This window comes from Ambystoma mexicanum, chromosome 13 (genome assembly GCF_040938575.1).
Source record: "Ambystoma mexicanum isolate Mex_15411 chromosome 13, UKY_AmexF1_1, whole genome shotgun sequence".
Lineage (NCBI taxonomy): Eukaryota > Metazoa > Chordata > Amphibia > Caudata > Ambystomatidae > Ambystoma > Ambystoma mexicanum.
This window is the reverse complement of record NC_090938.1, coordinates 100,900,403-101,467,834: the sequence shown is the minus strand read 5'-3', so window position 1 is coordinate 101,467,834 and position 567,432 is coordinate 100,900,403. Positions and strand designations below refer to the sequence as shown.

At 46.8% G+C, this 567,432-nt stretch overlaps 1 protein-coding gene across 15 annotated transcripts; it reads right to left on the bottom strand.

Moving 5' to 3' along the window:
• Positions 1–146,323: 146,323 nt before the first annotated feature.
• Positions 146,324–559,552, bottom strand: HIPK1 (homeodomain interacting protein kinase 1). 15 transcript variants are annotated; one of them, XM_069633373.1, is made up of 19 exons: positions 559,146–559,552; positions 483,925–483,991; positions 482,994–483,209; positions 433,783–434,851; positions 410,096–410,219; positions 391,066–391,185; positions 384,770–384,856; positions 372,261–372,445; positions 370,755–370,917; positions 340,552–340,768; positions 313,061–313,075; positions 312,512–312,630; positions 300,515–300,649; positions 270,337–270,479; positions 269,044–269,229; positions 248,357–248,569; positions 247,034–247,275; positions 153,480–153,613; positions 146,324–152,429 (listed from the first exon to the last, which is right to left on the bottom strand). In XM_069633373.1, the coding sequence occupies exons 3-19, from the start codon at positions 483,052–483,054 to the stop codon at positions 151,938–151,940; spliced, it is 3,705 nt and encodes a 1,234-aa protein (XP_069489474.1). In that variant the 5' UTR covers positions 483,055–483,209; positions 483,925–483,991; positions 559,146–559,552; the 3' UTR covers positions 146,324–151,937. The 15 variants fall into 15 exon arrangements, with proteins under 15 accessions (XP_069489474.1, XP_069489477.1, XP_069489475.1 ...); XM_069633376.1 differs by having other exon boundaries at positions 270,337–270,476; XM_069633374.1 differs by having other exon boundaries at positions 482,994–483,204.
• Between the last annotated feature and the right edge of the window lie 7,880 nt (positions 559,553–567,432).

Below are 567,432 nucleotides of genomic sequence, written 5' to 3'. Positions count from 1 at the left end.
AAAGAAGTTTTAAATGTTTTAACACAGACAGGCTACACAAAGTTTTTATTTTTTGTTTTGGTTGAGTCGATTTGTTTCGAATGCCACTCTCGTGATCAGCTACCGTTAAGGTGTTATTTCGACAGAACTATTAGACGCGGATCGCGCCGACAGAAGAAATTAAGACCTTTTGCTAGCAGTGACCAAAGAGATAGGATGGAGAGGACAGAAGAGCAATGGTGGGATGGGATGGTAAAATGAACAATAGGATGAATAGTAGGAGGGGGTGTAACTTCAGCAACAAAAAATTGCGGGAACGAAGGGAAGTTACGCATTGGGGCAGGTAAGACGATGTGCAAAGAGATTTCACACCAGTCTCACACATGGCCTTTCTCATAGCAGTCAGTTGCCATTTTTGCATGTCAATTTGTTGTCAGAAAAATTTCTTACTTTAGAGTAACTGTAAGAATTTTCCTGTGCCCATACCGGCATCTATTTTGTAGTAAAGATTATTGAGTACGTGTAAGATCTAACACCCACACTCATAAAGATTCCGACAATGTTTATGAGGCAAGACCAAAATTCCCACCAATGAGACCCATTAATTTGTAATACTTAAGCAATAAACTCTGTGTTTGGGGGGGGGTGGCATTACTTGTCAGTTAATGCCCCAGGCATCAGTTTCATTCTGGCCTTAACGATAATTCTGGGAATGACCTGACTGGTACTGGCCCGTCCTGCCCGGGTTTATTGCTATTAGCGTCCCGGCAGGTCATACCGGGATGCTAAACGTTTTTTTCCCCAAGTTGAGAAACGGCAAAAACAATGTTTCTCAACTTGAAAAGAAACTACAATCCAAGATGGCCACCATGGAAGAGAGAGAAGAGAACTACACGTGGTCCCTCCTCCCTTTCCATGGCAGACATTTCCGTGGCAGGGATGCACCGGGAACACTAGTGTTCCTGGCGCAGACAAGGGAACGGCAGGTAAGTGAGGTGAGGGTGGGGAAGGGGATGTGTGGGAGCACACATACCTCAGTCCTGGCGGGCTAGATGGCAGCAACTTTTCTGAGCCTCCTGATTGGCTGCGAGGCCACCACACAACTCCTCACCGGGTACTAATTGAAAACAGAAAATGTACTATTATAAATTCATGGCCTATCATTTGAGTATTTCTTCATCATCATGTAAGCTATTTTGGTTAAAAAGAACCATACAAGCACATACAGTCAGTACAGATAAAATCAGACTTAAAGTCGTACTACAATTCCTGCACCATACCGACTTTGCTCATACAGATCAGTACAGAAACATCAAAATGCTTCATATTAACTGTGCAAGGTGCCACATAAGGCTGAGCTAAACAGGGCAATATTATATGCCTCCTAAGAATAAAGTGCTTCGGGGTTGAGGTGCTTATAGTAAGCAATAATCCTGCACTAGTGCATCCACGAGACATTTTCTCAAGTTCCAGGCAATCCTCAGGTGTGTGAGAAAGCACCGGGCAACAATACGCGGTTCGACCTAAAGTAAAAAAGGGGGGGCTGGAAGGCATTGAGTAAATCTGGATTTAATCAATAGTGGCATGATTGTCCGCTTTCTAATTTCCATGTAGCATGTACAGACTAGAACAGCATGCAAAGGATCTTCACTAGCAGCATCGCAACATGGGGGACAGCCTGAGTTCTGAACATAACCCTGCCAGTTCTTTGTATTGGCTCACAACAACTTTAGGTTGAAGCGTGCTCTAGTCAAGATCTAGCAGTCTACTGGATTGTTGGTGTGTATCGAATGGGGCTGCAATACCTCCATTTTTGATATGATGGCGTGTTTTCTATTTGAACCCAACAAGAGCCCGATCGATTCGCGTCTAGCCTTAATAAAATCACATCAACTATTTTTATAAAACCTCCTCACCTCCGTGGTCAGAAAGTTCACAGGGCACTGAAGGTTAGAATATTAGCTAGATTTAAACATTCACATACAAATGTCAGCCACGCTGGGACGTCATTTCACCAAAAATGCCAGGGGTAGCGGAAGTGACATAACATGACCATTGACCTCTGATGACATCACAGGAAGTGATGTCATTTGAACCCCCGCCCGAAGTGACATCACAGGAATCGATGGAACACGACCGTTTACCCCTTGACAAAACAGGAAGTGGCCTCTCATAGCATTGTTTCTAAGTCCACTAGGAAACAACCTTTAATGAGTCTACCAGTTATTGTATGGAATTCCAGAAAGCCAAATAGTTAAAATAGTCACATGTTTTCTTTTTTTTGGGTAGTAATGGGGACCAGAGTGGTAGGTAGCAAGGGAGATCTCAGGGGTTGCAAGTGCGACCCCTGGCTGCCCCTAAATGACGTCCCTGCAGCCACAGTATCCTACTCCAGAAAGCACCAAGCATCAGATTTTCAGATTTGGGACACTAGATGTCTGGGATTTGATCAAATGCTCAACCAGCGCATAAGGGAAGCCCTGTGCCACTCATCCCCAATGTGGGTGGCCCTGAGCTCCACGTGCACTGCATGATTTGGGGCTAAGCATGGCAAACCCAACAATTTCAGTCGTCTCAAGTGCAGATACATTTTAAAACGCCCGCAGCGAGGCTCCATCATTGGTTGCTGCCTTTGTCTACGCCCGGTACACTTCCATAATCATTCTGAGCAGTTGCCCTTGACACATCTTGATTCACCTGCCAATGCTTGTCTCGTTTTGGTGTTTTGTTTGTGTATGTGTGCCATGCAGCATATTCCAATGGACAAAATATCATTCTATATAAAGCTTTGTTATTTCAATCAATTTTAGTTTAATAGTTTGACTATATGCCGGAGCGCTTGCAACTCTGATGTCGAACAAAGCGGAGCTCCAAACTGAAGGATTAGTTGATGGTGTGCCGTTAGGATATGTATATATTTCATATTTCCCTTGGGTTGGTAAAGCCATGTGAACCCTGGGACCTTTAAAACGAGGTAGCAATACTTAGAGATGGATGGGGATGCAGAACCTACTCATACATCAATAATCAAACCGACTCAAGAAGTTGGCAAAACTTAGTACTGTTTTATTAACAATGATCTAAAACAGGGAGTTACAAAGGACGTTCGCTCGATTTCTCTCAAAGCATCATATGAAAAAACAACATTCTTATACTAATGATGTATCACTATTGACGTCACACTACATGGCAAACTAAGAAAACCTACTAGGGGATGTGATAGGCTTAAAGGGAACATCTAGGTATACGTTCCATACTGACGGGGTTGTGATTGGGTCTCTAAGTTCAGGTGGACAACTAAGCCCATCCCAAGCACAAGTCATCTTCTGTGTCATATTAATACTCAACACCCTATTGGTTACACAAGCTATAGGGCTCTTTGGTATGTGGCCATCTATAATTGGTTGGCACACTTGTATTGATCTGAAATCTTCCACTTTCTAGCAGCACACAAGCTGGTTATCCCAGGCGCTGGGAGGGTTGGCCTGGTCATGCCTCTCCACCCAATTAGCCCAACATCTATCATCATTCCTGTGGTCTGTCATTCAATTAGGCTTTGAAATTGGCCTTGTACAGGCTGACTGTGCCTGAGAATAAAAGGGAGTGTGGCAGGCACAGTCAGCCTGTACACTTCTGGTTTCGGTGTAGTTCGGCCCACAGTCTATTTCTATCTGACCATGTGACAGGAGACCACATTTTCGAGCTTTTCGTTGCATATAATACTATTAAATGATGAACTCTTGACACCTTCAGTGTTTTTCCATTTCACCTCAAACAGAAGTTTGTTTCTTTCTCACGTTCATGTAGCTTCTTGACAGACAAGCAGGCTCATGGTGGCCTCGACTCTTGGTGCTGGGCCAGCCGGCCTTTCTTGAATTCTCCTTCGCCATCAGTTATTTTCAACTGTGTCCCACTCAAACCCTTACCATTCACGGGGTTCAAATTTGCTATAGTGCATTATGGAACATCCAGAGTCTATACATTCCTATGTATATACACTTGTGCATTGCCGCAATCTATTCACTACGTAGTCAGTACAAAGGCACACTTTGCAGGTAATTGGTATTCTCGCAATGCATTTGGTAGTGTTTCAGAACGGACGGTGAACATCCAGCAATAGCCACTCAGCGACACAGAGGCAAGCATGGCTTGCTGGCTAAAACTGCCTTTTCTACGCTCACATTTCAGGTACAAAGCATGCTCTTTAAAAACCCACGATAGCATTGAGCCATCAATGGTTATTGTTTGATCCATATACAGATAAAGATATAGGTATATATTGATATTAGAATTGCAAAACTTTTATTACGCGTCCTGATTTTAAAATGAGAAGTTCATCTGTTTCATTTATTTTACTGTGCTTAGACTGGGAGAGCTACGTCTCCCACCAGGCTGTGCCACAGCCTATACATTTTTTGGGGCAGCGCGTTCGGGCCAGTTTGCGCTGGTTAGCATCTGGGTGCGGACTACGTGCAAAGGATTCTTTAGATAGGCTGCTTATTTTTGTGTTTATCTGCATTGTCTTTTATAAAGTTGTACGCATACATCTATTGCTGGTACTCTGGGTTCTGACATCTCTGATACGTTGAGTGGAGGACGCAAGTATGTTCGAAATGTCACTTTTAAGTCACAAAGGGTGGCTAGTGTGCTTCGATGGTTATTGTCAAAGGGCCTTTCTCAACATGGGTCGTAGTGTAGTTGATGGGGAACAAAGTGAGGCGGCCCAGAGGGAGAAGACGGAGCTTCTGAACTGCGTGACCCATTTGGAGATTTTCCTTCATGTATGAAAAAGGGAAGGTTAAGTGGGGTGGACTCACAGGTACTACTTCCTATTGTGACAGACTGGAGTGTCACAGGTCAAATCTTACAACCTGCTCAGAAGTGCATTTCCTTAGTTAGGACTAGGGGTGTACCGAATAGTGAAATTACTATTCGGCCGAATACCGAATAGTTAGCAAAACTATTCGGCCGAAGCCGAATAGTGAGCGGAATAGTTGGTTTTTTAAATACATTGTCCAGCACATGAGAAATACTGCTTCGCAAGACAATAAAGAGCATGTGAATGCACGCATCATGGATGCACACATTCAGCTGCCCTTTTTCAACCCCATTTGAGCCTTTGCACAACCAAAAGAGGCCCTAGAAATAATTTTTAAATTGGCCCCATATTACACATTTTCAGCAAGCCTAACCCTTTTCCTATGGGAAGATTTGGCCAATACTGCGATGCGCCGCAACGGAGGGGGTGGGGGGGACATGGGAGAACATCACGGGACAATGGAGGGTGGGGGGACATGCCAGAACATCACGGGACAATGGAGGGGGCGGGGGGACATGGGAGAACATCACGGGACAATGGAGGGAGTGGGGGGCATGGCAGAACATAGCGGGACAATGGAGGGGGTGGGGGGACATGGGAGAACATCGTGGGACAACAGAGGGGGTGGGGGGAATGGCAGAACATCGCGGGACAACGGAGGGGGTAGGGGGGACATGGGAGAACATCGCGGGACAATGGAGGGGGTCGGGGGCACCATAAAAATAAAAAATAAAAGCATTGCAAAGATCCTGCTAGGATCGGACTCCAAGTGGCTTGCTCTGTCCCACTATATCTCTCCTGCTTATCCTTCTATCTCCAACCTCTTTTTCTCTTTCTCTCTTCCTTACACTCTGTCTTCCTCTCTGCCTGTCTCTCTCGCCCTCTAGGTGCCTCTCTCTCTCTCTCTCTCTTTCTCTCTCTCTCTATCCCTCTCTCTCTCTCCATACCTCTGTCTCCCTCTCTCTCTCGCACTATTTTAATCTTTCACACTGTTTCCCTGTCTGTTTCTTCCTCTCTCACTCCTCCCTTTGTTTCCCTCTCTCTCCCTTTCTCTCTCTCTCCCGCTTTATCTCCCTGTAGCTCTCTCTCTGTTTCTCTCTATCTGTACCTCTCTTCCCCTCCCTCTCCTCCCTCTGCTTCTCTCTCTGTCTCTCGCTCTCCCGCTGTCTCTCGCTCTCTCTCTGCCTATCTGTGCTTTACTCCAGCCCCCCTCCCCCATCTCTCTCTATCTCTACCCCTCTTCCTCTGCCGCTCGCTCTGCCCGGCCCCTCATGTACCCCCTTTGCAAGCGATGCCCTTCACAGCCTGTATTTCTCATATTGCCTCATGCCCACTAGGATGGTTTTACTGTGATGGTTTTAAAGGAAGACGTGCCCTCGGCGAGGGTACGCTTAGCCTTTGCTTTTATAATGCCAGCCTTTTGCTTTGTGTGCATGCCATCTCATCTCTGCCCTTTGCCTAGCACCGTGCCAACCTTTGGAGCTTTAGTTGAAGGCTCCAAGCATCCCTGACACACATCACTTCCCAGAGCTAGACATGCTTCCATGCTGCTATTTGTTTGCTAAATCAAAGAAACAGGATAAGCCTCGAACTTCAAAATAGGACTACAACTTGGCAGTGACATTGGTAGCGTGGCGGGGCAGAGTTCTGCGATGTACTCTTGTGGGCAGTGACTACATATTCTAGAATGCTAATGCAGGTCGAAAGCTGTTTTCCCAAATGCAAGCCATGCCATTGTATTGCAAGTAAATGCAGTTCAAACTGTGCCAGTGCATTCTTCTTTCACCATGTCCCCTGACCCCGTACTCTCCATCCCACCACTGTTCCCCTATCACACTGCTTGCTAAAGGTACTCCAGTTGTTTCTGGTCGCAGCATAAAAAATGAAAAAACACGGTGCTGAGTTTTTTTAAGGTTAAAAGCAGAGTGAAAGCAGCAGCGACCGAGGCACAGAGGCGTTCCCTGTGGTTGGGCATGGCATGGTACTTGAGAAAGGTGATACTGGTTTTTTATGCCGTTCCCCCCCTCACCCCCCTCCCCCTATACCCCCCCCGCAGGGCGCCACAGCACATAGAATGCCACAGACACGGGGAGTACGCTTTATCAGAAGAGCTGGACTCACAACACACTTATACACTTTTATAAATATACGAACAAAAGACTTACCTGATGCCGCCTCGATGTCCGTCTTTCTTCTGGTCGTCTCCTTCCAGTCTCGGCCTCGGTGCAGGGTATTTTTCTTGTGCTGCTTGCACCAGCCAGTAAGCTATCAGCTTACTGGCTACTGCTGCTTTTCCCACTGTCCTACTTTCTAGGATTGGCTATCGTCTCTCACATTGAGAGACGATTGGCAATCAAAGAAAGAGGACTTAAAAAAAAAATTTGGCCGAATACTTACTCGAAGCCGAAGTTCGGTACAGCCCTAGTTAGGACTCATCAGCAATCTGCTGTACTACGACAGGGGGTGGAGTACAGTCCTAGCGGCCGTGAGGCGGATCAATATTTGAATTTAGATGCCTCTTCGCTTGGACCAGCCCCTGTTACTGTCGAGGTACAGTTTGCAGGCAGAGGTGAGGGGGGCTGCAGTGTTGGGCCCCTTTTTGACGCAGTGAAGGAGGCTGTGTTGGGGCCTAATCATCTGAAATGCGTGTTACTTAATATAACGTCACTGATACTAACGCACTACAGAAGTGGCAGGTTATATTTTAGTCCATCTAATTGATATATGTGCAATCACAGAGACTTAGCTACATGAGGCAACCGGCCCTTCCCTCTCGCTGGCCATTCCTAAGGGTTGTAGCGTTTTCCGGCCTGATAGGATAAATGGTAGGAGGAGGGGGGGGGGTTCCTCACCTGTAAATCATTGCTGAATTTATTTATTTATTGATTGAGCATTTGTTAGGAGCTTATACAACAAGTAAATTGCATTTCAAAGCGCCCACAGTGCAACAAGGAGGAACATGGGTTAGAAAACCATGAATATAAGGACAAACCTATTAGGCCTTGTGAGCATTCAGAGCATGCAAGTGCAGAGAGAGGATAGGGGAAGAGGGCGAGGAGGTAAGTGCTGGGGTGCCTGTGAGTAAGCAGCAGGTCTACGTGCCCAGAGTAGGAAGTGCTAAGGAGCAATCCTCTGTAAAGAATACATGGGTAAGTGCAGGTCTACAGTGGCGAAAGCCAGCAAGTGCCATGGCAAGTGCTATGTGTGGGCAGAGGATGAAGGCAATTGGGTGTGGTAGGCCAGGTTACCGAGGACACATAAGGACCCTGGTCACCATTCGCAGTGACTGTGAAATTAGCAGAGGAGGGAGGAAGGGAAGGAGGAGGTGATAAGGAAAGTCTTAAGGAGCTTCAGGAATTTGAGGAGGTCTGGCTCAAGACGAAGAGGAAGGGGGAGGCTGTTCTATCAGAGGGAGCCAGCTAAGAAAAGAGATCGGCCTCCAGCCCTCTGGCAAAATGCTTGACACACAGAGAGTTGGTACCAGAGGAACGGAGAGGTCTAGAGGGAGAGTATTTAATAAGAGAAAGTTTCAGATAGTGAGGTCTCTGGCCCCAGACCACCTTATGGATTATGCAGAGGGATTTATACTTCATCCTTGCAGCAACCGGGAGCCAGTGGACAGAGTTTATGGCAGGAGAGATGCAGTCCCTGAGCTTGAGGCCAAGGATAAGTCTTGCTGCCGTATTCTGGATTAGCTGGGTGGGGTGGTCGTAGGGAGAAAGAGGGTAGTTTCAAGAGAAGGCTATTGCAGTAATCTAGCTAGCCTAGAGAGAACCAGAGCTCTGGTAACATTACATTTGTGGGGGAAAGTCAGAAAAGGGAGAATTCCTCTGAGAAGGAAGAGTTGAAAGTTGAACTTCTTGGAAATGTCCTGAATGTGAGGAAGTAGGGAAAGAGAGGAGTCGGAGAAGACTCCAAGCTTTCTGGCTTCAGATGAAGGACAAGGGGGAGAGTCCATAGAGGATGGCCAGAGTGAAGGGAAGAAAGAGGGAGCAGGGGTCTCAATTGGAAGGATCTCAGTCTTGCTGGCATTGAGGCAGAGATTGTTGGAAGTGCACCAGGACTTAATGGCAGATAGGCAGTTTGGGATAATGGAAGATGCAAGAGGGTCTGCAGAAAATTTGAAAAAGAGTTGTGTGTCATCTGCGAAACACTGGACATTGGGTGAGAAGGAGGAAATGATGAGTGCCAGCTGAACAATGTAATTGTTAAGAAGCCAGAGGGAGAGGTTGGAACCCTGGGGGACCCCACAGGTGGAGAAAGAGGTAGGTGAGGAGGTCTCCAGAAGGACCTTGGACGAATGGTCAGTTAGGAAGGAGTTCAGCCAATCCAGTGCCCACTCCGAGATACCCAGGGTATTACGGATCAGTTTTATGAGGATGGCGTGGTTGACCATGCCATGGCTGACCATGTGCATGAAGGTGAAGTGCAGGGGCCAATTGACTGTGACATTAGTTAAATCAAGATTCTAACTGACCCATATACCACCTTTAATCTTTTGCATTTATAGAGGCCAACTAAAACTATGCCAGATTTCCCAGAACAGTTTTCAGGTATGTTGCTACTTATGCTTAAACCATCGTCCAGATGTATTGTCATGGGCGATGTTAATGTATGGCTATCAGAGAGTACTGATCATGTTGCACTACAGGTGGACTGTGCCCTTCGGGATGTTGGGTTTTCTCAACATGTACTCGAGCCTACTCATATGAAGGGTAATATCTTGGATTGGCTCTAAACCATGAATATCCAGATTAGAGAGCGTATTGTCCTACCTTGGTCCCTGGTTGGACAACAGTTTTGTTTCTTTAGACCTCTTATTACCATAACGGATGAAGTGGAATAAACCAGTAAGGACTACCATCGCCAGAGGCGTTGCTGGGGGGGGCTAAGCGGGCTCTAGCCCCGGGTCTTTTGGTTGTAGCCCCGGATAGAAGCTCAGGGGTTACAACCAAAAAGCTAGCTAGCCCCGAGTCCTGACAGCCCTGACATTAGCTTAGTCCAAGATCTTTTCCAGACCTAGCAACACCCCTGACCATCGCAATTAGAAATGGTCTCAATCTTGCTTTGGAAGCTGTGGGTCCTTTTATTTCTTCTCTTGAACAGAAGATGTCGAATTTAGATTCTGTAGATGATCTTTCCCAAAGTGATCATAAGACTCTCTCCGGTGCTGTTAATCTTGCGCCCCCTTGAAAATTCGATCATTGCCGCTTAAAAAGCAGAATGCATGATACTCATCTGAAATCGACGAACTGAAGATCAATCGAAAGGAAACGCTTCAACACTGCGCTAATATGCAGCTCTATGCAAAAAGAACGAGCATACGCGTCCATGGCATTTAAGGGGTTAAATCTCGATCAGTTGAAGACAACGCCCTTTATAGTGTAGCGGCAAAAAATCATAAAGTGGCCATTATTAATGCCCATACAGTGAAAAGAATGCCAGAATTCTCAACGCTGGATCCAATACGCGGGGGCTATTCGGAATTCGGAAAGAACTCGGGAATCCCTGTTGTAGTGTCCAGGATAGCGCGTGGCGCACCTCTACCCAGGATGCCATGTTTCGGAAACTGCGAGGTATTAGAGAAAGCATTAATGCCAAAATAGAAAGTGAGTGGGGATGATACCAGAGACGTGATATGGTGGTTGCTAGGGGTCGCAGCCGCGACCGCTGCGGTCCCGGATGCTACTCCTGCAAATTCCCTTGCCACCCGAATTAAAATAAATATATATATATATATCGAAAATAGAATCTCCAACGTTTGTTACTGCCCAAATACAATATCACTCAATTCAGCAAACTCCGATAGGTGTTATGGAAATGTTAGTGTGCAACTTGTCAGCTAGACAGGGTGCCCTACTCTCCATTTAGCAGTATCTGCTGCGCCCTCCGAATAAAACAAATGCCAAAGGCGTTGGTGAAAAGAAACCAAGAGACTTGAATTTACCGGGAGCCCGTGAAGGCCTGGTGACACTTAACAGCGTTTTAACCAATCCCCACCACCACACACAATAACCACCCGTGTCTTCGATTTTCCGGCCACTGAGGCCCACCTCACAAACAAGCATTTTCAGCCACGTTTACAGATTTCACTTTTGGGATATTGGTCAAATGTACTGATCCATTTGAGCACCTGGTCATGTGAGCAACCTCCGCCCACAAGCCTGGGAGGAGGCGGGCCGTTATTAATATAGTGAAGCTTCATTAAATTAATGTACATCCTTGTGCTGCAGAACTGAGCAAAGAGAACCTATAATGGTCACGTGACATGTTAAAGCATGACACTTCGAAGCGAGGGCAGGTTTTGGGAAAGGCAGCAATGTCCAGGATTTCGTCCCTGAAGTTCTGCACACATACGTGGGTTATACATAGACATGGACCACTTGTAGCAAAGAGAGATTGAACATACAACACAGGGTGACCAGACGTCACGGTTTTGCCGGGACTGTCCCGGGATTTGGTGCTCTGCCGCCCCCTCCCCTGCCCCTCCTTTCTCGAGATTATGTTCCCATTGGAAACTGCAGTGGTCCTGGTTTTTGGTCTTCAAGATGGCAGGCAGGAATGCACAATCTCGCACAGAAGAAATGCTGCATTTTACGATTTACGATAGTGTTAGTTTGTAACAAGTTAATAATATGTGTTTATTTGAACAGCAACACTTAAGTCCCCATCTCCTCTGAAGTGTAGTGCCATAACGGCCACTTTCAATAGTTAGTCCTACTTTTATGTTAGTTGCTCGTTCCCGGTTTTTTACTTTTTAAATCTGGTCCTCCTAATACAACAGCACCACTGCACAGACACTGGGGGGCGCACACTCCCCCATCATACGAATAGGGAACAAGTCTGCTTTTTTTCTTTTTTTATCATACTTAACTTTCGCAAGTTGCAGCCAAGATTCAGAAACCGCAGTTTCGAAGTTGTTCCATCTGCAGTGGGCCTGGGAGGTGCCTGGGGGAGCTTTAACTCGTTGCTATTGACAAGGCCTGGCGGCAGGGACACCCACTGTGTGGCAGAGCAGGCTTCACTGGTTTTGGTTGCATTTGTGAACGCAGATCGCCTTTACAATTGCCCTCAACCGTTTGAAACAATGTACTTCTTGCAATGTACCAGTCAGCTGGCTCAGAAGTCGACCAGAGACTTAAAGTCCCAAAATGTGTTTCCTGCAGAAAAGGGGAAAGTTCTCTCGTCTTGTGAGGGCACAACTGTAGAAGGATCGATCAGATTATTGCGACGGCCGAAAATGCCGACTTTCTTTTAACCCTTTACACCACATATATTTGCAGGGGGAGACCCCCACAGCTCCCCCCCATATTAATATTACACTCTAAAGCCCCCCACATATATATGTGGTGTAAGGGGGGGGTCTTTTTCTGCCGTCGCAATTCCCAGGTCGACATTTTTGTACGATTCCCTGTAGAATAGCTTATCGAATATCGCATAGAGTTTAAACCCTGTTTTCTCTACCTCTGCGCCTCTCTGCGGAAAGCTGCGAGGATTTGCAGAGCCCTACGGTTCCACGTGCGACTGGTTGGCAAGGTTGCTCTTTAGTCGATAAGATTACATTAGTAGCAAGAGTTTTCATATGTTTAAATGGCAAACTCAGCCACGTATCCACTGAAAGGTCGGTGAATTGAGTACATTAAATCAGTTAGCAATTATTCCATCACCTAGAAGCGAATGGATTTTGCATGAAGCGCTGTATGAAAACTGTGATCTACTTGCTGTTATTTTTAGGTGCAATTAAATGTTGACTATCAGTCACCTCATTGGGTTGTTAGTCCTGCGGCAGTCACCTGGGGGTGATCTGTAGGTCACTGATCGGAATCCCAATGGGTTTCATTTTAATCCACCTTTCATCCGTCTTAATTCAGTCAAATGATTCTGATTGCTGTGGTTACTGCTTTATACGGTTAGATGCGATTTTACAGACCCAAATTTCAGAGTGGTACATTTCATCACTACAATAATACTGAAAAACACAGAATTGATTTTATTTTTAAATTTGGGGGGGTCCCTCCACCGAAACCCCTATTATTATCCTTATAACGCCAACCCAACCCCCATACCGACTGATTTTAACCCCATACCCCCACTACCCGATATATATTTAATTAATATTTTCAGTGGTTTTCGGTATCATGGACTTCGGTGAAATGTATCACTGTTTTGGTTTTGGTAAAATGATTGTGTTCCCTTTATACATGGCCAGAGAATAGAGAGGGACAGGCAAGGCTGATCATCTTTTGGCAAAAGCCTAGGCGTGTTTACTGGGAAGTTCTGGGCAAAGCCGGCTAAAAAAAAACATCACATGCATTCGTGAAATGAACAGTGTAGTTTCTAGCCAACTTGGTGACCAGGGCGAAACGCTAGAATGCGCCCCCTGACTGCCACATGTCACTCCCAAACTACACCTCGGTGTCACACAAGAAAAGCGTTCTTAATATCAATAAATCACTGCTAAACAAATGAAGCTGGTTTCACCAGGCCCTCGTTAACTCTAATGTAGATTTCATTAGAATAGGAGGTGTTCCCCTACCTGTCCTAGGCTACGCCGATGACATGGTTCTTATAGCGCGTACCCCTATAGCCTTACAACGTCTGGTGGATGTTTACACTGAATTTATGGCCACTCACAAACTCTCAGTAAACTCCAAAAAATCTGCCATCATGGCTTGCAGGAGAACAGGCGTCAGATCCCTTAAAATGCGGAGGATATTGAGTGGTGGAGAACCCATTCCCAGGGTTACTAGTTTTGTATATTTGGGAATCAGCTTTACTGAGAACTGGCGAGGGTTTGGCCACGTGGACAAACAATGTACGAGGATGAGACAGGCCTTGGGTGGCATATCCCATTTTCAAAATGACTGTTTAGGGCATCCACTCAAGCTTATCCTTGAAGTCTACAGGGCACAAACCAAAAGAGCCACTAACTATGGGGCTGCACTGTGGGGCATTGAAAAGATTCCAAGCATCGAAAAAGTTGAGAATAGTTTCTTTAAAAAACTACTTAGGCTCCCGCAGTCAGCCCCAAATTATGGCACCCATTTGGAACTAGGGTGCCCCCATATTGGTGATGAATGGTTACTGGCCCCCCTTGCGCATTGGTTGGCGTTATGGTCAAATCAGAAAGCCATTCTTTCACATAAAATCATAACTGCATTGGTAAGAAGCCCGGCCGCCAAGAAAATACCTTGGCTCATTTACATTGAGAAATGTGTGAATCAGTTAAACTGTGCGAGCCTCATCTGCCCTCCAGCATTTTTGACTCCGAGTGTTGTAAGGGCCCACAAGCAATTGTATAAATCCATCCTTGAGTCAAACAGAGAGTCTGTTGCACTAGGCACTTGTGCTAATAGAAGGCATGTTGTTTTAACTATCGCAGACACTATCCAGCCATACTTGTTATTTAGTAACAAACCTTATGACCGTTGGGCACTTACAAGAGCACGATTTGACTGTTTATGGTTGGGGGCCCTCACAAAAAACTGGTCTCACAATGCTCAACCGCAGGCTTGTCCTTGCTGTCAGTACCCCGTGGAGGACCTTTTGCACTTTGTGTTGTTTTGTCCAACATATACGGATTTAAGGAGGAAAGCACTTTTGCCACTATTGAGGTCAGCTGGATTGTCCCAAGCCAGACCAGCCCTCTGCTATTTACTCTCAGCTGCCACGTTGCCAGTGGCATGGGGCTCGGTGGACTATTTGAGAAAGGCCTGGCACAGGAGAACTAAAATCACCTCTCAAAATTAGACCGAACATTGACAATCTAACGACTACTCAGGCATTCCCTTGGAGGATATTAATTGCCATTCACACATGCACTTTTAAAGTTTTGCCATTTTTTATCTAATGTGCTTTTTTACTATGTCATGTATTTTGTATTGTATTTTATCTTGTATTGTTGTTTATGGAAATTTGTTTCTGAATAAACGTATTGATTGAGATTGAGCATTGTAATTCAAGTACTTTACAGAGGAAATGTAATGTGAAAACACAGCTGCTGCTGCCAAAGTAAGTGGTTCTTCTGACACCTGCTCTTCAGGAAGGGCTTTGCCTGAATGCACTTTCAAACTGTCTGTACTGGCGCACTGTGGTGTGACCTACCTACCGCGGTCTGAGGGCCCACTGACCACTGGCCCTGTGTTGCAGGCGTTCTGTTCGAACCACCTCACTTGTATTTTGCGAGCAGCCCCCTTTGTAGCGCCACCAGACGCTAGCTAAGCCTTCCCTGCTTTAATTACCCACCACCAAGTCTCCTGTGGAGATCAGTGGAGGCCGCAGGAGGAAAACATAAGTTACCCATCTGGCGGTGCACTAGACATATGGCCTGCAGTCTCCGTGCTATTCATTGTGTCATTTTGTCCAACAAAACAATTAAAGCATAGCTGGGTTAACCCCTACTGTAGCCCCCCAAACACAGAAATAAATCTTACACATTGTTCTACACACAATAAGACCGAGACCTTTTCTGTTTCGAAAACACATTTTTCATTTTATTGGAAAAAAACACCTGGTCACTTTCTTGGAGTCATCCTAATGGGCAGTCCCTAGCCCTGCTCATGCCACAAGTATGCCTGGCCCAAAAATCCTTTCCCAGGTGGCTCTGCCAATTCTGTGTTTTGAGCCCTTCTCACTTCGGTTTTCCGTTCTTGCGAGAACGGCCTACCCAGGTATACGACTGCCAGTTCAGTTGCTCCCATTTTGTTCAATAGAGCAAACAAGGCCACTGCATCAGTTGTGGGGATTCCCAACTGTCCCCAGTGGCATCAGTGCCCCTTTCCCCCAACCTGGCGGATGCAGCCAGTGGTTATACGTTGCAGCAGGAACGCAGCGTGCCTCTTTCTCTAGGACCGCCCTTGTAACTCCACCTGCGACAGCAAAAACAGCATTAGAAACATTGCCAAAAACAACTAGAAACAAAAAAGAATTCGTTATCAGCACTTGTTACAACTTCTTCATCCTTCATATTTTATGCAATTTCAGTTTGGGTGAGAGGGTGGCTGCTGGTGCCTGGGCTGGAAAGAGAACCTCCCCAGGCCTGGCTATTTCCGCCCGGTACCTAGGGGGGCACGCCCCTTCCGCCCCCATCAGGCAAGGGGCGGTGAACCTAATGCAAGGGGGGCCAGAAGGGTGGCCCGATATGCCAGCTGCCCTTCCAGCACCCCCTCTGTGGGCTGGGGCACGTTCTGAATGCTCTGGCCTGATTTAGAGCTGCCTTTGGGCCTCATTACGACCCAGGCACTAAGTGGTTAACGGCGCCGTAAAAGGCTGCGGCGCCGTTAACCACTAGCGCCTTACTACGAGTTCCCTTTGCGGGACCCGACCTGAACGGTTGGTCTGGACCAAACGTTAAAGTAGGGGCCCGCAAAGGGACCTCGCAGGCAATTACGGTACCGCAATTTGCGGTACCGTAATTGCCGCCTTCCCCGTTCCCATTGAGCCCTATGGGGCAAAAATGGGAATGGGGAAGGGCCATGGTTCAATGGGGAATTACCGCCCCGCCAACCTTGGAATGGGGTGGTAATTCCCCATTGAACCATGGCGGACTCGTTACAACACCGGCACCAACCATGGTGCTAATAGCGCCATGGTTTAGCGCCGGTGTTGTAATGAGGGCCTTTGTAAATTAAGCACACAAAAAAAAACACATTTCAGTGACAGGCATACTATTCTAAATAGCATTTTAGCAATATGGCAAATGTACCCCAAGTCTTAGTCTGAACAGTGTGTGTGTGTGAGTCAAGTCATTCACGTATAGTTTACAACTAATCTACAACCTGAACAGATTTAAGGAAAACCCACTTATGTTTTCCGGGTAGGTACGTACATTGCGATTCACCTGCACTGACCTGGCCTGCATGCAGGCCAAACCATGATGCGTGCCATGGTCCCAATTCTGTTGTTGCCTGTAGAATGCATGACTCGAACCTGCCTTAAACCAGTTCCCCGTGGGACCCGGTCAGGTGAGTTGAAACTATAGCAGGAGCTCATTTTGATTGCACAGGCCAGGTCTCAAAATAACCACGTGGTAGATTGCATGCACCTCGTAAAGATGGCTGCCATGGACTTCATTCGCCAATGACGTGCAAGCTCCAGGAATAACGGTAGTCACAGTACGGGGCTTAATTCTTCCATACCCTACATCAGAAGCTGTATAAGTGACCCGATACAGTTCTGGAGGTGGTGCGGCACAGCGATGGGTCCCAGTGGGCATTATTCTATGGCAGTGACACATTATGTACAGGCTAGTTGGCCTGCATAGCACGCATCTGCCGATTTACTTATATTACGAGGCAGACATTTTAATTAGCTTGGGCTATTTGGTGTCACTATAAGCCAAAAGTATTGCATTACAGTACAGATAGGGAGAAATGGCATATGAGGAGAGACACAAAGCTTGTAGGTGTTGTTTGCCTATTTGCCCACCCCTTGACTGACTACCCATGGCCATGCTAATACCTATGACCATTCCTACCCATGGGAACTCTTTCTTCTCGCTTTAATCAAACCGTACCATACCATCAAACTTTGCAGTGGAAGTGCCTGCCAGTGTTTCTTCAAGCAGTCTTCTGAGAGTTAATGACATAATTTGAGCTGTAAAGGCGCTACTGGTGTAATACAAATGTCTTACCAGGTCTGCCTTCAACCACTCGATTTATAAGCACTGTGTGTGTCCTTCAATGAAGTCTTCTTACAAACAAGCATTGGCAATGCCAACAGCTTTGGCGTGGATATAAGTATTCAGCATTTGCCAGGCACTAGATGCCCAGTTATTCACAACATTTTGCACCTGCTACCAACAATGGCCAGTTAATACTACTATGACTGTGCCTGTCAAGTGCCTTTCCCATGCCTACACAAAAGCCCAACCTATTGGCATTGACAATGCTAGTTCTTAAATAAGGCGCATACAAAAACGTGCGGGCCTGCAATAAACAATCTGTTTAATTTAACATTTGCAAATTAAAGGACTGCGTGAGCAGAATGTGGCAAAATCATTTAAAATCTTTCAAAAGCAAATGAACTTTTAAGCGGCACTTATTTTTAAGAAAGCAAATAACAAGTCCTCTATTTCTTTGAACGTTTCAGGACACAAGTAAGCAATTCTAACCATGGTACTTCAGCAGGACGATCCAATGGATTTCGGATTTTTGATGTTAAAGTGAGGAAGAGGACTTTAGTTTTCTGGCAAGCTCTTCCTTCTCCGGAGCAGCTGTGTCACTGAGGAAGTTGACTAAGTCAGCCGGCCAGCCATGTTTTGAAGCGAAACATGCAAATTCTTGCTCAAAAGGGAAACAAATTACAAAACAGTCCATTGTTCTCCAATTGAATATGCCAAGGCAGAGATGGAGAGAGCGAAGGAGATGGCAGGAATAACAGAAAATATAGCCAATGCTTTCAAAAAAACATTTGCATCCTGAATAAACCCCAGGGTGCAAATGGCTTTGACCCCGGCTGTGGGGAGCAGCCATGGTCGACACTGTCCTGAAACCCTCACTGACCGGGAAGGGGGCGTCAAGGGGGTGAAATGATGCATAGAGGGTCTATTTCGCACCAAGATGTGTGCACATTTGCACCCAGGGCCACAAGTGCAATGAGCAACTTAAAAAAAAAACGCACATCACAACAATTCCGGCATGTCTAGTGTGAGTTCAGTTTTGAAAGGCTACCTGGCTCATGTGTCGATTTATTAAAGCAATCATCTTCATTTCTGCATCGATTTGACCTTGATTTGATTGGATGAGCATTTGCAAGGTGCCTATACAACAAATAGTGTCACCAAGCACCACAAGACATAAAGTGGGTAGGAAAACAAGGGGAGTAACTAAACAATAAAAATAAATAAACAATAGTAGTCCTACTAGGCCTTATCAAATTTGTATCGGGCAAGTGCTGTTCGAAGTGAAGGAGGGTGGTGGCTGGTGGACCATGGCATGGGCAGGTGCTACTGGGAGCCCAGGAGGGGAAGTGCCAGGGGGTGCCAGGGGATGAGGCTACTGGCTAAGTGCTTGGGCGGAGGTGTCTCAGGGGTGGATCCCCAACCACCCGGGAGTTAGGCGGGGGACCAGAGGGCAGTGCTGATGGTGGTGGGTGCTGGTGTTGACTTGGCTGAAGGCTTGGTAGCCTGTAAGACACATAAAGGGCCAGGCCACCAGCCACAGCGGCTGTGGGCGACCAGCGTGAACAAATGAAGAGATTTTAAAGCTGGAGAGATGCGGTCCATGGACTTCTGGCCAAGGATAAGTCTCTGAACCCTATTCTGTATTAGTTGAAGGGGGGTGAAGGGAGGAAATAGGCAGATGGCGGAAGAGGCTCTTGCAGTAGTCCAGCCTAGAAAGTACCAGAGCTCTGAAGACATTGAGCTTCTGGGAGAAGGTGAGAAAAGGCAGAATGCCTTGAAGGAGGTGAAGGTGAAAGCGTGCCTTTTTGCAAAGGTCCAAGATGTGAGTGGTAAATGAGAGAGAGGAGTCTTACATCACCCCAAGATTTTTGGCCTCACTAGATGTTAACGGTAGAGGGTCCAAGTAGGGCAGTCAGAGGGCATGGGGGAAATAGGGTGCAGGGCTCCCAATCAGAAGGATTTCAGTCTTACTGGCATTAAGACAGAGATCGTGGTCTGTGCACCAAGCCTGAAAAGCAGTCAGACGATCGGGAATGAGAGAGGAAGAGGAGGTATTAGAGGGAAGATTTAAGGAAAGCTGTGTGTGATTAGCATAACATTCGAAATGAGTAGAGAAGGAGGACATCAGGTGTCACATAAACCTTGGCTCTGTTTCAATCTACAGCCAATTAGCAATATTCCGACTTTCCAGCAAAGTTAGACTCTGTATCTTAATAGACGGTTTGCACCCCATTCATATTTTAATATTTATTTTTTTGAGCATTTGTAAGGCCATTTAAACAACAGAATTGTGTTTCAAAGCGCCACAAGGCTAAATGGGATGGGAACAGGGGAAATAAATACACCAATGGCAAAACAGTAACTATACAGTCATGGTCCTACTAGGCCTTGTTCTATTCGGACGTGCAAGTGCAATTGAGGAGAAGTGCAGGGGATGGAAGGAGGAGTAGAGGAGTGGACAAGTGCTTGAGGAGAGAATGGGATGGAAGTGCTGAGGGGAGCCAAGGAGGAAAACCTTAGAATAAGTGCAAGTACAGGTGAAGCACAAGGGTGGGATGTTGAGCCACCAAGGAAGGGCCCACAGAGCAGTGCAGTGGGGCGCAGAGGAGCTGGAATTGACTGTGATGAAGGTCCTGGGATCATGTAAGATTCACGACGGCCAGGCCACCAGTCACAGCGGCATTGGGGGGGGATTAGCAGGGAAAGTAAAGAGGGAAAGAGTTCCAGAACAGCTTAGTTTTGAGCGGTTTTTCCAGAATTTAAGGAGGTCTTGCTCAAGTCTGAGGAGGGCGGGCCGGCAGGCTGTTCCAAACGGAGGCACCAGCCTAGGAGAGAGACCTGCCCCCCACTCTCTGGAACTTTGAACAATTAAACATTTTTGCAAGCACTGTGTAAATGGTTCAAACTGGCTTTATTTTTTAAAAAAAGAATTGTGATGAGACGCACGTCATGTGAATCTTGAAGTCAAGCTTTCAACAATTTCAAGTTTGGGAGAGCAAATCTTTATTGCAATGTTCTGTGGCATAGATTGGGCCCTGGTAACAATATCTGGAGCTATTTCATGTGGTTGCATGCCAGCACATTCAATGTCAGATATTTAACAAAATCGAAATCCATCGGATGGAAGATTGGTTTTGCCACCGACTGTTTGCTTCTTTTGGTAACCTCCATGTAACGGAGAGTCCCGAATGTTCCTGCAGCTTTTGATTGTTCTCTGCTAACGTTCTCATTATGTGCAAGTATAGCCAGTCTTGTTCTGGTCTCCATACCATCTATGGCAAAATGCAACCCTTTAGGCCTGTACTTTAGGCATATATTAAAGAACACCTCCAAATCTCCAGTGTGGCAGAATTTGATGGGCCCCTCATGTCTCTTGATAGCATTTTATAATACATAATCTTTGGGAGAGCTGTGTGAGACTGGCACCAGCCACCTTTTCTTATGCTCATGCTGCCCGCTCAATGGTCCATGTGCACATTCGTGGAAATATTTGTTTAATTCCCATGAGTGTTTGTTTGGACAATGGTGCATCAATAAATGCCATTTTTCGACCAGCATGTCTACAAAATCCATCACAAGTTTTTGAGCTCCACCAAAGATGGTTGCTGATAGAATGTGAGCAACTTAAAATGTTTTCTGTAGCCATTTTTTACCAGCAGCTGTAACTATTTTAGAAATTGATTTTGCAATGTGTCATACATCATACTGATGTTGTATGTTTGGGAACTGGTCTGGCATGACCTTGGCTATTCCCACTTGCCTGTCAGTTGCTTTCAGGCCTATTTGCATTCCTTTGGATTGCAGAAGTTCAATGGATTTACTGAACACATATTTTTACATTGCAACCAAGGATGTGCATTCGGACACTTGCACAATGACTGAACTCACTATTCTTTAGGTTTCCATGTCTTGGAAGTGGTAAGTGCAGTATTTAGCAAAATAAAAACCTGGATTGTCACACTGTCCATCACCCGCAAGTTTGAGCCTTAAAAGCATTGTCCAGAGAGATTTGTATGAGTGTCCATGCCTGGCTAGTAGCCGAGAACAAGATTTCCTTCTGATACCTATAATATTGGGTTTTTGCTAGGAACTCAAGTCCCACAAATTTACAGAAACTTGACATTTTACTGAACGTTGATCCGCTAAACAGCAGAGCAGATGAACAAAGTAAATTTCCAGCAGGTGCTTTTCCAAGTATAAGTTGAGCAGACCATGGAAATGTGTTATGGTTGGGTACACAGCTACCTTTCATCTTCACGTTTGTGCCTTTAACTATACGAGTGAAGTTCACCAATAGCTCCCCACGAATCCTCCTATGTGATTTATGATCAAATCTTATCATTTTTACAATCTGAATGAGGCAGCAGTCGAATACAATGTATTTTGGCTCCCCTTACAGCCAATCATCCTGCAGTACAGTGGTTTGTGATTCCAAGGTGGTGGATAAGTCCTCAACACTCGGGAGAGTGAAGTCCAGATCACAAGCACAATCGTCGATTACTTGCAAAGTTGCTTCACTTATTTCTGTTTGTGACATTTCTGGATTTTCGAACTGTATTGGGGGAAGAGTGTGCATTTACTCTTTCTAAGATTGTAATGTTTTAGCAGGTTTGGATTCTGTGAGTGGTTCCGCAAGGAATTCAGAAGAATAGACTGTTATGTCTGTCTCTTCGGGGTGATGTTTTGTGCTATAACAATGATCCATTCTTACTTTCCATGGGTCACTGGTGACATTCCATCCAAACTCCGGACACTGGACATCTGCATCGCGGCTCTGAATCTTGAATGGACCATGCTGAGCTTCAACAAGTAGCTGCTCCCAATTGACATTGAGTTGTCAAGCCACATCATTAGTTTGTGTTGTATTCTGCGTCTTCATGCTCCTGTACTTCCTAGGTCTCTAGTGGATGAAACAAAACATGCTTAATTTTTTGTACACATATATAATAGGTGAAAGACAACCTCAAAATGTCAAATCAATACAATACTTCATAAAGAACTTATTTAAAAACAAAACATTTGTTATTTACCCTTTTTTTCAACATTTTCCTTGGAACATTAAATTTTGATTTGGTTAACAACAGTCCGAGCTGGAAACAGCATTTTGAAATTGTATCAACCATACAATTTGCTCAGCAATTTAATCATTTATAGATACAAACCTACAAATATAACCAATTTCACTCTGGTCAACGTTAGAACATTAAAAATATTACATGAATGTTATAAATGATAACTTTAAATTTAGAAATATCTTACGTTTACCTCTGGTGCATGGGTCATTTCAATTTCAACCACTTCAGTTGTACATTCCTTAGGCATAACACATTCAACACACATGATTAGATTGTTAAACAATGTAATGTTAAAAGCATTGATCTCACAAAGTACATCTAGAGACAGTTGATGTAAGTGAAAGTGTCTATAATTTAGTAACAAAGTAGGTTTTTATGAAGTTTTTTTTAATTGTGTCATTTGTTTCTGTGAGAAATGCATCAAGGTTGTTGATCTAATACTTTGTAATTTGCAGAATATATTTAACATTTTTAAATAACACAATTAATTGAATCAATACATTCTCAGTAGTTATGCATCATCTACCAGACCGGATGCAGTAGAAGAGTAGTACGTTGTAGAAGTTCCTGCCTCCCCCTATATCAAAGTAATATCAACAATAAAGACGTAAAAGGAAAATCCCCCAAAAAAATTACACGCAAATGATGGCAAATATTTACATAGAAGCCTCCATGCCACTTAGATGGATTTCTGGGTTGCTATGCACTTGTCTGGATTTCCAGTTATTGCAACAACAATCCGTACTTATAAAGTCACTCATGTGCATACACCTCTCACACTACCTCCACCGCAATGCAGTGCGATATCTTGCTGTTTTCACGCTCAACCCTACTAACCACCCAGCCTCCATCCTTGCATTACAGATCTGCCTGAGTGCCTGGTGACCACACAAGTGGTATCTTTGCACTTTAACTTTGTTTCGAAGGCTAAAATTGTACATAACAATAAGCGATATTCTTTCCGTTGAACTTAAACAAATAAATATTTAGCATTGTCTCATCTGAAGGATTGGTATAAAATAAATGCCTGAAATGGTGAGTGCGGTTACTGTTGACTCCATAATAGCGGTAGATGTACAATCCTGGTCCCTTAATTGGTGCATATATTCATACCAGTGTGAAATAGAAAATGTATTATAAATTAGACCACATCAAAAGCGATAAAGTAAGTTTATGTGCAAGTTACTTAGCCTCACCTGGTGGATGTTGGACATGTCTGTGGTTTCCTCCATATTAACCGTCTGTACTTTCACCAGTGCGGTCTACATAAACACAGAGATGGTAATCAACACATTTGACAAATTGACATATTAGTAAAAGACGCAATGTAAGTTTTTTGAGAAGGCTCACTTTGCACCTAACTAGAAGTGTATCCCTAAACTAGGGATACACAAACCAATCTAAAGTTATAATTGTATAAACCACAGTACATTGTTCCACAAAGGCAACTTGTGCAGTAAAATATCAATGGAAGTATTTCACAAAAACTCCAAACCGTTCATTATGTTACCAATTCACAGACTATTTCAATGTATTGAATGATCATTTGGAAAACATTATATTTAAAAAATGCAGAAAAAAGTCAAATACTTAAACAGGATTCTGCCTCGACTACACTACTCACCTGGGTCAGTGTGTGCTGAAATTCAGTAGGAACTGCATTGGGAAGTAATTTGCGATTGAGTCTGGGGCAACGCTTTCAGTGAACATTGGCTGTTTGTACATATCTTGAGAGAAGTGCATGCTGCAGACGCAGAATCGATTACCCCTCACGTCAGCCAAAAGATCATTGACTCTGCTTTCAATCTCACAGAGTGGAAATCCGCAGTTCGACAGCCATTTTTTAAACTAAACTTATATCCTTTGGAAAGACATGCAGGACTGTTTTTTCACTTTTGGCATGGCTGACATTGGGGCAAACCCAAAAATGATAAATGAAGGCATTTTGGGATATTACTTATGATCTGTTAAAAAAAACAACTACAATAAATAAATAATAAAAATGTCACAGTGAGTACATCAAAAATCACATTGCATTGATAATAAAGGCACATTTTTAAAAATGGCACCTAAGGCAAAGATGCATTGAAAACACGCACTATGAAATATTACATTTGCAAGCAATATTCTGTAATGTTATGTGATATGATATATGCCAATTATAACGCGCCTGTACACAACTGTTTCTAAGCGTCACAAGACAAGTCAGGGAAGATAGGGGGAAGACAAGACAAACAATCTTACTAGGCCTTGTGTAATTTGGATCGTGCAAGTGCGACAAAGCAAAGTGCAGTGGGAAGGGAAATGGGGAAGTGCAAGGGAGAGGGTAGGGGGTAGTGGGATCAGGACAGCATGGCTCAGTAAGTGCAGCCAGGGCAGAAGGGCTCTGGGTAAGTGCAAGGAGGCAAGGGGGTTACAGTTACAGCCCATAAGAGCACAATAGGCCCAGAGACAGTGCAAGGAAAACTGTTCATGGAGGACCCTGGTACCCAGTGAGAAGAGTCTTAGGGTAGCCAAGGAACCAGTCGGCGCAGCAGACAAGTAAGTTAGCAAGGACGCGAGAGAGATAAGGCAGTAGAAAAACGGATGGCTTTGAGCTGCTTCAGGAACTTCTGGTGGTCCAGCTGAAGTCTGAGAGGTGCGGGGAGGCCATCCCAGAGGGAGGCACCTGCAGAGGAAAAAGAGATCTACCCCCCACTCTCAGCCTGGAGAAGCGTCTGAGGCTCAGCAAGTTGGATGTAGCTGATCAAAGGGCTCTAGAAGGAAGGTATTTTGGAAGAGAGTTGGATGTAGTGTGAGCCCCGGTCCCAGGAATGCTTGTGGTCAATGCAGGGGGTCTTGAACTTGATTCTTGCAGTCATTGGGGGCAAGGGCAGAGATTGCAGGGCTGTAGAGATACAGTCACTGGGCTTGAGGCCAAGGATAAATCTTGCAGTCCTGTTCTGGATTAGTTGCCGAGGGCGAAGAGTAGAGATAAGCAGATTGACTAGGAGGCTGTTGCAGTGGCTCTGGAGACAGTGATCTTCTGGTGATAAGTGCGAAAAGGTGCAATACCCCTGAGGAGGTGCTGCTGGAAGTGGTCCTTCTTGGCCCGCTCTGTGATGTGAAGAGAGAAGGAGAGAGTGGAGTTGAAGATGACACCAAGGGTTTTTGCCTCACAAGACGGCGAAGGTAGAGGGCCCAGGGAGGGTGACCAGAGTGAGAGATGGAAAGCGGGAGCAGGGGTGCCAATGAGAAGGATCTCTGTCTAACTGGCACTAAGGCAGATACTGTTTGAGGCTCACCAATCCTGAATCGCAGATAGACACTCAGGAATGAGAGACGGAGGCGAGGAGGCTGAGGGGAGCCTCAAGGAAAGCTGTGTGTCATCCGCATAACACTGAAAGTTAGAAGAGAAAGGACAGATCAAGTGGGCTGTGTGCTAGTTACAGAGATAAAAGTACATAGGATGGTTGATAATGGCGTAGACTTTTTGAATATATCAAATTGAGAATGGGGTGTACATTGAGTATAAAGCAACAGAAAGTGGTAGAGCGTATAACATTGAAACAAAAGAAAACAATAGCAAAAGTTTACTAACCGTTAGTTAGAAGAGCAGATGAGCTGACTCAGCAAGCAAGGAGAAAAGTGGATACATGGCAAGATTCCAACTCGATTTCAGAGATGTGTTATTCGTAACTGGGTGTGTATGTGAATGTCTGAAATGTTCGTTCACACCCGCCAGACCTCTGAAAGATTTGGACCTCCTCCATCCCGCAGTAAAGCTCCCTTGCAAGCCTGCAGCCACAGATGCAAATTGCCATTGGTGGCGGAGGGGGGATGGATGTAGGTAAGGCGAGCGCAATAGGCTGCGTACACGTTCAAAGGACACAGCCATATGTCAATTGCAGGGACAGGGCCTTCAAAGGGGAGTCTGGAGACACCAGGTCTGGGCTGACCATGCAGTCAATGATCCATGTGCCAAAGAGCCCCATTTGGTTGTACATGTTGTTTAGAACCTTGAGCCTTCACATCCCTGCAACCCCCTTGTGAGCGCACGACCACAGGTGCGGACTGCCATTGATGGTGGAGGGGGGATGAATGGATGTGGATGAGGCGAGCGCAATCGGCCCGGGAACACAGTCAAAGGACACAGAGATATATTTATTGCAGGGAGGGGGTCTTCAAAGGGGAGTCTGGAGACACCGGATCTAGGTGGGCCAGGTGGTCAATAGTCCCTGTTCCAAAGACCCCTTTGGTTGTACATGTTGTTTGGCACCTTCAGCCTAAACACCCACCCAGCCCCCTTGCCAGCACACGACCACAGGAGCGTACTGCCATTGATGGGGGATGGATGGATGGATGGATGGATGGATGGATGGATGGATGGATGGATGGAGCGATCGCCATAGGCCAGTAACCTTCTTGAAACACACCAATCTTTCATGACCCTCTTAGATATTTGTACGTGTTGTAGACTTACAAATATTTTCGAACAACTTTTCATATCGACTCAGTTTTTCATTTATTTAGTTTTTTAAAGTTGATGGCAATGACAAACTACAAATTGTACTCCTCTGGTCGAGGTACTCTGCATAAATATGTGGTATTGTCTGGAGTCACTGGGGAATTTCTCACAAATGGTGTGAACCACACAGCCAGCTATCACTCATCGAATGAGGAATCCCAGTTTTTAATTAATCCACCATGTAAACACACGATAGGACACAAGCCTGTACCACCTGTGTAAGAAATACAGAAATAGTTTATTGGAATGAACCTAATAGTTGCATGTATTAGGTTTTAAATAGCATTTCAAATGTAAGGCATTGTGATGGTTTACAAAGTACCTTTTCGTGGAAAGCACTGGCAGTGCTTGGGATTTCAAGTGGGGATCAACTGAAAATGTGACGCTCATTCGATCAAAAACAGATTGGGTGATGGGGGAAATATTGTTTTTAACTTCCAAGTGAAAGAAAGGTAATTGTGCGGATGTGGATTCTAAAGATGAATATTAGGGTTTGAGATTAGAAAAAGAAATGTATTCAACAGAAAAATGCTTTTGTCAGTGACCCATAGAAGTTACAATGATATAGGTGAACAACATGCAATGTCAGCCGTCTCAGTTGTCTCAAACACAACATATATTGAGTTAACTTACTCGTTACTTGGATTACAAGGGCAAACTGTAGATCGAAGTTCATGCATAAGGACCATCATCATTGGAAACACAGATCTTGTAAGGCAGGTGGCCCTAAAGTCATGCAGCTCTGGTAACGCATAGAGGTGTGTGTCTTCTTCAAGCAATGTAGGCCAAGCAGCCAGAGTTTTCTCTGCAACAGCAGTTTTACTTCAAAGCTGGCATAAACTCACAATGATAGCAGGTACACCAGGTGGAAACGTCTTCCACGCGACTGGGTTCAGGCTCCAGTGATTGATCGTCACGACCAGCATCAGATTCCCCATCGTCTTTACTTTTTTCTCTTTCACGGATTTCCTCTTCTGAATATTCTGGCTTGTACATGTGGGGCTGAATAGTGGCCATGGATACTGAATAGTGAAGAAGTACAGAATCAACAGTGAGATAAATAGAAATGTTTTTGTTAACAAAATGAGGTTTCACATTAAGATCCAATGTTAACGAAAAAAAAGCAAAAAAACAGCCATGTTAGAAATGTTGTGCAAAGACAAGATTAATAGGGACAAACTTTAAAAGGTTGCAGGGACATACGTAAAGAACATGCCATTTTAAAGTGGAGTGTAAATATGTTTTTGTAAAGACATTTGTACATAATATAAGAAATTAATAAATAAAAAATGGTTACTGAGTAAATTATCGGCGGCATATGTCCCTGTTCTCAGTCTGTCGAATTTGGCAGACAGCTGAACTGAGTACAAACAAGTCAGGGAGACACGAAAAGAAATACACTGAGACGAAGGAAAAAGAAACCTGTACGTTATGTGATCAGAAATGGTTTGTTCATATTTGTCGAGGAAAGAGGCGTCTTGGCATTTCAATGGAGACATGTCAATAGATTGCGCAAAGAGGACGTTCACATGAGACGTGCATTGGTGTTGTGAACAGAGGCATAAGAGTCTGGGAAAGTCAACCTTAGCGGCAGGTGATCTATATTAGTACCGCAAGGGCACTTGAACTTAGGGCGATAGATCAACGGATAAGATTTCCACAAGTTGGCAGTGCCCAGGCAGGCGTTTTGGCATGTATAAAAGTGAGGGAAACTATGGTAAAATGCATAGGATTTTTTTTAAAGATGGTTCGATATATGATCAAAAATACATCCCTGATCGATTGGGACAATAACATTTCGGAGCAAACTACCCCTTTAACTCTCTACTCAGGGTGCAGCCATGGTACCCAACGGCAAGCAAGCCTGAGCCAGGTAGGCCCAAGCGAATGAAGAGCTTTGCTAAGTCTCATGGCAGTTAACGCCCCTGAGTATGGAGTTAACACAATTAGCAGCCTGGGACTTTCATCCAGGGTCTGACAAATAGATGTTTTTCATTTCTTTAAGCGTATATGGACTACAGAGTTCAAGTGGGTCCAATTCCCTTTAAAAAATAATGCTACCAACTAAAGATGGCCACCCATGATCTATGAAGGACCATTGTCCCTTTTCTATGTTGAGTGTTTGTGGCCCAGCAGAGAGGAGGCCGCAAGGAAGCATGGAGTCAGGGAACTAAGATATGTGATGGGATTTTATGAGCTGGGTAGAATGGAGGTGTGGTGGGAAGGGTTATGGGGGTGGTTACAAGAGCGGGTATGCCGTGAGGGAGACATGTGTGTGCCTGGGACAGAGGGACAGAAAACGGCAGACCCAAGGGAGAGTCTGTGGTTGATGTGGAACACGGGTTGTCACTGGCAATTCCTGCCCACATTCCACACATCACTGTTGGTTCAGGCCCCTCTCCTGGGTGATACACGAGCATCATATTAATCCTTTCAGAATGTGCCCCCTCTGCCCAGCCTACGGGCTCAGTGATCCAATAGAGGATTTGGCAGTGCCTGGGCGGGGGGGGATTCTTAGGGGAGCACAGATTCGTGCGGTTAGGGAAATACTGAACTTTTAACAGTGGCATTCACAATGCTACAGGTTTCACCTTTTAAAATATTGCAACCTTGCATCTTTTTTACATGCTTTTTTTCCACCGTGTCCTACTTGCAAAACATAACCGCCATTTTACCTCCTTATGGAACGAAAGGGTTAATGTAGCAGACAAAATGGGTAGAAAATCAAGCATATGCCATTAATGCCGTGCATTAGTACTATTTTCAACATTACCTATAGATGCATATGGAATAACAAATATTTGAAATCCCTGTCTAAGCTTTGTGTATCCATATAATTACTTCCCTAGAGATATTTACAGAAAAAGAGCCCAGTTCCAGGAAAGGGAAAGTCGCACATGAAGTGCGCAGTCACGTTGCAGAAGTGCTGGCGGGAAGGAGATATCCCGCCAGCGAATCCTGCCTTTTCTAGCACACATGGACTGGCGTCATTAAAGGACGTGAGAGAAACGGGGGCACAGCGGGGGACTGGCGTCCAATGAAGACTCTCAATAAGAAATCGCCCGGATGCTAAGTCGGCGAGCTGCAGATGGAGGAAAGGGCACCGTGATTGGGAAATGGATTTCTCAACGTTAGCCGGTCACAATCCGAGTGCCTTCAGTCACGTGCGAGAAGTGACCAAGAGCTTGAGACACAGGCAGTGCCCTGGGCAGCAAAACAAAAATATTGCCTTGAAAGACTCCCCAGAGCTGGCGTGGCGTTAATGTCGCCGCGTGCAGTCGCATGGCCGGCCCTGCCCCAAGGCCAGCCCTGGACACAGGTACGTGGGCACGTGTTCCTACGTAACTTTCTTACTCCTCCTCGGTATCTTCTGTCTAGTTTAAGGTCCCTTGGGGGCTCTTTGCTCTATTCATTCCTGCAAGTCTCAGCTCTTTGCACACCAACTCTGCGGTGAGCCATCCTACCTGCCTACAGCATCGGAGTTGTCACTAGTTGTATGGTCTAGAGTTCGCATTGGATAGTCCGTTTTTTAGATCAGCCCAGGCTCATACGATTGGTGCAGTCTAAGCAGTCTAAGTAATTGCTGAGGCGTATGTGCTTTGATCCCACTTTTATTTGGGCGCTACATCTCTTAATAAATCCGTTTGGCCCCTGTCTCTGTGCCTCAAGTGCTCAAAGTGGTGTTCTGCCACCATGGTGTCAGACGCCAGCGTCATGGTGTCTGGGATACGGCCTCCAGCCGCCAGTGCCTCCGTGGATTCCCCTAGACCGCTGCAACTAATGTTCTCCAAAGACCCATCTCCTTTCTTGTCCTGGGAGTGGCGCTCTCTGCTTCAGGCTCCGGCCTGTGACATGCTCCAAGGCTTTTGCACTGAGGCAAGCACAGGGGAATGCCACCAACTGAGCCCAGAGCAAATAGGTGGTTTCGCAGCAACATCTCTCGTGTAAAGGTTTTTGGAGACTAGTTCTCTCAGGGGTTTTCCTGCTAGCTCGATTCCCATCGGGAAGGTAGCCAGTGATAACGTTGCTGTGAAAATTGCCGCCGGGTTGCAAAATTTCCATAAATATGCACCCACCAGACAATCAATTACTTTCCCAAATTATTCTAGGATAGGAGGTAGTAATATATAACTATACTCCTCCTAGAATATTTGGGGACAGAATTTTAGAAAAGTTCTCCTATCGGGGAAAAAAGTCACCTATCTAGTGACTTTTTCACGGCAACATTATCACATGGCACCATCTGAAAGTAGTGCTGCAGGACTCAATCCCTCAATTCTCAAGAAATGCACTTCCTGGTGGTGGTGCAGTGGGCAGCCTACACTGCTACACATTGGGCCACATACTACCTCCAGGGATCAAATGGCTGGTGGCTTCATCTGGCCCCCAGAGTGGCCCAATCCATCCTATGATCTTTGAAGAGGTGACTATCACACTCGCTGGCCAATCAGCAGTCTATGAGCCACTTACGAGTGAGGTTCTTCCGCCAAATAGTAAAACCCACTCAGGTTTTTGGATATCCCCAAGGAATGGGAATGAGAATATAAAGGTCATACAAGGAACAGCAATCGTCATTATTTCCAGATTCCTTTGGCCAAGTGAATGTCTGGGCTGGATGAGAGTATTTGGTGGGTCACCCGTCCAGTGCAGAGATGGTAGTCTTGCTCAATCCGGTCTCAACTAATGAGAGTACAGGGGTTGTGCAAATACGCAGCTGTACACAAATCCAGAGTGTGACCATGGATCCAGCTCAATATGTACATCCTTTGGACGTGGGGGCTCTACCAGGGCCGCTGAAGCCCCATCAATGCAAATCAAATGTAGCTTTTGAGGTTTCAGGAATTCAGGAAGCGAGTACAGCCCACACATCATCCCCCAAACCACGAAATCCTGCCCGTTCGCGTTAAAGGGGGCATCAAGTGGGAACACCTCTTGCTTTGATTCATGCGAGTGCAGAGTTACCGGCCAAATGTTGCGGTTCTTCAAACTTTTATATTCTTGGTATTTTTGTTTTTTAGCCGAGTGGCAAACAAATTGAGAGGAGAAGAGACCTAAGCTAATGAGCCTTTGGTATGGGCTTCACACCCTATTTCCCACAATGGGTTTGCTTGAAGGTAGTCAAGAGAAAGAAGTAACTTACAAATTGGTGTTTCGGCTAAGAACAGTTTCATAATACGTGGCGATTTTCAATGTTGGTACCAATTAGTGGGCTGCACCCCACACACATAAACCAACTTGTCAACACCAAGTTTGAACTTGAACAGTTATGAAGAATTGACATAAACTGTGCCTACTCACAGCATGAAGCAAATTGAGAGTATCTTTTACTATCGGGGTAGCATCTCGAGGCAGTGGTTTGGAACAGAAGTCAATGGGGCGTGTGGCAGTGGTTGAGAACAGCACTACATTCAATATACCAAAACCCCTTGGAATTGGCTAGGAAACTGCTTGACTCAAACAAATCCCTCAATGGTCCTCTGCGCAGGATGGGGACCTTCAGAATAAGCTCCATGGCTTTGCATGAACTAAGACAACTTCCTATGGAGTGAAGGGTCTTCAAGGTACCCTCATCAAATAATGCACTACACCAATAACCCTCTCACCTTTTCTCAGACCGCTGAATGCACCTTGCATCCCTCTCTACCAAGAAATCTTTCCCTTTGCTGTAAAGGTTGGTGAACTCGCCACTCACTTGAAAAACCTTAACCTAGACAACATTGGCCTGCAAAAACATATGCTAGTTCCCAAACCTGCCTTCCTCGGCAAGCTACTCAGAAGGAAGTGTTCCACACCTGATCCGATAACCTCCTTGGTGCTCACCAATCAGGCATCAGCCCGAGAAGGACTTCCGGCACAGCAAAACCACTGGGAGTGGATGGAAGAAACATCTGCCTTCTAGTGCTGCTCGACCAATCAGTGGCACCCAATGCTGTCACAGTCAAAGATGAGGCGTCATATTAGGTAGTCCCGGTCCAGTGTTTGACAGGGCACATAATGGGCTCCCCCTCGCCCCTTCTGTAGAAACAGCATTATCTGTGGATTAGGTCACATCCCTCCCTCTCGAACAGCTTCCGTTAACCACATTTTAACTTTCCGTGTCCGACAATGTAGGGGGTGGACCTGTCCCTGTCACAACCGTCACTGTCCTGTCCTTTCCGCTCTTTTCTTCCCCTTCTTCTAAGTTTGTTAGATCCCCATCACTCCATTCGTCTCCGAATACCCCTTCGTCTAAGGCTGCATCTTCCTCATCCCCTTCATCATTCTTTTTAATGTCTTCCTCTTCATCCTCCCTGTCTAATGTGAATGTTATTCTTCCTGATAACCAGACTCCATTATCTCCTTTGCTCTTCTTCCTCACTTCCTCCTCCATCACCCGTTATACTTCACTAAATAACACATCCACCTGTTAGCGTGTATTCTTTTCAAACTCTGCTAGAGGTTTCCTTTTGCCCTGGATGTGCACCTCCTCTCTTTCTACTTCTTCCTCTTTTTTCCCACATTGCTTTCCCCTGATCTCCCTTTGAGGTTTCTGGCAGGGGGTTAGTGTACCCTGCAGCTGTTCGCAAGTTGGGATATAACCCATAGGGTGGGGGTGGTGGGCTTGGTCTGCCCCCGCCCGTGGTCTCTTCTTCCTTCAATTTTTCCTCTTTGGTCTCCTTGTATAATTTCCAGGGACCCAACATGTTTTGCCTTTTTTCTCTTTAGCTTAGAGCCTTTATATTTCCTTAATAGGTACGAGAACCTATTTTGTATTATTTTACTGTCAAATGTCTATTCCCCTTGCCGTGCATACAAGCACTGCCCTGCAGTGTCCCGGGCCACTGAAAATCATATTTTAATATTTATCGTGATACTTGGGCAATTTGCAGCACATGTGGTCTGGGAGGCTGTCCCCCGCAAGCCATTATTTCCTTTCTTTTTATCCTCCTACCCTGTGTTTCCCCCCTCCTTCTGTTCTCCCAATTCTTCCCCTTTTTTATTCCCACTCACTCCTCTCAACGTTCACTCTGGCCCTCTCCAAAGGCCTGACCACTCACTCAACGTTAGTACTTATTGGCCCTCCCCACAGAATCACTGTTCCCTACGTTAGCACAAGAATGTCCAGTGTTTAACCGTGCATCACCAGCACACTCCCGCTGTGGAAATGCAAAAGCCTGCTATTTTACATACGATACCCCTCGGTGCTGACTCGTCTACCACACACCCTCACCACTGAATGACTAACTCCCACACACGTGTCTCTCTCTGCACAAAAAAGCTATACAATCGCCTGCACCATTTACCCCTCCTGCTCTACCGTAGGCGTGCCCACACCAGCGCCCACTCCCTATCGGGTGGTATGCTCTAATATCTACACTACTACGGCCGATCGTCCTCCCTTCTCTGAGGATGCGTCCTATACACCATCAAAAGAGTCTATCCCTCCCCCTCCGTAGGCATACACTATTGCGCAGCATCTTCTTTCATGGTTACACTCACATCCTGGATACTTTCGAGTCCGGTCGGTACTGAGCCTCCACCACAGGCTCACCCTTCCACTGGGCGTGGGATGGCACTCAGGACCTGGCAGACCTTTGCAGGGTCTGCAGGGCCTCCTCAGTGATGCATAGTGAACAAGTCTGCAGTCGCCAGACCCATGCTCCCAGGGAGGCTGACCTGGATACACATAGCAATCCGGGGAGAACTGAGGGATGACACAAGGGACTCCAAAAATGCAGTCAGGTGTCCACAAATTAGATCATAATAAAATCCACATACTCAGAAAGTAGAGCACACACCGGGCAAGGAGCAACGCTGTTTATTACAGCTGGGTGAGCACAGGTAAAACAAAACAGTGGATAGGCTCTGATCAAAAGGCTGACATCAGCATGAATACGAACAGTCTGTTTATACCAAGAAATACATGGTCAGAAGTCCAACGAAACTCTTGCAAGTTGGAGAGTTGGCCTTTTCTATGTTTCCCAGGGATTCCCTTGGTTCACAGACATAACCCTCTCGAACTGTACGCTGATTAGTGAAGTGTAATTGAAGTAAACAGTTTAACAATTTCCCATTACAATCCCTCCCCATATGGTAACACATTTATTCACACCCAACCCCAGAACAACTTGTTATTACTGAAATAACATTTGTGCTGATCACCAAAACTTTAATCCACTGCCATTGGTCAGCACCATTGAGAAAGGAACACGAGAGACCTTGCAGCTCTTGGAAAAGGGGACATTCACACGATACCTGTTGGATCATGACCTTCGCAAACTCTGATAGATAGTTTGGAGACTGGCCACCTCCCCAGAGCTCTAGAACTTACCATCTGATTGGACCTCCCAGTAACGCCACTCCGTCCAGTGTCCCCTTCCCACACCCGCCTGCTGATGGGCATCGGCAGTCATGTGACCGGCACACTGGTGCAGAGCCACCCTCCCTGCTGCTGTGTAGGGTAGCTAGTTTGGCTGACCGCTCTATCATTACATCAGCTTGTTCCAGTTGTTTTTCTCGCAATGAGTATCTTAAACCACACCCCCCTTTGCAGATCCCCGTCGTATTGGTCACGTGTTTCAGATCAAGGTTTCCCAGGTCCAGCCCACCCCTAGGGATTTCCCACTATGTGTGTTTATGATGGTGCCATTTTTATCCTTCCCCTACTTTGGCTAATCATAGGACAGTATCTAGGACTGTCTATACACCCAATGCATCATTACCCCCCTCCCCCCTGACCGTTCCCGATGAAGCCTTTTGTACCGGCGTTTGTGGTTTAGAAAACCTGTATCATTTCCCATGTAGATGGCCCCACCATCCCCCTTCTTTACTCTCGCAATTGGTAGGTGCGTCCCCTGGTCTGGGGCTGAATTAGCACCTGTAATACACGGAATGGGGCAGTAACGCTGTTGATTGGTCGACTTTCTGCCTAGATAAAAATTCTGTGCATTTTGCGGCCCTACAGTGCACTCCACCCCTCAAGATGCCCGATGCCTAACGGGTTACCGGTGTGTAACAAAACAATACAACATAAAATAACAAGATGGTGACATAAAGGTCTGCTCTGCCTGTTTCTTTCAGCCTATGAGCACATTGAAAACATGGAGCATACCTGGCTGTCCTGTAAATCTGGACAACCTACTTTGCTCCAAAATGTTATTTGCCCGCAAATAATTTGAGTTTTCATCTAGCACTGTGGTCCATCCACTCCTTTGTTCATACCCTGATCAAATATGCCTCTGTTTGCATTTGGGTTGTCATCCCTGTCCAATTTAAAGTTTCCAAATGACCTCAGAATGCAAGCAAATATTAGATGGGAGTCCATTTCTTTTTACTTCACCCAATCAATGGAGCAGAACATCTTGTCATGCCCAAGGATGCTGTGTATGTTGTGGTATGCAGATTCACGGTTTACAGTTGGTTTCACCTAAACATTAGCACCAATTTAGGTGGACTTGTAACAGACAATGGTCATTCCAAGTGGCATTGTGGCCTGTTGAAACGTGTATATTGGGTCTGTCCAAGATGCTAAAGAGTGGTGGCCACCTAAATAGCTGTGAGGCCTACATGAAGCGAAGCAACTCTCCAGTTATGCTTTTTCCAGTAGCTGCACACAACGCTCTCCTAAATGCCCCGGGAGGGCTGGGGCACAATTTTGCACTGCCTGGTCAGCTTAAAACCCTCATCCTAGAAAGGCCCACTCCCAGCAAACAACCTTTCTGGGATCGCCTTTGCATTCCAGCTCTGCACAAGGTGCAGCCCACAATAGATTAACAGAATGCTTGAGAAGCACTGGGGTCTACACAGGTGGGCAAAGTAGGATAGAAGTGCTAGACAATGCCAGGTGTGCTCCAACATACACCGGCCTTAACACCACATGCACAGAGATCAAGAGCATGGCAGGCAACCAAGAAGTGTCAAAAAGGACCCAAGTCACAGCCCGCGATCAGTGTGGTCTAGCAATGTCAGGGATCAGGCAAGCGCACATTAATAGTGGACAGTCATCTGGAACACACTGGAATCCAGCCTTGACCCTTAAGAAAGGAAAGCGGTGTTAGCCTGCAGCCACCCCACAGAAGGCTAGAAAGAAGAAACTCGTTAATTGCATCTAGTAGACTTGGACACACGTGTCTCAAGCACATTAATTGGGTAACGTCAATGTTGGGGCCTTGCAACTACAGATCTTGGGCTGGGGTCTGCAAACTTTGGCTCGCAAGATGTTTTTGACTACTACAACTCCCGTGACCCCTCACCATTGACTAAGCTGCTTAGGGCTCATGGAGTTGTAGCATGGACTTCTTGGCGGTGGCCATAATACATGTTCACTTTCCTCAAAATCGACCAAATACGTATACATAAACAAGCGTATGTGGGTGTATGGGGTGTGAATGGGAGGGCAGGCACTACCAAAGTGCAGACTTTGATCAAACAAAGTCTGTGAAAACACACAGAACTGCCGTAGCCTGGCCACGCATCAAGGACAAGTGGTCATTTAATTGATAGTGCCTTCCATGATTGATCATGACTTTCAAACGTTGCAGGCATTTGCTGCTAGCAATAGGTGAGAGGCAGGTCACAGGATCTAGCGCCTGTAAGCCAAAGGAGTGGTGCACTCTTCAGAGGAAAAATAGAGATGCATGAAATAGAATGCTGTAATGAAATGAAATGTTGGGAGATCAACCTCCGGAAAATGTGGCAGGCTACTCCCCACACATTTTTCTATGCTCTCTGCACAACAAACACATAGGCAAGTGTACTCTGGGGGACACACAGCCTACAGAAATAGTCCTCCTGTCATGTCTGCTGGAATGTGACAGCCACAGGTACATCAAAGCATCTCAGGAAGGGGGAAGGCAACACCATCCTCCTGCCATGGCCAGCCTAATTAAAATTTCAAAGGTTCCATGGATCCGCCCTGTTCATTGTCAGTTCTGTGTGGTGGCAGCGCATACTCATGAGAGCTAATTGAAGCAGGCCTGCAAAGGGGCCTGGTCACAGAACTAACAAAGGGCAGGAAAGCCAACACCTTTTTGATATGCATCTGTGTCAAATGTAGTTAGCTCCCACCCCTTAGTTTTAAGGGCAGTTAATGTCATGTCTGGGAGAACTGTGTACAGTAGGAAACCCCTGCAGCGGGGGCCACCTTTCAGAGGGAAGAAGTATGTGAATTGATGGAGACATAGTCTGATCTCACCATAAATTTCAAGGGAGACCTGCGCTTTGATCAGGAGCTACAGAGAGCTCAATTAACCAGAGAGACACTTTGATCTACAACAGATGGGAAGATGGGTGGGACTTCGTAGCACATGTTGTCACGCATTTACCTTTCCTGTTACAAAGCACCCTGGATATTACCTCATGCATAGATTGTTGGTGGGGACCCAGGATTGGTTAATTGAGGTAGGCTTAGCCTGCACCAATCACTGGGGCCCATTGGGCTTTAGAAGAGGGCTGAGCCCTCTCTTAGAAGATCATCTGAAGACTTCTCGAGGAGTAACAAGAAAAACTCATTTGGACCCTGACTGAAGGTACAGTCTGCCTTATAGCTTCTGCCAGTGAAGGAAGGCCAGGATTTCCAAGAGGGAAACAAGATCCATCCCCTGAACATCTTCCAGGGAACAGAGGGAGTTCCAGAGGATCCTCTAGCTGCTCCAGAACCATTACCCAGCCAGCACACAGCGTGCCCTGCTAGGTTCTGCCAGCAAGCTTCCTAGGTGGAAAGTGCCAGACAGTCTCTGAAGAAAGGACAAGGCCGTTGCCTGCAAACACGCTCCTCAGCTTTGGGCCATCCACCTTGAAGGATGACACAAGCCCAGCGAAGAAGCTAGGAGGAGTGACACAACAAGCATTACCCAGCATCCTCCTTTTAATGACATTTTCAAGGCAGCCGAGCCCTCGAACTGCACCCAGCTGCACCACTGACTGTCGTCAGGCTGTAGTCACTAAAGCTTTCAGAGACACACCGACCAGCATTCCAGATCCACAAATCAACACAGAGATGATTCTTGACCTTGAGCCGCCATGTAGGCCAGCCTGCAGCCGTCCGTCCAGCCTTGTTTGCTGAACTGCCTGCTGCCTGATACTCGCAGCAGTCTCCCGTCTTGAACTCTGTCTTAGGAGCTGCAAAGCATCCTGGAACCAACTCGACATTGTTGAGCATCAAGATCATATCAAGCACCAGGGACATTGCAGTTCTGTCTCTCCTGGTCCTTCTCTGAATGCCTCTAATGACGTTTATGACCCCTGGGTGCTGAAACCAAATAACCTTGAACAGTTAAGACTGATTGATTGATTTACCAACTACCCTCCTGTCAGTATCCAGAGTGCATCCCTTTTCTTTGTAAAACGGTCTGTTCTCTGTGTTCCTTTACAGGGTGGGTTGTATTTTGTAGTGTGCTAGAAGTGTCTCTTGTAATAATCATAAAGTAGATATGTTTATACAACCTTGACTGGACAATCCCTTTTGTCATTGGGTAATTGTATTTTCGCTGTATCACAACTAACAAACGATCCACGACCTCGCCTGCTGTTCCGTCCACGTTACCAAAATTGCACAAGGAGGTTTTTAATTTACTTGTGTTTCCAATCTGTTTGTATCCCTACTGGTGTACTAGAGGTGTGGGGCTGACTGATGGTTTAGAAACCGATATTCATCCCTGCACCACTGGTGCCCCCGGAAGTTGATTTGTTACATAGCGACAGTTCACAATAACAGCTACAAAATGAAAACAAGCGTTTGCAAAAGCAACAGTTCTGTCTTTTCTTTAGGCATTTGCCAGGCACTTTCGTAATGTACAAGCTGCAAAACGTTGTCAGAACCTGGGCATGTGTTAGGAGTTCCTGGCAAAGGTCTAATAAGCCAAAACTGTTGGATTTGCCAATGATTGGTTTTACCAGGGCCTTAGTGAAGAACATGCATCGTGCTTATGCAAAAAGTGGCAGAAGGCAGACCTGGTTCAGACATTTTTCTTCCACCAGTAGTGCATTTACAGCTCTAGTTAAACAATTAACTCTTAGAAAACTGCTTTGAAATAACACTAGCAGGCACTTCAAGCACAACGTTTGATGTTACTGCTACATATATAGTTTCCTGGGGATAGGAAGTGTATCGCACTTAGATGGGGTGTTGGGAGCCGGAAGTGTAGAGGACTTAGATGGTTTGCAGAGGGGGGTGGGGAATGTGTTGCTCCCAACTAACCGTGCTAAAAACTCTCACCATTCTGCATACTCAGCCTCAAACTCTTAACTAAACACAACCATACCTCTACAGCACCACAAACCACACACACTTCACAACACCAAACATGAAACCAAACCACGCACAATCGTACTGTAGAGGAGGTCCCAGACATGGCCTCCACCCCTACCCCTCATTTCGAGGTACCAGGAGAGTACTCACCAAGGTATGTGACGTTTGAGGAACAAGTGAACCAACAAAGAGCTGCAGTGGGGCTCTGCCCAGTGTACTTCAGAAGATACATGCCTGTTGAAGCGCCCATAACCAGACAACCCTAGGCAGCACGGTACCCTATCAGACAGCCGTACCAGCCACTGATACGAAATGAAGAGTATCTACAGACGGTCCATGAAGAAACCCAAAGATCCCTAATGGAAGGCCAGTGGAAATGACACAAGGGCCTGAAAAGACTTGTGAATGAACAAAAGCGGCTATCGAAGACAAGCACGCCAGTGCGAGTAGCTACGAAAATAAATGTAATGGACACAGAGAAGAGACAATGTTAAAACGTAAGGAAATGTTGCTACGAGACAATATGGAAGCAACTGACCAGTTAAACGTGCGTAAATAGGCTTGGAACGCAAGAGGCTAAAGAAAACTACTGCTTGCAATGCTCAGTAGAAGATTAGAGCAGCAAGCACCAACCATATATCTACCTCAATAAGAAACATTATACAAGTGCGACTCCATTTTGTAAAAGCAGAAATGTACCCAGGCTGCCAGAGGCCTGACAGGCCAAGTTTCGTAACCCAGCCAGAGGCAAGAGAAGGAGCGGAATCAAAACGCAACAAAGAGCGGCTCATGCCTAGGAAATCGAGGTCATCCAGAGAAAGGGAGGAGAGCGTCAGCTAACAAGACTCAAACTTCAGAGCGTACCAGCCTGCCCCATGAAGGTCAAGATAAGGGGGGGCCCATGAAGGTGGCAAGGTCGAAACAGAATTAAATACCCTAAAAGCTGGAAACTGAAGCAGATTCATGGTGAACTAGCACGTGATCAGCCAGGTGCGAAGAGGTACCACCGCCTGATTTCACCAAGAACCCGAGGATGCCATAACTTTTCCTGATAAGAGGCTACAGTTTCGAGGCCTTACCCAGCCAACTAATTGACACATAGCCCAAGATACTGATTGATGGAAGGGAGGCAGGGTGAAACTTGGGACACCAGGCACCTGGGTGTCTATTCTGCATGCTGCTAATTAAAATTGGGATTTATGTCTAGGGGTGTAACCTGCCCAATCACAATGGACCAAGTTATCTGGGGTCCTATATATCGTAGAACCAATGAGACGTCGTACTTGCAGTGACGTCTATCACATGTGATGTAGAGGGAGGGGTGTAAACGCCCACCCGATAAGAGTTATCCAATCCGCATGTTCCATTATCATATACAGATATAGCACCTATACTTAAGTTACCTTTCCTAACCAATTTTATTGCATGACAAGTTTTGTAGAATTAGACGTCAATGATGACGAATATTGCCTATAAGAATTGCTGTTCAACTGAAGTTCGAGGAAGTCGGAGCGAGACAGGTGATCGCAACGATGCTGATTCCCATTTGTTTCCCTGTTTGATGTACTTGTCATTAAACAAACTTCCCTTTGCCAAACTACTGAGTCCTCATTATTGAGTCGTGTCGGAGTAAGTGAATCCTGCACCCCCTGTCCTCACATGGTGCAGCTATCCTGTCTTAAAAGTACTAGAGGGTGAGCACTGACCTATGGGTCCGTCAGTGAATTTCCCGTCCTCCTGCACACTACCTCAACACCACATGACAGCTACCAACCGCTCATTGACCGGTTTCTCTGAAATGAAGCTGCCAACAGCACAAAGCGGTCTTGCTCTTCTCCCGCTCAATCCCACTAACAACGCCCCCCCAATCCTCTCCCATTGCAGATCCACCAGAGCGCCAAGATACCATGCAAGTGGCAAGAGTGTGCGCTACAAGACTCATTAACATTCGTATTACGTGAGCTCAAAAAGAACCCAGAAGGATGTGTTTCGGGCGGGTATGACCATAGGGCCCGATTGAGCACCTCTGAAGTCCATTACGCACCCACTCACCACCAAACTATATCTAGCACCATGCTTCCTTTGGTCTAGATGTTGCCATCACAAAAAACCCTGCTCTAACCCAAGCTTTACCCTCCCTAGACATACACTTTGTCAGTCAAGAACTTGGGGCATTTGGGAAACACATCCCTACAGCACCAGCCATATCTCCTCCCACTGGCCCCATGTGTGCTTAGTAATGCCATAGCATAGTTTCTCTTTCCCATGACCTCCTCCCAAACCTCCCTTACCACAGCCACAGGTCTGCTGACACCCTGGCAGGCTGACAATAGTCCACCTTTCAGACAAGGCCAGGTGCCGGAAGACTACCACCGGTGATGGGCGCAGTAGAACTATTCCATCACACAACAGTCCATATCACCCCGAGCTGTACTCCATGCAATCGGTTTCTGCGTGTTTGTGGCCCTAACGTAACACCAAAACAAACTAAAAATGCGAAAGACGGCACCACTTCCAAACTGCACGGATCAACACATCAGCAGCGCTTTCCAGCATTTCCCTCTTGGCCAACTCGCGTGGCGTGTAGATCCACCAGGCCCCACACTACCTATGAAGGAAAGCAAACCTATCACTTAAGGAGAGGTCTGAAGTTGCATAACGGATGTCAAAATGGAAAAGGGTCTGCAGAGGTCCAGAATAACAAACGCTTCTATGGTAAAACAAGCCGGATTTCCTAGGTGTAATGTCGCCATCTGGTGGTAATGTACGGAATTCAAAACTGTGCGGTCTATTGTAGTCGCCACGTTACCTTGCTGTGTGTGGCATGTTGTTTGGTCTCACTTTCTGGAAAAACGGAGCCCTTGACGAACCAATCAGTGTTTGTAGCTGCTCCAAGAGGGCAGGCAAGCACCTGAATGGACAATTCCAACTGGTACAAAACAAAGTTCCACGAATGAAACTCGGCTTCGACGGTGTACATCCGTGCAGCCTATTCTTGTTAACGATGGAGCCAATCTCCTGTTGCACCTGGGAGAACAGCAACAGGCTTCTATAAAAACAATCTAAACTAGCTAGAAATAAAGCCTCACTAACATTGCTTCTTCAAAGAAACATTTTATAGTGCATGAAGCCAACTCTTTGTTGTGTTACCAAAAAACAAACCTTGGGGTGGTCAAAGAAATGTGGGAAAAAGAGATTGGACGAACTAGACAAGGACTCAACGTAAGGGGCTTTGTAGAACTCTGAGGGTCCAACGGACGAGAGGCCAGACATATCAACTAGGGTACAGGCTCACTAAGAAAAACAAAACAAAAGGCACGTTACTGGGCATCCAGGGCACCCTACTCTGGAACAGTTTGCCACAAGACCACAAGTAGAAAGTAGCAACAGAGGGAAACCCTATTTCACTCAAGCAATTCACTTTGGAGAAAAAATAGTGCATCTCAAACAAAGTTGGATGGCCCAACACTCCAACTCTTCAGGTGTTCCAGAGAATACCGCGTTAAAGGCGATTAAAGCATTATTTTTATTTTTTTATTTGATTTAAAAAATGTTGACACATTTTCTTTTACAAATTATTTGAATCCGTTCTTTAGTCCTGCTCCTCCATTCATTCTTATTTAGTTTGTTTTAAGTTCGTTTTAAATTAATCTTCTTTCTGGTTTAGGGCTTTCCAAAGTCAATATGTTGTAAAAATTGCGACACTGCAATTATTTCCTTTGTGCGTTCCCCCTCCATTAAGCGTTTCCACCATACTTTTTCTTCGTAGATGGAAAAATCCTTCAAATAAATGCAACATGTGTGTGGTTCTTAGTTCGGTCAAGCCCGTGCAGTTCAAGAGTAGATGTCTTAGTGTTTCTTTAAACACTTTATCCTGGCAGAAACGGCAGTTGTTGGACGATGATATTCCTCTGATGAATCTTATCTCATTAATTGGCAAAATGTTGAGACGAGCCTTCATGAATGTTTGCCGGTGTTGTCTGTTTGGAAAGATTTTCACATAGGGTCTGATCTCATTCAGCCTTCTATTGATCGGTGTCACATGCGCCGCTGATTTATATGAACCCGCCGTGTCCTGGGTCTTTATCCAATCTAAAGTTTCTAGTCTTGTTATTGCTTTCATGGGATTGGTTATTAGCTCTTCTTCTGAGGATCCGATTTCTTCTAGTTGAGATGTTATTTTCTGGTGCCAGCTCTTTAAGGTATTAGAGTTTGTTGAAAAAACTTCTTTATGGATGATATCAAAGATGTTAGACCGCTTCGGAATAATCACTTTTCTGTATATCATCAGTTCGTTCCTTGATACAATGCTTTGTAGGGACAGAATACATAATTCCCTTCTTATTAAAGGCATCAGCGTAGAAGGAGGAAGGTTCAATATTTGTCTCCAGAAATGACTTTCCAGCTTTATCCATAAAGTTCCCGGGATGTTGAGGAAGGCCTCTGCCCTGTATGTTACTGATGGGATCACTTTAGATCGATAAAATTGTATAATCGGTGTGAGTGAATACCGGCAGAATTTCCTTTCAAGGATCTTAGCTTGGGATGTTAGGTTCTTCGTTCTTTCCCAAAGATAGAGCTGCATACTTGTTTCAGTTTGGTTATTGCTCAAGATCACTCCGTGGTATTTGAACTCTAATACCGTTTCAATCTTTTCGTCTTCCAGCTTCCAAGTAAACGAGATGTTAGGAGTACTAGTTTTTTGTAGCGTCATGATTTTCTTCTTGCTTTTATTAATTTCTAAGTCGTTTTCTCCAATGTATCTGCTCAGATTATCCAGTTGTCTTTGTAATCCTATCAGCGTTTGATCCAATAAAATTAGATCGTCCGCATACAGTAGACGAGACACTGTAGACCCGCCCATTTTTGGAGGATAAGATCTAAGGTCAAGTTCAGAATCTTTGAAATCCCACAAATATGCGTTGAATAACGTGGGGGCCATTGGCCAGCCCTGCTTCACCCCTCTTGCGGTTTCAATAGGGGTTGATAGGGTGCCTTGTTGATTCAAACAGATAGTTAAAGACGTCTCTGTGTAGAGTGCTTGAATTTGCTCCAGTATGTTACCAGGGCAGTTTCTGGTTTCCAGTTTTTTCCAGAGGCGCTCCCTATTGACCTGGTCAAAGGCTTGAACCAGGTCAATGAATGTGTTTTCCATTGCCCAATTCTGAAACATCTCCAATAAAGTTGAACCATATACTTTCCCAATAACATCTAACAATGCTTTGGGTCTGTAGTTCTTTGGATTTTGCCTCGGTCCATTCTTGTAAAGTGGGACTATTATAGCCTTTTTCCAGGATTTTGGGATCGACTTTGTTTCCATAATTGTATCAAATACTTTGCTAATAAATAGTGCCCAGTTTTGTGGAGATTCCTTTAAATGGGCGTTAGTGAGGTCAGCTGGTCCCGGTGCTCTAGAAGTATTCAGCCGCTTAATTCTTGTTATGATTGAAGATGTGTCGTTGGGAAGAACCCATTTCGTTTCCATTCTGCCAGTTGAGATCTCCGTCTGTTTATTTGGATTTTTTATAAAGGTTTGTGAAGTGATCAATCCACTTGCCTTCTCCTACACTGTTATGAATTACATTTCGAGGAGTGTTCGTTGTTGATTTAATGAGCGACCAAAAATCCCTGGAGTTACGGATGTTCATTAAACTCAGCATCAGTTCTGCGTCTGCTTGCAGCTCTGCGCGAGCTCAGCCAGTTTTTATACTGTTTTTTTGCTTTCAGTGCTACCTCCTCGTCTTTTTTGTCCTTAGTCTTTTTTGCCACTCTTTGCGCTTTTCTTAGCTTTTTTCATTCAGCGACCAAAAGCTTATCATAATTATGAATATGTGCACTTCCCTTAGTTGTTGAGGCATTAGCTTTTTGTTTATAGACGTTTAGGCATTGTTCGTAATCAACTTCTTTCCTTTCTATGTATTTTTTGGTAAGCGCCGTTATATCTTCTGGTTTTACTTTTAGTCGTATTCTTCTGCTTGCTTCTTCGATCTCTGTTTTCATGAATTCCTTTATTTCATGTTTGGATTTCCATTCGAATTCAAGCAGATTATGGTCGCTGTTCTCAGTACGTTTAACTCGAAAGTTAGTGATGTGAGTTAAAAGCTCGGGGCTGACAAAAATATGATCTAAGGTAGCTGCAGAAAGGTCCTTTTCCCAGGTCGGTATCAAGGTAACATCTTCCTCTATCAAGAAATGTAGATTTTGTAGGGATCTTACCTTCATTAATTTGTCCCATTTAACTCCTCTTTTTTGCCGGAGTTTTTGATGATCGATTTTGGTTAGATCGTTGCAGTTTTGGATATGCCAAGTTCAGGTCTCCACATATAATCAAGGGACTGAGTTGATGTTCTTTGTCGATTTTTTCAAAGATGTTGTTTATTTGTTTTAGAAACTGATCATCGTTTATTGCGAGGGATTCCAGTATGTATTCATTATTATTATGTCCTCAGGCTTCAAGGCCAAAAGTTTCAGTTTTTTTCTTTCCCATTTCAGTAGTAGCACTTGAAAGTATAAAGATGATTCTAATATGTTTATGACTTATAGGTCTTTATTTAAACGTAGCATTGTCAGGAGGCCTGATGAGGGTCTACCTGAAGGCCCTTTAGCTGCTGGGGAAAGATATGTTTCATAACCGTCCATTGTTGGAGGATCTCTTAGCCATGTCTCTTGTAGACAGAGAACATCAAAGTCTCCTAGGTGTACATCGCTTTGCTTTAGCAAGTGAGAAAAACCTCGGGTGTTCCAGGAAGCGAACTTCAAAGAGACGATCTTCTCCTTTGTTTCCTTGTTTAGCGCGTCTTCTGGTCCTTTGGTCTTGATTTGCTAACTTGAGTCACTCTGATTTAGAACTTTGGAAATCCACCTCCATTTTTGACCCTCTTTAAGTTTATTCCATTCTTTTCCTAGAGCTACCGGTGATAGTTCTTCTTTATCATCTATTTCAGAGTTGAATGTGACCTTCATTTTCGGTAAGGGGCCTTTGGGAAAGCGCCCCGCCCCGTGGGGTCTTTGTATGCTGCTGTAGGCCAATTTTGCGGTGATACAGATGTCTTCCTGTCTCTCTGTGATTTCCCGTCCTGATCTTTTTCTTTCTTACTCGTATTACTGGTATTAGTTGAATCTACAGGTTTTTCAGTTACAAGGAGGTCTCGACTTGTGTTCCCGTTCGACACTCTTCCTTCTGTTCGCCTATCAGGGTTTCGATGTTCTTGCCTCTTCTGTTTCCCCCTAGTTCTAATAGGGGATCTTGTTCGTGATTCTTTCTCGCACTTTTCTTTTGGATTGTTATATATTGATAGCTCGTATCCCAATATCAGAAAGTTTTCAGTTGCTTGTGCGATCATTGTTCTCACCACCGGTGAAGGGATATGTAAGTAAACACTATCCTGTTTACCTTTTTTGGCAAACTCCACAATCCTGATATCCGCTGAGATGATTGATCTTAATGATGGTATACATTGCAACAGTGTCATTATGTTTTTCCTGTTCAAGATAGTACCGTCTGATTTTCCTATGCTTTCAAGGAGAAAACTTCTAATGCTTTTTATTTTTTCTTTGTAAGTTACTCTATCCGTCTTGGTGGATGTATAACTTGCAGTCCAATTTCTCAAAGGAGATGGGCTGTCCCGCTGGCTTCTTATACTCTCCCTTGGCACTCTCTTCCTTTTTGTGTCAACTTGTGCATATTGTGTACTGTCTGTTACATAATTGTTTCTTGTGTATTTTGAAATATGTTTTTCCTGCCTTCTCAACTTTTCTCGTTTTTTTCTTTCTTCATTATCAATTTCTTTCCTTTTGTTCTCTAATGAGATGAATGGAGATGAGTCTCCGTTTAGATTAACATCCCTAGAATTATTCGATGACTTTCATGTTTGTTTAGAATGTTCTTTTGCGTGTTTTCTCTCCTGGTCTAGCTCCTCTACCGAGTATTGAGATAGATCTGAGACGTTGATGGTTTCCTCCAAATCGAACGTCATGGTTCTCTTAATCGCTCTGTTGGTAGGTGGTTCCCTTTGATCCCCGTCCGAGTTGTTATTTTGTGAAGAGTTATTTGGTGATATCCCTTGTACTAAGACAGAAAGTGCTGCCTCTACCTCTATTTCTTCCTCCGTTGCTACAGTTGTCTTGACCTTAGGTTCCGGGGATTCAAATATTACACTCCTTCTCTCAGCAGGATTTTTCCCCTGGACCTGTGAGAACACAGGGTAGATCTCACCCTTCGTCTTTCCGGATAACTGTCTTGGTAAATCCTGGGCTTTAGGAAATGGTTCTATTTCTGATGCAGTTTTCACTTTCAAGACAACACAACCATTAATAGTTTTCTTAGCGGTTGTGTTTTGAGATTCTTTTTGCTTACAGTTTTCTCTACTACCTAGCTTTTTAAGTTGACTCCCTGCTTGGCGTAGCGTTTGTAGCGTTGTTTCTGTTGGTTGCCTTGTTACCGATCTTGTTCTCGTATTCTCGTCTTCATCATTTGTTGTGACGATTTTCTCCTGTGGTAGACCTTCCAATGTATATGGGTTATCCTTTTGTCCTTCATTCTCTTGCATTGTTTGAGTCACTTGATTCCTCGTTTTTATTATTGTTGTTTCTGTTTTTTGATCTTTTAAAGGTATTCTTCCATCCGGATTATCCATAGATTTTTCAGAGGTACTTCATTTGTACATTTCTTTTAGATTTGGTGTTGATGTGATAAAGCCCTCTAAGAAGATCATTTTAGTGTGCATCATTGCCAATAATGATGTCTGGTCCTTAAGCGTGTCGTTGAGTGACTCATACAATTTAGTAAAAGGTGCTAAAGCTATTGTGAATGTAGACATTATTGCCATTAAGTCCGGTTTTTTAGAAGGGGTTTCTTTGTGTGGAAAATCCGTGCCACTTGAAGCAGAACGTCTTCTTGTCGGTAACTTGAAGAGTGGTAATGTTGATTTATTTCCGTTTATACCCCCTACAATACAGTCATTTACCTCTTGTTCTGTAGTTATATCATTATACAGGGGCGTTGGTGTTAACGCTTTAACGCTCTTTAGCCTCGTGGGGTTTCCCTCTTTCGGGTTTCTTGGCGATGTGTGCTCATTAGGGAGGGTTTCCCCTGGGATTGGGGGAGGAGATGATGGAGTCAACCCTTCTCCCTGATTTCCTTCTGATGGAGCATTTCCTCCCAATATAAGTCTTAGTTCTTCTGATGTTCGAATCCCTTTTGATTGAATTTTCGTCTTTGAGGTGCTTTCTTTTATGTTGGTTCGCGGTTCAGGTAAGCTTAATTGTATCGTGAAGTCACCCCCCAGTGTTTTTGATGTGTTAAAGACAGTTTTCTCTGCTCTGTTCGCAGAGGAGTCTCCTTCCATTACTTCCACCCCCAGTTGAAAAGACAGTCCCCTTTCATCCGGGGATGTATGAGTTTTCTGAGTGGAGGGGACTTCTCTCAAGTTTTGTTTGGTTGTTGCATTTGACAGGCCCGCCCATGTGAACACCTGCAGGCCTGGCAGTTGTATCTTAGGATCTATGTCTGCTCCTTGTAAGATTTCCGCGTCTGATAGCTCTCCCAAATTTTGGGTCTTTATGTTTTGTTTTTTCAAAAAGAAGTGCGAAACTGTAGTTTGGCTTGGCATAGTTGTCTTCTTTAACGGATTGATTTTTTATATATGTCCATTTTACGTTCGTCTCATCTTCCAGTTTATTTTGCCCCTTCCCTATTTTTCTTGTAGGGATAGGCAGATTTGCTGGAGTGCGTTTAGTCTTAGGTTTTGTGGGTTTCAACTCCTTCGGTTTCAGCTTCCTCTGAGATTTCTTTAAGATTGTTTTACTTTTTGGTTTCCTTGTAAGCTGTGTCCTCTCCTCATTATTTGTGGAGCTTAGCGGGTTTTCCATTACTAGTGATTGATCCAGATCCTCATCCAGATTCACGATGCTGTCAGTTCAGACCACTGAGTCAGATACTTCTGTCAGTTTTTCCACTAGGACTAGGTCTTGCTGGTGAGGCGTGATATCATCTGCTGATGGGCTTTTGAGGTTTCCAACCTCAGGTACCGGGTGGATGGTGAGTTCCGTTGTGTGTTTTCTCCCCACCCCCTCTTGAACAAATCCAACCCCGCCGTCATTCTCTTTCATATTATCTATAGGGTTGTCATCTCCCCTCTTTATAGAGGGATCGGGCACATTAGTGCCGACTCCCTCCTTTTCTCGGTTCCATGGCATCGTGCTCGCTTTGCCTAGAGCGAGTCCGTCGATTTGACTCCCTTCTTCGTTCAGGGAGGCGGAGTCCGTAATACCCACTCTTGGCTCGTTTTCCGAGTCATGGGCTCCTGGGTGGCGGAACATCTGTTCTTTTTCACCTACCAGTGCACCCTCACCTTCGCCCCCACTCTTCTCCTCTTCTAAGGTGTTGACTGGGGCGGGTGCAAGGTCCTGCGACCTTATCACTTCCCCCTCCAGGGACAATTTGGTCACGGGGGCCCAGGAGGGGGAGAGCAGGGATACGTCCTCGTTCAGAGGCGAGGGCGGGGTCCGCCGCTGCCTTTACGACCCTTGCGTCCCTTGCTGTGTTAATTTATCCTCCTGCAAGCTCTTACCTCTTTTTGAGGCTGCCGGTCTCAAGGGACTCCAATGATCCAGTTCAGATTCTTCTGACCGTTGATTATAACTGCGTAGTCGTCTTCCAGGCTCCTGCTCAGGATTTCCGCCTGCCGCCATCGTCCGCCGCGGACTGCCCAGACTGCCCAACTCTGCTGCCCAAACTCTGCAGCCGCTCCGCAGCTGTCAGCCTTTTTTGTAGGTAAGCTCAGCCTCAGCACAAACGACAGAGAAAACAGACCTCAGCAAGATACGAGGTGTATTCTCTTGTTTGGACTGCTGCAGACTGCCCAACTCTGCTGCCCAAACTCCGCTCCAGCACATAGGAGTAAGATATGATTCTCCTGAGCTCTCACCACTTTAAGTTGTTGTGCCTTTCTCCAGAAGGCTTGGGGTGACTTTCGGCCTCTGCATAGCAAGCAAACCTGTATCAGTATCTCTCCAGCATTATAGCACCCAGCGTCGCCTGCAGCAAAGGCAGTGCCTACACAACATGCCATCCAAAAATGTAGTGAACAGTGCATGTGCAGATCAAGAGGTGTTAATGACAAACAGAGGGTACATCCCAAAAGATTGTACATTTCCAAAGGATTATTTGGCAACAAGGACCGTACAAATACTTTATTCGTATGCAGTCAATTGAATCCAAGAGTATTCAAATTCCCAAAGTATATCCAAAATAAACAAGAACCTTCCAGATGATTTGACTAATCCAGATGCGCCGTAGCACAAACAGAAGGGCAACAGTTCAAAGGGTTTTGGCAGCAGCCATCCCAAGTTGGTGTAACCTCCGTCCCTCGCCCTCTCTTCCATGTAACCATGTGGTCACCTAGAGTCAGAGCCTGCATGCAGCTATAGTGCCTCCTCTGTGCTGGAAGAAATATGGTCACGTGTGCCAAATATGCAATTTAAACATGTGAAAGAAGAAACACGTTACTTACCTGTAACTTGTTCTTAGCATGGGTACTGCATGGATTCACATGCTCATGAATATTCTCCATGCGGCTGGGAATCCTTGGTTTAAAAAAAAAAAAAGCAGCTTAGATTTCTACTTAATCTGCTCGTCGCCTCGATAGCCTATCATTGTCCTTTGGGTCATTCTGCCCCCACCCAATGACACCCATCTTCCTAAGCTCCACTCCTGGAGGAAATCTTCAGATTTGGAAGCACACGTAAAGTGTCAGTATGAACCAAGAAGAGCTGGAGGGGGAAGGGGGGGTCCGCAATATGAATCCATGCAAGACCCATGCTGGAGAACAAGAGTTACAGGTAACTAGCTTGGACCTTCTGCAGAATGGGGTCTTGCATGGATTCACATGATCATGAATATGAGTACACAGCAGTACATATACACAACCACAGGAGGTGGTAAGGCTCACAGAAACAATACACTTATCCGTGGAACACACTCACCTCAAACAAAGAGGTTCCGTAACATGGCTTAGCTGACCCGGGACTCCTCCCTGGAATCCCTGTCCACACATTAGAATTTTGTGAAGGTGTGGTTAGACCTCCACGTAGTAGCCCTGCAGATGTTGAGCAGGGGAACACCAGAGAGAAACGCTGTTGTTGCTGCGATGGTTCTGGTGAGTGGGCTCTCAGCCACCCGGCTAGCGGTCTGTTGGCCAGACGATGGCAATGCATGATACAGCCGGGGAGCCACCTGGAGATGGAAGCCTTAAACAGGGCCTTTCCATGTCGCACAGGTCCAAAATTGAAGAAAAGCTGAGACATCTTCCAAAAATCTTTTGTGCGTGCCACAGAACTTCAGGGCACATGCAAGTCCAGCAAATGCAACGCCCTTTCAGCACGGGAAAAAGGAATTGCGAAGAAACTGGCAGAACCAAAGGCTTGTTGAGATGAAAGTCTGATGGAACCTTCGGCATGAAGGTAGGATGAGTTCGAAGAACCATTTTAGTGGCATGGAAGGACAAATGCAGCTGCTTACAGGAGATGGCTTAAATCTCCCCGATCAATCTGGCCGAGGTGATCACCACCAGGAAAGCAGTCTTCCACAAAAGAAACTTCAAAGCAGCACAAAGCATTGGTTCAAACGGAGGCCCCATGAGCTTAGACAGGACCACATTCAGTTCCCACGCAGGGAGCCTTCACCGGAGGGAAAATCCTCAACCTGCTACCTATTTTGAAATATTTGCAAGGAACTTGGGGTTGGTCACCCGTAGTTACCTGGGGCAACCAGACGTGGACTCCCTGCTCACTGTGCTCAGAGAGGCACAGCTTCACCTCACTGATGAGGCCCAACAAGGCTGAAACACATGTATGGGGTTGCTGTTGGTACTCTTGTTCAGAGAGGAATTGCCATAGCATTTCGGTGCTGGACTGCCCATGTGGGCGGGACAAAGACTGATATGCAAATGGATATTTCCCATCTGTGAAAGATACAGTGAGCGAAAAGCAGATGGCTGCGAACTCTCAATGTGGTTAACAACCACTGAACAGGTTATCATGCCTTGTTCTTCCAAGAGAGAGGGGCCTGCTACCTTTGTTGAATTCTTTGAAGGAACATAGGGTTGGTCACCCTAGGTTACCTGGGGGCAATCAGACGTGGACTCTCTGCTCACTGTGCTTAGAGAGGCTCAGCTTCACCTCAATGATGATGCCCAACAAGGCTGAAACACGTGTACGTGGTTGCTGTTGGTACTCTTGTTCAGAGAGGAATTGCCATAGAATTTCGGTGCTGGACTGCCCATGTGGGTGGGACAAAGACTGATATGCAAATGGATATTTCCCATCTGTGAAAGGCACAGTGAGCAAAAAGCGTGTGCTGCAAACTCTCATCTCAGAACAGGTTATCATGCCATGTTCTTTCTGGAGAGGAGCGCCTGCTACATTTTTTGGAAAATCCTCAAGAGACCATTTAGGAACTGCTTAACGAGCCGGTCCGATCACAGGGAGAGCTCTCCCCGAGCCTGAGTGTACCGGGATATGGCATCCAGGTTGACCTTGATGGATGCATGAGCAAGGGCAGCTTTTGCCAGTGAAAGCAGGTTTGGGAGGAGCTGCAGAACAGTTATGCACAGCGGCGCGATCTTTCACGCCCAGCACCCTACTTTGAAGGGTTCCACTTGTGCCTGTAGCAAGTCAACTTAGAGGGAGCCCTAGCCAGGATCTTCTTGAATGCTAACGGCAGTGAATATTGCCAAAATTCTAGGGCTGCAGGAGTCCAGCCATGAGGCACAGTGACGCCAGGTCATGGTGCAGGATTGATCTTATTTCTCAGGCAAGGAAGTTGGGAAGTGGAGGCAGTTGGATGGCTGGAACCACCAACAGATGGAGAAGGTTTGAGTACCAGATCTGCCTCGGCCACCCCAGCATGGGGAGGAACATCCTGCAGTGGCAACTTCTGAGTGTGTTGGTCACACTTAGCAGTAGTGGAATCAGTGGGAAGTCATACAGGAGGAGCCCCTCCCAGGGGAACACAAAGGCATCCCCTGGACTCCTTGACTGAGGATATCTGCCGGTGAACTTCTGACACTTTGAGATGGTAGCCGTCATGAAGAGATCGATCTGAGGAAGGCCCCACTCACTGAAGAGTTGCTACACTTGCACTTGCTGAAGCTCCCACTTGTGGCAGGACCGCAGCTCCCTCCTGAGAGTCTGCAATAGTGTTCTTGACGCCTGCCAGGTGAAAGGTGATGAGGAACATGACTTGCAGAATGGCCCAGCACCATAGGGACTGGGCTTCCCGGGAGAGAATGAGGGGAGCACTTCCCGCTCTGTTTACTGATATAAAACATGGTGGTGGTGGTGCCCATGACGCTCCACACCAACTTCCCCTGTAGCTGAGGCTGGAACAACCCAAGGGCCCAGAAGACTGCCCGTGGTTCCAGGACGTTATGTGCAACTCCTTTTCCTCCGGGAGCCAGAGGCATCTGTGTGAGAACGTCCTCTGTGGGCTCCTCCACCCTCCAGAGAGGAGTCGGTAGTGACTGTGGCCTGGTACATAGGGATGTGGAAGGTAGCTCCTTGATTGAGGTGTGGCTGAAGCAACCACCATTGAAGAGCTTGGTGGCATGCCCGATTGAGGGTGATTTGGTCTGCCCATGTGCCCGTGGCTCCAGGAGGTGCCGGATTTGGAGTCTGCAAAAGAGGACCAGATGGATGCAGGATGACATTATGTCGAGCAGGGTTTTGATGGATCAGACTGTTGTGGCGGACACGGTCAACAGCCGTTGAACCTTTCTCAGGATGGCTTTCACCCTCTCTTTCGAGGGAGTTGTTAGACACAAGACTGTTGAGACTCTTGAGATGGGCGCCCAGGAACAGAGCATTCGGAGATGGCACCACGCAGGACTTTATAGTTGATGGAGAATCCTAGCAAAGTCAGATGGTCTCAGCTGTGTGCTGGGTTGTCACAGCATGGGAGCGGGACCGAATGAGCCAATCATCCAGGTAAGGGTAGACATGGATTCCCCTGCAGTGCAGATGTGCCGCTACCAGGGACAAGCATTAGGTAAACACCCTTGGGGCCACATTCAGGCCAATGGGATTGGTCTTAAATTGATGCTGCCACCCCTGGACTACAAAACACAGGAATTTCCGATGTTTGCGATGAATGGGGATGTGGAAGTATGCATCCTCCAAGTCGAGAGTTACCAGAAAATCCCCTTCTCTCCAGCTTGTCGAGCACGTACTGGAGCATGACCATCCAGAACTTTTTGGATTTCAGAAACTTGTTTAGGCGTTGCAAGGCAAGGACAGCCACCACACTCCTGACTTTTTCCTTACCAGAAAGTATCTGGAGTACTCTCCGAAAGGACTGAGGGACTGGTTCTATTGCCCCTTTTCGTAACATGGCCTGAACCTCCTGTAGCAGCTGGACCATGTGTAGTTCTTGACGCGTGACTGGAGGCATACAGGGGCACTTGTCTTGAAATTCTGAAGCGGGTCCCTGCTGAAGAACGCCCAGCACCCATTTGTCCATGGAGATGTTTCATCACTGATCAACAGGTTTGATAGTCGGCCTCCCACTGGGATGCAAAAGTGGGGCGCAGGCCCTCAGCTGGATCAGGCCTGCTTGGGAGTCTGTCCTGGACAGGGGACGGCGATGCTGGATGTCACTTCCATAGGCCTGGGAGAAACTCCTGTAAGCCTCCTGGGTGATGGAGCAGGAGGGCTGTCGATAGGCGGTGATGTACCCTTTGGATAATCTGGAGACTCTCCCCTTTGGGGAACAAAAGGACCACCTTCTCTGCTGCGGGGTCCCCAGAGAGCATGCCGTCTCTGTTGGTCTTGATGGCCTGGAGTGTGGCATCTACTGCCTTTCCAAACAGTTTGTTCCCATCAAACGGCATTTTGATGACTTTAATCTGCATGTCTATGCAGAAATTAGTGACCTTCAGCCAACCTTGGCGCCAGAGAGTCACACCATTCCCCTTCTGGCGGAACGGAAACCCGAGTCTGCTATGTTGATGGCGTGGTCCAAAGCTACTTCTCCTTCCTGGAATAGGGCCATAGCTTTGTCCTTCTTGTCATCATGGAGGAAGTAAAGGATGTGCCCCAGCTTGTACCACAGCTCCCTGTCGTACCTGGACAGGATGGCAACGGTGTTGGCGGCCTTGATGGTGGTGGCTGCTGTGGTAACAATGTGCTTGCCAGCCGCTTCAATCTTCTTGCCTTCCTCGGCCAGAGGCACCATGGACAACGGCGAGGGGTTTTATGAACTCATCCTGGCAGCAGCCGATACCACAGAGTCCGGAGAAGGTGGAGACCTGAGACAACTGGGGGCCAAATCCAAAACCTATTATTTCTTCGCAAGCCTGTCATGCTTTTAAGGAACGGTATTTGGAGCCTTCGCCCTGCTTACTTTTTACTATGCACTTAATCTATCTGAATGGTCCCTGTCCCTATTATGATAGTAACTTTGTTTGTCTCCTGCTCCCCCTTCTTACTCGTTATTCCACGCCGCCTCCAGCAGTATCTGAAATGTCATCAGGACTAATTCGATAGCCGCTTGTTTTGTTCTTTTCCCCCCTTGTCCATTTCTCCTCCCCTCTCCCTCACCTTGTATAATACTCCAGCTCTACCAGAAATGTTGTCAGGCCTAGTACGGTAGTCACCTGTCTGTTTCCCATTTCCTTCCTATTTGTATCTTAGCACTTGCACTATCTGAAATGTCGCTAAATCGAGTATGATAGTTATTTTCACATTCTTGTTGTTCATGTCCTGCAAGAATGTTTTGTATTTTCCCTTGTTCCCTCACTTTTCGTGAAGCGCTTTGAAACACATTGTGTACAGGTGCTATATAAATAAACCTATATATCATATCATGACTGCCAATCCATCTTCCCACATGTCATCCAACAACAGAACCGACACAATGGTGTTTTTAGCGGACTCTCACAGTTGAAAAAGGAAGCCTTCCTTCTTCTCTACTGGCGCTAGATTGAAAAGCTTGGCAGTCTTTGATATGATGGAGTGGAGGAAGCCAGGTTCATCCAGGGGTGAAGCTCTGGCAGGCTCGTCGACATCCAGCAGTTCCCTATCCGCAGGAATGTAGTCCTACTCATCAGTGAGAGTAGTTCTGGTGGTGACAGTGTCTATTTCAGTATCTGTGTGAACTGGTTCCTTTGCAACAGGGGACAGGGCCACAAACACTAGGCGAGGGGTAACAGGTGCCCTATGAGACAGGTCGGCTGATGCTGATGTGGCCTTTGGGGGCTCCTGGCTGAACCAGACACAGGAGCAGTAGGCAGCCGCTGCTGAATTTCCACCACCAACATATGCAGGGTGGTATGTCCAGGGACATGTCGCTTGGTGCAGGTGGTGCAGCCAGAACTGGGCTTGAGTCCCTCGGAGGGCTAAACAGCTGGTAAGGCTCATGGGATGAGATCCCTTATGAGGCATGGGCCCATGGCCGCATTCCTGATCCGAATAAAAGTCATCAGGCAGGTCCTCCACAGAACTGTGGTAGATATTTGGGGATCTCCTGGGGGTCTTATAGAAGCCAGAACTGCCCTGGTGGGCCTGGGCAGGACGTTAAGAGCTGGAGGAAATTCTCTCACACAATCAGAGCCGCTCGGGAAAGAGGCTATGACAGGAGCCTGCATAGCAATCGTCAACGGGATCATAGTCGGGAGCGTTGACGGAAGTCTAGAAGGCAAAGCGATCCTGGGCATGGTGAGCGTCATGGAGGTGAGGCTGACGGTCATTGACAAACTTTTTGTCACTGAAGGAAGCCACATTTTCCTTGACTTTGGCGACGGGGGACTCAACGACCAGGCTTTGGTCCTGGTGGACAAACGTGACAGGGCTTGTGTCGACAACAGAGGAGCCCCTGACGGGTCTTTAGATGATCCACTCTTCCATCTTCCATGATTTGGGCTTGGACAGTGTGAGCGATTTCCATGTGGACAGTGGCAACCAATCAGCTGGCAGGCTAACCAGCGACAGAGACCAGCCCTTTCCAGAACCTGGTCCCAAAGCTGCGGAGACAGTTGACTAGGATGCCAATGGAGCATGGGATCGAGCCTTTTTTTGAATATTCGCAGAGGAAGCATCCTTAAAGGACCTTGATCTCTACTTACCAGAGAAAGTACACTCAGAAGGACTGCCAGCCCCGGTCCAGATAGGACCATGCCCAGAATCCGGATCAGAGGCCTTCCCCCCCTCCTTGGTCCATGTCACTAACCTTCAGTGGTGATCCTTCTTGGTCTTCGATGAGGATTGGCCGATGGTGCATCCGTTTGCGTCACAAAGATGTTCTTCAGGATGCAGCTTTCACAGGCCCTGGAGATGCTTTTCTTTGTGGAATCAGCCATGGTCGAGATGTAAGCCAAACCTGGGATGTTGGTGCTTTATCGCAGGTGCCGAACCATCACCCTGTAACGGGGGGGATCAGACCTATAACCTGCAGAAGTTAACAAGGTGGAGCGGGGGGAATAGAGCATCCTAAAAGGGGCTCGGGGTGGGGAAAACATGGGACCGCCAAAATACAGCCATAGCACGAGAAGAGACCATGTGGGGAATTGCAGCAGTGGGGATGACTTATGTATATCAACAGCCCAAAGGTCGCACATATAATAACCACTCGAAAGAGATGGGCTATCCTAAATAGAACACTCAACAGGGAAAATCCCCATGCCTGAGAAATCCAACACCAGGCACATGATCAAGCTTCCGCAGACCAGAGGGCGTGGCAGCAGAGCTCACACCGCACATCACTGGCAGACTGAGCTAGCTGCAACCACACTGGGTGATGTCAACACAGGGCAGCAGGCACTCGGGATGGAGGGGAGGTGGACCTGAGGCAGTCAGCCACTCACAGCACTACAAATGCCAATCGTCAGGTTATGTGAACAGATCAGAGTAGAGCGACGTTCCTGGAGGAGTCAATCAAGTGGTAAGTTTTGTGTTCCTGGGAGGTGGCCAGCCTTCAGAGTATCAATTACAAGCACTGTGAAGGCCAATATTCAGAAGGAACCGCGTGACAGTCTCCTTTCCCACCAGAAGCAGAGTCTCATTCGCAACAGTGCTGACCAATGGCAGAATAATAAAGCCCCAGCAGTCAGCACAAATGTTATATTACTAATTACAAATTGTTCCGGGGAAGGGTGAGAATCGGTGTGGCACAAGACAGGGGGGACGACTTAGGATATTGTTGATCTGGCTGATCCAATCATGTGTCACCAACATACGCACAGCACAAAGGATCTGGCATAACACAGCCAATGACTGTCCTGGGAACCATGGAAAATATGTACATTCTAACCATAACAGTGTCAAATGCTTGGACTATTGTACATATCCTATAAAAACGAATGTTCATTGTGTGCCCTCATCAACCAGTGCCTGTCCACTGTTCTGTTTAATTTGCACTTTCCTGGCTGTAATAAACAGCGCAACCTCTTGTCCTGTGTGTGCTCTTTTTGACTGCAATATTTTTATATGGTGCAATCAGAGGCCCCCTGTATACATTTTTGGAGGTCCCCGCGAGATCCTCAGTCCACCTGGTTAGCGAACAGTGTCCAAGACACCCTCCCCAAGGGCTGCATGTCAGCAACAGCAGACCTGATCAAACGCTTCAACGAGGGGACCCTCCAGACATCGAGTTCCCAAAGGTCTGCCAGGTCACAAGCATTGCCCGCGATCAGTGGGAGGGGGCGCGCCGGTACTGGAAGCTTGGTGCTGAGGGTCCTCAAGGGTATCCACAACGTGAGTATAACCTTGCAAGAACATGCTTTATTGTGTTATCATGCCTGTGAGGAGGGATGCATTTTATTATGGTGTCTAGGACACATTCAAAAGGAGGGAGGATGATCGGCTGAAGTAGTACTTAGAAGAAAAAGTGCATGTTATCCAATAAGGGTTAGGCGCAGGCGGGAGAACCCCTGCATTAGGGAGGGGCAGTGTATAGTGTGTGGTGAACCCCGTTAGACAGGAGTAGTGCGTAGTACCAGCGATTGTATAGTTGTGTCACGGGGGTGAGAATTGTGTTATTGACTTTTTTGTATTTTTTTGAAGATCTATAGAGGCACACACGTGTGGTATTAAGTGTTGTTTCTATGATACAGACTCATGGTGGCTGAGTCAGTATCAGAAGATACCTCATTGTAATGTAAAATAGCGTGCTTGGCATTGTAGCTGTGGTTCTTTGCAAGTGGCATAGCGAGGGCACAACATCTATTTGTTCTGATATGAAGCACGGTGAGCACGTGGAGAGGACTGTCTGATACTAACACAGAGTGGCTGTTTGGGCCTGGGGAGAAGACCAGTGTGGCGAGTTGAGTGTCTGGTCGGGTTGTGGTAGTAAGTGCATGGTTAACGGGAAACCAGAGTAGGAAAAATAGGGTAGCAGGGACACACATGGGGCGCGGGGAGCAGAATAATGTCATTTTTTAAATTATTTTTATTTACTTGTGTATAATCAAATTTCGATTTTTACAAGGTCTTGAACAGATCAATGTAGATAGTGGAGAAGTGAAAAAGCAGAACTAAAACAGACGACGAAAATAGGAGGAGGGAAAACATATGCAATGTGGAACGAAAGAAGAACGAGCGGATCATAGATGGAGCATGGGAAACGTCAACATAAGATCGCCCAGAGTTTTGAAAGTCACTGAGACACGGGCTTAGTCCGACGAGTTTGAACATAAATTAAATTAATCTTTTTGAAAGTGATTTCAAGTAGCTTCGGTGTGGCAATAGTCCATTTTGTGTTTTCCCCGGCGATCAGACGGTTCCAGGGTAAGCGTCCGGGTGCGGGATCCCAAGGAGAACCTGTTCGGGAGTTAGCGGAATGGTCACTTGGGTAATGTCTTTTATAGTTTCGAGGCATTTGGTTTAAAACTCCTTTACATTAGGGCAGGTCTACCACATATGGAAGTAGGATCCCAAGTGGCCGCATAAACGCCAGCAGTGGGGGTTCAGGGCTTGTTGGAAGTGGTGAAGACGTAAGGGGGGGGGTAGTACCATTGCAAAAGCAGTTTGTGGCGCATTCCCGGTTGGTGATGCAGCGGGATGCTGTGCGCGTCCTGGTCCAGATATCCACCCAGGATTGGTCCTCTATAGCGTGACCCTGGTCCATCTCCCACAGGGACATGTAGGAGGGTTTAGAGAGGAGGGGTCGTCCAGCAGTAGCTTGTAGAGGGCGGAAATCTTCCCTCGGGCAGGCAGGTCAGCCGCTGTGAGTTCCAAGGGAGTAAGAGGCCGAGTTGCTGCCATCCGGGTCTGGGGGTTGGAGCACTAGTGTCTTAGTTGGGCATAGGAGAATCTATCTGACTCTGCTAGCTGAAAGGAGGATTTACATTGTTCGAACTCAAGGGGGGAGTCTCCTGCAAAGAGCTGTCCCAGCGTTTCAAGGCCTCCTGCAACCCAGTTTCTGAAGTTCGCAGGACGAGCTCCCGGGGAGAAGGCCGGGTTGTGGAAGATCGGGGAGAGCGCGCTCAGGTCGCTTGGGATCCCTCTGTATCTGCGGGCCCACTCCCATGCCTTTAACGAGTTTTTCGTGGCCATCAGCACATCTGGCCAACTCCGACGCAAAGCGTTAGGGAGGAACGGGAGGAAGGGAAGAGGCAGGGGTAGGCGAGATTGTTCGATGTCCACCCACTTTGGGCAACCTGAGGCCAGTCCCCATGCCTGGAGATGGGCCAGCTGCGCTGCGATATGATACTTGCGGAGGTCCGGGACCCCCAGCCCAGTCTAGCGCTGGCCATCATCGTTTTCCGGGGAATCCTCGCTTTCTTGCCCTTCCATATAAAGTCAATCAATTTCCGTTGAAGCTTCATGATGGGGGGGGAAGGGGGATTGAGATGGGAAGGGAAGCAAGGCATATAGGAAGCGGGGAAGGAGGTTCATTTTGCAAGTTGTTATACGGCCCATCAGGTAGATTTCCTGCGACCGCCAGCGCGTGAGGTCCTTCTCCCTCGAAGAGCGGGGGGGAAGTTGGCCTGGTAGACTTTTGTTGGTTGTGCTGGGATCTGGACCCCCAGGTATGGGATTGCTTGGGTGCTCCATTGGAACGGGCTTTGCTTCTCCAGGGCGACCCTTTCGTCCGGGCTCAGGCCCACACCGAGGGCTATTGGTTTTGAGAAGTTGATGGCGAATCCCGCTACCTCGTCGAAGCTACGGAGCTCCCCCAGAGCTGCTTTCAGGGAGGATTGGATGTTTGTGACGGTTAGCAAGACGTCATCCGCGTAGAGGGCGATCTTGTGTTGGGTGGTGCCTATCTTCGGGCTGCTTATCAGTTGGTTTGTCCGCACCCGTTGGGCCAACGGTTCCAGGACCAGGGCGAAAAGCAGGGGGGACAGGGGGCATCCCTGCCTCGTTCCGCAGGTAGGAAGGATAGGGTCCGACAGGCGTCCGTTAACCCAGAGCCTGGTTTTGGGAGCTTGATAATTTGCCAGGACCATTTTCCTGAAGATTGAGCCAAAGCGGAAGGCTTCGAGGGTCAGGGTGAGAAATGACCAGTCCACCTTGTCGAAGGCCTTGGTCGCGTCCAGGGCAAGTAAGGCCAGCTGCTGGGAATTTCTTGTGGTCACCTCTATGAGGTTCAGAGCTCTGCGAATGTTATCTTTCGTGGACCGGTAGTTGATGAAGCCGATTTGGTCCGGGTCTATGATGTTCGGTAGGACTGGAGCCAGGCGGTTAGCCAAGATCTTTGAGTAAATATTAGCGTCCAAATTGAGCAGGGAAATTGGTCTGTACGAGCTGTTCTCAAGGGGGTCCTTTCCGGGCTTTAAAGCGAGAACGGTAATGGATTCCTGCATGGACGGAGTGATCGTTCCGGTAGTCGCAAATGAATTGAAGAGGCGAGCCAAGGGAGCCACCAATTGGGGACGAAAGAGTTTATAAAACTGGGTGGTGAAGCCGTCCGGGCCGGGGGCCCTAGGTTTCAAACTCTTTATAGCCTCTTCCACCTCCTCCTCCATGATAGGCGTTTCCAGCTCCTGGCCAACCTCCGGGGTCAGGCATGGAAGGGCCGCCTAATGGATGTATGCACGCTGCGCTTCCAAGTCCCTCGGGACCGCTGTCAGTCTCGGATTGATGGGCCGCAGCTAGCCGGATTTTCTCTTGGTCTGCATAGTGCACCGACCCCTGTGGGTCGCGAAGGCCCAGGTTGGATTTCCGAGTCTTCTCCCTAGCTAGCTTGCTGACCAGGAGCTTGTTGGCTTTGTTATTGTGGACATAGTACCATTGTTTGGTCCTAGCGAGCAGGTTCGCAGTGGTGTCGGCGTGGAGAGCCTCCAGGCTCTTCCTCGCCATTTGCAGGGCTTTGTAGGATTTCGGGGGCCAGCCCTTCTGCTTGTGGACTGCTTCGGCTGCACAAACCTCAGCCTTCAGGGCGTCCCGGGTCGCCTTCTTGTGTTTGTGAAACGCGGCGCCTTGGGTGATCAGTTCCCCTCTGAGCACCGCCTTCATGGAGTCCCAGGTGTTGGCGGGGGAAGTGTCCTCATTACGGTTCTCCGTAAAGAAGTTTTTGATTGTCCTGGTGATCGCATCTCTCACTGTCATGTCCCCCAGGATAGGGTCATAAAAGGTCCATTGGTGACGTGGAGGGGGATCCGGGTCGTGGACTCAGAGGGAGAGCGAGACTGGGGCATGGTCCGAGAGGATCCGGGGGCCGATCGTGACGTCATCCGTGAAGGTCAGGATCCGGGGTGAGGCCAACAGGAAGTCGATTCTGGAGAAAGTGCGATGTACATATGAGTAAAAGGTGAAGTCCTTCTCCTCCGGGTATAACACTCTCCAGGTGTCGACGACATCAAGCGTGCGGAACAAGTGGAGCAGGGCCAGGGCTAGCTTCTGGTCCCTGGAGGTGGGTGGGGGTGAGATCTGTCTTTAAGGGGGTCCTGGGCCCCGTTGAAATCGCCCCTGATGACAAGTTGTCCCTCCATGAACGGAAGGAGGATCTCTTCCAGGTCCTGGTAAAATCCTTCTTGGAACTCATTCGGGGCGTATGCTGAAACGAGAGTGTAGAGTTGGCCCATAATGATGCATTTGACAGCCACAAAGCGACCCTCTCGGCAGCGCAGGACGTCGAGGACCTGGGGGTTCAAGCCCGCAGCCAGAAGGATAGCGGTGCCACCCTTTTTGGTGCCATTGGACTCTAAGACTTGCGTGGAGAAGAGTCTGCTTCGGAGGCGGGAAAAGTCTGCTGGAATTAAGTGTCTTTCCTGAAGGAAAGTGATTGAGGTTCCGTCGGATTGCAGCCTGTGTAGGATGGATTTCCTCTTCAGGGGGGAGTTCAGGCCCCTAACATTCAGAGTGGTGAGTTTCAATTTCTGGTGTGGGGCCTGGCTGTCCGAGGACCTTTGCTGCGGGTGGGGGGGGATTGGGAGGGGTCTAGGTTAGCCATAGCTGCGATGTGTCAGCAGAGTTAGGGCTCCTGTGGCTGATAGTTTTAACAATAGTCTCCAACGGGAGATGCAAACTTCCAACTTCGGCCTCCAACGGGAGGACCTAACTGTGGCCGGGGGGCCAATTGATAACCGTCGGCGGGTCCCCCGGACATCCCAGGCCGGCAACGGGCGACCTGGGCAACATGGTTGAAGCTTTCTCCAAGGGTAATATGATGACATCCACCTTGGAGGAGGGTATAGGCCGCATGGGGTCCGCGGCGGTCTTAAGAGAATATCGCTAGTCTCGGTGCCGCTTGATCCTTAAGGGAAGCGTGGGCCATCATCTGGGTTTGCGAGATCTCTGCACTCATGACCAGGGGGTCCGTTTCTGCTTGGGGGAGCCAGGCTCCAGGGCCGGGTCTGACCGATGCGGGAGGGAGGGCCCCGCGCTCTTAGGAGAGCCCGGTCGTAGAATGGAAGCCGCATCCTCGAGGTGACTGATGGTGCGAGGAGTGCCTTTATATGAAAATTGTAGCACCGTAGGAAACAGCCATCTGTAACGCACCTCAGGAGTTTTTAATTTGTTCATGTTTGGTGGCAGATGTTTTAAGCGTTTGTTGGCTTCTGCTTTTTCAGATTTTGCAATCGAGGCTCTGCATTCCATTTTGAATTTGACTCTTTACGGGTTTCCTTTCAGATCATCTTCAGTACAAGCCAAGTCTTTCAACTTGACCTTTTGGTCCTCTTCCATATATTTAGTGTTTTGCAGTGATGGTCTTTGATCTCTTCAGCAATAATCCTGTATATAGGTAGACTGTCCGGAGAGTTTTTATGTATAATTGTTGTTAAATTGTATAATTTATGTATAATTGCATAGTGCTCTGCTCTACTGTTGGGGCCAGGGACAAGAGACCAAGTTCCTGCCTAAGAGCCGCCATTGAGACAGATTTGGGCAGGCCGAGCACCGACTTCCACAGGTGCCCTTCTAGTTTAGACCATAATGTGGATGGCATGTTTAAAGTAGCATCCATCCCATATGTTACGGTCGGCACCACTTTGCCCTTGTAGAAATGGATAACGGAGAGTAGAGAAAATCTACCATATTTCTTATTGATGGCTCTCATTTGGGCTGCAGGTTACCTCGTGTTTTCCCATAGGACCTGCTGCATTTTTTGCTCTTTAGCGAAGCCGTCAATTAACACTCCAAGGTATATGTAGTAGGGCACCACTTCCATTTTTGTGCTGTCCAGAAACCAGTGTAGGTTTTTTTGTTCTCGGAAAGGTGTTTTCCCAGAATCATAATCTTTGTCTTTGATTTATTGATTTCTAGATTGTTGCATCCATGTAGTGCGCAAGATTTGTTAGCTGACGCTGGAGACCAATGTGTGTCGGATCTAACAAGATCAGGTTATCTGCGTACAGGATGCGCAATACAGTTACATTGCCTATTCTAGGAGGAAAGGCCCTTATCGTTGTGTCTGAGTCCTTGTAGTCGCCCAAGAAGGCGACAAAGAGGGCTGGTGCAAGCAGACAGCCCTGCTTTACCCCATGTTATGAATATATTTTATTTGACAGGAGACCTTGGCGGTTCAGGTGGACTCGTAGTTTGGTGTGTTTGTATGGAGAGCAATCACCGGCTCTAGAATCTCAGAGGGACAGTTCCACACTTTCAATTTGTTCCACAGAATGGATCTGTCCACCTTGTCAAATGCCTGAGACAAGTCTACAAAGGCCAGGAAGACTGTTGGAGCGCCTTCTTTGATGTTTTATTTTATTATGTTCAGCAGCAGAATATTCACTGCCGTACTTCAATTTTTTTGGAATCCCATTTAGAAGGGATCTGAGCTCGGCGATATTCTGGCCCAGTTCTGGAAATGCTTAAGTAACAGAATGGCAACGATCTTTCCAATAATGTCTAGGAGAGAGATTTGGCGATAGTTAACCAGATCCTCTCTGTTGCCCCTTTTACAAATTGGAACCACCACTGATTGTGTCCACGAGCTCGGGATTTGCTTTGCTCTTCTACAGTGAGTGAAAATTATGCTGATGAAATTGGTCCATTCCTCAATATGTTGTTTTAGGCCAATGTTCGTTAGGCCATCTGGGCCCGGGGTTCTTGATGTTTTAAGTTTCCTTAATGCTCCTCTTATATTGGCTTTGCTTTGTTTAGCCATGATTTGTAGGTCTTTGTTTCTTTTTTATTTTAAAAAACCTTTATTTTTGGTTTTCTGAACACAATACAACTTCTCACCCACATTAGGGTGGAATTAACTTGCACCATTCCCATTCCCCTCTCCCCGCACCGCGTCTCCCCCATAGTGTTCGATTTCAATGGCGGCTCACTCTGCACCAGGCCAGTTCCTCGTCAATGGGTGCCACTGAGTGTTGGGCTTAAGCGTTAAAACATCGCAGTCAATAACTAATGAGTGCTGGCAGGGGAGGCTGGGGCATCCTCTGCCTCCTTCATCAGGAACAGCGTCAGTGGGCCCCATATGTCAGGAGGACGGGCGTGGAGGGGCAGCAGTTTGACAAAGTCAGTTTCAACATCTTGGCAGTAGAGGATGTCTTTACGCCAGGGGGAGACTGTGGGGGGCGGACCCCGGCCCCATGCCATGGCGACCCTTCTCCGGGCAAGTGTTAACAGTAGGCCAGACAGTCTTCTTGTTGGTGCCGATAGCTTTTTTGTCAATCCCAGTAGGGCTGCCATGTGGGCAGGTTGAATGGCTTCTCCAATGATTGCTCCAGTGGTATCTAGAACCTGGTTCCAAAACGTGGTCAGTCTGGGACAGTCCCAAGCGAGATGGATAAAGTCGGCTGGTGCTGCTCCACATCGCTCGCATCGTGAGGGAGTTTCAGGATGGTGTTTATTTGTTTTTGCTGGTGTGTGAGGTTTGATGAAGGAAGTTAAAGTGGATTAATTTGAGGCGAGTGTTGAGTGCAATTTTTTGCGTTTTCTTGAGGATGAACGACCAGTCTTCTTCAGGGATGGTTGTACCGAAGGACTTCTCCCATCTGATTTTTGCTCTGGATTTGTTGGAGGTTGTGTTGGTGATGATGGCTTTGTATAATTGTGAGACCAGTCTACCTTCTCCTTGTGATTGTATTACGTTGTGCAGAAGTTGCCAGGTCGCAGGTTGGTGAGGGAAGTCAGGTAGGAGCGCTTGAAATGTGTAGCGAGTTCTGAAGTAGATAAAGATGTCGAGCGCTGTGGTCCCGCCTCTCATTTTCTCCTGTTCTGGAGTCAGGAAGGTATCATCGGCGAACAGGTCTCCAATAGAATTTATCTTTAGTTTTTCCACCCACTGATGGAAAACTCTTTCAGACGTCAGCGGGATTCCGGGTATGAATTTGATGGGGAGGAGTGGAGAGTATCTCGATCGTACTTCACATTTTTGTGCGAGTTTCTTCCAGATTTTATACGTCGAGAGTACAACATTCATGGTATTGTTGGCGACTGGGATCTGGCTGAAGATGACCACCCTGAAGTAAGTTGGGTGTCACTAGGGATCGCTCCACCTGCACGTGGGGTCTGACTGTTTGTGTCGAGTACCAATGGCCAAGAAATTGCGCCTGTGTCGCCCAGAAGTATTTCTCCAGGTCTGGCAGGGCCAGACCCCCGTTCGTCACTGGGAGAGTCAGTATTGAGTGCGCCACTCTGGCTGGTTTGCCCGCTCACAGCAGATCGAGGACCATACTTTTCAATTTTTTCAGGAAGGATTGTGGCAATAATAAGGGAATGTTTGTGAATAAGTGCAGCATCTTAGGCAAGATCACCATTTTGACTAGGGAGGCCATCCCCCAGAGGGTTAGCGGTAGGGTTTTCCAGCGAGCAACCTTCTCCTGTAGTGATTTGGCGGCTACTTCGTAGTTGTCGTGGAACACTTCTTGGTGATTTCTTGACAGTTGTATTCCTAGGTACCAGATTTTGGATGTCTTCCATGTGAGCATAAAGTCATCTGCAAAGGGTTTGGTCGCCGAGGTCTGTGGGAATACTATGGATTTTGACTGGTTGATTTTCAGCCCAGACGCTGCGCCAAATTTGATCACCTCCCTCATGACCGGGTTCAGATTGTCCGCGGGGTCTCGTACAAATAGCATGACGTCATCAGCATACAGTGAAATTATGAGTTTATGTGGGCCAATGATGAGTCCTCTTTGTTGTCGCTGTTCTCACAGGTTAGAGGCAAGTGGTTCCATCACCAAGGCAAATAAAAGAGCTGACAGCGGGCAGCCCTGCCTGGTACCTCGCCGCAGATTGATGCTAGCTGACTTTGCTGACCCCACTATGATGTTGGCTTGTGGATTGGTAGATAACAGGAATACTAGTTTAATGAAGCGTGCTTCCAGTCCCATCCTAGTGAGCACTGCAAACAGAAACGGCCACTCCACCGAATCGAACGCTTTTTCTGCGTCGAGCAGGACGGCGACTGCTTGCTGGGATGGGTCCAACGCTTCCATGACAGCAAACAGCCGTCTAATTCCAAATGTTGTGTTGCAACCTGGTATCAACCCAGCCTGGTCAGCCAGTACCAGGGCGGGCATCAGTGGCATCAGCCTGCTCGTGAGGACCTTCGCTAGTATTTTATTGTCTAGGTTTAGCAGCGAGATAGGACGGTAGGATGCGCATTGCTCTGGAGGTTTGTCTTGTTTATGCAAGAGGACAACGTTGGCTTCGCAGGTAGACTGTGGGAGAGCGCCTTTTTCTAGGGCTTCCTCATACACAGCTGCTAGGAGCGGGGCCAGAGTATTCGCAAAGGCTTTATAAACTTCTCCGGTGAGGCCGTCCGGGCCAGGGGCTTTGGATTTAGGAAGAGATTTAATAGCTTCAAGGATTTCTTCTTGTGTGATTGGTTCGTTGCGAGGCTCCCGTAGCTGACTTTCGACCCAAAACAATTCTGTGTCTTCTAAATACTCAAGTGGTAGGTCTGAGTTTCCATTCTGTTGGGTGTTATAGAGGTCTTGGTAGTAGAGTCTAAATTCTTCCGCCATTTCCTCGTCTGTGTACATTAGTGCTCCCTGCGTATTGCGGATGCATTCGATTGGAGTTAGCTTGCGGTCGGCTTTTATTACTTTTGCTAGTAGGGCACCGGGTTTTTGGCCTTGATTTGGTAGCCGCGGTTTAGAAATTTTATTTCACGCTCTGCCGTGGCATTGAATTTCTGAAGTTCCTCTCTCAGAGAAGCTTTTACTCTCGGGTTGTCTGAGCTTGTGTCCTGGCGTTCGAGTTTTTTGAGTAGGTCCTCACTGGCTGCCAGCTCTCGTCTAATGAGTTTGAGGATGCCCTTTCCTTGGCTTGACACACTCCTCTTAAGAAGCATTTTAAAGTTTCCCAGATCGTGCTGGCAGAGGGGACTGAGCCAATATTGGTTTCTAAGAATGTGTCAATCTCCTCTTTCAATTCAGTCGCGAACACCTTGTCTTGCATGGAACCAGTTTTGAAGCGCCAGCGTTGCAGCGTGGATTTGGGATGACAGGGGTTGAGGTTTAGGATAACCGGGGAGTGGTCGGAGAGAGTTCTTGGGAGTATATGGCAAGGACCAGACTCTAGAGGGCCATTTGCTGAAACAAACATATAATCGATTCTTAAGCTCGAGTTGTGTACCGTCGAGTGGAATGTATAGTCGTGCTTTTCTCCGTTGGCCGCTTTCCAAGTGTCTTTTAAATCAAATGCGCTGCATATCTCTATTTGTAGGCTGGCTTTAGATTTGGGTTGAGGTATGGCTCTCGATCTATCATTAATTGGATCAAGGACCGTATTCATGCCTCCACCCCATATTATTGTAGACGGTTCTTGTGAGGAGAGTTGTGACAGAACACAGCCAAAATTATTCGGGCTGTCTACATTCGGTGCGTAAGAATTGACGAAGGTCATCCTCTTGCCTCCTATAATGCCACTCACCAGGATGGTTCTGCCTTCTGAGTCTTTTGTTGTGTTGATTAGGCGAAAGTTGGTTCTCTTGTGAATTACGATAGCGACTCCCCTGGAGTAGGAAGAATAAGATGAGAAGTATCTGTGACAGCCCCAGGACTTGGCCCATGTGTGGTCTTTGCCAGGGGTTAGATGTGTTTCTTGGACCATAGACACATCCGCCTCATGTCTTCTCAGCTACTGTAGGATTTTCCGTGTTTTGGACGGGACGTTACCCCCCCTTATATTCCAAGTTGCAACTTTGAATGGAGCGGGTTAGGGTATATCTTGCTGTTTGGTTGGCTTATGTGGACTTGGAGCGTCGAGTCCAACCTTGAATTGATCGCCTTGGGTGTTGTTTGTGAGGTTCTTGTTGGATGGCGCATTTGTACCGATGATGAGATGAGAGACGGCGGGGCGACGAGCGGCAGCGGGTGGGTGGTGTAGCTTCCCCCCTCTGCTTTTGGTGAACTGTCTTTGTGGGCAACCCCCAACTGGCCTGTAATCGAACTGACGCCAGAGACTTTCCTTGGGGTCTCCGGGCTGCCTGCAGCAGTCTTCCCCCCTGTAGCCATAGAACTTTCCCCATCACGCAGACAACCCCCAACTTGTCCGTCGGGACCCCTCCCAACTTGAATTAGGTAAAAAATACTGTTTAAGGGGCGCTTGGGGCCTCCCAATTGTCCCTGCCCCACTTTCTTCCATCTTGTTCTTGTTCTGGTGGGTTTATGGTCCATTAAAGTGTGTTGGTCTCTGGTTCTTTAAGGAGTGTTTCTAGGGTTCCTTTCCCTTTGGGGACGGGGTTGATGAGGATGTTGGTCAGGGCATCTATTCTGGTCAAGGTATGGGTGGGCCTCTTCAGGAGTTTGGAAGAAGTGGATCCTTCCGTTGTATTGCACTCTAAGCCGTGCTGGGAACAGCATTGAGTAGGCCATCTGGTTGTCCCTGAGCCTTTGTCTGATGTTCGGGGTAGAGGTGGATTTTGTCGCTGTTGTGTAGCAGCTCTCCCTTTTCTCTGGCCAGCCGGAGGATGGTGTCCTGGTCCCTGTAATTAAGTAATTTCGCAATAATCGGTCTGGGAGGAGCTCCAGGGGCCGGTCTGGCAGACGGGATTTTGTGCGCTCTCTCCACTATGAACAGATGGGAGAGGTTTTCACGACCAAAGAGACACATAGAGTGACTCAACCCATTCTTCCATCTCCGACTGGGATTCTTGCTCACTCACACCGATGATGCGGATATTGTTCCGTCTAGATCGGCCTTCTAAGTCTTCACATTTAGCCAGAGTTGTAGCCATTTGGCTCTCCAGTCTGGATACCTTGCTCGACAGGGAGGCCGCGCCATCGTCCAAGCTAGAAACTCGCTGTTCGACTTCATTTAGGCGCTCTGTGTGGGTGTCGATGCAGTGTTGTAATTGGTCCACTTTAGAGGATAGGCCGTCCATTTTGCTGTTCAGGCTGCCGATGCCCACCTTCAGTTCAAGGAGAAGTTCTTTTATTTCGAGCGAATTGTTCCCTGGTTCCGTTTGTGTGAGCTTTCCGGTGTGGGATCTTCGTCGTCGTCTTGTAGACGGGGTGTTTTTGCTGCAGGGCCATTATCAAAGTTCAGTTTCCTTTGCATTTTATCGTTTTTTCCCATCGTAATTTGTTGAATGGGAGAGGTTCTTAGGCTGTGACTGGAGGTCTGCAGTAAAGTGGGTTCTTTGTGAAGCCCTTAGAAAGGGCCAAGGGTGGAGGCAGGTGAGGATGCCTTCTAAAATGGCGCCGTCTGATGTGGTTGCGAGGGTTCAGCCATGAGTGTGCGGACGCGCTGGGCCTGTTCTGTCGGAAGGGAGACAGGAGCGGGGGCCGGCTCACTTTCAGTCCAAAAGTTGGCCGCTATGTGATAGTGGGGGAGCGCTGGTTGGTGGAGTCCCTCTGGCAGCGCTATCTCCTCCGCTGTACCCCCATCCACGTGGGTGCTTTGTCTAGGCAAATTGATTTTACAGGGTGGATTGTGTTAGTCCTGGGTTCTTAGGGTCGCGGGGGCTTCCTTTGTTGTGGTGCCGGAGGGCAGGGCCGTCGGGGGCGGACGGGGCTGCTGGGGATCGACTTCGGGACAGAGAGGGCCTAGTGAAGAAGGATGTTAAGAATGATGTGTCACCTCTCCCCGCTTACGCCTCCAGCAACCCGTACCTCGGTTTTGGCACTGGTCCGGGCTTCGCTCCACCGCTGCCTCTCTTCTGGTTCTCCCGATTCGGGCCGCTTCAGTCCCTCGTCGGGTATCAAGGTGCGCCCGCCTTCTGGAACGCAGCTCACCGCTTCCGTCTAATGGCAGGAGCGGGCGACGGGGAGGCGGGGCTGTCGAGATTTCGTTGGGGGCTCGCACCGATCTGCCTCTGTTCGCGCTCCGGGCGGCGCCGTCGCACCAGAGCCAGGGACACCCGGAACGTCCGCCTCGCCGGAGTGGCCTGCTCACCGGGGCGGCCCGCCAGCCCCACGCAACTCGCCGGGTCCCAGCACTTGATGGGTCGTAACAGCGTGTAGGGGAGCCGATTTTCTTCTGGATTTGAAGGGAGGGGGGACCAGGAGTTCAGGAGCCAGGGACACCGCTTGGTTAAGAAAAACCAACTATGGAACAGCAGGATTCTTTCAGATTAATCCGGGGCAGCGCGGGAACTCAAGCCTTGGTGGCCATCTTGGGTGGCCCTCTAGCGCCCTCTCTAGGTCTTTGTTTCTTGTTGCCAATTCGACCAGGCCTTTTCTGTGTTGTGCGTCATGGCAGCTCTTTTCAGTTTCCTCAGGAGTTTTCTTTTTTCAACCACGGTTTTATCGTACACATGATTAGTCTTGGTGGTGGCTTGATTTCATCCTTTCGTCAAAACCTTGCACTTCAGCAAGAAAGGCAGGTAGTTGGCTCTTTCTGATTTTGCAGAAGGAGGTTTAGTTGGTACTTCTCTTCTATATTTTTCCATGAGGCCTTTGATATTTGTAGCAGTCAAACGTAGCCGTGTTTGTTGGCTGTTTGCCTCCACAGTTGATTTGTACAATTTATTTAATGGACAGAAAGCGGTCCAAGACATTAATAGTAGGTTGTGATCGCTGTCTTTGGTTCTTAGGACTTCGAACAACTCTATATATGGGAGATGAAGTAGTCGTCAAGGGTCGCTTTTGAGTTGTCTCGTTCCCATGTCGGGAATGTTGGTTGCCTGGCTTTCAGCCATGCTACGTTGTGGAAATTCCTCGAGTTCATTAAGTTCAGCCATGCCATTCCTCTTTCTTCCGACGAGGAATGTGTAGACAGGTTGTTGCCATGACTGGTGGATTTTGAACATTTGGCGTTTAAGTCTCCACATATAATTGTGTGTATAGTGTTCTAGTCAATGCAGATCTGATCAATAACATCCGCTACTTAATTGCATCTATTATCAATCATAATTCGATTGTCAATCATCCCTGAGCAGAAGAAAAGATCAAACTCAACAGTTATGCTACATGTGACACACCTAATATTATTTATGGGATCAAATGCCTGTGTGGCATCTATTACGTGGGACAATCCAAAAGACATGGAAAAGTTTGTTGGAACGAACATAGATCCTGTATACGTACAAACAATGTGAATTCAGCAGTGGCTAGGCACTGGAACCAAATGAAACACAATGTGAGCCAGATAAGAGTACTGGAAGTGGTCAGACAACATGATGCACATGAAGATCTTGGCAAACGACTGAATCAAAGAGAATCCTACTGGATAGACCGTTCCGATGCCCTCAAACCAAGGGGGATAAATGAAGAGATTAACTTCCTGTGTTTTTTGTAAATTGAGTAGCTCTACATGGACACTTACCATGTGTAATGTTTTGTGAATTTTTCTTGAATTCCTCTTATTTTGTTTTATTTGCTCACATAAGCAAAACCTGATGTGATACCTATTATGAGTAATATTCTGATAAGTTCCTTTGTTACTATTGTTTTGTTTTGTTCTATTTGGATCTGCAATTGGAGACCATATATAGGGAATTAATTGCACATTGATTAATCTTAGGGTGACATGAATACGTCCCACAGGGAAAGCCTCACTTGTAGGGATTCCCCCCTGTGGGACGTAAGGCAATGCAACCCATTGCCAGGTCATGTACCCGCTGTAGATTGAAACAGGGACGGTCAGTAAGAAGTTCTTATCATATGCAAATATGTACCAATACACTGAATATATGATCTGAATAAGATGCATCGGATAATAACTAAGGAGTGAGCCTTCGCTCCAATAACATGGTGTACCCAGCACTAAAGCAAGGTCAATGGTAGACAAACCAACAATTGTTTAGTTTATTCCAATCGGATTGCTCCATGTAACATCATTAGGATATGTTTAAGTAGAGACCCACTATCAAATACATGTGCGTAATGTATCTGCTCAACTTGCCAAGGTCAATGTAAGTTCGCCCACATATTGTGTAGATATTTCATTATACCTATACTAAGAGGTGCATATCATTACAATATTCTGAATTAGAAACACTACCAAGATAGAAACACGCGCAACAGCGAATGAGTATGACACTAACTTTGCGCACAAGATTCTTATATATTGTTATACTCGTATCGCCAAGAGTAAAGTGATTCAATCGCAATATGGCCAGAGACAGAGGAATAGAGTACATGAAGTAGATTATACTTGCTAAATACGATCTCTTTGAAGTCAGGAGCAGAGAGCGCTATCGGCATTGAAATGCGTATGCGCAGAGGTGATTAGTGCTATATAACCGTGTCTATGTGAGCCGGCAACTCTTTGGAGCTATCACTCTGCATTTAGTTACGGGGAAACTATGAAGGTAAGCGTTTGCGCAGAATTAGTATTCCCGTTAATTTAAGTCAGGAGGGTGTTACTAAATAGGATACTGTATGATCTTTCTAGATAGAACAATCATCAGGATCTACACGTCGGTAAAATACAGAGGTCACACAAACCAATTCATACATGGTATATTGAGATGGCAAGCTTAAATAGATACAATGATCACATTATTCTTCTGAATTTTACTTTGGAAAGCGACAAAACCGAGTGAACATAAAGAACCACAGGTAGGAACACAATTTCAATCAACAACATTACTGTCCAACAAAGCTATTGATCTGAGTTTCTATTTGGTTGTTTATTTTTGCAAATCCTCTTGTGGACTGGTACAAATATTCGGGTACGTGCAATCTTAATTGATTTGGAATCATTTATAATGGTACACCACACATATGTTCAATGTAATGTCTTTTACCAGGACTTAAATGTGATTGTCCATAACAGAGATTGATGTGGACACTGTATTATGATTGATAATGGATGACTAAGTAATCAGTGCCTAGGCACCCTGACAATGGACACTGTCCGAAATGCATTGGCAATGATAAAATTGAGCACTGATTTGTCAGGCAAGAAAAAAATAAATTAAGACACAGGAGTGTCACTATAAAGACATACATTACGCTTTACTTTGCTTTTTTATTTGAAACAAATTAATGTGGAAAGAATTAAACATAACACATATTGAAATACTCAGGAAGGATTATCAAGAGAGAGCACACTCAGGAAGGAAGGTTCTCTGTTCCTATTTCTCGAGTTTCTTGTCAGGTCTTTGTCATTTCTTTTTTTTTCGCTCTTGTTTCGGCATGGTCGTTGGAAGCTATCTACTTTTCTAGGTGACGCATGTAGGGTTTTTGATAATTGTTGTCTCAAGAACTCAGGTTTGTCTCGAGTCTCTTGGAGTTGTAAAGTTCTTCAGTTTTTGATATATAATGATGCTTTTCTGTCCGGGTGTCGCTGTAGTTGGTTTTGCGGGGCTCCTCGTGTGACCTTGGAATTTCTGAGAGGATAAAGCCGGCACGCTTGAAGTCGTTGAACACATCAAGCGGTACATATTGGAGTGCAGAGGCTTTAATGTGTATATAAGCTTTTGCTTTTTGGTTTCTGTGATACAGCTGAATTAAGGGGAAATCTTCTGTTCTTAGTGACCGCAGCGTGTCTATTTTGCCTGGTATTCTGCGCATCGACTTTCTATTTAGGACCATGTAACTATCTTTGCACGATGATTGTTCCAGTTTAAAGATGCAAGTCCACTTTCTAGAATTCTCAGCGAAATTCAGCCGTGGAAAACGTATCTGGTTAGCCAGTGAGACTTCTGGAAGCCAAAGGTTTCATGCTTGTGGGAGGTCTGACAAGTTGCTAACCTCGAGGCTTGAGGACTGGGGGTCTCTTGGATGCGCACCAGATATTGGTATGTCTCGAGCATCAGTGTGGCAAAGAATAGGTTTGGTCTGTGAGGAGAGGTCAGAGGGTAGCCGGATGTTGGCCATCGTGGTGGTCCCTGAAAGGGCAGGACCGGCTGACGATGTAGTATTCGAGCGACTGCGTTCCAGTGTTTCTTCTGCTTTGGCATCCGTCTCCCAATGTTGCGCTAGGTCCATTAAGGCGCTCGAAGCTGAAAACTCAGCAGCTGACCTAGGCGATTTGGTAAGGTCTAGGGTCACTGGGCATCCCTGGTGTGTGCTTGTTGGTCAGCTGGTGAAACCGAAGCTGGTTGAATAGGATCTTTGGCCAAAGATTGGGCTACAGGATTGTTTGCTTTTGTAGCGGATGGCTTGTCAGTTCCCGCCAGTCGCAGGGCCTCTTTCTGTTTTGTTGTAGAGTCGTGTTTCAAAATGGATTGAGGGGCAGATAGGCCCGAGTTGGACAGTGGGCTTGTTACTCATGTCGCTTTCAGGACTGTTTTATTAAAAATTGGAGCGATTCCAAGACAGAAATTGTCAATGGGAGTCTGCATAGCTTTTTCGATGCCCACTACCTCACTTTGCTGGATGGCTGTTTTTTCATTCAGTTTGGCTTCCAGACGTGCCAGTTTGGATTCGCATAAGGCCTGTTCAGTGTTTTTCGACTCTATGGTTGTTATGTAGCCCTCGAAAAATATAAGTTTTGAGTGCATCATCGCCAACATTATTGTGTTGTCTTTGGTTGAGTCGTTGATTGCTTCCTAAAGTTTACCGAACTGGGCCAAAGCGATTTTTATTGCTGACATTACTGTCATTAGGTCCGATTTCTTATTTGGAGAGTCTTTTTGTGATTCTGCAGGTAGTTCGCTTAGTCTTCTATTTTTGAGCGGGGTCCGAGTGGATGATTCAATAGAGGAAAAACATTGACTTTTCGGTCGAGTGACTCTCCTCTGCCACTGGAGTTTGTATTGGTGACGATGTTTGTAGTTATCCGTTATTCGAGTTCAGGGCTGTCGCCTCACGAGACATGCCCGTCAGTGTGCTGACCAATTCGGGTCAGTGAAGGTGGACTTTCGCCCAAGGTTGATGGCTCATCTGGCCTCCTGTGGAGCCTTCCTGGTTCGAAGACCGGCGCGCTGGCCGGGTCGCCTCTCCACCTACATGGTTAACAGCCAGGGTTGGATCCGTCACAAGTATCTCTTTTATGTTTTGCTCACCAGAGTGATTTTGATCTTTTTGCCCCATGTCTTGTTGATTATTTAGAGGCCGTGTGTTGTCACTCGTTTGTTGGCTCGCCGATTGAAAACCGCTTGGCGAGGAACTTAAAGTTCTGCTTTGAGAGGGCGATAATACAGGGAGGTTGTGATGATTGCTGAGGTGGTCATCGGTTTTTCTGAAGTTATTTACTGGTGGTGTTTTGTCTAGTTCCTCCAGGATTTCTGCATCAGACAGTTCAGTTTCTGAATCCAATTTGCGCTTACATTGCTTTTTGAAGAAGTTGAGAAGGTCATTTGAGATCAATGGATTAGGTAAAGGTCTCTTGCCAAAGTGAGATTTCTTATTTGTGCCGAGTTGATTTTTCTTCAGAAATTGAGGCATAGTATTTTTTCTGCTCTAGTTTCTGGCCTTTCACAGTTCGGAGCCCCTTGTACTTTTCCCTTTCCGCCTTTTTTGCATAAAATTATTTTCGTGATGAGAGGCAAGGTTTTGTTCGGCGTATATGCCTCAATGATGGATCTCGACAGGTTGGTATGTGAACGGTCATTGCTGATCCCCATTGATGTTCTCAATTCAATTTGTTCAACCTGATTGGCGTCCTCGTCAGAATGCAGGGTGTCAGCTGCTGCAGTGAGCTGATATGTAAGATTTGTAAGTATCTTTCGGTCGTTAGGACTTGGATCATAGTTTTGGGGGGGGGTCATGTTGGTGGGGGCGTCTACCTCTGCACTCTCGTGTATTTGGGCCATCGCCCTAAAAAGTGAGTTACCAGTTGCACTAGGCAGAACTGCAGGTTGGTCTATGTCCTTAATGAGGTCACGTTGGGGGAAACCACCTTTGGCGTTGTTGAAGACACTGAAGGGAAAGAGGATTCAAAATTTGAAAAAATATTTACAACAGGGGGGGGGCCGAAAGATCACCTCGGGAGGCAGAAAAAGTCTTACCTCGCTTCACCAGGGATTTTTTCTTCCAGTTGGGTTGAGTGACTCCGCAGGCAGCCTCTTCTGATCTCAGTCTCAGAGAGCGGGGACTGGGTTATACACAGCGTGCTGCTCTTCAAATCCGACATCTCCGACTGCCGAGGACTGCAGGACTGCGTTAACTATGCAGTCAACTCCATGTTCCAGCCCGCAGAAAGGACAGGCGTTATGTGGGTCCACCCACAGTAGACAGCAATAGACAACAGACTGCAGGACTGTTAACTCTGCGTTCCTCTCTGCGGAAAGGACAGGCGTTATGTGGGTCACATTTAGATGGCCTTCTGGACAATAAATGTCAAAAATGTGCCCCAGAGTGGTGAAGAATTATTAAAATATAATTTTCAGTGGGCCAAGGAGACTGCAGTTCAGTGTTTGCATGCGTGGCTCAGGGAAAGTATTTTTGCTTTTTCCAGCAAAATAACAGAAAACACTTTTTTGTATTTATTAACAAAATACAAGGACTCTAAGCTGAAGAGTAGACAGAACATATTGAGGCTGTGGAAGCTACATGAGGAAACAAAAGTGGAAAAAATGAAAAAATAGGGAGACACAGTGGAAGGGAGCGGTCAGAGCTCCCCACCCCTCCTTGTCTACCCATCGTTACTAATCCACAGCAAGAAATACCAGGAGGGTACGGAGCAAAAAGAGCAGGGAAAAAGGACAGACACAAAGGGAGAAGCTGCATGAAGGGGAAACAGGAGATACCTAGCAGATAGAGAAGAATACATGATAACAGGTGGACGCCTTATTCAGTGAGGCAGAGAGGGTGCTAGAAAAGGCAGTATGAAGGAAATGTAAGGGAGTTAGGGGGGGTGGAATGGCTATCAGGAAGAATAAAATTCAAATTAGACAACAAAGGGGAAGAAGGTGGCAATCATGACGCGGCATCAGACAATGGACTGTTAAGGGACGAGTGGAGCTATGGGGATAGTGATGAATGGGCACCTGACAAGGCAAGGAGGAGGTTGAAGAAAGAGCAGAAATTACATGATAGTGGCATGGACTGGTCCATCTCCCTCCACAGCAGGGTAGGGAAGGTAACAAAGTGGGCTCTCTCAGGCAACCGAACCAGGGGGGTGAATAAGTCCTAAGACACGAGTACTGCCGTTACTACAGAAAGGGAGAGGGGCCACATAATGTGCCATGGCAGACAATGGAAAGTGACAAATTACTCTGCAGCCTACCTTCCCTCGTTGCAGGGGCAAGTAAATGGATACAGGCACTCAAGAAAAAGACAACAGGGGTCATATTAGCTATTGGGGACATGAAAAGTTTATTTGCAGCAATAATAGGAGAGCAGGCAGACCAAAAATGGAACCAAGCAGGGTACAAAGGAGTGAAGTTGAGCACAAATGGTCATGACGATGCCATTTAACAACTGCTGAGCACATGTTTGGGGGGTTCCCAGAAGTTTGTATCCCAACAGTTATGACTTGGGGACAGTGATGGCCCATAAAATGAAAAGCAACGATGACCCAGCCGACTATAAAACAAATCCAAAATTATGGACGCAAGAGACCCTGATAAATGTATACCCTTGTTCTACCACATACTGATAAAAGGGACTGCCGACAGAAGTACAGGCATCATTGGATAAGATTGTGGGCATTGAAGCTAGGGGATGGCCAGAAGTACATGCAACGATAGTGCATTATTGCCAACGAAAGCAGGAGAGTGAGGGTTGCAGCTAAAAATGCCACCAAAGCAGAGAATAAACTACTACAGAAGAATCTAGCTAAGTATACAATGGAAGGAGCATTGTTGGAACAAGATGCCGCCGCAGTGGCACCTGCCCGACAGGGAGGGTTTCCTGTGTGGAACATGCCGCAGCAAGGGAACTATATGCAGCTGCAATACACGCCACAATGGGAAACACTGCCAGGAAATTACTTGCAGGGGGGATTCTTCCCAATGGGGAGAGGGTACCCACAGCGAGGGGGAGTGGGATAAAGAAGTACAGGGTCCTCTTTTATATATGTTAAAACATGGGGATCTGGCACATACCTGCCCTTTCGTGTAACAGGCGCGAGCATTTGAGACAGCCCATCAACAGGGGTTCAGCATACCACCATCACAGTGACAGCAGGTCCTGCTTCTTCCGGCACAAACACAACAAGCACAAAATTTCAAACAGGGTGGGATGCAGACACAGGGGGGGGGAGGTGAGGGGAAACCACAGAAAGAGTAGCAGTCCCGGCTGTGACTCAACCATCAGTCATAGTGGCGGGAACCGCAGTGGTGCTGGGACAGAACATGGTGCCCCACTACACCAGAGTTAAGATTGTGGGTGGAAACCCTTTCCCTTTTTCACCAGGAAACCAACAGCAATAGGGGCCCCACAGAAATCCAAAGTGTGTTCAATCCTAGCAGTAAATGACGACCCCGAAGAGGAACCCAAGATCGCAGTGAAAATAGGACCAAGAGCATTCTGCTTTCCCATAGACACAGGAGCTACCAAATCCTGCATCACAGAGGTGGAATTCAAAGTCATTAATATGCAGGGCTTCTGTGGGGTGGTGGTCATGGTTCCAATTACAACAGATATACCCCTAACGATAGGGACGGACCATCTTGTGGCACCCCTACTGTACTCCAAAGACACCCCTATAAATATACTGGGGAGGGATTTGCTCCGAACATGAAATGCAACAATCTACTTCATGGAGAAAGGGATGGTTTGTACCACACCAGGCATATATTACACATGCGTAGCCACACTCCTCTCAGTAGCACATGCCCAAAGCACACTGCAAGCAGAGCCCTTGTACCCAAGCATGTTCCTGTATGGGCTCGAGATTCTGCTAGGACGGGTCCCAGGATACAACGGAAAGTGTTGCAACTGACTTCAGAATTCCTGCTCAGACCTCACTGCCCGAAAGATGACATAACAGGAACCACACTTATGCTGCAACTAGAAGAGGTGGTAGTGCACAAAGACATGGTGATCCTGTGTGAGACAGAATTGACAGCATGGAATTGCGTATGGTGCTATGCATTGACCTAACACTGACAATTACAGGAGTAACAGATGAACAATTGTTCTCAGATGAGGAGTGAGAGGTGGTGTTTCAGATACAAATACCTTGTACAGTGCAGGTAAAATAGAAACCGATACCAATACCAACACAGCTAGAAATGAGAGGCAAAAGACACCAAAGAAGATCTCAAGAAAGTGCCAGAAATATTATGGACCAAGGGGACCCATGATGTGCGAGTACTGAAGGGAGTGGGGGCAGTAAAAATAAAATTGAGGGAGGGAGCACTGCTGCCCCAGGCAAAGCAATTCCCATTATCCAGAGAAGCAGATAAGGGAATTTACTCCATCCTACACACACTATGGCATCAGGGTATCATCCAGCCCTCCACATCACCATGTAACACAGCAATCTACCCGATAAAGAAATCAAAGGATGGGTCATGGCATTTCATCCAGGATTTACGCCCCCTGAATAATGTGGTTGAAGCAGTTTGCCTTGGTTCCAAACCACCACAATATTGTGTAACATCCCAACCAAGGTGAAATACTTCAGTCATCGATTTGAAGAACGCCTTCTTTTCCATCCCATTACACCCAGATTCAAGGTACTTGACTGCATTTACGTGTCACAGGATAAGATTTGAGTACACTCAGCTGCCTCAGCGGTACTGTGAGTCACCCAGCATCTTTAACAGGGTGATCAAGATAGATCTGAACATTGTGCACATGCCAAGCACAGTGATCCAGCATGTTGATGAATTATTGATATGCAGTGAGAGAGGAAGAGTGTAGAGCAGACTCAATGCATCTTCTGACCTTGCTAGCAGACAAGGGATACAAGGTGGACAAAGAAAAGCACACTATTGCCAGGAAGAGGTTGTGTACTTAGGACAGATATCCATTGAGGGATGCAGGATAACATTAGAAAAGGTGCAAACGTGCACAATAAAAGAGATGCAAACATTCAGGGGGCCGTGCAACTATTGCAGAGGATGGGTGTTTGAGTACTCCACATACACAAAGACACTGTTAGAGGGCCTAAAAAGAAGCACACAAAGAGACGAGGGAATTAAAATGGACAGCAGGAACGAATGAGAGCTAATAGATGCATTGGCTCACAAGCTAGTGCTAGCAACTCCAAACTACAGAGAGAAATGTGATCTGTTCTCACACAGACAGCTCAGCGATGATGGCGTTCTTCCCACAAAAGAAGCCACAGGGACACAAGCCAGTAGCCTACTACAGTGGCACCTTAGATCCCACAATGCAAGGCCACCTAGCCTGTGAACAAGTGCTTGCGGCTGCAGAATTTGCCACAGAAAAGGAGGCAACGAATACAATGGGATGCCCCGTAGTACTGTATGAGGATCATGCACTATTTCCCATCCTAGAGAAATCCAGGAGCACACTAACCACACAGAGGGCATCCGGCTATGAGGTAATACTGACAAACCTAGCCATTGCAGTAGTGAGGTGCTGAGTGGACAACCTAGCTACCTTCATAGCAGAGCCCCTAGAGGAAGTGGAATACATACACGATTGTGTGACGCACATGGACAGACTGGAAGGGAACAAACAGGTAAAACAAGAAGAGATCACCGAAGCAGATATGGTTTACAATGATGGGTCATCAAATGTAGAGAAAGGAAGGAGACGTACTGGAGCAGCAGTACTGTGCGCTATAAATGGGGAAAATGTAATAGCATCCTAACTATTCAGCATAAGCAGCAGAATTGGTGGCAAAGATCAGTGCATTACACATGATTGAACGGCATGCCGCCAATATCTTCTCATAATCAGCCTACATTACCTCAATAATACATTTAGGATTAGCAAGATGGGAGAGTAGAGGGTTCAGCAGTAGTGATGGGTACCCTGTGCAACATGCAGAATTGCTTAAACAGTGAATTGAGGCCTTGAAAGTAGCAGCGGAGGTAGCAACTATAAAATGCACCTCCCACCCCAGTATACAAGACAGAATATAATTGGGGAAGGAGCAGCAAAAGAAGCAGCCTATTTACTTGGTGGAAGAGCAAGAAGGTACCCAGGTAAAGAGAAACGGAGAACCACTCATGGTAATATAAAGGGAGGTGAAAGGAGAGGAAGAAAGAGAGGAGAACTTCAATTCAATACCAATCACCCAAATAATTGTGCTGTAGAGGGAGGTGCCAAAAGAGGAGAACGATCCATGGACACAGTTTGGGTGTTCCTCGTCCCCAAACTATCTGATATAGAGGCAGAAAGCACTGGGAACCTTGTAATACCCAAGAAATTGCTAAGTGTAGCATCAGAGCAGCTACACTGCCCACCCATTTATGTACAGCTACATAAATAAAAGAGGGGTGGTATGTGCCATATTTGCACAAGAGAGTGGCAGAGTTTGTGGGAAATTGTGTGAAATGTCAACAGTTTTTGGGTGGCCATACTCTGAAGACTGTGCAGGGAACAATACCTTGGCCAGAAGGGCCCTTCCGGCACTTGCATATCAACTACGTTGACATATGAGGGGAAATAGTGGTGAAAAAACCAAGAATTAATGTAAATACAGAGGATTGGAATACTGTGCGCATTTTCCTTTTGTCGCCTTCTTTCTTTCTGGTCCTTAATGTAAAGGGGGTAGTATGAGTACACCTGCTCATGGTGAAGGGAAGACACAAACTAAAATGAGTATATCCAGAATTGAAGCATTACATAATGCAATTGGGGAAGGGAAGGAGCTGGCTTCTGAAAACACCTGGTATACGGAGATGGAGGGTGGAGCGAGGTAGTACAAAAGGCACCTGCTTCACATGCTCACTCATTCCCACACCCTGCAGGGACACCAACACAATATTTGCTGCAAGAAGTGAATGTAAAGGAAGGGTGATGTCTGATGCATTTGTCTCTATGCAAAACAAGGGGGTTATTTCAGGTACATGAAGTAGATGTAAAATAGATTGATGAAGGAGAAGAAGCTTATGAGGATCACTTCATGCAACTCGAAAGCATGGCCCATGGTGAAGCATTGAAACATTAGAATACAACACAGAAGGGCCCCAGAAAGGAAAACAGTTTTCAGCTATCCACAAGAGAATACTATGCAAAACAGCAAGGCATGATATACCACAGTGTCACACCAGACCCCACATGCAAATAAAAGGTTCAGTGTATCGTAACGAAAAGTGCGAAAGAGGGATGGTCCAATGTCGTGCAGGGGTGCTGGAGGGATTTGAAGAAAGGGTCATGAAGAAGGTAAATGCAGAGTGTGGGGAGATCTGGAACAGCAACATACATTGCTTAACATGGATAGATGAAAAACACAACCTTGTTACCATAAAACCACAGAGTATAATTTATGTTTCAGAGCAAATGGAACAGTGGTGCAGGGGATGAACTCTGGCTGTGAGGGCAATGAGCAGCACAGCATTTGAGAGAGGGACTGCTGCAATGATGGACATCTGGTAGGTCTGTGGAACAAGAGCATATGCCCAGCTGCCACCTGATTGGGGTGGAGTGTGCGCACCGGTGACTAGACAGTCCCGCATTGGTGGTACCTTGCACAGATTTGGCAACGTGTTGACACAAAAAAGGAAGGTACTGGGCCTCGAGAGACACGAGGAGTGGCCCAAGATACCAAAAAGAAAGAGGGCGAGCAACTACATCTCAGATGAATCCACCCAAAGTTTGAATGCTGTCCCACCGCATTTTAGACTCTTCAACAAGGCGTCTGTGTTCTTCACCTCCCTCCTGCTGCCCGGGGTGCAAACAGCCACTAATGCAAAATGGATCCAGATTACCCAATACGAGTTGCTTCAATTGGCTAATGCAACAGAGGGTTTAAGTTACTTACCTGTAACTCATTTTTGTCCAGCATGGGTCTGGCATGGATTCACATGCTCATTAATATTCCCTGTTGTCTGGCTTGGGAAGAAAAAACAGTTTCCCTTTCACTTCAAAACTGTATTTCTACTCTAAACCAATCACTGTCATATGGCTACTCTCTAATTCACCTGACATCAAGGGCAACCCCGAGTTTGCTGTGGAATTGCTAGAGTTGTTAACAGCTGCTTCCGTTTTCAGGGAAAATACTATGGCCAAATCTCAGGAACAGCCTTGGGCTCTGCAATGGTACCTGTGTTTGCTACACCTATATGTACCACTTTGAGGACAAATATGTACTTGATCACCATCACTGGGCACCGCAGTTGCTCATCTGGAAACGTTATATCGATTGCATTTTTGGGATCTGGTGTGGTACAAGAACTGAATTGGAGCTCTTCTTTGACTACCTGAATAAGGTACACCATAAAATAAAAATCACAATGGAAGTTGAATCACCTGCTTTGCACTTTCTTGATGTGGAACTTAGAATCCAAGAAGGAATGATTGCCACTATAGTTTATCATAAACCAACTGACGCAAATAACTTGTTGCACTACTGTAGTTTCCGCCCAAAATCTATGCTGAAAAGCCTGCCTTATAGCCAGATGTTACGACTAAAAAGGATTATTTCAGATCCAGTGGGCCTAGATTCAGAAAGCTCCAAGCTGATAGATTGTTTTGAATCAAGAGGCTACGCAGAAAAGACATTAGAAGCAGCAGCAATGTAAAGAACTACAAACTTGAGTAGAGACCAACTCCTCACACCCGAAGTGAAAAACAAAACGACCTTTTCTCTACATCTCCAAGTTCTTTCGCCAGAGCTTTCAAATAGGCAGAACCATCAGAAGAAATTGGAGTATATTACACAACGATCCAGCGCTGTTTAAGTTATTCCCAAAAGCACCCATGATGTCCTTCAAAAGAGGAGTCAATTTGAAAGAAATAGACTACTCGGATCTGAGAGACCTTCTAAAGACAAACAATTGTTGCTAAAGACTAAGAAGAAAGGTACCTTCCCTTGTTTAAACTGTAAACACTAAAAACGTAACAAAGGGTGACACTATCTTTCACCCCCACACAGGGAAGAAAATCAAAATACGTGACTTTGGGACCTGTCTTTCAGCAGGAGTAATTTACTCGATCAAATGCCCTTGCAGTAAACTTTACATTGGGCAGACAAGACCGATAAAAGACAGATGGACCGAGCATAAGCCCACAATTAGATGTAAGAGCACAAGGTCCCCTGTAGCACGCCACTTTCTTGAACAACATCACACTATTGCCCAAATTAAATTTCAGGTCATAGAGGTTGTGATAAAGCCACAAAGAGGTCGTGATTACCTCTCTCTTCACTCCCAAAGAGAAACATTTTGGATTGATTAATTGGATACTTTGCAACCAAAAGAACTGAATGATGAATTCTCCCTCAGCTGTTTCATTTGATATACATCCAAGCTACTCTATTAATCACTGGCATGTACTTCAAATGGCTTCTGCATATTGTAGATTACTTTCCATGTAATAATCTATTCTTGTATAGTCTTATGAATCATATGCCAATTGTAGTTGTTAACGCACTCACCGATTAAGTTGGAAAACTGGTGAATTATACTACGCTCTTGATCATGTATTAACTGTAATATATGAAGGTTTTGGTAGATAAGCATGAGTAACACTACTGTTAGCATACTAACACAGTTTGTAGATTGCGATTATGGGTCTATTGGATTAAGTGAATGTTCGGGTACTCATGTATATACTATTGGTGTGTTTTTTCTAAACATTTTACATCATATGATATCCAGATAAATGTTCCTATGGTTATGTTAGATTCAAAATGGATGGATGTACCATTATAACGCGGTTGAAATATTTGTTTACAAGAAAATATGCTTGTTCATGCATCTACAGTAACAAGGAATGTTCAGTTTTGTATAAACATGAGACTCTTTGCCTTTAACATACTTCCTTGCATGGAAGAAATCATGTGTCGACATGTTGCCATTAGGGTGTATTTATCTACCATCATCAGCTTATCTATAAAATTATTGATTCTCTTGGAACCACTGCTCCGGAATGACCTATCTTATTGAGATTGTAGAATGTAAATCACTTATTCTTCACAATCTTTCCATTGATCAATTCCTACATCCATATTGGCGAATGCCATTTAGGATGCACAAATGGGCGTATTAATTATTTTATTTTTCATGACCTGGGTCCACAGTCAGCTCAATTGAGTGACTTTCTACATTGTCTATTTTTTTCTATAACCCTTGAATTGCCACATGGGCACCTCGCGATTCTGCTTGAGTATCGTCCCGTTATGAACGTATATCAACTTGACCCTGCACGTTATATTTTTTGGCTCTGTGAAAAGGGCATTTTGGCCGACGCAGTGATTTTACTTTTATGTTTAGTTGTCTATCTTTATGGTCCAGACTCCATTTGGGTCTGTAGACGTGGCGATGTTAAGCCCGAGTCACCATATCCAAGGATGCTTCCAAGGATGCTTCCAACAGCGGTTTGCTCTTCCCAACCAGATGTAAATGCTTGCACAGGTATGCCTTGTGGACAATTTATTACTTTTTCTCAGAGACTCTAATGTCTACATTAGATACTGCTGTCTAACAAAACATACCATAGATTAGCGTTTCCTTCACACCTTCTACTCTACCTTGCAGTTACTCTGTTTCCTTAACAACGGACTGTGGCAGCACGAGTCACCATTAGAACACGTTGGGAGGTCACCTTGGTAACCCCTTCTCTACACGATCTCGGCAAGCACACCGTACTGATTAAGTTTACTGTACAGGTAAGTAAGTTGTATGGATTATATGAACACATGTAAATGCATGCTTTTTGATATCTTTACAGTCCTTGAATTGAAGAGTGACTCACCCTCCCTCTTAATTTACAGTGCTCTTAAATCACGTACGCCTTATAAAGCTCAGCATGAACCAGATACAGGCCCGGTTTCAGTGCCATTCCTGCGGTTCTTTGTATGCTGCTCCACGCAGGTCCACCAAATCCCCTTGACCTGCCATCTAACCATTCTCAGGTGTACACCTAACTATATCCTTGACCAGTACCTCTCCAGCTGGGTACCATGCTCTTTCCTAACCAGGATCTATTTCCTTTTTTTTGCCAGCGGTTACTCACGCCCTAGATTTGCGCCGCTTTTTACAAGTCGTACTACGTAATTTGCTGGTGTTCATCTCGCTAGAAGCAACCTATGATTGAATGATATACTTGGCATTTTAAGATGAGGTTGAGTCCCTTTTTGTAATACAAAGATAGATATACATATATTAGACAGCAATGATCTGCCTTGCCTTGCTTCACAAAACCTTTTATTTTTGCCTTCTATATTTCTATATTCCTGTTGCTCCAAAATTTTAGGCTACTGATCATTTTAAGTTGTGAACTTAAAATCATCTGGATGCTCTGATCAGATCCCGGGCGCCCCTCCTCAGATATATATATATATATATATATATAATTCTTTATGCACATCGGGTGATTTTAATATCCACGATTCCTTTCTCAACAACTGGCCCGGGGATGTCGGTCTCTAGATCGAAGTACAAAAGTATGATGTGCATCGCTGAGGTATAAACCCCCGCAGGCCACACTAAACCTGTTGATCCATACAAACAGGTAGAGGCTATACAGAATGGTTCATTTTTCCAAATATAATGATATTCACCAGATTTATATTCAGCTCATTACCATAATTAGGTGATGCTGTCCAATTTATTGACCAAGGGTTTGAATGTTAGTATGCATTATTAAGTTGTTTCTGCACCCACAGAGGACTGGTATATGTTCATTGGGAACCTCTTTCCAGACGATGCTATATGAAGGATTGTCTATGTATATGTGCTGTGACTGAATGTTAATGTTAAAGGTCATTTGTACTGCGCACTATCACCACCGGAGTTGTCCCCTGGCGGCTCTGAAAGAGGGAGGGAGGGTGGGTTAGTGGGTGGAGGCTGGAAAAGTGCAAGATTGCAGTGATGTGCTGTTGGCAGCCTCAGCCCGGTGGTTCCGTCGGCTGGGCCTGGGGTGTATGCGGCCGGTAGTCGTCGTGTGCTGATGTGCGAGTCTATGTGTGTTTTTGTTTTGTTGTTGCAGTGTAGTGAAGTCTGTGCGGTTTGCTGCACTAGAGGTTTGTGGTTGTGTTTGGTTTGGAGTTTGAGAGGTGTATGCAGAGAAGGAAATTGTTAGTGGTATTGGTTAGTTTGTATCTCTATCCTGGACTGAACCGGTTGGGCTTGTGTAATCTTACACGACGGGATGCTTGTACATCCTGAGCCTCAGGTGGTATGTGCCCCTTTTTGCATTCGAGGCTGTTTGAGGATTTAGCTGTCCCCTCTGCCCGCTCCCTTAATAACCTTGCATGCTCCACACCCCCTCCACATGACTAGTGCAGCTGCTAGTGTCCATACTTCCGATTGTGTGGTGATTGGTGGTATCTTTTCCGTTCCACAGCCCCGTGGTACATAGTTTTTTTTTTTTTTTAAATATTTTATTGATTTTATATTTTAGAAAAACAAACAACACACAACACAATACAACTGTTAATTATTTACAGAAACCCCAAAGAAAAAAACTTCCCCCGCCCCCCATCAAGCCAGAGCCGGCTCCCTTGTATCCTCAGTCGGGGCACTGTCAGGTGGAACATTGTCCGTAGGCTCATCTTCCGAATTCTCAGATTCGTCCAAGCCCTGTTGTGGGTTGGTCATAGAGGCCACCAATTGTCGCCAGGCCAGCAAGGGCCCTATCTCCCCCTCGCCCCCTCTAGTGACCGCTTCAAACCATACCACGGATTCAGCCTCCGCCCACCTCATAAGGTCCGCCCACCATAGTTCCACTCTCGGCCTGCTAGCCGATTTCCAGTTCATGGCAATCCTGCGTTTGGCCAGAACATATGCCAGGTCCCTCAGCTTGCTCAGGTGCCTAAAGTGTCTGGGCCTGGGGAAGATCCCAAGCATACACGACCAGGCAGATCCCACGTCCAACACCACTCCCCCACCTGCGAGCTTCATCTTAACCTCCTTCCAAAATCTATACACTTCCGGGCAGGCCCAAAACATATGTAGCAACCCAGCGTCCACCTCCCCACACCTGGGGCATTTTTGAGTGATCGAGCCTCCGAACCATGCGATCTTCTGGGGAGTCAGGTAGGCCCTGTGAGTAATGTAGAACTGGAGTTGTTGGAGCCGTGCATTTCGGGACACCTTTTTGTGATATCCCAGGACCCTCTTCCACTGATCCTCCGTCATGAGTCCACCCATCTCCTCCTCCCATTCATGCCTCAGTTGGGGCAACTCTTTCCCAGCCTTCGTTCTGAGGAGTTCGTATATCCGTGATATTTCATGCCCGCCCTCTGAGACATCATACATAGTTTCAATGGTGGCATCAGGATCATCTGCCAGTGCCGTCTCCGGCCATCTCTCTCTTACTCGTTTTACTAGCCTGGCATAGGTGATGTACTGGCCTCTGTGCACCCCCGTCTCATCCTGCAACTTTTGGAAGTCCAACGCCTCCCCCTCCCGCCATATGTCCCCGAGCGTGGCCAGGCCCATCGGCTCCCAGCGCCTACGGACAGACTGAAACAGTTGGGAGTCGTTTTCACACAGAGCCACCAGCGGGACCTGCCAAGTTAGCGGTTCTGACTCCCCCATCAATTTCCATGTTCTGTGCCAGACCTCCCATCCCAACCTCAATAGCCGCCCTCTTCCCGTCAGTTTATTCCTTTGTAGCCACACCACCTCTCTCAGGAAGTATGGGGCCGCATCCTCCCGCAGCAACCTAGATTCCGCCGAATCTTCATCAGACAACCACCTTGCCACATACAACAGCTGCCCCGCCAGATAATATAGTTCGAAGTTGGGCAAGCCTATACCCCCCTTCTCGTACGAGTTCTGGAGCTTCCACAGGGCCACCCTATTCCTGGAGTTACCCCACACGAAGCCCCTACACATACTATGGAGTCGTACAAATAGGCTCTTAGGGATCAAATGCGGGACGTTCACGAAGAAATGCAGGAGCCTGGGAAGGACCACCATTTTCAGCAAAGCCGCCCTCCCCATCATGGACATGGGCAATCTGGACCAGAATATCATACTGTTCCTGACCCCCTCTATGGCTTTCTCTGTGTTATGCTTGTGTACCGCCTCAGTTCGGTGGTAGATATTTACCCCCAGGTACCTAAACGTGTCGGTCCGCATGGTATTGGCAACACAGGCAGCCTCTCCAGCGGGACGTCCCTGTACCCGCCCAGAGGGAACAGGCTAGACTTCCTGGGGTTCACTGATATGCCCGAGAGGACAGCGTAATGATCCAGTACTTCCAGTACATACTGCAGGTTCTCCACCGGGTAGCATAAGTAAAGCAGCATATCATCCGCATAGAAAGATATTAAGTGGCTGCAGCTGGCGGTGTTAATGCCCACCTCTCCGTATTGTTGCCGCAGGCATATCGCCAGCGGCTCCAGCGCGAGTATATATAACATGGGTGACCAAGGGCATCCCTGCCTGGTCCCCCTGCTAAGTTGCCAGGCATCCGAGACTGTGGCCCCAGTCTTGACCCTTGCCACCGGGCTGCTATATAACAACTGGACCCATCTGATATACCCAGGACCCACGCCGTATCCCTGCAGGGCCGCTTTCAGCCAAGGCCATCTTACTGAGTCAAAGGCCTTGACCGCATCCAGCGACACTACCGCCATCTCGCCCGTGTCATCCTTAGTATGGTCGATAACATGGTGCAGCCTCCTATGGTTATCACTGATATTCCTGCCTGGGACATTTCCCGTTTGATCCGGGTGGATCAGCTTGCCAATCACCTTCTTCAACCTGTTGGCCAGCACCGCCGTGAGTATTTTGCTGTCCTGGTTTAGCATGGACAGAGGTCTATAAGATCCACGCTCAACCGCCGGCTTGCCTGGTTTCAGTAATGGGACAATCATGGCCTCACGGAGGGACAACGGGAGTTCGCCCTGTTCGTATGCCTCGTTAAACAAGGTCAGCAGTGGCTGGAGCAGCTCCTGCACGTACACCTTGTAAAACTCACCAAGCAGTCCATCCGCTCCAGGTGCCTTACACGTGGGGAGGCCTCGGATCACCACCTCCAGCTCATCTGAAGTGATAGGGGCGTCCAGTTCCTCCCGCTCCAGGTCGTCTAGGGTGGGCAGACCAATGTCTTCCAGTGTGTTCAGGATGTCCTGGTTCCTGTCCTCCCCAGGATCCTCATACAAACGTTTGTAGAACCTGAGGAATTCCTCGTTCACCCCATCCTGAGTGTTGCGAAGACAACCGTCCTCACCACGTATCTCATGAATAACCACTCGGGGGGGACTCGCTCTTGTACAGCCAGGCCAGCAGTCTGCCTGGCTTGTCGCCCCCCGCATGCAGCCGCTCGGTGTATTTCCTATGGTTCAATCTACATAGTCGATCCCAAAGAGCGCTGCACGCCACCTGAAGGTCCCTCATCCTAGTTTTGTCTACCTGAGTGGCGTTCTCGAGACGAGCCAGGCTCTCCAGTTCCCTTTCGGTGTCCTGAAGCTCCCTCCCGATACCCCCTTGAAGTCCCTTGGATTTAGAGATGGCCACTCCCCGCACCACCACCTTAAAGGCCTCCCACAGAGTTCCAGCAGAACGCACGCTACCCGTGTTTATCTCAAAATATTCCCCGATGGCAACCCTCAGGTCTTCCCGGAATCCCTCATCCTGCAGTGCCTCCGACCGGAGCCTCCATGTGGGGACCCGAGGCCTAGGGGGTTGGTGTTGCCACTCTACCACCAGGGGCGAATGGTCCGACAATACTCGAGCCTTGTATTCCGCCCCCACTATTTCGCCCGCTATCTCGGCGGTTCCAAACACATAATCCAATCTCGTATATGAATCGTATGGCGCCGCATAGTGCGAGTACTGCCTCTCTGTGGGGTGGAGTTTCCTCCACACATCTACCAGTCCCAGGTCTCCTAGCAATGTCCTGAGCGCCTTGGCCGCCGGCGACATTTTCCCTTTGGTATCAGCGGACCGGTCGATTTTGGGATCTAAGACACAATTGAAGTCCCCACCCCACACCATCGCACCCCCTATCAAGGGGCCAAGTTTGCCATAGAGGGATCTAAAGTAGGCTGCAGTATCATGATTGTGGGCATACAGGTTGAGGATGTGTACTTCCCTGTTCTCCAGGAGTCCTGTTGTCGCCACCATTCTACCCTCCGGGTCCACTATCGAGTCAAGCACCCGGAACGGCACGTGCCGCGCCACCCAGGTGATGACCCCTCTAGCATACGCCGAGTACGTGGCACCCACTACCTTGCCCTTCCACTTCCTCTTGACCACCTCCAATTTCTCCCTGGTGAGGTGGGTCTCTTGTAGCAGGGCTATGTCTATCCGCATCCTCTTCAGGTATAGCATTACCTTGTTCCGCTTGAGGTAACTATTGAGGCCTCAGACATTCCAGGTGACTATGCGAAGACTATCCGATGCCATCGGTTTGGTCTGTATTCAGCCCCGCCCTCCCCACAATACCCCCTTGGTCTAACTCTCCGCCGGCTCTTCTGCCCTTGATCCCCATCCCCCCTCCCTGTTTCCCAACTACAAACCACAGCAAACAACCCGTCCCACCCCAACAAAAGCCCAGCTCCATCCCTGGATCTCAGGCCCACCCGCGTCTGGTCTTATCCCGTATTCAAGGAGTAGGACCCCGCGGGGCGTCGCCGATCTAACAGCAACCTAACTAACTAGATATGTTACTACTGGGGACAAAGGAAGCCTCTAGGAGCTCCCAACCAAGTAACCACGGGTAGGCACGCCCAATGGGCAAGCCCGTCAACACCACATCATACGCATCATATACCGTATAAATGACTATATTCAAGTCCCAATGTCTCGGCCCCATTGCCCTAGGCGACCCAGCCGTAAGATATTTATCTTCCGTAGTCTCTGCCTGGATGCTCGATTCTTGAGGACTGCCCAGCGCATCTAGCCAGTCCATCGCTTCAGTTGGTGTTTCAAAGAACAGCGATCTGTTTCTGTAGAAAACTTTCAATTTGGCCGGGTAGAGTAGCATGTAGCGATGGCCAGCTTCACAAAGTCTCCTTTTCACCGCCCCGAAGTGCATCCGACTCCGCTGTACTTGTAGCGTGTAGTCAGGGTAGGCCGTGATCTTGGCCGATCCTCTGTCAATCGTTCCCCCTTTTCGAAAGAATTCAAGAATCCTTTCGCGATCTCGGTAGTTCAGAATTTTCGCGATCACCGGCCGCGGGGGGGCCCCAGGAGGCGGCCTCCTGGTAAGGGCCCTATGCGCTCTCTCGACTGCAAACCCCTGGGTCAGTACCCCGCCGGTAATCTCCTGCAAAAACATGGATTCCACAAATTCCGTGGGATCTGGCCCTTCCGTTCCTTCAGGTAGGCCCACGATGCGAATATTGTTGCGCCTGGCACGTCCTTCCGCCTGCTCCGCTCTGTCCTCCAGGTTGCCCACCCGTTGCACAAGGGCGTGTAGTTCCTTTTTATGAGCAGCGCAGTCTGCCGTGTTCGTGGCCGTCTCCTTCTCGACGGTCCCCGTGCGCTCCGAGATCGCCCTAACATCCAGTCTAAGCAGATTCACCTCCTCCTGGACGGCACCGATCTTAAGGTTTAAGCCTTCCTGTAGCTCTTTCATGGCGAGGCCCAACTTGGTCTCCCATGACACCTTTAAGTCCGCAATCGCCGCCAGCACTTCCTGTATCGTGCCCGGTGACTCCGCGACCGTCACGGGGGTCTCTTTGTTCCTGCCTCCTTCCGCCCCTGAGGGGGACTTAGCGTAAGCCTCCATCGTGGGCTGTTTGGCCTTGGGTTTCACACCTCTCGTGGCCATGTTGTTGTATGAGTCGAGCGGGGGCACCTAGGGGGAGTCACACCACACAGTGCTCAAAGCCTGGCCCGCCACACCATGGGGCATCCAACACGCCCGGAGCACCCCAACCACCGGGCCCACGGTCCAGTCGTCACAGCTACATCCGTTCGGCTCTCCAGCTCGCTGGGCCACCGTGCGTCCTAGGCAGCGCTCACGTGTTTTTGTCTCCAAGCAAAGGGACCCAAGGGTCCTGCACTCGTAATCACGATCCTCGGTGTTCGCAGCGTGTCGCCGCCATTTTGTCTTGTCCGCCTGCTCAGGGCTCGTCCCAGTCAATCACGTTTAATTCGGTTTCTAGGCCTTCCAGACATCACAAACTTTCACCGAGTGTAGTGGTGGCATTCACACACCTGGACATCGATTTCCAGCGTCGGCCGGCCCCCGTGGACGTACCCCTCCATCAGGATCAAAACAGGATCAGCGGAGCTCCTCCAGAGTGCGACCTCTTACATGGCCGTCCAAGCCACTCCCCGCCCCGTGGTACATAGTTGTGGCTGTACGGGGGGTGGGGGATGGTAAGGGTTGGCTGGAGTAGTTGCCTCCGTTTCTCTGGGTCTCGCGGGTGGACCTCTGTGTCCAGCGTCAGCCCTGCTGGTGCTCAGGGTACTTCTGTCCGATTCTAAGGGTTTGTCAATGTCCTTTTTTGATGAGTCGTTTGTCTTATTGTTGTTTCGGTTTTAGTCTCTGGTGTTGAAGAGGCAGGTTTTTAGTAATTTTCTGAATTTAAGGTGATCTTTGATGTTCCTTATTACTTTTGGGATGTTGTTCCAGGTTTTCGCGGCTAAGTGGTAGAAAGCGGTGCCTCCGAGTTTCTTCTTGATGTAAGGTTTTTGTTCCAGTCGGATTTCGTTGGTTGACCTGAGCGGTCTCGTTGGCTTGTAATTTGTTATTTATTTTTGTAGGAATTCTGCTCCTTGTCCGCCGATTGCCCTGTGCGTTATGCACATTGTTTTGAAGATGATACGCTGTTTTACTGGGAGCCAGTGTAGTGTTTTTAGGGCCGGGGTGATGTGGTCTCTTCTGGATAGTTTGAGGAGTAGTCTGGCTGCAGTGTTTTGGATCCGTTGTAGCTTCTTCAGTAGGTATTCCGGTATACCGAGGTAGAGGCTGTTTGCATAGTCGATACTTGACATGATGAGGCCGACGATGGTGAGCGTTTTGTGTGTGAAGGAGAGGAAAGGTAGTATTTTTCTTGCCATGTGGAGGAGGAAGAAGCATTTCTTGACTGTTGCGTTTATTTGCGGTTCTAAGGTTAGGGTGTTGTCCATCAGGACTCCCAGATTTTTTACTACCTTAGATGGTGATGGTATAGATCCCATTTCCGTTGGCCACGGGATGGCGGTTTCCTTCTCTTGGTCTTTGGATATGATCATGATTTCGGTTTTTCCTGGGTTGATTTTCAGGTTGGTGGCATTCATCCAGTTGAAGACTTCTTTTAGACAGTCGGTTAAGTTTGAATGATCGGCTTGGGTGTCTTCGATCTTGTAGATGATTTGAGCGTCGTCTGCGTAGTTGTAGCATTTGATGTTGTGTTTCTTGAAGATTCTGATTACTGGGGTTTGGTAGATGTTGAAGTACAGTGGTGATAGTGAGGATCCTTGTGGTACTCCACAGTCGTTGACTCGTGGGGTGGATTTGAAGGGTTTGATCCAGACGGTTTCAGTTCTGTCTGCTAGGAATGATTTAGTCCAGCATAGCACCGTGTCTGTTATGCCTATGTCTTCTAGTCTTTTGGTTAGGGTGTCATGGCTAACTGTGTCGAAGGCTGCGGAGAGGTCCAGCAGGATAAAGGCAGATGTTGTGTTGGAGTCTGCGTTTGTTTTTAGGTCATCCCAGATGGATAGTAGTGCTGTTTCTGTACCTCTTGTGGGTCTGAAGCCGACTTGAGCTTGGTCTAGCAGGTGGTGTTCTTCAATTTATTCTTGGGTTAGTTTGTATACGTAGGTTTTGAGGAGTTTGGCCGGGTAGGGGATGTTGGAGATTGGTCTGTAGTTGGAGAGGTCATCTACGTCCCCGCGTTTGTTTTTCAGAAGTGGTTTGATGTAAGTCGATTTGAAGATCCTTGGTACTGTTCCTGTTGCCAGTGATACATTTAGAAGGTTTCTGAAGTATTCTGCTGGTGTTTCTTGTCCGAGGATTGATTTGTAGATGTCCGTGGGGCAGGGATCCATGGGTGAGCCCGCTTTCTTGCTGTGTTTTATCAGCATTGCGAATGCCTCTGCTGATATTTCAGGGTAGTTACTGAGTTTGTGCTGCGGTTCTGATTTAGGTTTGTTTGGTTGTAAGTCGCTGCTGGTTGGTCTCTGTTGGATGGTTTGTCGGATGTCATTGATTTTCTTTTTGAAGTGGTCTGCAAGGTTGTTGCATAGTTTCTCTGAGGGGGTTGGGGTGTTGTCACAGCCTGGTAGGTTTCTCATTTCTTTAATGATACGGAACATTTCTTTTTGTGTGTTGGTGGCATTTGTGATTCTGTCATCATACTATTTGCCTTTTGAATTTCCTTCTTGTATGCGCGAATGTGCTTCTGGAACATTGTTTTTTGTCTGGATTGTAATCTTTCCTCCATTCCATTTCCATCTTTTTGTTTTCTTTTTTCATGGTGCTTAGTAGTGGGGTAAACCATTTTGCCATTGCTCTCTTTTTTGATGGTGTGAATGGTTTTTCTGGGGCCATCTTGTCAATTGTATCTGCAATACATTTGTGTAGTATCTCAGCTTTCCCGTCTAGGTCAGCTAGGTCTAGTTCTGTTGTTGAGGGCTTGGTTAACTCCAGTTGTTCGAATAGGTTGCCTTTTTTGACGTCTTTCCAGTTTCTTTTTGTGGTGGCTGTGAGTTTGGGAGGTTGGATGTAGACTTGAGTAGGCAGAGTGATTACGAATGGGATGATGAGATGGTCACTCCACAGTATTTGTATCGGCGGTGCCGTGGTGATGAGTTTTTCCTCTGCGAATATTGTGTCCAAGGTGTGTCCTGCCGAGCGAGTTGCCCCTTTTACTAGTTGTCGTAGTTTCATGGTGGCGAGTTGTTCAACCAGTGAGTTTTGGGAGCTGGCATGACTGTCTTCGAACCAGATGTTGAAGTCCTCGACTATGTTTACTTGTTCGTGGTTGATGGCTATGTTGGTTATAGCTTCTACGAAGTTGTCGACGAAGGATGCATCATAAATTGGGGGTCTGTACACCAGGATGAATGTGATGTTGGTTTTTGGGCTAGCTGTTAGGTGTATGACCATGGACTCGCAGTTGGGGATGTTGAGTGGTTTGTCTGTTCTTATTTTCAGCTGCTCTTTAATGCTATTGCGATGCCTCCTCCTTTTTTGTTTTTCCTGTTTATTTGAAGGCATTTAAAGTTTGCTGGAAGGCAGCTTTGGAGTGTGATTTTGTAGTTGTCGTCCAGCCAAGTTTCTGTGATGAAGAGAATGTCGATGCTGTTGTCGTCGAGTAGGTCGAAGATCTCTGTAGAGTGTTTTGACATGGATCTTGCATTTATTAGATTGCAATGGAGTTTAGAGGTGTAGCTTGGTTTGCCTTTTTTTGTTAGGGTCGTTTTCTGATCTTGTTCAGGAACAGGTTTCAGGTTGTCGGCGTTCTCGAGTAGTTCTTCTAGGTTTAGTCTAGGGTTTTTGTTTTCATCTGGTTCGTCTTCCAGGGGACATGGTTGTGGGTTGGGGGTTCTTTTTGATTTGGTGATGTATGGTGTTATGAATGTATTGACATGTAACCTACCATATGTATGCCATGGTTCTAGGTCAAAGCTTCAAATGCAAAGGATCGAATTACCAAAGGGTCGAATCAAAAGGACCGAAAACCAAAGGGTCGAATGTTTTTTTATTTTTTGTAAATTTTCAAATTTTTTTTGTGGTAAAAACCACTTTTTATTTTTTTAATTTTTTTGGGGGGTCCACTTTTGTCCAAAACGGAAACCCAAAAAAAAAAAATTCAAAAATACTATTTCGACCCTTTTGTTTTAGGTCAAATTGACTCGACCCTATGGCATTCGATCCTTTTGGATTCAAACCTTTAAACGGACACTGTATGCCATCATAGATAACAGAATATCTCTTGCTCTTTTTCCTTTTCAATGTTGTCCATCAACCAACTACAGTTCAATTCAGGCTTCTGATGAAGAGGATCTCGCTTGAAACACGTAAAGCCATCTATGTATTGAATTTGAGGAATGTGCTTTTGCTTATTGTTATATTTCCTCTACATGTGATTAAAATACTTGTTTGCTTTATACAGACTGCATTCATAGAGCATTTATCTAAATAACCATTTAAAAAAAGCAACTCCTAGCAAAATCCTGCAATTAATTCATATAAGTATATATCTATAACTCTTTGCCACCTCTTTGGTGGATTAAAGACAGTGTGCAAGGGACGGGAGGGCTCCTACTTTGGACCCTCTTCTCTACTTCATTTGTATAACGGGGTCTTGTGCCAAGGCCTTATTTTCCTCCCTTGCACCTCTAGAATTTGAAACCAGACTCTCTGGACTTCTCTACTAATTTGAAATACTTACCTAATTCGTCAGGGTGTGCACCTACCAACCTACCTACTCCTCTGGGTCATACTGCCCCCATCCAATGATAGTCCTCTCCCTAGGCCCCTCCTCTGGCAGCCATCTTCAGATTTGGTAAGTGTCATGATCTCGGCTTCCAAAAGGTCAGGGTTTTCCCAACTCCCTTGGAAGCAGATCCATAACCCAGGTCCCGAGTGCCAACCAGTCCCAATTGGGACCTTTTGGACCCAGTCCTGGCGCCAGTGGCACCAGGCTCATAAATATGCCCAGTCCCAGCGCTGGAAGCGCCGGGCTCATAATGCTTGGGTGGACTTACCTTCAGCAGACCATGCTGCTTACTTGCCTGCCAGTTGAGCCTCTGATCCTCTTCTGTTTGGAACTACTTTTCCTGTTGGGTGGGGCTGGAGCCACTCCCTAGATTCAGAACACTGGAACTCTTCTGGAAGGCAGGAACTCTTTTCTTACCAGGAACTCTTTTCTTACTTAGGCGTGGCTGTGGAAGGAGACACCTAAGCACTACAGGAGGCTATTTAAACCACACCCGGTGGATGAATCTTGCTTTGCGTTATTCTGCAACCTCTGCAGCAGAACGCTCATCGTGTCTTCTGCATCCGGTCCTGGGCCTAAGGAAAAAGGCTTACCATCCTGAATCCAGTCTTCAGCAACACCTATAAAGACAAGAAAGAACAGGTTAGCATTCCGGCATCTGAAAGGCAAAGGCTTACCTACTCTTCGTGCGCTCCGGAGGCCTTCACACTGCATTCCGGCATCTGAAAGACAAAAGTTTACCAACTCTTCGCACGCTCCGGAGGCCTTCGGCGCTGCATCCCGCATCTGAAAGACAAAACAAGGTGCGTTTAAAGACATTGGGGAACTTTAATACTCACGTGCCATTACTCCTTTCCACATCTAATCCAGTGGGTATTCCGGCACCCTGCAGCCGCTCCGAACTCGTACCTGCAAAAATAAAAGACAATTAGAGCGCATAGTGAAGCAGGCAACAAGCGCTTACTTACGTGCTTCCAGGCGCTTCTATTCATCACACGGGCTCCATCTTCAACTCACTTCAGCCTGTCATCCGCCATCGCCGGAACCCTGCAAAACAAGAGACATCATTACTAAAGACTTTAAAGACATTTGAATGACTCGAAACTTACCGTTCGTGCAGTAAACGACGGACAGCAGTCCTCTGAAGTCAAGAGGCCTGCGCTACCTATCCAGTGAAGAAACTGGTTACAGCACCCTGCCCCGAGGCAGATGGAGAGCTCGGCATTCACTTACCTAAGACATCTTACTCTACACGTCAGGCATACAGTGCACAGAGGTCCAGCCCAAAGAGCCAACCGGGTGCTACACATCACCTTTGAAGATACGGTAGTCGCCCAGTCAAGACCGGCGCCTCTGCAAGAATCAGGTGAGCGTTACAGTAAGCATGTAAAGTGGCAGTTTGACCAAGAAGAGCCACAGAAGGGACGGAGGGAGGATTCACATGTGAATCCATGCCAGACCCATGCTGGAGAGCAATAGTTACAGGTAAGTAACTTAAACCATCTCCAGCATGGAGTCTGACATGGATTCACATGCTCATGAATAACTAAAACATAGCAGTACAACATTACACAACCGCAGGCGGTGGCAAGGCTCAGCAGAAGCAATTGAATCTCATCTCCGGAACAGTTTCACCTTAAGCAAACAGGTTGCAAAGCACTGCTTGGCTAACTCTGGACTGCTTCCTGGAATCCCTGTCGAAGCAGTAGAACTTCTTGAATGTGTGCATGGACCTCCACGTTGCAGCCCTCCAGATGCCCAGCAGGGGCACACCAGACAGGAATGCTGTCGTCGCAGCGATCGCTCTGATGGAGTGGGCTCTCGGACGGCCAGGCAGCGGTCGGTTCGCCAACCGATCACAATGTGTCATGCAGCCGGGAATTCCACCTTGAAATAGAAGCCTTGGACAGAGCCTTCCCATGGTTGACAAAGTTCACAGACAGTTGAGAAGTCTTCCGAAAACGCTTTGTGCATGTCTCGTAGAACTTCAGGGCCAGAGCAACACCCCCGAATGCAGGGAACTTTCTTCCGGTGACCAAGGTTTCGGGGGGAAAATAAAAAACAGGTAACACCAAAGGCTTGTTGAGGTGGAATTCTGACAGAACCATTGGCATGAAAGAGAGGTGCATATGCAGCACCACCCTCGATTTGTGTAAAGTCAGGTATGGTTGCTTGCAGGATAGGGCCTGGATCTCACCTACCCTTTTGGCAGAGGCGATGGCCACAAGGAAAGCAATTTTGAGAGGGGCCGGATGCATAGGGTCGAAAGACCCCCCCACAGCCCCCATTGAACCTCATCAGAACCACATTGAGTTCCCACACCAGGGCAGGCGCCTTCATGATGGGAAAGATCGAGAGATTCCTTGATGAGTCGATGGGGCCACAGTAAAGATATTCCTGGAGACCTGGTGTAGAGGAATATCGCCACCAGATGTACCTTGATAGAGGCGTGCACCAGTCCGACTTGGCCATGTATGGAAGGATCTGCGGAGCCATGACCCTCAGATGGGCAATCTTCTGAGACCAGCACCACGTAGTGAAACGCTTCCACTTGTGACCATAGCACTTCAAAGTCGACAACGCCCTGGCTCTGGTGAGGACCTCCCTGCAGTCCGCAGGTAAATCATATCCTCCAAACTCTAGAGCTGCAGGAGCCAAGACTTCAGGTTCAGCATCCCTGGGTTGTGATGAAGGATTGCACCTCCTTCTCTGGTGAGACGATCCAGAACCATTGGCACCTTGACCAGAGATGGCACCGACAGGCTGAGAAGGTCCAGATACCAAATCTGTCTCAGCCACGCCAGGGCAATGAGTATCATTTTGCATGGACACTGACTGTGTGTTGACTCATAGCAGGATAGGGAACAGAGGGAACACATACAGAAACAGCCCTTCGCACTGGAAGGAGAACACATTCCCCAGGCTCCTCGGCTGGGGGAATCTGCTGGCAAACTTCTGCCACTTGGAGTTCACCACCTTTGCAAATAAATTGATCTGGGGCCTGCCCCATTTGATAAATAGGCATTCCACCTGATTCTGACAAAGCTCCCCCTCATGGTAGAAGTGCAGTTCCTTGCTGAGGGAGTCTGCAATGGTGTTTGACTCCCACCAGGTGAAGAGGCACAAGGAACATCCCCTTGCCGACGGCCCAGTACCACAAGTCCTGCGCTTCCTTGATGGGCGCTGGGGATAGAGTGCCTGCCTGCTTCCTGATGTAGAACATTGTGATGGCATAGTCTGTGAAGATCCTCACCACCTTGCCTTTCCTGGGACAGTAGGAACACTTGACGTCCCAGAACACTGCCTGTAGCTTCAGGATGCTGATATGAAGATCCTTTTTCTCCGGCAGTCACAGGTCTCTGCCGTGCAGACATCCAGTGTATGCTCCCTATCCCTCTGGGAGGCCGCCCTGGTGACCGTTTCCTGGTGGTATGGAGGGGCTTTGAAGTCCAGTGTCCTGGGCGATGATTGAGCTGACGCCACACCATCCTATCACCCTACGGAATTCGTCATTGAGAGATCTTGTCCAGGAAGCTTCCAGACACCTGTACCCAGTGGGCATCCAGAATTTCTGAAGGGGCTGCATTTGCAACCTGCAGAGCTGGACGAGGTAGATGCAGGACGACATGCCCAGCAACAACTTGATGGCCCGCACTGTGGCCGTCTTAGTCAATGACAGCCGTTGCACCTTCCCTTGAATGGCACCTATCCTCTCCTTCAAGGGCGAAACAAGGCAAGACACCCTATTGAGTCTGGCGCCTAGGAATAGCATGTTCTATGATGGCGTTAAGCAGGACTTTGGATAGTTGCCGGAGAATCCCAGATCCGTTAGTAGCTGGGCGGTTTCCTCCGAGTGTCCATCGGCCGGCTCACGCGAGCAGGTGTGAATCAGCCAGTCATCCAGGTACGGGTACATGTGTATGCCCTGTAGACGTAGATGGGCTGCCACTGGTGCCAGGCATTTCGTGTACCCTCTGGGGGCCGACTTCAAGCCGAAAAAGGTAGAGCCTTGAACTGGTAGTGCTGCCCCTGCACCACAAAACGTAGAAACTTCCTGCATTTCTTGTGATTGGGGACATGAAGTAGGCACCCTCCCAAGTCCAACGACATCAAGAAGTCTCCTTTTTCCAGTTGGCCGAGCACATGTTGCAACGTGACCATACTGAACTTTAGGTATTTGTTCAGACGTCTTTGGTCTAGGATGGGCCTCCGGACCCCGGTCTTCTTTCTGACCAGAAAGTATCTGGAATAGATTCCTGAGCCGTTGGGGGACGAACTCTATCGCCCCTTTTTGCAGCATGGCCCATACCTCTTCCAGGAGCTGAGGGATGTGTTGCTCCTGACGGGTAACCAAAGGGATCTGCAGACACCTGCGTTGAAACACCAGGGTGTGTCCTTGGGAAAGAGCATCCAGCACCCATCTGTTGGTGGTGATCTTTCTCCACTCACTGACGAACTTCAGTAGCCGGGCCTCACACGGGGGTGCACGAGTGGGGGCCTGGTGTCCAGGTCTATTTAGGCTTGCTTTGCTACCATAGGCCTGGGAACAGCCTCTGTGGGCTTCCTGCGTTGTGGATCTGGAAGGCTGTCGGTACAAAGTGAATAAACCTTTCGGAAGACCTGCTCAACTTTCCCCTGGAGGAGTAAAAAGAAAAGCAGTGCTGCTGGAGAGTGCCCAGGGAACGTGCTGTGTCCGTATCCGCTTGGTTGGCCTGGAGTGACTCATTGACTACCTTCCCAAACCGATTCTTCCTGGCATCGGCATGTCCAGCACCTTTGACTGGGCCTCCAGATGGAAATGTGTGGCTTTCAGCCAACCTTGTCGATGAAGGCAGACACCGTTCCCCATTTGTCAGGACCCTGTGTTGGCAACATCCAATGCCACTGTTATGGCGTGATCCAACGCCACTTCCGCTTCCTGGAAGAGAGCAATTGCCTCCATCATCTTATCGTTGGAGAGAAACTCCAGAATGTACCCCAGCTTGTACCACAACTCATGGTCGTACCTGGCCAGGATCGCCAGTGCGTTGGCCACCTTGATTGTGGATGCTGCAGTGTAAATCTCCTTTCCAATGGAGTCCATTATTTTCCCCTCACTGTCCAGAGGGACCAACGACGAGGACGGGTTGTCAGATTGCTTCCTCACGGGCGCCGATACGACCGAATCTGGCAATGGCTGCGATCTCACGCATTCGGGTGTGGAGTCTGGCACCCTATATTTCTTCACAGCCTATCTGGTTTGGCTGGAGCTGTGCAAGAGTTGTTAATGAGGTCCAGGACCTCGTCCCAAATATTGTCCAGAAGGGGCACCGCCATAATAGTCTTCCTCATTGGTCTCGTACCTCTGGTACTAGAAGCCCTCCTTCTTGGCTTTCTCAGGCACCAGTTTGAATAGATCGGAGGCTATGGAGATCATGGAGTGGACCAATCCCACCTCATGTGATGCATCCAAATGTGGCGATTCACTGTATGCTACAACAATATCTTTGTCATAATCAGTCGGCATGTCCTCACCAGTGTCTCGGGCTGCTGGGGGAGAAAGGACCCGATGTGGTGGCAGAATTTGAAATGGGGTCATCGGCTGATGCTTCCTCTTCTTCGCTGGAGGTTGATCGGGGACTTGGGGGACCACAGGTACCAGAGGCCTCCTAATCTGGATCTCCAACACCAAGGTGTGTAGAGTCAACAGAATATTGAAGGAAATGTCCCTTATCTGAGAAGGCAGAACAGGAAAACTAGACCCTGCTCCACCGTTCTCTACAACATCGTCATGGACTCTATGTAGGGACTCCTGGTCTTTGTCATCCGTGGACAAGACCTCCATGGTTTGAGCGACGGCCTGGGAGGGCTGTTTCAGGGCCTCTTTGCCCTATTACCCCCCCCCCGATGGTCTTGAATAGGGGCCTGAGCTGGTTTCACCCCTTCTAGCGTGCGCCTGTAGACTTCGACAAAGTCACTGTGGCGGTGTCGTGCCTTAGGGAAAGGGACACTTAGCTGTGGGAGCTATCCACATAAGATCAGCGCCCTTAGCCGTCGCGGCAGTAGTCAACAGAGTTGCAGACGAGGTGTTTTGTGCCGGTTGAGCCTGCTTAGGCTGTTTGCCTTCTCCATTCGCCGCTTCTCCGATTTCTCACAGTTTTAGCCAGGGTAGATGACTTCCTCTGTGAAAAGGAGCTTGATTGTTGGCTGAAAATGCAGGCGGAAGGTGATGTTGATCACACCCTATCCACTTTGGGACCTGCTTCCGCAGTGAACCCGCTGGACTCAGACTTGCGGCTCTTGGCCTTATATGGGGGACCCCCCCACAGATGAGGTGCCCTCAAAGGTCTTAGAAGACCACTCCTCGGACTGCCTTTTCTTGTGTGAGGCATGATCCTGCTTGGAGCAGAGGCCCTGAAGTTAAATGCTGCCAGCCTCCTACGCCCTTCCTTCATTGTCGTCCTTCCTCAGTCATGGTCATTGGGCACAACGTAGACCCAATGGCCTAGTAGAATCTTGGACAATCTTTGCCCTTGAGGGGCATAGAACTTCACCGACAATGGGTCCCCGCTGTCGGCAGATTAAGAAAAAGAGCACACAGGCTTCTTTGAAACAAAAACAGAAATTATTCTGTCAAAAACACAAAACAAATATCCAAATAGCTAGAGGACAAACTCAAGGACTCCCAACACTGAAGCATGCAGTAAAAATCTGGAATATGGCTGCGAGAGGAGAGGCTTAGGGAGAGGACCGTCATTGGATGAGGTCAGTATGACCCAGAAGACAGTGATTAGTTCAGAGGAGAAATACAATTTTTAAGTGAAAGTGAAACTTTTTTCTTTTACCAAGGATTCCCAGCATGACGGCAAATATTCATGAGCATGTGAATCCATGCCAGACCCCATGCTGAGTAAAAGTGATTAAATGCAGTCTGAGTATCTTTGAGTTTTGCGTTTTATGACCATCTAAAACTGCTTCGCTCTTGACCTTATGACAGCAATGGAAGAGGATGTGTGCCACAAAGTTGGCAGCACATGCTGCACCGCATACCTGCAAATGTTGCAGCAAACGAACACTCACAGAGGCTCTGGAGGAGATCCGAACAATACACAAAAGAATGATAAAGGAAACAGCACATTAGATCAAATACCTGGTTGTAGAGCCTATTTGCATGGATACCGGGCTTGTTGGCAGCAAAATTCAAAATAACTGTCTGCCTCCTCGTCATTATCCTTGTCGCCATCTGCATTGGCTGGTGGGTCATCAGCTGGTGCAATTGCCAGCAAAGGAGGACTGGTTATATAATGAATGCCAATAAAATAGAACTCTATGTGTTAAGTGAGGGGCACCCAGGTGTGAATGGAAGCAAGGAAGAAAAGGAGATAGTTTTCTAAATTCTGCAGGCATGGTGTATAAACTATGAGGACCTGTGCGGTGAGAGCTCACCCGATGGAGAGAAGATTCTTTTTTGGGGAAGTATGCAGAAGGGAATGATGAAGAAGGGGGACATGAACAGAGTCACATGGGTGCGCAAGGAAAGAGGTAAGGAAATGAGTGGGAACGGGATATTGATTGAAAGATTGATGGGGTAATGCATTTAGGGTGCTGAACCAGCGCCTTCTAGGGGGGTTCTACCTACAATCCATGGGAGTGAGCAAGGGCGGAATAGGGCAACCTAAAAAGGGGGCAGGGGGGAAAAGGACAACCAAAACACAGTCGTAGCATGAGAAGAGACCACATGGGGAATTGCAGGAGTGGGGATGCATAACAGTCCAAAGGCCCACGTATAATTAGCACTCAATAGAGATGGCCTATACTAATGAGACCACTCAACAGGGAAAATCCCCATACCTAGGAAATCCTGCACCAAGCACATGACCAAGCTTCCGTGTCCAGGGGAGCAGAGCTCATGCAGCACATCACAGGCAGACTGAGCCAGCTGCAACCTCACTGGGTGATGTCAACACAGGGCAGCAAGCCAATCCAGCAGGCACTTGGGGATGGAGGGGAGGTGGACTTGAACCATTGATTAGATCACAGGGCTACAAATGCCTGGGAGTGTTGTGTGGTTATTTGAAGCGAAGCGGAGCGGAGTGGCGCTCCTGGAGGATCCAATCAAGCAGTATGTTTTATGTCCCTGGGAGGTGGCAAACCTTCAGAGTATAAACTACAAGCACTGTGAAGGCCAATATTCAGAAAGTATTTTTTGACTGTCTACCATCCCACCTTAAGCAGAGTGTCCTGTGTCTCCTTCACAGCGGTGCTGACCAATGGCAGAATAATAAAGCCCCAGCGGTCAGCAGAAATGTTATATTACTAATTACAAACTGCTCTGGGGCAGGACGAGAATCCATGTGGTACCACACCGGAGGGATGTCTTGGGGTATTGTTGATCTGGCCACTCCAATCATGTTTCACCAACATACGTACAGCACAAGGATAGTACATAACAGCCAATGACTGCCCTGGGAACGATGGAAAAGAGGTACATACTACCCCAGCAGTTTCAAATGCTTGGACTATTGTCCTCCTCCTATAAAACTAATGTTTGTTGTGGGCCCTCTTGTAAGCTCTCATCAACCAGTGCCTATCCACTGTTCTGTTTGATTTGCACTTTCCTGGCTGTAATAAACAGCGTAACATCTTGCCTGGTGTGTGGACCTGTATACATTTTCAAGGGTTGAAGATCCGACGGATTAAAGGTCTTTGCCGACAACAGGTCCCCGTTGCCGGTAATCGCCGCGTGGCAGTTGACCAAGAATAAGTCGAAGATTTCTTCAGAAAATAGCTACGATTTTCAAGATGCAAAGCACAATGACTCCAAACACTAGAAATGTGAAGTAAAATCTGAAGATGCCCAGCAGGGGTGAAACTTAATCCGACAAGTGTCATTGGCTGGGGGCAGTAAGACCCAAACGGCACTGATAGGCTATAGAGGAGACAAGCAGTTCAACTTTAAAGCTAAACTACTAGGATTCCCAGCCTGACAACGGGGAATATTCATGAGCATGTGAATCCATGCAATACCCCATGCTGTAGAAGGATTAGAACATGATCCAGCATGAGTCAACATCATGGCACGTACATTATAAGCAGCATAAGGCAATTAGACAACACATGCAATTATTACACAGCCAGGAATTATGGAAAACAAGCCACAGTCTTTATTAATTACAACAGAGAATTATAAACTGCAAAGCTCCAAGTGTGTGCTTTTGGCAACATAAGGCTTAGGAAGAGAGATGCCCTTTCTTGCCAAAATTTCTCCTGATTTTGCCCTCAGGTCCGTGGAAGTGGGATCTGTCGTACATATTTGTGGCTGGCGCCATATCCTATGGGTTCAGGGCAGCCTTCAGCCTGATCCATGCTGCCATTTGCCCAGACTTCATGACCACGTTTGATGTCTGTATTTTCCCTTAATGCGGATCCTTGCCCAATTCACTTTTTCCAAAAGCGCTGCAGGTTGGGTAGGGGGGTAAAATAATTCTGCATTCAGTAAATGCAGAAATTGTGCTCCGTGCAGAGCACGATGGGGAGAATCTACTTGTGTGCCCTGTGCCCATGAGGTAGACGTAGCTAGGATTGTGAAGTTTAGCCATGCATCACACCTAGATAGAATTATGAAGATTAGCCACAAGTCCCATTCAGATAGAATTGAGACAACTAACCATGCATCACACTTCGATAGAATTATGGAGATTAGTAATTTGTCACAATAGATTGGACTGTGTCAAATAGCCACATAGAACAACTTTGCCAAAGCACTACCTACCCGCTTCTACTTCCTCAAACACAGCACCCAAACCCTATACACGCCCACTGGGCTAGCCAACCTATCCCCCTCCCCCCCAACACCCACCCAACTGAAACACTTACAAACAAACCCGGGCACTGGACCTTACTGTATGGACACAAGCCAGTGTGCACAACTTTAAACACCTGCCAATCTACACATAAAACACAGTCACCCCAAATATTTTTGTATGGCAATATTTTCGCGGGGATATTAACACATGGAACCATTATGCTGTATTGGTACTTCAGATTGAATAACTTGTCAGTCTAAACAGGTATTTTGAATAAAGATTTACTGTTTTTTGTTGTTGGTAGTGCGTGTGTAGTGTTTGTTTTGTGTTTTTTCTAAGTGTGGGAAATTGGGTATTTGTTTAGCAATTGATTCAGTGATATTTAGGAATATGGACTATTGACCCAATGAGAATCTACTTGGTTAAATCTTTGAATAATTTCTGGGGCTTGTGAGATGATTAATAGTTGAATATGTTAGGATGTATAATATCTATTTCATATTGTTCAGATGTATACTGTAGTATCCTTGCATATGATTATTCTGAAATTAATAAAGATATTAAAAAAAGAAAACATCCCAGGCATTGGACCTTACCCGTATGGATAAAACAAGCGAGTGCATGCAACCAACCATCTGCAAGGAAACACAGATAACTGTTTCTCCTGGTTCTGGACCTGTCCTATCATTCTTCCCTCACTAACCAACCCCGTCCTCTTTCTTGCAGAGCTACGTGAGTGCCTGGAGACTGCCCTTGGGTGCTATTGGCGCACGGTATAAATCAACATAACATTTATGGGCAAAACTGGCTTGAGGCAGAGCCCCTCACCAGCACCAGGCAGCATGATCAAAAGGACTGGTTACATCCAGCCAGGCCCAGACTGGGCTCCTCCTCAACTCGCACTACACCCCCCCCCACCCCTTTTGCATGTTCACCCTATCCCCCTTTAAAAGGAGAGGTGAAGGGAGAGGTGTTGACAGATCGTCCCTAGCTTGGACTCCTGGCTGGCATTTGCTGTGGGGGGGCTGACAGGCGCTGTCTTCTCTCTCCACTGCCCACTTGCCCTGCTGCCCTCATTTTAATACCTGTGCCCTATAACTAGTTATATACAGAAGGAACAATTCTCTTTTGATCACAAAAGAACTTACTATTGATAAAAAATAATCATATTTGACAAGCAGCGGTGAGCTTCTTACAATAGGGTGAGTTTGAGGGACATTCTGACCAGGTTGTGGAGGGAAGTAAATGGAACAGTCACCAGAGACAATATATAAGTGAACATAGATAAAGGACAATCAACATTGGACAATTTTAATAGCAGGCAGGCAGTATGGCCAGCTAAGTTCGGATGTGACAATGATGGGTTAAGTGCTAGAATGGAGGCAGAGGAAGTGAGACAGAAGCAGGTTAGAGGAGAGGAGGAAATGTTAGCTAGCAGGCAGATGAGTGGTAGATTAAGAGTAACTCAGAGGTGAGGAGGTAGGCTTTTAGTTTGGTTTTGAACAAATCCGTTTGCGCTGTTTCTCCGATGTCCGGGGGAAGAATTCCATGCAAAGGCAGCTAGAAGAGAGAACAAGCGGAAGTGAGCGGAAGCACACGGAGGGTGAGGAGCCACAGGGGTAATCGAGGAGGCAGAGAGGAGATAACGAGAAGGCTTATAGAGGGTGACAGTGGTTCCTTACAGTGGATATATTTGGGAACCAGGAGAAGACCTTTTAATCGGGCTCAAAGAGGATGCTGGCACAGTAGTACAGACAAGCATGGTTAGGAGATGCTTTAGCGGTGTTGAAAGGAAGGCGTACCTGATTTTCCAAGTATTTAAGAGGTTGAGGTGAGCTGTTCCAGTTTTGGAGATGAAAGTAGAGAAGGTGTGAGAAGGGTCATAGATGACGCTGACGTTTCTTGCTGAAGACGACTAGGGGAAGAGTGTCAGGTGGGAACTTGCTAGGCAGAGGAAGAGACTTTTTGGCAAAGAAAAAGACATTCTGTTTTGGTAGAGTTTAACATCAGAGTGCAAAGCCGTCCAATGTTCAATACCAGAGAGACGGTTGGAAATGTTGATGGAGAGATCAGAGGAGGGTTCAGGCAAAGAAGATGATTTGGGTGTTGTCTACAAAGAAGAATCCAAGTTAGGAGTCCTCCCGTCCCCTGCACACCATCTACATACGCCCAGAGGGTGGTAAATGATTCAAATATACAAAGATAATGTAAACTTTCAAGCAATATTCAATATAGCAAGCACTAAACATAGGCAGTTTTAGTAAAAGGATTTTTTAATCAATAAATCAAAATATATTTAAGGTACATCACATCAAAAGGTCCAATGCGAATGGCCGATGCGTTTCAAGGTGATCCCTCTTCTTCAGAAAGGGCCTAATTGGACTGTTGATTGAAGTCACACAAAAAGAAAAACAGAAAAAATAGATATATATATTACAACCTATCCAGAGGTATTTCGTAAAATAGCAGATGGATATATAGAAGTTGAGAAATCATGCCAATCGCTTATATTCAGAACTAGTGCAGAAACATAGCTCAATGTGGTTAAGTCTATGGAGTGAGCAACTTCAAAGAAGACTTCTAAAGTTAAGTGAACTAATAATGTGGAAAAGACTCCCTGCAAGCTTCAATGGAAGAGATGAAATGTCTGAATACAGAGTAATCCTGTAGTGATGAATACTACATTGACAAGCAGCAAAAAGCTCTGGGCGTTATAACACAGACGGCAACTGGTTCCTGAAGGGATTCTAATGTGGGTTCCCAATTGTACATGCATACCCGTAGTGAAAAAAGGGGACGGGGCACTGAATGCGAAACGTGTTTGGCAGCACTCGCCACTCATAGCATAATCATTCTTTAGCCATTCAGGCAGTGGTAATGTGATGTACACAATCGCAAGACTCAGACTATACGTCCTGGTTCTGAATTTCCTATTGTAAATAATGAAGAATATAGGGCAATATTAATGTGGTATTCATAACGTTGGTGCTTTACAATATCGCAGGAGGTACAAAGTCATTGACACTCGCCATATTGGGATACAACGTGACTAATGTTGTTCAAGTTCAGGTAAATGGGAGAAGATCTCAAAAGAGGGGCATCCCAATGATTAATGATGCGGTGGACAAGGAACAAACAAAAACAGACATAAGATAAAATGTCCTAAATGGAATTATCAACCATGAAACAGGTAAAGTAGTCTAAGAAAATTCCAATTTAAATACCCTGCAAAGGTAGCAGGCCGATGTGAAGTGGCTTATCCAATATGTCAAGACGGGATAATGGTGTGCAATCCTAGCAGGGTACAAGTTCTACGCTTATAGGCTGGCGACTAGTGGAAAAAGTAAAAGGTAAAAGACTAGATGTGGAACTTTAAACAAGCTGCGGGTACACAGTAGGTATAGAGCAAAAGAAAATCTAAAACAGAGTTAAAGGCATCAGCCTAAAGCAACAAGTACCTTAAAGTAAGTCGTAGCTGGATAGAACGGCTTGCTCCAGCGACGGTAACCAAAGAGACCAAGGTCCGAGTCTAGTGAATGTGGCGAGCGGGTACCGATGCTCGATCAGCCTGAATATAAAGTGTATGAAGAATGGTAAGTCTAAGAGATAGATGTGCCTAGTACCTCGACTAAAGGAATCCAATCGCAAAATACCTGAAGAGTTCGCTGAACTTGAGTCCGTACGGCATGTACAATCACAGCGAGTGCATCACCTAGGAGACGGTAGAGGCGAAGCGTGAACAGCGCCATTTTAGATAGATCTGTATTAAGTGTATTCATGTGAAGAGGGGACCCCACTGTGACCCATCAGAGAGGCGTCCATCTTGGAATGGCTGAAAATAAACAGATGGAGCCAGTAACTGAGCAAAGTTTCAAAGAAGCCCTCTCTGTAAAGAAGTGGGTTATAGAATGATGTGGTTGGAATCATTGCACATAAGGGAAGAGTGAGGAAAAGATTTCGAGAACAATTCCCATGGGGAAACCAAAGTAGATCTAAGAGGCATGATTAGCTCAACAACCAGTACCAACCATTTATATCGAATAGTCACACGTGGTGAAATGGTGTACTCCCTTATTTCACAGATACATTGATATTGAGTAACAAAATCAGATCAGCACATGAGATCATGTTTAAACATAGTCTTGTCCATAGCACGTTAAGCTTCGAATTGAAAAGACACATGACATGTCTGCAATGAGACACAAGTAAACAAATGGAGGAGATTAGTGCCCCAAGTAGGGGTCCCACCAAAGAAAGCAACCCATATCTCTGGGCATTAACCTGTGGCATGAAACGGTTGCATGTCACAAACGGATCAGGAACATTAAGTATTTCAGTGTCCTGCTAACTTCCAGGTTATCCTCCATTGGTGTGCAAATCTGTGATGTATGGTGTGCGGGGAGTGGACCTGTATGCATGCACAAGACCGACATATCCTTGTGAAATGTTAGAAACGGGGTCTCCCACACTAAGGGCAACATTAGCTGCCAGCAGTGAAAGTCAGTCCTGGTAAAACACACAGTTAAACCATTCAGAAACCAACGGCGTGATATGGCAGCGGGAGACATTCTTCAGCTCATTAAATAGTTTATCTTTCATGGAGGTGTGCTGCTTGGGGCATCAGCTTATCATTTTTAACTCCTCACTGGAGGTGAAAAAGGGGAAGTAACTAACCTTTTGTGTCCTATTCCTTCTTGGGTTGGGAGGATGAAGAACATGCTTATCAGCTCAGCCCCTGTGAATGTGACTAGCAGTCCCCAGAAGCACACATGACTCTGCCTTCTGTGAGAAACCTGACTGCTCTCCCACCGGATCTTCCCTTTAGGTGGGCAGGGAAGGGCCATAATTTTTTAATTACGGCCCTCTCGGTGTACAAGTGAGGGTGGATCACCTGAGTGGAGGGTCGCAAAGGAGTGGGAAGAGGTTACCCAATGGCACAACATGGTATGTCGCCAATCCCAAAACTACCCCAACCTACTGTCCCCACAGCCTTTATGGGGCATTGTCAATCTCTCCCCATTTCCAACAAATACTGAGACGAAGAAGAAGCAACTAAGATCAGTAAAGATTACCCATAGGAATAACATGGAGAAAATAAGGGCAACCTATCCTAGAAAGAATCCAAACTGCCCCACTAATAAAGTCAGGCATTCACTAGTAACTATTCACACCTTACTCCCACTTGATTGGTCCTCTTGCTATAAAAGATGTGGTCTCACACAAAATGAGGAGCAAGCAGAAGAGCGAGTTGGGAGGAGAGCCAAGATGCCAAAGCTGCCCAGGACCTGAGGCCAGGGATAAGGACGTCAAGATGCTGAGGAGCTGCAGTTTCTAAGTACAGATGCATGGTGAGGGAGCCGTGTCTCCAGGGAGCCCAGGAGAGTCCGCAGATGGGAGCCCGACTTTCTCCCCGACATGGCCTTTGCTGCATCTCGTCCTTGGGATTACCTCCAGGTTTCCAAGGACTATATAGCTTGTCCTTTTTGGCACTTTGTTTTGAGCGGCCCCTGCTTTTCGCCCAAAACAGTAATCCAACCCCTGGGCTATGTGAGGGGGAGGTCCCTCGTCACTGCACGCCGACGTGAAAGTAATTTCACTGCAGCAGCTTTTTGCGGGCAGCCGCGGTGAAAGAGAAGGTAGGAGCCCTTCTCCCTAGATCTCCGGCTGCATTTCAAGCCGGAGATCGAGGGAGGTGTCGTTGGAAAGGGGACATTCTCCCCTTTTCCAACGACAACTTTGGGGAAAGCATTGCTGGGCGCGGATCGGGCACAGAGCGCTCGATCCGCATCCAACAATGCCCCCTAGACCACCAGGGATGTTTTAGAAGCGGCGGGGGGGGGTAAGCAGCCCTCTCCCCCCTCACCAGCCCTCAAAGCATGGGGGGAAAATATGGATAACCCTGGGGGGCAGATGGCTGATCATCTGCCCCCAGGGAAGTGGGCAAATTGAAAGAAAAATAAAATGAAATGCAATGGGGATGGGGGTTTGGGGTGGGAGGGCCACTAGACACCAGGGATTTTTTTGGCACACGAAAGGGTGGTGGCCCTCCCCCACCAAGTGGGGCCACCCCTTGTAGCCCTGCCTGGGGGCAGATTTCTGCCCCCAGGCACGAGTACATGAGGCCCCTCCCATCCGATTGGAGGGGAGGAGGGAGGGCCACAAGGAATAAGTGGGCAGGTCCACCAAAGGATGGGGCCTGCAGGTTATGGCCCCACTGGGGGCAGATATCATCTGCCCCCAGGGTGGGGGATATTTGGGAGAAAAGAAATGAAGTAAACAAATAGAAAAAGGGATTTGGGGTGGGTCTGGGGGCCACTAGCCACCAGAGATTTTTTTTGTACATGAAAGGGTGGTGGCCCGCTCCCTCCCACCAGATTTCTGCCCCCAGGAAGGAGTACATAAGGTGCCCCCATCCAATTGGAGGGGGGGTGAGGGCCACCAGGAAAGTGTGGACAGGCCTCTCAAAGGATGAGGCCTGCAGTTTAGGTCCCCCCTGGGCCCATCTGCCCCTAGGGAATGGGCCTCGGGAAGAAAAAAAAAGGGGAACAAAATGGATGGTGTTTGGGGAAGTGCCCCCCCCCCCCTCCACTAGACCACCAGGGAATTGTTTTTATGGGAAGTGGGTGTCCCTCCACCCACCCAAAATTGGCTGGGAGCCATGGTATGTACCCCTCCCTGGGGGCAGTTATCTGCTCTTAGGAAGGGGCATCTGAACCCAGGTAGAGTTGTATGAGATGTCCCCCTCTTATCCGCCCCCAGGGGGGCTGATTGAGATACCCCCCCTTTACATTGGAAAATTCCCCAGAGGTTTAGGGTGCCCCTCAGCCCCCCTAAAGTGTAGTGTACCATTTTCAATTTTTTTTCTTTGTCTGCCAAACTTCCCATGGCGCAGATGGGCACATTAGTGTGCCAATCTGCCCCCAGGGTGCCCAAACCTTACTGCCTCACCCACTGGGTGACCTGTCCCACATTCTTTGGTGGCCCTCTCCCCCCACCCTAAATGGAGGGGGGGGGTGTATCTCACGCAGCCGTTCGTAGGAGGCCCATGGAGGCTTGCATGAGGTGCCCCTCCCCACCCATTTGGGGTGAGGTGGGCGAGGGCCACCTCAAAATGTCAGTCAGGCCCCCCAATGGGTGGGACAGTAGGTTTAGGGCACCCTGGGGGAAGGATAGCACACTATTGTGCCCAACTGCGCCAAGGGGAGTTGGGTAAACAAGGCAAAAAAGTGAAAATGGTAGACAGCATTTTAGGGGGGCTGTGGGGCACCCCGAAGCACCAGGCAATTTTGTAATGGGAAAGGGTGGTGGCCCTCTGCCACTCCACCCAAAATGGAGTAGGGCCATGTTGTGCAGCTCTCCCTGGGGGCAGATATCTGCTCCTAGGAAGGGACACCTGACCCCAGGGAGGAGTCCATGATAGGCCCCCCTTATCTGCCACTCAGGATCGCTACATGAGATGGCTTGCTCCTCCATTTGGAGTGGGGATGGAGAGGTGCACCCCCTTTACATTTCAAAATTCCCCAGTGGTTTAGGGTGTCCCTCAGCCCCCCTAAAGTGCAGCCTACCATTTTCCGTTTTTTCTCTTTGTTTACCAAACTTCCCTTTAGCGCAGATGGGTACATTGGTGTGCCAATCTGCCCCGAGGTTGCCCAAACCCTACTGCCCCATCCACTGGGGGGCCTGTCTGACATTTTGGGATGGGCTTCTCCCCTCGCCCCAAATGGAGTGTGGGGGTGCACCTCATGCAGCCCTCCTGGGGGTAGATTTCTGCCCGTAGGAAGGGGCAAATGTGTTTTCACTGGGGGTAGGGGGTGAGGTTCAGTAGACCACCAGGGATGGCTTGCAAGTGGGGGCATGATTGGAAAGTATGAGTGTAGATTTGTTTTTGCTGGGGTGACCGTAGATAACATTTTTTGTTTAGTTTACAGCTTTTTCCACGCGAGCAGCTGCAACGTTATGCGAGTACTGTTTTTTATTATTCTAAGGTTAGGGCCCACTGTCAGTGGGGTGGGTGAGACTGGGGCTGGATTGAGGGTGGTGGGGGGGGGGGGGGAACGGGCCGTCTGGCCAGATATTTTGGTGGGCTGGGATACAATTTCAGGGGCAGGCCACAAATTGCCCCCCATGCCAGCAGAACATTGGTGTTTCCCTGGGAGTGGATGTCTCCCATGTGGGTTGTCCATCTGCAAGCCCAGGCTGAACTTTTGGCTGTGCTATGTTACAGATGACATCTCCGGGGAGGAATGGGGATCCTGCCGGGGCTCCCTAGAGCTGCCGCTGTTCTTAGGGGACGGTACACCCACATGGTACATGGATGTCCAAGGCCGGGGACATCACTTCCAACCGTCCTGGAGTTGCGGCTGGGCTGCATTACAGCTTTTCCCTTCGGGGAGGTATTGGCACACTGCCGGGACTCCCTGGTGTGGAGAAGCTGTAAAACAGGCCAGCCAGAGCTCCAGCAAAGTCGGCGATAATGTCCCTGGCCTTGGGCCCCCTTCTTCCATGTGGGCCTTCGGCAGGGCTTGTGGGTAATACATTCTGGGGAGATTTGCGCAAGTCAGACATCTTTGGATTCCCACGGGTGTCTTTTCAGAAATGCATGGGGGTCCCCGTTTTCCTTGGTGGCTTGAACACCCTAGGCTCATATCTGTATGGTGTGCGCTTCAGAAAGAATCCTGAAATTCAGCTGTCGGAAAAGACTTTGGGTTAGCCGTGTTTTAGGCTTTCCCCTTTGCGCCCAGGTAGGTGCACCCACACATGGGAGGTACCGTTTTCATCACAACACCTTTGGGAACGCCGAAAGGTATGACATTTGTTGCGTTTGTGTGGTTTTTATAACGTTGACACATTTGCTGGTGCCCTTTGTCACACAACCCTTTCATTTCCCAAATGTGCCCTACATTTAGTTGCTTCTTTAGGCACCATACACTTTTGTAACCTGCACAAGTCACCTACCCTTCAAAAGGTCTGCCTGTGCTCTTTTGAAAAATGTATGCTTGCAGTTCCTCACCACATTGGTTTTCCTGATTTACACATGCTAAGTACGTCTGTTCAGGCCATAAGCATAAAACTCCTGTGTACCATGGCTCATTTTTTGGCTTCTTGTATTGCTCGTTTTGTGAAACACTACAAAAAATGTGTGATTTCCTAACTGCAAGAGTCGGGGGGATGTAGAAGAACATTGTTTTTCCCAAAATTCATAGAAGCCATTGCCATAACCAAGCCAATCATGTCACGAAATATCAAAATTCACCGAGATTGGGGGTTGGAGTAGGGGAATTACTAATAGAACATGCCACGAGAGAACATAAAAGAGCAATTGAACAAATGGATAAAATCAAGAAAGAAATTGAAGAAATGAAATCACAAGAAACCACAAAAGAAATGAATTATGGAACAATGCATGATATCCTGAAAAATTATCAATATGGGGTCAAACTTCGTAAACTCAGAAAACATTATAGAGATGAGACTATAAAGACGACAGGGTGTAGTACACATTTCAAGAAAAATATAACCAATATTCAAAACCATCCTCTAGAAACAGCACACCCAACACATCAGCAAGCTCAGATGTGGAACCCGAGGGAGAAGCAATAGCTACACCTGATGCGAATAATACAAAGAGCCATGAAGGATTTATGAATCAGATTAAACGGTACAAGAAGGGCAATAGAAATTTCCCACAAAAGCAAGTCCGTTTTCAATTACTCACGAACACCCCAACAACGCAACCTACTCCCAGAGGAGAGGAAGGAAGGGGGGGGGGAAGAAACCCAGAAAATCTAATGAGCTCAGGAAACGCCAAAAAAATACTAACCAGAGCAAGCGCTTGGGAGAACACCAGAAACAAGTGACAACAGATCTAGTACTGAATTTATCTAAAAGGAAACAGAAGAAGAAAGGAAACTATTAAATAAAGGTCTGACCTTTGCACCTATGGCAACATGTAATTACACAGACTTACACATTGATCTGTACAAATTTATCTGGAAATTGAAGTTAAAAAAGTTCTTTGCAACCCAGGCACCCAAGATGTATGTCAGAAAAGAAAAGGAACAACCAAGTGAGACAACTATACAAGAAATAGAAGATATTCATCTTCTTAGATTAGGTGAATCGGAAAGCTTCGGCATAGGTGATGTCCTACAAGAACTAACTATCCAACAAGAAAATTTGGCAATGAAAGAATTGAAACCACGATCAAAATTTGTCCCACAGCAAACCCCAGACAATGTCATTGATACCTTCTATAAAGTGGTAACAGAGGATTTCTACAAACCATCAGATGAGCAAACCAAACAAATGTGCACATTTAATCTAACATTTAAGGAATACTAAGCAATACAGTATTTGATGGAAGATACCTCAGTGGTAATTAAACAAGCAGATAAGGGAGGCAATTTGTGATTATGGAAAGAAGTGACTATTTAAGAATGGCTATGCATCACTTAGAAAGCCCAGGATGTTAAATCAAAATACTGATGAACCCCAAATAGGAAATTGTATCACAACTAGGGAGAAGGATCACAGAATGGCACAAAGATGGACTCCTCACTGATGAATAAAAAAAAACGTCCTCATAATAAAGGAACCGACAAGAAAATGAGGAACCTTTGGGGCGGGTATTCCTTTGGTTGGACCTCAGCGCCCTTGAATTTCTTTTTGTGTGAATTGTCTTAATGGTCGCATGGAATAGTAACAACGGAGTACTAGGTTCCTCTACTCCATTAAGTTGAAAGACAAACATTTTACAGTTACTTCAGCATTAAGCCCATGAGCCCAAGTCTTTCTGAGAGTGCAAAAAATCACAAAAACTCCTTTCTCCGTTTCCCAATGTAGTTATTGGGAGTTTTTATTATTACAACAATACCCTCTGTGATAACGCGTGTTTCGATGGGTTCTCAGTCTCTCCAATCAGGGCTTATTATTTTAGCAAGTTAAAGTAAAAGATATATATTTATGTAATTTTCAAACAGTCATTACACAAACAAGAAAAATCCATTCATAGATAATGGCCATTGAGGGAGGGTGGGGGGAGGGTAGGAGTGTTTAGGAATGAGAGAAAAAAAAACAATGAAAGGAAAAAAGAAAAGGTAAAAAATGAAATTTTTGTTAGTTACTTTGGTATATATTTTGAACATTGTAGACATTCTTCACACTCTTTTCTTATTTTACTAAGTTTGCATTTACTTGACCATTTTAATAATAAAAGGTTCATTATTAGGGTTCAGGCCATTCGTATGGTATTAGGGTTCAGGTTCAGCTACAACTGTCAAATTTTTAATAAAGGAACCGGTCACACCAATCATGTACTTTCTGCCAAAATACATAAGAACTTCTAAGACATACTGGAAGGGAGACCAATCCTCAACGGGATAGGTTGGGCTACGGAAAATCTATCGGAATATCTAGACAACGTACTAAGACCTAGAGCAAGCAAACTTAAATCATTCATCAAGGACACCACAGATGTTATCATCAAACAAAAAATATTGAATGGAATGGAGATCTCAAACTAGCAAGTTTGGACGTTAAATCTCTACACATCAATTCAACGCCACTGGGCAATAAAAACCATTGACCACGCATTCAAGGAAGAATCGGCCTCGATGTATCAACAGATTGAGATGATCAAAGAGATGTTGAGACTCACACTAGAATACAACACTTTCAATTTTGATAATTGTTTTTACAAACAATTGGAAAGAGTAGCAATGGGCACTAAATATGCCCCTGCATTAGCTAACCTATTCATGGGCCTATTCAAAGACAAAGTTGTGTATTTAGAGGAGGTCTATCCAAGTCAATTGATCCACTGGATGAGGTTTGTAGACAATGTTTTGATTATTTGGAAGGGCTCGGAGGACCAATTCAAGAGCTTCATGAACAGGTTGAACATCAATCAATTTGGTATTCAATTTACTGGAAATTGTGACCCAACAACTATTAATTGTCTTGCTATCACAATCTATATTGAGAACAACATAAAAACAAGAACCTATAGGAAAGATACAGAGGTCAATTCCATCCTGCACGCAAACAGTTGCCATCAACAAACAACAATACTCAATATCCCAAAGGGGGAATATGTGAGGGCAAGGAGGAATTGTTGCACACAAAATGACTGAGAAAGAATGTACCCTCTCAAAGCCAGATTCTTGCAGCGCGGGTACCCTGAGAAATGTGTAACAAAAGCATACTACACAACCAAGAACTGGACTCAAGAGCAAACTCTAATTCCAAGTAAATCTGTAATAAAAAGCACTGACCAAGAATGGAAACTAGGATTCATAACCAAATACAATAAGAACAGTCATAAGATCAACAAAATTCTGCAGAAACACTGGCATCCGCTAAAACTTGACGAACACATTAGAACTCAAGTTGGGGACAAACCAAGAATAATTTTCAAAAAACCAGATACTTTGAAGACAATACTGAGCCCATCTCTCCTACCAGAAGCTAAGAAATGCAACACATACCCATGGACTATCACCCATCAGAGGCTTCCAAAAATGTGGGATGTGCACAATGTGTAAATATGCAACTGAACCGACCGACTCTATAAAGGACATCAATGAGAAAGGATTCCAAATTAAACAAGTGATTAACTGCCGCACGAAATTTGTAGTTTATGGCATAATCTGCGTATGCAAGAAAATATACATAGGCAGCACCATTCGAGAATTGCGCATAAAATTCAGGGAACATTTGCTGAAAATAGGTAGCCAGGACCAGAAACTACCCCTGGCAGCACACTGGCAGAAAAGACACCAAATGGAGACGAAAGAAGATTTGAAATTCGTTGGACTGCAACATGTACGATTGGGCAGAAGAGGAGGAGACAGAGAAAAAGCGCTAAGTCAGGCTGAAGCCAAAATGATATGCAAACTGAATAGTACAATAACTGGTTTGAATTCGGATAACGAGATGGCGTCTTTTCTTTGAACTCCTGATGAAAGCAATACCCGGTGCTACAAGGTTTCCACAAGGTCCCTATGACCCTCTGGAACTGAACTGAATAATTTGAAGCTTTAAAGACATGTAACTCTCAGAATGTGTTTAAAATGACTATTTAACACACATTAATAACCATTTTATGTAATTTTCAAATAGGAATGGCAGTTTAGTTTGGTACATAACACTGTATACTAAATTAAAAAAGAAATAGGCAACACATCCACTTGGATTAGACACAGATTAGGTACATATAATTAGAGCATTCATATGAAACACCAAGCATTTTTATAAGTAGGCAATCTAATTAATCAACTGAAATTAGCAGGACGGCTTTCTTTTTACTTTGGATTGGGTACATGTGAGCACTGTGACCCTAATTATTTATTCCAATCAAATGTAACACGATAATGTTTAGGTAAGGGTATAGTGCAATAGGCTAACATTAGTGGCGATGTTTTCGCCATCCCAAAACATGGTGCCCACAATAAGCAGGACGTCTTAGTAGGAACAAAGGAAGGACTTAGAAAGAATCAATACAAATACTTCATAGACATCTATACTTATTGTACTGTCTCGAGCAACTGAGAAAGGGTTTCCAAGCAAGGATAGATAACTCACTACCCTCTGACATTTGTTCACACGGATTGGACCCTTAAAAAAGGAACTCAAACAAACCAACAAGGACTTTAAATGTCATAATGCTGAGAAGGTAATGGGAAATATAAATGGCATTTAAAGAAAACAAGCCATATGAGAATAATATGGTACAGTTGTACTATTGTGGTTTTCTGTTGAATCATTTTTGTCAATCTTACTGTTTTATTTATTTCTCTTTTGTTATTTTTGTTTAATTACCCAACAATCCTCCCCTACTCCAACCCCCAATCTCGGTGAATCTTTATATATGTTTGTCTATTTTTCTGTGCAAACCATATCATGTATATTTGGATTGATGATTATTAGCACAATTAGCTCTGATTTGAGAAAGGCTTTCAGTAGCCGAAACACGGGTCATCACTAAGGGCACAATATTAAAATTCAAACTTATGACACCAAAAAACTTGGCGCATCTCAGAGTGTGTATAAATACTCTACTATATCCAAGGTGGTTTTATAGACCACCCACCACCTAACTCAGACTAGATGCGACAGACCAGCAACACTAGAAACTCTCAAAAAAACTAATCTGGAATTACCAAAAGTGTCGCCTGATAGAGTAGTCTCTTAAAGGAGTCTAATTACGCATATAATGTCCACCAAATACCTTTTTTTCAGTCATTTTCCCTGCTTTTTCCCCAAACTATGGAATTTTCCCCTACCTAGTTGTTGCCTGACCTGCCCAAATCACCCCTTCCTAAACTTGGAATTTAGTCTGCTTTTCAGAAATGAATGCCTTTCTGTCCTCCAATTCGGCTTTCCTACCCTTTTCTTCCATTCCGCCCACACATGTCGAATTGGCAAAAATGGTCGAAATTGCCTACTTCTCGCAAAACAGTTAACCACATCAAAATACTTTTTTTGTGTTTCCACTCAACCTATTCTTGAAAGCCAGGAAATCGGGAAATTCAGCACAGCAAACCATTTTTCCTAGCTCTTACAAGGAAAAAAACACTTCTTTGTACATCATTTTATTGGCATTTAAAAAAAATATATAAAAAAAAAAAAACAGATGTTCCCCCTTTTTGGTTATTTTCTCTCACCACCCCTACAGCAACCTAGGATTCCTGGGTGGTGTTACGACCGCCTACATGTGGGAAAAAAGGGGCAAAATTTGGCCGAGATCTCTCATGTAACAAAAATGTTACAAGGCATTGAATGGCGACATACCAAAATCACCAAAAAAGGCCTTGGCACTGGGGCGGAAAACCCATGGCACTTAAAGGGTTAAAGAAAGGACTCCTGTATTAGAGGGTATGTTACATTGGAAGGGATGCCTAGAGTACAACTAGTGGTTCCCTGAAGTCACAAACAAATAGTACTTCAGATTGCACAACGACATCTCACAGGAGGACATTTAGGTCAAGCCAAGACTCAGGCTCACTTGGCCAGTAAGTTCTATTGGCCGGAGATACACGTGGACACAAACACTTTGTTCAAACCTGTGAAATATGCCAACGTATGAGCATTCACTCACCACCATCAGCCCCTTTGAATCCACTACCATCATCGAAGTACCTTTTTCGAGGATTGGGATGGACATAATCGGGCCAATCAAAAATCTAAGGGCCTGATTCCCCGAACGTTTTCCTATGGCATTGCGCCATTATAAAACACTAGCATGATGAACCAGGCCATAAATTGGGAAATAAATGTGCTGGCGATACTGGACTATGCCACCAGATACCCAGTAGCATTTCCCCTGCGTAATAACACCACCCAAGAGATACTCAAGCACTTCCTTTCTTTTCTCGAGTGGGCTTCCCGAAGAAAATTTTAATGGACAATGGTACCACCTTTATGAGTATGCTCATGGGGGGGAAGTGAAAAAGCGACTTCCTGTAACCGCCTTAAGGACGCCAGTTTACCACTCCCAAACAAACAGGTTAGTTGAACAGTTTAATAGGACCCTCAAGACCATTCTCAAAAAGGTAGTTAACCAGGACAGAACCAGTTGAAAAAGATGATTCTGTGGGCTAGGTTTGCCATAAGAATAACACAGCAAGCCTCCACTGGTTTCTCACCATTCGAACTCTTGTATGGACGAGAAGCCACCTGTGATGTTTTAGACATGCTTCAACATGACAGTAAAGGGAAGACGCTCCAATCCCCTTGTCCCATACAGCTTCCCAGTCAAAAGAACATTTGCCAACCATACAATCTCTGGTTCAAGATCATCTTGGTAAGGCTCAAAGCCAACAGAAAGCTTTCTATGATAAGAAGACAGTGCTTTGGTCTTTTTCCATCGGGCAAAAAGTCCTTGTGCTTCTCCCTACCTAAGATAACCAGCTTATTTCTAAATGGCATGGGCCATATGGGGTATTGGACAAGACAGGACCTTGCAATTATAAGTTTACCCAGCCAGACGATCGCCAACCGATGCAAATTTACCACATCAAAGAGTGGAAAGAGAACACCTCAACCTAATGCCATCATGTTGTCAGTCTGTCTCTCTTGATACCATGCCGGTCTCACACCTCCTCCACCCCTTTCGAGATGCGGAAGGACACAAACTGAATGAAGGATTGGAAGAGAGTCTAGTGACTAAGCAGTCTGAACGTGTTCCGTCCTTCGTGAGATCCTCCCCAGTGGATACATTATGTACTGCTGCCCCTCAAAAGGCTGGGCCCTTTTTATCCCGGGCTTCTGAAAGCAGCTTGGGGCACTTCAGTCATGCACGATGAGCCACAGCATCAACGTATCCAACTGAAGCCTCCAGCATGTGCACCGCAATCTGTTTTGCATCAGTTATGTCCACCAAGCAGCTCAGTGCTTGTCAGATGTGAGTGCCAACAAAACTACACGTTGTCCATCCATGGCTTTAGATTACAGTCCACTAGGATAGGTTGCTGCTTCTAGGAAAGAGTACCAACACAATTCCACAATGTCCATGCATGGCTCCAGGTTACGGGCTAGTAGGACAGCTTGCTGTTTGTGGGATGGAAGGGAACTATCAAATTAGCTTCAGGCCACTAGGCTTATTCATGTCATCCTTCCTTAAGAAAAGAGCATTGCTGCTGTATCCTTTTTTGCAAAACTCACCCAGCACTTTCCCTTCCCTATAATAGGATGCAGTGCAGTCATGGATGAAAAATGTGTAGCCCTCCTCCATGTCACCTTTACTCTGGCCTCAACCTCCAACAAATGAGCTAGAGGAAGGGTCCCCAGACAGCTTTACCGCCTATAGTTTTGGGCCTCTCTCTCAGCCTGCAAGCGTATGCCCTTTGTACACTGCCTCTAGGATGAATTTGCTACCACAGACCCCATTTCCGCCTCTTCTAGTTCAGAGTTTCCAACTCCAGAAACTGCACAATCCAAGCATTTGGTTATGAAATGCGTTCACTGTGTGCAGGAAATGTGTAGGTTTGCCCGCCTTGTCAGCTCCATCGTATGAGGGGAAGGAAAGGTCAAATCAAGCCAACCTACTGGTGGAGGGTGGCAGGGCCCAATTGGTGCCCACCAGTGTCAGAATTGTTTCTGGCAGTAGCACTGAAGGAGAGGGGCTTGTGACCGAGGAGGTACGGAACTACCCAGGATGCCATACATTGAGAGGCCAGGCCATCCAACACAGGTGAGGCCAATCTGATGAAAGGGCATCATGGATTTGAAGACTAATGACAGTTTTAAGTTCTAGTTCAGCTCATCTGTGGGTATTCCTTACACTAAGAGCATCAGAACTCAACTAGTAGCCCAAGCCAAGGTGGAGGGCAAAAACCCATGAGCTGGAGATTCTGATCAGATGGCTCCAGGGCGTGAGTTTGACACCCCGAGAATCCTCACGATTATGTTTCCGCAGTATGCTTCATCAAGGGTGGGCCGCAACTCTGCCAATTCCTGTGAAGTCTACCCTCCAGTGAGCCTCAGAATGACACATTCTTCAGACTCTCTCTCCACATTCGTACCACATTACCACCACCTTGGGACGTGTCAAGGTCACTAGCTTCTGGTGGGTGCAGCCTCTAGAAATCAGTAAGAGGCTTTTCAAATTGACATCCTTTTAGACTAGTGTTATTAACCCATGAACCTTTATGAGGCAATTACTAGTGAGGAAGCCTTGCTATGAAAGAAAATACTTCCCATCTCAGGATTAGACCAACACTACCACGCTAGCTCAGATATCGGTCATGATAAACCTTCCTGGCCTGTGTCAAACCCAGAACGTTTTGATTGGAATTGATAACTATTTTACCTTATCCCTAGGTGAGTGGGAATCTTTTTCCCCTAACCTAGTATTTTACTCTTTTTATGGGTGACCATTTATGTCTCTCCATAGTGTATGATTGGAGTTACAGTTTCCTATAACTTTGGACTTACTAATGTACTATTTTTTTGTATTGATTTGGCTGAAACATGAAACCTTTCAACGTTATACAAAATGTTAGCAATTAAAACTTAATTTATATATCACAAAAACATTAACATGATATTAAAATAATAAAAAATCTAACCATAATTATTCTGTACATCTCATTGGAAATCAATCTCATTCTAAGAACTTGTGTCTCATCACAATAGTATAGTTCCTTAAACAATGCATGTTTCTCCAGTTTCTTCATTCTCGAAGTTCAGTTCATGCAAATAATTTACTGTTGCATTTCCTATCGATTTAGAGTATATATGAAAGATGTATTTCCATAGGTCTATTGCATCCATACGGGATAAAAATTCAAATATATTTTTTAAATACTTTATTACCAAGTATACAATTAGACGCATTCAGTAATGATGTGCTCCAAGGTCTCAACCGTGGATTCACAAAAATGACATGAATTATTTACTTGATCTTGGGAATGCCATCCAACTGTAATTTTTCTGGTTTTCCATAAATTTTGTCTTAAGCGCAGGAGTCCTGCCCGATGCTGGGGATTAGGTGACTTCATGAGATAAGGTTCAGGCATTCCAAAACATTTGGATGCAAATGGATCTTTCTTAAAGACCTTATATTTACCACATTGCTCTTTAGTATGAATCCAATCATTTCGCCACATTTTTTCCTTAGCTCTATCAGGGTTTTGAAGGAGCAATTCCTCAGTTATGCCCGCATCGTGCAAAAACTCCTTCGATCTCCAACATTTAATAAAAACAGAGTTTTGTACATAGCTCGACAGCAACACAACTAGACAGTTTCTGTAGCTATCTGAGATACATTTCCTATATAACATACACATTTTCCATTTATATGTTGCATATAAGGAAGTTAGCCCTATTTCATACCTGATCAGGGCTATAGGCACAGAGCACAGCAGTTTTAACAAAGCTCTCCAAAATGTACCTTCCATCCTATTCCAAAAGATAGTGGGTCTACATTCCTTCATTTCGGATCTGTAGGTTAAAATCAGTAGAACTTTGTTTATAATATACAACAAGCGGTTGGAGAGAGATTTTGAAATATCTACCATCTATAATTCCTGCCTGCGATAAAACTAATTTCAATCTTACACTTATTTCATATGGCAAATCCTTTGGATGGTTAACATTTACACCAAGATAGATGTAGTTTGGTACCACTTGTAACCTTTTCTTTTCTAATAGCCAGACATTTGAAGAATTGCGTTGCTTCACATTGCCAAATTGGATTATCTGAGTCGTATTTATATTTATTGTAATTTTATTGTCCCATGCATATGTTTCCAGGACTTGGAGCATATTTCGCAAGCCCATAGGAGATTTTGAAATTAACAAAAGGCCATCCACAAGAAGCAGCCATTTGCCCACATGTCCTTCTAGTTTGGGCGAGTCAGTTATACGGTTTATAAAACCCAGTCCCATATCTGATATAAAGAAGCTAAATAGGGCTGAAGGAAACCTTGATCAGCCCCCTTGATGTGGTAATTGGGTATGATAGTAAACTGGCGCAATTCAGTCTTCTCTGTATTGTTTTTTCGATATGGAATTCAATCAGCCACTTTAGAATGTGCCACGGAAATCGTGTTTCATCAATTTTTCAAACAACTCCCTCGGTATATTGTCAAAGGCAGCTCTAAAGTCGAGGAATGCTATATACAGTGGTTGCTTCATGTGGTAATGTTTGGCTATGATTGCATTTAGAGTAAGTTAGTTAATACCTGTTCCCAGCCCCGCAAGAAAACCTGTTTGAAATGGGTCTCTTAAATTCTCTTTGGATAGCCAACAATTAAAGTCTCTTAAGACCAAGCATGCAAAAATGTAAATAGGGCTGTGGGCCTATATGAACTTGGGTCTGATCTATTTCCTTTCTTCAAAAGTGGAATTAACAGTCTTCTTCCATGATGACGGTAACTCCTGATTTTATTACTGGACTAAATATTTTCAGGATAGAAGCACATTTCCGGATGATCCCTTAACATTCTATTGTTGAGGCCATCAGGCCCAAGGGCACGAGGCATGCTCGATTTTGAGATATAATAAAGCAAATCATTGTCAAACTGTATTGTGTCTCTCCAATTTTCAACATTCAAAATAATCTGAGAGTCTGGTAAGAGGGTTTGATAAACATCCTCAAAATAATTGCACCATGTTTTTTTTTTAAATGTATTTGCACAGAGGCCTGGCATTTAAAGGTGGCTTCATTTAGTTGACCCCATATCTCAGCTGATGATTTTGAGGCCATTTTTATCAGCATATGTTCACTATCATGCTGGTAACAAATGGCTTTCCACCGACGTTGCCAATTCTTATAGACAGACTTTAGATGATTTATTTTAGACAGCCTCTTGTGCAATGGTAGAGGATTCAGTTGCCGAATTTGCCATCTCAGTTTGGCTTTTTTGTCTTTTATATCGGAATCAAACACGAGGGGATGTTTATAATTGTAACCATGTATAGCTGATTTCACTTGTATATATTTCTGCATTGAGGATACGTAACATTTTCCCTGTCCATCTGCTAGTGTATTATCAAAATCGGTTAATGATTTTTCAGACCACCTTACACGATTTCTCCCATTATTTACTGACACTGTCCTTTATATCTGTATTTTGCTTTCAAGTTCTGTGATAACTTCCAACCCCAAGCTAAGCACAGTTGACTTTGATCACTCTTGTCACTTGATTTTACCTCTAAAGACTTGACTATACTCATGAACACACGGTTAGTAAAAAGGTAGTCAATCATGGCCCTTAGCGGGCCTTTATGCCATGTATAACCTGCAGGGATGTCACCCTCAATTGTACAATTTAACATTACATAGTCTTTCATTTATCATTGAACCCCACTTTTGTTCTTCCACATTTCGTTTTCCCCCCGTCTTCGGGATTAAAATGGAGATTTAAATCACCCACAATCAGAACGAAATCTAGGTTCCGTTCTAAAGACAGATTATTAAGGATCACTTCTACATGGTTAAAGGGGGAGTCAGGTGGGATATCTCCCAATAGATGCTAATTATAATCATGGTGTATACATCTTTCACAAGATTAACTACTTGTATAAAAGGAGTGGGCGAGATACACGAGCTGGCAATAAAGTCTTGATTTCCTCATTGGCACCACTAGTCCTCTACATAGGGCGGCCTCTACATTGCGAGTATCTTGAATTCATCCTAAATTGGTGGCTCAACAAGCCACGTCTCCTGGAGTATAACTATCATATTTATGCAACAAATTTTCTTTTGAATTGATGAAATGATAAAAGCCTCGCGTATTCCAGGAGATTAAACGTATGGTCTCAAATACTGTGGATTGTTATGCTCGATTTTGATGGCTAGCCAGTTCAAATTGGTTGACTTGGTCAATGCCCACACGATCAACATCACATATTCGCAAACTCCTCAGATGATCCTTGTCTGTCATCCAGATCCGAATGACTACAATCTTGAATTAAGTTAAAGCTAATGTCATGTAGTGCAGCTTTTTCGCACCACATAATGTCAGCCAAGACGGTTGAACGTATGAATATTCGTGATCTAGAAAGATGATCCAAAAATTCAACTGTCAATGTTTGCTGAATTTGTTTTGCAAATGTGGAAGTTCTTTGCAGATGTTCAGAATACTTGAACTATTCGAATTCTACAAATGGGTGAGCACAACATTCAATTATAAATCGATGTTAACCTATTTGTGTTTGATGATTGTCAGGCATTGGTTTACTCTTATATGTTGTATCCCTCATTAGAGGCACATGTTTTCCACTGTGTATTCAGATCAGAACTTACATTATATTGAATGGTTGCTTTAGATATAGCTTTTTGAAAATCTAGGACCATTTAGAGTAGGTTGGTACGAGGGATCTGCCATTTGCTCTATATTAATGTGTTCCGTGCTCAGGTCCTATTGGACATGTAACGTGCCACTGATTTATTTCATCGCTGATCTGGTACTAGACCTTTTGATGGGTTTACAATGGGTGGTATTATGCCATTTTGACCTTTTGATTCTTCTCTCATAGCAGGGCATTTTTGTAATGGATTTTTGTCTCTTTCCTCTGATTCTGCAACCAAGTCGTCAAGTGGCGTGTATGGCATGCTAATAGATGGTGTTACTTGGCTAGGAATAATAGATTGCATTTCTGATACATTCTGTTCTACTTTATCATTTTGTTTTGAGATCTCACTTTTTTTATCTGGTATATTTATAATTTTTAGTAATCGTCTAGTCTTTGCACCTACTTTTGATGCTTTCTGTATGGTTGATAGTTTTTTGTTTTGACCCTTTTTTAAAGTGGATAATTGGATAATTTTCAGTTTTTTCGATTCCTCTTTGGAGAATATATTAAAGGCATTTCCTTTCAGGACTTGTGTATTATTTGTTTGATACATAGTTGGTTTGCTAATATTAAAGCTATTTATAGAACCTCCATTCTAATACATTTACTGTCTTTAATTTTGAGACACCCCCATCCTTAACTACTGGCCGGCTATCCTCAATTGTTACTTGTTTAGATTGTTCTAGTGGTGTTATTCTAATGTCATCTATGACCTCAGTTTGCGAACCTGTATTCGCTTGGTTACAATGCCTGAAAATCTCAGACCTGATCCGTTGCATTTGTATTTTCGCTTATCACATTTGTAGAATTACGATTTCTTGGTTGTGATAAAGGATTTGCCTCATAGTTTTGTCAGAGTTAATAAAGCTGTTTTCATTGCCATCAGATTAATTTTGGTATCTGTTACATCAGGCCAAGGATTCCCATCCACACTTTGACTTCCAGGTGCATGTTTCACCTGATGGTAATCTACAGCAGAGGTTACCCGTTGGGGAGTAGGTGGAATAAATGATAAGAGTTCCCCGAAGCGTCCCGACCTGAACAATCAGATACCAAAGGAGAAAAAAGTATTACCTGTTTTCCCAGTGCTGATTGAGCGTGGTTCTCACGTTCATTCAACGTGGGTAGAATACTACCAGACAGACATTTAATTGGAGAGAGGTTATCAACTTGCATTAAGTCCCCTGTATATAATCTTTGCTATTGCCTGAATTATGACTCAAGTTCATAAAATTAAGTGCTTCTTCATCAACTTGTCCAGTGATATGTAACACTTGGTATGCATCTCTTAACTTATGTTGCGCCTCCACTGTACATACTAGAGGCGGACTAGCACTCATATGCTGCGTAGCCTCACTTATCGGCGGAATGGCTAAATCATTGTAATGTCAGAAAGCATGCTGCTAAGCTTTCCTGCTGGTATAACTTCAGACAAGTTGTCTTTCATAGCTGCAATTTCTACATTAAAGTGTTCTATTTGGTTAATTTATTTTGTGCCAAATTTGCCTCGCTTGATTGGCGCACATGAGATACTCCATGGTTATAATACATGCCTATGTCATTATCATTTGACGTCATTCGTTGACAGCTTTTGTTTTTTTTGTCAGTCATGAAGCTAGGCAATTTTTTTGAATGGGCGTATTCAAGTTCGATGGGAGACAGCCCATTACCATGTTTGATTGTGTGCCCTCCTGCATCGAATTATTTGGCGGCATGCTGGACGTGAATCGATTTACAGACATTATTGCTATGTGATCTCTCTCACTACAATCAATGACAAATAGCAGTAACCTAGAAAATCAGTCAAAATTGTTATGGCTTTTGCCATGCAATAATGTATGGATGTCAGTAACCTTTTGTTCACGCCAAAATCAAGAACTGGTGCAAAAACTAGAGCCTCGCAAGCGTTAGACAAAGCAAGACGTACAATTCAATGTTGAATACACATGAATAATGATACAGAATTAATAAAAATTACAGATTTCAATAAGAACCACAATTAATCCTTAGCGAGACTGTTAGGGAGAATTCTCATAAATGTGCCAATTCCCTCCACCTTAGAAACCCCCAGCAACTTTGCTGGATTTTTGAGGACTTGATTTTTCTTTTAACCTGGAAAGAGGGTGAGCCTTTTTTCCCCACTCTTTCATGTATTTTGATGAGTGTGTTACTCTTGTGTTCTTTGATTATGGGGTTTTAGATAATTCCATAGGCATAATCTGTTCATGTGTGTCACACAGCACCCTCAGTGCAGTGACACAGGGAAGCTTTTTAGGCTGCCCCAAGGTTTAAATATCTTCTATGGGATAAACTACTGTTTCCCAGAAAATGTAAAGTTAAATTGACTTTACTAGTCTTATTAAATTCCTAGACCCAGCAAACACTATGTTACAATAGAGTGCTGGAGGGGTTACCTGGTATCCCCTATGTCTAGAAACTCATGTAGCAGTCAAATGCTGCCCTTTCCTATCGAAATGGCTGGTGGCATTGGTTTTACAATGAACTACCATGATTTTTCCCGACCGAGAACGCTGGTAGATAAAAATCGCGGGAGCCATATTTTTCAAGATGGCGTCTAAGGGCCCTTTGTTTAAACAGGTCCCAGTGTTCTTTTTTCACCATTTATTTTTGGAAAGGTCCTTCTAGAGTTTGTCTCTGCGCACCAAACTAGGTTTGGTCCATTTGTTTCTATGCCTTTGGCGGGCTTCAGGACTGAAGACTGGCTCTGGCGCCCGAGTGTCTGGGGTGGGCAGGAAGTGAAGGAGGTGCCCGAAAGTCCCTCTGCTTAGTCTCCTAGGAGACCCAAATGCACTCTGGCGTGATTGGCCCGCTGATTTTCCGGCAAGGACAGCCACCCTGCTGGGTGAGTGGCAGCTAGGCTCGAATGAATCGGGGAAAAATGTTTAAAAGGCGAGTCTCTTGGACTGGAAAGCAGAGTCGACCACTGAAACAAAAGAAACGTAGACGAGCTGGAAGAGGACGGCTGATGCTACTACTGGACCGTCGGTTTTCCCAGTGGAGCCGTGCTGTAGGTCCGAATCACCAAGATCACCTCGACAGAGAAGCCCTTCAAGGATAACTTCTACCTTTGAGTTGGTAGGACCAATCAACTTGTAAACCAACTGGCCACCATTCGCGGAGCTGGTTAGGATTAACAAGGGAGAAGGACACCAGCTTGTGCGCTTTAAGACAGCTACCGGAATCGAAGATTTGCCAGCTTTGCGACCAGTCCCTGTGCAATGCAGGAGTCCAACGTCCTCCCTCTTTTCAACGACTGAGGCTTAGGAACAGCAAGATCTGCAGGAACTGCCAGGAACAGAAGTCTTAAACTGCATATTTTTCTTCAATATAAGGTACTGTAAAAACTCGACCAAGAGAACTTACCCATCACTGCGAAAGTGCGTACAACTTCGGCAAATTGCAGGCCTAGTCAGCTTGTGACCAGACATATGAAACTTTCTTCTGTGAACTACTTCTGAGACCGTGGCAAAGACTTTTCTGTTTAAATACCAGAACCGTTTTTACCTATACAAGACATTAGTCCATTGACTTTGGCCTACCTATTGCATTGAATCAACTCCTCTGGTGAACTCAAACTATTTGCACTGTTTAAGAGTAACTCTAATATTCGTTTTATTAACTTATGCCTTTTTGCTCCTACTTCAAAGTAGTGTAAATGTTTCAGAACCGGTTAGTGTGAAGAATTGTAGTATATCTCTGCGTGATATTGATTGCCTCCTTTAAGTGAATGTTTCTAACTGATTGTGTCAAATTAAGAAGTGTTCTACCAAGAAACCCTGAGTTTAAGTGTCTAGCTGAATACTTGTAATTATTGACCTCTGTGTAACATCCTTACAAGCTCACATTCCCTCTTGAGATGGGCCTGGCTGCTCAGCTCGCTACCAAAAACTGTGTGGTACAGACTTATACCAAATGTTGGTTTTGCTTACACCTGTAGTCCTAGTTGTGTGTAGTGGTCCCAAAGGGTACTGCATACAAACTTTGCCTAACAGACAAAAACACTTATTTTCTAAAGTCTTACCAACTCCCTTCCAATCCCGCCCAATACAGCCTCAGCCAGCCCTTTCTTGCAGTACTAATATACTATGGCAGCACACAGCATTTTACATGCAGTGGCTTCTTTTTAAATTCTTTTATTATTTCTTGGGTCAACTACTGTTCCCAAGAAGTAAAGGGAGATTTCCATCTCGTTTAAATTTTATAGTGAGCCTGCACATCCCTTCTTATCTGGGGGAGACAATGGAACCCCCTTTATTACTTACCTTGTAAAATTGTTGTTACAATTGCAAGTTTACTTGAATGGCTGGTGGCAGTGATTTTAACTTAGTTGACTTTTTAGTGTTACTACTCACAGGCTGTTAAATCAGCATCTGTAATGCACAGAAGGGCCACCATTCTGCTAGAATGATGGGCTCATTTCTCGTTTGTTATTTCAGAGGTCTTGTCTTGCCATTCTAGATGGGAACGACCATGGTTGAAGTTTTGTCTCCGGTGGGAATCCTTTGTATTCCCTGCCAATGCTCCAGAGTGTCTGAGAACACAAAGCGAGGGAGGAGTCCAGAACTCTGCAGCCCTTTGTCTTTCACCTTGCCTGAAGGGAACCAAGTACCAACCCCCTTCCTGAGAGTTTGCAGAAGTTGTGCTGTAGTTACTGATAACTCGGAACCTGGAACCTGCCGACAAGTCCACCACTGGAGCCGAATCCAAAGAAGATGAACAAACGACGTCTGTAGCGATTTCCAGCGACCAGAGAGCCTGCTGTGTAACTGGAGCCTGGTGCAACCTTTCTTCCAATCAGCCTGTGGGTCCTGAAAAGAGACTCCTACCCAGAGGTTGGCGAGATCCACTAGTCTCAAGAACACCTGCATTTTGAGCCATCCCACAACATGCTGCGACTATGCTGGGCTGCAAACCGCCAATACCCTGGGACCTCAAGCCCGAGTGTGATGCATGGTCTTCAGAAGTCTAAAGACATCCAAAACGTTGGACTCATGCTGGATCCCCAGCGACCCGATTCAAATCCCTGAAGTCTCATCACCAGAGTGCAGGACCGAGAGAGTGAAGAGAATCTGACTGGCACTATTCGTTCTTAATCCGTTTGCTGTAAAAAGACGGCAAATCCACAGAGCCCCAAGAATCCATTAAGAAACCTTTGTCGGAAGCCTCTTCCAACTGCTGCTGCAAGTTCCCATCCAGTGTCTAGTTCCCAACCTATCCCGACCTACCTACAGCTGGCACCTAGACCACTAGGGTGCCTCTTCTGCCATTGAGAAAACTCATGCTATAGACTAGGGAAGGACTTTATAAGACAAGGATTCTGCCTTGAAAGTATAACAATTGTAAAAGTACTTATTTGCTAAATAAATCAGTGTGGTAACTTTAGCTCTGTGAAAGAATAAGTTACATTCTGCCCCTCTAAAAAGTATCCAAGTTGCTTTACTAACTTTGAATGAGGTTTCCAACCCGTTCCAAAAAGTAACATGTTGGTACTATTTTAGAATTCTTTACTGAATGAGTGTAAAAGCTCACCAATATGGTTTACATACCTTGAAATCCATTGTGTCTTATCTTAAAATGTAACATTCAGTTTTGCTTTCCCTGGTCTATTTTAAAACAGTCTCTGAGTTGATACTTCGCTTTGAGTTGCTGATAGCCCCTCTTATAAGTATATAGGTCTTACTCACCTTGATTAGCTGGTGCTCTACTAAACTTGTAACCCTGAGTTATGCTTCCCCAAATTCATTGGATGCCATTCTAAACGTTTCATAAAGTTCTTAACTTAGAAACTGTATTGTACACTTCTTAAAAGTATACAGGGTAGAACTAGCTATTAGATAAAGGATAGTTATGTGCCAATAGGTCCATTACTTACCTTGAAATACATTGAGTCTTTCTTAAAGCTGAATTAGGTTGTGCTTTCCCTAATTTGCTTAGTGCATTCTAAAATAGTTGAGTGATCTTCTTATCTTTGAGTAGCTTGAGAGTCCTCAAAGTATGATTTGTTTTACTTGCTCTGAACTGAGTTCTAAAACGTAATGTTGCAAGGTGTATTCTTTTAACAAGGTTGGTTTATTATGTGACATCTATGAGTGTCACTGCAACACTGACCGCGTCTACTACCCCAGAATTACTGATTGTATTAAAAAAATTATAACTCACCGTAGTGACCAACGTACTCAATCTATAGTCCCCTTTCCTCCATCCTGTACTGGCGCCCCTTCCAAGGGACGGGAGACAGAACTTCACCTGAAAAGACCTTCCCCTTTAAATTTAGTGGCGCGCGGGGGTGCAGCGCTGCCCTGACGCCGCCCTCCAGCGCCACACCCCAGTCCCCATTGACTCGTCGACAATAGATTTAACATTGCCTAATGACACCAGTAATATTAGGGGGCGGGGGGTTTGGTGGGGCGTGTGGAGGCAAGGGGACTATGGACTAAGTATGTTAGTCACTACGGTGAGTAACTTATAATTACTCTTACGTCCTGTCCCCTTTCCTCCATACTTTATGGGCGATTACAACTGAATGTAGCCGCAAGGTGGAGAGGAGACCCTCCTTAAGCAAACAGGTTGCTGAGAACCACCTGTCCGAAGGCCGCATCAGATCTAGAGCCGGCTTCCAAACAGTAATGCTTACAGAAAGCCGAGGGCAAGGCCCAAGTGGCCACCCCGCTTATGACTTGCAAAGGGACATGGCGCTGGAATGCAATGGCCGTTGCCTTGGCCCGGACTACGTGGGCATGCATGTTGGCCGGAAGTGGCTTGTGCTGACCCTTGTACGCTTCCTTGATGGGGGAGACCATCCAGCGGGATATGGAAGCCTTTGAGGCCCGACAGCCTGGCCTCGAGCCCCAGAAAGTGACAAACAGGGCGTCCAACTTGCGGAAGCCTTTGGTCCTGTCTAAGTAGAATTTTAGGGCACGGCTGACATCTAGGCAGTGTAGCACTCTGTGCTTCGTCCTTGGGATCAGGAAAGAACATAGGAAGGACTATTTCCTCGTTCAAGTGGAACGCAGATGGAACCTTGGGCAGAAATGCTGGGTGCGTATGCATGACTACCTTGCCCTTGTGAAAGGTGGTATGTGGTTCAGAGGCAACCAACGCCTGGATCTCGCTGACTCTGCGAGCCGAGGTAAGACCGACTAGTAAGGCCGTCTTGATGGTGACCAGCCTGAGGTCCACGGACGCCATTGGCTCAAATGGTTTGTGCGCCAGGGCGCTCAAGATTATGTTAAGGTCCCACAAGGGTGCGGTCTCTTGACGGGTGGGTAGAGCCTAGCGAGAGCCATCAGATGTTTCTTGACTGTAGGGTTGGAGAACAAAACTCCTTCCTCCGAGTTCCTGTAAACCCCATTGGCCGCAAGGTATGTCAAAGCCCTTGGAGTCTGCCCAGTGGCAGAACCTGGTCCATTTGCTTTTGTACTGGGCCCTGGTGGCTTTGGTCCTGGCGCCCTATATGATCTCCAGATTGGCCTGTGAGAGGCTAAGGTCCCGAAGCTTTACCTGCTCAGGTACCACGCTGTGAGGGCTAGTTTCCCTGGCACAGGGTGGAGGACTCTCTACCCCCACCCCCCTGCGAAGCCAGAAGATGTGCTGGACACGTTGGAAGGTGAATCGGAACCACCTTTGAGAGGCTGAGTAGCTCTGAAAACCATGGCCTGGCCAGCCACCATGGAGCCATCAGAAAGATGAGGAGTCAGCGAGACTCCTTGATTTTGCAAATTACCCTGTGGATCAGGGGGATGGGCGGAAAGGCGTAGGCTTTCATGCCGGTCCACTGGAGGTGAAACGCGTCGCCCAGAGTGCAGGGACCTTGCCCTTGCCAGGATGCAAACCGGGGACACTTCTAGTTGTGCCAGGTGGCAAAGAGATCCACGTGGGGATGACTCCACCTGTTGAAGATCTCCTGAATAACGAGGTCGTTTAGCTGCCACTCATAATTGTCCACTCCCAGCCTGCATTGCCCCGGGAGGTGGACTGCCGTGAGGGAGCTGTTCTCCAGAGCCCACTCCCACATGCTGATTGTCACGTCTGCACAGAGGTGGGGATCTGGTGCCTCCCTGCTTGTTGACGTAGTACATACTGGTCGAGTTGTCTGTCTGGATGAGGACAACCTTGCCCTGAGAAGTGGTAGGAATGCTGTGAGTGCTAGCCAGATGGCGTTCAGCTCGAACCAATTGATGCAGTATTCCTGCTCCTGTAGAGTCCAGGTGCCGTGGACTGAAAGATCGTCCAGTGTGGCTCCCCAGCCCTCGAGCGAGGAGTCTGTGGTGATGATGGCCTGCAGAGAAGGCAGCCAAAAGTGCTTGCCCGTCCGTAGGTTGCAGTCCCTGGACTACCATGTTAGATCCGGGTGGAGAGATGGAGGGACGTTTATCATCTCAGATTGCAAGCGCCGCTCCTGATTCCATGAGGCCGTGAAGTGCAGCTCAATCTTCCTCATCCTTGGTCTTGTGTGTGGCACGGCTAATAGGACCACTGCCATTAGACCTAGGAGATGTTGGTACCACCATGCCGAGGTCCCCTCTCTGCTGAGGAAGTGGGTGGTGGCCCTCTTAATGGCCGAGATTGTGTCCTCCGACGGGAAGACCTTCTCGGAGCACGTGTCCCAGATGAGGCCCAAGAATGTCAGAGTCTGCTTAGGCTGCAGCTGTGACTTCTTGATATTGAGCGAGAAGCCCAGATCGTGCAGTGTGTTCATAAGGGCCTGGGAAGAGTGGTGAACCACTTCCGGAGATGTACCCCTGACGAGCCAGTCAAGGTATGGGCAGATATTGAGGCCCTGCACTCTGAGGAGAGCCGCCACAGCATTCATGAGTCTGGTAAAGACCATGGGGGCCGAGTAGAGGCCAAAAGGAAGGACCTTGTATTGAAAATGAAACCCATGATCCCGAACCGTAGTAAAGAACGATGGGACTGCCAAATCGGGACATGCAGGTACGTGTCTTTCAGGTCCAGGGAGCACATCCACTATCCCTTGTCCAATGTCTCTGCTATAAAACCCGGCGTAACCATCTTGAATTTTTGCAGGGGTAGGGAGAGGTTGAGGGTGGAAAGGTCCAGCACAACTCTCAGGCCCGCCTGGATTTTCTTCTGAATGGCGAAAATCCTGGAGTAAAAGCCAAAGCCTCGCTGGGAGGCTGGGACTTCCTCTACTGCCTTGCTCTCTATGAGCGTTCGGATCTGTGCCAAAAGAGTTGCTGTCCCAACCTGTGGGAGGGGAGGAGAGGCTGGGATAGGAAGGCGGTACCCCGTGGATACTACGGAGGGGATCCAGGCTTCCGCAAAATTCTGGCACCAGAACTGTGCATGGAGAGCAAGCCTGCCCCCCACCTGAGACATGTGGACCCGAAGGGGCGTGTCATTCTTTCTTTCACTCGGAGGCGGACGCTGAGGAGAGGGACTGGAAAAAGCTCTTACTTCACGCACTTTTTGTTGTTTGCGCCGGCTTTGAGAGGGCGAGCTGTCCTGGATTCCTGGAAGCCAATGAACCCTCCATATGTATGACCCCTTTCCGGGCGCTGCTGAGATTGGGTGTACGATTTGGGCGTGGTCTTTGTAAAAATGGAAAGACAGTTTTTGAGCTGTTTTTCTTTGTCCAGCTCCTCGTCTGTAGAAGAGTGTAAATGGTCCCTCCCACTCCCCCGGAGACGGTAGATCTAGAATTCGCTCCTGGACATCGGGGTTGAACTTTGTTGCCCTCATGTCCGTGGCAATACAGATGTCACGGCCTGAGGTATCGATATGAGCCACTGTGGATTCCATGAGGTAAAGCGCCACCAGCTTGGCCTCAGCTTGCCCCGCCTTAAAGCGCGATTGGCTCTGGCAAGGGAGTTCCGGGAGGAAGTATGCAATTTTCCACCATAATCTCTGGTTGGCGGCAGCCAGCATGGGATTGGCGTTGGCTTGACGTAGATATAAAGAGGGGTTGGAATAGAGTTTCTTGCCATATGCCTCCAAGATCTTTTCCTCCTTGCCTAGCAGCGCCGCAGAGGAAGAGGCAGAGGACTGGGGCTTGGAGTATAGTGATGCTGCAGCGATCACAGAAGAGTGTGGCTGAGGATGGGCCGAAAGCAATCCCCCTCCACCTACCTTTACTTGGCCTCCAGGCATCGACTGACCAGCTGGGCTGAGTGGGGTTTAAGCCAGCACTTTTTGGCCAGGGAGACTACATCGGTCTGCATAGGAATCCCCGATTTGGCAAAGGGGTGTCGTGTGACGACTTGAGCCAGAACCCCATCTGCCGGCTGCTCGACCTCGGGTTGGGGGATGCCCAGGTACTCGCCAGACCAGCAAGACGTTCGTGGAAGGCCCTGGCTGAGGATGGCGTGTCCAGATCCTCCTCCTTATTCATATCCTGCGGCTCTCGAGGATCCTGTGGAGGAGGAGTAGTAGTTGGCGCCGGAGGCTGGGGTACCCCACGGCCAGAGGCGGAGGTGGAGCCCCCTGTTGAGTCTGCTGGGGAGCTGGAGGAGGTGACTGCGCTGGGGCGAAGGCATCTGTGGTGCCTCTAGCATTGTGGGGAGGACTTCCCCAATGGCGTCTCATAACCCTATCTGAGGGGACTTCATGAGGCCGAGGAACCTCTCGAACAGCACCTCCTCACTGGCGAAAGAGGTGGCAGGGGGTGCCGACGGGGTAGCGGCGAGCTGCTGGAGCCGCTGCGTACCCCATCCATATGGACGCCAAGGAAAGCTGTCCTGCGCAACTGAGGGGTAGACTGTGGGCCACGTACCTGGTTCTGGCCAGTCCCACCTTGACACTCGTTCTTCGCCGAATGGCGTCAGATGGGGGCCTCTTTCTGGCATGGGCGGCCATTTTGTCGAGCCGCCTGCAACGTGGTGCTCAGCCTGCTGGGCCCGGCCTCGTCCAAGACTCTTGTATGTGGATCACAAGGCCTTCCCTGCTCCTCGGGCCGAGGCCCGGTATGTGCAACACTCTCGACCGGGGGATCAGGAGAGCTGCATTTAGGCGCCACCTTGGACGTATTGCTGGTATTAGGGCATAGCCCCCTCAGCCATGGTGCCAGTAAAAGGGCAGAGCCTCTCGGGTGTAGACCCAGTAAAAGAACCTTCCAGTCCCTCAACACTGAGCCCGGAAGGATCCGAGGATCCCTCGACCCGAAGGCCGGTAGCTGAAGCAGCCTCGGTGCACGTGCCGGTAGAAGGACCTGACCGGTCCCTCCCGCGCGGGAACGAGTCTCCCTGGCGGGGTGCGATGGAGAATTTCGGCCTTACCTTGGGCCTGGTTCGGTGATTCACGAAGTTCTTTAGAGGCGACCTCTGGAAGAGCTACCTCCACCTGGCTAGTCTGTTGCTCAGCACCTTCGTGGACAGCAAGTCACACGCTGAACATGATTGCCAACCGTGGTCTGGGCCAAGGCAACATAGGCAATGGGCGCGGGGGTCTGAAGTTGGGAAGAGCCTGCTGCAGGATGGACACCTGTACAAGTCGACATGCGCCAGGGAGGAGCGTGACACCTGAGGACCGAATACTTGAATGATAGATAAGACCAAAAAAGACAAAGAAGAAGTATCTGCATGTGGAATTACATGGCCGAAGACAAACCCAGGAGCGCTGGTGAATTTGGCCCGTTCTAGTCGACAGAGAAAAGGGGACTGAGGTGTTGCACCGGAGGGCGCAGTCAGGCCAGCGCATGCTCCCTGGGCCGCACCACGGTGCACCTCTAAATTTAAAGGGGAAGAAAGTTTTTTTCTGGTGAAAAAAGTTCCATCTCCCGTCCCTTGGAAGGGACAGCCGTACAGTATGGAGAAAAGGGGACGGGACGCAAGAGTAAGTATACATAACCTGGTTTTACTCTCCATGAATAGGATCGGCAGACCTACACAGGAACAGAAGCCAGCTGGAACGAATTTCTTCTAAACAAAAGGTACTGTAAAACGAAGGGAACTTACCTCTTGTCGTGTAGCCTTACTTGTTCTCAGTTGAGTCTTGTCTGGTTTTCTTTTGCTGAGTTGCTTGCAGCTTTGCTCCTCACAAGCCTCCCAGCTCGTGGCCCTACAGGGATTCTATTTTTTCTACAAAGACTTATAAAACATTGTGCAAGACCTTTACGTACCTACAAGAAGTGCTTCAGCTCACCTAGACTTTTGCTCAATTAACATTGGCTGGCCTGGCTCCCTGAAAGACTCTTACCTCTGACTTTGTGCTTTACCTTTCTTCCAGGAAAGGGTTAATTTACATTGCATTGGGGGTGGGTTCAAAAGTACTTACCTGCCTCCGAATATTTGTATAACCTTGGTTGTATTCCAAAACCCTTTCCTTTGACACTAAACTCCGTATTGCTCTAAATGTACATATTGATGTCCGCAGTGTACTAGTTATTTAGGTCACCTCAGGTGTAGGAACCATCTGTGTGCCATCCCAAATGGGTACTTGCTGATTTAGAGAAACTAAGTGTGTATTGTGAAGTGTATTTGTGTGTTACTGATATATTGTTCCCTTCTGAAGAAGGCTTATTCAACTGACTGTTGAATAAATTAATAATTGTTTAATCAAGAAACCTTGAGTGTAAGAGTTTATTTGAATACTTGTCACTGTGAATCTGTGTAAAATCCCTACTGCTCACATTGACCCCTCTGGAGATAAGCCTGGCTGCTCAGCCACACTACCAACCCGTGTAGTACAGACTTATACCAAAGGTTGGGTTACTTATTGCCAGGAGGACAAGGTTGGTGTAGTCTCCCAAAGGGTACTGCATACATTCTTGCCTAACAATGCATTTATTTAATGGTGTTTTAAATAGCACCAAAACATACAGCTTTATGGCATCCCCCAGAGCCTATTTTACATTGAGTCAGTATACATAAGTGGATAGCAGGTGACGAAGCCTGTGTGATCCCCAAACCATTCAGCAGGGTCACACCACCAATTTAAGGGATGTGAACATTGTAAAAAGAGAACAAGGCCATTCTGTGCAGTAGAAAGAAGGCAGTGAAGTCGAAGGACTCCTCAAGAGTAAAATGTACAGACAGTAGGAGAAAGAGCGATACATTAAGAATGACTTGAACATAATACATTGTGTTAAATACTAAAAACATGGATTCACAGAATATCAACCTAGCATGTGCTCTGCACGTTATATGCTCATTTTCATGGGGAACTCTTAGTACTCCAAATTATCAGAATCTATTTCGATGCAGATGTGTTTCAAGTGTCAACCCATTACAAACAATTGACCTAAATGTAGTGCGCGTAAGCAAGAGTGCATATATACTTTTGAAGAATCATGGTATTCCACTCAAAGTGTCCACATTGCAAAATTGCACTTTGCTAGAAGCAGCTGAAGACATTCTTACCTCCCTGGCAGAGTCGACCTGGGAAAAATGTCCTGCCACAGAGAAACGTGGCCCACATTTGACCATCTCAATTCATGGCTTTTCATGAAATACTGTTCACAAATCAGATGGTCACATTTTGTACACAAATGGGGTATTGAAAAGCACAATGGCCAGAATTAGAAACTGTACAGTGCAACCCCCTCAACACAAACAAAAGGAATGGCAGCACTGCTTAGGCAGCTAGTTTAAGTCTGCTCCCTAGCTGCATAAAGTTTAATACATTGGAAAGGGAGAAATTCACCTCACACGCACATTTCATACTCAAACACCAATCATGAGTGGTAGTATGGCAACAATTTCTTAAATAGTGGGTACCCACACCAGAAACAGAACATTATTTAGAGAAAACATTAGTCCAATGAAGTCACATAATTCCAAACATCCGCCAAAGGTGCCTGTAATATGGAAGATGGAACTTAACGATAGCCAAAAAGGTCTTTGTAATATACTACACACATTACTTACCAATAATAGTCTTTCTGTAGCGGTTTAAGAGTAACATGCTATGCTTAATATGCTATAGAGTGGCAAGTCCAGCTTATTAGTATTTGTTCACTGCAACTAAAAGGATACGCCAAAGAGCGGAAGATGGGTGTGAACACGTGACAAAACAGATGCATGTCCCAGAAAAACTTAATTGCAAGTAGATTCTGTGCCTCTGGTGCTTGTGAATCTATTTTAGATTCACAAGTTGCAGATAGATTAGCTAGCAGTGCTGTCACTTTGAAGATTTGTATTTGGAACAGCAGTAAATTAATGTAACACGGCTTGACAGAACAATTATTCTACTTTGGTTTGTGCATTTCATAGTGTTTTGTGGATGTGCGTACTAAACTCTAGGTTACAACTACGCAATGTGTCTTGAGGAACGTTGGCTAGGGGAGAAAGTTGGCCTTATGGCTACTGGTGGGTGTGCTTTTGGCCTAGGGGCTACCTCCTTGTATGAGAGGGCACAGCATTCGTGTATGTATGGTACTATCCATCTTGCAATATCCACTTAACTTATAGGATGCTCCTCTTGTCCCCCCCATTAAAATGAAAAACTGGCTAGCATCTCTTTGTAAATAAGGCAAAATACCACTGTAGAAGAGTACAGAAAATGAACCCATTTTATTGATGCATTGCAATTGCTCTACATTTTGCCATAGGATATAGAAAATACATAAAATACAAGCTACTTTGTAAAACCAAAGACGAACACTGAATCCAAAGATAAAGTGTGTTTTTTTACAATGGACCCTTCCCCATATAGTTAGTACTCAATTTTAAATATCTTTTATTCCTTTTTGTTAAATCGATTATTTTACAGACCCCCAAGTACATTTTGTAATACAAACAACGATCAGTAATTCCCAGAAACTACCTGTTTATAGCTGCTTGTAAAAAATAAGAAACAAAAAGTACAACCATAAAAAATTAGGTTAAGTTTCACACAGTAACTAGCATATCAAACATTTAATAAACTAAGATGGTCTTCAGACTATCAATGATTTCAAGCTGAAACAGAATACTTACATTACATATATAATGTACTGCTACACGTAGTGATATACATTTCAAGCTGGCTCTGAAATCACGCATTATATAAAGTTTAGCAACAAACAACAAAATAGACATGCGGCACCATTCATCAGTCCAAAAACAAAAAAGATAGGGGGCGTGCCAACGAGGTACTTTCCTGACTAAGAAACAGGATTTTATTTGTATAAATTCAGCTGGTTGATGGCTGGTTTGAAAGTTTATTGAAATGCTGAGCGTTAGCCCTATCCCCTCCCACACCCACTGCAGCCAAAAGCTGTTTTTAACAGTTTCTAGCCTAGTTTGTAAAAGAGTGCAAAACACATTAAGGGGTGAGCTCCAACAAGCAAATGTTAGGTAATCTTTGGACAAAACCATATATAAAAGCATTCATTTTTGTGACTCGCACATAATGGATGTCAGTTGAAACAGAGCAAGATATTGATAGCTATAGACTGCCATTGGCAGTATTAGCATGCATTGCATCTCACACTGCAGTTCTCTTAGAGCACAATAAAACATGTTGTGGTCTGCTGTAATTTCAATAGGTTTTAAAGTTATGAACAAAAACACATTTTTGGAGAGGTTCATCTTTTTTCAGAAATGGCAGATATTGTTGCTATAGTAAATCATACAAAAGGAGGATTTTTTTCATTTGATCCAAATCATTAGGCTATGTTTTGTCCTTGACAATTGTAAACCTTCCTACTAACGAAGGACAAAAACTCAAGAATACAGAACCTTTAACTATTATGTTTAATCCAGTCATCATGAACTATTCAGTGCACAGTGTGCCATATGCTTAAAACTGGAGAACACAAAAAAATCATGTCAATTTTTCTTACGGCGGCACCAGCCTATGCAGATTTAAGCAAGTGGCAGTTTTCTGTACAACAAACTATGATCCCAGACAGCACAAGTAATGACTATTTAAAATAAAGCTTTAAAGGGATACTTGTTTGGCAATTGTTTGTATGCACAGCTGTCCTTATGTACCAATTTACTAGACATGTTTCAATACATTCCTCCTGTATTTGAGACAATTGGAGAACAGCAATAGTAAGTACAAACTTATTTGCAAAGCCTTATATTGCAAGAAAAATCCTTTGTTAATCCCCCCCCAGAGAATATGCAGAACATATATGTTGCACTACAATGTAATGCTACATTTACCACTGATCTATTGGAGGTGCTTTGAACAATGGGTGTAAAAATGGAAACAGGAATCCAGTAGACCACACTGTACAGCCAGCTGAGTTTTATTGTTTATCAAATTAGTTTTGAAAAATGGCTTAAGTTTTAAAATAACACATTTGACAAATATGTTCCGTTTTATTTACACACATGCAAGGGTTAGACTACTTAAGTATGAATCTAATCTCCAAGCACCAATCAAAATGTGCAGAACTTGAGAAGTGAGCCGATTTTCAGTTTTTAAAGTCTGACTTTACAGACCATGGATGAGGGGCAAGGAGCTTGTCAGAAAAAAAAGCTCTGGAAACATGGCAAGTTATAAACAAAAATGAATCAATACATACAACAAATATCCAAATGAAAGAAAGCGCAACATCAAGATTAATTTAAAAAACTGAAAACTAGAACTGCTCACCTCCACCCATAGGTAATGTTTCAAATGTCGAACTATGGGCTTAATTCACAAACGGAAGGTTCGGAATGAAAGTGAAAAGTAAATCTGAAAAAGTAGGCTTTCCAAAAATTAAAAGAAAAATACGCTATTTAGGGTATATGAGTACAAGACCAACCATTGTCAACAAGCAATACAAATATTTGACGCCAATACTCCTGGACACAAACAAAACATGCCATCAGGAACCACATGTTAGGGCCTTGAGGAGATGCAACAGCACATGCAGCAGATTCTTGAGCTTGTCTATTCTATATTTATTAAACACCCCAAAAAGAAATCCTGCAATGTAAAAATATAATATTGCAGATCATTTACAGAAAACTTGTTCCTTCAAACTATCGTGAAAGATTTCTCCAGTTTCGACTTCTCCATTCGTGGCTGGCCAAATTTCTCAATCTTTCTCTGTGAAACTAGTCTGGTCGAAACTGCACTCGTGCCCCCCGCCCTAGATACAGATTAATAACATACCAGCAGGAACATTTACAACAGATACTTGGTGCTCAAGGATACTCAATCCCAACAAATAAAAGCCTTCTGAATCTACTTTCACATGCAGTCCAAAAAATAAAAAGCTACCCTGACGATATCTCCATATTTCATGGGTCCAGGTAAATGCAAAATTATGGTGGCACCACCAAAGAACCTCTCCTCCGCAAAACCCATGAACTGCACCCTCGATTAGAGAGCCCTTTTAAAGCAGTTTCCAGAAACAATTTTCGCTCGGCTCAATATCAGGACATTGGGTGTGTCATTTTTGAAAGTTTCCTTTTAGTGGCACATCGTTTCATGGTGTTGCGCAGATGCTCTACTTAGCTTTCTTTGGTATAAACATCCTCATCCCCTATCATGCGATATTATACCAAGAAATGTCTTGATTACAAGACCGCTGAATCGTGCACGCACAAACAAAATCTATAAACAAAAATAATTGCACATTTTGAAAAAAGAATTACTTCTGTAAAACCCACATAACGTAACAATGCATCTTCTTAAAGCAATAGAAACGTATTGTTAAAATACCTAACAGCATATGTGCCAATTAATGGAAAAGCTTTGCAAACATTGCTTAAGGTTGAGAACAGAAATGTAGCTTTTTTATGTTGGCATTAAAATTAAGAACAATTTATCTATGCAACATACCGCCTTTTCATATTTTTGATATATATTTATATATTTATATGTAAGCTTGGTGAATTGCTTCTATTTAAAAAGGGGCTTGCTGGTTCATTATAAGGCAAGCACACTGTAAACTATGAACACTACACTAGCATTTAAGGCACTACAATAAGGGGACATACATCAAACATTTCATCATACATACCTGTGCAAAACAAATCAGAAGTTACCCTTAAGCTCTCATTAAAACGAGAGTCTCAACCACTTAATGACTCGTCTTTCTGTATCAGTGCTACAGTGATAAGATCGAACAACTGCATTATTTCACAAACATTCCAACAAATTCATTTTGGTTTAAAAACACGATGGATACGTCAACTCCATCCCAGAAACAATTCGGAATTAGGCAAACACAAACACAGCGGTTCAAGTATATTCACTACAACAGTTTGATTACAAAGACTGAACATTTTGGGGTTAACAGGAATCATTGCTCGTTATATTTATTTCTGATCACTATGTACATATTTCATTATGTAAAATATTAAAACACGACCATTACAAAACCTTTCTAAAATAGTTTTAAATTCAGTAATAAATGTTAAAATCTGTTTTGTATGCATTTCCTACATGCACTTTAAGCTGTGAACTTCAAATTAATGTTTTTATTTTTTTATTTTGTCTGCTTTAAGATACCAGTAGAGTACTTAAAGCAGCCTACAAACATTGAGTCCCACACTCACTCCCAGACATTAATACCAATTCAGTGTATTCAATTTTTGTTTGGGCGCAACCCCCCACCCCACCTCCTCCCTTCATACTAAGGAGCAAATGAACTAGAGAGACCATGTGCTTTCAGTGGAGAAATCCACATTATTGGGGCTTGTATATCTTATATGCAAATAAAATAGCGGCAAAGGAATTAACTACGGAAAGCACAGAAAAACAAATTTCAACAGAAAAATTCTGCTTTAGTCAAAGCTGCAGTTGGCAAAAGAAGGCATACGACCGGGAGGTAGGAAATCCTATAGCTTTTTGCATTCGAAAATCAATAAGATTTTGCAAAGGTAGAAATCCAGCCAACTTGATCTATGCACTATTGTCGCAGGCTGAAAAAGCCATCCACGTACCGGATAACCAGATAGTGATGTAGGATGAGTTACTTAGCTAGAAATACATTTGGAGGGAATGGGTTCACTCACTGGGAAAATTAGGTACAAATTCGACATTCCCAGACCTTAGACTTTTAGCAGTTGCATAATTTTTGCTTTTACCCCAAAGATAAAGAAAATTTGAAAATTAAAAGTTCATATGCAATTGGGGTTTTCAGGTCCCCGTCAAGTTGTACCAAAGGTGATCATTTTTGGAAGTCATTGTCAAGTGGCTTGTTCAATACTCGGTTTTTAGAGAAAATGTCTCTAACCATAGTGAGTAGTTGGGCGATAATGGCCGCATAAAAATATTGCAAGCCAAAGACAAGTCACATGAGTCGCACCCTGGCTCCGCCACCTGACTTGATAAAAGAACCTTAAACCAAAAAGGCAAGTACCCGGTAAAAAGGGTGGCAATTAATCCCGGCTGGCTACAGATACACTTCGCCATCAACGCCACATATGTGAAATTGAATTGTTCCTTCGCATGACTTCAGTAGCAGACAATTGAATGTGGCATTTTGGACAATCAACCTTCCTTTTTATAAAATATTTCCAACAAGGACATACAGTGACTGCAAGCAGATGAAGTGCACAAACAGTTAAATTGTGGCTGGAGCGACCTACTTGAGGACACTTCACAGGCAAAACCTTGCATTTCGAGGATGTATTTCTGGTGACCGGAAATCGTGAGCACATTAGACAGCACAAATGTTGCAAATGCAACCCTAGCCCCCCCCCGCCCAACAGAACCCACAACTCAACTTAGCCATGTTGAATTGAGCAGTTAAAAGAATGTAGCATACTAAAAGGAAACCTAAATATTTCAAAGTGAAAATCCATCTGCAAATATGCAATGCAAAATTGCCCTGGTGTTTTTTCGTGCAATCCAAATTTGGGAAAGCAGCTCAAAAATGTTTTGCAGGTTTCCGTTACTGCTGCAAAACTTGCAACTAAAAGAAAAAGTAGCTTAAAAACATCTAGAGTAAGTAATGAAACAAAATTGCACAAAAACCTTAAAATCTGACTAAGCCAAAACAAGAGCCTCTCTAGACATTTCTTGAGAGGCCGACTGGTAAGTTTCTGAACAAAATCATCAAATGTTCTGAAGTCCTGTACAGGGTGGCAAACCTCACTTCGTGAGGTTAGAACGGCTCAGGCCATACTTGGCTACGTGTCCTTAATATCATTGCAGTGGTCTTTCTGCAAGCATGCCTGCTGTGAAATGGTCTTACTTACTAAAAGCATCGAGCTCCTGAATAGTTGGCTACAAATAGGAATATTGGTTAATGTTTGTTGGGCTCAAAGGGTAGCCAGTGTAGATGGCCGATCCTCGCGAAGCACCGATGTAGGACTGGGTTGCAAACTGGTGTGTATACTGGGCTGGAGTGACGTTTGCCGATGTAAGTAGGCTGGGCCCAACACTGACTGGGACTTGGTGCATTAGAGTACTGGGGTGGGCATAGGTTGTGTGTCTCGAGGAGCCCTGAGGGGAAAAAAGATGAGCAATCGACGTGGTAGATCCCAATGTTGCAGCTGTGGTCGGAGCATACGTATACATGTGAGGCTGGCTCGTGAGATGCGTAGCTGCAGTCGCTGCCAGGTGTGGGTGCACGCTTGAATGCATTTGGCCGTTGTGCTGGAAAGTGAAAGGTGCCTGAGAAATTGCTGGTGGAAGTGGTGCAACATACGCTTGTTGTCGCCGTGGACCAGGATTCATGCTCCTCTCCTGTGAGGCCATTACAGTGGACTGCTGACTCTAGAAGGAGCCAAAATGAGAATATTTAGTAAGGCAGCCATAATTCTTTCAAGTGCAACCTGGTGTAAAAGTCAACTAGATGGATTAAAACAAGAAGGATAACTGTAAAAAGGTATACTTATTATCCTGCCTAGTGATTGTGTTAGATGCCCCTGTTGTGAAAAAGCTCACTGCAAGCTCATCCTTTGCAAGACTAGGGCAAAAGGGCATGCCTTTATACAGCAATTTCCAACCTTGGGAGAGTGGGGGCTGGCGGTGGGGAGGCGCAGAAGGTCCACAAAAAACACTGCACAGAGAATAAGGTTATTTCCACAAGGAGAAGCAATTTTGCGCATTTGGTACTCAAAAAGACATTATTGCACAAACAAATAAAAAGGAATGTGCAAAAACTGTCACTACCAGCAGCCTGTTCAGTGCACATCACAGAAGCAATTGGGATAGGACTTCAAGAAAAGAAAAAGGGAAACACCTATCCATGAAGCACTCAACTAGAAGTGGCTTACATCTGAACAAAAAAAAAAAGGGAGCCAGTCCCAGCCCTGGTAACCAAAAGGACTGACCAGTGCACACCTAACACCACAAGTGAAGCAAAAAGGTTTCACCCACCCCAGGACCCAGCTGGGATCCAGATGTTGGGGATTAGTTGAAGTTAATAAGGGGAAAAAAGATGCCAAAAGAAAAACTGTAAATAGGAATGAACTACGCTTTAATAAGAAAGCTGACAACTACACTAAGAAAAGTCGCACAGATTTAATTACATAGTTTCCAAAGATTCAGCATCTGCCCTATTTTGGGCATAGACTGGGAGGTGTGGGTAAGGGTGCTTGGGAATGGGAGGGCGGGGATAATATTGGTCCTGCCCTACCTTTGTCAAAGTGGGTCATCACATTATGAAGAAAAATTAGTAGGACACTAATAAGTATTACTTTGTATACCGTACAAGCAAACTATGTGTAGACCAAACAAGAGAAGTGAATTCCAAGTGGAGCAATGCAACGTATAATCACACATCTGGCCTTCTGCACGCCAACAGCTAGGAATCCATTTTACCTGGCTGAGGTTCAATGGCTGCATTCCATTAATCATACGATGTGATCGATACCCAGACTGTGTTACACAATGTCCAGATGATGGGCCATTCACAGATGTCGCGGTTTTCGATTTACTAACACTGTTGAGGATGCCTGCAAAAAGTTTTAAAAGTTACTGGTTGGATCAAAATACAGTCCGAAAAATTATTTCAATGTTACAAATTATGAATATTTCCTAGTACAAAAGAAAGTACAAATTCCAATCCAGAATGGTGCAGCACAAAAAGATGAAAACGTATCTATGATCTCAGCAGTAGGCTCACACTCATACCCAAGAGTTTGAAAGTTCATAGTTTTAGGTGCAGTGCAAGACAAAGCATGTCCAAATATGTTATAAACAGCCTAGAAACGAGAACAAGTTACATATTTGTATTAACTTTCACAGCTCAATATTGGTTCAGATTCACATGCTGTGCACAACCGCGTTATGCAATGTAGGCTCTATAATTGGCAGTAGTATCCTGGGAGGTTGGGTAGGATATATAGATAATGCTGTATTGAGACTATCCTAAAACCAATAAAGCTTCATGCCTCGCTGGTGCACTTCCTGGATTGAGCATCAACGTTTAGCACAAAACCAGTGTGAAGCATCGATTGCGCAATCCACAAAGTGAAAGCCGGTGACATTATGAGAAGTGGGGAGGAGGGAGGAGTGGGTCAGGGAGAGGTGCAACTGACTGCGTGATGGAGAGTGGAAGAGGTTGTGGAAGTGGGTGGTGGGCATGGAGAGGAGGGACACTGTTAGGTAAGATTTTCATTTCAGTGATGAAACTTCCTGACCTATGTCAACACCAGGACTTTTCTGCTTGGATTTGGGAATTATTTCTCCTTGTCCCTAGGTTGAGTGGGAATCTTTGTCCCCTGTCACCTAGTCTTACTTTGTTTATGGGTGACCTTTTTATGTTGCTTCATAGTGTAGGATTGGAATTATAGTTTCCTAGAACTATGGACCGACTATAAAGTACTACGGCAGAACACAGAATTTGAATGCAGTGGCTTCCTTTTATGTTCCCATCCCCTTTACATTGATTTTAGAGAGCCAGCACACCCCACCTTATGTGCAGTGCTGAGGGGATACAATGTATCCCCTTTACTTGGTAAAAATTGTATTACACTGGCAAGTTTACTTGTACGGCTGGTGGCAGTGTAACTACTTTTATCACTTTTAGCCAATACTCACAGGCCGTCAAAATCAGCCTTGATAATGCACAGGAGGGGCCTCATACTGCTAGAATGGTGGACTCCTTTTTTCGGCATTTCTCATTTGCTTGTTAGTTCCTAGATTGTCCTCTGTTATTTTAGATGGCAAAGGCCTCGGATGACGTTCTGTCTTCAGCGGGTATCCTTCGCATTCCCAGCAGAGGCTCCATAGTGTCTGGGAAAGCAGGAAGTGAGTGAGGAGTCCAAAACTCTGCAGCCCTTTGTCTTTCACATTGGCTGAAAGGAACCAGTTCCCAGGGGGGCTGGCTGTCCCGATTGGACCTCCAGACCGCCCTTTCTGTAAACTGCAGGGAGAGTTTTTAGATGTTGTGCTGTAGTCGCTGATAAACTCAGATTCTGGAAGCTGCTCACAAGTCGACGACTGGAGCTGAAGCCGAAGAGGAAGATTAAGAAAAGCCTCCTGCAATTTCCACTCGTAGGTGTTGAACCCCAAGCAAGCGTGTCCGCCTCCACATTACCATCCCCCGGGAGATGAACCGCAGAGATCCAGATCCCCTCCGACAACAGCCGTGGAGACTACTGACAGTATCCAGTTATTTGTGAAAAAAACACTTCCAGTTGCTCACAAAGAGAGCCACCCTCCTTCCCCTCACCCCAGGAGAACTGTGGTCCACGACCAAAACATCATTGCTTTTTGCCTTCAGAGGCAGGAGTTGAGATGGGGGAGCAAAAAATCCTTGCAATATCCTCCACTTCTTCCTCCTATGCTCGCTGAGTGATCCATCTGGCTGGGGAGTTCTACGGCCGCAAAACCCCTTGAAGCCAGTGAAGGAGCGCAGCTTGAAGTCTGACCTTCCCTTACCCTGTGGAAAGGATTTCTGCCCCCGGCTTCGTTAGGACTGCCAATGACAGTTTGGGTAGACATTTTTTTTGTTAATTTGTCAACGGTTGACAAGTGGAACAGAGCCCATCCCTTGTTAGGCAGGTCAAGCATCTTATTCTGCACGGCAAAGGAAAACAACATTGCGTGCCCCACGCCGTCCGCCTCATCTCAACACACAAGCAGAGGCCCCTGCTGGCTGTGGGAACATGGGAGACTGTGGTCTCCACAAGATCTGCACAGGCACGGGCCCACATGCGCGAGGCCTGACTCTCCAGCAGCAAGCATGGAATAAAGTCTGTTTCCCGCAGCAAGGATGGAGTCAGTGTTAGCCTGGCTTAGATGAAGACCAGCGTTGAGATAACATCTGTTGCCGAAAGACTCGAGCGCCTGGTCCTCTTTGGACAAGCAGTTGGAGGCAGCTCCGGCTGCAGAAGACAAAGACGACTTTCAATATAAAGAAGCAGCTACGACGACTGAAGAGTGGGGCTGAGGGTGGGTTGTTAAGAGGACTGGTTCCTGCTCCAGGAGCCGAAAGCAGCCGTCCAGCTCGTCTATTTGGGTGTTGGCCAGAGGCTTTTCCAAAACATTCCTTGCCAATGAGAGGATGTCTTTTTGCAAAGGAACGCTCGAGCGGCCCGTGGCACGTAAGGCAAAGACCTTCGCCAGCACTGGCTCCTGGGGTGCCTGTTGAGGATGGAGCACACCTAAAACCTCCACTAGGCCCTGCGGTCATGAAAGGCTTTGATGCAGACGGCTCCTCTTCCTATGCACCCCCCATCCCCCTCCGCACTCTCCCCGTTTCTATCAGGCAGAGGGGAGTCTGGGTCCAGCTGCAGCAGAGTCAGAGTCGTCCCCCCACCCGCAACCACCCCAGAGATAGCTGCAGAGCAACATGCGTCTACAGCAAGGATTGAGGCGTTGGTGGCAACAGAGTAGCCACAGAACCACCAGTGGAATTGGTGGAAGGCCCAAAGGAAGGGTCCTTGGAGGCAACACCTGGGGGACCACCTTTATAAAGGAGCTCCTTGAGGAATCCCGCCATCTGCCGAGAGCTCATAGAAAGCGCTTGAAAAAAAAAAAGTCAACGCAGGCCACCGAGTCACGAGAGGGAACCCTGAAGTGCGGACCTCAGAGGCTCCGTAGGCCTAGGGCCCTCAGTCAGCAGGTTGGAAGACGATTGTCCCCTGTGTCAATGTTCAGGGAGTTTTCCTAAAGTCCACTTGAGAAAGACTCTTTAAAACTATCCCTTGGCATACAGGTCCCCAACTAATCATCGGAGGAAGATGTGAGCTGTAGCTAAGTACAATGAACCCAGTAAGTACAATAGTCCAAAGAAACTCTTACACAGTAAATGTTATATTCAAAATAAACATTTCTCATTTACACAAGGAAGGTAAATAAATACTTATTTCACTAACCAACACACACAGGAGTTCTTTCTTTTCAGAGGTGATTACTTCAATAGTTGTTGCTCACGGTTACAAATGAGTTTGACAATGACAGCTCTACCGTATTATCGGTACTACGGCACACTCTTGACTTAACAGATAAATGTTAATTGTATTTAGTTAGCAAAATTAGATCAGGTAAAGTCTTTCGGCAGGAAAAAGTTTGGTTATACACACAACAGCAATACTTAACTTTCTAGATGCACTTTTCGGAGCTTCGAACGCTGTTAAAGTCCAAGTTCTAGACGGATTTGGCTTCACAAAGAAGTTACATTGCAAATGGGGCAGAGTTCTCCTGGCTTTCACTGTCTGCAGCTCTGTAAAGGCACAGAACATCAGGAGACGGCTCAATTTGTAGTTCGTCTTAGGGCTAGGGGTTCTCTTCGGTGCTCCTTGTCGATGAGAAAACTGGGTCATGACAGCAGTGGTCGCTTCACGGTTAACAGAAAGGTCTGCAGGCGTCTCTTGTCAGCTTCTGCTTCAGATCTTCTGTTCCAGTGGTCGACTTTCCTTTCACCCCAGGAACATCATCTTGCATCTGCTTTTAATCACACACTCTGCTGCAAACTCTCAGCATTTTACAGAAGGAGGGGCGGGTGGTGGCTGTTCAATAAGGGCAGCCACCCCTGCACCTCCGAGTGGGAACTGGTTCCATTCAGGCATTCTGGCAGACAAAGAGCAGGGGAGTGAAAAGCTCCTCCCCCACTTCCTGCCTTCGCAGACATATTCAAGCCTAGGCAGGGACACCCAAGGGTTCCAGCCAAAGGCAAAACACACACATACAAACAGACCTCCCCCTCCAAGAATGGTCAAAGGGCAACCATGCCAGAAATTGTGAAAAAAAGAAAGGAGCCACCATGTTAGAACATAGGTGATCCTTTAGTGCACAACCAAGACTGAAAACAGTCTGCGGTAAGAAATAGCACAATAGTTGGTAGAGCATGTCTACTGCCACCAGCCATAATTGTAGGGTTGTCTTAGTGTATAGGCTATACCACCTGTGAATATTTGGTAGCACATGTTAGGACTGATTTTCTATACTCTGGCCTGGTGGACAGATGTATAGAAGGCCAACCTATACTTGTTGACGGGGACAACTCTAGGGAGCTGTAGCCAAACCAGTTCAGGTAACAGTATGAGGTGGTCTAGGCTAAGTTCTTCAGAGGTGGTGAGCTTGTAGAGGGTACACAATGAGTTCACACAATGGGAATCACAGGTCACACTTAGACAGGATGTATAAAAATATAATTATTTTGTATTGGCCAAAACACTATATAGAAAAATGACTACCAGCAAGTAGTTATCACACAACACTGAATAAAGCAGATATGCATTACTTACCATAAAAGCATTTCTGATGGTTTTATCTGCTTAGATTCACATGATGTCCATAGTCCGACATCCAATGGTCACCACGGAGTATAACAGCCTGTTTTTCGAAAGTTGAAAAGGGACGTCGACATAGGCGTGTCTGTAACACTATCCCTATAGTGACGTGTAGTGTACCCATAATCCCTCACGTGTCAAGGTCTCTCAGATTGTATTTTTTCTGTCATGAGGGAGCCTTATGACTAACGTGAGTGAGTACAGAAAAGAGAGAAAGTAATAAGACGTCTATGTTCCTTCCATCCGAGAGGGGTGGAAGGGCGGGCGCATGTGAATCTAAGCAGATACAACCATCAGAAATGCTTTTACGGTAAGTAATGCATATCTTCTGATGTTTGTTAATCTGCTTAGAATCACATGCTGGGCATAGACTAGTGAGCAGTACCCGGAGTTGGAGGTGGTTTGTGAGAAGGAACAGTAGAGAAAAGATGTCTTAATACTGCTAGTCCCACCTGGGAATCAGATCTAGAATGAGCATCTAGACAATAGTGTTTTGTAAAGGTGTGTACAGAACTCCAGGTTGCCGCTTTGCAAATGGATTGAAGGGGAACATTTGCAATGAATGGTATGGATGCCCCAGTGCCTAGAGTAGTGTGCTCTAGGCTTGAAGGGCAGTTCCTCTCTTAGCAAGAGTGTAACAGAGTGATGCACTGGACAATCCATCTAGATATAGTGGTTTTGGAAACTGCATCTCCTCTTCCTGCCGCCACTGAGACAAAGAACTGTTTAGTCTTTCTTAGTGGAGGAGTTCATTCCATATAAAACATGACCGCCCTGCGCACATCAAGTGTGTGCAGGCTCTTCTCCCCCGAGTTTGAGGGGTTTTGAAAGAACGTTGGTAGTTCTGTAGATTGGTTGACATGAAACTTTGAAATGCATTTCGGTGCAAACCTCGGGTGTGTGCGTAGAACCACCTTATCCTTGTGAACTGTTGTAAAGGGGTCTAAGATAGAGAGCGCTTGTAGTTCACTCACTCTCCTGATGGAGGTGATAGCTATTAAGAAAGCAGTCTCAAGAGTGAGATCTTTAAGGCTTGCTCTATGCATGGGCTCGAACGGGGGGCTCATAAGCCTGGTTAACACGACGTTCAGGTCCCATCCGGGAGTTGGGTTTGAAATAGGAGGGTGAATCCTCTTTACTCCCTCAATAAAAGCTTTAATAACAAACTTTCCACCATGACACCTTATGTTGTGACGTAGTGTAGGCGGAGAGTGCGGCTAGGTGAACTTTAATGGAATTAAAGACTAGACCGGAGTCCAGTAAATGAGTCAGGTATAGGACAATATGAGTGGGAGAGCAGTCATCAGGGTTGATGCTCTGAGTTACACCAGATGACAAACCGTCTTACTGGAGTAGCAGTAACGAGTGATAGGTTTTCGCGCCTCTCTGAGAATGTCCATTCATCTCTGAGGGAGCTGTAAATGTCCAAATTCTATGATCTCAGGAGCCAGGCTGCCAAATTCAGGGACTGCGGGCATGTGACATGTTGTATGGGCATGGTAGTTTCACCGGAGGAGATAGTAACCTTTCCATCAGGTGAGCGAACCAGGGTTGGCGGGCCCACATGGGCACCACCAGTATCATTGTGACTGGTTCCTGGTGCATCTTGTGCACTATCTTGTTCAGAAGGGGAGTCGTGGGGGGGGAAGAGGAGGGAGCGTAAACAAATTTCCCTGACCATGTTATCCAGAGACTGTTTCCCTTGGAGCGTTTCCCCTGGGGGTACCTGGAGGCGTAATCTTGGCATTGTGTGTTTTCCAGAGTTGCGAACAAGTCGCTCTCTGGCAAACCTCATTCTGCGAACAAGTTGGAGACGATGTCTCTGTGTAAGTGCCATTCGTACTCTGCGGGTAAAGGGAAGTCACTGCTGAGTTTGTCTGCTAGAAGATTGAGTTCCCCTGGTACATGTTGTGCTAACACGAACATGTGTTTGAGAGCCCAATTCCAGATGTTCTGGGACAGCTTGGACAGTCCTGGAGAATGAGTGCCCCTCTGCTTGTTCAGGTAGTACACGGCCGTGGTGCTGTCCGTGAGTATCAGTACTGTCTTCCCTTGCAGGTGTGTCTGGAAGGCTTTTAGTGCTTTGAAGACAGCCAACAATTCCAGCAAATGTATATGGTTGGACGCCACACTTGATGACCAAACTCTGTGTGCATTCTGATGGGATAGGTGAGCCCCCCCCATCCTGTGAGGGATCATCTCTGGTTAGAATGGCTTCAACTGCGGGGGTGGTGAAGGACTTCCCCTTCACGAGGTTCTCCCTCTGCCACCACCGCAGCGAGAGAACCAGGGCTTGCGAGACAACCACTAAATCGTCCCATTGTCCGCTGGCCTGACACCACAGGCTGTTGAGCCACTCTTGCATTGGGCACAGGCACGCGTGAGGAAGCAAGTAAATACATGATGCCATCATTCCTAGCAACCGCATGGCTTTGCGTACCATCACCTCTCGACCAACTACATATTGAGGGATCTGAAACAGCATGTTTTGGACCCTCTCGTTGGAGGGGAAGATGAGGCCGTCCTTCGTTCGAATTAGAGCCCCTAGGAATTGTTTGATTTGGCTGGGGTCTAGACTGGACTTCTTCTTGTTGATGGAGAAGCCGATGTGGAACAGGAGGTCTATAGTCTTTTGGGTATTTAAGAGGCATGTTTCGTAAGAATCCCCTGTTATGAGCCAGTCGTCGAGGTAAGGATAAACTGGAATGGATAACCTGTGCAGATGTGCTGCTGCCACTGCCAGTACCTTCATGAATACCCTTGATAACGACCCAAAAGGAAAGGGGGGAGGAAAGGAAAGGCATTCTAGAAGAAACAAATGTCCACCCAGACCCCCACTCTCCCTACTGTGTAGGCAGGCGAGGCCGGGCCACGTGGTCGGCAGCGCCGATAGGATCACCGTCTGTCGAAGATCTGGTCTCGGCGTTGTGGAAGGCTGTTGACAAGGCTGGAGGTGATGATAGTTAACGATATTAACAAAAAAACGACCAACGGTCGAATAATGACAATGTCTCTTACGAGCTCTGCTTAAGGCGACCAGATACTGGGTGGAAAAAAATAATCTGAGGGACCTCGACGCGTGAGGGATTATGGGTACACTACACATCACTATAGGGATAGTGTTAGACACGCCTATCGACGTCCTTTTTCGACTTTCAAAAAACAAGATGCAATACTCTGCAGTGACCACTGGATGTTGGCCTATGCACAGCATGTGATTCTAAGCATATTAACAAACATCAGAAACATATATACATTCACATATTATAAAGGCATAATATATATCACAAACTCCTGCAAAGGAAAGGTAAGAACTGTATTATGCACTTAAGGTCCACAGAGCAGGATCCCTAGCCCAAATTGTCCAGCCCTAAGCTGTCTGGGAATTTTTGGCTATAGTTCAGGAACAAGTTCCACAGAATCTTTGAAGCAGGAACAAATGCAGGTAGTGTCTCTGGGGTCCAGTGAAAGGTTCTTATGGTTAGAGGAAGTTAAACTAGCTAACAGAAGTAGCCCCAACTTTCATATGTATTGCACAAGCAATTATAAGTTAGTCCCCTTTCTTCCATACCGCATGGGTGTCCCTTCAAGGGACAGAAGACGGAACCTTTTTCCACCAGAAAAAATCATCTTCCCCTTAAAAAATGTAGAGGCACGCAGGGGTGCGGTCCATGGCGCAAGCGCTGCCCTGACTCCGCCACCATACCTCAGTCCCCTTTTCTGCGCAGACGGGAACGGGCCGAATTGACCAGTGCTCCTGGGTTTGGCTACGGCCATGTAATTCCACGCACGGATACTTCTCATCTGTCTTTTTTATCATTCAGGTACTTGGTCCTCAGGCGCCACGCTCCTCCCCGCGCAGGTCGCCTTCCACAGGGTTCCGCAGGTGTCCATCCTGCAACGGGCTCTTCCCAAATTCAGACCCCCACGCCCTCTGCCTACGTTGCCTTGGCCCAGACCACGGTTGGAAGGCTTGACAGCGTGTGGCTCGCTGTCTTTGAAAGCACTTAACAGACTAGCCAGGTGGTGGAAGCTCTTCCAGAAGTCGCCTCCAGAGGACCTGAATACTTCATGAAACAGCGAGCCAGGCCCAAGGAAGGGCCGCCATTTTCCATCAAACCCCACAAAGGATACTTCTTCCCCGTCTCATAACAGGTCCTTGTACCAGCACGTGCACCGAGGTTGCTTCAGCTACCGGTCCTCAGGCCGAGGGATCCTGTAGAGGGACCGGAAGGTTATTGTACTTGATCGTTATCTGAGGGGCTCCGCCCTTGTACCGGCAATACATCTGAGGGGGTGCCAAAACGCAGCTCTACCGACCCGCAGGTCGAGGGTGTCACAACTACCGGGCCTAGGCTCGAGGAGCAGGGTAGGCTCCGTGATCCACATACAAGAGTCCTGGAGGAGGCTGCAGGCATGTGACAAGCAGCTCAACAAGATGGCCACCGCAGCTGACAGAGGCACCCGCCTGATGCCATTCCAGGAGTTTCAAGTGGGACCTGCCTCAACCAGGTACGTGGCTGACAGCCTATCCTTATGCGCAGGGCAGCTTTCCACTGCGTCCATACGGACAGGGTATGCAGTGGCTCCAGCGGCTCCAGCAGCCCCCGGCTACTCCGTCAGTACCCCCCCCAATCCCTCTGACCAGTGAAGAGGGGTTCTTCAAGAGGTTCCTCAGGCTCATGAAGTCACCTCGGATGGGGGTTATCCTCAAGTACGCAACTATGCAAGCAGCACCACAAGTGCCGCTGCTGGCGCCCCCGGCCCGGTGCAGCCGCTTGTCGCATCGCCCCAGCCGACTCCTGAGGCGGTTCCGTACCAGCCTCAGCCACCTCCTCATTCCCTGGCTGGATTCCCTGGCTGCATTCCCTGTGCCCCAGCCTCTGGCTCCATCTACTCCTCCACCTCCGCAGGATCTTCCTGATCTGCAGGACACGGATGACGAGGAGTATCCGGCCATGCCATCCTCAGCCAGGGCCTTCCACGAACGTGTTGCTGGGCTGGTGGAATACCTGAGCCTACCCCAGCCCGAGGTCCAGCAGCCGGCAGAGGGGGTTCTGGCTGAAGTCCTCATGCAATGCCCCTCTGCCAAAAAACAGGGATTCCTCTGTAGACCGATGTCTCCCTGGCCAAGAAGGGCTGGCTTAAGACCCACTCTGCCCAGCCGGTCAATCGACGCCTGGACGCCAAGTACAGGCAGATGGAGGGGATATACTCTTGCTCTCAGCCCATCCTCAACCACACTCCTCAGAGATCGCTGCAGCATCACTATACTCCAAGCTTCAGTCGTCCTCAGCTTCCTCCTCTGCGGCTCTACTAGGCAAGGAGGAGAAGATCTTGGAGGCGTACGGCAAAAAACACTATTCCAACGCGTCCCTACCTCTTCGTCAGGCCAACATCGATGCCATGCTGGCTGCCGCTAACCAGACGTTATGGCAGGAAAAAGCCAATCGCGTTTTAAAAAGGTGGGGCTGGCAGAGGCCAAGCTGATGGCGCATGACTTCATGATATCCACTGTGGCCCATATCGACACCTCTGGCCGTGCCATCTGTATCGCCACGGATATGAGAAGGACGGCCTGGCTCTGGGCCATGAAATTACAGGAATGCATATTAGATCTACCGTTCGAGAGGGGGAGGTGGGGGGGGACCTCTTCCACTCCGCCACGGATGAGGAGCTGGACAAAAAGAAAAAAACAGAACACAAACGGCCAAGTCTCTATTCATCTTGACAAAGACCACGTCCAAGTCGTACGCCCAGTCACAGCAGCGCTCCGACAGGGGGCGTACGTATGGAGGCTTTTTCTAGTCCCCCTCCTCAGCGATAGCCTCCGAGGGAAAGAAAGCATGACACGCCCCTTCGGGTGCACATGTCTCCAGTGGGGGGCAGGCTTGCTCTCGACACATTTCTGGCGCCAGGATTTCACAGAGCCTTGGATCCTCTCCATAGTATCCACGCTGTACCGCCTACCCATCCCAGCCTCTCCTCCCTCCACTCCCTAAAGTTGGGACAGCAACTCTTCTGGCAGAGATCCGGTCACTCGTAGAGAGCCAGGCAGTGGAGGAAGTCCCAGCCTCTGAGCGAGGCTTGGGCTTTTACTCCAGGATTTTCGCCATTCAGAAGAACCACCAGGTGGGCCTGAGAATTGTGCTGGACCTTTCCACCCTCAACCTCTCCTTACCCTACAAAAATTCAAAAAGGTTACGCAGAGACATTGTGCAAGGGAGCCTGGAAGTGCTGCCTGGATCAGAAGGATGCATACCTACCCGTCCTGATTTGGCAGCCCCATCATTCTTTCCTACGGTTCAGGATCATGGGCTACCATTTTCAATACAAGGTCCTTCCTTTTGGCCTCAACTCGGCCCCCAGGGTCTTTACCAGGCTCATGAATACGGTGGCTGCCCTCAGAGCACAGGGCCTCCACATCTACTTGTACCTCGACGACTGGCTCGTCAGGGCTACATCTCCGGAAGCAGTTCACCGCTCTTCCCATGCCCTTATGAACACTGCACGATCGCAGCTGAACCCCACACAGACATTGAAATTCTTGGGCCTCATCTGGGACACCTGCTCCGAGAAGGCATTTCCGTTGGAGGACAAGATCTCGGCCATCAAGAGGGCCACCACCCACTTCCTCAGCGGAGAGGTGACCCCGGCATGGTGGTACCAGAATCTCCTGGGTCTCTTGGCGGCAGTCCTATTAGCAGTTCCACACACGAGATTGGGGATGAGGAGGATTCAGCTGCACTTTGCGGCCTCAGGGAACCAGGAGCAGGGCTCCCAATCCGAGATGATCATCGTTCCTCCATCTCTCCACCCGGACCTGACATGGTGGTCCAGGAACTGCAACCTACTGATGGGCAAGCGCTTTCGGCCGCACACCCCGCAGGTCACCATCACCACAGACTCCTTGCTCGAGGGATGGGGAGCCAGCCTGGACAATCTCTCGGTCCACAGCACCTGGACTCTACAGGAGCAGGAATACCACATCCATTGATTAGAGCCTAATGCCATCTGGCTAGCGCTCAGAGCATTCCTACCACTTCTCAGGGGGGCAAGGCTGTCCTCATCCAGACAGACAAATCGACCAACATGTACTATGTCAAGCAGGGAGGCACCAGATCCCCCTCTGTGAAGACTGGCAATCAGCATGTGGGAATGGGCCCTGGAAAACGACATCTACCTCACAGCAGTCCACCTCCCGGGGGAATCCAACCTGGAGGCGGACATGTTCAGCAGGTTGGGAGCGGACAATTACGAGTGGCAGCTAAACGACCTCGTTATTCAGGAGATCTTCCAACAGGTTGGGTCATCCCCAGGTGGATTTCTTTGCTACCCGGCACAACAAGAAGTGCCCTCAGTTCGTGTCCTGGCAGGGACAGGACACCAGCTCCCTGGGCGACACATTTCGGCTTCAGTGGAGCAGCATGCAGGCTTACGCCTTCCCGCCCATTCCGCTGATTCACAGAGTGATTTGCAAGATCAAGGAGTCTCGCCAACTCAACATCATTCTAATAGCTCCATGGTGGCAGGCCAGGCCATGGTTTTCGAAGCTGCTCAGCCTCTCTGAAATGCCTCCGATTCACCCCGCCCGATGGGCCCAGCACATCTTCTGGCACAGTGTCATCCACCCCGTGCCACAGAAACTAGCCCTCACAGCATGGTACCTGAGCAGGTAACGCTGCAGCACCTCAGCCTGTCTCAGGCTAATCTGGAAATCATTCAGGGCGCAAGAAGCAAGGCTACCAGGGCCCAGTATAAAAGTAAATGGACCAGATTCTGCCAGTGGGCAGTCTCCAAGGAAATCGACACCCTGGCATGTACGTTGGACAACGTGCTCTCCTTCTCCGCGCACCTCGACCACTCTGGTGTGCAGGTGGGGATCTTCTCCTCCGCCAATCATATGGTCAAGAAACATTTGACGGGTCTTGCAAGGCTCTACCCGCCCGTCAAGAGTCTGCACCCCGTGTGGGACCTCAACATAGTCTTGGGCGCCCTGGCGCACAAACCGCTTGAGCCAACGGCATCTGCGGATATCAGGCTGGTCACCATCAAGACGGCCTTGCTTGTTGGCCTCACCTCGGCTCGTAGAGGCAGCAAAATCCAGGCGCTGGTCACCTCATAACTATATACTACCTTTCACAGGGACAAAGTAGTCCTGCGGACACACCCAGCATTTCTGCCCAAGGTACCATCTGCTTTCCACTTGAACGAGGAAATAGTCCTTCGTACGTTCTTTGCCGATCCTAAGGACGAAGCAGAGTGCTGCACTGCCTGGACGTCAGGCGTGCCCTGAAATTCTACTTGGACAGGACCAAGGGCTTCCACAAATCGGACGCCGCGTTCGTCACTTTCGGAGGCTCAAGACCAGGCCATCAGACATCCACATCCTGCTGGATGGTCTCGGCCATCAAAGAAATGTACGAGGGCCAGCAGAAGCCTCTCCCGGCTAACATGCATGCCCACGCAGTCAGGACCAAGGCAACGGCCATCGCATTCCAGCACCATGTCCCTTGGCAAGTCATAAGCAGGGTCACTCCCTCGGCTTTCTGCAAGCATTACTGTTTGGATGCCGGATCTCGATCGTACACGGCTTTCTAGACGGGCGGTTCTCAGGAATCCATCTGTTTAAGGAGGGTCTCCTCTCCTTAAACAGATGGACAAAAAGCGGCTGAGACGATTTCCAGCGACCGGAGAAGCTGTTGTGTAAACAGCCTGCTGTAGCCCTTGCTTCCAATCGACCTAGGGACTCCTAAAACGATCTCCGACCCAGAGCCTGGTGAGACTCCCTAGTCTCAAGACCACCTGCATTTTGAGCCATCCTACGTCGTGCTGCGACCTTGCGGGCTGCAATACCCCAATACCTTGGGACCTAGAGCCATTTGGCGGTGCACGGTCATCCGAATCTCGCAGAAACGTTGTGGGCATACTGCTGGAACTACAGGGAGATAATTCAAGTCCGAAAGGTCCCCTCACCAGAGTGCTGGACCTTTGCAACAACGAGAATCCGACCAGCGATATTCATGCTTCATCAGTGCTGTTTGAAAGGCGCTGAAAGCACGAAGAGCCGTCCTCTCCCGCGTGCTGCCGCAGGAGCCCGGCAGAAGTCCTCCCTCTTGCCCCCACGGCTGAGGCACAGGAACAAGGGTCTGCTTGGCTGTAGCAAGGAGGAATCCAGCTAGAACACTTTCTTCAAACCAGAGGTTCTTTGGGGACTTGGTGTACTTACCTTATTGCCATAAATTGTGCTTTCTCACTTGAGAAGGGCATTTGCTTAATTTTTGGAGTGGATCTCAACTCCCCTTGCACCAACTTAACAGCTTGTGTTCCTCCAGTGATTTTCCTGAACTCTGACTTTGTGAAAGACTTTATCCAAGAAGAAGTGTATCAGAACTATTGAATTAGTCTATTTGACTTTGGCTATCCTGGCTGCTAAAGGGCACCGTTCTGACTGAATCTATTGGCTTTGGCATTGCTTGTCCCATCATAGGTTGCAATTTTGTTGCACACTTACTGCTGGGAAAGGCTTAACTAGATTTCATTAGAGGATTCAAACCGTCTTCACATTCTAAGAAGTATGTACTAACCGAAATGTTCTGCCATTCATAAAAGTAGATATGTTATTTTACTCCCCTCTGAATTGGTTGTACCTCTTCCCCAAAAGTAATGCTGTTGGCCTCACTTAACTATTTCTTTAAAAAGAAATGTGTGTGTAAGTTTCCCAACTGGGTCTTGCTTCAACCGACTTGCTGTTAGCCTGTCCAGAATACATCTGCGTTTAGGTTTTACCTACCTAGACTAGCCTGGAGTCATTTATAAAGAGTAAGGAACAAGTTACTTACCTGTAACAGTTGTTCTCCAGCATGGGTCTGGCATGGATTCACATGCTTATGAATATTCCATCGTCAGGCTGAGAATCCTCGGTAAAGAAAAAACCTATTTCAGTTTCGTTTCTGAACTGTCTTTCTACTAATAACCAATCACTGGTCTCTGCCTTATACTGCCCCCAGCAAATGACTGCCCTCTGCCTAAGCCCCTCCTCTGGCAGCCATCTTCAGATTTGGTAGCAGGTAAAGTGGCAGTAGGACCAAGAAGAGCAGCAGAGGGGTTGGAGGGAGGGTTCGCATGTGAATCCATGCCACACCCATGCTGGAGTTACAGGTAAGTAACTTGTTCCTTCTCCAGCATGGGGTCTGGCATGCATTCACATGCTCATGAATAAAAGAATACATAGCAGTACACACATGCACAACCACGGCAAGGCTCACCATTAAGCATCTCTTACCTCCTCACCAGGCTCACCTTCAAGCAAACAAGTTGCGCAGCACTGCTTGACCGACTCTGGGCTCCTCCCTGGATTCCCGGTCGATGCAGTAGATTTTCGTGAAGGTGTGTGCTGACCTCCACGTAGCTGCCCTGCAGATGTCTAGCCGGGGCACACCAGACAGGAACGCCGTAGTAGCAGCGGCCATTCTGGTCGAGAGGGCTCTCGGACGGCCAAGCAACAGTCGGTTTGCCAACCGATGACAGTGCATGATGCAGCCGGAGAGCCATCTGGAAATGGAAGCCCTGGAGAGGGCCTACTCTTGGTTCACAGGGCCAAAGTTCACAAACAGCTGTGATGTCTTCCAAAAACTCTTTGTGCGGTCCACGTAGAACTTCAGCGCTCTAGCCACATCCAGCGAGTGCAAAGTCCTCTCAGCCGGCGACGAAGGCGACAGGAAGAAAACAGGCAAGTTGGAAGTCCGACGGCACCTTGGGCATTAAGGTGGAATGTCAGGTCCGGCGGTTTACAGGAGAGGGCCTAGATCTCTCCCACTCATCGTGCGGAGGTGATGGCCACAAGAAACGCTGTCTTCCAAGATAGGAATTACAGGGGTGCCGAATGCAAAGGCTCGAATGGCGGACCCATGAGCCTGGTCAGCACCACGTTGAGCTCCCACGCTGGGGCCAGAGCCTTCACCGGTGGGAACGAGCGGAACAGTCCTTTCATGAACTCCTTCACCAGGTGGTGGGACCACAGCAATGACTGCCCCGGAGCTCTGGTCTAGCGGGAAATATCCGCCAGATGAATTTTGATGGAGGCATGTGCCAGCCCTGTCTTGGCCAGCGACAGCAAGTACGGCAGCACTTGAGGGGCCGTAATCCATAGAGGGTTGATCTTCTGTGCATGGCACCAGACAAGAGAACCTCTTCCACTTATGTCCATAGCACTTAAGAGTCGATGATGCTCTGGCCTTTGCAAGTACCTCCTTGCAGTCCGCCGGGATATCGTAGCCTCCAAACTATAGTGCTGCAGGAGCCATGCCTGCAGGTTCAGCAATCCTGGGTCGTGATGCAGGATCGTGCCTCCCTCCCTGGCGAGAAGATCCACGTCTGCCGGAAGCTTGACTGGAGGGGGACGCTGACATGTCCAGAAGGTCCGGGAACCAATTCTGCCTTGGCCACGCCGGTGCGACGAGGATCATCCTGCACCGGGACCGTCTGAGTTGACTGATGAGTCGCAGTAGCAGCAGCAATGGTGGGAATGCATAGAGGAACAGTCCGTCCCAGGGGAAAGACAATGCATCCCCCATGCTTCCCGGCTGGGGAAACCTGCTGGCGAACCTCCGGCACTTGGTGTTAGTCGCTGTCGCAAACAGATCGATCTGGGGACTGCCCCATCGTCGCAATAGAAGATCTACTTGATCCTGCCGAAGCTCCCTGCTGAATGAGTCGGCGACGGTGTTCTTCATTCAATCCTGCCAGCTGAAAGGGTACAAGGAACATCTCCTGGCCGACGGCCCACCACCACAGATCCTGCGCTTCGTTGGATAGAGCTGGAGATCTGGTGCCTCCCCTGCTTCCGGATGTAGAACATTGTGGTAGTGTTGTCGGTGAAGACCCGTACCACCTTGCCCTTGAGGGACAGAAGGAAGGACCCGAGGGCCCAGAGCTAGAGGATGTTGATGTGCAGTGACCTCTCCTCTGGGAGCCAAAGGCCTCTTTCGTGGAGATCTCTGCTGTGCACGCCCCATCCCCCAGGGAGGTGTCCGACATCACCGTTCCCTGATGCGCTGGGGTCTGGAAGTCCATGCCTGCCGCTAATGCGCATGGGTGCCCCACCACCGGATCACTTGACGGAAAGTCTTGTTGAGGGAGATCTGGTTTTCGAAGCTTCCCGCCACTTGTATCAAACGGGCATCGAGAAAGTCCTGCAGTGGCCGCATCTGCAACCTGCACAGACGCACGAAGTAGATGCATGACAATATCATGCCGAGCAAGGACTTGATGGACCTCACCCTGGCTACTTCCATGGCCAACAGCCGTTGTACCTTGCCCAGGATGGCCTTTATCCTCTCCTCCAACGGTGAAGCTAGCCGCGCCACCGTGTTGAGCCTGGCCCCTAGGAATAGGGCGTCATGCGATGGCACTAAGCAGGTCTTCGCAAAGTTGATCGAGAACCCCAGTTCTGTGAGGAGGCTAACTGTCCTCGCTGTGTCGTCAACGGCGAGTTCCATTGACTTTGCTCGGATAAGCCAATCGTCCAGATAGGGGTAGATGTGGATCCCCTGCAGGCGCAGCCACGCCACCACCGGCACCAAGCACTTGGTGAAGACCCTTGGCGCCAACTTCAAACCGAAGGGCAGTGCCTTGAACTGGTAGTGCCGCCCCTGGACCACAAAGCGTAGAAACGTTCAATGTCCTTTGTGGATGTGGAAGTAGGCATCCTCCAGGTCCAGCGACGACAGGAAGTCTCCTCCTTCCAGATGTCCCAGCACATGCTGAAGGGTGACCATCAGGAATTTTTAGGATTTTATGTAGCTGTTGAGGCGGCGGAGGTCCAGGATAGGCCGCCAGCTGAGCCCCGGAGCCTCTTCGGGACTAGTTCTATCGCGCACTTTGCCAGCATCGTTCGTACCTCCAGAAGTTGTGGGATGTGGTTTTCTTTCCTGGCCACTGGTGGAAAGTCTGGGCACTTCCTTTGGAACTCCAGAGTGTGGCCGTGGGCCAGGGCATCCAGCACCCAACGGTGGGTGGAGATGGACTCCCAAACGCTGATGAATTTCGTCAGCCGGCCTCCCACCAGGGAGCTCGGGTGGGGGCCCGACGTCACTGCCGTTTCATTGCTGCTTTGCTGAGGTCTTGTCTCCTTGGGTCCCTTGGCAACGGTGATGATGTCCACCTGCCTTGTTGCGGCCTCCTGTAGGCTTCTTGCGACGAAGAATGTGCCCCGCATGGCGGTATGAAGAGCTGACGCCAAATCCTTTGGAGGCACCTTGGGACTTGCCTCCGGAGGTCCGAAAAGGACGGCTCTCGCTGATGTAGCATGCCCAGGCCATGGGCCGTCTCGGTGTCCGCCTTGATGGCCTGTAGTGATTCGTCCACTGCCTTGCCAAACAGATTGTTCCTGTCAAAGGGCATGTCCAGTACCCTGGTCTGCACGTCCTGACGGAAGTTGGTGGCCCTGAGCCAACCGCGCCGGCAAAGGCAAACGCTGTTGCCCATCTGGCAAAACCCTGTGTCGGCGATGTCCGTGGCTACCGTGATGGCGTGATCAGAAGCCACCTCGCCCTCCTGCAGGATTTTGAGGGCCTCCGCTCTCTTGTCGTCCCAGAGGAAGTCCAGGAGGGGGGCGATTTTAAACCACAGCTCCCCATCGTAGCGGGCCGCAAGAGCGTTGGCCGCCTTAATGGTCGTCGCTGCCGACCAGATGGCCCGACCTCCCATGGCGTCCAGCTTCCTCTCCTCGCCGTCTGGTGGGGAAGTGGAAGTCGATGCCGTTGCCCCTGCCGTTTTCTTCTTGGCCGCCACGGAGACTATTGAGTCTGGAGACGGCTGCACCCTGAGGCACATAGGCGCAGAATCTGGGACCTGGTACACATGTCGTCCAACAGTGGGACTGAGTACGGTCTTCCACTTGGCCTCCCGTCGTTGATCCAGGAATCCTTCCTTCTGCTCTTCGGGGCATAGCTGGAAGAGCTCTGAGGCCCTGGCAATCATGGTGTGAAACGAGCCAATTTCCTTGGGAGGGGAAGCCCGGGGAGGGGGCGATGGGAGATCTGTTCTGTCGTCTCTGCTGTCGTCCATCGTCTCGGTCTCATCCCTTGGAGGAGGGGATGGAGATGAAGGATGGAAAGGTGGGGGTGGATGACTCACCTCCGCTTGGCTGGAGGGCTCCCCGACGGTCCAGGTGCCGCTGGATCGTCCGCCGGTGGTAAGGGCAACCTTGTCCTCATCTCTGTGCACAAGATGTGCAGTGCCAGCCAGATGTCTTGCGACCTGTCGGACGGTGTTGGCCTCGGTTGAGACGGGAGTGTCGGCCGAGGCTCCTCCAGTTCCTCCTCAAGCTGCCGATCTTCATCAGCTCCACCCTCGCGCACTACGTCGACCTCGTCTGGATCCTTCCCGTAGGCCTCGACCTCCTCAAGCCTCTTGTCCAGGGCTGCCTGGATGACGGACAGCTTGTCCTCAAATGAGGTATCTGAGTCTGCTAGGACCACCTTTTCATACCACACCTCTTAGCAGATGCTTCACGGGGGTCTTTCCGATCGTTTGAAAAGACGATTCCCTCTGGGATGGCAGGTAAACTCTAGGCCTGGAGGTCGTCGCCTCTGCGGGCTTCGCCAGGGATGCCACGACTCCCTCAATCGAGGCCTTAGCTGGGTGAATCTGGGCCTTCACGACCTTAGGCGCGTCAAGGCCTTCACAGTGAGGGGGATCACCGCCTTGCTCCCCCTTGGCTTTCTCCGCCATGATCGTCCGGGGCTTCTTCCGAAGCTTACCCGGGTTCTCAGACTTCCTTTTCACCGAGCCAGAGCGTTGGCTCGTGGTTGACGGCATGGGTGACATTGCACCCAGCCTGGCAGCCAAGGAGCCAGAACCAACAGTGCTCCTGGTGCCCGCGGACTCGCAGTGCTTTGCCTTCTGTTGGGCCCCCGTCACCGCGGCGCCCTCAAAGGTCTTAGAAGACTGCTCAGACTTCTTCGCACCTGCTGCCGGGCTCTTCACCCCCAGCCAGTCAGCGAGTCATTTCCGACAGTCCTTCATGGTCCAGACGGACATGTTCTTGCAGAACGCAGTCCTCCTCCACGTGCAACTTGTCCGAGTGCAGGCAGTAGAGACACCTAGAGTGCTCATCCTCCTTGAAGACGTTCTGCGGTCCACATCCTGGGCAGTTCCTGAACAGCTTGGATCCAATGGGCGTAGTCTTTGTCTTGAGCCATGACCACATGGGCTAGGCCTCAAAGATCTTCCGAAATCCTCCAAGAAGCGAAATTCGATGAAAGGTCGCCCTTGAGGGGCGTAGAAAATTCCGAAACGGGTCCCCGTTAATCAGAAGATGAATCGGTGGAGCTTGAGGCTCGAATTGGACCGCAAAATGAGACTAAACTCTTTGAAAAAACGCAGCACGCAGTAAAAGCTCGAGAGCTATGCACAAGGACTCCCAACACTTGAATGTGAGGTAAAAATCTGAAGATGGCTGCCAGAGGAGGGGCTTAGGTAGAAGGCAGTCATTGGCTGGGGGCAGTATGACACAGAGACCAGTGATTGGTTATTAGTAGAAAGACAGTTCAAAAACAAAACTGATTTTTTCTTTACCGAGGATTCCCAGCCTGACGGGGAATATTCATGAGCATGTGAATGCATGCCAGACCCCATGCTGGAGAACACTGGGTTTTGCTGTTCCTGTTCCGTTTTAGACAGACACAAAAACAGTCTTATGTTTATACCTGCCCCAAGTTCATGATGGCTCCTTTAAAAAGTAGACGGTGTTTACTTACCTTGAGTTCACTGTGTGCCATCCTAAAATAAGTTAGAGTTATTTTAACTCAATCTATGTTTCACTGATCTCAAAAGCACCTGCAATTGAAAATGACATCCTTAGGTTTTACTCCACTAGTATAACTGTCATCACAAAAGTACTTCTAGGTTTTTACTGTACCTAGAAAAAGTGTTCCACTATTCACAAAACGTATATTGTCCAGTTGATATGTGATTTCGTGCTGAGCATCACAGTACAACTGTTAGGGTCTACTACCCTGGCATTACCGAATTTAATCTGAAAGTAACCATTGGTTTCACTCCCCAATAATAGGTGGGTCCTATACTGAATATGTTTAAAAAGATTTGACTTCCCACTACTGTTAGGTGTTCCAAATAAGGTTATATGCTTTGCTCTGTGTACTTTCAAGCATTGTGTTGGGTTTTTGTATAATGTGGGTATGGCTTTGACCAGTACTTACCTGCAAGACTTAACTTGGCCTAATTGTATTTAAAATAAACCTTTATTTTGTATAATACTGCTGGTTGTCAGTGTTTCGATTGATTCATTTGTATTTTATAGATTCTTTGTACCGGTCTACAGCCCTCTCCTAGGATAACCCTGGCTGCGCTGTCTATGCTACCACGAACTCAGGTGGTAGAGCCTTGTACTAAAAGCGGAGTCTTGTACTGTCTCAGTTGAATGGTTTTGATGAAGTTGGTTAGAACTTCAGAAAAACTGTCCTACCAAGAACCCCTTGCAGGACTTGCCTCTGGTCAGAGAAGCGTTTATGGGCGGTGGTCACCACAGCACAGCGACGCAAAGGGACTCAATTGCCGCGGTCAGACTTTCCCTCCTATCTCAGGTCCCCTTGGTGCTAGGTTGCCGAAATTTAGCAGAGGTTAGTCTCTTAGGGCCATGCAAGGATCCCCAAGTTCCAGGTTGAAACACGCCGGGAGCACTGTAGCCCAAATCAGAGCTGGTAAGTTACAGGACGATTCTGGGGCACGTCCGAAGGCGCTTTGTTGCAGGGTTCCCGAGCAGACGCCAGGAATGTCCCTCCACTCCAAGAGTCGCAGCTCCTTCGCAGGACTGCTAAAGATCTTCAGCAAGACAGGGCTCCTCCAGGACAGCAGCAGAAGTTGGTTGCCAGGCCTCCTTTGGTCGGTTCTCCGGTTTCTTCGCAGGTCTCACAGCTGGATAGGATTCTTGGCTCCTTCAGGGTTCTCCATGATCGGAGGAATGGTTGCAGATATCCTCTTATCCCAAAAGCCATATAAGAGCTGCTGCCCTCACTAGCCAAGGACAGGACTAGCCCCAACACACACCAACAATGGTCCAATGGTGGGAACAGTCGTGCATACCACTGACACACTGAAACCAGTTTGTGGATTGGCACCAGACAATTCCATCCCATATCCTGCCAGCAAACACACAGCCCCTCCAAGAGCCTGCCAAAAGCTTCTGCTTTCCTGGGCACTGTAAGTCCTTATAAGGATTTTCCTGGCCTCACAGAACAGAAAGTATAAAGAACGAGATGGCAAAAGGACAAGCGAGAAATCTTGTGGCAAGGCCATGTCTGATCAGTAGCCACAGTTTGTAGCCAAAGGCGGTAAACACAGTAAAGTGAAACAAAAAGGTCCCAAAAGTGGGAAAAGGTCACTGCTGCCCTTAGCTTATCCTTTTAGCACACCTAGAGTAACCAAAAATCCTCCCAGTGTTAGTCTGGGGCAAAACAAAAATGTACCCCATTGTACTGCAGTGTAAGCTGCATTGTACAATGATAAAAAGTAACCACAAGTGATACAAAAGTACCCACAAGTGATACAAAAGTACCCACAAGTGATACAAAAGTACCCACAAGTAATAACACGACTAAAGGGAACAATGTTTCCCATTACTGACAGCCTGAAGGACATGTCAGTTTCCCCATAACATATGAGCAAAAGCCAGTGTAGTGAAGCTTAAGGCTTCAACTGCACTGTAAAAAGTACAGGTCAGACTCAAAAATAAAAGCAAATGGGGGTTCCATAAGCAAGAAAAGGTACAGTAAAGAGAAATATTTCCTAACAGCGTAGACATAGTAGCCAGGCATATCTTAGGAGGGCGGGAGGGCTGTGGCTTGGTACAAAGAAATTGTAGCAAACGTGTGATCCAAAGAAACACTGAAACAGTATGTATTGAAAAAATAAATTGCTTATTTAAATAAAAGTAGGCCCAGATAAATCTTGGGAAAATAAGTACTTCTACCATATATAAGGGATACATTACTCACCATAATCGTATTTCTGATGCTTGTATCTGCTTAGATTCACATGCTGCGCTACGCCGACATCTAGTGGAAGCTGCAGAGTATTAGTTTATCGAAACTCGAAAATGGACGAGCAGGGTGTGCCAGTAATACTATCCCTAGTGTGACGTGCCCTGTACCCATGATCCCTCACGCGTGTAGGACCCTCAGATTGTATTTTTTCTGACATGAGGTAGCATGAGGGGTAGCGGGAGTACAGAGTATCCAAGCAGATAGGATAGAAAAGACTACAAGCATCCATGTGCCTTCTCTCAGAGGGGAGGAAGGGCGGGCGCATGTGAATCTAGGCAGATACAAGCATCAGAAATATGATACAGTGAGTGATGTATCCCTTCTGAGGCTTGTGGAATCTGCTTGGATCACATGCTGTGCATAGATTAGCGAGCAGTGTTAGAAGAAGGTGGTGGGATGTGAGAAGGGTCATGAGCGAACAAATGTCTTAGAACCGCTTGTCCCACTTGCTGTCTTGGAATGAGTGTCAATGCAGTAGTGCTGAGTAAAGGTGTGAATAGAGCTCTATGTAGCTGCTTTGCAAATACTGCCCAGGGGTACATTTGCAATGAAAGCCAGAGTGGCTCCAGTATCTCTTGCAGAGTGGGTCGCTGGCGTAAAAGGCAGTGTTTTATCTGAAAGGGAATAGCACAGTTGGATACATCTGACTAGTCACCTAGAGGTGGCATTTTTACAGATGCAATCTCCTTCCCTGCCTGGCACTATGGAGAGGAACAGTTGATCTGTTTTCCTTAACGGTCTGGTCTTGTATACGTAGTAGAGGACTACTCTCCTCACATCTAGTGTGTTGAGTTTCACCACAGCAGAGCTTTTGGGTTCTTGGAAGAAAGTCGGTAGGACTGGTTAACATGGAATTTGGAAATGAACTTGGGTGAGAATGTAGGGTGAGTGCGTAAATCCATTTTGTCTTTATGTATAGTAAAGAAAGGATCCTGCACTGACAGAGCTTGAATTTCACGGACCCTTCTTATGGAGGTGATGGCTACTAAGAAGGCAGTTTCATAAGTCAGGTGTTTGAGACTAGATTTGTGCATGGGCACAAAGGGAGGTCCCATGAGCTTAGAAAATACCACATTAAGGTCCCAACCTGGTGGTGGGTTAGAAATTGGAGGGTGGAGTCTCTTTACCCCTTCCATAAATGCGTCGACTACTGACACCTTCCACCATGACACCTTGTTATGCAAAGTGGTGTAGGCTGATAAAGCTGCCAGGTGTACTTTTAGTGAGTTAAACACAAACCCTGCATCCAGTAGGTGAAGCATATAGGTGACCACATTAGAATGAGTACAATCAACGGGCCGATTTGCTTATTCTGGCACCAAATTACGAATCGTTTCCATTTATCATAGTAGCAGTGCCTCGTGTTCGGTTTTCTAGACTCTTAAGATATCCATACATCTCTGGGGTAAATTGAGATGTTCGAACTCTGACTTGAGGAGCCATGCTGCCGAGTTCATCGAGTTAGGCTGAGGATGCACTGTTAGCCCCTCATGCTGGGAGAGTAGGTTGTACTGGCACGGGAGTTTGATGGGGTTACACACCGCCAGTTTGCGTAGGTGTGGATACCATGGTTATCTCGCCCACATAGGAGCACCCAGGATGAGCGTCATCGGTTCCCTGTGGATCTTGTTCACCACTTTCCACATCAGAGGGGTTGGTGGAAAATCATAGGCAAATATCCCTGACCAATTCATCCATAGGGCGTATCCTGGGAACCTGGATGCGAAGTTTGGGCATTGCCTTTTTTCGCTTGTGGCGAATAGGTCTATAGTGGGGGGAACCCCACTGAGAGAAGAGGTCTCCTACAACCTCTGTGTAGTCGCCACTCGTGTTCCTCTGGGAGGGGATCTCTGCTCAGAGCATCGGCTAGCGAGTCGCAACATGTTGGGATGACAGGTAAATCTTCCGTTTGAGTGCCCATTTCCAAATTTTCTGGGCAAGCTTTGACAGATTGGGAGAACAAGTGCCCCCTTGTTTGTTTAAGTAAAACATTGCAGCCGTGCTGTCTGTTGGGATCTGCACTGGCTGGTTGGATAGGAGGGGTTCAAATGCCTGAAGCGCTCTGAAGACTGCCAGAGGTTCTAGCAGATTGAAGTGGTTCTGAGCCACTGTGTGAGACCAGAGACCCAGAGCTATATGGTGAAGGTAGCGAGATTCCCACCCTGCCAGGGAGGAGTCTGTTGGGACAACGCCCTGCATCTTTGAATCGTAGAAGGGTTTCCCCTTCGTACGATTCTCTCTTGTCCACCAGCGAAGACTCTGCACTAGTGTTAGCGAAACTACCTTGCTTGAAACCACTGTTTCGCCAACCATTCCTGCATGGGTCGCATGCGTAGGCGCGCGTGGGGAACCAGGTAAATGCAAGATGCCATCATGCTTAGCAAACGCATAGCTTTGCGCACCCTTATTTGGCGACCGGCCAGATAATAAAGGAATTTGCAGAAAAAAATTTCGAATCCTTTCCTCTGATGGAAAGGCTAACCCCTCTTGGGTATTTATAACAGCTCCTAAGAACTGTTTTGAGGTGCTTGGCACCAGGCTTGACTTTTTCTCGTTGATTGAGAAGCCCAGTTGGAAGAGGAGATCGATTGTTCTTTGGATGTTTAATCTGCAAATGAGGGGAGACTCCCCTGTAATCAGCCAGTCGTCAAGGTAAGGTACACTGGAATTGCTTCCCTGTGTAGGTGTGCTGCCACCACTGCCAGCACTTTGGTGAATACCCTTGGAGCCAAGTCTATTCCGAAGGGCAGCACCTTGAATTGGTAGTGCTGGTTGTTTATCTTGAAACGCAAGAATCTTCTGTGCACTGGGAACATTGAAATATGAAAATAAGCATCTTTCATATTCAATGTTGCCATGTATTCCCTTTTTAGTAGAGGGATTACCTCTTGTAGTGTAGTCATGCAGAATTTTTGTGGCTTGACATACTTTTTTGCAGGGCGCAGATCTAATACTGGGTGCATTATCAGATTTTTTTTGGCACAAGGCAGTAGGTTGAATACCCCCCGTTTAACTGGTTGACCAGACCAACTTCTATGGCGTCCTTTGCTAGTAGACAGCGATCTCCTCGAGGAGGATCTTCTGATGTTTCAGCGAGTGTACTCTGTCGTAGAGGACGGTCGTGGGGGTGCCCTAGCAACTCTATGCAGTATCCTCCGGACACTGTGCACAGCACCCATCTGTCCGAAGTGATCCCCTCCCATGCGCGGGTGAAGGTGGAAATGCGCCCCCCTACTGGGGATGCATGGGAGGGGACCTGAGCGGAACGTCACTGCTTGTTGGGTGGCGTACCACCCCAGGGGGTGCTGCCTCTACCCCTAGCGCGACCCGTGCATTGCCCTCTGAGGATTGAGATTGATTGCTACCCCATGAGGTTCCCTGATTTTGGTAATAATTTGAACCCCTTTGGGAACTTTGGCCCCGAAAGCGGCGAAAATTGTTGTTACCTCTCTGTCCAGAGGGTTTATTGTTGAGTTGTCCAAGACATTTTAGGGACTCATACTCATTCTTTGCAATCTTTAAAGCTTCCTCCACTGCCTTGCCGAATAGTACATTCGACTCCACAGGCATATCTATCAGGGTTGTTTGGGTTTCAGGTTTGAACCCTGACTGCCTTAGCCAAGCGTGACGCTTTATGACAGTGCCTTCGGTGATTAACCTCCCAGCATTATCTGCTGCATCAAAGTTTGTTTTTAGCATGCAGCTTGATACAGACCTTCCATCTGCTGCCAGCCGAGCCAACTGGCTCTTTAAGTGTTCGGGTGCGAAGGATACCAAAGCGGATACCTCCTCCAACTGATGGCAATTGTAGCTTGCCAAAAGGGTGGCACTGTTGGTAAACCATGCCTGATCGGCTGAAGTGGAGGCAACCTTTCTACCCAGATCATATAGTAGTTTACATTATCAGGAGGTGCATCCAAAGAAGCAAGCAGTGTACCTGCCCTCTTTCTCGTGGTTGTTACAACCAGGGAATCAGGCTTTAATTGCCCCCTAATGTACAGGGGATCGGAGAGTGCAGATTGACCGCTCGAGTGAGATTTGAGGTTTGCAGCGAGGGATCAATTCTACGCAGGATGGATTTTAACAGAGGGATAGCCTGAGTAATGGCTTTGTCTCCTAGGATTTCTTCAGCGAAATCCATGTCTTCTTGGACACCCATTGTGTCGATATAAAAATGGGCAGCTGCCGTAGCCAGTACCTCATTGAGGAGGGGTTGGTTATCTACAGGCGAGTCATGCATCGGGGGGGAGGGATCTTTAGGAACCGGGGAGTCAATGTTGTAAGCTTCAGCCTCCTCCTCCTCCTCCTCCGCATAATAAGAGTCACCCGCCTGGTTATCAGCCAATTGAGGTTCTGTTTCATCACAATATGAATCAGGATGGTAAGGTTCAACCACAAAGGGGTCTGTGACCAAACCCTGAAACGGGGTGTCAGAGCGGAGTTCCTTAGCAGGGGGCTGAGAGGACTCAGGTGTTGCCTTGGATCCCGAAGGGGCAGAGGTAGGAGGGGTGCTGGAGTAACTATGAAAGTAATTAGGGTCCTTTTCATAAAAGTCAGCCATGAATGACATCCTTCTTATGACCCTATCAATGTCTTCTGAGCTCCATTGTTTAGACCTAGGAATAACAGGTCCTGGTTCCTCATCAGTGCGCATATCCTCAGCAGTGGGAGGTATGAGTTTACTTTTAGTGGTAGGATCTGAGACCTTGGACTTCCCTGTTTATTTAGGGGCTTTATGCTTCTCTTTATGAACATGGGATTCTGAAGATGTCTATGTTTTTATCCCCTTTCCCCATGACTGGAAGAGTGTTTCCCAGCGTTTTTAGGGGCCTCCGAGGGGTTTGACACCTCACGTCGAGTTTCGGAGGTGGGATTCAAAGAAGGACGTCGAATCTTGGGTGTACGGTCAGACAGCTTGCGCCTAGCCTGTGGAGGGTAGAGGGCAGAATCATCATCATCTGAAAATCAGGCCTCGGGATCTATTGATCGTGCGACACTTCAACCGAAGATGGTTGGGCTTGGTCATGAGGTGAACAGGAATGCTTGGAGGACAAAGATTCATTGGACCACTCTCTTGGTGTCGTCCGGTGCCGATCGCTCGACACACGTGTCGAGTCACGGCCGGGGTTGATGTGCTTAGTGGAGGTAGAACATGTAGTGCTTTTGATGCCAGGTATTTTCCCCACAACGTGGCCGCCACCAGTCCTTATGGGCCGGGGGCCTGCGCGCGGGTGTCCGAAGTCACCCCTTTTCCCTCGCCGTCCGATTTGGCGGCGTTGCTGCCATTGCTGAATGTCCCCTCCATGTCCATGGCCTCTAGTTGCCTGACGTAGTGGGCCCAGCGGTAGCTGAGCAGTCCTCAAGGGTTTTCAGCTTGAAGAGCTTTCAAGCTCGACACGTAGCCTCGGGATGGTCTCGTGGGAGACACAGATTGCACGTATTGTGCTTATCCACCCAGGGAAACTTCCTAGTACACTTAGGGCAGAATTTGAATGAAGTATTCTCCATAAGTTACAAAATGGCAGCAGGCGGGTATATGTAAGAAAAGGTGGGAAAGAAGCCTGTATGACCACCCCCACTCTCCCTACTGTACAGGGCCCAGGCCAGAGGCCTTCCAAGGCCCAGAGTATGTCGTGGCAGTCCTCAACGGCTGACTTCCTCGATCTTCACTGGCATCGATCTTCGGCGTACGTTGGAAGTGAAAGGGGAAGTATTAACAGTAATTGTTAACTATAAACGGCAAAGCGCCGAAGGAACTCCGCAACATGCGTCTGACTAGTATGGCGGAAAAAAACAATCTGAGGGTCCTACACGCGTGAGGTATCATGGGTACAGGGGATGTCACACTAGGGATAGTATTACTGGCACGCCCTATTCGACGTCCCTTTTCGAGTTTCGAACTAATACTCCGGAGCTTCCACTAGATGTCGGCCTATGCACAGCATGTGATCTAAGCAGATTCCACAAGCTTCAGCAACACAATTATAAAAACCAACTCAATACAAGAGATACAACCCAAAATAGAACCTTAAGAATGGCCATCAGCATTTCAAGGTGAGGTTTTCTTTAGAAAAATGTAGATGCAACCTGGTTTTACTTTCCGAAGAATAGCCGATTGCATTCTAAATGTGTAATAGGTTTGACTCACCTTGAAATGCTGATGGCTATTCTTAAGGTTATATTTTGGGTTGTATCCCTTAAGTATTGAGTTACAATCAGTAATTCAAATGTAGTAGACCTTTGTCAGTCATGCAGAGACACTCAATTATGAAATCACATAATAAACCAACACTGTTACAAGTATACACACCTTGCAACATTACTTTTTAGAACTCTGTTCAGAGCTTGTAAATCAACTCATTAGGGGCCTCAAGCAACTCTAAGAAATGTGCCAATTCCTCTCTACCCGAGAGACCCCCAGCAACTTTGCTGGATTTTGAGGACTTGCATTTTTAACCTGGAGAGAGTGAGACCCTTGTTCCTCACTCATGTTTTTTAATGTGTGATTCTTTTGGTTGTGGAGTCTGACAAACTCCATAGGCATCATCTTTACATTGTGTCACACACCACCTTCAGTGCAGTGGCACAGGGAAGCCTCTTAGATTTCCCAAAGGTTTAAATACCTTCTCTTGGATAGACTTCCATTTCCAAGAGCAGTAAAGTGAAATTTACTTTACTTATATTTGTAACGTTCTAGACCCAGCACACAATGGGCCTCATAAATTTGCTGGACCGGTAACTATGGTACCAGTAAGCTTGCCGGTACCATTGTTACCGGACCAGCAAACTAGGAGTTCTGCTCAGGGGTGCCTTCATGCCCGCCAGGACTGGCCTGACAGGCTTACTGGCACCCACAAGCAGTGCATGTCTGATGCAACGGCACCATTCTGAATGGTGCCCGTGCATCTGACCTCCCCATCAAGTCATCATCAGTGAACAGCTCTTCATCAGTTAACTCGCACAGTGCTATGTTGGGGTCAATACACAACACTGTCCTCCACTCACAACATGCCTGTCCAGTCCAAATTAGGTGACGGCGACAACAGTCAGAAGCTGACTCTGGGGAGATCGAGACGTGTACGTTTTGAACTCGAACGCGACCAGAAAGAAGATATAAGACTGACTCTGATCTGGAGAGCAACAGGGATGGGGCAATTGCTCCTTCTACTCCGCTAATTCAGATCCCTTCAAATGGGAATGGGGAGCATTTCATTCCAGCGCCTGCGAATGGGCAATTGCTGGGTCCAGCAGGGCCATAATGAACCGGTAATTGCCCATTCGCGGGCAAAGGAAACATTTGCAAGTTTGCCAGCAGCCTGCTGGTTTTATCGGCAAGTTTACTGCCAAACTTGTAATGAGGCCCACTATCTTACAATAGGGTGCTGGAGGGGTTACTAGGTATCCCCTTTGTCTAGCTTCTCATGTAGCATTTTTATGTTACCCTTTCTTCAATGAATGGCTGTTGCAGTGGTTAACTTTTAATTACTGTGTGTTGTGCATTTACTGCAGGCTGCGTTCGCAGCTGCAGTAAAGCACCTAAGGGTGCCCCCGGTGGTCTTTTTTAGCCATTTCTTTGTGGAAAGGTCCTTCTTAAATTTACTCTGCGCGCCATACCAGTTTTGGTCCCTTTGTTCGTTTGGTCTTTGGAGGGATTCACGATTGAAGCTCACCTCTGACCCCAGGGTGTCTGGCGGGGGCAGGAAGCGAGGGAGGTGCCCGAAACTCCCTGTGCTTAGTCTCCTAGGAGACAGGAATGCACTCTTAGGTGATTGGCCAGCTGGCTGTCCGGCAATAACAGCCACCCTGCTGGGTGACTGACAGCTAGGCTGGAATGAATGGGAGAAACCTGCATAAAAGGCGAGGCTTTTTCGCTTGGAAGGCAGAGTTGACCACTGGACGAAGGAATCCAAAGAAGAACTTTAGGAGGACACCTGCTGCAACTCCTGGACCGTTGGTTTGCCCGGTGAAGCCCTGCTGCTGTTCTGAAACTCCAATTTCGTTTTGACTAGAGAAGCCCTGCAAGGACAACTTCTCCCATTGAGTCGGTGGGACCAATAAACTCCAAAGTAAGCCACCTGTACATCCTCTCAGAGCTGGTTGAATTTTCACTGCAGTTGCTGCTGGACCCAAATAACCACGGAGAGGGACACCAGATTGTGTGTGTTGCTTTTAAGCTGGCCAAGAGCTCCATGAAGATTCTCAGGACTCCCAGGAAGCAGGACTAACAGAGCCTGAGCCACCTCAACAGAGTGCTGGACCCCAGATGCAAGGAAAGCCCATCTCGACAGCCAGGAACCGCAGTATTGCTATTTGCAGTAGACGCGAGGAGCTGAAACAACGAAGTGCCACTTGTTTGAAGCTTGTGGTTGGTGACCGTCCCATTGCAGTGCTGGAGTCCCCAGAAGTGTTCCCACGACTGAGGCCCAGGAACACCAGGATCTGCAGAGCTGCACAGGAAAAGATGCCCTCTGCTGCACTTTTCTTCAACCTAAAGGTACTGTACAGTCTAAGAGAACTTACCTCTTGTGTAGCCTCACTTGTCCTCGTTGGAGACTTGTATTGGTTACCCTTAAGAGTTGCTACCAGCTTCTTTACCTCACAAGCTTAATCAGCTTGTGGCCCCATTTTGATTTCTTCTAGTCTACAAAGACATTTAAAACATTATGCAAGACTGTACTTACCTGCAAGAAGGTCTTCAGTTCACCTTGACTTTTGCTAACTTAACATTGGCTGGCCTGGCTCCCTGAATGACTCTTCTCTCCTCTGCTTATCTGTGGTGTCTTCCCTCCAGGGGTTACCTGACTTTGCATTAGGGGGTTAATTCGAAAGTTCTTACCTGCTTAAGAATAATTGTGTGAATACTTACCTTATTCTGAAACCTCTTTTCTTTGACACTCCGTTCAAGAATATTCTAAATGCAACAGTGATGTATTAATGTCCTCAGCACCCTAACTATTGAAGTCACCTGAGGGTGTAGGTAATGTCTGTGGGCTATCCCAAAAGGGTACTTACTGATTTAGAAAACTAAGAGTGTATTTTGAAGTGTATTTGTGTGTTGCTTTTTATTGCCACGTTCTGAAGAAGGCTTACACTGACTGTTAAATTAATAATTGTTTAATCAAGAAACCTTGTGTTTAAGTGTTTATTTTAATACTTGTCACTGTGAATCTCTGTGTTACTCCCCTAGAGCTCACATTGACCCCTGTAGAGACAAGCCTGGCTGCTCAACACGCTGTGTAGTACAGACTTATACCAAAGGTTGGGTTCCTATTGCCAGGTGGTCAGGGTTGTTGTAGTGCAGGGTACTGCATACAATCTTGCCTAACAAGTATGAACACATCATTTTAGAATGCACTAATCAAAACAGGGAAAGCTTAAGGGCACTAACTTCTTTCACAGAGATAGTTACCACACTAATTGTTTCAGCAAGTTCATGCACCTTCCCTAGTGTATTGCATGAGTTCTCTCAGAGGCAGAAGAGGGACCTTAGTGGACTAGGTGCCAGCTGTAAGGAAGATCTCAGTTGCAGGAAAGTCAAAGTTCCATTGGAGATCTTCATAAACAAGTATGTGTTTTCAGAATTCGTTAAAGTGTTCAGGGACTTCTGAGAAGGTTCCTTATGTGTGTTCCAGCAATAAGCCTGAGCAAGTGGTATGGGAAAACTCCCAACCGCACGAATCACCCACTCAGCCTGACAGGATGCACAATACCAAAGCCCACACAGTACCGTAGGAGAAAAGAAGAGCTTCAGAGAGGATGCCTTCAGTATGAAGCAGCACACAACACGATCCCTGGATTCTTGGTCTGGTGACGAAAGAACTGGACACTGGACGTGAAATTGCAGCAGCAGTCAGGGGAGGCCTCCAGCAAAGGACTTCAGATTCTTGTGGCTCTGTGGATTTGGCACCTTTTTTACAGTAGCCAAGTGAAGAACGAATATCGCCGGTCGGATTCTCTTCACTCTCCCGGTCCTGCACTCTGCTGGGTACTTCAGGGATTCAAATCATGTCCCTGGAGAGCCACTAGGAGGCCATCAAAGTTTTGGACGGATTCAGACTTCGGAAGACCATGCACCGCACAATGACTTGAGGTCCAAGGGTATCAGGGTATTGCAGCGCAACAAGGTCGCAGCACGTCGTGGGATGGCTCAAAATGCAGGCCTTCCTGAGACTAGTGGCTCTCACCAGCCTCTGGGTAGGAGTAGTCCCGCTCAGCACCCACAGGTCAATTGGAAGAAAGGTTTACATCAGGCTACAGTTACACAGCAGGTTTTCCGGTCACTGGAAAAGGCTATAGACGTCCTTAATCTTCCTCTTCCTCTTCCTCTTCGGTTTCAGCTCCAATGGTTGACTTATCAGCAGCTACCAGGTTCAGAGCACACTCTCCCTGCAGTTTACAGAAAGGGGCGGTCTGGCTGTCCAATGAGGACAGACAGCCCCCCCCCACTGAGACTTGATTCCTTTCAGGCAAGGTGGAAGCCAAAGGCGTTTAGAGTTTTGTACTCCTCCCTCGCTTCCTGCCTTCTCAGACATTCTGGAGCCTGGGCAGGGAATACAAAGAATTCCTGCCAAAGAAAACTTTCACTGAGGTCATTCCTACATAATAGCAGGAGAAGACCTCAGGAACAACCAAACGGGGAAATGGCGGTAAAAAGGAGCCCAACAATTTAGCAAAATGGTGGCCCTTATTTGCACTACCAAGGCTGATTTAACAACCTGCAAGTAAAAATGAATAAAAGTCATAAAAGTAAAACCACTGCCACCAGCCATTCAGGTAAACTTGCAATTGTAACACAAATGTTACCAGGTAACAAAGAAAGGGGACACACATTGTATCCCCCAGAACATCACATCAGGTGGGGTGTGCTAGCTCACTTATACAAAATGTAAAGGGGATGAAAATCCCTCTTTAGTACTTGGGAACAGTAGTTCACCCAAGTACATGAAAAAGAAATTAACAAGGGATACCAAAGGGGCAACTCGGCCAAAGCCCAAAAGTTATAGGAAACTAATTCCAACCAAACACTACAGAGAGACATGAAAAGGTCGGTCACCCATAAAAAGAGTAAAAGACTAGGTGAGATGGGAAAAAAGATTTCCAATCACCTAGGGACAACGTAAAATAATTACCAAGTCCAAGCAAAAAAGTTCTGGGCTTGACAGATCAGGAGGATGTATCGCAAATATGAAAATCTACCTAACAAGGGGGGATACTAGCCATCCTCTTAGCACTCCACATAAGGTGGTGTGTGCTAATCTCTAATAGGATAAAGTGTTAGGAAGAATACAAGGCATCCCTTCATCCTTATGAACAGTAGTTAAGGATAGTACAATAATTTCAAAAGATAACCCAAAGGTGCTGTGTGAAGCAAAGTTTATACACAAGGATTCCTTTAAAGAAACCCGCCAGAGGCCCCGGGAAGGAGTCTCCAGGCTGGGGTGCCTTATCCCGAGGCTTCTCAAGACCCTCCTTTTTGCTTCTTCCTTCCCTCTACACCCCTCCCCCTGCTTATGTCCACTCTGCTGCATTTTTGACTGGCTGCCTGGTCCCTTCAGAGTCATACAGGGCTCCAGGGCCTCATCGCTCTGCCAACCTCAGCATTTTGTCTCGTCTGCCCCCCCCCCCACCACCCCCCAAACCTGCACTTGCCCTACAAGGCTCCCTCCACCGGTACTAGCCGGGAGGGGCTGGTTCCCCTATGGAGCCCGATCCAGCCCTGTCCCTGCAGTTAATATGTGGACATTCATTCCCTGCACTCCCTCCACTCCCCTGGCAAACACCCACCCGGCCTCCCCTTAGCTCTTGACAAGCCCAGAAGCCCTCTTCCTCCACCAGCACTTGCACTCTCCAACCACACCTGCACTTCCCACCTTCGCATTAAGCCCATTCCTATCTGAACCGCTCTTCACCCCCTCCTCACTCCCCTGCACTTCTCGTTACTGCACTTGCACGATCCGAATGACACAAAGGCTAGTAGGACCGTTTGTTATTCTTCATCTGACCCCCCTCACCCCCCTCTGCCACCTTTGTCTTGTGATGCCTTGAAACACCATTTGCTGTAGAGGTGCATTATAAATAACCCATAAAATAAATAAAAATAGAGAAAAAAGGACCTACCTTCTCGTGACACGAGGTCCTGGCCAGATGACTGGGAGGTGAAGTGTCCAAGATATCCCACCATTGAGAAAGTCGATTGTTCAACCAACGATGCAGAGCTGAAAGTCGTGCACATGTCTCGTGAAGCCTTCTGCTGTGGACATGCGCCAAGGGAGGCAAGGCACCAAAAGGACGTGAAGACATTTTAAAAAAGAAGAATGGGGAGCATGTGGAATGCCCAAAAAGTGTCCACGCCTAGCTGCTAGGTCAGACACCGTCCGTGTGGAAAAAGTGATTGAGGTGAGGCAGTGGAGGGCGGGCCCTTGGCCATGCGCTATAAATTTAAAGGGGAAGCTAATTTTTCATTGCCAAAGGTTCCAATACCATCCTCATGTTGGGAAAGGATAGAGGAAAGGGACGTAGGAGTAGAGGGACTTAACCAAAGAACATGAAGGCTGCACAACTACACCTGCATCCAACATTCCAGCAAGTACTGCAGTGCTCCGTTTAGCCCGACATCACTCTGCATGACCTGTGGGCATCTCACCAGTTCTCCTAGACTCGACAGATGCAGTCTAGTTCCTCACGTCCACGTTCCATTGGGCAGCCCCTACTGTACATCTGACCTGTGAGGGACGCCAATGCTATTGCAAAAGGCTAGCAGTAGGGCATGTCTGCAACCGAGCACAGCCCAAGACTTGACCTTTCTGTTCCCGCACATCAGGTTCTTTCTTGACCAGGGCAGTCTCCTGCATGCCCTGTGTTAGGGAGTTGTGTCTAAAGTCCACCCAAAGGACTTTATAAGACACTCTACTTGGCAATACAGTGCTCCAACTTCTAGTAGAAGTCTGTACTACTCAATGTAGAGGTAGCTATGGCAGAGTATGCTCATCTCACGAGGGCTGTAGGAATGTACAAAGAACTTTTAGTATACATATGGTCCAAAGAAACACTTACACCCTTAGTTATGTATATGATAAATTATATTTCTGATGCTTGTATCTGCTTAGATTCACATGCTATGCATATGCTGATATCTAGTGGTAGCCACAGAGAATTACATTTTTTCAAAACTCGAAAAGGGATGTCGACAGGGCGTGCCAGTAATACTATCCATAGTGGGACGTCTACTGTACCCATGGCCCTTCATGCATCGAGGCCCCTCAGATTGTTTTGTTTTTGACATGAGGTAGCATGAAGTGTAGTGCGAGTACAGATGTAATACAGCAGATGAGAGTAGATAAAGCGAGAAAACATCCATGCACTTTCTACTCCACAGAGGAGGAAGCTCTGCGAGTACCACATTTAGGTTCCACACTGGAGGTAGGTTTGAAATGGGAGGGTAGAGTCTTTTTACTCCTTCCATGAAAGCCGTAATGACAGACTTTCCTTCAGGACACCTTCCTTTGAGAAATGGTGTACACGGATAGAGCTGCTAGGTGAGCCTTGGAGTTAAATACTAGCCCGGAGTTTAGTAAGTGGAAAATGTAATGAAGAATGTGTGATGGAGTACATTTGATTGGGTTTACATTTTTTTGACTGGCGCCATATTACAAATCTTTTCCCATTTGTTAAAATAAGTGTCTGGTGTTTGGTTTTCGTGCCTCCTTGTAGATTTCCATACACCTCTGAGGTAGTTTTAAATGGCCAAGCTGCCAAGTTCAAGATTGAGGGTGTAGGTGGAACGTTGCCTCCTGTGCTGTGTGAGCATGTTGTAGGGAGTTTGATTGGATTGCACATCACCAGTTCACGCAGATGTGGAAACCAAGGTTGTCCCACCCACATAGGAGCAACCAGGATTAGTATTACTTGTTCCTGGTGCATCTTGTTCACCAACCTGCTAACTAGCGGTGTTGGGAGGAAAAGCATAAACAAATATCCCTGGACCAGTTCATCCACAGGGTGTTCCCCTTGGACCAGGGTTCAGGAAATCTTGATGCAAAGTCTGGGCATTGTGTGCTTGTGACAAAGTCTAAAGGGGGGTAACCCCACAGGGGAAAGATATTGTTTAAGATATTTCTGTCAAGTTGCCACGCATGCTCTTCGGGTAGGGGATCTCTGCTTAATGAGTCTGCCAGAGAATTGAGTTCCCCTGGAACATGTTGGGGCGATAGGAACATGCCCTGCTTGAGTGCCCACTTCCATTTTTTGTGGTCAGCAGTTTAGCCTGGGCAAACTGAGCGTGTGCCTGCCCCTGCCGGTTTATGTGAAACATGGCATTGGTGCTGTCCGTGAGGACTTGTACTGTCTAACCAGACAGATGCACTTGGAATGCTTTCAGGGCTTTAAGCACTGCTTGCAGCTCCAACAGGTTTATGTGATTGTGGGCTGTGCTCTGAGACCACAGGTCATGCGCTGTTGTGGTGGAGGTATGGGCTCCTATCCCGGAGAGAGTGGAGTCTGTTGTGACAATCGACTGCACTGTAGGGTCGTGAAAAGGTTTTCTCTTCAACAGATTTTCCTTTGCTTGCCTGAGGCCATTGTTCTGCTAACCACTCTTGCATTGGACGCATGCGCAGGAGTGCATGCAGAACCAGGTAAATGCATGATGCCATCATCCTGAGCAAGCGCATTGCTTTGCGTACAGTTATTTGGCGACCGGCTAGATACTGAGGTATGTGCAGCAGTATGTTCTGCACTCTTGTTTGAGGGATGATCCTCTTCTGTCTTCGTGACAGATCCTAGGAATTTTTGTCTAGAACGAGACTTGACTTTTTCTTGTTGATTGAGAATCCCAATTGGTACAGGAGATTGATTGTTCTCTGGGTATTTTGCTTGCAAATTTGGGGTGATTCCCCCGTTATCAGCCAGTTGTCCAGATAAGGGTACACTGGGATTGATTCTCTGCGTGGATGCGCTCCCACTACCGCTAGTACCTTGGTGAATACCCTTGGTGTGGAGGCTATGCTAAAGGGTAGCACCTTGAATTGGTATGTTTGGCTTTTTTGAAGCACAAGAATCTTCTCTGGGCTGGGAACAATGAAATCTGAAAGTATGCATCTTTCATATCCAAGGTTGACATGTAGTCCCCCTGTTTCAGCAGTGGGATTACTTCCGGTAACGTTGTCATGCAGAATTTTTGTGGCTTGACGTAGTTTGCAGGGCGCAGGTCTAGGACAGGACACATTAAGTCTTTTTTCGGCACAAGGAAGTACATTGACAAAATACCCTTGTTTACCTTGTTTGCCAGGACAGTTTCTATGGCGTCCTTTAGTAGCAGTGCTTTGACTTCTTCCAAAAGGCTGCGTTCTTCCTTTGAAGCCAGTCTTTGTCTTGGTGGGTGGTTGGCTGGTGTTTGAATAAGCTCTATACAATCCCCCCCCCCCCATGACGGTGGAACATACCCACTTGCCTGACATGATCCCTCCCATGTGTGGGTAAAGTGTGAAATACGACCTCCTACTGGATGGAGTGGCATGGGAGGTGTTATGGAGAATTCTCATTTCTGTTCTAATTCCCTTCACCCTTAGAGACCCCCAGCTCGTTTGCTGGACTTTTACATTTTTATCCTTGAGTGAGGGAGACCTTTTTCTCACTCTGTCTTTGTCATCTGATTTGGACTGTTTTATTTTGGAGCCTGACAAACTCCATAGGCATCACCTTTTGTATTGTGACCCACAGCACCTTCAGTGCAGTGTCAAAGCGAAGTCCTTTCGATTTCTCTTAAAGTTTAAATATCTTCTCTTGGGTAAACTATTGTTCCCAAGAGTAGTAAAGTGAAATTGACTTTACTTACCTGTTTTTCCTATGTAGGTCCAGTACAGCCCATCTTATGTGGAAGTACTGGGGGGTTACTTAGTAGCCCCTTTTCTACTTACTCATGTAACATTTTTATGTTACCCTCATGACTTAATAGCTTGTGGCAGTGGTTTCACTTTCCTACCATTGTGCATTATTATCACAGGCTGACCCTCAGCTGCAGTAGTGCACCCATGAGTGCCCATTTTGTCAAAATGGCCCTGGTCTTGTTTGTTCGCCATTTCTTGCGTGCAAGGTCTTTCTTGGGGTTTACTCTGCGCCCAAAACTAGGTTTGACCCCTTTGTTCGTTTTGCCTTTAGCGGGCTCCAGTGTGTCTGGCAGGGCAGGAGGCGAGGGAGGTGCCCGAAACGCCCTGTCCTTGGTCTCCTAGTTTACTTGAATGCACCCCAAGGTGATCAGCTGGCTATCCTTGGAGGACAGCCACCCTGCCGTGTGAGTGACAGCTAGGCTATGCCTGAATGGGAGAAACCAGCATAAAAGGCGAGATGTCTTGGACAGAAGGCAGTGAACCACTGGACGAAGGATCTGAAGAAAAAAAGACAGAAGCTTGCTGCACCATCCTGGACAGTTGGTTTGCCTGCTTAAGCCCTGCTGCAGTGCTGAAGCTCCGAATTTCCCCATCAACTACAGAAGCCCGGAACAAACTACTTCTTCCATTGGGTTGATGGGACCAACTGACCCCAAGACAAACTTTGCTAGAACCCCTCTCCCTGCTGGCTGCACTTCCTTGCTGCTGCTGGAACAGAGTTCCAGGGGTCAGGAACACCAGAAACGAGTGCATCGTCTTTAAGCCGGACCTGAGCTCCAGGAAGATCCTGGGGACCCTCCCAAAGTAGGACGACCCAAGCCTGAGCCACCTCAACAGAGTGCTGTCCCCAGAAGCAAGGGAAGCCCACAACGTGTCCAAGAACCACAGTGGTGCTATTTGCCGGTAGCTGAAACCGCAACATGCCGGTGATTGGGGAAGAGCCCATTGCCGCTCCTCCAGACGTCCTCCCTCTTGTCTCCCCGACTGAGACCCAGGAACTGCAGGACTGCAACCTGAACAGAAGAAAGCTGGATCCTCTTCCTCCAATTTAAGGTATTGTATTGACTAAAGGGGTACTTAACTTTTGGGTCTGTAGCTTGGCTGTCTCACTGGAGACTTGCAGTAGCTGCTTTTTCTGCAGAGTTGCTTGCAGCTTTGTCTTCACAAGCCTTACAGCTTGTGGCACAACAGTGATTCATTTTCTACATACTGTCTATATAACATTATGCAAGACTTCAGTGCTTCCACTCCCTAGACATTGTTTCAATTCACATTGGCTGTCCTGGCTCCCTGCAGAATCTTCTGACCCATTCACTGTGTTTAACTGTCCCTCACAGGTGGTACATAAGTTACTTTTTCCTTCCCTAACCTTTTCCACAACCTCAGTATTGCATTAAGTGTAAAAGGTGATGCATCAATGTCCACAGTGTCTTAGCAATTGAATTCACGTCAGGGTGTAGGAAGTGTGTGTATGACATCCCAAAAGGGTATCTACTCAACTTAAATCTGAGGAAGTGTATTTTATTGTTGCATATTGCCCCTTTCTAAAGAAAGCTCATTTAAAAACAGACAATTATTTTACTTAAAAACCTTGAGTAGAAGTGTTATTTTGATACTTGTCATTGTAAATCTATGTTACATCTCTACAGCTCAGATTTACCCCTGTAGATAAGTCTGGCTACTCAGTCACTACCAACTTGTGTAGTACAGACCTATGCCAATAGCTGGGCTATCTATTGCCAAGAGGACAAGGCTGGTGTAGTTTCCCACAGGGTTACCCAACACTGGTGGCAGCGGTGGGATGTGTGTAGAGTTGTTAAATCGAGTAAAAGCTCCATCAGAAAGTAAAAAGCAATTGTAACATGCCAAATATGGATAACTTCAGTCAGGAAGCCCTGATCATTCCAACAGTAGATCAACTGAAAGAAATGTGCAAAGTCAGGGGTCTTACTGCTAAAGGAAAGAAAAATGAAGTGATTACAAGGTTGTTCAATCACCAAAGTTTGGGTAGTAGGCCTGTAACACCTACTAACACAAGAAATGTGTAACATTATGAGGATGACAGTTTAGAGTCGAACTCCATTCTGCAAGAGGAGGTAGAGGAGTCTCAGGATAGGAGCCCCTCTGTGGCACAGCCTGCCCTTTTGCCTCAACCCATTTCCACTGAGATCCTACATGGTTCAACATTGAGCCCAGAATAGGTTTCTCTGGAAACCAAAAGAATAGAGTTGGAAAACAAAAAGATTAGAAGCTCAAAGAGAAGCCAAACATCAGGACATCAGATTCAGGGAATTGGACCTGCAGCATGAAAAGGATCTGAAAAGACTGTCTCTTGAAACTGTTTCCCTGCCAGGGTCTTCTAGGTCTTCAAGTCCCAAGAGGCCTTGCCTGCCTAAAGAAGCAGTGAGTATATAGGATGTGAAACATGATGTATTGGATTGGTTGGGTACTTTTAACTACACCTATGGAATTCAGGGACTTGGAGGGAATGATTTAATCCCTTGGCTTATGTCTAAGCTCCCCCAGAATATATGTGATGCTATAATGTGGTTGGGTGCCATTGAGAGAGGGGAGAATGAACCATTGAAGCTGGCATGAATAGCCAGATTAGGGAAGACTCCTTCCCAGTACCTTAAGATGTTTAGGACCCTCAAAAAGACTGATACCCCTTGGACTACCTGGGTATGTGCATGCTTGAAAAACCTAGATGGTTGGGTTAAGGGTTACTATATACAATCTGTACCTGTAGAGGGTGGTCATTACTTATAAGGGGTTGAGCCCCCTCTCGAGAAGGATGTGCCCCTTCTTCTAGACCTTCTTTGGCCTCTTTGACAACCCTGTTGGGAGGACTCCCCTTGTGAAGAGCCCCAGGACAAACTTTGCCTACCATGGTTGTAGTTATAGGACCGCTCTGAGTTCTGTCCTCTAAACCAGAGTTTGAACCTCCTCTCTGCCCAAAGGATTCATTAGTGAGCTATCCCAGACATTTAAGGGTATCATATTCCTCCTTTGTGTCCTCTTCAGTTTAAAGCCAGATTGACAGAGCCATGCGTGGCGCTTGATCAGTATGCCTTCTGCCACGATTCTTCCTGTGTTGTCTGCTGCGTCCAGGTTATTCTTAAGGATGCAGCTCGCTATTTGTTTCCTCTCAGCGATGGTGAGTGTGAGCTGTGTCTTTAGGAGCTCTGGGACTGAGTATTTGTTCTGCCATCTCGTCCCACTTTTGGCAATTATAGCGGGCTAATAGTGTGGTGTTATTAGCTATTCTAGTTTGATAAGCAGCCGAGCAATCTACCTTCCTGCCCAGGGTGTAGATTTTCTCACTCTCCTTATCAGGAGGGGCTTCAGCAGAGGCCAGAGGGGTCCCCGTTCTCTTTCTTGTGGTGGTGACTACTAGAGAGTCGGGTTTTAGCTGCCCCCTAATGTATAAGGGGTTTGAGGGGACTAGTTAGAACATCTTTTCGATGCACGGATTGACTGCCTGTGTTAGGGTGGGGGTGAGCAGAGAAGGCTGAATACGCCTCTGAAGTGATCTGAGTAAGAGGATGAAGTGTGCCACAGACTTTTTATCCCCAAGTGTTAAGGAGAATTCTCAGAAATGTGCCAATTCCCTTCTACCTTAGGACTTAATTTCTAACCTGGAGAGAGAGACTTTTTCCCCCCACTCTCTCATGTATTTTCTGTGATTTGGACTAAGTTTCTTTTGACTTTGGAGTCTGACAAACTCCATAGGCATCATCTTTACATTGTGACAGCACCTTCAGTGCAGTGGCACAGGGAAGTCTCTTAGATATCCCAAAGGTTTAAATACATTCTCTTGGTAAAACTACTGTTTCCAAGAGCAATAAAGTGAAATTGACTACTTATATTTTGTAACTTTCTAGACCCAGCACACACCATCTTACAATAGGGTGCTGGAGAGGTAACTTAGTATCCCCTTTGTCTAGTTTCTACCTTTTCAACAATGACTGGTAGCAGTGGTTTACTTTTTCCTACCATTGTGTGTTTCTACCGCTGGCTGCAATTGCAGCTGCAGTAAAGTAACCATGGGTGCCCATTTTGTCAAGCCCCCCCTTTTTTCTTTTACCCATTTTTTATTAATCCCGGACCCCAAAATAAATATATAATTTAAAAAAAGAGTAATTCGACTTTTTCCGAGATTTTTTTTCCGACCTTGTCATTCGAGATTTTTTTTTCGAGATTTTGACCGACCACCCCCAGGAAGATCCTCTGGACTCCCTTGAAGCAGGACTGACCAAGCCTGAGCCACCTCAACAGAGTTCTGGACCCCAGATGCGAGGAAAGTCCATAGTGGTATCCGAGAACCCGCGGTGGTGCTATTTGTAAGCTACGCGAGGAGCAGAAACCGCAAAGTGACGCTGATCTGAAGTTTGCCCATTGCTGCCGCCGACCTACCATTCATGGTGCAAGAGTCCGCAGACGTCCTCCCTCTTGTCCCAACGACTAATGCCCAGGAACACAGGATCTGCAGACCTACACAGAAACAGAAGCCAGCTGGAAGCAGCATTTCTTCCAACCAAAGGTACTGTAAAACTAAGAGGATTTACCTCTTGTGTTGCCTTACTAGCTCTCATGTGAGACTTTTCTTGGTTGCCCTTGCAGCCTCCCAGCTTGTGGCCCTTCAGCGATACCCAGCTTGTGGCCCTTCAGCAATTTCATTTCTAAAAACATTGTGCAAGACCTTGCCTTACCTGCAAGAAGATCTTCAGCTCCCCTAGTCTTTGCTCAACTAACATTGGCTCTCCTGGCTCCCTGAGACACTCTCCTTACCTCTGGCTTTACATGCGGTTGCCTTCCCCCCAGGAAAGGGTCAATTTAATTTGTAATGTTCAAAGACTACTTACCAGTTTATGAATTATTTTTTAACCTTTATTTTATTCCCTTATAAACCTTTGCACCAAACTCAGTACTGCTCTAAATGTACCAGTGATAAATCAATGTCCACAGTGTCCTAGCTATTTAAATCACCAGAGGGTGTAGGAAGTGTGTGCCATCCCCAATGGGTGTCATCTGATTAGAGAAACCAAGAGTGTGTTTTGAAGTATATTTTAAAGTTACATGTTTTGCTCCCTTCCAAAGAGGCTTATTCAACTGACTGCTAACAAAATGAATAATTGTTTAATCAAGAAACCTTGAGTGTAAGAGTTTATTTGAATACTTGTCACTGAATCTCTGTGTGAAAACCCTACAGCTCACATTGATCCCACTTGAGATAAGCCTGGCTGCTCAGCCACACTACCAACCCGTGTAGTACAGACTTATACCAAAGTTTGGGTTACCTAATGCCAGGAGGACAAGGTTGGCATAGTCGCCCAAAGGGTAAAGCCCACAAACTTGCCTAACACCAAGGATGTCCTCCACAAAGTCTTTATCGACCTGGGCTTTGTGGGTATCTACTTTGGGGTGTTCTGCCGCCTTTAGGAGCAGGTCATTATATTGCAACTGGTTGTCAAGTGGCGAATCAGCCACCGGTGGGTCAGTGGGTCTGGGGATTGGATGATGCATAAGTCATCATACTATTGGTCCAAATCTCCTGTGTCCCCTTGGTCAGTGTATGAGCCAGGGTCTTGTGTGCCTTGTTTGTTTGTTTTATTTATATAGCGCTCCACACCCAGAGGTAAAAGGGCTCTTTTATACCGGTTACAACAAAAAGACACCACATATATATGATTATGCAATTATACATTTGTGCGGTATGTACATTATATACAGTTTCCCTTGTTATGGTTAGAGTAACAGCTGTGTCGTCAGGCATAGGAGATAGAGAATGGTAGAGTTCGTTTTTCTCCAGTAACCAACCAATGACTTATTTCCTGAATGGTCGAAATGATTCAATTGATTTAATATTCAATGGTAGGGTGTTCCAGAGTCGAGAGGCCAGGACTGTGAAGGTGGAGCCTCCGGCTTTTTTTAAGGTGAATCTGGGCACTGTAAGGCATAGACTATTGGATGATCTAGTAACTCTGGTGGCTGATTTGAAGGTGAATTTGTTGGTGAGATAGTGTGGGGCTAGATGGTTTAAGGCTTTGTGGGTGAGGCATATGGTTTTTTGGGTCAATCTTTTGTTGTATGGAGAGCCATTTACAGGATATTCGGGTGGAGGAAATATGTGCTCTCGCCTAGGAATGTTTAGTGCAGCTCGGAGCGCGTTATTTTGGAGTACTTGCAGTTTGTTGATTACAGATTGGTTGGCGCCTAGGTAAAGGCTATTGCAATAGTCCAATTTGGACTTTATGAGAGCCCTAGCCAACGTGAGACAGCTATTGGTGGATAAGAAGGGCCTACAGCGGCTGATCAATTTCCCCAGTGTAGGCAGTGGCTGAGGCAGTCATTAACTTGTTTGGAGAGGTTAGTATTGGCGTCGAGGTAAAAGCCAAGGATTTTCACATTTTTAACAATGGGAATTGTGTTGCCGTCAATAATGATGATGAGGTAGTTGGGGCTAAGTTTTTGCAGGTTGTTTGGTGAACCGACAAGGAGAAGCTCAGTCTTCTCATCATTCAGGCAGAGGCCGTGTGTGGCCATCCATGCCTGAATGATGGAGAAGATTTTTTTAATCCTGATGCTGTCAGCACTGTAGTTACCCGAGATGGTGAGGAGTATCTGGGTGCCATCGGCGTAGTTGGTGTATGTGACACCCAGATGGTCCAATTTGTCAAAGAGAGGCTTTGTAAAAATGTTGTACAAAGTGGGGGAAACACAAGAGCCTTGTGGGACACCGCAGGTAATGGGGATAGGGTCTGCTGCTGCTGTTGATAAAAAAACCCTCATGGTTCTATTAGCCAAGAAGGATTGTATCCACATGACAGCAGAGGAAGAAAAGTGTGCTGCAGATGAGAGGTGGTTGCAGAGTATTTTATGGTCGACCAGGTCGAAGGTCGCAGAGAGGTCTAGAAGGAGTAGGATGGCGGCATTACCTTTATCTTTAATATCATCAATCTGACTTGAGGTCAACAAGGGCAGTTTCTTTTCCGTGTTGAGGTCGAAAGCCAGATTGACGTATTCCTAGCAGTTGGTTGGTCTCTAGGTAATCCTGAATCTGCAGGTAGGCAACTCTATCAAGGATTTTTAACAAAAATGGAACCGTAGTGATAGGTCTGTAATTGGTGGGAATGGCTGGGTCTAGTGATTGCTTTTTCAAAGTGGGAGAACCCATGATTGTTTCAGGTTGCTGGGTACTGAGTTAGTGGAGAAGGATAGATTTAGGAGTTTAGAAATGAAGGGGGATAGATCTCTAGCTGCATCTTTAATGATCTGGGCAGGGCAGCTGTCCCCTTTGCAGTTTGATGGTTTTAGGGAAGTTATGATTTTTTGGACTTCTGGTATGGTTACCTTTTTGAACGTGAAGCCAGTGTTAGTGTTTGTAGGAGGTGGTGTGCTCGGGCTGGTGGGATTACTACTATAGAGTTGTTGTTTGTCCTCAATTTTGGTTTGGAACCCTGTGATTTTGTTGGCAAGGGCATTTTGGATGCTAGGGCACCAGGGTTTGTCGTTCACGCAAGTGTCCGTCGGTGGGTTGGGATTTTCTAGTTCCTTTAGAATAGTGAAAAGTTCTCTAGCGCAGGAGCCTGCCTGGCTTATTCTAAAATTATAGGCTTCCTTCTTAGTACGTATTATCTCCTTTTTGTAAAGGGAGGAGACAATTGTGAGATTGGTTTTATTTTCAGCCGATGGAGACGTTTTCCAGAGAGTTTCCAACTTGGCTTTCTTTTTGCTCATATTTTGAGTTCAGGTGTGTACCAAGAGTTCAGGTGAGCTCTGGGTTTGCCTTTCCACAGCTTTAGTGGAGTGATGGTGTCAATGGTGTTCGTCATGATGTCATTGTAAGTGTTGAGGTCAGCAGTGGCTGGGAGCGTATTTAGAGTAGGGATGACCAGGGGTATGAGGGTTTCCGCAGTAATGTTGCGCTTATTTCTGGTCGGACAGGCTGGTGCAAGGGTGCACTGTTTGGGATTAGAGTTGTTAGTGTTAATATCAAGTGATATGAGGTAGTGGTCAGTCCAGGCAAGAGGTTGGGGGGTTTTGCAGGTGATATTGCAATTAAGGGCGGTGATCCAATAAATTATTCTACCCTTCTGATGAGTAGGTAGAGCTAAATTGGGTGCAGTCGTGTTCAGCTAGAGCATTAGCCAGGGAGATGCTGGGGTGTCGTTAGGGTCATTGTATCCTAAATTAAAATCACCAAGAGTAAGTTTGTGCTGAAGGTTTAGAGTTCTTGGCTATGAGAGTGGTTACAAGAGTGTTACAAGAATAAGTGTCCTGACCTAGGTTCCGATATGACGAGATGGTAGCCTGCGTGGTATCCATGCAGGATTTTTTGGCAGCAGGCTAGCTGCCCCACTGTGTGGGCCCCTGGAGGATTTGGAGTTTTTCTGGAGGTTCGTCAAAGACATTTATAAAACTAGACATTTTCCTCATGACCCTACCGAATTGTTCAGGGGTCCATCGGGAGGAGCTTGGCAACAGAGGGAGCAGGAATAGGTGGAGCTGGTGGAGGTTCTCAGACAGGGGTCCGTTTATGGTGCGTAGCCCCTGAAAGAGTGCCCTCGTTAGGGAGAATTCTCATAAATGTGCTAATTCCCTTCACCTTAGAGACCCCCAGCAACTTTGCTGGATTTAGAGGACTTGATTACCTGGAAAGAGTGCAAGCCTTTTTTTCCCCACCCTTTCATGTGTTATACTCTTGTGTTCTTTGATTATGGAGTTTTAAGATAACTCCATAGGCATCTTTACATGTGTGTTACACAGGATGTCTTTTTAGACTTCCCAAAGGTTTAAATACCTTCTCTGGGATAAACTACTGTTTCACAGAGAATGCAAGGTTAAATTGACTTTACTAGTCTTTTGAAATTCCTAGACCCAGCATACACGATCTTGCTATAGAGTGCTGGAGGGGTTACCTAGTATCCCCAGTGTCTAGAACCTCATGCAGCAGTCAAGTGCTACCCTTTTTTATTGAAATGGTTGGTAGCAGTGGTTTTACAGCGAACTACCATGATTTTTCTTCGGCCGCGAACACTGGTAGCTAAAAATCACGGGAGCCTCGTCTTAGTGTCTGGGGTGGGCAGGAAGTGAGGGAGGTGCCAAAAACTCCCTGTGCTTAGTTTCCTAGGGTACCCAATTGCACTCTGGTGTGATTGGCTGGCTGTCTAGCAAGGACTGCCACCCTGATGGGCGAGTGACAGCTAGGCTGGAATGAAAGGGAGAAAACTGTTTAAAAGGCGAGTCTCTTGGACTGGAAAGCAGAGTCAACCACTGGAACAAAATAACCGAAGACGAGCTGGAAGAGGACGGCTGCTGCAGCCCCTGGACCGTTGGTTTGCCCGGTGAAGCCCTGCTGCAGGTCTGAATTGCCAATTTCATCTTGACAGAGAAGCCCCTCCAAGGACGATTTCTTCCTTTGAGTTGGAGGGACCAATCAACTCTCAAACCACCTGGATACCATTCTCAGAGCGGGTTAGGATTAATCAGGGGGAAGGACACCAGCTTGTGTGCTTGACGACAGATACTCGAATCAAAGATCTTCCATTCTGCCAGGAACCAACGACTTCAGATGCATATTTTCTTCATATTAGTACTGTGACAACCCGATTAAGAGAACTTACCTCTCGCGGTGAAAGTTTGTGAAACTTTCCCCAACTTGCAGGCCTAATCAGCTTGTGACCCAACATAGGATGCTTTTTCATACAAACTACTTCTGAGAACATTGGCAAAGACTTTACAGTTTACTACAAGAACTGCTCTTTCCTATCCAACACACTAGCCAATAGACTTTGGGCTAGGGCTATTGAACTGAATCAAGTCCTCTAGTGAACTGAAACTATTTGCACTGCCTAAGAAAGTATTTGTGATCTATTCTATCAACTTGTGCCTTTGTCCTCCTATTTAAAGTGACTGAAATGACATTTTGCTCCAATTTAAGAGGAGCCTAATTTACTTAGAAGTATATTGGTTTGGTACTGAAGTGTATTTGTGTATGATAAGTTGTCTCCTTCTAGTGAATGTATTCTAAATGACTGTAATAAAAGTGTCACCAAGAAACCTTGAATGCAAGCGTCTACTTGAACCACTGACTTTAAGACCTCTGTGTAACCTCTTTTACTGCTCACATTCCCTCTTGAGATAAGCCTGGCTGCTCAGCTCGCTACCACAAACTGTAGTACAGACTTATACCAAAGGTTGGTTTTGCTTACACCTGTAGTCCTAATTGTATGTGGTGGTCCCAGAGGGTACTGCATGCAATTATGCCTAACAGCCCTCAGGGGTAGTTTAATCCCTACTTTTTGCAGCCTGTGACTTTGTAACTTGGGGCAAAGATTTGGAGTTTTTGACTTTGTAACCTGGGGCATAGAAGATTAAGCTTTGACGTTCAGGCCTTTAGTAGTGTGTCGGGAATGTGCTTTTTTAGTTATTCGCTTAATTTAGAACATTTTCCTGAGGCTGTCTATGCTTCTTTCCGGTTGCCGGAACCCGATATCTTTCTAGATTTAGACAGAGTTGAAAACTGACTTTAATGTCTGTTTCGGGGGACTGTCATGTGGTGGTGGCGACCACAATGGCCCAGAGGACAGGGAATGGTTTAGACCGTCCCCTCGGCACCACGTGTGGCTTATCGCTAGACGATGTGGCCAACTTTCAGCCATGGGGCGGGGGGGAGAATGTGCTTGGTGTGGCGAGAACTGGTAGTGATTTAGCCGCCAGGTGTCATCCTTGTAGCAGAATCGCCGGCCTGCCTGTTGGGGTCTCGCATCTGGGAATCCGATGGATCCCGATTGGCCTCGACGTCACTTTGGATGTAGATGCTGCCATTGCTGGAGGCTCCCTCAACGTCCATGGTGGCCTCGGCCTGCATGCCGTGGTGGGCCCAGCGTTTAGTCTTGAGGGCTTGTAAAGTTTTTGGCATGAACAGTTTGCAAGACTTGCACTGTTTTTCAGCATGGTCCATAGGGAGCCAAAGGTTACACACACTCTGCAAATCCTTCCTGGGAAACTTCCTATTACAGGAAGGACATAATTTAGAAGGCATGTTTTCCATCGTGTATAGGGATGGAAGCCTGGTGAAGTAAATGGGAGTAAAGGGGAATATGCATTCTCTAGTGAGACTGTAATATGAACCCCCTCCTACCCCCCGCACTCAGGGCCGAGGACTGTTGGCAAAAGTCTGCCGAGACGGGAGTTGCAGTCGTCGACAGATGGTCTTGTCCTCAAAGCTGTAACCGGAGATTTTGCGGTAAACCGTTGTCGAAGGACAAAGAAATATTAAGCTTAACCTTTACTAAGTAATGGTGTCACCCAAGAAGGAACTCTGCGATATGCGTCCGACTACGATGGTGGAAAAAAACAATCCGAGGGACCTCGCCACACGAAGGATAATGGGTACAGTAGACGTCACACTAGGAATAGTATTAGTGGCACGCCCTGTCGACATCCATTTGATTTTCGAAAACAAAAAAAGTAATACTCCCAGCTACCACCAGATGTCGCCCTATGCATAACATGTGATCTAAGTAGATCCAAAAGCCCCAGAAATACATTATATATATATATATATATATATATATATATATATATATATATATATATATATATATATATATATATATATATATGTATGAATGATACATTACTCACCGTAATTGGATTTCTGATGCTTGTATCTGCTTAGATTCACATGCTGTGCATAGGCCGACATCTAGTGGAAGCTGCGGAGTATTACAGATTGTTTTTCGAAACTCAAAAATGGGCGTCGCCACAGGGCGTGCCAGTAATACTATCGCTAGTGTGACGTCCACTGTACCCATGATCACTCACGGGTCTAGGACCGTCAGATTGTATTTTTTCTGACATGAGGGAGCATGAGGAGTAGCGTGAGTACAGATAATCCAAGCAGATAGATAAGACTACAAGCATCCATGCACCTTCTCTCAGAGGGGAAGGAAGGGTGGGTTGCATGTGAATCTAAGCAGATACAAGCATCAGAAATACGATTACGGTGAGTAATGTATCTCTTCTGAGGCTTGTTGAATCTGCTTAGATCACATGCTGTGCATAGATTAGCGAGCAGTGTTAGAAGAAGGAGGTGGGGATGTGAGAAGGGTCATGAGCAAATAAATTTCTTAAAACCACTTGTCCCACTTGAGTATCTGTCTTGGAATGGGTGTCAATGCAGTAGTGCTGAGTAAAAGTGTGAATAGAGCTCCAAGTAGCTGCTTTGCAAATGGTGTCAAGGGGTACATTTGCAATGAAAGCCAGAGTGGCCCCAATGCCTCTAGTAGAGTGGGCTCTTGGCGTGAAAGGCAGAGTTGTTTCAGAAAGAGTAACACAGCTGGATACAGTTAACAATCCACTTAGAGATGGCACCTTTAGAGACGCGATCTCCCTCTCTGTCTGTAGCTACGGAGACAAACAGCTGATCTGTTTTCCTTAGCGGTCTGGTCTTGTTTACATAGAAGAGGACCGCCCTACGCACATCTAGGGTGTGCAGTTTCACCTCAGCCGAGCTTTGTGGGTCTTGGAAGAAAGCCGGAAGCTCGATGTACTGGTTCACGTGGAATTTAGAAATAAACTTAGGTGAGAACCTAGGGTGTGTACGTAAAACCAGTTTATCTTTATGAACTGTAAAGAATGGATCCTGCACTGACCGAGCCTGAATTTTACTGACCCTTCTTATAGATGTTATTGCTACTAAGAAGGCCATCTTATAAATCAGGTGTTTGAGACTGCTTTTATGCATGGGTTAGAATGGGGGGCACATGAGTTTAGATAGCACCACGTTAAGGTCCCATCCTGGTGGTGGGTTTGAAATAGGAGGGCGAAGTCTCTTTACTCCTTCCATGAAAGCTTTAACCACTGGTATCTTCCACCACAACACCTTGTTATGGGATGTGGTGTATGCTGACAGCGCTGCCAGGTGTACCTTCAGTGAATTAAATACCAGTCCTGCATCCAGCAGGTAGAGCATGTTTGTGACAATTGTGGAAGGCGTGCAATCAACTGGGTTGACTTGCTTATTCCGACACCAGATAACAAATCGTTTCCATTTGTCAAAGTAGCAGTGCCTCGTGTTTGGCTTCCTAGATTCCTTTAGGATGTCCATACACCTCTGAGATAATTTGAGATGTCCGAACTCTATGACCTTAGGAGCCATGCTGCTAGGTTCTTTGATTTGGGTTGAGGATGCACTGTTTGACCTTGGTGCTGGGACAGTAGGTTGTACCAGCCCGGGAGTTTGATGGGTTCGCACACCGTTGGTCTGCGTAGGTGTGGGAACCACGGTTGTCTCGCCACATGGGAGCAACTAGGACGAGCATCATTGACTCTGTTCATCTTGTTGACCACCTTCCTGATGAGGTGTTGGTGGAAAAGCGTACGCAAACATCCCTGACCAGTTCATCCACAGGGCGGTCCCCTGGGAGTCTGCTGGGGGAACCTGGATGCAAATCCTGGGCACTGTTTTCACTTGTGGCGAATAGGTCTATAGTGGGGAAACCCCACTGAGAGAAGATATCTTCTACTATTTCTCTGTGTAGACACCATTTGTTTTCCTCTGGGAGGGGATCTCTGCTCAAAGCATCCGCCAGAGAATTGAGATCCACGGGAACATGTTGAGATGACAGGAAGAACTTCCGTCTTGAGTGTCCATACCCAAATTTTCTGGGCAAGCTTGGACAGATTTGGCGAACGAGTCCCTCCCTGCTTGCTTAGGTAAAACATGGCTGTAGTGCTGTCCATCCGGATCTGCACTGACAGATTCAGCAGGTAGGGCTTGAACGCTTGAAGCACTCTGAATACTGCCAGAAGCACTAGCAGGTTGATGTGATTCTTGCTCCCCCAGCTCCCCACCCCGTCAGGCATGCATCGGTTGTGACTACCGCCTGTATCTCGGGATCGTAAAAGGGTTTCCCCTTGGACAGATTTTCACTTGTCCACCAGTGAAGGCTTTGTACCAGTGTTGGCGAAACAACCACTAGATCGTCCCACTGACCACTTGCCTGAGACCACTGTTTCGCCAACCATTCCTGCATGGGACGCAAGCGCATGTGGGGGACCAGGTAAATACATGACACCATCATGCCTAGCAAACGCATTGCATTGCGTACCGTTATCTGGCGACCGGCTTGATATTGCGGCATTTGCAGCAGTATATTCCGAATTCTTTCCTCGGATGGAAAGGTCAACCCCTCTTGCGTATCTAGGATAGCTCCTAGGAACTGTTTGGGGGTGCTTGGCACCAGACTCGACTACTTCTCTTTTACTGAGAACCCCAATTCGAAGAGGAGGTCGATCGTCCTTTGAATGTTTGTTCTGCAAATTACCGGGGTCTCCCCCGTGATGAGCCAGTCATCCAGGTAAGGGTACACCGGGATTGCCTCCCTGCGTAGGCGTGCCGCCGCCACCGCCAGTGCCTTGGTGAATACCCTCGGAGCCGAGGCTATCCCGAAGGGAAGTACCTTGCACTGGTAGTGCGGACTGTCCACCTTGAAGCGCAAGTACTTTCTGTGCGCTGGGAACATGGAAATATGAAAATAGGCATCTTTCATGTCCAATGTTGCCATGTAATCCCCTTTTTTAGGAGGGGGATTACCTCTTGGAGAGTAGTCACGCGAAATTTTTGGGGCTTGATATACTTGTTTGCAGGCTGTAAGTCCAATACTGGGCGCATTGTCAAATCTTTTTTGGCACAAGGAACTAAGTTGAATAAATACCCTTGTTTACCTGTTGTCCCGGGACGAGTTCTATCGTGTCCTTTGCTAGAAGATTGACGATCTCCTCGAGGAGGATCTTCTGGTGGTCCAAAGAATGTATTCTTTGTCGTCGAGGGTTGTTTTGGGGACGCTCTAACAGTTCTATGCAGTATCCTGCGGACACTGGACAGCATCCATCTGTCTGTTGTGATCTCTTCCCAAGCTTAGGTGAAGTTGGAAATGCGTCCCCCTACTGGGGATGCGTGAGAAGGGACTCTGAATGGAGCGTCACTGTTTTGGTGGAGGCGTGCCGCCGCCTCTACTGGGGTTGCCTCTACCTTTACCACGTAATCTCTTATTACCCCTGCCATAACCCTGGGTAGACTGTTGGCTGTTGTTCCATTGTGTACCCTGCCCCTGGGAATAGTTAGACCCTCTCTGGGAATTTTGTCCTTGTGGGCGACGAAAATTGACATTCCCTCTCTGGTTTGGGGGTTTATTGGTTGGTTGAGTGTCTCATACTCGTCGTTGGTATTTTTCAGTGCGTCCTCGACCGCCTTTCCAAACAATAGATCCGGCTCCACCGGTTTATCTATCAATGATGCCTGGGTTTCGGCTTTGAACCCAGACTGTCGCAACCAAGCATGCCTTTTGATAACAGTACCTTCTGCTATCAACCTGCTGGCGTTATCCGCGGCATCAAAGGTTGCTTTTAAAATGGAACCGGACACGGCTCTTCCTTCCGCCGAAATGCGTGCCAATTGGCTTTTTAAGGGTTCTGGTGCGGAATCTATGAGTGCCGCGACTTCTTCCCACTGGTGACAGTTGTAACTCGCCAGCAGGGTGGTGGAGTTGGCAATCCTTGCCTGGTAGGCAGAAGTGGAGGCTACTTTCCTGCCCAAGCCATAAATCTTCTTGCTCTCCTTGTCGGGAGGAGCTTCCGACGATGACAAGGGTGTTCCCCCCCCCCCCCCCCTCTTACGGGTGTTTGTCACTATCAGGGAGTCCGGTCTCAGATGCCCTCTTATGTACAGTGGGTCTGTTTGGGCTGCCCTGAAAAGCTTCTCAACTCTGGGGTTTACCGCCCTAGTGAGATAGGGATTAACAAGGGAAGGGTCTATCCTCCTTTGAATTGACTTAAGGATAGGGATGGCCTGGGCAACAGGACTCCTTTCTCCCACTAACTCCTCGGCAAAGTCCCTCTCTTCCTGAGCACCCTCGGCGTCAATGTGGAAGTGTTCTGCCGCTCTGGATAGCACTTCATTCAAGAGAGGCTGGTTATCGACAGGGGAGTCGGTAACCGGGGGTTCTTTATCTACCGGGGAATCTAGCCTGTAGGTTTCTGGGTTGTCCTCCTCCTCTTGGTCCTCGTCATCCCCATAGTAGCCCGTCCCAGTTTGTTCTTCCAACATGCCCAAATCTGGATCCTCACCAAAGATGGATCTCCCGGATATTGAGAATAGGGCTGTATACTGAAGGGGTCTGAAGTAGGAGCTTCAACCCGGGACTTCTTACTTGGGGGTATAGGATCCCTAGAGCCTGAGGGAGTTGACCCGTCGGGGGTAAAAGAGAGAAAGTGTTCGGGGTTTTTGGCGGAGAAATCACCCAATGATGACATCCTTGACATGACTCTATATCATCACTAGACCATTCTCTTGAACTGGGAATGATTCTTTCTGGAATACCTTTTCCTGTATTAACTTGACTAGACCTACTGGTTTGAACAGGGGTGTTAGGGATAACAGAAGACCAAGACTTGACCATCTGTTTATGTGGGGTAGAATGTTTCTGAGGTGTGGAAGGAGGCAAAGACTGCTTCCTCTGTTTTTCCCCCTCCCCGTGGGTTGAAGTGTGTTTCCCCTGTTTTTTCGCCCCTTCGGAGCCTTTCGACGCCTGGCGCCGAGGTTCGGTGGTAGTGTCCCCATCTCTGGAGTGTGGAGGTTGGGACTCGGGAACAGCCGTTGCGCGGCCTGTTGACGCAGACTCCTGGCGTGCGGTCTGGGGATAGAGGTCGGCTTCGTCTTCTGACGATCGAACCTCTGTTACCTTGGGGAGCGAGGCACTTCTGGCAACAGTGGATGGTTGCCTGGAGTCATGCGGCGATCTAGAACGCCCAGAGGACACCGATTCGGACCGTTCTGTATGTGCCTCTTTCCGAGTACTCGACATGCGCGTCGAGTCTCGGTTGGACTTCATGTGTTTTGTGGAAATGCTGTGGGTAGTGCTTGTGTCGCCGGGGTCTTCCCCATAGCCGCCCTGCCGGACGACCTTCGGAGGTCGGGGACTTGCGCTTGGCTGTCAATTGACGCCACGTTGCCCTCGCCGTCCGAAAGCACGGCGTCGCCGTCATCGCTGAAGGCGCCCTCCGCTGCCATGGCCTCTTGACGCCTGGCCGGTGGGCCCAACGCTTGATCGAACAATTCAGTTAGCCTTGGGGTGGCACCTCGGTAAGCAGAGATTGCACGTGGCGTGCCTGTCAACCCAAGGGTACTTGCGGTTGCACTTGGGGCAAAAGTTGAAAGGGGGTACCATCCATACGTGGCAACGGGCTAATAAGTGTAGGAATATATAAGAATGTACCTATATACCAAAAGAGTGTAGAGTATGTCCACCCCCCACTCTTCCTAGTTGAAGGGCCGAGGCATGAGGCCTTCCTAGGCCTGGGTCGAGGCCAAAGGCCTTCCGAGGCTCAAATCTGTCGTGCAGCTCTCGACAGTCGATTCTTTCTCTGTGCCGGCGTCGATGTTCGGTGACTCAACGTTGGGGTGGAGAAATAACAATATTTTAGCAAAAGTATGGCTAAGGCCAGGGAACTCCGCGGAATGCTTCCGACCAGTATGGCGGAAAAGAACAATCTGAGGGTCCTAGACGCGTGAGGGATCATGGGTACAGTGGACGTCACACTAGGGATAGTATTACTGGCACGCCCTGTGTCGACGCCCATTTTCGAGTTTCGAAAAACAAACTAATACTCCGCAGCTTCCACTAGATGTCGGCCTATGCACAGCATGTGATCTAAGCAGATTCAACAAGCCTCAGAAATATATATATATATATATATATATATATATATATATATATATATATATATATATATATATATATATATATATATATATATATATATATATATATATATATATATATATATATATATATATATATATATATATATGATACATTACTCACCGTAATCGCATTTCTGATGCTTGTATCTGCTTAGATTCACATGCTATGCATAGGCCTACATCGAGTGGAAGCTACAAAGTATTACAGTTTTTCGAAACTCGAAAAGGGACGTCGACAGGTCGTGCCAGTAATACTATGCATCATGCGTCAAGGTTCCTCAGATTGTTTTTTTTTCCGACATGAGGTTGCATGAGGTGTTAACATGAGTACAGGTGTAGTAAAGCAGATTATGCATCAGATAAATCCCAGAAAACATCTATGCACCTTCTACTCCAAGGGGAGAAAGGTGGGTACATGTGAATCTAAGCAGATACAACCATCAGAAATACGATTACAGTGAGTTATGTATCCCTTCTGAGGCTTGTGGAATCTGCTTAGATCATATGCTGTGCATAGATTAGCGTGCAGTGTTTGGAGAAGGTGGTGGGTTGCGAGAAGGTACAGCAGCAAATAGATGTTTTAGCACAGCTTGTTCCATCTGGGAATCTGCTTTAGAGTGAGCATCAATGCCGTAGTGCTGAGTGAAGGTAGGAACTGAGCTCCATGTAGCTGCTTTGCAAATGGCGTCAGCAGTATGTTTGCAAAAAGCCAAAGTAGCTCCTCTAGCTCTAGTGGAATGAGCTCTTGGTGTGAAAGGCAGTGTTTTGGTTGATAGAGAGTAGCAGAGCTGTATGCATCAGACTATCCATCTGGAGATTGCGTTTTTGGAAATGCACTCTCCTTCTCTGCCTGGAGCTACTGAGACAAAAAGTCTATTTTCCTTAGCGGTCTGGTCTTGTCTACTTAGAGGACCGCCCTCCTTCCATCTAATGTATGGAGTTTTTTTTCTCTGCTGAGCTTGTTGGGTTTTGAAAGAAAGCCCGTAGTTCAATGGCCTGATTGAAATGGAACTTGGAAATGGACTTCGTTGAAAACCTTGGATGTGTTCTTAATACCAATTTGTCTTTGTGGATCGCAAAGAAAGGGTTTTGCACTGACAAAGCTTGCAGTTCACTGACTCTCCTTATCGAGGCGATAGCCACCAAGAGAGCTGTTTTATACATGAGGTGTTGAAGGCTTGACGTATGCATAGGTTTCAAAGGGGGGGTCCCATGAGCTTTGCAAGTATTACATTGAGGTCCCAGCCTGGTGGGTCCCAGGTTTCAAATAGGAGGTTGGAGCCTCTTTACTCCCTCATGAATGCCTTTATGACAGGGATATTCCACCATGACACCTTACTCCAAGTGGTGGTGTACGCGTATAGAGCCGCTAGGTGAACCTTTATTATCGTGTTAAATACTAACCCTGCGTCTAATAGGTGAAGCATGTAATGAAGAACGTGTGATGAGTACATTCTATTGGGTTTATTTGTTTTGACTGGAACCAAATTACAAATCTTCTCCACTTGTCAAAATAACAGTGTTGGGGTGTTTGGTTTATGTGCCTCCTTGAGGATATCCATACACCTTTGAGGTAGTTTTAAATGTCCAAACACAATGACGTCAGGAGCCAAGCTGCTAGGTTCAAAGAGTGAGGTTGAGAGTGTAATGTTGTCCCCCCTGTCCTGGGAGAGCAGGTTGAATGGGCACAGGAGCTTGATCGGGTTGCACATCGCCAGTTTGCGCAGATGTGGATACGAAGGTTGTCTCGCCCACATTGGAGCAACTAGGATTAATGTCATTTGTTCCTTTGTGAATCTTGTTCACCACTTTGCTCATTAATGGAGTTTGGGGAAAAGCGTAGGCACATTTCCCTAACATGCTCATCCACAGGGCGTTCCCCTTGGAGACGTGTTGGGGAAATCTGGACACGAAGTCTGGGCATTGTTTTCTTTTGTTGGGAACAAGTCTAGTGAGGGGGGGTAGCCCCACTGTGTAAAAATGTGATCTATGACATTTGTCAAGCTGCTTGTGCTCTTCTGGTAGTGGATCTCTGCTTAGAGAGTCTGCTAGAGTGTTGAGTTCCACTGGAACATGCTGGGAGTTAGGGATAGTCCTAGTTTGAGAGCCCATTTCCATATTTTCTTTGCTAGTCTGGACAGACTTGGAGAATGTGTGCCTCCCTCCCCCTGCTTGTTTATATAGAACATTGCAGTGGTGCTGGCTGAGAAATTGTACTGATTAAATTTGTCAGATGTGCTTCGAAGGCTTGAAGCGCTTTGAGTACTGCTAGAAGTTCCAGCTGGTTTATGTGGCTTCATGCCGTGATTTGAGTCCACATACCATGTGCTGTGAGATTAAGGTGATGGGCCCCCACCTAGTGAGGGATGCACCTGTTGTAATAATCGTTTGCACCGCCGGGTTGTGGGTTTTCCTCAACAGATTCTCCTTAATCCACCAGCTTAGAGATAGTACTAGTGTTGGCGAAACGACCACTAGATCGTCCCACTGACCGCTTGCCCGAGTCCACTGTTTCGCCAACCACTCCTGCATCGGGCGTATGCGCAATCGTTCCTGCATGGCGTGGTAGGCCCGCTCTTCTTTTTTTGGTCCTTTAAAGCATTGGGCTTGAAGAGCTTGCAGGATTTGCAGTGGCCCTCGTTATAGGCCCTTGGAAGACAAAGGTTGTACACCCGGTGCAAGTCGTTCCATGAAAATGTTCGATTGCAAGGACGACAATTTAAATGGTGTATTATCCACTTGGTGTGGGAAAGGCAGCTTGGCGAATAAAGTGGGAAGAAGGGGAAATATGCATTCTCTTAAGGAACAAAGAAATGAACACCCCCACTCTCCCTACTGTGAGGGCCGAGGCCTGCAGCCGGCTTCCAAGGCAGTCTGGAAAAGTTTGTTGAGGTGAGTTCTGTCGACAAAGGTATTGCAGGCGAATGATTAAGAAACAGTAAGAGTAACTATCTTTAATTATTTAAAAAAATGGTGACAGCAAACAAGGAACTCCACTTTCAGCATCCGACAATGATGGTGGGAAAAAACAATCTGAGGGACCTCGGCGTGCGAAGCACCATGGGTACCGTAGACCTCACACTAGGAATAGTATTACTGGCATGCCCTGTCCACATCCCTTTGAGTTTTGAAAACAACTGTAATACTATGATACTTCCACTAGATGTCGGCCTATGCATAGCATGCGATCTAAGCAGATCCCACAAGCTTCAGAAATACACATACAGGTAAAGAGATTTAAAAAAGGTAAGTACCATCATATGCGTAACACAATATAAAACGAATACAATACTTCTGGTATGATATAGGTTATGGCATTTATAACACGCCTATACACAAGTGTTTCAAGGCGCAACGAGGCAGGGCAGGGGAACAAAGGGAGGATGGACAACAATCCTCCTAGGCCAGGAGTCATTCAGATCGCGCAAGTGCGTGGAAAGGTCAGGGAAAGTGCTGAACATGGGAAAGATAACAAGTATTTGGCCACACGTGGTAAGTGCGGGCGTCAGGTGTCAAGGGCTGGTAGGGACTGTAGGGATACAGAAACACTCCCCAAGTGCGGGGGTTGCCAGGTGGGCATTGCAGGTGTGTGGCGCTGGCGGGAGGAGAAGGACCTGGGCGGGAGATCAGAGGGTGTCCAGGTAGTCAGTGCAGTTCAGGTTAGCAGGCAGGAGGTCAGCAGATGAGAGGGGAAGAGAAAGCAGAAGCAAAGAGAAAGGTTTTGAAGTGCTTCCGGAACCGGAGATGGTTCTCCTCAAGTTTGAGGGCGGCAGGGAGGCTGTTCCAGAGGGAGGCACCAACCGAAGAAAGATCTACCACCAACTCGTTGCTTGGCAAAGCGACTGACCCTGGGGGAGTTGGAATCGGATGAGCGAAGAGCTCGAGAAGGAAGATATTTAGGAAGAGAGTTGAAGGTATTGAGGCCCCAGGCCGCAGAAGGCCTTGTGAACGATGCAGAGGGTTTTGAATGCAATCCTCGTAGCCACTGGGAGCCAGTGTAGATTTCAGTCCTGAGAGATACGATCCCTGAGCTTGAGACCAAGGACAAGTCTCACAGTCCTGTTCTGGATGAGTTGCAAAGGGCGGAGAGTAGAAGCTGGCAGATTTAGAAAGCGGCTGTTACAATAGTCAAGCCTAGAGAGGACCAGAGCTCTGGAGACAGCGAGCTTCTGGGAGAAGGTGAGGAAAGGAAGAATATCTCTGAGGGGGTGCAGCTGGTAGTGTGACTTCTTAGAGACGTCAGATGTGAGGAGAGAAGGAGAGGGTGGAGTCGAAGATGACCAAGGTTTTTTGCCTTGTAGGTGGGAGCAGGAAGAGGGCCAAGAGAGGCTGGCCAGATAGCTACAGGGAAGGCGGGAGCGGGTGTACCGATGAGGAGAATCTCAGTCTTACTGCCATTAAGGCAGAGGTCATTGGCGGAACACCACTCCTGGATAGCAGACAGTCAGATGGGGGAAGGGAGGGGGAATGGGGGCTGAGGGAAGCCTGAAAATGAGCTGAGTGTCGCCCGCAGTGCACTGAAAGTTGGGGCAGAGAGCAGCAATGCGGTGAGCAAGGCGTGCCAGGTATTGGTTGAAAAGCCAGGGAGAGAGGCTAGACCCCTGGGGATACCACAGGTAGAGAAAAAGATAACAGAGAGGAAGGACTCAAGTTATACCTGGGAGGGTCAGTCAGAGGGGAAAGAAGTCAGCCACGCCAGAACCTGACCAGTGATACCCAGGTTATCATGGAGACGGTTGAGCAGGATGGCATGGTAGACAGTGTCAAACGCAGAAGAGATCAAGCAAGATGAGGACGCAAGGGGTGTTGGAGACAAGGGTGGAGAGCAGGTCTTCACGGATGTTCAGGAGAGTAGTTTCCGTGCTTCTGGCAGCTCTTAAACCAGACTGATGGTCATGAAGACAACCAACAGATTCAGTGTGGATATTAAGCTGGGAGAGGGCCAGTTTCTCCAGGAGCTTGCCGAGGAAAGGAGTGATGGACATGGGGCGATAGTTAGCCGGGCAGGTGGGGTCGGGAGAGGGTTTAAGTAGAGGGTGCACAAGGGAGTGTTGTAAATAGCATCACGAGAACGCTGCGTACCTGTTCGTCCGGTTGGGTTCCTTGGTGATGAGGCCAGGCTGTCAGATGATCCGAGGAGACGTGACTGATGGCGCGGGGAACCAACCCAACACCAGCCCGAATGGAACCGGATTGGAGGTGAACCGGCTCCCAACGCCACGGGTTGGCTCACCCCTGATTTGCGTGGCGTCAGGACAGTGCAAGCACTGGCAGGGGGAGCCTCTGAGTAGAAGGTTCAAGGTCCACAGGAGGCAGGGTGATCCCGACGGAAGCTGATGAAGATCAGGAGACCAGAAGCAGAACAGTACCTCCAGGAGCGAAGACTAGGCAGCAAGAGGAGCAGGCTGGTAAACGAGATGAGCACGGGAACCAGAAGGAACAATGGGAACTCAGAGCCAGATGGAATCAGGAAGGACTGAGCCGGACAGGCAGGAAAGTAATGACAGGGACCATAACCAAGGAGGGCCAGCGGGAACTCAGAATCAGGAAGGAAGCAGGATGGAGGGAGCAAGGCAGAACAGGTAAGGAGACAGGGGAACCCCAGGCAGAACAAGGGCAGGAGGAAAACAACAGGAAAACGGTAAGGCAACACAAGGGCAGCGAAGACACGATCCGTACAAACCCCGTTGAGACGCGGTTTGGAAAGGATCAGGGCTCCTTAAATAGGCCCACCAGCACCTGGGAGGCTTGCAACGCAAGCCGTGCCGCCTCCCAGGCATTGGATAACCCACAACGAGGCTTGAGCCGCAGATCTCCCCGCATCGAGCATCCTGCGCACCGCGCATGCGCGGAGAGCGGACGCCCGCGCAAAGCAGTGCGCACAGGAGACCCGGAAGCGCCCGAGACCTAGGACAGCCCCGGACCCCGAAGCCGAAAGCGGGCATACAACCTCCAGGACGGGGAGCACCGTAGCGGGTAAGGAGACCCCAGGACAGGCGGCGTGACAGGGAGTGCTTCGGGGGGGGGAATGGAAGACTTGTGGTGACGGAGTGGTTGCAGAAATCAGCCAGGGCAGAAGCCAGTGAGTCGATGTGGTCCTTGATGGTTTTGGAGGAACAGGGGTGAACCTGTTTCGACGAGACTTTCATAGATCAGACTTGTCTAGAAACTTTGTCAGCGGAGAAAAAGGGAAAGGTAGAGAAGGGGGGCTGCAGAAGGGCCAGAGGAAGATTATGGAGTGGGGGGAGGGGGGAAATAGGAGGAGAGTGAGGGCAAGATGTTCTGAGTTTTACAGATGAATTGAGAAGCCAGTGCCGTGCAGAGGGCCTGGGAAGGAACAGGAGAGGTAGAGACTGCGGCAGGATTGGCCAGTTCCTTGCAGATTTTAAACAGTTCAGCCGAGCTGTTTGATGCCGCAGAGACGCAGGATTGCATATGCGCTCTCTTCTTGGCGAGGACAGGGATCCGGTATTGCCTTTGGAGCAGGCGGCAGGCCAGTTTGTCAGAGGATGTACATGAAGCACGCCATTTCTTCTCGGCCACCCTGCACTTTCATTTAAGGGTGACGAGGTCGGGTCATACCAGGTGTTACACTTGCCTTTGGGCTTCAGGCGGATTCTCATGATGGGGGCAAGGAGTGAGTTGAGGCTAAGAGTGAGGAGGAGAGGTCCACCCACTCAGAGAGGAAGGAGGAAATCTGACCAGTTGGCCGATAGATAGCCACAGTAAGGGAATGCCTAGGGGAGAGAGAGAGAGAGAGAGCCTGCAGACGAGGCATTCAAAAGAGGAGTAGGCCTGCCTAGGTGTGACAGAGGCAGGTATCCACTCGGGGAAGATCAGGGCTACACCCCCACCTGAGCTGTTGGACCTGGGTGCAGAGAGGATCTTGTAGCCATCAGGTAGGAGTGTGTCAAAGCTAGTGATAGAGCTGGCCGTAAACCGTGTCTCAGTGAGGCCGAGGACACCAAGGTCAAATTCTTCAAGGCGGCGGCAGATATCAGAGGCGTGTTTGACAGCAGAGAGAAAGTTTAGAGTGGCGATATGGAGAAGTTGCCATCCTTGAAAGACTTCCCAGGAGGGGTACAAGTCAGAGGTACAGCCTTCGGAGGTGTAGAAGGCGCCTGAGAGGAAGCAGAGAGGGAAGGAGAAGGCAAGGTAGCCGAGGAGGAGGCAGAAGGGGGAGATGCAGTAGTGACAGAAAGGAGAGAAGGGACAGCAGGAGAAGAAAGTAAGTTGGAGGCGCAGGAAGTGTCTACCAAAGAGATGAAGGTTGGCCTGAGGGACTTGGACCAAGACTGTCCCATTAGTGTAGACATTAATGATGACCTTAGAGGAATGAAAGGAGGAAAGGAGGGTGTCCCACCGGGTGCCACCATTAATGGCAGAGGAAGAGAAAGGAGAGAGCACAGAGACCATATGAAGGGTCCATAGGTCTGGCGAAGGAACAACAAAGAGGATGTCAGTGAGTTTCCTTGGAGGAGGCACTGGTGAAGGTGTCCGTGATAGTGAGGCCTGGGTTGGGTTGGAGACGAGGAGGACCTTTTTAAACTTCTTCCTACCCGATTTGGTGAGGAGAGTAGGATAGTCAATAGAGAAGCAGTTAGTAAAGATAGGAGAGACAGAGTACCATAGAGTAGCTGGGAGATGGAAGGAGAGGCGGAGACACTAGAAGGAACAACTAGAACAGGCAGACAGGACAGCAAGACGCAGGCAACTTAAGCAACAGGACAAGACAACACTCAGGATTAAGAGATCAAGTGCACAATTCAAGACAGGAGGGAAGACATCCAAGTTTGAGAATCCTAAATAGTGGGGAAAAAGGCCTAGGTTTCACAATGCAGTTTTAGGAGAGTCACATTTGAACACAGTGGGAAATCCACCTGCAGGTGGAAGGGGGGTGGGCAGGGCAATCTGAAGGAGGGTGAGTGGCAGCTGGCGTCCCCTGCGGACAGCTGGAGACACTAACAGGGAGCTGCCAAGAAGGAGCAGCCATTTGCCTAGGGGCTCTTAGCCGGGGGGCTGCCCTGGGAGGGTCTGATGTAGGAAGAGAGAGCCAAGGGAAGGGGGTGGGCGGGCAGGCAAGAGCAGGGAGGCGGGAGGAAACACAGGGAATGAAACGAAAGGAGCAATGAGCAGGGGCCCAGGGGGGACCAGATAACGTTATGCTGCAAGATAATATAGGCCCAGGAGGATCCGACAGTGTACAAGACTTTTAGAATGACAGTATGTCAAGGTAAGTAAAAACCACTTTGTAGTAAACCTTGTTATACTTTCAAGAATGGTAGCAGCCAATTCAAAGTTGAGAAAGAAGGAACAAGTTACTTACCTGTAACTGTTGTTCTCCAGCATGGGTCTGGCATGGATTCACATGCTCATGAATATTCCCCGTCGTCAGGCTGGGAATCCTCGGTAAAGAAAAAAAAAAAAACAGTATCAGTTTCGTTTCTGATCCGTCTTTCGTAGTAATAACCAATCACTGGTCTCTGCGTCATACTGACCACAGCCAATGACTGCCCTCTACCTAAGCACCGCCTCTGGCAGCCATCTTCAGATTTGGAAGCACGTGAAGTGGCAGTATGACCAAGTGAAGAGCCGCAGAGGGGTAGGCGGGAGGGTTCGCATGTGAATCCATGCCAGAGCCATGCTGGAGAACAACAGTTACAGGTAAGTAACTTGTTCCTTCTCCAGCATGGGGTCTGGCATGGATTCACATGCTCATGAATAAAGAATAAATAGCAGTACACACATGCACAACCACGGGAGGTGGCAAAGGCTCAACATTAAGCATTACATCAAACTCAACATTAAGCATCTTACCTCCTCACCAGGCTCACCTCAGGCGAACCGGTTGCGCAGCACTGCTTGGCCGACCCTGGACTCCCCCCTGGAATCCCGATCGACGCAGTAGAATTTCGTGAAGGTGTGCGTCGACCTCCACGTAGCAGCCCTGCATGTGTCCAGCAGGGGCACACCAGAAAGGAACGCCGTGGTAGCTGCGATCACTCTAGTGGAATGGGCTCTCGGACGGCCAGGCAGCGGTCGGTTTGCCAACCGATGACAGTACACGATACAGCCGGAGAGCCATCTGGAAATGGAAGCCTTCGAGAGAGCCTTCCCCTGATTGACAGGTCCAAAGTTCACAAAGAGTTGTGACGTCTTCCGAAAACACTTTGTGCGGTCCACGTAGAACTTCAGCGCTCTAGCCACATCCAGCGAGTGCAAAGTCCTCTCAGCCGGCGACGAAGGCGACGGGAAGAACACAGGCAACACCAGGGTTCGTTGAGATGGAAGTCTGACAGTACCTTGGGCATGAAGGAGGGGTGCGTCCTGAGCACTACCCTCGTGTCGTGAAAAGTCAAGTACGGGGCCTTGCAGGAAAGGGCCTGGATCTCTCCCACCCGTCGTGCGGAGGTGATATCCACAAGAAACGCTGTTTTCCACGACAGAAACTTCAACGGGGCCGAGTGCAGAGGCTCGAACGGAGGTCCCATGAGCTTGGTCAGCACCACGTTGAGCTCCCACGCCGGGGCCGGCGCCTTCACCGGCGGGAACGATCTGAACAGCCCCTTCATGAACTCTTTCACCAGACGAGGAGACCACAAGGACGTCCGGCCCGTGGTTCTGGTGTATCGGGAGATCGCAGCAAGATGAATCTTGATGGACGCGTGTGCCAGTCCAGCTTTGGCCAGCGTCAGCAGGTACGGCAGTACTTGGGGAGCCGTAATCCGTAGAGGGTTAATCTTCTGTGCATGGCACCAGACAGAGAACCTCTTCCATTTGTGTCCGTAGCATTTAAGAGTCGAGGACGCCCTGGCCTTTGCAAGAACCTCTCTGCAGTCGGCCGGTATGTCGTATCCTCCAAACTCTAGCGCCGCAGGAGCCAGGCCTGCAAGTTCAGCGATTTCGGGTCGTGGTGGAGGATGGCGCCTCCTTCCCTGGAGAGTAGATCCGCGTCCACCGGCAGCTTGATTGGCGGGGACGCTGACAAGTCCAGAAGGTCCGGGAACCATATCTGCCTCGGCCACGCAGGTGCGACGAGGATCATCCTGCACCGCGACCTCTTGAGCTGGTTGACGAGCCGGATTAGCAGTGGCAAAAGAGGGAACGCGGCCCTCCCAGGGGAACGAGAAGGCATCGCCCAGGCTCCTCGCCTGGGGAAACCTGCTGGCGAACCTCCGGCACTTGGAGTTCGTCGCCGTCGCGAACAGGTCGATCTGGGGTGTGCCCCAGCGTCGGAAGAGGCGATCCACTAGATCCTGCCGTAGTTCCCACTTGTGGCACGAGCGCAGCTCCCTGCTGAGTGAGTCGGCGATGGTGTTTTTTATCCCTGCCAGATGAAACGGCACCAGAAACAACCTTTGGGCGACGGCCCAATGCCACAGGTCCTGCGCCTCCTTGGACAGCGCTGGAGACCTGGTTCCGCCCTGTTTCCTGATGTAAAACATGGTGGTGGTGTTGTCGGTGAAGATCCCCACCACCTTGCCCTTGAGGGACGGAAGGAAGGACCTGAGGGCCCAGAACACTGCGCGGAGCTCCAGGACGTTGATATGGAGGGACTTCTCCGTCGGGAGCCAAAGGCCTCTCGCGTGCAGATTTTCGGTGTGCGCTCCCCACCCTTCCAGGGAGGCATCCGTGGTCACTGTCTCCTGGTGGTCTGGGGTCTGGAAGTCCATGCCCGCCGTCAGATGCGCGCGGTTGCCCCACCACCGGATCGCTCGGCGGAAACTCTCGTCGAGTGTGATCCTCTCCTCAAAGACGCCCGTCGTTTGGATCCAGCGCGCGTCCAGGAACTCCTGCAACGGGCGCATACGGAGCCTGCACATGGGAATGAGGTAGATGCAAGAAGACATCATTCCGAGGAGGGACTTGATGGACCTCACCTTGGCCGCGTCGGAAACCAACATCCGCTGTACCTTGCCCAGAATGGACCTGGTCCTTTCCTCCGACGGGGAGGCCAGAAGGGACACTGTCGAGCTTCGCTCCCAGAAACAGTGCGTTTTGCGGGGGTACCAGGTGGGACTTGGCGTAGTTCACGGAGAATCCCAGGTCCGTGAGAAGTTGGACGGTCCTTGCCGTGTGATCCACGGCGAGCTCCCTCGTCTTGGCTCGGATGAGCCAGTCGTCCAGGTAGGGGTAGACGTGGATCCCCTCGCAGCGCAGCTGCGCCGCCACCGGTGCAAGGCACTTGGTGAATACCCTGGGTGCCGACCGCAGTCCGAAGGGGAGGGCTTTGAACTGGTAGTGATGCCCTTGGACCACAAACCTGAGGAATTTTCGGTGCCCCTTTAGGATGGGAATATGGAAGTAGGCATCCTCGAAATCCTAAGACGACAGGAAGTCTCCTTCCTCCAGCTGCCCCAGGACGTGCTGGAGGGTGACCATCCGGAACTTCTGCGCCTTGATGAACTTGTTCAGACGTCGCAGGTCTAGGATGGGGCGCCATCCTCCCGTCTTCTTCACGAGGAAGTATCTCGAGTAAACTCCGGAGCCCCGAAGCCTCTTTGGGACGAGTTCGATGACGCCCTTCCCGAGCATCGCCTTTCACTCCAGGAGAAGCTGAGGGACGTGAAGCTCTTTCCTGGCCACGGGGGGGGACGCGCGGGCACCTTCTTTGAAACTCGAGCGCGTGGCCCCGGGCTAAGGCGTCCAGCACCCAACGGTCGGTGGAGATGGACTCCCACACGCTGACGAAGCTCGCCAGCCGGCCTCCCATCGGGGTGCTTCGGTGGGGGCCCGACCCCACGGCCGGTTCAATCCTGTTTCAACGAGGCTTTGCCGCCGTGACCTCCTTGGCGACGACGGCGGGGTCCGCCAGACTTGCCTCGTCCTCTGTAGGCCTCCTGAGACGACGAGCGGGCCGCTTGACGGTAGGTGGAGAAACCGCCGCCGGAACCTTTGGAGGCGCCCTTGCCTCCGCTGCTCCGAAAGGGCGTCCGTCGTTGCTGCAGAACCCCAAGGGCCCGGGCCGTCTCAGTGTCCGCTTTAATGGCCTGAAGGGAATCGTCCACTGTTTTCCCAAACAGGTTCCCATCGAACGGCATGTCCAGGACTCTGGTCTGTACGTCTTGACGGAAGTCCGTAGCCTTGAGCCATCCACGCCGCCTAAGGCAAACGCCGTTGCCCAACTGGCGAAACCCAGTGTCGGCGATGTCCGTCGCAATAGTGATGGCGTGGTCCGACGCCACCTCGCCTTCCTGTAGGATCTCCAGGGCATCCGCCCTCTTGTCGTCCGGTAGGAAGTCCAGCAGGGGAGCCAGTTTGTACCATAGCTCCCTGTCGTAGCGGGCCACGATAGCCAAGGCGTTGGCCGCTTTAATCGTTGTCGCTGCAGACGAGATGACCCTGCGTCCCATAGCGTCCAATTTCTTTCCCTCGCCGTCCGGTGGGGAAGTCGATGTGGAGGCCGCACCCCCCCCGCTTTCTTCCTGGCCGCCGCGGAGACGACGGAGTCCGGGGTAGGCTGCGCCCGGAGGCACAGGGGGGCCGCGTCCGGGACCCGGTACTTCTTCTCGTACCGGTCTTCTAGCTGGCATCGTGGAAGGGTTCTTAAGGAGGGCGAGGCCCTCATCCCAAATGTCGTCCAGTAGAGGCACCGCGAGGACCGTCTTCCTCTTGGCCTCGCGCCGCTGATAAAGGAATCCTTCCTTTTTCTTCTCCTCAGGGCAGAGTTGGAAAAGCTCGGATGCCCTGGCGATCATGGAGTGGAACGATCCAATCTCGTCGGGCGGAGAAGCCCTGGTGGGAGGTGACGACGGTAGATCCTCGTCGTATACCTCGTCGTCCGTACCCGTCGCTGCCGTGTCAGTCCCCGTATCATCCCCTCGGGTGGACGGGGAGGAGGGCTGGACGGGGCGCGACGGCTGAAAAGGAGGTGGAGGGTGAATCCTTCTTTTCTTGGGCGGGGGAGCACCAGAAGGTCCCGGTTCAGGATCCCCCGACGGGAAAGGTTCCTCCGTCGGCAACGGTAGTCTCGTCCTTATCTCTGAACATAAGGACTGTATAGCCAACAAAATGGCCGCCGAGTTGTCTTGCGGCACTGGCAGAGGGGAATCCGACGGGCGATCAGGGGCCCCGTCGGCACCCTCGACGATGTCATCACCTGCGTCGGGATCCATCCCGACGGGCCGGTCTTCTTCCACGCCAAGGCCGTGGCTTAAGACCTCAATCAGCTCTTCCTCTGAGGTTGAGGCCGAATCTACGACGACGCCCTGCCCCCCCCCTTTTTCTTCCCCGCCGGGGGTTTCACGGGGGTCCTATCGATGGGCACAAAAGAGGACTCCCTCCGAGGTGGCAGGGAGACTGAGCCCCGAGGTCGCCACCACTGGTGTAGCCTCCACAGGCTGAGCCAGGGCCGCCGCGACAGTATTGATGGAGGGCTTGGCCGGATGGATTAAGGCCTTCACCACCTTAGGTGCGCTCACCGCCTTATCCTTGAGGGGGGGGGGGGACACTGCCTCGCTCCCCCTCCGATGGGGCCTTCGAGCTCGACCGGGGCCTCTCCAGGAGCTTCGCCGGGTGCTCGCCCTTCCTCTTACCCGACCCAGAGCGTTGGCTCGTGGCTGAAGGTGCCGGGGAGGGTGCGCTCTGCCTGGCGCCCGTAGAGCCCGACCGTTCGGCGCTCCCGGTGCCAGCGGACTCGCGGTGCTTGGCCTTGTGTTGGACCCCCGTCGCCGGGGCGTCCTCAAAGGTCTTAGAAGACCGCTCGGATTTCTTCCTCTTCTTCTCGCCTGACGGGCTCTTCCCTTCCAGCCAGTTGGCGAGACGTTGATGGCGGTCCTTCATGGTCCGCTCCGACATGTTGCCGCAAAACGCACAGTCCTTCTCCACGTGCGTCTTGTCCTCATGTAAGCAGTAGAGACAAAAGGAGTGTTCGTCCTCCTTAAAGACGTTCTGCAGCTGGCATCCAGGGCAGATCCTGAACAGCTTTCCGGGCGTCGAGCTTCCCTTCTCCTGGGCCATGTTCGGGCCTGGGAAACTTCTGGAGTCCTCCAAAAGCGTAGCTCGACGAAATCTTCACCCTTGAGGGGCGCAGACGAATCCGACACGGGTCCCCGTTGATCGGATGGAGAGTCGGTGGAGCTTGAGGCTCTTTTGACCGAAAAAACGAAGTTTTTTGAGAAAAAACGTGAAAAAATAGCACTAACGCTCGAGAGCAATAGCACGAGGATCCCAACACATGAACGTGCGGTAAAAATCTGAAGATGGCTGCCAGAGGCGGTGCTTAGGTAGAGGGCAGTCATTGGCTGTGGTCAGTATGACGCAGAGACCAGTGATTGGTTATTACTACGAAAGACAGATCAGAAACGAAACTGATACTGTTTTTTTTTTTTTTTCTTTACCGAGGATTCCCAGCCTGACGACGGGGAATATTCATGAGCATGTGAATCCATGCCAGACCCCATGCTGGAGAACTTTGTAATATACGTCCTGGAATAGTAGACAATCCTAAGGTAAGTAAAAACCAGGCAATTACTTTTCAGAGGGGCAGTGTATGCAACTCAGGTTAAGTAAAACTCACTTTGTAATAAACCATGTCACGTATTCTGTTTCTGGAACAATACACTTAAACTAATAATATTTGCAAGTAAATAATTGCCCACTTGTGTAACTTATTCTGTTTCAGGAATCATACAGTTACCCTACCAACCTCGACAAGTAAGTACTTGGCAACACATTACTTTGGATATACTTTTTAGAATGACCGTGTATAATTCAAAAGGTACGTAAGAACTTTGTTTCAGATACTTATGACAGGAACCACAACACAAGGTAAGTTACTAAGCAATCTTTCCACAGAGCCTAGACTTTAAGAGCCCATCCCTATCTAGTTGCCTTTTTCCAGGTGAGATTGGAGGTGCAAAAGGCAGGCACATGCTGTAGAAAAGGCAAACGTTCCTGTGGAAATCTTCTGGTGCAGTCAAGTAACAGTTCATGTAGGTAAAAGGGCCCAGGGACTTCAGTGAAGGCTCAGTGAATGCGTTCCAGTATTAAGCCTGGGTGAACATAGATGGGCGAACTACAGTTTTCTATACTCTGGCCTGGTATACCGATGTATAAAAGGCCAACCTATATTGTGACTAGGACAACTCTGGGGAGCTGTAGCCAAACCAGTTCAGGTGGCAGTGACAGGCGGACTAGGCTAAGTACTTCAGGGGTGGTGAGCTTGTAAAGGGTCCACAATAAGTTCACACAATGGGAATCACAGATTACACTTAGACCGGACGTATACAAATACAATCATTTGTTGGCCAAACACTCTATAGAAGAATGACCACTGACAGGTAGAGTTATCACACAACACTAGAATGACAATGCATTACTTACCGTAAAAGCATTTCTGATGGTTGTATCTGCTTAGATTCACATGCTGTGCATAGGTCCGACATCCAGTGGTCACTGCGGAGTATTGCATTTTGTTTTCCGTAGTCGAAAAAGGGGACGTCGACAAGGCGTGTCTAACACTATCCCTATAGTGATGTGCGTTGTACCCACAATCCCTCACGCGTCGAGGTCCCTCTGTTTGTATTTTTCTGCCCTGAGGGAGCCTTCTAGACGTGAGTGAGTACAGAAAAGAGAGAAATATAGAAAAGGATGTCTATGTTCCTTCCATCCGAGCGGGGAGGAAGGGTGGGCGCATGTGAATCTAAGCAGATACAACCATCAGAAATGCTTTTACGGTAAGTAATGCATTGTCTTCTGATGTTTGTTAATCTACTTAGAATCACATGCTGTGCATAGACTGGCGAGCAGTACCCGGAGTTGGCGCTGGGTTATGAGAAGGAACAGTAGAGAAAAGATGTCTTAATACTGCCTGTCCCACCTGGGAATCAGATCTAGAGTGTGCATCTAGACAGTAGGTGTGCACAGAACTCCAGGTAGCCGCTTTGCAGATGGACTCAAGGGGAACATTTGCAATGAACGCTATGGAAGCCCCAGTGCCTCGAGTGGAATGTGCTCTTGGCTTGAAGGGTAGTTCTCTCTTAGCAAGAGTGTAACAGAGAGTGATGCATTGAACAATCCATCTAGATATAGTGGACTTTGAAACTGCATCTCCTTCTCTTCCTGCTGCCACAGAGACAAAGAACTGATTAGTCTTTCTCAGTGGTCTGGTTCTTTCCATGTAGAACATAACAGCTCTGCGTACATCTAGTGTATGCAGACTTTTTTCTCCCAAGCTGGAAGGGTTTTGAAAGAACGTTGGTAGTTCTATTGACTGGTTTACATGAAATTTCGAGATGAATTTTGGTGCAAACCTTGGGTGTGTGTGCGTAGAACCACCTTATCCTTGTGAACTGTTACAAAAGGGTCTAGTACAGAAAGAGCCTGTAGTTCACTTACTCTCCTAATGGTGGTGATAGCTTTTAGGAAAGCAGCCTTAAGAGTGAGGTCTTTAAGAGTTGCCTTGTGCATGGGTTCGAAAGGAGGGCCCATGAGTCTAGAAAGTACCACATTTAAGTCCCATCCGGGAGCTGGGTTAGCTATCGGAGGGTGTATTCTCTTTACCCCCTCCATGAAGGCCGTGATAACTGGTATCTTCCACCACGACACTAAGTTGGGAAGTGGTGTATGCAGAAAGTGCCGCTAGGTGGACTTTAATGGAATTGGAAGACTAGACCTGAATCCAGTAAATGGGTCAAGTACAGAACAATGCTAGTGGGAGAGCAGTCAACCGGGTTGATGCTCTTACCTATACAACAGATGACAAATCTTTTCCACTTGCTAGAATAGCAGTGGCGAGTATTCGGTTTTCTGGCTTCCCTGAGGATGTCCATACATCTCTCCGGGAGTTGTAAATGTCCAAATTCTATGATCTCAGGAGCCAGGCTGCTAAGTTCATGGTCTGAGGGCATGGATGCAGTGTCCTACCCTTGTCTTGTGACAGCATGTTGTACGGGCAGGGAAGTTTCACTGGGGGAGATAGGGACATCTCCATCAAGTGAGCGAACCATGGTTGCCGGGCCCACATTGGGGCCACTAGTTTCATGGTAACCGGCTCCTGGTGCATCTTGTGCACCACTCTGTTGAGAAGGGGAGTCGGGGGAAAGGCATAAACAAATTTCCCTGACCATTGAATCAACAGACCGTTCCCTTTGGACTGGTTTTGGGGATACCTGGAGGTGTAACTTTGGCATTGTGAGTTCTCCAGAGTTGCGAACAGGTCTATTTCCGGGAACCCCCATTGCGTGAAGACGTCTAAGACGATGCCTTCGTGCAATTGCCATTCGTACTCTTCGGGCAGGGGGAAGTCTCTGCCGAGTTTGTCTGCTAGCAGATTGAGTTCCCCTGGTACATGTTGTGATAGTAGGAACATGTTGTGTTTGAGAGCCCACTTCCATATATTCTGGGACAGCTTGGACAGTCCTGGAGAGTGAGTGCCCCCTTGCTTGTTGAGGTAGTACATGGCTGTGGTGCTGTCTGTGAGGACCATCACTGTCTTTCCTTGTAGGTGTTCCTGAAAGGCTTTCAGTGCTTTGAACACCGCTAGTAGTTCCAGCAGGTTTATATGCTTGGATGCTAAGCTCGGAGTCCACGCTCCGTGAGCAGTCTGATGGGATAGGTGAGCCGCCCATCCTGTAAGGGATGCATCTGTGGTTAGAGTGGCTTCCACTGTGGGTGTGGCAAAAGTTTTCCCTAATAACAGGTTTTCTTTTGTCCACCACCGTAGCGAGAGAACCAAGGCCTGCGAGACTACCACTAGATCGTCCCATTGTCCGCTGGCCTGACACCACTGGCTGTAGAGCCACTCTTGCATTGGGCGCATGCGCAGGCGCGCGTGAGATACCAAATAAATACATGACGCCATCATCCCTAGCAAGCGCATTGCCTTGTGTACCGTCACCTCTCGACCTGCCACATAATGGGGGATCTGAAACAGCATGTTTTGGACCCTCTCGTTGGAGGGGAAGACGAGGCCGTCCTTTGTTTGAATTAGAGCCCCTAGGAATTGTTTGATTTGGCTGGGGTCTAAGCTGGACTTCTTTTCGTTGATGGAGAAGCCCAGTTGGGACAAAAGGTCTACGGTCTTTTGGGTATTGGAGAAGCATGTTTCGTAAGAATCCCCTGTTATGAGCCAGTCGTCGAGGTAAGGGTATACCGGGATGGATAACCTGCGTAGGTGGGCCGCTGCCACTGCCAGTACTTTCGTGAATACCCTTGGTGCAGATGCTATCCCGAAGAGTAGTACTCTAAACTGGTAGTGCTTGTTCTCTATCTTGAACCTGAGGTATTTTCTGTGCGCTGGCAACATTAAAATATGAAAGTATGCATCTTTCATGTCTAGTGTTGTCATGTAATCCCCTTGTGATAACAATGGGATTACTTCCTGCAAGGTCACCATACGAAACTTTTGGGGTTTGACAAACCTGTTCGCTGGGCGCAGATCTAATACAGGGCGCATGGTTAAGTCCTTTTTGGGTACAAGGAAGTACACTGAATAAATACCTTCTGTTACCTGAGATAGGGGGACAGCCTCTATAGCTTCTTTTTTCAGTAGCTCTTCTACTTCTTGAAGAATGGTGAGGTGTTCCGGTGTCATGCGTCGGTTCCGTGGGGGTCTGTACTTCGGGGAACCGTTGAATTCGATGCAGTATCCGTGGGCTATGGTGGATAAAACCCAGCGGTCTGACGCTATTTCCTCCCATGCTGATAGGAACGATGTTAGCCGGCCCCCAACCGGTGATGCATGGGAGGGGACCCGAATCTTCGTGTCATTTGTTGGTATTGGGCGTGGAAACTTTGGGGCTGGAGCCGCGACCTCTTCCTTTGCCACGGCGTTGGCCTCTTTGACTGAATTGGTTGTTACCCTGGTTAGAGGGCCAGTTGGTAGCAGAGTAAAATTGCTGTTGGTTTTGCTGGCGTTGGCCACGAAAGGAGCGTCTATTGCCATAGCCGCGTCTGTTAGGGGGCCTAGAAATTTGGTCAAGAGTCTTGATGGTATCAAATTCCTTCTTCGCATGTTCTAGGACCTCATCAACTGCTTTCCCAAACAGGTGTGTTTGTTCTATGGGCTTATTTATCAGGGAAGCCTGGGTTTTCGGCTTAAATCCCGAATTGCGCAGCCAGACATGGCGTTTGATAAGTATTCCCTGAACCAGGGAACGGCCAGCCGTCTCTGCGGCATCTAAGGAGTTCTTTACGATGCCCTGGTTTACAAGAGTTCCCTCTGAGATGATATCTAACAGGCGTGAACGCAGGGGTTCTGGTGCGTCCTCTCCTTCGCTGCGCAGCTTGCTCCACTGTGCATCTGCGTAGCTAGCTAGTAGGGAATTGTTATTCGCAATCCTAGTTGAGAAGGCTGCGGAGGTCGTGATTCTCTTCCCAAGTGCATAGAGCTACTTGCCCTCTTTGTCAGGTGGTGCCTCACTAGTGGATAGTGGTACCCCCGCTCTTTTACTTGTATTAGTAACTACAAGGGAGTCCGGAATAGAATGTCCTCTGATGTACAAGGGGTCAGAGGACGAAGGGCTGAAGAGCTTTTCTATCCGAGGGTTGACCCCTCTGACTAATGCAGGATTGGAAAGGGAAGGAGTTATTCTTCTCTTTATGGAAGCCAGGAGCGGAATAGACTGACTAACAGGGGCTTTTTCTTTAATAACTTTTTCTACAAAGTCTATGTCAGGAAGAGTTTCCCCTGTGTCTATTTCAAAATGCGCTGCTGCCTTGCGCAATAGTGCATTAAGGGAAGGTTGGTCATCTATGGGAGAGGTGTTTCCAATAGGTGAATCCTTGGGAGGAGAAGGGTGAAAGGCATCAGGGTCTGAGTGCACAGATGGGGATTGCCAAGGCTGCACTGATGGGGATTGCCAGGGCTGCGAGGTGGCTGTATCTTCTTCAAAAACTCCTGCACTAGTGTAAGGATCTTCTTCAAACCCCTCTTCCTCATGTTCTTCCTCTCCAACCAAACCCTCCTCATCTTCTTGGAGGTATTGCTCCTCTTCAGTGAGGTTATATACGTCTGTAGAAAGGGGAAACAGTCTAGGGATCTTGACCCTAGGGTCATCCTGGGGCCATTCTCCTGGTCTTTTGTGTGTGGGTGGGTGGGTTTTGGCTTCCCAAAAACCTTTCCATTTTCTCCATACAAGAATGGAGTCTTTCAAGGGTCTCATGGGGGACCCCTGAATCGTCTAGAGGGGGGAAAATCAGTGTTTTCGCTTTCCAAACGCTTAGAACGCTCCCACAACGTCGACGAAAGGTTTCCCTCGCCCTCAGAAAAGCCCTCCGGTAGTTCAGAAGTGCCCTTAGATGAAGGGGGCAGTTCTTGGCTACTCTTGTGCTTTTTCGGCGTTTCTATAGCTTTTGGTGCGGTATTCGACGTCTGTTTCGTCGTCCGCTTACGTTTGTCTTCGGAAACAATTCTCGCCAGGCTCTCGACAACGAGTTCGTCGGTAGAGGGCTCTGGTATCGACGTTGCCTGCGTTACGCGTTGTTTCTCGACGGCCGCTCTATGGAGCGTTACGTCGGATGTTTTTGAGGTAGCGCCCGTGTTTGATGAAAGCCCAATCGTTGGTGGCGGCTGCGTTTGCGGGTGGGGCTTGAGACCCTTACGGTCTGAGGTAGACGCCGGAGTGCCCTGCGTCCCCTTCGGCGCTGATGGATCCTTTGTCTTCGACGAAGAAGAGCCGTGGGTTGTGTGCTTAGGCCTATGGGGTCTATGTGCGTCCTTGTCGCCGGGGTGTTCATCCCCATAAGCAGAGCCCGTCGGGGTCGGGGCCGGGGACGGACGTCGAGGAGCGCGAGCGCTCCTTCTGGGGGTTAAGGACTTCCGTAACGGACGTCGAGTTATCACCCTCCTCGTCACTTTCTGTAACAGCGGCGGCGGGTGAGGAAACTGACTTCGACATAGCGTAGTCCGCCCACCTCTTAACTTTCCGTTCTTTAAGAGTTCTTGGTTTCAAGAGTTTACAGGCCGCGCAGCTGTCCTCCTTATGATCGAGGGGCAAGCAACGATTACAGAGCTTGTGTTTATCCTTCCAAGTGTATTTGCCCCTACAGCGTGGGCAAAACTTAAAAGGTGTCCTCTCCATAGCTGAGGCAATAACTGGTGATAACAACCCCAAGAGAAAGATAGGGGAGAAAGAAAGACATTCTCAAAGAGAAGATAAAAGTTCGAACCCCCACTCTCCCTACTGTATGTTGGCCGGCGAGGCCAGGCCACGTGTTCGGCAGCGCCGAAGGATCCCCTCTGTCTCTTCCCCTCCGTCGAAAACTTGTTTGGCGGAGAAACAGCTTCACAGCTAACGTCGAGTGGAGGGATCTTTAAGAATATAATAAGTATAATTAAGGACCGAGGTCCGTAGTAAGTATTTTGCAATGTCTCTCTAGGAGCCCAGAAGGTCGTAAGGCGACCAGAAGCTGGGCGGAAAAAAACAATCTGAGGGACCTCGACGCGTGAGGGATTGTGAGTACAACGCACGTCACTATAGGGATAGTGTTACAGACACGCCTTGTCGACGTCCCCTTTTTCGACTACGAAAAACAAAATGCAATACTCTGCAGTGACCACTGGATGTCGGACCTATGCACAGCATGTGATTCTAAGCAGATTAACAAACATCAGAAAATAGATTACGTATATACATTCACTTATCAGTGGGCATAACATACATCACAAACTCTTGCAAAGGAAAGGTACGGTTATATCATGCACTTTAGGTCTAAAGAGAATGATCCTTAACCAACTTAGTTGTCTTGGGCCTTTTGCCCAATAGTCGAAGTAAAGTTCCGCTGAACCTGTAAGGCAGGAAAAAATGCAGGTAGCGTCTCTGGGGTACAGTGAAGGTTTCTAATGGTCAGAGCCCAAGATAAACTAGCTAAGAGAAGTAGCCCCAACTTACAGAAAGCCTGCACGAGCAAGCAATGGCAAAGCCAATATTGTTAGAATACACTTATTACAACAATCTGAAGAGTTAGGGAACCTGATCTGGAGTGCGCATACACTGTTTTTATTGGATAAACCAGGCTAGAAAATGATGTGCTGCAGTAGTAGAAGATCTGGTGACTTCCCTAGGTCACCTACTTGATAAAGAGGGGCAAAAAAGTGATTGTCCTCTACTTACTTCACCAATAACTTGCAAAGGTATTTGCCGTATGTGATTTAAATATGCACGCTATAGAGGCTCCTCACTCAGCGCTTGGAGAGTTATATCACAAAGATATACTTAATTTAAATGGCGTTTCATGTTGCATAAAGGTGGCTTATATCACTCACAGAAACATGGTCACCGACAAATGATTTTCTAAGTATTATCAAGCATGCTCCAAGTTACTCAATAACATGCTCAACACTGTATGCAATAATCAAAACTCAAAAAGGCATTTCTAATTTTCTGTTCCCTTTTACTTCCCGTCCCACCTCCTACATCTTTTCCTCGGTTTGTTTTATTACAGGGATACCTGTATATGTTAACTAGGTTTTGGGCATTTCAGATGTTTGTAATATTTCAGCCCTGATGACAACCGCAGGCGGGTGAAACACGTGTCGGCAGTCAGTTGTTGCAATTTTTTGGACATTCCAATTATGATTTAAATTTGAGAAGATCATGAAGCGCTGATCTAAATATCTTGTGTTATTACATGTTTCACATTAGACAAAACTTTTCTGTTCCCGGGACACTTCTGAAGGCTCTTCTTCGCAGGCTACCGGGCAGACATCAGGAATGGATGTTCCCTCCACTCCAAGGGTTGCAGCTCACTTGTAGGACTGCTGAAGATCACAAGCAAGACAGGGCTCCTCCAGGACAGCAGCAGAATTAGGTAGCCAGGCCTCCTTCAGACATGATCTCCGATTTCTTCACAGGTGTCACAGCTGGAAAGAAGACTTGGCACCTTCAGGTTTTTCCAGGATCTCTGAACGACGGGTGCAGGTGTCCTTGTTGGGCAGAGTTTGTATGACGTACCCTTTGGGGCCACTACACACAACTATGACTACAGGTGTAAGCAAAACCAACCTTTTTATAAGTCTGTACTACACAGTTTTTGGTAGCTGATCTCAGCAGCCACGCTCATCGCAAGAGGGTATGTGAGCTATAATGATGTTACAGAGGTCTACAATCAAAGGTGTTCAAATAAACTCATACTCAAGGTTTCTTGGCTAAACACTTATTAATTTATTCAATAGTCAGTTATAAAACATTCACTAGAAGGAGGCAGTTAAATATCATACACAAATACACTTCAGTACTATACTCAAGTTTCGGAGGCATTAAGAATACTTTGAAGGAGGAGCAAAAAGGAATAGGTTCAGAACATAAAAGAATTACAATTATTCTTAGATAGTGCAGATACTTTGAGTTCACCAGAAGAGTAAATTCAATAGGATAGGCCAAAGTCAATGGGCTAAAGTCTTGGATAGGTAAAAACGGTAAAGTCTTTGTAGAGGTTCTAAGAAGTAGTTTGTAAGAAGATTTATATGTTGGGTCACAAGCTGATTAGGACTGCTAGTTACGACAGTTTCAAGCACTTTCACCGCGAGAGGCAAGTACTCAGTCTCGTTTCACAGTACCTTACAAATGAAGAAAAAGATGCAAGTGAAGACTTCGGTACCTGGCAGTTCCTGCAGATCTCGCTGTTCCTGAGCCTCAGTTGTAGGGAGGGCAGGAGGGAGGACAAGAGGGACTCCTGCACTGCACTGGGACTGGTCAAAAAGCTAGTACTGGTAAATCTTCAATTCCAGTAGCTGTAGTAGAGCACACAAACTGGTGTCCCTCTCCCTGGTTATTCGGGTTCCTGCAGCACTCTGAGAAAACACAACCAGCTCCGAGAATGGTATCCAGATGGCTTGGTGTCGAGTTGATTGGTCCCACCAACTCAAAGGGAGAAGTCGTCCATGCAGGGCTTCTCTCAAGATGATCTTGGCGATTCAGACCTGCAGTAGGGCTTCACCGGGCAAACCAACGGTCCAGGAGTTGCAGGAGCTGTCCTTTTCAAGCTCGTCTTCGGTTCTTTCGTTCCAGTGGTCGACTCTGCCTTCCAAGCCAAGAGACTTGCTTTTTATTCAGTTTCCTCCCATTCATTCCAGCCTAGCTGCCACTCACCCAGCAGGAAATCTGTCCTTGCAGGACAGTCAGCCAGCCAATCACGCCATAGTGCATTTGGGTCTCCAAGGAGACTAAGCACAGGGAGTTTCGGGCACCTTCCTCACTTCCTGCCCACCCCAGACACTCTGGCGCCAGAGGGGGTCTTCAGTCCTGAAGCCCACCAAAGGCGATGGAACAAAGGGACCAAACCCAGTTTGGTGCGCAGAGAACCTCTAGAAGGACCTTTCCAAAAAGAAATGGCAAAAAAAGAAGACCAGGACCTGTTTACACAAAGGGGGCTCAGACGCCATTTTGAAAAACATGGCTCCCGCGAATTAAGGCTACCGGTGTTCACGGTCGGAAAGAAGCATGGTAGTTCATTGTAAAACCACTGCCACCAGCCATTTCGAGAGGCAAGGGTAGCATTTGACTGCTACATGAGTATCTAGACACGGGATACTAAGCAACCCCTCCAGCACTCTATTGTAAGATAGGGTGGGCTGGGTCTAGGAATTTAAAAAAGACTAGTAAAGTCAATTTCACTTTCTCTGGGAAACAGCAGTTTATCCCAGAGAAGGTATTGAAACCTTGGAAAAGGCTGAAAGGCTTCCCTGTGCCACTGCACTGAGGGTGCTGTGTGACACAAATGAAAAGATGATGCCTATGGAGTTGTCTAAAACTCCATAATCAAAATAAATAAATAAACCAACACAGAAAACAAAGAAATAAAAAGTTCAAAGTCTCAAAGTTTAGCAAAAGAGCTGGAGGGCTCCAAGTTGGGAGGAATTTTAACATTTATGAGAATTCTCCCCAACAGTCCTCTTATCCTAAAAGCCAGATAAGAGCAGCTGCCCTCACTAGCCAATGACAGAAGTAGCCCACAAACAAACACCCTTCCAGGGGTCCAATGAGAACCACTGGCGGGAACACTCATGCATATGACTCAGACATAGAGACAGCAGTTTGTGTATTGGGACCAGACAGTCCCAACACATCCTGCCATCAAACACACACACACAGCCCTCCAGTAGCCCACCAAAACCTTCTGCCTTCTGCCGATCAATTCAGCAGGCTTCACCGGGCACTGGGAGTCCTTATAAGGATTTTCCTGGCCTCACAGGCCACGAAGAAGGCTAAAAGACAAGATGGCCATGGACAAGCGAAAAATCTCATGGCATGGCCATGTTTGACCATTAGCCACAGTTAGTAGCCAAACGGGGTAAGGCTAAAAATGGGAAAAAGTCACTGCTGCCACCAGCTTATTCTTTTAGCACACCTAGAGTAACCAAAAATCTTCCAAGCGTTAGTCTAGGGCACAACAAACATGTACCCCATTGTACTGCAGTGTAAGCTGCATTGTACAATGATAAAAAGTTACAAGTAACATACCACTGGTGCAACTTACTCAGGTGCGATATTCAGCTCCTATGACATCGTCTCTATATCCATTCCCAAACCGCTTATCTGGACAGACCACTCTGCCATTCCTTTCTCTATCCACGCACTAGCCCCTGCTCCCACAGCTTCCCCAGCCCCCACTTTTGATGACGAATGCTGGAACAAAGTCAAGGTACTCCCTGACCTGGCCAAAGACCTGATACTCTGTCCCCAAGCGACGCTGACCTGTGGTAGACCCTTAACCATTGAATCCTTTGATTCCCGGCTTACAGAATCACTAATGCCTCTCTCTGCCTCACGCCCCGCAGCCTCACGCAAATGACTGTCCCCCAAATGATTCAAACGACACCTGATGACTTTCAAAAATCAGAATAACTTGAGAGCATCTAAAGCTGATCTCAGCAGAAGCTATGTTCGCCCTCCACCACGTAATTACAAATCCGAGATACGAAAGGCCAAAAAGGCCTATTACAATCAACGAATCCTGAACTGTGGCGGCAGCAGCAGAGAAGAACTCAACAAGATCTCAAAATTCGTGAAACCTACTTGCATCTCTGCCCAAACCACTCCCACGCAAACACTCTGCGACTCCCTCTCGCTAAATTTATACAACACTGCACTTGACAGGATGCCAACTCTTCCACCCTCACCCCCTGCCCAACACCTACCCCTCCTGATCTCATTGCCCCAACGACAACTATGCTAACTGTTAATATGGATTTCTGAACTCTGACCTGGTGGGCAGAGGTTCAGCAGGCCAACCTAGTTTCTTGGAACAGGGTAATCCTCTGGACAAGCCAGACCAATCAAGGTAGCTATGGCGGTGGTCAAGACCTCAATGAGCACACAGATTAAAGGACACTTACAAATCGCTCTTAGTCAGGTGTATATATATCAAAAATACAAATACATTTATTCCAAGGCCTTTGTAATTCAACGCACTAAGAAAATCACAGCAATACTATTAAACCAACACAATCCTATTTATACACATACATACAAGACCAATGGGGTCCAAAGGATGAATGCACCAAATGGGTCCACAACCTAAACAGGGAAGGAAGCTGGTAGTGCAAATAGTCTTCAGGCCCTTCTGCATCAAACACAACCGTAACATGAAAGGCAGTCCAATCCCTAAGATAAGGGGAGCCTCATGCTCAAATGTACTTGCGAAGCTGGCGCATGTGGTAGTTCAAATGGTCAAAGCAGGATCTTTTATAGGGGCTGCAGCAGCTCAGGAAGACAGGTGAGGTGATGCAGAATAGGTTCCCACTATTAGAGGAAGGCCTCCACTTGAGGGCAGAGTCAATTACAAGAGTTGGGAATAGTTTGCTAGTTCACACTAGCAGTGGAAAGCAGAGGGGCCCTCCGGGGCCACTCGTGCGTACAAATGGATGGATGTGCTAGTGGGCCACCGGTTAGGGTTGCAATTACTCACCGACCCACTGTGCACGCCGGACCAAACTTCGGCAGTCGCGTCCACTTTGGTTGCAGGTTTAAATGCGGCAAGATCGCGGCTCTGCAGCTTTCAGTGACAAAGATACAGCGTTGATTCCCCTACAGGACAGTGGCGATTTCTCCGCTCATGGTGGATGGATCAGGCCAGTTGTGTTGTAGCAGTCTTTAGGGCACAGAGGACCACAGCTACAATGAACTTGCAAAGTTTGTCACCACGGCTGGGCGACACGGCAACCACGTAAACTCTAGTTCGGGCGCCCTCACATTACTCCAGACCTGGGAACGCCAAGTGTACGAAATTCGGTACGAGTGCCATGAGCACAGAGCTTGCAATGTGCCAAGTTTCAAGGGTCTCCTTGAAATAGCAGCGGTATCAGTGCAAAACATCTGCGCAAGCTGGTCAGTCCACTGGTTGGCCCAGGGAAACTTCCGAAAAGTCTTACTTGCAGGTTAAGATGAAGGTGCCGAGAATAGTTGGTCCCACTATTCCAATGGGTCCAAGCGTCTTTGCAGACCTTCTAGGATGACCACATGCAGAGGGGTCCAGCAGGACGACAGCGGGTTCAAGGTGCCAAACCTTCCAGCGAGTTACCAGCAGTTCCTCAAGGCAGCTTCTTAGTTTCAGGATACTTGGATCCTATCCTTCGTTCAGTGAGAACTCCAGAGATTGACATGGCATGGGTGTTTGGGCCTTCTCTTATCCAGAATCTCCTTTGCGCCAAAATGGAGAGGACCCAGTGGGAGAACTGCTCACATACAAGCATACCATACGTGGACCAATCATGGACCACGGTGGTCCCAGGCATTCGCAACACTCCAGACTCTCTGGCACCCAGGATGTGTATTGGAACCATACGTTCCAGCCTACATCCTGGGGGCGTGCACACAAGGCATGCAGAAGCCCGCAAATGTTTGGCACTTCGCGGGAAAATGCATGCCCAAATAAGGACTGACCCGGGTCGGCCCGACTTGAGGAAGGTGAAGGGGCAAGATGGCCAAAGGACAGGACAAAGAACCTCATGGCGTGGCCATTTTGGAGCCAGGCCACCTAACCATGCCAAAAGCAGTAATCGCAGTTTACCTGGCAAGAAAGGATTGAGCTACCACAAGCCCTGTTCAAGGCACATCTGCACTTCTCCTAAAAAGTCCTTCGAGTATCTAGGGCCTTTGGAAATGCCTAACACAAGTGCACTGTAAGGTACATTGTACACTTGTTACATGTTGCAGAAAAGTTGCAACATGGACAAGGACTAAGGGAAACTAAGTCTCCCAGTACTGACTGTCTTAAGGGCATGTCAGTTTCCCCCCATAAACAGTGAGCGAAAAGCCCAGAGGAGAGCAGCAGAAGGCTGGGCCCCTCTGGTGAAGTCAAGACTACGGTGTTTAAACAAAGCAAAAAGTTGGGGGTAGACAACTGGAGGGAAAATTACCCATGTAATGGAAATCTTTCCCAACACCAACCTCCGACTCTTTCCAACCCATCTCGAGAGACGAGTTCCTAGATCTACTATCTAACAGCAGACCCTCCGGATCCCCTCCTCGACCCCTGCCCCGCCTCTCTTCTGAAAGAAATATTCTCCTCTACTTGCGCAGGAGAACATGCAAGATCCATACTAAACGCATCCCTCACTGCTGACACTTTTCCAGAACCCTTTAAAATAGTAAATGTCAAACCACTTCTAAAAAAGGCATCCCTCTACCCCATTGACCGGAAGAATTACAGGCCGATCTCCAACACCAGATTTCTCATGAAACTCATTGACCGGGCTGCTTACTGCCATCTCAACTCCTTCGTAGAATCAAACAAACTACTTGGCCCCGCACAATCAGGCTTCAAATCGCGCCATGGAACAGAAACCACTGATATCGATCTGGGATGGGGTCACAGCAGACTAGGGTTGCGCAACGTGTTTTCTCCTTGACCTGTCGGCAGCCTTTGACACAGTTAACCATTCAAGCCTTCTTGATCGCTTCCACTCCCTAGTAATCTGTGGCTCGGCACTCAAATTGATTGCCTCCTTCCTCAGCAACAGGAAACAAATCGCCTTCCTCTCCCCTTCTGTCTCAACTGCTCGCGCTGTGAACACTGGAGTACCCCAAGGCGTCTGCCCCTCTGCTCTCTTCTTCAGCAGAATCATCCACGCGCAACCTCTCCTGATACAACTATGCTGATGATACCCAAATTATCATAAGAATTCCCAAAACAAGCACCAACCCAGGTTTTGGCCTTGAAGCATGTCTCAATGATATTGACCGATGGATGACAAGAAACCACCTCCTTCTGAACCCAGATAAAACTGAAATCGTGGTGTGCGGCAATACTGCCCTTCTCCTGCAACCGCTCCCATGCGTGCCCCCCTCCTTCCAAAATAGTCAAAGCCCTTGGCTGCACTATGGACTCGGACCTAACCGTCTCCCGTCAGATCAATAATGAATCAAAATCCTGTCACTACCACCTCAAACTCCTTAGAAACATTTTTTCTCTACCCTCACCTATCTGCTGTTATGTCTATTATGACGAGACCAGACTATGCCAACTCCTTACACCTGGGAGCACCAGAATACCAACTTAAACACCAAAGAGCCCAAAACGCTGCCGCCAAACTCCTTCTCGCCCTGTGACAGAGACATCTCCCCTCCCTCTCTGCACCATCCACTGGCTCCCTGTCGGACAAAGGGCCACCTTCAAAACCGTTTGCATTACCCACCAAGCAGTGCACAAGACAACAGGTTCAAATACCTACAAAAGATAAAACCCTACCTCTCATCACAGACCTAAAGATCAAGCACTGCCCTCTTACTAGTGATTCCAAACTCCAATTCATCCTAGATTGGAGGATCCGCCTTCTCAACCTGGACTCCAACGCTGTGGAACTCACTCCCCCCCACACATGCGACGCACCCAAGACTACATGGCCTTACTTAAAGCTCTAAAAACCTGGCTCTTTCTATAATCCCGATTATGACCATCTATGGCTGCTGAACACCCTAGAACCTGTGGAAGAATGTTCAAGGAGATACTGAGAAATGACACCACTGAAAGACTAATAAGTCACTAATAAGTCACTCTGAACACAGCTATCGCGAAACGCGTAAACGAAATCCGGAACAGTGGGCTCGCAAGAACAACCTCCACTCCAGACACTCGCCTCTCCCATCACTATGCTCACTCTCTACTCTACATCAACACAATTGAGTGCAGCAACGCCCCTGGATCAATTTCATCCTAACTGCTCACATACAAACAATACTCCATGAAAACCTCAACAGCCTGCTAGAACGCAGCTATGCCACACGAAAAAATCGTCCTAGCTGCACACAAGCGTCCTACATAGGTCAAACGCCGTCAGAATCCAATCTTGGAGACCCACCTCCAGATTGCACATTCAACTGATCTCAATATCACCACAAAAATGTTAGGATGCAGCTACCATCAGGTAATCGCACCAGCTGCTCACATACTGAGTACACCCAAGCACCCTACGATACCCTACTCTCGACTGATTTGGGCTACGGTCGCCGAGGGCGTTCAACCCACAATCACTTTGAAGTCATACCAATGACAGAGCGCTATATAAATTCCAAATAACACCAATTCAAAAGTAACCACAAGTAGCAACACTGACACCACTAAGGGAAACAATGTTTCCCAGTACTGAAAGCCTGAAGGACTTGTCAGTTTCCCCATAACACATGAGCAAAAGCCAGTGCAGTGAAGCTTAAAGCTTCACTGTAGTGCAAAAAGAGCAGGTGCTTATCAAAAATAAAAGCAAAAGGTGTGGGGGTCCATATAGATGGAAGGGTAGGTGCAGTAAACAAATCTTTCCTAACAACTCCCTACCACACGAATTACCCCCTAGCCACAGAATAACTAAGTATTACCTTGAGTCCCACAGTGTCTGAGGAGTGATGAAGATTAAGCCGGATGCCTTCACATGGTAGCAGCTGTAGACCCAGTCTCCTGTTCCTTGGTCGTGGAGTCCCTCAACATGTATGATTTCACAGCAGCAGTCAAGTCAAGAGAGGGGACTCCCAGCAAAGGAATCTTAGTGCGCCAACACGGATCTGTGGATTTGGCACATTTTCAGAGATGCCAGTGAAAAATGGTTCTCGTCCTATCGCTTGTTCGGACCTGCACTCAAGAGGGGGGACTTTGGAGGAGTGGAATCTTGCTTCGGAAGATCCAGCAGGTGTCCAGCAAAGTGGGAGAGGATGTTCACGGGAAGAAGCACTGTGGGATGGTGGCAGGTACCAGGGTATCGGCGGCTTGCATCCCAGGAAGGTCGCAGAACGAAGTGGGATGGCTCAAGTTGCAGGTAGATTTAGGACCAATTATGCCCACCTGTCCATGGGAGGAATTTGTCCTCTTCCGCGCTTCCCTGTCAATTCAGAAACTGGGTCAAGACAGTAGCGGTCAATTCAGCAGGCTTCACCGGTTACTGGAAGGGGCTGCAGGCATTTGTTCTTCATCTTCGGTTCTTCTGTTCCAGTGGTAGACTTTTCTTCTGCTTCAGGTTCCAGGCCATTTATTCAGGAACCCAGCCAATCAACACTCGTGCTGCATTTAAGGACAGCCAGCCTTCAAGTTGGAACTGGCTCCAGGCAAGCATGTCAGATGACAAAGGCCTGCAGAATTTCAGACGCCTCCCTAGTTTCCGGTCTTCACAGACACACTGGAGCCCTAGCGGGCTTCCTGGGGGATTCCTATCGAAGACAAATCAAAACAGGCCAGGATCTCCCCAACCCTGGGCAGCAGAAGGATCAAGAAAGGACAAGTGCACAAGAAATGGCGAAAAAATACAGCCACCATTTTGGGTCAATGGGAACCCTTCTGTGCATTAACGGGGCTGTGAACACTTCCTACGTTCACTGCCACCAGCCATTGAAGTATGCCCGTCACTAACAGAAATGTTACCGCAGCAGTGGGAAATGGGATACTATGTAATCCCTCCGCACTCCACATAAGGTGGGGTGTACTGATGTCACAATAGAAAATGCAAAAGTGATAAAAGGGATCCCTCTATCCTTGTAGATCAGACAAGGAGAATAGAAGAAAATACGAAGGTAAACCCAAGGGGCTCCCAATAGCACTGCACAAAAGGTGCTGTGTGCTGCGAAAGGAAACTACAGAAGGCTTACAAAATATGGAGGAAAACATGACTCCATGAAAATAAATTACAAAATGTAACGAACAAGGGCTCCATAAACAGAGTAAAATAATGAGTGAGAGGAAAATGCTCCCACTCATTCAGGAGACGGAACCAGAAACTCCACGAGTCCAGCAAAAAGTGCTGGGACTGGGAGTCTCACAGGTGTAGGAGATTCGGCATAGACCCTGCGCCTCCTCTACTGGACCGTGTATGACAACGCATTTTTCCTCTGACCCGGGGCTTTCCACTTTTCTTGCAGCATAGGAAATGTAAGGCACAACCTATAGCAGATTCCACAGAAAAGCTCTAAAAAAAGCTGGTGCAGCATATGCCAGGAGGTTTAAGGGAAATAAACAACATTTCCTGGTCACCTAGGAGCCGAGCTACCCTGCCGGCCAGTTGCAGGAGCAGCCTTACCCTCCTTTGCAACTTTTTGGGGAAGGTCTAGATTTTGAAATCCTGAGTGGTCACTCGTATTTAAAATGTCATTGCATGTTACTATGTAGCCATTTATAACCACAGTCCGCCTTTAAAGCGTAGCATTTACTGTGCGGACAGATTTACTTCTAAAGAGAGTCAGGCATGCAGCCAAGCTGTGGTTTCATCTTGCTAAACCCTAAATATAGGGACTAGAAAAAAACCTACCAGCCCTTTACCTGTACGCGCCTTCTTGCAGAACACAGTTTGTATTCAAACTGGATGCACGCTTCGCCTCTGATTGAAGTGTTCATTTGTTATGTTCGTGCAATTCTTTGGAATGTACGAGCTCTTCTGCAAGCAAGAAACAAATCTAACGGTGGCAGAAACACTGTTGTGGAGCAAGATGGGGTGTGGCAAACTAGTTGCTGTAGACCCTGTCCCCCATTTCTGATCGATAGGCAACTGCTGGGTACCGATCATCCGACGCATGAGTAACGCTCTTTTTAAATCGTTTATTCAACCTGTTTCCCACACACTTCCTGGGCCACATTGACCGTCTTACACTGGTGTTTTCAAAGAAACTGGGCCTACCGTTCCGTTTGCCATTCAAACATCGGCCATAGAAATGACTTCAGTTCAACTTTGCTTACCCAGGGACCAATATAATAGTGTACACCAACAACTAAATGTCTCCAATCCTGGCTACAGCCGGGTGTGCGTGTGTGGTACTAAGAAAATAGAGATCATTTTATCCGGCCCACAGTCTTTCTAAACAGATCATGAGAAACACTGGTCACCTACCCCAAAACCTGTAACCAACCCCTCACACCACCCCCTTTCTCTTACCTTATTCCCCGCAATGGACAGTTGCTCTCTGTGATGCACAGGAATGCGCGCTGGGCCTGCCAGGCACACCGCGGCCTCTGTGCGCAGGGCCTGTCATGGCTGACCGGTGGGGGAGTCGGAAGAAGGAAACGTTGCAAGGGTGAGTGCTTGGCGTTGGCCGAAGTAAGGGGGTGGTGCTGGTGTTTGGGTGTCCCTAAATTCTACGTCAGGGAGTTGCATGGGGGTGAGGGAAGGTGGAATGCGATCATTCGGCATTTTGAAGACCACACAAAATTGCCTGAAATAAACTTGTCTTTTTTGTATTTGGTCTTCAAAATACAGGAGAGTCACATGGAAAACAAACACACCCGGTTCTATCTCTGGAAAGGTTTTCTTTCTTCAAGAGCCTAGAGCACAGACATTTTCGCCAAGAGAATGAGGACTGCTCAATGCTATTGGACGTTTTACTGCCCTATTTATCAACGTTGTGGCCTATCCTGTATCCTCATTCTTTGTACCCGCTGATCACTTCTTTCTCACTGCGTACATTCAAGGCACCGTCTTCGCTTGGATGCCTCTTACCTGCCTAATATAATCTACTCAATTTCCCAGAATAATGGGGTCGTTTTAGCAGGCGTTCTTGCAATAGGGGCCCAGTAAAGGTATGCCCTTGGGTCCCAACCTATTCAGACACCACACCTCCTCCCTCAGCAAACTCATCTCATCTGGCTTCAGATATCAGTTGAGCAATGCCATGCTGATGTTCTCCTCTCCTCCCTACAGGTGCTCCTATTGGCCATGCATCTGCTACCCATCACCACATGATGCTGTGCTGCCAAATGGCCAGCTCCCCTAAAAGTCTCCCAGAGCACAATTCCACCTCATACTCTCTCCAATATCCAGTCCCCTTTTATCAAGGCTTATATACTTGGGATCTGCTTGGGCCACGATCTGATGAAACATTCAGGACCATGTCACCTCCAGTGCACTGCCGGGCTGAGCCTCATGAACATCTGAAAAACATAACCTTCACTCAGCAGCCTGGATTGCAGACAACCTACTAAGGGAACCCCAACGTCACCTTCATGCCCCTCAATGGGGAGCTGAACCTTGCTACCGGTACCCGCTACAACCTTCCACAATTCTAGCCCATCTCTGTGCCATGCCTTCACACAGGGTACTTATCCATACACAAATTGTTTCCTACTCTCATTTGAGTAGGTCATATGTTTAAATCCATTCACGGACAACTGACCCCTGCAACCAGTCTGAATAGAACACACTACTCAACCCCCACGTTACTATACACTCCTAAGCTTTCCACCACCACTTTTTTGATGATTATTTCTTCCGTTTTCATTCCTTCCGCAGCTCTACGGCTTCTCATGGGAACTTTACACAGCCTGAAATTAAGGCAATCCCAATAGGGACAGGCACAAGAAAAACTTTAAAAAACGCCTCCTCTGCCAGGAAGGGATCTCTGAGAAGAGATCCACTCCCTGCTAGCCCATGAGCCCCCAAACAGAGCAAACAGTGGATTGCATATCTGATCTGTTACTATTGTAATTACACTTCATATCATTTCATGTGCCCAGCTCCTTCCTCCATGCCCCGGCGGGGTTAATAGGACTATTAAACCATGATCTTGTAAAGTGCCCGCAAGAGGACTGCTGCAACCAGCAATATGCGCTTTGTGTACTGCATGTTGACAAAGCAATTTGCATTTTTAACCCGCAGGGTCTTTTTTTTAACAGAAGGCTGCAGGGGTTACCCCGGCAGCGCCCGTTTGTTTTTTTTGTTGGGTGTACAGCGTGGGTGTCCACTCCAACCACTGCTCACTATACTGTATAGTATGGTGAGCGGGGTGTTGCCGGGGACACCTCTGCAGCCCTTTTTTTAAAACTTACTTTCAATTCATGCTACCACCAAAGGTTCGAACTTCTGGTGTTCGAACCTGGTCGTAGCATTTTTCTGACTGTGCGTTCTGACTTTTTTTAGTCCGTTCGTACAATTCCGTTGATATCACAGGACAGTGTTTCAGACCCCCCATGAGCGATAGGGTATGCACAATTATCAAAATGGCTTTGAATATGACCATTACAGATGTAACCACTAGGTGGCAGATATTGCAGAGCAAAATATATTGACAATTCCGGATTCATACTTAACGAGTAAAAACGATATATGCATATTAATGGATAGTTTTCCACACGGGGCCTACAAAGATTGGTAAAAACAATAGCAAAATATTTCATAGCGAGATAGCTTTCCTACAGAGATTTCAAGCCACAACAGATATATTCATCACGGTATCGGCCGAAAATGGCAAATGAAATGCTGCATGCGCACTAAAATGCTGACTCCCATTACACCGAACAAGGGGGGGGGGGGGGCGGGGAATGCAAGGGTGTCCACCCCCCCCACCGCTCCACTTCTTCGGTGTAATGGGCTCAGGGATAGCGCCAGTTCTGACCCATGTTAGTGGATGGGGATCTGATGCTGCAGGGATGGAAGTCAGCGGCACACACAAGTGTGGCGCCGAAAGGGAAGTAGGGACAAAAGGGGGAAGGAAGGTATGGGGATGCAGGAAAAAGTGATCGTTGGGATCACTGTGCCTCGCCGTTCTTGTAATCAGCATCTTTTTGTCGACATGTTCAGCAGCACAGCGATCTCATAGATGCCTCATCACTAGAGCAGGATAAGGTCATCTTGGCGAACTAGAAACGGTGCGCTGTGTGCATGTGGCGACCTGAGGAGGTGCATGCGACTTCAGGCCAGGCTAGTAGCTTGCAACTTGAAAGTTAACCAATAAACGACACTCTGTGCCCCCTTCGCTCCTGCGGCTCATGATTCATTTCTGTGAAGTCAGTTATTGATGCAGCCTACTTCAGCACTAATGAATTCCATCCAACCCACACACGTTTACTCCAGTGCTCCCTAAAACAATGAATTCGTCAGCACCATCAATGATTGATGCAAATGCAGCAATGTTCCAACAGAATCGCACCCACTGCCAAAACAGCAACCAAGCGGCTGTGGGCGAATTGCCAGCAGTTCCCCGGGGAAGGCAGCTCCAGCTCCTCATATGTCCCTTGCGTAAAATGTAGGCCTTCAAATAGAAAAGTTTTTCAGTCAGTGTCCACTAAGAGGTGTGTTTTGTTCAACCATGGATAAACATTTCAAATTGCAAGCCACTAGCTTGACATAAAAAGCCACTTGCCCCCCCCCCACCCCTCTCGTACGGTAACGCATATGTTACACCATTTCTTATCAACCGCCAGTAGCCCTCGCCACTTCATCAAACACTTCTGAATGCCACCCCACTAAGCTACCGAATGGTTTAAGGACACCAAGTGACGAGGCTTAAAGAAGCAAACATTATCTGGGAAGTGGTCGTTTAACATTAGGTAAAATGGTCCCATGTTAGCCAAGGTCTTTGATTTGTAAAATTGTATAGCTGATGCAACAAGTGAACAGGAGTCAAATCCATTTCAATGCTTGGTCAACAGCCTTTTGGAGGATTCTAGTGCGATTGATATAGTCAAGGTTAACACCACTTGTGCCAATTGTGCTGACCCGTTTCTACAAGATGGCCGACACTTCGGTCAGCTCTATAATGAATACAAAGTAGCAGAGCAAACATACCAGAGAGCTGGGTATCCAAGGAGCAGTCGTGAACCTGTGTCTTCATCGGTGGGACAATAATTGTGCGTGCGCTGGAACTCTGCCCATGCGACAGTCTCCGAGGCACCTCCAAGATTCCAATTGCACCATTCAGGGTAGCCAACTGTTCTGCTGCATAAGGACTTCCCACAGACGAATCCGAGTCTGGCGAGTCATTGACTGTGACGTAGCTGATGACGTTTGATCGCTGCTTCAAGTTCGACCTAAAACAAACATTGAATTCATAAATGTCTTATGTGCATCAACAAATCCGGCCCATCCTCAACTAAACATGTAGCAGGAGCTGGCGACATCTCAATGTGACTGAAAACACTGGTAAGCAGTCCTACTATATTCTAGATTATTTGCAAAGACACCCCAATATATACTGAATGGGTCCCTTTATTAAAACCTGAAGTTAAGTGTCCAGCGAACAGTCATTGCTTAACAGTCTCATGCAGGGCACCCTTGCCGCCTCCCTCCTCCAGCAGAGCAGGGATGAACTACAACACACATACTGTGCTGTTTCAGAGGGCTTTGGAGTATTGTGCCGAACTAAAATAGGACTAAATGCCCTTGGAACTAGGGAAGAGTGCCCAATAGCTCAGCTAGATACAGACTAGTGCCCTCCCAGATTCACAGCGGAGTTGGTCTATAGGGACCAAACTTGCTCTTTAGCTCCTTGTGCAAATGCACACCGATCTTCAAGAACATTCTTGCCATAGGGACCCCATTCACTGCCATGCTCACCATTTCATTGTGATATCATGCAAGTGAACTAGTCTGTCGCAACCAATTCATAAGTTCTATGTTCCAACAAACACCCCCTAAAAGATAACGGAACGCTAACTCTACAAAACTTCTATAACTACAGGCCTAGCCAATGCATCCCAGTGCCACAGGCACAAGGACCCCCTCTGCACACAAAGGCCTCTATGCTTTTGACACACAACAGCAAGAATTGGACAAGCAGGCAGAGCTCCGGGTACTTCCCAGCCTGCATTCCCCACCCTACTAACCTCAGACCCGCCAGAGCATCTGAAGGAAAAGCAAATGGCAGTGGAGCGTGGTATAAACCCCAGTAACATGTAGTCCGGTGTGACAAATGGAAAAATTCGGAAATATTTTTCAGGAGAACCTATACGATTTTCAACAACTACTTTTATACAACTGGGTTAATCCCAGTTAGTGGAGGGGGCATTCCACAACTGTAATATTAACATCAGTTCATGTTCTGAACAAAAATGCAGCATAAAAAAGGTAGCACACGCAGAGAACAGTGGTGAAGGAACACACATTACTTACGGGGTCGGTTTGTACTTGCTGTCTTCCTCTTCGTCAGTGTCGCTGCGAATGGTAATGACACTCACAGGTGGACTAGGCGTATCTGGGATTACAATTGGCTGCCGCTGTTCTTGAACCGGGATGAGCGAGTTGTAAGAGGAGGCTGGATGCAGAGGGCTGTTTCCGATCAAGGAATATACTTGTGAAGGAATAATATCCAAAGCAGAGATCGTTCTAAAATGAAGAAGTAAAAGAGTGATTGGTTTCTGCATCAGAGAAAAACCAGTAAAGGATTCTGCAAAGATATCAGACTGGCTTATCACATACAAATCAAAGTAACGAAGGTGGGGGGGCGGACACACACACACACCCTCGAAACCAGCGTAAAGGTTTTGTCAAATATTTTCTACAAAGCCAAACTAATTCTTGTGATTTTCATGCTAATCACGGATTTAGAAACGGGCGCATTATGATATGGTTGTTTATTTATATAGCGCCTATACACAATGTGTTTCAAAGCGCTTCAAGGTAAGGGAGGGAACAAGGGAAAATACAACCACATTCTTACAGGCCATGAACAGTAAGGATGTGAAATTAACTATCGTACTCGGCCTGACGACATTTCAGATAGTGCAAGAGCGAAGACATAGATAAGAAAGGGAGGGGGAGAGTGGGAAGGAAATGGAAACAGACAGACGACTACCGTACTAGGCCTGACAACATTTCTGGTAGAGCCGGAGAAAAACAAAAGGTGAGGGAGAGGGGTGCAGAAAGGGAGGGGAGGAACAAAACAAGCGACTCATACTAGGCCTGACAACATTTCAGATAGTGCTGGAGGGAAGGAAAAAAAACAGTAATGGGAGGGTGGAGGAAACAGACGAGGTTGCTATCATATTAGGTCCAGGGACAATTCTGATAGAGTAAGTGCATAGAAGAAAGTAAGGGGATGTGATAGGAAAAGGGAGAAGGGAAAGGGAGAGAAAAGAGAGTAAGCAGTCAAAAAAGGGTGGAGTAGCAAGAGTGGAGAGCGAATACAATTGCAGAAGTCAGTAGTAACACATAATGTTGCAAGCCAGGATACAAGATGAAGATGTGAACAGCATGATTCAGGGCCACCATGAGTACAAGATGCAAAGGAAGTCCAGCATGAGAGTTGCGAAAGAGTGACACACCGTGAATGAATGAAGTCCATAAAAGTAAAATCCACCATTGGCCACAAGACAGTGATGGTGAAGGAAGGCACCAGGTGGGCGTGGCTTGCTAAATGGTGAAAAAGAGCGGGAATCAGGAAGGCACCAGGTGGGCGGGGCTTGCTAAGTGGTGAAAAAGAGCGGGAAGCAGGAAGGCACCAGGTGGGCGGGGCATGCTAAGTGGTGAAAAAGAGCAGCAAGCAAGAAGGCACCAGGTGGGCGGGGCTTGCTAAGGGGTGAAAAAGAGCGGCAGGCAGGAAGGCACCAGGTGGGCGGGGCTTGCAAGGGGGTGAAAAAGAGCGGGAAGCAGAAAGGCACCAGGTGGGCGGGGCATGCCAAGTGGTGAAAAAGAGCAGCAGGCATGAAGGCACCAGGTGGGCGGGGCTTAGCCCAGGTGATCTAGATCCACTTGCCCCTGCTCCCCCTCTGTTCTCATCTGAGGCCGTTCCTGTTATGGACACTGTGGAAGAAGTGCCCGCCTTTTTATCCCTTGAATGGTCCTCAAGGCACCAAACCATTAATTAGCTCCTCCCACATTTTTCCCGCTCTTTTCTGAGCTTGCTTAGTGAAGATTTTGAAAGATGGTTTTCTGTTGTGGAGATATAGGCAACAATTGCTCACCTGACATGGAAGCACTTACTAAACAAAGATAAATAGAAAGAACTCCTGTTAGGTCAACACTTGATGCTCAAATGCAATCCTTCCCTAAATATTATAACATACACTTACAGAGTTGTTTATTTCACAGAACTTCAACCTCAAAAGGGAAGCACTTACAAATATATAAACCACAGGTGCCAACCTTGAAGCTGTATTTCTGTGAGGTTCCAAGACATCTGACATTCAAAACTGCAATGTTCAGCAAGTGGGTCTGCATCACTGTTCTCATCTGAGGCTGTTCCTGGTATTGGCACTGTGGAAGAAGTGCTCGCCTTTTTATCCCATGAAAGGCCCTCAAGGCACCAAATCATTAAGTAGCTCCTCCCACATTTTTCCCGCTCTTTTCTGAGCTTGCTTAGTGAAGATTTTGAAAGATGGTTTTCTTTTGTGGAGACATTCTACTTGGTAGACAGCCTAAAAGCTACTACATCTATAAGAGAATGATTGTAGCCTACTCCCAAAGGTTATGCACTCTCTGGAGGCATAATCAGTTTCTTAATTATGCCCAACCAGTCCATGCTGCTAAATCGCACGTGGATTTAGTTAATGACCTCCTCTGATCCTGTCAAAATGTTCAGAATACACTCAACTACAGGTATTGACTGCATTCTGAATATTCTGACTTCAAAAGCAAACCGGGAAAAAGCAAATTAAATTCCAGGCATGATTTCATCTAAACAAACACTCCCTCTCAAGTATATTATTTCCAGCTGCAACACCAAATTTACCACACAAAAGTGAAGAGCTAAAACATGTGAAAACTTTTTCTTTCAGTTTCTTTATACATTACACCTAATGCATACGCCTACTTTCCTTTTCTCTCTGGCCCTCTTCCATGGACTCTTCCCCATGCTCCTTCCTCGGAAGCCAGGAACCTCCAAGTCGTCTTCAACTCCTCTCTCTTTCCTCCCTCATATTCGGGACATTGTCAAGAAGTCCCACTTTCAGCTCTTCCTTCTTAAAGGAATTCCACCTTTCCTCACCATCCCCCAGATTCTCAATGTTACACGTGCTCTGGTTCTCTCGAGGCTTTACTATTGCAATAGCCTCCTCAATCTTCCTTTGTCCACTCTGCGACCGCTCCAGCTAACCCAGAACAGGGCAGCAAGAAGACTTATCCGCGGCCGCTAGACCAGGGGCTGCCTCTCCTGCCCTACAAAGTCTCCACTGGCTCCGAATCTCAGCACGGATTACATTTAAATCCCTCTGCATCCTCCACAAGGCTGGCTGGGGACCACTTCCCGGAAGCACCTCAAAGCCTTTCTCTTTGCTGCTGCTTTTTCTTCGCCTCTCCTCACCTTCTGGCTGTAACCGGTACAGCACTGGCTACCTGTACACCCTCTGACTGAGGGGCCAGGTCCCTCCCCCGCCAAGCATCACACACCTGCACTGCCCACCTGGCAACCTCCGTACTTGGGGACTGTTTCTGTATCCCTACAGTCTCCCTTCCAGCCCTTGACAACTGATGTCTGCACTTACCCATGCACTTGCCTCATGCTGGCACTTGTTATAATTATTCCCATGTATTGCACTGTCCCTGCCCACGCACTTGCACGATCTGAATGACACCTGGCCTAGTAGGATCGTTGTCCATCATCCCTTGTTCCCCTCCCTTGCCTCGTCGCACCTTGAAACACTTGTGCAGAGGCGCGTTATAAATGCCTCATCATACCTGCAAGGCTTTGACCAAATTCTCCCCCTCAACACCTGAATTCTGCTGGACCAACTCCTTTTGCGTCTCCCTCTCCTTCTCCCTCACTCTCCCTCCCTCCCTCCCTCCTTCCTTCCCTCCCGTGCAGGGTCCTTATGTATCCCGAGGGCCCTGACCTCCCACGTCTAACCCAGCCGCTGTCTATCCTCTTCACTTGCCTAAACCCACCCTTCCCACTGTAGGGCACACTTTTCTTCTCCTTAGCACTTCACCTGCTGCTCTCCATGAGCACCACAGCACCTACCCCACACCCCTTTCCCGTCTGCACTTGCACGTTCTGAACACTCACACGGCATAGTAGGTTTATCGCCCCTCGCCATTACTCTTCTTACTTGTACTAATTTATGTATTTATCATTGTTGTATTTCATTGTCTTTCATCCCCTGTTGCTCTGTGGGCGCTTAGAAACCGCTTTGCTACCTGTATCAGTGCCTAACAAGTGACCAATAAATAAATGTTAAAATGTTTCCAATTGAATCAAGTTTGCCATTAAAATGCTTAACTTATGAAGACACCCTTATTTTTAAAACCGTACAAAATAAAAGCACATTAAATTACTAACACAGTTGAGTATTTAAAAACATTTTTTACTTCATAGCCACAATCCCGGGATAATGTCACTTCCCCCAACTTATGGCCCTCAGCTTTGGCTCATGCCATAAGTTGTGGATGCTTCAGTTGGTGTATAAGGCTACATCAGGTAATAGGTGTGGCGATCTTGGCAATGAATGTCCTAGAAAATCAATCCCAAACAAAGGCTCTCCTGGGGAACAAGCATGGCCACAGAGTTGTGTCCAGTAAACACGACAGGCGGCATCTTCTCCCATAAACCATAGAAAGTGAAGCGTTTCCTAGAAGATTGGGCATATGGTAGATTGGAATGTTTTCATTCCCATTGAAACGTGATTTGAGAAGTGAGGAACCAAGCACTTGATTTTAACAGCACGCTAAACCATTTGGCACCTGGGTGCTGGTTACCTGAATATAAAACAGTATGGGACAACAATGGTCAGAGACAACAAAAGATGATGGGACAGTCAAGAGGGTGAGATGATCTTGGCGAGGGGCAGTCTGTCTGAACAGCAATGTCTTAAGGTGCTGCAGAATTCCCAAGAATTGTTCAGCTCCGAGTTTGTGAGGGAGGGCGTTCCAGTGTTCCGTGGCAATGGCAGGGAAGCTTGCACCTCCCACTCTTTTCAGTCTGTACCTCGGGGTAATCAGGCGATTAGTGTAGAGATTGTGTGGGTCTTGCCGATTGATCCTTTAGTATTTTTTGAGAGAGGTATCTGGGTGCTGTGTTGGTTATCCAGTTATACGTTATGGCCAGAGTTTTGAATTCTATGCGCTGCCGAATGGGTAGCCAGTGAGCATTTTGCTCACTTTTTTATGTGCACGCCTAGGGATGTTCAGCTCTGCTCTGGGAGCATTATTTTGAAAGGTAGTTTGTTGAGATTTCAGACAGACATGCCTACAAATAGGGCATTACAATAATCCAGCCTTGACCCTATGAGCACCCTTGTAATCGTGAGGCAACTGTCTGTAGATAGAAACAGCCAGCAGGCATGGATCAGTTTTATGGTATATGCCGATGAGGCAATGGTGTGTACCTGCCTATTCAAAGACATGGTGGCATCTAGGTACACACCTAGAGTTTTGACCACACTGGATACAGGGATAGAAATTCCATCAATGGTGAAGGCCATGTAGGGAACCTGTTATGAGGATTTCAAATTTTTCGTTGTTAAGGCAAAGCATGTTGGACGTTATCCAGGCTTGGATCGTGAGGTAGATAGAGGTCATGGTAATGGTGTCAGTAGTGTAGTTGCCTGTGATAGGAATGAGTATTTGTGCGTCCTCCGCGTAGTTGGTGTATGAGATCCCTAGGTTCTGGAACACTCTACCGACTCGCATTAGAAATTAGCTCGCGCATCAGCTCAAGACAAATTCAACTAAAGCTTTGCGATGGTCTCTCAATTTCCACACTATGTTGCAATGTATGACTGTAGAACTTCTGTAACCCAACTTGTAACCAGCTAAGCTCTGAAGTAACAAACGTCGTGATACCTCCAGGGTTTGGGCATGTAATAAAATAAATAGGTTATCTAGGATGTCAAATAGAGTTTGTGAACATATTATATAATGTCGGTGAGACACAGGATTCAAATGTTAGGGCTCCTGATTGGGAGCCTATTCTATCCAGGAGGGTTAGTAGGGAACAATGATTACAATGGAATAGGTTCAAGAAAAATAGGTGCTATCAGAATACTCCTGTTTTTTGTCACCATCTGTATCAAGAAAGAATAAATATTTTCAAACTCTGTAGTAGAATCAATCCTATTCTTTATCTAAAGCTGTACAGTTCAACATAAAATGGACGCTTCAAAAGTTATCAAAAAAAGGGAGAGGTCATGGACCTAAAGTACAGAAAATATTTACATCACACGGAGCCAAATGTTTTTCGGTAAGACAACCATTTGGTGTGTGCAAGACAAATTCAAATTTAATTTGTCGGGGAGTTCGCATGAAAATGGCAAACATATAAACAATTGGACATTTACAACATCACTTGAACATTTCAACAAAAACAAGTCATTTTCATTGTGTGCCAACCACCTATTTGGCAAGATTCCAGATCCACTGCCAGGCCAGAGCATAGCATAGCTGACCCTATCCAGGCAGAACCACCCTTCAGAACCAAATCCCATACCAAAATCCCACTAACGGAGTAAGAAAGGAGGAAAAGCTGTGGTACCCTTTTGGAGAGTATCCTGTGACCAGAACGGCTTTTTGCCCCACTATCTGCATGCCGCTGTGCCGTGACCAGACTGGCCCAGCTGTTTTCTGCTAGGAGAGTCCCGCTATGGTGCCGTGACCAGATCCCTCGAGTCCAGAAACCTGGTTGGCTGTCCCACATCCCAAACGCCAGCGCGGATTGCGAGCATCTCCCCATCCCATAACACTACATAGCTTACCCTATCTTGATACCTTGTCTTGGTTCCACCTTCTATGTAATCCCATTCATTCCCTGATAACTGATAACTTGTATAAGATGGTCTGAATCCTCTGTGTAGCCCGTTTCTTAATTTCATGTGCTGGCGCCATTCTTTTGCATCCCTTTAGTCCATAGCATAAGTCCTTAGTCATATTTGGAGTAAATTTATTAATTTCCACATAAAGAGACACGCAGCGTGAAGGGGGTTATGACAGACCCTTAATTCGTTTCATGGGCTGCGCCATCTTCTTGGTAATATAGTTAAAGATATAGTTGTAGCACTTGTCACTTTTCTTTCCAAACCAATTCTCTGTTTACTGCTTTCTTTTCTGAAACCAAATTTCCTTCCACATTGAAAATCTCATCCAGTTCTTCAGCTACAGTCACTCTTTCACTTTCATATTATCGCTGTGATGTGCATCTATCACCCAGCCTAAAAACCGTATTGCGATTGGGTCTATTTCACCCGTTTTTTTCTCAAACCATTTTGACATTTAAACTGCAAAAAGAAGAAAATGCAACTTTCCAACGTGTGATTTTGGCTGCATTCTGTTCTTACTTTCAAGTTGATCTTTGACCTGTATGCCCTTTGTTGATACCTTGCCTTGTAATTGCTAGTGTTCTTCCATCCCGGACACTGTTAGAACTCATGTCTCATTTATTCAACCGCACATGTAAATTATTATTTACCAATTCCGCGTGTTATTTATGCAATAGCACAGGTTTTCAAACGTGATTTTGTCTCCCATTTCGTGAGGGAAGGTCAGATTGAATTCTGTTTGCTGCCTAGTATCCCTGACTCTTTTGCTGCTCCGTTCTAACTACCATTCAATTTATTGGTGTTTGAGGGAGCATTGCAGGGGAAATCTTTACTCGGCTGCTATCTACCCGAAAAGTAAAATTGCTCCTATTCATCTGTGCTTTAGATGTGTTCTAGTAGAAGGTCAACCAAGTGTACTTCATCAGTTTACATTGCAATTATCACCACATTGGTGATTGCTGCCCAATATTAAAATAGTGTGATTTTCTTTGAATTTAAAATAAATATTGTATTCTCACCAACCGGCCTGGTTCATGGTCCATTGTGACCCAGAGTATTTGTAAAAAGGGGATGAGACGGGTTGGGTGTCAGCTCAGACCGAATTCTAGGAAATAAAGAAAACTTATTCTAAATGAGCGCTACATCCTAGGCTAAGGGCAAGAGTCCTGGTCCGGTGTGTGACGCCCGATTAAAATCCTTAACAGGTGGTGATTGGGCAGTAGCTGGTAGGGAAATAAGGGTACAGGGATGTGTTTTTTTTTGTTGTAATGGGAGTACCCAGGCATCCTTGAGGTAGGTGGGGACTTCGTAGGAGGCGAAAGAGCCATTCATCAATGAGTTGATGAAGGCAGTCAGCGCTGGGGCACGGTCCTTAATTACTGTAGCTGGGCAGATGTCTCCCTGGCATCCGGAGGATTTAAGGCCTTTGATAATGATCAAGGTTTCAGATTCTGGGACTGGTTTGAAATGGAACTCATGGGGGGCAAGTTGAGGTGGGTCTGTTCTGGCCAAGGTGGTCAGGGCGATATCTTCCTTAGTAAAATCTTTCTATAGGTAGGTGAGTCAAGCAATGCGCTTTGAACATTGACGAACCATATGCTGTCTTTGTGGCAGCTGTCTTTAGGGGAGTTGGGCATTTCTAGTTCGCGAAGAATTGCAAAGAGTTCTTGCGAGCTAGACCTACAATTTGAGGTCCTTAGGTTAAAGGTAGCGTTTTTGCAAGGCGGGAGGGGGCATTTTTATAGGTCTTTGCCATTAAGAAATTACTTTTGTTTGTGTCAAGTTCTCCCAGGTGGTTTCGGCTTCCAGTTTTTTCAAACGTAATGCATTAAGGTCTGGAGTGAACCAGGAGTTACGGTGAGAAAGGTTTGTCTTTCCGTTGAATCAGCAGTGCCACAGTATTAATGGCCTTTGCCATGGCAGAGTTGTAGATTTCAACCAGTGCGGCTGGGTTGTCTGGCTGGGTTGCTGGAAGGATAATCTTGTTTAGCAGTGGAAGGATATTTGTTGCTGTGATGTTTCTAGAGTTTGATAGGGTAGGAAGCTTAAGGTCATTGGTGGTGGAGTTTTTAGGTATGGGTAGTGTGAACATGAGCAAGTTGTGGTCTGACCAAGGGCAGGAATCATTTGATATTATAGTGATGTGGCAATTTGACTCAGCAAGCTAGTCCAGTATCCAACCCTTGGAGTGGATGGAGTTGGACGCATTGGGTAAAGCAGAGTGCTGTTAAAGCCTTGGAAACATTGAGCATTGGTATAATTTGGGTCGTAGAAGCCAAGGTTCAGGTCACCCAAAAGAATAGATTTTGAGGCGGGTTTAGAATTAAACAAGATGACGTGGAGGATGTCTTCCTCAGACAGATTGGGCTTGGAGCTCTATAGACTACGTGGAGTTGTTTGGGAATATGTGCCTTTATTGGAGAGTAGTTCTGCTGATGTCAGTGTGACAGTATTCAGCTCTCTGATGGCTAAAGAGTCCAGCAATTAAGGCCACCACGCCTGTTTTGGCGTAGGTTCCGTCTTTTCTGGTGTTTGTATAACTGGGGGACAGCTAGTGTTGGAGCAGGGCCTGCTGCTGGGCGCAGCCAGGTCTCAGATATTGCCAGGACATCAAGATAGAGGGTTGTAATGAGATCCGATATCCAGAGCATGTGCAAGTACTGATCTTGCATTGATTAATGCTCCCTTTAATGAGCACATGGGAGTTGGTATTTTGCATTTAAATGCAGGCAATTGCACTGGGGCTATATCTTTGGAAGCTGGCGTTCTGCAATTAGATGCAGGCATTTGCGCTACAGCTTTACATTTTGTTTTCAAAAGTTGCGATGGGTTGCAGGTAGGTGCTTTCAATGCAGTTTTGTTTTGGTGCTTGTTTACGTTTGCTTGGGCCGGTGGGTGAGGGCTCATTGCGTCTCCCTAAAGGTAGGGGTTGCTGTAGGGAGAGCTCGTCATTCTGCAAGGGATCTGTATTGGGCATGTTCAGAAAAAGGCCCCTCAGGTCAGGAGTAGGGGCATCCGCAGTTCTGGTTCGAGCTTGAAGGCTTTCATTCCTCAACCTGAGGGGCAGTACTCTGAAGGCTGGCTTAGGCTGCTGACAGGGAACTGTCGAGTTACAAGTTTGCTTAGGGTAGTAGGACGTGGGGACCTTGGATAGTACGATGTAGTCTCGTATAGTTGAGTTAGTCAGACAGTGCTGCAGATATGGGAAGCTATGCAGTGTTGTGCAGATTTCATAGCGATCAGGTAAATGGGAGGCCAGAAGGTAGGAAAGGGGTGGATGTGATTGAGAAGTCTGGTAGTGAGTGTTGCATGGTGATACGTATGGTGCATCCGGGTAGGGATAAGAGCATGTACCTGGCTTGATAAGGAGGGAGGTGGCCCACTTTGGCTGGACGGGGCCAGACGGTAACAGCCTTACCTGTTGGCCTTTACTGGAGGTTTTCGGTTTCACCTGCCGGCTTTTGCAAGTGTCCATAATGAGCCGGTTCCAGCCAATCACAGGCTTCCTCAACCTCCACCGAGGCAGGATCGGTACAGAGGGTATTGCGGGGGCCATCTACCCAAGGAATCAGGCTCAGGGCTCGAGTGAGCGCTGTGGCAGCCATCTTAGAAGAGACACCAGGCAATGCAGGAATGCCTGGAGGGACCGTGGGCAAATATTTGTTAAAGCTCATGGTACTCGTTTCTGGTGTCTTGGTCTTATCCAGGACCTTCGCCAGAGATACAATAAGAGTGGTCAGCAGTAAAGTGCATAAACCAAGGCCATTGAACCAGTCATGCTTCCTCATGAGTGGCTATTGGTGGAGTACTGACCAACAAAAAAGTCAGTGCGTTTCCCCCATGTACACTTGAGCAAGCAGTAGGAGAGATCCTGGAAGAAAGATCCAAGTTCCGTTGATGACTGAAGTGAATGAGGTCTCAGACTGAATATGAGAGTAGAGAAATGCCCAACTTAATGGACAAACAGTCTTCAGCATGGTATGAGTTCATCACCACATTCACCTGCTCTGTGGTTAGAGAAAGGCCTTTCAATCCGTTTCTATTGAACAGTGATGCAAGCACTATGGTGCGAAATCAGTACCCTGGTGTAAAGTGTTTATTCCAGATCTCAAGTGAAAGCCCATTTTATGCACTTTTCAAACGTATGATTTCTGACTACTTAGGGTATCCAAAACTTGCTGCAAATACATGGGAGAGCAGACGTGGTCATGAAGATTTCTTCAGATAATTTCAATAAAAAAGTTTCTAGTTCAGGGGCAGGGGGGTTGGGAGAGCAACAACCCAAAGCATGCTGCACTCATTTAAAGTGGCGGCTGAGGTCATGGACTACTTGAGTGCCAAATTGGCGACACAAGATGCCCTTTAAAATAATACAACTGTAAGCAAGACCATTCAGAAGAGCAAGCCAATGGTTTCTGGCTCCTTCAAAGCCACTGATCTAAGGACGTAAACTTAACTCTTCTCATCCTCCTTTCCCCTCTTCCTCCCTCCCTAACCATCCCCACAGTTGCTAATGTTGGCGGCTTGGCCCCTCAAGACTCAAAATAGGGTCCTGGCCATCTGCCCAATCGCCACCAGCATCTACTGCCCCGCACCCCCAACCCCTGCACTGGCCTCCAGGCCCAACTTGCCTGTTGGGTGGCTTGTCTCAGGCATGCACTTACCTGATGGGTGTTAGACACCCCCACCCCCTCTGACCCACCCGTTCCTCGCTTGCGGCTTCTCCGTCCTTGCACTTACCGGTCGCCTCCGCAACAGGCATCTTCAGCACTTGCCCCTGAAGAACACTAGCACTTACACCCTCCCTCCACCCTCCACAACCTACCCACTTCTTTGCACTTGCATGTTCCTAATGTCACAAGGCCTAGTAGGACCACTCTGTCATTTTTCCCCTTGCGCCCTATCCTTTTGACTTGTGGCACTTTAAAACACTACCTTGTTGTATAAGTGCCCTATAGATATCAAATACATAACCCAAAACCTTCAAATGAAAATCAGAGTCAAAATAACAGTATTATACGCAAGAGGGATTCGATGAAAAAAGCAGATCAGGTCAAAGACAACCCAGGTGCACTCCAGTTGTGTAGATCTAGCATTCATCAATCAGGGGCTGTGCTTGCATAAACAAAGCTATAAAAAATGGCCTCGCAATATGACATTCGTGAATTTCCATCATGTGCATGCCCTTCCATGAGTTGGACATGGTTGAAAAAGTTTCTAGAATCTGGCCTGGGACACATTTTAGGAGGCCGCCCTAGTTATAGTGAACAGGGAAACTGAGGTTGGTCAAAACCCAATCAAGGTAGCAAAAGAGCAATGAAGGCTATTCTGAGGTTGGTGCAAGTAGGGTTAGGTGTCCACAAGGTGTCCACACAGCGAAGCACACAATTCAATTTAGACAGGAATGCATCTAAAATACAGTACTTATTCTAGCCCTTAAAAATACACACACAAATGAAACAAGCAGGCGATAGCATCGCACAACACTTAATAAGACAAACCACTGATTGATCAGGTGACAAGAGCGCGCATCACCCCTTCTGAACATCCTAGTTGTGTCCAGCAGGGGAATCACAATTAAGGCTAGAAAAGTGAAGAGTAAAGACCAGCCCATGACCACCCTCTTTGCCCATGAACCTTTGCTTTTCTCCCCGTTTCACCTGCGAATACCCGAAGCTTCCCAATTACTATGTCTACAAACTGCACAACTAACCTAGGATGCGTTCACGCCTGCTCCTCCTAGTCGCCTCTCCCTACGCTTTCTCCAATGATATGATATGGCATTTATAACGCGCCTGAAACAAGTGTTTCAAGGTGCGATGAGGCAAGGGAGGGGGGAACAGAGAGAAGACCGACAACAATCTTACTAGGCCAGGTGTCATTCAGATCGCACAAATGCAAGAGAAGGGGGAAAGGCAAAAGTGCAGGGGGGAGCGGAAAGTGCAATACATGGGATAATAAAATAACGAGATGAATAAAAAACAGCCAGCTGGTGGCAAGTGAAGACATAAGTGCTGGTTGGGGCGAATGTAGGGATACAGAACACAGTCCCAAGGTGCAGGGATGCCAGGGAGGCAGTGCAGGCGTGCAAAAGGCAGGGCTTGGGCCCAAGAACAGAAGGGTGGCCAGGTAACAAGTGCAGTCTCAGTATCAGCCAGAAATTCAGCAGGGGAGAGAAAGCAGAAGCAAAGAGGAAGGTTTTAAGGTGCTTCCGGAACTGAAGATGGTTCTCCTCAAGGAGGCAGTTCCAAAGGGAGGCCCCAGCTGAAGAGAGATCTACCAGCAACTTGTTGCTTGGAGAAGCTACTGACCCTGAGGGAGTTGGAGGCAGATGAGCGAAGAGCTCGAGAAGGAAGATATTTAGGAAGAGAGTTTAAAGTATTCAGGCCCCAGGCCCAGAAGGCCTTGTGGACAATGCAGAGGGTTTTGAATTTAATCCTTGCAGCCACTGGAAGCAAGTGCAGAGATTTCAGTCCTGGAGAGATATGATCCCTGGGCTTGAGGCCAAGGACAAGTCTTGCAGTCCTGTTCTGGATGAGTTGCAGAGGGCGGAAAGTAGAAGCAGGCAGATTTAGAAAGAGACTGTTGCAATAGTCCAGCCTAGAGAGAACCAGAGCTCTGAAGACCGTGATCTTCTGGGGGAAGGAGAGGAAAGGAAAAATACCTCAGAGGAGGTGCAGCTGGTAGTGTGACTTCTTAGAGACGTCAGACGTGAGGAGTGAGAGTGTGGAGTCGAAGATGACCCCGAGGTTTATAGCCTTGCAGGTGGGAGCAGGAGGAGGGCCAAGAGAGGCCGGCCAGAGAGCTACAGGAAATGAGGGCGTGGGTGACACGATGAGGAGAATCTCAGTTTTAACGGCATTAAGGCAGAGGTCATTGGCGACACACCACTCCTGTATAGCAGACAGATGAGGGATGGAGAAGAGGTGGCCGATGGTAGCCTGAAAATAAGCTGAGTGTCATCCGCATAGCACTGAAAGTTGGGGCATAGAGCGTCAATGCAGTGGGCAAGGAGTGCCAGGTATTGGTTGAATAGACAGGGATAGAGGTTAGACCCCTGGGGGACACCACAGGTAGGTCAGTCAGAGAGGAAGGAAGTCAGCCACGCCAGGGCCTGATTGGTGATGCCCAGGTTATTACGGAGACAATTTAGCAGGATGGCATGGTCGACAGTTGGAAAGGCGGAAGATAGATCACGTAAAATGAGGACACAGTGGGTGTTGGAAAAAAGGTTGGAGAGCAAGTTTTCACGGATGTTCAGGAGAGCAGTTTCAGTGACTGGCAGCTCTGAAGCCAGACTGATGGTCATGAAGACAACCAACAGATTCAGTGTGGAGATTAAGCTGGGCGATGGCCAGTTTCTCCAGGAGCTTGCCCAGGAAGGGAGTGATGAGATTGGGCGATAGTTAGCCAGGCAGGAGGGATCGGCAGAGGGTTTCTTAAGAAGAGGGTGCACAAGGGAGTGCTTCAAGGGGGATGGGAAGACTCCAGTGGCGAAGGAGTGGTTGTAGAAGTCAGCCAGGGCAGGGGCCAGTGTCAATGCGGTCCTTGATGGTTTTGGAGAACAGGGGTGAACATGTTTTGACGAAACTTTCATAGATCGGACTTGTCTAGAAACCTTGTCAGCGGAGAACAGGGGAAAGGCAGAGAAGGAGGGAAGAGAGGTGGCTGCAGAAGGGCCAGAGGAAGAGCAGGGAGTAGAGGAAGGGGGTGGGAAGGAGGAGAGTGAATAGAGGATGTCCTGAGTTTTAGAGATGAAGCGAGAAGCCAGTGCCGTGCAGAGGGCTTGGGAAGGGACAGGAGAGGTAGAGACTGCGGCAGGATTGGCAATCGTGCTACAACTTCCTCCTTTCCTATCCCCATTCTAAAACTCACATTTCGAAACTCCCACTACTCCATTTCTCTTCCACCTCCTTCCAACAAACCAAGCGGACGAGCTAACAATACCTCCTTTAACAACTATTTACCTCACCTCTCTTCTTTCAAGACTCAACTTCTCTACTCTTTCTTAGCACATCAACTGAACACTGCACTCTGGAACGCTCAATCTGTGTGGAACAAAGCGTCCTTGATCACAGACTTTCACTTCAGCTCTTCTGCCCTAGACCATCTTGCTATCACTCAAACCTGGATTTCTCCACTTGCCACTGCCACTCTAGCTGCCCTACATGACTCCAAACTATTTTGTTCACTCTCCTTGACTGACTGGCAGAGGTGGAGGTGTCCGACACCTACTCTCTCCTCGCCTCATTGCCTCAAAAATCTCCTACTTTTTTTTAAGTCACCATCTTTACTATTGCTCTGCCTCTCTCAGTTCACATCATCTCCATCTATCGTGCTCCTGGTCCCACTGACCCATTGGTTGATGATCTTGAGCAACTCCTGGATTCTCTTTCCACTAAACACCACCTCATTCTCTTAGGTGACTAAGCTTCCCTCTCAAACCACTTCTCAGAAATGCAGTCTTTTTTTAGTAACCACGCTCTCCACTCTATCCATATCCTACCTACCCACCCACACAGCGGGTAACGCTGGATCTCTTATTCATATCCACCTCTCTCTCAGCCACTACTACTGATTGGATCACTCAATTGTTTCCACAACAATCTCCTTTCCATCTGACCTTTCCTCACAACATGTTTCACCCATTACTAAAAGGACGTTTAAACCGTCTGCCATTGCCCCCTTTACACCAGATACCTCTTCCACCAACACTGCCTTCTCCCGCTTCCAATCCTTACTATACGACTCATTCTCCTCACTCCCCCTACCTTGCCTCCCCCTAATCAGCATCCTCAACCCTGGGCCTCCCCATTCATACAAACTCTACGCAGACATGTGTCGCAGCTGCACAAATGGGAGCATACCCACTCGCATGAGGACCTGCAACTCTACCTCTCGATCTTGAATTCTCTCAAGTCCCCTCACGATAGAGTTAAAAGGGAATTCTACCTAACCCTCACCGACTCACTCCAACTATCCTCGCCAGCTGCACGGCACCCTAAACTCACTCCTAAGTGTAGGACTATCAATGTAACTATCACAGCCAGTGACCTAGCTGAATACTTTGCTGCAGAAATTTCCAAAATTAGAGGCTCTTGCCTCTGTACTACACTCCACCAACTCTACCGTCATCCTCTGCCTCCATCTCCTACTTCAGTCACACATATACTGATGCGATCTCTGATGAAGGCTAACCCCTCTTGTGCCCCATCTGACCCTCTTAGTCCTCAGCTAGTCAAGCCTATTTCGTCTCGCTGAAGACTCCAACCTGTCCTGTGACACTTGCCTTCCTCCATTTACAAAACAGCCAGTCACCCGTCTCTTAAAAAGAAAGGGCTGATCCAAACTTACTGGCTAACTTCACCCTGTGTCCATCATTCCATACTACTCTAAAGTGCTCGAAAGGTTGTCCGTCTTACCAATTTCTTAGACATCCACAACCTTCGAGACCCCCTACAAGCAACTTTCCACTCCAGTCATTGCACGGAAACTGCTCTCATGAATGTGTCCAACTTCATCTCTGCTTAGCACTCAAACCTACCCTCTTTACCAATTCTCCTTCACCAGTCTGATGTCTTTGACATTGTACATCACTCTGATATTCTTAATACTCTTTCCTCTTGGGATTCGCAATCAAGCACGGCCTGGATTGAATTTTACCTTGCACCTTGCCAATTCTCTGTCTCGTGGAACAATACCTCTCAACTCAGTAGCCTAACTGTTGGTTTTCCACAAAGCTCTCTCTTGGGTCTGCTCCTCTTTACACTCCATACTTCTGCTCTTGGGGGGACTAATCTCCTACTTTGGGTCTCATATCAACTATTCATGGACACCCAAATCTTTTTCCTGAACTCTGTTCTGATCTCTATCAAAATTTCAAACCATCACTCTGACATTAAATATAGGATGGCTTTGCACTCTCTGGTGTTAAACTCTACCAAAACAGAGGTCCTCTTCTTCCCTGCCAAAAGCTCTATATCATCTCTTCCTCTGCATATCCAGTTCCCACCTAACACTCACCCAGACTCTTCTTCAGCTAGGAACCTCAGTGTCATCTCCCTTTTCACCATTCTCTTTCATCTCCAGAACTGAAACAGCAGTTCGCCACAACCTGCTCAGTATTAGGAAAATCATGCACCTCCTTCCTTTCAACACAATCAAGGATCACTTAACCACCCTGGTCTTCTCGAAACTAGACTACTGTGTTAGCATCCTCTTTGGTCTCCTGAACTATGATTTCTGTTCTCTCAACAAGATCATTAACTTTGCTACCAGGACTCTGAACTCCCTCACTTCAAACCTACTTCCTCGCACAGTCACATGTCTGGATGGCCGATTATGCAAAACCTGACCAGATTTAAATTGCTTCTCCTGGATCACAAATGTATCCACAGTAAGGCACCTGTGACTCTATCCTCCTCTTTGCAACTCTACAAGCCTTCTGGTAATCTCAACTCTCACTCAACTACACTTGCGGCTCCTCCGCCTCCCTGTACATCCTCTTGCTTCCACTCGGTCTCCCTTCTTGCTACACCTGCATGGAATTCCCTCCTCCCGGATATCTGAGGAACAGTCCACACGGATTTGTTCAAAACCAAAATAAAAGCCCAACTCATCGCCTCAGAGTTAACCACTTAACCTACCTCATCTGCCTGCTAGAAAAAATGTTTCCCCTAGCCTCTAACCCTGCCTCTTTCCCTCACTTCCTCTGCATCCATTCTAGTACTTCACCCATCATGGTCACATCCCGAGCACGGCTGGCTGTTCCGCCTTCCTGCACTTAAAATGTCCAATGTTTGTCCTCAATCTATGTGTGTCCACTTATATATTGTCCATTTACTCCTGGTTAGGCAAGATTGTATGCAGTACCCTGTGGGAGACTGCACCAGCCTTGTCCTCTTGGCAATAGTTAACCCAACCTTTGGTATAAGCATGTACTACACAAGTTGGTAGACTGACTGAGCAGCCAGGCTTATCTCAAGAGTGGGAAATGTGAGCTGTAATGTTGTGACAGAGTTTCACAAAGACAGTTATTCAAATTAACACTTGCACACAAGTTTTCTTGATTAAACAATGATTAATTTAACAGTCAGTTGAATAAGCCTTCTTTAGAAGGAGGCAATCATAACAAAATATACTTCAATAAATACACACTCCGTTTCACACACTCAGTTTCACTAAATCAGTTGATACCCATTGGGGATGACACACAGACACTTCCTACACCCTCAGGTGACAAATGTAGGACACTGTGGACAATGATGCATCACTGGCACATTTAGAGCAATACTGTGTGGGAGATCAAAGGAAAGGTTTTAGAGGGAGGAAACAATTGTTGATAAATATTATTAAGCAGGCAAGTACTTTTTAACCCATCCAATGCAAAGTAATGTAACCTTTTCCCGGGGGAAAAGTAAAGCACACAGTCAGAGGTAAGAAGAGTCATTCAGGGAGTCAGGACAGCCAATGCTAGTTGAGCAAAAGTCTAGGTGAGCTGGAGCACTTCTTGCAAGTAGGTAAAAAGTCTTACACAATGTTTTAGAAATCTTTGTAGAAAATGAAATCACTGTAGGGCCACAAGCTGGGAGGCTTGTGAGGGGCAAAGCTGCAAGCAACTTTTCAAGGGCAACCAAGACCAGTCTCAACTGAGCGCTAGCAAGGGTACACCACAAGAGGCAAGTCCCCTCAGTTTTACAGTACCTTTGGTTTGAGGAAAACTGGATCCAGCTTGCTTCTGGTCCTGTGTAGGTCCTTCTGTGTTCCTTGGCCTCAGTCGTGGGGACAAGCGGGAGGTCGTCTGGGGTCTCCTGCACTACAAATGGAAAGTTGGCTGCAGCAATGGGCAAACTTCAGATCAGCGGCACTTCGCGCTTTCAGCTCCTCGCAGCTCTCGCAAACAGCACCACAGCGGTTCTCGGATACCTTATGGACTTTCCTCGCATCTGAGGTCCAGCACTCTGTTGAGGTGGCTCAGGCTTGGTGAGTCCTGCTTCATGGGAGTCCGGAAGTTCTTCCTGGATCTCGGGTCCGACTTAAAACCGATACACTCGATCTGGTGTTCCTCTCCCTGGCACTTCGGTTCCAGCATCAGAAGTACAGACAGCTCCGAGAGGATGTCCAAATGATTTCACTTTGGAGTTGATTGGTCCTACCAACCCAAGGGAAAAGTCGTCCTTGCAGGGCTTCTCTAGTCAAAAGAAAACTCAGAGCTTGACAGCAGCAGGGCTTCACAGGCAAACCAACGGTCCAGAGGTTGCAGCAGGTGTCTCTTCCAAGTTCCTCTTCGGATTCCTTCATCCAGTGGTGTGGTCGACTAACTTCCAAGCCAAAAAGCCTCGCCTTTTATGCAGGTTTCTTCCACCTAGCTATCAAACACACAGCAGGGTGGCTGTCCTTAACGGGCAGCCAGCTGGCCAATCACCTTTGGGTGCATTCCTGTAACCAAGCACAGGGGGTTTTGGCCACCTCCCTCACTTCCTGCCCCTGCCAGATATACTGGAGCCAGAGGCAGGCTTCATTTGTGAATCCCGCCAAAGGCAAAACTAACAAAGGTACTAAACCTGGTTTGCCGGGCAGAGTTAATCGCAAGAAGGACCTTTCCGACAAATGGCAAAAAAAGAAGAGCAGTACCATTTTGACAAAATGGACACCCATATGTGCCTTAATGCAGCCCGTGGTAAAAACACACATGGTAGTAAAAAAGTAAACCACTGCCACCAGCCATTAATTGTAGATCAGTTAACATACATGAGAAACTAGACAAAGGGGATACTAAGTAACCCCTTCAGCACCCTGTGGTAAGAAAGTTACAAAAAGTAAAATCAATTTCACTGCTCTTGGAAACAGTAGTTTCACCAAGAGAAGGTTTTTAAACCTTTGGGAAATCTAAGACTTCCCTGTGTCACTGCACTGAATGTGCTGTGTGTCAATGTAAAGATGATGCCTATGGAGTCTGTCAGACTCCAAAATTAAAAGAAACACAGAAAACGCATTGAATTAAAAATCGCAAAGTTCAGCAAAAGAGTTGGAGGTCTCCAAGGTGGGAGGAATTCAGCACTAAACTGAAAATGTACCTCAACATTTTTCCATGGCCAAACTGTGCAAATCCATACCCCCTCAACCCCCCCAATACATACCAACACCCCCCCACTTATCTTTTGCACGTCTGATTCCTTCCCCGGACCTTGCAACATCAGTTTTGTTCTTCTTACGTGGGTCGGATCCAACGCCGCAGTGACCCTTTTCTCCTTTTTTTCGTTCCCCTGCCTCCAATCCTCAGGAAGCGGGAGCCACCCCCGCAACCCCCAAGGTAATCGTTAAAATGGGGATCTGGGGATGTTGGGGAGAGGGGGGGGTTTGGACACCCCCGCATCTCATGTTTGGCATCAAATACCCAATTTGATTAAAAAAAAAGTTAAACTGCATTCGCCACGTGGCATCATTTGTTATTTTATGCTTTACCAAACACAGTCTAAAGGCTGCTAGGTAGAAGGCCGAATGTAGACAAGAGCCAACGCATAGTAGCATGTCCTGTATCTCACTGGTGGCCAGAGGTCAAAAAGGGGAGCGCAGAGATGTGATGGTAAGGGGCTGGGTTGCGAGTTGGGGCCGTGCAGAGCGAAGGAGAGTGGGAGGGACCCCTAAAATATCAAAGGCCAGTGGGATAAACAAAAAGAGCGACCTGGTGGTGGGTGGGGTGGATTTTCTTATCATTCTTCGGAATGCAACATATACACATAGATCCCACCAACAATCTAGAAAGTGTGCTAAAAACAACCCCCCATTCAGTAAGAGGCCTGAAATATACAACGTCGCTCACGTCAGAACTGGAGTGGTCACTGGGTGAGAAAAACACGGTGCAGTGCATCATGGTAATTACTCGACACACAACCACCATCAGCATGGGGCTCCTAGTCGCCATATTAGCTACATACCAGAAAGCTATGAAATTAACGTCATTTACCCTCCAGTTCAACACAACTTTTATACATTATAAACAACATGACTTTTAAAGATTGATTGCAATGTAGTTAGCCTTTTTGTCATGTCTGTTAAACTCACAACAAAACAGATCCATGATGGGACCTTGCAACAGCACCCAGCAGCACTTACTTTGCAGCAGTCTGTGAATGCTGCTGCTTGTTCTTCTTTGCCGGCATGCCACCATTTTGATGCTGTCGCACAACGTGAGCCACTCCCACATTTAGAGGTTGGGCTGTCGCCAGCGTCACATGGTTCGTTAGCAAGGATGGCTGCTGCATTAGCGCACTATATTGATTTCCATGCGAGTGAACATTCCTTTGAAGTGTGAAGGGCAGAAAGGTGGTTAGGGAATAGCTTGAAACAGACCAGAGTTATTTGCATGAATAATCTAGCACTCTTATAAAGCAGGCCTCTCTGGAAAATTGTGTATCCTTCACTAGTTGTCAAACCACATCCCAAAGACTTCTACACTTATTATAAGCTTGGCTGACCAGAGATCAATGTGTCATTGTGAATGAAGCAAGATTACTCAACAATGGAAAACTATCATGGCTGTCAGCAAACAGACAGCAATGGGGCTCTGCGGTCACCTGTATTAATTGTGGAGTATGAACATCACACCGTAGAAATGGCCGTGCTTTTCATACACTTCACGACAATTAACTGTGGTGAAGCAGACAAACTCATTAATAAACGGTCACATGTCTATAACCCATGTTAACCATAAAAAACTGATCAGCAAAATAAGTATACAAAATAGGCAAGATCAGAGGGATGTAATAATTTGAGGTGGCTTCTGAGCCACAAGTTAGGCTCTGCAGATTTCAATAGAAGGGAACATGCTGCTTATTGTAAATGGGCTGCACCAACACCAGCCCAGTTTTCTAGCATCTGGCTTTCCGCACTGCCAACAACGGCCTGCAAAATGCCAACTAATCCTGGCTTCAGTTACCCTTGTTAAAAGTGCTAAAGTTACGGCATCCATTCATCAACAAATCATACGCCACGGGCATATCTCCAGCGTGATCTCCCTAAGCTAGCATCAATGCACAATTGTCTTCTGTTGAACTCACCAGATATTGGCATTTTCAAGTCCTACATTTAAGCAGATCTAGGTTTAAGCAGATCTACTCATTGGCTAAATCTAAAAAAACAGGCACTATGGCGGAACAAGGTCAAATGCTAATAGTAATTCATGGAAACCCTTTGCCCGCTGAACAATGACCAATTATTGATTTGGTATTATCCAACCAGAATCACACAGCCTGTTCATCATTGGCGACATATGTTGGGGATGCAGCTTAAGGGCAAATACAAACTAGTGATCTTGATCTGCGCTGACATCAATGAGGCATAGAGCCCCCAATACTCCTGTATTGTTCCATGTGCATTTTCTACATAAGTAAAGCAAACCATTCTCACCTCCATTCCGCCAACTGCTGGTTGCTTCCAATGGTCTCTGGAATTACAGCTGTAGATGGGACAGAATTGTGCAGCGTGACACCAGGAAGCTGTTGCCACGTAGAGGGCAAGAGAATTTGCTGTGTTCCACCAGGCCACGCCTGCTGGGAGAAAAACAAAGACAAACCAGAACGACTATCTTTAAAATATTCTTTGTTACTTATGCATCCAGTAGAAAAAAAAACTCTGTAGATCATTTACTTGCAGAGTTAAAAGTGAGTTAGGTTGACCGACATTTTAAAGCTAACACCACTGATGATATAAGTAGGAAAATACAGTCAAGTAGAAAGGGGGACAATGGCAATCACATTCTGCCAACTGACCGAGGTATACCTTATTGCGGAGTCACCAAACCGTTATTAGAAGAATAAGCACTGTAAATATGAATTTAAATAAAAGGCCAATTTCATTGCTTTCATTTTGTGCCACCTAATGTCGAGGTGTTGTTAAAAAATGAGATGAACAGACAATGCAAAACACACATTACAATGCTGAAGCAGTATTGGGGGCAAATTTAAATGTTGGTTTCCAGTTATAAATACATAATTAACTATGACCCGTAGATTTACCGCATTAGGTCATTTATAATTTAAGCAGCCTGCAAACCAGCCCAACGATTGAGCAGTACCGAGTGATTTTTGTGATCAATTTCCGTGTGTTTGGACTCGGAACAAGATCACTTGTTCAGTTTTTTCAGCCAAAATAAATAAAGCTTATTTGGTCATAATGTGCTACCTCTGTCAGATACTGTGGGCTAAAGTGCACCTTTCCGTTAGTAGGAAAAACTTAGCATTATGGGTACATTTGAACCTTTTTTAGCCAAGTCAGATACAATCGGCAAGGAACAACTTTCAAAGGTCACAAGATGTTCCTTAGGAGAGGTTTTGTTTCGTGGGATTTTCGCACTGGTTGAGGTCCTATTTTCTGGGAGTGAATTTGGATTCAATCTATTTTTAGCCACAAAAAAAGCTGCACGAAAATGGAGCAGATTGAGGACACAGGTATTGGCTTTTGATTTCGGTTAAAAAATGGATTTTCTGCAACTGACCTTCACAAGCCCTGTAAGCAAAAAATGAAATTAGGATAAATTCAAAATTGCAGTTTCACAAGTTCTCCTCTTTCCACTGCAAGATTGTTAAATTGGAAGGATTCAAGTTGAAACCCAGTGACCGAGCAAACCAAATAAACACATGTGACTCAAGAAACGGATAAAAAAACTTTCTGCCACAATTGGAAAAAAGGTTGCTCTTTTTGCAAAAGCTCCAATATTTACAGGAAAACCAAAGTTATTTTGATGCTAAAAAACGTGATCTGAAAAAGTAAACATAAATAAGTGGGAAAGTGAACACAAAGAACATAAAAAATGCATCTCATTCATGGTTCATCAGAAGGGACGGACAAATTGCCAATTATTCTACATTGAACAGTTCAACAAAGTCAACACGTTTCAATGTCATTACAAAGAAGTGGGACGACACCCATTTAAAGTTGGAAAATGTGCTCTTCAGCCATTTCTCAACCCAAAGATATAAACTAATATTTCAGTCTATTGATGCAATCAATTAATCTGTATCCCTTTCCACTGGACCATGTAATAACCTGCTGAGCTCGATAAAAAAACATTTCCGTATTAAGAAACAGTTTAATTAGTGGTCTGTATAAATTGTTCACCTTTGCAGTCCAGTATTATTTTACTAGTCTTAATGAGATGTATGTCTTTGACCAAATTCCAATTTTTAGTTTTGGACACACCCAAGTAATTGCACTTCATTGTGGAATTGGTTACTCCTCACTGTGTTACAAATAATGATTTAGAATCCGCATAATTAATTCTGAGCAGAGAAACTGCATGCCACTGCATTCGGGCCATAATTATAAATCAGTTTAATCCAATTGGCTGAGATTTACATAGACCTTCATGCAATTACCATTCCAAAATCAATTTTGGTACTCCTTTTGACGAGCTGAATGCAGAAAAACAAAGTTCGCTCTGTCTGGATTCCAGAAGGGAGCATGTATCTAAGCCATCTCGTATGTCTTTCATTATGCTTAATTTGATACCTCATTCAAGGATCCAGTGGTAAATTTATAGCCCAGACCTTTTGTTTCTACAGCCTCAGCCCTGCATTTAAAAGGCCACCTTATGTATAATCTTATAATTCCTTTATAAGTGCATGTTACACAAGCACATTGTTTGCTTCCTTGTCAAAAACCAAATCTAGCTAGCTGCTTAAATGTTAGATAACTGTTAATCTTAACAGTTTAACGGTTTGCTTCACAGCAGCATGTTTTAATGTAGTTTTCTTCACACAAAGCAGAACTTTGGAACTGTGCCAGGATTCGACTTTGAGAGGAGATGGTGGTATTTAGCTCCTGCATGTGGCCTAGAAGAGCCTGGTTAGCTGGACAGCAGCAGCTAGCAGGAGCTACCTTTGGCTCCCAGGCCATCTAATACTGTACAAACACATTTGTGGATTTAACTTGGGTTTGTGACAATCTATAAATACGCATTAGGACACGTCTATACAACATTTAAAGCATAAGGGGTCACAGATAAAGGACAAGGTGATAGGTTTGCATCTAATGTGGAAGTTAGATTTGCAGAACTCTATGCACTAGCTCCTGGTTCCCGAGTGGTAGCTCCCGGTCAATACCACATAAGCAGGAGCTGCTTGAGCTCCTGCTTATCAAATATTAATTTCGATCCTTGTATGCATTCAACTTGAAATAGCGATAGTGCTATTCCAAATGCTCAAGAATTAAATGCAACAGCAGAGAAAGGTGATTTAAGAGGGCACTCTGATTTTGTATCAAATAAACTAATTATGAGATGTTGCTAAGTGCCATTGAGAGTTAACTCAAGATCAGAATTGAAGAGATCCGTCTCATCACGACGGTCCTAAAGTGCAGTCTTTTGGATTGAGCTCGCTTTATTGTGTGACTTGGCCATGTGCACAACTAATCACTTACAGAGAAGTTTCCTTTTTGCCACTAGTTCATATGCAATGAGCCAAAGTTGTGTCATCAACTCAGACAACTGAATTACACATTAGTTTACCAGATAGAGTCCAGAAAGCAGAATTCCTGCATAAGGATATTTAAAACATGAAGTAAATGATGCGTCAACAAAGCTGTTCTGCAGAGGTAACATTGGCATATAGTCACTTAAGAACCAACAATATTGCAACTTCCACAGCTGCAATTAATTTTACTTGCAGTGGGATTGCTTACTGCTTTAAGTCTCAATCACACGTATTAGAGCCGAATCTATTCAAAAGCCTAGCTTATTTAGAAAAATACCCCCAACGATATATACGAGAAAAACAAAATGTGTGTTTGTTAAAAGGTAGACTTGTGGGAGCTCAAAATGAGGATGTAATGACCACAAAAGGGAATATGGTCCTGAGTTGTGGTAAAGCCATTTAAAGTTGATTTGCTAATTTATGGGTCTGGGTCTCATTGTATGCACTTTTATTGTCATGAATATTCGATTAAATAATGTTGTGTTTGTAGTTCGAATCTTAAGTCTCTAACCAACCAGTACTGATTAAAAAAGTAGACTGCTGTAACATTTAAGTACAGATACGGATAAGTATTAAGATCACTTTAAAAAAAAAGTGATCACTTTTTTCTTTGCAAAAGGTAGGGAGAATGGAACTGAAATACATCGTGGCTTCCAGTCAGAAGGCAAGAACAACCGGTTGTTACATGGTAGGATGACTATCGCTCGTCACTAACCAATAGTAACTGAGGAACAGACCTTGGCAAAACATTGAATTGAAGGTGCAAAAGTTTAATTGTAGACCATTTTCTAATGTAAAGATTTGTCTATTCTACCAAAAAATACATTCTCAGTGCAGTGGAATGCCTGGAGAATGGCAGCAAAGGCAATTAAATATTGGATTTCAACTTTTACAAGTTAAAGAAAAACAAATTTGCATTGTAATGTTCTAAAGCATTGTCTATGCACCATGTTTTAATGTTCATCTCGAATGTAACCAACTCAACGTTTCTGAATGTTCTCATGTATAAACTCTTCACCAACTAGAAACCGCAGAGCAAGCCATCAAATTCCCGAGGGCATTTTAGTAAAATGAGGGCAACCTTTACCCCAAACTCATGTTTCTGCAAGTGCCAGATCAACTTATTAAAATAAAAAACCCTGTTAAGAAGCTTCAAGCCGAAGAATAAACACCTCTTTAAACATTAGCAGGGGATAAATAGAAACATTAAATGTTAAAAGTTACGTCGTGCAACTTTCCAAAAGCCAACACCTGCACAAGACAAAGCATGGAGTTTAACACAGAGCAAGAATATTCCAACACAGCAGGGTGCCCACGTCCAAAGTTCAAAACGGCGAACTGCTTTAAACAGAAAGGACAAAATATGCAAAGCTTAGCAGTGGCTGTAGTGCAAACATAGGCAAAGCAGCAAAGAAAGATGCATCTGCTGGCACTCCTACAACTGGATTAAAGGTGAGCAGGAAGGAGGCTTCCACAATGTTTTAGAAAGATTGTGGAACACCATATTTTCAAGAGAGACTTCAAATATGAGATTTTATGTCAATGCTGAATGTGAATCTTACATTTCAAAATTCTCATGAAGTTACACAGGAGCAATACTAGCAAATTCTTAAGTGAAATATTTACTTCACCACAATACTAAAGTAAAACCTCAACATTTGAAGCACACACGAAAACAATGCTATCATCGGGAACCACAGTGACTGGCAATTGCCATGGGGCCTGCATGACGCCGGAACGGAGAGATGTGTACGCACAAGTATGCAGCACGGAGTAGAACCAAATAAGAAACCGACAGAAGCAAGACATCGCACTTCTCAATAGATGTCCTATGTTTCACTGTGCAGCGTTTATTCAGTTTTCCCAGGTGTTACTGTGGTTTGTAATTCTTCTGCGCCTTCTCTGTGCGTTGTTGGATCTGGCTGCCTGCTCTGGTAGATAACTGTGTACAGACTTGGACTGCTTTTTTGAATTTACCCCATTTGGAACTGTTAGCCTGGATAACCTTTTTGTGTATATAATTGAAACTACCTTCTAGAAATACTCTAACTGCTTCTTTGGATTTCCCTTTTTTTAAAAAAATAAAATAAAATAAAAAAATAAATAAAAAGGTTTTCCTCTAGATCAGTTTCCATGGGATCGTCTGCTATCCTTGGGCCACACACTGGTTTATTCCAGAAGGTAAAAGTCTTCACATTACCGTCCATCATTGGTCGCCCCAGTTTCCCTAGGTTTTCTGGAAAGCTTTTCCTCCATCATAGTACCTACATGTCAAGGAGGGAGAGTAGGGATTGGAGAGGAATGTTGTGGATGAATTTGCCCCCCCCCCCCCCCGACAGCTATAATATAAATGGGATGGGCTTTGCTGGACTTACTGCATGCCAATGAAACAGGCTTTTTCAGTCATACGCAATAAAAGAAATCTCGTCCTAGAACGCTTTCTGACCTGGCTAAGTAGAGCCATGGAGCGATCCTTGTACATGAAAATGTACATAAAATTGCGTTTTGGAAGCCTCAAATTAAAACAATTTACAAAGAATTGGACGACCAAGAACAAAGAAAATTGTCTAATGTGTGGATGTGTTAAGGAGGCGATAAATCATTTTTTGTTTTTTGTCCTTATTGGAGTATGACAGAAATGGATTGTACCGCTCTTTAAATCTAATAACAGACAGTACTCGGGGCGCCTGACTTTTGCAAAAGCTCAAACAGTATTCATAGGGTTTATGCGGTCTCATGCTTTCTTGCAAAAGCCTAGACATAGACAAAGGATGATTGCATGTCAATAGTTCACCATTGTGCCTTTTCAATTAAATTGTATTCTTTTATGATGCACTACAGTTGATAAACGTAGTTTTTAGAAATCAGTTGATTTGATTTTAAGAAAAGTCTTAATGTTTTAATGGTTTTCACGATTACTGCCTGTTTAGCTGTTTTATGTAATCAATTACTCCTTGGGCAACATAGATTGTCAATACTTTTGTTTTGTGATACTACTTTACAACTATTTTCATCCTTTCATATTTTATAGAACTGGACTGTCTTCTATTATGCTGCTCGCACATAGCTTTTATTGTCCAATATTAACCACAATAAAGCTTTATACTACTACTAAAACAGCATGTCAATTTTTGTACACGCATTTCTTTTGGCAGCAAATGTTATTGGCCTTTATAATGATTTCTCCCATTTGGGAGTTGAACACATGCACAAATTAAGCATTTATAAACATCAACATGTTTTAAGCTCAATGACAAAACTAACGAAAACGCAATATTCCTTCAATTTGGTTAACATTGAATGTGTTACTTTTCAAGCCAATGTCTCTGGAATGGATACTTCAAGACAAACTCATTTTGGATATATATCTTATTACTTTCCCAACTTGAAATAAAAGCGCCTGCACAAGTACCAGCAATCTAAATGTTTGCACCAGCACATAGCTGGCCAATTTATTTGCCAACTACTGATCGCTGTACACGTTTTGCTTTATAATGCGCCCTGATAAAACCATTCCCAAAGGTAGGAGGGTGCAATAGCCATTAGAACGTCACATCTTCTGGACAAAGTTCTGTATTAGATTGCACTCAACACCAATGCGCATTTACGGAATCATTTATGGCTAGATTACACCAGATCACTTATATTTCAACTGTAACCACCCCCCAAATCAAATTGTCCTCACAATCTGTCAATGATCTACCTGGGAAAGCACAGGGTTCTGTACACAGATGGACTGAGGGAGACGTCAGAGGTCATGCATTGTGCCAATATTGGAGACAGGCAAGAAAATTACGGCTCTGGGATCCAAAGAGCCACTCATGTGATCCTGGAACAAGGCCTGAAGCCCTAGATCGCTTTGCCAGGTAAAACTCCCTTAGCTGACCTGAGCCGCCTTTGAAATGTTTATCTTGATGGGGAGGCTTGTATGATGCCCACGCACTGTTTTTACCAGTGTTCTTGGCATCGGTACCAAGATCGAATGGGGCCTATTGCAACCCTCCTCAGGTTAGAGAATCAGGAAGGAGCAGTGACTGTTCTCTGCCGCAACGGCTATGTGGCAAGGAAAGATCCCGTAAAGAAACGTCATTTGTGGCCGATATTATCTCAAGCAAAATCTCTAGGTTAGGCCACAATGCATCCATCGGACAGATTGGGAGCTGCTTGCGACAGAACTGTGAAATAAATAGACCAGCTATTCTCAACCAGAGAGGAATCGGACTAGTGCAAGCCAGTGAGTGTTGCAGCAGGTCATCGGACCAGTATTAGCCTGCCAACGCCTTGCAAACCAAATGCTTACAACTGTACAGTGCATAGTCTGCAGTGCATAAACTGCTCCAGGCCACACCTCTGCAGATGTAAACATCCCCCAAACCAAGGGGTATGGTACAAAACACTTAAATGGCCAGCGACTCTGGAAAAACTATCCACTGCCTAATATTGTATGGAAGGTAATGTGCAGGTAACCCCTGTGTAGAGTAAGCAGGCGCTGAGCAAGGGCAGTTCCTCTAAATGGTGGCAGACGCCCATAGTCAGCAGAGCATAACCATATCTGACCAGTCATGCAGTCTCAAGTGTCCCGACCTAAAGCAACAGTAGGGCCCCACAAGTAATAGAGTAAAAGTCAAGAGATTAGAAAAAGAAAGGGTTTGCTCTCAAACTGCGCACAAACAGAATAGTAAGCACAAAGCAATTTAAATGGGTGGTTTTAATCAGTGCTGGTGCAGCCTGACACGTGTTTCGAGCTTCCCGCTCTTCTACTGAGGCTGCTTGTACAGAATTATAAAACATTGATGTAAAACAAAAACATATGTTGAACATGATTCAATAATAAAACAAACAAGCCCCCAGACCCAGGGCAAGTAAGGCAGTTAGGGTATGCCAAACCAACACATAAGTATAGGTTAAAGTAACAGACAGTTTCACCGAATGCCCATTTCAAATCAACCCAGTTCAGAGAAAAGAAATTAAATTCACAAAAGGTGCGCAATTCGGTGGAAAAAGCATATCACATTGTAAAAAATAAGGAGCGGGGGGGAAAGAGAAGAAAAAAGAACACAATTATTCAGTGAGAAAAGATGCTCATGGTAATCAGCCAGAAATACATGTATAGGGCCACAGACTATTGAAATTTTACCTTGATCTTGGCTTGTATAAAGTCTGGGTACTAGAGAAAATGCAAAATTAAATGATTGTGTCGAGGGGTAAATTAAGAATTAAAGATCGAATGCGGTAAACTAGGGCCTGCACATGTGCTGCATAATAAAAAAAAATATATAAATTATATATATATATATATATTTATACCCCGCTTACCATTGATAGAGGTTGAATTATTTGGCAAAGTTAGACGTGGGCCTCCTATAAAACAAAGAAGGGATGTCTGTTTGAATGGAATTCTGACTAACTAGATTTCCACATAGCAGTCATTTAAAATTGAAAAAAATGACATTCCATTATTTTGCAGTTGCACGAAGGACGTTTCAGAAAATTATTGTATTGCTGTGGCACGGGCAGGATTCAAAGAATGCAATTGCGGCAAGAAACAAAGAAAACAACAAAGGGTCAATTTGCCAGTTAAGTGGGCTATCTCTGCGAACATCTGAATCAACAATGACTGATCGTAAAGTGATACTCGCAGGAAGGGTCCGTGTACAAATTATCAGCGTTGACTCACCAGTGCGTTCACTGCTATGTGAAGAACTGGAGCCAAACGGAGACCCTCTGTGTCCCGAGTTAACTGGGAGCAGGGAGGGAAGCAACAGTGAAAACGCCCGTGCGAATCACCACAGAATTAAGGGGAAAGCGCGTACGCCATGATGGACTAGTCTAGGTGTCATGGAATTGAAATCATTAAGGCTACTCGATATGGGCAAAGGTATATTTGAGATGTGCGTATGCGTATGCCGAAAATAGAATGCGCATGGTAAATACACAAATAATAGTGACTTGCAAACAGAATGCAAGGCGGAAAGACATACATTCGGAAAGAATTAACTAATCAATTGAAGTTTGAAGTCAATTGGGCTGCGCACGGATGGCAGTAGTGTATTGTAAAAACACATGTGCCTGCATCGATTGTGTATAGAGGATATCGCGCGTACTGGCACAGATGCTAAATAAAGAAGGGGCGCCTGGACCTGGTTAGATTTACAAAAGTTTTGTTTAGTCGGTGACGCCCGTGCTGGCAAGGGTATTAATTAAAGATGAGGTGCTGCGCCCGGATTCAAACTTCAATCGATTAGTTAATTCTTTCCGAATGTATGTCTTTCCGCCTTGCATTCTGTTTGCAAGTCACTATTATTTGTGTATTTACCATGCGCATTCTATTTTCGGCATACGCACATCTCAAATATACCATTGCCCATATCGAGTAGCCTTAATGATTTCAATTCCATGACACCTACACTAGTCCATCATGGCGTTTGCACTTTCCCCTTAATTCTGTGGTGATTCGCCCGCGCACGGGCGTTTTTACTGTTGCTTCCATCCCTGCTCCGAGTTAACTCAGACACAGAGGATCTCCGTTTGGCTCCAGTTCTTCACATAGCAGTGAACGCACTGGTGAGTCAACGCTGATAATTTGTACACGGACCCTTCCTGCGAGTATCACTTTACGATCAGTCATTGTTGATTCAGATGTTCGCAGAGATAGCCCACTTAACTGGCTAATTGACTCTTTGTTTTCTTTGTTTCTTGCCGCAATTGCATTCTTTGAATCCTGCCCGTGCCACAGCAATACAATAATTTTCTGAAACGTCCTTCGTGCAACTGCAAAATAATGGTATGTCATTTTTTCAATTTTAAATGACTGCTATGTGGAAATCTAGTTAGTCAGAATTCCATTCAAACAGACATCCCTTCTTTGTTTTATAGGGAGCCCACGTCTAACTTTGCCAAATAATTCAACCTCTATCAATGGTAAGCGGGGTATAATTATATGACAATGCATTACTTACCGTAAAAGCATTTCTGATGGTTGTATCTGCTTAGATTCACATGCTGTGCATAGGTCCGACATCCAGTGGTCACTGCGGAGTATTGCATTTTGTTTTTCGTAGTCGAAAAAGGGGACGTCGACCAGGCGTGTCTGTAACACTATCCCTATAGTGACGTGCGTTGTACCCACAATCCCTCACGCGTCGAGGTCCCTCTGTTTGTATTTTTCTGCCCTGAGGGAGCCTTCTAGACGTGAGCGAGTACAGAAAAGAGAGAAATATAGAAAAGGATGTCTATGTTCCTTCCATGCGAGCGGGGAGGAAGAGTGGGCGCATGTGAATCTAAGCAGATACAACCATCAGAAATGCTTTTACGGTAAGTAATGCATTGTCTTCTGATGTTTGTTAATCTGCTTAGAATCACATGCTGTGCATAGACTAGCGAGCAGTATCCGGAGTTGGCGGTGGGTTATGAGAAGGAACAGTAGAGAAAAGATGTCTTAATACTGCCTGTCCCACCTGGGAATCAGATCTAGAGTGTGCATCTAGACAGTAGTGTTTTGTAAAGGTGTGCACAGAACTCCAGGTAGCCGCTTTGCAGATGGACTCAAGGGGAACATTTGCAATGAACGCTATGGAAGCCCCAGTGCCTCGAGTGGAATGTGCTCTTGGCTTGAAGGGTAGTTCTCTCTTAGCAAGAGTGTAACAGAGAGTGATGCATTGAACAATCCATCTAGATATAGTGGACTTTGAAACTGCATCTCCTTCTCTTCCTGCTGCCACAGAGACAAAGAACTGATTAGTCTTTCTCAGTGGTCTGGTTCTTTCCATGTAGAACATGACAGCTCTGCGTACATCTAGTGTATGCAGACTTTTTTCTCCCAAGCTGGAAGGGTTTTGAAAAAACATTGGTAGTTCTATTGACTGGTTTACATGAAATTGAGATGAATTTTGGTGCAAACCTTGGGTGCGTGCGTAGAACCACCTTATCCTTGTGAACTGTTACGAAGGGGTCTAGTACAGAAAGAGCCTGTAGTTCACTTACTCTCCTAATGGAGGTGATAGCTATTAGGAAAGCAGTCTTAAGAGTGAGGTCTTTAAGAGTTGCCTTGTGCATGGGTTCGAAAGGAGGGCCCATGAGTCTAGAAAGTACCACATTTAAGTCCCATCCGGGAGCTGGGTTAGCTATCGGAGGGTGTATTCTCTTTACCCCCTCCATTAAGGCCTTGATAACTGGTATCTTCCACCACGACACTAAGTTGGGAAGTGGTGTATGCAGAAAGTGCCGCTAGGTGCACTTTAATGGAATTGAACACTAGACCTGAATCCAGTAAATGGGACAAGTACAGAACAATGTTAGTGGGAGAGCAGTCAACCGGGTTGATGCTCTTACCTCTACACCAGATGACAAATCTTTTCCAATTGCTAGAATAGCAGTGGCAAGTATTAGGTTTTCTGGCTTCCCTGAGGATGTCCATACATCTCTGCGGGAGTTGTAAATGTCCAAATTCTATGATCTCAGGCGCCAGGCTGCTAAGTTCATGGTCTGAGGGCATGGATGCAGTGTCCTGCCCTTGTCCTGTGACAGCATGTTGTACGGGCAGGGAAGTTTCACTGGGGGAGATAGGGACATCTCCAAGTGAGCGAACCATGGCTGCCGGGCCCACATTGGGGCCACTAGTATCATGGTAACCTGCTCCTGGTGCATCTTGTGCACCACTTTGTTGAGAAGGGGAGTCGGGGGAAAGGCGTAAACAAATTTCCCTGACCATTGAATCGACAGACCGTTCCCCTTGGACTGGTTCTGGGGGTACCTGGAGGCGTAACTTTGGCATTGTGAGTTCTCCAGAGTTGCGAACAGGTCTATTTCCGGGAATCCCCATTGCGTGAAGACGTCTAAGACGATGTCTTCGTGCAATTTCCATTCGTACTCTTCGGGCAGGGGGAAGTCTCTGCTGAGTTTGTCTGCTAGCAGATTGAGTTCCCCTGGTACATGCTGTGATAGTAGGAACATGTTGTGTTTGAGAGCCCACTTCCATATATTCTGGGACAGCTTGGACAGTCCTGGAGAGTGAGTGCCCCCTTGCTTGTTGAGGTAGTACATGGCTGTGGTGCTGTCTGTGAGGACCATCACTGTCTTTCCTTGTAAGTGTTCCTGAAAGGCTTTCAGTGCTTTGAACACCGCTAGTAGTTCCAGCAGGTTTATATGCTTGGATGCTAAGCTCGGAGTCCACACTCCGTGAGCAGTCTGATGGGATAGGTGAGCCCCCCCATCCTGTAAGGGATGCGTCTGTGGTTAAGAGTGGCTTCCACTGCGGGTGTGGCAAAAGTTTTCCCTAATAACAGGTTTTCTTTTGTCCACCACCGTAGCGAGAGAACCAAGGCCTGCGAGACCACCACTAGATCGTCCCATTGTCCGCTGGCCTGACACCACTGGCTGTAGAGCCACTCTTGCATTGGGCGCAGGCGCGCGTGAGGTACCAAATAAATACATGACGCCATCATCCCTAGCAAGCGCATTGCTTTGCGTACCGTCACCTCTCGACCTGCCACATAATGGGGGATCTGAAACAGCATGTTTTGGACCCTCTCGTTGGAGGGGAAGACGAGGCCGTCCTTTGTTCGAATTAGAGCCCCTAGGAATTGTTTGATTTGGCTGGGGTCTAAGCTGGACTTCTTTTCGTTGATGGAGAAGCCCAGTTGGGACAAAAGGTCTACGGTCTTTTGGGTATTGGAGAAGCATGTTTCGTAAGAATCCCCTGTTATGAGCCAGTCGTCGAGGTAAGGGTATACCGGGATGGATAACCTGCGCAGGTGGGCCGCTGCCACTGCCAGTACTTTCGTGAATACCCTTGGTGCAGATGCTATCCCGAAGGGTAGTACTCTGAACTGGTAGTGTTTGTTCTCTATCTTGAACCTGAGGTATTTTCTGTGTGCTGGCAACATTAAAATATGAAAGTATGCATCTTTCATGTCTAGTTTTGTCATGTAATCCCCCTGTGATAACAGTGGGATTACTTCCTGCAAGGTCACCATATGAAACTTTTGGGGTTTGACAAACTTGTTCGCTGGGCGCAGATCTAATACAGGGCGCATAGTTAAGTCCTTTTTGGGTACAAGGAAGTACACTGAATAAATACCTTCTGTTACCGGAGATAGGGGGACAGCCTCTATAGCTTCTTTTTTCAGTAGCTCTTCTACTTCTTGAAGAAGAATAGTGAGGTGTTCCGGTGTCATGCGTCGGTTCCGTGGGGGTCTGTACTTCGGGGAACCGTTGAATTCGATGCAGTATCCGTGGGCTATGGTGGATAATACCCAGCGGTCTGACGATATTCCCTCCCATGCTGAAAGGAACGATTTTAGCTGGCCCCCAACCGGTGATGCATGGGAGGGGACCCGAATCTTCGGGTCATTTGTTGGTATTGGGCGTGGAACCTTTGGGGCTGGAGCCGCAACCTCTTCCTTTGCCATGGCGATGGCCTCTTTGACTGAACTGGGTGTTGTTACCCTGGTTAGAGGGCCAGTTGGTAGCAGAGTAAAATTGCTGTTGGTTTTGCTGCTGGCGTTGGCCACGAAAGGAGCGTCTATTGCCATAGCTGCGTCTGTTAGGGGGCCTAGAAATTTGGTCAAGAGTCTTGATGGTATCAAACTCTTTCTTCGCATGTTCTAGGGCCTCATCAACTGCTTTCCCAAACAGATGTGTTTGTTCTATGGGCTTATTTATCAGGGAAGCCTGAGTTTCCGGCTTAAATCCAGAATTGCGCAGCCAGACATGGCGTTTGAGAATTATTCCCTGAACCAGGGAACGGCCAGCCGTCTCTGCGGCATCTAAGGAGTTCTTTACGATGCCCTGGTTTACAAGAGTTCCCTCTGAGATGATATCTAACAGGCGTGAACGCAGGGGTTCTGGTGCGTCCTCTGCTTCGCTGCGCAGCTTGCTCCACTGTGCATCTGCGTAGCTAGCTAGTAGGGAATTGTTATTTGCAATCCTAGTTGAGAAGGCGGCGGAGGTCGTGATTCTCTTCCCAAGTGCATAGAGCTTCTTGCCCTCTTTGTCAGGTGGTGCCTCACTAGTGGATAGTGGTACCCCCGCTCTTTTTCTTGTATTAGTAACTACGAGGGAGTCCGGAATGGAATGTCCTCTGATGTACAAAGGGTCAGAGGACGAAGGGCTGAAGAGCTTTTCTATCCGAGGGTTGACCCCTCTGACTAAGGCCGGATTGGAAAGGGAAGGAGTTATTCTTCTCTTTATAGAAGCCAGGAGCGGAATAGACTGACTAACAGGGGCTTTTTCTTTAATAACTTTCTCTACAAAGTCTATGTCAGGAAGAGTCTCCCCTGTGTCTATTTCAAAATGCGCTGCTGCCTTGCGCAATAGTGCATTAAGTGAAGGTTGGTCATCTATGGGAGAGGTGTTTCCAATAGGCGAATCCTTGGGAGGAGAAGGGTGAAAGACATCAGGGTCTGAGTGCACTGATGGGGATTGCCAAGGCTGCACCAATGGGGATCGCCAGGGCTGCGAGGTAGCTGTATCTTCTTCAAAAGCTCCTGCACTAGTGTAAGGATCTTCTTCAAACCCCTCTTCCTCATGTTCTTCCTCTCCACCCAAACACTCATCTTCCTGGAGGTATTGCTCCTCTTCAGTGAGGTCATATGCGTCTGTAGAAGGGGGAAACAGCCTAGGAATCTTGACCCTAGGGTCATCCTGGGGCCATTCTCTTGGTCTTTTGGGTGTGGGTGGGTTTTGGCTTCCCAAAAACCTTTCCATTTTCTCCATACAAGAATGGAGTCTTTCAAGGGTCTCATGGGGGACCCCTGAATAGTCTAGAGGGGGGAAATCAGTGTCTTCACCTTCAAAACGCTTAGAATGCTCCCACAACGAAGAAAGGTTTCCGTCGCCCTCTGAAAAGCCCTCCGGTAGTTCAGAAGTGCCCTTAGATGAAGGGGGCAGTTCCTGGCTACTCTTGTGCTTTTTCAGCGTTTCCATAGCTTTTTGTGCGGTATTCGACGTTTGTTTCGTCGTCCGCTTACGTTTGTCTTCGGAAACAATTCTCGCCAGGCTCTCGACAACGAGTTTGTCAGTAGAGGGCTCTGGTGTCGACGTTGCCTGCGTTACGCGTTGTTCCTCGACGGCCGCTCTATGGAGCGTTACGTCGGATGATTTTGAGGTAGCGCCCGTATTTGATGAAAGACCAATCGCTGGTCGCGGCTGCGTTTGCGGGTGGGGCTTGAGACCCTTACGGTCTGAGGTAGACACCGGAGTGCCCTGCGTCCCCTTCGGCGCTGATGGATCCTTCGTCTTTGACGAAGAAGAGCCGTGGGTTGTGTGCTTAGGCCTATGGGGTCTATGTGCGTCCTTGTCGCCGGGGTGTTCATCCCCATAAGCAGGGCGTGAGCCGAGCCCGTCGGGGCCGGGGACGGACGTCGAGGAGCGCGAGCGCTCCTTCTGGGGGTTAATGACTTCCGTAACGGACGTCGAGTTATCACCCTCCTCGTCACTTTCTGTAACAGCGGCGGCGGGTGAGGAAACTGACTTCGACATAGCGTAGTCCGCCCACCTCTTAACTTTTCGTTCTTTAAGAGTTCTTGGTTTCAAGAGCTTACAGGCCGCGCAGCTGTCCTCCTTATGATCGAGGGGCAAGCAACGATTACAGAGCTTGTGTTTGTCCTTCCAAGTGTATTTGCCCCTACATCGTGGGCAAAACTTAAAAGGTGTCCTCTCCATAGCTGAGGCAATAATAACTGGTGATGACAACCCCAAGGGAAAGATAGGGGAGAAGGAACAAGTTACTTACCTGTAACTGTTGTTCTCCAGCATGGGTCTGGCATGGATTCACATGCTCATGAATATTCCCCGTCGTCAGGCTGGGAATCCTCGGTAAAGAAAAAACCAGTATCAGTTTCGTTTCTGATCTGTCTTTCGTAGTAATAACCAATCACTGGTCTCTGCGTCATACTGACCACAGCCAATGACTGCCCTCTACCTAAGCACCGCCTCTGGCAGCCATCTTCAGATTTGGAAGCACGTGAAGTGGCAGTATGACCAAGTGAAGAGCCGCAGAGGGGTAGGCGGGAGGGTTCGCATGTGAATCCATGCCAGACCCATGCTGGAGAACAACAGTTACAGGTAAGTAACTTGTTCCTTCTCCAGCATGGGGTCTGGCATGGATTCACATGCTCATGAATAAAGAATACATAGCAGTACACACATGCACAACCACGGGAGGTGGCAAAGGCTCAACATTAAGCATCACATCAACTCAACATTAAGCATCTTACCTCCTCACCAGGCTCACCTCAGGCGAACAGGTTGCGCAGCACTGCTTGGCCGACCCTGGACTCCTCCCTGGAATCCCGGTCGACGCAGTAGAATTTCGTGAAGGTGTGCGTCGACCTCCACGTAGCAGCCCTGCATATGTCCAGCAGGGGCACACCAGATAGGAACGCCGTGGTAGCTGCGATCGCTCTGGTGGAATGGGCTCTCGGACGGCCAGGCAGCGGTCGGTTTGCCAACCGGTGACAGTACATGATACAGCCGGAGAGCCATCTGGAGATGGAAGCCTTCGAGAGAGCCTTCCCCTGATTGACGGGTCCAAAGTTCACAAAGAGTTGTGACGTCTTCCGAAAACCTTTCGTGCGGTCCACGTAGAACTTCAGCGCTCTAGCTACATCCAGCGAGTGCAAAGTCCTCTCAGCCGGCGACGAAGGCGACGGGAAGAACACAGGTAACACCAAGGGTTCGTTGAGATGAAAGTCCGACGGTACCTTGGGCATGAAGGAGGGGTGCGTCCTGAGCACTACCCTCGTGTCGTGGAAAGTCAAGTACGGGGCCTTGCAGGAAAGGGCCTGGATCTCTCCCACTCGTCGTGCGGAGGTGATGGCCACGAGAAAAGCTGTTTTCCACGATAGAAACTTCAACGGGGCCGAGTGCAGAGGCTCGAACGGAGGTCCCATGAGTTTGGTCAGCACCACGTTGAGCTCCCACGCCGGGGCCGGAGCCTTCACCGGCGGGAACGATCTGAACAGTCCCTTCATGAACTCTTTCACCAGACGATGAGACCACAAGGACGTCCGGCCCGTGGTTCTGGTGTATCGGGAGATCGCAGCAAGATGAATCTTGATGGACGCGTGTGCCAGACCAGCTTTGGCCAGCGTCAGCAGGTACGGCAGCACTTGGGGAGCCGTAATCCGTAGAGGGTTAATCTTCTGTGCGTAGCACCAGACAGAGAACCTCTTCCATTTGTGTCCGTAGCATTTAAGAGTCGAGGACGCCCTGGCCTTTGCAAGAACCTCTCTGCAATCGGCCGGTATGTCGTATCCTCCAAACTCTAGCGCTGCAGGAGCCAGGCCTGCAAGTTCAGCGACTTCGGGTCGTGGTGGAGGATGGCGCCTCCTTCCCTGGAGAGTAGATCCGCGTCCGCCGGCAGCTTGATTGGCGGGGACGCCGACAAGTCCAGAAGGTCCGGGAACCATATCTGCCTCGGCCACGCAGGTGCGACGAGGATCATCCTGCACCGTGACCTCTTGAGCTGGTTGACGAGCCGGATTAGCAGAGGCAAGGGAGGGAACGCGTAGAGGAACAGGCCCTCCCAGGGGAACGAGAAAGCATCGCCCATGCTCCTCGTCTGGGGAAACCTGCTGGCGAACCTCCGGCACTTGGTGTTCGTCGCCGTCGCGAACAGGTCGATCTGGGGTGTGCCCCACCGTCGGAAGAGGCGATCCACCAGATCCTGCCGTAGTTCCCACTCGTGGCACGAGCGCAGCTCCCTGCTGAGTGAGTCGGCGATGGTGTTTTTTATCCCTGCCAGATGAAACGGCACCAGAAGAATCCCTTGGGCGACGGCCCAATGCCACAGGTCCTGCGCCTCCTTGGACAGCGCTGGGGACCTGGTTCCGCCCTGTTTCCTGATGTAAAACATGGTGGTGGTGTTGTCGGTGAAGATCCTCACCACCTTGCCCTTGAGGGACGGAAGGAAGGACCTGAGGGCCCAAAACACTGCACGGAGCTCCAGGACGTTGATATGCAGGGACTTCTCCGTCGGGAGCCAGAGTCCCCTTGCGTGCAGATTTTCGGTGTGCGCTCCCCACCCTTCCAGGGAGGCATCCGTGGTCACAGTCACCTGGTGGGCTGGGGTCTGGAAGTCCATGCCCGCCGTCAGATGCGCGCGGGTGCCCCACCACCGTATCGCTCGTCGGAAACTCTCGTCGAGCTTGATCCTTTCCTCGAAGCTGCCCGTCGTCTGGATCCAGCGCGCATCCAGGAACTCTTGCAACGGGCGCATCCGGAGCCTGCACATGGGAATGAGGTAGATGCAGGAAGACATCATCCCGAGGAGGGACTTGATGGACCTCACCTTGGCCGCGTCGGCCACCAACATCCGTTGCACCTTGCCCAAGATGGTCCTGGTCCTCTCCTCCGACGGGGAGGCCAGAAGGGACACTGTGTCGAGCCTCGCTCCCTGGTAATGACGCCCTTGGACCACGAATCTGAGGAATTTTCGGTGCCCCTTTAGGATGGGAATGTGGAAGTAGGCATCCTCCAAATCCAACGACGATAGGAAGTCTCCTTCCTCCAGCTGACCCAGGACGTGCTGGAGGGTGACCATCCGGAACTTCTGCGCCTTGATGAACTTGTTCAGGCGTCGCAGGTCCAGGATGGGGCGCCATCCTCCCGTCTTCTTCTTCACGAGGAAGTAACGCGAGTAGACTCCGGAGCCCCGAAGCCTCTTTGGGACGAGTTCGATGGCGCCCTTTGAGCATCGCCTTTACCTCCAGGAGAAGTTGAGGGACGTGAAGTTCTTTCCTGGCCACGGGGGGGACGCGCGGGCACCTTCTTTGAAACTCGAGCGCGTGGCCCCGGGCCAGGGCGTCCAGCACCCAACGGTCGGTGGAGATGGACTCCCACACGCTGACGAAGCCCGCCAGCCGGCCTCCCACCGGGGTGCTCCGGTGGGGGCCCGACCCCACGGCCGGTTCAATCCTGCTTGGACGCGGCCTTGCCGCCTTGGCCTCCTTGGCGACGACGGCGGGGGCCGCCAGACTTGCCTCGTCCTCTGTAGGCCTCTTGCGACGACGAGCGGGCCGCTTGACGGTAGGAAGCGAAACCGCCGCCGGAACCTTTGGAGGCGCCCTTGCCTCCGCCGCTCCGAAAGGGCGTCCGCCGTTGCTGCAGTACTCCAAGGGCCCGGGCCGTCTCAGTATCCGCCTTGATGGCCTGAAGGGAATCGTCCACTGTCTTCCCAAACAGGTTGTTCCCGTCGAAGGGCATGTCCAGGACCCTGGTCTGGACGTCCTGCCGAAAGTCCGTAGCCTTGAGCCATCCGCGACGTCGAAGGCAAACGCCGTTGCCCATCTGGCGGAACCCAGTGTCGGCGATGTCCGTCGCCACGGTGATGGCGTGGTCCGAGGCCACCTCACCTTCCTGCAGGATCTCAAGGGCCTCCGCCCTCTTGTCGTCCGGCAGAAAATCCAGCAGGGGAGCTATCTTGTACCAGAGTTCCCTGTCGTAGCGGGCCACGATAGCCAAGGCGTTGGCCGCTTTAATCGTCGTCGCCGCCGACGAGATGACTCTGCGTCCCATGGCATCCAATTTCTTTCCCTCGCCGTCCGGCGGGGAAGTCGACGTGGAGGCCGCACCCCCCCCCCGCTTTCTTCCTGGCTGCCGCGGAGACGACGGAGTCCGGGGTAGGCTGCGCCCGGAGGCATAGGGGGGCCGAGTCCGGGACCCGGTACTTTTTCTCGTACCGGTCTCTTTTCGCTGGCGTCGTGGAAGGGTTCTTGAGGAGGGAAAGGCCCTCATCCCAAATGTCGTCCAACAGAGGCACTGCGAGGACCGTCTTCCTCTTGGTCTCGCGCCGTTGGTAAAGGAAGCCTTCCTTTTTCTTCTCCTCAGGGCAGAGTTGGAAAAGCTCGGATGCCCTGGCGATCATTGAGTGGAACGATCCAATCTCGTCGGGCGGAGAAGCCCTGGTGGGAGGCGACGACGGAAAATCCTCGTCGTATGCCTCGTCGTCCGTACCCGTCGCTGCCGTGTCAGTCCCCGTATCATCCCCTCGGGTGGACGGGGAGGAGGGCTGGACGGGGCGCGACGGTTGAAAAGGAGGCGGTGGATGGATCCTTCTTTTCTTGGTAGGGGGAACACCAGAAGGTCCCGGTTCTGGATCCCCCGACGGGAGAGGTTCCTCCGTCGGTAACGGTAGTCTCGTCCTTATCTCGGAGCATAAGGACTGTATAGCCAACAAAATGGCCGCTGAGTTGTCTTGCGGCGCTGGCAGAGGGGAATCCGACGGGCGAGCAGGGGCCCCGTCGGTATCCTCGACGATGTCGTCGTCGTCACCTGCGTCGGGGCCCATTCCGACGGGCTGGTCTTGTTCCACGCCTAGGCCGTGGCTTAAGACCTCGATCAGTTCCTCTTCTGAGGTTGAGGCCGAATCTACGACGACGCCCTGCCCCCCCTTCTTCCCCACGGAGGGTTTCACGGGGGTCCTATCGATGGGCACGAAAGAAGACTCCCTCCGAGGAGGCAGGGAGATTCTGGGCCCCGAGGCCGCCACCACTGGTGCAGCCTCCACAGGCTGGGCCAGGGCCGCCGCGACCGTTTCGATAGAGGGCTTGGTCGAATGGATCAAGGCCTTCACCACCTTAGGTGCGCTCACCGCCTTATCCTTGAGGGAGGGGGCACTGCCACGCTCCTCCTCTGCCTTAGAGCTCGACCGGGGTCTCTCCAGGAGCTTCGCCGGGTGCTCGGCCTTCCTCTTACCCGACCCAGAGCGTTGGCTCGTGGTTGATGGTGCCGGGGAGGGTGCGCCCTGCCTGGCGCCCGTAGAGCCCGACCGTTCGGCGCTCCCGGTGCCAGCGGACTCGCGGTGCTTGGCCTTATGTTGGGCCCCCGTCGCCGGGGCGCCCTCAAAGGTCTTAGAAGACCGCTCAGATTTCTTCTTCTTCTCGCCAGACGGGCTCTTACCCTCCAGCCAGCTGGCGAGACGTTGATGGCGGTCCTTCATGGTCCGTTCCGACATGTTGCCGCAAAACGCACAGTCCTTCTCCACGTGCGTCTTGTCCCCATGAAGGCAGTAAAGGCAGAAAGAGTGTTCGTCCTCCTTGAAGACGTTCTGCAGCTGGCATCCAGGGCAGGCCCTGAACAGCTTTCCGGGCGTCGAGCTTCCCTTCTCCTGGGCCATCTCCGAGACCGGGCCTGAGAAGCTTCTGGAGTCCTCCGAAGTGTAGCTCGACGAAATCTTCACCCTTGAGGGGCACAGATGAATCCGACACGGGTCCCCGTTGATCGGATGTAGGATCGGTGGAGCTTGAGGCTCTTTTGACCGAAAGAATCGAAGTTTTTGTGAAAAAGCGCGAAAAAATAGCACTAACGCTCGAGAGCAATAGCACGAGGATCCCAACACATGAACGTGCGGTAAAAATCTGAAGATGGCTGCCAGAGGCGGTGCTTAGGTAGAGGGCAGTCATTGGCTGTGGTCAGTATGACGCAGAGACCAGTGATTGGTTATTACTACGAAAGACAGATCAGAAACGAAACTGATACTGGTTTTTTCTTTACCGAGGATTCCCAGCCTGACGACGGGGAATATTCATGAGCATGTGAATCCATGCCAGACCCCATGCTGGAGAAAGAAAGACATTCTCAAAGAGAAGATAAAAGTTCGAACCCCCACTCTCTCTACTGTATGTTGGCCGGCGAGGCCAGGCCACGTGTTCGGCAGCGCCGAAGGATCTCCTCTGTCTCTTCCCCTCCGTCGAAAACTTGCTCGGCGGAGAAACAGCTTCACAGCTAACGTCGAGGGGAGGGATCTTTAACAATATAATAAGTATAATTAAGGACCGAGGTCCGTAGTAAGTATTTGCAATGTCTCTCTAGGAGCTCCACGTAAGGCGACCAGAAGCTGGGCGGAAAAAACAATCTGAGGGACCTCGACACGTGAGGGATTGTGGGTACAACGCACGTCACTATAGGGATAGTGTTACAGACACGCCTTGTCGATGTCCCCTTTTTCGACTACGAAAAACAAAATGCAATACTCCGCAGTGACCACTGGATGTCGGACCTATGCACAGCATGTGATTCTAAGCAGATTAACAAACATCAGAAATATATATATATAATTTATATATATTTTTTTTTATTATGCAGCACATTTGCAGACCCTGGTTTACCGCATTCGATCTTTAATTCTTAATTTACCCCTCGACACAATCATTTAATTTTGCATTTTCTCTAGTACCAAGACTTTACACAAGCCAAGATCAAGGTAAAATTTCAATAGTCTGTGGCCCTATACATGTATTTCTGGCTGATTACCATGAGCATCTTTTCTCACTGAATAATTGTGTTCTTTTTTCTTCTCTTTCCCCCTCTCTCCTTATTTTTTACAATGCGATATGCTTTTTCCACCGAATTGCGCACCTTTTGTGAATTTAATTTCTTTTCTCTGAACTGGGTTGATTTGAAATGTGCATTCGGTGAAACTGTTTGTTACTTTAACCTATACTTATGTGTTGGTTTGGCATACCCTAACTGCCTTACTTGCCCTGGGTCTGGGGGCTTGTTTGTTTTATTATTGAATCATGTTTAACATATGTTTTTGTTTTACATCAATGTTTTATAATTCTGTACAAGCAGCCTCAGTAGAAGAGCCGGAAGCTCGAAACACGTGTCAGGCTGCACCAGCACCGATTAAAACCACCCATTTAAATTGCATTGTGCTTACTATTCTATGTGTGTGCGCAGTTTGAGAGCAAACCCTTTCTTTTACTAATTCCATTTTCCAGTGGGAATTTGGCAGGCTCCTACTCAAGCTCTCAGCCGCAGCCCTTACACAGCCACATAAGTTGCCGTCCTATGCGCTGTACCCTGCTGGCCCCTTTCTGCCACTCCTCCCTCTAAAAGTCAAGAGATGTTCAAATGAAGAACAGACCTGGTAGAAATTACCTTTGCTTAGGCATTGTGCTGGCAAGAACCTAAGCAAAGATGTGGCCTCCTCGCATGTTTTATGGACAAGGTATGAGAGAGAAGGGTGGCAGCAGGGGCACGTTCAAGAGGATCCAGGCCAGGGAAAGGTACTGTGTACCAATTAATGTATTGCTGGTGTGTGAGCGCTTCCTAATGAGGATTCCTAACATTTTGTAATAACTTTATTCCCAAATTGACCACACTTCACTATTTCCAACTTTACTAGGTTTTTGGCAAAATTAGATTCAGAATGGATGTTCATTGTTAATTAGTTCAAAACACCTGAATCAGAGAATCAAGGCTTTGTTTGACAGACTTTGCAAGAATATGTAAACTTGAAAATGTATAATCATTTGGCCTTTTGAATATACTCCAGGTAAACTGGATGGGGTATTCTGTGAGCCAATGGAGGGTACGAGCACAGCCCTGCAGGCACTATGTGAAAGCAGTGAAATAAAATATGAACGATGAAGTGGAGAGCACCATCAGCAAAGAACATTACAGTTGGAAACGCATGACAGCATCACTACAGCCAACAGGAAGAAGCATTTCAGCTCAGAGCATATTTTACTAATTGTTTTGAGATATCTATATGGTCTATATATAGGGTCTCATTTGGAGTTAGGGTTTAGTTAGTTAGGGTTTAGTGCAGAAAGCAGATCAGGCAAAACCACATTTCGATCAACATTTATGGACAGAGAAATGGGAGTCAAATTTTAGGTCACAGCACATCTGCATTTTAAATCGCATTGCACCAAAAAAGCCAGGAGGCTATTTTGTTGTCAGAGGAGTAGCACCAAGACGGGGAGAAATTTAGAATATTTTGAAACATGCAAATTCAAACGCAACAATTAACTGCCACATAACGTTCCTCCCTACCACGGTGTAAAAGGTCCACCAAATTTCTAGTCCTAAACATTCTGGTGGAAAAGCTGACTTGGTACTCAGGGAAAGGACGAGTAAACTCAAGGTGTAGACAAACGCCCTATGCTTGCACCACGTGCACTTCAAACCATCAGCAAACATACCTTTGTGTGGGTTGTGACCTTCAAATTGTGTATTGAAAAGGTTGACACTACGACAATTTAGCACTACAGCAGTGGTCTGCACCCGTTGTGCGCCAGAGGTTTTAGACCGTCACACAGTCTGCTAGCCTAGTCAATGGCAAGGGATGCCAGTCAAAAACATCTGGAGAACAGCTGGTTACAGTCCCTGGAAAGGCCATCATTGGCTAACGTGACACAAGAGCTTGATAACACGTCACAGATGTAACAGTAAAGAAATACCAAAATCTTAACCGCTACAGAATCGACTTTTTAGAATGTATTCAGATGTTACAACTAAATAGGACTACTAAAGTTTCAAACATTTATTTTATTAAGTCTATGCTTTTGGATTCAGCTTACTGGTGTCTGCTGAACAATCTTACTTGTGCAAAATCAACTGTTAGGCAAGATTGTATGCAGTACCCTTTGGGTGCACTACAACAACCTTGACGACCTGGCATTAGGGACCCAACCTTCGGTACAAGTGTGAACTACACAGGTTGGTAGTGTGGTCTAGCAGCCAGGCTGATCTCAAGAGGGGTCAATGTGAGCAGTAAGGTTGTGACACAGTTTCACCACACAGCTACTCAAATAAACACTTATACTAGGTTTCTTGATAAAACAATGATCAATTTATTCCACAGTAAGTTACATGAGCCTTCTTCAGAAAGGGAGCAAAGCATGCAACACTCAAATATGCTTCAAAACACACACACACAGACACACACAGACACACACACACACACACACACACACACTCTAAATCAGATGATACCTGTTGGGAATGTCACAGGCACTTCCTAAACCCTCAGGTGACTTAAATAGCTAGGACACTGAACATTGATTTTTCACTGGTACATTTAGAGCAATACGGAGTTTGGTAAAAAAACAAAAAAAGATAGAATAGAGGAATAAAACAAAGGTTAACAAATAATTCATAAACAGGCAAGTACTTTTTGACACCTTCCAAAGCAGAGTAAGTTGACCCTTTCCTGGGGAAAGGCCTAAGCACAAAGTCAGAGGTAAAGAGGAGTCACTCAGCGAGCCAGGGCAGCCAATGTTAATTGCACAATGTCGAGGGGAGCTGAAAATCTTTGTAGGTAGGTAAAAAGTCTTGCAAAATTTTTAGAAATGTTTGTTGAAAATAGAACACTTGAAGGGCCACAAGCTGTGAGGCTCTTGAGGGGCAAAGCTTTGGCAACTCTGCAATTTAACCAAGACAGGTCTCAACTGAGAACAAGCAAGGCTACACAACAAGAGGGAAGTTCTTAGACTTAAGAAATGGTTACAGCTGGCTTCTGTTCCTGTAAAGCGCAGCAGACCCTGTTCCTGAGCCTGAGTCATGGGGATAAGAGGGAGGATGTCAGGGGACTCCTACTCTGCAATGGGAAGGTCAGCAGAAATGGGAAAACTTCAATTCAGAGGTTCTTCAGTGTTTCAGCCCCTCGCATCTGACAGCAAATAGCAACACAGCAGTTCTCGGATATCACTTTGGACTTTCCTCTCTTCTGGGTCCAGCACTCTGTTGTAGTGGCTCAGGCTTGGTCAGTCCTGCATCAGGGCAGTCCGGAGGATCTTCCTAGCGCTCGGGTCTGACTTAAAAGCAACCAACACAATCTGGTGTCCCTCTCCCTGGCTCTTCGGTTCCAGCTGCAGCAGCAGTGGAAATGCAACCAGCTTCGAGAGGATGTCCAGATGGGCTTACTTTGGAGTTGATTGGTCCCACCAACTCAAAAAGGGAGAAGTCCTTGCAGGGCTTCACTAGTCGAGGTGAATTTGGAGCTTCAGCAAAGCAGCAGGGCTTCAGTGGACAAACCAACGGTCCAGGAGTTGCTGCAGGCCTCTCTTCCAAGTTCTTCTTCGGATTCCTTCGCCCAGCGGTCGACTGCCTTCCAAGCCAAAAACCCTCTCCTTTTATGCAGGTTTCTCCCATTCATTCCAGCCTAGCTGTCAATCACAAAGCAGGTGCTGTGCTGAAGCTCCGAATTCACCTCGACTAGAGAAGACCTGCAAAGGACAACTTCTCCCCCTTGGGTTGGTGGGACCAATCGACCCCAAGACGAGCGCATCTGGAAATCCTCTCGGAGCTGGCTGTACTTCCATTGCTGCTGCAGGGAAGTGCCAGGGAGAGCAACACCAGAATCGAGTGAGTGTCCAAGTCGGACCCAAGCTCCAGGAGTTCCTTCGGACTCCCAGGAAGCAAGACTGATCAAGCCTGAGCCACCTCACAGTGCTGGACCCCAGATCCAAGGAAAGTTCAAAGTGGTATCCGAGAACCACTGTGTCACTATTTACTAGAGATGTGAGGAGCTGAAACCGCGATGGGCCGCTGATTTGAAGTTCTCCCCATTGCTGCAGCTGACCTTCAATTTGTAGTGCAGGAGTTCCCAGATGTCCTCCCTCTTTGTCCCCACGACTGGGGCCCAGGAACAATAGGATTTGCAGACCTACACAGGAACAGAAGCCAGCTGGAATGAATTTCTTCTAACCAAAGGTACTGTAAAACTAAGGGGACTTGCCTCTTGTTGTGTAGCCTTGTTTGTTCTCAGTCGAGACTTGTCTTGGTTGCTTCTGCAGAGTTGCTTGCAGCTTTGTCCCTCACAAGCCTCCCAGCCCTACAACGATTCTTTCTATAAAGACTTCTAAAACATTGTGCAAGACTTTTACTTACATGCATCAGTTCACCTAGACTTTTGCTCGATTAACATTGGCTGGTCTGGCGCCCTGATAGACTCTTACCTTTGTTAATGTTAAAGGACATTTGTACCGCGCACCATCAACACCGGAGTGGTCCCCTGGCACTCTGGCGGCTCTGAAAGAGGAGGGCAGCGGGGGGTTGAGTTAGTGGGTCGAAGCAGGAAAAGTGCAAGAGAGCAGTGATGTGCTGTTGGTGGCCTCGGCGGGTCCGTTGGCTGGGCCTGGGGTGTTTGCGGCCGGTAGTCGTTGTGTACTGTTGTGCGAGTATGTGCGTTTTTGTTTTGTTGTTGCAATGTAGTGAAGTTTGTGCGGCTTGTTGTGCTGTAGGTTTTAGTTGTGTTTTGGTTTGGAGTTTGAGAGATGTATGCAGAAAGGGAAATTGTTAGTGGGGTTGGTTAGTTTGCATCTATGTCCTGAATTGAGGTGCTCGGCTTGCGTAGTTTTCATTGATGCGCCTCTGTCCTGATCTGGGTCCGGCTAGCAAACAAGGTTCCTTACTCCTCTCGCCCCCACCTCTATCACTTTCCCTCAAAGCCCCCCCCTGTCCTCCATTCTTTGGGTTTTACCTTTTCCCCCAGGAAAGGGTTAATTTACTTTGCATTGGAGGGTTAAAAAGTACAACTGCTTCAGAATATTTGTTTAACCTTTGTTTTATTTCCAAACCCTTTTCTTTGACGCCAAACTAGTATTGCTCTAAATGTACCAGTGATAATATAATGTCCACAGTGTCCAAATGGGTACTTGCTGATTTAGAGAAACAGAGTATTTTGAAGTGTATTTGCTGCTTTCTGTAGAAGGCTTATTGAACAGACTTAAATTAATAATTGTTTAATCAAGAAAACCTTGAGAGTAAGTTCATTTGAATACTTGTCACTGTGAATCTATGTGTAACCCCTACTGCTCACACTGACCCCCTTCTTGAGATAAGCCTGGCTGCTCAGCAACACTACCAACCTGTGTAGTACATGCTTATACCAAAGGTTTGTTCCTATTGCCAGGAGTTCCAGGTTGCTGTAGTCTCCCAAAGGGTACTGCATACAATCTTGCCTAACGAGCACATATTATTTTCAATACACATCTCATGCTTCCTGCCATAAAAAAACTGGAATGCTAGGATTATCCTGACAAAATCTGCATTATCTGATATAAGTTTTAGAGATATTTACGTATTTGATTTTACCCCAAGACCACATTTAAATCAACTGCAGTCTTGATCACAACCTCTGACTCCAAACCATTAAACTCTCTACAACTTAAGTTTAAAGTGCTTAAAGAATTATAAGATGTTTTGTTAACAGTAACCCAGTTGCGACACAATAAAAACATACTTATACTTAGCGGTTGCCTTGTGCACCAGAAAGCAGAAGCACCGGAAATCCAATTATACATGCCAAGATGAAAAAGAGCTGGTGGAGTACTTTAAAAACATCTGCATGCTCTCGAGGTTAAAGACTTTCAGTTGTAAATTGAAGCTAGAGAAAAGAAAGCTTGAGAACAAATGCCACAAAGACCCTAAGGACATTGAACGCACACAATCTACTTCCAGCTCCATCAGCCAACCGCTTTAGATGAAATCTCCAAATGCTAAAGCCGTAAACGTAGCACACAATGAAGCCTCAGAGTTAGTTGCAATCAAAACTAGTCCCAAATTTGCCCTTAATGTTGCTTCTTAAATATGTACACTAAGGAACCGAGGCAAACACCACCTTCATGAGAGGCAGGGGTTAGTAAACATGGAAAATCAACTACAAAAAGGTTCAGTGGGGAAGTGAACATTCTAGCAAAGGGTGCACAATCTGCACTCGCCTGTAGCCATTAGGGATTATTGACCTGTGGCAAGAAAACATTGTTTGCTGCCTGTATGTATTGAGGTGGCTTGTGACTTTATTGTTAGCTAGTAGCTTGCAACTTGAAATAGCCACCCCAACTTCCTGCTCTAGCATTCTTCGGTGCTTCCCCTGGTCTCTTGAAAACCAGGTAAGAACTGTGCATTATAAGGGTGGGCTTGTTCAGAAAAGCCCCCTTAAAAAAAAGGTAATCTTGCTTTAAGAATTGTGTTCTCATGCACTCTTTCAAAGACTTCCAAAGTCCACCAACTAACAGATGTACAATGTTATACAATGCTACAGATGTAACGCTTGAGGTCTGCCAAATGCGATTGAACACCTTCAAAAGCTGAAAAGCTCTCGCTGAAGAAAGCAATCATGCCAGGATAATGTGCATCTACAACACAGAGTAGGTGATGCAGCGATTTACCAATTCCTGCGATAGGCACATGCCTTGGAAAGTTCTAGAAGCCACCGTCTGATTCAATAGGCACCTAGCGTGCAGAAAATAAACTCATTTCAGAAATCGGTTAGGAACAAGAAATGCAAACTACAACTCGTCAACCAATAATCTTCTTAGAAGCTTTGACAACATTGAGGGAACAAAGTACAACAGATGACCAAAGCTCAGCAATGTAAAATAGTAGTCTCACGTATACTGTGCCTTTTACCAGTGCAGACACAAGGGCTGGTCTCGAGTATGTATTTTGCCAACACCTGAGCTAACCAGACATGGTCCTTCCCAGGTGGAAAAGGTAAATGGGGATAAATAGGATACAATATAGCTTAAAAGCAGAGAATTTTGGCAGACAAAGACCAATTAATAATGTGGATATCAATGAATTAGGAAGGTAGGAAAGGCAGCTAGAGGGAAAAGGGTGCACTGGTGCCTCTCAGAATTCTCATCGTCATCTTGGCCTCTACAGATGCAGAGCCAACTATCTGTTCTGAAGAAGAAAGCGCCAGGGTGACTCAGGATTATTTCTTGTGGGGCGTGCTTGTTCACTGGAATTTCCCTATCCCGTAGATGAAAGAATAACTACAGCGAATTCCCAAGCATGTACTTGTTCAGTTGAAGGATAACAGACAGGACAGTGATCTTCACATAGAAATAGCTGATTGGCACAATCAATTAAGCAATAATATTGATACAAAATACTTAAGCAAGAAGCATATAAAGAAATAAAATATATATTTTAAACCAAGCTAAATAACACTGACTCACCTAGGAGCGCAAGGTTTCCCTCATGTACTGTCTACAGGCAGGCCCAGATGCATTGCAACATTAACCTCTTTCTACGGCTCAAAACCATGTTAAGTAGTCGCCAATAAAACTATCAACCACAATCTGGGGAACATTACACTAGATGAATCCATTGAACAAAACCTAAATGATTGAACCGAAGTAAGAGTACACTTGCAGCTCCTCTGTGGACACAATGGGAACACCAGTCAGACAGCGCATCAGCAAACATTGGGAAAAGAAACATGACATTTAAAGAGCTGCTTAGGATGTAGCGAGAACACAGCCACAAAATGGCACATGCTTCCATGCTGCGCTGCGATTGCTAAGGCTTAAAAGTACATAAGAAAAAAGCATTACAAAAATTCTGTTAGTTACACAATCAAATGAGGCATTTACCAGTACTGCAGCAGTCTGTTCAACTAACGCTGGCCGCCCGGCTGCGCAGTTCAGAGTAAAGGGCACCGCATACTGCGGCGTGATGCTTGCTACGTGTGGATGAAGAGTTGCTACCATTAGTGGAGTACAGCTTCCCTGAAATGTAGATTAAGCAGTGAGTGACACAAAAGTGACTTAGGCAATTTATTGGGGTTCAACAGTGGGCGCGGTGCCATTACCAGAGATCTTCTTCATCCGCCCCAAATTAGAAAGAGAGGCGGCCAACAAATGTACAGCATATGTAACCAGGCCATCCCAATGGCACTGCAAATTACCTACTACTTTACCTCTAGCCTAGAGGTCTCCTAGTAGATGCCAATTGTCAAGGACTTCAAATGGGTGTGCAGGTTGCCGGGAGAAACAGCATTCTCCAGTTTGAACGGGTTATTAGGATATTCCAAGAACATCATAACACTGCTAAATTAGGATAGTTATTTCATCTGCAGAATTGACAAAAGAATGTCTGATCTAAATTGTTAATTATGCAAAATGAAATGAATACAAATAATAAACTAAACTAAAAAAGGTAAACTATTACCTTTCCCTAGACTTTAAGAACCGCCCCACACATAAAACTGAAAAATGCCAATGTAACAAAAAAAAACTAAAATGGTTTGCAATAGGATATTAAAGTTGATAAACATCTTTCAGATCTTTCAAATCGGAGGGTTCCTCCTTATACCTTCATTCAGATGAAGGGCTTTTATTAGATACATTTTCCTCCTTCCTAATCCATGTGGCAGCATTTAGAGTTGAAACAAAGGAAGCTGGCGTTGGCAAAAAAGACCTAGTGTCCACAACACTTGGCCTTTTTTGGAATCCGTATTGCACAGGTACCATTTGCATTGATCCATTAAAAGGCATTGCATCTCCACAACTTAAAAATCTTGTAATTTGCTAGCAAGGAGAAGAAAATGCAAAGTAACCTATTGCTGTTCCTGGTAGATTAATGTGCATTGCCAAATCTTTCAATACCATTGTTTTTGTTTATAAAAAAGGTGTCTCAGAGTGGCTTGAAATTAGAGCATTTTACATACTCTACTAGCAAGCGCTTACTTACGCGTAGGCTTGTCTACATATGCAGGAAAGACATTGATAACGTTAAAGTGGTTTAGATTCTTCCTTTCCAATAGGTTTCAACCTGTAAACATGGAAGCCTCCAGGGCCTATATGGTGGGGAGGACCTCAGGGGTCCAACTGGTCTGATGTAATTTTCCATCTATACTTTGAGCCGTGGGGCGATTTAATGGTCGACTAACCATCCATCAGCAGACTTACCACAGTCAATAGATCTTCAGATGTCAGAGGACACTCACTGCCTCAAGCAACACCTCATTATTTGAGGCACGGCATAATGGTTTGTTGAAATGTAACTGTCCACACCCAAATGTACACTCACAGAACAAGTTTAATTGGCCAGTTACGGTAGCTCACGTTTTCTAGCTACTTCTGCACATTCTCTGGGGTTCATTTTAGAACCCACACTATTAATGGAGTTTGAGCCGGCTAAGGGGGTTCAGACGGCCCATTTTAACTGATTTTTTTGTAGGAATAAGCATTTTCTCAACAGCCATATACCCCAAACTACACTGCAGACTTTGTTTTGGTGCACAATGAAAGGGGGGGGGGGGTGTTCTTGTTGGAAAGTTTAATTTGTTTGTATGCACTTGAAAGCTGTACATCATTCTGCTGCCAAGCTAAAGAAAAGGGAGCTTTTCAGTTAACGTCTCCCTTCATTGGTCACATTTTCAGGACTATGCACCTTGGATTTCCTGTGCACAAGCCAGAATATTCAGGCAACAGAGCTGCAAATGCTAAACCGGGCACTCCTACCACACAGAGCAAAAATGCCCGTTTGACGGAAACTTTGACAATTAGGAAAACTCATACCAACCTTTTCCATTGCCTCTCGACCATGGAACAGCTTATCTGTGCTTTTGCAATTACATCAGAGTAGCGCAAGCAAGCTTACTTAAAAACGAATATCCTTGTTTCAAAATTAATCTGCCTAGTTTGGGATTGTCTGCAGTTTTTTGTGGGCCCTTGTCACATTTGAAGGTTGCGATAGTAGGTTTGCTCTGCGTTTATGCATTTTAACCAGTTTCTTGTGTTCTAACAGAATTCTTTATGCATGTTTAACCGTCGATGGATTGCATCACCTTGTATGGCATTCAAGTGTATAATGCTGTGCGCTCCTTAAATTTGCGTAACGTGCACAGGACACAAGAACTTGTAAATTAATAAAGTTAGTAAAATCACAGTCAAACTAGCTGAGACCCCCAAATACAAGCAAAAGTTCCAAGGTCTTAATGCTTTTTCTTGCCACCTACTACGATACAGTAAAGCCTTTGCAAACATTGACTGCCTTCACTTTATGCACTAAAGAGGTCCTACCATACTGGAATGCTGCAGAGTTCTGAAGAAGGTCGTAGCACTGCAGCGTCCATCAGGAAAACGTTGAAACCATCCGATCACCCCTGGACCCCACAAGAGTACACTAAACCCAACGGGATAATGATCGAAAATGAAAGTTGAAAAGGACAACACTTTATGGCGTGAATAATACTGAATCCATCACCTGTATAGAACAAACAAATGGCACTATGTTGCATACGGTTCTAAGAAAATCATCCAAAAAGGAGTACCCTTAGACTGGAATTTAAGCACGGCCAGAACCAAATTACATTGTTCCAAAGCACACCAAGCGGCCAATTTGTATAGAATTTGGTAGCTAATGAATGTTAGTTGAAAATGTCAGCTACCATTCTATACATTAAGCAAAGCAACTGGAAGGAAACCTGCAGCAAAACTGGCACAGGTCTCATGAAGGAGAAGATTCCACAAAGCAAAGGGTTAATGGAGTGTGGTTCCCTAAATTCTCTAGGGCTGCTCGGCACCCCCTTTAGCAACAGAAAACGGGGTCCATCCAACTGAAAGTGAAACAGTTAATACCAGAACACAAAGAGACCATGAGCTTCAGCTATGGCGGAAGCTCAGTGAGGATCATTATGTAGACTGCTAAAAAGTCTCAATAGCAAACAAGTTCTACAACTAATCCCCAACATAGAAGGAAAAAAGGTTTATTTTTAGCATTCATCCATTGTGTGTGTATACAAATGGTTTGTGGTCTCAAACTCTCTGGTCATTAGCTTTTCTCCTACGATCTCCTACGAACGGTGTAGTAAGGTTGTCTTGATGATGACTAGACTTTGTAAGAAATACTGAAGTACTTCAATGCAGCAAGGGTAGGTCAGGCTACTGAGGAAGGAGGCCATTGGTCAAACCGTAACCCATTACACTAGGCTGAGCGTTTTAAAACGTCAATGAAAACACAATCCTACTACAGATACAAAAAGGGAGCCGAAACTAGGGAAGCACACGGTCATTTATGTCAAGCAGGGAGCCCTTCATGAAAGCAGCAGCGCCATGCTATTCTTCCAGGCTTGAACCTTTGGGTACAGTGTCCACATTTGTCAATTTTAGGCACAAGAGAGCATAAAATAACAGAAGAACCATTTGTAAGTATTAGCCATTGAATAAACTAGTCCTTAACGTGTTTCTAACCTGCAGCTGTTAATTTGCCATCGCTCAGTGTATACATTGTCTAGGGTCCTTTTTTAACAGTCGGAAAAAAAAGTGCAAAATCTAAAATAAAAGTGTCAAATGGTTCAAAATTTCTGGGAGCCATTTAGGTCCTGTTCATAGATTGAAGAGCTCGTGTAACTAAAGTTGGCCAACTAATTTGAGAACTTGCATGAAAGAGCATTGGGACACACGCAGAAAATGTTTAAAGGCATAATGGGACATATTACGATAACAAAAAAAGTTTGCATCGCTTGTGAGTGATATTCATCATTCAAGGTACTAGCTCCTCTGCCAACAGTGTGAGCTCCTGCAGACTGGCTGCAATCAAGGAGCGGTTTTTAAGCTGCAGCTTTTACCTAGGTACATGCAAAGAGCTGTAATAATTATGTTTGGGTCCAGAGGTGGTCTGGCGGATCTGTAAACAGGAAGGATGGGTATGGTTAGTCTGGAGGAGGGGAACAGGAGAAGTGATGTGCTGTTGGCAGCTTCAGCTCAGTATACACGACTGCTAGGCTTTGGTGCTAGTATCGGATTGGGCGAGACCTCGAGTGCTGTAGGTGATGTATATGTGTTGATGCAGTGTGGTAAAGTGCGTGCGGATTGCTGGGCGAGAGATGGTTGTGTGGCTTTGTGTGGTTTAAGTATGCAGAAGGTTGAGGGTTGGGTCAGTGGGGTCTGTGTCCTGATTCCTCATGGGCCGACTCACATTGTTGGTGCTGCGCTGCACTGAATTATACCAATCAAAGCATGAATTAACTGCTGGTAATATTTGGTCTGATTGCTCTCAAACTACAGAGGGCAAATGTCCCAAAAATGGAGGAAAGGAAAAATCTTCCCTTTGAAAGTCCAGCCCTAAGATGAATGGGGCCTTGTTCCCAACGTTCAAAGTGTGCGTAAAAGCACACAGAAATGCATAAAGTTCAAAGTTCAAATACTTTTCAGCAACTTGAAAAAGTTAGAAGCGTTCTGAAGAAGTGAGGAAGGATTAAAAAGTCAGGTAAGTATCTGTTGTTGCTAACAAAACTGTTCCCAGCTATAGGATGCTGATAGCAAGTACTAATTAAGCCAAATAGTGTTAAAACGTAGCCTGAAGTTAGGAAACTCTGGATGAAATAAGGCCACTGCTAAGTATCCTCACTACTAACTGCTCTTAATTCGGTTTTGGGACAGACCTGGAAGATCTACAGGTGGTCATCAAAGGTAAGTTTTCCCGCCTTTCTTGCATTTCCCAAATGGCCAGATTGGTCACGCTTAATACCCTGAGGTCTCTAAGCGCAGACCCAGGATCGAACCTGTGTTGCTCTGTGTTGTCTTGCTTCCAAGGCAAGCACGTTGCTGCTGAGCTATCCTCAGGAAGGAAGAATTTGAAAGACACCACTGCAGCACCTCTCAGGACACTGGAGTTGACGCAGGAAGCTACACTTCGACCATCACCGTTGCACAGCGGCGCAAGGGGAATTCTGCGATATTGCAGTCTGACGCAGCCCTCTATCCCATGAACCAAAGGAGCTGAGACGACAAAATTTGGTGGAAGGGTGTCTTGTTTAATAAGCTGGCCATCCACAAAGCCCAAGGTCAAAACACTGGATTTGGGGCACGCCTATTACGGTAGCCCAAAGTCAAGCTGGACAGCCCACTGGATGGCCATGGGAACAGGCTCACTTGCAGAGTTACCAGGAGACGGCAGGAATGGTTGGTCCCACCACTCCAAAGGGTTGAAGCACCAATGAAGGCCTTTGGAGATCAGTCACCACGCAGGGCTTCTCGCAGGCAGCAGGATTTGGTTGCCAGGCCTTGTGAAGCATGCCTCAAGATCGTCCTTCTGCTCAGCTTGCCAGGATAGTTGGCTCCTTCAGATGTCCTGGAATGGCTGCAGGGCTCCTGTTATCCAAAGTTAGGCGAGTGCTCAGACTCATCCCTCCAATGGGATGACCTGCCCCACACATGCACACCAGCAGTGGTCCAATCAGGAACCACTGTGGGTCTCATGCTTGCATACGCGCACGCCAGACATTCTGACGCCAAGTTGTGGATTAGGACCAGACCGGCTCGAACCACTTGACTCCTCCCACACATGCCGTGCACTACAGGGATTTTCCTGACCTGACACGAAGGAGCCAAAAATACAAGAAGGCCAAGGTACAATCGGAAAACCTTGTGGCATGGCCATTGTCGACACTAGCCACAGCTGGTAGCCAAACAGTACACGCGACAAGGCTAAATATCAGTAAAAGTACAAAAAAGTAACTGCTGCCACCAGTTTGTCCGTTAGTACATCGTAGGTAACCAAAAAATCCCTTGAGTGGAGCCTAGGGTCACACAAAAAGAACCCCCATTGCAATGCATTGGAAGATTCATTGCACAACGATAAAGAGTTACCCAAACAGGCAACAAAGTTACAAGCCTGCAGGAAAGGTTCCCCATACTGACAGCTGAAGGACTAGTCAGTTTCCCCCATAACATGCGAATTAAAGAACAGAAGAGTGAAACTGAAGCTTTACGGAAACTTAAACGTATTCAAAACGCACTCAGAATCCTGCACTGGTTCCCCGTTAGCCTAAGAGCAACTTTAGAAGTCATGTGTGTGTCACACACCGAGCACTCCAAATTACAGGACCAGAGTTCCTTCAGAACAAAATCATCCATTCCATCGCACCACTCCAGCAGAGTTGGCAGCTCTGCTTTCTCTATTCTAGCGCCCACCATCTAGAACACCCTTCCTCTGCACCAAAAACTACCTCTTCTTCAAAAAAACTCAAAAACTGGTTTTTTAGAGCACTATCCTGAAAGCTCCTAAAATCCCAAATATATGAACATTCCCTCCAGGTGGTCCTGGCTGCATTTGTGGCATCAACCAACCTCTTTTCACAAACACCAGATTGTTAGGAAAGATTTCGCTTTAGTGCACCTTTCTTTCCACTTTTATGGACCCTCAAGCTTTGCTTTTATTTTTGATCCTGACCTGTACTTTGTACTGTGCAGTGAAGCCATAAGCTTCACTACACCGTCTTTTGCTCATCTATTATGGGTAAACTGACATGTCCCTCAGTCCATCCGTACCGGGAAACATTGTTTCCGTAAGTCTTACGACTTTGTTACTACTTTTAGTAACTTGTCACTTGTGGTAAATTATCATTGTACAAAACCATCTTTGCAGTACACTTGTTTTGCCCTAGAATAACAAAGGATTTTTGATGACTCTAGGTGTACTAAATGGACAAGCTGGTGGAGGCAAGGACTTATTGGTGCTTTTCATTTTAGCTTTACCGCGTTTGGCTACCAACTGTGGCTAGTGTCAAAACACGGCCTTGCCAAATGGTTTTTTTGCTTGTCCTTTGGCCAACTTGTTCTTTAGCCTTCCTCCTGGTCTACGAGGCAAGGAAAATCCTTATAAGGACTTCCAGTGGCCGGGAAAACAGAAGCTTTTGGCAGGCTACTGAAGGGCTGTGTGTGTTTGCTGGCAGGATGTGGGCAGGGACTGTCTGGTCCCAATCCACAAATTGGCTACATTGTGTCTGAGTGGTATGCATGAATGTTCCAGCCAGTGGTCCTGATTGGACCACTGCTGGGGTGTGTGTGGGCTAGTCCTGCTATTGGCTACTATGAGTTTCAGCTCTTACCTGGCTTTTAGGATAAGAGGACCCTGCACCCATTCTTCCGAGATCCTGGAGAAACCTGAAGGAGCCAAGACTTCTATCCAGCTCTGAGACCTACGAAGAAACCGGAGACCCGTTGGAAGGAGGCCTGGCTACCAACTTCTGCTGCTGTCCTGGAGGAGCCCTGCCTTGCTGAATATCTTCAGCAGTCCTGCGAAGGAGCCGCGATCCTGGGAGTAGAGGGAACATCCATTTTGGACACCTGCACGGTGCCCTGCGAAAGAGCCGTCAGAAGTGTCCTTGGCCCAACCAGTGGTTGGCCAGCTCTGAGTTTGGGCTACCGCCTGCAGACGTCACCATTCCACGTTGAGGCCTCAAACTTTGGGGATCCTCAGCTTGCCCTACACGACTTGCCTCTGCATAATTTCGGTATCCTAGCATCAACGGGACCCGAGATAGGAGGGAAAGTGACCGCAGCAGTTCAGTCCCTTTGCATCGCTGTGCTGCGGTGACCGCTGTCCAAAATGCATTATCTGCGTTGAGGCCAGTCCTGAGAGGGGTGCTGCATTGTTTTCTACCAAATTCATCACTCAAGAGTCCTTGCACCAGCCAAAGATCCCAACCAGGGACTGCTAGAACCCGTTACCCCCTGCGAATCAAGGGCTGAGGCCGACAGCGGGAAAAGCAAGTTCGGACCTTCTTCTAACAACCTGCCAAGTTTTGGGAAGAATCAGAGTATGGGGTGATAAGAGACCCTGATTCTTACCTGCCCCCAAAACTCCCATTAGAAGTGTGCTGCCTTATAATAAACTTATTGTAACAATATTGACTTTGCCGTTGCTTGCTCACGCAAGACTTTTTGCGGCTACCTCTGCTAGCTAGTTTAAGTTGGACTCTGACAATTAGAAACCTTCACTGGAACCTAGAGACCCTACCTGCTTTTGCTCCTGCCTTACCGAGGAAAAAGGCCCCAGACAGCTTGAGGCTGGACTTTTCAATTTAGGGATCATTCTCTGTGGACCTAAAGTGCATAATATAATCTTACCTTTCCAGGAGTTTGTGATGTATGCCCTCTGATAAGTGAATGTATTTATGTAATCTATTTTTTCTAGTGTTGTGTATAACTACCTACCAGTAGTCGTGTGTTCGGCCAATAAATGATAATTGGATTTTTATACGTCCTGCCTAAGCGTAATCTGTGATTCCCATTGTGTAAACTCATTGCTGACCCTTTAAAAGCTCACCACCTCTGAAGTACTTAGCCTAGACTGCCTGTCACTGCCACCTGAACTGGTTTGGCTACAGCTCCCCAGAGCATTCCCCATCACAATATAGGTTGACCTTCTATGCATCTGTCTACCAGGCCAGAGTATAGAAAATCAGTCCTAACACTGATGGTGCTGGCCGTGTTCAAGGCCGCCCGGACCACACGTTATCATGACCCGGCCTTTCCACAAGCACTGCTAGCTGATTACAGCACTTGCATATGTAATAGCACAGGATTAATGAATGACTGCACCAGGCATGTACAGGATGGAACCATCTTAATCGTACACCCGACCCACCTAGAAGAACCTTAAGCACAACCCGTGCCCCAATGCAATTAGTTTGAGCATAGACTGTTGTTGCTGCTAACCGTTTTTAATCACAGCTGCAAGAACCAACAGAAAAGGCCAAAATATCTGAGCGGGCACCGAAACATCAAAGGGCCCCCAATGGCAGAAAGGTACGTATAATACACCACTCCACTGGCCGCAGGCATGGCTAACCACACACATCAGTATGTAGCAAGGACAACAAAAATGTGGTGTTGACAAATTCTCTGCCTACTTACACCCAACTACATCTCAACACCTCTGACACCAGAATGCAGCACAGTCCTACGATAAATTCAAGCACGCTGAACTCATAGCGAGTCTAGCACCGACGCCACCCCTGCTCTTCTCAGCACCCATCCACATGCCTACAACATGGGTTGCTTCTCTACCAGAGCCTGTTCAGTCCTGCTAAGCTTTTGTCAGCCAAATGCACACAAGCATCATAATCGTGCTACAAGAACTCCAACACTCTGGACTTTGGTCCACCAAGGGCGTTCCCACCAACAGCGCACTGAAACTATAATGGTAAAACTGGCACTATACAAATAAATACAAAACATATGCCCATTGTTTGGCAAATGTCCTTTGCAGAGGTCGATGCACATTCTTGTCTGAGCTAAAGAAAGTGAGATCAACACAACATTGCCAGGAGAAAGGATTGGCTAGCTTGGTAGGGCCATTAAGTAACACCATTTGCCGGCTTTTTCTAGCAGCCACAGTATCTGGCTCAACAGCACACTCATGCAACTAGTGGTAGGTTATTGTTGCCCCCTACACTGGTGTCAGAAAGTTAGATAATTATGTAAAAATGGAGTGCTCAAGTAAGACCCATATCATAGTCCCTCTTGAAAGACGGCCAAGGGAAGTGAAGCTAAGAAAGTGATGTTTCATATATGTTTGGTTAGATTTTCATTTTTAAGCCAAATCAACTTCACATACGAGACCCCCAGCACTTTGCTGGACTTGTGGAATTTATTTATGTTCGCAAGTTAGTGGGAACCTCTTGCCACACTAATCCTTTCTTTTACTCTTTTTATGCAAGTCATTTTTTGTGAATCTCCATACTTTATTTTTGGACTCCTACTTTCTTAGAACTCATTGGGCATCTACATTTTACTATTGCAGCACACATCACTTTCTGTGCAGTGTTGCTAGGGAAACCCTTGGGCTTCCTTTTTTATTTTCTCTTGGGTTTCTTGTATGAACTACTGTTTCCAATGGAAGAAGCATAACTTTTATCCTTCCTACAATTCCCACTGTCAAATCAGCACACCCCACCTTATGTGGCATGCCGAGGAGATATAGTATCCCCTCTCTCACTTTTGCTGTAACTTTTCAGTAAAGGTTAATTACTTGCCTTGTAGAACACATGTTGTGGTAGGTATTTGTATCCACTCTACATTTAATATTCTGAGATCAGCCCCTTATGGGATGTGCTAAGAGGATAACGCTATACCCCATCTGACTGCTCCTGTAACATTTTACAGTGACAAGCATACCTTTATGACTGGTGGCAGTATTTGTGTGCTACCGACTTGTGTGATTTTTACTCGCAGGTTGTGTTCACAGCTGTGGTAATGGACAGAAGAGTAATTCAGCTAGAATGGTGTCTGCATTCTTTTTTTCCTCCACCATTTCGTGTGTGTGCTTGTCCGTCCTTTATCCTTCTGCTGTCCTTGGTGGGGGAGGTCCTGGTTTGAGTTTCGTCCTCAACGGGAGTTCTTTGTGAAGCCCACCGAGGCACCAGTGTCTGTGAAAGCAGGAAGTGAGGGAAGAATCCGGATCTTCAGTCCTATGTCTTCTGATACGCCTGCCTGGAACCAGTTCCAAATGGGAGGCTGGCTGTCCTGAAAGGACAGCCACTCCACCAAAATTTGAATGTAGCATGTGTGCTGATTGACTGGGTACCTGGATAAATTGCCTGGATCTGGAAGCTGAAGACAAATCGGCATATGGAGCTAGAAAAAGCAGCTGTAGCTAATTCCAGCAACTGGAGAGGCCTGTGCAACCACTGCCTGTGCAGACACCTCCTTCCATGCAGCAGAGGAGTGCGGCAGAGGAGTACCGAAGACTAAGACGACTCCGGCCCATAGACTGGTGGGGCCAATCAGTCTTAAGACCTGCATGTCTAGCCATCCCACAACGAGCTGTGACCTTCCTGAGCTGCAAACCACCAATACCCTGGGACATGGAGCTAGAGCGATGTGAATCAACATCCGAAGAATGAATATCGCTGAAACTTTGGTCAAATCCTGCTGGACCTCCAGAAGCAAGATTACACTCCTTGAAGTCCCCTCACAAGAATGCTGTACCGAGATAGTGAGGCAAATCGATGTGACGACAACCGTCCCATCTGGTACCTTGAAAAGTGTGCCAAATCCCCTCTGTTTGCAATTCCACATTTCAGGTAAAACCTACTTAAGACATACTTCTTGAAATTGTTCCACATTGACCATTAATGAGGACTTGAGACAAGGTATCCAGAGACAACATTCATGGAAGGATATTGAAGAAAAGGAGAAAAATAAACTTCCTCTTACAAAAGACTTAAAAATATGATTGAGGACAGAAACTGACTGGTGAGGGAATTTTAAATCCAACACACGTGGATCAATTTATAAAGTGGCTCTGAGCTATAATCATTTCTCTATGGGGGCTTGCATTATGTTTTCAATAACAATGAGCGATTTCCACTTTGTGTGTGGGCTTTTAAAATCACAATATGGCATGAATCACATTACAATCAACATCTGATCATTAAATGGACATCAAAGGATAGACCTCCTCTGGCAATGGTCTTTTGGTCAACTAAGGTCACTTAGAACATATCGAGGCGCCAGAGTTATTTTAAAGTCACTATTTTACACAGAGGTTTTACTGCTCAGATTGAAAAGCTGTTTCCAACATTACCTCTATCCTGAGGGATTACCATAACAAACAATTATTGATGTTTAAAATACTTTGCCTCAGACTTGAAATTGGGACACTGCACACCTTTATAAAAATAAAACATTTTAATCAAGCTTCCCCCATGCAATTTTAAGCCATTCTTATGAAACTTTGAAATGGTTTGTGCTGATATCCCAACACAGGCGATACTTTTAAGGCTTCATACCTTTCATACTAAAACCAAAAATACTGCCACCCACTTGGTCCAAACATTCAGTGACGTAGCGTACCTGTGTTAGAACTCCAGACTGAATCTGTAGCTGTTGCCCAGCAGGTGCTTGGGGTACCATCGGGACAGTATTGTCCATTCTCACTGGGAAACCAGAATGCTTTGTGGTGGCTTGAAGACCTGTGGTTAGGAAGAAAAAAAATCATTTGAGGACATGCTGCCAGGAGGACACTGAGAAATGGAAGGCAAGCTATGGAATGCTTTCCATCAAAAGAACCTCTAAGCACGATGCGACTCGAGCTGCTACAAGAGGGGCCACCCTCTGCTCTTGGAAACAAAAGGAAGTGTCAACCTAGCAAGAGCATAAGGAATCGAAAGGAAAGGGCTGAACATCAAACTAGTGGAGTATAGTATCAGAAGCAAAAGAAGCATAACTGTGCATCTAGCAGCAAGCATTATAACATGTACACTCCTAGCCCCATTCTGCAGTAAGGCATGAGAAGGTCGTGTTATTGCTTTTAGTGGAATAATCATGTTCCAACGAAAGCAGGCATTTACTCAGTCTAATGCCCAGTCTCTCACACAAACGGGAAAAAGTGACATGTCCCACCTTCTCCTTCGACGTCTACTGAAAAAGAGGTAAAGGACAGAAAAAAAGGTCAAAGAAAGGCAAACGACACCTTCAGAATAAAAACACAAACGTGACATGAGAAGAAATTGGCATGCACCAGTCTGGTCATTTGGCCTGCTTGTCATGGAACGTGTTATGGGGTTTCGTATGCTTTGCCGTCAATTGACTTCAGTCCCATTATGTTGAAGGCCAAGCTTTACAGAATGAGCACCCTCATTAATTGAGCAACAAAGCGCGCACACACAAACCTGCCTTGAGAAATGCTCTGAAGATCTAAACTTCCATTGACAGCAGACAATGTTCACTAACACTAATGCACCCAGAGAAAATGCCTGCACCCCACAAAGGCAGGATATGTTCACAGAACACACACAGACATTTCATGAGGCAGGTGCCTTTAAAAGGCACTTTAAGCATACTCCGCTTTACTTGTCCTGAAAAGGATTGCAGACGGCTAGTTTCAGGCTCACAATCTGGAGCAGTCGGATATACTGAGCACTATAAATCACCACTAAACAAACATTAAAAGAAGCATCCGCACATCTCCCCCACCCACAGCCAACCTCCTGAAAAATGCTAGTCGGACGCTTCACGTACTTCATATACAAGTATATGAGCCAGGGGGATAGATCAGGGGCAACGTGATGATGGTCTTGGAAACACAGGTTGGAATCCTGTCCCGCACTTAGAATCGGGTCTTCAGTATTAAACGCGTTATAACAGAACCATTTTATTTATACAAGCTACATGCCGCACAAACGGCGCCAGCAAAGATGAAATCCCACACGGCAAAGTTAAACCCTTGTAGACTGTCGGAGCGACACAATCGATTTTATCGCAGACTTTGTGACAGTGTTTTGGGATTAAAACTGGTTGGGTAAAAGGCAAACTTTTTACCATATGCGATAGCCCCCTGTAGATTGTGCAGGCTTTTCTGGGGGTCGTTTTGTTTTTCTCCCAGCCAGGCTTAATCCAAAGCCTGACAGTGTTGATTTGTGTTTTATATGCTCTGCCTACAGTCCTAACTGCTGAGATGGATTTCCCAAAGTCTTCCAGAGTGGTGGTGGCTTTTTTGTAGCTTCCACCGCTTGCTCCTCTCTGGTGCAACTCTTTAAACAAATCGCAAATTATTCTTCCCTGGGGTCTCTTCACAACCACAGCCCCCGCAAGCCGAAAACTGAACCAGAAGGGGAATCCATAAGCCAAGGACGATGTGGGACCCTGCATCAATGACTTCTGCCAAGTGCATCCTGTTCGCACTTCAGCTCCTCTAGCACCCACCCCTGGCATGGGAATCACTGGATAAAGAAGAATCGCTCGTCCCAAGGGTGTTGGGCACCACCTGCACCGGTGACTTGTTGCTGTATCCCTCTGTGGTCACTTAACACTGCGTTCTAGGAATGATTATCTTTTGCAACTTTTCCACCATAGTTTCCTACAGAACCCCATTCTTTTTGCTTCGTTTTTTGTTCCAGCCCTGAATTTGTGAACGGAATTAAAGACTTCAGCTTCACTTCCCTTCCCTTTTGCTCATTGTTTTAGGGAAACTGATCAGTCCTGCAGACCGCTGTTACTGGGAAACTAATTTCCTTTTGGATTATTGCATTTTTACAATTGCAAACACCTAAGGTGCAGTGTAAGATTGACACTTTTGTATCACCCCTAGCTTTTTACAAATCGGATGTTTGGTTACATTTATATGTGCCTAAAGACAAGCTGGTAGGAGCAGTTACATATTCACTGTTTTTGATTATTTTTGGTGTGCAGGTTCTCATTTACCGCATATGGCTTCTAAATGTAGCTAGTGCCCTAAAATGGCCGTGCCACGAGATGTTTGCTTGTTCTTGAGAGTTTAACCTTCTTCCTGCCCTTTCAGGTCAGGAAAGTCCTTATAAGGTCATGCACTTCCCTGGGCAAGCTGGTGCGTGTGAACACACCTCTGCAGCTATTCTTCCGATCTACGTTGGCGGAGAACCCCTCCAAGAAGAGCAGAGCGCTGAAGATCCAAAGACGACATCTGAAGTGGCCCAGCATCCCTTCCAGTGAAGCCCCGCTCATTTGCCTGATCACCGAACACCCTGTGTGGTGCTTCAGCCCTTTGACTAGTGGGACCAACGGATAAAGGTTGTTTGACCAAAGTCAGCAGCGGAAGTGATTGTAATCTATTCTGCCACAAGTCTGTTTGACCTTTAGTCCCCAATCATGTGCCCCCAAAGTAGACCTATATTAATCCCCCCTCCCCTACTTACCTTCTACCAGGTCGCCGGCACTCCTTCCTCTGCCCCGCAGCATCAGTTCCTTCCCTCAAACGTGGGCCAGAGCTGACGCTGCAGGGTCCCTTTTTTCCTGAGTCACCCGCTTCCCATGTCAAGAAAGCAGGGGACACCCCTGCAGCCCCGGTTCCTCATGTAAGGCTGCGAACAAACAGTACTACCCAAGTTCGGACAAAACGTTCATATGGACAGTTTTATTTGAACAAATTGGATAATACCGGGACCAACTAGTCTCAATGCCTTCCAAAGGACCCAGCTTGTCAGCGTTCGCAAGTGTCCCTAGACTGCCCAGTGGACTGACCAACTCTCTCGTGGGCTACCTCGGCAGAAGCATCGACGTTACACATTAGAGTCTAGAACTTTTGTACCAGCTTGTGCCACAAGTCGCCTTCCACATAAATGTCAGTTTTTTAACTTCAAGAGAACCAGTCCTGGAGCAGCTCTTTTGACCGCAACTGGATGGACGCCCGTCATCACCTGCCAAAGGTGACAGTCACTGGAACTCACCTACCTCCATCCTCTGAAGTGTTCCAAGTAGACCTGCATCGTGTGATTCTGCATTGCTTCGCCAACAGGATATTTTTCAGTTGCAACCAACCATAAGAATTGAGCCCGCAAATCTGGGCACCCCTCACTGAAACAAAGGACAGAAGATGGAGCCCCTAATGACCCCAGACAATCGATAACATCTAGGAAAAGAGTCAGGGGGGGTAAGTCAGTGTGCCTGCCCTTCAACCCCTCCCGCCTCCCCCCACTGTCCTCTGTGGGATACGTCTCCCAATCTACTCACCTTTGATCATCAAACCTGGGTCCGGTAGCCGCCTGCCCCAGGGTTAACCTTGGTTCTGGAAGAAAGATAACTTACCTACACTTGGGTAAATTGTTGTAGAACTTTTAAATAGTTTAAACTAATTGCCATCACAAGCCCATTGTATTCGTTCTAAAGGGAAATTATACCAGTGAGAAACACTGTTGGACCCTGTGACATTTGGGGCACAAGACCCCCCTTCAACTTAAGGTTTGGACTAATAAAGTGAGAATATTGTGGTCGGTTCCCATCGTCATACTGCATCCTGCTAGGGTGTTTCACTAAAGTCCACCTATGGTATAACTGTAGAAGACTCACTGTTAGGTGTACAGGACTCCAATTCATACGTTGGCATGAACAACCCAAAGGTTTGGTAGCAATGGCAGAGCAGCCAGTTTTAGTATAGGAGGGAGAAGGGCTGTAAAAGTACAAAGAACTCAGGGCACACCTGTAGTCAAGAATAGACTTATACACGGTAGATTTATAAAAATATGGTTATTATAAATACTAAGGCAACTAATGTTAGAATCACAAGTAAGTAACCATTCACATGTATACAGTAATAGATATAAGGATTACTTAGGCAATAGTAGCCTTTAGATGAATGCAGTTAAGTAGCAAATCGATCCGTGTAACCAACATAAAGTAACCCAGCACAGATACTGTTAAGTATCTTTAGGCAACCTGTACTTTAAAAGTCCAACTCCATCTGGGGACAAGAGTCCGTCAGAGGCAGCACTGGGGAACCCGGGCCTCTGAACGGCAAAACAAAGTAAGGCAGACACTGACAACGTTTTAGAAAATACCAGCTTTCTTCTGTGTTGCAGGTAAGTAAAATGTTTAGTTAAAAGGAGGTTCAGGGAGGTCAGGTAGACCCGCTGAAGGATTGTAGACCAAAGCACCAGTGTCCTTAGACTGGGAGAACACAGTTGGGTTGTCCACCCCAATGCGTCTCAAAGCTCAGGAGTCCGATATAACACAGCAATCACAGGTGAGTACATAGGAGGGGTACACTACCTTTTCAGGAAGAAAAGACTGCCACAGGCGGGTGCCCAGATGAGGAAACAGTAGCTCCTGGATTCTTGGCCTGGAGGTTAAAGGAACATTTGGAGGGAGCAGACTGTCGGCTTCTTGTGATAGGACGCCCAGTAGACGATCTTCACGATACTGACTTGTTGGGACTCTACACAGGCTTCATGTCAGCGACGGTTGTTACATGGCAGACTTCTCCAAGTTTCTTGCTCCTCGACTTGGAAGAGGAGACGTCTCAGAGTGGGAAAGAGCCACTGTAGATCCAACAGGATGCCCGCAAATTTCCAGCCGAAACAGAGCTTCCGGAGACTATGCACAGCAAATTGGTCCAGGTCCCTGGGTATTGGGGAATTGCAGCTCAGGACAGTCACAGGTCTTCGCGGGACAGTTCAAAATGCAGGTTGTCTCAAGACTGGTTAGGCCCACCAGTCCAGGGGAGGAAGTGGTCCAGTATGGATCTTACCTGTAGATCAGAAGAGTGGGTTGGAGCAGCAGCGGTAACTCAGTAGTCCCTGGGTGTCGCTCGAAAGGGCTTCATATTTCCTCAGATTCTTCGTTCCATGTATCGACTCTTGCTGCTCCAGGACCCCCGGCTTTATGCAGGAAAAACAGCTGGCACATTGAATCACCATTTAAGCATTGCATGCAAAGCTGGGGGCTGGCTTGGACAAAAGGTCAGCCAGCCTCCCAGTTCAAACTGGATCCAGGCAGCCACACAGCAGGAAAAAGACCAGGGGAGTTTCGGTCACCTCCCCCACTTCCTGTCCCTCAGGCACTCCGAGGCTTGGCAGGCTTTTGCAAAGAAACCAGAGACACAAAATAACTATCAAGACTTCCCCCACCGAGCTAGGTAGAAGGCTCAAGAAAGGACAAGACATCAAGTGTTAGCAAAAAAAGAAGACATGCACCATTTTAGCACATGGGTGACCCATATGTCCCTTGCTGAAACAGCAGCTGCAACAGCAGCCTGCATGTAAGTTTCACAAACACCATTAGAAAACACTGACTGCCATCAGCCACTCAGATGAACTTGTCAGTAACTAGAATGTTACAGGAGAAGTGGAAAAAGGGATACATTGCGTCTCCGGAGCACTCCACATAAAATGGGGTTATTGATTCCGCAAAATAATAGTAAGGCAGGATAAAAAGGTATTCCCCCCCCCCCAGCCTTGGAAACCGTTATCACACGGAAAATAAAAAGGGCAGCATAATGAGCTCCCAGCAACACTGTACAGAACGTGCTGTCTTATTAAATTGCACATACTTTAAAAGGTGGAGTAAAGCATGACTCCAAAAAGATACAATTAAAAGCGTTGAAAAAGGTTCCAGAGGTAGATTAAGACGGATTGAGGGAGGAAGGTTGTTGAGGGGGGAAGGTTGTCAGAACTAATCAAAAATCCAAGAGTCCAGAAAAAGTGCATGGGGACTCGCACGTGTGGAGAACATTGCACAAAAATGAAATTCTATCTAACAGATCCGCATTTCATACCTGCATTGTTTGGTCGAGTTATATGTTGAAGTATAATTAGTGAACATACTGGTGATTGTATATGGCATACATTACTAACTGTAATCATATTTGATGATTGTATCTGCTTAGATTTGCATGCTATGCATAGGCTGCATCTAGTGGTATGTGCAATTGCTGACGTGTTTTCGAAAGTCAAAAAGAGTTGTCGACAGGGCTTGTCTGTAAAACTATCCCTAGATAAAAACGTAAAACGTCCATAGAAACCATGGTCGCCCACTCAAGTCTCTCAGATTGTTTTGCTTCTGACAAGAGGAAGTATGTGAATTCATAAGAGCAAGTGTAAGATGTTTGAGTTCTATGTACCAACTCCAGGAGGGGAGGAAGGGGGAGCACATGTGAATATAAACAGATACAAGCATCAGTAATACAATTATGTTGAGGTATTCTTTCTGAGGCTTGCAGATCTGCTTAGAATCACATGCTTTGCTTAGATAAGAGAGCAGTACCTGGAAAAGGCGGTGGGATGTTAGAAGATACAGCAGGAAATGGATGATTTAATACTGCTTGTCCCACCTGTGAATCTTGTTTGGAGTGTGTATGCAGACAGTAATGCCGAGTAAAGACATGTGTGGAACTCCCAAGTGTCCGCTTTGCAAATTACATCCATCGGGACATTTCCTATAAATGCCAAAGAAGTCTGTGTGTTGTGTAGACTGTGCTTGTGTTGCTAGAGAGGGAGTAGCACATTTGAATGCACTTGATTATCCACTTTGTATTAGGTGACTTAGAGACGGGATCACCCTTCTGTTCCAGTAGTCATGGGCACAAAGAATTGATCAGTCTTTCTGATCAGCTTTGTTATGCCAATAGTACATAACAGCCCTCTGGCGTACGGAGGATTTTTTTTTAAACTTTTATTTATTGGCAGGAAGTTGTGACAGGTACAGCATACGTTTCATGGATACAGAAAGGAACTACAGTATTACATTGTCCATAAACATTTACAATATTTCGAGGATTGTACCATGGGGGAGGGGGTGTAAGCCTACGGAATGATACAACGTGCAGAGTTCAGGACTTAGGGGCCTCCAAGCAGACTTGGCGAGGGGGTGGCTCTCCATTCAACACCGTCTATTGTTCAAATAGGTACAAAACTCAGTCCACACATTTCTGGGTGGAGATGCCTTCGGGAGGGAGCCAATGTATTCCTCTTCGCACATTTGTGTCCAAGTGAGGGAATTCAACCAAATTTCAAATGTAGGGGGAGAACGGCACTTCCAACATTTCAATATACATTTTTTGGCCACTAAGGCGCTTATGTTCAAGAATTTAGACTTCGTCCCCAGACCATATTCCAAACAGCAAGGCGAGTGGATCTAGGTCCACCGAGGTCCCAATTATCTCTGATAGATCTTTCGTCACTTTCAACCAAAACACACCAAGTGCATCGCATGACCAGAACATGTGGATGTGGTCTGCCCCTTTGTATCTGCCTTTCGGGCAGCTGTGGGTCAGGGTGCGTGCGAATTTCGCTACTTTATGTGGTGTGTAGTATAATCTGTTGAGGAGTTTGTATTGTATGCACCTGAACTTAGCATTGAGGGAGACTTTACGCGTGTGCGCGCACATTTTGTTCCACATACCTTCTGTAATTTCCAATTCCAACTCCCCCGCCCATGCTTCCTGTGGTTTGAGGATACACCTCCAGATTTCTCCAACAACATTTTATACAGAGAAGATGTTATGCCTCTGGTGCCCGCCGAGTTGGCCATGTATTGGATCTCAGATGAGTCCGGGGGCTCGTTTGGATAGGTGGGCCACGTTTCTCGGACAGCCGCTCTTAGTCTGAAGTATTGTAGCAGTTCTAGCGCCGAGCCAGCGTGCTCGGGCCGCCATGTCTGAGGGGTGATACATTTCCCATCTGGGTATAGATCTGTTAGTGCTCGATAGCCCAAGCCCGTCGAGTGTCGTAGGAGGTGTCTCATGTGTGGGGGAGAGTCCTGGGAGTTGTCAGATGGGAAGCCACTTATAGTATGGGCGATGCTCCAGTCTTGGGTGCAGTAGTCTGTTCGATGTCCTGATCGTGGCGGCCACAGGGTCAGCTGGGGCGTCAGTTTGATATGTGTGATGCAGTATCAGGGACATGATGTTATTTCCTTCTCCTGCCAGTTTCTCTAGTTTCACATGTGGGGCGGATGCAAGTGAGGGTACCAGTGTGTGGCATGTTGGGCCTGCGCCGCAATCCAGTACAGTGTTAAGTCTGGGGCCGCGAAGCCCCCCTTTTCATAGGGACGAGTCATGTGCTGACACTTTTTGCTGACTGCCCCGGAGTGTCAGAGGAATTGGGCGCACGCCGAGTGAAACCTCTTGAAATATTGCTTCCCCGGCCAGATCGGTAAATTGGCAAAGACATAGAGGAGCTTGGGGACCGCTATAATTTTTATTAGGGATAGTCTGCCCGCGAGGGATAGTGGGAGGTTGCGCCATCGTTCCATTTTTGATTCTATGAGCTGCGCCGTGGTCTCGTAATTATCCTCCAGCAGGGAGGATTTGGATAGTGATACTTACACCCCCAGATACTTAATGCCACCCGGGGACTAGCGTAGGGGGAATTCACACGATGGCTGCTGGGTTGCCGCTGTGAGCGGGAATATTTCCGATTTGGAATAGTTAATGGTGAAGCCCGAGTATGTGCCTATTTTGGTTATGTCGCGAATTATCGGGTCCAGATGTATGGATGGGTTTCTGACATAAGAGTACATCGTCAGTGTATAGGGAGATAATTTCTGGCGTGTCTTGTAGGTGTATACCCTTGCGAGTGTGCCGCTCCCTAACATTGTCCGCCATGGGCTCAATGGCAAGCGTGAATAGAATGGGGGAGAACGGACAGCCTTGGCGGGTGCCCCTATATAACGCAAAGGGGGAAGATGTCAGGGAATTCACCAGGACCATAGCCATTGGTCCCATATACAGCAGTTTTATATTGGAGATCATCCGTGCCCCCCCCCCCCATTTTCTCTAGCACTGCCCACATGTATTGCCAGGAAACCATATCAAATGCCTTCTGGGCGTCCAATGTGACCGCTACTGCATCAGCCAATGGGTCAATTCTGGACATCACACTGAAGAGGCGGCGAATTTTGAGGGCAGTTGAGCGGCCGGGGACAAATCCGCTTTGGTCCGGATGGAGCAAGTGCGGCATAATTGGGAGGAACCTGTTCGCTATCATCTTAGCAAAAATGTTGATATCCGTATTTATGAGCGATAAGGGCCTGTAGGAGCCGCATTCATCTAGGGGTTTCCCTGGCTTGGGGAGGACGGTTATCAGGGCTTCTCTTAAGGATCTAGGGAGGGCGGCTAAGCGGAGTGACTCGGCCCATACCTCGTTTAGTATGGGTGCTAGGATGGCGACGTGTTCTTAGTAGAACTCCGATGTGAGCCCGTCAGGGCCCGGGGCCTTGCCCTTTGGAAGGTCTGAGACAACCTGGACTATCTCTTCTAAGGTGAATGGGGCATTGAGTTGTTCTTTGGTGCTTTGGGAGATAAAGGTCATTGGGATACTTCCAAGTAGGTCATCCAGGTCATGGGCTGTGTGTTCTTGCTGGGGGCCATACAGGTTAGCGTAGAAGTCTGCGAAGGTATCGATAATACCCTGATCGGACCAGTGCCTTGCGGGTTTTGCCTCCCTCTGCGCGCACCAGCCTGGCCAGGGTTCTACCTGGTCCATCTCCCTCGCAGAGGGCGTGAGATTCTAAGAGTTCAATCTCGGCTCTGATCTTCGCCAAGGCTGCAGGGGTAGGTATCGAACGAAGCACATTCTCGTTCTAGTGTTTTAAGCTTAGTTTCGGAAGCGTGAAGGGCTTGTCTAATGGCTTTTAGTACCCCAGCCTACCTAGAGATGCACATCCCTCTAATGTATACTTTAAATGCCTCACAACGGGTCCCCTTGGATGTGTCATGTTTGTTTCTGTAAAAAAAAAAAATGTTTATAAGTCGATAGTATCTCTACTTTAAAAAATATGTCGCGCAGGGCCTCGGATTTGAAACGCAAGGCGGGCGGGTGGGCCAGGCCCTAGTAGTTGGATCTGCATCACCACCGGGGAGTGGTCAGAGAGTGCGCGCTAGTATTTTAACCTCTACTATCCTACCCACCCGACAACCCGACACCAGGAACATGTCTATTCTTGAAGAGCTGTTGTGTACTGTTGAGTAGAAAAGTATAATCTCTCACTTCGGGGTGAAGTGTTCTTCACACGTCGTGTAGATTCAGGGACATCATGTCTGTGGAGTCGTCTTGCGGCTCTGGACATGGCTCTGGGTGCATTACCTGTTCTATCCAGGACATTATCTAGTATAAGGTTCATGTGCCCCCCACCTCCCCAAATGATGGGGACTTCCACGTACCTCATGAGGATAGTGGCCACCTCATCGATGAATTCCGGGGAGTCGATATTTGGACCATACACGTTTATGAGCAGGCATTCCTCATTAGCCAGTGTACAGTGGAGGATCACGTATCTGCCCCCCCCCCCCTGTGTACGTAGGACGTGTGGAGTGTAAGTTTTACTGATTTGTGGATCAGGGTCAACACTCCCCTGGATTTAGTGGAGTGTTGTGTATAAAACCCATTAGGGCCCAGGTCTGTGCCAAGTTTGATGCAAGGTGTTTCAGAGCCTGCGTCTCATGGAGCAGGAGTATCTTGATTCCATGCCTCTGCGCATAGGCAATGATCCTACGAGCCTTTGTGAAATTAGTTAGACCCCGAACATTCCACGTCATCATTTTAATGGACATGGAAAAAGACTATGGGACATCCCAATTGAAGGACCTTTCTCGGCCTTCCGCACCATGCGCTGCTGCGGCGTGAACACGCCTCAATTCAAAACCAGTCACCACCTTCCCGCCAGTTTTTATGCAACATTCCCCAACATCTCCACCCCCCCCCTGCCTCCCTCACCGCCCAGTTCCAACTAGCAGTGTAGTATTTCCCCACCCCTGGAGCAAACAGTCGCATGCCATCCCCAACTCGGAAGCGCTCGATCAATAGCCCAACAGGGGATTAAACTCAAAGGCTCCATGACTGAACATTGCAGCTGCAGAGGGGGCCGCCGCTGCCGTGTGACCAACTTTTTTTAATACTATTATGAGACATCATTTATCTCTGAATGGCTGTTGACACATTTAGTTACGTTAACAAACTTATCATTGAGATTCAAGATCTGACCAGGTGAGGCCCAAGAATGGTGCGTACAGGTGAGGGCCAGTGTGCCGGGCTTCTACCCCAGCCTATAAAGCTGTAGCAAAGCAAAGGGGTCATCATAAAAGTTGAGAGGGGAATTCGCCTTAGTCACTGACCATTGATTCCTCCTCCGGTTCCGTTAGTGGGATTTGTGCCTCAATAAACTTGACTGCCTCATCAGGGACCATGAAGAAGTAGAGTCTGTTGCGGTGAGTGAATTTCAGGCAGGGAAGAGCATTGCATATTCAATTTTTCTCTTAGCATTTTTTTCACTCCACCGAATTGCTGCCACTCCATCTGCACCCCCACAGAGAAGTCTGGGAAGATCCTAATGATTTGAGAGTCCAGCCTTAGTTCGCCTTTTTCTCTGGCCAGGCGGAGTATATGGTCTCTGTCTTTTTAACAAGAGCTTCGCTATTATTGGTCTGGGAAAGTCGCCCGGCTTTGGGCGTGGTGCCAGTGTGCGGTGGGCTCGCTCGACAGTGAAAAACGGTGACAGTACAGGATTGTCCAGGAGATCTTTGAGTAGTTGTTCAACTGCGAGTTCCATGCGTCCCTTAAGAGCCGATTCGGGAACACCCACAATGCGAATGTTGTTTCTTCGTGACCTAGATTCCAGGTCATCGCACTTAGCTTTGACCTGTTTCATGTCACGCACAAGCTCCGTGACCGTATTATGTAGGGCGTGGACTCAGTCCTCATTGGTGCCAATTCTGTTTTCTGCCTCCGCTATTCTGCCCCCGGGTTGGTCTAATTTGGATTTTAGCGAGGCCACGTTCAAGTTGAGCTCGTCAAGTTTCTCATGAAAGGCTGTGAAGGTTTTTGCCATGGACTCCATCATTGTTAGGTCAGGCTGAGGGTGATCCGACGGCACGTCCATCTCCTCGTGTCCTGCCCCGGAGTGGCCCTGCTCCGGCCTGGGCGCCGCCTTGGCAAATTTGTCCATCGCGCCAACCTTGTTGGCCCCCCCCCGCGATCTGTTTGACATTGCAGTGGTGGAGGGGGTGATGCCTCACTGGGCATATTATCTGGTAACCGTATGTCGGGAGATCCCTCTGTGAGCGAGGCAGTGGGCCACTGACCACGACACAAGTCGTCCCGGTCTGAAATATGGGTGACTGCCTCTGCAGTGGTGAGGGGGTGAGCACAGTGTGGGCCCCAGTGGATGGGCTAGTAGGCCGTATTTTGCGGAGTCCAGTGGATGGAGTGTAGTGGCGCCTGAAACAGTGGTTGGGGTTGGGCCGAGGGGCGCCAGGCTATCTCCAATATGAACAGTATGCTCCTTTATATCGCTTTATAGTCCTGCAGAAGTGAATAGTATTGACAGGGTGGGACTTGGGGGAGCTCCTTGAAGTTTTGGTGGAAATGTCCTACCGCTCCTCGCTGTGTGTAGGCCTGACCCCTTTGCCCCTGTCCCACCCTGCCAGAGTAGATCTCCAAGAGGGCTGTCAGCACTCAAGTGTGCTGTTATTGCGGGCGAGGTGGAGCCCGCAGTCTAGTGTTTGAAGGTGCGAGTCTTCAAGCCCTCTGGATGGGCTAGCGTGCCTTTGGGGTAAGAATGGCAGGCAATAGTGTCTGTGGTTTGAAGTGCACAGCGCCCCCGCTGTGCCACAGGTGCTGGGCTCGCCGTTCCAGGGCCTGATGGTGTTCCCAGCTCGCTCAGCCTGAGATGAAGGGGTCTGGGAGGGAGAGTGCTGCGGCGCTCCAGCAGGTGAGCGCGGTGAAGAAAGGGTCCACTGAGCGGTCGGCTGTGGCAGAAACACCTGCTCAGATTCCCCCTTGCGGGGGACCTACCGTTGCCGCCCGCAGTCAGACGAGGCCCGCATCGGCTAGGCTGGAGAGGGGGCGGATAGCTCTCTCTCAGGGCGCGGCCTCGTCCTCAAGGTCGTAGCTTCCCGCGGCACCTCCTCTCACTTATGTAGATCCAGGCGGGTCTCAACAGCGCACCCCGCCACAACAGGTCAGCGCGGGCCGGGCCCACGGCAGGTGCTCTGATCAGTGCCTCCAGGAGGCGGGCCCAGCACAGCCTTGCGGAGGGACAGCGCAGGTGGTCGTAGCTCAGGGCCGCCTGGCCGTTACTCCTCGGTTTTGGGGCCGTGTGTGCCCTGCAGTCGCAGGATGCAGTGGATGAGGTTTTTCGGGCTTCCTGATGCCGAATTCCGCCGTTGCCTGCGGATTGCAGTCAGTGGGACACGCAGCTCTTGGGCTAGGCAGCCATTTTGTCGGCTGCTCAACAGTGCTCCCAAAGAGGATTTTTTTTTTCTTCTGCTGAATTGGTAGCGTTTTGGAAGAAAACTGGAAGTTCCATTGACTGGTTAATCTGCAACTTTGAAATAAAATTAGGTGAATATCGAGGTGAATATCGAGGGTGTGTTCTTCACACCACCTGGTCTTTATGGATAGTAACAAAGGGATCATGAAAGGAGTGCTTTTAGTTCACTGACCCTTCTGATGGATGCAAGGGCCACAAGAAGAGCAGTCTTAAGTGAGGTGTTAAGACTGATTTTATGCATTGGCTCAAAAGGGGAACCAATGAATTTTTTTTTTTTTTTTTTTTTTTTTTTTTTAAAGTACAACATTTAAATCCCAGCGGAGTATGGTTTGAAATATGGGGGTGTAACCCTTTAACCTCTTCCATGAATGCTATATCTACTGGCACTTTCCACCCCAAAACCTTTGTTTGAGAAGTGGTGTATACAGACAGTGCAGCTAAATGGACTTTAAGGGAGTTGAAATAAAGAAATGTGTGAAGGGCAACAATCAATTGGGCTGATGCCTGTAGCTTTGCAGCAGATAAACCGTTTCCATTTATTGTAATAGCAATGTCTGGTATTAGGTTTGCATGAAAGAGGGGGGGGGGGGATTAAAAAAATAGGCATTCTCCAAGAGATATGTGGAATGTGACAACCCCCACGCCCCCTGTCCCCAATGTGTAGGCCAGGGCCTGAGATAGGCCGACGCCACGACTGCCATCGATGGGGAGGCTCTTGTCAAGGATTGTTAGGCCAGATTGTATGCTGTACCCTTTGGGTGCACCACAACAACCCTGACCTCCTGGCAATAGGAACCCAACCCTTGGTATAAGTCTGTACTACACAGGTTGGTAGCGTGTTGAGCAACCAGGCTTATCTCAGGAGGGGTCAATGTGAACTGTAGGGGAGTTACAGAGATTCACAGTGACAAGTACTCAAATAAGCTCTTACACACAATATTTCTTGATTAAACAATTATTACATTTAACAGTCAGCTACAGTAAGCATTCTTCAGAAGGGAGCAATGTGGAGCAATGTAAAGCAACACACAAATACACTTCAATAAATGCACACTCTTCGTTTTCTAAATCAGCAAATACCCATTTGGGATGGCCCAGACACTTCCTACACCCTCAGGGGACTTCATAATATATCACTGTTGCATTTAGAATATTCTTGAGCAGTGTCAAAGAAAAGAGGTTTCAGAAAAAGACAAGTATGCACACAATTCTTCTTAAGCAGGTAAGTACTTTCAAAATAACCCCCCAATGCAAAGTCAGTTAACTCTTTCCTGCAAGGAAAGCAAAACACCCAAGCAAGAGAGAGAAGAGTCATTCAGGGAGCCAGGCCATCCAATGTTAAGTTAGCAAATTAAGTTCGCAAAAGTCAAGGTGAGCAGAATCACTTCTTGCAGGTAAGTAGAAAGTCTTTCACAATGTTTAAAAGGTCTTTGTAGAATAGAAGAAATCAAAGTAGGGCCACAATCTAGTTAGGCTTGTGAGGTAAAGAAGCTGATAGCAACTCTAGAGATGCAACCAAGACAAGTCTACAGTGAGGATAAGTACGGTTACACAACGAGGTAAGTTCTCAGACTGTACAGTACCTTTAGGTTGAAGAAAGTGCAGCAGATGGCTTCTGTTCCTGTGCAGCTCTGCAGATCCTGGTGTTCCTGGGCCTCAGTCGTGGGGACAAGAGGGAGGACGGCTGGGGACTCCTGCACTGCAATGAGACGGTTACCGACCGCAACCGGCAATCTTCAAACAAGTGACACTTCAGTGTTTAAGCTCCTCGCGTCTACTGCAAAAAGCACCACCGCGGTTCCTGGCTGTCGAGATGGCTTTCCTTGCATCTGGGGTCCCACAATCCGGCCCCGTCAGGCCTGCTTCCTGGGAGTCAGGAGGATCTTTGGCCAGCTTTAAAAAGCAATGCACACAATCTGGTGTTCCTCTCCCTGGTCATTCAGTTCCAGCACCGACTGCAGTGGAAAGTCAACCAGCTACGAGAGGATGTCCAGGTGGCTTACTTTGGAGTGGATTGAAGTCGTCCTTCCAGGGGCTGCTCGGACGATACGAATTTGGAGTTTTCAGCACAGCAGCAGGGCTTCACCGAGCAAACAAACGGCCCAGGAGTTGCAGCAGGCGTCCTCTTTAAGTTCTTCTTCGGATTCCTTCGTCCAGTGGTCGACTGTGCCTTCCAAGCCAAAAAGCCTTGCCTTTTATGCAGGTTTCTCCCATTCATTCCAGCCTAGATGTCACTCACCCAGCAGTTGAAAGTAAACACTGCCACCAGCCATTCATCGAGGAAAGGTTAACATAAAAATGTTACATGGGAAGCTAAACAAAGGGGATACTAAGTAACCCCTCCAGCACCCTATTGTAAAATAGTATGTGCTGGGTCTAGAAAGTTACAAATGTAAGTAAAGTCAATTTCACTTTACTGCTCTTGGAAACAGTATTTTGTCCAAGAGTAGATATTTAAACCTTTGGGAAATCTGAAAGACTTCCCCGTGTCACTGCACTGAAGGGGCTGAGTGACACAATGTAAAAGATGATGCCTATGGAGTTTGTCAGACTCCATAACCAAAAGATTTCAAAATCACATTAAAATACATGAGTGGGAAAAAGGGTCTCACTCTCTCCAGGTTAAACATTCAAGTGCACAAAATCCAGCAAAGTTGCTGGGGGTCTCTAAGGTAGAGCGGAAATGGCAAATTTCTGAGAATTCTCCCTAAAAGGATCGTCAGTCGAGCTGTGCCTTCTAGAAGAAATAAGTGCGGTCAAACAAGAGAGTATATTTTAATTAATAAAGACAAGTATATTAAAGCTAAAAGCCACAAAGCTCTGCAACTTGCGATCGTCCACTATCTGAGGGACTAAGACACGTTAAGGACCATGGGTACTATGGATATCACACCAGGGGTAGTATTACAGACACGCCCAGTCGACATGACTTTCGAAAACAAGTCATGAAATACTCTGCACGCACCACTAGATGGCAGCCTATGCAAAGCATGCGATTCAAAGCAAATCCACAAGCCTCAGAAATTTGCATTAGAGTGTTCTGTGATAATACTAGTAGCTTTCCATGTTCTAAAGGCCTACAAAAAAAATGTACTGACTGTCTAAACTGACTTCGTATGTGCTATTGTATGTGAACTCATTGAGGGGCCCCTAAACACTCACCTGAGACTAAGCCTTGACTATGCATCCACGTACCTGGATTGGGTTTCAGCTGAACTCGGAGCATCCTCTTAAATAGGGTGGAATCCTAAAATCCCAGCCTCTAGGCCAGATTGTATAAACCAATCCCAATAGTGCGCATAAACACATTCTGGAAACCGCAGAACCGCTTTTTGAGTCCCAGGATATTGCTCTCCTGATCCTCTGGTGTTGCTGGCAGGCGTTATATTTCATCTTTTGTCATTCCATGACCTCTTACTCTTTAAGAGACTTTTGAGGGCTTTCATCCAATGCAACTGCTCCTCGGGGCACTTTCGCCGCCAAAAGGTAATATTTTACCACCAGACATACAGCCACTACTCGAACTACTGGTCCCTACCTGGTTGCGCTCTGAAACACTTGTGTAAGAGCGCGATAGAAAAGTCCTTTAAAAACCTTCTCTTGGCGTAAACTACTGTTCCCAAAAGTAGTAAGGTGAAATTGACTTTACCTACCTTTTGCTCTCTGTACATCCAGCACACCCCATCTCATGTGGAGTGCTGGGGGGTCAGAGAGGGGGGGGTAGGACGGGTGCAGGGGGGGTTACCTAGTAGCCCCTTTCTCCGCTTGCTCATGTAACATTTTTTTTATGTTACCCTCACTACTTTTAATGGCTGGTGGCAGTGGTTTAATTTTCCTAACACTGCTTTTCTATCACAGGCTGAATCCTCAGCTGCAGTATAGCACCCATGGGTGACCATTGTGTCAAAATGGTGCAGGTCTTTTTTCGTCATTTCTTGTTAGTGAGGTCTTTCTTGGGTTTTACTCTGTGTGTATAAACCAGGTCTAACCCCCTTTGTTCATTTTGCCTTTGGCAGGCTTACGTGCTGAAACGCGCCTCTGGCTCAAGTGTGTCTAGCAGAGCAGGAAGCAAGGGAGGTACTCGAAACTCCCTGTCCTTAGTCTCCTTGGTTACCTGGATGCACATGGTGCCGATTGGCAGTCCTTGCAGGACAGCCACCCTGCTGTGTGAGTGACAGCTGGGCTGTGCATGAATGGAAGAAACCTGCATAAAAGGCAAGGCTTCTTGAACTGAAGACAGTCGACTACTGGGAAAAACATCCGACGAAGTAATCGCGAGGAGAAGCTTTCTGCTTCCTCCTGGACTGTTGAACTGCCCGGTGAAGCCCTGCTGCTGTGCCGAAACTGCTTCTCCAAATAGACTAGAGAAGCTCCGGAAAGGACTTCTTCCCTTGGGTTGGTGGGGCCAACTAACCCCAAGACGAACTTTGCTGGAAGACCTTCCCCAACTGGCTGTACTTCTTTGCTGCTGCTGGAACAGAGTGCGTGGGGTCTGGAAATCCGTAGTCGTGTGAAACATCTTTAAGCCGGACCGAAGCTCCAGGGAGATACTGATAACCCTGCCGAAGCAGGAGGACCAGAGCACGAGTCAACTCACCATAGTGCTGGACTCAATGAGTGAAGGAAGCCCATCAGTGTCCAAGATCTGCGGTGGTGCTATTTGCCAGTAGCTCAAACCGCGAAGTGCCGTGGAACTGAAAAGAGCCCATAGCTGCTGCCGACCTTCGAACTGCAGTGCAGGAGACCTCCAGATGTCCTTCCTCTTGTCTCCACGACTGAGGCCCAGGAACCAGGATCTGCAACCAGAACAGAATCCAGCAGGATCCTCTTCTTCCAACCTAAGGTACTGTGCTGACAAAGGGGTACCTACCTCTCGTGTCTGTAGCTTGCATTATCTCCCTTGAGACTTGCAGTAGCTGCTTTTTGAAGAGTTGATCTCAGCTTGTGGCCCAACAGTGATTTTCTACAAACTCTCTGGCTTTGTAGAAGACTTTGTGCTATCTAAGAAGTGTCTCAGCTCCATAGACATTGTTCCAATTGACTTTGGCTGTCCTGGCTCCCTACAGACTCTTCTAACCCATTGACTTTGATTCCAACTGTCCCTCATAGGTGGTACATAGGTTTGTACTAGTATTGTTGGGAGAAGTTTTATCTAAACTACATTGGGAGATTGAAAGGTGCTCACATGGTCCGAGAACCTGTCAACCTTTCCTTTCCACAACCTCAGAATTTTACCAAGTGCAAAAAGTGATACATAAATGCCAATACTGTCCTAGTAATTGAAGTCACCTCAGGTTGTAGAAGTGTGTATGAAGCAGCTCTAAAGAGTATCAGTTTGCTTATCTTGATGCTGAGAACGTGTTATGAAGTGTATTTTCTGTTGCACATTGCCCTTTTTAGATAATGCTCATTTAAAACTGACTATTAAATAATTATTTTACTAGAAAGCATTGAGTGTAAGTGTTATTTGGAAATTTGCAAGTGTGGATTTTCGATGCTACAGCTCACATTTTCCCCCCTTGAGATAAGTCTGGCCGCTCGGTCACTATTAACTTGTGTAGCACAGACCTATACCAATAGGCGGGTTAGCTAATACCAGGAGGACAAGACTGGTGTAGTCTGCCAAAGGGTTACTGCACACAATCTTGCCTAACAAGGGTTTAGACTGGATGATTTCTCGATGGAATACTAGGTTGAAAAGGAGATCTACCGTCTTCTGGGTATTTGTCTGGCATGTTCCGTCAAATCCCCCGTTATGAGCCAGTCGTCAACTGGGATGGAGTGCCAGCGCAGGTGAGACGGTACTACCACCAGTACCTTTGTGAATACCCTTGGGGCTTAGGCAATGCCAAATGGGAGAACCTTGAACTGATAGTGATAGTGGGTGTCCTCCATCATGAACCTGGAGGTACTTTGTGCACTGGCAAGATTGAAATATGAAAGTATGTATCTTTAATGTCCAATGTGGCCACGTACTCCCCAGCTGAAGCAGTGGGCTTACCTCCTGAAGTGTTGTTAGGCAAGATTGTATGCAGTACCTTTTGGGTGCACTACAACAACCCTGACCTCCTGGCAATAGGAGCCCCACCTTTGGTATAAGTCTACTACACAGGAGCAGTAGGGAAGTTAGAGATTCACAGTGACAAGTATTCAAATCAACCTACACACAAGGTTTCTTGATTAAACAATTAATTTATTTAACAGTCAGTTTGAGTAAGCCTTCTTCAGAAGGGGCAATATAATATTAACACGTAAACACTCTAAAATACACACTCTTAGTTTCTCTAAATCAGCAAATAGCTATTTGGGATGGCACACAGACAATTCCTACAACCTCAGGTGACTTAAATAGCTAGGTCACTGGACATTAATATATCACTGTTGCATTTAGAGCAATACGTATGTTAAAGAAAAAGGTTATGGGAATAAAACAAGAGATCTCAAAAATATTCTGAAGCAGGTAAGTACTTTTGGTAAACCCCCAATGCAAAGTAAGCTAACCTCTTCATGGAAGGAAGACCAAGCACAAAGCCAGAGGGAAGAAGAGTCATTCAGGGGGCCAGGCCAAAGTCAATTGGACAAGACTAGGTGAGCTGAAGCAATTCTGGCAGGCATTTAAAAGTCTTACACAATGTTTTAGAACTCCTTGTAGAAAAGAAAAAAAGGGCCACACGCTGATTGGGCTTGTGAGGTAAAGAAGCTGATAGCAACTCTACATAAGCAACCAAGACAAGTCTCCACTGAGAACAAGTGAGGCTACACAACAAGAGGCAAGTTCTTAGACTGTACAGTACCATTGGTTAGAAGAAATGGTTCCAGCTGGCTTCTGTTCCTGTGCCACTATGCACATCCTTTGTTCCTGGGCCTCGGCCATGGGGACAAGAGGGAGGACGACTGTAGGACTCCTGCACTGCAACGGGACGGTCAGCAACAGAAAAGGGGCAATTTCTATTCAGTGGCACTTTGCGGTTTCAGCTCCTCGCATCTCAGCAAATAGCACCACCGCAGACTCGGGGCTGTTCAGATGGGCTTTCCTTGCATCTGGGGTCCAGCACTCTTGAGGTGGCTCAGGCATGGTCAGTCTTGCTTCCTGGGAGTCCAGAGGCTCTTTCTGGAGCTCTTGGCCAAATTAAAAGCAAAACGCACAATCTGGTGTTCCTCTCCCTGGCTCTTCGGTTCCAGCAGCAAGTGAAGTGTAAATACAAACAGCTTCAAGAGGATGTCCAGGTGGCTTACTTTAGAGTTGATTGATCCCCACCAATTCAATTCGGAGCTTCAGCACAGCAGCAGGGCTTCACCGGGCAAACCAACGGTCCTGGAGTTGCAGCAGTCTCTTCCAAGTTCTTTGGATTCCTTCGTCCAGTGGTCGAAACTGCCTTCCAAGCCAAACAGCCTCGCCTTTTATGCAGGTTTCTCCCATTCATTCCAGCCTAGATGCCAGTCAAACAGCAGGGTAGCTGTCCTTGCCGGACAGCCAGGCAGCCAATCACCTTTGGGTGCATTCCTTTAACTAAGGGGATTAAACACTAGGATTTTCGGGCACCTCCCTCACTTCCTGCCCCCGTCAGACATACTAGAGCCAGAGGCAGGCTTCACTCCTGGTTTGGTGCGCAGAGTAAATCTCAAGAAGGACCTTTCCACAAAGAAATTGCGAAAAAAGAAGACTGGGCCATTTTGACAAAAATTGCACCCTTGGGTGCTTTACTGCAGCTGCAAACGGAGCCCGCGGTAAAAAGCACACCACAGTAGTTAAAAGTAAACCACTGCCACCAGCCATTCATCGAGGAAAGGGTAACAAAATTACCACATGAGAAGCTAGACAAAGGGGATACTAAGTAACCCTTCCAGCACCATATTGTAAGATAGTGTGTGCTGGGTCTAGAAAGTTACAATGCAAGTAAAGTCAATTTCACTTCACTGCTCTTGGAAACAGTAGTTGATCCTTTTGAGAAATCTGAAAGACTTCCCTGTGCCACTGCACTGAAGGTGCTGTGTGGTACAATGTAAAAGATGATGCCTATAGAGTTTGTCAGACTCCACAAACAAAGGAAAACAGTGCTGAAGTCATAGCAACAATACTTGAGTGGGGAAAAAGGATCTCACTCTCTCCAGGTAAAAAAATTAAAGTCCTCAAAATCCTGCAAAGGTGCTGGTCTTCTCTAAGGTAGAGAGGAATTAGCACATTTCTGAGAATTCTCCTGAACACTTGTTGTCATCCAGAAGTTTTGAGGTTTGACATACTTGTTCGCAGGGTGCAGGTCTAAAACAGGGCGCATGGTGAGATCCTTTTTTGGGTACAAGGAAGTACAATGAATGAATAACCCTAGTTTACCTGGAGAAGGGGGGGGGCGGGGAGGGGGAAATCGATGGTGATTTCCCACAAGACCAGAACTACTGCCAGCATGAGGCGCAGGTGTTCTGTTGACAGGCGTCTGTTTCTCGGTGGGTGGTAGCGAGGTGGTCGGAGAAACTTCATACAATACCCATGGTCAACAGTCTTTAGTACCCACTGATCTGAAGTGATCCCCCTCCCACATGTGGATGAATGAAGACAAGCATGGGAGGGGCCCTGTACCGGCGAGTCACTTTGAGGTGGATGCCGGGGGGGAGCCTCTGGGAGTATAGTTTCTGCCTCTACCCTTACCCCTACGAAAGCGTCTGCTAGGATTGGAAGTTAACGGAGGAGCCTTGACTGGAGGACCAGGGGGTACCCACTGAGCCGTATTGCCCTTGGGGCCAGTGGGAGAAGGATTGGCCACGAAAGGACAGGCGTGCGTTAGAGCCTCCACGCTGGTGAAAGGCTTTAGCCGTGGTCTGGCTAAGTGATTTTAGAGACTCGAGTTCTTTCTTTTCCATCTCTAGGGCGTCATCAACCGCTTTTCTAAAAAGGTTGGAATCTACCACTGGCTTGTTAGAGAGGCCTGAGTTTTGCGTTTGAACCTGGAGTTTATTAACCAGGCATGCCTTTCAAGTAGTTCCCTGGGCAAGGGTGCGTCCAGCGGTTTCGACAGAGTATATTTTAGGTTACTTGTCTGTCTTCAGCCACGACCATAGGCGTGATCGGGTGGGCCCTGGAACATCCTGAAGATAATCCTGCACTAGGCCCCACTGGACATCACTGCAGCTCGCCAGGAGCGTGGAGTTATTTGCGATCCTTGCGGATTAGGCCGCCAAGGCGGTGACCCGCTTACCCAGGGCCTAAAGCTTCTTGGAGTTTTTGTCCGGAGGGGATTCTTCTGAGGACAGTGGTACCCCAGCCCTCTTTCGAGTGGTCATAACGACATCCATTGTGGCATGAGCCCTGATGTAGAGGAGGTCAGAGGGTGCTGGGCGAAATAATTCCTCCACCCAGAGAGTGCAGCCTTACTTTATACCTTTTTTCCTTTTTGAAATCGGAATATTGCTTGCTGCATAGGCACAACGCTGTTGCGCATGCGCAATGGTCTCTGCCATGGCGACTCCTGCTACAAACCTGGATGCGGGGCACCCGTCCAGCTACACCGGTCTCCTGTCCGATGGTCCGTAGGCTCAATTCTAAAAAGTAGAGCAATATTGTGGAGCACGCAATGGCACAGTTTCAATTTTGGTTGTTATGGTAATAATTGGTTCCCTATATGGAGAAGCCCAGATGCTCGAAAGCTTTGCTACCAATGCATAGGAATTTAATACAACACATGGAAATTGTAAATGAAAGTTTGAGAGTTTTATGGGAACTTGTGGCAATGTCTCCCTTATGTAGGGATAAACGGGATGCATTCTGAACGTTGCCGTGCATTATGTTACTACACAATAGTGCCACTAAAGACTGATTTGGTGTTGCGTACTTAGTGACTTGTGAGTTTAACTAAGCGACATATTGGATTATTTTTTTTTGACAGCCTTATCCTTTGGGTTACCACAGAGATTCCTTTGACAACTTCTGAACACCTGGCAAGCTAGTATCCTTAGAAGCTGGGTGAGTGCATTGGGCACTCAAATACAGACTGAGTTGTGTGCCTTGGTGGAGCCACCTATAGAATGTAGATTGTGTAGTTATGAGTTTAAGAGTAACTACAGCATTTTCTCTTGCAGGTTAGACCTACACATGACCATGTGCTGAGGTTAGTTATGTATTGTCTTGTATCTGGATTTTGAAGCACATAGAAAGGAGAGTGCCCCAAGGTCAACTATAATTATTATACATTTTCAGGCAAACAGATGAAAATACAGATATTTCAATTGAGTCAGAAAGACTACTCAAAGCCCTGAAGATGGAAATTGTGCATTCGCGTCAGCTAACATATAATCCTTTGAGTTGACTGCATTTAGAATTACACATTAACAATTTGAGTGTGAATACTGAACACTTGGTTTATGATTGTGTTCTTGAACTGTTTGATTTAAGAAAAACCTCTAACTTTGTTTCTAAGAACAATGATAGCCCAGCGACTGGGCCAAATTTTAACCATTAATTGTGTATTCATTTGTTTGTCGATTTGTTTATAATTAAAATCTGTGTTTCACACAAAACATGAAACTTTATAAATACTTTGGAGTTGGGTAAATAAGGACTTAGTCCGATAAGAGTGCACATGGGTCTCTTGGGGGCAACCACAGGCTTTTTTATTTCGCTTTTCAACTTCGGGTTGCCTTAGGCCTGGGGAACACACTCATGTGCAACTGAAATAATAGTAACTAAGATTATTATTACATTAGAAGACAAGGCAATGCTCCTCCCCCGCTTTCACTTATCGGCACACTAAATCCTTAGACCATGCATTTAGTCTTTACCCTTTTCTGAACTAATGTAGCTATAGGATTTACTAGTAAGTCATAAAGAAACATTACAATCTATACATTTGGAAAGGTAAATAAAATATGTCCGCTCTTTAGTAAGACCATGTACCTTCCACTAAGGGAGTGCTCTTTAAACTGGGCTCCAAACGATGATCAGGAGGGCATGCAAGGGGCGCAAGTCTCCTTCACCTGGGTGGACAGTAACTATTAGAAAGTCTAATCACTTGCCAGGGGAGTGGAGGGGCATAATAGTATTTTTACTCAAAGGGAAAGGGTGTCAGAATAAAAAAGCAGCACAACTGCTCTAAGGCGGCCCTGCCCTTATGTGGTATATTTGGCCTTACCAAGTTATGTTTATTCTAGAGTAGGTTTTGTGGCCTCCAAATGGTAAACCCCTGCCCTCTTCAATCATAGCCAGATCATACATTCCCACTGTATGAAGTCTGAAATAAACATATGGAGTTGAATTTTGGCCTGCAAGCCTCCACAATAGAGGTGGTAGTGGCTTTCAAGAAAAAAGTAAAACGTTGATGAATTATAAACAGCTCCAGTCCCTGAAAATTGTGCCTCTTTAAACATTTACATTTTATGCATAATAAGGAAATGAAGAGAACAAGCCCAGCGACACTGCAGAAATGCACCCCATAATTACCGGGGCTGCCCCATTTTTTTCATGTAGCTGTTGCATGGCCCATGTAATCAACAGCATTGAAGCAATACAAATGCATGTAAATGTTGTCCTGCATTTTGTAACTGTACAGGTACACCATCTGCCATTTAATAATTTATTTTTATATATTTATATTGCATGCTTAGCCCCGAGGCATCAAGGCGCTGTTACATGACGAGTTACTCAGATAACAGTGCAGGCATTATAATACATACAGTGAAAAGATTGGGCATCACATTTTTACACACTTTCACAATTCCGACCAGGATGGGGGCGGTCTAAGGCATTCAGGAAAAGGTTTTTAACACTCTCCGGAATGTCCAATAGGAATGTTCAGCACGTAAGGTAGGCGGGAGGAAGTTCCAATGTTTGGCCGCAATGACTGGGAAGCTAGACCTTCCAGCTTTAGCCCTTTTAAATTTGGGCTGAGTGATGCAGTGAGCATAGGCTTCTCTGGTGGGTCTGAAGGAGGATGCTTTTGAGATGGGTACAATGGGGCATCCTTGGACAAGCACCTGTGCATGGATAATGTTTGAACATCAACTACAAAGGCCTGGGCTTTGCGAGGATGTAGGAGGAGACCGACAGCGCGGGAGAGGATGGGTGGGGGTCATGTTTGGGGCTACAAATTTAATATCTCTCGCTACTTCTAAGGGGCTTGCCCTGCCTCAACCGAGGAATGTTTAATGACCTGTCAGAATGTCCATCTAAAAATGTGTTCACCGCCCTCTATCAGAAACCTAAGCCAACACAAACCACAAGTCTATAACAAAAGTAAAGCTCCTTCACCAGGAGAACGACTGCGTTCTCCTGGTAGCTTGCTTCAATCTTCTCGGAATAGTAATTCTTAAAGTGTCCCTTCAAAGCAGGGACAGGGGACTGACTCCCTTCCCTTGGTTCCATTATCAAAGTTCTCCACAGCGATCCTTCAAAGCTTTTACAGAAAGATTTTAACAGCCCCTTCAACTCTTTCCAAGTAGTAGAAAAACTCACTGCTTTGTCTGGCCTCCTCTTAATGTCTGAATGCTAAGCATCTTCTCTGGGCTTCTCTGTGTCCTTGTAAACCTTTCGCAAGTCTACTAGAGCAATGGTAATGGTCGGGCCACTACGATAAGGGAGATGACTCCCGATACTCTCAGAGTGAGCTGGGCCTCTTGCCGGACGCCACCGGTCTTCCAAGCGGTCCGTCATCTGTGGTGCCTTGGGGACAATGCTCCGATTCTTCTTGGAATGTCAGGGACCTTTCCTCCTTCTCGCTTCCAGCACGGCTCCGCGACAGGCTCATGGTCTCTGCATCATTTCTGGATTGCTCTGGCTGCAGAGTTCCAAATTTGAACTTCCCGAACTTTGTGTACTCCCGGCTTCCACAAGGAGATCTCTTTTGTCCGTTATCGCTTCCCTGTTTATACTGTTGACGTCGCCCTTGCGTCAACACCATTTGTGATAGGGTCCTGGGCGCTCTTTATGCCTCCAGTGAGCCACCTTGTTACAGTACTTAGCTGACTTCATCTGTTTTTCAGTCATGTGTTTACAGTAGCACATGGATCCACCATCAAGTGTGGATCATAAGGGTGAACATGAGGGTAGTGGTGGTGTGGTGGTACAGAGGCTTTTCCCCCCAGGTGGATGGCCTTATTCCCAAGAGGGGAGTCCCTCTCGGTGAGATCCTCCTGCATTTTAGCATCTCTAGGGGGACTATGGAATAGCGCCTCACAAGAAAGGGCTCCCCCGGTGGGAGAAGTGACGAGACCCGGTGAATCATCCAGCTTTTAGAACATGATTTGAGTGCTCTGCTTTTGGTATGTTTTTAAGAAACAAGTGTACCTGAAGAAATTAATTGAGATGAGAAAAGGGAGTTGTGTAGCACAACCTTTTGCAGGCTTAAGAAATGTCATATTTAGCAATTAATTTGCCTGTGTTGAACTGCGGTTCAACAGAAAACGTGCATATGGTTCACAAGTGGCAGGGGCAACTAATCTTTACATAGTCAAAAAGAATTATAATTTAGTTGGAAAATAGTCACATGTATTACCTAAAATGATGTTAAGGTACAGGTACTCCGGGGGATCCAGAGAAACAAATCATTTTCCTGTGACAAGTCTTTCAAGTGGATGGAAACTGAACTGATTCACTATGCAACTTGTGCATCTGAACCCAATGCCAAAACACAAAAGCTAATCCATTTGTCTAAAACACACAAACATTTTAAACTTCTTAATTTATTTCCAGAAGACCTGCTTGTCGGCATTGCTAAACAATTAGATTTTTTGTCGCATCTTTCATCAGATCACACACAAGCATAATGATTACAAGTAGGTGGCCTTATTGCACAGTCTTTGTTGTAGATGTTTAAAGTACAGTAGTAAAACTATTATTTTTTGGGCTCTCATCACTATGTTCTGGTAGAATGAAGAGGGCATAGGTTTGAATTATGTCAATTAGTTACGAAAATACAATAGTCTAGAATATTTCAAATTTTGGTCAGGTCAAGTGAACACCCAGATAAAATAAGTAGCGCTACTTTAGTTGCTGTGGTCCCTTCTCTACATGTATAATATGCGGGCACACACCGTAAAGAAATCCTACACCACTGCACACAAAAAACAAATGATGGAGGCGACTCAGGATGCGCTAAAAGACAGCACAGGCAGAGTAAGTCGGCAACCCACCACTCATCCAGGCAAAGGAGTCCCACCCATCCAGACGTTTGATCCAGGAGAATTTTGTAGGAAGGCAGAACTGCAATGGCCCAGAAACATTTGGAGGAAGCCATGGTATAAGCTATTTTAGATCATATTGGCTCCACTACTGTGATTTCATTTTGTTGTGACCAGGTCAAAGTATTGCCAGAAATCAGATGCAATATAACAGCGACTTAATTGCTCAGTTGAAAAGAGAATGCTGGCCCCATAGCTGGCTATCCACGTACCTTGGAATGTTGGTGGGCACACGATGAAGGTTTGTTGAAAAGGATCCGTCTGTGCACATAGCTGCGTAGTTCCAGGCTGCAAAGATACACTTTGTTGTGCCAGCCCAGGAGCTGCAGAGGGTGCATAGAGAGCAGGCTGGTAGTTCAGCAGCGAGACATCAGAATTTGCCAGTGAAAGAGTGGCAGCAGCACTCGAGCTGGATGCTAAAACACTGGCCTGCAAACAAAAACAATATTTTAAACTTCAGCACGCACAAACTGATCCCTTCTGGTGAGGGCAGTGTAATCATTTAACCTAATGGTGGAGCAGTGTCACCCAAAAGGAAAGACCAGACTTGCCAGTGGTAAGTATATCAGAGCAGTCAGGCTTTACTTTGTGGGAATGGCTGTATGCAACTTTCAGTATACAGTGTTTATTATAAAAATGTGTTTAAAAAAAAAACACGACACTAACTTGTACTTTATACGACAAAAAGTCAATTTGTTTTGTAAAAGTATATATGGGGTGGGGTAAGTGATTAAGGGGGTGGGGTAAGTGATTAAGGGGTGGGGGTAGTTGGTTGGGAGGGTAAAAAAGACAGTAGAAATGGGGGCCTTGGGGGACCCGCCAAATTAAAAATGCAGGTGTCGTTTTAAAAGTATGTCGTTATTTAGGGTGTTGTTGTAAAGACGTAGAACCGTGATTGCACGTTTCCCAAATGTATTTTCCACCTTGCACTGCAATGACAGTACTGCACAGGGCAAAGGAGGAGGAGGAGGAAGTCCCTGAGGCTTTTATAGGCTGTTTTACATCTACCTCCTTTCCAACCAATGAATCTCCCTTCCCAGAATTCAACAACCCCTCTGCATCTTGTAAACCTATTAAGAACCCAAACCCGAATACAGTATCCCCCCAAAATCCTAGTGTTCCTGTTGCCTACCTGAGTACTCCCAGTCATTCTTCTCCATGTCCCTCTGATTATTTCTTGAACCCAGTCTACTTTGACAAAACGCCACCATTCCCACAATCCCCCCTGTTCACTTCATATAATAATCCCGGTCATTTCCGCTTGTTTCACAATCTTACCCTTCTGAGTTTACCACCCCAGCCCCTAGTACAAGTGCTATAATTCCATATAACACTTTTTCCAAAACGAACACTTTCTTACACCGTGACAAACAATGGACTAACACCAGAGCTGTTTACCTGACATGTCCCAACACAAGGGTCAGGCAGAGTCAGGGAATTGACAATTACACAAACCTGACACCCTTTCACTTTCCCAAAGGGATAAAAGGTGGAGCACGAGAGCACACGACGAGCAAGGCCAAACGCACGAGGAAGCAGCTAATCTGGACCAGCAGTTAAAATGGAGGAGAAAGGCAGAGACCTGAAAGGACGACGAGAGCCACAAAGCCTCCGAAAGGGAAAACATAAGACCGAGAAGTCCAACTGGCGTGGGGTGTGACAGATGTCAACGGTATACAGGGCCCTCCTGCGCTGATAGCTAAAGCAGGGGAGAAGCGCTTGCCGACGGGGTGCCATCCTCTACCCCAGAGACAAGAAACTCAGGACAGCCGGTGAGTCAGAGAGGACTTTTAGTAGACCGAATTTGTATTTGAACCTAAGAAATCCCAGTAAAAGTCCAGATGCAGAGTGGTCTGGTCTTGTGTGGGCGCTCATTCGAAGGACTCTCACTGGAGCCTTTTAGTTTGTTGAAACTAAAAGAACCAAGAGGCCTTAGGGGAGGCCGGCGTGAAGTTTCAAGGTGGTAATACAAGAATTAAGCAAAATCTTGTACCGTTGAGTCTTTTCCACGTTGAGTAAAAAAGGTAAACTGTGTTACTGGGGCAAATGCGAGTCCGACTGAGGGATACCGACGAACCTGGATAATCAGTAACACACCAAAGAACATTGTATTAATAGAACTGTGTGAAGCCTGACCGGGGGTGGAGACCCGGACTTAGGTAAAGGGAAGAACCTAAGGGGTCTAAAAGGACGTTCTTGTTAACTGTGGCAAGTGTGAACCAGACAGAGGGATGCCCAGAGAAATCTAGGGCAAGAGAACCACGCTTTGTAATGAATTGTGTAATTGCGAACTAAGGCAAGTGTGAATCCAATGGAGGGACGCCGCAAGAAAACTAGGGGAATGAAACCCCACTTTCTGATGATATGAGCAAACCATGAACTGTGTTAGAAATTCATGAACTGTTAGAATGGCTTTGTGAACCCGACGGAAGGATGTCCAAGGAAAAGCCAAGAGAAGTAAATCCTGTACTATGATAAAGCAAAGTGAACTGTGATATTGGCAAAAGTGAACCGGGCTGAGGGATGCCTGCGAATTAGGGTGAACAACCTTTTTCAAAACGGAGGATGTTGCTAAGGCACTCAAAGGCCCCACTAAGCTTGCTGGAGGTCCTATCCAGATGGTTCCAATACTACCAGCTGTCATCCATTGCAACAATATGACTAATACCAGTCAGTGTACAAAGTGAGGTGCCTGGAAGAGTCCTGCTGGGGAAGGAAAACTCTTGGGAGTTGTATCAAGCACCACCAGGCCTCCCAGTAAAAGGAAGCAGGACCAGACAAAGGAGGCCTGGGAGCTCACCTTGGATGACTCTCAGTGGGTTGTTACAGAGGAACCTATAACACGCAGTCCACAGGAAGGACACGCCTCTACTTCCAGGAAAGAAGAGAGAGGGGAAACCCAAGGTCTCAGGAAACAAGAGTAGCACTCCTGTGCAGAAAACCAGGACATCCCCGAGGACAGTCCCAAGTCACATCTGACTTCTCCACCAGCTGAGGCAGAGTGTGAGGTTCAACCAGAAGATGGTGAATCAGCTGCTGTTGACAGAGCTTGAAGAGAACCTTCCCCCTGTTGGAGAGCTGTATCCTAAAGACCATCCTGAGCTGCAGACTTTGCTTTCAGAAGGTGGCCCCTGTAGGGCAGACTTCAGAGGTTCAAAGAGTGTGTCCTACTCTTGAAGAACTTCGCCAACAGGCAGCTTCCCAGCTGGTAGGGCAAGAGCCAGGGAAGCACAGGTTGTACTGGGAGGATGGCCTCCTCTACAGTGAATTTATCAAGTCTAGCCGAGGGGACTACAGAAGACTTTTAGTGCCTCAGGAAGTAAGACCCCAGTTTCTACAGTTAACCCATGACATTCCTTTAGCTGGTCACTTAAGTTTTAAGAAGACGACCAAGGAAATGATTTATCTGTATTTCTACTGGCCCAAGATGGGGTCTGAGGTAGATGAATTCTGTAGAAGCGGTCACACTTGTCAGACCTCTGGCAAGACTAGAGCCACAAACGGTCTCCCAGTGGTGGTAGTCCCGTTTGAGAGGGTGGGAATTGACATAGTTAGTCCCTTAGACCCTGCCACATCTTCAGGCAACCGATTTATAGTGGTTGTGGTCGACCATGCTACCAGGTATCCTGAAGCTAAACCTATGAGGGCTGTTACTGCCCAGGCAGTGGCTAAGGCCCTACTTGGCATTTTTACCAGAGTAGGTTTTCCTGAGGAGGTTATCTCAGACAGGGGTGCCAATTTTATTTCCCAGTACATGCAGGCCATGTGGAAAAACTGGAGTGACCTACAAGTTCTCAACAGCCTACCAACCCCAAACCAATGGGTTGGCGGAGATTTAATATAACTATGAAGAGCATGATAGGCGCTTTAGAAGAACCCCTTAGAAGAAAGTGGGACCTTCTCTTGCCATGCCTTCTCTTTGCTTATAGAGAAGTCCCTCAAGAAGGGGTTGGCTTCAGCCCCTTTGAGCTGCTCTATGGTCATCTGGTTAGAGGTCCTTTGGCCCTAAATCAAGGAGGGGTTGAGAGTACTCCTTCCCACAAGCCAGTGAGAGTCACCAACTAATAAAGTTACTCACTGTAGTGACTACCTTACTCCTAGTCCATAGTCCCCTTTCCTCCATACTTATGGGACATTCTTCCGTCGGGACCGGAGCACTTTGTAAAAAGAATCACATTTTTCAAAAATGTGTATTCTTTTTACACGGGGTACCGTACGCAGCCGTAACCCTGCCCTCCTTGGCTCTGCCCAGCACATCGTCCATCAGTCCTTTTCTATCGCCAGGTCTATGACCTTTGAGCAATAATAGAGGAACCTTTTTAGAGGGGACGGTGGGCGTGCATATGGAGGAAAGGGTACTATGGACTAGGAGTAAGGTAGTCACTACGGTGAGTAACTTTATTATACTCCCAAGTCCCGTCCCCTTTCCTCCATACTTATGGGAGATTCCCAAGCACTCCTCACATGAATTACGGGTGGATGGAAATTCCTTACTGAAACAGGCTCTTAAGCACAGCTTGACCGAACTGAGCATCAGCCCTGGAGCTCAGGTCCAGACAGTAATGCTTACAAAATCCGATTGGGAGGCCCACATAGCCGCTTTTGCGATGGTCTCCCAGGGAACATATTTTTGGAAGGCAACGGCAGCCGCCTAGCCCCGCACAAGAGGAGCATGAATTCCCTTTGGGGCCCAAAGACCCTGAATGCTATACACCTCAGAAATACAGGCAGTGATCCACCGAGATATGGTTGCTTTCAAGTCCGGCTTCCCTTGTGGATTTCCAAAGGTCACAAAGAGCTGAAAGAAGTTCCTGAGCTCAGACGTTCTGTCCAGATAGAACTCAAGAGCATTTCTAAAGTCCAGGCAGAGCAGAACCCTTTCGGCCTCTGAGGCAGAGTCTGGGAAGAATACAGGCAACGAAATAGACTGATTCAGATGAAAATCAGAGACCACCTTCGGAAGAAAGGCGGGGTTCGTTCGCAGGACAACCTTATCTTTATGAAAAGTAAGGAATAGATGCTCAACCGACAAGGCCTGAATCTCACTTACACGCCTTGCCGAAGTCACAGCAATCAAAAGAACAAGTTACTCTCTTACCTGGTAACGTTCTTTCGATGAGATGGTCCGACGACGTATTCCATATCTATGACAGTAATCACCACAGCTGTGCTGCTTCGGAAAATCTTTCAGCATCTGCATCCTGCGTCGATACGCCGCCCTCGAGGACCTCCTCCGACGGCCGAAGTCACTGGATGTTATAAGTAGGACGCACAAGGCCCGTAGCCTCAGTTTTAGTTTTTTCTCAGAACGTGTGGCACCAGTCTTCTGCCAGTCTAACCACACAAAGCCTTGCGGAAACGTAAGCTGCAATCGCATAAGAAATTCTGTAGTGGGGAAGGGAGGGAGGGAGCGATATGGAATACATCGTCGGACCATCCCATCGAAAGAACGTTACCAGGTAAGAGAGTAACTTTTTCTTCGAGGGGATTGGGTCCTCCGACGTATTCCATATCTATGACAGACTCCCAAAGCAGTACCGATGCAAGGAGGTGGGAAAGGAATTTAGAAAACAGAAATTTAGAATGGCCAATCAAATTGTGGAGTAAAGGACCGCCTTGCCAAAGGCCAAATCCTGCCCACGGATGGAATCGAGGGAGTAGTGACGTACAAAAGTATGTACCGAAGCCCAGGTGGCTGCATCACAGATGTTACGAATAGGAACACCCCTCTGTAGGGCAGTAGAGGCAGCCATACCCCCGGTAGAATGGGCCCGTAAGCCGACCGGTGGGTCCTTACCCGCCAAGCGGCAACACTCAGAATAAATAATCCAGCGAGACAAAGTCTGTTTCGTCACAGCTTGTCCCAAACGCTTTCCAGCGTAACCAATAAAGAGTTAATCGTCCACTCTGACCCGGGACATGCGTGAAATACAAAAACTTAACGCTCTCGAAGGATCAAGCCTATGGAGCCTCTCCTCTTCCTTACCAGGATGTGGAGGAGGATAAAACGCCGGAAGAACAACCTTCTGGCCTAAATGAAATTCCGACACCACCTTCGGAAGAAAGGAAGGACAAACTCTAAGGACAACCCCCGTCCTTATGAAACACAGTGAAGGGTGGCTTAACTGAAAGTGCCTGTAACTCACTCACTCTGGGAGCGGGAGCGGAAGTGACCGCAACCAAAAATACAGTTTTAAGAGTTAACAGTCTCAAAGGGAATGAATGGAAAGGCTCAAACGGAGCACCCATCAGAAACTTGAGAACAAGGTTCAAATCCCAACCGGGCACCTGGAAAGGTGGCGTAGGGAACACATTAGTGAGCCCTTTCAGAAACTGAGAAATTAAAGGAATTTTAAAATAGGAACACTCTTCAGACGAGTGCTTAAATATGGACAGCGCCGCCAGGTAACCTTTAACAGTACCCACTTGAAGGCCCCTGTGGGCCAAAGAAAGCAAAAAAGACAGAACTACAGGAATGTCACATGAAAAAGGATCAACATTCTTAACCCTGCACCAGTCGCAGAACTTACGGCAACGGTACAGGGACTTTGTTGCTGGCCGTCTGGCCAAGAGCAACACCTCCATCACGTCTTCAGGGAGGTCCCAATCCTTATACCTCAACCTTTCAGAAACCAAGCGTGAAGGTTGAGGGATCAGACCTCTGGATGGAGAACCTGAACCCCCCCCCATCCCGTGAGAGCAGATCGTCTCGGTAGGGAAGACGACGTGGAGGGCAGATGGACAAGTCGAGAAGGTCCGGGTACCACGTCCTCCGGGCCCACGCCGGAGCAATGAGGAACATCTGGGAACCGAACCTCCGCAGTACTTGCGGGATGACGGGGACTGAGGAAACGCATACAGGAGTGGGAATGACCACTCCACCACGAACGCGTCTCCTAAGGCTCCTTTCGGAGAAAATTCCCGCGAGCAGAACCTCTCGCACTTCCGGTTGACACTGGAGGCAAAGAGATCCACTTGAGGGGTCCCCCAAAGGGCGAAGAACTCCAGGAGAATCTCCTGAGCCAACTCCCACTCGTGAGAGATCACGCTCTGTCTGCTCAGAGCGTCTGCCGTCTCGTTTTCGTCTCCGGCCAGATGAACTGCAGAGATCGAAACTTCCTGCTGGATTGCCCAGAACCAGAGCTGCATCGCCTCCCTGCACAGAGGAAGGGACCCTGCCCCCCCCTTTTTGTTGAGGTAGTGCATGGCCACCGTGTTGTCCGTCAGGATCAGGACATTCTTCCCTCGCACAGTCGGCAGAAAAGCCTTCAGGGCTAGCCTGACGGCCCTCAGCTCCAACAGATTGATATGGAGTCTGGACTCCGACCGAGACCAACGACCGCTGACTGTCAACTCGTTGGCATGAGCTCCCCATCCCGTGAGGGATGCGTCCGTCACGATCGTCACCTCCGGCCAGGGTAGCCAAAATGGAGTCCCCCTCATGAGATTGCCTTCGCCGGCCCACAACAGAAGGTCCTGGGCGACAGAGGACGGCACCTGAACAGGGTCCGACATCCTGCCGGAGGACTGAGACCACTGGAGCTTGAGTGCCCATTGCAAAAATCTCATCCGCAACCTGGCCTCTGGCACCAGAAGAATGCAGGATGCCATGAGGCCGAGCATCTCAAGAACTCGAACGCTGGGAGACTCTGGGCAAGCTGAAACTTGTGCACCATCTGCTGAATGTGATGAGCCCTCACCTGGGGAGGAAAACACTGCCCCAGGAACGTGTCGAGCACTGCTCCGATGTACTGGAGCCTCTGAGTTGGTGTGAAATGGGACTTCTTTAAGTTGAGGGAGAAGCCCAGCTTGTGGAGAGAGTGGCAGGTGACAGACAGATGATCCGGGACTTGCGCGGGAGAGCGCACCCTGACCAACCAATCGTCCAGGTAGGGGTAGACGTGAATTCCCCCTTTCCTGAGGTGCGCTGCCACCACTACCATGAGCTTGGTGAAGACCCTCGGGGCAGAGGTCAATCCGAACGGCAGGACCCAAAACAAAGTGCGAGTCGCCAACCGCGAACCTCATGTACTTCTTGTGCTTTGGATGCATCGGCACATGAAAATAAGGGTCCTTGAGGTCGAGAGACACCAACCAGTCCTGAAGTTGAAAGGCCTGGAGGACTTGAGAGAGAGTAACCATCTTGAACTTGTCCTTCCTGAGGAGTTTGTTCAAACCGCGCAAGTCCATGATGGGTCTCAATCCCCAGTCTTTCTTGGAAATCAAAAAATAAGGGGAATACCATCCCTTGTTCCTCTCCACTACAGGCACCAGTTCAATGGCGCCTTTCTCCAGCAGGGATTGAATTTCCTGCGCAAGGAGCGGATCCGGACTCTTCAAAGTAAGATTCCCCGGTGGATTGTCTTGAGGCCTCTGCCGGAAAGGAAGACAGTAGCCATGGGCTATGATCTCCAGAACCCACAGATCTGAAGTAATGGCGCACCACTCTGCAAGATGCTGCGTCAGCCTTCCCCCAACCTGCGAACCATGGGACATGGCCTCATGACTGAGCTGAAGCAGCTGCGGCATTGCCTGAGGGCAAAGAGGCAACTGCCCGAGCAGCCTTGGCACCTCGAGTATCTTGTTTTCCACCTCTGGCACTCCTACGGTGGCCCCTTTGACTGGCAGCTCCTCTCGCTTTACCAAAGGATGAGTAATAACGAAAGGCACCTCCCTCCATTGCTGTCCCATAGGACGAAAAGGTGGAGGTTGTCGAACTGCAGCGCCCAACGACTTTGCTGCAGCTTTTGAGGTATGCAACCTCTCAAGGCTCTTGTCAGCCTGGTTGCCAAAAAGAGGTTCCCCGTCAAAGGGCATGTTGAGGATCTGGGCCTGCACATCAGGAGCAAACCCTGACATCTGCAACCACGCAAACCTGCGTATCACGGTGCTCGCCGCCATGGACCGGCTGACGCAATCTGCCATGTCCAAACCCGACTGAACGGCCTCACACATGGCATCCTTGCCATCCTGAACCATGGCAAGGAGACCATCCCGTTCGTCCCCTTCGGGAATATGTTCAGCCGCTAAAGAAACAGTTCCACAGAGTGTGCGTGATACGTGACAAGGCACATATGGAGTTGGCCGCCTGAAGCGCCATACCCCCTGCAGAAAACACTTTCTTCGCCCAGCCGTCAAAATGCATGTCGTCCCCATCAGGAGGGATGGTAGGATACGACGCCTGCTTTGCAGGGGCCGTAGCCGGCTGCACCACCAAACTCTCCGGAGTAGGGTGCTTGGACAAGTAGCAGGAGTCGCTACTGGCTGGGCGGTATTTTCGCGGCAAAGACTTGCCCACTGCCTGGAGGTTCTCCGGAGCAGTCCAAGCCGCCGCCACCCTCCTCCGTAGAGCCATATGAAACGGCAGTACCGGGTCAGTTGGTGGACCAAGGTCGAGGATATCCCTACGGTCAACCTGAAGAAACTCCCCCGGGGGAGCAGACCATCCCAAGTACTCGGTCACCCTCGACATAAGGCGCCGGTACGAGGAGTCGGCATGAGTGCCAGGCTCAGGCCTACAAAACTCCACCTCCGGAGAGGTGTCCAGCCCACTAGCATCGTGCAGGGACTGCCTCAGGTCCTCAAAATCGGCTATGGCCCGAGAGAATCTCATCCTGCACCGTATTAGGAACCATGCCATCAGAGCCCTCATCCACCTCTGAAATAAACTCAAGATGGTGGTTAGAAGGCACAGAATGTGAACTAAAGCCATGATTGACCTTGGCCAGAGCCTTTCTAGGGGATTCCACAGAGCCTCGTGGGGTACCCCCTTCGACACAGCCTCGAAAGGCGTTGAGGGCATCGAGTGAATCGGCGTTGACGCCGAACGCAGCGCCGACAGCATCGATGGCGTCGGCACAGGCCTCGAGGCCGGAGCCCCGAGCGTGTCCTTCGACAGCCTGGGCGCCGACGACTTGTTCGGAGGCGGGGCCTCGAAAGAGTCCATCGACGACCTCGTCGCCACCGGCGTCTTCCTCAAAGACATCACAGGTTCACACGGTCTCGAGCGCGTCGAGGACCTGGACCTGGACCAGGCAAGATGAGAACGATTCCCCTTGTCCGAGCAGGACCTCTCCCGCGAATCGTGCCGACCACCCGAGCCCGAAGGCGTGCAAGTGGTGTCTCTCAACCGATCACGACCGATCACGACCGACCCCACTCGGAGGCGCGCATGGACCAGTGCCCTGCGATTCGATAATCGCTAACATTTTCTTCCCGAAGGAAGCCCATTCCTCTGGAGTAGCCTGCTTGGTAGGGTTAGTGACCCGCCGACGGGCGGAGTCCTCGGAAGAGGATGGGGAAGGCAACCGATGACTGTGCTTCCGGGAGTGCCTCGAAGAGGCAGAAGAGTGGTGGGACCGACTCCGGGACTGAGACCCACTGGACTTCCGACGACGACGCGAAGCATCACCTCTCGAATCGTCCGTCGAAAGCCCTGCAGACCTCGACTTCTGTGGCTTAGACACCTTACCTACCGATAACTTCTTCGTGCGCTCCTGCGAGGCTTTATACGTGAGCGACTAGCAGTAGACACAGTCATCCGTGTCATGGGCTTCCCCGAGGCACCAGAGGCAGGCGTCATGCAAGTCCGTAACCGACATCTTGGACCCACAGTCCCCGCACTTCTTAAATCCCGGACGCGGGGTTGAAGACTAGGTAGACATCCTTCACGAAGAAGAAACTTCACAAAACGAGCAGGTTCGAAGAACCGAAAAACAGAAACTCCAAAGAGTCGATTCCCGAAGCAAACACGTTCGCAGAAAAAACTGAACTGAGGCTACGGGCGTCGTGCATCCTACTTACAACATCCAGTGACGTCAGCCGTCGGAGGCGGTCCTCGAAGGCGGCGTATCGACGTCATCGAAACAGGAGCCGAAAGATTTTCCGAAGCAGCACAGCTGTGGTGATTACTGTCATAGATATGGAATACGTTGGAGGACCCAACCCCTCGAAAGGACACTTTCCAGGAAAGGTACTTAAAATCTACAGTATCCATGGGCTCAAAACGCTTATGACAAGGCCGTAAGGACCACATTCAAATCCCACCTTGGATGCAGGATGCGAACAGGAGGATAAAGATGCATCAGGCCCACAAAGTGTCTTTTAATGACTGGATTAGACAGTGAAAAGGAACACTGGTCAGTTCAGCAAAAGCCGATAAATATGTCCTGCAGGACAAGACATGGATGCTAGACTGCCAGATGCGAGACAAAAGACAGGACCGTGTCAATAGTAGCCTCCCTGGGGTCTAGCTGCCTAGCCAAACACCAGTGACAGAAGCGTAGCCATTTACTTTTATACTGAGATCCTGTTGAAGGCTTCCTGGTCGCTTGAATAATGCGCATGTTATCCGCAGACAAGTTGAAGCGCTCTAAAGATCTTAACTCAGGCACCAAGCCGCCAAGCTGAACGATTGTGGGGAGGAGTGCCACAGTGGTTGATCGCTCTGGTGAAGCAGGTCGGGAATTAGTGGAAGCTTTAGCGGCGGGCACACTGATAGATGCTGAAGCTCCGAAAACCAAAACCTGGCTGGCCACCAAGGGGCTATGAACAGCAGGCAGCAATTCACTGTGTTCCTCAACTTGCAAAGAACACGATGGATCAGAGGAAGAGGTGGAAAAGCATAGGCCTTCATATTGTTCCATGGGATTTCGAGAGCATCCCTGATTGAGGAGGCTCTGAGCCACCTCCTGGAGGCATACAGGGGAAGCTGCTCGTTTATAGATGTCGCAAAGAGGTCCACTTCTGGAGTGCCCCAACAGCGAAAAATGTCTGAGAGAATCTCTGTGTTCAGTTTTCACTCGTAGCTGACAATTACACGTCAGCTGAGGGCATCCGCAGAGACATTCAGCTGGCCCGGGATGTGAACCGCTGCTAGCCAGATACCATGCTGAATGGCCCATTCCCAGATCTGAATGGCAAGATCCACAAGAGGAGGAGACCTGGTACCCCCCCTGCATGTTGATATAGAACATGGACACTGCATTGTCCATGCATACACGGACCACCTTGTTAACAATACCTGGTTTGAATGCTTTCAGCGCCAGGAATATAGCCAGAAACTCCAGATAATTTACATTAAGCTGTCTGTCCTAAGGTGACCAGAAATCTGAAACAAGAGGATCCAGAGTCACCCCCAACCCAGAAGGGGGAGTCCGTTGCGACAGTCAATAGCAGGCAAGGGTCCTGGAAGGGAGCGCCCATCGACAGAATGCTGAAAGACTACCACCACAAGAGGTCCTTCCTCATGAACTATGGAGCCGGTATCATTTTGGAATCTGGATCCACTGCCTGAAGCCATGAACTACGAAGAGCCATGTGCGTCTGCCTCATCTTGAAACAAGCAAGAGTTAGCGCAAGCACGCACGAAGCCATGAGGCCCAGAAGCCTCTGAAACCCCCAGGCCGACATGCTCTCTGACTGCATAAACACCTGACACGTGGCGAACAGATCCGCCATTCTGTGCCCTGTCAGGTATACCTTGCAATCGATCATGTTCCAACGAAAACCCAGGAAAATTAAGTCCTGAGAAACCGTCATGGAGGATTTCCGCCAGTTCACTGACAGCCCAAGGTGGAACAGGAGCTAGAGGAGAGACTGAAGGTTGCTTAAGGCTTTCAGTGGACAAGGACTGCGCAACAGCCAGTCGTCCAAATACAGATACACATGGATACCCTGAAGCCGAAGATAAGCTGTGATGACAAACATCTTCGTAAAGACATGCGGTGCCGAGCTGAGCCAAAGGGAGCACACGAAACTGGAAATGCTCCTCCCCCATGGAGAACCGTAGGTATTTCCGATGCGGGGTCCAAATGAGGATATGAATATAAGCATCCTGAAGGTCCACCACGCTGAGCCAGTCGGCCTTCTGAAGAGAGGACTTTATCTGGTTGGGGGTGATCATCTTGAATTTCTCTTGGGGAAGAGAAAGGTTGAACTGGGAAAGGTCTAGCATGGTGCGCAGGCAAGTCTGGTTGTTGGGTTTGGGCACCGTGAACAGACAGGAGTAGCAGCGCTGCCCTCGCTCCCCTAGGGGAACGAGTCCCAACGCCTTGAGATCCAGAAGCTTCTGCACTTCGGCCCTGAGGGAGGGCGTCCACAACTGCTGGAAAGGAGGATTGAAGGGTGGGGGGGGGCAAGCAGAAGCCCGCCCAAGCTACTGACAAGACCCACCGGACCTCAGTGATGGTCTGCCACACCTCCCAGTGAGACAATGCGCCCTCCCACACCAGGGTCTCGTGCAAGCGCCAAAAACCCTCATTTAGTGGGTTTCTCAGAGGCAGGACCCCCAGATCCTGAGGAGGAGGCTGAGGACCAAGAGAAAAACCGGCCTCAGTGCTGATGCCGATTGGAATTTCCAGCTGGAGGATCAACTGTTTTCCGACCTAGAAACCCCCGAAAGCCAGAGGAAGACCGAGGTTGTGAAGGAGTACTCTGAACCCTAAAAGGTGGCTTTACCAGAACGGACAAAGACTTGGCCGTCTGAGTGCTGTCCTTTGTTTTAGTCAGCTCTGCGTCCGTTGACGAATGGAACAGTTCTTCGCCGTTAAAGGTCAGATCCAGAACTTTATCCTGCACCTCCTTGGAAAACTTTGTGGTGTGAAGCCAAGCCTGACGCCTCGAGCCGCAGTGTCGACATTGAGGCTGCAGCCTCAAGCATATCCTGCGCCAGGACTATGGCATCTGACAAGCCAGACTTAAAATCATCCAGCTTGTCTGCAGGAATGAACTCCTCAAATTCCGACAGACCTTTCCACATTTTCATATTTGCCCTGCTAAAATGAGCTTCGCGTTCTTCCTTCCCAAAGAGTCAAGCAGCTTGTCCTCTTTGGCCAGAACCTGAGCCACCGCTGTAGGTGACGCTGAAGCCGGTCTGGATTGAAGCGTAGCGGCCGCCACCACTGTGGAGGAAGGAAGCGGGCAATACGCGAAGGCTACCTCCTCTGAAGTATGAAGCCTATAACGAGAGTCAATCTTTTTGTTAACAAGCAGTCCAGAGCGTGGCTTATCCCAGACTTCGCGGTCCTCGGCCAAAACGTCCTATTGAAAGAACAAGCCGGTGCGCTCCTGAGACAAGGTGAACGCGGAAGGGGTGCCTCGGGTACTGGAACATCCAGAAGAGTCATGTCCAGTACCCGGTCATGGAAAGCCCTAAAAGAGCGGGGCTGGTCATCGCCATCCTGATCCCCTTGCATGTCATCAAACACGTCTGGATCGGCCTGCGTCACATCTGTCGAAGACTTGTCAATTGGAGACAAGGACGGCGGAGGCAGAAGGGCTGGAGGTGGGCCAACTGGTAGAGATGGGGCAGCTGCCGGAACAGCCGGCGCTGTGACGGGAACCATTGGAACGGAACCGGGGCCTGGATGGCAAATTTCCTTAAAAAGACCTCCGAACTATTCCTTCATGGGGTCAGAATGTACTAGCTTCTGAAATTTTCCGAAGAAGGCCTCCTCCGCGAAGGCTAAGACACTGTGGCAGGAGGAAGCCTCATGAGCGGAATAGCTCAAGGGTCGCAAAGGAGAGGGTTGCCAAGAGGGGCCCTCACCAGCCAAATTGACGTACATCAATGGTGAAGACGCTGCAGGGAGCGAGAACGAGTGCTGTAATGGCATCCGAGCGTTCCAGTCATAAACTGGATGAAACTGAACGATGAAAACGCTGTTCACCCGAGACGATGCTCCCAATGCCGATGGCGTAGGTGTAAGGGAAGAGTCCAAAAATGGCCATCGCAGTTAGCATGGGAACTGGCGCCATTTTGTCAACGCCTGATGAGAACTGCGTCACATGTGTGAGTGAGGCAGGGGTCTCCACAGACAGGTCAGGGGTCTTGACTTTAGCCTCGACACAAGGAACCTCTGTAGAGCCGGTACTGTGTGGCCTAGGATGTTTCTGAGACATACTAATAGCCAAATTAGCCTGTGAAAGAGGAACCTCAGCAACACCGTTAACAGAGGAATTACGGTCAGCGACCTCACTCTGTGCCCCCTCAACAGAACTGGTATCCCCACTAGAGCGGGACCGATGAGGAACCCACCTCACCGACAAGACCTTAACAGGCCTCAGTTCTGTCGGACACCTTAGCTTCCGATAGAAGAAACTCAGACCAGAGTCCGGTAACCGCTCCCTCATGAAGGGCCTCGACCCTTGGTTCGGTACAGAAAACTTCAATAGAGGCCTTGGGTTACGCCCTGTTGCCTGTATGGGAAGCTCCAGACAAGGAGACCTCGAAGCAAGCTCTGGTACCCACCGCCTCAGTAGAACTGAGGCCTTTGAATAGCCCCCACAGGAGGTGCCTCGGATTGTCCCACTGGTGATCCGGACCCAAACACTACACAAAGAGGATGGGGATCCGCCCTAGCGAAACATCGTTGGCAGGAAGAACAATTAAGAAAATCTAACCGAAACGGCATAAACGGACTACTACGCGACTGCTAAACCAGAGCAGGAGAGAACACTGGAAGGAAAAAAAAAAACATCCGAAGATGCAAGTGCGTCCAGTCCCGAACATGCAGAGAAAAGGCCTGATTGGCGATGCGCTGGGCGGAGCTAAGGCTGGCGGGGTTACGGCCGCATGCGGTACCCCGCCTAGAAAGAGAAGGACACATTTTTGAAAGATTGATGCTTTTTACAAAGTGCTACAGTCCCGTCCCAGAGGACGGAGGAATGTCCCATAAGTATGGAGGAAAGGGACGGGACGTAGGAGTATATGTGTTAGGTCTCTGAAGGAGAATGACATGATGAAAGAAGCTTCTGATAACTTGAAAGCATGTCAGGCTCTGGTGAAGCATTGGCACGACCACAAGGCCAACATGGTTGAGTTTACTCAAGACCAGCTAGTTTTAGTTATGGTACCTACAAGGCAGAGGGCCTTACAGGACAAAAGGATTGGACCCTTCAAGGTTGTGGAAAAACTTGGGAGGTCAATTATTTGGTGTACTAAAGCATTCCTAAGGAGCCCCCAGGGTCTTCCACACCAACCGGCCAAAGGCAGTTGTCTCTAGACCAGAACTGAGAGCTTTGCTTCTAGCCTCTGCTCAGGAGGAGGAGTCTCAGCCTCTACCTGACCTCCTCAGGGGACTACCTTTAGATGGGAAGATAGGAGTTAATCTCTCTTCTGATCTGACACTGGAAGAGGAGGAGTGGAAAGCTCTTAAATCAGTTTACCCCTCTGTTTTCACGAACACCAGGCTTGACCCTTGGCGCCACCATGAGATTCTCACTGGTGACCATTTACCTGTCAAAAGCAGGGGGTTACAGGTTGTCAGACCAAGTAAGAACCCACATAAAGGAACAGGTCAAGAAGATGCTAGATCTTAGGGTAATAGAGCCCTCTACCAGTCCATGGTCTAGTCCGGTTGTACTAGTGCCAAAGTCAGGATCCAAAGAATTGCGATTCTGTGTGGACTATAGAGCTCTTAATGCAGTCACCACGGCTGATGCCCATCCTTTACCTAGGACAGATGAGCTGGTGGACAAACTTGGTTCAGCCAAGTACCTCAGTACATTTGACCTAACCTCGGGCTATTGGCAAATAGCTCTGACCGACATGCCAAGGAGATGACTGCATTTTCAAGCCCAGGAGGCATCTACCAGTTTAAGGTTATGCCTTCTGGATAAAAGGATGCACCTGCTACGTTCCAAAGGATGGTAAATCATGTTCTGAATGGGATGGAGGACTTTTGCATGGCATACTTGGATGACATTGCAGTGTTCAGCCCTACTTGGAAGGAACATATTGACCAGTTAGGATATGTATTGCAGCCTCTTGAGCAGGCCAATCTGACCATAAAGGCAAGTAAATGTGAAATTGGTCGGAGTAAAGTGGTCTACCTTGGAATAGAGGTAGAAGGAGTGTTAGGGAGAATTCTCAAAAATGTGCCGATACCTTCACCTTACAGACACAAACCCAACACCCCCCCCCCCCGCGCAGCATTTTGGTGGATTTTGAGGACTTGATTTTTTTACCTGGAGAGAAAGTGTGACCCCCTTTTCCCCACTCTCTCATGTATTTTGATATGTGTTTTACCTCTGTTTTCTCTGGTTCTGGTGTCTAACCAACTCCATAGGCATTTTCTTTTTCAATTGTGTCACACAGCACACTCAGTGCAGTGACACAGGGAAGCCTTTCAGGTTTTCCCAAGGTTTAACTACCTTCTCTGGGATAAACTACTGTTTCCCAGAGAAAGTAAAGTGAAATTGACTTTACTAGTCTTTTTAAAAACCTAGACCCAACACACTCTATCTTAAAATAGAGTGCTGGACGGGTTACTTAGTATCACCCGTGTCTAGATACTCATGTAGCAGTCAAATGCTACCCTTTCCCATCAGAATGGCTGGTGGAAGTGCTTTTACAACAAACTACCATGATTTTTCCCGACCGCGAACTAGTTGTAGCTCTGGTAATGTTAAATCGCGGGAGCCATGTTTTTCAAGATGGCGTCTGAGCCCCCTCTGTAAAAACAGGTCCCGTCTTCTTTTTTTCACCCTTTTTTGTGGAAAGGTCCTTCTAGAGCAGGAGTGCACAACTGATTTTGACAGAGGGCCGAAAGTACCTTACATGAGGGATATAGTGGGGCGAAAAATAAAAGTGGCCGGGGCGGTAGGCGGGACATGTCAGGAGGGTTTTTCAACCCCCAATTTGTATTAAACACATGGAAAAAGAATGTTTTTAAGGGGTAACTATTTTTATTGCATTTCAAACTTACATTATGTACTACACATTTTCCATTGTTATAAATTATTTCGATTTAGTAATTGTATATAGTCTGTTTTATTAAATTATATATATTTTAATTGACTCTTGATTGGAAATTCCGTTATTTTGGACTGGTATAGTTTGCTGTTTGGGTTGCCCAAGAGGAGTATGGCCAAAGGATGTACATCTCCTAACTGTGCCTGTTTTAGCTTTATTATGGAGTTCACTCTAGTGCAACACTATGCCCCATGGCTCCCACCCCCAACCAAACACTATGCCCCACGGCCCCCTCACTGCCAACCAAACACTATGCCCCATGGCTCCCACCCCAACCAAACACTATGCCCCCTGTCCCTCACCCCCAACCAAACACTATGCCCCATGGCCCCCTCACCCTCAAGCAAACACTATGCCCCATGTCCCTCACCCCCAACCAAACACTATGCCCCATGGCTCCCACCCCCAACCAAACAATATGCCCCATGGCTCCCACGCCTCAAGCAAACACTATGCCCCATGTCCCTCACCCCCAACCAAACACTATGCCCCATGGCTCCCACCCCCAACCAAACACTATGCCCCATGGCTCCCATCCCCAACCAAACACTATGCCCCATGGCTCCCACCCCCAATCAAACACTATGCCCCATGGCTCCCACCCCCAAACAAACACTATGCCCCATGGCCCCCACGCCTCAAGCAAACACTATGCCCCCTGTCCCTCAACCAAACATTATGCCCCAAACACACCCAAGCATGCACCCATACAGACCCAAACCCCCCAAATCAGCACACAAACTCGGAAGCATGCACCCATACATGCATCTCAACATACACAACACAAACATGCAAAAACAAACATTCATGCACACCCGAACCCCCTCACCCCCCAAATCAGCACTCTCAAGCATACACCATGAACCCATACAGACCAGAACCCCCGAGCCCCCAACTCAGCACACACACACTCAAGCATGCACCCATACAAACCCAAACCCCCCAATTTAGCACACAAACTCTGAAGCATGCACCTCATACATGCATCTCAACATACACAACACGAACATTCAAAAACAAACATTCATACACATCCGACACCCCCCACCCCCCATCTCAACATACACAACACAAAAAAACAGCAGAACAGACCCGACACACAAACACAGACCACTTACCGGAGACGTGCTGGAAGGCAGGTAAGCTGGAACGCTGGCGAGGTAAGTCGAATCGTACCACGGCTGGCGTGGCAAGCAAGGCTGAAATGCCTACCGGCATCAAGCCTTACTGGCCACGCCAGCCGTAGTGCTGGCACTCCATTGGTGCAGCACACGCACTACGTGGCTCGTAGGAGTGACGTGGTGCGTGTGTGCTGAGCCAATGACGGCCAGTGTTTTGTCCGGCCCGGAAGACAACAAAGACTTTCCTAATGGAGGGCGGCCGATGCTGCTTGCGGGCCGCCCACCTTTAGGAAAGTCTTTGTGCCTCCCGGGCCGCAAGAAACAGCATGGCGGGCCGCAACTGGCCCGCGGGCCGTATGTTGTGCACCCATGTTCTAGAGTTTCTCTCTGCGCGCCAAACCAGGTTTCGTCTCTTTGTTCACTCGCCTTTGGCAGGCTTCAGGAGTGAAGACCGCCTCTGGCGCCTGAGTATCTGGGGTGGGCAGCAAGTAAGGGAGGAGCCCAAAACTCCCTGTGCTTAGTCTCCTAAGAGACCCAAATGCACTCTGTGGTGATTGGCTGACTGGCTGTCCGGCAAGGACAGCCACCCTGCTGGGTGAGTGACAGATAGGCTGGAATGAACAGGAGAGAACTAAATAAAAGGTGTGTCTCTTGGCTTGGAAGGCAGAGTCGACCACTGGAACGAAAGAACTGAAGACTAGCTTGAAGAGGACAGCTGCTGCAACTCCTGGACCGTTGGTTTGCCCGGTGAAGCCCTGCTGCAAGTCCGAATCTCCAAGTTCACCTCGACAGAGAGGCCCTACAAGGACGACTTCTCCCTTTCAGTTGGTGGGACCAATCAACTCAACTGTAAGCCACATGGACACCTATCTCAGAGCTGGTTGCTTTTTCCTCAGAGTGCTGCAGGAAACCGTATAACCAGGGAGAGGGACACCAGCTTGTGTGCGTTACAGCCACCAGAATTGAAGTTTGCCAGTTGCAAGCTTTTTGACCAGTCCCAGTGCAGGAGTCGCCCAACGTTTTCCCTCTTGTCTCCATGACAGAGGCCCAGGAACAGCGAGATCTGCAGGCACTGCCAGAAACAGAAGTCCTCAGCTGCATCTTTATCTTCATTGAAAGGTACTGTGAAACGGGACAGTACTTGCCTCTCCCGGTGAAAGTGCTTGAAACTTTTGCAACTCGCAGGCCTAATCAGCTTGTGACGCAACATATGATGATTCTTCTTACAAACTACTTCTGGGAACTTGCGCAGAGACTTCACTGTTTACTTACCAGAATCGCTTTATCCTATCCAAGACTTTAGCCCAGCCTATTGAATTGACTCTTCTGGTGAACTCCATTTGCACGGTCTAAGAAAAATTGTAATCCTTTCGTGTACTAATAACCCTTTGCCTTTTAATCCTTTTGAAAGGTATTCTGAAATAGTATTGAAGTATATTTGTGTGTTATATAATTGCCTCCTTCTTATGAATGTTTATAACTGACAGATAAATATTTATCAAAGAATTCATGAGTGTAAGAGTTTATTTGAGCACCTGTGATTGTGGACCTCGGTGTAACATCAATACTGCTCACATTCCCCTCTAAAGATAAGCTTGGCTGCTCAGCTCCGCTATCAAAACTGTGTAGTACAGACTTATACCGAAGGTTGGTTTGCTTACACCTGTAGTCATAGTTGTGTGTAGTGGTCCCAGAGGGTACTGCATACAAACTCTGCCTAACAAGGAGGTGAAATAAGGCCATTGCCTAGCAAGGTACAAGCTGTGCAGGCCTGGGCCACCCCTACTACTCAAACCCAAGTGAGAGCCTTTCTAGGACTCACGGGTTAGTATAGGAACTCAATTGAGAACTATGGGACCATAGCTTCTCCCTTGAATGTGATCTCCTCACCCAAATTCCCCAAGAAAGTCAGGTGGATCCACGCTTCTCAAAAGGCGGAAGATGGGACCAGTGGTCCGTCATTTACAATCAGCCCTAGTGAGCTATAGATTGACATTCCCATTTGGCCTCCTGTTTACCTGGGAAGGAGCACAGCACAGGTTCACAACCTGCAAGGAAGGGGAAAAGATTCTAGAAATAGAGACGGGAGGGGAGGCCACACACCCAAAACCCCAATGGAGGACCCGGGGGGCGAATGCACAGGACGGCTGGTACACGGTTCACAGGAAGGGCAGAGAAGAAAAGTAAATGAAGCGTGAAGTGGTCAGGATATCCCCCTTCCCGAGACCAAACTGCTCAAGGGAAATACGCCAACACCAGTATAAGAACAGATGGACATGCCCCACCGGCCTTTAGCAGGCCAGTGAGAGGGGACACCATGGTACGGTTGGAATTTTTAGTGGGGTTTAGGACTCCCCACGTTGAGTTATCGAGGATACACATGGGCCAGGGAGTGCTCGGCCCTTCGCTCCAGTGCATGTAGCAACTCGGTTCAGACCTCAAAGGACTATGGGGCGAGGCAGGGGGGGTTGGGGGAAGGGAACAGTGGGACAGCATACGGGCATGGTAACGAAGACGACACAAGGTGCACAGTTAAAGACCAAGCACTTGACAGGACATACATGGCCCTAGTAACAGTTCTCTCTCAGAATGTTAGGGGTATGAATACCCCTATGAAACAGGCCAAATTGGAGAGGCAAGCTTGGAAACAGAAGGCGGAAATATTTTATCAGGAGACACACATAAAAAGGAGTGAGAAAAGCAGGATCAGAATTAAAGGGGTGGGAAGTATCTTCCAGTCAAATGCCGAGGGTAAGAGTGCAGGAGTTCTAATTGCTGTGAAAGACTCTCTGAAGGCACAGATTCATAACTACCACGCAGATAAAAAGGGGAGATATGTGTTTTTGAACATCTCACTAGAAGGGAGACTAGTCACTCTGGCTTCTGTCTACGCTCCGAATGTGGGACAAGACCCCTTTTTGTGATGCATATGCTTAATGAACTGGAAAAATGTGCGACAGGAGACATCATCCTGGGTGGGGACCTGAACCTAGCTTGGAATCTCTCTCAAAACGGGAGTACAAGATATAATACAGATCTGAAAGCCCCTTTGGGACCACTGAAGAAAGCTTTTGAGTCCCTTTCCCTGCACGATGTATGGCGGGCGAAGAACGCAGATCGGCACGGCTTCACGCATTTCTCCCACGTCCATAATTCACGGTCTACAATAGACTACATATGGGCGTCGGTCCTAATAGGAAAAATTGAGGAGGTGGGCCCCATTTCTCTTTCTGACCATGCCCCAATCACGGCATCTATAGCTCTAAGAAATAGAGAAAAGCGTGTGTGGTTCTGGAGATTTCCGTCCCATCTGCTACAAGACAGAACGATAGTGGACGAAATACAGGAGAGGATAGATGCATACTTCGCCGAAAATGACAGGGGGGAGACCTTGCAAGAGAGTGTGGGATGCCTTCAAGGCAGTTGAGAGGTGACCTAATCGCCCTCAAAGCCAGGAGAGATAAACAAATGGCGCAATGGGAGCATGGCCTTGAGACAATTGTGAATGGCCCAGAGAGAGGTGGCGGCCAACCCCAGCAGAGCCAAGAGAAGGGCAATGCAGCAGATCCAGGGCCAATTGGATCTCCTCCGTACGAGGCAGGTGGAATATTCACTACTACGAACAAAGCAAAGGTATTATATGCTTGCTAACAAGGTGGATAAACTGCTTGCCTGCCAGCTCCGGGAGACGGTTAAGGAGAGGATGATCTTGGCTTTGGAAGATTCCCATGGTAACCGGAAAACTACTGACAGCGAAATGGGGAGATCATCCGTGCTTTCTACCAGAATTTATATTGCACTAACAGCCCAAATGAACGAGAACAAAAGAACTTCCTCCAGAATGTACCTCTCCCCAAACTACAGGAAGAAGTCAGAGAGATGCTCGACCAAGACCTTGCACCGGGAGAAGTTCTGCAGGCAATCAAACTCCTCCAAAAGAACAAGGCGCCTGGAACAGATGCTTACACAAAATTCCAAACCTTGCTGGCCCCCAGGCTTACGGAACTCTTTAATACATTTAAATCCCGGGGAAATATTACGCTCTCAATGAATGAGGCAAAGGTAGTGCTCTTCCTAAAGCCGGGTAAAGATCCCGTCCTCCCAGGGTTGTACAGGCCAATTGCCTTGATAAATTTGGACGCAAAACTTTATACAAAAGGTCCTAGCCAACAGGCTTATGGAGCATTTGCCCTCTCTGATAGACACGGACCAGACAGGCTTTATCCCCATGAGACAAACAGCAGACACCAGGAGGGTATGTCACCTAATAGAGAAAGCGGAACGTACCAACACAAGGGCAATTCTGATGACGCTGGATGCTGAGAAAGCATTTGACCGTGTTCAATGGTTGCACCTCTTCCACACAATGGAGCATATGAGATTTAGAGATTCTTACTTAAAAATGCTGAAGTCCAACTACAATAGTCCGGTCCTGAGAATTGCAATCAAGGTTTTTTTGTCCCAACCAGTCTACCACACTAGAGGAACAAAACAAGGATGCCCGCTCTCCCCTCTCCTGTATGCCCTCTTTGTAGAGCCCTTCCTGGTGAGGATACGTCTTAGGCGACAAATTAAAGGCATTCCGGTGGGGGGTCTTAAAAACAAAATTATGCCATTCGCTAACGATCTGCTGGTAGCCCCGACTGAACCCACTGAATCTCTGCCAGAGCTTATGCAGGAATTGGAGGCTTTTGGAGCCATCTAAGGCCTTAAGATAAATAATAGCAAATCTGAAATCCTAAACATATCAGAAGATCCATCTACAATAACAGGACTGGCTCAGATGCTGGGGATGCAAGTAGTGCAGAGTCATATAACATATCTCGGAGTCAAACTTACCCCCTCAGTGGCTCAGCTATACAAGGCTAACTTACCGGGCCTTCTAATCCAATTGCAAAAGCTCCTAGCAAGGTGGTCCCCCCCTCTCCACCTCGTGGTTGGGCCGGACTGCGGCAGTTAAAATGCCAATTCTTCCAAAGGCACTTTATTACTTTCAGGCCGTTCTGATAAGGCTCCCCACATCATTCTTCAGATCTTTGAATGAGATGACGTCAGCCTATGTGTGGCAGAATAAGAAACCAAGAGTAGCAATGACTACGATGTCGGCTCCATTAGGTGAGGGTGGCCTGGCTTTTCCGCATTTAAAAAAAAATACTATGAAGTTGCGCAACTCAGGGTGATCAAAGAATGGGTGGCAGACGCTCCCCAACATAAGTGGACTAAACAGGATGTGGCAGTAGCGGGTGCCCCACTCTCAAACCTTCTTTGGTCCCACAAGAAACATGAACACTAAAATAAGTGAAATCATGAGAGCAACCCTTAATGCTTGCGACGCAGCAGTCAAGAGGGGGGGCCTGACAACACACCCATCCCCTTCACACCGTTATTTGTTAACCCCGACTTCCCACCGGGGACGGATCCGGAGGCATTCGCCTCCTGGAAGCAGGCTGGTTGCACGAAGATCTGTGATATGTTTGTTGCACAATCACTTAGGTCCTTTGGAGACTGCGTCCGCGAACATGGAATGTCAGGGTCAGACAGGTATCAACATACTCAATTGACCCATTGGCTTTCATCCTCTGTCAATAGGGAAGCGGGAACAAGGCCCTTCACGAACTTTGAAATTTTCCTGACAACAGACTCCGGTAACAGGAAACTGATATCGAATCTATATGCACACCTGAACTCACAAGGAGAGGTAGTCTGCTGGAATTACATGAAAAAGTGGGAGGAGACACTAGGTGAGAAGATTCCACGGCTCGTCTGGGAGGAAGTCTGGCGAAATGTATCCAAACTTACAAGGTCGACTCACCTGAGGGAAATGTGGTACAAAGTTTTATTGCAGTGGCACCTGACACCAGAACACCTATAAGCTATATTCCCAAGCAAGGATGGCCAGTGTTGGCAGGGGTGCCTGCTTCGAGGAGACTGGAAGCACATCTGGAGGGATTGCCCAGTACTGGACGGCTTCTGGACGGACGTTAAGGGCCAAACATGAAAAATGGTCCAAGGGGTTGGATCTTTGGGGATAGTGTGTGGCTGGCAATACTTTGGGATCCGAAGCAGACAGCATATACGAGGCGCCAGCGAAAAGCGATTATGGTTTTGGTGATAGCAGCGTGGCTAGCGATAGCCCAGTTCTGGAAACAGAGGGCACGGCACCCCCAACGCAACTTCAATGGTTCAGTAAAGTATGGCACTTCGTCACCATGGAATGGATGACCCATAAGCTACAGGGCACCCCCGAGAACTTCCTTCTGGACTGGGGTCCCCTCCTGCAGTACCTGCAGAGTGACTATATGTTGCAGTGGTGTCCTCACAGAATTCGTATACTAAATTCGTTTTAGCTCAACAGAATGCACCTGTTGCCGTGATCATGTGGATATTTAATGCCGTCCTGAGTTCCTAGGTTACATGAGTAGGGGATGAGTGGGAAGGGTTTGTTGTTGAACTTGGTTATATGTTAAAATCAATATAAAGCGCTAAAAAAAAAAAAGAAATGTAAAAATAAAGTCCATCACTAAGATGTATGGGGCGTTGTGCCCAAAGCTCTAGACAGTTTGAGACAGGAAAATATTTGCGGCCGAATGAAGAGTGCCAAGGGGTGGAGGACCAGTTATCCTAGCTAATAAGTGTCCCTCACTTTCGGAATGCTTGCGCGAGCAAGCACTGGCAAAGCCAAAATGTTAAACACGTTTACAAAAGTTACTGAACTGTTAAAAGGGTAGCTAGGCGTTCAGGTAAGTACTGTTACAACTCACCGCCCCCCCCCCCCCATACTCCGATTCTTCTGAAACCTGCCAAGACCTAAGAAGAGGGTCCAAGGTTGCTTTTCCTAGCTTCAGCTCCGGTCCTCAATGCCGAGAGGTTGCAGTTTCGAGCACTTTTCTGGCCGGCAACAAAGGCTGGTGCAAGGATTTCAGGTTGGAGAATGCAGAAGACCTTTATGCAGATCCCTCTCAGCACAGGAGGCAGAAAACCTGTTTTGGAGGACAGCCACCGCTGCAGTGACGCAGTGGGACATGCTTGTTGTGGTTGGACTTAGCCTCCTATCTGGATTCCCCTTGATGCTGGAACCATGACATTTGGCACAGCGGAGTCCTGTAGCTCAAGCTGTCGACCACCAAAGTTCCAGGCCTCAAAGCAGAACAGCGACATCTGCAGCATGGTAGCCCAAACTGAGCTAGGCAGCCACTGAGTGATCCTAGGGCACTTCTGAGGGCTCTTGGCAGTACCCTAAGCCAACGTTGAGAATGGATGTTCCCTCCACTCTAGGTACAACGTCCTTTCATCTACCGTTTTTTTCTTTTTTCGCTGGGTTTTAACAAATATTTTTCAATGAAAAATAGGTGCGGGTGGGAAAGTGCATCTCTAAGGAGTGGCGGGTGGAGGGGTCGAAAATAGAGAAAAAAAACAAGAGGATTGGGTGCTTGGGGGATCACCAAAAATAAACTAATTTGATGAGTTTTCATTGAAAAATATGAATTAAAAAAAGGTAAGAGCCAAAACTCCCACTAGTCAAAGATCTGACCCAGACACACACCCGAGAAGTGGTTCAATCCAGGGACCACTGGTGGCACAGCTCATACATACCATTCAGAAACACAAACCAGTTTGTGGATTGGGACCAGACAGTCCCAACCCACTTCCTAGCAGAAAATACACATGTCCCTGTAGTAGCAATGATGGCCAAGGGACAAACGGACATTGTGGTATGGCCATGTTTGGACACTAGCCACAGTAGGTAGCCAAATGCAGTAAGGCTAAAGTAAAAGACAAAAAAATAGCAAAAAGTTACTTTTGCCACTACATGCAAGCCATGTGGAAAAACTGGGGGTCACCTACAAGTTCTCATCTTCCTACCATCTCCAATCCAATGGGTTGGTGGAGAGGTTTAATAGAAGCATGAAGAGCACGATAGTTGCTTTAGAAGAAGCCCTTGGAAGAAAGTAGGACCTTCTACTGCCATGCCTTCTTTTTGCTTACAGAGAGGTGCCTCAAGCTGAGTGGGCTTTAGCCTCTTTGAACGCCTCTATGTTCATCCAGTCAGAGACCCTTTGTCCCAGATTAAAGAGGGGCAGGAGAGTGTTAGGCAGAAGTACCCTCTGGGACCATCACATACAATTAGGACTACAGGTGTAAGCAAAAACCAATCTTTGGAAGTCTGTACTACACAGTTTGTGGTAGCAAGCTGAGCAGCCAGGCTCATCTCAAGAGGGAATGTGAGTAGTACAAGGATGTTACACAGAGGTCCTACAATCACAATGGTTCAAGTAGACACTTTTACCAAGAAACCTTGAGTTTAACATTTATTACAGTCATTTAGAAAACCTTCACTAGAAGGAGGCAATTTATTATACACAAATACACTTCAATACCAAACCAATAAATTTGAGTACATTAGGCTCCCCTGAAATAGGAGCAAAATGGCATTTCAGTAACTTTGAATGGGAGTAAAAAGGCACAAGTTAATAGAATAGATCACAAATACTTTCTTATGCAGTGCAAATAGTTTGTTTACGAGAGGACTCAATTCAGTTCAATAGGACTAGGCCAAAGTCAATGGACTAGTGTCTTGGATAGGAAAGAGCAGTTCTTGTAGTAAACGGTAAAGTCTTTGCCAATGTTCTCAGAAGTAGTTTGTACGAACAAGAATCATATGTTGGGTCACAATCTGATTAGGGCTGCAAGTTGGGAAAGTTTCACAAACTTTTACCGCGAGATGTTCTCTCAATCGGGTTGGCACAGTACCTTAGTATGAAGAAAAAGATGCAGCTGAAGAAGTTGGTTACTGGCAGCTCCTGCAGATCTCACTGTTCCTGAGCCTCAGTCGTGGGGACAAGAGGGAGGATGTTGGGGGACTCCTGCACTGCACGGGGACGGGACTAACAGGCTGGCAAAATGGAAGATCTTCGGTTTCAGTAGCGGTCATCAAGCACACAAGCTGGCGTCCTTCCCCCTGGTTAATTCTAACCAGCTCTGAGAACGGTATCCAAGTGGCTTACAAGTTAATTGGTCCCACCAACTCAAAGGAAGAAGTCGTTCCTTGAAGGGGCTTCTCTGTCGAGATGAACTTGGCGATTCAGACCTGCAGCAGGGCTTCACCGGGCAAACCAAGGGTCGAGGAGTTGCAGCAGCCATCCTCTTCCAGCTCGTCTTCGGTTCTTTCATTCCAGTGGTCAACTCTGCTTTCCAGTCCAAGAGACTCGCCTTTTAAACAGTTTTCTCCCTTTCATTCCCGCCCAGCTGCCACTCACCCAGCAGGGTAGCTGTCCTTGCCGGACAGTCAGCCAGTCAATCATGCCAGAGTCCATTTGGGTCTCCTAGGAGACCAAGCACAGGGAGTTTCGGACACCTCCCACACTTCCTGCCCACCCCAGACACTCAGACACTCAGACGCCAGAGGCGGTCTTCAGTCCTGAAGCCTGCCAAAGGCATAAAAACAAAGGGACCAAACCTAGTTTGGCGCGCAGAGAAACTCTAGAAGAACCTTTCTAAAAAGAAATAGCGAAAAAAAAAGAAGACCGGGACCGGTTTAAAAAGAGGGGCTTAAGGCGCCATCCCGCGGTTTTTTGTTACCGGGGTTCGCGGTCTGGAAAAATCATGGTAGTTTGTTGTAAAACCACTGCCACCAGCCATTTCGATAGGAAAGGCTAGCATTTGACTGCCACATGAGTTTCTAGACATAGGTGATACTAGGTAGCCCGTCCAGCACTCTCTAGGAAGATGGAGTGTGCTGGGTCTAGGAATTTAAAAAAAGACTAGTAAAGTCAATTTAACCTTACATTCTCAGGGAAACAGTAGTTTATCCCAGAGAAGGCATTTAAACCTTTGGGAAGTCTTAAGAGATCCCTGTGTCACTGCACTGGGGGTGCTGTGCAACACATGAAAAGATGCCTCTGTAGTTATCTTAAAACTCCATAATCAAAGAACACACAAGTAAAACACACATCAAACTACATGAAAGAGTGGGGGGAAAAAAGGCTCACACTCTTTCCAGGTAAAAAATCAAGTCCTCAAAATCCAGCAAAGTTACTGGGGGTCTCCAAGGTGAAGGGAATTAGCACATTCATGAGAATTCTCGCTAACAGAGTGCCCCACTCTTAAAATGGCATTCTGTCAAAACCACTGATCGCATCAACTAACTCAACTTCTCCACTTTATTCATCGCATGCAAAATCAAATTGGCCACATGCACATGATTTTAAAAGCACCCCGCCTAAAAAACTACAAGCAACACAACTGTAAACCTCCAACGCCAAATAGCACATAAAGTCCCAGTCAAACACAAACGCACAGTGTAAGCAGGAAAAAGCCTTTGATGCTCCCAGCAAGGCACCACACCAGGAAAAAGGTAATTCATGCAAGCTCAGGGTTCATCCGAAATGCACAATCAATACCAAGACAGTAATCTCGCATTCTTCCTCTTCTAACGGCCACTCTTTCAGGTCAGAGTGCATGGTGACCAGGCAAATGGTAGCAGTGCATGGTACGAATCCTAATATAACAAATCAAGTAGATAAAGGCACCTACACCAGGAGCTCAATTACAGCTGCAATTACGCCATCCCATGTAAGAAGGCTGTTTAGAAAAGGATGTTGCTGCAAGAGAGCTAGTTCATGGAGATCCCAGGAGTGTGTTTTTGGCAGGTGGGTGTGGGGGAGGGGGGGAATTCGTGACAAGAAACGTCCATAGCTGGTTAAAAAAAAAAGTGTAAATAACCAAACAAAGCCCATAGAGTGTCCCCGTCACGTCACCTCTCCATTTGATCTGTAAACCAGTGCCATAGCTTCAGCTTATAAAATACTACCTAGTAGCCAAAACTGATAAAGGTGCATATATCCTGAAACAATTGGCACTGGCTCCCTGAGGAGGATGAGGTTCAGACTGCCATGCCAAACTTAAAAAGGCAATGGTGGTACTGCCCACCCTCGTATTAAGCAAACTAATCCCCCCCATCGCCTCTCTTACCCCACAATCTTCATCTAGCTAAATATTTCTCAACCGTGGTGACACGATTGTTAGCCATAATCCAACTGTGAGGAAGCTTCACTGAAACACCAGGACTCCATCCCCTCCTACCCCACCCCCTCTCGGCCTTCAGGAAAGCCCAACACAAATGACTTTAGCGTTACATAACAGGTCATACTTCCTCTGGATGTGCATGGCATGCCCACTGCCTAAGTATACACGTTCACCCGTGGCGTTAGTAAATCATTCCGTAAACATACATAAAAATGCACTGAAGGCAAAGAAGGATTACATTGAAAGTTTGGGGACCTAAAAGACATATGGCAAATTATTGGTCAGTGCCTTTTACATAAAAAAGTGTGTAAGGAAAGTTGAGCTGTGAGAATTACCCTACAGAATCAAGTAAAACTTTTTTTTAAATGGACATAAATATCGTCAAGCACCATCACAAAGCACAAGCTTGAATCTGTATCTCTCCGACTTACACTTAAGCCCTCACAGAAGTCATCATATAGCGGTGGACACACCATGAACATGGATATTGTACTGCAGAACGGGCCAGACATACCTGATTGTGCATCGTATTGATCTGGTTGTTGAAGCTCATTGTAAGGTTTGTGCTTGTGTTGGGTGCAACATGCGTGGTGAATGGGCTCTTTATCTGGTTCACAGTATCGTACATATTGACCCTCCTCTTGCAGATTTCCATGTTTTGAAAGCAGGACTTCACGCTGAAAAGAACAGGCGATTAATGCAGAGCTGATTACGAACAAGGCAGTCCCCCCCTCCCTCCCAGCGGTAGAATGAGGCTTAGCACAGTCTCAAATCATTGCGTCAGACCCTAAAACCACAGGGATAGACCAGCCAGAAAAGCGCTTTCAAATGTACACAAATTGATTTAACATGAATTAAACAAGGATCTATCTGAAAGACAGAATCAGTTTTACAATTGAAGGCGTTTCAAGTTCTGTGGACAAAAGAATAAATGCTGCTTCTCCATGCACCCAATTAACCAAACTGCTCTCTGCAGGAAATGGTATGAAACTTTGTTGCCTAGATTTCGTAGTCCATGGGTAAAGTTCAACCCAACAAACTGTCTAGGCCTAGCATTGAAAAGAACAAACTGATTATAATTGCCATTTGGTGTGGGCGACTTAGAACGCACTCTGGGTGCGTGCAATATTGTATTCAAGTGCAGTCCCACGACTTAAAGAATCAGGAACAAGATGTGGCGCGCAACACATTCAAGTGAGTGTACAGAGTGCTAAGGTTTAAGCTTGTCCCAAAATTAGAGCGCCAATAAAGCATAGTACTGCAAAATGTGGTTCTGCCAAAATAGTGACTGAAATGGTTAATGTTCTGGATTTCAGAGTAAACAACCAAGTCAATATTAAATCGATTCGTCATATATATATATGAAAATAAACGGAGGCCTTTTGATTACTGTTTCGATACAGCGGGTTAGAAGCCTGTGCGCACCCATGTGTTTTCATATAAGGTTCAGTACTGAATTATCTACAGAATGGTTATAGGTTTGGTTTAAATAGAATAATACTTTTAGGCGTACAAGAGTTAAAGCACAGCTTTGTTTGATTCACCTGACATTATACAATGGGAAAGGCAGCAAGCGAGAGAGCGTGAGAGAGTGAGAAAGAGAGAAAGCGAGAAAGAGAGAAAGTGAGAAAGCGAGAAAGCGAGAGAGAGAAAGAGACCATTGTGCGGTTAAGGAAACCAATTAACGTTTTGACCACAAAAGCACCTTTGAGTTTCTACCAGGGGACTCCAGCTGGCAGAATTCCCTTTTGAGTGTTTCAGAAATGTTCCTGGCAGGCTTACCAGGCCACACATGTTTTCAAATTGTGCAAGGACACACGAGAAGGAAAAATAAATGTTCCAGAACATCAAGAGCCCGATTGGCAAGTCAAGGTTTGGAAATATCTGAATGAACGACTCACGCAGTCCAGGGTAGAGTTCATTTGAAAAGGACACTCAGCATATACCTGATAAGACAACCCGAGACAGAATCGCAACTAAAAGGTATTCAAGCATCATACATAGAGAAACAAACACCTACTGATTGCTGTGTGGGAAATCCAGTAAGTGTGTCATGGTAACGAAGGAATGGTTCAGCGTCTTCAGTGGCGTGATCCTCTTGTCTGCATCGATCGTTAACATTTTCTTCAGCAAATCGATATATTCCCTTCTATCTGCCTTCTCTGCCAACATATCGGTTCCCTCCAGGTCCGTTGACATATTCACCTTGAATGGAGGTAAGACAAGCTTTCATCTTCATCCTAAACAACACATTATTGACTAATGCATATACAATGGACAGATTAAGGATTCAGATATAGAATCCGATCATTAAAAACGTTTCCGATTAAAGATAAATCGCCTAGATGTGAACAATTTTGTTTGGCCTCCAGACAAAGGAATGTGACTGGAATAAGCAAACAAATTTAACACGCACATGTTGCAATCTACGCGTTTGGGCAGCTTTAACACAGCTAATTTATATCGCCAGGCTTAGTGAGTCGCTTGAACACAGATGCAAGTGACACCCTTGCGCAATTGGTTCATGCAAGCAGAGCAAAGTGAAGAATGCGAGATGGGGCTTCTTCGTAAATTAGCAAGTCAACGCAAGTGCTTATAAGAATGCAGAGAATGAGCTCTCCAGGAGTTGGACTGGTTTGTCCCAGTCCCACTTATTTGAAGTGCGTCTTTTGCGGTCTTACAAAAACGGAATTGGGTGTGTTGGGGCACATTTACTTTTCAGATTCCTGACTTTTTCTGGTGCTCATTGGAACTATTGGTCTCCGGACACAAACCTATTGGTGGAACGCTACATTTATTAGCCCATACGTAAGTGTTAGGGAGAATTCATATATGGCTAATTTCCCTTACTTAGTGAGTCCCTCACTAGCTTAGCTGGATTTGTAAGATTTATTTTTTTCACCTGGTAAAAGCGAGAGCCCGTTTTCCCACTCTTAGATGTGTGTTAAACATTTGTGTTCATAGACTGTGGAGCCTCACCTACTCCATAGGCATCATCTTTTTACTATGTGTTACACAGCACCTTCAGTGCAGTGACACATGGTTGTCTTTTAGACTTCCCACTCAGACTCCATTTTCTGGGGCTGACTTCTGTCCCCCAGAACATGTAAAGTTGCCATTAACATTACTAGTCTCTTTAAATCCACAGACCCAGTACAAACCATCTTACATGGCGACTGGAAAGGGTTAGGACATATCCTTTTTGTCTGTTTCTCTTGGAGCATTGTTTTGCTCCCTTTACATTAAGACTTGGCTGGTGGCAGTGGTAAATACCCTATTTTTTCTACCGCGGTTATCTTTCATTAAATAACCCTGCTATTGTTTTAGGCTATCTTGGTAGCCTCGAACTTAAATCTGCTCGACCATATAGTTTTTAATATTGCTCCGGCTGGGTTTAGTTGCCATTTCTTTTTGGAAAAGTCTCTCGTGTTAGTCTCTACGCGCCAAACCAGGTTTGGTTCCTTTGTTCACGGTCTTTTAGCGGGCTTCTGCACAGAAGCCCTCCTTTAGGCGCCTGAAAGTCTGAGTAGGCAGGATGTGAGGGAGGGGTTTTAGGACCCCTGCCATTGGTTCCCTTGGTAACCCAAGTGGCACTCCTGTTTCATTGGCTGGGTGACTGTCCCTGTCAGGACAGCCACCCTGCTATGTGAATGGGGGTAAAACTGCACAAAAAGCGGGTCTCTGGGTCTCTAAGAGCAGAATTGCCACTGGAACGAGAGAACCTAAGAGGAGCTGACAGAAGAGGACCCCTAAAACGACTGAACCGCCGGTGAAGCCCTGCTGCAGGTCCCAATCTTCAGACTCAGAACGACAGAGGGGATCTTCCAAGAATCTTCTTCCCAAGAGCTGGTGGGACCAACCAGTTACCCCAAACTCCAAGCCAGGACCCCCTCTTCTGGTCGAATTCGCTGCACAGAGCTACAGTGGGCCAGATAGCCAGGAAGGTCGGACCCTGCTTGGGTTTTAAGGAGCGCACCTTTTATTCATTGCTTTACTCTGCTGCTGGTTTCTTCCCTGGGTAGTGCAGGACCCTCCAGTCTTCCATCTTCGTGTCAGTCCGACAGTCGCTTCAAGAACCGTGAGCCTGCTGGAACGTCCGCCGCAGCCACAGCTGCTTCTCCATTTAAGTTACTGTTCAACAGGCGGATGTTCGTTTCGTCCAGCCGCGGTGGAAGCGTGTGAAAACTTTCGCCAATCCGAGGGCTTGTCCTGCTCTTCTCTTTAAGCTAACTTTTCTACCGACCCACTTCGTTCTGAACTCTTGGCAAAGACTTAACCGCGAACTACCCTGAACTGTGTGATCTTGAGCAAAAGACTTTTGTCCTACTGACTTTGGCCCTAAGCCCATTTTACTTTATCCCATCACTGTAGTTCCTCTTTCTATATTGCCCCGACTACTTACCTGCTGGTACTGCTTCTCTGTCGGTCTTTCCCTCCCTTTTTTAATTAACAGAGTGCCATTTTGCTCCCACTCCATTTTTGTGAGCTTAACTTGTCTGTCAACTATTGGGAGTGGTGTGGTGTATTAAGAGTTATTTTTGGACTGCTTCACTTTAGTGAAATGTTATACAACTGAAAAGTAAATAAATGTATATTCTTTTACTTGGAAACCTTGAGTCGGTGTTTGCTTGAATCATAGTAACTGCGGTCCTTTGTGTAACTATTTGATACTGCTCACTTACTCTTGAGATAAGTCTGGCTGCTCAGCCATTGCTACCACTTTATTGTGTAGTACGGGCTTTTACCAAAGGTGAATTTGTGCTGCCACATGTAGTCCTAATTGTGTGTAGTGTTGCCAAAGGGTACTGCATATAATTCTGCCTAACAGTAAGCATGTTATTTCTGTCCCAGGGTGAATGCATCACCCTGAAAGTGTGCTAATGGCAGTGATCCTTTAGCTTAAAAAATAAAAACCTTAATTTGCTAAATCAAAAAGTTTCAATAACCATCAGTGGGGCGTGTCAGACAAACTTGACAAGCAGGGTAACATGTCGACCAGTTACAAACTTCCATCAGTATTGTAACTAGCAAGAGAGAAAATGACAGACTTACTTGAAGAACTAGCCGTTCCGTCTGCAGTCTACTTCGCCTCTCTCTTCCCAGGCCATCTGCACTGCACTGTCCACCCACTTCACTACTAAAACTCAGGACATCCCGAGTTCCCTCATCCTCCCTCTGCATCATCCACAAGGCGGCCCGGGGACCACGATATCTGCAACTTGCTCTCACCAAATACTCTTCCAGATCCCTGCGCTCCTCCAACTCCAAATCTCTGCTTGTCAAGTGCTTCTTTGTGCTTGTCAAGCGCTTCGAGAGCTGCCGGCCGTTACCTCTCCTCAGATGGCTCCCTCCTATGGAACAGCCTTCCCCTTTCTCTGTCTTGAGCCGGATCTCTTAAAGTTCTGGAACACCTTAAGACTTTCCTCTACTCCTCCTTCCCCCCTCTCCCTCCTGTGCTAAACCCCACAGTAGCATGTGTCCTTCAGGGTTCTGGCCTTTGTCCGATCACCCGCAGCATCTGCTCTTCCCCTGCACTTGTCTTCGGGCACAACTTCACCGGTGATGTCTCACAGGCCTGCAACTTATTGTTCGGGCTGGCGACACCCTCCCCAATCTAGTAGTCACTGCATGTCATTCACCTGTTGCCTCGCAACCGGCTTTTGCACCTGTTGCCTTGCAACTGTCTCCCTGGCACTTCACACCTCTGTGGATCCTCTAGCACTTACCACCCTCCCCTGTCCCTTCTCTCCCTGCACGATTCAAAATGTTCACAAAGTCTAGTAGGAGCGCCTTTTTTATTTTGCATATTCAATTGTCTTGCTGTTTTCCCTTGTTCCCCTCCCTTTGCCCTGGGGGCGCTTTGAAACAGACATTCCTCGATGTAAAAGCGCCTTGCAAATGTCCAATATAATTAATAAATAAAAACACCCTACTATTTCCCAAAGGAAAGGTAGCCTTCTACCTTCACCAGAGAGCTTTGGGAAAAACTCGCTAGCTGGGCGCACTCACTTGCTTCACTGCATACAAGAAGTTTGTATCTTGCATAAAAACAGAGAATGGTCACCAAAGTCCCAAGAAATGTCCCTCTTGTCTGGCAATGAGAAACCTCACATCCAAAGAGTAAGCAGCAAATAACGTGGATAAGAAAGGTTGTGGCTAATTTACCAAACCAAAACGGACCGATTAAATAAGGGAGAGCTTTGTGTTGATTTATGAAGTACCTCCAGCCTTTGGTGCAAGCAGAGCCCCCCCGCCCACTTATGTCTCACCTTTGTATCCCCTTAGATAGACTTCCTAGCAGTACATTTTTCGAGAGCATCTCTCTAGCAGCTCCAAAACCTCAGATTTGCCACAGCATAAATGCTTCTTCTCACAAGTGTTTGCGATACCTCTCTGCCTCCTCACTAAAACCAACCAGACGCTGCCAAGAAATGTAGTTTGGTAGAAGGTGGTAGGAAAGAAACAGGATTTCAGCAGCTTCTGTTATAGCATTAACCACTGTAGGCGGGTGGGCGGGCCCCTCTCGCACACTGGAGCACGTGCGTCCTCATTATACATGGACAAATGCAGTGGAGGAAAAGCCACTTGCATAACCCTAACCCTTAGAATGAATGCAACTTGCACTGCGCAATAAACTGGGACATGGTGCCTATTTCTTGCAATGCTCAAAGCTTGCCAAACGTGCGGCCAGAGGGACGTGTGACATAATTCCACGTACAGGAGACAAGCGGTTGCATGGTGCAACACAGGCCCTTCCGCGCATGTGAAACGGTGTCCGCTAGAATGTTTTGAAGCTAGAATCGTACTTTTCATCCCGAATCTGGAAACTGCAAGCACGCACGATATAAACGTGCTTATCGTATAAGATGGTAATACTATCCATGTACATGTTATCCTTGTCCCAGAAACCTGCCCAAGTAGATAAGTGCCGCACCCTGCATTTTAAGTAGCCGGTTTACCAGGGTGCGTTTAGGAAACATTCAAATCTATGCACGTTGCTCAATTCCCAGCCACGATCCACAGGCGAGGTACCCCAATTCCTCACTGTGGGGATGCTGCGCAGTGAAAGGAACTGCAGTATTGCTATAGCATAGGGTCACCAGATTTAAAAAGTAAAAAACCGAGCTAGAGTAACTAACACAAAAATAGACACTTGAAAGTGGCGGTCAAGACACTACAATTCAGTAGCGGTTGGAGGACAAGGAGGTTTAAGTGTTACTGGTGGAATAAACCCATAATTAATCACAAACTACCACCATCTTGATTCGTAAAATGCATTTCTTCAGTGCGAGATTGTGCATTCCTGCCTGCCAGCTATGAAGACCTACTACCAAAAACTGACCACTGCTCTTTCCAGTGGAAAAATAATCTTGCGAAAGGGGGACAGAGGCAGAGCACCCAATTACGGGATGTCTGGTCACCCTTCTATAGCAGTATGTATCGGCAACACTAGAAATCTCCTTTATAAACATTTGCTTAAAATACAGCTAGAATAGGAGATTAATTGCATTATTAAATGTCAACGCGTGGGCATTTGCCTTAATTTTTGGAATGTATGGAGTTCAAGTGAGGTTGAATCGGCGTCTGAAATACTGGGATGCAATGGTAAATACCCAGCCCCTACCGCTAGTCGTACAGACCCAGGGATCTGCCAAGAGCTCCCAAGCAGGCCACTAAATCAGGGTTTTTCACTTGGTGCGGTAGCCTTCCGAAAGCACCTTTAAAGCCCTCTCAAAGCAGGTTCAGTGCCCTCCAAATGAGCCCTAGTGGACAGATCACTGCAAACCGAACTTTACCCAATGTGCCACTATTCCCTTTTATTGATATTAATCAAAAGATAACGGAGATGGCTTCAAATTCGACTAAATGAGAGAACTTAAAAACATGTCGGGAAAGACATGACGTGCGCACGCAGTGTCAAGCTAACACGACTGAAGTACTGTGGGGCGGGCAGTGGGGGTGACTGCGTGGTGCAGGACTTGGTCTTCCTCCATACACAGGCTTGTGGGTCGCTTGTTCGGACAGCTTCACCCCGAGGTACAGATAATGTTTAATCTTACTTAGAACCCAGCCAGTGCCCCAAAACAAAATAATGCCCTTCACAAGCTATTACGAAAATGCCATTGCTTGAAAGACAAAAATAAACTCAAAATGATCAAATACAGTCTAAGCAGCCTAAATGCATAAAACACGGTATACTTCAATGGGTTCTGTGAAGAATCCTCCCCTGGGGAAGCCCCTTCCCATGAAGCCAGGGAGGTGAGGCTGCTACCAGCTAGTCCACCCTGCAGGTGGTACTCAGCCAGTGGATCTCATGGGGAGGGGAGCCCCAAGATCTGGGGAGACCGCAGTATCCTTATAGCCCACCTAACCCCGACACCACTTCCTACCCCCCTCCCGCCAGTACCGTCCTAGTAAACCCATGTACCTTTGCCATACCAGCAAGGTAGGAAGTACTGAGACGAGGAACAGTGTTGACTCCTCAAGGGACCAATATCCCTTATGTACTGAGACGAGGAAGAGACCAACTGACTTACTGGGTGTCCCCAACATCAGTATTGGGACGAGGAAGAAGTGCCTAAAGCATAAAGAGCACCTCTGCTGACAGTCATATTCCTATTAGCTGAGCTAGCATTAAAACAGAACAGAATTCCAAATCGAGAAGGCCATCCTTGAAGGAACCGGGAGATTCAAATCCTGTACCAAGCAAGGAACAGCAGAGGATGAGAAAGATATCCGCATGCAGTTACGTCGCCGAATGTCCGTTGTGGAAAGGCTGGAGTGAGATATCGAAGGCAGAGCATCCAGCTGAACGAGAAGGGTGGAGCTAAGAAACCACCTGGGCCGTGCAACCTAGCAGCAGGGAGCTGCTGCAAAGCCAAAGCAGTCCATGTAATGATCGGAGGAGGCCTCCGGCAAATGCTGCAGTGTCTTGAATGATCGGAAGAGGCCTGGAGCCAACAGGGAGCGCTGCAGTTCCTGGAAGGATCAGGAGATGCTAGAGGGGTAAAACCGAAGCTTGTTCGCAACCGTGAAACACCAGTAAGCACCAGGAGAGGGTGCGGAGACCAGGACGGTTCTGGGGGGCCCCAAAAGATAGAGGAAACTTTGCCCAAAGGGTCTGGGTCCCAAAGTGGTAAATACAAAAAGGGTCTGGGACCAAAGAGAGAGAAGCCTATGCCAAAGACCTGAAGGAGAAGGAAACAAATACAAAAATGGGTCTGGGACCCTAACAAGGGGGAATGCCTGGCAGGATAGTGAACCAGTTGTAATTTCTAAGGACCACTGAGAAGGGTCTGGGACCCACAGCCACTGACAGATTGCCCCCGGGAGCATCATCATAGTCAAGGTATCTGGCAGGGTAGTCAATCAGGTAGATGGTGAACACTGGAGATCCTGAATAGCACTTTGAGAAAGGCCAGGGCAAGAGACAACCCCAATGGTTTTATGAACATTGTTGAACCAGCCAAGAGAAGGGAGTCATCCACTCGACACCCAGAGTAGCTTTGAGAAAGACCAGGGGAAGGCAGACATGCCCATTGGTCTTGATGAACATTGTGGAAAGAACCAAAAGGAGGGAAGTGGCCTCTTGGCTTTGTGAAACATCTTTTAAAAGCCAATGGTTCGCGCACTGGTCACCTGGATACCCTCGGGCCCAGGCACCTGCATGTCCAGTTTCCCTTGCACTGCCTCTGGGCTGCCCCAGCACTTTAAGGTATGTTCCTGCAACCCTGCAGTCCATTCTCTCTGCACTTATGAGCCACCTGCACTTAGCACTTCTCCCTTCCCCTCACCCCTTGCACTTTTTCCATCCCGCTTCCCCGCACTTGCACGATCTGAATGACAATGCCTAGTAAGATCATTCCTCCCTTTGTTTCCCCCCTCCTTGTCACGCCTAGAAACACTTGTGTACAGGCACGTTATAAATAATGCATCATATAAGTAGAAGAAAGTCTTGTCCTGGCATTGTCAGAACCATTGAGAAAAAGAAAGCTCAGGGGGAGGGAGCCATCCCCCTAAAGCTGTGAAGATACCAGACTTGTTTTATGTGTTTTGCTGGAATACACAATAAGAACCTTTTTGTGACTTTTGATTTACATTCCTGGACAAGGACACTGGTTTGCTTCACCCAGACCTGAACTTTGGATTGTTGTCCAGAAGGGAGCCATTCTTCTGGACCAAGAAGACCACCCCTCTTTCTTAGTTACGTTTGTAGTGTAAGGGATGGAATTCGGCTTTTGACACAGGACGTTGGACCGATTTACACGGACATCCTGACAATTTTCTCAACAAAGTAGTTGCAGTTCACACACTCATTTTTAGAAGTGTGGAAGTGTTAATAGGTGACTTGTTCCAGTTTCATTAAAAAAAAAAAAAGAAAAAAAAAACATGTCTAGTGACGAATCTAGCAATTGACTCCTATTGCTGGCAAGAAAATAAATAATTGCCAACTGAGTGACCAACCCTTTCGCCCATCCGGGCTTTACCAAGGCAGGTCAATTATTGGGTTAACACACTACGGAGTCAAACAAAGCATAACTGACCATATCAACTGGTCATTGAAGGGTCTTGGATCGCAATAGTTGGCTTGGTGCACATGTTAGATGCGGGTAGCTGTATTCTTAACTTTTAGCTGTGATAATTGTTAATGCACAAGTTTGTTGCTCGATAGTCCGACCGTTGTCCCAGCGGTTGTGTCAAAGGGCTGGTTCCTCATCTAAAGTGTTGTGGTTTATATCTGGATTTACTCATGACCGGACCAAGATATTCGCAGGTCACAGTCCGGCCCAGCTCGTTCCCAAATGATTCATTAGAACTAGGGTCAGAGCAGGTTATCTTATTTGCTCACTAATAGAAATCTACAGCCAAAAGCATGCCACCTGTGTGTCAGTCTCCTACTATACAATGCCTTCACCAAAATTTAACATTACTTAAATGAAAGGTTAACCTAATGTTATACTTTGCATTTCAAATTTTAAATGTGGATCAGATACTGAAACGAAAAATACAAAAGGACTCACTTGTAGATTGTACTTCGTAATTGTGTGACCCCATTGTCATTTTATAAGACTGAGAATGCTGTGTTTTCCCCTCTAACTGGCAAGAAGATGGGAACATGTGGCCAAGGTAAAGGGCGTCAAGCTTTACAACCGCAGCTTGTTAGATCATTTAATGCTCAATTGTCAATCGGTTGTGTGTCCATGCGCTATGGCAGAAGCGGTCTGGCAATATGGGGCAGCAGTGCATCTCTAGAAACGGAAGTGGCATGGCAACCACATGACAGACAGGGGACTTGACCAATGAGTACTTGTGAAAGAACAGGACTTTAGGTGCTGTCCAACAGAGCAAAGGGAAGGTGTCAGGTAGTGTAAGGGAGCAGAATGTTTTCAGGCGAGTGATGCTTTGAACATGTGGGTGATGCTATGAAGAGAGACCCAGAGAGAGGGGGTCCCTTGGGATCTGTTCAGATTCTCCCCTCCCCAAGTCGAGAGAATTAAATCAAAGACTAGAGAACCATCATGGTGTGGCTGAAACCATAAGAGGCAGTAGTCCCTGGGAGAGGCTAGCACATGCGCATAGACATGGGTGAGGGAGCCAGGAAAGGTGTTGGGGATAATTCTCAGAAATGTGTTAATTCCCTTCTACCTTAGAGACACCCTCAGCTCTTTGGCTGGACTTCAGGGCTTTTAATTTCTAACCTGGAGAGAGTGAACCCTTTTTCTACTTCTCATGTATTTTTATTGCGATTTAGACTGTGCTTCTTTTAACTTTGGAGCCTGACAAAATCCATAGGCATCACCTTTTACATTGTGACAAGGCACCTTCAGTGCAGTGGCACAGGGAAGTCTTAGATTTCCCAAAGGTTTAAATACCTTCTCTTGGTGAAACTACTGTTTCCAAGAGCAGTAAAGTGAAGTTGACTTTAATTACATTTTATAACTTTCTAGACCAAGCACACACCATCTTACAATAGGGCGCTGGAGAGGTTACTTAGTATCCCCTTTGTCCAGTTTCTCATGTAACATTTTTATGTTACCCTTTCTACAATTAATGGCTGGTGGCTGTCGTTACTACTATTGTGTGTTTTTGCCGCGGGATGTGTTTGCAGCCACAGTAAAGCACCCATGGGTGCCCATTTTGTCAAAAAGGCCCCAGTATTTTTTTTGCCATTTCTTGCTGGAAAGGTCCTTCTTGAGATTTACTCTGCACGCCAAACCAAGTTTGGTCCCTTTGTTTGTTTTTTCTTTGGCAGGATTTACGAGTGAAGCCTGCCGCAGGCTCCAGTATATCTGGCAGGGGCAGGAAGTGGGGGAGGTGCCCGAAACTCTGTGCTTAATCCCCTTGGTTGCAGGAATGCACCCAAAGGTGATTGGGCGGCTGGCTGTCCGGCAAGGACGGCCACCCTGCTCTGTGATTGACAGCTAGGCTGGAATTAATGGAAGAAACTTGCATTCAAGGCCAGGCTTTTTGGCTTAGAAGGCACAGTTGACCACTGGACGAAGGAATCCAAAGAGGAACTTGGAAGAGACGCCTGCTGCAACTGCTGGACCGTTGGTTTGCCCGGTGAAGCCCTGCTGCTGTGCTGAAGCTCCAAATTCACCGTGACTAGAGAAGCCCTGCAAGAACGACCTCTCCCTTTGAGTTGGTGGGACCAATCAACTCCAAAGTAAGCCCGTCCAACATCCTCTTGGCTGTATCCAGCTCGGCATCCAGGTGACTGTATTTCCGCTGCTGCTGCAACCGAAGTGCCAGGGAGAGGAACAGCAGATTGTGTGCGTTGCTTTTAAGTCGGACTCGAGCTCTAGCAATATCCTCCGGATATCCCTAATGCAGGACTGACGAAGCCTGAGTCACCTCAACAAAGTGCTGGATCCCAGAAGCAAGGAAAGCCTGAAGTGATATCCAAGAACCGCAGTGTTGCTATTTGATGTCAGACGCGAGGAGCTGAAACACTGAAGAACCACTGAATTGAAGTTTTCTCCATTGCTGCCGCTGACCTTCCCATTGCAGAGCAGGAGTCCCCAGACGTCCTCCCTCTTGCACCCACGACTGAGGCTCAAGAACAGGATCTGCAGAGCTGTTCTACTCTACAGCTGTTGTAGCAGTGTTCTACTACCTCTTCAGCTTCCAGGATCAGACTTCTGCAGGAACCAGACATGCAACATTCAAATTTGGAGCGACAGCCAGCCTCCCAGTTTGAACTGGACTCTCGCAGTCAGGCTGGAAGATAAGGAGCTGCAGACTTTTGGACTCCTCCCTCGTTTCCTGCCTTTACAGACAACATTTACACAAAGGATTTTCCCACCCTGGAGGTCAAGTGAAGGGACAAGAAAGGACAATGAACACTGAAATGAGAAAAAAAAAAAAAACACGACCGGGGGTCATTTTATTAAAATGAGCACCCATGGGTGCTTTTACTAGGGCTGTGGAAACAGCCCACAGTAAATGTGCACCAAATTACTTCAAAGGTTCACTTCCACCAGCCATTGAAGGTAAGCTTGTCCCTGCAACATAAATGTTACAGTTAAAGGAAAAAGGGGACACATTGCATTACCCCAGCACTACACATAAGGTGAGGTGTGCTGGTTTCACCTAATAAAAAGCAAAAGGGATCCAAAGATCCTTTCTATCCCATGGGAACTGCAGTTCTCACAATGTTAGCCAGAGAGAGTTTAATAGGGAGCCCGAAGGGCAAGCAGCAACAATAGGCAGTATGTGCCAAAAGTTGTCAAAGAGGATACAATTAAAACACTATGGAGAATCTTAAAAATGACACCCATACGACGAGTAAACTATGTGAGTGTGGAAAAAGATTCCCCACTCACTGAGGTATAGGGGGAAAAAATATACCAGTAAAGCAAAAGGTTCTGGGGTTGACAGGTCAGGAAGATTCACAATTGCTACAGTAATTGTGTGCTTCGTAAGAGCTTCTCGCCTCGCACCACTAAATCAATTAACCGCTGCTCAGAAGGAAACAAAACAATCAAGTAAAACATGCTTTTTAAAAAAGAAAAAAAACAGAAAGATATGGGATTAAACTCCTGGTTTTGAGCAGTCAAACATGCACATTACACAGACTTGCTTGATATTAACCGATTGCGAAAAAACCTTTAAAAATTAAATGAATAAAAAGGTCCGCCTGGGTTAATTTGAATGGAGAAAGTCTACATTTTGTAGATTTGAATGCACAAAACCAGCAGTCAAGTGTGGCATCGCTGATAAATCGGAAGTTCATGATAAAATCCCACACTCCAGGAATGTCATTTGGGGGTCGCAGTCGCAACACCCATGTGTTCTCCCCCTTGCTACCCCTGCAATCAAAAGGTTTTTTTTACACTGAAGCTCCTGGAGTAGCAGGGGGCCCGCCACACCAGTTCTGGGATGTCACTTCCACTACCCACCGCACTTTGGTGCAATGACATCCCTGCCTTCCTCTAGATGGATTGGCTGCATTTCTAGAGCTGGCAGAGTGCACCCGCTAGATTTGCCTTCTTGCATCACACTGCATTGCGTACATTTCGCACTCACCTGGGCCATATCGTCTAAGCAGTTGAATATATACTTTCGTGCTTCTTTCGATTTTATTCCAGTTTCCATTTCATGCTCCTCTGGTGTCTGTGGGTAAATAAAAATAACTTCGATGGTCTTTAAAAAGCATTCATCCAAATCTCAAACTAGTTCACATTAGTCGAGTGATCCATGAGCTTTCAAAGTCTTAAAGGCAACTTTCATTAGACAGCAGAATGCAGAAATGAAGGGGGGAGGGATAGTGATGCCAAGGCTGGTATGCATACAATGCAGTGAAGCGATCTACACTACAGGACAGGAAGGTGTCAGAGTAGCAAAAATGCTTGCATTTACACATTTCACATTGCTAGTCTTACAAACTATGTCTTTTAAGCAAGGCAAACTTAACTAGCAGAACATGGGTATGCAAAGGTATATTTTATTGATTGCTGTAAAACAGAACTTGCTATAAGTTACAAGTGTAGAATGTTCCAGCGCGCAAGCAATTTGGGTGAAATCATAATAGAGAAAAAGTGTTTTAACTACTCCTCCGTGGAAGACTTAAGTTTCTACCGACACAAGGACACAGGTCCTACTAATATGTACTTCTGACCACTGTCCTAAACATGTTTTTTATTCCTAACTAGAATACAAAACACCCTCCAGCCCCGCCCCGAACAACCCATCTCGCCCCGCCCCCGATGGGTATCCAAGGTCTGATGAGGGACACTCTGATGTTCCCCCTGAGAGTTTGTAGATTGCTCAGGGTTGAGGTGTCCCCAAAACACACTGAAATTAACTTTCCACAGTTAAAGTGCCACAATGTTTGATGGTAGAGGACTTACCCAATTACCTTTGTGTTTTATTTCGAGAACTTATGTATGCTGCAGTTATAAATTCAATGTGCGTTTCTCAGTTGAACACTTCTTTTCACACAATGATATACCCATATTTTGGCATCTGCCTGTGCAGTTCAGCGAGCAGCAGCTAGTCGGGTTCAGGCCCGTCTGGGACTCCTAACTGGAAATTACATCTTTTTAAGCAGAGCCGTTATCTCGGCCCTCATTTTCCTCTATAATTGGAGGCTTGACTGCTTTACCTTGTGTTGTGTTAGGAGAGAAGTTCATTATTGGGTTTCTGGCTCCTCAACTTTATGGGTATCCTAAACATTTTTTACTGGCTTCTCTGGTTTTCAGACTTCATCTAGAACCAGAGGGACAACTTCTTTAGTTCTGATACATCTCCCTAGAAGCCTAAATGGCTAGGTGCTTTTTTAAGTCCCCAAATTGATCACCCAGAAAGTGTGCTGTAGCGTTAGCGACATTTCCCCTGTTCACCCCCGACAATGTCTCTAGGCAAGTCCGATCTATGAAAGTCTCATCAAATCAGGTTCTCCCCAGCTCATCCAGAACTGACACCCTTGCTCCAGCCTTGGCCGATTTCTGCAATCACTCCTTTGCCACTAGAATGTTCCCCTCCCCCTTCAGCACTCTTGTGCACCCCCTTCTAAAGAAGCCCTCGGCCAATCCTTCCTCTCCAGCCAACTATTGCCCGATCGCCATCACTTCTTTCCTGGGCAAACTCTTGGAAAAGCTGGCCATCTCCCAGGTCAATCTACATACTGAATCTGTTGGTTGCCTCCATGACCAAAAGTCTCGCTTCAGCACTGCCAGAAGCACAGAAACTGCTCTCCTGAACACCCATGAATCTTTGCTCTCCAATCTTGACTCTAATCTCTCTCCTGTCCTCATTCTCCTTGATCTATCCTCTGCTTTGGACACTGTCAACCATGCCATCCTCAGAGACAACCTTGGTATTACGGATCAGACCCTGGCCTGGTTGACATTTCTCACCGACCCTCTCAGGTCCAACTGAGGTATATTCCGCTCTTCTATTCCTCTCTACTTGTGGTGTTCCGCAGGGGTCTAACCTCTCTCCCTGGTGCTTCAACCACTACCTGGCGCCTCTTGCCCACTGCATCGCTACTTCCTGATCCAATTTTCAATGTTATATGGATGACACTCGGCTCCTTCAGGATCCCCCTCAGCCACCTCTGCTTCTTCTCTCATACTAGACCGTCTGGCCGCAATTCAGGAATGGTGCGCAGTCAGTGAGCTCTGCCTTAATGACAGTAAGACGGAGATCGGTATCGGTATCGGTATCTCTCTCTCTCTCTCTTCTCCCCTCCCCCCCCCCCCCCCCCCCCCCACCCTGGGCCCTCTTCCTGCTCCTTGTGAGGCTGAGAACCTTGGTGACTCAACTGGCTCCTTCTCCTCACATCTGACATCTCTAAGAAGTCAAACTTCCCACTGCACCTCCTCAGAGGTATTCTGTCTGCCTTTCCTCTCCTTCCCCCAGAAGCTCACTGTCTCCAGAGCACTGATCCTCTCGAGGCTGGACTATTGCAACAGCCTCTTTCTAAATCTTCCTGCCTCTACAAATCGACCTTTACATCTTATCTAGAACAGGACTGCAAGACTTGTCCTCGGCCTCAAGCCCAGGGATCTCATCTCTCCAGCTCTGAAATCTCTTCACTCGCTCCACATGGCTGCAAGGATCAACTTCAAGACCCTCTGCATTGTCCACAAGGCTTTCTTGGGCCTGGGACCGCTCTACCTCCAACTAGCTCTTCCAAAACATCTTCCTTCTCAAGCTCTCCGCTCATTCACCTCCGAGGGTCAGGCGCTTCTCCAAGCAGAGCGTTGGGGGCAGATCATCTACTTGGCTGGGGCCTCCCTCTGGAACAGCCTCCCTACCTCTCTCAAACTTGAGCAGAGCCATCTCCGGTTCCGGAAGCTACTAAAGACCTTCCTTTTCACTTCCATTCAGTTCTCAACATACCTAGAAGAGAGAATTTGCACCTGTACTTCGTCAATCGCTGGTACGAGACTACAAGCCACCACCTTCATCTCCTGGCATCCATAAAAACTAGGCAAGCTAATGGTCTGCTGTAGTACATGACACATCGGGTTACTTTAGGTCTAGCAGGTATAATTTACGCCAAAGTAATCTGGTGCTGGTGAACATGGACTATCCTACTTGCAGAGTTCTGTCAGATTGCAGGGGATTTCACTTAATCTCCGATGCAGCACAGGCTCCCATAAGGGTTTCTGTCAGCCTGCATTCTTACACCACCCCACTGTGACTGCCAGTGATCTGGGTAAAAGTTGGAGCACCACCCCAAACCTAACCCCCTCAATTGCCCATTACCACATGTCCACCAACCCCTGCGCCCCACCCCCTTGGAAGCACTTCTATTTGTTATTGTAACGTTATACGAGTTACCCTACCTAGACGAATAAGATACAGGTAGCATGACTAACTCCATTAATGGCACCAAAAAGATTACTATAAGCATGAAGATTACCAGCAAGGCCAGTACTGAGACGAGGTGGCCACCAGAAGAAACAGGAACAGTATAGACTTCCACAAAGGGGGTGGGTCCTAAGAGACAAAAACTGAAATAAAAAGACTGAGAAAGAGCCGCATATCAGCACGAATGGCAGTCCAGCCTGGGAAATTTGAAGGAGGCAATGCGGTGAGGAAACAGAGCAGGTCGCTCCCAAAAGGCAAGAAGCCGACAACTGGAGTCCTTTGCCCGGTGTTCTGGAGCTGGTCAAGGATGTGACTGGGGCCTGGAAGATGGTGGTGCAACCTCTGGTAGTTGAACAGAGCAGTGCAGTAACGGCACCCACGTCGTCGGTGAAGAGACTGGGAAGAAGGTACATGAAGCAAGAGCAGCAGAGGCAAGACACCTGCGCAGCCCGGTAAGACGCAAGCACCCAGGAAGAACCGGCCAACAGTCACGGAGCCAACAAAGGTAATGGGCACGTCAAAGGGTCCGTTAAGGGCTTGGAGGTGCGGGTGAGAGACAAACTGCACAAGAACAATACGAAGCATCTTCCTCGTGGCAGTACTTGGGCAGAGTCAACCAAGTGGGCCTAGTGAGAAGGGAAGAGAACGATCGGTCTGGGATCCAAACCTAGGTGAACCCTATGCTAATGCAAGTCATCTTCCTCACTTGGCACTACCTCCCCTCCACGTTTGGGATGCCCTAAAGGTGGATTTTGTATTGGTGTTAGATGTGAATATTACTCGCCACCTTTCCATGTTGTAAGGGAGAACATTTTTTTTGTCAGTTAGCATATCGGGTTTTCCTGCAAAAGGGAGTGGTACACTAGTGGCAACACTATATGACCCTCCTGGGGGTCCTAAAACAACTAACCTTATTGATAGTGTTCATAATACATTGTGTGAATGGTTGCATGAACCTAAGCCGGGGGCATCATCCTCACGGGTGATTTTAATGTGGATTGTTCGGTTGAGTTTGGGTCCCCTGCTAGACTCCACATGGGGCTCCCCTTAAGCAAGCAACAGAGTGGCAAGAGGTTTTCTCAGTTTTTGATCAGATTAGTACGATAGTGTGATTCGATCTCACCTTTGGGATAAATTGGTAGCGCAGTGAATAGACTGCACACTGTTGTATTTTCTTAAGCTGCTGTACTCCGACACCAGGGTCAGACTCTCGTAAGAGTTTGCCCCGTCAGGTTCTTAACACACTAGCATGGGCCTCCAACAGGGGTGTGTTCCTGCACCCCTATTATACAATCTTTATGTATCAGATAGGCAGCAGTTTTTAAAAATGGCCCACAATTTTGCTCCTCGATTTGGTGGAGAGGAGACAGTCTGCTTTAAGTACGCCAACGATAGTGATCATGGACAGGACTGCCTTGGAGCTACAGCGATCAATAAATGCGCTACATGCATATTCAAAAATCAACTTTAAAAAAAAATAAAAAATCAATGGTCTAAAAATCAACCTAAGACCAAGGCTATGATCGGCAGCAAAAGGCCGAAATATAAGGGGAGTTTTTCGTGGGTCTTAGTGTTCGCCTTAATCCTGTTATTGACTACAAATACCTTGGCGTGCAGGTTTCGGCTTCATCTCTGACCTATCTGGAGTAAGGGATAATTACAAAAACCTGGGCCAAGTGGTTGTTTATCAGGAGTGTTATCCCGGATAATGGTGGCAGATCCACTGAAGCCCTGGTAATAGCATTTAGGAGTTGATCATATTGACTATCCTATATGCTCTAGAAGTCTTCCCTTTGAAGCCAGTGTTGTGGCTTCCCCAACTCAAGGTTAAAATCTTGCGTTCTATTCTTAACTTACCTACTTGCATCCAGGTTGAGGCCCTGCATTTATAACTGGGCCTACAAGCACTCCTGTCCCGATGGAAAGTGGTGGTATGCAAGCTTTGGGTTGAAATTAAATTTAATTGAGCTCTACTTCCTCCTTGCTATACTTCACTCTGGACCATTGCAGTCTCCGCTCCAAAAACGAATGGTTCAGGGATTTGGAGACCATGGTGGGATCACACAGTCTAGATATCAATCTAGCCTGTATATGCAACGTCCCCTTATTCCTGAGTGGGCTGAGTGGCAAATCCTGTATTCATGAATGCATTGTGTATCCCTCAGCAGACTAGCGACGATAAGCAGGTATGCAGTGTATTATCAGCAGGGCCTATTCAGAGATTCTTTGCGTAGATAACACTATCTCCCTGGTCTTATCAGATTTATACTCCATCTTCAATTTGATATACTTCCTGTCTTGCATACATTGGGTCATGGATGGGGATGAAAAGGGGAGCGCCTCTGCCGGTTATGCTTTTCTCAGGTGAAACGGCACCAGGGATATGCCAAATGTGTAACCTATGACTGATCAGTTTTGGAGCCTGCTTTACTGTGTGGAAATTGTATATTACCTCAGCTGCCGCTTTCCACATATGGCTTAAAATCAAGGCAATGCACCCTTTTTGTAAGTGACTTTTTACCTGTAGAGAATCGATGAAGTTTTGTATACTGTGTAATGCTAAAAATGAAATGTATATTTTATTGGTTTTTGATAAAGTATTGCTTTTTGTACCTTACAATGTAATTTTAATGTATTTTATGGTTCTATGTGCGAAAGGACTCAATGTTTCCCAAATGCACAAAATAACAATTTTAAAAAATGAAGTGGTAGTTTTTAATTAAAGTAGCCCAGTTACAGAAAAGCAACCCACCTTCCAAACGGTTGCAAAAACAAAAATGACTGCCAGGGACAACACGCTTCAGTGTTCATCATGCATGTGGAGCAGGCGTGCATCGATGTGCTTAGGCGCTGGAACAACGTTTTTCAGATGGTGCTAAGAAATGCACTTTTAGGGGAGTATTCATTCAAACGTACAGATTCAAGGCTGAAATACACTTGACTGACAAGGTACACACTTTAGAGGTACACAAAGCTTTGTTATATGGAAAAAAGATACCCACCTTCAGCCTCCACAAGGAGTAGCCCAAGTCTGGATCGCGATTGAAAAACCTTGTGGTTTTTGTGCCGGAACTTAGGAGGTACTCTGCCGGAAGCCCTTGGGTCTGTGAAATATAACGAATCTGAAAAACAGAATCATCAGTCATTTCTCTGGTGAAAACTTAGGCATCACCTTTCTCAAGCAAATGTCCAGCTTCCCCTATTCATTCACTCCAGAAAAACGGACTGATTTGAAATTACAAAAAAGCATCTGTAAAAGTCATTCCAACTCCTTCAGCAACAGCGCATGTTTTTCCTAACTGAACAAACGCTAGAAAATAGTATTTCTTTGCACCATAAAAAGTCTTGGCAAGAAGTAGGCCCCTACGCCAATCTACAAAATCTCTCAATTGAATACAATTGAATGAGACAAATTTCAGAGAAAAAGAAGTAAACCCGAGGTTTCAAAAGGTTGTCACACTATGTATGTTGTTGGAATAACGTTTATTATAAAAACAAATTAATTAAAAATAAACACTTCACAGACTGGCCATTCCCTGAAGATGACCTAGTTACATTGTACTTTTGGGCATACACATTATCCTGATTGAGACATTAAAAATAAAATAGGGGCTGCACTACAGTCTACCTTTGAAAGTGTGAAAGGAAAAACAGCAGCATCAATATCACAGAGTATTTTCAATACCAAACAATTTGGTTTAATTTTCCAGCCTTTGTATTTCTAAATGAAAGATGATGCCCTGCACCAAAAACATATGCGGGGGAGAAGCCCTGCAGGTAGCCACCCCCATATCACTGCCACATTATTACACTAAACCAACCCTGTTAGGGACAATTATCATTTATGTTTCATCCCCTCTCCTAGTGAGACCCCCAGCACTTTTTCTAAAACCCTGAATGAGTGGAGCCTTTTTCAACTCATGAATTCTTATGGGCTCTGTCTTTTGGAACTCATTCTTTGTATTTGACCTGTCCTATGGAGTCCATTTTGATCCATAACCCTTAAAGGCATCTGTGTTTTACTATTGCAGCGCACCACTCCTTATGGGCAGTGTAGCTGGGGACCCCTAGGGCACTCCTTTGAGATTCTTTTCTTTATCCTAGAGTAACTACAGTTCAAGGATAGAGGTACGCTGAATATCTCTCCTAAAACATTATAGTCTTAGAGATTGTCGCACACCACGTTGTGGAATGCCAAAGGGGTAACTAGTATCCCCCTTCTCTCTGCTCCCGCGAGTTGTCACAGACAGGCTCCTAGTTATGGGTGGTGGCAGTGCCCTACCAACTATTGTCTAACTTTTCTACCGCAAGCTATGTCACAGGCCACGGTAGTGCACAATAGGGGCACCCGAGTACCAACTTGGGGCCTCCCTTCTTTTTTCGTTATTACTAGCGTAATTCTTCGTTAGCCCTTCTACCATTCTGGGAGGGGGATGCCAGTGCATGTGTTTTGCCTTTGGCGGGATCCCTTAGTTGTCCCCGCCTAGGCTCCAGAGTGTGTAGGCAGACAGGAAGTGGCGGAGGAGTTTTCCACCCAACCCTATCCTTTGTCTGACAGAGTGCCCGAATAGAACTAGCTCCCACATAGAGTCTGGCTCTTCTGATAGGACAGCCAAACGCCCCTTTCTGTAAATTGCTGAGAGATTGCAGAGGAGTTTGTGCTGGAACTGTATAAAAAGGAAAGGAGTGAAAAGCAAGTGGACTGCTGGAAGCTGAAGTAACTGAAGAAGACTACCAGAGACACCTGTAAACCATTTGCAACACCGAAGTGACCACTGCTGTCCCGACGTCCTGACCCCGTTTTCTGTGTGACAGAGGAACTCCGAAGAGGACGACTCCTTCCCTTTGACTGGTGGGAACAACCAGTCCCAAGACCAACTTTGTTTTGAACCATCTCCTGAGGTCCTGTGATTTTCTAAATCTTTGCTGAGCCCCCAAGGACACGATCCAACTCGCACAGACACCCTCAGCAGAGAGTGGGACTGTAAGAAGCCAAGAAGATTGACCAGGCGAATCACGTCCTTTGTTGGTGCTGCAGAAAAGGCACTAAAACAGCAGAGTGACCAAACGAATTGAAGAAAGCTGTGCCAGAAGTCCTACCTCGAGACTGCTGGTGAAAGATCCATCCATTGTCCTGCCTTTCATCATCAGACCAAAGAATCCAGAGGTCGGGTGCAGAGCTGCAACATCGCAGAGCATCCGCCACTAATGTTTCTTCAAACCCAAGGTACTGTTGGAGGGGGGTAAGGGAGGGTATTGCTTACCTAATTCCACAAAGTCGCTCCAATGCATAGGAGTACACAGAGGTGTCCAGGGCAACCGCCACTTACCTCTGACCCAATCTGCTGCTCGTGTCCCTTCAGTGAGTCCTTGAACAGGGTCTCTAAAGTTGGTTAAGTCTTCTTGTACCTTCCTTCATAGAGACTGGAAAGTATCCACAGGAATGTTTTTTCTGCTGCTTTTCAAGACTTTAAGCCTCTCTGAACTGCCTTTTAGCTAGGGTTGCGTTTTGGACTTTAAAAGACTTCCTGTGCAGGGAAAACGCCTCTAGAACCTTTAGCTCTACTAGGAGTACACTAACCAACTATCTTCCTTCACAAAAATCACTATCTTAACTAAATACAATTACCATTTACTTTGTGGGGGCACGTTTTTATCGATAGAACGGTCAAACTCCAGAACTGTATGCGTTCTGCAACCAACAACTAAGTGACCCTTTGAAAGTATTGAAAAGTATACCTGTGTGTCGGTTTATTGTACCAAGTATTTAACAGTGACTTGTGTAAATACAATAAATCTATATTTTAATATAAAAGTATGTATACGTGTTGCTTCGATGCGCATTGCTAGATAGACTCAGTGTACTTAACTAGAGCTCACATCTTCCTCTTAAAATAAGCCTGACTGTCTGCCACTCTACGAAGGTCCTTGAGTAGTACAGACGGATACTAAGAGTGGGGGTTTGAGGGGCAAGGGGGGGGGGGGGTCTACAAATCACTGGGATAGCTTACTAAAGTCTTACCTCCAAGTGGGACTTTTGGAAAACCCCAACAACCCCCCCCACATACATTTGCAACAACATTTGATGGACAAAATGTGATGAAATCTCATACAATGGAATCTACCTGTACCGGGTGTTAGGAAAGATTTCTCTTTATAGCATCTTTCCCTCCGTTTTTATGGACCCCCAAACGGTTTGCTTTTTATTTTTTAATCAGACCCGATCTTTTTCATTGGTCTAAGAGGGATGCCCATAGTTATGGTTAATTCAAAACCTTCCCGCCATCACCTTTTGGTTTTGCTGAATAGAGCAGCGAAGCCTTCAGCTTCACTATACTGGCTTTTGCTCATTTGTCATGGGGAAACCGACATATGCTTCAGGTTGTCAATACTGCGAAACAGTTTCCCCTTGGTCTTGGTACATTGTTGCCACTATTGGTAACTATCATTGTACAATGCATCTTACAATGCAGTAGAAGGGGTACATTTTTTGTTTTGCCGTAGACTAACAAGAGGATTTTTGGTTACTTTAGGTGTGCCTAAAGGACAGGTTGGTGTCAGCAGTTACTTTTAGCAACTTATTTTGTGTTTTATTTTTGGTAGCCTTACCGAGTTTGGCTACCTACTGTGGCTAGCGGCCAAACATGGCCATGCAAGGAGTTTTTTTTTTGCTTGTCCATTGGCATTCTCCAACCCTTCTGCCTGACCTACGAGAACAGGAAAATCCTTAGATGGGAGTGCCAGTGCCCAGGAAAGCGGAGGCTTTTCACAGGCTACTGCGGGGCCCTGTGCGTTTGCTGCCAGAATAGGGTTGGGGCTGTCTAACCCCAATCCGAACACTGGTTTCAATGTGTAGAATGGTACTACTGTGGAAAGGGGGGGTGGAGGGGGTCTGCAGGTGTGCACCCATCAGATCTTAGATTAGCTAATGGGAGTTTCGGCTCATCTGCCATTTGGATAAGACGACCTCTGCATCAGTTCCAACGAGATGCTGGAAGAAACCTAAAAGGAGCAAAGTATGCTGTCCAGCTGCAAGACGTGCAAGGAGACCGTGGACCCGCTGAAAGAAGGCCTGGCAACCAACATCTGCTGCTCTGCTGGAAGATCCCAGTCTTATAGGTGATCTCCAGAAGTTCTGCCAAGGAGCTGTGACCCTTGGAGTAGCAGGAACATCCACTCTCAATGTAAGCTCAGAGCTCTGTAAAGAAGAGCCTTCAGAAGTGCCCCTGGATCACCCAGCCCAAAGTTTGGGCTACTGTGCTATAGACGTCATCGTTCCGCATGGAGGCCCAGAACTTTGAGGGTGGGCTCCTTGTGCTACAGGACTCATCTTTGCCATATTCCGTAGTTCCAGCATCGAGGGGACCCGAGATACAAGGCAAAGTCAGACAGCAACACGTGTGTCCTCGAGTCACTGTACATCGGTTTGCAGTCATCCAAAACAGCTTTCCTGCATCCAATTCTGTGCAGAGAGGCACCCTGTATCAAGTTCTTCTGCATTCTCCATCCTGAAGAACTTGCACCAGCTGACGGCAGGAAAAGCTATCTTGGACCCTCTTCTGAAGACCTGCCAAGCGGTAAGAAGAATTGGTACACTGGGCGAGTTGTAACAGTACTTACCTGAACCCCCATATCTCAATTTTAAAAGTTTACCAACTTTTTTTATAATAGTTTTGCTTTGCCATTGTTTGCTTGTGCAGGCAATTAGAAAGTGGGGGATACTGATGAAAAACCTGTCATCTACCCCTTGGAACTCTTCATTGGCACCCAGAAGCCCTCCACCAACCTTTTCCCATCACACAAAATTGTGTGGAACTTTGGTGATCTTTTGGGCACAAGGCCCCATACATTTTAGGGATGGACTTTAGGACTTTAGTTAGTGTTGCACCTCTGTGGACCTGTAGCGTTGCATACAAATACTTAATTTCCTTAGCAGGGGTTTGTTCTGTATTTTGCCCTACTCCAGCGATTGTATATATGTATAATTTATTTACTTTGTCTGATATTACATGCTAGTAATTATTTTTCATAATGTTATATGGCCATGCATAAATATTTGTATAACCGTTTATCCAAGTGTGTTATTTGATGTTTTACTGTGTGTACTCATTGAGGGCCCCTTCCCAGGCTCACCATTCCCGGGACTTGGCATTGAACAATCGCCTTGCTACCTTGAACTGGTCTGCCTACAGCTCCCAGAGTTGTCCCCGTCACTAATGTAGGTTGGCCTCCTATAACTGTCCACCAGGCCAGAATATAGAAATCCAGTCCTAACATTGGGCTTTTCGACTGAAGGGTGTAGAATTTGCACTCGACAACGGCTAGTGATAACTGACTCTTGGCGAGCGATAGAGTAGAATGCCTTTTATGTGAAATTCTCCTCACGGGAGTCGCCAAGCATTTTTAGCTGCACTCCAACTCTGCTGAGTGTGACCTTTTTTTCACGCTCAGGCTTTTTACTGTGTGTTTGGGAACCTTTTCTATCTCTTTTGAACACCCTTTTAGAGTGTATGCTTTCCTCCAACTTTATGGCATCTGTAATTTGTTACTGCAGCACACAGCACTTTCTGTGCAGTGTTGCTGGGAAGCTCCTTGAGCTTTCCTTTTTACTTTGCTGCAATAACATTTTTAATCAGGGCAGGGGGATCCTTTTCATCCACCCTGTGGAATAAGCACACCCCACCATGTGGGAGTGCTGAGGAGACAATAGATCCTTTTTTCACTGATTCTGTAACTTTCTAGCGATGGTGGCAAGTTATCTGAAAGACTGGTGGCAGTGGATATTTTTCTACCAACCTTTGTGAACTTGTGTTGCAGGCTGTTTTCGAAGCTCCCACAGGGTACACCACTACCTTAAAATGGTGGCTGTACTTTATTTCTCACCATCTCTTGATGACTTGTCCTGTGTGAGGCCATCTTCTACCTAGCTAGGTATGGCTGGTGTCTATTGGTCTTTTGTCTTTGCCAGTTTACCTTGGAAACCCTGCCAAAGCTTAGTGCCCGAAAGGACAGGAAGTGGGGGTGAAGTCTGAAACTCCCTCAGTCTTTGTTCTTCCGTGTGCCTGCTCGGAACCAGTTCCAACTAGCGGTATGGCTGCCCTCCTGGACAGCCCACTCCCTTAGATTTTCAACAGAGGCTTGTGGTAGGATTTGTGTGCTAAACCAGTTCTTCACCATAAAAGAAAGTGAACCTCAGTCGACCACTGGACTGAAGATCCAAAGCCGAAAAATAAGGACACCGGCAGCCACTGCCAGTGCCAGCTGAGTAACCGCTGTATCCAGACCAACTTATGGACGACAGGGAAGACCCGAAAAGGAGAACATCCTCTCCTGGACTGATGGGAGCAACTGGTCTCAAGACGAACTTCAATTTGAGCCATCGCTGGAAGAGCTGCGACCTCCACGGTCTGCTATTCATGAATATCGCGGGTCCTGTGCCATTTTACAGTGCAACGCGGTTTCGTCTAACTTGGTAGGGATTCTTTTGAACCTCAAGTGACTGGATCCTGCTCCTGAAACCAACATGAGGAATGAGAAAGTGTTCAAACTCCATCGCACGATAACCGATCTACATCCAGAGCATGTGAAAGGCTCCAACACATGTATGCCGCGGAAATCCACTGCTGGGTGTCCCACTGCTGGAGTGCATCTGGCTGCTCCCTCCAAAAGGACCTTCATCAGCCTTCCAAGCTAATAAATGCAAACTGGGGACATCTGTTGCCTCACCTGGTGGCCGACTTGCTGCAACAAATTCTCCACTGAAAAGGTAGTGTCTCAAGCGTTGGTACTTACCTTGGTCTTGCTGTGTGACTTTGTGCACTGAGAAGGCTGCAGTTAAGCTGTTACTTGCAACCCTATCTATGACACCCTATGTCCCCTTGTGATGAACAAACCATTGGGTCTAGATTACTAAAAATATTGTGTTGCCTGCAAACAAGAAGGCTTCTTCATAAAATGTTTCTCTACCAACTACTCACCTGCTTCCTTCCTACTCAACCATGGTCACTGGACCACCAGTTCCCTCCTTGACTGAATAGCACCTAGTATAGGGTTTTACTTCTGAAGCCTGCTTAAGCAGGGGTTAATTGAAGTTACCAGAGTCCTAATAGTTTGCTTACTTGTTAAGAGTTTTACATTGCTTTTATATTTACTTTTTTTAAGTATTGCTCCTTTTATTCCATTTTTATTTAAAGGATATTACCTTTTATGCTACTGATATGTGACTGAAATGTTACTAGAATAGTACTTGGCTTGCTTAACAGCCTTAACCTTAGTGTGAATACAATAAATGTTATTTTTATATAAACTACTAGTGGGTCAGTGCATCAGAGTCCGGCATGCCTTCCTACAGCCCTCTTCCCACCTATAAGTCTGGCTGTGCAGCCATTGCTACCAAAGCTTTTGGTTAGTTCAGGCAAAGTCTAGGAATTGGAACGCAGTACATCCAAGAGTGAGTCTTCGCTAGTAGTTACTATAGGTTGACTTATCAAACTTCCTACGGAATGGTGTCCTGTGCCTATGTGTAGAATCGAGATGGCAAGTGGCTTTTTATGGCTGGCTAGTAGCTTGCAACTTAAACGTTTTATCCCTGTTCTACTGAACCATTGCCTGTCTTGGTTTGAGGATGAGATTGTGTTTCACAAGAAGGTTGCCTTATTAGATCAAGAAAGACGTGACAGTGTGTGGAAGGAGGCAAACCCATCACAATAAATCCAACAGAGGGCAGCACCCCCATTTACGGAATCTTCAATTATCTATGGGTTGGCTTTGTAGCAGCTGGAAGATGTGGATCACTGATGATCAGGTGAGTCGTACTGTCATCACAGATCGCTTGTGGGATCCCGACACGTAAAGGTTTGGAAACCATCTGCCTCTGGTGTTTGCAGCATTGTCAAGCATACGGGTACAGTTTTAAACATGGCTGAGCTTCAACTCCACCAGAGAAAGATTTTGCGAGGTGCCCGCTTAGTTTGGCTAATGTGGCCCCAATCAAAGCCACACACTTGGGACTGTAGTAACCACAATACATCTGTCTCACCGTTTACAGCCTTGGCTAAATCCTCAGATACCAGTGCCTAGAAAGGACTGAGGAATTGTGGCCACAGAAATGCTCTCGACTTCCTTGGTTTGAAAATCAAGCTGACATTTTAAGAAGCATGGATCTGGCTTCCATGTTTAACAGTGTGGGGCCATCATTTTGTGGCTCATAACGCCATCCAACATGCATGTAGTCAGGTTAAGCTAGTTCCTGGTGCTTCACCACCCTTGCATATACTATGGGAGACCTTGGAAATGCAGGTAACTCTTGTCGGATGAGCCTCACCAGGAGTCGTTGGCTGATTCACCCCTTTATGTTTAGCCACCCTGGAGGGATCCTATGGTGACTGCCCTAGCTCAGTGGAGTCGCGGCATCCTTGGACCTTCACCAAGATAAAGCCTCTGAACAGGGAGCCGCATGGTTGCTCCTGGATTTAGCCCCTTGGAGGAGTGTCCTGCAGCCAAAGGGTCACAAGAACCTCTCCCAAGCAAGGAGACTCCTGGAAAGGAATCCCTCAGCTGCTCAAGAAAGGTGAGCAGTCTTCAATGCTGCCACTTTTTCATCTACAAGAAGTCGCAGAGATCCTAAGGAGGTGGTCTTTCCACTGCTGAAGCTGACGAGCAAGCACCCCAGGCATAGTAACTGCAGATCTGCGATGAGCATCTGCTTCTTGCAGGCAGCAAAAATGGCCTTACAGGCTTAAGTGAGGGAACCGGAGGACCAGCAGTGCCAGTGGAAAGAAGATTACAAGAAATAGGGGTGAAAAAAAAGAGTGGGGAAGCATGAGGTTGCCTTGCACCAAGAGTTCTGTCATGTCCAATATGGAGAGACGGACTGGCAGGGTGTGGCTTGCACCTAGAGCAGTATGGCCGCCTGCAAGCCTGCACACAGCCGTGTACACCTATCCAAATTGAGGGATTTTAGTTTATGCGTTAAAAAAGTGTCTCACACCATGTCGCTGCCACAAGTATGGAGTGTTAGAAATACCCCCACACGAGCTGCCACAAGCAAATTAAGCTTCCAGAGTGTCAAGCAGTCTGCAGTTAAGAACCTTGGCCTTTTATAAACACTGACAACACACAATTACAGGTTGATAACCCACCAAACTGCTAATAATTCTAGGCAGGCAACTACAGATAGGGCAACACGAGTACAACATGGCCCAATGCAAGTCTAACGTTGATATGCAAAGACTCCAAGACTCGGCATCAGACTCACCAAATCGCACCTACAGTTCCGGACTCACCAAATCGCACCTACAGTTCCGGAAAGAGCTCAGGCTCTTCCTCTTGAAGGAATGGCTCCTCTCCAACACCTCGGTCCACAAACCCTACACTGCCCCATCCCACCCGAGACCCAGTGATCTGCTCCCCACTGCCTCCTGCCCTCGTTGCTCGTACAGCCATCCCTTGCTCCCCATTGCCCACCCTGCCCTTTTAGCGTGTCACTTTTTTTCTGCACTTCTCTCACTAGGATTGTAAAGTGCTCCGTTGATCCGCGAAGTAGGTCCGCAGTCACACCCCATAGTAGGCAGCATGGCGCACTGACTGGATATAGGAAATGTGTACCATCTGATCTTGTTTGGTCCGCACTGCAACATGAACAAAAACGAAGTGTGCCTCCTTTTCAGTTTCAATGATTTCAAGCAAAGGTGCGCAGTTCCAGCCGTCTAGAAGCAGCGTTTGTTTAACATTCGGATGCGTTTCCTTGATTCGGGTCTCGATGAAGTTACATCCTTGGAGAATAATGGAGTCGAATGGGTGGATAATAAAAACAGTTATGTGGAGTATATTTACTTTCATCAGCTATATGTCTTAACAGTAGACTTGGCACCCACCAATCCAATAGGGTTCCAGTAAAGTGATGTTGAATGCACAATGTCACACTATCGTCATTATCACTGAGGCGATTCTCATGTCCTAGTTATCTGCTAAAAAAATACAATATTTTCCAACCACACAAAGAGCGCTTCTCAGAACTGCAGCATTTACGTATAAAAGGGAAACCACGCGAAGTAGTTTCTCTGTATCTTATTTCAGACGTGCCACTTACATGTGCTCTGGAAATGCCATGCAAAGAGGAAGCGTAGAGAATCATACGCGGGGCGTGGTGGGTAAACTGTCTTGCAACCACTCCGTAAAAGTGGCAGGTCAAACAATTCCTTACTCGAGCCAAATAAATATGCAGACTATTGTTTTGTTCTCTGGGAGGGCCGGAGTCTGCTCTTTCCTGCGGTGGGTTTTGTCGTCTTGCAAAAAAGGCACATTTCTTGTAAGCACAAGGGCTGAACTCGAGCTGGCACACGAATATAAGCCTTTCACCCGATGTGCAATAGTTTTATCCAGGGCTTTAAGTGGGCCGGGCCTACCCGTGATTAGTCCCAGCCACACTGACGCCTAAGGCAGCCTGTGTAGCCTAAGCGCTGCACAGTTAAATGTGCTAACTGCATGTGTCGGCGCTTCGGATTGGAAAAAAAGAAAAAGCATCACCTTCTTTTTTTCGGAACCAAAGTACTGACATCTGCAGCCAGCCCATGCAACTGTGACCTCAGCTACACGGACTGCCTGATGACTCAGTACTCAAACAAGAGGGCGGCCTCTCCTATTGTGTTGAGTAAAGAGTCACCAGGCAGCATGAAAGCCCTTTAAATGCGCGGTTAAAGGGTTTTACAGTCCTCTTTTTGTTCGAGTACAGTCTCATCATGCAATAGGCAGACCTTTCACTCAAGAGCCAGTGGTTTAACGCACAAGCACTATTGTTTAAAGGGGGGGAGGGCAATGATAGTCAGAAAAAATATATAATTGTACGCTTAAGAAGCCCTTCCCTAGCCAGATAGCTCAAGAAATAATGCTCTAATGTGGTAGACAGTGAACAGCCACGAATCTGGGACAGGGGTTTAGATATAAACGCCACCCTTGCACAAGTGTTGCCTACAAACAGCAGGCACTTTTGAGTTTGAACACATCAAGTAGAAAAATCACGTATCCCAAGGCAAGAAGGTAATGCCCAGTTTCAGCTCAAGGAGGGGTGCCATTAAGTAAATTCACGACCAGGACAACAACGATCAGAAAATGGTAGTTATTAGGATTGGGCTATGTGCTCATTGAAAATCCATGGGGCATGCTGTACCAAAAATGGCAAATGCACGAGGCGCCCAGACTCGGAATCCTGAACGCACCGCCCTCCAGGAAAGAAGGAATCAATGGGGCCTACTACTCACACCTTTGATCCAAGTTCAGTTGTCCAAGGGTCAGGATGCAGTTTACAGTGTCTGACTTAGCAATGGTTCCACTCTCCCAAGTATGGCAGAGAGCCAGAGATTCGCAAATTGGACTGGATTGACAACGATGAAAGATGGCCACTTCGACTCCCACAATAAACGATTGTCTCTTGGTCATGGTAAATTGGGAGGCGGGGGGAGGCAGTTATGCAAACTAAGATCTTGAAGACAGTGAAACGTATGCGCCCGGCAGGCCTCTCTTTTCAGTGGAGAGTAGTTGCTGGAGGTGATGAGGTTCATGGCCCACAAGGAGCTCTACCAGGAGTCAGGTTTGTAGGCAAGGCAAGAGAGTACCCCGCGCAGCGATAGGCCTTTACATTGGATGGTCAGCCCCCCAGTATGTTCCAGGACACTGAGGAGGGCAGGGCATGCCCTGAGGCTGGTTATGCACACATCTAGGAGGAGGACGCCACATATGACAGTCTTCCCTGGTCACTAAATAAGGTCCAGAGGCACCAGGGGGCTGGCTTTGACAATCCTTATTCCCTCACCAGCGATATTTCAGCTCTACTCTGCACCGTTCTTTTGACTCTTAGGTACAATGGGTGACCTTCATATGGCTCCAGACCCTCATACAAAATGCAGTCTTGGGTTGTCCAGGCACACGAGTGGGAAGGGTCTACACCATTCAAACAAGTAAAAGCTGTGCAATCATGGACATCCTTTTGCCCTACATGTGCCCAGCAACAGGCCTCCCCAGTCTGAAACGTGGATTGGGAACAGACCGTCCGTTTCCCAGTTCCAACCTCTTGGGGGCACACAAGCACTGGCCAGAATGCAAAGGCTGGATCCCAAAAAAGTGCATTACCTTACTTGGTTAGTTCCCACCTCAAAGCTGTCAGAAAGCAAAACGGCAGCACTTTTAGGACTAGTACCACGAGCAGCAGCCATGTTGAGTATATTATACTCAAAATGGCATTATCACTGCAAAGGGAATGGTGCACGTTAGTAAATCTAAAACACAGTTCACTGCCACCAGCCAGTCATCTGCACAGCATGGATATAATAAAGTTAGGGGAATACTTTGCAATGCACCCGCCCTTGAATAATCTTGAAATTCCTAGATTTTGAATAGATTTGCTAATTACTTTATAGCTGCACAGACCCAACATGTTATGTTTTTGGGATTGATATAGCGCTCTATATATCATTGGTATGACCTCAAAGCACTGGTAGGTTGAACACCCTCGGGGACCGTAGTCCAAGTCAGTAGAGAAAGTGTCGTAGGGTGCGTGGGTGCACCAGGTATGTGTGCAGCTGATGCAATTGCCTGATTGTAGCTGCATCCTAGCATTAGGTGTGGTGGTGGAGATTAGGGATGTAACGGTATTACGGTACGGTATTACGGTATACCGTTAAAGATACCGTGAACCACTTAATTGAACAATAATAACCGTCACATTGTTTATACCGGTATACCGTTCATACCTTTTAAGTGTGCTTTTCAATCTGAATTGGAAAGGCTGCAGTAAGCAAGTGCTGCGCAGTCTTGGTCTTGCACTGTTGGATGTGCCGTCTGCTAAGTGGTTTCACTTTGAGCAGTTTTTAATGCCATTCCATAAACCACACGTGCCTGACACAAAATCAATATGTTAGCAATAGGAAGAATAAATAAAGTGCCAAGAAGGAAAAGGGTTTACTTTTTTTTTTTAAAGCGCTCACACAGCCCGCGGGCATCGAGGCGCTGTTAAAGAAATTGTTTTTGTTTATTTAGTTGCGCAATTGTTTTAGTCTTAGTTGCGTATTTATAACGCGCTTAAACACCCAGAGGTTTCTAAGCACGGACCCGGGGATCGAACCTGTGTTGCTTCGTGTCGTCTTGCTTCCAAGGAGCGCACGTTGTCGCTGAGCTATCCTCCCGGGACTCTGGGTTGGCGGCTTTAGGATTTATATATTTATAATGGATAATGTTTTCTAAACATATGACAATGGGGGATTTCCCTGGTTAGATCATTGAATTTACATATAATAAGTCACACTGCGAAATTTACTCATTTCTGTGGGTATTCCCTGCTGCCATACCAAAGGGTAACATGTCCGTGATTACTGTACACCTTTTTGCCTGGAAGTAAACTAAAGGCTGTAACGTAAAGTGAGAGTGCATGTGCATGTGTGTGTTTATGCGCACAAGCGTATACTACCATCAGACTCCATTGATCTGTGGCATGCAGGTTATCAAGATGGCAACATGTTCATCTTCACCAGTAGCCAGTGGGGGAGCTAAAAGCCTAAATGACCACTTAAGAAAAGCTATTCAGTTTGCTTTGCCAGTCGCAGCAGGGCTCCCCCTGCCCCCCCTCCTCCTCTCCACACGTGTTTTTGTGTTTGGTGGAACAAGGGGTGGCATTTCAGTGGAAAGTATGTTGAAAAGCCCAATTCTGGCCCTGGGTGCCTGGTTTTGTTTGTGATGATAAATGTGACAATTTATGCCCTTTTAGAAAATATTTGTTAAGATTAGTTAACTCCACCTGCTATACCGCGATAACCATGATATAGCGTCATTTGGCAAGATGGTTATTGTACCGTCATAAAACTAATACCGTAACAACCCTAGTGGAGATATGAGTTGAATATGTGCAGTCTGGTGGGTTGACACCCAGACTGACTGGGTTCTGGCTGTGTTAGTCCTGTAGGACGCTTATGTGAGCAATTAGGCCAGTTTGTCATGGGATATAGCTGCGTTTTATTAGAGTGTTGAGGTGATTGTGAGGTAGTGTTCGTATGTGAACAGCTGGGCCGAATATATCGAGGGGTTAAGCTGTACTCTAGTTGAGTGATGGTTTATAGTAGAGAGAAAGCGTAGTTATGATATGATGGTTCATCCTTAATGTGCCTGAGATCAGGCAGGTGGACAGGGGGGCAGCTGTACACAGCGACACACAGGGGCACCCAGCAACAGGAAGAGGGGGCCAGAGGGATATATAACATCATGGGGACAAGAAGACAGGGTACACAGTGACACGGGCAAAGAGGGCAATACAAAGTGTTCCATAGCGACATCATGGGGACAGAAGGGTGGGGTACACAGACGCGGGGCACAATGGGGCACACAGTGACAGAGGGCGGGGCTTACAGCGACGGGATGGGGGTATATAGCGACATCGTGGGGGAACAAGAGGGCAGGGTACATAGTGGCACACGGCGACATCACAGGGACTAATTCACAGTCAGTCCAATGAAATTAAATGCAGCATGTGATATTGTTGCGCTCAGTCTTGAATTCTTTTTGCAAACGCAAATAAATTAAAATCGAATACTTAATGACCATCACTTATGTCCTCACATCTTTATTGTTACGTATTATTCTTATGCCAACATTTTTATCATCACTTAATATTTAATTCCCAACAGTCACTGTCACGCGGAACGCCGCCATCAAGATTGAATCAATACTCAAAAAAAGGATATTATCCGGCATTTATTGGAGACCAGAACAGGATATAACGTGGTAGATCTAGATCTAGAACAACGTTATTTATGTAGAGGAAACCCATACAGACAACACTGGGAAAAGTATGACGCCGGATGCTCTATTCAGAACCAACTGAACCCTAGAATTGATATTGTTCATGCAAGGGGATACATAGTTCCGTAAATCAAACAGAATATACACAGGAAAATGGGTTAAAAAAATAAAAAAATAAAAATAATCAGGGTTGGGAATCAAATATAGGTGATCTTTATGAACATTGTTAAACAGGAGACATTTGAACAATTGGAACAAAAAATAAAAGGTTGGCATAAGAATAAAGACGTAAGGATATAAGTGATGTCCAGTTAACCAAAAAGAAAAAGGGTGTCACTAGGACTCCTCCAAATGAGTCGTGTTAAAAGGTTTAAAAAAAAACGGAAAACTAATTGTGATAAACTCTGCCTGCACTGGCTACATTTAGGGACTGATCAATACACACAAAACATGCAACTTGACAAGGTGAGTCACCCTGAGATCTCACTCAAAATGCAAGATATGCCGGGATTACAGTTGAAAGTTGCAAAAGGGAAACAGTTAATCCCCCACCCCCTCCAACTAAGGTAAAGCACAAACCATCTCCGACTGAGTCACATTTATTCTTAAACTTGGGGGCAAATGGCCGCACAGTTATAGTTGAACTTGTGAAAGCATTGTTTAAGAGTCCTGCTGGAAGTTGAAACCTGTAACATTTTTGAACATGGCTCATTTATATACAGAGTGCATTTACATGGTGGGGACTTGGCTTGAGCTTCTAAGATACGTGCACAAATCCCAGGCTCAAAGTTCTCTCTGCCTCCAATGAGCTTCAGAGCTGCACCCCTCCCTCTGGATAATCTGCTTCACAGAATTCTTACTACGTCTACTATATGATGGGTTCACATTTTAAGTGTTCACTTTTATTTTTAACTTTTATAGTATGGAAATTGGAGATCAGCTTCTGCATCAACAACAACTTCCAAGCTGATTAAGTGGTTTGTTAGACCCTACTCTGGTGAAAATTAAGAGATGCCAACTTCGGTTTTCAACAGGGTTTGACTTGTCTAGACCAAACTATCTATTTTCATGTAGCTAAGCAGTTTTAGACTCAAGTTGATGTGGGCTTGGTGCGAAGTATGGTTGCCAATTCCTAAGTCTGTTAAGGAACAGAGGTCCATGAATTTAATTACAAACATATCCTCTTTATTAACAGGGTTGCATCAAGTCCAATATACTACAAGGGAAGCAATATACATCCACAATTTGCTACCACTTTAGTATTTAATAGTTGGGCATTGGTATGCATGTATATATTGCCAGATACATAAAGTGGGTCAGGGGTTGGTGATAGATTAATAAGCCTTAAAATGTCTAATACACAAACACACAAGAACAATCTTCATCCCTATCCTTTTCGGAGTTAAATCAATTTTGTTAGTGGTAAGTGCCCTCATCAAGCATGTTTTAAAAACATTTAATATAGAAAGTTCCCAAATGGTTCTCCAGCTATGCTGAAGGTAGACTACACACCCCTGGGTGCTAAGCAACCACAGAAGACTTATGGTCCAGGTTCCACCAGCCAGATCCTTTAAGTAAGCTACTTTTGAGGTTAGAATTTGACACCCAATAAGGCTAGGAGGTCCTTGAAGAGAAGCTATGTTGCCCTCCAGGCTCCAGCAGAGGGGTTCACGGAAAACAATGGTGCCATTAGAAGCTTTGTTGCCGATAGCATCAAATCTGTAGCCTGGAAGCCGTGACCAACGGGTAGGCCAGGCCCAGCAGAGACAGCAGCACAGGTGAAGGCATCTCGCTTAAGCTAGAAGCAGCCAGGAGGACCTCTAGGGAGCAGATATTTGTGTGCCCTCCACAGTAGTAAGGGACAACCACATCAGGGTGGACAGGTCTCAGCGATGCAGAGAGCATGCCCTCATTGCCACCAGCCCCAAGGCTAGAATGTGGCAAGCAGCAGTGGAGCCCCTGGCGGCTGCATGCCAATTGTAGTCAGAGCAGCTCTCCTGACTTCAGAGAGGCTTTGTGTGCAAAGCAGGACTGCAGACTAATTTTCACACCTGTGCAAGGGACGAAGGCACTGGTTCAGGTCTTTACGGACGAATTAAAGCCAGGGGTTCACAACACGGTGGATGGCTTCAGCCAATGGTGGTAATAGGAACAGTCCTTCAGGGCTTTTCTGTTACTTCCGTTAGTTCTTGGGCACTGGCTGCTTGACTTCGAGAATGGCTCCAGACCCCCTTGTCCACATCATTTTACCAGACATTCAGTTTAGAGGACCCCAGACCTTAAATAGTAGAGACCAGCGAAAATGATGTCCAACCAGGACATCCAACTACTAAGGGTTCTATAAGATTTTTGAAGTGGTAGCAGCTTACTCACTATTTTTTTCATGCTGGTAATACATTTTTTTATGTGGTAAAATGCTATTGCTATAACCAACAGATATTTTTCCCCCAAGGTGAGCAAAAACAATTTAACTTTAAAAACAGGTCTTTTTGAAATCCATATTTCTTTGCACCTAGAGAAATGCATGCACATTAAGCGTTTTCAGGTAGTACAAATATTAGAGCTCCCTCTGTGGACTGCTTAGCATATACCACCAATGGGAATACGCCTGTGGAGTTAAGAGGGTTCGAGGTAGGGTAGGTGAGGCAGGCTTCAAAGCGTAAGCTGTTTGGTATTCTTACTGAATTATTTGAATTCCCCTATGTGTTCTTGTGCGTAGATGTGCCTGCTTTTCAGGGAGCAAAAGTGGCTGGCACACAGCTTCTCTGTAGAGCAGCAGCTACTCAACAATCTGCCCAGCAACCAAGCACATGCTGGCTGGAATGTGGATTCCACAGGTACACAAAACATATCAAAATGCATGTATAAATATATACATGTCCAGCCCGAGTGGGCCAAAAGAAGGCCAACAAGCAAGAGGGCGCAAAGAATAAGGCTTAAACCACGAGGGTGAGCCAAGTTTGGTACTAGATTGGCATTTTCCATGGTAGGTATAGCAGACCGTAATGCACGAGAAAAGTAAAAGTTGATTCCCTGCCAGCAGCCTCGAGAGTACATGTCGCAAGGCGAATTAGAATGCTACAGAAAATGGGTGAAGTATACCTGTGGCAATCCACACAAGAGGGCTTGTGCGGAAATGCAAGAACCAAGGGAAACATGAATCTAAGAATCTCTCCGTGAAGGACAGCCTGGTGCATCCCAAACGAAATAAATGAGCAGGTGAGTGGGCCTTAAAAACTCCAGCATCAGCTAGATCCCTAATCAAAATAGATCTGCTAGGGCCGCCATTGAAGTCAGCGCGGAAGAAGAAAGGAAAAATAAACCCAAGCACTAGTATCATCAGAGATCGAAATTGGGAATTGTTGACTACGAGCAAAAAGCAGCTCCTGGGTATCAGCATAATGAGTTAAGCAGGCGCTACTTCTGCAGGACCAAGAGCTAGTACAAAGGGCGCAGCAAATGTAAGTTTCTGCAATATGTTAACTCTTTTGGCCATTTCATGCAAACCAATATGCTCTAAATGTCACTTAAGTGTGTTCATTATAATCCTTTACGTACATTCCAAAACATACACAGTTAAAAAATAACCTATCTGGGCTTGCATGGCACCACGAGTCAAAAGTAGCTCCTGGTGGTTGCTCGTTTCAAGCTAAGTAGACTCCCCTTGGCTATAACCAGGAGCTAAGTAGCTCCCAGCTCTTAGCAATTTCGAATCCTTTATTACACAGATGGCAAACGGCTTTTACCCATAAAATCAAGCACCTAAAACTACAGATGTTCTTGCCACACCCTTGCCAGGGATACGTTTTGATGTGGCAAAACCATGACCACTTGCATGTGCTCCTCAGCTATCTACTCAAGAAACTCATTGCAAATGGGGAACTATATGGTCTTTAAATTGAAATCAGTTTTTAAGTGCTTCACTCTTCCAGCGCTGAAAGAAAGCATTATGGGGGTCAATAGAGATTTGATTTAAGTTCTACAGGCACAAAACGTAATGAGAATGTTACATTCAAATCAAAAGCACCACACATCAAACAAGCGGCTAAAACAAAACCACGGTACAGATTCTGGAAACTGTTTACGCAGTCAAAAGAAAATAGACTAAAGAATGAGTCCCCACCCACAACATCAGTTTCAAGCCTGTGAGGAACAGCAGTTCTATCAAATGGCTCAAAAGGAGCAACTTCTTCAAAGTATAAACATGTGTTCATCGGTCCAATGTCTCCTCACATAGGTTTGCCTTACCTGGTCATATTCCGAAGCACCTGGATAAAGTGGCCACCCAAGGAAGAGCTCAGCTATCACGCAACCCAGCGACCACATATCAATCGCTTCACAGAACGGCAAACCAAGTATGATTTCAGGCGCTCTGAAAACAAAACAAATTATTAGTAATACGAATCCAAAACTCTTAGATTGAATACCCAAAGGAGCTGCACCCCCACAACATGAGATTACCAATAAAGCAGAAGTCAAACAAGAAAAACTATTATTCACTTGAGTCGACGGTAGAAAAACATGCGTAAACAGTGGCTAAACAGGATTTGAACTCCTTTCAAGTGCTCCCCTCGAGTAGTTAATTTCCCCCCTCCCAAAGATCCCGCTCCATAGGAGCGTTGTACCCTTATTGACATCTCAAAGCGGATATTGGTTGAAGGTTTAGCAATATGAAAGGATTAGAATGAGGAGGAAACTGGATTAGGTTATGGTGGAATGCCTATACGGCTTTCAAAATTGAAATTAATTTTAAAAAGCAGCGTGATTGGGCTCGCAACTTTTTTAATGTCCTAATATTTTGTAGCGATTTTCAAAGAAAGAGAAACATTTAATTAGAATAATGATCCCTAAACAATTATCAAAAACAGTGAAAGTAAAATAAATCATTTTCTCACAAGTAACCAAGACCATGAATTCAATTAGACACTTTTGTGAAATCGTGCTGTCTCCCAAAAACGTTCCATTGGTTGAGGTTACTGCAACTTGGACATGAGAACACAAGATTCCGACAAACATAGAACTGATGGGTCTAAGAAAGCAAACTATTTCCACGGTTTAAGCATTGCGGAAATATGTATGGCACGAGTGTTCCCGATCCGTTGGGAAGAGATTGGATTTTTGGTTGCATCTCACAATCTTCAATAACTCCATTCACCACCATGGAGTTCTTTTTTCATGATCTGCCAGTTGGGAGTGCTTCAATTAATTGCAGAAACAATTAACATGTCAAGGATATTTTTAAAGTTACGATCTTGGTTTCGGAAACAATTAGCAAAATCGCAGTTGGAAGAGGTAAAGGCAAACACGATATCTTGAATATATTACTACATTTAGTGGAAAAATATTTACAACTAATGGAATTCATTAATCAATTGATGGGCACAAGGAATATTAATAGAACTGACATTTCTCTGTGGTGGCAACTTTGTTTAAGCATTTATCTTGCGTCCAAAAGTTTCTGTAATGGGAACAACCTAGTTTAGCAAAGAGTGTAAGCAATACTTTTTGTACTATACCAAACTCTAGGTGGCCCGGTAATGTTTGCACCGCAATCAACACCCAGAGGTTGCCGCTACTGCAATGGTGAGCTCATTTGTATATTTCTGCCATTTATAGAGACGTGGCTATTTAATGTTTCTGAAATTAATCAAACGGTCTGAAGTTGGAATTCCATTTAGAGTTCTAACCAGCTTTTTACATGTGTAAGTTCCAGATTTTGTAGCTCATGTAGGAAAGATAGTGGTTCAGAGTTTGGCCATTTTGAACGTGAAAGCAAAAATAAATATTTTGGGTGTTCTGCCTATCCCACTCATCAGTTATTACTTTATTTCCAGGTTGTTCTGTAATAAACTGGAATTCAGGAAGTTTAACTGAGATTTTCTTTAAAATCAATTATGCGAGAAATGTGTATCCAAAACTTTACTTGGAGGACACAATTGTTTCCAAAGTCGAGCTAATGCAGTTTGTGAACATCATGAAGGGGGTTGTACCAAAGCAAACGACTGTCTGCTCTTAAAAGCAAGCAGATATTCAAAGCCTGGGGTATTCAGGCCTTTTAACTATGTGGCACGCCTCTGCCTTTTTAGGCAAATAGAAACTCTCGTTGATCAAAACGTTTATCTGAGGTTTTTATGCACAGATGAGGATGGAAAACTAGAGGGAGAACATGGAAAACTCATCAGGAAGATCTAAATACTTGTGGGACAGTCGCGAGACAAGTGTCCACAGTTCGGGTTAGGGAGGGATTAAGGAAGAAGGGTGGGGGCAGAGAGTTATAAGCAATATATGAAGTCTTCAAAAGTGATTTATGTAAGAGTTTAATTCACACGACAAATTAACATTTAAAAAAAAAATCTAAAAAAAAAAAGAAATGTACAGAAAGAGGAGTGAACTGATTGCCAGCAGGACAAATAAGACACTGGATTTATTTGTATTTATTGTGCATTTGTAAGGCGCTTCTACATCAAGTGAATTGGGTTTCTTATCACCCACAGGGCAAGAGGGAGGGAACATGGGAATGAAAAGCAAATGTAACAATGAAAGAAAGAGGCAGACCTACTAGGCCTTGTGAGCATTCAGAGCATGCAAATGTAGAGAGAGGAGGGAGTGCTAGAGGTTCCAAAGAGGGAAGTGCTAGGGAGTAAGCAGCTGTTAAGTGACTAGGTGAGTGGTCAGCTACCAATAAATAAGAGTGCATGCCTGTGGTGGCATATGCAGAGGGTGCCAAGTGCTGGGAGATGTGCAAAAGCTTAAGGCGATTGGGTGTGGGAGGCCAGGACCCAAGGAGGACACAGAAGGGCCCTGGTCACCAATTTCAGCAGCTGTATGGTTCAGCAGAGTGAGGAAGCGAAAAGAAAGGTATTTAGGAGCTTCTGGAATTTGAGGGGATCCATCTCAAGATAAAGAGGAAGGGGGGACGGCTTTTGCATAGAGGAGTCTACCGAGGAAAGATCAGCCACCTGCTTGCTGTTTAACAAAGCGCTTGAAACACAAAGATTTGGTGCTGAGGAAGGAAAAGATGTCGAGGGAGAGTATTTAGGGAGATCCAGTTGTAGATCAGCACAGTGAATGGCATGGAACCTGGGGGGAGTACCCATCCAAGGGAGATGGGACCCCAAGGGAGAAAGAAGGGTTGGAGAGGGGGCCAGTAGAGATGGTGAGGGAGAAAGAGGGGCAGACACAGACACGGGGAGACAGACACAGGGAGAGACAGAGGGTCGGGCAAGGGGGGGCAGACCCGCCAGGAGCCCTACTGTGGAAATATAGAGCAGGTTGAGGAGGGGAAGGATGGAGACTAAGACAAGGCTACCTGTAGAAGGGGCCTCCTGAGCTCTGCTGCCCCCCCCCGTCCACACACCACCGCCAGCAACCAAGAAGAGAAGGCCGTTCCCTCTCCACAGGTCTTATACAAGGCTGTCGCTCCCACCCAGGAGCACAACATGTGGTTATGATATGATAGGTTATTTATAATGCGGTTAATACCCAGAGGTTTCCAAGTGCGGACCCGGGGATCGAACCTGTATTGCTCCGTGTCGCTGTGCTTCCAAGGTGAGCACGTTGCCACTGAGCTATCCTCCCGAGACGTTGCCAAGGATACTTTGTGTGTGGTGAACAGGCAACTGGTTTGTTTGTTGCCAGGCCACGTTTTGTCGCTCATGCCCCACTTAACCACGCAAGTATTTTTTTGGTTGTCACCAGGACAAGTTGTGTTTGATTTCTAGGGGAGATGGGATGCAGGGCTGGACACACAGACACACATTTTCAGGTATTCTGTGCGATTCCCAGATAAGGGGAGTTGAAACTATAGGTACAAGTGGCTTTCCAGAGCCCCCCTACCGCTCCCCCCACACCCCCCAACAATGATGGACACAACAAGTGGAACTCGTTTTGCAGGGCTCAGAGGGGCTTCATGACAAAACAAAGTGGAGATTGAAATTATATGGTGGGCGAGTGAGAGGAAGAGTTGAAAGGTTTTCCTGGCTGCACAGGTTGAACTTGGTCTTGGAGGGATCATGGCTTGGGTCCACATCCCCTCTACACAGTGCAGGAGACAAAGAGGAAAATACATTTGGGAAAAATAAAAGTTAACCAATACTTTGGAAAAAGAAGTTTTGCAATACATTGAATACATTGGGGAAATTAAAAGTCATGTACTACATTGTAAATGAAGGGGACATAGAAACTGCCATTTCCACAAGCTCCCTAAAGCAGCAACAGAAAGTGGCAGTACGGTTTTGGACAAACCTAGCCTTTTATTATATAGTACATGGTAAGTAGTTGTATGGTGAGGAGGACAGAGCAAACTCAGTGGGTGCCTCATTTTGAGGCAAATAGATCAGATAACTGGTAATTGAGGAAACTCGAACAGTTCTATAGTAAGAGCCTTGAGACCAGGTATCCAAATCTGTTGTCCTCGCTAGACTATCGTTAGACCGGATCGTATCATGGAAATACATACATGGGAATGGTTAGTGTTCTTACGCGTTTCAGGTGAAAACTATAATACACATGTGAACACTGAAAGAATCCTTAGTCTATTAGAATTGCATGTCCTGGAAGAGGAAGGCTATCCTTCGTGATATGAAGGATTCATTTCTTCAGCGTTAGATGCTCTTGCATACTACAATGACTACCCCTGTATCTACCCCTAAACCCAGCTCTACAGATATTGGGTGTATCTGCCACTTTTACTCCCTGGAAATGGGCCAATACGTCAAAAATGAAAATTGGGAGTAAAAATATTCCCAACAAAAAAATAGGAACCTGGCATGCAGGAACTTGTGCCTCCGCTTTCATTCAAGCAGCTCCGTGGATATGTTTATAACAGTAGTGCATGTAATACTGAAGGAAGAAAGTGCTATTAAGGCCTGAGCACAAGAAGTAAACTTGTATCTTAAAGCACATGAATAAAAAGGTGCAATTAAATAATTATTACAAAAACATTTCAGTTTTCCAGTTAAAACATCTTCACTCTTAGAACATACTTCCATTGGGAAATGGATTTACATTTTTACCCTCCAAAAATACTTGTATAGTTTTACCACCTATACAATATATGGAGTAAAATACTCCCACTTCAAAACCTTATCTGGTGCACTGCCTACATCCGTTCCAAGAATCATGTTGCAGAACTGGATTGAACAGCAGCAAACAGCATTAGCCACAGCGACATGGAATCCTGCTCAAAGGGCTATTGGGTCAAATAAAATCTCTTCCGAGACAGAAACTTCTTAGTAAAAATTAAATTCTTGAAAGCCAAAAAGCGCCAAGACCCTCCTAGAACTGGAATGCTTGCAATAAAGCATTCTGAAAAAGGCCACTGCAATGTAACCAGCCACATACTTAGCTTCCTATTAGTAAAGTAAGTATCCTGACATAAAATGGAAGGACAAAGGGTTTTGCCGCAGGCATCATTCCGACCCAGAAAGCGGCACAAGTCATCCTTAAATGTGAAATGAAAGGTGACAGCAGCAGCACACCACATCGCTCGAAGTCCAGTCCCTTACAAGTGCCTCGTCGCTTGGAGAGATTCTAAGCAAAGTCATAGGTCCACTGAAATACTACATTTATCCTGATGAAACCTCTGAAGCCTCCTTATACTGGTCCTTCACAAAGATATATAAAGCTCTACAGAAACTGCTGCCATCATTAAAAAAAAATAACACCGTTTCTGAATTGCATACCTCTTGCGAATGATTTTAGAGTGGAATTATATAGACGGAAGCTCTGAGAATCACCATGAATTTTAAACTGCACCATATACACTCCCAAAACACGGGCATTTCTCATGCTAAACCTCAAAAAAGGTCCTGACAAAACTTTTTTTTTTTTTTTTTTTTTTTTTTTTTTAAATTGGAGTATGCGAGGGTATACAACCACGGTTTCGCTCACTGCGCTCTTCACAGAGGAGACATACGCATTTGCATATAAGACTTTGTCCCACCCACAAGGGCAGTCCAGCACCGGAATGCTAGGCATTTCTCCTCTGAATAGGAGTACAACTGGCAACCCCAGACAGGTGTTTCGGCATTGTTGAGCCTCCTCATTGAGGTGAAGCTTTGCCTCGAAGCACAGTGAGCAAGGGGTCCATGTCTGGATTACCCTGTGTTAGTGTGAAACCCCAAGTTTCACAAAGTTACAAAAAGGAGTGTAAGAGCCCCCCACTGAAAACGAACAGGCGTCAAATACCGTTATATGGCATTTCTTCTACTCAGGGGGGTCTACAACCACGTTTTAGCTCACTGCACCCTTCATAGAGGAGAAATATCCATTATATAAGTCTTTGTCCCACCCAGGTTGTGGTTCAGTAAAGAAAGTAATCCAAAAAGAAGACCTCAGTGGACCCCCTGACCAATACTGAATCGCAGAAGAAGACTTACAAGTTGCACAACCTACACATGTCCTGCACAAGAAACAATCATGAAATAGACGGCACAAGTAGGCTTTTAGGTGTATACACCAAGGTTACCCAACAGGGGATACCCAATTTAACATCGCTGACCGGGGATCTAAACCTGCAGCAGTGAAAGGCGGCTACGGATGCGGTTCAACATTACCATGGCCAGGACTACAAAAAGGTGGAATAGTTCAAAAGGGAGGAAATTGGAAACCTAAAGCCAACATGTGCGCTTTGCATCTTGCAACAGCTATAATTTTAGTTCAAGCAGTTATCATGGAACTTTTTCTATTAGCCGGCCTTGCATAGAAAATGTTTGCATAGCAGCAACTGAAGGGTGCAGAAACTAGGATTAAACGGATCACTTTATCTGAAATGTTGAAAACAAAAACGCAAAAACACAGGTTGATATAGGTTCGGTTCATTTATACAGCTCTCTGCTCCATTTGCATTGCCTCCAATCGCTCTGGAGGATCTGAATAAGGCAGATGGGTGAGATTAATGTGGCAAGATGGGAAATAAAAAATGCAAGAAAGCTTTGCTGTCTCATTGACATTTGCAGACCAGACGTTCCCCGAGCTCGGCGTGGGTGTTCTGTGTCAAGAGCATAGACCCATTTGTGTCCAAAGAAGGGACTCGTGTTAGGATGCATTGTTTCCCTCCCCTGCCCCCGTCTCTCCCTCAAACCGCCCCCCCAGTCAGTCTGTCCCTCTCCCACCCACCAGTCTGTCCATCCGTCGCCCCTCTTCCACCCCAGCCCCCCGTCTGTCCCTCTACCTTGCCACCCTTCCCCGCCCTCTCCCAATCCTTCCCTCTCCCAGTCCGTCCCGCTGTTTCCTCTCCCTCCCAGTCCCCGTCGTGCAGTTTCCTCTCCCCCCAGTCTGTCCCACCCCCCCAGTCTATCTGTGACACCCACCCCCCCAGTCCGTCCTTCCCATTCCCCCTCCCACCCCCAGTCATTGCCATTCCCTCTCCCGCCCCCAGTCATTGCCATTCCCTCTCCCGCCCCCAGTCATTGCCATTCCCTCTCCCGCTGCCCAGTCGTTCCCATCCCCTCTCCCTCGCCAGTCGTTCCCATCCCCTCTTCCTCGCCAGTCGTTCCCATCCCCTCTCCCTCGCCAGTCGTTCCCATCCCCTCTCCCTCGCCAGTCGTTCCCATCCCCTCGCCAGTCGTTCCCATCCCCTCGCCAGTCGTTCCATCTTCTGTTGTCAGTACCAGTCCATTTCAGACGCCCCAGCTCCATCCTTCCTGTTCTCTCCCAGTCCCTGTCCTCACTGTTGTCCTGTCCTCGTCACCCCTCCCCTCTACATCTCAGTCGTGTACGCCCCTCCCCTTTCCCCTGTCGTTCCCTCTCATACATTTTACCCCATGTCCCACAAGGATCTGGTAATTGGAAGATTTACAAAGCCAGGTGCTAAGCATTATGGTGGGCAAGAACATTTGGATCAGAGAAACAGCCGTTTGAGCAATGAAGACCCCAGGCACCCCATTTCAGCTTAATTGCTAGGTTGGCAGGCTGAGCACCCTCCAAGTCCTTGCTCCAACTTGCTCAGGTGCTATGCTCAGTGCCCATCTGCGAGGACAACATCCGACTCTGCCCAGCTCCCTGTAATGTTTTCACCTTGTGGTAAGTGAATCCTCTCCACGGGCCGCTTATTTAACTTTGCAGCGCTATGTGCATTCACTAGGACCCTCTCCCTTGATTCCTCCAACCCCACCTCCATTTATCCCCATTTGTGATTGGCTCCCTGGGATCCAGTAACCAGTTCATGCCACCTCGCAGGTCGGACAGCATCCATTTGCTTGCCAGCACCTGCAAGCAAAACATCAAAAGCCAGACCTTGTGTGAGTGTAGCTTGCACTACTGTTGCTCATAAAGTACCCTAACTGTGTGGGGAGCTTGCACTGCAAAGGCCCAAGCTGTACTTGATTCTGTGTGAGTGACATTTGTGTGCAGATGGTCTGAACCAACATTCCTTACCAACTGCTGAATCAAATACGAGGCAAATCCATGCTAGTAATGAAGTTATGAAATTATCTTGAGGGAAGTAATGTGCAAACTGCTGTCTGTGGTTTAGGCCAAATGCTTAGTTGGTTTTATTTATTTCTATAGCGCACCTGACCCCGAGGTATCCAGGCGCATTTGAACCCAGGAAAAATGTTAAGACATAGGCAAGTAGTCAAAATTACAGTTACAGCTGTAGAAATAGACATGGTAGTAATGCAGTTGTTACAGACACAAGCATTGGAGAAGATACAATTGGATCAGTCAATTATTTCTTACTGACTGGCCAGGAGATGTTGTTCTCCTGAAATTGGTAAAGAGCTGGGTTGTCTTGATGGAAGGTGGGAGAGTATTCCCTAATTGGGCTGCCAAGACAGGGAAACTACTCCCTCTTGTTTTTTTTAGTTTATGCCCCAGGACCACTAGACAGGACATATTAGCTGCCCTATTGACCTGTGTGGAGGACCAGATCGTGAATTTAGCATGGGGCTGTGTGGTTCAAGGATTTGAATTTAAGACAGTTTTCAACTCAAGCTTTTCCTCGACAGAGAGCCATTTGTGTGATCTTATTGCAGAGATATACTCATTCCTAGGGATGTTTAAGGCGACTGAGTGCATTAATTACATTATGACATTAATGAGCAATAAAGTGGACGGTAAAAATAAATTCTTGGAGTAAACCAGTCTTTCACATTTGTACCGGACGCTTCAACGTTAACATAACCCCACTCAAACTCCAGGGGCATGGTCCAACTTACTACAACTATGCAGATGAGAAGCAAATCGTCTACAAAATCAACACCAGTGGAAAAATAGACCATCCATCCAATTATTTGTATGGGTTTGAGCAGCAATAGCCTTAAACCCAACCCAGATAAAACAGATACCATCACGCTCAACTCCTCCTCCAAACAGACCAGAAGCATCTAAAGTAGGTACAAATCTCAGACTATTGATGAAGACCTAACTCTAGAAACCCAAGTCAAGGCAGTAGTGAAGGAATGCTTCCTCCATGTATGACAATCAAACGGATATTGCCCTTTCTGACCTTACCACCTAGAACACTTGCCATCCTCTCTCGTCATGTTAAGACTAGACTACGCCAACAGCATCTACTTTGGAATGCCGGACTACCCAACAAAAAATATGTTTAATGTCAGAGTTCGAAATTAAGGTTGAAAAAGGAGGAGTTAAAAGCAGCTCCTGTGTATCTCACATTAACGGATGACCAGGAGCTACCACTAGGGAACAAGGAGCTAGAACAAAGTCTGCAAATCTAACTTCCACATGAGATGCAAACCTATTATAGAAGTGCTTGTTCAGCACTATTTGGCGTAGGGAGCCAAAAGTAGCTCATGATTGATGATGAGCTCCAGAGCTAAATCGCTCCCAGCTGCCTTCAATTTCGAACCCTGCAACATATACAGAATGCAGCAGCAAGAGAACTCTCCAGAATCGCTAAGGGAGAACATTACACCAGCTCTCAAATCCGTGCACTGGCTACCATTGAAAAAAGGATTTACTCCAAAACACTCCATTCTCCACAAAGCCATTCATGATCAAAATATGCAATTCCTCCAAATGAAAATATCCATTTATACACAAACTAACCCTGAGATCCAACAAGAATAAGACTATTGGTCCTGAAACGAAACAATAGTCAAAAACTTATGGTGAATCAGCCTGCTCATACAGCTCAACAAAACGCTGGAACTCGCCCCCTAAGAAAATACACATAAAAGAGGAACAACTGATCTTCAGGAAATCACTGAAAACCTGGCTCTGATTTGCAGGTCTAGAAGCAAGCCAGGGTCTAAGAAGAAGCCTGCAACCACAATGCAAAGAGATATACCTCAAATTATGGGGTTGCCTTGGGGACCTCCTGGGTGAAGTCAACCAAACTTGAACTTTAACAAAAGAGAACTTAATAATCGCTACCCACTGCACAAGTAATCGGTCTAAATACCAATCAAATATACACTGCATTGGCATAAGGATCTGCACACCTTCCCACCATTAGCCCCACTAGAGCTCAATTTTCCCGAGCACCCCACACATCTACCAAAGCTACACCAACTCTAAAAATCGAGCAAAATGCACACACCCACCAAGAACACTCATCCATAGCAGGTTCAATTACAACTTCATACCGCAGAGCACACAACCTATAAAGAGACACCCAAGCACCCACCAACCGATACCACCAAGAAGCAAACACACAGTGGCAGGTTTACCAAACAAAATTCCAAAAGAACAGCAAAATCACTCTTGTACTACCCCTCTTCCCCCCATTAACAAACTGACCCCCCAGGCCCCTTTCTTTCCAGATACGCCAGGGCACCGGGAGACCATGAAAATGGCAGCAGTGCACAGTATAAACAATATTAACATAACGTAAAAGTAGTCTTTAAGTAGTAATACCTAGCCTTGTATATGCAGGATGTGTTCATCGTCTAAATCCAATATTTTCAAGAGGGCTCGGATTGTGTGATTGGCAAGTGTTAATACACATACAAATAAATGAGTTTTTTTCCTAGTCAGAAAGAACAAGCTGTAAATGGAGGCCACCCTTTCACCAGTACTACATTAGCATCTACAAGCTCTGCAATCGCTCACAAAGTGTATTGCTGTATCCAAACAAAACATATATATATATATATATATATATATATATATATATATATATATGGTAAATTCTCAAAATAAAAGGCATACAAGAGCAATTTGACAGATGGGCAAGTGCAGTGTCAGCAAACCAACACAACGGTAGTGGATTGCATATGTATTCGATATAGGCTGAATGAAGCGAATCTATTGAAAAGGTCAAGTTGCTAACTGTTAAGCAAAAGGAAAGTGTTGCGAGAGAGCACTTTGCGGAATGTGAAGTGGGGAATATTAGACTCAATGGGGGGTGGGAGGGGAGGAGTGTAAATAGCCTGAGGTGGCAATCTCAATTTATGGGGAAATAAATCTGCTGATGGGCAGAAGGTGTGTCCTGACGTTTCCATTTGGAGTCCGTTTACCCATCTTCACCCAATGACGTGCATCATATTTACAGGGAAACAAACATTTTGCATAAGGCGGCTCTAGAATTGCGATAAAGGCAGAGACCGATCCAGCTTAACAACCTAGCAAACCTGTCCCTGAAAGCCCCTGCAATGGTGCAGCTTAAAAATCAGTAATAAAAAAAATAGAGTCCCCACATAAGCCTGTATCAGTGACAATCGCAACGAATGTGTTTGCACCTACGTGTTTATTTTTTCTCTGCTGAAAGGCCTGCAGCTTATGGGTCAGTTGCCATGGCAACATTTCAAAAGGTTGTCGGAAGATAAAGAAGCGTGAATAAAAGCCTTGATAACAATAACATAGCCGAAAGTGGCCGGCAAAAATTCATTTATTTTTGGCATTTGAGTGAAAAATCAATCCTCGAGCGTGGAGTGGAGAGAATTTGACATCACAGCATTGTGCCGATCCCAAACAAAAAGCAAACCTCTCAAATCTCCATACAAAAACCCTATAACCTATTTCCCCATCTCGCAGGCTAGGGTTGAGAAAAAACAATATTCCCTTTTAGCTTCCTATTTACATTACTATTAATAGGAATGCCTTCATGAGGAAGGTGAAGAGAAGCTGTGAATAGTAAGCACGTGCACTCCAACAAATGTTCCATGCTTCAAAAACCAGGTTATGGATCTGAAAAATGTAAGCAAATTATGCGGGTTGGATTGAGAACATAAATATTTACATTTTGTTCAAGCCAACAATCCATGCATTGGAATTGCAGACTATAAAGCGGAGAAAAAGAGTAAGCCCCAGTGAAGCTTAAAGGGGAAACATGTGGTTGCATCTAAAGAGGCGGGGCCAGTGGAAATCCAGCAGGATAACCACATCAATTTAAGTGGGACCAAGAGGCAAGAAACCAGATACACTGTAGATCAGGCAAAAAGTCACTGCGATTATTCCAGGCTTAAACTTCAATGTTGTAAGAAGGAGCTTCATCGAGATTAATATTTACACTTTGCCTTTGAAAGAAGTTTGAAGAATAAAAAGGAGATCAGCGAGATCAAGTGAAGCTAAGAAATATCGGTCGCTTGCCCATATTCCACAGCCTAAAGATGCCGTCTCGCTGCTACTGTTGGGGAAAATACAAAGTGTGCCTTCTTAGAGATTTAGGCTGGTAGCCACTAGACTAGACTCGAGAGTAGGCTGTCGGAATCCCCTCCAGCCATGCAGCAACACCTTGAAGCCGGGCAGAACAGCTCAGCAAGAGCACGGCATCTGCTCTACATTTTACCTCTGTTAGATTAAAAGAAGCTGAATCATTCTGTCCCAGGGCTGGAATCTGCCATTGGCTAGTGGAATGCACGAAACGCCCCTGCATTCCGGCCCTTTCCAGAGGCCAGGACATTCCCGAATGCTGCACACGTCACTGATTGGTTTATTGATTTATTGGTTAAATGGGTAGGAAAGCTACAGGAGAACTAAGGAATACATTTGAGAAGGCGACAAATGTAGTGCGGTTCCAAGTGGAGGCGAGCTCTCATTGCCATACCCATGATGTGATTAAAATATGGCAGAAAATATCTACACCTGTAACTTTATTCTCAAAATCTTTATCTATGACACCAATATATATTTATGTTTCCTGGAGTATAGTTAGGAAAACAGTTTAGGAGTATGGCAGTAATATGAGAGACTGCATATAGAAGACTCCATATTATGAACAGTCATTCTGCTGAGTGTTATCACAAAATTTTGCAATCGAATTTCTTTTCTTGGTATTTCCCACAAAAACCTACAATCTGCTGTTTGCCTCCGAGCACTGAGGCACGGTTGGGCATTAAGCCCTCTGGCCAGGACCAAAACAGGGCAGCCAATGACACTATGGGACCAAGGGGCAACAAACCAGATACACTGCAGCTGCATCAAAGCCTGCCCCATCTCGAAGCACAGAAGTGAGATTCACCAAATGCCTAGCGCAGGACACATGCTCCTCATTAAAAAAATGTTTTAAAAAACAAGCTTATCCGACTACAAGGTATAGCCAATGAACCCATCGGCAACAATTGGAACCTCATTGAAGCCAACTAGATTGAAAAATGGAGGATCACCTTGGCACATAAAGCACACCAACTTCACACGAGACTTCCTCTGAAGTACTCCTGAACCACATTGCACTCAAACAGCAAACTACACACTTATTACAGACCAACCTCATAAAACCCAGCATTTCTTTGCCGTCGCCCCCTTCTGTTCAACCTATACATTGAATCCCTCCAACGGACAACCACAACATGCACCTTTTACCAATACGCTGACACAAATATAATTAAAATCCCCTAGCTCTAGGAACTCCACACCCTCAGTCTTTCTTGCCACCCACATCCTAAAACCCACCCCATCCAAGATGGATCTCCTCATCACCTGTTCCACCAGGCACACACCCAGCCTCACCCCCTGGATCAAAGGACAACCCACACCAATCTAGACCCAAGCTCCACCATTGACTCACACCCATCCTTACAACACCACATAGCTACAGTCACCAAAACATGCAACCTACAGCTAGTATGGCAAGGTGAGAATTATCCCCCCCCCTCCCCGAATTGCGTACCACAGACCAGGCACTAGTGTCCAAGCAGGACTACTGAAACACTAACCTCACTGAACTCTCCAAACATGATCCACCCCTGCAAGCCCTACCGAACACAGCCGCAAGACTCAACTCCTATCAAACTCTGTGCCAGTCCCATTGGCTCCCAATACCTCAGAAGATCGGTTTCAAAGGTCTATGCATCATATACAAACTCATCTTACCATCATAAACTAAAATCCAACACACACCAGACAAGCCAGTCAATAACTCCTACATATTTCACTCAGAAAGCGAACACTCACAAAAACAAGACCTTTCACAATGGGCTCCCTGAGCCTATGCCCTCCCATATCCATACGACACCTTCCATGGAGGCCTCAAACGGATTCCTTTCCACACACCTTAACCAGCCAGACAACCTCACCTAGCTTAACTTCTGTCGATCCTCCTCGTCCCACCTAATACTGAAAAACAGTTACAACTTTCACCTCCTCCCTTTTGAACTTTGTAAGGCACTGAAAGCTGCTACGTAGAGCCAGCGTAGAATAAAAGGTTTTATTCTATTTAAATAAAACTTGGACAAAATGAATAATCTTTCCTTAGAACAGACACCCAATCATCCTCCGAGATTAACATTTGATTCGAGGAACAAACCGAATCAGCGCCCTGAAATCTGAGCTCCTACATGAACAGCAACCACTGCAAACACATGGTAAAAGCATCATTGCATATTGCAGGCCACACTCAGTACAATCTTCTGCAAAGAAGGCCTCCTAACCAACTCCCCTACTGAGGTACTATGGAGCAAAGATCTAATGATACCAAGGTGTAAACGCTGGAGACACCAAGGCCATAGAAGAAGCACCATGAGAACCTGGAAAACACTAAACCTTGAATAACTTGGCAATGTAATGCAAGAGACTAAGCCAGATCCCCATAAATCAGATGTTACTACCGGAAGACAACTCAGCTACACTAGAGAACTCGATGACTGAATCACTGAACATCCTTGCAATGTTAAAAATGCAGCATCAAAATGCAGTTAAAGACGCCCCGCCCCATCTATGGGGTGGGGCAGAGTGGGAGGAGAAGAAAGAATAAAAATAAGAAAGCTGCAAGGAGCTTCCTGCTCCAGTTTAGACCTCCAAAAAATTGAAGGCAGGAAGCTACATGGAAGACACCAGACCATCAAAAAAAGGCAGTATACCAAAGTCTAATCCACTATTGCACAGTGGACATCCTTAAAGTAGAAACACTACTACTCTGTGAATGGATCAGTAAGGCCCCTCAAAAAGAAAACAATGAGAAACTCTGCATATTGCAGCACAGCGCCAACCCCAATATAAATTGGTATATATTGAACTAATGCATTCATCAAATCCCTAGATGCAACCATAACCCCACAACCCCTGCCAGGAACAGATTTAAACCATTATCTAACATTTTTTAAATGTGAAAACTGATCAACAAAGTCAGCTTTTCAATGGACTGTACCCCCCGCCCCCCCGATTATCTACTATGATATTCCTCACCAACAAAACACTGACTATTTTCACAAACTGATTAACAGCCCGCTCAAAACAGAATTGCGCATAAAGCAGTAGACTACATCAAACCACTTCTAATAAAACTCACCTGGAAACATCCCTCCAATTACCAGCCAAAAATCTAAACATCTATCTATACAGCCACATTTTGGAGCACTTTTAGAACAAATCATCCTCCGATGGATGACGCCCCTTCTCACTTTCTCACACAGCACTTGCCATTGTTTCTATGAAGGGAAAATTATGCCAACAACGTTCATCAAGGAATGCCACAACGCACCACAAAAAAATCTGAAACGGATCCAAAACAGTGGTTCACAATTACGCAGACTCAACCAGAGGGAAAAGACAACACAAGCAGAGCATTGCACCAGCTACCAGTCAAAAAAAATAATTCACTTCAAGGCCATAGGCATCGTCCACAGAGCCCTCCTCCTCCAACATCCAGGAGCAGCATTCATCAAACGTAAAATCTACAATTACCAACCAACTAGAGATCCAAGATCCAGAAAGGTTGTGCAAATAACCACTACAAGATTCTGCTGAGAAAGACATGGAATGTATGCCTGCTCAACTATGGTGGGCAATCTTTGATACAAGCTACAAAGCGACACCCACAAAGAACAAAACCATTTGAAATTCAGCAAGAATGTAAATCCTGCTTTTCAAAGCAAGAGCAATGGAAAATAGCCAAAATTTAACTAACAGCATGACAGCACCTCTCAATTGACTCACACTACCCAGAAACACTCCTCCATGCCCCCCCACCGCACAAACCCTGCCCAAATGAAACCCATACGACTCCCAAACGGCCATTTTGAAAAAAACTTACGGCACTTGGTGAAAATCATCAATGACTACAATAGGTCAACGTCTTCCGGCACCACTTTAAAAAGGAAAAAAAATAATTAAAAAAAGAAAAAGTAGCACATCTCGCCCCTCCTCCTTCCTGAATAACACAATACATCAGGCCCCTACAATATTGAAGAAGCACAACGTAACAGATGTCATATGCTTGGAGCCAATAAAATAAACATGCAGGGCCACCCAGTGACGCACCTACTAACCCTCTAACTAGCACCTGGATTCTAACAGATCCTCCTAACACCAACTGATAGGCTAGACGCGACCAGTGCACACCCGCCCTGCAAGCATGAGATTCCCTTGCTGGACACAAAGCCTTAAATGTTGCCAACAAATCGCACATAGAAAGTGGTTGCGTGCACACACAGAGCTCTGGGTACTTCAGATACGCACCACAATCTCACTTCTTCCCTCATCCCCACCGTGCATGGAGACCATGCACATGGCAGCAGTGTGTGGTACAAATCCTAATAACGTAACATGTGCACATACAGATGCCACTGTTGCGTATGTCAATTATTGAATACAAATTCAGAGAAAGAAAACGGTTTAAAATAAGAAAAGAAAAGTATACCAAGTTGTCTTCTAAAAACATTGGAAGTCGGTTCACACATCCTTGCGGGGAACGTGCTGAACTTGAGGAAGGTTACGTCCACGATTCCCTTTCATCATTGCTATCTGTTCTTGCACAGACTGTATTCTCCATGCTTAAAACTACTTATCCAACCACTTCCAAGGTGTCGTTGCCAGACAGACGGAACAGGTCTCTGTGGATCACTACAGTGTCAGGTGGCGTATAGAAGAAAAATGGGTATCTGAAAGGGTCGTTCTGTTCTTACAGGGAAAAGCCATCTAACCTTCAAGGAGGACAGGAACTAGCGGGCATGAAGGCTCACAGAAGAACGGATAGAAAAAGGAGTGTGAAAATACACAGAGCTTTGCAACAAGATGAAATCAGTTAAAGGGCCCCCAAGAATTGAAAGTCGTTGAGAAATTGGACGAACAAAGCTCCATATGAATCAGACATAACTGGGCTAATCAATAAAAGGAGGGGAGAATTGTGGGAGTTCATCAACACCAGTGTGCTATTCTTTCTCTTACAGCGCCCGATACCTAGAAATGACAGGATTCCCAAAGGAACAAACAATGTAAAAACCGACTAGCCCCCCCCCCCATCCTCACCCACCCCCCGCCCCCCAATCCTTTAGGATAAACTGTACACAAGCCAGCCATGTAAATCAACAATCAGTGATCAAATTCTAGAATACATTTCTAATACGCATGGCCTTATAAACCGAACACCTTCTGCTGCTTCCACATACAATCCAATTTCGTAGGATACTTTAATAAAACTGCATTGAAAAAAAAGGACTCCAGGGTTAACGCTGACCAAGGGCACCCATATATAGCATGTACATTTGGGGATTTTTTTTATGCCAGACAAGGTGGGACCGGAGTCCGCCGCTTTCCCAGATTTCCTTAATTAAAGGCTCTATGTGGGCGTCTCCCATCCTTGCCTTACAGCCTTGTCATTTGGGGCTCTAACTTTGCTTTCCATCGAAAATATTTTTTCTTGTCCTGGCCTTTCTTATTCCATCTTTTTTCCTTTTAAATGTAAAGCAAGCATACACGGAGGAGCTCACTACCAATTAGACGGAAAGCCAGCTCTATGTTCTGAAGCCTTTTGAATAGGAGGAAGATATTTTTGTCTCTGTATGAACGCAAATTAGCGATTAATGTTGGAAAGCACGGATTCACCAAATCCTGCTAAGTCTATGTCAAAGCAGATTCTAAAGAGTATTGACTGCACGCAAGCGTATGCACGGTTTGATATTGCAAAGTACTATAATGTGAAATCCCCCATCAATTTGAAAAAATACAAAAAAAAGGCGAGTAAAAACAAATACATTTCAGAGAGAAATGCAAATAGCAAAAGCAATGAATGTTAAAAAGGTATTTGTATCGAGCGCCGTCACCAACAGAGTGGTCCCCAGGCGCTCAGGAGGATCTGCAAACAATAAGGCAGGGTGGGGTTAGTCGGGTGAAGCGGGAGTAGGAAAGTGAGAAGGTGGTGTCCTGTTGGCAGCTTCAGTTCGGTTTTCACTGTGCGCTGAGCTTGGGTGTGAATATTGGATCGATCAGAGTCCTTGTGTGCTGTTGGTGCGACTTATGTGTTGATTGTTGTTGCAGTGTGGTGAAGTGTGTGCGGTTTGCTGGGCGAAAAAGTGGTTGTGTTGATTTTTTTGTGAGTCAAGTATGCAGAAATGTGAGCTTTGAGTTAGTGGGTTCTATGTCTTAGTCCTTATAATTCTTGATCTATATATCTGGTTGTCCAGTGAAGAGGGCATATTCTCCCTTTCCTGTCCGTCTAATTGGCATGAGTGATGGCATGGCAAGTTCCCAGCTGTGTTATTTTCGACCTTTGTGTACCAGGCTGTGGCGTACATTGTGCCCTACTCCGGTACTGGTCCTGTTTTTTTCCAGTGACCCGCTCGCTTCCTATCCATTTCCTGTCGGTCATCGGTGCTGCCATTTGTTTACTTAGTAGGCTATGGTGTTATTAACATATCAACCTTACCCTTCCATGCCAAACCTTCTGCGATCGATCTTTGGTACAAGTCTAGTTTATGCATCTTTCAGCCGGTAAATTGATATGTCGTAGATTGTTTTTACCTTCCTTCAGTTGATGGTTGGTTGCTTAGGGAAATAGGAAGTATGGGTTTCCTCTCAGCATTGTTTCAGCTGTGTATGCGCCCCCATAGGCATGCTTTCTAGTGAAGAGCCAAGATTTGAGGAGTTTTCTGAATAGGAGGTGATCTCTTGTGTTACGCATGTTCTTTGGTAGCTCTTTATAAGTTTTTTTGGGGGAGGGGTGAGAGAAAGAATACCCTGAATGTTCTTTTGTTGTATGGTTTTGGTTCCAAACAGATGTCGCTGCTGGATCCGAGTGGCTTGGATGTCCGGTATAGGTTTATTTTCTCTTAGGAATTCCGCGCCTCGACCGGGTATTGCCCTGTGCGTTATGCACATTGATTTTAACTTGATTCACTGTTTTATTGGTAGCCAGTGTAACATATTCAGCGCTGGTGTGATGTGTTCTCTTCGAGGTAGTTTGAGGAGCAGTCTGGCCGCTGCATTTTGTATGCATTTGAGGGTTTTTTTTTTTTTAGGAGTTTTTCTGGCATGCCCAGATATAGGCTATTGGCATAGTCTACTCTGGACATGACGAGACCAATGACGGCAAGTGTTTTGGAGGCGAATGACAAGAATGGTAGGATCCTTTTTACTGCTTGCAGGAGAAAGAAGCGTTTCTTGATTACAGCGTTTACTTGAAGCTCTAGAGTATGTCGGTTGTCCATCAGGACTACCAGCTTTATTCTTTTTTTATACTATAGACGATTGCACTGGGGTTATACTAAGTTCTGTTGGCATGGGGCTTTAGTGGTTGTCACCTCCGTTTTTGTGATCTTTATTTCTGTTTTGCCTGCGTTCAGTTTGAGGTAGTTGGAGTTCATCCTTTTGTAGATTTCACAAAGGCAGCTCTCTAATGTGGTGTTTTCTTCTTGTGTGCGTCATCAGCGTAGTCATAGCAGGTGAAGCCATGTCTTTTAAAGATCTTGATTGAGACAGGTACATGTTGAAAAGTAACGGAGAGAAGGATCCTTGTAGTACTCCGCATGAGGATTCGCTTGGGTTGGATTTGAAGAGTTTGATCCATACGGTTTCTGTTCTGTTAGTAAGGCGCAGTTGGTGATTCCAATTTCTTCCAATCTCATGAGGAGGATGCTGTGGTTAACTCGTGTCGAATGCCGCAGAGGTCTGGAATTATCATAGTGGTGCCATTGTCTGTGTTTGCCTTTAGATCATCCCAGACTGAGGGCTGTTCGTTCCTCTCATTGGTCTAAAGCCTACTTGTGCCTGGTCCAGTAGGCGGTGCTCTTCTGAATTCTTGGGTTGTTCTATATATGTAGGTTTCTAGCAGTTTAGCTGGGTATGGGATGTTGGAGAAGGGTCTGAAATTGGGGAGATCCTCTACATTTCCTACCATATCCTTGAGGAGCAGCTTGATGTATGCTCATTTGAAGGATTGTGGCACTTTCCGTGTTGAGATTGATTGGTTGAAGGGGTTTCTGTAGTAGTCCATGGGTGTTCCTTGTGAGAAGATTTATTTGTATACATCTGGGGGGCAGGAATCTGTGGGGTAACCGGTTTCCTTGCTTTTGTTTACCAGCTTGACGAATGTCTACTGATATTAGGGGGAAGCTTCGGAGTTTGTTAGAATATGACAAGTTATTTATAACACGCTTAATACCATAGGTGTCTTAAGCACAGACAGAGGGAAATCGAACCTGTGTTGCTCCGTGTCTTGCTTCCAAGGCGAGCACGTTGCTGCTGAGCTATCCTCCCAAGACAAATGTTCCTCGTAGAGGTGGGTGGGTGAGTTGCATAAGGTTTTTCTTTGGTGATCTCGTCTATTGTTGTGATCCAATCGTGAAGTAGTTCTATTTTTTTTTTACCACGTCAGCTTCGTCCATAATTGGGTTTTGATAATTTCCAGTAGTTCAGTTAAGTTGCAGTTTGACGGTTCTCCAGTTCTCTTTTCATGATGATCGATAGCTTGTCCTATTGCTCGATTATTGGTGTGGCGAGTGCATTTACGAAGGGAATGATGAGGTGGTCGCTCCAGAGGATCTGAATTGGTGACGCGCTGTGGTAATGAGTTTTTTGTTGGCAAAGATTGCGTCTAGTGTATGTCCTGCAGTTTGGGTTGCTCCTTTGACTAGTTGATGTAGTTTCATTGTTGCTAATTAGCTGGCTAGAGATGTGTGTGGTTGTGGTTTCTTCATCATACCAGATGTTGAAGTCACATAGGATAATCAGGCGATTGTGATCGATGGCTAGGCTGGCGATTGCTTCCGTGAAGGAGTCTACGAAGGTCACATCATAGGTTGGTGGTCGGTATATCAATATGAATTTCAGGTTCGTTCTGGGGTTTGGCGATAGGCAAAGGATTAGGGATTCACAGTTATTGATGTTTAATGTGTATTCCAGTGTGGATTCTTGCCAGTCCACCACCTCTTGGTTTTCCTGTTTGCTTGGACACACTTGAAGTTATTAGGCAGGCAGCTGTTGAGTGATCTTGTAGTGGTCATCTAGCCATGTTTCAGTTATGAATAGGATGTCAATACCTCTGTCACATAGGAGGTCGTAGATTTCAGTGGCATGTTTGGACATTCACCTTGCATTGATTAGATTGCAGTGGAATTAATGGAGACAAGATTGCAAGGTTTCAAAATTAACCAGAATATGATTACTAATAAAAGAGATAGTTTAGAAATTCAGGATGGATGCATTGCATCACTGATAATTTCGAGCATTAGAGTCGTCGGATGCCCTGTAATAATTTCAGCATTTTATTTAACTATTCAGGTTACTGTGCCAGTCTCAACTTCCCATTGACAAAAAACTAGCATTACACAGCATGAAAAGATCATACATTCAATTATTTGACCATTCAGGCATGGATAATCAAAAGGTGGAAGACAGAACAGAAGGTGGCCTTCACATATCTTTTGAAAGCCACCCCTAACAGAGTAGGAACCTCTATGGACCACTCCTTCACAATCTCGCCAACTCAACCTGCCCTTTGATCCCAGAGTCGATCAGGGGGACCACATTGTTTAGTAATGTCACAGCCATCTTAACCTGCATTACATTTGCTATCACTCTTCCTTTGGTTATATGGGAAGCAGGTCAGGAAGCTACTTTAAGCATCTTCCATTCCCCACCTTTAGATACAATTATCACTGCTTTCAGCACATCAAAGCTTTTATTCCACTTATTAAAATTGGGGACTATTGTGCTGTGCTTTTTGCTGCTCAGAAAGGTTGCCAATTTTGTAAAGTACAGGCGTTTATTTCTGCTATTCTATGCCTAAAAGCTGCAAGCCAACTTTGGGAGATTAACAATTTGGAGAAGGCAGACCATCGGCACAGATGCGCAACCAGAAGTTTAGTGACACAGAAAGAAATGAGATACATATTGAGAGTGGTGATAAATACTATATGGGCAGCCATCTATTGCCGTATTAGCCCTTGCGCATATGTAGCAGCACACACTGGCAAGCCCAACAACATTCAAAAACCCTGACAAGGATTTGGAGCTCAACATGGGCTTCCTTCTGCATCCAACCGGATTGTGTGGAATGTTGGTGACCGGAGGAGTCTGTTCAGCCTTCTCCACGGCTGCTTTCTGATCACTTCTACTGAAGAGAAGACTGCCAATTGAAGCACTCCTCAAACCATTCAAAAGTGGAGCAATCACCCTTGCCGATTTCCATACCTCGGTTTAACACGGCAGCTTCTTAATGGCCAACACGTGTACTCACTCATCTGTCGCATGTATACAGTGCCTGACACTGCTCCCTTCATTGGTTGCTAGCAGCACCTGCACTGATCAGAGCTATTTTAGGATCCTGGTGCAAACTTGTGTCTACAGATTTACTCGACTTTCATGGAATGTAAATTCCTGGCAGTGACTTTGCTTTCATACTATAAAGCGTGGAAAAGCTAAATATTTGGAAACCAAAAATTACAGACACTTGCATGTGTGGAAAATGGGACACTAGTTGCTTTTTGTTCAGTTGAAAAGATGGCTCAAGGTTGCAGAAATCAAACCTTTTTATTTTTTATGGTAGATTTTCCCTCGCTTTTATTTTCCCCTGTTAAAATCATTTTTGAATGTTTGAAATATAATTGAGAATTACAATAATGTAAATGCGTGATTTTTCTCTCAGCTCAGGACATGCTTGAAAAAGAATGTCCCCCCAAACTTTGTAGATTAAAATATCAGAGGTGGTGGCAGGTCTCAAATACCATTGTTTTTTGATAGCACCCTGTGGCTCTGACAGCATGGAGTCACTAGAGAGACTAAAAGATGGCATAGCTGCAATAAATATGCCAAACCCAAAAAGTAACCTTTTAACGCAATGATTTAAATGAGATATCAAACATTTCCAACACACTGGTCGACTGCATGGCCAACAATTGTTAAGAGCACAAACTTTAGCCTCCGAAAGAGCCTCCCAAGCACCCAATTCTCAAGCTCTTGTGTGAAGACCGCTCCATGTCTGCCAGCAAGACAAAGGACAGCTCTCGCGATGCAGAAACAAACGGCCTCCATTCACTTCAAAAGAAAGCGCTAGAAGGTTCCCTGTCGTCTCAAATTATCTGTGCAAAATGTCAGCCGTTACCCAACCTTGTTGACCTACTTTGCAAGAGACATCAAGATTGCCTGTGCAGTGGATGGCGAAAAAATAAAAAATGCTTCGAAAACATGCCATACACTTTTCTAGTCAACATGGGGGTTGGAATAAAAGAATTCATAGGTTTCCTTACAAAAACAAGATCAATCAAAAACCATGACGTTGAAAGAGAACTGAAAGAAATTAGTTTTAGCTGTAAGTGGGCCATACAGGACATTGTCAATAAACACAGAAAGTGGCTATTACTGGAGCCCAAGCGTACCTGTAATATCGAGACTGCAGGTATGTGGAGCATACGGCCTTAGAGACATGGCTGGCGGAACCAAAGTCGATGACCTTCACCCGATAGGGCTGGCGCACAGGATCCACCAGCATAATGTTCTCGGGCTTCAGGTCGGCATGGATCAGCCCCAGGCTCTTCAGCTTCATCAGCGCTGTGGCCACCTGCTGCAGAATGGGCCGGATATACTTCAGGGGCAGGGGGCTGAACTTGTTCTGCTTCAGGAAGTCATAAAGGTTCTGTTCCAGCATTTCAAAGACCAGACAGGTGTGGTTCTTGTGCTGGAAGCACTCGTACGAGCGCACAAAGTTATACTCGTCCGCATTCTCGTTGCTGAGGCGGGAGAGGATGCTCACTTCGATCTGTCCCTGCCTTGCATAGGAAGGGTGGTTCTTTAAGATCTTGATGGCCACAATCTCCTTAGTGCTCCTTTTCCAGCATTTCGCCACCTGGCCAAAGGTCCCCCGCCCCAGAAACTCCAAAACCTCGTAGCTGTTGGTCATAGAGCACAGGATCTCATGCTGGACGAGCTGGTAGTCCCCTTCCCCACTCGAACTGCTGCTTTTAGTGGTTACAGTGGTGGTTGTGGCAGCAGCACCCACCGCGGTTCTGTTTTGCAGCATCAGAGGTGGATGTTCCTCAATTATCTGCACGCTACCGTTGCTATCCACCTCTTCACTTTTCCTTTTCAGTCCACATTTTTGGTAGGGTTCCAGCAAAGAAACGTTGCTCCGGTGGGTTAAGATCTGGCTGCTTTGGAAAGACGCTGTTGCCCCACTACCTGTGCTGTCTGCAGCAGTCACCACGATGTGCTCTGCGGCAGCAGTTGGGAGCAGCAGTGTCTGGTTGTAAGTGGGTATGCTGAAATGTGCTACCTGGTGGGATGAGCTGCCTTGAGAGACGCCGTGGTTCTTGCTGTGGGTATAATACTTGTTGCTACTGCTGTGTCCTGCAACATCCCAGCCCGAAGGCTCGACTTTTAGTTTCTTTGCACAGAAGGCACTCGAGGACACCGACGGAGGGGAAAACACCTGCAGCTGTGATGCCATACCTGGAAGTAACACAATGAGAAATTTGGTTAAGTCATTTCCAAACACACCGTTTCAATGAGAAAATACCCAAGTAGTTAATGGGCATACTTGCTTCACAAATGTATATCCTATCGCCTTACAAAGAGTGACAAATTCAGACCCCAACGGGTAGGCATGTCCATTTAGTAATGCCCAAAATCAACCATTTTTCCAAACAAATATTAATGCAGGACAGCATTCATAGATCGCAAGTTAGCTGTCAAAGAGTAAACCAACCAGAAGCTTAACATTTATGTGTTAGTGTTTGAGCCACACGTTTAGAATTATTTTAGATTTAGATGGTGGTGCTGTGGGCAGCATGCCACTGATCATGTGTTTCTCCATGCCAATTTCTGGAACATTACCTAGACACGCAAAAACTGGAAATCTCTACTTCAAGATTTGAACGTACCCAAAAGGACTTTTACTCCCCAATGCCCAAATCAATACATCCAAAGTCTTTGTGGCAGGGTCAGGGAGGTTTACGCACAATACAAGCAACATGCATGGCATACCATATTGCTTCTGCCCTTCTCCCTTCAGCTACTCATTTTCCTCAGCACATTTAAGCGACCTCCTGTCATTATAGGTAGCATACACAGGGACAATAATGTTTGCCTTCAACCCCATGATTACCCCGTAGATCCCTTCTGCACACCGCACCCAAAATCTCTGCCCCCTTTGATGTTCTGAGTGGCTTTGGGGTGTGCTGGCTCTCTAATCCCTGTGGGACGGATACAACTTTCCTCACTTTTTGCAAGTACTTTGAGGCTATTAAAAGCTTTAAAATATCGTAATGTTTCATTGTTCCTACTGTTAACTTCTACAATTAGAAGTAATTATGCATGTGCCATCAGCAACCTTGCTAGGCTTACACCAGCAAGGGGGGGAGGGGGTGGTTGAAGTGTCAAGTTGCAAGCTAATAATCAGCCAAAAGTAACCTACCATAGCCCGATGCAGCAACACTCCCACCTCACTGCACCAATCAAGCATGCCATTACGATCCGATACCCCGAGGGGGGGTCACACTCTTTCCCCACTAACCATACTAAAATGTTCCTAAATTGCTCTCCAAACTCATCCTTCGGGATTTTAACATATGGACTAAAGCTGCCCATTCAAGAGACCCCTTTCAGACAGGCTTTCTTGCTGGCTTAGGTACAAACATTAACTTAGCTCTAGTTCAGGAGCGCCTGAAATATTTCTCTGGTCATTGTAGCTACTTGGGGAATTTAGATCCAGTACAAAGATAGTCCACTTTAGTGTGCACGACAAAGGTCTCTTTACAAATTGCAATTGTCAACTTTCTCTACGGAGGGAAATTGACTTGCAGAAATGTGCATTTACTTACTGGGACCTTTTACTCGTGTGTATCTCGTCAACTTTTAATTAGTTTGGTGTTTTATATTAATTGAATAATTCTTTCTTCCATTTTTGTCTTTTAATGATTGCTAAATGTGTAGTATTCATATTATGAAAAGTGTGTTAATTTTTACCTATCATTCAATGTATGTAAAGTCTTATATTGAAAAGTTGATTTATTTCAACGATATCAATAAAAAAATGAAAAAAATCCTATACCCCTGCAAACCTTAAACACACACACACACACTGACAGCAAACCGCAGAGTTCTGCACCTCCTCGGATAACTCGCACAATCTCAACTCTGACAATGCAACATTAAGCCAGGGTCACAGAAGGCCTCCAATATGGAGGCGAACTCCTTACATGTCCACCCAGCCCAGAGCACCTACAAGCCGACGCACACAGCGATGAACTGAACACCCTAGAAAAAGCACTGTGTGCTCTTCCTCTCCTCCGACTAACAATCCAACCCCTCTTACTTTCAGATCTGCCGGAGGGCCTGGAGACCATGAAGGCGTGTACAATCCCACCCCACTAGCATAAATCGCCACAACGAACAGCCAGTTAAAAGGCTGCAAGTCCCAGAATCCACAGACCTACTCCTGCCACAGTCCAGTTTCAGACCGTCCTCCGTGCTACATGGCAATGTAACCTGCAGTGTTTCTAGAAATCCCACAAATCCTAATATGCATTTGCATTTAGTAAGCTCTCCCACCCAACAAAGTAGAAACCAGAGGTGAAGGCCTTATCAGAAAGAGCACAAAGGCTCTCCAGCATTCCCCTGAATCGTCTGTCCTTACAAACATCGTATATACACCTTAATAGAAATGAAATGGTGCAACAAAACCTACATTTTGACAGGGGGGGGGGGGGGGGTCACAGGGGGCAGGGGGGGGTGGGCTAACTGGTGAGGGAGGAGTCACTTTCGAAAATTGGTGTGGCAAGCTTGGATGCTCCGCCCCCTCTGCTACACCCCAAGGGCTTTCTGGCATGGTGCCCAAGTATCGAATGGTAGCAGCCTAGCATTACACATAGGTGCACACAATTGCACAGTCTCACTCATTTAAACATCCCATTTACCATGCACTCGCTCATTTACATGCACACCCAGACCCTCCCCATACATCATACACAGTGGTGGAAATGGAAAAATGTGGTGGGGATCCCTCAAGTGCCAGGGTGGGGGAGGAGTTGGGGGGCAGAGGGGGCGGAGTCTAGAGGGGGCGGGGTTGGTAGTGGCCATCCGATCAGATAAATCCTAAAAAGAAAAAAAAAAGCGCACGCAACGGCAACATTGCCTTTTACCACCAGCCAGGGCTTTAAGTGGGAGGGGGCCTGCCGGGGCTCATCCCGACAGGCTCAGAAATTTCGATTTGAGGCGGGGCCCTGTGGGGCCCACTAATCTCCCCTGCCAGCCCCGGCCACTACACGAAAAGGATTTTTTTCTGAAGCCTGAAGCTCTCGCTCGTGTCCAGAAAAAAATCCCTTTCAGCCATAATGGTGGCGCCGCACCTGCGAGGCATCCCTTTAAGCAGGAAATGCCCGTGGGCCGGCGCCACAATTATGGAGAAAACGAGAGGCCGCTGGAAGCTGAGGCTGTTTTCCTGAAGACTGAAATTCGCGAGTCTTCAGGAAAACGGCCTCACTTTCCAGCGGCCTCACCCATTCAGCCTTAATGGTGACGCTGCCCCTGCCCAGCTGGCAAGGGGCAGCGCCCCCATTAAGGCTGAATAGGCGAGGCCCTGTCCCCTGCCAGGCAAGCCTATAGAAAATAAATACAGAGATCAACACCCTCTCCCCATGGGGGAGAGGGTGTTGATCACTACAAAAGGCTGCCTGGCAGGCGTACCAGTAGCCCATTGAGCCGGGGCTCTTGGGGGGGGGGGGCGTGGCCTAACGGGCCAGCAGAACCCCTGCAATTAGGCCACGCCCCCTTGATGAGCCCTGGCTCATTTTGTTGTGCCAAAAAATTGAGGAGAAAAAAACGCCCGCAACGGCAGGATTGCCTTTTACCATCGCCGTTGGCACTGGTGTGTAAAGCACAATGCTCGCTACATGTACAACCGATTCCTTTCAGTTGTACATGTAGCAACATTGTGCATTACACATCAGTGCCAAAACCGCGGTAAACTGCAATGCTGCCGTCGCGGGCGCTTTTTTTTTTCTTTTTTACAGCGTGGTTCATGGGCTTGGGCGGATGACTCTGGCCGGATCCCGAGATCCGGCTACACATCTGGTGCCGGATCTCGGATCCGCCGAGAGCCAACCCAATGACCAGCACTGATCATACACACATACCTGTCTACATTCCCAAAAGCAAAACCCGGAGCATGATGTCCCCGATGCCCCACCCCCTTCCCCAAGAACCCCGCCCATTCTATACAAAAACAAAAAAATTTCAACCGGCTGTGCGACACAAACACGTAAACAAAAAAAAAAGCAGTCTTTTTGTTTCTGTGTGCGCGCGGGTGTCTTCACATTGGTGCAAGCGATGCTGCCAACTGGGCATTGGCCTTCAGATCTGTTGCAGACCCTTAGTTTCTGTCCACACAAACGGTGCGTTTGTTGTCAATCACATCTAGGCGTTGGCAGAGGTCCTTGTTTTAAGGGAAACCCCAGTGACTCCACGCTCAAGACCCGGAGAAGAGCATAAAACCCTGGAGTCTGAGGTAAACCCGGAGACTAGACAGGTATGCATACACATACATTACATGCACACACTCCTTGTACACATGCATGCATACACAATGAGCTAATATGCACTGCTGGTTTCAGTAAAGGCTTTCCTCACGTCTCTGCCTAACAAAAAGCAAGTGTGCACTTCAGCCCCTTCCCATCAAATGTGAAAGAACATATGTTCGACCAGATCCGTGGGGAGGGGGCGATGCGTCCATTTGATTTTTGTTAGGCAGAGAGGTCGAGGGAAGCCTTTCTTGAAACGAGCAGCTTTTGCTGCGTTTGTGCAAATCACTGATCGAAGTGAGCGGGAGCGGTCGGGAGCATTGCTCCTCTACTTATTTAAATTACCTTTTACAGCGCCTATACTTTTATTTTAAAAAGAAACCGTTCCGTTTGAAAATAAAAGTGTAGAAAGAAGTTGAAACTTGCACTTTCAGTGCACTGAACGTTGCCATAAGCAACCGTTGCAAGGGTTTGGGTGTGTGTATTGTGTGTGGGAGGGTGCGTGCAGGCCAGCAGGGAACATAGCTCCACTACTTCTTCTCGTACACTCCGACCGCTGGTGCAAGTGCATTTTTCTGCACTTACACAGTAAATCTTCAACGTCACCTGTTTCAGGAAAAGCTTCTTTCCCGTCTCTGATGAACAGAAAAGTATGCCGTGCACGCCGTTCAATCGGGCTTCAGCACCGCCTCTCGGCTCACATTTTGGGTGGGGTGGGTGAAGGGAACTCAAGCCGATTAGTGTGCAAGGCCAATCAAGAGCTCTATTGATTCAGTCATGAAAAATTCCAAAAGTTAATATATCTTTTGTGGTTTGGAGCTTCTACTTGCTTGATTGAAAAAAGTGACCCTGGCCTTTGAAGAGCTGGTCTCCTGTATGTCACACAAACCTAGAAATAGAGACCAGAATAAGTCTACCGAGATGAAGCCGAAGTGGTTAGCAGGTGAAACTAATGTCCATCTTCGGCGTTATCAGTCGCAAAACACACGCTATGTGCTCTTCCTTATTGGCTAGTTGAAATGGCATGCAATACGTTGAAAAGATGCACGGGTTATGAGAAAGAGCAAAAAGACAAGCTTTAATAAAAACCTAACTATAGAGAGCAGCGAGGGAGGGGTGAAAGCCAGGAGAGAGACACTGTGCTATGCAAAGTGCCCTTGGAACAATCATGGCAGACAATCAGGTAAATCAAAGGCGTAGTCTGTTAAATGTATTATTTAAATGGCGAGCATGTACTATGTACAATGTGCAAAAGTTGGTAACAATTTGGTTCCTTAAATTTGGATATGGCGCTCTCTTGAAAAAATGGATTATACTCGCAAACTAGATTGGACAAACTCGGACCTCTATGAGGACCATAAATCATGGATTTTGACAGATCAAATGACCTTGTTTTTCTCCAGTCCTAGGAGAAAGGGTTCCGCAAATTTCCCTTTGTACGGTTAGATAGCCAAGTTGGTTGAATGCTCGCCGCTGCAATCTGTAGGTCCGAATTCTGGCATGGCCAACTCGGCCTTTCATGCTTCTGAGGTCAATAAATGAGTAGCAACTTCGGTTGCGATGATTAATGTATGCAAATATATTCTATGTACAGCGCTTAGGCGTAAGAACTATATAAATAAAAGCATTATCATTTATCACCACCACCTTCTGGGGTGAGGAGTCAACATTACACATGCTTGGTATTGCAAGCCTACCAAACTGGTCATTATGCACTGCGACCATTTAACGAGTGAGATCAAATGCTTATTTGCAATGAGGCTTATGAGGTAACTAAAACCCATGGACCCCTTTTTACAAGAAAAGGCAGCATACAATTAACGAGCAACACACCAGAGTCATATTACTGTAGCCGGCCGCCTCTTGCAGTGTGGCTATAGGCAGAGACCTGAATCAAACGGCTCAAAACAGTTTTTACACAACAAAAACTAGCAGGACAAGCTAGTGGCGGAACCTTTTTCAAGTAGAAACGTTGGAGGGTTATTAGATCGGCCAAGACCAACAAAAATCAAGTTCCTGAGCACCAGGGTACTAAGGAAATGGTATAGATCTTGAATCAGTTATGCTTCGAGGCAGAAGTCGCTGAGGTAGAGGCGCCAATTCCACCCGATCAGAGAGCCACCGCCGGTATTGATAGCAAGGAGAAATTCGAATGAAGTGGGAGTCTGCACTGACCCACAATTTAGCAATCTTTAGGCAATTAGTGTAAAGGGGGAATCTCAAGGTGGCTGGACATGCAGGCTAGTGCACATTTTGTAGCCTGGTGTAACACATGAGATACACACAATGCTGCTCTTATTACATACCTGCACTCAGAGGGGCCGTTTTAATTATGATATATACATTTTAAGGCCATTGTCCTTTGTATCGGAGGTCTGTAAAATGAATAACTACTGCTCTTTCTAGACAGCCCCTCTACTTTGGATTTCATAGGACTAGGCTCTCTACGTGCTCAATAGATGCCATTATTTGAGGGACAAACATCTTTGAGGCCCATACATTTTGGTGGGCTAGCCTTTGGATCAGCATAGGCTGTAAAAGGTTAGGTTTATTAAAGCATATGGTCTCAAGCATGAAAACACATTGCACCATGTCTCATTATCCCCCCCCCCAACACAAAAGAGTTGAACTCATTAAGTTAATCGAGAATGCAGAACTAAAGAAAGTCAGAGCAAAAAAGGTATGGCGCTTGTGTGAATGGACTACTACCACCAATCATTTGTTGATCCACCACTGAATATTTGGTACTTGCAGCAGGGTCATGAAGTATAACACACTGAAATGAGCCATGCGTCAATACAGTATTCAGCTAAAAAGCGCCTCTCCCAGCACTTAACAGTCCTAATGTTCACTGGGCTGAAAGCTTCAATATTGCAAAGAACGTGCCCATGGGGCAGAGTATTTCCTCATGGCCTTCTTTCAGATAAGTTGGGTTCTCAAAGGACAAGCACCCCTCATTTTATGTAGGTTATTGATCATAGGGCAGAGCTAGCTCAAGAGCGGCCGAGCGCTTTACATTAGGAGGGTGCTAGACTTGGCATTTTATACAGGAGCTTGATACTTTTGGTGGAGATTTACAATTTAGTTAGATCTAAAAGAGCTTTGCATTTCCCGGTCCTGGATCCACTGCTTTGGAATCTCCCTTAGCTGTTGGGAAAGCTCCTGAAAACGTACTCAACGGAATTTCATTGCTACTTGCGAAGTGCAATAGGGCTAAGAAGCAGTACGCATGTTCTACCTTCGTCAACCAAAGCTTTTTTTAAAGAAAAACTATGCCCGCAAAAAATTGAGGAATACCGACAGATTGAAGGAACTGAAAAAACACCAAAATCTGAAATCAATAAAGCCCAATGATCGGTGTGAAATCGACAGTTTTATAAAATAAATCAAGAGACTAGTCTATACAAAAAGCAAAAAGGTGGTCTGAAGGAAACCCTTACAATAAGTATTTGTATCTAGCACGGACGTGAGGATTTAAATAAAGGTGAACACACACTACACCCATTTGATCTATAATTCAGGAAGAGAGCACATGTGAAATCACATTCTGTGGCCTACATTAGGACTAACCCTTAAGATTAGGGCCAGAAACTGATTGATTCCATCATGATGCATACACTGCTCTAACAATGAGGTATCCGGGACACCGAAGGTAAGTTATACAATGGTTTATTGTCCTGGTCCTGTACTCCTTCAATATGAGTAGGGGACGCAGATGACAAGACATCAGAAGGGAAAACACCGGGCTTGCCGCCACACCCATACACCACAGCTCTCTGAGTCCAAGCCCAACGTTCAACTGTAGAACACTCCAACCCTAATATTCCACCAGCTCATGACCTCACAACACTGCTACTCCAAGCCACATTACAACACCTGCCACTGTATATTAAAGTGTAGAGCATAACTGCACCAAGGACTGCTCTACAATCAATATACTTCCAAGAAGCCAAAAGTGCTCCAGGGCAGCGTGCTTTGCTTTGACATTTTGTGGGCTTTTCTGTCAACACTATAAAAGTATTTGATACGAATACGATGCTAGTAGGAACTTGCGCGTTTACTGTCAGAAATTCGGAGTTTTTCAAAGCAGGTGGATCATGGCGTCCCCTGCCACACCCACCCGCCGTGTGAACGCCGAACTATAGGCCAGCTTTTAAATGTAGATCCCACTTACGATACGCCCTCAGCAATCTTATGGTTGGGGAGGCGAGCAAAGCAGCACACACAGACCTTGAACATCCAAGGCTATTTGGCAGAAGAACCACAGAGTCCTGAAATCAGGCAAGGGTCTGGCTCTCAGTGCACAAAACACATTGCAACACCGCTTTCTTAACAGGGGACAAAGATCAGGCATGTGAGGTCAGGAATACTTTCTGCGATTAAACCCATACAAGGTCTCATGAATATTTTGTAGAATAAACGCAGAAGAAAGACTCTGCCATGGGAAAATCAAGTGCTGTATTTTTCAACTAGGAGGTAGCTTTACAAACTGACTGTGGCTTGGGCATACTTGATTTTGAATTCCGATTCTAAAAAAATTTTTAAAAAAAAAAAGGTTATAACTCCCTATTCGGACCAATCACTCCTTGGTTTCCCGCCAGGTTACAAGGAGCGCGTTCTAGTTTGGCACGGTTTGTAGCAATAAAAGAACATGTGAACAATATCTATCCTAAAACCAAGTGCCCAAACACCTGCTTCAGGAGGCGAATTTTTGGCTGCAAGCTACATACGCACGATAAAATATTGTCAACACACACTATCCCACCTGTGGCCACATATGGTGCTAGGCCAAGGCAGCCGGGGGGATTGACTAAAATAAGCTGCAGTGGTGTTTAATGACCGCCTAGTTGGCAGCCGTGGGCAAATTACCTAGTTGCTTGGAGTCCACTGACTGGGAACACTACTCCATCGGAACCCAAACGTTTTAGCCCACAGTGAAAAAAGTAGAGCACCATGGCCGCCATGTGAAACGAAACGAATCTCAAAGGAGAGAGTCCCCTTTCTATTGCCATTGAGGCAGGGCATGTGGCTGAAATGCACACTAGAGAAGATGGAGAAAGAGAACCAGATTCACTACCGTAAACCAGGGAAATGAAGTACAAATAAAAACACAGCTGGGCAGTGAGCTGAAAACCCGTGTTGCTTGGAACCACCATACCACCTGCTACCTGCTTTTCCAGCAACCTGAATGCTTCAGGTGTGCTTCCTTGATGCAAATATACGTTAACATGTTCAAGTATACCATACTGTATGCTTTCTGCCATGCTTCTCCCATGTTTGAAGTCTGTATAACATTGGTTTGAGTGTTATAATGTGCATTTTTGTGCTGTCTGTTTAAAGCGCCCTCCTTTTTGGAAAGCAAATCATTGTGGCCGACAACCTTTTTCTGTCCACAGAACAGGACTGGAAAGCCTGCCCAGAAGTGGAGCGTGCACCAGCCCTTGGGGAAGCTGTTGAGGACAGACTTCTTGCACCATCCATGTCTGTCAAGGGCTTGGGATAAGCAGGACCAGCTGGATAGAGAGTTGCATACAAATGGCACGTGGACATTGAGGCGTCTTTTTGGCACTCCACTAGCTTTCGGGTGCATTCTATACAATTCGCTTGATGTTTACCTGACCACTTAGCCCTCACGTGAGGCAAGTTACCTGCTCATCGCCATGGACAGTGGCTGTATTTCACTCCTTTGGGGACCCCATTCTATGGATCTAGAACTGTATTATTCAAAGCACAGCACACAATGTCTAAAAGAGAATCTCAACCTAGTGCAGGATGCAGCGGCTCGATATTTGGACATCTGCACTGGCTACCAATTGTCTTTGGTGTGAAACAAGCTAGGGATTGTAGCTTTCAAAGATTTTCAGTGTACTTCGACAATGTGCATGCAGTCTCAAACAACCTGAGGTCTTCTGAGTTGTGCCGAGGGTGTTGTGGTATGCCAGAATCAGAAAACCGACAGTGGCATTATATCAGAATCCTATTTACAATGATAAACCAATTCTGTCCCTAGATCTAGGATCCTGGCCGTGTTCTAAAAAAGAAACTATTGAAGCGTGCTCGTCAAGACAGGGTTTACAAATAATAAAGTCATCTGTCCATAAGCCTGCACTTTCCAGATTCTATACCTACCACTTCCAACAAGACAAACTCGGCAAACTAAGACATTTCGGCCCAGAGATGTGAATGTTGGCGGATTCGGTTTCTTACTATCAACTGGGATGGGCCATCCCTTGATGTATATTTCACTCAGTCCTCCCAAATATCAGTTTGTGTTCTTTATGCACTCTCTCTTCCTCCTTTCTAGCAACAGTGTGTTCCTGGAACCATTTACTAGAGAGCTCACAACCCTGACACGAATATTTGAATGACATCTCTTCTCCCCTGCAGGGAACCCTTCCCTTGAAGGCTAGGGTGGTGCGGCAGCTAAACAATAGTCCCAAGGGGTGGTAACATACGAGCGGACCTTTCAGGTGAGGACTCCCCTCTTGGGGAGGAGGGCGTACATTCTAGGCCACACAATCCGGATTGCATTGGTTTCCCCAGCACAAAGTCTACACATCCATCACAGGGCACGCCGTCCACACCAACATGTTATTACAATACTGCAACCTATGGTAGTATTGACACAAGTAGGCCCAGAGGAAACATGCTATCATTGAAACCGACAAGGGACTGACCGTACTGGCACAAGCAGGTCCTGAGGAGGCCTGAAGATTACACAAAGGAGCGTTAGAGTACCACAGGGGCAGGCCCAAAAAGGGAACATAAAAAGCGAAGAGACACTCTCCAGCAAATTAAACTGCCCTTTCGATGCCCAGAGCAACCACAGAGGTAGAAGCTGTCAAAGTTTGGACAGCCAAAAGACAGAGGACACCAGCGTGCAGCTCTCGGAGTCCACGTGGGGTCTAGGAGGGGCTGGTACACCAAGAAGACACAAGAAGAGCAGTGGCGTGACCTCAATGAGGTGGGGCGTTGGGTTCAACAACTGCACTGAGACTGCCAAGATGGCTGCAAAGCCAAAAGGTGAAAGCCCAGACAGCAGGGAAACCAGGGGAGAGACAAACACCCATCCCAGGAAGAACCAGAGGAGTGCCCACGACCGCTCGGGAGGTACACGGGAGCACGGGCAGACCAGTAGGGACAAGGGGTGGTCGAGACAGACCAAAGGGAGGTCTGTACTTTAGCCTGGGATTAAGGGTGCATCGGAAGAGAGCTCATTTGTTGCAGCGGCAGTCACAAGACCACTGACCCAAGTAAAGAGGGTTTGTGCATCGGAAGAGAGCCTTATCACAGTGGCGACAGCAAGCCCACTGATCACCATAGATGGGTCAGTGAACCCTAACCATAGTAAAACAAGCATCGGAGGAGAGTGTCCTCGTCACAGTGGGAGGAATAAAACCACTGACCACCAGAGAAGGGTCTGGGACCCCAACAAAGGGGAACAGAGCAAGCAAGGAGAACTTCCTAGTCACAGTGGCCGTACTAAGCCCAGTGATCAACAAAGAAGGATTTTGGACTTGGCTAACAGCAAAATAGAGTGGCAAAGTGTAAATCAAGCTGAAGATTGTGAGAAAGAACTTTCTTAGAAACCATGGTAAGGAAGTCATTCATTCCCCCTGGCATTGTTGTGAGCTGTGCCAAGCCAACACTGGGAGAAGGGAGGCATTCTCCTGCTCCTGAACTGGGAGTTGTGCTATAGACACCATGTCAAGGGAGTCATTTACCCTGGTTTCATTGGGAACTCTATAGATCTAAACCAAAAGGGAGCATTCCCCTGGACATGTAATTGTATAAAGGGTGTGTGAAACCCGCAAGCCAGGGCGAGGGAGTCATTTTCCCCTGGCATTCTTGTTGCAATAAACATTCTTTTTAAAAACTATCGGAGCATCAGGAGAAGGGAGACATCCTCTTGAAGAAGGAACTTTGCTATATTAACCTTTCGTTTCAGTGTGAGGGTTAGAAGTAGGTTTTGACACAGGATGGTAGAGTTTAATTTACAGGCATCCTGACTGACCCTTTAGTATTCGTCAGGAAAAGGGAACCCCCCCCCTCTTAAAAGATACAGATAGTGAGGGCCTTTTATGCACAAATAATAGTCTAGAACGACTACCATGCCATCTTTGCGTCAGCTTCTTTAACACCCTTACAACCCTCTTGCCCCTGAAAGTACTCCACGACTACCCACTGCGTAAGAGTTTAGCTTCTTACATTCCACATTGAGGTACAGTCTCTCAACCTTCCGAGGCTCAGGTAACTTTCATCCCCACCTTGTGGTTTGGTTTCTTGTACCCCACCTTGGGGGTTTTGCTTCTCGCATTGTGCCTTGCACTATAGTTGCTCTCACCCCACTCTAAGGCAGTCTCCTTCTCCCCACCTTGGGATCTGGTTTCTGACAACCCATTTTGGAGACTTGCTCCGTCTCGGGTCGGTTTTCTCTCACCTCACCATGGGGTAAGATCTCGTGGACCCCACTCTGAGGTATGGTTTCTTGCATCCCACTCTGGGGTGTATTCCTGTCCACAATACCCTAGGGTCTTGCTTCTGTCAGCCCTCCTTGCCTCCCCAGAGCCGCCACTTCCTCTTGCAGGCTTCCGGCTACTCAACAGTACCTGTTTCTCGTGTTGCCATTCATCACGTGGCCTGGATTCTGTTCTGGGGTCCTTGGCCAGGCAGTCCCAGCTCCATGTTCAAAAGCGGCTCAGCATTTCAGAGGCTTAGTTTGGCCCACCACGGGCAACACGCACTTTCCTCCTCTGGCCACACCTCCTAGGGGGAGGGTTCCATGCTTCTGACGTTCTGTGGCTGTGTCAGTTACCTCCAATGATTGACACTTTATTCCTATGTAAAGTGGTGGGACTTCCCATGATTCTTTCAAACTCGCCGATACCGTGTCCACAGAGGATAAGAAACGCAACAACCATTTGCCCAGGAAGTTTGTAGTCAGTCATTGTAACCCTCATGTAGCCAACAAAATAAGCATTGGAGTCTTGAGGATTGGGAGAATATCCAATATACTTTTCTATGTACCTCCTGTCCTCTAAGGGAGGTTGGAGGGACACCCCCAGTGGGATTCAGCTTGCTCGGTCCGCTGGGGGTTTTTTAAACTGAGCAGGCTTACCTCCATAGTCCCAAAGGGGGTGGTTTCCTAGAGGGAACGAATTTCCTGGATTCATCACAGTGCGACAAAAATGAGATTTCCCCGTTGCCGAGTGAGCCCAGACAGATTGACAGCTGGCTGCAGAAAAGTCATACCAAGAGTTTTTCCATTGGGGAGAATAATTCTTTTTCAGGATTACTTCTCTGTTTACATGTTGTTCTATCAGTTTGATTTATTTTTAAGTTTTGATGCCAGGTATTAGTTATTAGAACTCCCCATTCTCTTGGGAAGGGGCAGAGCCACAAGGGTCTGAGATGGTCGCGCCTCTGTCTAATGTGCCTCGAGAGGGTTGATGGACAGAGATCCTGCTGGTTCGCGGCCCTGCCCCCCAAAGATATGGCAACTCACAAGGGCAGTCTTGCTAGAAGTGAGAAATCTAGATTACAACCGTCACTTAGCTTCATTTAGGGTGCAAACGGTTCACCAATTGAAACCCAGATTTAAACAGGCACCCCACCTTAGTTCACGAACTAGCAGAGTTTGCGAACAGCAACTACTAACTTTGTTAGTCAAGTGATGGAGAGGCCCACGGGGATGAACTGTGACGCCAGGAACAGACCCAGAACGACACTGAGCAGTGAGCGGACATCGAAAATCAAAGATGGAGCTAGGGTCCGAGAGCACCTTGGAACCCGAACAGGTGCAAATATTAGCCTAAGCCAATCACAGAATACAAAGCATCTAAATCACAGCCCGGTCAACTACTAACTGTGGTAGAAACACACCACTGCCTAAGGGACATACAAGGAGCTTGGCGAGACCAGTGAGTGGCTCAGACTGCGACCTGGGATGGGTTCTTCGTCACTCCCTGCAGAGACAGGGAGATCGCTACCTGGTACAAAGTGGCCACTGTGCTGGAAACGGTCCAAGACATTACTCTGGTGCATGTCGACCATTCATTTTAATGTGTTGGCTCAGTGTCTTCATGCCAATGAGATTAACCAGCAATGGAGAAACTCGCTTTTTTGAATGATTTTAATAGAGGGAGAAAATGACATTTGTTTTTTCTTCTCAAGAACGTCCTAGATAGAACCCATGTCGTAATCTGACTTTTGTGCCATGTTCTCGATTTGTCCCACTGCCCACTTTAACAGAACCGTATATCAGAATTGGTCCGCATTCGGTAAAGCAGCCACTGGGGATTCTCCCTTATCAGGCAAGGGAACAGGCTATAGGGTATCAGTCACAGTAAATAATGTAGTCGTCCTCTGGTCATATTCCTCACCCCCCTGCTCATGTAATTCATTGCCCTGTGTCTGAAAGTTTGGCATTAAAGAATTTAGGTTTGCATGCCGATTTACTTAGCTCAGCAATTGGGTCCTGGCGTGTTTTGCAGTTCATGGTGTTCTAAAAATGACACCATCTTTGCCATAGTAGCATTGAAACCCCTTAATGTCCAAGCCTGTTTGGGTTGAGTTTTGGTTTCAAACTGAGGAAGGCGAGTGGTCTCTACAACTTCCAACTCATCTTTGGACTCTAAAATCCAGGAAGCCAGGGTTTGAAATTGATTGGAGCCCTTTAGCTCCTGGTTGTAGCCTAGAAGAGCCTGGTAAGCTTAAAAGTAACAGCGCTTAAAACTAACAGTTACCAGGAGCTACTTTTGGCTCCGCAGGACAAGTGATGCCAAACAAACAGAACTATGAATTTAACTCTGTGCCTTTGGGCCAATCAATAAACATTATGACACTTAGACATTTAAAGCATAAGGGGTCATAACTAATGGGTACAATTACAAGTTTGCAGTTTCTGTGGAAGTTACCCCCTGACCGGTTACTGCTGGATACCCAGGAGCTGCTTGTCGCTCCCGCTTTCCCAGTTCCAATTTCGAGCGCTGAAGGGGGCCTTTTTTGGCACAGTGAAAATAAGGGTCCGTGTACACCTAGTGTACTGATGGTGTGATAGCAACACCTGTTGAAGCCCCGTTTCAAATAAATTAAAAATGTGTGATATATATATATATATTTTTTTTTTTTTTAAAGGATGTAAAATTCCGAGGCAACCACTACAAGGCAGCCTGTGCAAATCAAGTGACTAAGCAGATTCACAAGCCTCAAATATACAAACACATACAGTACACACACCATCATTTGTCTAACAATTGTGCAGTATATACCCCTGCAGATGTATTTCCTCTTAAGGTTTTACTCGCCCCCTTTTTTTAAAAAAAATGCATGCTCCTCTCTGCAGAAAATTGTAATTTAAAAAGTATTACATAACTGGAGATAAAGTACGAATCTGTGGTCTCTTTGCCATCAATGACGTTAACGAAGTCAGGCGTGATGTCAACATACCCATCAGATTCCAGTGCTGCTCTTGTACCACGTCTAACTCTCCCATGAGAAATGTCATTAACCCAGAAGACTTGCCCTGTGTATGCCAACCATGCCGTCTAGTATTTGTGTAGAAATGGCTGTGTGCATAGGTAGTGGGGGATGCGCCTGCATTACATCTTGACCCAGTAGGTGCTTGCTCTGCTCTGCCGATGGGACTTCGGAGACGGACTAGCGGTTGCACAATCTTAACCTTGCTGTCGCGATTGGTCAGGTCTGTGGCAGGATGGCCTCCAGCCTATGCAGACCCCGGCACCTGGGCTCATAATACACTTTTTATCATGGGCGATGATCAACAATGTATCTCCTGCCTTTGCTGGAGGTACAAAATACCCATGGGAAGCCCACGAAAATGTATCAGAGCCACAGAGTGTGTATGTGAATTCATAGGGGATACAAACTTCTACCAGGAAACGTTTTATTCTTACTGCAGACCACGTGTGCGGTATTTGGGCTGTATATGTAATTTGGTTCTCGGTCCTTTCCCGACTGCTATAAAAAGTTGAAACGTCCTCTAGGTTTCGTACATATAAGGGAAGAAAAAGTAATGAAGACATGCTCACTATATAGGTATGTATCAAACACTTTGGAAACTGATCGTTTGATGCCCAAGGGCGACTAGACTTCCATGCGAAAGAGTTGTTTTATACATTAAAGATTTTAGCATTGCCGACTAAAAATATAAAATAAATAACTATATAGGTAAAGCATTGTGCGAGACATTTTACAAGACAGTCTCAACCGATAACTTGTACACCTAATTTGAAAGGTGACGCTATATTCGGATTTCTAGGTTTCACCATCTGATCTTGGTCATGTGAGGAGGGCCTCCATGCAGTAGGTTGTGAAGATCTTGAAGTCTGCAGTGCCCACATTCGGAGAAAATGGCACGATCTTCTATAGGCCATCCTCTTGACCGTCAGCCTCAACACCGCTCTGGATTTCAGAGCTTTTGGGAGAATCGCCGTTTGTGTATTTGTCATGATCAGACAGCCAACAAGGTCTATTTTACACTTGATTATCCATTAAGAATTATACAACCAGTGTGGTTGGTTGTAACATTGTTTAAAAAAAATGTTTTTAAAAAGACTTTGCAGCCACGCCTGGGCAAAGGCGACTGGGTCAGAGGCACTAAAAAAATAAACAAACAATTGACATGTCATTCCGCGAGCCACCTGGAAGTGGGCAACCCAATTCTACATCATCTGGGATCTAAGCACACTTTCTCTGCAGACACTCGCCTGCTTTTAGAATCCATTGAAATATTTCTATCAATTGATGATGGCAAGTGTAAAAAGCCTCAATCCAATTCAGATCTGTACTCTAAAAAACCAGATGCTTCAGACTCGGCTAAATGAACAGAATGCCCCCTTGGACTAATGCCGTGACACATCTCGGTCTTTAACAGGGAGGACCACAAGCCCTTAGATCCTAGGTTTACCTCCAAATGCCACCAGAGCAAGGCACGCCACTAACGCAGCATCAGGATTACTAAACGTCACTGCTGTGTGGAGTGAGAACAGAATGGAATGTGGGTTGAAGGGAAGTGCAACAATAGAGGGCCAAGTGTTTGTTGATTCGAGATGTTGAGACGTGCTCAAAGTGACCATAGACAGGAAACAAGAGATGAGCATTGCAAAGGTTTTCATCCACTTGTACCCACTGATCTCCCAGATAGCTCCTCACGTGTGATAGGGCCATGGGGTTATGCCTCAGACGGCATTGCCTTCAGGGTTCATGGCTCAATAACCTTTTGTAGGATCACGTTGTAATCATTGAAGCGAGGGATTCTATTCCGTAAATGCTACATTCTTGGCAAGCAAGTGAAACGATGTGCACTTCCACAAACATGAAAAGGCACGTCTTGTTCTCTGTACAGGGAACCCATACAATGCTCTACAGAGGAAGGACTCCACAGATGCCCCACTTTATAACCAACCACACCGGTTCTGTACCAAAGTCTTAGATTGGGAATCCCTCTAGATCAGGGGCCTGCAGCCTATGGCTCTGCAGAGGTTTTGGGCAACTCCCATGATCCTTCACCGGTGATTTATGTCGGGATTATTTGAGATTTAGTCCAAGAAACCTGGGCAGCCAAAGGTTTAAGATCGCTGCTTTAGATGCAGGACCTTAAGGTGTGGTGTAGAATCGACAGTTCTAAGATTGTTAAACTGCATAGAACTGCAGTTAAGACAGGATAAAACTGGAGGATTGAAGAAGTAGGAACTGGTGGTTTCATAATATTTGATCATCAGCATAAGGTGCACAAATGGGATGATCAAAAATAATTTGTGAAGATGAAATAGATAAACACGCAAATAGCTTGTGCTGAAAGGTGGAGTGAGAGGGAGGTGTCCTGTGCAGGAAATGAAGTCGTTTTTGATAGGCGTTTCCTTTTCCTATTATCATACACTGACAGCTGGTACTTTGTGAATGCGAGCTCCAGCTGCAAAATTAGAAAACCATGTAGTGGGGTTTCCTGTGCCTGCATTTCATAAACTGCAAATCCTCTTCCAGGGGCCGTAGGAAACGTGTTTGTGAAAGTCGGCGCTTACCCAACAGATGTCCAAAGAGCTTAATGCACTGAATAGAAACCGATTAGGCATAGATGTTTAGAGCTCCGCATAACCAATCATCTACTGGGCGGCTGTGGACACTTACTGCTGTCTGTTGCAGGAGCAAAAGAAAGCAGGTGGTTTCATTCTAGAAGCTATGGGACTCTGACCATGTTGGAGCAGGTAAGTGACCTAGGCAAGGCGTTGACAAACTCACTACACGTGCTAGGCCTCGCGTGAGGTTATGTGAAAAGCGCCCAAATGTCCCGGTTTTATTCTAGTGCAGCTGAATCACACAGAATCTTTCAGCTTTAGGAGTTGTGTAATCAGTTGTATGACTTTTACTGCACCAGGGTTATGAATTACAGCCGCTAATTTAAAAGAGCAGTGCATTTAGAAAAACGCATAGTGCAGAATGTGGTTACAATTACACAGTAGCAATTTCGAAATCTCGTCAGAAAGAGGAACAGTAAGTAGGTAGGTAAATAGCAGGATTACCACGTACGAAAAGTAGCACCAAGAACCAGAGGGACACCAGCATTCGAAATGTATTGGACTACGCTGGTGGGCTATGAAGTATAGGGACTCGCAGGCAATAAGTCACCAAAAGGTCCAGGGTTTTCTGAGAACACTCCAGCACCTCGTGCAGTGAGCACTATATTGTGGAATAATTTCACAGCACTTGTCCGCCTCTTCTCCGTTGCAGAACGATGGTCCACCTAACAGGACGCCTTCTTTTTTGGAGCATCTATGTCCCAGCTGTTATCTTCCTGGGGCTGCTTTTCTTTCTTCCAGGAGACTATGGTCTGGATATCCCTGGTGGGGCACAGAAAGCCACTCCATGAGCAGGGCTAGATGCTTGGATGCTACACCGTTGGTAGAGTAGAGCAGGAGAAACGCATAATAACTTAATCTAAGAGTATCACAGTCTTTCAGATAGCCCTTCAATTCAGCTGGAGGGAAGGTCTTGGATAGTTTGTAGAGTGTAGACTGACCACAAGGGGACAGTGAAGCTCATCGGAAAAATAAACTATCCTTGCTTGAGAGACAAGTAGTAGTACGGAATGGCTTACAAGAACCCCAATATCAAAGCATCACATTCTAGTTGTACAGACAACACAGATGAAGTGCCTACAAAAAAAAGAAATAAATAAATAAAATACATGCATGAGGGTAGCACTATATAGGACGGAAAAAAGAATACCTCCGAAAAATAAAGATCAACATCTTCCCAGCTATAATCTCGAACGTGTACTTTCAGGGCCAGATTTAACAGCAAGATATTCCCCGGGAAGAATAATTTCCTAGAGTTCCCTCGATATTTACCAAATGTGCCAATGCCACTTGTAACAGCAGTCAGACCAGGCTTTTAGGCATCAACTCTTTTCACGCCTGGACAAGTCCCAGAATCCAACATGCTATTGATGTGAAAACAGACTGGCTTATGCAGGAGTGTCACGTAATAAAGGGCAAGTAACCTGGAATTCACCTTTGAAGGTCAAACTCCAGATCAATGAAAATCACCAAATCCACATTCTCTCATTGTTGAAAACCAAGAGGAGCCCCCAGCTACCCACTTACAGGTCAGTGATCATCCTGCCATTTGTCATGTTCGTGCTAGATTCGCCCAGCTCACCATAAAACCAGCAGGTAAGCCAAAAACAAGGCAGCATTCCAATACATGGACTGTTTGTGAAAAAACATGGTAAGTACTCGCTGGAAATCCAACAAGCACTAATATGTTGGATAACTTTTAATGAACGCAGAGTAACTATTGATGATGAATCAAAAGACCAAAATGTAAAGTATTTGAGCAACTATGCAAAGAAAAAACAGAATTACCATTTTTATTGTGCGACAATCAGCAAAGAAAAAAAAAAATAAGTACATTTCCAGGTAACCAAATTTCCAAGCAAAGACCACGAAAGCAGGGATGAAAGACTTTTGTAAGCAGTAATAGTCTCTTTACATCTACAAGTGCTTTAAAGGCAGAGAGAGCAGAGACTGAAGGAGCAGGGTGGTAGCATGGACCTCCATACACAGGTCCCAGATGGACTACTCTCCAAAATGAGATCAAAGATAAATAACTGCTGAAGAGTTTATTTTGATAATGTGTAGAGGTTTGCTGAACTAAGCTCAAGAGAAGTTCACAATAAGGGGTAAAGCTGCTAAAGATCAGGGTCTGAATATCATAACGGTGGGTTGGAGATTTGCAGGAAGCATTTAACTGGCACATGGGGCCACCAAGATGTGCTCCAGATTCTCTCCCCATTTAGAAATTACAGGAGCAGGCCATACACAACTATATTGCAATAATTGCACGCGCCAGCATGTTGGGGCTTTCCCGGTTGCTCATTAAGACCTTTGTATTGAGAGCAAAGTGCCAGCTATGGACTACGTCTTGGACACTCTGGGAAGTCAGTAGAAGAGGGAGCCCAGAAGTCTTTGTGCAGAGAGTTCCCAGTCCAGAGGACAAGATAATGGTGCAGTAGGAAGACAGATGACTGGTGGCTTACAATAATATAGCCTGGACCAAAAGAATAGCTAACCATGGGGAAGAAATGGCTGCTGGTTGGAGGGTCTAAAGATATCTTCTACTGGCCCAATAGGGAAACCTGCTGCTAGACAAGACAAGGATCCCCAAAGCAAGGAAGGGGTTGGTGTAGAAATACTTGCTGTGGCAATGCCCACAAGGAAGCTGTGCACTATATCAAAGCCTGTACATTAGAGAATTCTGCGAGAACTGGTGACACCCTGGTTAGGCCGACACCATAACTTTAGCCCCCCACCCCACCCACAAAAAACCTGGTCCATAAAGCCATACAATTCCATACACAAACTTGTTGAACAAGACATTTCTGACTTGGGTCTTCTCCTGTTCCTACATCACGATTGTTGCAAGCTGTTCAAAATCGATCACACATTTGAAAGGGGATGTCATGAGCTGAAGAAAAGTATTACAAAGGTCACTTACAAACGGCGGGGTAGTAAATCCCGACATTATCTTGCAGTTAAAAATCAGATCTAAACTTTGCCATTTATATTTTGGAAGATTTTTTGGCGTAATTTCCATGAAGACTAAGTAGCTCGGAGACAATGTCGGGGTTTGTTCATTGCAGGAGTAGCTAATCATAACGGACCCCAAAATGTTTTCGAGAAGCTACACTGCACATTTGTACTATGCTTTCTTTACAGAAAAACAGTAAGAAGCGCCTATTTTTTGAAAGGGAAACATCTGGCAATTTCATCTTTGAAGGGCTGCAGAGCATATTTACAGTGCTCAATTCCAAATTGCTCTCATTTTCAAAGCTCTTCAAGGATGGGTATTACACTATGCTTATTATCCAGCTTGGAACGGCGTAGGGCTGAGAGCGCCCTCCTGTGAATTCCAACTGAGTGCTGGATACTTTCATCTAAGCAAAGCACTCAACTTTGAGTTCTTGAATAAGGATTACTTATGTGTCCACTAAAAGCAATGACCCATCTTGTGTGCGATGAGGAATATAGATTGGTCTTTCATTATTATACCTACTGTCAGATCGCTAATCAAGCAAGAAATGATCCAAGCCTAGGTGCCTGGTCATGAGGACTGGACCTAAAACTGATGTACAATTCCTGCAAACCAAGGTTTAGTGCAGATTCCATCAATACATAAACATTTCCAGATAATTCAAGGGTAGAGGTACCCTAGTGTGACATTGACAGATTTTGGCCTGGAAGCCAAACAGTATCACCTACCAGCTGTTGGGATCAATTTTACGAGGCTTTTCTAGGCTACAAGCAATAGCTAAAGTGCTATAGCCTTTTTTCCAACCACAAGATTGATTAAATTAACTACACAGATCTAATGTAATATGATATTTGAAGAAATCGGGACTGCTAGATATGTGTGCATAACGTTTAAGAACTAAGACAATATTGCTTGTGTATATATGGCTGTCCTTCAGAAAGATCAATGGACTGCCAGATTAACTTGGCAAGTTATGTATTTTTTAATCAACACTCACAACTTCACTTTGCTCAGTTTTGATATGTAAAAACTAGATTTCAAGGACCTCATTGTGTACATTTTCAATTGTTCACTCTATTTAGACTCAAGCAATTCAGCACTGAAATGTTTAAAAAGCAATATATGGGCTATGAAAACAGTTTTTCATAAACCTTAAATAATGAGGTGTACGTCTCTTAGCTATACAGACATTTGTAAACCAGTTCTAAGACAGGAAGCTACTTAAAAGTCAGTAAAATGGCTGCCTCAGGAATTGTCTGTTTTGGGACTTGATGGAAACCAGCTCATCTCTGGCCTTCACATTGAGAAAGGCTGTGAAAAAACCAGTTCAAAAGAAGTTGAAGTTTCTGAAAGGGCCTCAACCAACATTCATGTATTTTACACTACAAATGAATATTTCACACAGCGATTTTTGGGAGGAGAGCAAAATTGATAACAGCCAAAACTCGTCATTTTCCTCCCCAACCAGAAATGCACACATCCCTACGCACCACTGTAAGCAATATTCAATCAACACTACAGCTAAGTCAATGCCTAGTGTGGGATGCTGAGGAAAACCCTTATTGATGTATTTTTATGTCCAGTTCAGTACTCTGGATGACAACCCTTGTATAACACACCCCTCTTAGAATCTCCCTGACCCCACTGAGCCAAGAAGTAGGTTTGTTTTGCAAATTAAAAGGTTTATTTGGACAATTCAACAATATCTCACACTTTTATAATATATTAATAACTGATATCACACTTCAGAATATGACCGTGACCAACAATGGATAATGTTACAGGGGTACACTGATTTGGTTACTTAGGAGGAGTGTAGAGGATGAGGTAGCTGAAAATGCAAGGTGGAATAAAATGCAGTACAGAACTAACTTGTTATGATTTTAGCAAAAGGTAATATGATCACTTTTCCTTTTGACAATTCACTCCCCCCTATACAATACAAGAAATGGAAGGAGAGCACACAGTCTTCAAGAATCCCAACAAATCACACTTTATAATGCAATACACAGTTCCAGTTCCCCCAGCAAGCTTAGAGGAAACAGGTAGGAGTTTGAAACACAGGCCCAAAATGCTTTTTAAATGCGATGGCAATGGATGGGAAAATGTGCCAACTGATTTTAATTCCCTCTAGAGATTCAGGGTGAGTGGGAGATGTGTGTTGGTATTAGTTCAGGCTCACTTTAGCAATGCTCTATGACTTATTACCAAGTTGCAAACGGATTTTAACAAAAGAAAGAATGGAGCTGCTATTTTGACACATGGAGAAATTGGAGGCAAAATCGCAAATCGCGGTAAATTTCGCGAGTCCGTAAACCGTGATTGCGGAAAAAGTATAAGCCCAAAACGGTTCCAGAGATCCGGGCGATTGAATAAAGGTAGATTTTCGGATTTAAAGTAAAACTCAAAATGACAGGTGACAGCTTGCAGCTGCAGAATTGACAGGTGACAGTTGTGCAGCTTTAAAAATGACAGATGACACGATTTCTAGGAGGCTGTTCTACTTAGTTAAAATAATCTAATCCAAACTATTTTAACCTAAGAGATTGGTTCTGCACAGTTCGCTATGTACTCACAATACCAATTTGAAATAGGCCTCGTCACGGTCTGGTCAGGTTGGACGGGACTTCCGGCAGGTGGTTCTGAAGTCCCGGCTATCTGGGTCAGCTCTGCTCTCTGGGTCTGTCAAGCACCGGTTCTGCTCACAACGGTCTGGTTTGTGGTTCTCTCGGGTTCTGGATACAGCATTGCTTTCTGGATACTGCTACAGGTTCTTGCAAAAATTCTTGGCAAAAATTCAAACAGCTCTGTTGAATAGTTTGGTTGGTTTTGAGGCCTGCTGAAGAGAATTCAGCTGGTGGATTCAGGCCTCTCTGCTACAAATTCTGGAGTTAATTTCTGCTAAAGGTTCTGGAGATTGATGGATTTGAAGTCTGGATCTCTGGATGTGAAGTCGTTGGTCAATATGCTCCGCAGCAAATGGAATTGAATGTCTCTACCTGTCCCAGCAGTCTCTTTTTATGTGTTTTGAAAATGGGTGTGTGCCTGGGCCTAGCTAAGCCTGCCCCTCTCTACTTGTCATTGGCCCAATTCTCCCCTCTCCCATGATTGGGGGAAGGAAATGGATTGTCATCATGATGAGGTCTGTTTATGGGTCAGAGGATCCTCCCCTGGTCAATTTGCACACAAATCTATTTCTGACCCAAATACATATTTATCTATGTACCATTTTTCTAATATTATAGGTCCAGTTAACATTTTCTGTAGCACCAAACCATCCGATCCCTGTCTTTGTACGATGTCGTGTCCACTGATGACAGAATTCTCCCCTTATCATCCAGATAACGACCTCTAAACCTTTCCAGGTTTTACACAAATGTGCACCAGGGATATGGGTTTCAGATGATAAAGTGTCAGATTTTTAACATGCATACATTTGGAGTGAGACCCTATTTTCCGCTAGCAACCCCCCAGAATACACCACAGGGTCCTAACACCTCTTAAAACGTGCACAAAAAAATCACAAGAATAATGATATTACTTATATAATTTTGACCAGTCCGCACTCTGAGTTATCTATCTTTTTAACTTATGCCCTGGTCAAAAAAGGGGTGTGGCTTCCCACATGACATGGTGGAAGAACTGGTTTATCCACTTCCCCCAAGCTCAGCTGCTAGCAGAGGCACTGCCCCTCCCAGTTTTCCCAAGAGGAAGCCACTTTACGGCCCCCCCAATAGAACATTTGCCTGAGTCCAGGACAAGGCTTTGTGCAACCTACTGCAGTGCCCCTCCCCTAATCTAATCAGAGAGGTGTCAACTCCTTTTGGCAAGGGGCAGCAGGATGCAGCTAGGCCTGGGAAGAGTGGCTGAGCAGGTTTCTCCTGTCGGGGGTAGTTGTCAGGCAGAATTCAGTTTCATTAAGCCAGGTTTCAGCTAAATGTCACTTTTTGTTCCCAGTTTTCTACATTCAAATCAAACTGACAATTTTTACCTATACATTAAATAATTACTTCCTTCAAGTCATTTCAGAATATAGTTTTACATTGTATCCACTTCTTAGCAAGTCTTTCCTTGGTCTGGTTTTGTTTCATTTGTTCAGTTTTACCCAAAAGTCTGGTGGTTTTAAAACGCCGGCTTTCTGATAGTGGTGAGTACCGGCATTGCAACCATTTTTGGAAGAAAATTAATTCCCCACAGTTCCGAGTTGCTTTTTGGCAATCAGCATTGCCATTCCCAATAGATTCAGGCTACTGTGCGTGTAGCCCAATGGTGGTTTTAGGCAGTGCCATCCTGTGCTCACAACATAGGCAAAAATGGGTGGCCGCCTATTATTCATGTTTTCCCTGTGCACTCTCTGGGGAGTTCTGGCCATCATGATGTTTTCCATGCCAGTACTGCACAGTTTTATGGTAGGGCTTGGATGCATGGGTAAAAACATCCCATACCACAGCTGGAGGCTAGCCCTCTCCCACCCAGATCGCCATTGCTCCAAGGTGCCATGATGCGGTGGAGGGCTCTCTCTAGACCATGGGTGCACAACATACGGCCCCGCGGGCCAGTTGCGGCCCGCCATGCCCTTTTGACCGGTCCCCGAGGCACAAAGACTTTCCTAATGGAGGGCGGCCCGCGGCCACCCTCAATTAGGAAAGTCTCGTTGTCTTCCGGGCCGGGGAAAAGGCTGGCCCTCATTGGCTCCACACACACGCATCACGTCGCTCCTACGAGCCACGTAATGCGTGTGTGCTGCACCAATGGAGGGCCAGCACTACGGCTGGCATGGTCCATAAGGCTTGATGCCGGAAGGCATTTCAGCCTTGCTGGCCACGCCAGCCGTAGTACGATTCCAGCTTACCGGCCGCTTGCCTGCCCTCCAGCCTTCCAGCACGTCTCCGGTAAGTGGTCTGTTTGTGTTTGTGTGTCGGGTTTGTTTTGCTTTATGTTTGTGTGTGTATGGGGGGGGGGGGTGTGTGTGTCGGATGTGTATGAATGTTTGTATTTTGTGTGTATGTTGAGATGCGGGAGTGGGGGGTGTGTCGGATGTGTATGAATGTTTGTATTTTGTGTGTATGTTGAGATGCGGGGGTGGGGGGTGTGTCGGATGTGTATGAATGTATTTGAATGTATTTTGTGTTATGTTGAGATGCGGGGGTGGGGGGGTGTGTCGGATGTGTATGAATGTTTGTATTTGAATGTATTTTGTGTTATGTTGAGATGCAGGGGTGGGGGGTGTGTCGGATGTGTATGAATGTTTGTATTTGAATGTATTTTGTGTGTATGTTGAGATGTGGGGGGGGTGTGAATGTTTGTATTTGAATGTATTTTGTGTGTATGTTGAGATGCGGGGTGGGGGTGTCGGATGTGTATGAATGTTTTGATTTGAATGTTTTTTGTGTGCTGAGTTGGGGGTGGGGGTTCGGGTCTGTATGGGTGCATGTTTGTGTGTGTGTGCTGGGGTGGGGGTTTGGGTCTGTATGGGTGCTTGTTTGAGAGTTTGCTGATTTGCGGGGGTGGGGGTTCGGGTCTGTATGGGTGCATGCTTGAGTGTGTGTGTGTGTGTGCTGAGTTGGGGGTGGGGGTTTGGTCTGTATGGGTGCTTGTTTGAGAGTTTGCTGATTTGCGGGGGTGGGGGTTCGGGTCTTTATGGGTGCATGTTTGTGTGTGTGCTGAGTTGGTGGGGAGTTTGGGTCTGTATGGGTGCATGCTTGAGTGTGTGTGCTGAGTTGGGGGTGGGGGTTTGGAGTTGAGGGGGTGGGGGGTTCGGGTCTTTATGGATGCATGTTTGTGTGTGCTGATTTGGGGGGTGGGTGGTTCGGGTCTGTATGGGTGCATGTTTGTGTGTGTGCTGAGTAGGGGGTGGGGAGTTCGGGTCTGTATGGGTGCATGCTTGAGTGTGTGTGTGCTGAGTTGGGGGTGGGGGTTTGGAGTTGGGGGGGTGGGGGGTATCGGGTCTTTATGGGTGCATGTTTGTGTGTGCTGATTTGGGGGGTGGGGGTTCGGGTCTGTATGGGTGCATGTTTGTGTGTGTGCTGAGTAGGGGGTGGGGGGTTCGGGTCTGTATGGGTGCATGTTTGTGTGTGTGCTGAGTTGGGGGGCTTGGTTGGGGGTGAGGGGGGCCATGGGGTGGGGGGTTTGGTTGGGGTGAGGAGGCCATGGGGCATAGTGTTTGGGTCTGTATGGGTGCATGCTTGAGAGTGTGTGTGTGCTGAGTTCGGGGGTGGGGGGTTTGGATTTGGGGGGGTGGGGGTTCGGGTCTTTATGGGTGCATGTTTGTGTGTGTGTGCTGAGTTGGGAGGTTTGGTTGGGGGTGAGGGGGCCATGGGGTGGGGGGTTTGGTTGGGGGTGAGGAGGCCATGGGGCATAGTGTTTGGTTGGGGGTGAGGTACATATGGGGCATAGTGTTTGGTTGGGGGTGTGGGGGCCATGGGGCATAGTGTTTGGTTGGGGGTGAGGGACATGGGGCATAGTGTCTGGTTGGGGGTAAGGGGGCCCTGGAGCATAGTGTATGGTTGGGGGTGAGGGACATGGGGCATAGTGTTTGGTTGGGGGTGAGGGGGCCATGGGGCATAATGTTTGGTTGGGGTGAGGGGGCCATGGGGCATAGTGTTTGGTTGGGGGTAAGGGGGCCCTGGGGCATAGTGTTTGGTTGGGGGTGAGGGTGCCATGGGGCATAGTGTATCTAGGGTCAATAAAATATATATAAGTTAATTAAACAGACGAGATAAAATAACTAAATAGAAATAAATTATAACAATGGAAAATGTGTAGTACAAAATGTAAGTTTGAAATGCAAATAAAAATCGTTACCCCTCAAAAACATTCTTTTTCCATGTGTTTAGTATAAATTGGGGGTTTAAAAAGCCTCCTGCCACGCCCCGCCTACCGCCCCGCCCACATTTACTTTTCGGCCCAGTACGGCCCTCATGTAAGGTACTTTCGGCCCTCTGTCAAAATCAGTTGTGCACCCCTGCTCTAGACCATGGCCATTGCACTACAAATGTTTTAAGCTACATTTCCCCGTCAGCCCTAGACAGCACAGTCAATGGTGAGGGATCATGGGAGGCGCAGTGCAAAACATTTGGCAGTCGGCTGCAAAACCCTGCTAGCAACAGGCGGGAGCAGGGGTCAGGACTGTATGTGCAATTTCAAACAAAATGTTTGGAAGTGATGTGTAAATAGGTTTCCAAACACTATGAAGCCGTGCAGCAGCTCCATGCCCGAAAAATATTAATTGCACACAAAAAAGCAGGTTTTCAAACCTCTGAGCTTTTGATGAGTTGACGGCTTTTCAAGGTGCACCATGCTTAAAAAGCTTAATGAAAGTCATGCGTTAGCACTTGAGCGGCACTGAGTGATACCCCTCTGGTTCAGGGGATAACACCATCAGCACCACCCAGCTGTAGGAAACGTTACAAAGTGCTGGTCTGTTTTATTTTCTCAAAGTCGGGTGTGGTTGAAAATGGAGCTGAATGCTTCTAGAGACAGAAATTAGATCTGGCAAGGGCAGCAGTACAGCCAGAAACACGAACCACTTGTTTATCAAAATGGTTGGGAATGAATGAATAAGACTAATAAATCATACCGGCAGAAACACAGGGAACACAAGTGCAATTACTCTGGTCTGCGAAGGCCAGCAAACTGTAGTCTTATCAGAACTCCAACACATGTGAAGGTCTGGAAAACATTTCCTGTAGTTGCGTATTTAGTCCTGCACGATAACGGATACAAATGCGCCTCCCTTTACTACGGAAATACTAGATGCAATAACCATGCAATGGCTGACAATTCACCAGAACACTGTACATTTGCCACAAATTAAAGCCTTTGTGGGCTTAATGAGTCAACGGAATTGTAGAAAAAAACTCACTGGAACTGAAGAGAGTTGAAACCTCATTCTTTGTAACCATTTACCAGGTCTGCCTCATTGCAGCCGTCATCGGGGTACAGGTCAGATTTGGGCAAATGTTTGCTGTAGCCACATCAAGCATTCCACACAGGGTCATGTTTAGAGACAGGTGAAGAAACCACGGCGCACAACAAATTCTCTAATTCAACATACTTGGTTACCACTCCCCAGTAGAAATACTCTGTCGTTGCTCAACCTCACCCCCGCTCGGGTTTCATAACTAAACACTGATGTGGTAATCCACAGAAGTCCCATTGCGCCAAACCCCTTTAGCCTTCCTATAAAACCCCTCGAGTCTTTCTAGCAAGTCTATTATTTCAGCCCAACCACAGGCAGACCTGCCTGGATGTTTGAACAAAACTTTGATGACCTGTAATTCACTCCCGTTAGCGATAGAAAATGCCTTAATGGTTTGAGTCTTCGACCTCCTAACCTATCCATTTAAAGATTGTATTGCCACAAACAGTAGTTCACCAAAATCCATTTTGTAGCATTGCAAGTGGAAATAATGTCCATTTTCAGTACAATATACAAAGATGTACGTACCTGTTTCTTTTTTAATAAGGATTTTAATCGGCCCAGACGATTGATTGAAAAAGGTGCTAAATTGACCCAACTTTTGCTTCCCACCGAGGGCCCGATTTTGAGCTTGTAATGACAATGTGCAAAATGAGGGCTTTTGGAAGTAGGATCCCCTTGCAGTGCCTGCCCTGCATTCCTGATGGTTGCTAGCACTGTTGTCAAGTCGTAAATCAGGCACACGCAAAAGTTAAGGCTTCCATGCCAGGCACCACGGTAAGTGCCAGGGATTAAAGAGCACACAGACAAACTGACTTATAACCTATGCCTTCTACCAACATCATGTGTCTATTAACGTAAAACGAACTCTCCTTGCTGCTGAGAAACACACTTCTGCAGACATGAATCACAGCACACTCTCCAAGACAACTGATGCACCCAATTGCCGCACCCACATCTTGCCCCTCCCCACTTCCCTTACCTGGGAAACACAACAGAGAGCGAATGCCCTCCTCAGACCAAGTCTCCTTATAGGATGATCCAAAGCGATTTATGATACAGACAGACACACAAGGAAACCTCCCTTCCAGAAAGGTACACCAGCCAACCCGGACACTGCATCCTAGCCAAAGTGTCAGCCAAAGAGTCACTAAGGCCAGATTCCATTCTTTCTACATAACCCAACTACAACACATTGCTACAGACATTTCATCGTAATCCGGTCACCGATAGCAGTTGCACCAGACCGATGGCTGCACCCACCCACCTCTTGGGCCCCCACCATTTTAGCTGGGAAACACAACTGACAATGTATGCCCCACCTCGGACTAGGTCTCCTTCCAGGATGCACCACTGTACACGAAAGCGATACAAATAGGCAGGCACCTCGAACCACGCTTACAGAACCAAACCCAGTCTAAACTGCAACCTAGCCTGAGCAGCACTATGGTCTAGACTCGAACCTTAAAAGACAAATGCACAGATGAACATGGGTCCATAATCCACACCTTGTGTAAAGCATCAACACGCCATGAGCGCAAGTCAAAAACCCCCATAGCCACGTACACTTTATATGGGCATAATTACAAGTTTACCCTTGAATACAGCCAGCATGCTGCAATGTATAATGTATGCATGAGTGATGAAATCCCCCTCAAACTGCACCACCGAGACACTACAGCAAAGCACAACCCACAATGAGAAGCTCCGACTCATGAAGGTCGACCCGGATCATGACAGACAGACATCAGCTCCACTGGGTCATTAGAAATGGCAAGCGTTCCCATTTACATACTCAACACAGCTGAAAAATCCTCAAGCTGAAACGCAAGAGCAATTGGAAAAGGATTCTCTCCCTTCAAAACAAGCATGCCCAAGGTGTCTCTGCTAACTGCTAGAAAGGATTATGCACAATATGGCATATTGTGCAATGTAAATGTGCAAGCCACAATCAGAAACATGGCAAGCAGATAGCTCAAGCGCTATGCACGCACTTTGGAAACAGGACGATGCAGAATGACAGGAGGCGAATACCACAGTCAAAACGACCCCTTTATCAGAGGTCGTTCAGTAGAGTCCTACAAGTGGTTAATAGGGGCCCAACACTATTACAGCACTTAGGAGTTGGCGCAATCTGGCCTTAAGTGCTCCATTGAAAAATAATATCAAGTCATTGCATCCTTACTCTCGTATGTGGTACAGAGGGACTCTCGTATGTGGTACAGAGGGACTAGACAAAACAAAAGACGTCATGGCTGAGAGGTTTATAAATCAACTTCTGGCAATTGCTCTGGACAACAATTACAAAAAGAGTAAAGACCACATGAAAATCAGGCTTAGGCCAACCCGAAAAATTGGGGAGTTCAGCCCATGTTTGTATCATTGGTATGGTGTAGCTTGGGTCTCTAGGCCCAGCAGGTCTGGGAACCAAGTCTGGGCATAACGGTCCCGCTCGGGGTGACTATACAAAACAAGGTGATGGCTGGAAGGTTAAGAATGAATCTTAACCTCTGGCAATTGCTGTGGACAACCCGCCAGACCATTATCAAATAACCAGGGTAAATCTCAAAGGCTATATTTTAGCCACTTTGGTTACATTGCAATAATCGCAGCCCTATAAAATAAACAATGCTGCGCAAAAACCTTTCAATGGGCTGAGCGGGGAAACCAGGGGGTTGTGGGGAGAGTCGCATTTCCGCCCCCCCTCCTGGGAGCACCTTGCAAGGAGGCAGAGTGAGCTCCGGGGAGCATCCCCATATGCAGCTGTGCCGTCGAGCACTGGAAAGCACAGCGCGCCGCTTCTTCTTGAAGTTAGTCCTGTCCCACGGTAAAATCATTCTGCTCAGTCCGAAAATAAATGTGAAGGGGCCGCACACAGCACCCTCTGGGTCTTAAACCAGAGGCGTTCACAGCCTCTCTCAAGGTAAACAGCTAATCGCCTTAAGGCATGCGGATATTTGTGCACAATATGTTCGTGCAAAGTGATAACTGTCAATTCCCATTGCACCCTCCCCACTGAACAAACAACTAATGCTGCGCAGCTGAATATAGTCTCTGAATTCATTAGGGGTTTCAGGCGGCATCCTAGAGCAGAGGTGGAAACGATGGCTCGCTCATGAGCTTGAAGGAAAGGCGTCTAGGTTTAAAGAGAAGCGCCTGGAGTTCAGCTTCTTAGCTGCTCATCAGATCTCGAATGGCAAGAACATGGGTTTAAAATGCACCAACTACGCCAGGGGGCAGAGGGATATTGTGGGGAGCCCCCCACTTCCACTTGTATACAGCTGCCAATTATTCAATGAGCAAAACCGGTATCAGCAGCTTTCTTTGGGGGAATTCAGAGTGGCATATTATCAAAAAGTGCCCGGCGAGGGACAGATTGTTACAAATGATCCAATTGGCCCTCGCTGCATCGCTACCTGGCTTTCAAAGACCCACCTGCTGCACTCCGATCATAGCACGGAGTTCCTTTCCTTTCTTCAGCGGCCGCCATTAAAAAGCGAGTAAGGACTACATGTAGTCCACTCCCCCAATCCATGGTGGCCATTTCTGCAGGGTTTTTTGTGCTCGAATCGAGAAACTGTTGACGCACTGTTTCTCAACTTTAGCAAAAATACCATTAGTACCCTGGTAAGACGTGCCGGGCTACCAATTGCACCAGAACTCTCAGAAGGGGGGCGGGGGGGGTATTATCGGTCGGGCTTGTAACTATCGCCCCAGGGGCATTATCCGACCAGTTATGTCCCCCTCCTTAGGTTCTACTGCTATATTGAAAAGTGGCAGCAGCAGATCAGTTCTATGTGGTTTCATCAAAATAAATTACTATTTATTTCGATAAGACTACTATACACTAGCAGGGGATCTGCTTTGGTTGTAAAAAGCACCATTTCAGATTTTCTGGCCCTCCACTAAAGAGGAGCAGAAAGGAAGGCCGTTTTATTTATTTACTAAAACTCTTCGCAGATACCAAGAAAAGGCTAGAACCAGACAAACTCTTTCCACGAGGGAGATTATTTTTCTTGGAACAACTCTGCATTTTCCGGCAACATTTCAGCAAGCATTAGCGGATATCCTTTGCTGAGGACAACAGCATCTAATGCCGGATCACTGCATTTCATCAGACCGTGATCTTAATGCAGACCTTTAATACTAGAAGAAATGTCGACGTTTGTTTGATGTTGGTGGGCTGAGAAGTTCCTGGGTTAGTAGAGGGCTTCAAGGGGAGAGGAAGCTCTGCGCGCCCCACTTTCAGATGGTCCCGTCCCATGGCGAGACTAATGTTGGTCCCCGACGTGCGTCTGTGTCTCTACCCTTGAAGTTCCAATTCTCAGTGGACCCAAGTGACCGCCCCCTCCCCACCCCACCCACCCACCCACCCTGCCTAAAAGGCTTCAGACAGCTCGCATCACACATTCTCCATGGGCAGTTTGTTCAAGCTGGGTGTGAACCCAAGTGCAGTGTAAAACGTCTTCCATCGCATTTATATGTATTCATGGGATTTAAAGGACACCGTTTAGATATTGCAGCGGGCGTATAAAGAAATTGCAATCCTGCTAAAGCCCTTTGTCTATTTACACGGTGCAAAATGTACACTCGCCAATAGCGTGGGATCTTTCCCCTCTTGTAAGAAATTGCATGCTGTCAGTATGCATAGAAAAGGTGGCAAGAGACTTTATGGCTGGCTAGCAAGCAACTTTAATGTATGCTTCAAGCCAGAGGGGGGCCTAGGGAGAGCATAGTCATTGGATGGGGCCGTATGACCCGGAGGACAGTGATTTGTTTAGAAGAGAAACACAGTTTGTAAGTCAAACTGGTTTTTCTTTTACCTGGCATTCCCAGCCTAACGACGGGGAATATTCATGAGCATGTGAATCCATGCCAGACCCCATGCTGGAGAACCAGCTACTTCAATGTACAAATAATCTGCTTTGACAGCGTAGACCGTGAATCCTCTTAAGGAGCCAACAGCACTATGCAAGCTCCCCAAAGCCAAGTGAAATCAGTTTTTCTTCAACTCATAAGTGAAACTATTCCAATGGTTGCCATTATCGGGGCCTTGGGTATCCTAGCAGGAACTGCAAACAAGTCAATCAGTCGTGTGGAAGAGGCGTACATGCACCATTACAACTTCAGTGGAACAAGAAACCGGCAGAAAGACTGTGTCCAACGGCACAGTATGAGACTGACAGTATATACAAATATACACATAATGAGTAAGATTCTACAGGGTAGTGCAGGTCCCATCCTCCGTGCATGGGAAGCCCCAAGAGTATGGAGGAAGAGGGACGGGACAAAATGCAGAATGTGCACACACAGGAGAGTCCAGCAGCGATAGTGTGGGACAGTAGGTTGGGGTCTTGAGTTGCGTGTAAAGCAGAGTAAAGCAGTGATGTGCTGCTGAGTGTAGCTGCGATTGTGTGGGACCGTGTAAGTGGAGGTCAGATGTTTGCACAGAGCAGTCCTACAGTGATGCGGTTTGGCGGCGCAGTAACGTGCATACTCAGGAGTGCAGCAACGATTGTGTGGAACAACGTAAGCTGATGAGGGTCCAGAGGAGTCCAGCAGTGATGGTACAAGGCCCAGTGAAGGTGTGGTGGCGCGTACTGTAGCAAGGTGCCTTGTGATGTCGTGTGAAGAGTCCAGAAGTGTTGGAGTCCTACCCAGTGCCTAGTGTGCAGGGGATATTTTGGCACTCGTTGATGGGAAGGGCAGAAGAGTTAGCTTCCAGAAATCCAGGCCTTTTTATGAAAAGGAGTTTAAAACTAGACACGTGAGGAAGCCATTTAAAATACAACCTACTATGGTTCTGAAAAAGCAGCCAACGAGGAATTAGCTCTTCTCGTCTGCCACACTAGAGTTTCCGATTAATGGGGGGGAGAAAGAGAAAGAGAGAGAAAGAGATTAGCTCTTCTCGTCTGCCACGCTAGAGTTTCCGATTAATTTGGGGGGGGGAGAGGAATTCGCTCTTCTGGTCTGCCACACTAGAGTTTCCGATTAGTGGCAGGCAGAGAGAGAGAGAAAGCTGAAGGCGCTGAAGTCGTACTTGGAGCAAGAATGTAAGTGGATGGCACACAGGGAAAGGCAAACATCCCCGTTCTCTGCATTCCCCGCGACCCCAGCAGGAACACTCATCTGGCATTTCAGGGAGGTGTACAGCTTTACATGAAAGCATACTAAGCATGTTGCATCCTGCTGACCCACTCTACAGGCATGTCCCACGGCTGAAGCATGGGGAGGCGGACAGAAGCCGCAGTAATGAAAAACGTCCACGACAGCCGCAGTCACATGCGTGCTCTCAATTAAACGTCTAGGCTTACTTACGGGCACTGTGGATACACGCAAGGGTAGAGACAAACAGAGCACAACTAATGCTGCTGGCTTGATGTTCTTCACAGCACAAGAATCAGGAAAATAAATTAAGGTCAGCAGTTAAAATTAGCTGCACTCGGAGAGGGAGAAGAGCCTTGAATACATTACAGTGCGTTGAAGCCAAAGCACGAATCACTAGAGCGCTAATGAGCGAGCGCTCGGAGGAGGAGGGGTAGTTTCATTGGCTCCACAGGCAGAAGAAATGTTTTCCCTTAGTGGCCGGTTATCTCTGGTATATTGGTTTTTCAATTATAAAAAACACACACAACTTAGTTTTCTGTTTTTACTCAAAAGAAGCGGTTTCGAACGGTAAAGGTGTTGCAGGAGTGAGGGGGGGGGTCTGTTGGGGACACCTATAGTGGGGACAAAAGTACCTGGCTCTTTCTCCCATCTGCAACAATCCCACGGACAAACGTGAGCTCGTCACTGGAAAATGAGCGATTGGATTACAGCATTTACAGAAAACCTAGCAGCGACGATCCACCCCCCCCCCATAAAAAGTAGTATCTACTCCAAGAAGTGGTACCACAGTCGATACATTCAGCAATGGGTTTCACTCATTTCCAGACCAGAAATTAATACAAATAAACAGACAGCTGGGGTTCAGCCCCTCCAACTGAACACAGGCCTGTCGGCTGATTAAAGTGCTTATTCATTGGCTTTAGAGGGCATTGAGAATAATAAAATAATCATCGATTGAACCCAGACTTCATGTTGCTTTGTATACATGCATAATGTTCTCTGGTGTAAAACTTCTAGGCCAGGCATCAACAGTTGCTTACCCCCCCCCACTTCCACACATACACACAGCAGTACCCCTTTTCCTTCTTGCCATGAATCAATTATCACTCGTCAATCGCTAGTGGAGAATGCAAATTTGAAGCCTGGCTTATCGGAGACTACTTCAGGCACACGCGAGGACATTCAGATGAAAGATCAGCAGCATAGCTGACCCTCACTCACTAAAAAAGGCAAATACTTGCAACACAAAATAGAATAGAGACACACATAGGAGCAGGCCCCCAGGCTCTCCCTACACAGCTTCACAGAAGTGTTCCCATCACTGGCACCAGAGGTTCCTCGGCAAGGAGCACTACTAGAATTACTACCTGATCTTAGGACTACACATAGGAGCAGGCCTCCAGGCTCTCCCTACACAGCTTCACAGAAGTGTTCCCATCACTGGCACCAGAGGTTCCTCTGCAAGGAGCACTACTAGTATTACTACCTGATCTGAGGACTACACATAGGAGCAGGCCTCCAGGCTTTCCCTACACAGCTTCACAGAAGTGTTCCCATCACTGGCACCAGAGGTTCCTCTGCAAGGAGCACTACTAGAATTACTACCTGATCTGAGGACTAACTTTAAAGGGAACTATTCATCCTCGGAGGTACCTAAATTACGAGAAAGAATGAAGGATGGCCAAAAGAAAATATTTGATCGAGTTAAAAAAAAGAAATTACCCAAAAAAACTAAAAAACAAAACCCATTGGGAATGGCGTGAGCTACATTTTACTCCCTTAAAAAAGGAAAGCCTCTGAACTTTAAAAATAGGGAGGGTGTGGAAAAAAAAAAAAAAAGACTACTGCTCTGCATGAGAACGGGTTATGGTACTGGCTAAACCACCCATTCATCCCCCCAAAACCAGCGGCGATCAAAATTACATGGTGAAATGGGCACAGTTGGAAAGCTATGCCTCCTTCGCCTTGTGGTAGTGCAGGCCGAGGGCAGGCTTAGTCTTCAGAGGTGTTGGGACGGAGGGGCTGAAGATAGCAGCAACCCAAAAAACGCAATGGGGCTGCAAAATAAAAAAAATAAAATAAATTAAATTAAATTAAAAAAAGGTCCAATCAAGGTTCTATACAAATATATACTTTAAATCCAACATTAAAAATGCAAACGAACTAGACTAGAAAACCCGATTCCTGTAAAGAACACACAGGCATGCAGTTTTGTACAAGGGCATTCTGGGAAGGTGAGCAGGAGGGTTCTAGGCCCTTAATTGACAATGTCAAATCCTGAACTTTAAATAGGTACCAGGGAATAGACCTAGTCTTATTTTTCCTGACGCTAATGGACTGATGGGAAGCCCATTGCACCCAGGAGTCTGGCTGTAGCAGTCACTCCTTACCACTGACTAGCCAAACACACTGCAGTTTATTGATTTCAGTCAAAATCAAAGTCACCCACTCAACTTGTTTCTAGCCTTGGGGCAAGGGGAACCATGGGAAATGTTATAAATGGACTGGCTCTCGTTGTATACAGAATGCATTGTCGGCACTACCAGGCCTAGTGGAACCTTACCAAGAATCCCCTGCCTGACAGCCAGGGCCATCAGCCCCGAGTCGTGGCCAGAGAAACTCTGCATCGGTTTCCCTACCAGCATCAGCTACTCCTTTCAGTGCAGCAACACTTTACTTCTAAGTAAGTCTCGTGAACAGCTCACGGGTTAAAGATTAGTTTCGAGTTTGTGGCGGGCTACATTTCACAGGTTTGTATCCCGACAGGGTGAAATAGCTCTTCACTCCAGATCTGCATTAAATTGCTAAACAAAATCTTTCTTTTATACTTACAAATGGGAAAAATCGGGCGCAAAGCGGTTGTAAAAAAAGGATGGGGATGAGAATAGGAATACCAATTCGAGAGATTCAGAAAGCCACCTCTTCTATTTGCAGTGTTTCCAGTTCAGCAGCAGCCTTGGCATCAGGCTTAGCCCAACCAAGCAGTAGTACTTACAGCCATGGCCTTGCCCCTTCCTGCACTTGAAGATGCTGACGGGAAACAGTAGTGCACTGAAACGCAGGTCATGCAACTTTCCAGCACAGTGGCCATCTTGCTCTTTTAGTGGTCCCTCTCTCAGGATTGGGTTGGGGAGGGGGGGAGTGGACTTTGTAGCAGCCTCCCCTCTCAAGGGATCTACAATATTAACGTCAGCGATGCACACGGACCTCCGATTCTTTATACAAGTTTAGCTTACCACGACCCTTTTTTATGGAATCTGACGACTCGGGAGTACAGTTTGCACTGGTGAGAAAGGGAGGATGACCTCAGCAGAAACGCCATAGCCTGGAACGTGCAATGAAGAATGCAGGAGGGAGTCGCCAGTACCAGGCCTACTGGACACAGGTCCACAGCAAGTCACTGAGGGGGCACCAGACAGCCATCATCCCCAATATTGCACAGGCCCATTAGCCATAAAGAGGGCATTCTCTGCAGGCAAATAAACCAGCACCGCGATAATCGGTTTACAGTTAAAAGGTTTGGTCCTTTCATCTTGGCCATAACGAGCACAAGTGCAATAATTGAGTCTTGAAAAAGAAACAATATATCCAAGGAATGCGAAAATATAAGCATTGAAAAATACAACAGTTTGGCCTTTTGTGCAGGTGTGGGATAGGCATTTGGCAGGCGCGGCCATAACGGGACTACCTGGCCACGAGACGACAGAAGCTTGAAAATAGTGGGAGTACCTGGGTATGCATACATGCCAGTGCCTGGCAAAAAGCCTAACCAGTTATTAACAGGACTTCAGTGCAAGGAACAGACGTAAGGATGCACGCATTGCTTCCAAATCAAGTGGCTAAAGGCACCTTTGGTTAAGACAATCCCTTTACAGCTGCAATTACGTCATTACCTCCCTGAGCGCACTTAGAAATAAAGCTGGCAGACCTTATACAGCACAACGTTTGTTATTGCAGAATATCCAAGGAGGGCAAGTTTTGGGAGGGACAGGTAGTGGGGGGAGGGGAGGGGGTTGGGATGGACGATAGGGATTACAATGCCAAGAGTTGCAATTGGTCGATCACCCACAAACTGAGCCTTCTTACCCTCACATCCCACCCCTCTTCCCACCCCTCCTCCCATTTGTTACCCAATACAAAAGTACTAAAGCATCACCCACTAGACAAAGCAACCTAATGTGCTGCCAATAAATGGGACCCATGTGAGGCACAATACGCCCAGACGAGGAGTGTGACGTACTTATGACGTCGACCAAGTGAGTTGAAAGTCCAGGCCCAGGAAATGGTCCGCATTCACAGATTCTGATCCAGTTCAGTTTCTGTATGTGGTGCTGCACAAGATCAGTGCTTGCTGCCACGCTACCGACTGCACTGAACAGGAGGCCGGGTGGGGGGTGGGGGGTGGCACCAGTCTAGCTGCCAGTGGACACGCGCCAGCAAACAATAGACAGCCGAGCTGGCACACCAAAGAGAAGCGCATGGGCTGGATGGATATGGGCCGGGCCAAGCTGGTGGAGGAGGATCTGGATGCAGGCTGCGATTCTGTCCAAGCCACACATGGATTATCTGCATTTAGAACTCAGTAACCACACCCAGGAGGGTGTGGTAGCCAAAAATCCTGTTTGCAGATAGTCAATGTGGCGTGGACAAATTTCGCAGCCCTTTTAAAAAACCAAACAAAACGTTGACTGCAAAGATGAGGCACACAGCAATTCGATTCAGCAACAAGAGTTGTCAATAGGTCTGGTGCCCAGGGCACCTTTCTCTGGTAGCCCAGCAAGTTCACTGAATGTACTGGGGATGGCCAGAGCTGTGGGCAATGATAATTACAGTACCAGTCGCACTCGTCTCGACAGGGGCGGAAGGTGCAGTGCAACCCAATCCGTAACTGCTAGAGCGTCGCCTACAGAAGCCTCCACGCAACCCGCCCCTTGCACAGCTCTCCCCCAAACCCAAAAATGGACCGAGTGCGTTTTACATTTCTCTCCCGCCAAACCACCCCCCTGTTTCGATAGCTTTCTCCCACGAATGACCCCTCAAATTCAAATAAGCATGGTAGAGAAGTGGCCGGCATAGCAACGGGCGTTCAGAGAGTGACAAAGGAGTGTAGGCAGCAACGCGTTATGGAGGGGTTACCATAAATAGCCCAGCGTGTGCTGGCGTGCCTTACTTTAGGTGAGCATATCATCTCATCCTCAAAGCAGATACTGTATACAGAGGGCAGATATCAATCGATCTGCAAAAGATTTCCATTTCTGCAACAGGCCATCGAACCTTCCTTACTAAACAAAAGCAAAGTTCATTCTTTATGGACCAAGATTACTTTTACAGTCGATGCAACCACCCTCGCCAACTCCCCAATGCTACTCATTCTGATATTTTTTTATTTGCATTTGGAAAGCGCCTAAGCCTGAGGGCATCAAGGCACTGTTTCCAACAGGTTACATTTACATGGGTGGGACATCCAGACCAGGGGGGCTGGGAAGCCTTCAGGCATATCAACGGACAAGCCAGAGAAAGGAGTGGAGGCAAAGCAGGTAGATTGTTCCGATATGGTATCGGTACCTGGAGGGGCCTTACTAAAGGGCCGCTAGGAGGGTACTGCTCTTAGGTCGGGAGGGAAGGAGGGCGTGCCACTGTGTTGCAGCTACTGTAGGGAAGCCAGTCCCTCCTGCTCTCACTCTTTTCACCTTTGGTAAGGCTAGACTGTCTGCCTGGGCGGCTCTTACTGGTCTGGTGGATTTGGATCTCTCAATTCATTTTCCGGGATAGGTACTGGGGGGGTTGGGTTCGAGAGATACTTGCGCGTGATGGAGAGTTTTGAAGACGATCCTTTCTCGAATGGGGAGCCAATGGGCCTTTTTTCTGGTGGCTGAGATAGGGTCTCTTAGAGATGTGTAGGGCATTGTTTTGAATTACCTGCCATTTGGCCAGGTTCTGTTTGATAGGTCCTGCAAAGAGGCATTGCAATAGTCAAGTCTTGCTCCAGTGATCACTCCGTCAATGGTTAGGTAGTTGGTCGGAGAGAGGAAGTGTCTAGCCTCATTGATAAGCTTCATTGTGTATACGGAAGAGGACACAATTGCTCTCACTTGTTTGGTCAGAAAAAGTGTGGCATCCAGGTGGACACCTAGCATTTTGCCAGAGGAGTAGACAGGAATCTGGATTCAATCTATGGTGAAGGAGAAGAATTGTGTATTGAGTCTCTTGAGCATGGTCGGTGAACCGACTAGTAGTAGAATCTCCGTTTTATTGTCATTCAGGCATAGATGGTTCGAAGCCATCCAAGTCTGTATGATGGTGTAGATATTTTTGAGGGACTCCCCTATGTGTGTTGATTTCGTTACTCATTTGTCCCCTGTATGCTTTTGAGTATTTATCCCTTGTGTGGTATGCTACTTTTGATGGTGACCGTCTCTTCATTGAAGGAGCCGTCAGAGGGAGGAGGATTTGGGTTTTGTCGGCATAATTGGTGTAGGAGATGCAGAGTGTCAAGGCGGTCAAAAAGGGGGTTTAGTGAAGATATTGTAGAGTGAAAGAGGGACACAGGAGCCTTGGGGCACACCGCAAGGTAATGGGATGGGAGGGGCCAAGGTAGTGTCAGAGCAGACTCATGGACCTATTTTCCAGGAAGGGGGCTATCCATAAGGTGGCTTTGTGGGAGAAGTTAGCTGAGGCTGTGGCATAATGAGTTATGGTCTACCAGGTCAATAGCGGCAGAGAGGCCGAGGAGGAGGGCAGGATTGCCCTGATCTTTAAATAAGTCAAGTTAGATTTTGATGTCTAAAAGAGCAGATTCATACAAGGGAGCAGGGCGAAAGCCAGATTGCCGCATTCCTAGGATACAATATGTTCCTAGCTGGGGCTGCATACATCCAAATACAGGCCTATTGAGAATCTAAGATTTTTTTTACCCGTGGGGGCTGCACACAGCTGCACACTCAAAGCAGGTATCCACAGGAGAAGCAAGAAGCCAGTAGCCTGCAAACAACCAACACCAACCAAGAAAATTAAGTGTGTCAAGGGTGGGGACTGACGCCATTACTTCACTCAAGAAAGCCCTACCACTCTTACTTAAAAGTTTTATTGTGTTAAACCGTGCAGCTACATATTAAGGTCAAACGATATTATTTGTACCCTAATAGCGTCCCCAACTCACTCTAAAGGACACACCCTTGATGCCATATTTAGCTCCCACAACCAGATACATATAACCCCCCACTGTACCTCGCATCTGGTCCGATCACTTCATTGTCCCTTTCACCATCTGCTCGCCAGCCTCCATGCCCATCGTTGAGCCAGCTTCCCCCCTCCGCAAAAATGCTGGAAGAAACTAAAGATCCTTCCTGCCCTAGCCGAAGCTCTGCTTCAAAGACCTCCCTCAACCATCCCATGTAATGAACCCTTAACCATCGACTCCTTGGACTCTTGGCTCAATACCTCTCTAATCCCGCTCACCCCCACTTGCCAATCCCCCTCTCGCCGTGGTCCTTATCCCAAATGGTTTACACCATAACTGAAGATTGCAAAACAACTGAATAAATCCCTCGAACGCAAATGGCAGAAAAGTAAAACGAACTTGAGTAGATCCACCCTTGCCCTGCACCATCAGCACTACAAAGCTGAAATCCGAAAAGCTAAAAAAGCCCACGACAACTCCCGAATTCTCAACTGTGGAAACCGCAGCAAGGAACTCCACAAAATAATTTCTGAATTCGTCAAACCGACCTGAGCCCAATCCACCCCATCTCAAATCACTCTGCGACTCGCTCGCTCTCCACTTTTACACCACTTTTCACGACAGAACAACTTCTCTTAAACTGGCCCTCCTCTCACCGCCACATAATCCATCCGCCCCATCAATCACCCCCCAGCCCGCCACGGCAACAACAACCCCACTCACTTTCGACTTGTTCACACCAATCTTGAGAGACCCATTTCTTGACCTCTCTGCTTGAAAACCATCTGGCTCCCCCCTTGACCCCTGCCCCGCCTCAGTCCTCAAAGAAATATTCTCATCCACCTGCGCTGGAGAGTACGCAAGAACCATCGTAAATGACTGCCTCAGCTCGGGAATCTTCCCCAACGCCTTCAAAACTTCACGTCATGCCTCTTCTAAAAAAAAATTAAAAAAATAAAAAAAACACCTCCCTTGACCTCAAAAACTATCACCCATCTCAAACACCAGGTTCCTTGCAAAACTCCTCGAACAGCATACTCCCAACTAAACGCCTTTGTCGATATCAACAACCTCCTGGACCCCGCACAATCAGGCTTCAGACCACGACACCGAACCAAAACCACCCTGGCCTCAATCTGGGACGATCTTAAGATCACTGCCGACTCTGCAGGATGCGCTGCACTAATCCTCCTAGACCTCTCTGTCGCCTTCGACACAATTAACCACTCAATCCTTCTTGACCGCCTCCACTTCCTTGGAAACACTCAAATGGATAGCCTCCTTCCTCAACAACATGAAACAAATAACCCTCCTCTCCACCTTTGCTTCCGTCGCTCAACCAGTCAATACTCGAGTACCACAAGGAGCATGCCCATCAGCCCTTCTGTTCAACCTCTATATGTCCACCCTCCCAGGAATAATCCGCCCACACAATATCCGGTGCTATAACTGGTTCCATGTTATTACATCGCCTGCCTGTTCATCCCCAGGCTTTTTAACGTGCACATTCCATCAAATGTGCTTTTTTTTGTTGGGGGGGGCGTATCACCCCCCAAACCCTCCTCCCACACTTTTTTGCTATTGCCCACCCTCGCAAACCCTTATCTGCCCTTTCCCACCCCCCTAAAAAATTTGATGAGCACATTCGTTGGAATGTGCACGCTAAAAAGCCTGGGGATGAACAGGCAGACGATGAAAGGACGTCATAACCTATAACTACGCCAATGACACCCAAATAATCCCAAAACTCCAACTCTCAGCCTGCCTCCTGGACATTGATCGTTGGACTACAAACCACCTCCTCCTAAAACCGAAATCATGGTGTGCGGCAACACTGAGCTTCTCCCCCACCCTTTACTATGGCCCACATCCATGGGCAATCCACCCACCACCTCGGCCACAGTAAAAAACCTTGGTTGCACTCAACTCTGCCCTAATCCTCTCTCGCCAAATCAACAATGCATTTAAGTCTTGTCATTACCATCTCAAAATTCTAAGACGCATTTTTCCCTACCGCTCCTTTCCTAACAGACTTGCTGCTGTTCAGTCTATTGTAATGTCGAGACTGGACTATGCCAACTCCCTCTATCTCGGAGTCCGGGCATACCACCTCATTAAATTACAAAGAGCACAAAATGCTGCCACCAAAATGCCACTAGAACTGGACCCAAGATACCACACCTCTCAGAACTCTCCACTGGTTTCCAGTTGGACGAAGGGCCACTTTCAAAACCCTATGCATCACCCACCGAGCAGTGCACAAAACCGGCCCTCTAAACCTGCAAGACAAGCTAAAACCCTACACCCACCACACACTCTAAGATCAAGCTCTGCCCTCCTTTTAGTGATAAACACCAACTCAGCAGGATAGGAGGATCCGGATTCTCAGCCTTGGCCCCCACTCTGTGGAACTTGCTTTCACCCCACATCCGACTCACCAAAGACTACTTGTCATTCCACAAACTATTGAAAACGTGGCTCTTACCATAATAACGATGACCACCCAAAGATGTGTCCAAACCCCAGCAGCTGAACGACGAAACCCACAATAAAGCTTATCTACCTGATGCACACCCACAGGATAGTACATAATGGATGGACCGCAGGGAGTGAATGGAGTCGATAGAGTAATCGGAGCGAATAGACACAGTAAACAGAATGTCAGTGTCAGTTGATCGAACAGAGAAAATAAATGAGTAAATTGGGTGGATGGAGCAGATGGAGGCAACACCTGTTCACCATGATGTTGCCAAATATCTGTATCCCCTATATATGCCATCTACCTGTATCCCCATATATATATCTGTATCCCATATATACCTGTATCCATCCTGCCGCTATACAACTATGTCGCTATGTACGTCCCCTCTGTCCTGCTCACGTGCCTGGTCTCGGGCTTATACCGATAACCACCATCACACAACTACGCCTCCTCTCTACTATACACCAGCATTCAACCAGAACACAGCTATACCCCTGTTAATTCGGCCTAGCTGTTCACATACAAACAACTCCATAATCAACTCATCACCGTAATAAAACGCAGCTAGCTGAGCACATTCCGAATAGCTATTCGCAAAGGCACCCCTCAGGCTTAACACAGCCAGAACCCAGTCTAGGTGTCCACCCACCAGACTGAACACATCCAACTGATTTCCTCAGCACCACACCTACCGTTAGGAAGCAGCTATCATCCAACAACTACCCCAGCTGCACACCTAACCAGTGCACCCACGCATCGTACGACACTCTCTCTTACTGACTTGAACTACGGTTCCCAAGGGCGTTCAACCTACCAGCACTTTGAGATCATACCAATGATACACAAGGCACTATACTAATTCAAAGTAACCTAACATAACAGGAATTAACTATGGTGATTGGTCTGCAGTTGTTGGGTGCCATGGGGTCCATGGAGTTTTTTTTTTTTTTTTTTTTAGCAATGGGAGTACCCATCATTCTTTGAGACTAGGAAGGGACCCGACTTGATGAGGAGGCGTAGATAAATCTTTTATGAACGTTTCAGGTACACTCTAATTATTGAGGCTGGGCAAATGTCACCTGGAGGGTTTTACGTTTGAGAATATGTGATACTTCTTCAGAAACATCCTTGAAGTTAAGTGCTGGCGTCGAAGAAGTTAGTATTGAGTTGACCGGCAAATTGGTGGGAATATGCTGCTAGTTTCTTTTCAACGTTATGCTGCAGGGAGATGATTTTAGCCCGCACCTCATTGTGCAAATTGCTACTGCACAATAAGGTTACTGCACAAAGGCCTCCATTCCAAACTGATGACATGAAACAGAAACCTTCCGAGGGAGGCGGTCAGCTTTGCCCAACTCCTCAAAAATTGCAAGTGAGCAGCACACGGCAGGAAATGAGCTCATCCTAAGCGAGCGGACCACCATTTCGGTAAGTCTATTGCAGGGGTCCCCAAAAACCTGGTCACTTTCAGATGCAGTTTTGGTGTCGAGAAGGAAATGTCAGTTAATGTGAGATGCTGCAACTAACATCACGATCAATAATGCATGCGCAGGCTACAGGCAGAACTCAGAAAGGGAAAAGAGAAGTGTGCTCCCGACCTAGGCCATCATGGATTTAGCAGCGGCAGCGGCGGCGGCGGCCTCCTGCGCTTGAAGAATGTGGCCGATCAATAGCACTGCAGGACTGACGCAGCAGTCGGTGACATTTACAGTTTCTGCATCGATTTCTCGCCTCCCCACCGTTCATATTGAAGGAAAAGAAAATGCCCGACATTAACAAGATGGACATAAATAGGCCTGCCTTTTGTGGCCACCAGCTGAGGACGCTGCAGGAATATATTTGGACCCAGAAAGGCCTATCCCGCTGCTGCATCCAGTGCAATGGCCACGGCAGCTGGAGCTTGCAGGGGTCAGGAAAGGCAATTGATTTTTCCTGGGGAAAATCCACCAAGTATAGGCTTAAAACAAATGAAAGCCCAACCAGGTCGGGTCAACAGGTCTACGAGGAGCTCGCCATTTACTTCCATACGGTCAGGCACACAGGTGCAAATATTACACTGCATCAGACACTCGTCAGGCCTCCCAGGCAGAGCGGCTGCAGTCAAGGTGCCAACTTGTGAAGATCTGGAATGAGCGCCCTTTGATGCCGCTCATCGCTCGGTTGCAAGCTCTAGGAGGGTCAGCTACTCAAAGCAATCCTGGCTGTATGGATGCGTGGGAGGGCGAGGGGGGGTGCAGGGGATATGCTAGGACTGGTGCTCCAAACAGAAAACCTTGTCGCCAGCAGCCACAGGGTTCGCTACTGCCAACTCAAACATGTACAGCCCCATGCACTTCTAACACTAATTGTGTATTCCTACGCTTTCACAAACTGCCTGTAGCCAGATGGTCAGGGCGAGCCAGTCTACAAACCTGAAAGTAGTGAACAGTTCATAAATTGATACAGGTATATGAACATCGGATTCAATCCTTAAAAAACATTAACGTATTCATATAGCATTCAGTGTCTCCAAAAAACCGGCAGCAGCTAAACAGGATTTCCTACACAGCGACCAATAAGGTCGACGGAATAAACTGTGGCCCTATGGTTGAAAATTAATGGGCACCAACTGAGTGCTGCTGAGACCACGGGTTCCATCTGAGACAGGAGGTAGGGGGAGCAACACATTACGTGTGCAGCTTGAAATACATAGGCGGATGTGGAAATGTGAACAGCAGTCGAAAATTATGAACACCACAAGTCTTGCATCATTCCAAAATGGTAGGCCGAACTGTAATTAAGAAAAAGGGAGGAGGGAGGAAGTTCTCTCTCTCGCTCCCTCTCCTTTTTTTCCCTAACACTCACTTTAGTAGTACATCCAGCAATCAATTGTTTACCAAAACCTTATTTTGGGTAGAGGTTTGTACACATGCATCAACTCATCAGAAAACCAAAAACTGGCAATGCCCTTCACATGTACTTCACTGGTGGCTCTCCTGCCCTGGTAATTTAAGAAATTTAAGTCGGCAATAGGCCACCATATTTTTGCAAACATTTCGCTTAACAAGGCTGATGCATGGTGAAGCGCTACATAAATCATGCACCAACATTACACGGTTACTTTAAATTAATGTTGAAACTTAGCAGGATATGAGAAAACAGATGGGTCAAATAATGTCACTTGCCAAAAATGTGTCTTGATTCCCACATCAACCAATCAACCCAAAAACCAGAAGTGAAGCGTCAAGGCCCAAAAGTCAATAGGTCGACCAGTGTTAAGGCTGGATCAAGCCGTGGCCACCATTACAAGGCCTGTTCCACTGTCCCCAGCCATGCATGCAGGTCCACATTACCTAACTGGGTTTTGAAGATTTTCCTAAGGTCACACATGCGCTCTTTATCCTGCCACGTCATTCTGCCACGCGGGAACGAACTGGTCTTCAAAGAGATGAGGCCTTGGGCATTAACTGGCACAGCCCACCCGGCGTTTAATGCAACACCTGTCCATTATGCCTGCCATAAGTATTTTGCAAATCCAGCAGTCGCTGCCCGAGTCCATGAAACCTGAACTATAAAGAATGTAGTTATAAAGCAAACTTGGAGGGAAAAAAAACATGCCAACAGAAAGATAAAAACAGAGATCAGGTCAAAGCCAATGAATACGGCAGTGGCGCTATTAGGCCAAAATTGATCAGAATTCAAGAAATCAGGGATCCTAGCGTTACAACCTTATTCACAACGTTTTCCTAGATGGTGTTGCAAGTGGCGCCAGAGTAGCTTTTATGCTCCCAAGTGGAAGAGGAAGAAGAGGAGGAAGAGTGCGGAGGGCAATAGAGACATGTCAACAGAATACTGTTAAACAGTCATTTAGGTGGCAAATGGCAAACTAAGCAGGCGGCAGTGTCAGGGCTCAGCGGGCAACAGGTAGGGGAGGTTGTGGCAGAAGGAAGTATCTGGGATAAGGCCGATGCAGTGAAACAACCCCCCACCCCCCCTTACAGCTCCCTTAAGATATAGGATAGTCTTCCCCAACAAAGGGCAATGTGGGATTTGGTATCCTAATGGACAACGGGGTGGGGGGACTGGGAAAAACATGGAGACATTGCTAAAGGTGCTATGACAAACTACCAGAGAGGAGGGACAAAAACAGATATGGGGTGGGACAGACATAGAATTTTAAGAAAATAACTTCAACGATTGTTAAAATGGTCTGTAACTACTTGTAACATTTTCATTATAACATTCACTAGGGAAGAACTTTGGGTACCTGAAAAAGTCACTTACCTGCCCCTTCTCTGGCAGGTGGAGTTCCTGGGCCTCGTGGTCTGAATTTGGGATGAGACTCTACCCACTGTCCGATTTCCAACACGCAAGAAGCAGAGCAGTGCCAGCAACAGACAAAAGGAAAGAAAGAAGCAAAGCTGAGTGAAGCACATTCAGGAGAAGAGTGCACAGCTGATGGAAAAACGAAAGCCCACCCCTACTGTACAAGACTAGCTGTATAGTAGGCGGGACTAATATCTAGCAGTGATATGGGTGACTGCAACTACACATTAATTCCACCACTGGGTTCCTTTCTTAGAATCCTTTTCCACCAGTCAGCCTACAGAGGCCTCGAAAACGGGCACTTGCCATTAGCCTTTAGTAAGTGGGAATTGACTCTTGTCGACTCAGAAATGATTTGCTGTGTACATGGGAGGGAAATTGAGGTGGCAAGTGAGTTTTTATGCATGGCTAGCAGCTTGCAACTGGCCTGCATACAAAAAGTATCCCAAGCGAAGCACCCCTTTCAAACCATCTGCCTTTTTTCAGAACAGTGATAAAATGTGGGCACCTCTGACTCAAAAAGGTATTCATTACCATTAATTTTAAACATTTGTGGTTTAATCTTAAATGAGTCCACAGCTAAATAAACACCACAAAACTTAGTGGTGATTAGAGTACGTGCGTAGAACAGACAACCCAACCAGCAACATGCAAGTCCAACACAGACACACACATTGTACTCCACTGGTCAATCTCAGCGAAATTCATTCATTTTCTCGTATTATAACAAGTCAGAAGAGTAAGTTTTAGGAATCTAGAATGGTGCTTTCAGATGAAGAATTAAAAAAAAATGTACTTGTTTAACACCAAAACTAGTTTACTGAGAGAAACTGAGTAGTTCCTCAGGCACAGGGGACTCGACACGTCCATATAATTTAGCTGAGCTACATGGCCTTGTTTCGATTTCCCTGAACTCAAAAGGATGGTTAAGGTCCCTTGAAACTGCACATTAGTTCCTCAATGTAGTTTAGGCTCGTTTTATAAAGAGAGGAATGCGCTTCATTTGACGAGGCATTTCGGCCAAATAAGCCTCCCCAATGCAGCACTGCACAACTGGTATGCCAACTCCATCTCAACCTATGCCGAGCATTTTAGGACGTTCGACGACTTGATGGCTGCAACTGCTTGTCAAACAGGCAAGCTTTGTGCAGGTCGTGTAAAATAAATGTGTAGTCTACAGTGTGGTGAACTCTAGCTTCTAAAGGAAACACTAAGACATGCCATCAGCCAATTTCCACAAAAGGCTTGCATCAGTAATTAGGACCATGCTGGATTGTACAGCTGGGTAGATTATTCAGATGAAGCAGAGGCAAACCACTTGGGCAGAATGGTTTAATGCCACCTTTGCCTTTCATTCCATTAGTGAACATTGTATTTCTTTTTCTGCAAGCCCAACAACCGCCAAATGTTAGTTTGCCACTCTGCTTGGTGTCCAGTTCGGATTTACCCACTGGATGTGCTAGGGCTTTGCAAATCGTGGATTTCTGTGCGAGAAGTCTCGCTCATGTGTGGCACATCCGTCCATGCATTGTGTACATTCACCCACGTATCTGCCGCCACAAATGGAAGATTGTATAATATGGCAGTCACCCCTGCGTCGGCGGGGGTGGGGAGGGGCAAGACGAGGCTGATAACGGCCTGCCAACCTGAGCCTCGGCAGGCCCGAGTGAGAACCGCCTTTTCGGCCATGTCTGTCCCTCAAACAAGGAGGAGGGGGGCCGATAACCACTGCACCTCGGGATCCGAATGGTTTGTTGCACGCCTATTACGCAATCTCCAGCCAATTTATTTATTTTTAATGCCCACTGCCATTTTCCATTTCTATGGTGGTGGGTGGAAGGAGTGCTGGTACCAGAGCACAAAGCTGTGGTGTAGCAGGTAAGTGAGGTAGGGGTTGGGGGGAAAGGGTAAGGTTTGTTTCCGAGGGTGGGGCCATAGGGAGTCAACAGGAAGAGGGTCCCCGTTGCCTACCAACAATCAAGATGGCGCCACGCGGGGACGGCCTCAGGTGGCTGGAAGCCGTGGCTGGTACACTGTTCTCACCGGTTTATAGTGACATTTTTGAACGCCATATTTTCGAAATGCTATTTTGTTGACACAAAATTGCCGAACAAAAATGTCAAATTTTTACTTTTTTATTTTTATTTTTTTAAAGAGGGGGTTCCCCCCCAATACCCTGTTTTTTTTTAATTGACACTTTTTTACTTACGAAACAAAAATAAAACAAAACACATTTGGAATTTTTTTTTCCCAAATTTTTCTTCCTCGACAAAAAGTATTTCGAAAACATGTGAGAATTTAACCGGATACCGTTCTCACCCACTATTCAAGCCATCTGATCAGCCGAGCGCCTTTACCTGGGTGTGGGTGAGGTCTTTTTTCAAAATGTACTATTTCGCAGCGGAGTTGGCACTTTCCACACTTCTGCTCTCAATGAAGATTGAAGAGTTTCTCCACTATCTGATCTTATGGATCTGCACCCAAAGATTCCTGATATGTCAAGAAAACCTCCATAGACCATGCGCCTTGAGGATGTCTGTTGAATTTGAATTTCACGATGTATAGGATAGATGGTTGTGCCCATCGATGTGCAAACTTTACAGAGTTAATATTGGATTTGTTGCCGAGGTCTTTGACGATGGTCTTTGTTCTGGCTGCGCTAATGAGGTTCGATTCTACAGTCCCAATCTTCTGTAAGCTGGAATTGGTTTTCATAGCCTATCTTCATGGAATACCTATGCACCATTTCTTTGACGATTTCCTCTTGGGAGCTCCCAAACTATGCAACCCTTCAAACAATATTCCCCTAGCATCGCTTTCACACAGATAAACTTGTATGAATGATAGTGGTTAAGACGGTGAGAACCCATTCAGTTGGCATTTGCTTGTTGATGGATGTATCCATAAGCATCAAGCTGCACTATACATGTGATCTGGTCATTGGAGTGCGGGTAATCCTAATAGTGAAGGGGCTAGCAACACCTGGTTTAGGAACCATTTGGGAAATATGTTAGGCGTACATCAGTAGAGCCCCAGGTTGCAGACCCAAGTACTACTAATGGGACTTCCTGCCAACTTGGGGATTTAATCTTGTAAAACTGACTGCCCTTTTACAGTTTGTGTCCTTTCTCATGGTGGTTTGAGCCGGTACACTAGGATTGTCCAAATCCAGTCCTCGAGGGCCATAAACATGTCAGATTATCGGGATGCCCATCATATATATAGATAGATATATATAGATTCTAAATGGATGTAATATTTCTCATGAATGTTAATGAGGGCGGTCTTGAAACCCATCAGGATTGCAGTCCTCAAGGCCTGGAACCGGACACCCCTGCGGTGCACCTTGGATGGAATACGCACTTTGTTCCGGCGTCCGGAATTCTTACCAGCATGTATCTCAGCATTAGGCTCAGGGTGACAATCTGCAGTATTCCAGTTGGTAAACTCCTAGCTGGTACACGTTTTTTGAGCTAGCATTACCATTTTCATGTCTTTTGTCATTTTATTTTTATTCCTTCTATTTGTCTTTGGACCACAATATCATTTTTCAAGCTGGGACATTGTGCTATTGAAGCGACTGTGCTCGTTTCTTCTCTCGCTGCCAAGTTTCCCTTTCCCCATTTGGACAGCTCAGCAGCAATGTCTGGATCATCCAACAATGTTGTCCCACTGAACTACCTTATATTTGTACCTATATCTCATCCTCTGCCAGTTGCCTGCCTCCATTATGGGCCCCTCTTCCTCTCATAATGCGAGGCCATATCTTGTTTGGTGGGCGCTGTTTCCCCACTAACCTGGCGTGCACATTATGCTCTCTTCACACACAAAACGGTACTCCGCGATTTCATTGCAGAATATTCAATGCAAAAAAAGAAAAAGGAAAAAAAAAAAAGTGATGGCTAGGTGGTTTTGAATTAATCCTAACCTCTGGCATGGCTCTGGGCAATCCTCCAGACCATTGTTTTTCGCCTGCCAAGTCATTACTAAAGGGTAAAGACCATACGCAAATCAGGCTTGTTGACACCCCCAAAAGGGTTAGTCCATCCCCCAGCCCGAACTGCTAGGTCACATCCCTTCTGCACGAGACAACCAGCCTCGCCAAACATGTTCGGCCTTGTTGGGCCTCATCAGTGAGGAGTAGCTGAGGTCTCTAGGCCCAGCAGGCACATCCTACTCGGGGCTGACAAAGAAACACAGAAAAGAGGCGATGGCTGGAAGGTTTTGAACTAATCTTCACCTCTGAATATTCAACGCACCATATTTTTCATTGCAATCAAATTCACAGACCATATATTAATGAAAGAAAAAGATATTGCTTGGGGAGGGTGATATTGTTTAAGCGTAGGGAGCTTGACATTACTGGGAGTTTGTGTGGAGGGTGGGGGGCACAAACAGTAACTTCCAGTCTATGGCTTTGCATTTCAGCAGTCATTCCTTCTGCAATGGGAAATGGCTAGCATTATGTGGATGGGGTCACATTGGCCGTTTAAGGCCCGAGTTCCTGATCCAATGCTTCCAATGTCCATCTGTTCCTTGGGTTATCTTTGAACCCCATTGCACACCTTTCACCTGCTGAAGGACTTATGGGGATTTTGCCTGGTCTGTACTTGCATCAAGTTTTTGTTCTATTTTCATAATGACCGCAGTTAATGAATAAGCCAGTCTAGAAGTAGTCTTCTTTGCCATCTTGCTTGCGCTCACCCGTTTCTACATCACCAGTCTTCCGTGTGTCTGTCAGTTTCTAACATGCCAATTCTGCCCACTAAGCCATTGCCTTCCAAATGTCTAGAGTTTGCACGGCCACGCATTTGGGCAATTGATTTCCCATTCTGAAGTGGGTATATGGATGCTGCTTTGGATGTGCGTGGTCATCTCGCGCTGTAGCTCCGCAGTAGCTCTTAGGCATAGTGTTTGCATCACATGTGGGTGTCTCGCAAATGTAGGGGAGGAATGGCCACGAGGCCCTCCTCACCTACAGCTCCCTCCCCAGGTGAGGACCATGGCTCGGTGGGAGCACCCTCATGCCACCCGGGCCCAGGTGGAGGGGGGTTCACCCGCCGACGACATTGCCCACACGCACCCTGTCTTTGCATTTACCGAAACTTAAGTTAGGCCTAGACGCCATCTTGCACAGCAAACATGGTGTGAGTTCAGCACACTGTAACGAGGCCCCCACCTTTGGAGGGCCTTTCATGCATCTCTGCCGCCTCAGCAGCCCTGGCAGATCCGCTGCGAGCGCGTTCCCATGAGAAAGTCGGAGATGAGCTAAACCCGAGATGCCAACACGGCAACATTATATTAGTAACAATGTGATATTGCACCCCGTATGACCCGGACCGCAAGGCCGGGGCAACGGGGAAAAAAGCTGAAGCATCACTATCTGAAGAAGGTAGAAAATAGTTCAAGTATTGGTATTAATGAACTACCTCTGTTTAAAATGTGAACGAACCATAAAAATGTAACGTTATATGATATCCCTCCAGGTCTGGACTAATGCTGCTATAACCACGGAGAAAGATGTTGACCAAACGTGTAACCTCTATTTGTAAAAGTGTTTTTCAATAGTATGTAGAAACTTGAACTCATATGTTTTGAATCACCCAAAGCGGCGAGCATCAATCTCTGTAGGCCATAACCTAGATATCCCTCGTATAACGTCTAATGTACATACAATACGCACACAACGTAGTGAACATAATGTTAGGTAATGAAAAGGTACTGGAACCGACTGTATTAAAGAAATGTGTAACGAAAATGAAATATATATATATATATGTGTGTCTGAATAACGTTAAAATAAGGCAGAACAGTATAAAACTTCTGCATTCACTGATCAGCAACGCACGAGGAAAATACCTTTGTGAGTATATGCAAGGTCATTCCCTCTCCCACCCCACCAAGCCTGCCAGATAAAAAAGCTAAGACTTGTGCTGCGCTCCCTCACCTCCCCCAACCAAGCTGGCGTTACTTCAGAGAGTCAGAGGCCCCGGCGCCGCAACCAAGGCCACAGCCCGCCACCTGTGTTATTTACAGCACGGTAATAAACCCACGGATGAACAGCACCCTCTCATAAATCCCCACGAACCCCCCCAAGAATCCTGACCCCGTGTAAGGACGACCCCCATCATTGGGACAAGACACAGAGACCCATCTATATAATAACTTCTAACGCAGCAGACAGACATGTATCACTCGGCCCAGGTCCCAGAGCCCCGTCCCGTGACCTAAAATACCGGTCAATAAGACACAGGTAAATCTCACCCCAACCGACAACCACCAGACCTCTCACGAGGTGCATTCCTCATGTGTTGTGTTTATTTTATAAGATAAGCTGGTGAAGCGATTTATTAATGAACGTAAATGTCATTTTCTGAATAACTGTAGTGTGCATGGCCTAGGGCAAATGAGACAGGAAAGGTATTCGTTATTGTCACAGGCTGCCCCAGCACATCAACACCGCATGGATGACCTCAAGCCGGCCTGCCAGGCCCAACCCAACCCACGAGGCTGACCAGTGACGTCGTCCCGCCAAGACCAACCCCGCGCCAGCAACACCTATAGTTAGTCGACACCACCCAATCCCAATTGACTTGTGCCCCCTATAGTGTTTAGGTGTTGATGACGTTTTTTGTATTAGAAATACGCCTGTCTTTGCTATTGTCAGGCAGAGCGCTCTCGTAGGTTGCAGAGTTCTTTGCATGCCTTATCCTTGGATAAACTCCCACTTACGCTCACCCGCACTCTGTCTTGGTCTTATTCCCACTACGGGAGAGTCCCTTATTGTCTCTCATTGCGGGGAGGATCGTGCTGAATTGGGGGCGCTTCCTTTCAGTGGTGACCCCGATAGCGTGATATCTCCAAACTATTTTTCCTAACTCCTTCTTAAACGACCCCCTTGTGGCACGAGAATCTCCGGTCGAGAAGGGATACGCACGGTGAGCCGTCTCCGGGAGGCCGCCCGCCAACGGCGACCGGCACAATAAGAAGTGCGCACTCAATGAGAAAGGGTACGGGATCCCGATTGGAAAAAAATCCCCTTTGAGTGCCGCTCGCCGGAGCCAGGGGCTGACCGTTGAGTTACCGGTGACGCCGCCTGGACGGACCCAGTTTCGGAGAGTATCGGTTCAAGACGGGCACGTGAGTACCGAGTGCGAGTGATCGTCAAGGGGAAAAGAAAGGGAATTGGGAATAACAGAACGGGGACAGGTAGAGGAGAAGAATATCGGGGGTCTACTACAGACGGGTCTTGAAATTTTCTTTATTCTTTCTTTTGCATATGGCCATTAGGAGTAAGAAATAAGTGACGTGGTAGAAGTGACGGAAACCTAGCTCCGAGAGGGGGTGGAAGGCGGCGCCGCATAGTGCTATCTAGACTAGTACTGGGAATATATGAAGAAGTGAGAAATAAGTTATTGGTGTCTAGCAAAAGGAGACACCGGGAATATTTTTTAGTGATTGTGCTCTCTCTCTCTATTTCTTCTTTTTCCATTTCCACGGGGTAGGGGGCGAAAATGAGAAGGGTATAAAGAAGTTAGAACATCTTAAAAAGCGGGGACTCAGTAGTGGCACGTACAGACGTGAACACAGTAACCTTAGCAGGAAAACAGGGACAGCTGGTTAGGGAGGAAAGGGAGGAGAAAGACAAAGAGTGTGAGTGGAAAGCATTGTGAAGGGTGCGCGCACCGTACGAGTGTGAGAGACGAACGGGTGGCCGCGAGGTGGTGTCAGAGAGTGTGGCCATAACCAGTACTTGATCAATTACAAGTGAGATCACATAAGAGTGCCTGGGAATGGGAAGGAGATGAGATATGGTGAGTGAGAAGAGATTTGTGCAGTGAATAACGGTGGGTGATAATTTTAAGAGGTCCGCTCTTGTCTGTGCCATAAAGGAATACATACGCATATTTACAGCTAATAAAAGGTAACGAAAGCGAACGTGGTAGCGCTAGCGATTTAAAGGATGGGGGCTGAAACTCCCTTGTCACACATTTGCAAGAGCTTGCCGGGATATGCTGAACGCATAAATAAATATCATGATCAATGGTTAACAGAATTGAAAGGGGAGGGGTTGCCCCAGATTTGGCCAGAAGGAGGGTCTTTTGACAAAAGCGTTCTTGATATGGTATGTACATGTATTCGCCTCAAGTATAAGGGAAAACAATGGCAGAACAGGAAGGAGATATTAGATCTTTGGAGATTGTTTGAGGAAGTACCCCCACCCAAAGCTCCAGCTCCAAATATTGATTTACCCTCCACCACAGACAATCCACTAATGATCCCGCGAGAGGAAAAGGAACAGTTAAGTACAGAACAGCCTGCGGAAGTGGTTATGTTGTACCCAATATTACCTAAACCAGCCCCTGCAGCAGGATATAGCGACCCGATTTATGTGCCTCCCCCTTCAACCAGCACGCCACAAAGACCAACTGCACCCCCACCATACGAAAACACCAGAGAGCGCACCCAGGGAGGCACACAGAGAGTGGACATAGAGAAGTTAACGAGTGACTTAGAGTCGAGGCTTACAGTGGCACGAGATGAGCTCTCAAGAATAAAAGACATATGTGAACGCACAGCGTGCGCCCCCACACAATCTGGACGCACGTCTAGAGCGTCGAGCGAAAGTAGACAAATTGAGGAAGGATGGAAAAAGGGGGAAATACTGTTCAGAATTGAGGAAGAACCGACCAGGATAATAGAAGTAGGGACAGCAGAAGGAAGCATTGGTGATGTCTCGCGAGAGAGAGGGATCAGAGAGGATTTGTTATGTGATGTCAGAGGAGGGGGGGATGAGAGTGATAGATTGAGCATGGCAGTAGGAGGAGAAGGCGAGGAGCTAGATGGGGCATGTTCACTGGGGACTATAGAGGATGAATGGATAGGACGACTAAGAAATAGGGTGGGGAAGATGGCGTCATTAGAGTCAGCAGTGACTAAGGAAAAGGAAGCTGCAACGGCAAAAGGGAAATTACAACTACCATTACTCCACAGGGGAGGTGGGAGGCCGAACTATATACCGTGGGCTCAGATGGACAAGGCTAACTTAATGAAATTACTACCACAGCTGTCAGGAGGGGCAAGCAAGTGGATATATGCATTTGAGAAACATACCGCGGGTATACCGCTGGCAGTAGGCGATGTGAAAAGCCTACTAGTGTCCGCAGTAGGGGATCAGGCAGACAGAGTGTGGGCTAAAGCGGGTTTTCCAGCTGTAACTTTGGAGTGTGATCGCCATGATGGGGCTTCTTTTAACACCGTGCGAGCAAGGGTGTGGGACGCACTGCGGGAAACCTTCCCAGATACCCCTGATCTGCAGTCAGTAATGCAATGTACCATGAATGATGGGGAGGACGCTATGGATTACATTCTCCGGGTGCAGGAGATGTGGAGAGCGGAAACGGGTACGCCCTGGCACCAATCCACGTCTCTATTTTACTTCATCATTAAAAGAGGGCTCCCAAAGGAAGTGCAAAAGGCACTAGATAAAATAGCAGGCGTTGAGGCAAAAGGCTGGCCGGAGATCCAAAGCATAATAGTACACCATTGTAAACGGATCAAAGAAAGAGAGAGGGAAGTAGCACAGAAAAGGTTGGCGGACGAGGCGAAGTTGGTGCAATCAAAATTGGTGAAGGTCGCAGCAGCGGTAGCGGGACTCCCACTCATACGGGAGGGAGAGGAAGGAGAGGAGGGGCAAATAGCAATACAAGGAAGAATAGCAGCGAATTGGGCAGGACAAGGGCAACGACAGTGGACAGAGCAGGAGCAGAACGGAGGTCCAACGTGGCAAGAGTGGGCCCCAAGAGGAGGAAGAGGTGGGTACAGGGGGCGAAGAGGAGGACAAGGGTATGGAGGAATGGGAGGAAATGGGTGGCAGGGTCCCAGAGGTCCACAGGGGAGCTGTTGGAATTGTGGGAGATGGGGGCATTACTCAAGGGAATGTAGGAGCAGACAAAACAACGGTTTCCAAGAGATAGAACAGTACGGACACCCCCATCCAGGAAGCCCCTACGGCCTCCCCATGGGACAATACCAGCAACCAGACAATGTAGTACAAAGGAGTAACGCACAACTACACGGACATCAATACCGAACACAAACCAGCCCACAGAATAATGACAATGTGCACTACACGCCTGGTAATACTTTCGCCACAGGAGCTAATGGGGCACCAGCCCCCGCACCTTACAGTGGAGTGTCAGTAGTTTCAGGGAACATTTTCGATCAAGGGGGGGCAATGAGACACCCCGCATAGGACAGCCCACAGAGAGCACTTGCGTGTCCAGTACTGTCTACGACCCACAATGCATCAGAGGAACCATTGATAGGAGCGCAGATAGGAGACAAGCAATTCATATTCATGGTGGATTCGGGAGCGGAGAAATCATGCATTAGAGAGGGCCGGTTCCCGTTATCTAATAGAACGTTAGAGACGCAGGGGTTCTCTGGGGCTGTAATTGAAGTTCCTTACACAGAGGTATTGGATGTGACAGTGGGGGGTAAAACAGTGAAAGCACCCTTACTGTACTATGAAAACTCTCCCATCAACTTACTGGGGAGAGATCTCTTGAGCAAACTAAACATGACCATATCATTCACAGGGAGCGGCATCGTATGTTCAACGCCAGGCATATGCCCCCTCCGTATATTAGCAGTAATACACGGCCACACAATAATAAAAGAGATCAGAGGGGTACCAAGAAATGAGGAGATGTTTGTTGAAGGCATGAGAACATTGGCTCTCATAGTACCAGAACTAAAAAGGGTGGAGTGGAGAATACCAGCAGAATTCCTTTTTCGTCCCATAGCAAGCCCTGACACTGCTCTTGGGGAAGTACTATCATTGGATTTGCATGCAATACATGTATCAGCAAACAGAATATGCGTGATTGGTATTGACATGGAAGGGTGTGAGTGGCGGACAGTATTGTGTACAAATGCAAATATCCCCCTGAGAGAGCTCTCGGACGAGGAGCTATTTTCTGACACTGAGGGAGATGGTGAAGTAGTGATGGAACTGGCAATGCCCTGCGACATCGTAGTTACAGCCAGACAAACTAAAGTTGAACTAATGGCGGTAGTAGGAGCACCGCATACATTTTTTGATGAAGACATGAGTTCAGTACCCGCTAACTTATGGACTAATGGCCCCCACGATGTAGGGTTGCTACATGAAGTTCAGCCTGTGGTGATAAAAGTAAAACAAGGAGCAATACTACCCCGGGTGAAACAATATCCACTGTCGCGAGAAGCAGAAGAAGGGATCAGAGAGACAATAGAAGCACTGCTAGCACAGGGTATAATAGTGCCCTCAAACTCCCCATGCAACACATGCATTTACCCAATCAAAAAAGCGAAGGGGGGTTCATGGAGGATGATACAAGATTTACGCCCATTGAACGATGTGGTAATGAAGGAGTTCCCTTTAGTCCCGAACCCGGCGACAATACTGTGCAACATTCCAAAAATAGCATCACACTTCACAGTAATTGACTTAAAAAATGCATTCTTTTCGATTCCCTTGGCAGAAGAGAGCAGGTACTTGACAGCATTTACATTGGGAGGAAGGAGGTTCGAACACTGCAGACTACCACAAGGATATTGCGAGAGCCCAAGCATATTTAACAGGATACTACATGAAGATCTGGGGAATTTGTCTGTAGAAAGCACAGTGATTCAGTACGTTGATGATTTATTGGTTTGTGCACAGGCTGAGGAAGAATGCAGACAGGACTCGATAACACTCTTGACATTATTGGCAAATAAGGGGTACAAGGTGGACAAGGGGAAGTTACAATACTGTCTGACGGAGGTCCTATACTTGGGTCAGTTGATATCAAAGGATGGCAAGCGAATTATACCAGACAGGGCACAGGCGATTAGAACAATTGGGGAGCCCAAAACAGTAAAAGAGATGCAGAAATTTCTGGGTATGTGTAACTACTGCCGAGCATGGATATTGGACTATGCGGCGTACACAAGGCCCCTGCTACAGGCACTGAAAGAAGCACAACAAGAACACAAACACATAGAATGGACAGAGGTGATGAACACAGCATTTAACTCACTAAAAGAGCTGATATCAAGCGCTCCAGTACTAGCAAACCCAGATTATGGGCGCGAATTCTTCTTATTTTCACACTGCAAAGGAACATTGATGACAGCAGTACTGACACAGAAAACATCCTTAGGGCACAAACCACTAGCTTACTACAGCGGCACCCTAGACGCAGTAATGCAAGGTCATTTCGCCTGCGAGCAATCCCTAGCTGCAGCCGCGTTCGCAATTGAAAAAAGTGCCACGATAGTAATGGGCTGCCCGGTGACACTGTTTGTGGAACACTCACTTTTTGCAATATTAGAGCGAACAAAGAGCACATTGACAACACAACGCGCCACAGCATATGAGATAATACTGTCCAGCGCTAACATCCATATAGTAAGATGTAAAACAGTGAACCCAGCCACATTCATCACAGAGGCATGCACCATAGAGGACATGCAAAACCACAACTGCGCCACGTACACAGGTGACGAAAGTAAGGATACAGTGATTTTTGAAAATGCCCTGACCGAGGGTGAGGTGTATTTTGTGGACGGGTCAGCATCAATCGACATGGAGACAGGAGAAAAGCATGTGGGTATGGCAGTGGTACGATTAGAGGAAGATGAATATGAGATACTAGTACAACACCGCCTCCCATCACACTATTCAGCGCAAGCAGCAGAACTAATAGCGCTAATAGAAGCATTGCATGCCGCCAAGGGGTGCGCAGTGACCATATATACAGACTCAGCATACATGACAACAACAGTTCACGGCGGGTTGGCCCGGTGGGGGCGGAGAGGGTTTCGGCGAGCAGACGGAACGCCAGTCCAGCACGCAGAATTATTGAAAGAACTGATTGAGGCCCTGCAAGACCCCACGGCAGTGGCCATCGTAAAATGTCAAGCTCATACCGCAAATACAGATTTTATATCTTTGGGGAACGCGGCAGCAGACGCCGCTGCCAAAGCAGCTTCATATCTACAAAAAGGTGAAATAGGAGAGTACATGTTGCACCACACAGCAAGCCAAGAAGTCCCCACAGGATACAACATGATGTCCACACAGGAGATAATAGAGCTGCAAGAGGGAGCTAGTGCAGAGGAAAAATTGCTGTGGACTAAGAGAGGATGCAGCAAATCACCGACTGATTTATTGTGGCGACAAGAGAGTTCAGGAAAAGTGGTAATGCCAATCACGCTGTTAGAAATAGCATTTCAACAACTACACTTTCCTGCACACAACACAAAGAAACACATAATGGCAGAGATACAAGAAGATTGGTTTACACCTTGCCTCCAGGAACACGTCACAAGGTTAGCTCTAGAATGCACGACATGTCAAATTTACAACTCAGGTATGACATTGCGTACACTAAGGGGTACGATACCAAAACCAAGTGGCCCATTCAGAGAGCTCCACATTGATTATGTAGACATGGGAGAAAGGTGTAACGGGGCTCGATACATGATTGTGGTTGTATGTCCATTTTCGAGGTGGGTGGAGGCAGGCCCTTGTGCCCGCCCTGACGCGAAGGGCGCCGCGAAGTTCCTAGTGCGGGAAGTGTTTCCGCGCTGGGGAATTTGCGACGTTATTCGCTCAGATAACGGGACGCATTTTGTTAATGAACTCTTTAAAGAAGTGACTACATTATTGGGAATAAAGCACAAATTATGTTCGATTTATCATCCTCAAAGTAATGGCGTCGTAGAAAAGATAAACGGCCTGTTAAAAAGCAGATTATCAAAACTTTGTTTTTCCCTTAAAAAGACTTGGATGTACTGCCTGCCTTTGGCCTTGTTTGAACTACGAAACCAGCCAAGTAAGGATCACCATTTGTCCCCGCACGAGATCGTCACGGGAAGAAGAATGCACACAGCGCATTCGCCTCTCCGTGAGCGTTCTGATGCACACAGAAGCGCAGCTATATTGGGGGAGGAGTTCACAGAATACCTGCGAAAATTGACACGGGCAGCGCGCGTAATTTCAAAGCAACTAGCCCCCCCCCTCGACAAGAGAGGAGGGGAACGCGACTGAACCAAACGGTTTGCCTGAAAAACCACTACAGCTAATGCCTGGTGACCTTATATATGTTAGAAGTTTTGTGCGGAGGTGGAACGCACCACGCTTCCATGGCCCCTATGAGGTAGTGTTTTGCACGCCTACAGCAGTAAAGGTTAAGGGCCTGCGATATTGGGTGCATTTGACAGATGTACGTAAAGCTTACAGCGCTGCGGAGAGTGAGGTGCAGGATGAGGCACAGGCAACAGCGGACGATGAAGTTGTGCGGAATGAATGATTGGAATTTTGTGTGCTTCATGAGATGAACAGTGAACACAATTAGCGCGCAACAAATGTCCTGGACTAAAACATGTACACATGTATATGTAAATTTTCTTTTTACAATTTTTGAAAGTTTTGCGTGGGGTTCTTTTTTCCCTTCCTGTACTCTTTAAGATGTTTTTTATTATTGTTGTTTTTAAAATGTCATGTTTTTTATTATTTATATATATATATAGTAAGGTACGAATAATATTGACTGAAAGCTACCTTGTCTGTCAACAAACCCCCTTCCTCACCCAACCCTATATTTTATCACCGAAACGTTACAATGTGGAAATGCTTACCTGTTTGTATTTAATGAACTTTTGTGTCTCAAACAGGATTTATCATGGCATCGAATGGGCAGCCTGCAACTAATAGATATGTTAGATTTAGAGAAATGTTAGTGGCTAGATTAACATATTCATTTGAATGTGGTTTATCAATGTGTGCTATCGTGTTCTTCATCTCAATGTTTTGTCTGGTGTTACACTGGATTATAGCGTTCATCTCTACCGAGATGAACGAGGGGGGAGGGGGGAACAACACCACCCTTGCTCCTGGAACGAAAACAATTCCGACTGTAGGTATCAAAGAAGGTGATTTCTTGATCTGGGATGGATCACACTTTGTGTGGGGATACTATACTACACCACCCACTGCTGTCCTCTCACAATGGAGAACCAAAAATGTAGATAATGACACAATGTCCCAACCTGGAACATACAACAACCACACGATCCCTCCCGCCCCAATTTCAAACAACGATCTCTTGTTTATTAATGAGGATGGAAAAGTGATTATGATGACAGAACACAAGTCCCTATATGAAGAATTAGAAAAGGGGGGTGGGAGGGAGGAAGGGGGGCCTGGTTCTTCACCTCCTATAACGAGAAGGTACAGAAGAAGGGAGAAAAGTAGGCGGAGAAGAGAGACTGGTGGAAAAGGGTATGATGAGTATTATGGGCTAGGGTTAGACAAAATGGAAGACCCACGACACCCTCACCAAGCAAATAAATGGTATGCAGATATGAGCACAACAGCTAAACAAACAACCAATGAGAGCTGTTATGTCTGCTCACTTATCCCCCATGCATCAGGCACACCTAAAGTATTGTTGCCACGAGAATTGCCCATTGTGGATGCCCAATGTCTCCTTCATCTCACGCTGTGTAGAATAAAGAACACTTTCCAAGCACACGATGTCTCTTTCAGAATGGTACAGAACAACAAAACGTGCTATTCGCAAGCGTCTGGAGTGATCTGCCTTAAAGAACCTTTCTTTGCAATACAAGGGACACTGTTTTCCGAAAGCAAATGGAAAGACGAAGAAGTGCTGTGCAAGGCAGAAGCACTGAAGGGTGTTCAACCGGAAAAGTTGCGGTGGATGGAAAGAACGTGCTTGCCAATATGGAAAGAACACATCCCTAAATTAACATGGGTAACAGCGATGGAAAAACCCTTTAAGCTACAAAGTGAAATACAAAACAAACTATGTTTCAAGGGAGAAGGAAAAATGGCAATAGGAACGAACAAGAACTGTAACAAAACTCTCACCATCCCAGATATGAAAAAAGGAACAGCAGCACTAATGGACACCTACTGGGTATGCGGGAACAAGGCGTACCTGCACCTTCCCCAATCATGGAGTGGTAGCTGCTCAATGGCCACTTTGCATTCAACACTAATGGTGATTCCCGAAAGCCATATTGACAGAAGTAACACGATGAACGAAGGCTTGAACCAGAATGCAGCGTCTCCAACTACACAAGCGCACCTTTATGTCCTGTCCTCCGGAGGGAAAGGAGAAGAGCTCTCAAGGAACAAGCGAGCCTCGAACTACATATCACAAGCATCATCTGATTTATTGGCACAGATCCCAGACAAGTATCGCCTGTTCAGCTCCGTGGAAACATTCTTTGCTTCACTAGTATCAAGTGTCCAAGCAAGAGCAAATGCAAAATGGCTCCAGATCACACGGTGGGAACTGATCCAGTTGGCCAATGACACTGAAGAAGGGTTTAACATAATAAAGGTGGAACTACGAGCTCTGCGATTAATGACCATGCAAAACAGGTATGTTCTAGACCTGTTAACAGCAATCGATGGAGGTGTTTGCCGAAAAATAGGAAGTGCATGCTGCACGTTCGTACCTTCCGAAGACGCAGAAAATGGGTCCCTGTCCCACGTTATTGAAGCAGTACATAACCTGGGCGAGAAGATGAAAATGGAAGGTGGAGCTGAGGATAGCTCGTGGTTCGACAATATCTTCTCTTGGGTTCCCTCATGGCTTGGAGTGACAATGAAGTTCCTGATACCAATAGTGGTGATCATCCTTGTGATGTTCTGCCTGTGCCAGGTGGGCCTCCGATGTTGTGCTAATGCAGTCCCTAACGGTGCAATGATGATGGTGACAATGGGCAACTCCGGTGGTACAATTAAAGCAACACAAGAAGTACATGTGCAGACAGGAACAGACAACACCCCCAGGTACCAGTTAGTGCCTATGTGCCGTGACAAGTACGTAGTAGATAAGCTATGGCACACCACGATTAAAGAACCACGAGACGTAGAACTGGAATGGTATGAGGAGGTCTGGGTAGATCTGGAAGAGACCGGCGACTGTATATATTTGACATGTACACCAGACGAGTATGCTAGGAGAGGTGAGAGCTTAAGGGGGGTGTGCAGAGCATGGATGCCTATAAAAGGAACCCCTGCATGGGATGGTGCAGTGTTAGAAGAACAAGAATGTAGAAGATTAGAAGAGCTAAAGAAATTCGTTACTTTAAGTAACGAAAGGGGGGAAATGTAGGGGAGGAATGGCCACGAGGCCCTCCTCACCTACAGCTCCCTCCCCAGGTGAGGACCATGGCTCGGTGGGAGCACCCTCATGCCACCCGGGCCCAGGTGGAGGGGGGTTCACCCGCCGACGACATTGCCCACACGCACCCTGTCTTTGCATTTACCGAAACTTAAGTTAGGCCTAGACGCCATCTTGCACAGCAAACATGGTGTGAGTTCAGCACACTGTAACGAGGCCCCCACCTTTGGAGGGCCTTTCATGCATCTCTGCCGCCTCAGCAGCCCTGGCAGATCCGCTGCGAGCGCGTTCCCATGAGAAAGTCGGAGATGAGCTAAACCCGAGATGCCAACACGGCAACATTATATTAGTAACAATGTGATATTGCACCCCGTATGACCCGGACCGCAAGGCCGGGGCAACGGGGAAAAAAGCTGAAGCATCACTATCTGAAGAAGGTAGAAAATAGTTCAAGTATTGGTATTAATGAACTACCTCTGTTTAAAATGTGAACGAACCATAAAAATGTAACGTTATATGATATCCCTCCAGGTCTGGACTAATGCTGCTATAACCACGGAGAAAGATGTTGACCAAACGTGTAACCTCTATTTGTAAAAGTGTTTTTCAATAGTATGTAGAAACTTGAACTCATATATGTTTTGAATCACCCAAAGCGGCGAGCATCAATCTCTGTAGGCCATAACCTAGATATCCCTCGTATAACGTCTAATGTACATACAATACGCACACAACGTAGTGAACATAATGTTAGGTAATGAAAAGGTACTGGAACCGACTGTATTAAAGAAATGTGTAACGAAAATGAAATATATATATATATATGTGTGTCTGAATAACGTTAAAATAAGGCAGAACAGTATAAAACTTCTGCATTCACTGATCAGCAACGCACGAGGAAAATACCTTTGTGAGTATATGCAAGGTCATTCCCTCTCCCACCCCACCAAGCCTGCCAGATAAAAAAGCTAAGACTTGTGCTGCGCTCCCTCACCTCCCCCAACCAAGCTGGCGTTACTTCAGAGAGTCAGAGGCCCCGGCGCCGCAACCAAGGCCACAGCCCGCCACCTGTGTTATTTACAGCACGGTAATAAACCCACGGATGAACAGCACCCTCTCATAAATCCCCACGAACCCCCCCAAGAATCCTGACCCCGTGTAAGGACGACCCCCATCATTGGGACAAGACACAGAGACCCATCTATATAATAACTTCTAACGCAGCAGACAGACATGTATCACTCGGCCCAGGTCCCAGAGCCCCGTCCCGTGACCTAAAATACCGGTCAATAAGACACAGGTAAATCTCACCCCAACCGACAACCACCAGACCTCTCACGAGGTGCATTCCTCATGTGTTGTGTTTATTTTATAAGATAAGCTGGTGAAGCGATTTATTAATGAACGTAAATGTCATTTTCTGAATAACTGTAGTGTGCATGGCCTAGGGCAAATGAGACAGGAAAGGTATTCGTTATTGTCACAGGCTGCCCCAGCACATCAACACCGCATGGATGACCTCAAGCCGGCCTGCCAGGCCCAACCCAACCCACGAGGCTGACCAGTGACGTCGTCCCGCCAAGACCAACCCCGCGCCAGCAACACCTATAGTTAGTCGACACCACCCAATCCCAATTGACTTGTGCCCCCTATAGTGTTTAGGTGTTGATGACGTTTTTTGTATTAGAAATACGCCTGTCTTTGCTATTGTCAGGCAGAGCGCTCTCGTAGGTTGCAGAGTTCTTTGCATGCCTTATCCTTGGATAAACTCCCACTTACGCTCACCCGCACTCTGTCTTGGTCTTATTCCCACTACGGGAGAGTCCCTTATTGTCTCTCATTGCGGGGAGGATCGTGCTGAATTGGGGGCGCTTCCTTTCACAACCACGGCATTATCCCTGTCCCCTGTATGCTTTCGCTACCTCGGCAGCTCTGGTTTTCCAAAGATCTCTGTCCCCCTTGTCCACAGCACACTGTCCATTGCGATCAACGCCTCTTCATTTGTATAAACCGGGCATGCAAAATGTTCCGGCCTCCAGAGTCCCATTAGAACATTGTATTTTTGCCATGTCGTCTGATAACGGTGCAGAAGCCCCGTTGACATCTGGTCTGACGGGTTCTTTGGGACCTGGGTGATTTGACCAATGAATTAGGCTGACTTTGCAGTACTTGTGCTAAACAAAAATAATTAGTTCGAAAATATTTCATGCTTGTTGCTCTTACCCTTCTGGTCTCGAATCGTACCCACCATGCACTGCAGGGACCAATGTTCTAACTCAATCAGGAGCCGTGTTTTAAGTAGGTAGTTTGTTTTGGTTTTCCAAATACGAATCACGTTTTAATAGTTAATGCGGCTTTCAAGAAGTGCTAGTGTTTTTATTTAAAGCTTCTCAAATGAACTCCTGAATTCACTACAATTTACGAAATAGGATTTTTTTTTTTTTTTTAAACTGTCGTTGTTGAGAACATTTTAAAAATAAAGGGGTGTACAGGTCTTGGTAAATGCTTCCCACCTATCGAAGAGATTTTTATATATCTATGTATATATAACATTTAAAAACAATTTTGATTATCCTTTTAAAAAGAAAATAAAAAAATGTCATTATACCCTTACATTTCAGGAAATTCAGCCATGTTTGTTTGAAAAACAAAAACTGAAAATATCGGTCAGTGTGTTGTGTGAATGTGTGTGGGTCCTTAGGTGTCCAGGGCACAGCGTGGAAATGCACAACTCCCTCAGACACCCAGAACTTTTCTTTGTGGCGATGCCTTGCTCTGTCAATTCGCACCACAACCCGAGTCCTTGTTATCGCATCGTGCTCAACCTAGGTCTGAATTGTTCCCCATGGACCTGCCCGGCTCTCCCATCCAGAATACCTGGTGGTGACGGATCCTGGGCATTGTAGTGAAACATCTGCAGAGGCACTGCTTGTACACACACCCCTGCCATGGATTCTTAACTGGCAGTAGCAATTCATTCTATGCTTATTGTTTGACAACACACTGGTGCGCGATGATTAATGAACGGTGATTTTGACTCCTGGATTGCATACGTTTGGCGCATTGCAGGTATTTACTGTTTGACTGACCACAGAGTATGACTAACAAAACCTGTAGGGCTGCAATTTTAGCGTGACTAATAGGCATTCATTAGTCGAATTGATACGTCTTTGGCCATCTATATTGAGAGTACTAGAACTACAGCAGCTTCCTATCAAAACGCTTCGATCAGCTTGGATTAAGTACGATAAGTAGGCATCACTCTTCCTAATGTAATTACCATATTTTCCCTGTTTGCAGGGGGGCTGCCTAATATGGGCAAAGGGGCATACGTATCCCAAAAGGTAGATCATGATTAAGTGAACATTATTCTTGCTTCAGTTCACCAAAAGGCGAGATCGGTACAGCAATTGCCCAGCAGGTTAGGCGTTCGTGTATTTTACCCTCCATCGCCTGTTTTCCACCTGTGTCCACCTTCTGCCCCTTGCACCTACTCGCATAGTCAACACTTGGCGTAGGCGTTTTAAGTAACAGCAGTGCCAGGTTTATCCTGTCTGTTCAAAAACACAATTCAACGGCTCCCCTGCTCTAAGAGCATATGGCAACCCTGTCTACAAGTACCTAGATCTGCCTAAACCACAGCCAGCTGCTTGCTCACCACTGTCACCCAGATCTTCACAATACCTTCTCGCTCGATAAAGCACAGACTAGATCCCACACAAAGTAGAAACAAATATTTCCTTAGTTTACTAATCCAACTAAATCCTTCCTCTGGGCTACCAGCTCCTTTAGCCCCTCTCCCATGCTACTGATTCCAAGTTCCCTTTGCCTGCCACAGACCCAGGCACTATAAAATGTTATATTCCATTTACACACACAAGTCAGACTACTACTGTAGTTGCCGGTGCAGTGTAAATTAATACTAGACTACAGAAGCATATTATGCACATTGAAAGCGTTAGGACACAATTGGTTACATGTGAAAATGACACCCACACAAGTAATGTCAAAAGAAGGCTATATCCTGTAAGCAAAAGGACATTTCTGAAGTTAAGCAAAAGGACATTTCTGAAGTTCCAGACAAAAACAGGAATGACAAGGTGGCAACCCGTGACAGCAGGAGAAAAATCCACTCTGTGGCAACCGCGGACAGGAGCATGCCAAGTTCAATGAGACAGTCTACTGCAATGCGCGGTAATATAAACGAGGCATTATGCAATGCACGGTAATATAAACTAGGTATTAAGAGGACTCGCGCGTGTGAAGTGTCGCAGTATCCCATTTTTATGTTCAATTATGACAGCAGAGGAATGATACAATATCACAATCTGGTCCTTCAGGTATAAATTAACAATGATTTCAGTTACTCTTAAATCCCTCCAGATGTTTTGGTCGTGAACTACCAATTATTATGCTTAGCCAGTAAAGTCAGCAGTGAAGCATCATGGGAGTTGCAGTCTAAAACATCGTATAGGCCATAGAATGAGTAGCCAAGGATACACATTCAGTAAATTGGGTTTTAAACAAACATTTAAAGAGTATGATATTTTGTCTGCATCGACTGCTGTAAAAGAGCACTAAAATGGGGATCTGAACAAGTTACCACACTCAATACTTCATTCCGAGACAGGCCTAACACGATAGACCGAGTGATTGGGAGAAGTCCAGATTTAGACAGCAGGGGCCTAAGCATTTGTGCACATTTTAAAGAGTGCCATTTGTTAAGAATCTGCAGCCTGAACTTGTGGTTAGCCTTACTCACAGTAAATTGACCAACACTGCCAAAAGTGTGCACCTATACCAGAAGCCAACCTGTAGACACAAACAAAAGGCTGTGAAGCATGGCACAGCATGCCACCAGCGACAGAGTAGTCTAGATCATTAGCTGGTTAGAAGGCTCAGCAGCAATCCGTACATCCCTGGTAGGTCACAAACTAGAATCCCACTAGGGCCTACTCCGTCCTTTATCCTTCAGTGGGGAAGGAACTAACAAGGAAGACATTTTTATTTTACAACCCCACAACACACACAATGGTAGTGCACCATTTACAAAAACCAAATGTAATTAGCAAACAAAAAAGTTAGAGAAAAATAGAGATCGCTAAGCAAAATTAGAAGGGCATGCAGCCAACAAAGTCCCCAAAAACGAGAAGGCGAAGAGCGATCGCGAAAAAGTATCGGGCCAACGCATGAAGGCAAGATGAAGTGACATGGACATAACCAAATCAAAATGGCCAATGCCTAGAGAGTGCTTTATGAAGCTGTAGCAACCGAGGTTCCTTTACTGCTCGGCAGCGCTCACATCAGATCCACGCCTGAATAAGGTATAAAGACTTTGTTCTTTTTATAGCTAGACTGCCTTACATGCCTACTTCCCACCTCAGGACAAATTACCAGGCAAAAGTTAGGCCCCGAACCTCCCCAGGGGCGTGCGTACACACACACACACACACACACACACACTTTTGCAACCATGTATTGTGATTGCACAACACGCTTGCCATCCGGCTGGCTTCACGCTACATAAGTCTACATACTATGATAATAAAAAGCTGGTAGTGAGCTTTCCGTTAACAACCCTGAACTAACCACAGATTTCTTAACTGCATCAAAAGATCACGCAACCATGTCCAAGACTTTCTCAATCCAGGCTCACCTCTGCTCCAGGGACCCCAAAGAGGCTTCTAAAATACTGAATGTCCACTTTGTGCTTCCAGGAACTAAAATTAGCTTGTAGTGCGAGACAAGTCGTACTCCCAGAAACTGCTCGGCCGACGTGAAATATTTCTGCATTCCACGTTTACCCTACAGTTTTCAGATCTTCCCTCTCATTAGCCACACTGACGGACGGTATTTCATGACGCCTGGGTCAGATTCGAATATGTGCAATGTCAGAGTCTAATCCAGTGCATCAGAGGAGGCCTTGAAAGGAAGGGTGTACCGATTCCTCCCAGTGAGATGTGCATTCTTCCAAGTCCAGGAATGTGTCTCCACTAGAGCAGATGATGTACAGTGAACTTAAGACCAGCTGGGCAGCATTCCCCCAAATCAGTCCACTGCAAACATACCACACTGCAACACGAAAAGGAGTCCGCAAACCTCATTCATCAATAACACCCTGACAGAGATCTGCCCCGGTCTTTAAGAGGGCAACTTCATTTTTCAGTTTAAATTAGTACTTAACCGGCTTCAGGAGGGCAAAATTGTTGTTTTGGGGGGGGGATGCACAAAATGCACCAAAAATGGAGCCAAATATTGAACGGATTGCTATAAAAAGGGAACAAGGGAGTTCTATGTATAATACGGCAGTTTTATGGATTGACATGGCAATGGGTGATCTTTTAGGGATAACGTCATGAAACAATGGGCTCAGTCTTTTCACATCACCTGCGGAAGAACTTCAGACGTGGAAAAAACTAAAAATAGGTAAGCTGATGAAAATAATGAAATGTCAGCAACAGAAGGGGGGGAAGCAGTAGATGCATCTTGGCAACCCTAGGTGGAGCAGGATGTGCGCAGAGAGGTGATGGGGTTCAAGAGGTCAGTGGTTGGGGCGCAACACCCCTTTCAGCCCTTGGAAAGTAAACCCAACAGAAAGTGCTATTGTGGAGGGGCGTTGCATAGGGTTCTGGAGACAGAGGTTTTGAGCTGGAAATCCTCCATCTACAAAGCAGGATAGAATATATATATATATATATATATATATATATATATATATATATATATATATATATATATATATATATATATATATATATATATATATATATATATATATATATATATATATATATATATATATAGTTATTTTATACACAGTGTTATCCGTACTTTGATTAAATAAATTAATGCAGTTTTAACTTGGACATTACCTCATGCAGGGAGGTAGATCACAAATGAATGTGGGGTGAAGCGCTGGAGGCCTCTAACACTGAAAACGTTTGAGGAAGCAAATCTCCCCCGCAAGAATGGCTGAACGGTGGTAGCATGGGAGTCGTGAAGGAAGCCACAGACTAGACCTGTACGCAGCAACCAGTGGTCCTGTGGCCTGCTTAAGTGAGAACTAAGAGGCACCCTACACTAGGATTAGTAGAATAGGAACAAAAGCTGAAAGGAAATCAGGGGTTCACGAGCTTCTAAAAATCCTATAAAATTCCTCACTAAATGTTTGTATATTTAACGCACTGGATAATGGGGCAAATATGAAAATGCTGCTTTGGATCGAAGTGTACTTCTTAGCAAGAGATTTCCTATGCTAGACTTCGAGTCAGAAGGAGTCCAACCTTGTAGTTCTACATTGCCATTAGGATTTACAGAGAAACTATCAGCAATGCCTTCTACTGCGTTCATCCCACAATAATGACTGCTTTCCCAGATAAAGAAAAAAAAATGGCTATTTCAGAATTGTAGCACCAGCAATAAAACTGTCGAAGATTTTATAGACCTTTTTCTTTTGTATGCAACTATTTTATTAGTATTCTCATCTCCCCTCCCAATGGCTAGGTGTGACAAATCTCCATTTGTCTGCAATCACGCCACCACGGATACTGGAGGTTTACAACCAATTAACAAAAAACTATTAGCCTAACACAACTATACCCGATAAACCAAGTCTTGAGGAAACAGCATACTTTTTTTGGTGAGGTTTTCAATTCCTATAGTGCTCCACTAGTCTGTCCACAGTGTTCAGTAATCACTATCAGGAGTCTCACATCGATGGGCGGTGGGTTATGGGGCAGCATTTCAAGAGAAGGCACTTTCCTTGGCATAATGCCCAGGGACTGCGATGGTAATCTAGGCAGCACTGCTGCCAACAGCTGGCATTCCCGTGACAAGCCTTCAAGATGGCCGCCAGCGTTTGCAACGCGGATCCCCAGAGACATTCGGCGAGACATCACACGTTCAGCTCACCAAGGTATCTTGTCATTTCCAATCACGAGGTGTGGAGACGCCACACTGCAAACTGATTCTGCCTCCTCGAATCTCGGACCGTGCAGAGGCTAGAACATTTGACAATTCTCCATCAACAGAACATTAGGTGGTGGCATTCAGCGTCACAACAAACTGCAAGAAGCAGCGACATACAACATGCGTTCTGTGTGAAGTAAAACGAGCTGATTGAAGGGTTTGTTAAAGCATGCCAAGTGTGGATGGGATATCAGGAAATGCTGCAGTCAGAAAATGTAAACTGAGAGCTGCAGATGCGGGAAAGAACTTGAACAGGAGACGCGTCAGCATGGGAGGGGTGGGGGGGGGGGGGTTGTCTGTCAGTACGAAGAAGGGACGACAAGAGCAGAGAAAGCAGGATCTTCCTTTTCAATCCACACTTACTCAGCATGAAGTTAGTTCAAGGTGACCGGCCATCACAAACACCCTAGAAGGTGCAACAATGGTCAGCAGAAGCAGGTGAAGCAAGGCATTGTGCTGCATTAGTCACCTAGAGTGCTTATCCTCCTCTCTTCACAGACGGTACTGTCACCACCGGATTTTTCGAAGTTTGACGCATCTTCACCATACAAGATTTCATTTTGTATGTTATCAACCCCAAACGTCATATGCCAAGATCAAAAGGACCATGAAGCCCCGTTCCCCCCATCTGAGGTGACCCCGATCAAGATGCCGGTGTAACCTTTCCAAGAAGAAAGCAAAAGCCAATCCACAAATCAGAAATGCCAAGATGATTAAAGATAATACAGCCGAGTTCCATGCAAGTCGGCCAGAACTCGCCTCCCAGTGAGAGATGTGGCCAGTTCCACATTTGGGAAGACTCGGAACTTCCGACCTTAGCTGGGACTGTTCCAGCAACCAGATCCGTTTTAACAGGCTGTTGGCAAACAGACCTACAGAACATTGACTGCCAGTTTGCTGTGACTAACTTCGATAATGCACCTTCCTTTCACAGGTTTCTGGCACTGTTTTGCAAAGTCAACTTTCCTGTGCTCTGTACCTACTAATTCACCAACCCCCCCCCCCTAAATAGTGGCCAAACCATTTGCTTTCCCAGTTGGGTTTCCTCTTTCCCGGTCTGAACCTTGTTTTGATGCAACTATGTGGCTTTCTGAGCCGAGTGTCTCTGCTGCAGTGGTTAATATTGTACCTTTACTGCATCGCATCTCCCTCTGTGCTTCAATGACCACAGGTATTATTTCAGTTTAGCTTTGCATTTCCTCATCCAGGGATCCCCAGCGTAGACACTACATCAAACATACATTATGCTTCCAATCACTCATGAGAAAGGGTTACAAGCAGAGATTTCGGTCCTCCCATCAGCCTTTAGTACTTGTTTTGTTGGCGAGAGCATTGGTGCTCCCATCAGTCCCATAGTTCACTTCTGCTCCATACCTCAGTGGTTGCGTATTGAGATGCCACACGGAAAGCAGTTTGAAGCTGGCAGCAGTGCCATTTGTTTCCGCATATTAAGTACCTTTGTCCTTTCCAATCGGGGATGGTGTAGCATGGTTACTGTCGTTCAGAGCCAAGTGGACCAAACGCTAACGTTCAGCCAATCGGAACGTCAGCCCTATACATTGATTAAACGTAAAAAACGAATTCATACCGCAAGACAGCCCAATACTGCAGAAAACGGACACAATTGCTAGCATTTCCAATTTGGACACAACAATTATTGGGACATAACCAAGTAGACCCTCTAGTCAATACCCAGGACCATGAAGTGGATAGCCGCAATTTTGTCTGCAAAGGTGAAGTGTAAAAACAAGGCTCTTCACATCCAGTGGTTACTCAAACTTGTCGGAAACCACTGATCGAAGCAAGCAGCAATCCTGGCAGCTCTATTGATTTAAGGAAATAAAATCAACTGAAAGCAGCAAACAGCCGACCTCTACAATATAATCCCCTATATGAAATGAACCGGAACATTGAAACCGGTTTATTGCTCATTTCCCCGATTCAAAGAGTTATGACCTGAACGGCTCAAAATGTACAGGTTTTGATGTCACCCAAACATAATCGAAAATGGCATTGTTGAGAGCCTCCGTAGCAACCCTAAGAGCCAGCCTGGATGGAGGTCGATCTGCCCGCTCACAACTACAGGTAGCTAGGCTCATCAGATAGCATTTGGAAGTACTAGTAGATTTATAAAAGTGATTCACTTTTTAGTGTCAGCTGTACCCATTTATTTAAAGTCATTTCAATTAATTTTGTGGTGGTATAAGGGCCAAAGCAATACAATTAAATCACACCGTTTACACTCCATCCGTCGTCGCTGACCTGTGGATGAACAGCGGTTTGGCTTTACATGCCCTCCAAGAAATTCTACATCTTCCACCTATGTAATCTGCACACGCGCTTACACCACTGCAGCCGTGGAGGCCATTTTTGTGTACACGCCTAAATCATTTCCTGCACATATAGAAGGAGAACAATGGACCTGTCAGCAGGCTACAAATGAACTGGTAGCCCAAGGAATGGGATTAATGGGGGAAAATAAATAAATAAATCGATGTGGTCATGTTGGTGGAGGAGGGGACAAAATCTTAGCTGTGGTTTATCCGTTATACTCTACTTCTTTGGCGGAGAAGTGCTTCTGTTCTCAGCTTTGTCCTATAGCACTTGAGGTGCCCAACAGCACTGCCCATGTGGTAGAGGGGTGCAAGGTATATGCCCACAGGATGCCCCAATTTTCCATTCAGTTTTTTCTTAAAGCCTACTAGGCCTGCTTCAAACCATAGGAAGTTGGTCAACCTCTAAAGCACCGACCTCTTCACGCCCATCAATTTGCCAGTAATGTGTTAAACAATGGAACCAAAATAAGTAAAATTGGGCAGTCAATGGAGACTAAAGACCAATCGGATCGTTCGAAGGCCTAAAAAGAAGCTTGTTCAAGATGCCAATCACTGGAGGACCGTTCAATAGGGTACTTTACACAATTTACACCACACGATAAAGGCACTTTTTTATTCTGGTCCTTGAAGCCCTCAACAAAGGTTGAACTGTTTGCCCCTCAGCATTAAAAATCAATGCATCTCTAACACAAAGATACCACAGTCACAAATTAATTTAGTGGGCAATATAAAATCTTTTGAATGTTATTTAAATATTTGCATTTTAAAATGATGTGATTCCATCATAAAACGGGTTACACAATAGACAGGGCAGTGCAGCAGGCAAAGTACTTTACAACATGTTTTCTAACGGTGAACAATTGGCACGTGACCAGTTGGTAAAGGAGGTTAAGAGTGAAACAAGAAATTGTGATCAAATAATGAACAGGACATATGTGGATGGAAGAAGGGGCGAGGTTCTTACAGGTAGATGACTAAATGCAATGACGATGAGGGCGGCTTTGGGGAGGTGGCTAATGTTACTACAGAGGGTGGATCCAGGCGACCCAAGTCTTTTAGAAGGTGAAGCTCGGATTTCTATGAATGAATGAATGTTGGACATTTTGAACTGATGGAGAGAATGAACACCAGTAGAAAGGACACAGAGATGGACCGAAAGCAAGACCGTGTCCATATGGCTAGTGTCAGGGACAAAGAGAAAAAAAAAACAGAACATGACTCAGAGGGTGAGGGCTTGGGGCGTACTGTTATTGGCTGTGTTGTGAATAATATTGTCGGAGAGCGAGAGGCTGAGTGAGCTCTCCCTTCACCGGTCTTACTACATGTAAGTAAACACCTTCCAGTAAGGTACCTGAATAGGTAGAAGCCTTTAATATAGCCATATCGGAGGTCACAAGAATTAGAACCTGAAGTACTTCTTGTGACCTCTGACCAACCCAATCTGCCAGATGTGGAGACTCAAGATTTGGGACCACAAAAGATGCAGTTGAAACCACTTCTGCCATAAAACCTGCTGAGTTGCTAGAGTGGCCCTTTTGCTGTTGAAATGTACCCAATAGAGCAGGCCTGAGGGGAATATTACACTGCTAAAACTGAAACCAAACAAAATATTTAAGGGCTTGCTTACAATGTATGACACAGGGCAGTGTTTTTACTGTGCTTTACAAAGCAAGGCACTTTCCAAAAGGAAGCCTTCCCTTTCTTTGCCCTTACTGCCCATGTTGTCCCCACAAGATTAATCCACGCCAAACATTAATTTTCTGCTAATGTTGGGATAGCCCCATTCATTGCATCTTCCCATTTGCCTCTTTTGACTCTGGTACTTCGACCATGTGGTGGGTGACCAACACAACAAATCACCCATGCTGCACCACATCATCAAATCTTTCCCCTCTAGTGGTTTTCGTTTAGTCGACTTTTGTTGCTCAACACGATCAAACTTGGCCTAGGGATAGGATTGCTTTTTAACAAACTCTTTAGCATGTGCAGAACAAAAAGACATAAGTGCCGTCTTGCTGGAATTCTCAACAGTTGCGTCCTGTACAGGAACACGATCGCTCAGAGAGGGGAGGATGATAGGAGGGGTGGGTCCACAGCAGGAAGCACTCTGACAGGACTGGTCATGCGACACGTTCACCAGAAGGGAACTTGGAGGACTAAACGTGAATGATGGGCTGTATTGTCTCTGCAAAGGAGGGGGGCAGGGCAATTCTTCAGCCGAAAGGCCCACTGAGAGTTTCCAGAATGTTTTAGCGTTTTAAATCGGTCAGCTGATTAGTGACCTATAAAGAGTCGTGTGGAGGACTGGTCAGGTTGTTGCACTTAGTTCCCGAAAGTAGTAGAATGATGTGATCCTCGTTGTGCAATACAATACCCAAAATTGATGAGCAAGCTGAGTTTCTCGACATAATCCTGCATACCCCTGGGGTCATAATAAATGGATGCGGGGAGAAAGGAAGGGCATCTGTAGGTCCAAAGCCCAGTTTCTTTTAGCACTCTGCCAGTCTACACTAAAGCACCACAGAAAGGCATTGTTCATTGTAGCTACCGTGGAACTGCTGATGTACGTCTCCAAAACTTCTATGTGCTTCTGTGTGCGCTCCTTGAAGCTCTCCCAGTGCTGCTCAGTGGCTTCCTGGGAAAAGCTTGCTTTAACGCTCTGTACTTCACCTGGACAGTTGCTGTGCTTCTCTGTGGCTTCCACAGCAATGCCTGCTCTAATGCCCTCTGTGGCTTCACCATACCCAATTGATGCACCTGTGAGTTGGTGCCTTTCTCTGCGGCTTCTCCAGCGATGCTTGCTGCTATGTGGCTTTGCCAGAACCATGCGCAGCGCTTCTCTGTGGCTTCGTTGGCAATGCTTGCTGTAATGCTCTGTGGCTTCACCAGAACCCTTCTGTGCTCCTCTGGGACTTACCAGCCATGCTTGCTAATGCAAAGTAATGCTCTGTGGCTTCACCAGAACCCTTCTGTGCTCCTCTGGGACTTCCCAGCCATGCTTGCTAATGCAAAGTAATGCTCTGTGGCTTGCCCGGAACCACTCGCTAAGCGTTTGTGGCTTTCCCATACTGGAGTAATAATCTTGTGTGTAGGCCTCTTTGAACCACTGGCTGTAAACTTCACTACTTCCCTGCAGTTGGGCACCATAGAAAACATGAGCAAAGGGACCCAATGAGCTCCACATCAAACAAGGATTGGTAATGCCTACAGTTTGGGTTTTTGTCTAGGCATGGGAAAGGCACTTGACAGGCAACTGCAGTAGTGATATTAACTGGCCATTGATGGTAACAGGTGCAAAATGGTGCAGGTACCTAAGCATCTAATAGCAGTGGCTGCAAATGCTTAATACCTGTAACACAAGCCAAACCCGTTGGATTGGTCAGTTATTGTTTTAACAGGACTTCAGTGAAGTGGACAGTGCCAAATCGAGTGGCTAAAGGCAGACCTGGTTAACCCATTTTTATCACAACAGTAGCAAATTTACAACTCAAAACAAATATTTTACTCTCAGAAGACTGCTTTGAAAAAACACTGGCAGGCAGGCACCTCAAGCACAAAGCTTTATGGTAAGGATCGAGTAAAGAGCGCAAAGGGTTCCCATGAGGTGTTTTTGTTGGGCAGGTGTAGAAACTGGGTCGAAAGGGCCATAAGGATTAGCATGGCCATTGGCAGTCAGTGGGTGAGCAAATAATCAGACATCTACAAGCTGTGCGTCCCTCCACACCTATGCCATGTCTCACTAACTGTACTCTAAATCGTCACTTTATAGTCCAAACCAAAAAGGGGTTACTTGGCGTTTAACAATTAATGTATTAGTGTAGATATGAGAGAGCAATGATCTGCAGACAAACACGCGAACATTTTCTGATAGACCGTAAAGATCCGCCCCCCTGCCCTGCCTCAGCCCCCCTCCCACCTTTACGCCCCCCCTCCCCCCGACCGCCCCTCCACCCCTCTCCGACCCCCTTGACATGATAATGGAGATCTTAAGCAACACACATCTGAAACAGACTGGGCAAATTGAAACCAATCCGACGGAACCTGGGGGTCAAATAGCACACAAGGAATGCGAGGCAACACAAACAAAAAACAGCTCCATGCACAAAACCGGAGCGGAATTTCCCATGAACTGGCGTTTGGAACTAGGCAGAACAGCCTCAAAGTGCATCTTGCGAAAAAAATGTAACTGCCCAAACTGCCAGGCGCCCCTGCGCTGTTTACACAGCGCTCCGAGATGTATTGGGCTTGCGAACAAAACAAAAGCTAATAGGCTGAAAGGGGAAACCAACCTGACCTCCAAGTCTTTGGAATTGTAAAAATGAAAAGAACGGATTTAAAACGCATTCTATAATCGGTCTACACGCGATTGCAATTTGACGGCGTTTGGTTTTCCGCTCCCTTAAAAAAAGATGCCACAGACCCGTTGAAGGCCTTCAATTTAGACTTCACTGTCTCCAGTCTCTCGTTCTGATGGACTAGCCAAAACAAGGTTTTAGAAAGGATACCAAAACAATTCTCAGTATGCACGTCGGAGTCAAAGCGGAACCCCTGGCAGAGTTCCTGTCGCCTGCATGCCAAGGCAGGAGACAGGGTGTGTTGGGAACAAGATCAGCACTGCAACTGATGACGGTAAGCGGTGGGTTCAAACCAGGGTTTCACCCAAACAATGAGAGTCTGGAGAAGGTTTGGGAACCTCACCCAAACAATGAGTCTGGAGAAAACAACATCCCGCCAGGGACTTCAATCGCAAATGGGGCAGTACCCTTCGCACACCAAACCCCGTTTCCGTAAATCAACAGCAACAATCCCAGAACAAAATCACATGTCGTAGGTGAGACTGCGACAGCGAATACCTATTGAAACCATGTTAAAGCTTCTGGGAGATGACCCCCTCAGTATCTTGGGTAAGCAGCCTTCTTTCAAACCTGCGTTTCACCCAGCAATTCGATAGCCCGCTATCGCAGGCCTCGCATATCTCATGGGCAACTACAACGAAAGCAAAGTATCAGAAAATGGAGGAATGCAGATCTCTGTAGGCAAATTGTAGGGAAAAGTTGGTTTTTTGGTGCTTCACTTCTTTTTCATAACCGTTCATTGAAATACTGACCAGACGAAAATAACTCAGAACTAAGCTCACTCTCTCCGCTGACTGTCAAGGAGCTTGCACCACTCGACTGCTCAACTTTCTTCAGCACTCTTTCCCCTGGAATCCTCCCAGCCTGGTTCAAGGTAGCAACTGTCCAACCAATACTAAAGAAGCCCTCAACAACTTCATAGTACTTTACCAACCACCCTCCCTGAGCACGGACTTCAATGAGGATTTAATTCAGATATTGAATACCCTCAAAGGACCTAATACAGGAACTGTGGTACTAGGAGACCTCAGTAGATGGAGAGGCAATAGTAAAGATCAAGAGGCCATCGCCCTCGAAAAAGACCCAACATCAAACTACAGCGTGATCAATAATGAACCCACCACAAACAATGGAAACCAATTGGACTGGATCATATCTAGAAATGTGAATGTCACCGCACAGCAGACAGTGCCTTGTATCTGGTCCGACCATTATAAAGTTGAACTTATACTGACACCCAAAATCAGCATAAAAAAGCTAGACAACGAGCCGAACACCATCATCAATAGAAATTTCAGAAACCTCACACCAGACATCCTAGACAATAACGTTGCTATCATTCTGTGTAACATCCAATGAGGAGTCATTCAATGATATCGTTAACATGTACAATACACATTTTCAAGAACTTGTTGATTCCCACGGTCCAGCGAAACAAAAACTGGTCAGACCAAATGCTAACCACCAAAAATGGCTTAATGGTGAGAAAAAAAAAACGCAAAAAAGAAAACTGTAAAGACAGTGGCAAAAAAGCCAGACGGATGAAAATAAAAAGATTTGGAAAGAAATAGACAAAAAAATACAAAAAGAAACTGACAGACAAAAAAAAACAAACGTTTACAATCAGTAAATCTCCACAGCCACCAACTGCTCAGGTAAACTCTTTCAAATTCTAAAGTCAGTAGAAAAACCTCCTTCCCCGTCACCCCTCTTTCAACCCACACAAGATGACTGCGAGAAGGTTCAACTCACTTTTCACGAAAAAATCCTGAAGGCCCGTAAAACCATAAGTCTCTGCCAAGTGTCTACCCAAGCACAATCTTCATTGAACATCGTAGACCTCCCCACTATACACAGGGAAAAAAAAATGTAATCCCCTCACCTTAGATGATATGAAAAAGCTCCTCACTTCTCTCAAGCAGACAACCTGCTCAGAAAATATTCTACCTCTGAAAATCGTCCTAGAAAATACAGACATTTTCACCTCTTATTCAGAGAATTGTAAATGCTTCCTTTAAAGACAAGAAAGTGCCCATCTCAGTCAAAGTAGCACAGTCACACCATTAGTTAAAAAACCAGGACTTAACCAACAAGGCCCAACAAATCTCCGGCCAATAACCAATTGCAATCTACTCCTGAAAATCATTAGACAGACAAAGCAGCAACAAAACAATTGCAAACCTATGTGAACGAACGCAACCTACTTCACATACAACAATCCGGGTTGAGAGGCTCACATAGCACAGACTGTGCTACCCGACCTACAGACTACATCCTGGAAAGGGAAAGAAAGGCATGCTGATGCTTTTAGATTGGTCAGCAGAGTTTGATCCGCTAGATCATCATAAACTCAAGGAAGCACTGTTTGCATCAGGAAATTGCTCTCAGGGGGCTATAATTTGGATCTCCTCTTTCATCACCGACCGTAGCTCCAAAATACATTGGGGTGGGAAATTCTCCAATCCCATAAGCAGAAACTGGTGTGCCCAGTTCAGCATAAAAAGCTCCTGTATCTCGATCTCTGATAAAGTGAAAACTTTAGGAGTATACTTAGAACCCTCCCTTGGAGCAAATGCTCACGTTGCGTACCTAAAAATGAATTGCAGATATTACCAATGACTTCTCAGACACATAAGACCTGTCTTAAATGAAGAACATAGCACTACCATCGCTAGAGCCGTCATCCTCTCAAGACTGGACTACGGAGGCGCCTTACTACTGGGAGCAAGCAAGGGGTGCATAGACCAGTGTCAGGTCATTCAGAATGACGCGGTGAGAGCCATAAAAAAGAACCCCAGAAATAACCATGTCCGAGAAGACCGCAAATCTCTACACTGATATAGGACCGCCAAGTGCTTCGAGGGGGGCTCAAGATGATGGGGAGACCCAATTGTTGGAGAAAGGAACACATCAGATCTATGTCATGAAGGGCTGTCACTTCCGATTGGGTACACACAATCCAGTTGTTGAGATGTGGTGGGAAAGATGAGCAGGCTTCTCCAGTGCAGATCAGCATCCACCACCCCATGACCTTTGTGAATCATCTTGATGTTCAAAGAGTTCGAATTGGAGCACTGCAAAATGGTACAGAGTGCCTCCAACCACAAAAGATGGGTGGAGAGAGATGTGAAAGTGTGCACCTTGCAGATCCAGCAACAGCCAGTCGTGTAGCTCCAAAGACTTGAGGATCAGCACTATGGCAAGCATCTTGAAACAATCCTCTTGGAGGAGCTTGTTGAGGGAGGGGGTCTGAGGACCTAGGGTGAGTCGGAGTCATCAAGCATTCTTTTAAACAACAGCATAGCCATGAACTCAGACTGAACATCCTGCGAGATTGTTAATGCGTAGTGATGTTGCAATACTACATCAGAGGCTATTGCTCAGCCTACATGATAGAATCCAAGCCCACCTCGAAAATGTTCATGAAGGGGTCTCTTTGCGGTCCTCGTTCAGCTTTCCAAAAGCATGCTGCGAGTCAGGTGGCTGTCCCGCCGCCTCCCACAGCGCATGTGAATAGTGAGCCAATAAGCAGGAGGAATTATGCATCGTAATACTAAACTTGCTGTCGCAAAGATTTGCCACCCTAAGTGTCCAGTTTGGATGCCCTTTCAGGAGAGACAGTAAGATTTGGCTAGCAGGGGATGGAGTTTCGCCAGGACCTAGATCCTGGACTATAACAGATCATGTGGCTTTTTGGGACGAATAAGCTTTCATACGTCGGTTAGAGCCCAGCCCCGCCCCGCCGAAGGTTTGTAAAGGAAACTGAAGTGTTTTTGGTTATAAACGCCATTGATAGCACAGCATGGCACTACCTCACAGGCTGGAATTGGCCCCAGGGTGTCTGCTACCTTGGCCGCCACAGCCTGGAAAGAGCCAAATTGGATCCCAGACCAGAAATGGGACCTATTCTTATTAAGAGTCTGAAGTGATGTCTGCTGGTTTCTTACAAATCATATTGTAGTTGTAGCTAAGTATCCTTTGATTGTGTTGATCCAACAACTCCTGGTCATTCAGAATCCCAAACACCCCTTAAGCATAGGTACTCTGCAGGAAGGTCCTCATCCACCTCTCACTCTACTTCAAAAATATCACAGCTCCTATACTGGGTGGCTCTGGGATTGTGCGGAAACGTGAAGCCAATGTCTAACGTTACTTCAATGGCACCAGGTATTCTGGCGCCCACTCCGAGTATCCGATCTGAAGTAAACTGCTCCGAAGCAGAAGCGCACAGCAGGATGGATCTGAGCAGATGGAGCCAATAGCAGAGAAGCAGCAGAACCCTGTGCCAAGTCCCCAAGCTCTTTGGTATGTGGGAGCAGCGTTTTTCGTACCGTACTCTTTCAAAAAGGACCATGGACAAATGCCATTTAGGCTCAGGTACCTGGTCAAAAAGCAACCCAAAAAGCCTCGCACTCCTCAGTACGATGAGGTGGGAAAGACGGTGGTTTACTTAACCTCTACTTGTTGAGGAACCTCCTCCTCAGACTCCCATGATGTCACCTTAGGTCCTGTTGTGAAAGGTTGACAAGTGGGTAATGGAGGAGGACCGGGGAGCGTTTTAATATCCGGGATTACAGAAGATGGCATAAAATGCTTTGCTGCATGCTCTACGTCTACAACAGAGCGTTCAACGCCACTGTAGGCCATGATTCAGAACCCTCCATGCCTCGGTCTGTGCCAAGGATATAGGGACTAGGATTATAAATCCACTGACTCACACCAAGCAGTGCAATCCTAACAGATTTTAAAGTCTGTTTAGGTTGAGACACAGCATCACATTTTCACATCGAGTGACAGAGGAAGACCAAAATGTTTGAGTGTCAAAAAAAAAGTAAGGGCCAGCAACAGGTCTAAATGTATACACACAGACACTTGCGACGTCATTTCCAGTGTGGGTCAGCGTCAAGGAGGCTGAAGTGTACGCTGCCATCTAGTGGCTAGTGAAAAATAATTCCCGAGCAGGGCTGCACCAGGATGAACTTTGAAAAATGAGGAATCTGTGGGAGGAATGTTTGTTATCATGAGCATTTCTTAGTATTAAACTGCAGTTTAGCTCAATGAGTCAGGCATGAATATTTGGGGCATTAGTATGGCATGGTCCGTTTTCCTGCTCAGCGAGCATGGAATCCAATGAACAATTGGTTCTTTTGAGATGTCACGCTGTTCTTAAAGCACATTGGTACGAGAGCGCATATTTACCACGTGTGTAGCGTTTTGCTTTATAAGAAAAGAATTCCTCTGTACCTTTAGAAGCGTGATTTTCTTATCGTTGGTTCACTTAAGAGGCAGGATTTCCTCCAAACATGCAGTGCCTTTGCTAAAAAAACGTTGCGTGATTAACAAATATGAAATGAATAAACAAATATCTGGAAAACTGAACTTTGACTCTAAAGTTAAGCTTCTAACATGCATGGAGAGATTTTCAAATTGTGAATTAGTGCTTGATGATGGCATAAAAAATGGTTTCCATCCAATGATTGATGAGCTGAGCAGAGTACTTCCGGGAAACCGCCCAGCTCTCCACTTATTTTTCTACCATTCAAAGAAAGACATCCTTCCATAGGCGACCCTCCTATGAATTATGAAACCAAACAACTGGTCGCACCTCTGAAAACGTAAACCAGTTACTCTTGATCCCCTTGTCCGAATGTTACTGCTTTGTTTCAGTATTAATCAAGGTTTCAATTGGGTCGCTTCGTTAGAGAGCACCATTCATAGTTTCACTTCACAGGGCCCCTGCAGCAAACCCTCATTACACTCAAGATTAAAGAGGTGGCAGCCCCACAGTTTTGAGATCATCACTGGCTGCTATTCAACCTCGCTGGAAAGAAGTGCAACAACCCAGCTGTATGTAACAAGCGGATGTCGACATCCATCGGGACAGATTCCAGGCACCAGAGAGAGATTGAAACCGCACTCGTTGAAATCAAAAAAAGGAGCACTTTGCCACTTTGGATGAAAATAAGCAAACTGACTTCTTACTCCGTCTCCCCCTTTCAATGTGACATTGGTGAAAACGACTCCAAGAATGGCACCGTTGACTGCACCAGTTAGAGTGGCTCTACTAAATTATTCTTGCTTATAGAGGACACGTATGGCCTGCACTAGAGAGTTAGCCTTCCTGAAGAGTGGCAACACCATCTCCTCCATGGTCAACTTTCACATGCACCTATCGAATTGGGAATCTGCATCACATCCACTTGTAAATGGTCACCAGTGGCACATAAATTACTCCAAGACTCCGAGAGGGATCAAGGGTTTATATTAATTTTCCATGTGTCCCATCGCTGTCCCTCTCTCGCACGTCTTTAAAAGCACCTCCTCCTGCCCTGGAGTTAGTAGCTAGAGATTGACCCCTACTGTCCATATTCTTTGCAAGAGGACCTAAAGGCTGTTCGCCTTCTCTAGCTAAACAACCCTCCCGGACTTCCAAACCCTCCTTACGCTAATATTCTAAAGCGCAATGGGATTAAGGTGCCTTACAGATACACGGCTTGAGCCAATCTATCCCCTTCATGCCCCTCACTTAATAGGTCTTCAGGCAGCAGATAGACCAGTGACACCCCAAGTTGGAGTACCAGCACCTTTTATTCTTCAGTTTCAACTTTAGCAGGGCCAGTGTCCTCATTCACCTTCCACAATCCCTTCTCGTCAAATCTCTACATTCGAACTGGGACTGCCAAATTCCAAATAAGGTAAGATTCGTACATACGTGGACCAGGTAATTTAACAAAACAACCTTTACCTTAAATTACACACACATTTGATATGTGCTTTGAGCTCATAACTTCGCTACCTCCCTCCCACTAGGCTGTGAAACTAGTTCAGATTACTAATGCAGAAGCATCACCTGCAGGCTTTATGGCAGGGAGCAAAGATGGCTGCCGAATTCAAAGTGGCCAGAAAGTATTTTGGCAACTTGTCGCAATTCCTCGCCAACGAATCTTCAAGGATTCACACAGCTAACTGGGCATGGTCACTTGACCAGAACAAAGTTTTTTTTTGGCCACCCCTTGAGAGGCGTATTGACTCTAGGGGGGCATTTTACACACAGAGTGGCACCCTTAATGGGGTTGGATGAGGAATTACTAAGGAAAAAGTGGTGAACTAGTAGGTCAGTAAAAATATAAGAAACTGAGCTAAGGGTCCCCGCTCAGGACTTTAACCTAACAGACTTGAGCCTCACTACTCAAGTAATCCCTACTTTTATAGGGCAGAAGGCAAACACCCGACACCATCAAGGGGCACATATCCAAGATGTTCTCCCCGAAACAACTACTCAAAAGGAATCCATTTACAGCTACCCTTCTGCTTCTCCCATTCCTCCATAACATATTGGGTGATGCCGATTGGATCGCCAACGAATCTACGACTGGACTACTGAAATATGAAGTACACCAAGCTACAAAACAAATGTCACGGACAAGCTGCAAAACTGTACAACTCGGTTGGCAATAAATGCTATGTTAATGCAGCCCGTATACACTTAAATGGGTCACAGTCGAGAAGGAAGCTGCATTCCTGTTCCACCATGCACAAAGCCTGGAATGCATGAAAGAACTGGCATCTTGAGGTCTACCGGCCAGTAACCTTGGATCGGCCCCTTCAATTGCCATATGGCCAAGCAATACCCATTGAAGAAACTAAAACAGAGAGGCAGGTACACTTAGGGAATACATGCCCACAGACAAAATGGCTAACACCAAGTAGAGGGTCTGATTCAAGGTGCAAAAATGCAACTAACCAGCCCTAAAAGTTACTTGCCACCTAATTTCTATACATGCACACAGCACGCCATTTCCTACACACCAAGAGTCTATCACAGGGCAATGGGAAGTGGCGCGTTTACATTTTGCACCCTGGCTTCTGAACCAAGCCAAAAGCAATTCAGGATCTGCCCAAAATGGTACCATTCTAGGAGGCCTTCAACAGGAAGCATATACAGGCCGAGAAACAACAGAAAGGAGGTACAACTCAAATTCTGTACGTTTCGAAACCACCAGCGAAGTACCAATCGATGAAGCCACCCAGAGAAACTATCAAAGCCGTTCCACAATCAAACACGCACATGTAATTAAAGAAACCTATCAAATCAGGCACAGTAGCAAAATTACATTTTGCATCCCTAAGCCGATGGTCGAACATCAAATTTAGTGCAAAACATTGAATTGACAGAATAAAGCAGGAATTTTGCAGGCGGTCTATTGATTCATCTGCTGCCTGGCTCCAACAGACTGTAATTAACGTGAATCCTCCTGCCTAGCTTTCTTGGGGTGTCTATCTGATCGTATTGCTACAGCGAGCAGCTGCAGTGCTCCAGGCCCCTTAGGTGGAGCAGGTATTCCCGGTTTGTTCAGCCCATTTGCGGTTGTAGGACTGAAGGCAATTTCCATATCACGTGTACTGATGCATCTAGCGCTGACTTGCTTCCAAGATTTGACTGCAAAATGTCAAATGAGATGTTTTGTCAGAAGCAGACGGCGAGAACTTAGACAAACTGGGCAGTACTTGCCTCTTTAAAAAGGGGCGCACCTTATATTTAATGTAATTCAAAAAACTTCAAACGTGCCCCAAATTAAATCACCAATATGCTTCGAATGAAATGCTGTGCATCTTTTTGCCTAGTCCTTCTACACACAAGGTAGAAACACTTAACACGACCCTATTCTACTAAAATAAAAATAACAGAGTGCCTGAAAGCTGCAGTAGAAGCTCTTTTGCGAGACTAGAAATAAAAAAACTCAAGGCACTAGCATTGCAAATCGATTTGGCTTCATATTATGCCAGGCGGAGCCACCCTAAACAAAAGCCAAGCAATGAATACGCAGTACAACTTCATATGTTCATCTTTCGTCCAACTAACCTCACACAATTAGTTGCAGCTGGAAAAGCTGCAGCCAGGTGCAGCCTTGCATGCCCAAGTAAAGCTAGTGTCTGAAAACTAACGCGTATCCTGTACTGCCACGCCTTCACAGGGTTCAACCAAATACTGTGTAAAACAGGCTTTTTTTGCCTTCATAAATCCACATGTCTAGATTCTGGCTGCCTTGTGTAGCCAACTTGAAAACGAAGGCTATAGAAGTAGGGAGGCGACAGGGCATGCTGGAGGCGAGCGGAGCGCTGGTGGATCTATTCCAGTCATTCCAGCAGGACTGGAGACCAGGGACTCCAAGCTAATGGAGGAATTTCTAAAAGGCATGACTGTACAGCACCCCCCACCCCCAAAAGCTTCCACGTGGGTCTAGCACACCATATCTCACACACATGTACTGTGTCAACAGCAAGTCTTTCATGCTAAATTTCGCAGAGCCTACCAAGGATTGTTGGGATCAAATTCAATACTGGATGACTGGAAAGTAAAACCAGTTTATGAGAATAGGCCATCAGGTACCGGGCAGTGGGTACTGCAGGAGAACATGGAGTTCCTATGTAGATAGCATGCAGAAAACCCAACTTCCACATGCAGACATAGCCCATTATGCACCTTCTACAGGTTTCCCAATGCCCCTCTAGTCCAATTCCCAATCACACAGTTAATGTCATGCAGGTATGCAGCCCGGGGTTACCTTGGCAGCCAAAAGTAGCTCCTACCAGCAGTTGGTGTCATGCCAACCAGGCTCTTCTAGACAGAAGCTAAAAATAGCTCATACATTTCCATCCTTGGGCTGAACTGAAATCACACTAAACAAAAGCTAGAGTGCACATTCCATCACAATTCATTTAAACATTCACCACTAAGTTCTGTAAAAATACTGGGATGCATTGGGAAGTGTTTCTAAGTGGGTGCTCAGTGCCTCACATCTAAAATTGAAAAAGGTTTTAAAAGTTGAGCATTTTTACATTGACACATGGGAGATTCCTAATGTGCGTGGCAACGCTCATTCCGTGTGCCTAGCAGAGAAAGGCGGCACCAGCAGCTGGAGGAGGACAACTTCACTTCAGGATCTTATCTGCTCTTTTCCTGCAAATCGGTGAGGGTCAACCTGGAAACACGGTCTTCTGCATTGTAAGGTGGGGGAAGAGGGACCATGCCAGTGTAGTACAAGATTGAAACAAACAACTAATAATTGCTTACTTCACACAAAAACTGTTGTGTTCATATGCCCGTACCCCAGACAACGCTCACATGAGACTGAAACAAGTATGGCGTGAGCTCCAGTTGAACCCGTTTCCAAGTGGATATTTACCTGCCAGATTCACACAACTCAAACACATTGTCAGATTGGGATGGGACAGCTCCAGCGTAAATGCTGAATCCTTATGCATGCATCATAGTACTTAGCCGAAACCTACTCTTACCCAGAATAATTTGGCTCACACATTGTCAAGTGTTGGCAATAAAAGGCCGTAGGTTTTTATTGTACAGATATGGTTATGCCAATAACAATAATCACATATAAGATAATACACAATACTTTTGGGCACCGGGTCTTGGGGTTACCCCCACTGGCCCGTGCCCGCCTTCTTATGTCCCACGACTTGTTGTGGACACCGTAAAGTGTCCTGTACTTCTTTTCCTTTGTTCTTCTCCCGTTTTTTGTAGGGTGGGAGGGTTTTGTGGTAAAGAAGCAAAGGTTTGGAAGGCACTGAGTCAACAGTGCACCTACTGTGTGTTTGGGTCCCCGTTCAGGTCCACAAACTAGTTGCGTTTTCTCAGAGCGTGCCGCTCTGCATTTAGAAGACCCAGGGGAGCCCTGGGTCTTTGATATGTATAGTAGTGGGGCTGTTATACGCCAGCCGGATAGCCAACTGTCAAAGACCTGCCTGGGGGGGGTGGGGTGGCGGGGGGGGCTGGTCTTTGAACCTGATCCCTGCCTGCCTGTTGGCTTCCTTGGGTGCTTAGCACCTAGCTGCATGAAGGAAGAGTGAGGCGATTGCTCACACCTCACCCTTCCTCAGCATTGTGCTTGGCAGACCATGTTTCTACGACAGGGGGGAGGAGGAGAGGAGCAGAGAGGGGGGGGGGCGGAGGTTGTGCTGCCCCTCTTCAGGCCTGCTGATGGTAACAGCAGTTACCCTGCCTTGCTTTGTGAGGCACTACAGCATTGCCCAGAAGTGTGGTCTACTCCACACCAACTGCTCACAATGCCCTTCAGATCCATCCTCTGGCACGAGCCATCTAGGTCACGTGAAAACCCAATGCTGTCCAAGTTCTATAATCAAAAGAAATGTTCAACTGTTGCGACCGCGAGAACATAATTCAATCCCCCCGTTATAAATGTTTATTCTGGTGCCGCCACCTATGGGGCATCAATCTTTATTGGATTATGCGATGGAGCAATAAAAACACACCAGTAAAAAGTTTACCAACCTTTATAAAAGGTCAGGATTGGGGTGCAGGGCTGATAACTCCTATAGGTAGTAAGGCAGTGACAGTGTGAACAACAGTAAAGGTATATGAGTCAACCCAAGGGGGTCTCAATGGCCTAATGTTGGAAATAGCGATCCTTCCAGCATTACCCGATCTTGCAGAGAAACTATGGGATACACTGAGGGGTGGAAGTTGAAATAAGGAACTCTGGCTGCAGCCAAAAAGGAGGGTGTGGGATGGTTGGACAGATGGCTGGGAGGATGTTGAGCGGGCTGGGAGGGGGGACAGGGGGGGGGGTCGGTTGGGTGACCAGGATCACAAACTTTGTCTCAAATAGTTGGATTTCAAGGTCTACAGTAATGTCTTATAGAGTTTACTTACAAAAAAACAAAGTGCATAGACAAGCCACATGACAGCATGTAAATCCTTTAGCAACATGGTAAGCCAAAAGAATATTGTGTATTTTCACATCCTGAATGGTAAACTACAAGTCACAGAAGGCAAGATGATGCCAACCTGAAAAATATAGTTAACCCCACTGGACTCAGCTGTTAAGACATGTAATAAAAGAAGTTGTGTAATAAACAAAGATAGATATGCAGATTCTTTGGCACAAACTTCAGCGCGTTGTTATTCATGATGTTGAAAACATTTGATTAGTGACATAAAGCAACTTTATTCTTTGCAGGTCAAGATATTAGACATCATGGATATCAACAAATCTTTAAATGGGCGCTGTATGTTGCTCACTTAGGAAACTGCTAGTGCTTGAATGTCAAGCATGAACCATGTATTTGGTGCAGGAGAATGACAAAGCGTTATTTTTGAGCCAATGAACTAAAGGTACGCTCTGTAAAAATTAAGAGCTAGTGGTACGGCGTACCAAGTATTTATAGTACACTTCCATCTCTGGATTTAGTGTCCAGCTCAATGCTTGGCAACCACGGCCCTAATTGCTTTTTGTACATCTAGCAAATGGTTTTCGTCCTCGTCCCGTCTAGATATGCTTTCCCTGCAGAAGACATGGCGATTCGTCCTGGACCTTCATTAGTTCCTTCTCCCTAGGTTATTTGTCAGGTGATAAAAGTGTAATGTTATTCACCTCTGGATTCACTCCAACAGAGAACCAGACATGAGCAACTTCAGACAACAGTGTCCATCTGGACCAGTTAAAACACTTCCTGAGCTTAGTTACATACACTTCCATCTACTGCCAAAATGCGTGCACCGGCCTGGGTTTTCCTACCGGAAGCTCGATTGGTCACCATGTCTAACCTCTTGGCTCCCGTCCTGTAGGGGGTTGCATGTGGGCGGTGTGCATGTGTGCTACTGCAGAATGTTCTTCTGTTCTTGCTATGAACCAAATTAGAGCCATTCTCCCTTTTGGCTTGTTCTTCACATGCCTTCATTGATGTGGGTACAGGCAGCATGACTCGCCGGCTTTGCCGGGCCACTTGACTGCTATGACGTGGTGACGGCCTGCAGTGACTGGTTAGCATTTTAAGCTATTAGACTCCAAGCCATGAGTCAGCACAGGAAGAAGTGCTGCGCACAAGAGCACTAAAGCCAGCAGTAACTGCAGAGGTCCACCAACTAGGGAAGGGATCTGCAACCTACAGCTCTCCACAAGTTTTCTACGACAACTCCCATGATCCATCACCACCTAATAAGTGACAGTTATGGTCCAAAACATCTAGACGCTAAAGTTTGCAGATCCCTGACATAGGGCAACCACTTGGCCATGTCCTAGAGGCGACAAGAGAGACTGGAAAGGGAGCTCTGGCAAATCCTACCCACCTCTCACCCTTCTACCTCCCCCAGGAAGCACATCACATAAGAGGACGGTGTCTCTGGTGGCATCACACGTGACTCCTCCTTCACAAATATTGCTAAAACCATCATGCAGTTTAAGACAATGGCTTTGTTTAAACATGGGGTTTTCTTAGGGTATACGCAGTTTCTTGCAACTACTTCACACCTTAATGATGTAATGCCTTGAGCTCTGCCTTGCCACCCCACAGCTATGATATATGGCATTTATAAGGCGCCTGTATACAGTGTTTGTAGGTGTGCTGGGTTTCATGAATAGGGGGGCTCAGTGCAGGTGGAATGGAAAGTCTGGTACAAGGCGTTAATGTTTCAGCCCCCCTAACAATCCTGACTTGACCCTTCATGCTGAAACCTCGCACATTCGAGGAGACCAGACCCCTCTCTTAACGAACTACTGACAAATCCACTGGAGTCATGTTGGTTGGGTACAAGAAAAACAACCGGAATTAGCTTGTAAGGAGTAACTGCACAATGGCATGTGAAAGCAACAGGCAGGTACACCGTACCAATGAAAAAAGCAACTAAAGGCCTACACAACTATAAGACTCCAGGGACAAAAAGCACAGCCAGTCGAAACCAAAATAAACCCCCTAAAGCCAGCTAAAGGAGGTCATCTACACGAGAAAATGCATTGGTCTATCCAATATCGCGAAAGTCCCTTAGCTGGATAAACATATCACCTTTAAGCAAACGTATCAATTGTTGTGAAAAACAGAGCAATTCGATGCAATGTGTCGGTGCTTAGTTTAAAACACTGAGCACCAGAACGGGAAAAGGTCCCCTCTAGTGTACCCTTGTGGAAGATCGAGCTGTAGGCAAAGCGGATGTGCAAAACGTCTCTATAATAATTGGAGATGCTGTGTACTCGGCTCACGTTCGGGCGCCTGACAGATCAGGGTCGCAGGCTTAGTGATTATGCTGGAGGGGGGGGGGGTGCAGGCGCAACATTGCGCAAGAGCAAACATGCGGAATTTCATTGCGAATTCGATCACAGGTTGCAGCGCATCAAATAGCGTAACGGGCAAGCCGCACGTACTGTAATAATTGGACTCGCACCACCTTTATTGTATAAAAGGTACTTCACACATGCAGTGATTTTCTCCCCAGGAATTGATCAGGACCTGCAAAGGCAATTCATACGATGACCGTGAAGACGATTTCAAACTTCGTTTAAAAAGCGATGTCCTTTTGGGAAATCCTGCTGTAGGAACTTCTTGGATCATTCAGGCGAAAAGCAACATTTTAAATATCAGTATATGCAAGCTCTACTGTGCCTCAGAAACGTGCGCAAGCGAGTGGAAGGGGGATTTCCAACTCAGTAAATGTGACCCGTGCAGGCAAATAAGGTAGTTTCTCACTTCCACAAACGCCATTCATGCACAACCTTGTGCTTTCGGCATGAGAAACGCAAGCGTTAGTTTAGACACGTCCAAACGATGCAGCAAATCATTTAGAAATAGCATTCGGTGTACTGTAGAATAAAACAGACTCCACCAGCCCGAAACTACTCTATGAGCCAGGGCAGACCCGCAACTTTAAGGGGACATTAAGCGTGTACCCAAAGAAGTACAGGCTGAGTAGAGGAATGGGTTACGCCCTGGTCTGGATTTGGTATGGTGCGCTGCCCGCATAGGCCTAGGTGGCACAGAGAAGAAGAAGAGTCCAAAGAGACTAGTTGGGCAGCAGGCTGTTTGCTCCGTTCCCCCAGATCTCTGCCACCCTCTTTACTGGACAGTCGCACCCTCGGTTCCCACAGCATCACAGGATTGCCTCCAGCCACTGTGTTGCTATTATTCTCTGAAAGCTATAGCTCGCCCTAGCCAGTCCTAAGCAGGAGGGTTGAGGGGGGTATCAGTTCGAAGGAGTGAAGGTGGGGGGAGGGGGGACGGTGAGGTGCTCGAGACGGTTGGCTGGCATATGTTGTTTACGCCTCGCCCGCAGTAAAACATTTACTCAATATTTGAGAACGAGATCCGTTTTTAAAGAAATCCCTAAAAGGTGCAACACTGGCGAGGAGTTCGGAGGCTAGAGGTGGGAGAGGAATTACAGTAACGCTGCGATTACATCGGCTTTCATCCCGGCTGACGTTGCCGCTGCTCCCCGCGGGGGTCATCCAGCAGAAAGGAAGCTTTCAGACGCCAACGGCACGGTGGAGCAACACAGGAAAAGCTGCCGTTTATTTAACTTCCAAACACCCGCCACCCCCACAGAAAAACAGCGTGTTGAGCCCTGCGCGTTCATCAACATTCTGCGCGACTGAGGAGGGGCGGCCGGCGCCTAGGAAAGCACACAGCTCATGCCTTAATCAGCCGACCCCACCCGGCAAGAGTAGGGGGCAGGAAAGATGGGAATGTACGCTTTGGAAAAGGAGGGCAGGGCCCACCTTATTCTCAAAACGTGGGATGTGTGGCGGAAAGCAGCTCTACAGACATGAAAACAGGCGGCCCACTGCGGCTACACCATGATCCAGCACGCCACTCTCCTCTGCTACCGACTCGGTAAAACAATAAGGTGCTCAATGTTATAGCGGCATAATTTGCCAAAAAATAAAAGTTCATCCGAGACAATGCATACTTTAACATTGAATATTCAGAAAAGTAGTACCCAACGGCCTCCAAAAGTACATAGGTTTACAGTGGAGGTGCACAAAGTAACCGGTCTTGCAGTTACTGTCTTGCAGTTGGTCCAGTCCAAATAGATCAATCCAGGGTGGCCTCCCACCTGCGGACACTGCATAGACAGACGGGCAACTGCTTGCGAGAGGCACCTCCAACAAGGCAAACGCTGGCCATTTTACAAAAAACAAATATTGGCATTTATAGTACAGCAGGCACCAAAAGAAGCATTGGAATAGTAATAGCAACGAGTGGACGAGGTCACAGTTTAAGATAGTTGGGGTTTTATTGGCTAGGAGAGGTCGCCCATGTGCTCCAACTACACATTAGTGTCAAGTTAGTGCCCTTGCTTCCTCTGCAGCACACCACCAAAATCATCAATGCCGTCAAACCTACTTATCAACCAAAAACTGCCTCACAATAGCCAGGGCTACCATTGGTGCCAAACTGGATTATAATGCCCTGTTCATGGTCACATCCATCAAAAACCTCAACAGGTTACAAGTCACTCAAAATAATGCCCTCTGAGCTGCGCTGAACATTCCTAAAAGGGAACAGCTCTCACAGGCTAGAAGAGATTTGCACTGGCTGCCAGTGAAAAGAGAGCATTTTATTTAAAACCATGGCCATCACAACTGCCTCTCTCGCACTGCCCTCCACCCTACTTATCGGAAAAAATAATACAAGTCACCTCCTCTTGATCCATTTGGGCTCACCTCTCTAACCAGATCTATGTCCCCACGTTCAAAAGAGCTAAAGCGGGCGACTCCACCTTCCAACATTTAGCACCAAAAAACTGAAATGCCTTGCCCACAGATGAAATCAAGCCTCATATACTGTCTTCAGTAAAACTCTTAAGGCCAAACTCTTCAATTAATACATGCACGATTGTCCATCAATAGACAGTCCCTTATTACTCCTGAATTCCATCCTCAAATAACTGACAATTGCCCTCGTGTCCGACTTGGGTCCCCTGAAAACCACTGAACTGTCACTGTAATTCAAATGTCTGTTTTTCTCTGTTTCTTCCCGTGCATTGAAGTCTTAAGCCACCATGATCTGATGCCACTGCAACAAAGGAACAGCTGGTTAACACCACCATCTAATTGTAACTCACTGTAACTTTAACCATGTTGTGTGTCAAAATTATCTTTATTCTGTATTCCTCTCGCAACTAAGTAAGCCAACTGTAACAGCGCCACGATGCCCAAGGGCCGATTTGTGCATTTTATAAAAGTAAACAAAAACAAAAAAAAAGCGTACTGCAGATGTATCCAGCGAGTGAAAAAAAGGCAATCGGATTCTGCGAGCACCAAACGACACTCCCCCATACCCAGTTTACAATGCAAAAGGCAGTAGAACCTACAGAGGGGTGAAAAGGTAAGTTGGAGCAGCACAGTTTCCTCAGTAATGCCCACAACAACCAACATATAGATGGGCGGCCGAAGAAGGCCACTGAACACACAGGTGCTTTACTGGCAAACAGTGGAAAACATTTTACACTGCTAACTTCTAACCACTCGCCCGTCAGAAAGCACTGCAGCTCTCCTAGAGACAGCACACAATTTCCAGTAAAAGCACTGCAGCTCTCCTAGAGACAGCACACCATTTCCAGTAAAAGCACTGCAGCTCTCCTAGAGACAGCACACCATTTCCAGTAAAAGCACTGCAGCTCTCCTAGTGACAGCACACCATTTCCAGTAAAAGCACTGCAGCTCAGCTCTCCTAGAGACAGCACACCATTTCCAATTTCCAGTAAATGATCGTACAAGTGCAAGAACTGGCACATTATGTACAGGTCAGAAATACTAGGAGAAAGCACATAGCCCTGTAATGCCAATGTCAGATAAAATGAGGGCCCAAGCCGTTGCTACACATGGAACAAGTTACTTACCTGTAACTGTTGTTCTCCAGCATGGGTCTGGCATGGATTCACATGCTCATGAATATTCCCCGTCGTCAGGCTGGGAATCCTCGGTAAAGAAAAAACCAGTATCAGTTTCGTTTCTGATCTGTCTTTCGTAGTAATAACCAATCACTGGTCTCTGCGTCATACTGACCACAGCCAATGACTGCCCTCTACCTAAGCACCGCCTCTGGCAGCCATCTTCAGATTTGGAAGCACGTGAAGTGGCAGTATGACCAAGTGAAGAGCCGCAGAGGGGTAGGCGGGAGGGTTCGCATGTGAATCCATGCCAGACCCATGCTGGAGAACAACAGTTACAGGTAAGTAACTTGTTCCTTCTCCAGCATGGGGTCTGGCATGGATTCACATGCTCATGAATAAAGAATACATAGCAGTACACACATGCACAACCACGGGAGGTGGCAAAGGCTCAACATTAAGCATCACATCAACTCAACATTAAGCATCTTACCTCCTCACCAGGCTCACCTCAGGCGAACAGGTTGCGCAGCACTGCTTGGCCGACCCTGGACTCCTCCCTGGAATCCCGGTCGACGCAGTAGAATTTCGTGAAGGTGTGCGTCGACCTCCACGTAGCAGCCCTGCATATGTCCAGCAGGGGCACACCAGATAGGAACGCCGTGGTAGCTGCGATCGCTCTGGTGGAATGGGCTCTCGGACGGCCAGGCAGCAGTCGGTTTGCCAACCGGTGACAGTACATGATACAGCCGGAGAGCCATCTGGAGATGGAAGCCTTCGAGAGAGCCTTCCCCTGATTGACAGGTCCAAAGTTCACAAAGAGTTGTGACGTCTTCCGAAAACCTTTCGTGCGGTCCACGTAGAACTTCAGCGCTCTAGCTACATCCAGCGAGTGCAAAGTCCTCTCAGCCGGCGACGAAGGCGACGGGAAGAACACAGGTAACACCAAGGGTTCGTTGAGATGAAAGTCCGACGGTACCTTGGGCATGAAGGAGGGGTGCGTCCTGAGCACTACCCTCGTGTCGTGGAAAGTCAAGTACGGGGCCTTGCAGGAAAGGGCCTGGATCTCTCCCACTCGTCGTGCGGAGGTGATGGCCACGAGAAAAGCTGTTTTCCACGATAGAAACTTCAACGGGGCCGAGTGCAGAGGCTCGAACGGAGGTCCCATAAGTTTGGTCAGCACCACGTTGAGCTCCCACGCCGGGGCCGGAGCCTTCACCGGCGGGAACGATCTGAACAGTCCCTTCATGAACTCTTTCACCAGACGATGAGACCACAAGGACGTCCGGCCCGTGGTTCTGGTGTATCGGGAGATCGCAGCAAGATGAATCTTGATGGACGCGTGTGCCAGACCAGCTTTGGCCAGCGTCAGCAGGTACGGCAGCACTTGGGGAGCCGTAATCCGTAGAGGGTTAATCTTCTGTGCTTGGCACCAGACAGAAAACCTCTTCCATTTGTGTCCGTAGCATTTAAGAGTCGAGGACGCCCTGGCCTTTGCAAGAACCTCTCTGCAATCGGCCGGTATGTCGTATCCTCCAAACTCTAGCGCTGCAGGGGCCAGGCCTGCAAGTTCAGCGACTTCGGGTCGTGGTGGAGGATGGCGCCTCCTTCCCTGGAGAGTAGATCCGCGTCCGCCGGCAGCTTGATTGGCGGGGACGCCGACAAGTCCAGAAGGTCCGGGAACCATATCTGCCTCGGCCACGCAGGTGCGACGAGGATCATCCTGCACCGTGACCTCTTGAGCTAGTTGACGAGCCGGATTAGCAGAGGCAAGGGAGGGAACGCGTAGAGGAACAGGCCCTCCCAGGGGAACGAGAAAGCATCGCCCATGCTCCTCGTCTGGGGAAACCTGCTGGCGAACCTCCGGCACTTGGTGTTCGTCGCCGTCGCGAACAGGTCGATCTGGGGTGTGCCCCACCGTCGGAAGAGGCGATCCACCAGATCCTGCCGTAGTTCCCACTCGTGGCACGAGCGCAGCTCCCTGCTGAGTGAGTCGGCGATGGTGTTTTTTTTTATCCCTGCCAGATGAAACGGCACCAGAAGAATCCCTTGGGCGACGGCCCAATGCCACAGGTCCTGCGCCTCCTTGGACAGCGCTGGGGACCTGGTTCCGCCCTGTTTCCTGATGTAAAACATGGTGGTGGTGTTGTCGGTGAAGATCCTCACCACCTTGCCCTTGAGGGACGGAAGGAAGGACCTGAGGGCCCAAAACACTGCACGGAGCTCCAGGACGTTGATATGCAGGGACTTCTCCGTCGGGAGCCAGAGTCCCCTTGCGTGCAGGTTTTCGGTGTGCGCTCCCCACCCTTCTAGGGAGGCATCCGTGGTCACAGTCACCTGGTGGGCTGGGGTCTGGAAGTCCATGCCCGCCGTCAGATGCGCGCGGGTGCCCCACCACCGTATCGCTCGTCGGAAACTCTCGTCGAGCTTGATCCTTTCCTCGAAGCTGCCCGTCGTCTGGATCCAGCGCGCATCCAGGAACTCTTGCAACGGGCGCATCCGGAGCCTGCACATGGGAATGAGGTAGATGCAGGAAGACATCATCCCGAGGAGGGACTTGATGGACCTCACCTTGGCCGCGTCGGCCACCAACATCCGTTGCACCTTGCCCAGGATGGTCCTGGTCCTCTCCTCCGACGGGGAGGCCAGAAGGGACACTGTGTCGAGCCTCGCTCCCAGAAACAGTGCGACTTGCGCGGGCACCAGGTGGGATTTGGCGTAGTTCACGGAGAATCCCAGGTCCGTGAGGAGTTGGACGGTCCTTGCCGTGTGGACCACGGCGAGCTCCCTCGTCTTGGCGCGGATGAGCCAGTCGTCCAGGTAGGGGTAGACGTGAATCCCCTCGCGGCGCAGCTGCGCCGCCACCGGTGCGAGGCACTTGGTGAAAACCCTGGGTGCCGACCGCAGTCCGAAGGGAAGGGCTTTGAACTGGTAATGACGCCCTTGGACCACGAATCTGAGGAATTTTCGGTGCCCCTTTAGGATGGGAATGTGGAAGTAGGCATCCTCCAAATCCAACGACGATAGGAAGTCTCCTTCCTCCAGCTGACCCAGGACGTGCTGGAGGGTGACCATCCGGAACTTCTGCGCCTTGATGAACTTGTTCAGGCGTCGCAGGTCCAGGATGGGGCGCCATCCTCCCGTCTTCTTCTTCACGAGGAAGTAACGCGAGTAGACTCCGGAGCCCCGAAGCCTCTTTGGGACGAGTTCGATGGCGCCCTTTCTGAGCATCGCCTTTACCTCCAGGAGAAGTTGAGGGACGTGAAGTTCTTTCCTGGCCACGGGGGGGACGCGCGGGCACCTTCTTTGAAACTCGAGCGCGTGGCCCCGGGCCAGGGCGTCCAGCACCCAACCGTCGGTGGAGATGGACTCCCACACGCTGACGAAGCCCGCCAGCCGGCCTCCCACCGGGGTGCTTCGGTGGGGGCCCGACCCCACGGCCGGTTCAATCCTGCTTGGACGCGGCCTTGCCGCCTTGGCCTCCTTGGCGACGACGGCGGGGTCCGCCAGACTTGCCTCGTCCTCTGTAGGCCTCTTGCGACGACGAGCGGGCCGCTTGACGGTAGGAAGCGAAACCGCCGCCGGAACCTTTGGAGGCGCCCTTGCCTCCGCCGCTCCGAAAGGGCGTCCGCCGTTGCTGCAGTACTCCAAGGGCCCGGGCCGTCTCAGTATCCGCCTTGATGGCCTGAAGGGAATCGTCCACTGTCTTCCCAAACAGGTTGTTCCCGTCGAAGGGCATGTCCAGGACCCTGGTCTGGACGTCCTGCCGAAAGTCCGTAGCCTTGAGCCATCCGCGACGTCGAAGGCAAACGCCGTTGCCCATCTGGCGGAACCCAGTGTCGGCGATGTCCGTCGCCACGGTGATGGCGTGGTCCGAGGCCACCTCACCTTCCTGCAGGATCTCAAGGGCCTCCGCCCTCTTGTCGTCCGGCAGAAAATCCAGCAGGGGAGCTATCTTGTACCAGAGTTCCCTGTCGTAGCGGGCCACGATAGCCAAGGCGTTGGCCGCTTTAATCGTCGTCGCCGCCGACGAGATGACTCTGCGCCCCATGGCATCCAATTTCTTTCCCTCGCCGTCCGGCGGGGAAGTCGACGTGGAGGCCGCACCCCCCCCCGCTTTCTTCCTGGCTGCCGCGGAGACGACGGAGTCCGGGGTAGGCTGCGCCCGGAGGCATAGGGGGGCCGAGTCCGGGACCCGGTACTTTTTCTCGTACCGGTCTCTTTTCGCTGGCGTCGTGGAAGGGTTCTTGAGGAGGGAAAGGCCCTCATCCCAAATGTCGTCCAACAGAGGCACTGCGAGGACCGTCTTCCTCTTGGTCTCGCGCCGTTGGTAAAGGAAGCCTTCCTTTTTCTTCTCCTCAGGGCAGAGTTGGAAAAGCTCGGATGCCCTGGCGATCATTGAGTGGAACGATCCAATCTCGTCGGGCGGAGAAGCCCTGGTGGGAGGCGACGACGGAAAATCCTCGTCGTATGCCTCGTCGTCCGTACCCGTCGCTGCCGTGTCAGTCCCCGTATCATCCCCTCGGGTGGACGGGGAGGAGGGCTGGACGGGGCGCGACGGTTGAAAAGGAGGCGGTGGATGAATCCTTTTCTTGGTAGGGGGAACACCAGAAGGTCCCGGTTCTGGATCCCCCGACGGGAGAGGTTCCTCCGTCGGTAACGGTAGTCTCGTCCTTATCTCGGAGCATAAGGACTGTATAGCCAACAAAATGGCCGCTGAGTTGTCTTGCGGCGCTGGCAGAGGGGAATCCGACGGGCGAGCAGGGGCCCCGTCGGTATCCTCGACGATGTCGTCGTCGTCACCTGCGTCGGGGCCCATTCCGACGGGCTGGTCTTGTTCCACGCCTAGGCCGTGGCTTAAGACCTCGATCAGTTCCTCTTCTGAGGTTGAGGCCGAATCTACGCCGACGCCCTGCCCCCCCTTCTTCCCCACGGAGGGTTTCACGGGGGTCCTATCGATGGGCACGAAAGAAGACTCCCTCCGAGGAGGCAGGGAGATTCTGGGCCCCGAGGCCGCCACCACTGGTGCAGCCTCCACAGGCTGGGCCAGGGCCGCCGCGACCGTTTCGATAGAGGGCTTGGTCGAATGGATCAAGGCCTTCACCACCTTAGGTGCGCTCACCGCCTTATCCTTGAGGGAGGGGGCACTGCCACGCTCCTCCTCTGCCTTAGAGCTCGACCGGGGTCTCTCCAGGAGCTTCGCCGGGTGCTCGGCCTTCCTCTTACCCGACCCAGAGCGTTGGCTCGTGGTTGATGGTGCCGGGGAGGGTGCGCCCTGCCTGGCGCCCGTAGAGCCCGACCGTTCGGCGCTCCCGGTGCCAGCGGACTCGCGGTGCTTGGCCTTATGTTGGGCCCCCGTCGCCGGGGCGCCCTCAAAGGTCTTAGAAGACCGCTCAGATTTCTTCTTCTTCTCGCCAGACGGGCTCTTACCCTCCAGCCAGCTGGCGAGACGTTGATGGCGGTCCTTCATGGTCCGTTCCGACATGTTGCCGCAAAACGCACAGTCCTTCTCCACGTGCGTCTTGTCCCCATGAAGGCAGTAAAGGCAGAAAGAGTGTTCGTCCTCCTTGAAGACGTTCTGCAGCTGGCATCCAGGGCAGGCCCTGAACAGCTTTCCGGGCGTCGAGCTTCCCTTCTCCTGGGCCATCTCCGAGACCGGGCCTGAGAAGCTTCTGGAGTCCTCCGAAGCGTAGCTCGACGAAATCTTCACCCTTGAGGGGCACAGATGAATCCGACACGGGTCCCCGTTGATCGGATGTAGGATCGGTGGAGCTTGAGGCTCTTTTGACCGAAAGAATCGAAGTTTTTGTGAAAAAGCGCGAAAAAATAGCACTAACGCTCGAGAGCAATAGCACGAGGATCCCAACACATGAACGTGCGGTAAAAATCTGAAGATGGCTGCCAGAGGCGGTGCTTAGGTAGAGGGCAGTCATTGGCTGTGGTCAGTATGACGCAGAGACCAGTGATTGGTTATTACTACGAAAGACAGATCAGAAACGAAACTGATACTGGTTTTTTCTTTACCGAGGATTCCCAGCCTGACGACGGGGAATATTCATGAGCATGTGAATCCATGCCAGACCCCATGCTGGAGAAATGTGGCAATATTATGCCAGTGCAAGACAACGAGAATGCAACGGCATGCAGTGAATATCTGTCAAATGGTATAAGCACCTGGGCATGTGCCAATACCAGCCAACAAAGAAAATTCACTTTACATGTTGATGCTGGCTTCTTCGCCGCTCGGATTCAAATGCACACCTCAATCAACAGACAGAGACCAGCCTGCTCTTGTACTGGCGATTAATGGCTCCATGGAGATTACCGTACCTGTAGTGGCGTGCTCAAAGGCAGCTTCTTCCCTCCCCCCTTCGATCACACTTGATAAAGAGCAGCACACCTGCAATGGCGCTCAAAGTGAGCTTCTTTCCTCCTCCACCAGTCACATTTGATAAAAAAGATGGACCGGCACTGGCACTCAAAGTGAGCCTCTTCCCTCCTTCTTTGGTCACTTTTATAAAGAGATGGACTTGCGCAGAGGTCAAAGTGAGCTTCTTCCCTCCTCGTTCGGTCACATTTGGCAAAGAGTTGGAGCAGCACTGGTGCTCAAGTGAGCCTCTTCCCTTCCTCCTCCTTTGGTCACTTTTGATGAAGAGCTTGACAGGTCTTGCCCACTGCAACCCTTCTCCTTCAAGCGTGCTATACCTCACCCTGAGTGCACGCTTGGTGCCTCACATCTCAAATAACCTGTTGACAGGGCTCCCGTCCCTACAGTTCTTTCTAAATACTCCAAACAGCCAAAACAAGATAATGGAAAAAAAACGGCACCGAGTGTCAGAAACGTACCCTTTTGCAGTGAATGGGCTGGTTATGTGAAAATGCGTTTAAACGTGAAGCCGGAAAGAAATTAAAAATGACAAAGCTTTTGAACCCATCAGACCAATTTCTTAAGTTTGTGTCCTGTCAGAGTTCAGTAGTAACCAATTTGAAACAATCTGAAAAGTGCTATTGAAGATACTGGACATTTTAGAAGCTTCTAGAATACGTGGCAGGTGTGATATGTTCAGACTACTCAAGGTATGCACCTAAAATAATGGGTTGGATTCCAGCACCCCTGAGGTCTTCGGAACACCGTCCACTCCAACGTTTTTAGTCAGTATGCTACATTGCTGAAGGGGAATACAATGTGGAAATCAGTTTTGGCCATCTGCTATCTAGGGAGCAGCCAGGTCCGAAATACTAGACCACAGCACTACACACACCAATCAAACTTTGGCATTTTAGGAAAGTTCATATCAGGATCTGCAGCAGAGATGGAAATAGCTGGGAGACCTCCAGCTCCTGCGTGCATCTTTGAACAGCCTGGGTACCTTGACACCAACAGCCAGCCCAGGATCTACTACTGAATCGCAGGTCATTTGAAGCCATACTAACATCTCTATGCGACAATATGTTAGGCAAGGTTTATGATTTAGCTTCAGAGCACACCCTGAAGACATTTACAGCATAATTGGGCCTTATTTAATTAACGCAAAGTTACTGTTTGCATCTCGGATTTGTGGCACTCTAAGCACTAGCTCTCCTCGCTCCCTAGACGTAACTCCCGGTCACTGGTTCAGAGCGCTATTCTGGTCCTTGCTCATACCCCTTGTAAAGTAAGAGCTCACAACATGTCTGCCGGCAGAAAAGCTTAGGTTACCTTGGGCAACCTCAGAACATGTATTACCGTCAAACCAAGTTGTGCCAATAAGAACTTTGTGACACTGACTTAATAGGAATTCTGCACAGTGGAGTACTAAATGGGACAAGAAAGAGTGTGAGTGATGGAGAGTGTGCGTCACAAACGACAGCAATTGCTCGTTTAAGGAATCCATTTTGTAAAGTCACCTTCACTGTGTCTGTCTTGTACCTGCCTTGCAACAACTGTAGCCTCTACATTCTGTAAGAAGGAGCCCAGATGCCTTATGGCTTTGCGCGCTATATTAGCTTTAAAATGAATACGGCACATTGTTACATTTCTCAATTTCTTGTCCTAGCGACCACAGCTCCTTTGCGGTCAGACACACCAAAAGTAGACCGCGCCAACGCTATTGCACCGCGATTCTAACTAACCTAAGCAACCTTTGCCTCTAATATGTTTTGGACTACGAGTCGAATGACCCCTCAGTCTGGACTATGCCAGATGGGGCTTATGGGAGATGTAGTCGAAAACATCTGCAGAGCCCTTGCAAGGTTACATGCCATGAAGGGACTATTGGCAGCGAAAGGAGGGAGAGCCCCCAATGACTGCATACCAGGACAGCTTAAGCGGCCCAAAGGCTGGTCTAAAACTTTCCTCTACTCTACATGAATCGTGGCTGTCCTTTTGTGAACCCGACAGGGCCGGGAAGAAGTGCGGTCATTAAGCGGCGGGGCCTTGCATACCTCCTGGATGGCATCTCAGTTTACACCCTGGTACCACCTAATCCCGGAGCCAATCAATCTTTCCAGCTCGAATTTCGCACCGTGCTGGCGCTCGCCTTAGAGAGTGGATTATAGTGGCAACCACAGCTTTCTGCGAATGCAATATTCTAGCTAAAGCCTAGTTAGAAAGGCTTTAAAGCCACAAGAAGTTTTCTAACCAGAAACAGGATTTTTTGCTACCTTTTCGCCCAAACCCACAATTTCTAAATATTAAAGTAGAAGTGCTCCAATAAACCTTACACCGAGCTATTCTTAACAACATTATTTCTATGTTTTTCGAGTTAACAAAACAAGTACACGTTGTCATCATGTAAATAGCCACTGCTGGCTCAGGGGCATCAGCATGGCAGGGGTGCGGACATCTGCAGCCAGCCATGTGATGTCACGCGGGCGTGGCATGATATGCCAGAAGCTGGCATAGCAATTCCATATATTCTTCCAACCCGATTTCAGGGCCACTGGGGCAGCTCGTGCAGCAACAGATGAACAGGTCTGCCGGGGCAAGGAGACGCTTATGATCGTCCATAGTGCCCTCATCAGGAATCAAATTTAGGGAGGAGGGGGGCACAGAAGGGACCAAAGTAGGGGGGCTGCCTATGAAAGTAACGTGTGACGTCACAAGCACTCCCGCAGAGAAGCTTTTGTGCACACAACTACCAAACCCCACTGCACCCCCCCTCCCATCAGAATGTAAGCACAAAACCATTAAGTTACACCATTCACAGTTGTGTGCGCTACATTCTGATTGGAAGGGCTGGTCTTGACGGCAGAGAGAACTTAACAACTCTTCATTGTAAATGACGGCCCTGTGTGTGCGCCGTGAGGGCGAACACAGCACTGCAGACAATGCAGGGTGAGTAGCACAGCCCCCACCCCCTCCCTCGTAGCGCCACTGATCGTACACAGAGGGGTTTGGAAATTGGACCAAAGAACCAATATCGCATGATCTCTTGAGAAGAGCGTGGTCCTGACCCACAACACATAAAAGCGGTTTAAGCAGTGTCCGTGAACGTGGCCCAAAACTCAAACTGATAGTGAATGTCAGACATTGGCCATCAGATAGCTCAGCAGGCAATCTGCCCGAGACACCAAATCCTGGTAAAGCCAGCTTGCCTCTCGATTCTTCCGAGGTTGACCAATTGTAGACCAGCGAGAATTGTAGACCAGCGAGATGGGGGAAGGGCACGGGAGGAACGCCACATTATTGCAACGTAAAATAAAATTGTTTTTTTTGTTTGTTTTAAAATGGTACCAAATGCTACAAAACGAACTGATATTATTTTAGCCAAGCTCGCAGTAAAGCAGGACTGCTTTCATTAATTTTCTTTAAATTGTTTAAAAATCTCATTACTTCCAAGTGTGTGTGAATGCGCTAAATTGTACTTACAAATACATAGTGTCTTTCTAGTTATCACGTACTGTGCTTTCTGGTCCGATTGGGGCGAGGGTTCAGATTGCGTTACTGGCCTTAAGCACCCCCAGAGATCCTTGTATGGGAAAGAAGTCTCCAGAAAGCGAAATAACCCTGCGTCAGTGTTTGCGGAACATGCCTGCCCCCTACGTTAGTGTTCTCTCCTGGAAACATTGTAACTATTGTTCCCCCTCCTCCCTGCTGAGCTGTGTAAGGGACGCCAAGACCAACTAGGTAGGGACAGCGCTGTGTATACGGCCTTATTTAATCCGTTTATTTACAGTGGAACGAATCATTGCAAGCTCAGACTTCTTGCACGGCAGCTAAGTGTGCTCACAATAATGCCAGGGACCGAAATTAAGATTGGATAAATAGGAGCTAAAGCCAGCTCCTGGGTATCCAGCATTAACGAGTGACCAGGAGCTGCCACTGGGGAACCAGGAGCTAGTGCATATCGTTGCATAAATCCAACTTCCACATAAGATGCAAACTTATCATGTTGTCCCTTAGTTATGCCCATCATGCATTAAATGTTGCATAAATGTGTCCTAAAGTGCATTTCTAGTTTGTTCCAAATAAACAGAGTTAAATACATAAACGTGTTTGTTCCGCATCAGTTGGCCTGGGGAGCCAAAAGTGTCTCCTGGTAGCTGTTGCTGTCAAGCTAGCTAGGATCTTCTAACTTACAAGCAGAGTCAAATCGGATCCAGCTCCCATTTGAACCCTGTAGTGCCCCAGTTACACTCTGAAATTGCGACTCGGAGCACCAGGAAGAAGAGGCAGATTTATTTAATCATTGGTAAAGATCCCCAACAGAGCTACCATGCACGCGTCCTCCATCTTTTCTCATTCCACCCTCCCTCAACCGTCTGCCCGCCACACACGCACTAGAACCCCAGAGGAACGCATTTGCCTTCCTCGAGGCACCCGCTGCGGCCCCACACAAGAGACCTCCACCATTGATGCCCTCTGCAAGCTCAAACACTCCCCCACACCTCACCACAGGACGTCCGATGCCACAGGCTAGATAAACCAGGCATATCATGGGCAATTTCTAAAATGTTTCTAAAACCGAAGCAACAAGACAAAACGAAGAACACGGGAGTTATGTCAGTTGGTTCCCCCATATCGTTCCTTGAAGGGGTTCATTTACTATTCCAACTCCGGTCCTCGACAATGCGGTGAAAGTTTGGGATGGGGAGTCCAGGTGATTTAGCTCCTGAAGTCCATCAGGTCAAACTCGTCTTGAAAAATAAACCAGCAATGGCAAAACCAATAGTTTGTGCTGTTGTAGGTCATGCACAGCTTCAAATGCTTTATTAAACATAATATCATGAGGATGCTCATTTATGCTGGTTATCTGAGCTGCACTTAAATGTATGACTTATCAGTAATCCCCATAGTTCTTTACACCGCGCTGCCCGGCAGCGTCATTTTCCGGGCACAATAAGGCTTTAACAGACTCGTCAGCGCTTCCTGCTTTGGCCTGTTGTGGCTGTTCTGGTCATTTGGCAGAATTGCTGGCCATAGTATTGGAGACTTTCTAATCCACAGGCAGTTTTCTGAACCCATACATACGATACAGATCAAATGGATTGCTTGATAATGGCTGGGTATTATCAATTCTATAGATTGATAGAACTGGTAAGTTGACCATTCAGCCTTGTCTGCAGAGTAATCACTATGATATACTACTCTAGCGAAGCACTAGTTTCTCTTAGACATAACCTAGGCTCCATTTCACTGAGGACTCTGAATAAAATAACGGATAACATCTGCAGTTTAATAGACACTCCAAGAGGAATTGCCACTATTAAAATCAAATCAGCATTAATTAATGCCAGATCAGCCATAGCTCATGGACCCGAATTGCTGGAACTACATTACAGAGAGTCCTCCTATTCGTTACAGAGACGTGGTTTAATGATGCTGCCTCTGCACTATTTCATACTATGGCTCCCCATCATTAGACTATTAAATACATGAATCGCTCATCGTACCGGTGAGGCGGTATTGCTGAGATAGATAAGAACCAATGGAACTTTGATTACGGTCTTATACTTGGTGAGGGTTACCAATATTGGATGTGTGGGATGTATTGACCCACTTTGCTATACTGTGCAGCATCACTGCTATTTATGGTGCAAGAAACAGCATCAATGGCGGCAAAACTCTTGTGCGTGCCAAAACCTCCAAAACTACATTTTCCAACACACAAAAAGATGGCTGCACAACCTGCCACCCATGGTGCATTTGTGGTGGAATAGCGCACACACTGGAGAAAAAGTGCCAGTGGGCTCCATGACAAGCAAACAAAGTAGAGAGGGAGGAGCAGCGTTATGCAAATGAAACGCAAAAATGTGCTGGTAAATGACATTTATTTTGCTGCGAAAACTCCAAAAGGCCTGTATTCAATACTGTTTCAACACTCAAAATCTTGCTTGGCACTAAAATTCATGTAATCTAATGAAACACTGGATGTACAACGTCCTAAAATGTCAAGAGCAAAACATTTTCTCAGAAAAACTGGATTGCCTGTGAATGACAGCCCCTGTCAAAATCTGTGTGCAGCACACTGGGCTACCTGTGAATGACATGACAGCCCTGTCAGAGGGGCTCTCCTGATGAAACGTTAAAGTTATCTAAACTAAAAGTCTGCTGGATTAGCAAACATAAAAGGATTTGTGTTAAAAGGAATACAGATCTGAGTTGTTTTTGATTCCACATGTTTAAAGCTAAGGATGTAATTTATCTATGTCATTTGATGCAACAAGTTTGGTTTCTGCTGGATTTTAAAATCAAGAAATTACGAATAAATTCAAGAAGTGGAAAAACAGGTTTCCCCCAAGGGGAGGGAAATCCTCTCAGCAGAAACTCACTGACATATGATAATTGTGGGTTAGGCCAGACTTTTGTCTACAACCAAGGAATGAACAATGGCAGATTCATCAGGCCAGGAAATGGACGTGTGAAAAGGTCGTAAACTGCTCCTTGAAGGAATTCCCCAAAGGAGGGGGCTACTCCTTGAGCTTCAGGGAGAAACAAAAGGCGGACCATTTGCTGCCAAGAATAAAGAATGAATAATTTTTAGAGACTCATAACTTTTTATCCAAAGTGGTGAAAAATATAAAAAGGACAATTTGTTATTCTGATTTTTGGCTTTACGTTTCAAGAGGCGGTGGAACTGTGTAACATTCTGGAAAGGAATGGCAATATATTTGATTTTACGTGAACTGTATTAATGCTAGAATTGTTAAACTTCACACACACACATCCCTACGGTAAACACACATTTGTGGGAATTTGCAGAAAGTTTGGAAAATATGTTCATGGCGAAATGGACAAAATTTTGCAGAAAGGTGAAACAAGGGCTCACAGCTGCGAGATTTTGATGAACAGATAGTACATTAAAAAAAATGGAATCTTTGTGTGATTTTTGTAGAGGTTACCAATGTATAAATATGTATTTAGGACAAAATTCGATTTTGATGCTAGGGGAGGTTTCTAAGGACTGTAAAAGCCAAACCATAAATGTGACATCATCTGTCCTTGATCCAATCACTCAGATGCAAGGCGGAGATGAGGCCCTGATCCAATCCCAGTCCACAGGGGCAAGCTTAGTTAAGCCGGCCCATACACCCATTTCTGTGATGTCATTTGAAAGGATAAATAGAGACAGCTGACAACACATAGAAACTCACTTTTCTGATTCCAGCGAAGCACTTATTCCAGCATTCAACATTCAGCCTTTAACATCTTTCCAGATCCAGATGCCAAGAATTAGGCCAAGCCGTAGCTGAACCATTTTCAGCAAGGCCTCAATCCTCAAACTTATTCTCACAAGCCAGTGTAGCGCCGTGGTGTGGGAAAGCATCCTGAACTAGCATCCGGAAGCTATCTGGCTTTCTACCATAAGGCATACCTGATGAACTCGCTATCCCGCTGATTTGAATAGCCAGAAACAAGAAGGGCAGATCCTGTGCGGTTCCGGTGACCGGTTTAGCTGATCCAGTCCCACGTCTGATGTGCTGTCCTTCCTTGATAGACCCAATCCCTTGACCAGAACCGTGACTGTCAAAAATCTTAAATCCCAGTGGATTGTGAGTATTAATGGGACGCTAGAGAACTATTGTATACCTTGCATTATCTTGTTCCTTTCTAACCTTTGAACTATCCCTACTTTCCTAACCAGTAACAGCGTCAAAATCTGTAGTGCTATCTTATTCTGTCTAGTTGCTAAAGCTCCATTTTCATAGTCATCTTTCGTTGTGTAACTCTGATCCATAAATCCCACTGAGTGTTTGGACTGGTGCCGCTGGGGCAGGTGATGGGGATCTGTTACTGAAGTCATGAATCAGTCTCGGAGCTTACTTTGTCCCGACTTGGTTGCCTAGCCCAAACGCTCTAGCCTTGAGTAAAAGCATAAGCCATATTTTCTGATTCTAAACTGAAGTCCTTGTTCAAATTCCTGTCTTTTTTCAAAAAACATCTCTCACTAAAACCTCTATAACTCCCTCCATTTTTAAGATAGAAGCAAAATTTCAACTCCCACTTGTACCTAACATCCTTAGCTATCTCTATAACCCAAAACAGTGCGATTGACCCGGTACATCAAAAAAATAAATAAATTGCATAAGGAAAAGTTTGCCGCAAATTTCCCTGTTGAAAAAATGTACACGTGTGAATTGCCTTTAAATAATATCCCACTTGGCCTTTGAGATTTGAAAGGTTTTCTTTTGATTAAATCATTTCTTGTATTTGCTTGCATCTGTTCAAATCGGCGCCCGTAGTAATGTATAATAAATTAAGCATTTTTGACCACATTTAGTGTTTTTGCTCAGCCAATTTCAAAGCCATTCTGACAGTTCAAAAGCAAATTCAGTTTTTCTCTTGTGTTTAAAGGGGGAAGGTGGGAGTGATATTCTGTTTGATCTGTGTTATTCCTGAGTACCTGCTCTCTCCTCACGTCTATTTAAATTGCCTATTGGTGGGTTGAGGAGTGTTGCAGGCGGAACCTCTAACCATAGCGCTATCTGTTCCAAACCAACCCAAAAGCATTCTTTTCTGTGCTGCATTCTTTTTGTGTTCATTACCCGATTCCCAGTGAATTAAAGATATTATTCATTGTTCTGTCATCCCATTGGTGATTGTTGTTACCTATGAAAATATATTGTGATTTAATTTCTAAACAATTAAATAAATATTTACCTTTTCAAACTAGCCTCATTCCTGGTTCAGTGTGACCGGGGCAGTCTCAGGAGAAGGGTCTGATATGAGTGGTATATCATTCAGAATATTGAACTTATAGATAAAAACAATAAGGGTTTCATTTGCGCACTACATGCTGGGCGAGACTTGGGTGTGTGCCAGATTGAAATCACTTACAGATGTATACATATGACAAGTGTCACCCACAAAGTCCTTTAAAATGATTCCATGTTCCAGGCCTCCTGGCCCATTAAGACCTTCTTAACCAAGTTAGATCAATTCTAGCTAGAACTGCCCTTAGATACACCCAACTTCTGATTACAGGAGATCTGAATATATGGCTAGATGAGGCTACTAGGCCAAACTCAGTTGAACTACTGAAAAAACGATCAACAGTCATGACTTACATCCCCTTCACATGGACACTGTCTGGATTTGGTGCTGTCGTTTATCTCAGGCATACAGATGGATAATGCTGAAGCCATTTCCTGGTTCAAATCATTTAATTCGGTTCCCCCCCCCCCCATCATTAATACAGGGAACTCACCGAATGCCAATGAACGTAAGTCATAATTCAAAATTTGCAAGAGGAAAGATCTTAAAATTTCAGGACCTGACTTATGCTGTCAGACAACGCGGCCTATTAGAGGTGCGATTTTAAACTGGGACTAAAATCTTGACATCAGTCTGACTTTGTGACCCCATGCAAACAAAGAACACTAAAAAAATAAAAATGCTCCAATCCATGGTACTCGTCTTCGCTTGCCAAACTGAAACAACTGTACCGTAAACAAGAAAGAATAGGGAGGAAATCATATAACCCAAGCGACCGAGAGAAAGCACAAAGGCAATTAAAATATATTTTAAAAGCCATATTCGAGGCTAGAGCAAATTACTTAGCCCAAAATTTCATTACCATTGAAAAACCAGAGAACTTTTCTGCACCATCGCCAATTCCATTAACCCTACAATGCCTCCTCTATGATGCCTTCTACTCTCCAAGCAAACAAATTCAATGAATTCTTCATAAAAAACAAATCAGGAGAAGATCGGACAAGCATTGACACAAACCTGTATCTTGATGGAAGAAATCCCACGTCTAAAAAGGCACTTAGAATTCTCATAAGCCAACTCTGATCTTATCAGCTCTCTCCTCTAAATGAAAACTTACTAACGACGAGCATTATGGTTTTCCTGCATGTGCAGCACAAAAACATGCCACTTTTTAGCCCCATTTATTACCACATTTGTTAATTTGTCCTTAACCCAAGGTACAGTTCCTGCTTACCTCAAAGTATCAGTCTCCCCAAAAGAAACCATCCTTGGATCCAATGGATTAACAGAATTACAGACCGGTGGCAGGAATTACCTGGTCAGCAAATTTTGGAATAAATAGTCACCCATCAACGGCTAGGAACACTGGTATCTATCCAGCAAGTAAAATTATTTATTCAATCAGTTTTCCGTACTCTTCACGGCAGAGAGTCTGTCCAGGTGGCCTTATAGGACGATGTACTCAAAATTGCAGATAAAAGGGGATCTTAGTTCATTCATGCTGGACTTATCCGCTGCATTTGATGCAATAAACCACAACTTCCTTCTCTCCAGGCGGACTACGGTGGCAGGAGTTTCCACTCAGGCGTTACTCTAGTTAAATCTTTTCCATCCAACTGTTAGTGTGTAAATGTGTCGGGGCATATTTCAAATAGGATACAGCTGGAAAGTGGGGTTCTGTAGGGATCGTCCCAATCGCCACTGTTTTGACCTTTATTTTTCAACCACTGATGAGCATTTTCAGGAAATATTATCAGGGCTATCACTCGTACGCAGACGATACCCATATCTAAATGAGAGTTAGCCATATCTCGGAATCCAAGTCAAAAATGGTGCAATTCATCGAAGAAGTGGGTCAGTAGATGGCCATTAATAAACTCGATCTGAACCCTACCAAAACTGAGCTGATGCTCTAGGACCAGTCTTGGTGCCGCCCCCACCCACCTCCCGCCTCCATGCTTCCTCGGAAATTCCCATGTCCTTTTCACGTAAAGTAAAAAAATTAACGATGCTTTTGGCAGTCCAATATGAGCAGCAACCACCAAATAAGGGCAAAGACTCAGTCTATAGTTTTCTCCCTCCGGTTGCTTTGTCACGCTCTCTCGTTTATTAATCAGAAAGACCACACAATTGTGGTAGGAGCTCTGGTCAACTCTAAAATGGACTACAGAAATGGTGGAAGTCAAATGACTCCAAAGGGCCCAGAATGCGGATGTCCGCCTAATATTTGGAATAGCTAAAATCGACGCATGTGCCAGTCTTACTCTGCGCCCTGCATTGGCTTCCACTTAAACAAAGAATTGATTTCAGAATTCTATATTTGTTCTTTAATTGTCCAAATAACTCAGCCCCTGCATTCCTCACTGGAAAGCAGGACATCTGCAAACCTAATCGGCAGTTACAATCCATGGTCAAAAACTTGTTCCACTATCCAGAAAAGTTTATAGAGGCGACAGGCATTTTTCAACAACGATCCTAGATCGGGGAACCTGCTGAGGCTTCCTAATCGAACTAGGACGTCCCTCACATTACTCTGAAATACCTTAAAGAGTCATCTGTTCAGATAATTCACAGACTTATTTGCTAGTAATGAGCACCAATTAGCCAGTTCTATTCATATGAATTTAGGAACATCTGCGCTGAGATGCAGTTTAATCTGGTAGCAGCGCGTTATAAATACCCAAATCAAATTAGTAAGCTGACCATGTACACCATATCAAATTTATACATCGTTTGGGGACAAAAGCAGCACAGTAAAGGTTTCTCCCGGATGGCCAGGCAACATAACGTGATCTAGGTTGTAATTTGCATGACGCCAGGACAAAGATTATCCCAGGCCAGCATGACACTGGCTTTTCTGGTCTGAAAAATGCAGCTGCCAGGATATTGAAGTTGAACCCCAGATTAATTACGTTGACATGTTAGCTCGCTTTAGGTTGTCGCACAACAATGCCATTCAAGCATTAAAATGACTAGTATGTGACCAAAATGCAGGTACATATTCATTAACACGCTAAATTGGCAGGAGAACATGCCTAAAATGAGTTTTAAAATCCCAAAAAATAAAAAACCAACAAAAAAATGTTTTAAAAAAAATCACTCAAACTGGTTGATAGCTAGGTCCAAGCAAAATAAGTAACAGGAATAGACATGGCTGGAAGCTTATCATCCAGAAGAGCCTACCAGATGCTAGTTTACTTCTCCATGCCGACTAGTGCCATAGAAACATACCTATGCAACATTGGACACAGTTATGCATCTGTTGTAGAAATTACATTTGCAGCACGCTTTGTGCTAGCTCCCCGTTCCCAAGATGTAACTATATTTTTGTCCGATACCAGGAGCTTCTTTTACACCATGCTCATCAAGATTTATTAAGCTCGGTCTGTAGCTCAGTGGGCTAATGCACCCACTACAGGAATCAGGGTTTGACCACATGGTTACAGGTTAGAATCCCGACAGGTCTACTCAGCCTTTCCTCCGTCCAAGGTCGATATAGTGCAGCGCCAAGGTGGCCCTCTGGGGTGAACATGCCACCATAAATACACTTATGTTCCAAGACCTCTGTAGTGCATGTTTGGCAAAGCACCTAATGCCCGATTCCACCAAGTTCTAAAGGCTGCGATAGCAGGCGCCTTTCATGGATCGTCAGAAACGAAGATCCCTCAAGCGATCTCTTCACTAGGAGAGTGATGTTGCTGGCAACTTTAAAGCTTCAAGAAAGAATCTTTTATTTTCTAAGAATCACTTAGGTTTCGGCCCCTGGGTCTATTTAGAGGAAGCAGAATGTAATAAGGTCGTTGTTAAGTGCGAATGACAGCTCAGTCAACAGGCGAGTTCAAGCATCTTTAATGCTAGATAAAACGTAGGTCTGAACCAAGGGGAAACACAGGCAGCATCCCACCCGGTAAGCACACGGTCTTCAACTGCCTGTGCCGGAACCCTAACACCTCCTACTTCCTCACACTCCACAATGACCGCTCAACATTCCGGGAACCACGTGACCACCACTACACATAACACCGAACTAAGCCATCATTTTCAAGAAGAAGTTTGTGACCACTACGCTTAACTTACACACGACACATTTAAAGATGGCGGGTGCTTGGCAAATACATATGTGTAGGAATAAATCCAATAGCAAGTGGAAAATTCTTATCCGAAGACATCTGTACTTGGCCAACATTGTTCCGCAGATACAGAGTACCATGAAGACATGGCCCGATTTAGAATGCTCCGAAAGCAAACTTTAGTGCTTGGCTGCAAAAATGGAGGCCCACATGGGTATCCCAGGTCCTTAAAAGACGGAGAGCTTACACAAGTTATAAACCAAAGAAGACCACTGTTAGCCGATGTGTGCGCTAGCTAGGTAATCTTTATTAACCCCCCCCCCCAAACCCCGAATGCTCCAAATGATCCACTATAAATTCACATAACGGTTTCTTTTAGCCCATTTCACACCCATAGGGCATGGTTACTTATTGGGTGGCACTCCAGATGTTGTGGCCTACAACTCCCATGAGCGTTCAGCACCGATTATGCTGGGAAGGAAAAATGGAAGTGAATGTTCCAAACATCTAGAGGGCCACTTATTTAGTAACCATGCCATAGACAAATCTGCATCAGGTTCTCCCCCACTTGCTCTGGGAATACACTGGGATGAGCAGGTATTGGGATTTCCTTTTTAAAAGGTGATGGTGCAAACAGGCCCGAGAAGCATGGGCCACACTAGGAGTGGTATTGTTGATGGGCAATCCTGAATCCGGTCACAAATACATCGGACCGCCAATGTTAGTAGACAAAAAAGCATTACCACGCATCAGGAGCACAAAGCATTATATTTTAGTGGCTATACAGAAATTGGTGTTTCAAGGTGCAACAAGACAGGGATGAAGAAAAACAAAACGGTCCTACTAGTACATGGGTCATCAGATCGTGCAAATGCAGTAACAAGAAGTGTAATGGAGTGGGAGGGTGTGCCGGTCAAATGAAATAGGTCAAGGAGGGAAAGTGCAGTCGAAGTCAGAAGCATGCAAGTGCTGGGTGGGGGAGGAGGATGGGGGGGGGGGGGGGGAGAGAAGAGGGTCCCTGGGCTAGGTGAGTGCTAAGGGGAGACCAGGTGGACAAGTGCCAGGGGAATGAAGGTCCACATGCAAAGGACGTGCTCTATATGGGTGCAGGCCCAGCCAGTCTAGTGCAGCGGTAAGGAGCCCGGTAGGGTAGACTGGACGAGGAGGGTCTGGTGCCCTGTATGAATCAGAAGGAACCAAGAAGGATAGCTCAGCGACAACATGCTTGCCTTAGAAACAAGACAACACGGAGCAACTCAGGTTCGATCCCCAGGTCCGCGCTTAGAAACCTCTGAGTATTAAGCGTGTTATAAATAACCAATCATATCAAGAAGCCAGTCAAAATGCAGCAGATGGGGCCATTAGCAGGGGAGAGGGAAGGAAGAAAAAGGACGCTCTTGAAGAGCTTCCGGAACTTAAGGTGATCAGACTCAATCAAGCCTGACAGGGCAGGGAGGGCATTCCAGAGTGAGGCCCCTGCAGAGGAGAGGGATCTACCCCCCCCCCACATTCTCTACTTGGAAAAGCGTCCGATCCGCAGAGAGTTGGAGCTAGAAGACCAAAGGGCTCTAGCAGGGAGGTATTTAGGGAGAGAGAGTTGGATGTAGTGGTGTTCCATGCCCCAGTAGGCCTTGTAGGGGATGCAAAGGGTCTTGAACTTGATCCTTGCAGCAACCGGGAGCCAACAGAGAGATTTTAGGGCTGGATAGATGCAGTACCTGGGCTTGAGGCCAAGGATAAGTCTTGCAGTCTATTCAGGATTAGTTGAGGGGGCGAAAGGAGGGTTTAGGTACATTAAAGAGGAGGCTGTTGCAGTAGTCTATCCTCAAGAGGGCCAGAGCTCTGGAGACTGAGTTTCTGGAGGAAGGTGAGGAAAGGGAGAATGCCTCTGGAGGTGGTGCAGCTGAAAGTGGGCCTTCTTGGAAACAACGAGGGGGCTGGTGCCAAGACTTGGTGTGCTTTAATCAAATAGAGACTGACGTTTGAAGCAGGTGTCTGCACACGGGTCAAACTGAGGGCATTTGGGAGGATTCTGGAATATATCCAACCCCAGTGAAATTACCTGGCAGGGGTGGCACCACTCACTGGCCGAGCAGGATGTTTGCCGCCGCACAATGAATTTGGATGGGACGGAACAGCACTACGCAACAGGACATGAACATACTGGTATGGCGCTAGTGGCTTATCCTATAGGATACATTCAGTGCTCCATTGTCTGTTGTATACTAACTGGAAACCCAATAAAAAAATAATTATTATAAAAAGGAACAAAGTTGTGGACTAGCTTTGCTTAAAGCACACACAGTTTGCAAATATGCAGACAGGTGGGCAGGATAAGCAAGATGTCCTTTCTGCAAACAAAAACCTAAGTGGTGCGAGTCCATACAGCTGAGTTAAGAAAGCATTACATCATATTACAGTGTACAGCAAAATAATAAACCATTGTCAGATATCAATGTTTACTGCAACATTCGTTTATTTGAATGGTACAGGTGTGCAAACATGCGGAAGCATGCCTGCGCCCAAGGCTCCATCCCTTCCTAAATACACTGGCCTAAAACCTTACTAATGGGACCAGACGGTTCAATCAATCACTCGGCCATGTGCGAGTACAATGGGACTTCTCGTGTTAATGACGGTGCCTGAGAGAACGCAGCTAACAAAGAGCGCCCTGATTAGATGCAGCATCGTTTGGATAATCCATCACGCGCCTCTCGGATGGAGCACTGTCCAGGTACCGGATCCGCTTACTATTGGGCCCAGCCGGCTTCGTGGGGGGCGGGGTGCATAGCTGCGGGGTATTAATTGCGGCCCCGTCTAATCGATGGGCGTGTGCTCGATTATCCCAGAGCCGGCCGGGATCGCGGCTTCGCAGGATGCACCGGACGTCATAATCCTATTTATGAGCAGACAATAGGTTGCTGTGGCAATCCCGGTGAAGCTTTATGGTGCGGGCTTCGTGTGTACATGAACACAGAACAAGAACCCCATTCACAAAGGGGAAAGCACGCTCGTGTTTACGACTCCCGGCCAGCGGATCCCAGCATTGTGGACACCGCTAGACGCCGTGCAATGCAATGCACACACACACACACACTACACTTGGATCAAAAAGCCTAGCGGCATCAAATAGATTATAGAGTACTTTCTAATAATGGCCCGCAGTGCTTGGTGGCGGAGTAATAAGAACTGCAGGCCGTCTTTACCAAAGAAATCAGCATTTCTTTAAAAGGGTTTTTATTAATGAGTTTAACGAGGTCTATAAATGGTGAACATGCCCGCAAAATGCGAGGCTGGCCGGATTCCTGATATGCAGAAGCCCCCCATCTCCCGAGTGGGACTGTCCCGGAACGAAGCCACGCCACGCACAGCCTTCGTTCCCACCCGAGAGATCAGATTCCGCCCGCCCCGGGTTAGTGGCACTGCGGCCTTGGGGCGCGGAGACGACGCACGAGAAACATAAATGATCCATTTGTCTCCTAGGACGGGCAAACATGAAACCCTATTCCCACCAAACACAAACTCCCCAAAACAAAACTCAAGTTTACCAAAGACTCGCACCTCTTATATCCGCAGGTACGCGGGCAGTGGATGCATGGACGGGCTATTGCGCCCAACCCAGAATTTAAAAAATGCTAGGAGGAAAGTCCACCCCCCACCCCACGAAGAGGGCGTCCCCCATAAACTCAGTGATCTGCCTTACAATTGAGGTCAGCCCGTTTTCTACTTTAAGACGGCAAAAAGCCCCCAACTGACGGCAGCGGGTTTAAAGAGCCAGGGCTCGGCAAGCAACAAAAGAGCACTGTGCACCCTTGACCTTAGAACCACATGATGCACACAAGCCAGAGACGTAACACACAGCGCCGACCCACCCCACCTCGATTGTTCAACTCACACAGCAGCCCGCAATTCTATAAATATCTAAGCGTCTAACCAGAAAACAGCCCGGAGTCCAAAGCCGCTTAGACATTGAAACTTACAAACTTACAAGCACCGCTGGATCACCCGAGCAGGGTGGCCATTTCTCCAAGCGACACACATGTGCACGAAGGACCGACCACATGTGTACATGCCTTCAAGAAGAGGACTTTATAGTTTGCTAACTTTAAAGGCTATTAAACTGAGGCTTGCAGAGACTGCCCTCCAGGGAACCGAGTACAACCAAGCAGCACAATACATAAGAGGGAAAGAAAAACACAGGTTCCATCCCTACTCTGAAATACACTGCGAAGCCCCGTTTATCCGGTACACACAGATACCCTTCAGTTAACCAAGGACACATATTCCAGATAGCAAGCAGAAACACTTATTTGACAGGTGAGAAAGCCTGTCGTACTTCCTAGTCTTCAGCCCCATCGCACAACACGTTGGTTAAGACTTGACAGAAGTGTACTCTTAATTTCCCCTTTGAGTAAAAATGTATATTTGTTGTGCATGCTTTCTTCGATTGGCTTAGACGGGAACCTTTTCAAGGTCCCTTTGATATGATATGGCATTTATAAGGCGCCTGTACACAAGTGCTTCACCCTTTACCCGCAATTTTGTATAGTCCACTGCACAAAATATATTGTTATCGGAGTTCTTACGCTTTTCTCGGTCAGGGGAAAAATAAAACCATATATTAAAAACTGTTTGCAAGTGACTTTCGACATAACACAAATCAGGTTAACGGGCGCTTTTAGGCCTGTGCGTTTTTGGGACTGGGAACAAAAAGTGGAGTGATCTCGTGAAATGCTATGTGTTCCATTCCCACCGCGTTAGTTGGGGGGGGGGGGACTAGGAAATAGCGCAAAGATGCCAACTCAACTCAGTGTACATATGGTCTATGGCTTGCCAGTTGCCACGCTATTTAAGGACTGGAGAAGTTGGGTAAGATAGCCAAACACGTATCATAATCCATTTGTGACAATATAAGGGCATGTACTTCGGGGGAAAAAGAAACAACCACATTGAGGGCTTTTAGATGGTTAGCAGCAACTTTCTGTCACGGAGTTTGGGGACGTAACTAGGGGTGAGGGCATATGGGTCGTTATAAAACCTTGGAGCAATAACATAGAAGCCGCCATCTTCAACAAGGTGCGATTCCACGATTTTCGTGCGGCATGGTACAGAAGTGGAGGGACCCATATGTGGGTAAGAACCCTAAAAAATGATACATAATGTTTTTAGAAAACCTACAAAACCGCACATCGCAGCTTTGCAATGATGGTAGCCTCCTCATAAACGATCGGGCATCTGCTAGTAAGCAAACAATAGAAGGCCCCGAGCAAGGGCAGGGAAACCATACTAAGTTATTGTTCCCTTGCAAAGTTATGTACACATTGCACGCTGCCATATAGCTGCCATCTGCCAATCCTCTTGTTATTGCACATTTTCTGAGTCTCCTTTCAGTGCTGCAACAAAATGTATTTTCTCTGCTCAGTGTAGCCCTTACCATAGGTTCAGGCATATAATAAATATAGCTCCATGATGGCGATGCCACGACCTGCTGTACACAAGCCCTGTACAAAACCTCACTCCTGTACCTGTCACTTATGAAGTCCTGGAGATCTCAGCCCAGCACCTGCCCTTTGTCTAAAATGAGTTGTGTCCTATGCAGCCAGTATAGGATCTATGCTCTATATCCTTATATGATGTAGCTATCCTTTAGTGCTGTGCTTTCCCTATACATTATCAGAGTGCTGTTCATGTATTTGTGGTACATGATCAGAGCCGGTAATATAGCTCAGTGGGTTGAGCGCTCACTGCTGTGATCTTCAGGTCGCTGGTTCAAATCCAGGCAACTCCCACTCAGCCTTTCATCCTTCCATGGTCGATAAAATAAGTGCCAATTTCAGCTGGGTAATAATAATGGTATATAAAAATGCGTTATATAAAAGCGCCAGATACATGCCAATTTAGTTGCATTACACACCATTCCAATTATGCTGTATACAAATCAGAGTTGCAAGCATGCACTGTTGCATCCGGTCAACAAGATCTACTGTACTTTACCTGATGTAGGTCAGTGTTGCATGCGTGCTGTACTTGATGTAGCGCTGCACGTGCAATCAGTGCGGGGTCTACTCTATACAGGATCTCACTGCTGTGCACAGTGGCAATGTTGTGCGTGATCTTCAGCACCAGGCCTGCTGTTTACTACCCGAGTGCTGTGCAGCAGGTCATTCTGGTGCATGATCTGGATACGACCCCTGCACTCCATGTTGATGTCTCTGTTCCATCCGTGCTGTGCATGATCACAGCACTATACAAAGCACAAAAGGTGTACCTGCACAGCCTGAATTGCACCAAGTAGTGCTGCATACGCAGGACCTTGCCTCAGTGGCATCTGTGATGGCAGGGCTGCACTTACAGTGTGCTGTGCATACACTCAGTGCTGTGCAAATGTAATAGTCGGTGCAAGAGACCACTGGCAACCACATATGCACCCACACTCCGCAAAACCCTAAGCACCGCTCCCCTCCTCACCCCACGGACTCACCGCTGGTGTCTGTCTCCCTCAGCCGAGGGCGGAGACGGTCTGGGTGCTCAGAGATACGGAGTCCCGGCACCGGTTCATCCTCCCCATGGGGGCCGCATCGGTAGAGGGGGCCAGACCGCCCGCCCCCCTCCCTGCCCAGTGCAGCTTTCCGCCGCAGGGCAGGCAATACCACCGGGGGAAAGGAGCGCGGGCCGTGGGCAGCTAGCCCTGAGCGCCTCACCCCTCCCCCGGCTAACTCGGCTCTAACGGCGGCGACAAGAGAAGTCGGGCCCGGCCACAGGCCCCGGTGTGAAGCCAGCGAGCACAGCCAGGCAGAAGCAGCCCACCGCCGAGCCTAAGCCTCTCCTCTTCCTCCCCTCAGGCGGGTCGCCGGAGTGCGTCAGCTGAGTTAGACATGCCAATCGATCCGCCGAAACGGCAGTCAACACCGAACCGTAGACACAAACGAAGGACGAGCTGGCGATAGCCGAGAGCTACAACCGTGCTGCCGCCATCTTAGATTTGGGGAGTCCCTTAGAATATTAACTCATTTTAAGTAGAGTATCTATGATTTTTAGGTAGGAAATGTGACAACATTTTTGTAAAGATAAAAGTTACCATTTGAATACACTTTGTCTCTATATTTGCTGTTCAGTAACTATTAGAAATACATCGAACAGATAATGAATTGAAGTTGTTCTCTTAGATAAGGAACGACTGCTGCAATAAGATAGAGAATATAACATTGAAGATGATCGGGGGATTGAAGGTCTATGTATTAAAAATGCAAGGTAAGCTGAGGCCCTCCGCGCAAGTTTGAATGAGCTAGAATTCGGCTGCTCTGAACGGATGCCATTTTAGGGGCAGGCGACCGTTTTTTCTGTTGTATGATTTTCTAATGCAGGAAGAGGCGGTTCGTTTCTGATTAAACAAACGGTGTTTGTTGCCTGACTGTAAAATGGCCTCTGCTGGATGATACCCGATTCGCATGCGCAATGAGCTGAGTTTTAAAAGGAGGGAATATTGAGCGCATGCAGGCATGGTGGCCTTTGGGATCGAGCAAAGGGATAGTTATTGTGAAGACGTGGAGATATCTAACGCATGCTCCGGCCCCCAGATTAATACACTTCACTTCAATGAGGGATGGACACAGGAGACTTCATCCAACATGTCTTTATTCTCTTAACATTACTCAGGAACTGCCTGAGTCAACTACATCCCGTCCCTCCCCTTTCCTCTCCATATGACAAGGAAGCTGGTGACAACATCACACCCCCCCCATACTAAACATAAAGTTCAGGATCATGGCATTTCTTTGATGAGAAGACATGGCTTTCTTCGAGTCCTTTGTGGCCTCCAGTTATTTCTTTCACTCGATTCCTGCGTTAGCCAACGTGGCTCATCTGTGCCGGCATCCTCCCTGTCTCCTTCATAGGGTGCATCCCGTTCCCATGTGCCTCTTGGTGTGCAAGGTTCCACTAGGGGTATGATCCCTGGCATTCTTTTGAAGTGAGAGCTGTTTCTTGTCATTACATGGGTACTGCCCTCAGCCGTGATGAGAGACCCTTTCCTTTGTGTTATGGTGAGAGGTTCTTCACTGAAGGCCGCCATGTTCTTGCGGTTTTGTGGCTGTCGTGCAATGACGATGTCTCCTGGTTCTAGATCATTCTCTTCGGCCCTTCTTTTCTGGTCAGCTGTTTCTTTCATGTCCATTTTCCGTGATGTATCCTGCTGTCTCATTTCAGCGTCACCTTTGTACCTTTCCTCTTCCAGACCTATGTGGGGTAGTCTGGTTCTTACATTTCTTCCGAACATGATCTCGGACGGCTATTTGCCTGTGGTACTGTGTGGGGTGTTGCAATAGTCTCTCATTAATTTACACAGCAATTTTTCCACCGGTTCTCCGGTCAGGCGAGCTATCTGCGTGGTGCGCTTAATGTTGCCCATGAATCGTTCAACTGTACCATTTGCCTGGGGCCACAACGGTGTTACTATTCTGTGATGGAAACCCATATATTCTGTGAAATTTCTGAAGTCTAGTCCTGGAAATGGGGGACCATTATCCGATTTCAGTATTTTTGGAATGCCATATGTGGCAAACATTCGGTCCAATGCAGGGATGGTATGATGTGCCGCTGTAGTTGGTACGATTTGCATGCCTGGGAATCTTTTATATTCATCAATGGCTACAAGGATATATTCGCCCCCTTCTAATGGACCATAATGATCTACTGCAATTTCTTCCCAGGTCCCTTCAGGTAATTCAGTCATTCTGAGCGGTTCTGGTCTGGTTTGAGGGTTGAGAACCACACAAGTGGGGCAATTCTTGAGCAGTTCTTCCACTTGGGTATCCAATTGAGGGAACCATACTCTTTGTCGCAACATCCTTTCAGTGGACATTATCCCTCGGTGTCCTTCATGCGCAAGCTCAAGGACCTTTTTTCTCAGAGTCTGAGGAATCACTAATTTGGTTCTCTTGAGTAACAGTCCTTCCTCTGTTTTGGCGAGCTCCTCTTTTACAGTCAGTAGACATGTGATGTCTTGTTTAGCTTCATCTCCTACATTCTCTTTGAGTTGTTTTGTCTCGAGGCATCTCATGATGATTTGTATTGCTTGGTCTGAGTTGGTTTTCTGGCTATTTGTTCCATGTCCAAACCTTGCGGGGCATTCTCTTGGAGCACATACATGATGTATTGGTCCGCAATGGATGGGTCTGGGCTGCAGTCTTGGTTGGGGTGACGCGAAAGGAAGTCCGCTGGATTTTGTTCTTTCCCCGGCCGATGGATGATGTCAAAATGGTAGTCTTGTAGCCTTAGGGCCCACCGAGCTATCCTAGGGGGCATTTTGGCCTGAGCGTTGCCGTAAATGAACAGTAATGCCTGGTGGTCTGTGACTATTGTGAAAGGTTTTCCATAGAGAAATAAGTGGAAGTGCTCACATGCCCAAACTACAGCCAAACCTTCCCTTTCGGCTTGTGAATAGGCTTGTTCAGTCTTTGAGAGGCTGCGACTTGCATAGGATACTACATGTATGGCTTGACCATCTTTGTGATCAAGTTGAGTCAAAATGGCCCCTAGGCCAACTGGGCTTGCATCCACAATTAATTCTGTGTGCCTCTGAGGGTCGAAATACGCCATGTTCTTGGCATCCGCAATGCGATTTTTGATGACTTGGAATGCTTGTTGGCACTCGTCTGACCATCTGAATTCTGCGTTAAGTTTGGTGAGGGCTCTCAGGGGTGCACTGACTGATGCAAAATCCTTTATGTATCTTGTGCAATAACTTGGTAGGCCCAGAAATGATCGCAGATCGGTGACGGAGGTGGGTGGTGTGGTGTTTGTGAGAGCACTGACCTTCTCGGGATCCAGCGTCATTCCACTTTCAGAGAAAATGTGTCCGAAAAATCGTAGCATTGTTTTTCTAAAATCACATTTATCCTTGTTCAAAGTGAGGTGAGCTTCCTCCAGTGCCATGCACACCCGCATGAGTGTGTCATCGTGTTGTTCTTGAGTTTGCCCGAAAACTAATGTCATCGCTATAGTTCAGACAATTAGGCACGTGTTTGATTACGTTATGAATTTCTGAATGAAACATTTCTGCTGCTCAGGAGACTCCGAAGCTGAGTCTTTTGTATCTATAAAGACCCAGGCGGGTAGCAAATGTGGTGATGTACCTAGATCTTTTGTGGAGTTCTAATTGATGGTACCCCTTATTGAGGTCCAGTTTTGAAAAAAACTGTGGCTGCATTGAGCAGATGTACCATATCTGTGATCCTAGGAGATTGATGAGGTTCTCTTAAAATCGCTTCATTTGGTCTGCGCATGTCCACACAAATGCGAATGTCTGGAGAGTCCTTTTTTGGTGCGGGTACTATGGGGCACACCCAAGGGGTAGGGCCTTCTGCAGGTTCAATTATGTCCACTTCTAGGAGTTTGATCAGTTCGTTTTCTACCTGTTTTTGTATGTTAATAGGAATTCCTCGGTAGTGCTGGGCTACAGGAGTGATGTTGTCTATGTGTAGCTCAATTTGTCTGTCCTTCAGTTTTCCTAGTCCTTTGAATAATGCAGGGAAAACTTGGTCAATGCCTGCAGTGGGATCCAGATGCTTGTGCATCATGAGTCTGTATAGAACATGTATTAGCCCCATGTCAACGGCCGATTTGTAACTAAGAATGCATCCACTGTCTGTGGCGGCTTCTAGAACGTGCATGGATATTTCTTTTACGTGATCTTTGTATCTACATGATGCCATGAAGAAGCCTTTACATGCTAGGGGTGTCTTGGAGCCATATGGCAAAATGAGCGCTCTGGCTGGCTGCAGGTGTGGTGCATTTGGCATGTCGTTATATACCTCCTCATTGACCACGTTGACCATGGCTCCCGTGTCCACCAGGAATTCAGCAGCCACCTTGTTGACTTGTATTATGAGTGTGGGGCTGTTCTGTTTAGCGGTGGGGTTTCCTAGCGCATATAGGTAGCCTTTCACCCTTGGTTCTCCTTTTCGTGATTTCAGTTCGTTCCTGGGATTGTCCTCCGAAGAAGCGCTAGAAATACTGTCTGATTGTGACTGTTCCACCAGCCACCTGACATATCTCAGAGGACGCCTCCTTCGCCCAGAGGATGCAGACTTGTTGTCTCTCCATTCCCGTTATGCCCTTGGTTGTCTTCGATCCGATGGTTCTTCACGATGTCTGCGACGTGTCGAGTCGCTCTGATCGCGACTGGGACTTGGATGTCTCAGCTCTCTTTCTGGTGTGGAGCGTCTGTTTCTTCCACTTCCTCGCATTTTGCTACGATATATGAAACATACAGCCTTGTAATGATTCCCCCCCCACAGGCAGAGCACATTTGACCCATGGCAGGGCACGTGCCTTCATGTGGGTATTCATGCCCTCAACGATAGCAGAACGGGTCTGTGTTCCCTTTTGGGGTGTTTTCAAGTTTGTGTAGACTCATGTTTCCCGTGGTTGATGGTTATGCCATCAAGACCTTCCACCTGTGCCTTCAGCGCCGCATCTGATCGGGCAAGCCGTAGGATCTCTTCAAGGTTTTGTGGCTTTTGCAATAGTCGTTTCCTGAAATCACTGCTTTCACACCCTACTATAATCTATGAGAGAAGTGCCTCCTCATTTGAATACTTGTTGAAATCACAGTTTCATTTTGATTCTTAGTCTCATTACGAACGCATCCATTGTCTCACCTTTCAATTGTTTTGTGGTATGGAAGACATGCTGTTCATAGTCCACATTGGTGTGCGGCGTGAAGTAGGCGGTGAGGGTCGCTTTTAAGCTGGTGTAGGTGTCTATGTTATCTTCAGGAATTTCATCTAGAATGTCTCTTACGTTAGACCCTAAGGCATGAGTGAGTAAGCTGGGTTTCCTTTCATCTTCCATGGGGCCCACTGCTTTGAGACATACTTCAAAATCCCTTAACCATTTCTTCCACCTGGGCCCCAATGTGCTGGTGTCACTGAGGTCGAAATTGGGGGGCAGTTGTGAAATGAGGCTGTCCGTCATACTTGTGCGCGCTACTCGGGCAGGTGTTAGTTGTACAGTTAGCGATTCTTCAGATGAATCATCCGGCATGACAAAGGTTTTGCAATCGTGCACTTATTGTTTGTGGTGGTAGGTGACAACGGCTGTGCTTCTTCTCAATATCTGACTCTTGCTGTCCCTGGGCGTGATGTTTTGAGGCTCTCTTACTTGATGGTGCTTCCTTGGGTGTTGTCCTTGACTTGGAGGTGTTGGGTCCCCTGTGCTCAACTTTGTTGTAGTGATCAGGAGAGCGGGAAGCTGCCTTGCCTTATTCCCACCTGTTGCTGCCTTTGCAGGGGCTTGAAGAGTGTTATGTTTGACTGAGAGAGAGAGAGAGAGAGAGAGAGAGAGAGAGAGAGAGAGAGAGAGAGAGAGAGAGAGAGAGAGAGAGCCGCGAGGAACCGATGCGCTCCACTCACATGGTTTTCTGTCTTGATTCGGAAAAGTTAGAGATGAAAAAAATTTTTTTTTTTTTTTTCTTTTCTTAACGCCGTGGGGAGCCAATGCGCTCCACCCACTGGTGCCGCTGCTTCTTGGCTGGAGACTGAGGAGCCGAACGCGCTCCACTCACACACTTCCGTGTGAGGAGCCGATGCGCTCCACTCATGCAATTCCGTGTGAGGAGCCAATGCGCTCCACTCACACGCTTCCGTCAGGAATGCAGGCCTACCTTACTTGTGGGGAGCCGATATGCTCCACCCACAGGTGTCTGCCTGGATGTGGGGAGCTGCCTCTCTCCACCCACACGGCCAATGCCGTTGATGGGATGCAGGAAGCCGATGCGCTCCACCTGCAGATTTTCTCGTTGCCGTTGGTGGGTACTGACGGTACCTCGCCCGGAATCCTGAGGAGGATTACAGCTGGCGGGCAGTCTATTCAGTCCCACCCGCCTTCTTACCGTCGCGCCTTGGCAGGGCCGCAGCAGCCTGCCCCTCGATTGACACTTGCTGTGTCACGAACACGAAGCGCCGTGTTCGTCCGCCTCGTCGCCAGTGTGAAGACGTGGAGATATCTAACGCATGCTCCGGCCCCCAGATTAATACACTTCACTTCAATGAGGGACGGACACAGGAGACTTCATCCAACACGTCTTTATTCTCTTAACATTACTCAGGAACTGCCCGAGTCAACTACATCCCGTCCCTCCCCTTCCCGTTGTCCAGTGTTCCTCTCCACGTGACAAGGAAGCTGGTGACAACATCACAGTTATGTTGATGTTAATTGGCCGTTGCAGTTGTCCAAGTACATTGAATACATTCCTGGCGCTTAGTGTTACTGTAAAAACGAATACATTAAAAGTATGTTGATGGTCACGGTATACACAGCAGTCAAAGTGGGGACACAAGTTGTGGAACTATGTTCCCCTGCCCCCTCGTCTTCTACTCACGCACCAGCCACCCTTACTCAACCCCATATTCAAGTCTACCCCACAATCCAAGCACCATGCCATTAGTGCCTAGCCACCGGGTTTGTCCTAGAGTCTAGATTTTCATGCTCTTCTCTCTATTGAAGAGCATGCAATCTCTGGGTTTGCCAGGGCATGCAATAAAATGCAGTTTTTGTCTAGCCTCTTCCCTCAGCAGTGATCCAAGGATGACTGTGAAACAATCAAGTTAAAGCTACTCTGGTAGAAAAACCCAGAGGGTGCCCACTGGGGCATTTTGTTATTGTTACGACTGGCCTTCGGCGCAGTTCGATATGGCATCGTTGGCGGCTTCAGCCTAGGGTGAGACTTTGTACTTCCAACATGGCGCCTGTGATCAGAAGGAACGGTCCAGTTCCTAGGATGGGAGACGGGAGTGAAGCTCCACCTCCCTTCCCGGAAACAGTACATAGTCCCTGGACACCCGAACAACAATGCGTTGCTACTGTCTACAGAGGCTTCGCTCCGTGAGTTGCCGTCCGTAGCATTACTTAGCCCTTTTCGACTTGCTTTCCAAATACTAACTCCTTTTTCCTCTGTTTGAACACTCGTGTAGGGAAGCTCCGCCTCCCCCAACATCTACATCCGCGTTGCCGACTTCCCCCGGCTACCGAACGCGGAATTGCTGCTCATCAACTCTCGATAACGACTGTCCCCTATTGGGCCACAAGCCTTTTGTCATGCCATCTCTCCCCTTACTAGGGTTGATCTCCCTTCCTTGTCTATCCCCAGAATACCATCTTTACCGGTTACGTTCTGGCTTCATTTCAGAATCACTGCGCAAGCCTCCGCGGGAACTCATCTTCGAGGCTCATAATCACACAAACATTGGTAGGAATACTTTCTATATAACCTCCTCATTCCATCCTTATTCACTTTATCTTTTAAGAATAATCACCTTCCCTGTCTATTTCCGGTTTCACTTTCTTAAAGATTGGGAACTCTCTACAGCAACACAGTTCCTCCCAATAGCCCCTCGTGACTTCAAACCAGATACAATCACTCCTATCAGAAACTCTCAGGAAAGTCCCTCTAATACCCCGGTTAACTCTTTACTTTCTTTTCCCAGTTCGTCACAAGACTGTTACCTCGAAAGAACATACCTGCCTACAAGAAGCGTCATCACGCAAGACGAATAAGAAGCTGATCCAGTTCCTCCTTCAGCGCTCCATACTTACAACCGGGTTTTCTTCCCCAAGAGGGTTTCCCGGGAGCTTCCTTTCAGCGCCTGTGTTTGAAGGTGTCGGAAGATTGTTTCAGGTGGATTTCTCTAATCTTCGTTTCATATTGAAGACAAGGTAGGCATTGTTTCCTTGTTTATGTCTGCGGGATTGTCTGTGGGGTCTCTCCA

Bases quoted from the DNA above. Each gene is read 5' to 3' on its own strand.
- HIPK1 (XM_069633373.1), bottom strand. From the start codon at position 483,054: ATGACGTGGCAGGATAAAGAGCGCATGTGTGACCTTAGGAAAATCTTC. The intron at 410,220-433,782 runs GTACGCTTGGGC...TTTTGTTTTCAG, and splicing joins CTGCAGTCTCGATATTACAG to AGCGCCTGAAATCATACTTG. The intron at 370,918-372,260 runs GTAGGTGTTTGT...TGTTCTTTTCAG, and splicing joins GATTTCCCACACAGCAATCA to CGTGAAGTCCTGCTTTCAAA.